The sequence below is a fragment of the Phyllobates terribilis genome, unplaced genomic scaffold (assembly GCF_046119375.1).
Source record: "Phyllobates terribilis strain yellow unplaced genomic scaffold, ASM4611937v1 Scaffold_11__3_contigs__length_659146591, whole genome shotgun sequence".
In the NCBI taxonomy this organism is placed as follows: Eukaryota; Metazoa; Chordata; class Amphibia; order Anura; family Dendrobatidae; genus Phyllobates; species Phyllobates terribilis.
Genome location: NW_027362771.1, coordinates 231761219 through 232337934, shown reverse-complemented (window position 1 = coordinate 232337934; position 576716 = coordinate 231761219). Strand labels below are relative to the sequence as shown.

Sequence of the window (576716 nt, the reverse complement as noted above, 5' to 3'; positions counted from 1 at the left end):
CATTTCCCGTGCCTGCGCACTTCACTTTTTACAGAAGGCACACTTGTACTGTGTACTTTGCAGTCATAGTACTGCAGGGATCTTGTGCTCAGGCGCAGGGAAGTCACAGTAACACCTGCAGAGGATTCTGACAGTGTAACTGTAATGTATTGTGTGTATTTTGTCCATCTTATTTCATATTTGTGAGGCAGGTTTCTGACCCAATAATATCTGATTCTAGATCTTACTCCTAGGCAGAGCCAGACACCTGTCTCTTTTGTATACAGCAGTTCAATAGCACATCCCTGTGTGGCATCATACACTTTCTTGGATATTGTTGCACTGTTTCACTGACCATATAGGTCATTTGCTCTTATCAAGTGTTTCACATTTTAAATGTTAGATGAAAAGTTATATTTTATTATACCCTTGCTGCTCTTTCACAGAGTACTCTCCCAAAAGTCTTGGCAATCATCAAGATGTTTTCTGGAACAACTGAGACGAGCCTTTATGTTCTTTTTGCTCAGCAGTGGTTTTCGTCTTGGAGCTCTGCCATGCATGCCATTTTTGTCCAGTCTCTTTCTTAAGGTGGAGTCATGAACACTAACCTGAACTGAGGCAAGTGAGGGCTGCAGTTCTTTGGATATTGTGGGGTCTTTTGTGACCTCTTGGATGAGTCATCGCTGCGCTCTTGGGGTAATTTTGGTCTGCCTGCCACTTCTGGGAAGGTTCACCACTGTTCCATGTTTTCACCATTTGTAGATAATGGCTCTCACTGTGGTTCGCTGGAGTCCCAAAGATTTAGAAATTGCTTTATAACCTTTTCCAGACTGATAGATCTCAATTACTTTGTTTCTCATTTGTTCCTGAATTTCTTTGGATTGCAGCATGATATCTAGCTTTTGAGGATCTTTTGGTCTACTTCAATTTGTCAGGCTGATCCTATTTAAGTCATTGCTTGATTGAGAACAGGTGTGGCAGTAATCAGACCTGTGTGTGGCTAGGGAAATTGAACTCCGCTTCCCAAAGGTATGATCAATCACAGTTAACTTATGTTTTAAGGAGGTGTGTGTATGTTTGTGTGTGTGTGTGTGGGGGGGGGGGTCAAGTTTTCACACACAGGGCCCTGTAGGTTTGGATTTCTTTTCCCCATAATAATAAACCATCATTTAAAAACTGCATTTTGTGTTCACTTGTGTTATCTTTGTCTAATATTTAAATTTGTTTTGTGATCTGAAACATTTAAGTGTGACAGTTATGCAAAAGAATAAGAAATCAGGAAGGGGGCAAACACTTTTTCACACCACTATATATTACTGCAGTAATAATGTCCCCTAATTGGTCCCTACAGTAATTATGTCTCCTATTTGCCACCATAGAGCAATAATCTATGTTCCTCTCTCTCGCCCTCATACAGTAATTATGTCACCTGTCCTCGCCCCTTCCTGTAGTTGAGTCCTCTGTCCTTGGCCCCTTCCTGTAATAATGTCCCCTATCCTGGGCCCCTTACTGTAAGGATGTCCCCTATCCTGGGCCCCTTCCTGTACTGATGTCCCCTATCCTTTGCCCCTTCCTGTACGAATGTCCTCTATCCTGATTCCCTTCCTGTACTCATGTCCCCTATCCTGTGCCCCTTCCTGTAATTATGTCCCATCCTGGGCCCCATATAATCTCTCATCCTGCGCCCCATATAATCTCTCATCTTGCGCCCCATATAATCTCCCATCCTGAGCCCCATATGTCTCCCATTGATTCTGTAATGAAGTAAAATAAAAAAAGATTATTCTTACCTGTCCGCTGTCCAGCAGCATCCTCTTCCTGCTTCATATGTGGTGCAGACGCGCCGGCACATGGCAGTGACCTCATACACTGGCGACATGCGCGTCGTCATCAGCTGCCAGGCCAGCAGCTATTTTAAATATTGCAGTGCAGGAAGGGCTTACTGCACCGTAATATGTCAACAGACAGGGCGGATCAGGGCACTGTTTCCTGTCAATTCTAGGAACCGGCTGCAATTTTAACAACCGGTTCCCCTGAACCTGTTGGAAGTGGCCGAATCCCACTCCTGCTCCTACCACAGCTCACATATATGCCAGATTTCTATTTTTATTCTATTCTATTGGTGTTTAAAGGCATATAGTCCCTATGTTTCTTCCTAAACAGCGCATTTCTTTGCTATTTTTCTCATAAGCTTTTTGGTGACCGCAAAAGACAAACAATGTGCATTGACCGTGTCAGTGCTTTATGTGCCAAAAGAAATCTGGATATTAGCATATGAATAGAATTCTAGCAGTTCTATGATGGTCTGTGCTGGAATGTATTTACAACAAACAAACAAACAAACATTTCTTTACATAATTCCTTGTAGTTTGACCATTTAAATACAGGGATTATTATCAGTCAGAAAAACATAGCAGTTGGGTAGTGTTCACACCATTTGTTTAGCCATTAAATGTGCACTAAACAGACTTTATCGCACAGTGCCCAATAGAAGAGACATAGTACTTCATGGTAAACTTCAGCAGAAGAGAGGTCTAGACTTGCATGGCAGCTTCCTTTTTTCGTATGTCAAAGATTTGATGGATGTGACGATGCCAAATATTCTTTTTTGTTAGTTTTTTTTTTTTTTTCATTTCTTTCATTGTAACAGGGAAAAGATGTTATTGAATTTATATATTTATTTATTCTTTTTTGAAAAACATTGTTTCATTTTTATTTAGTCCTCCTCATCAACATTTTATACATAGTTTTTGTTGACAAAGCTTTATGGCTATTTTTTTGTTGTATTACAATTTTTACTTTCTCTTGACAGTTTTGTGGTACATAAAATTTATTGCATATCGTCAACTGGGTTAAGTCTATTACAAACATCAAGTACATCACCTCCTATTAGGAGTCATTTTCTAGAGGCATAAGGGTTAAAATGTCAGCTCAGAATGATGCTCTAAATTGTAAGTTCTTTGGATCGTGTCTGATTCAGCCACAATATTTTATTAATTTAAAGGGGTTTTCCATGCTCAACAGAAATGTCTGCAGTCACTATACGTCTATCTGTGTACCCATAAAATCTCATAGAATATCATTGATTCAACACTACACCTACTTTGGTGCCACTCTGTAGATGAGCCACTAACATTCTCAATATACTGTGACAAGCCAAATTGCAAGCAGGAGCATTTCAAAATCAAATAAAAGGTGAAGAGGACACGGAGCAGACAATATGAGTATGTGTCTAAAGGCCCCGTCACACTTAGCGACGCTGCAACGATCCTGACAACGATGCGACCTGTCAGGGATCGTTGCTGCGTCGCTATGTGGTCGCTGGTGAGCTGTCAAACAGGCAGGCTCACCAACGATCAGGGGAGCAGCGACATTGTGGAAAGAATCTTTCCACGATGTCCTGCTCCTGGTTACCAGCCTGCTGAAGCAGGAGCAGGCTGGTAACTATGGTAAACATCGGGTTACTAGGGGCACACGCGCTCCTAGTAACCCGTTGTTTATCATGGTTACCACTCTGCTACAGTGAGCGGGAGGTTACCGCTCACTTTAGCAGGCTCGTAACCATGATAAACAGCGGGTTACTAAGTGCGCGTGTGCCCCTAGTAACCCGATGTTTACCATAGTTACCAGCCTGATCGCTGCTCCCGCTGGTCACACACAGCGATGTGTGCTGACCAGCGGGAGAGCAACGACCAAAAAATGGTCCAGGACACTTTGCAGTGATCAGTGACCTCACAGCAGGGGCCTGATCGCTGCAAAATGTCACACATAGCAACATCGCAGGTAAGGTCGCTGTTGCGTCACCAAAACCGTGACACAGCAGCGATCTCGCTATGTGAGACGGGGGCTTAAGTCTTTATTGGCCACCTTCAACAACAAGAATTAGAGGTTGTAGAGAGGACACAAGACTTGATACATTGCTATGGGTTAGGTTTCACTGATGTGAACACTGATACACAGTATTCTATTGGTTTACAAATACTAAATTTCATTCTGTGTTGTGCACTTGCAACCCAGTGCTGAAATCAAAGTGTCCTATAGGAAGAGAGAGAATTTCTATTGATCTCGAAGAGTATATACAATATACAAACCTTCCAGGAATATTAGAGAAAAACAAGTTCTTAATGAATTGAGTTTAAATAGAGAAATACAAGTTATTATTTTTCTTACGTCCCATATAGATTAGTATAATTATGGGTGGACATACCATTGGTGCTACCCACCTGTGCAGCCTCACAGGGGCCCAAGAGGAAAGGGTGCCACTTTCACCTCCATCAGCTTCTGTCACAGACACATAAATGTGTATATTATGATAACCTACTGGACTGCAAAGGACCCCCCATATACTTTTCTCGCGCAAGGGCCCTCTTTTGTCTACATCCACCAGTGTATAATGAAGTACTAACCATTCTGCACACAATGTAATATAGCTTCCATTTCATTTCCATCTATTTGTATTATTAGCTAAGCGTTTCTGTGTCCCAGGGCATTGTAAAAAAATTCAGTGGGATAGGCACAAATAAGCACCTTTATTAAAGTCTGTCTGTCATATGTGAAATGTGGAATAAGTGCAAAATTAGAAAATTATTGGCGCTATGATTTCACACCTTCCAGAAAGCTATCCAAACACTGGCTGGGCTTGCATTAAGTCAATAGGGCTGTATTACTCAGATTATTTCCTAAATTTGATGGGTAAGGAGGGAAGTCTAGATGAAGAAGGAACAGGAAAAAAGGCCCTGGTATGGGTATAATATAAAGTTTATGACATAAGTGTTTATGCACTTTATGCCTTCTTTTTCTATTTCTTTCTTTCTAAGTCAGTGTAATTTTGCATTTTTTTTACTTTTGTATTGATGACCTACCCTCAGGAGAGGTTATCATATAAGATTGACAGTGGCCCGACACTTCCTAATCTTCTCCAATCAGAAAAATTTGGGGCTAAAGCTACATATTAATGAAAAACATATATATTTTTTTCATTTTCATGGTGCAATGTTACAACATTTTGTGAAGTACCTGTGGGTTTAAGATGCTCACCCCTAAATAAATTCATTGAGGAAGTCTAGTTTCAAAAATTGGGTTACCTGTGGAGGGTTTCTACTGTTTTGGCATGTCAGTAGATCGTGAATACGACTTGGCATTCACAATCTATTCCAGCTAAATTTCCACTCCAAAAGTCAAATAATTTTCCTTTATTTCCAATCCCTGACCTGAGCCCAAACAATAGTTTCTGACCGCATATGGGGTATGGGGCATCGGCATACTTAGGAGAAATTGTACAACAAATTGTGGGGTCCTTGTTCAACTGTTTCTCTTGTGAAAAGGAAAAAATTGGGGATAAAGCAACATTTTTTGAGAAACAAACATATTTTTTTATTTTTACATCCTAATGTAATAAAACTCTGTGAAGCACCCGTGGGTTCAAGACACTCACCACACCCCTAGATTAAGTCATTGAGGAGTGCAGCTTTCAAAGTTTCTGGTGTTTTAGCACCTCAGGGGCTCTAGAATTATGACTTGGTGTCAGCAGTCCAGTCGAATATCCATTTCAAAAGTCAAATAGTGCTCCTTTCATTAAGAGCCCTACCATGTGTCCAAATAGTAGTTTCCGACCACATATGGGGTATCAGCATACTCAGGTGAAATTGCACAACAAAGTATAGAGCCCATATTCTCCTTTTCCCCTTGTCAAAATTAAAAGTTTGGCCTAAAGAAACATTTTAGTAAAAAAAATTTTAATTTTTCAATTTTTTCATTCCACTTTGCGTTAGTTGCTATAAAGCACCTTAAGGGTTAATAAACTTTCTAAATGGGGTTTTAAATACCATGAGGTGGTGCAGTTTTTTTTAAATTAAGTCTTGTTTCGGGTTTCTGAATATAGCTTCAAAGTCACATAGATTTTGTAAATTTCATTGAAAAAAAAAAAAAGAAAAATTGTTGCTAAACCTTTAACCCTTCTAACATACTAACAATAACAAAAGATGATTCAAAAATGATGTGGATGAAAAGTAAAAGTGTAGTAAAAATTATTTATTAATTATTTTGTGTGTCTTGACCCATTTAAGGGTGTAACAAAATTCAAACTTTAAATTTGACTGATACGTAAAAATTTTCAACAAATTTCCAGTATTTTTTTTTATAAACAAACACAAAACATAGCGACCTAAATTGGAATATGGAATATGCAGTATAGTTCTGGGCAACGGTTCATAAAAGGGATGCCCTTAACCCCTTCACGACATATGACAAATTTGTCATATCCATGCCTTTGATGCAGACTCGCGCGCCGAGCCAACATCTTTCCCCACACATGATGGCTGATTTAATCAGTTATCATGTGCCTGTAACAGCCACAGGTGGAGCGGAGCTCTGCCCATGGCTGTTAACCTGTTGAATCTTGTTGTCAATCTCTAACAGCGGCATTTAGCATGCTCCACGTGCCCATAGCCTAACATGTTGATCCAGAGGAAGGCAAAAAAAAACATGTGGCAACCCTAAGCTCCACCTTGGGGAAAAAAATTCCTTCCCGACTCCATACGACAATCAGACTAGTTCCCTGGATCAACGCCCTATCAAGGAATCTAGTATTTATAACCTGTAATATTATACTTTTCAAGAAAGGCATCCATGCCCTTCTTAAATTTTAACAATGAATCACTCATTACAACATCATGCGGCAGAGAGTTCCATAGTCTCACTGCTCTTACAGTAAAGAATTCGCATCTGTGATTATGATTAAAACTTCTTTCCTCCAGACGTAGAAGATGCCTCCTTGTCCCCGTCTCTGGCCTCAGAGTAAAAAGATCAGTAGAAAGGTCTTTGTACTGTCCACTCATATACTTGTACATAGTAATAAGATCACCCCTAAGCCTTCTTTTTTCCACAGTAAATAACCCCAAGTGTAATAACCTGTCTTGGTATTGCAGACCCCCCAGTCCTCTAATAACCTTGGTCGCTCTTCTCTGCACCCTCTCTAGTTCAGCTATGTCTTTCTTATACACCGGAGACCAGAACTGTACACAGTATTCTAAGTGTGGTCGCACTAGTGACTTGTATAGAGGTAAAATTATGTTCTCCTCATGAGCATCTATGCCTCTTTTAATGCATCCCATTATTTTATTTGCCTTTGCAGCAGCTGCCTGACACTGGCCACTAAAAGTGAGCTTGTCGTCCACCAATACACCCAGGTCTTTTTCAGTTACAGTTTTGCCCAGTGTTTTACAATTAAGCATATAATTATACATTTTATTTCCTCTGCCCAAGTGCATTACCTTACATTTATCCCCATTAAAGCTCATTTGCCATTTATCAGCCCAAGCTTCTAGTTTACATAGATCCTCCTGTAATATAAAATTGTCCTCCTCTGTATTAATTACTCTGCAGAATTTAGTGTCATCTGCAAATATTGAAATATTACTCTGTATGCCCCCTACAAGGTCATTAATAAATATGTTAAAAAGAAGGGGGCCCAATACTGACCCCTGTGGTACCCCACTGTTAACTGAGACCCAGTCTGAGTGTTTTCCATTAATAACCACCCTTTGTTTCCTATCACTGAGCCAATTCTTAACCCACATACATATATTTTCCCCTATCCCCATTGTTCTCATTTTATGTATCAACCTTTTGTGTGGAACCGTATCAAAAGCTTTTGAAAAGTCCATATACACAACATCCACTGCTTTTCCTTGATCCCGTCCAGAACTTGCCTCCTCATAAAAACTGATCAGATTAGTTTGACAGGAACGGTCCCTCGTAAACCCATGTTGATATTGGGTCATGAGGTTATTCTTCTTCAGATACTCTAGTATAGCATCTCTTAGGAAACCCTCCAGGATTTTACCCACCGTAGAGGTTAAGCTTACCGGCCTATAATTTCCAAGTTCGGTTTTTGTCCCCTTTTTGAATATTGGCACCACATTTGCTATACGCCAGTCCTGTGGTACAGACCCTGTTATTATGGAATCTTTAAAGATTAAAAATAATGGTCTATCTATGACATTACTTAATTCCTGCAGTACTCGCGGGTGTATCCCATCTGGGCCCGGGGATTTGTCAACTTTAGTGATTTTTAGACGCCGCCGTACTTCCTGCTGGGTTAAGCAAGTGACATTTAATGGAGAATTTTTGTTATCACTAATCATGTTTTCTGTCATGCAATTTTCTTGTGTAAATACAGTTGAAAAAAAATCATTTAGCATATTGGCTTTTTCCTCATCCTCATCCACCATTTCACCCAGACTATTTTTAAGGGGGCCAACACTATCATTTTTTAGTTTTTTACTATTTATGTAGTTAAAGAATATTTTGGGGTTATGTTTACTTTCTCTGGCAATGATTCTCTCTGCCTCAATCTTTGCTGCCTTGATTTGTTGTTTACATAATTTATTTAATTTTCTATATTTATTTAATGCCTCATCACTACCTACTTGCTTTAGTTCTCTAAATGCTTTCTTTTTGTCACTTATTGCGCCCCTTACAGCTCTATTTAGCCGTAGTGGTTTCCTCCTATTTCTAGCATGTTTATTCCCAAAGGGTATATATTGTGCACAAGTACTATTCAGGATGTTAATAAATGTCTCCCATTTGCTTTGTGTAGCTTTATGTTTCATGATATTGTCCCAGTTTATTGCACTAAGATCATCTCTCAACCGTTGGAAATTAGCCTTCCTGAAGTTTAGTGTCGTTGTAACCCCTCTACTACACATCTTATTAAAGGTTACATGAAAACGTATTATTGTATGATCACTATTACCCAAGTGACCCCCAACTCGTATATTTGATATGTGGTCTGGCCTATTGGTTAATATTAGGTCTAGCAGTGCCCCCCTTCTTGTTGGGTCCTGAACCAGTTGTGAAAGGTAATCGTCTCTCATAGTTGTCAAAAACCTATTACCTTTGCTTGAACTACATGTTTCTGTCCCCCAATGTATTTCAGGGTAGTTGAAGTCCCCCATAATACTGACTTCTCCTTGAGTCGCTGCTTCATCTATTTGCTTTACGAGGATATTCTCCGCTACTTCCATTATTTTTTGAGACTTATAACAAACCCCTATCAGTAATTTATTATTTTTTCCCCCTCCCCTTATCTCCACCCACAGGGACTCTACATTTTCATTGGATTCACATATATCCTCCCGCAAGACAGGTTTTAAGGATGATTTTACATATAAACGCACTCCCCCCCCACCCCCTCGCTTGTTTGTACGGTCATTTCTGAACAGACTATAGCCCTGTAAATTAACTGCCCAGTCATGGCTCTCGTCCAGCCACGTCTCAGATATCCCTACCATGTCATAATTATTTTCCAGCTAAATTAATTCTAATTCCTCCACTTTGTTGGTGAGGCTTCTGGCATTAGTGTACATGCATTTTATGTATCTCTCTGTACCTCTATTCCTTTTTACTTTATTGACTGTACTAACCCCACCCCCAATTTCTTTATTTGTGCCAAGGTCACTATCTGCACTATCTTCCCCACCTATAAAATGAATACCCCCCCCCAATCCCTAGTTTAAACACTCCTCCAACCTTCTAGCCATTTTCTCCTTCAACACAGCTGCACCCTCCCCATTAAGGTGCAGCCGGTCCCTAGCGTAGAGTCTGTAGCCAACTGAGAAGTCGGCCCAGTTCTCCAGGAACCCAAATCCCTCCTTCCTACACCAGTTCTTGAGCCACTTATTTATCTCCCTAATCTCCCGTTGCCTCTCTGGCGTGGCACGTGGTACCGGTAGTATTTCAGAGAATACCACCTTGGAGGTCCTTGCTTTCAGCTTGCAGCCTAATTCCCTGAAATCATCTTTAAGGACCTTCCACCTACCTCTAACTTTGTCATTTGTGCCAATGTGCACCATGACCGCTGGGTCCTCACCAGCCCCTCCCAGTAATCTGTCAACCCGATCAGCGATGTGCCGGACTCAAGCGCCAGGTAGGCAGCACACTGTTCGACGATCCCTGTCTTTGTGACAGATTGCCCTATCTGTTCCCCTAATAATTGAGTCCCCCACTACCAGCACCTGCCTAGCCTACCCTACTCTCCTATTTCCCTCTTTACTGGAGCTGACACTCCTCCGGCTTTCAGGGGACATGCCTTGCTGCAGCAGTGCTACCCCTGTACCGTCACTCCCCTCATCTGCCAACTTTGCAAACTTGTTGGGGTGTGCCAGATCAGGACTAGCCTCCCTGGCACTCTTCCCTCTACCCCCCCTTTTGACTGTCACCCAACTAACGGCCTCACTGTCCTGCAATTCCTGAGACTTCCTAATTCAGAGTACTCAGTTGTTCACGTAGATGTAGAATCTCCTAGTTTCGTTATGAATGTAGCCTAGCACTACTTTGCTATCAGTGAAGAATTCTGCGTCTTCAAGCTGTAGATCGAGTTCTGATGTGATAAGTTCTGCCAGTTCTATGGTAAGAGCAGCAGCGCAGAGTTCTAGTCTGGGTATGGTAGATTCGGAACATGGCGCCAGCTTGGCTTTAATCATGATGAACTCTGTGGACATTACCCGTAACATCTATAGTTTTCAAGTGGGTGACTGCGGCTCTGACTTTAACCGAGGTATCACAAAATACACACAACTTCCTAGAGAGAACCTTCTCTGAGGAGATATTCAACCCCTGGCAAAAATTATGGAATCACCGGGCTTGGAGGATGTTCATTCAGTTGTTTAATGTTGTTGAAAAAAAGCAGATCACAGACATGGCACAAAACTAAAGTCATTTCAAAAGGCAACTTTAGGGCTTTAAGAAACACTAAAAGAAATCAAGATAAAAAATGTGGTACTCAGTAAGGGTAATTTTTTTCAGACCAAGCAGAGGGAAAAAAATTATGGAATCACTCAATTCTGAGGAAAAAATTATGGAATCGCCCTGTAAATTTTCATTTCCAAAACTAACACCTGCATCAAATTAGATCTGCTCGTTAGTCTGCATCTAAAAAGCAGTGATCACACCTTGGAGAGCTGTTGCACCAAGTGGACTGACATGAATCATGGCTCCAACACGAGAGATGTCAATTGAAACAAAGGAGAGGATTATCAAACTCTTAAAAGAAGGTAAATCTTCACGCAATGTTGCAAAAGATGTTGGTTGTTCACAGTCAGCTGTGTCTAAAATCTGGACCAAATACAAACAACAAGGGAAGGTTGTTAAAGGCAAACATACTGGTAGACAAAGGAAGGCATTAAAGCGTCAAGACCGGAAACTTAAAGCAATCTGTCTCCAAAACAGAAAATGCACAACAAAAGAAATGAGGAACGAATGAGAGGAAACTGGAGTCAATGTCTGTGACCGAACTGTAAGAAACCGCCTAAAGGAAATGGGATTTACATACAGAAAAGCTAAACAAAAGCCATCATTAACTCCTAAACAGAAAAAAACAAGGTTACAATGGGCTAAGGAAAAGCAATCGTGGACTGTGGATGACTGGATGAAAGTCATATCCAGTGATGAATCACAAATCTGCATTGGGCAAGGTGATGATGCTGGAACTTTTGTTTGGTGCCGTTCCAATGAGATTTATAAAGATGACTACATGAAGAGAACATGCAAATTTCCACAGTCATTGATGATATGGGGCTGCATGTCAGGTAAAGGCACTGGGGAGATGGCTGTCATTACGTCTTCAATAAATGCCCAAGTTTACATTGATATTTTGGACAGTTTTCTTATCCCATCAATTGAAAGGATGTTTGGGGATGATGACATTTTTCAAGATGATATTGCATTCTGCCATAGAGCAAAAACTGTGAAAACATTCCTTGAAAGAAGACACATAAGGTCAATGTCATGGCCTGCAACTAGTCCGGATCTCAATCCAATTGAAAATCTTTGGTGGAAGTTGAAGAAAATGGTCCATGACAAGGATCCAACCTGGAAAGCTGATCTGGCAACAGCAATCAGAGAAAGTTGGAGCCAGATTGATGAAGAGTACTGTTTGTCACTTATTAAGTCCATGCCTCAGAAACTGCAAGCTGTTATTAAAGCCAGAGGTGGTGCAACAAAATACTAGTGATGTATTGGAGTGTTCTTTTGTGTGTGTGTTTTTCATTATTTCATAATTTTTTCCCTCTGCTTGGTCTGAGAATAATTACCCTTACTGAGTACCACATTTTTTATCTTGATTTCTTTTAGTGTTTCTTAAAGCCATAAAGTTGCCATTTGAAATGACTTTAGTTTTGTGCCATGTCTGTGATCTGCTTTTTTTTCAACAACATTAAACAACTGAATGATCATCCTCCGAGCCCGGTGATTCCATAATTTTTGTCAGGGGTTGTACGTGTACAAACTGTGTATGTGCAAGTCAGATAAGAACTTTGAAAAATCCCTCCACGTTACCCACAAAACCTCGTTTCCAGGATAAAGTGGCGTGTCCCAATCACCCGAGTCTACAATTAATTTGCGTAGCAAGGTCTTACCTTGAATGATCACCGTTGCGGAGAATCCAAGGGGATCATATAGACTGTTGATTATGGACAGGACGCCTCGTTGTGTGAAGGTTTTTTGCTCTAGGTTGACCTGAAACGTGAAAGTATCAGACTTTAAGTCCCAGTTGAGCCCTAGACTGCGTTGTACAGGAAGAGAGTCTGACTAAGTTTAGGTCTTTCAATTCGGTAGCGTATTCTTCGGTGGGAAAGGCTTCCATCACCATTTTGCTATTGGAGAATATCTTATGCAGTCTGAGATTAGAACAAGCAAGTGCACTCTGAGTCCTCTCGAGTAGGCTGATTGCAGCCTCTGGTTACGGAAGAGCCTTTAGACTGTCATCTACGTAGAAATCTCTTTCAATGAACTGTCTGACGTCTTCATCAAAGTCTCTTTCGCTTCCTCGTGCAGACCGCTTAAGCCCGTAGATTGCTATCACAGGGGATGGGCTATTGCCAAAAACATGCACCTTCATACGGTATTCTACTATGTCTTTGGTAGGTTCATTATCTCTGAACCAGAAGAACCATAGAAAGTCTCAATGTTCTTCATCAACGAAAAAACAGTGAAACATTTGTTGTATGTCTGCAATGATGGCAACTGTTTCTTTCCAGAATCTGATGAGAACAATAATGAGAGCATTGTTCAGGTCGGGACCCGGTAAAAGAACATCATTCAAGGAGAGTCCTTGGTACGTGAGCTGGAGTCGTCGAACACTACGCGTATCTGTCCAGGCTTTTTGGGGTGTGTGACAAAGTCACTGGAGGGGAGGTATGTTTCACTGAGGCTATTAACTTCAGTGATGTGAAACATGGAAGTCTTCTCCTGCAGGTGCAGAGAGGGTTAATCGGCCATTTAAAAGGGCATGTTTTATAGGTGAATGACCATAGTGCGGGCAGGAGGTCATTCACTATATCACCACCCCAGGGTGTGGTCTGGGCTTTAAATAGCCAGCCTTTAAACTCAGGTGTTGTTCAGTGTGTGGAAGCTAGCTCCTGAGAGAGAGGAGCTTGTGTTTGTGTGCTAAACTGGACTGTGTGCTATTTCTGTATCTATCTCCGAGTGCAGCAGAGCAAGCCACTCTTCCACAGGTGATAGACACCTAATATTGGGAGATACCAGCATTCCTTGTTCTCTTTCAGAGGTGGAGCTACCTCCGCGTGGCCATTTTTGAATATTTTGCCCATGAGAGCAAAGAAGTGTTCTTTCATTTTCGGCTTCCTTAAGAAGTTGTGATTTAGGAAGGCAAGGCGCTTTAGTGCTGGCTCTTTGTTGTTAGGAAGACGGGGTCTCTGTGGCTTGAACGGTAGCGAAGCCACCCAGCTGTTGTTTTCATCCTTGTGAAATCCTTGAGCCATTATCTCCAGGAAGGTCTCATCTGGGCTAATTTATAATCTTCTTTAGTCCTTTGGAAGACCGCACACCCTAGGTGATCTTTGTCTCCTTCACACAAGTAATCTGTGGCTTATCTGTCTTCCCTGTCGTTCAAGTGTGGCAAGTTGGCGAGCTTCTCCTTTTCAAGGAATTTGTTGGGACTGGGTAGGAAAAAAGCCCACTCTCTTAACATGTTCGTGTAGAGAGAGTTCACGTTGTTTAGTTTGTGAGCGTTTCCTTGGCAATTGTCCCCTATGACGACCCATCCCAAGTCTAGCTTCTGAGCGTAGGGCGAGTTATGAGGGCCATTTATCTGTTTCCTTACCTTGTGGACTCTAATGATATTTCTCCCCAGCAAAAGGACCAACTTGGCTTAAGAATTGAGTGAGGGAATGAGATGCGCTATGCTTCTCAAGTGAGGATGATGTAGAACTGCTTCTGGTGTGGGGATTTCTTCTCTATTGTTTGGGATAGAATTACTCTCAATTAATATAGGAATGGGCAAGGATGTCTGCCTGTATAGGGATTCGATTTGATAACCTGTGGCTTTTCTCCCAGATCCTTCACTCACTCCTGTGCACGTTTTAAGTGAGTAGGTTGAGCTAAGTCTCTTGATTTTAAAGATGTCAAAGAAAGCTGAGCTGGCAAGCGATCTATTACTTTGATCGTCGAGGATAGCATAAAGTTTAAGTGACGTTTCTGAAGGAAGCTCTCCATGCTCTGTAACTTTCAGGACGGTCGTTGAACTTTAAGAGACCTTTAGTGAGTAACTAATCTAACTAGAACTTTAGAAAAGCTGGTAGCTCTTGATCTCTGAGAGGGCGATCTGGGTGCACATTGCTGTGGTGAAGTCTCAGTGAGCTATTGTTGCCGTAAAACGTTTCGCTAGAGAGGTACCAACAACGCTTTCTCTTGGTACCTCTCTAGCGAAACGCTCGTCAAGGCATCTCCCTGTCACCGTCAGTCATCTGTGACACCCCACGGTGTCCCCAGCCTCACTTTGGTAAGCATTCCTCATGACACACAAGACTGATAGGAGTTTTGAGCCCCCCCCTATACCTCTTACATATGCATCAGATGGTTCTAATCTATTAATTTTGTGGTGCTGCAGCTCTTGGCACACTGCACTCTTGTCCCATGAATATGATGTTGTTAAATATCTGTCTGATTTATATGTAAAACTTTTATTTTCTACTAATAAAAGCCGTTTTTTTATGCCATTCATACTCATTTTTCTCCAGTATTAGACTATGTGGTAGAATGAATGGTGTCATTCAAAAATACAACTCGTCCTGCAAAAAAAAAGCCCTCAAACAGCTATATTGACGAAAAATAAAAAAATTATGAATCTTGGAAGAAGGGGAGGAAAAAACAAAGATGAAGAAACAGAAAATGGACATGTCATGAAGATGTTAAAGAGTAATCATCATTTAAATTTTATATCATTAATCAATAATACATATGAAAATAAGTAATTTGTAATATATCTTAGCGGAGAAATCTGTTTCTTTCTCCTCCTGGACTGATATTTTCATACTGTTTTCATGGTTAAAATTTGTATTCAGTGAACACAAATGTTCACATTACTCATATAGATGGTGGCAGTTGGTGCTTTTATAATTCTATGGAGATGGGAGGAGCTAGAGGAAGTCACAGACATTCTACTACAAGTTCTCCTGAAATGACAGTTCTCAATTAAACTTTCTGAGTACCAACTGATGTCTCCTATCTCAGAACCTATCTATGTATTGAGAAAGTCTGCATTCACTGAAGACAGATTTTACCTGTGTATAGAAAATTCTGGGAAAGAAACATCAGTCCAAGATGAGTTGGAAGCTGATTTCTCTAATAAGATATTTTCATGTGTACTAAAATGATTTCTGAAAAAAATGATTTATGCCCTGACTCCGGTTTTTCTGACCACATCTTTGCCTTCGACCTCCTGTACCTCGTGACCGTGAATCTGACCCTCCAGTCAGCTGCTGCAGACCCGAGGACTGACCTGGAGTGGTACCTGGTGACTATCTGCCGGCAAGCCTATCCTCACCATCAGAGGCTCTAGGGAATACTAGGGCCTGTGGCGTAGTAGGTCCACATCCACCAGTGTTGCACACTCTATGTGACTGCAGACTTTTGAATCCTCACTGTGCGCACACTGCGTGCTGTGAAGATTCTCCGGCGCTGGGAGCGGACAGTCATGTGACTGCAAGTGTGCGATTTGCATACTTCCTGTCACAAGGAGATTTTCTCAAACATCTCCAACTGTCATGGCAGGGTCAGGGTGTGTGGATTCCACAGAACCAGACACTCCTCCTTGTGACTCCATAGATAGCTATGGTCAGCACAGAACATCAAATTCTAGAGCTGCAGCTCTTAGGCAGGTTAAAAGGAGTTCAGTCTTTGCTGGACTTAGCTTGTTGATTACCTGTGGTAACATGGTGCGGGAGAACCAGTCATGTCTGCTCTTTCCCTATCTATGCTGATTCCATTGTTCAGGTAATGCCAACAATAGTTCTCTATCCTGGTTGGGAGAGTTGGACACATCCTGGTTATTTCTAAAGTTGTTGCGAGCGGTGTTTGGTTAACCCTTTTCTTTTCCCCTATGTGTCTTTATATTACATTGTTGCCTCTCGGGCTGTACACTTTATATTCTTCTGTGTATTTCCCTGAGAGTGTGTTGTGTGATTGTGCTTCCTTTTCTGCCCTTTCTGTCTTGTTTGTATTCCCCCCCATACACTGTACAGATTAGAGCTATTTAGAGCATAGGAAGGAACAAGACTCAGGCATCTCCACTATCACGGGTAATCCTGGGACAGGGACCCTTAGCCTGGGGGTCAGTATAGGTGCACATCTATTATCCAACAGTCACACCATGACTTTATTGCTGGCCATACTTTTCCCTACACTCCAGTATGAATCCGGTGACGGTTCTTGCAAGCCAAATGCAGGCTTTGTCTTTACAGGTATGAGGCAAGAAATAGAACTATTCGCCACACCGGATAAATCTTTTCTGGAACCCAACCTGCCTCTTCCGAAGAGATTTTCGAGGGAGCGCAGTCGGTTTATTACCCTCAGAGAGGAGTGTAAGTTATATTTTCATTTATTACCCCACTCTTCTGGGCAAGAGAAACAGCGGGTGGGATTTATTTTTTCTCTATTGAGTGGGGACCTGCAGGCTTGGGCTTTTTCCTTGCCCTCTGATTCACGTGTTTTATTGACAGTAGACAGTTTTTTTCTCACCTCTTGGGCTCATCTATGATGATTCTGATAAAACATCATTAGCCGAGTTTCATATCCGTTCTCTGCAACAGTGGAACTGGGCAGCAGAGGATTACTGTGCAGAGTTTTGGCACTGGTCCACAGATACACAGTGGAATGACCCGGCACTGAAAAGTCAGTTTTTCCAGGGTTTATCTGACAGGTTGAAGGAGGCTTTAGTAATGTATGAGACCCCTCCTTCTTTGGCGTGCACTATGTCTTTGGTAATACACATTGACAGACATTTTCGGCAGAGGTCTCATGACCCTAAAACTTCCTGGGTGGGAGGTACTTCTATACATGTATTACCATCTAGGACATCACTTGAGCCCATGCAGTTAGGGGGGACGTTCCGTGGGAGGAAAACCCATATTACACTCAAGAGGGACACTTTGTCAGTTCCTGTCCCTCGGTGCCCAAAGAGAGACCGCAGCCGGAAAACTCCTAGACCCAGGTTGTTTGGGGATCTCAACCTGGGTCTACATATATCCTCCACTAACACCAATGTTTGATACCTGCCGGGTTTAAGATTGGGGGTCTGGAAATTTCTATTTCCATATTTCTTAATAGTGGTTCAGGGGCAAATATGATTGATGAGCAGTTTGCCCGTTCTTCAGGGTTGGATTTGAAAAAGTTGTCCAATCCAGTTCAGATATTTGCCATTGATTCATTACCTCTATCTCAGTTGGACTTTTCTGAGTGGGTACAGGGGCTGGAACTCCATATAGTGGTACTTCATTTGGAGAGCATATCGTGTTACATCCTCAAGGGTCTTCCTGCACAAGTAGTGTTGGGGTTTCCTTGGTTGGCCCTGCATAATCCCACTGTTGATTGGCAAACTCAGGAGATAACCAAATGGAGCTCATATCGTAAGGACCAAAGTTTAAGAACCTGTATTTCTGTGGTTACCACAAGCCTTCCTGGTCCTCTCTCTGATTTTTGTCATGTATTTCAGAGAAAGGATGCAGGAGTTACCACCCCATAGGCCCTATGGCTGTACCATAAGGTTGATGCCCAAGTGCAAACTTTACAATTTATCTGGTCGGGAGAGATTAACTCTCAAGGAGTATATTACTGAGAGTCTAGCTAAAGAACACATTAGGCCATCTTCCTTCCATTGTTAAAAAGAAGGATGGTGGGTTACGGCTGCACCTGGATTTCCGGGAATTCATTCGAATAATGGTCCGAGATCCATATCCTCTCCCACTCATTCATGAGCTGTTTAATCAGATTGCTGGAGCTAAATGGTTCTCTAAATTCGACCTGAGGGGGGCCTATAATCTAATCCGGGTCAAACCGGGGGATGACTGGAAAACGGCCTTTAACACACCGGAGGGGCACTTCAAAAACCTTGTGATGCCTTTCAGTCTTACCAACGCACCTGCTGTATTCCAACATTTTGTTGATGTTTTTTCTCATCTTCCCGGGAGATTTGCTATTATTTATCTTAATGATATTCTTATATACTCACGGGATTACGAGTCTCATATGGAACATGTCAGACAGGTACTGAGTATTCTCAGAGAGAATAGATTGTATGCTAAATTTCGAGAAGTATGTATTCGCCGTACAGGAACTTCCTTTTTGGGTTATATGATTTCTGCTGCTGGTTTTCGGATGGATACCACTAAATTACAGGCTATAGTAAAATGGGACCGTCCTGGAAACTTTATCGCACTACAACATTTTTTGGGTTTTGCAAATAATTACAGAAAATGTATTAAAAACTTTTCTGCCATAGCACTACCTCTTACTGACATGATTAAAAAGGGTACGAATTTCTCAATATGGTCTGTGGATGCTTTGTGTGTGTTTAACCATCTTAAATCATGCTTTTTATTGGCTCCTGTATAAATACAGCCTGACGTGCCTCAGCCCTTTATGGTGGCGGAAGATGCATCTGAGGTTTATGTGGGAGCGGTATTATCTTAGGGTCCGTCTCTTGGTAAGCTGCGTCCATGCGCCTTTTTCTCTAAGAAACTCTAGTCAGCTGAACGCAATTATGATATTGGTAATAGGGAATTATTCACGATCAAACTAGAGTTTGAGGAGTGGCTGCACTTTTTGGAGGGAGCTATACACCCTTTTACAGTGATTAAAGACCATAAGAATCTCCTCTACCTTGAGTCTGCAAAACCACTTACACCGAGATAAACTTGTTGGTTGTTGTTTTTCAATAGGTTTAATTTCTTTGTTAACTTTCGCCCTGGTTCTAAAAACATTAAGGCCGATGCTTTGTCTAGGAGTTTTCCTTGGGGGGGGGGGGGGGAACCTGTGCCTATCCTTCAAGAGAGAGTGAAGGTGTTGGCACTTTGTACTGATGTGGAGTCTGAGATCGCAAAAGCGCAATATAGTGCGCTGCCTGGAGTTCTGAGGGATAAATGATTTGTTCCCCTGAATCTTCATTTTAAGGTCCTGGAAGAACATCATACTCGCTGGTCATCCTGGGGTTAAAGGAACGCTTGATCTCATATTGGGTCGCTTTTGGTGGCCTAAAATTCGGGGGGAATGTGGTAGCCTATGTTTCCACATGTGCCGCCTGTGAGTGTTCTAAGGCATGTCATTCTCGTCCTTCAGGGTGTTTGCAGCCTTTGAGTATTCCCACTCAACCATGGGCAGACATTTATATGGACTTTGTAACTGATTTGCCTTCTTCTGCTGGTAATGCGGTAATTTTGGTGATTGCTGATAGGTTTTCAAAAATTACACATTTTATCGCCTTGCCGTCCTTACTAAAAGCCAAGATGTTGGCTCAGGTGTTTGTTCAGGAGATTGTTAAACTCCAAGGTATTCCTCCTAATATCATCTCAGATAGCGATACGCAGTTTATTGCTAAATTCTGGAGAACTTTTTGTTCTCGGTTAAGGATTAAGCTATCCCATTCGTCGACATTTCACCCTCAGTCTTATGGGCAAACAGAACGTGTAAATCAGAATCTGGAGCAGTATTTACGTTGTTTTGTATCTGAAAATCAGGAAGATTGATCCTCTTTTCTTTCTCTTGCTGAATTTGCCATTGATAATCGTCTTCGTGAATTTGCTGGGTTATCACCATTTTTTGTGTTTATGGTCGGCATCTTCAGTTCTGTACATTGCAGGAAGGGAACTCGTTGCAGGTGTCATTATCATCTACATGGGAGTGCGTTTAGCGATATTTGCATGACATGAGTTCCAAATATAAATTTTCGGCTGATTGTAAACATGTGAATGGTTCAGACTTGTGTGTGGGTGATCTGGTGTGGTCGTCTACCAAGAACAGTAAGCTTACAGTAACTTTGTTGACTTTAGGACTTCAGTTTATTGTCTTTATAAAATTACAGCACTCATTAATTGTGTTGCTTTCCGTCTGGAATTACCTGCATCATTCAAAATCCATAAAGATTTTCACAGATCTCTGTCAAAGAAATATTTGGTTTCTGAAACCTCTCCTCCCTAACCACCGCCTCTGGTCCTAGTCGATGGGTCATTATAATTTCAGGTATCCAAAATTATCAATTACCTTCTCATCCGCTGGTTATTGCAATATTTTGGTTCATTGGTAGGGTTATGGTCCTGAGGAGAGGATTTTGGTACCAGCCTCTGATATGCATGCCAAAGTCTGATTAGGTCTTTTCATCGCCTTCATCCGGATAAACCGGGCCCTGGGGGTTGAGGGACCCCTCTTAGAGTGAGGGGTACTGTCACAAGGAGATTTTCTCAAACATCTCCAACTGTCATGGCGGCGTCAGGGAGTGTGGATTCCACAGATCCAGACACTCCTCCTTGTTACTCCATAGATATCTATGGTCAGCGCAAAGCGACTAAGGCATCGACTTATAGAGCTGCAGCTACCAGGCAGATTAGAAGGAGTTAAATCTTTGCTGAACTAAGCTTGCAGATTTCCCGTGGTCACATGCTGTGGGAGAACCAGTCATATCTGCTCTTTCCCTATCTAAGCTGGCTCCACTGTTCATGTAATGCCAGCAATAGTTCTCTATCCTGGTCTGGAGAGTTGGACACATCCTGGTTATTTGTGGTTATTTCTAAAGTTGTTGCGAGTGGTGTTTGGTTAACCCTATCCTTTTCCCCTAGGTGTCTTTATATTACTTTGTTGCCTATCGGACTGAACACTTTATATTCCTCTGTGTATTTCCAGAGAGCATGTTGTGTGATTCTGCTGCTGTTAATACCCTGTCTGTCTTGTTTTGTATTTCCCCATACACTGTACAGATTAGAGCTACTTAGGAGCATAGGAAGGAACGAGGCTCAGGCATCTCCACCTTCAGAGGTAATTCTGTAACAGGGATGGCCAGGGACCCCTAGCCTTAGAGTCAGAATAGGTGCACATCTATTATCCCACAGTCACACTGTGACACTTCCCACCACATTTCGACTAGACATGACTGGCCTCGCTCAATGCACTTGCATTGAGGGAGGATGCACATGTCTAGTTGGCATGTGATCGCATGTATGCAAATCACATACTTGCTGTCACGCGACTGCTGCTCCTGTTGGCAGAGAATCTTCACAGCGCTCAATGTGCACAGTTTGAGGATTCACATGTCTAGAGTGACATAGAGTGACTCAGACTTGTAGCCTAAGGCCGGACAATCAATGAAAGTAGGAATGACCTGCTAGAGAAACCAGTAAGTAAAAAAAAAATCCATTTACACTCAGAAGTAGAAAGCTTCATAATTTAGAAAGTGGATTTGGTTTATTTTTTTGCTTGTTTGGGAGAATATTTGCATCATTTATGTTTTTTTTTCACACAACATACTGTATGTTTTAAGAATTAGTGCTATAATAAAAATAATAAAAACATAGAATAAAACATATTCATAGTACTTAGAGTTGGAGGGTTTAGTTTTTTATTTGTATTTTTTGTAATGAAGGAAGCAGCATAGCCTTTCTTGATTTAATGACTCAGTAAAAGGACTGTGAACTTTTCATTTCCCAAATGTCTGCCAAGATCTGCAGTATCTCACGCACCGTTTTAATGACTTCCTGTAATTCATACAAACATTGTGTATTCGGGAAATATGTTGCAATTCGCTTGTTTTGTCACAATAGAACAGAGAACCAAACATATTAAAACATATTAGCACCTGAAAGCAACCTGGAGAATAGCATATTTTACATATATTAATATCATATCTCTGTGTAGGACAAAGGTCGTGAAAATCTACAGAAAGATCTCAAGTGTGTAGAGAAGAAATCTGCTCTGTGTGATGAGCTTTAGATAACTCCAATTATTATTTATTTATTTCACTCTCTTATTTCGCAAGATAAAAGCAATTGCTGGAGTGATTAATTTATAACTTTTAATAGCCCAAAGATAAAAGATCAAATGTTTTACAAAAACAAGACAAGCAACATATAAAAACACGAGGTGCACCGCTACCGATTAGTCAAATCCAAGTGAAAAAAAAAACAATCAAGAATTCTCGTCCCAGTAGCACCTATCTAATTAGACCAATCCCAAGATGGGGTTCAACCGAATCCTCAACATGTCCATTCACTATAATGCCAATCTGGCACAAAAGTTCAACAATTAGTGACAGTGGTAACCAAGTTCACACCTAAATCCATCTGGCACATTAGCAGCTTTGAACTTCACAACAATTAAAGTCAGTGATAATTGTAAAGGAATATGATTAAATTATACTCATTCTCAAAAGTTAGATACACTTGTAAAATAGCATAACACATCCTAGTCATAAAGAAAGAAGAAACGTTCTCACCCAACTTTCCAAAGTGTGAGAAGAGATCCATGTAGTTCCTCCTCCTGCAGAGGTGGGGAATCTTTCTTTTATGCCAAGTGCCATTTGGATATTTATACTATCCTTCAATTATTACAAATACAAATTGTGCTCTAACTCCGCCCGCAAAGTACGTACTGACGCTGGCACTGGTGTCAGGACGTAATCTTACATTGCGTGCGTGTGCTCACAGAGCAAGAAGAAAATAATGGGCCAGCAGATATCAAAATACAGTGCTGCGGTCCCCAGGAATCTGCCCCGGGGCCGGATAAAAGATCATCGAGGGCCGGAAATAGCCCTCGGTTCCCCACCCTTGTCCGAGTGAAATGGAACAAGAGCCTCTCTGACTGTGCCACATCACTTAGCCAGGTGGGAGGTACTATGCTCAGATTATCTTCCAACGCGTTTCCTCTTAGTGACTCATCAGGGGAGTTGCTTGTGATTGTTTTTTCACTTGGATTTGACTAATCGATAGAGGTGCACCTCGTGTTTTTATATGCTGTTTGTCTCTTTTTTATAATATATTTGATCTTTTATCTTCGGTCTATTAAAAGTTATGGGACAGCGCGCGCTGCCCTATAGCCAGCACCTGCCTGCCTGCACATCAGCTGTGCTCGCTAGCACCTGTCTGCCTGCATATCAGCCATGCTCGCCAGCATTTGCCTGCTTGTACTTCAGCCTTGTCTGCAAGCATCTGCTATGCCAGTCTGTATACCAGTCGTTCCTGCCTGCACTTGCCATGACAGTCTGTATACCAGCTGTTACTGCCTGCACTTGCCGTGCCAGTCTGTATACCAGCCGTACCTACGTGCACTTGCTGTGCCAGTCTGTATACCAGCCGTACCTGCCTGCACTTGCCGTGCCAGTCTGTATACCAGCCGTATCTGCCTGCACTTTCCATGCCGATATGTATACCAGTTGTACCTGCCTGCACTTGCCATGTCCTTTAGTATTCCTGTCGTGCCTGCCTGTACTTACCAAGTCCATCTAGTGTTGGCCATTCCATCTACCGGCCCCTTTGAGGGCCAGCTGCCGTGCATACGAGGGCTGCCTGGAGTAGCACCTGATGTCCATCTGGAGGAAAGTCTAACCCCCCACCAGCAGGGGCCCTAGCGAAAAGTCAGGTGTTTGCCTAGTCATGCCCCTCCAGACTCTCCTCGGATCACGGCACAGTGGTTCCACCACTCCCGTTACACATGTTTACACTGGCAGAATAGCAAGCACAGACTGACCATGTATAGCTTGATCTTTTATTGATACTAATGCCCGCCATATTCTTTAGCTAGCTGTCAGATGAATGATGCAGCTATATCACCAGACTTTTCTATATACATCCCATGTCCCACGACGATCCCCAACTCTGCTACATCCAGATGCAGTGCTGAACGGTGACATCAGTAATGTGACCACTCAGTACAGCATCCGGCACACACTGACAGTATTGTGTGAATCCAGCTGCTGCGACGAGCGGTGACGTCAGTAAGGTTATCGCTGTTCTCAGACTACGAACTGCAGTAACCTTACTGATGTCAGCGCTCTTCGAAGTAGCCGGATTCACACGCTACTGTCAGTGGGTTCAAGATGCCGTGCTGAGCAGTCACATTACTGATGTCACCGTTCAGCACTGCATCTGGATGTAGCAGAGTTGGGGATCGTCGTGGGACATGGGATGGATTTACAGGTAATAAATGGGTAAAAGAGGATCGGCAGTGTTTTGAACAATTAAAGGACTTTTTTCTGTGTGCGTGTTTATTACTTTTGACTACAGGGTTAGTAATGGGGGTGTCTTATAGATGCCTCTCCATTACTAACCTTTGGGCTTGATGCCAGTGGACATTACACAACTGACATCAACCCCAAAACCATTACCCCACTTGCCAACGCACCAGGGCAAGTGAAAAGAGCCGAGGTTAAGAACCAGAATTGACGCATCTAATGGATGCGCAATTTCTAGGGCGGCTGACGGCTGGTGTTAGTAGTCTGGGAGGGGGCCAATATCCATGGCATCTTACCAGGCTATTAAAATCAGCCTACAGATGCCTGCTTAGCCTTTTCTGGTTATTAAAAATAGGGGGACCCCAAGTCATTTTTTTAGGGCCCCCCTTTTTAATAACCAGTAAAGACTACACAGACAATTGGGGGCTGTTATTAATAGCCTGGGATGCTTCATGGATATTGGCCCCTTCCCAGAATAGTAACACTAGACCCCAGCTGTCTGCGTTCCTTCAGCTGGGTATTAAAAAGGGGGACCCCGCGCCATTTTTTTTTTATTTCTGTATTTATTAGCTAACACATGGGGCTTGCTTTTGGGAATAGCAAATGTAATTGAGTAGGGACCATATACAATAGATATAGTAATTTATATCTGGCTTCCTGGAAGCAGGAGCAGATAGAGGATTTGTGTATTAGGCCACGGCCCCGCTATCAGTATTTGGTCAGTATTTTTTCTCAGGAGTGGGAGCCCAAACCAGGAGTGGGTTATAAATGCAGAATTGGTGCACTTGTTTCTATTATACCTTTTCTCTGATTGTTCCTCACCTGGTTTTGGCTCCTACTCCTGAGAAAAAATACCGACCAAATACTGATAGTGGGGGCGTGGCCTTAGAGTCAAAATATGCTACCACTGGTCCTTTGACAGCGTGAGAGCCAGATCATTCACTCATTGGGTCTGAAAACTGATGTTCGTTTGGTCCAGGGGGTCCATCAACAGAGAGTATGAAAAGAACAACATATGCCGTAAGGGCCCGCTTCGAAAGCTGTCTTGTTGTAATTGTAAAACTGCCTAGAAGGAAGAATGTAGAAAACGGGAAAGCAGTCCGACTCTCCAGATCCCTAGTGGGGAGGGAGCAGAAAGGACAAAGAGGTGTTCCCTCGAGGGCCAAGTATGTCCGGCACTAAAGTGGGATACTCTAAAACAACTATTCTTTAGCCAGCAGCGAAAAAATCTCATCCTCCAAGCCCGGTGGAGAAAACGGATTGCCCAAAATAGGATATATTGAAGAGGATTGCGTAAAGATTTGAGAGCGGACTGTGGGATGAGTGCAGCAAGCAAGGGTACCCATAATTGTAGGATGCGTTTTAAGTTCCTTAAGTAAAGTCAGGTCCATCCTGGGGGTAGCAATTAGAGGGATATTTGTAACGCCTTGCTCGATCTCGACCCAAGCTTTCCCAGCACTATTCCTGCACTAATCCAGCATCCTAGAGATATGAGATGCTGTATAATAAGACCTGAAGTCGAGCAAGGCTATACCCCCAGAGGACTTAGAATGGTACAATATAAATAAAATCTGAGGTAGGATGTTCATTTTAAAGATTGCACTTCTATCAAACTACATAAAGGCATTCTTCGACCATCTTGAGCAGTCCTCCTGTACCGATGTGAGAAGTTTTGAGAGAGTATGTCAAGCTTATGTCCCTTGGTAATAATTTTCCTAAGTATTTTATAACTGAATTAGCCCATTTGAAACTAAAGACTGTGTAAGAAGGCTACTCATTCGGGAGCGGGGTGAGATATCACAGGAATTGTGTCTATTTAAAAGTCCAGCTGGTTTATTTCATTCCTCATAAACTGCATCACAAGAAAACTGATATACATACAGCCTTTTTCCGGCACAAAGCAGAAAATAAAAAGTCCATACAATTGTGCGGGTTCGCCCACTTGGGTTAGAGTCTAGCTTCTTAGTTCTTAAGCAAATGCACACAATCGTGGAGGTCTACACACCTCCATACACAGACATGTGTGAGACAAACAGGCCTCATTTTACAATGTGAACGACACTCCAGGGTGGAGATATGGTGAGCAGCCGTCCCGTCCAACTCGTCAGCTCCTCAAATTAAAACCCAGCCCTGTCATGGCCGATTAACCCCTCTTAGTACTATGTGTAATGGAACATTACTCCAGGTTTTACATCACTGAGGATATGCACCTTTGTGATACATATCTCCCATCCACTATGTGTCTGGCAGCCACCTTACAACTGTTTTTAGGGGCTCTAAAATGGAAGGAGATGTATTGATATTTAGGGTCTCTGATTTGGAAAGATTAATTTTAAAGTTTGCCATTGTATGTACTGAATTCTGCCATCAAGTTTGGAAGAGAAGTAGTCGGGTCGGTAATGAAAGAAAGTAGATCATCTGCATAAGCCACAATCTTATAGGGCGAGCCACGAATGCAAGGACCCATAATGTTAGTGTTGGATTGGACTTTTCTTAGGAAGGGTTCCAGGGTGAGTATAAAAATCAGAGGGGATAGTGGGCACCCTTGACATGTGCCATTCCACATAGCAAACTCCTGTGACAAGACCCCATTTACTTTTATACTGGCAGACAGGTTTGTGTATAAAGTGGATATCCATGCTGAAAATCCCATAATAAATCATAAAGGTTATAAGTGATATGTGTGTGCATTTCAGAATACTGACGTGAAGACATTCACTGTGAACTGTACAATGATGAGATTTATAAACACGATAATCTGTACAAGCTTTCCTAATTTAAAAAAATTGAATCTGCTTTATTTATTTTTTTACAGATTGTTCAGAAATGTTTGGATAGTTAGCAACCCTGGCTTGGACATCATCCCTGCAGCAGTAAAAGAGGCCACTTGGTGGCTGGACAGCGTGGGAACGTGATTGATGGGGGCAAAATAAGTGAGGTATATATGTCCTTTCTGATTTTTTTGTACTCCATTCTAAGATGTTTTACAAATAATCCTTCTTTCCCAGGCATCCCCTTTAATAATGGATAGTTTGGGTGAGTTAGCATCACAGTAATGTGGATGCTTTGTCTCACTACTAAGTAGCGCTGGTTTGAAGGAACACCAAATATTCTCTATGGAGTTACAGAGTAATGTGAATTTTGTACTATGGGCTTTACATGTGATAATACTTAGTCTCACCCCACCACTGAAAATAGATTAACAGAAATTGAATTAGCCCCCAGAACAACCAGTACAGATAAGAGTGGGGGAATGTGGGACCAATATAATTCAGGAGACATGTCACATTTTAATAAAAACCTTTGATGTCAGTGACTGTTCTGAAAATAACCTATTTCGACCAGCAGATGGCAGAGGCACACTCCTAAAGCACATGAGAACTGAATTCCTTGAAGTTACAGTGATAGAGATGGCTGGTCATTTTTACCAACAATTTGACACACATTGTATTAACGGGCAATACCTAGTTGATATGTAATGCCTCCTTCACGTCTCAGTGTCTCCAGTACGTGTGGTGACAGTTTTCACACGCACTGGAGACTCACACACACACGTAGACCTATTCAAATGAATGGGTCTGTGCAGATGTCAATGTGTTTCCACAGTGTGTCAGTGTCAGTTTTTTAACAGCAGCATGGGCCGCAAAACGTCCCACACACATGCACACTGATGTGTGTCATCAATGTGACACATACCAGCACCTGGGAAAAGCCATATAGTTCACACTGTTCCTAGGCGCCGGGTGCTAAAGGTAGCTCTCATCATTGTCGCCTGGTCACCTAGAGATCAGCTTGACCAGGCGACGCTGATAAGAGTTGTATTTAGCACCTGCTGTGTACATTGGGTGTAAATAAATAAATAAAAAAAAAACCCGGCATGCGGTCTCCCATAATTTTCATACACAGAAGAACAGAGGGAAAGCCGACCGCTAGAAGCTGATGTTAAAAATCTGTGAAAGGGGCCAATAACCCTAAAAGTTCCCAGGCTATTATTAACACTTCAGAGCAGTTTGGTTAGTCTTTAGTAGTTTACGGGGGACCCACCAAAAAAATGACATAAGGTTCCCCTACAATTACTAATCAGCTGTGGGTTGATATTAATAGCCTGGGAGGGGGCAATGGATATTTCCCCACCAAAACCTAAGAATATCAGCCCTCAGCCGCCCCAGAAGTGGCGCATCCATAATCAAGTCTCTGCTCTTCCCACTTGCCCTGGTGTTGTGGCAAGTGGGGTAATAGTTGTGAAGTTGTTGTCAGCTGTTTTATGGTCGCTAACATCAAGCTCAGGGGTTAGTAATGGAGAGGCGTCTATAAGGGTATGTGCCCACGATGCAGAAATGAAGCAGAAAATTTCTGCAGCATTTCTGCATCTCCCTGGCAGAAAAAACGCATGCAGATTGTACATGCAGATTGTACATGCGTTTTTCCTGCAGAATACATGCGGAATACATGCGGATTCACATGCGTATCCGCATGTGTTTCCGCATGCGGACTGACAAGCACTTTCCAGGCGATAGCATCACTTGGAAAGTGCTTGACAACTAGGTCACACTGTATAAATCCATGCAAACGGCATGGATTTATACAGTGTGACCGTAAAAATAAAAAATAAAGCTACACTTACCGCCGATGCCGCCGCGTGTGCTGTCGCTCTCCTTCCTGGTTCCTTCCTGGCTTGCCGGCATCTCGCGAGACAGCCTGCGGTCACATGACCGCGACGTCATCTCAGGTCGTGGAAGGAGAAGCGCTGCAGGGGCCGCCGGACAGGTGAATATAAACTTTATTTTTTATTCTTTTTTTTACAGGTACAATGGTACCCAGGTCTGGATGAGAGTCTTCTCTCCTCCAGAACTGGGTACCATCCGCACATTGAAACGCATATTATCCGCTTGCACTAATGTACAGACACGGATTCTATGCGTCTCAATGCAAGTCAATGGCGGCAATTCCGCTGCGCTTCCGCAAAATTAACGAACATGCTGCGGATTTATGAGCGCTGCAGAAACGCTGCGGAAAAATCTGCAGCATGTGCATTAACGTTGCGGAATGCCATTGGGGACCATGGGGTGCGGATTACCATGCTTTTTTGATGCGTTTCCACTGCGGAAATTCCGCAGCGGAAACGCATGAAAAAAGCATCATGTGCACGCAGGCTAAGACACCCCAATTACTACCTCCATAGTCAAATGTAATAAAGACACACACAGAGTAAAGTCCTTTATTTGAAATAAACACTCCCCACCCTCTTTTTCCCATTTATTACTGTAAAATTAAAAATAATAAAACACCATATTCCTCACCTGTCTGCCGACAATCCATTTATCCCACAAAGAGCCCAACTCTGCTTCATCTGGATTGCATGGCTGAGCGGTGGCACGATGCAACCACTCAACCTTGAATCCAGGACACCATGAGCTGAGCGTGAGAACGCAGCTTCAGTGACAAGCGGTAACGTCATTGAGGTTACCGCAGGTCACAGCCAGCTGTTCCCAAGGTCAGTTCAGTGTGAGCTGGCTGATAAACTGCAGTAACCTTCATGACATCACTGCTAGCACCGTGAGAAAGTTCTTACTGATACACCTATACATGGACCAGTAAGCACGGCCAGGGAGGTTATATCTCCCTAACTTCCCTCTGGGTAAATGTAGTGGTGGCTGAGACAGAGCCATAAGGCGTTCTAGCTCGTGTCTTACTACCACCGAGGATTGCTGGACTTAAATCTGTCCAAGTTGCCTCCTCCTACGCTTCCTCCACCGCCTCCTCATCCGTTCACAGCAAGACCTGCACTGCCAACTTCAGCACAGCCAGGGGGAAATGACAACAAGCTGTTTTGAAACTCATCTGTTTGGGGGTCAAATCCCACACCGGGCAGGAGCTATGGACTGGTATCAAACAGCAGGCAGATGAGTGCCGTCATCTGGCTGTTTCTACATTCACATTACTATGCCGTCATCTGGCTGTTTCTACATTCACATTACTATGCCGCCATCCAGCTGTTTCTACATTCACATTACTATGTCGTCATCTGGCTGTTTCTACATCTACATTACTATGTCGTCATCCAGCTGTTTCTACATTCACATTACTATGTCGTCATCCGGCTGTTTCTACATCCACATTACTATGCCGTCATCAGGCTGTTTCTACATCCACATTACTATGCCGTCATCCGGCTGTTTCTACATTCACATTACTATGACGTCATCAGGCTGTTTCTACATCTACATTACTATGCCGTCATCAGGCTGTTTCTACATCCACATTACTATGCCGTCATCCGGCTGTTTCTACATCTACATTACTATGACTTCATCCGGCTGTTTCTACATTCACATTACTATGACGTCATCAGGCTGTTTCTACATCCACATTACTATGCCGTCATCAGGCTGTTTCTACATCCACATTACTATGCCGTCATCCGGCTGTTTCTACATCTACATTACTATGCCGTCATCCGGCTGTTTCTACATCCACATTACTATGCCGTCATCCGGCTGTTTCTACATCTACATTACTATGACGTCATCCGGCTGTTTCTACATTCACATTACTATGACGTCATCAGGCTGTTTCTACATCTACATTACTATGACGTCATCCGGCTGTTTCTACATCCACATTACTATGCCGTCATCCGGCTGTTTCTACATTCACATTACCATGCCGTCATCCGGCTGTTTCTACATTCACATTACTATGCCGTCATCCGGCTGTTTCTACATCCACATTACTATGCCGTCATCCTGCTGTTTCTACATCCACATTACTATGCCGTCATCAGGCTGTTTCTACATCTACATTACTATGACGTCATCCGGCTGTTTCTACATTCACATTACTATGCCGTCATCCGGCTGTTTCTACATCCACGTTACTATGCCGTCATCCGGCTGTTTCTACATCCACATTACTATGCCGTCATCCGGCTGTTTCTACATCCACATTACTATGCTGTCATCCGGCTGTTTCTACATCTACATTACTATGCCGTCATCCGGCTGTTTCTACATTCACATTACTATGCCGTCATTCGGCTGTTTCTACATCCACATTACTATGCCGTCATCCGGCTGTTTCTACATTCACATTACTATGCCGTCATCCGGCTGTTTCTACATCCACATTACTATGCCGTCATCCTGCTGTTTCTACATTCACATTACTATGTCGTCATCCGGCTGTTTCTACATCTACATTACTATGTCGTCATCCGGCTGTTTCTACATTCACATTACTATGTCGTCATCCGGCTGTTTCTACATCTACATTATGTGATGTAGCAGACATCCCTTTAATGGTTCAGTGTGTTTTGAATGACCATGTACCTTCCCCTTTAACTGACTGGTTACATGACCGTGACATCACACAGGTCCTTATGCACACAGAGGGTGTGGACACATGACTGTGACATCAGTTAAGGTCCTATCTGTGGATGTGTGCGTGTGCTGCAATATATATAAACCCTGTGTGTTCCTGTGTGGGGTTGTTCCGGTGTGTAGGAGTTCCTGTGTGTTGGGAGCTCCTGTGTGGGCACCATGTGAGAGACACGAGGCTGTTCCCTGTGTGTGGGGGGAACACCGCTCGTGTGAGGCCTGATGAGGCCTGTTGGACTCCGGTGGAGGTGAAGCCTGGATCCCTGTGTAAGAGTGTGGGGGATGCCAGTAAGCCTCGGAGTGCCACACAAGTGTCCTGAAGTGTGCGGGAGGAACGAGGCTGTTCCCTGTGTGTGTGGGGCAACACCGCTCGTGTGAGGCCTGGTGGACTCCGGTGGAGGTGAAGCCTGGATCCCTGTGTGAGAGTATGGGGGATGCCAGTAAGCCTCGGAGTGCCACACAAGCGTCCTGGAAGGTGAAGCCTGGGTATGAGATGTGTAATACGCCAGTAAGCCTTGGACGGGAGTAACGGCTGGAGACCACGTGTGGTAAGCCGTGAAGCCACAGTGGTGGCGTATGAAATGGACTATTACAGCTGAAGCCGGCAAAAGGTAATACTCTTGTGTTATGGACATGTACATGGACATTGTTTAGTACTACCTTGCGGAAGGCTGTAATTAGAGCCAAGTGGGCCGGTCTGCCACTTGGGCTTGTGGACTTTATCAGTGTGTCGGCGGGCCACGGAGTTGGACCCAGAAATAAGCTGTTTATGATGTGTAATAAACTTCTGAGCATTGTTGAAAAACGGAAAACTTATCATATGTGAGTTGATTGACGCAGCGAAGCTAGTATCCCCCAGGATAATAAGTAGCGCTGCCTTACAATTACTATGCCATCATCCGGCTGTTTCTACATTCACATTACTATGTCGTCATCCGGCTGTTTCTACATTCACATTACTATGTCGTCATCTGGCTGTTTCTACATTCACATTACTATGACGTCATCCGGCTGTTTCTACATTCACATTACTATGTCGTCATCCGGCTGTTTCTACATTCACATTACTATGTCGTCATCTGGCTGTTTCTACATTCACATTACTATGCCGTCATCCGGCTGTTTCTACATTCACATTACTATGCCGTCATCCAGCTGTTTCTACATCCACATTACTATGTCGTCATCCGGCTGTTTCTACATTCACATTACTATGTCGTCATCCGGCTGTTTCTACATTCACATTACTATGTCGTCATCCGGCTGTTTCTACATCTACATTACTATGTCGTCATCCGGCTGTTTCTACATTCACATTACTATGTCGTCATCCGGCTGTTTCTACATTCACATTACTATGTCGTCATCCGGCTGTTTCTACATTCACATTACTATGTCGTCATCTGGCTGTTTCTACATTCACATTACTATGACGTCATCCGGCTGTTTCTACATTCACATTACTATGTCGTCATCCGGCTGTTTCTACATTCACATTACTATGTCGTCATCTGGCTGTTTCTACATTCACATTACTATGCCGTCATCCGGCTGTTTCTACATTCACATTACTATGCCGTCATCCGGCTGTTTCTACATCCACATTACTATGTCGTCATCCGGCTGTTTCTACATTCACATTACTATGCCACCATCCGGCTGTTTCTACATCCACATTACTATGTCGTCATCCGGCTGTTTCTACATCTACATTACTATGTCGTCATCCGGCTGTTTCTACATCTACATTACTATGCCGCCATCCGGCTGTTTCTACATCCACATTACTATGTCGTCATCCGGCTGTTTCTACATCTACATTACTATGCCGTCATCCGGCTGTTTCTACATTCACATTACTATGCCATCATCCGGCTGTTTCTACATCCACATTACTATGTCGTCATCCGGCTGTTTCTACATTCACATTACTATGCCGCCATCCGGCTGTTTCTACATCCACATTACTATGTCGTCATCCGGCTGTTTCTACATCTACATTACTATGTCGTCATCCGGCTGTTTCTACATTCACATTACTATGTCGTCATCCGGCTGTTTCTACATTCACATTACTATGTCGTCATCCGGCTGTTTCTACATCTACATTACTATGCTGTCATCCGGCTGTTTCTACATCCACATTACTATGCTGTCTTCTGGCTGATCTACATCCACATTACTATGTCGTCATCTGGCTGTTTCTACATTCACATTACTATGACGTCATCAGGCTGTTTCTACATCCACATTACTATGACCTCATCCGGCTGTTTCTACATTCACATTACTATGCCGTCATCCAGCTGTTTCTACATCCACATTACTATGTCGTCATCTGGCTGTTTCTACATTCACATTACTATGCCGTCATCCGGCTGTTTCTACATCCACATTACTATGCCGTCATCCGGCTGTTTCTACAACCACATTACTATGCCATCATCCGGCTGTTTCTACATTCACATTACTATGCCGTCATCTGACTGTTTCTACATTCACATTACTATGCCGTCATCCGGCTGTTTCTACATTCACATTACTATGCCGTCATCTGATTGTACATCCACTTTACTATGCCGTCATCTGGCTGATCTACAACCACATTACTATGCAGTCATCTTTTTGTTTGAACATCCACATTACTAACCCGTCACCCGGCTGTTTCTACATCCACATTACTATGCCGTCATCCTGCTGTTTCTACATTCACATTACTATGTCGTCATCCGGCTGTTTCTACATCTACATTACTATGCCGTCATCCGGCTGTTTCTACATCTACATTACTACGCTGTCATCCGGCTGTTTCTACATCCACATTACTATGTTGTCTTCTGGCTGATCTACATCCACATTACTATGTCGTCATCTGGCTGTTTCTACATCCACATTACTATGACGTCATCCGGCTGTTTCTACATTCACATTACTATGCCGTCATCCAGCTGTTTCTACATCCACATTACTATGTCGTCATCTGGCTGTTTCTACATTCACATTACTATGCCGTCATCCGGCTGTTTCTACATCCACATTACTATGCCGTCATCCGGCTGTTTCTACATCCACATTACTATGCCTTCATCCGGCTGTTTCTACATTCACATTACTATGCCGTCATCTGACTGTTTCTACATTCACATTACTATGCCGTCATCCGGCTGTTTCTACATTCACATTACTATGCCGTCATCCGGCTGTTTCTACATTCACATTACTATGCCATCATCCAGCTGTTTCTACATTCACATTACTATGCCGTCATCTGATTGTACATCCACTTTACTATGCCGTCATCTGGCTGATCTACAACCACATTACTATGCCGTCATCTTGTTGTTTGAACATCCACATTACTAACCCGTCACCCGGCTGTTTCTACATCCACATTACTATGCCGTCATCCTGCTGTTTCTACATCCACATTACTATGCCGTCATCCGGCTGTTTCTACATCCATTTTACTATGCTGTCTTCTGGCTGATCTACATCCACATTACTATGCCATCATCCGGCTGTTTCTACATCCACATTACTATGCCGTCATCCGGCTGTTTCTACATCCACATTACTATGCCATCATCCTGCTGTTTCTACATCCACATTACTATGCCGTCATCCGGCTGTTTCTACATCCATATTACTATGCTGTCTTCTGGCTGATCTACATCCACATTACTATGCCATCATCCGGCTGTTTCTACATCCACATTACTATGCCGTCATCCGGCTGTTTCTACATTCACATTACTATGCCGTCATCCAGCTGTTTCTACATTCACATTACTATGCCGTCATCTGATTGTACATCCACTTTACTATGCCGTCATCTGGCTGATCTACAACCACATTACTATGCAGTCATCTTTTTGTTTGAACATCCACATTACTAACCCGTCACCCGGCTGTTTCTACATCCACATTACTATGCCGTCATCCTGCTGTTTCTACATTCACATTACTATGTCGTCATCCGGCTGTTTCTACATCTACATTACTATGCCGTCATCCGGCTGTTTCTACATCTACATTACTACGCTGTCATCCGGCTGTTTCTACATCCACATTACTATGCTGTCTTCTGGCTGATCTACATCCACATTACTATGTCGTCATCTGGCTGTTTCTACATCCACATTACTATGACGTCATCCGGCTGTTTCTATATTCACATTACTATGCCGTCATCCAGCTGTTTCTACATCCACATTACTATGTCGTCATCTGGCTGTTTCTACATTCACATTACTATGCCGTCATCCGGCTGTTTCTACATCCACATTACTATGCCGTCATCCGGCTGTTTCTACATCCACATTACTATGCCTTCATCCGGCTGTTTCTACATTCACATTACTATGCCGTCATCTGACTGTTTCTACATTCACATTACTATGCCGTCATCCGGCTGTTTCTACATTCACATTACTATGCCGTCATCCGGCTGTTTCTACATTCACATTACTATGCCGTCATCCGGCTGTTTCTACATTCACATTACTATGCCATCATCCAGCTGTTTCTACATTCACATTACTATGCCGTCATCTGATTGTACATCCACTTTACTATGCCGTCATCTGGCTGATCTACAACCACATTACTATGCCGTCATCTTGTTGTTTGAACATCCACATTACTAACCCGTCACCCGGCTGTTTCTACATCCACATTACTATGCCGTCATCCTGCTGTTTCTATATCCACATTACTATGCCGTCATCCGGCTGTTTCTACATCCATTTTACTATGCTGTCTTCTGGCTGATCTACATCCACATTACTATGCCATCATCCGGCTGTTTCTACATCCACATTACTATGCCGTCATCCGGCTGTTTCTACATTCACATTACTATGCCGTCATCCGGCTGTTTCTACATTCACATTACTATGCCGTCATCCGGCTGTTTCTACATCCATATTACTATGAACAACATTATACTCACATGATATCCTGTAAATATTATTGGGCTTCAACTACAACTGCACCCTAATGCCTGAATGCTATACGTCCAAAAGGACACACTAGTAATGAGCCGCAATACTTACATTGGCAGTCCGATATGGAGTGTGTGTCCCCGTGCCCCTATGCGCGTTTTGCCCTCGCTTCGTCGAGGGAATGGGCAAGATTTCTCTCATTTCGGTATGTCATATACCCGGAGTAGACAATTGGGCAGCAGACTTTTTAAGTTGTCATCAGATAGATCCAGGAGAATGGGCTCTTCACTCGGAGGTGTTCAATCAGATTTGTCAACTGTGGGGCACATCAGATGTTGATCTGATGACATCCAGGCTAAACCACAAGGTTTTTTGTATGATCCCGGGATCCTCAGGCAGTTGCGGTTGATGCTCTTGCAATCCCTTGGTCCTTCTTTTCACTGCAGTACCTTTTTCCACAGCCACCTCTTCTACCCACATGTCTGTATGGATTTCATGATTTTTCCCCTATGACATCTCCAGAGAGGGGACATATCCTCCTCACATTGAAGATATGGGATCAATTATAACTGGGAAAGTGAGAAAAAGCTGACACTTCAACCTCCATTGAAGTAGGATCTTCCCGCAGTGACCAAGTAATTACAACAGGAGATCTGCTCTGAGGACCAGACACTAAGCTTGGAATTAATTTATTCAGAGGCAGAGAAGTACATTTAAGGCTAAAACTTCCTCTGATCAAAGCTCTGATCGCAGACCAACTGGAGCCAGTGGTCAGTGATGAATACTGGGGTTTTCATCGATCCAATATTTATGGGAAATATATTTTTGATGTTGTAGCGAAGGGATGAACATAACACATTAACTCACATCACCATAAGATCATTATAACCCCTCCAACTTAATATCGGGGTGATGAATGAAGCTATCAATGCAATGTTTCATCTCTATAGTTGACAACAATATCTACCGCATGGGACAAAGATATCCTGAAAGTTGGGGATCTCATAAAGAGATAAAAGACCTAGCACATCCAACAACTAGCCCCCATATGAGCTCACCAAGGTGTGGTATGTGGGCATAAACTTGATCTAATAAAAATGAGAGTTTGGGTCTCTGTCATTGTTCATTCTGGAAGACATACAGTAGCTCGCTGTGAGCGTGTTCCACTTTCCCAATCGGAGTGCCTCTTTCAAAATAGATAATCGGCATCACCTGCCTGCAGAGGCGGAAGAGGAACCCCACATCCAAACTCAGGGGCCTCGTGCAGCTGTGTGATGTTGCTGACGATCCCTTAAAACTAGCAAGCATTAGTACCTAAGGGCGATGGGAAAAGGCACGGTGATCATGAAGCAGGTGATCCCTTGCAGCTGACCAGTGTCATGACAGACTGTGACATGGCCGGTGGTAGCTGCCCCATGATTAGCACTGTTCCTGAGGTATTAGGCGAGGATGAGGACAAGCGCAGGGATCTGCTCCTGAGGTAACAGGGGAAGCGGGAAAAGTTTTATCCCCAGCCTGTCAGGATTGTGGGAATGTGTGTCCAACATCCTACCAGGGTGAGGTAAAAGAGTTACACACAGCCTGTCATGGTGATGGGAAAGCGGTATCCATAGCCTATCAGGGTGAGGGAAAAGTGTTGCCCACAGCCTGTCAGGTTGATGCGAAAGTGTTACCCATAGCCTGTCAGGGTGTTGGGAAAGTGACATCTACAGCCTGTCAGGATGGTGAGAAAGTATGTCCCGCAGCCTGTCAGTGTGGTGGGAAAGGGTTATCCCCCGGGGAAATAGCCTACATAGCCGCCGTCACCAGCAGTAAGAGTTTCACTTTCCCAATTGGAATTCTTCCCTCCATAAAGATAAGAGCCATTCCTGCTACATAAGGTTTAGTACTTCTCTTTTGTATATTCCATTTTATTGTATGTAATTCTATATACCATATTGTTTTGTTCCCGTTTTGTAACATCTTTGTATATTTTTTCTAAATACTGCCTACCTTTCTGGATTAAATATATAAAATTTAATAGCCCTGTTCCTATTGCTCTGTAAACCGCACTCCTGAAGCCATATGCTACCCTGTAATGGATGTCCAATTCGCCTGTATAAACGATTGGTGGTGGCAGCTAGTGGTTCCTTTTTTTATTGTGGAATTGGCAGAGACCATACCGAGGTATATACTGTGTGTGTGTGTGTGTGTGTGTGTGTGTGTGTGTGTGTGTGTGTGTGTGTGTGTGTATATATATGAGCTGGAATCGGAGGTGTATATACCACATGCTCATTGTGAGTTCCCCAGTAAATGGCCTAGTAGTGGAAGCCATAAAATAATAAACCACAACATCAGTGCACAATAAGAGGAGGGGGTAGTGCCTCACCCTATTAAGGCCCTATCTCACCCTACCTTGCCGCGGAGGTTGGCACCCTATTTTCATGCGCAATGGCGCCCCCGCTCAACGATGACTCTCCCTGGGATCCCTATAACACCCTATATTGACGGCCAATGGGGTACAGGGATTCTTAGTGGAGAACACACAGTTTCTTATGACAAATAGAAACAATGCAAAAAATACTCAAAAAGTTTTTATATATCTGTAGCCCTGATCAGTACAATTTGACCACAGATACAAAAGGGTGCATGAATATAATCAAAGCGCATAACATGGATCAGTTCTTACATTTTTTTTTGTTTGCTCGAAATCATGCCACATAGAAGGATAAATCTTAAAGTGCACTACTTATTTTCATGACATGGACAGAGGATCCATTTCAAGATAATACTCAATGCCTGATCAGTTTATATATAACTCATAATCTCCGTTAATAAATTGTCCTGGACCAGGGATCCATTTAATACAAATAAATATTGCTTAGTAGATGTAACCACAATTAAATGCCAAAATAGCTCAAGGCAATTAATATGTAGCTCATGAACACTGTTTACATGTCATGAATCAAAATATATTACCAAATCTATACATATATGATTTAACGCCTGCACAACTAAGATTACATGTCATGAATGAAAATATATCGTGCATATATGACTCAATGCCTGTACAACTCAACGCGTTTCCCCTTTTACCAAGGATCATCAGGAGTATCTTATTTAGGCAGATCTTCCAAATACATAATGTATAATGTCAAGGTTTACTTATCTGAGTCCTCCATATGTGAAAACACAGAGTCTCCACCATCTCTCTGTAGAGTATTTTGGGAGTCCAGGGAGAGTGCCCACTATAATAAATGTGCTTGTATTGGAGAGTCCATCTGTTCAAACACCCTCTTTTATATATAAATCCCCTTCTCATTTATCAGTAAAGTGCATGCAGTGCGCCTGGTTGACTGGATATTACATTAATTCAACACCGGTAACATGATCCAGCAGGCTAACATGCGTTACATAGCACGAGGAACATGTGCTCTCCGGCGTGCGTCTCAAATGCCGGAAGTCCACGTGCGCTCCACTGCACAGGAAGTGGTGCGCCTCACCCATCAGAGGTCATGCGTTCCACAGTGTGCGTTCCAAATGCCGACGCTGACAAAATCTCGTCAGGGGCACATGACCGGAAGTCTACGGGCGCGGTCAACTAATAGCGTTCTAGGGATTGCAGACTCTGATGTAGTTTTTTTATAGAATGCATTATGTCTCTGATATAGTTTTTTGATAGAATGCATTGTGATTTAACCAACGATATCATTCTCTTCGGGGATTGCAAAAGAAGGGGAACATTTTGGAGGTATTATGATACAAGAACAGGCATAATCAAAGGATGCAAAGATATATGGTTATTCTATAGATAGAAGAACCCAACAATGTGGGCGCATTAGGGACAGTGTTGCATGACAGGACAGATTTACATGGGGTCCCTTGAAAGTCATATCTAATTCTGGAAGCATTCAAATAAAACAACTGAAATTCAGCTGTTCATTTAGCCCATGGGGTTGATGGGATTTCATTCTATATATCCATTTGAGCTCCTTCTGTAAAATCCTTTTATCCCAATTACCCCTTATGGCTGTGGGTGTTACCACCTCAATAACTGAAAAGTTCAAAGAACTATGATCACCCTGATTTTTCTCCCTAATGTGTCTCGAGATAGGTGTATCCCTAGCATGTTTGATATCACCTATATGATCCCCTATCCTTCTCCTCAACTCTCTTTTAGTTTTTCCTATGTAATTTAGCGGACATGTACACTGAAATAGATAAACTACTCCACTGGTTTTACAGTTGGCAAAATGTTTATTTTTGTAGGTCAAACCTGTTACAACACTAAATGTGCCTATACTTCGATTATCTAGCTAAGTACCTTTTTTGGGGGGGACATAAGTGCTATGTACCAGTTGATCCTTAATGGATCTCCCCCTTCTAAAGGTAATGGCAGTTTTTTTCGGAAGAAAATCAGCAATTTCTGTGTCAGCTGTAAGGATATCCCAATGTTTATCCAATATCTCTCTTATCTCAGTGGAACAGTCATCAAAGTTGCCTATCACTCTCAGGAGGGGATCATGTTTTTTGGGGCGTGGTCTTAATAGATCAGATCTATTAGATCCTGCTGCATTTTTTAAATCATTAGTAAGTACATGTGCAGGATACCCCCTCTCCAAAAATCTGTTTCTCAGATGTTTAGATTGAACATGGAATAAATCCTTTGAGGAGCAGTTTCTTACTCTAAGGTATTGACCCTTAGGTATCCCTCTCCTGAGTGTGGCAGGATGATGACTGTCCCACCGTAACAAATTATTTGTAGCAGTCGGTTTACGAAACATTTTCATCTGGATACTACTGACTCACCCCCTGGGCTGTGTGTGCACGTGTGTGGGTTACCGGAGCCGGGTCTCTGGGGATTGTAGTCTCCGTGGCGGCGACCCGGTCCCGTGGCTCAGGGTGGTCAAACCAGTGGCGGTCTTGTATAAGTTTTAGGTTAATTGTCCGACTACGCCACCCGTGGATTGCGGTCAGGGTGTACCGCTGCTGCGACGCAGACCGCTGAGGCTGGTGTTGTGTGCGCAGCAGAGAATGGGATAACTCCCCACGGGAGGAGTATAGCCTCAGGGCAGTTAGTGTGGATGATGGGAGTGATGGTGCACAGGCGCAGCAGGAACGACTCCGAGTCTTTGCAGTGCTGTTCAGGGTCTTTACTGGTGATGATAAGGCAGACCCTCCTGGGAGTACTGACTAGCATAAGGGGCCTGGTCAGTCTGTGAGCAAGCAGGAGCTCCCCTGGCCAGGTGGAGTTGTAGGCCTCCCCGTCTGTCTGCACTCTTCCTGGCTACCTTGCTATAAGCGGGTGATAGTAGCCCACGTCCCTGAGTGTACCGTGTAGTGCTCACCCGTATGGCTGGTGACTTGGGGCCTTCTGATAGCCCCGCTCCTTGATGGTGGTGCTGGTCCCTTGCTCGTGACTGAGCCTCCGGGCTTCTATGGCCAGAGGAACTGAAATCCCCTGCCGGCGGGTTTCTGCTGCTGGGTATATATAAGTCCCCACAGCCTCTGACTCCTGTGTCCGGTTCTTGGCGTCTTCTGCCAGGGCGAACTCCGCTTAGCTCAAGTCCCTGGTCTTCAGCTCCTGCTCCTACAGAGCTCCTAGCTGTTTCTTTCCCTGTGTCTGGAACAAACTCCAGGCTCTGACTGAACTAACCCTGCCCCAGATCCAGTTTATATAGGGCAGGTTCCTCCCCTATCTGGTCTGGGACAGGAGGTGTTGCATGTTTAAGGGCTCCTGACCAGGGAACCTCCCACTTGCTCCCAGATGTGATATTTCTATCACTTTGGCAACCAGACCCCTGGGGTGCCACATTCCCCCCCTAATGAAATTTTAGTACTCCGGGACTAAACACATTTTTAAGAAAAACATAAATACAAGGGTATAAACAATAACAGGAAAAGTACATTTTGTCTTGATGGTCACGGCATTTTCGTAACCGGGTGTCCATATCACCCAAGGTGAAGTCTTAGAACAGAGTAGGGGACCTGTCCAAGGCAAACCCCAAACGTTGGCCCTGGGCGTGGCTGCAAGGCGAAGCGACTACTTTGGACCACACGGGACCACCCCAGACAGGTTTTTCTTCCGTGGCCGTCTTCGCAAGAGGCACAAGGTGCAACTATTTACAATATAGTTCCAGTTATTCAGCGTCCATAACCTGTCAGTCCAAATAAACCTGAAGGGTAACTAGATAAACATAATCAATGAACAGGCAACAAAAACATAAACATTTTTCAGCATTGGCAATTTTCAAGCAAATTCACATTGCATTTTAGATTCTCCAGCGAGCGGGCATCTGTCCTCTAGTGCTCCTGGTGGACCTACGTAACCCACTATCTGGTTCTGCACTACAGGGTGTAGGAGGTGTTGCAGGTAGGCCTGGCAGCTTTCTGCGTACTCTTTGGCTTACTAGGGGCACGGCAGGCTCACTACTAGCAGAGAGTTGATTCTCCTGGGCTGCTGGTATGGATTCTTCTGCCTCCTGGGCCGGCTGCTCTTCTGACACTCCCTGTTCTTCTGTAGGCCCTTGAGGGGCTGGCTGGAGAAAGGTGAGGACGGGAACCACTACTGCTTTGTTGATTTGAGTCCAGGACCGGGGAAAGTCTCTGAGTACGGTACTGATCATTTCTTCCCTTTCCTCTGCGGGTTGAGGGTTCTCTTGATCTTCGTCAGGGCTTTGCAACTGCTCGGGACACTTTTTCAGGTGGTCTCTGGAGACAATGGCTGTGGTCTCTCCTCCATCCTTACTGATTACACAGACTTTTGGATTATCATGACTTGAAGGCAGTACTGTGTACGGGTCCTTCTCCCACTGGTCGTCCAACTTGTGGAGCCGCCTCTTTCTCTTCAAGACCTGCTCTCCAGGCACCAGGGGAACAGCGGGAGCATGCTGGTTATAAGCCTTCTCTTGCCTTTCTCTTGCTTGAGACAGACTTCGCTCGACGCTCTCCTGTACTTTCCGATACTGCTGCTGCCGTTCTGTATCCCATTCTGCCTCTGGCGAGGTGTCCTCAGGTGTCAGGACTCCCATATCCAGGTCAATAGGCAGCTTACCAGGTCTTGCTCTCATTAGGTAAGCCGGGGTACAGTTGGTGGAACCTACGGGGATGTGATTATACAAGTCCACCAGATCAGGCAGTTTTTCAGGCCACAGACTGCGTTCTTCCCGGGGCAACGTTTTTAGCAAGTCTATCACCACCTGGTTCATTTTCTCACATAGTCCGTTGGTCTGAGGGTGATAGGGCATTGTTCTTATTTTCCTGCAGCCATACAGATTGCAGAACTCTTGGAAGACCTACGCTTCGAAGGCTGGTCCTTGGTCCGTCAGCACTTGCTCCGGATACCCGTGTAGACGGCAGAAGTGCTGCTGGAAGGCCCTGACTGCTGTTTGAGCCGATAAGTCTTTGACAGGGACCACCACCAAGAACCGGGAGTAGTGATCTACGATGGTGAGGGCGTAGGCGTACCCAGATTTGCTTGGAGCCAGTTTCACATGGTCCAGGGCTACCAGTTCCAGTGGCTGCCTGGTGATGATGGGCTGCAGGGGAGTCTTCTGGCTGGCACGGTCTCTTCTTCTTAGGCTGCACGGGCCACAGTCTCTGCACCACCTCTCGATGGCTCCTCTCATGCCTACCCAGTAGAACCGTCCACGCAACAAGAACTCCAGCTTCTTCCATCCGAAGTGTCCTGCTCCGTCGTGGTATGCCTCCAGAACCATAGCCGCGTCTCGTCTTGGGACCACTACCTGCCAGGTCAGCTCATGTGTTCTAGAGTTGACCATTCTCAGGCACAGCTTCTCCTTGTAAAGAAACAGTTTACTTTTCTCCTTCCACAGTTGCTTGGTCTCCTCCGGAGCGTCTGGGTCAAGACGGGCATCAGCCTGTGTCAGCATTTCCTTCACCAGATGGACTGCGGGATCACTGTCTTGTGTCTCCGCCCAGCTGTAGTGGGGTAAGGGATTGAACGTAGCAGAGCGCCTGTCCCTTACACGGTGGGAATACAGGGTAATCCCATGACGGTGGAACGCAGGGAGTTCGACTTCTTCCAGTTCTTCTGGATCTTCCCCTACGTCCGGTAAGTTTGGCATTCTGGACAGGGCATCCGCGTTGGCATTTGAGCATCCTGCCCGGTATTTGATGCTGAATTCATAGTTGGACAGGCGGGCCATCCATCTCTGCTCCAGGGCACCAAGTTTTGCAGTGTCCTGGTGTGTCAACGGGTTGTTATCCGTGTACTCGGTGAACTTGGAAGGGGCAAGGTAATGCTTGAAACGTTTGGTCACTGCCCACACCACTGCCAGGAACTCTAGCTTGAATGAGCTATAATTCTCAGGGTTTCTCTCTGTGGGCCGTAGTTTTCGGCTGGCGTAAACGATTACCCGTTCTTTCCCCTGCTGGATCTGGGACAGTATGGCTCTTAGCCCGATGTTGCTTGCGTCCGTGTGGAGGATAAAGGGCTGGCCGTAGTCAGGGTACGCCAGGATTTCATCCACCGTGAGGGCCATCTTCAGCTGGCGGAAGGACTCCTCTTCCAGCTTCTCCCACCTGAAGGGCGGCTTCTGGTTTTTGGCCTTCCTGGATTGACCTATCAGGAGGTCCTGCATAGGGGCTGCCATTTTGGTGAAACCGGGAATGAATCTTCGGTAGTAGCCTACCAACCCGAGGAACTGCCGCACTTCCTTTATGCTGGAGGGTCTTGGCCAGTCTTTAATCACGGTGATCTTATTGGGGTCGGGAGCCACTCCATCAGCACTCACCACGTGTCCCAGGTACTACACCTTTGGTTTCAGGAGGTGACACTTGGAGGGTTTCACCTTTAGGCCGTAGCTTGCTAGGGCGTCAAACACTTCTGCCAGGTGTTTCAGATGGTCCTCGTAGGTTTTGGAATAAACGGTGACATCGTCCAGGTATAACATGACCGTCTCGAAATTCCGGTGTCCCAGACAGCATTCCATCAACCGCTGGAAGGTTCCTGGTGCGTTGCAGAGCCCGAACAGCATACAGTTGAATTCGCTGAGACCCATCGGGGTGGTGAATGCAGTCTTCTCCTTGTCTGCCTCTGCTACAGGAACCTGCCAGTACCCGCTAGTAAGATCCAAAGTGGAGAAGAAGTTAGCAGATTTTAATGCAGCTAAAGATTCTTCTATTCTAGGTAACGGGTACGCATCTTTGTGTGTGATACGGTTGACTTTTCTGTAGTCTACACACATTCTCATTGTGTTGTCCTTCTTTTTCACTATAACTAGTGGAGCTGCCCAGGGGCTACAGCTGTCCCTGATTACCCCAGCCTCCTTCATGTCCCGCAACATCCCCTTTGCATGCTGATAGTGTGCAGGGGGTACAGGTCGGTATCTTTCCTTTATGGGTGGATGGTCTCCTGTGGGGATGTGATGTTCTACCCCCTTTACTCGCCCGAAGTCTAGCGGGTGTTTACTAAAGACTCTTTCATACTCCTGAACCACCCGGTAGACTCCCTGTTTTTGGTGTGAGGGAGTGGAGTCAGTACCCAAATGCAGTTGCTGACACCAGTCCTCCATTTGTTTCTTAGAGCCGTTACCTTCCTCTGGTTGAGATGGAGGCAAGGGTTCCACGGCCTTTGCAGAATTTTGGTTTATGGTGAACAATTTGGCTAGCGTGGCATACCGGGGCAGGTATACTTCTCTCTCCCCGATATTTATGATGCGGACAGGTACCCTCCCATGGCATACATCGACCACCCCCCGTGCTGTCAAAATGGTGGGCCTACTGTCTGAGTAGACAGGTTCCACCATTGCTTGGTAGTCTCTCCCTCTTAGACCAATAGCTGCCCGGCACCAGATCATCATCTCACTTTTCGGGGGCATGGCAATAGGGAACGGGTCACACATTCTCACGCTACCAATCTCACCAACAGATAGTTCCACTTGTTGCCGTTTCATCAGTGCCCGGATCTCTTTTTGGAGAACACGCTGCTGGCTGGAACTGGCGTCATGGCAACCTGCTGTAAAATGAGAATTATCTCTGCAAGACAATTTTCAATCACGTTAGTACCCAAGGTTATTTTAGGGTGACTCTCACGACGGTCAATGTCCACAATAATCAGTCCTTGTGCCGCCAGTTCAACTTTACCGATCTTAATGGTCACCTCTTTGAACCCCACCTGCGGCACGGGCTGACCATTGCTGGTGATGATACTCAGGTCGTCATCTGGGTAGCGGGTTATGTCCGAGTCATTCCAGTACCGCTTAAAGAGCACGTACGGGATGGTAGTCACCTGTGACCCAGTGTCTAGTAGGACAATCATAGGAATGCCATCCAGTACCACAGGCAAGACCGGACGTCCCCCTACGTATTTAACACGCCAGTTCGATGGGCCTGATGATCTTATGCCTGGGGGTTGGCCCTCTACCCCAGGTTGTGCCCGTTTAAATGACAGTACCTTGCCATATGTCCGGGTTGATTGCAGCGGCGGCAGATGGGCTGTCCATCCTCGTTGTAGCGGTCGCTGGGTCTTCCTCTGGACGGCGGGATCCTCCTCTGTCGGCGCCACGGGACATCCTCCGGTCCGGACGCCAGCTGGATCTTTCCTGGAGAGGATACCTGTAACGACTGCACAGTCTTGGTTAACGTGGCAACGCTTTTGGTCAGTTCTTGGACCTGATGGTGCAAGTCTGCAGCCGGGTCTTTATCCAAAGCCTGCGCACCAGCTCCCAGAGGCTCTGCAGACAAGGGCGCCGCCTCCTGGTGATAGGCAATAGCAGGGCGCCGGTGGGTTACAGCGCTACCCGGTGCCGGTTCTCGGAGCACCCGGATGGCCCTGTCTTTGAACTTTGCAAAGTCTAACCCAGGGTTCTGCAAGGCCATTGCCCGTAACTGGGTTCGGTGGGCGTTGGACAGCAGACCCTCAATGAATTGCTCAGTTAACAGTTCATCTGCATTCCGCACACTGTCAGGGTCTGCCTGTTTAATGGCTCCCAGGGCCTCTTGCAAATTCAAAGCATAGTCTCTTATACTGTCTTGGGCCCGCTGCTTGCACCCATAAAATTTCATTTTGATCTCTGCTGAGGTGCGGGTATCAAAAGTGTCCCTCAGACGGGCTAAGATCTCCTTCACGGTCTCCTTGTCCCTGACTGACCAGGACTTTACTTCACGTTGGGCTGCGCTGGTTATCTGGCCTACCAATATGCTCACTTTTTGTCCCTCCATCAGGGGGTATACTTTAAACAGGCTGTACAGTCTCTCTTTAAAGTTGCTTAGGGTATGCGACTACCCTGAGTATTGGGGCAGCCAGGCCGCTCCGGGGATGTAAGGCATGGTGAACGGCATTACTGCGGCAGCGGCCGCGCTGGTGGTAGAGGGTCCCTCCGTGTCCGTCATCTTCCTCCCCCCTAGTTAAGTGTGGCCTACCTTCTGTTGCTTCTTCTCCATAGGCCGCGGCTCCGCAGGCGATCGTCAGGGTGGAGGACCTTGCGTCGCGCTCTGGTGACGTCAGCGTCGCTCCCTCTCCTTCCAGGACCTTGCGCAGCATCGGTGCTTAGGGTGGAGCTTCAGGTCTCGCGCGCTTTCAGCGTCCACTCCCCTCTTCTTCTTTAGGGTCTCTGGGGATTGTAGTGTCCGTGGCGGCGACCCGGTCCCGTGGCTCAGGGTGTTCAAACCAGTGGCGGTCTTGTATAAGTTTTAGGTTAATTGTCCGACTACGCCACCCGTGGATTGCGGTCAGGGTGTACCGCCGCTGCGAGGCAGACCGCTGAGGCTGGTGTTGTGTGCGCAGCAGAGAATGGGATAACTCCCCACGGGAGGAGTATAGCCTCAGGGCAGTTAGTGTGGATGATGGGAGTGATGGTGCACAGGCGCAGCAGGAACGACTCAGAGTCTTTGCAGTGCAGTTCAGGGTCTTTACTGGTGATAATAAGGCAGACCCTCCCGGGAGTACTGGCTAGCATAAGGGGCCTGGTCAGTCTGTGAGCAAACAGGAGCTCCCCTGGCCTGGTGGAGTTGTAGGCCTCCCCGTCTGTCTGCACTCTTCCTGGCTACCTTGCTATAAGCGGGTGATAGTAGCCCACGTCCCTGAGTGTACCGTGTAGTGCTCACCCGTATGGCTGGTGACTTGGGGCCTTCTGATAGCCACCGCTCCTCGATGGCGGTGCTGGTCCCTTGCTCGTGACTGAGCCTCCGGGCTTCTATGGCCAGAGGACCTGAAATCCCCTGCCGGTGGGTTTCTGCTGCTGGGTATATATAAGTCCCCACAGCCTCTGACTCCTGTGTCCGGTTCTTGGCGTCTTCTGCCAGGACGAGCTCCGCTTAGCTCAAGTCCCTGGTCTTCAGCTCCTGCTCCTACAGAGCTCCTAGCTGTTTCTTTCCCTGTGTCTGGAACAAACTCCAGGCTCTGACTGAACTAACCCCGCCCCAGATCCAGTTTATATAGGGCAGGTTCCTCCCCTATCTGGTCTGGGACAGGAGGTGTTGCATGTTTAAGGGCTCCTGACCAGGGAACCTCCCACTTGCTCCCAGACGTGATATTTCTATCACTGTGGCAACCAGACCCCTGGGGTGCCACACTACCCAAACTATCTTTCTTAATATTTACATCCAAAAAATTTATAGATGTAGGGTGTATCTCAGATGTGAATCTTAAGCTAATCGAGTTATTATTTAATTCACAAATAAATTTGTTGAATGAGGATGAGTCTCCATCCCACAGTATCAGGACATCATCGATAAAACACCCCCAGAACACTATGTGGGGGCTCCACCATGACGTTTCTTCATCGCCAAAGACAGTTTTGTCCTCCCACCAGCCCAGGAACAGATTGGCATATGTGGGGGCGCAAACCCTCCCCATTGCCGTGCCCCTGAGCAGGTGGAAGAATTTACTATCAAAAACAAAATAATTGTGTGTCAATAGAAAGTTCAATAGATCTATAACAAATTGACTATGTCTGGTCAAATGGACCCCCTTGATCTCATAAAGTATTCAGTTGCTAGCAAGCCCTTATCTTGTGGAATACTACTGTACAGGGCCTCCACATCTATGGAGGCCAGCTGTACATTATCCCCAACTGATGTATCTTCCAATTTTAACAAGAGATCAGAGGTATCCCGTATGTATGATGGTAAAGATGCTACAAAGTCTCTAAGGACTTTATCTATATAGATGCCACAATTTTGGGTAACCTAATCATTACCTGATACTATGGGATGACCTTTTAGGGGCGAAAGACCCTTATGTACTTTCGGGAGCGAGTAAAAGACAGGAACCATTCGGGTTTTCTGGAACATGAAGTCCTGTTCACTCTTAGAAATTAAACCTTCCTTATGGGCTCCACATTATAAATGTCAGTGGGATCTTAGAACAAGAGGGTTCTAACATATAGTGTTCAAGCCTCATCAGGAGTACGCATCCGCGTATCTAGATGATATTATCATCTTTAGCACTGACTAGCATACGCATCTATCCCAGGTACAAGCAGTGCTGAATTCTTTCAGAGCCGTGGGGTTAACGGCAAACCCCAAAAAATGTGCGATAGGGCTAGAGGATATTTGGGGTATGTGATTGGCCGAGGAGTTATCAAGCCCCAAATCAATAAACCGTCAAGTAAAAAGCAGGTGAGGGCCTTCCTTGGCATCCTTGGGTATTACCGCCGGTTTATACCTAATTTGCTGGGAGAATGGTGGCCCTGACCGATCTCTTGAAAGGAAAAAAAAATCGGTAATGGTTCGGTGGAACACTCAGGCAGAAGAAGCATTTCAGTCCATGAAGTTGGCCCTGTGTGGCCAGCCGGTCCTCATCAGTCCCAACTTCAAGGAAACCTTCATTGTACAGACTGATGCCTCGGAGGTAGTCCTAGGGGCGGTATTGTCACAAAAAGTGAATGGTGAAGAGCACCCGGTCACCTACTTGAGTAGTAAACTTGTCCCGGGCACCCTGTATGGTGTCAAATGTTCAACCCCACAAGTTTGAACAGAGGCAGTGACCGGGATCATATACGAGGGACGTTATGTATCCCCCAGAATGTGTACAGAGACCTATTAAAACCATTGGAGTGCATTGCAGTCACAAACTCACCTGCGGCTGCAATGCAGGACTGAAGGTGAGCATTGACCTGGTCAGGCTATCTGGCTAAGGCAGATTAAATAAAACCTGGCAGGGCCTTCCTTTCCTCGGGGAGGCTACAGGAAGGCAGTGGGGTGGCCTCCTCCCTCCAACCCGGGTTTTCCAGTGGTTCTTGCCACAGGTCCTTTAAAAACCCTGCACTAAGGATTAGTGTTGTTCTGTATTGGAACCTGCTAGGAGCTTAGCAGGAAAGCTCAGCAGGATTGAGTGTGGCTGAACCCACGCCTGGGAAGGCTCTGAAACTGTCAGGCTCTGAGCGGCCCTGCGTGGCCGTTGCCCACGGAAACCGTTGTTTAAGGACTCATGTTAACCCGGCTGCGAACTGGAGGACTTTTCTGTTTACCCCTGAGTTGCTGAATAAAGCTGTTGGACTTGCTTGGGTCACTGCCTCTGTTACTGCATGGTGTGAACACCGCCGCCTTACACCCCACATAATGCTGCACACTGTATAATTTCCCCACATGATTATCCATACAGTATAATGAGCTTCATATAGTGCTCCATACAGTACACTGGCCCCACATGATGCTCCATACTGTATAATGGCCTCATATAGTACTGCAAACTTAATAATGGCCACTTATAGTGAGCCATACTGTATAATGGCCTCACATAGTGCTCCATACAGTATAATTGCCCCACATGATGCTCCATACTCTAGAATGGCTCCACATGATGCTCCATACTGTATAGTAGCCTCACATAGTGTATAATGGCCCCACATAGTGCTCCATACTGTATAATGGCCTCACATAGCGTTCCATGCAGAATAATGACCCCACATAGTGCTTCATACTGTATAATGGCCCCACATGATGCTCCATACTGTATAATGGCGAAACAATAATAAAAAAAAAAAAAATACTCACCACTGCCAGTTGCAACGCTGATCTGGTCTCTTCATATATCACAGTCTTACCCGTGAGCTCGCGCGCCATCCCCTCAGCACTAGTGCAGCCACTCGCACCCTCCTGGGAGGGTGCGCGGCCTTATGGGAGGGTACTCAAGCAGAGGAGAGTGGCCTAGGTGCTAGTGATGAGGGGGATGGCATGCAGGCTGAGGAGAGTGGTGGCGGAACTAGTGCTAAGGGGATGGTGCACATGCCCACCGGGAGGGCTCTGCATGCCCCCTCTGTCATGTGTGCCATAGGTTCGCCATCACTGGCCTATAGCTTCCCATACACAGTGTGATAGAATATAGCCCCCTGGTAAAAGTTTTGCTAACAGATTGGCCCATTTGGCATTTGCCCCGTGGCCTGTCTGTCCCTGGATACAACACAAATGTTTTGGCGCTTCCACTTACCAACAGTGGTTGAACAAGACTAAAGGCCTCTGTCTTGCAGGAGTTCTTACATATCTGTATTCTCTAAATGGAGGCCCACAATAACATCTTTCTTCATTACTGTGATGATATGTTACATTTTTTTCACACACTTCTGGGTGAATTTTCCTGCTATGTGCACTGCTCAAATTGTATGTGATGTTCAATAAACTGAATAAAAAAATCCGACCTCCTCAACCCCTAAATAGCCGGCCAACACTCACCTTTTTCCCCAAAACTATGATGCATTCTCATGGTCTTGGGGAAATTCAATTACCGGTATTTTTATGTATTATATACAGAGTGTAAATCTATATATAATACCATAAAGATGGAATTATTGTAGACATGTGCTGATGAAAAAAAAGTCCAGCCTCCTCCACCCATTAATAGCTGGCCATCACTAACCTATTTATTTCTCTCTTACCCAACACAGCACTGGGTGTTAGTGCTGTCATGGATGAGATGAAAGGTGATCACCGGTATAAAAATTTTCACACATGTCTATAATTGAGATGTAGAACCCTATTCCCAGTATGAAATCCCATAACTCCCCACACACAATATGGCAGCCTATAGCCCATCTATAGACAGCATTATGGCCTATAGCTCAGCTATACACAGTATTATGGCCCCTAGCCCAGCTATACACAGTATTATGGCCCATAGCCCAGCTACACACAGTATTATGGCTCATGGCCCAGCTATACACAGTATTATGACCCATAATCCCTCTACAGAGTATGATGGCCCATAAGCCCCTATGCACAGTATGATGCCAGTATAGTCCCTTTTATATAGTATGATGCCTTGATAGCCCTTATACACAGTAAAATGTCCCCATACTTGCCTACACACAGTATAATGCCTCTATTGCCCCCATACGCAGTATGATGCTCGATATCCCCTATTTACACAGTTTTATAGCCTATAGCTTCCCATACACAGTATGATAGAACATAGCCCACCCATATACAATATGATAGACAATAGCCCCAGTATAGACAGTTTGATAGTCCATAGCCCAGCCATACACCGTATTATGGCCCTTTTTGCCCACTTCTGGGTAAATTTTCCTGCTATGTGCGCTGCTTACTTTCAAATTGTATGTGATGTTCTATAAACTGAACTAAAAAAAAAAAAAATCCGGCCTCCTCCACCCCTAAATAGCCGGCCAACACTCACCTTTTTCCCCAAAACTATGATGCATTCTCATGGTCTTGGGGAAATTCAATTACCGGTATTTTATGTATTATATACAGAGTGTAAATCTATATATAGTACAATAAAGATGGAATTATTGTAGACATGTGATGATGAAAAAAAAAAAGAAAAAAAAGTCCAGCCTCCTCCACCACTTTATAGCTGGCCATAATTCACCTATTTATTTCTCTCTTACCCAACACAGCACTGGGTGTTAGTGCTGTCATGGATGAGATGAAAGGTGATCACCGGTATAAAAATTTTCACACATGTCTATAATTGAGATGTAGAACCCTATTCCCAGTATGAAAGCCCATAACTCCCCACACACAATATGGTAGCACATAGCCCAGCTATACACAGCATTATGGCCCTTCGCCCCGCTATATGCATTATTATGGCCCATAGCCCAGTTATACACAGTATTATGGCCCCTAGCCCAGCTACACACAGCATTATGGCCCATCGCCCAGCTACACACAGTATTATGGCTCATGGCCCAGCTATACACAGTATTATGGCTCATAGCCCAGCTATACACAGTATTATGGCTCATAGCCCAGCTATACACAGTATTATGGCTCATAGCCCAGCTATACACAGTATTATGGCCCTTCTCTATAGTGTATAATGGCTCGTAAGCCCCTATTTCAATAGGATGGCCATAGCCCTTTATAGAGTATGAAGGCCCATAAGCCTCTATTCACAGTATAATTCCTCTATTGCCCCCATACACAGTATGATGACCCATATCCCCTATTTACACAGATTTATAGCCTATAGCTTCCCATAGACAGTATGATAGAACATAGCCCACTATATACAATATGATAGACAATAGCCCCTGTATAGTCAGTATGATAGTCCATAGCCCAGCTATACACAGTATTATGGCCCTTTATTGCCCACTTCTGGGTGAATTTTCCTGCTATGTGCACTGCTTACACTCAAATTGTATGTGATGTTCTACAAAATGAATTAAAAAAAAAAAATCCGGCCTCCTCCACCCCTAAATAGCCGGCCAACACTCACATTTTTCCCCAAAACTATGATGCGTTCTCATGGTCTTGGGGAAACTCAATTACCGGTATTTTTATGTATTATATACACAGTGTAAATCTATATATAGTACATAAAGATGGAAATATTGTAGACATGTGCTGATGAAAAAATATGTCCAGCCTCCTTCACCCTTTTATAGCTGGCCATCACTCACCTATTTATTTCTCGCTTACCCAACACAGCACTGGGTGTTAGAGCTGTCATGGATGAGATGAAAGGTGATCACCAGTATAAAAATTTTAATGTGTCTCACAAATGTCTATAATTGAGATGTAGATCCCTATTCCCAGTATGATAGCTCATAACTCCCCACACAGAATATGGTAGCCCATAGCCCAGCTATACACAGCATTATGGCCCATAGCCCAGCTATACACAGTATTATGGCTCATAGCCCAACTATACACAGTATTATGGCTCATAGCCCAGCTATACACAGTATTATGGCTCATAGCCCAGCTATACACAAAATTATAACCTATAATCCCTCTATAGAGTATGATGGCCCATAAGCCTCTTTACATAGTATGATGCCTTGATAGCCCTAATACACAGTAAAATGTCCCCATACTTGCCTATGCACACTATAATGCCTCTATTGCCCCCATACGCAGTATGATGTTCCATATTCCGTATTTACACAGATTTATAGCCTATAGCTTCCCATACACAGTATGATAGAACATAACCCCTATATACAATTTAATGAACAATAGCCCCTCTATAACAGTTTGGTAGTCCATAGCCCAGCCATACACCATATTATGTCACTTTTTTACCCACTTCTGGGTGAATTTTCCTGCTATGTGCGCTGCTTATGCTCAAATTGTATGTGATGTTCTATAAACTGACCAAAAAAAAAAAAAAATCCGGCCTCCTCCACCCCTAAATAGCCGGCCAACACTCACCTTTTTCCCCAAAACTATGATGCATTCTCATGGTCTTGGGGAAACTCAATTACCGGTATTTTATGTATTATATACAGAGTGTAAATCTATATATAGTACCATAAAGATGGAATTATTGTAGACATGTGATGATGAAAGAAAAAAAAGTCCAGCCTCCTCCACCACTTTATAGCTGGCCATAATTCACCTATTTATTTCTCTCTTACCCAACACAGCACTGGGTGTTAGTGCTGTCATGGATGAGATGAATGGTGATCACCGGTATAAAAATTTTCACACATGTCTATAATTGAGATGTAGAACCCTATTCCCAGTATGAAAGCCCATAACTCCCCACACACAATATGGTAGCCCATAGCCCAGCTATACACAGCATTATGGCCCTTCGCCCCGCTATATGCATTATTATGGCCCATAGCCCAGTTATAGACAGCATTATGGCCCATCGCCCAGCTACACACAGTATTATGGCTCATGGCCCAGCTATACACAGTATTATGGCTCATAGCCCAGCTATACACAGTATTATGGCTCATAGCCCAGCTATACACAGTATTATGGCCCTCCTCTATAGTGTATAATGGCTCATAAGCCCCTATTTCAATAGGATGGCCATAGCCCTTTATAGAGTATGAAGGCCCATAAGCCTCTATTCACAGTATAATGCCTCTATTGCCCCCATACACAGTATGATGACCCATATCCCCTATTTACATAGATTTATAGCCTATAGCTTCCCATACACCGTATGATAGAACATAGCCCCCTATATACAATATGATAGACAATAGCCCCTGTATAGACAGTATGATAGTCCATAGCCCAGCTATACAAAGTATTATGGCCTCTTTTTGCCCACTTCTGGTGAATTTTCCTGCTATGTGCACTGCTTACACTCAAATTGTATGTGATGTTCTACAAAATGAATTAAAAAAAAAATCCGGCCTCCTCCACTCCTAAATAGCCGGCCAACACTCACCTTTTTCCCCAAAACTATGATGCGTTCTCATGGTCTTGGGGAAACTCAATTACCGGTATTTTTATGTATTATATACAGAGTGTAAATCTATATATAGTACATAAAGATGGAAATATTGTACACATGTGCTGATGAAAAAATATGTCCAGCCTCCTCCACCCTTTTATAGCTGGCCATCACTCACCTATTTATTTCTCTCTTACCCAACACAGCACTGGGTGTTAGTGCTGTCATGGATGAGATGAATGGTGATCACCGGTATAAAAATTTTAATGTGTCTCACACATGTCTATAATTGAGATGTAGATCCCTATTCCCAGTATGATAGCTCATAACTCCCCACACAGAATATGGTAGCCCATAGCCTAGCTATACACAGCATTATGGCCCATAGCCCAGCTATACACAGTATTATGGCCCATAGCCCAACTATACACAGTATTATGGCTCATAGCCCAGCTATACACAGTATTATGGCTCATAGCCCAGCTATACACAAAATTATAACCTATAATCCCTCTATAGAGTATGATGGCCCATAAGCCTCTTTACATAGTATGATGCCTTGATAGCCCTAATACAGAGTAAAATGTCCCCATACTTGCCTATGCACAGTATAATGCCTCTATTGCCCCCATACGCAGTATGATGTTCCATATTCCTTATTTACACAGATTTATAGCCTATAGCTTCCCATACACAGTATGATAGAACATAACCCCTATATACAATTTAATAGACAATAGCCCCTCTAGAACAGTTTGGTAGTCCATAGCCCAGCCATACACCATATTATGTCACTTTTTTACCCACTTCTGGTGAATTTTCCTGCTATGTGCGCTGCTTATGCTCAAATTGTATGTGATGTTCTATAAACTGACCAAAAAAAAAATAAAAATCCGGCCTCCTCCACCCCTAAATAGCCGGCCAACACTCACCTTTTTCCCCAAAACTATGATGCATTCTCATGGTCTTGGGGAAATTCAATTACCGGTATTTTTATGTATTATATACAGAGTGTAAATCTATATATAGTACCATAAAGATGGAATTATTGTAGACATGTGATGATGAAAAAAAGAAAAAAAGTCCAGCCTCCTCCAGCCATTAATAGCTGGCCATAATTCACCTATTTATTTCTCTCTTACCCAACACAGCACTGGGTGTTAGTGCTGTCATGGATGAGATGAAAGGTGATCACCGGTATAAAAATTTTCACACATGTCTATAATTGAGATGTAGAGGCCTATTCCCAGTATGAAAGCCCATAACTCCCCACACACAATATGGTAGCACATAGCCCAGCTATACACAGCATTATGGCCTATAGCCCAGCTATACACAGTATTATGGCCCTTCGCCCCGCTATATGCATTATTATGGCTCATAGCCCAGCTATACACAGCATTATGGCCCTTCGCCCCGCTATATGCATTATTATGGCTGATAGCCCAGCTATACACAGGATTATGGCCCATCGCCCCGCTATATACATTATTATGGCTCATAGCCCAGCTATACACAGTATTATGGCCCTTCTCTATAGTGTATAATGGCTCGTAAGCCCCTATTTCAATAGGATGGCCATAGCCCTTTATAGAGTATGAAGGCCCATAAGCCTCTATTCACAGTATAATGCCTCTATTGCCCCCATACACAGTATGATGACCCATATCCCCTATTTACACAGATTTATAGCCTATAGCTTCCCATACACAGTATGATAGAACATGGCCCCCTATATACAATATGATAGACAATAGCCCCTCTATAGACAGTTTGATAGTCCATAGCCCAAATGTACACAGCATTATGGCCCATAGTCCCTTTATAGAGTATGATGGCCCATAATCCTCTATACGCAGTATAATGCCTCTATAGCCCCCATACACAGTATGATGCTCGATATCCCCTATTTACACAGATTTATAGCCTATAGCTTCCCATACACAGTATGATAGAACATAGCCCCCTATATACAATATGATGCCACATAATCTCCTATACACTGTCTGATGTCTCATAGCCTAATATACTTGGTGAAAATCAACCGCACTCACACGAAGGATTTCAGATTAATGCTGATTTATTAAACATAATAGTTAACCATAGTGATGGGTAAGGGGACAGAAAAGCGACAGGTAGTGCTAGATGCTTGACGTTTCAACCCGTCCCGGTCCTTTTTAAAATTGCCGCTTTGGGGAAAGTGAGAATACAGGAGAATTAAGTGTGTTGTACAATATATACAATGAGTGAATACATATAATACAAGGTACTGTGCTCCAGACAAAAGAAGGTACAATATGAAAAACTAATATATACATCACGTCATGGTTACACAAATCTTCACAGTAGTGGAGAGCTGGAAAAATGCAATCCAAGGAAATGCAATAACATGGGGATTGAGGTACTATGAATAATTGATTTCAATTAGAGGAATAGTGTTCTGGTCATAGGGGACAGGATAGTGGGGTAAAGATGAGAGGTTGCTAAAAACTAGTAGAGAAAGAAAGGAAAGAAAGCAGGAGTAAGGATATTGAGTGTATTAGTTAGAGGATATAAGTATGGGTAGTGGACTAGTTATGGTATAAGGAGTAGTATAAAGGTAGTAAGGAGGGAAGGATGAGGGTAGTATTCAGAGGAATTAGGGTGTACTTATAGGGGTAGTAGTATGTAGGAAAGGAAAGCAAGAGAAAAGATATTGAGTGTAGTAGTTACAGGATTTAAGTAGAGAGGGTAGTGGACTGCTTATGGTATAAGGAGTAGTACAGTAGTAGTGAAGAGGTAAGGATGAGGGTCGTAGTCAGAGGAAATAGGGCATACTGATAGGGGTGGTAGTAGGTGGGATGCAGAGCTGTATGGGGAATGTGGTCAGAGGTCAGTTGCGTCAGAGGAGTGAGTGGTATAAAGTCTTGGTAATTACCTGCGTCCTGGAATGTAGAGGAATAGGTGATCAGCGCTGCACGCGATCCAGTGGTGGTGTGCTGCTGACGGTGAATGGGGAAGATTAAAAAGACCGCTTAAGAGCGGGACTTCTGGTTATCACCAACTGGAAATATGACGAGGAAGATGAGCTCAGAGCGAGGCGTGGGTAAACGGAGCAAGCGCTGTAGTGCGGTGAAGCATGGAGCAATTAGGACGATGATGTGAGATGTTTTGTGATAGGAGGGGTATGGCAGAAGCAGTGATATGGCAGAATGAATAGAATGGAGAAGATGTGGAAAGAGGAAGGAAGAGGAAGAGATGAGGGGGGAAGAGAACAGGATTGGAAGGGGATGTTAGTGCACTTACCAAGGGAGGGCGGATGGATGGATCAGTGTGCCTAGAGAGTTGAAGACATAGTTAGAGAAGTACCTTGGCAATAGTAGCATAAAATAATGAATTCACATTGATATATGCATAAATATATGCCCAGATAAGCCAGAATAAGCATAAGAAGTCATAAACCATATATATAACATGTTTAAGGCTACAATTGCACATTTGGTGCACCAATAATATAATCCGAATATAGCAAACGGCAGAGTACAAGAAAATTGTAGTACAGGATTAATGGACGTGTAGATCTAATTCCCAATTGAGACCCTTGGGCGCTGGTGTTTGTAGGGCATGGATCCAATATGATTCCCTTTCCTTGAGCAATTGGATATGGTTGCCACCTTGTCTGGGTCTGGAGACTTGTTCCACCACCTGGAATCTGAGCTGGGACACTGTATGCTTAGCGGCCGAGAAGTGATGAGTAAGAGGTAACCAGACTCTGTTCCATATAATGGTCGATTTATGACTGACTATTCTGTCCCTGACATGTTGGGTAGTTTCACCCACGTAGAGGAGGCCACAGGGGCACAACATATATTATAAAGGTTGTGTCACAGGTGTAGAAACCTTTTAATGGGATAATGTTTACCTGTGTGTGGATGTATGATGTCACTGGATTTAAGCACATTATTGCAAGCTGCACATAACAAGGGAGGGAAATGTGCCTCTTCTCCTTGTACTAAGAAATCTGTGTTTAGGTTGTTTTGAGAAGCTCCCGATGTGAGCCCTAACGAGATTATCTCTGATATTGCATGATCTCTTAGTGCACATTAGTGTTGGTGTTATGAAGGCCTCAAAACACTGGGTATGCTTTGGTAAGGAGGAGACAGTGTTTCCTGATGGTGTTATACATGTGTATAACACCATCAGGAAACACTGCCTTCTCCTTACCAAAGCATACCCACAGATTGAGGCCTTCAAAGCACTAAGAGATCACGCAATATCAGATATAATCTCGTTACGGCTGACATCGGGAGCTTCTCAAAACAGCCTAAACAGATTTCTTAGTACAAGGAGAACAGGTACATTTCCCTGCCTTGTTATGTGCAGCTTGCAATAATGTGCTTAAATCCAGTAACATCATACATCCACACACAGGTTTCTACACCTGTGACACAACTTTATAGTCTATGTTGTGCCCCTGTGGCAGGGCCGGCTCCAGGTTTTTCTGGGCCCCGGGCGAAAGAGTCTCAGTGGCCCCTTTAACACATACCATGATTCATGATGCAGAGATACGGCGGAGAAATATATATATATATAGTACAAAGCAAAGATTTCACTTCTTACATTACATGAGTGATATCTACTGTAAATTCCACAATAGCTCGGAAACCGGTGAATCGCTCCATACTGTATACTGGCCCCCATAAAATGCTCCATACGGAATACTGGCCCCCATATAACGCTTCATACGGAATACTGGCCCCCATATAAGGCTCCATACGGAATACTGGCCCCCATATAAGGCCCCATAAGGAATACTGGCCCCCATATAAGACCCCATACGGAATACTGGCCCCCATATAAGGCTCCATGCGGAATACTGACCCCCATATAAGGCTCCATACAGATTACTGGCCCCCATATAACGCTCCATACAGGATACTGGTCCCCTTATAAAACTCCATACAGGATACTGGCCCCCATATAACGCTCCATACAGGATACCGGTCCCCTTATAACGCTCCATACAGGATACTGGCCCCCATATAATGCTGCATGCAGGCTGTTACCCCCACATAATGCCCCATACAGGCTGTCCCCCCCTTATAATGCTCCATGCAGGCTGTTACCCCCCACATAATGCCCCATACAGGCCCCCCCCTTTTAATGCTCCATGCAGGCTGTTACCCCCCACATAATGCCCCATACAGGCTGCCCCCCCCCTTTATAATGCCCCATGCAGGCTGTTCCCCACCTTATAATGCCCCATGCAGGCTGTCACCCCTCCTCTTTATAATACCCCATGCAGGATGTCCCCCCCTCTCTTTATAATGCCCCATGCAGGATGCCCCCCCCTTCTCTTTATACTGCCCCATGCCTCCATACATAAAAAAAAAAAAATCAAATACTCACCTCCCTTCTCCTCACCTGCTACCTGCTGCCCGCTGCCCGCTGCTCGGGTCCGAAATCCAGCGTTGTCGGCGTCTTCCCGCTCAGCGCTCACTGTGACGGCTCAGGGGAGGGCGCGGTGTAAAGACGTCACCGCGCCCTCTGACCTGAGACGTCACAGGGAGCGCAGAGCAGGAAGACAGCTGATCTGCGGAGGCACGGGGAGAGGTAAGTATCCAGCTGCCGGGGCCTTGAGCAAGCGGCGGAGAAGGGCGGGGCGCTGACACCGCTCTCCTCCACCCATAGCCCAGCGGGGTGCGCGACCGCCAGTGGGACCCTCTGCCTGCTCAGGGCCCCGGCATTTGCCCAGGTGCGCCGGGTGCTGACGCCGGCCCTGCCCTGTGGCCTCCTCTACGTGGGTGAAACTTCCCAACACGTCACGGACAGAATAGTCAGTCATAAATCGACCATTAGATGGAACAGAGTCTGGTTACCTCTTACTCATCACTCTCGGCCGCTAAGCATACAGTGTCCCAGCTCAGATTCCAGGTGGTGGAACAAGTCTCCAGACCCAGACAAGGTGGCAACCATATCCAACTGCTCAAGGAAAGGGAATCATATTGAATCCATACCCTACAAACACCAGCGCCCAAGGGTCTCAATTGGGAATTAGATCTACTCGTCCATTAATCCTGTACTACAATTTTCTTGTACTCTGCTGTTTGCTATATTCGTATTATATTATTGGTGCACCAAATGTATAATTGTAGCCTTAAACATGTCCTATATATGGTTTATGACTTCTTATGCTTATTCTGGTTTATCTGGGCATATATTTATGCATATATCAATGTGAATTCATTATTTTATGCCACTATTGCCAAGATACTTCTCTAACTATGTCTTCAACTCTCTAGGCACACTGATCCATCCATCCACCCTCCCTTGGTAAGTGCACTAACATCCCCTTCCAATCCTGTTCTCTTCCCCCCTCATCTCTTCCTTTTAGTTTTCACATCTTCCCAACCCTGTTGTCTCCCCCTCCTTATTTCCATCCCTCATCTTTCTTTTTCTCTTATTTTTAATTTTTCCACATCTTTTCCATTCCATTCATTCTGCCATATCACTGCTTCTGCCATACCCCTCCTATCACAAGACATCTCACATCATCGTCCTAATTGCTCCATGCTTCACCACACTACAGCGCTTGCTCCGTTTACCCACGCCTCGCTCTGAGCTCATCTTCCTCGTCATATTTCCAGTTGGTGATAACCAGAAGTCCCGCTCTTAAGCGGTCTTTTTAATCTTCCCCATTCACCGTCAGCAGCACACCACCACTGGATCGCGTGCAGCGCTGATCACCTATTCCTCTACATTCCAGGACGCAGGTAATTACCAAGACTTTATACCACTCACTCCTCTGACGCAACTGACCTCTGTGCTCATTCCCCATACAGCTCTGCATCCCACCTACTACCACCCCTATCAGTATGCCCTATTTCCTCTGACTACGACCCTCATCCTTACCTCCTCACTACTACTGTACTACTCCTTATAACATCAGCAGTCCACTACCCTCTCTACCTATACACTCTAACTACTACACTCAATATCCTTTCTCCTGCCTTCTTTCCTACCTACTACTACCCCTATAAGTACTCCCTATTTTCTCTGACTTCGACCCTCTTCCTTCCCTCCTAACTACTTTTATACTACTCCTTATAACATAACCAGTTCACTACCCTCTCTACCCCTACTTATATCCTCTAACTACTACACTCAATATCCTTACTCCTGCTTTCTTTCCTTCCGTTCTCCACTAGTTTTTAGCAACCTCTCCTCTTTACCCCACTACCCTGTCCCCTATGACCAGAACACTATTCCTCTAATTGCAATCAATTATCCATAGTACCTCAATCCCCATGTTATTGCATTTCATTGGATTGCATTTTTGCAGCACTCCACTACTGTGAAGATTCGTGTAACCATGATGTGATGTATATATTCCTTGATGTATATATTAGTTTTTTATATTGTACCTTCTTTTGTCTGGAGCACAGTACCTTGTATTATATGTATTCACTTATTGTATATATTGTACAACACACTTAATTCTCCTGTATTTTCACTTTTCCCAAAGCGACAATTTTAAAAAGGACCGTGACGGGTTGAAACTTCAAGCATCTAGCACTACCTGTCGCTTTTCTGTCCCCTTACCCAGCACTATGGTTAACTATTATGTTTAATAAACCAGAATTAATCTGAAATCCTTCTTGTGAGTGCGGTTGATTTTCAACAAGTTTATTACTTAGGTCTCCCAGTTCAACCTGCACCCCCTCATCAACGCTGACTGTGCACCATATCTCTTTAAGCATCATAGCCTAATATACACACCATGATGCCTCATAGTCCCTTATATACAATATGATCTCCCATAGCCTCCTATACACATTATGATGACATATAGCCCTTTATTCACTGTTTGATACCTCACAGCCCTTTACACACAATATGATGCCCCATAGCCTCCTTTACACATTATTATGCCTCACAGACTCCTATACACAATATCATGCCGCATAACCCCCTATACACAGTATGATGCCTCATAGTCTCCTACATACAGTAAGATGCCCCATAGTCCTCTTTAAATGGTATGATGCCCCATAATCCAGTATACACTTTAGGATCATCCATAGCCTTCTACACATAGTATTATTCCACATAGCCTGCTATACACAGTATGATGCCTTGTTAACTCCTCTCCACAGTATGATGCCCAATAGCCTCTTATACACAGTCTGATGCCTCACAGCCTAATATACACAGTCTGATGCCTCTTAGTTACCTATATACAGTTGGATGCCCCATAGCCTTCTACACACATTATGATGACACATAGCCCCTTATATACTGTCTGATGACTCACAGCCCTTTACACACAGTATGATGCCTCTCAGCCTCCTTTACATATTATGATGCCTCACAAACTCCTATACACAATATGATGCTGCATAACCCCCTATACACAGTATGATGCCCAATAGTATTCTTTAAATGGTATGATGCCACTTAGTCCAGTATACACTTTATGATCGCCCATAGCCCCCTACACAAAGTATGATTCCACATAGCCTCCTATACACCGTATGATGCCTCGTTAACTCCCATACACAGTATGATGCCCAATAGCCTCCTTTACACAGTATGATGTCCAATAGCCTGCTTTACACAGTATGATGCGCCATAGCCTTCTATATACAGTGTGATGCAGCATAGCACAGCTTATACAGTATGATATCCCATGGCCCGCTATACACAGAATGGTGGCCCATAAACCCTATACACAGTAAGATGGCCCTTAGCACTATATAGACTATACATATTCACTATATACACTATGTACATTATATACAATATGACCTCCCATAGCCTCCTATACACATTATGATGCCACATAGCCCCTTATACACTGTCTGATGCCTTACAGCCCCTTATACATAGTATGATACCCCATAGCCTCTTTTTTACAGTATGATGCCTCATAGACTCCTATACACAGTATGATACTACATTAACCCTATACACAGGCTGATGCCTCGTTGTACCAAGTATACAGTATGATGCCCCATAGTTCTCCGTAAATGGTTTGATGCCCCATAGCCTGCTAGACACTTTATGATTGCCCATAGCCCCGTACACATAGTATGATTCTACATAGCCTACTACACTATGTAAGATGCCTCGTTAACTTCTATACACAGTATGATGCCCAATAGCCTCCTTTACACAGTGTGATGTCCCATGGCCCCCTAGGCTCAGTATGATGACTCATAGCCCCTTACACACAGTATGATGGCCCAGAAAATATTACCGTAAATGTAATAATCACCAGTAAAAAAAATTTGAAGTGGATCACAGATACCTACAATAACGATCCAGCGGAGATGTTTTGGCGCTTCCACTTGCCAACAGCGGTTGATCAAGCCTACCAGCTTCTCTGTTGTGTAGCGGTCATTCCATGTCGGTCTTCTCCACATGGCGCGTCTCTGTTACTTCTTTCTTCATCCCTGCAGGTGTACTTGGTGAATACTGAAGACGTCTTGATAGCACAGTGTGATCCACTCTGTTAATTCTTCAATGCACATGGACTTCATGGTCTTCATGTGATGACTTGTCTAATAGAGCAAATAACCCTGAACGTTAATACATTTTCTACAATCCTACACTTTTATATGTACTCATAAATCCACAAATATAAAATCTCAGACCTTATAGCAATTCAATACTGTCATTAGGCTTTACCTGTGTAATTCTTCTGCCCTCCTCCCAGGGGCTCAGGAGGGCAGTGGGCTCAGCTGGCTATTGAGGGGGGGCGTCACAGAAGGTTTTCGAGATGATAAATGAAAACCCTCTGAATATGGCCTGGTCGTTAGATGACAAACGGCATTTTCTGGCCTCTGCTGCTTCCATTGTTTTCAGATAGAATTTTCTGGGTTTTTGAAGAGGCTTAGATGGCTATAAAGAAAAGATAGAGTAGAGTATTATAATGATGATCATGTCCCATCGTTACCGTCCTAATACAAACTCTCTGGATAATAGGAATATCTCAAGTTTTCACATTAAAAAGGATCAGTGACTGAGAGATAAAAAGTTCTCCATCCTACAAAGTCTATTAATACGTTCTACAAAGATTGCCCAAAACTTACCAAAATATTCCTATTAATATATGTATAATCACGATTCCACCACCAGCCAATATAATGACTGTGGCGTTAACGCTAAGATAAAACATCATATCCATAAGATGAAAATATTAGGACTGTCCACATCTAAATGTCTATGTATTTATCATTAACTCCTTCGTGCACCCCCGCCATACATGTATGGGGTTCATGTGTATGGAGCGGGTACAGGAGCTGTGCCTGCTCCATACAGGGCAGATGACAGCTGTAATTCATATCCAGCAGCAGCCCGTAATATTAGAGATTAGTCATACCGCCAATCACTGCAGTTTAATTATTTAAATGTCGCTGTTAATGACTCACAGCAGCATTTAAATAGTGCGATTGACGTTGCAAACCTGCCACATGAAACACGATCACAGAGGACCAATGGGAGGTACGGCAGCTGCCACCTTGATATTTGGGTCTCAATAAAATGGAGAGGTACATTTTTATTTTTTTTTACAGATTTCCACATTTTTCTCTATACAAGTTTGGTATCTTTGTAATCATAGCAACCTGGATAATTATGATGCCAAGTTATTGAACTCTGTAAAATGAAAACCCAAAACACAATAGCGGAATTGCAGCTTTTGATAATTTCATCCCACTTGGAATTTCTCCTAGTTTTTCAGTACAAGATCCAGTAAAATAGATGGTGTCATTCAATAGTACACCTTGCCCTGCAAAAAACAAGCCATGTACAGCCATATGGACTGAAAAATAAAAATCTTGTGGCTTTTCAAAGACGAGAAAGAAAAATCCAAAAGTGTAAAAATGAAAAATGGACCAGTCCTGCAGGGGTAAAGGTCACAACGTGCTGCTTGTACTAGGGATCGAATAGCATATGTTTACATAAGGATTACTATATTACAATTTCTTTACATATACTTACCACAGGGACGTGTGGTGGGGGCATCCTAAGGGCTTCCACAGAGACCCAATCAATACGCTGGAACAACTTGTGCTTCCTGATGTTCCCGTTGACTCCTAAGCGCTTGGCTGGATCTTTCTGGAGTAGTTGTTCTATGATGTTCTTTGCGCCGGAGCGTGTCTCATTAAAGAGTGTTGGATCGTATTCACACTCACCGGTAATCATTTTATTCAAGATGACCCCAAATGAATACCAGTCCACTCCGGCATTATACTCCTCATCAGCCAGCATCTGCCATAAAACAAATAACAGTTATTAAACTGCTGAAAAAGTTTTACATTCTTAATGTTCCTGCAATATTCTACTCTGTAGATCTGTAATCCTATTTTTCCAATGTCTTCCAAATATCAATAATGTAATCACATCAGCAATTCCTCTCACCTCAGGAGCCATGAAGCCTTCAGTCCCAGCGTATCCGGTGGCTGTTCGGTCTCCAAACATGTTCTCAAGTGAGAGACCGAAATCTGTGATTTTTACATGGCCCGTTTCAGCCACCAGGATGTTCTCGGGCTTAAGGTCTCTGTGGATGATGCCCTTGGAGTGGAGATACTGGATGCCACACACAAGCTCAGCAGCATAGAATCTGAATGAAGAAAATAATGGCTGTAATACCCTGAGGAGAACACAAGACCCCTTATCATATTCTGTCGATATTTTATATTGGCATCAATGGATTGGACAAGTTCATATATGTGCTATGGCAGCTGAGGGGTTTTCTTATTCATTGCACAGGTATATAATTATTAAATCTATTCAAGAGGTGAAACACGTTGTGTGGATCTCCCATTGTGTGTCCTGGGCTGCTGGTTTTCAGTTTCTGACTGGTGTTCAGTTCCTGGTGCAATTATACCATTAAAAAGGAACAAAATATTCATGTTGATCTAGACACACAAAGTAATAGTAACTGCTGAGCGGAATAAAATGTTTGTTTGTTTTTACCTCTGTTGCGGAGATATTAAAAATCTAAATATTTGGTACTCAATGAGTTATTATTTGACGTTTTTTTTTAAGTTCAAGTTGGTGTAATCTGCTAGTTTTCATTGATGGTGTGTACTTCTTTTTTCCTGTATGATGTTGACCAATCATAAGCAGGCAACAACAAAGCAGAAAGAGAACATGTCCCCCCATAGCTTAGAGCAGACTTCTCAGTGTGCTAGTTAGTCATCTGTGCTCAACACCCAGCACTTTCTAGTCCTGCACCAGCTTAGACAAGGAGACCAAGGCTGTAGCATTATATCTCACACACTGAGACACCTGCTTTAAGCTGTTGTGGGGGTGTGTTCTTCTTTCCGCTGAGTGTTATTGCCTGCTTATGATTGGTCAGCATATTAGAGGGAGAAGAAGTACATTCTCCAGTGTAAACTATCTGATAACACTCACTTGGACTTAATGGCAATTAACTTATTAGGTGCCAAAAGCTTTGGTATCTAATATCTCTGCAACGGAGAGGTAAAATTAAAATAAAAGCAAACAAAAAAAGCAAAAATGTTTTATTCAGCTCGGCAGCCACTATTACATCGTGTGCTCAGTTCAGCATGAAAACTTTCTCTTTTATACTTCAATTATATATTGGTTCATTATACTTAACTAGCTTTGGTAATTGGATCTCTGTCTATTGAGCTGTGTATATCTGCCCAACCCCAGGTTTCATGTTGCATATATTCATGCTTTATGTAACTTTTTATAATATGCCCTGTACCATGTGGCTAATGTTTGTGTGACCTCTCTGCATCTCAATCTGGTTTCATTGTTCATCCTGTATTTTTAGATGGTATTTAAAGTAATAAAGTGTTTTGTGGGATGCGTTGTCCTGCATCATTTGTCATCATATAGTTTGCCTCACAATTACATGATGCAAACATACAATTGTTCCTATGAAAACTAATGATGGGCGAGCACTAAAATGCTCGGGTGCTCGATGCTCGGGTCGAGCAAATTGGAATGCTCGGGTGCCCGACCCGAGCAACGAGCCCAATGTAAGTCTATGGGAAACTCGAGCATTTTTCAGGCGGCTCCCCCTGGCGGTCTGCAGAGGGCCTAAAAATTGCCCAAATCGATTGGAACATTGCTCAAATGACATGGGAACAGCACGGGGAAGACCCCTGGAATAATTTCTGACTCCCATGTCACTTCTGTCAACAACGTTATCAGAGTTATTACGCCACTTTTACAGACTCACAATAAAACATACAAAAATGAATGCAAAATGGATTTTCCTGGGAAATATGTTAAGGGACATCCTTTCCAGGGTAATGACTTGTATATAAGGCAAAATAAATAACCAAAAACAAAAATACTCCTCCACACCTTGGGCTATGTTCACACTTAGCATTTTTGATGCGTTTTTGCACTTTTGCATTGCTTTCAACCGTGACAAATGCATTCACCGGGAAATGTCATTTTAACATTTTACAACCTTATCTGGCCATGTGGTGTGTGAGACATGATCAGACACATCCTGTTTCATTTATGAATGAGGGACTCTGAAAGTCACAAAGCCTATTTTTATAGGGCCATCAGGCGACCTTTACTATTCTTAAAGGGCCAGCAGCCGGCCCTCACTATTCTTAGAGAGCCATCAGCCGGCTATGCTTTGTTGTTTCCATTACTAAAGAGTGGGTCTCCTATACTGTTATTGCTTATGCAGTGAATGGCAGGTCTGCCCAAAATTTGGACGCACCCCAATACCCCTTTGAAAATTTGGACGCACCCTAGTACCCCTTTGAAAAGACTTAGAGGAGGGCCTCCTGAAAACCATGTTCCCATTATTAGGAAGTGGGTCTCCCATAGTTTTGGCCTATGCAGTGAATGCAAGGGCTGCCAAAAATTGGCAGGCACTCCAATGCACCTTGGAAAAGACGTGGAGGAGGGCCTCATAAAAAAATATTCCCATTATTAGGAAGTGGGTCTCCCATAGTGTTGACCTATACAGTGAATGCAAGGGCTGCCAAAAATTGGGAGGCACTCCAATGCACCTTGGAAAAGATGTGGAGGAGGGCCTCATAAAAAAATGTTCCCATTAGAAAGGAGCGGGTCTCCTATACTTGTAATGCCCATGCACTAAGTGTATGGGCTGACAAACATTTACCCCTGGGGGTTATACGTGAACATACTGTATAAAAATTTTTTTTACGAGTATCGTAAACACTCTTTAAAAAAATTATGTGGGTGTTGCATCACAGACCACTGTCACCATGGTGATATGCTGGTGGGGGATGAGGATGAAGAGAAGGAGGAGGACAAGAGCAAATAGCCAAAATTAGGAAGCGTATACCCATGTGTGGGTGTGAAAAGGTGCATGGGAATACACCTCCCAAAAAAAGACACTGGATTTGAGTTTATGTTACGCTGCTATCATTCGGTGGTGTTGAGAAGTCTGGCCCATCCAGCCCTTGTTCATTTTTATAAGAGTCAGCCTGTCAGCATTTTCAGTTGACAAGCGGATGCGCTTATCAGTTATAATTCCACCAGCGGCACTAAAAACCCGCTCTGTTAAAACGCTAGCGGCAGGGCAGGCCAAGACCTCCAAGGCGGAGAGAGCCAGTTCATTCCACATGTCCAGCTTGGATACCCAATAATTATAAGGCATTGAGGAATCACGGAGGACAAGGTACTCCCTCAGCATCTTCCCAAACTTTGCACTCCTTGTGAGAGTACCCCGCGCCTCAGGGCCTGTGCGATGGGAGGGGCTGAGAAGACTCTCCCAGAACTTTGACAGTGTTCCCCTGCCTCTGCTGGATTGGAGTTGTGTCTCTCTCGGCTATACTCCTTGGTTGTCCAACGAACTGTGACCTCTGCCGCCAGCGTTTTCAGATGGGAATTTTTTTAATAGTTCTGCTGCAAGGGCCTTCTGGTACTGCCGCATTTTTGTAGACTTGTCTGCCTCAGGAATAAAAGATATAAAGTTCTCCTTGTAGCGTGGGTCTAGAAGTGTCACCAACCGGTAATGACTGTCACCCAAAATTTTGAGAATGCGAGGGTCACGGGAAAGGCAGCGTAACATAAACTCAGCCATGGTGTCAGACTGCTAACAGGCAAGACTTCTGTGTCCTCACCAAGAGGACGACTGACCATGCTCTCCTCCTCCTCTTCACTGTCCTCAGGCCATCCATGCTGAACAGACAGTTTGACAGTTGTGCAGGTAGTACTGTCTATAGCGCATGAAACTAGCTCCTGTTCTTCCTCCTCCTCCTCTTCCTCATTGTCACCCAATCCACGTTGGAATGAGATGAGGCTGGGCTGTGTGTAATTACCCTGTATGGTTCCTTGCTCCATGTCATTGTGCTCCTCCTGCAATGCATCCTCTTTGATTGTGAGCAGAGAGCGTTTCAGAAGACAGAGAAGTGGGATGATGACGCTAATTATGGCATCATCGCCGTTCACCATCTTGGTGGAGTCCTCAAAGTTTTGGAGGATGGTACAGATGTCTGATATCCATGTCCATTCCTGAGGTCTTTTGTGTGGAGTCTGAACTGAATACCGACGGAGTTGTTGATGCTGGTAGTCAACAACTGCCCTCTTCTGCTCACAAATCCTTCCCAACATCTGCAGTGTAGAGTTCCAATGCGTGGGGACATCACACACCAGTCGGTGAGACGGAAGCTGCAAATGCTGCTGAAGCACGGCAAGGACGGCAAAAGCGGGAGCTGACTTTCTAAAATGGGCACACAGGCGGCGTACTTTGACAAGCAGATCTGGCAGCTCCAGGTAGCTCTTGAGAAACCACTGAACCACAAAGTTAACCACATGGAGCAGGCATGGTCCATGTGTGAGCTCGCCTCGCCTTGGAGCCGCCACCAGGTTCCGGCCATTGTCACACACGACCATGCCTGGCTGTAGGTTCAGCGGTGTCAGCTACAGATCTGTCTGCTGTCCACAACTCTTCAGCATTGTGCGGTTTGTCACTTAAGCATATTAGCTTCAGCACAGCCTGTTGCAGCTTGGCCGAGGCAGTGCTGCAGTGCTTCCAGCTTGTGACTGATGTGGTCATTTCGGAGATGAAGGCTGAAGAGGATGGGGAGGCTGAGGAGGATGAGGTGCAGGAACTGTAGACTGTGGAGGCAACCCTGATTAACCTAGGGCCCTCAATCCTCGGTGTCGGGAGGATGTGTTCCGTCCCAAGGTCCGACTGGGTCCCGGCTTCCACTATGTTAATCCAATGCGCTGTCAGCGAGATGTATCGTCCCTGCCCACAAGCACTTGTCCACGTGTCCGTGGTTAGGTGGACTTTCCCTGTAACTGCATTGTTGAGGGCACGGCTAATGTTGTGGGACACGTGCTTGTGTAATGCGGGGAAGGTACACCGGGAGAAATAGTGGCGGCTGGGAACTGAGTACTGAGGGACGGCCGCTACCATCAGGTTGCGGAAAGCTTCCGTCTACACGAGCCTAAAAGGCAACATTTCGAGCGCAAGCAGTCGCGAAATATGGGAATTTAGTAGTGTGGCCTGAGGGGGCGTTGGCTGCGTATTTGCGCTTGCATTCCAAGGACTGGGGTATGGACAACTGAATGCTGCGCTGGGACAAGGATGTGCTTGCTGATGGTGCTAGTTGAGAGTGTGCAACGACAGATGCAGGGCAGGAGGCATCTTTGCATGCACTATGAACAGGGGATTGACTTGCACGCACAACAGCTGAAGAAGCAGTGGTGTCACCCACCGACACTATTCCTGGACTCAGGGGTTCGGCCCACAAAGTCGGGTGCTTTGCTGCCATGTGCCTGATCATGCTAGTGGTGGTCAGGCTGGTAGTTTTGCTACCCCTGCTGATGCTGGCCTGGCAGGTGGTGCAAATGCCCTTTTTGGGGTTATCGGCAGAGTCTTTAAAAAACAACCAGACTCGGGAAAACATAACAGTTATACTGGCAACTTCCGTTGTGTTGGTGTTACGGGGAAGGGTTGCCCGCCTTCTGTCTGCGGCCACCACACTGCTTCTTCCTGCCTGTTGGAGTGCTCTGCCTCCCTCCCCCTGTGTGCTGCTGTCCTGACTCTGCATGTCCTCCTGCCAGGTTGGGTCAATTACTATATCATCCACCACCTCGTCTTCCACTTCCGCACCCCTGGTCTACAAGGGTGTGCTTTTTAAGCAAATAGTCAGGATTAAGATAAAAAAATATATATATTCCTGGCTCCTGATACCTGGACCTATGTCTACAAATATCTGTAAAAGCACCAGCAGACAGAACTGGAATGGACCCTCTTGCTATGTGCATTGCAGTCTGCTATATACATTGCCTGCCTGCCTAGCACTGATATCTCTGCAGCTGGATTAGTCCTCAGAAGGACTGTTAGTTGAGATGGATATGTGTCTCTAATATAGTCTGGTATACCTACACTAACTAGAAACAAGCAAATCTCTTCCTAGCTCAGCAGCAGCTCTCCCTACACTATCTGATTCCTTAGTGACTGTGATGAGCAGGCGCCAGGTCTCATATAGACCTGATGACGCTGGGCTTCCATTCAATCACTGTAATGTCACAACCAACATGGCTGCGGCATTACAGTGTGTGGCAGACTATCCCTGCATATTACATTTGTGTATACAACTGATTCCTCGTGAACAGCCTGCAACAAGTGACTAAATCTATCTTTTATTCTCTTGCCCTTTATAATTCTATTAATAAATACCTTATAAAGAGATCAGTATACTGCCATATTCCCATAGATCCCAATTCACATAGTAGAAAAAATTCATCATATGTATGTAATAAATAGTATTGTTCTAATAAAAAATCCTTTTGAAAAAATCTAGAAATATTAAGAATTTTTTTTCCAGAAAAATGATATAATGTTGAATGTGTTTAATAAAAAGAACATTGAGAAATTTAGATGGCAATATCTTTGATACATTTATGAAGTGGAATCTATGTCTTGGGATTTATATTCTCATATTTGGTTGGAGATTATTTATATATATGAATTTACTTGTCATTGATATATTTGATTCCATGGGAAATATTAAAAAATCCTAAAAACATTAAGGATTTTTTCTGGAAAAACTATGAAATGTTATATATTTTTAGCTAAAAGAATGTGGAGAAATAAAGATATAATGTGGTATATGCATGCAATAAATTTTACAATCTACGATGTATATGGTCTTTGTATAATTGGGGATTATTTAAATATATGAATTCACTTGTTCTTTTTCATTGTGCAACTTGAGTTTATTATTGCTTAATTTTTTGTATGTTGTTGTAAATTCTGTTATATATAATTTTTTTATTGGTCTACTCTTTTTTTATGTTAATGAGAATTATGTCATTTCCGGGGATTTGTTTATAAATATTTTGACTGAATGTATTTAACCACAATTGAAAAAAGCCTTGGACAGGCTGAAACGTCTTGTGTGAGTTGTGGAATAAATCAACTGATTATCAACACGTGAGTGCCGGGATTTTCTTTTCCTGAAAGACATGCTGACTGTCTGTGTCCGTGGGTGATCCGTAGCCTCAGATGCACACACAGTGGATATGGGATTTCTAGAAATCCCATCCACTATGCTGTAACATCTGACCACTGCGGGTTTGACGCTGCATAAACTCGAAGTGTCAAACCCGCAGCATTTCCAGAAGGGGGCTGGAAGCAAGTGTAACTAGAAGGAAGCCCCACATGACCGGGATGGGCCACGAGGGTGTAATTTTAATCCCAATATCGGGATTGGTTATAAGCCTGGAGGGGCGGGCATTGGGAAAGGGGGGGGGGGAGATATAATAAGGAAAAGTGCGGGAAAACGGTCAGTCCAGGAAGCAAGTCAGCGGGGAAAGTTGCTGAACTTAAAAAAAAAAAAAAAAAAAAAAAAAAAACTGCCACTTTCCCATTGTTTGGTACACTTACCAGGACTATGGAGACCGTTGATTCCCTGATCACCAAGCTGAGGGAGGCTGCTAGATCCAGGCGTTGAGGGTGGCTCGAGTCCCAGCTGTCGGGATTGCTGGGGAACGCCGGGGCAGAAAACCCCCGTCGGGATCTGGAAGAAGCGGCAGGAGGATGCGGCCCCCCGAGAGGCTCTCCCCGGAGATGGTTAGCACGGGCAGTAGGCGCAGGCTGCGGAGCCCCTCAGGGGACCCTGCGTCCGGTGAGCGGGCCGGCGGAAACCCCCGCCGGCGCGCCCGCCGCGGCAGGAATCCGCCCAGCCGGCCTGCGGGCTCCTCCAGCATCGGGTCGCGGTCCGCGACCAAGGTGCCCCGCTCGGCTGTAGTGCGGCCTGCTACGGCGGCGTGCCGCAATACTAGAGCCCGGGCTGCGCCGGAAGCAAGGCCCGCGCTGCAGCCGCGTCACCTTCCGGTGGGCGGGGCTTTACCGGAAGTGCGTCAAGCGTCACTTCCGGAATCGGAGTCATGTGACAGGGGTGCTCAGGAAGCGAGCGGAGGGCGCCTGGACACGCCCCCGCTGCAGGAGCCGGCGTTGATGCACGGCACCGCTTGCCCACCAGGAATCGGAGCCCCAGAGCGGATGAGTGGACCAGAGGGACCACCAGCACGGCAGGCACACCTGGCGATGTACCAGTCGGGGTGACTGCCAGGGACATCAGCAGAAGGAGACAGCAGCCCAGGTGCACGGGCAGGCAGCAGCAATTCGGGGACCTGCTGCCTGGCTCGAGTCAGCAAATTCATGCCAGTGGAGCGGCAGGTAGCAGCACAGGGCTACCTGGCAGTCACCCATGGACCACCACGGATCGGGCTAGGGAGTCCGGGTCTGGAATTCGAGGAGTGCCGCGGATGGCGGGGAGGACCGGAGCCGGGACCGGCGGGAGACGATTGACGGGGACATCGGCACGTGCTCAGGTCCCCTCTGGTGACGAGGAGGCCAGGGGCGCGGGCCTTGAGCAGCAGCAGGAGTCTGGCGAATCAGAGTGTGGCAAGGATCAAAGCGAATCCAGGATTCATCAGGACTCGGGACGTTCGGCTGGCAGGGACACAGCACCTGCGCAGCTTGGTGAGTATGCGTCCATGTATTGTTTGTCGCCCGCTGGGTCATTAGTGGATGGGGGAGGTGATAGGCAGTTGGCTGGGCCCAGCGGGGAAAATACTAGGGGAGGTCGTGGGTCAGATGTAGTGGGTCTTAGGGACATTTTGTTTAGCATGTCGCAAATTTTGGCTAGAATAGACGGTGGTGGAGTTAATCAAGGAGGTTTGTTACCTGCAGCGGCGTGGGTACCTAGTCAACCGATGTTGTCGCAGGTGGGGAGCGAGTCGGCCAGGTCGGCGGTGAATGCAGCCGGGACACCTTCTGGGGCATCGGTTTGCGTACAGGCAGAGAAGGACAAAGCGGATACCGTAAAGCTGGATGATAGGGCAAAAGGGGAGGTATATGTGTGCTTTGAGGGGCCGTTGGGGGCACACTTAAAAAAAAAAAAAAATAAATAAAAAAATAAAAAAAAAATAAATAAAAAAAAAAAAAAAAAAAAGAAAGAAGAAAGGAAAAAGTTTGGCGGGATGACTATGTTGAAATTTTTTCCCTTCTTCCGCTGGAAAAGTTTAATCTGGATAAGGGTAAAAAGGACGATAGTAAAAAAGAGGAAGAAGAGAAGCGTAGGTGGAGGTTGATTCCTCAGACGTTTGTTAATTAGTTACAGGCTTTTGCAATATTGGCTAGCGTTATTGGGGAAAAAAGCTCCGGATAATTGCTCAGGTTTATTTTGCTACCTTGATTCTATTGGGGAGGCTCATCGTACTTATGGGGGTCAGGCGTGGTTACGATATGACGAGCAATTTAGGCAGAGGAAAGCTGTCCGCCCAGAGATCAGATGGGATCAAAAGGACATTGGGTTGTGGTTGAAGGTTATGGCCCCACTGAGGTATGGGCAGTCCTTTCACGGGAGCAACAGTAGCAGGACACGGTAGGAATCAGTCAGCAGGACACGGGGGAAGTAGTCAAGGGGCACACAGCACAAAAAAAAGGAAGCGGGAACTTGCTGGCAATTTAATGACGGCCAATGCAAGTTCGGGACCTCCTGTAAATTTAAACATGTGTGCTCCCATTGTAACGGAAGTTCGCACGGAGCATCAAAATGCTTTAAGAAGGGTAAGGGAAAGCCGACAGTGGGTACCGGTTAAAGGGGTGACTCCGGTGAGGGTTCATGCGATGGCCCCCCTTTCTAAGTAGGTATCCGGATCAATTGAAGGCTAAGGTCATTGCAGATGTTTTTTTTTGGAAGGGTTTAGAATCCCTCCTCCTGATCATGAGGCCCCCTTTTTAGTTAAAAATTTGACGTCGGCTTCCCTTCATCCGGAAGTGGTTAGTGTGAAGTTGGCTAAGTAGGTGGAATTGGGCAGGATGGCTGGACTGTTTCAGGAATTGCCTAGTAGCAAGGTGATTATCTCGCCTTTGGGGGTTGTGCCCAAGAAAGAGCTGAATAAGTTTCGTTTAATTCAGCATTTGTCGTACCTGAAGGGGCTTTCGGTTAATGATGGTATTGCGCAGGAGTTGTGTTCGGTTGAATATACATCATTCGATGCGGCAGTGCATTGGGTACGGAGATACGGGCCAGGCTCGTTGCTAGCTAAGACTGATATCGAGTCAGCCTTTAGGTTGTTGCCAGTTCACCCGGATAGCATCCCGTTGTTAGGTTGTTTTTGGGAAGGGGAGTACTATGTGGATAGGTGTTTGCCAATGGGTTGTGCGATTTCGTGTTCTTTGTTTGAAACGTTTAGCTCCTTTTTGGAATGGGTAGTGAAGGACCTGGCTTCTGTTAAGTCGGTCATTCATTATTTGGATGACTTCTTGTTTATAGGCCCCCCGCAATCGTTGTTGGGTAGGAATTTGTTAGGTACTATGGTGTGGGTAGCGGAGCATTTTGGCGTCCCGTTAGCAGAAGAACAAACGGAAGGACCTGGCACCATTTTAAGTTTTTTGGGCATTGTAATTGATACCGAAAGAATGGAGTGTCGGTTACCGGATGATAAATTGAGTTTGCTTAAGCAGGAGGTCGATAGGATCAGGAAGTTGCGCAAGGTGACCCTGAGGGAGCTACTGTCGCTGTTAGGGCATTTGAATTTTTGCCTGCTGGATTATGCCAATGGGCAGAATATTTTGTCGCAGGTTGTCAGGAGCGACAGCAGGAGTGCGCGCGCCGCATCATTTCATTCGCCTTAATAAGGACCACAAGGAGGATCTAAAAGTTTGGAAATTGTTTTTGGAAAGTTATAACTGCAGGTCAGTAATCCCGCAGGAGTTCTTGAGCAGTTTTGATTGTGAGATATTTACGGATGCGGCAGGAGGTGTCGGTTACGGGGCCTACTGGAAAGGGCGGTGGAGCGTTGGCGAGTGGCCGAAGGTGTGGAAAGAGAGGGGTCTTACGAGGAACTTGGCATTTTTGGAATTGTTTCCTATTGTTGTTGCGGTTACCATTTGGGAGAGTGTTTCGCCAACAGGAGAATTCGGTTTCACTGCGATAACATGGGAGTGGTGTCTGTCATCAACAGTTTGTCGGCCTCGTCTCCGCCTGTGATTAGGCTGCTGAGGGAACTAGTACTTTGTGGTCTTAAGCTGAACGCTTGGATTTCAGTGGTACATGTTCCAGGTGTACAAAATTCCATAGCAGATGCCTTGTCTCGTTTTCAGTGGGATCGTTTTCGGACGCTAGCTCCAGAGGCAGAGGACGTGGGACAGGAATGCCCTTCGCGCTTGTGGCAGCTGGTTATGGAAGAGCGGGACGGTTAATACGGGAGTCCATCATGAGACAGACCTGGGCATTATACGAGGCATCGTGGCGAGTATGGCAAAGTTGGATTATGCAGTGGGGTGTGATGGAGAGTGATGGAGATAGAGAGATGGCGGTGTTGTTTCTCGTGGGAAGGGCAGCGGAGAGCAGATGGTCGGTTTCAAAAGTTGGCAAGTTTGTTGCAAGTTTAGCGTTTGGTTTTAAATTGCAGGGGATAAAGGATGTTACGAAGTCCTTTTTAGTGAAGCAAGCTCTCAAGGGCTTTAGGAGAAGAGGTAAAGAGTTGGATAAAAGGAGGCCGGTTACCTTTAGTATTTTGGAACGTTTGGGTTTTGTATTGGATAAGATTTGTTGTTCAGTTTTTGAAGCCACACTGTTTAGGTTGGCTTTTTCATTGGCGTTTTTTGGCGCGCTAAGAGTAGGTGAATTGGTGGCACCAAGCAGGAATAAGGTTGGGCGTTTGTTTGCTGAGGATATGAGTGGTCGAGATGGGGGTATTGAATTTTGGATTAGGTGGGGGAAGACGGATCAATTGGGCAAAGGTAAACGAGTAATATTGGGTGAGGTTATGGGATCTTTTCTTTGTCCTAAGAGATGTTTATTGGCTTATTGGCAGGTCTGGCCAGGGCGGAAGGGCCCATTATTGTGTCATGAAAATGGAGACTTTTTGTCACGTTTTCAATTCATAGCGGTGTTTAAAAAGGGGATTGCTGAGCTGGGCCTTAGCCCTGAGGTATACGGGTCACATTCATTCAGAATTGGTGCGGCATCAGAAGCGGATGGCTTGGGGTTAGGCAAGGATGTGATAAAACGTATTGGGAGGTGGAGTTCTGATCGTTACCTGTCTTATGTAAGGCATTAGGTATGCGGTCTTAGGTAATTTGCCTTTTGAGATTCGAATACCTTTTGGTTGTCTTGTTGCTGGTGGCGTCCCGTTGTTAGTTTGGATGCTAGGACACTCTTTCGTCCATTGGGGGGCGCTGAGGGCGGACGTGAGGCCGGACGGTAGGCAAATGGGTTTTAGCAGGGAGCAAGCGATGGTTCGGTGGTTGGGTTTTTCGAGGGATGGTTTGGAGAAGGGTGCTGCCAGAATTCCATAAAGCAGCTCGTTTGGATCGGGCGCCGGATATTTTGGTGGTGCATATGGGGGGAAATGATTTGGACGGCTCGGCCGGTTAGGGAATTGATGAGGGACATTCGAATCCATCTGTTAAAGGTTATGGACATCTTTTCCTGAGGTGTTGACAGTGTGGTCTGACATTGTGCCCAGAGGAAAATGGAGGGAGGCCAGATCATAGAAGGGAATTAATAGGGCACTTATAAAGTTGAACAGAGCTATAATCAGCTTTTGTTACCAGGAACGGGGGAGTAAGCGTGCGGCATCTTGATCTGGAAGCGGGAGTTGGAGATTTTTGGAAAAAGGACGGCGTACATTTGAATGATATTGGCATTGATTTATGGGCATTGGTCATACAGGGGGGGATCGAAAGGGCTTTTGCGGTGTTGGGGCGCTCACGAGCCTGAGGTGGTCAGGGCTGTTCGTTGGTGGCGGGGGGTGGGGTTCTTGGAGTTGGCACAGAAGTGCCGGTGGAAAGAATATTGGATAATCACAGGCAGTGCCTTGATTAACCGGGGTGATCTGGCATTTGGTTTTGGGCTCTGGACAGGGTTTTACCCTGGGAGCTTTTGGTGCCCTTGAGCTGGTGATGGACGGCTGAGGGTAATATGGTGGTTCGAGTTCGGTTTAATTTATGCCAGATCTAATTTTAACTCCAAGAACCCTCCCTTCTTATTTATTTTATAACACTGTTAATATGTTAATGTTGTTTGTTAATAAAATGGCCGCTGTGGCCAAATTTATCCAAAGAAATACAGGTGCAGTGTTTTTATTTGGTGGGGGAAAGGTGAGTGCTGGAAGATGGGGGCATGTTGAACCATGGAACCCGTGTTGGCAGTACACGGTCAAGAAGGGGGCTGGAAGCAAGTGTAACTAGAAGGAAGCCCCACATGACCGGGATGGGCCACGAGGGTGTAATTTTAATCCCAATATCGGGATTGGTTATAAGCCTGGAGGGGCGGGCATTGGGAAAGGGGGGGGGGGAGATATAATAAGGAAAAGTGCGGGAAAACGGTCAGTCCAGGAAGCAAGTCAGCGGGGAAAGTTCCCACCCACCCACCCCTTCTTTCTGTTGGTATTCTGTGAAGTTAATGGTGAAAGGGTGGTTTTACTGAGGAGGAGATAAAGGAGTTATTGATATTGTGTATTATCAATGGGTTATATTAAAAAAGTACATGTAAAGTTTTATGAGTGTTTGTCGCAGTGGCTTGGCGGGGGGTGGGGTTCTTGGAGTTGGCACAGAAGTGCCGGTGGAAAGAATATTGGATAATCACAGGCAGTGCCTTGATTAACCGGGGTGATCTGGCATTTGGTTTTGGGCTCTGGACAGGGTTTTACCCTGGGAGCTTTTGGTGCCCTTGAGCTGGTGATGGACGGCTGAGGGTAATATGGTGGTTCGAGTTCGGTTTAATTTATGCCAGATCTAATTTTAACTCCAAGAACCCTCCCTTCTTATTTATTTTATAACACTGTTAATATGTTAATGTTGTTTGTTAATAAAATGGCCGCTGTGGCCAAATTTATCCAAAGAAATACAGGTGCAGTGTTTTTATTTGGTGGGGGAAAGGTGAGTGCTGGAAGATGGGGGCATGTTGAACCATGGAACCCGTGTTGGCAGTACACGGTCATGATCATGGGCACATACCCTTAAAATTGCTAAATTCCCACTGCAGGTCAATTTGCATGCAGAAAATTCCACATTATATGTGACTTGTAAATATCACACCCTGCTGCTGACTACCTGCACGTTTCTGAAAATGTTACCAACACGTAACATTCGCAACTCTTCTGTCTCATTTTGACCAAGTCATAATCACCACCAAATCAAATCTAAAAGGTTTAGGCCATGTTCACTTGTAGTGTAAGCGCTGCAATATTTCTGCTTTGTTTTTTTTAGGTGGAAAATTCACTGCATTTGAGCTTCTTTCACACGTCCGTATAAAACACGTACCTGAAAAAACTGTACCGGTGTCATCAGTGTCATCCATGTGTCCTTTTTTATCATCAGTGTCATCCGTGTGTCCTTTTTTGCCATCAGTGTGTCATCCGTGTGTCCTGTTTTGCTGTCAGTGTGTCATCCGTGTGTCCTTTTTTACCATCAATGTGTCATCCATGTGCCCGTTTTTGCCATCCGTGTGTCATCCGTGTGTCTTTTTTTATCATCAGTGTGTCATCCGTGTTTTTCACTGATGGATAAATAAAGAAATAAATGATAAAGCTTCTCCTATACTTTTCAATCTTAAACACGGACAGCCTAGGATGGCATCCGTGTGCTGTACGTGTTTTTCATGCACCCATAGACTTGCCTTGGTCCTTGTCATCCATGCTGCCGGGAAAAAAACGGACATGTCTCCATGTGGTTTGTAAAAACACAGATATGTGCATAGCACCATAGGTTATAATGGGTACGTGTGAAATTCATGAAGAAAACGGATACCACATGAACTGGAAACACGGATGTATGATGGCGGCCTAACAGTTCAAGCAAAGTAGATATGATTTTATGAAAACTCATGGCCACTGACTGTTTTAAGACGTTGTTGAACTGTTATTTTCTTTGGTGTTTTTTTATCTATAGGTTTTTAAGGGAGCCTGAAAAAACACATCTAATTAGGCCACTGCTTTTTTTAAGTGCAAAATCCCAGTGTTTCTGTGCTAAAGAAAAAAACACATTAAAAATGCTGATTCAAAGCTGGACAAAAAAGATATTAATAAAAGGGTAAAACGCCTCGAAAATGCAAGAAATAGTGATTTTCCTATTTCTTATTTTGGTACAAAATATATGTGAAAAAAAAGCAGCAAAAAAATGCAGTTTTTATGCCATGTGTGAATAAGGCCTCAGAAACCCAGGATGTGTTTCTGTTCTCCATACATACTTCAGCCATTCCTGTCAGTCAAAACCTCTGAGACGTCTCATGTGATCTGAATTAGAAACCCTCTGTACAGCTACATGAGCCTCTCACAGATCATGAACACAGGCCTGGGGCAAGATATTGTGGGACTACAGATAGATGAGGCAAATGGTGTCCCCCAAGGCAAAGGGTCCAAAAGTCAAATTTGGTAATAGTTGTCCATCCACATGGATTAGCCATAGATAGATGAGGCAAATGGTGCTCCCCAAGGCAAAGGGTCCAAAAGTCAAATCAGGTAATAGTTGTCCCTCCACATGGATTAGCCATAGATAGTTGAGGCAAATGGTGCTCCCCAAGGCAAAGGGTCTAAAAGTCAAATTAGGTAGTAGTTGTCCTTCCACGTGCATTAGCTATATGAGGCAAATGATGCCCCTCAAGGCAAAGGGTCCAAAAGTCCAATCAGGTAATAGTTGTCCATCCACATGGGTTAGCTATAGATAGATGAGGCTAATGGTTCCCCGGAAGGCATTGGGTCCAAAAGTCAAATCAGGTAATAGTTGTCCATTTACATGGATTAGCCCTTAGCAATGTACTATGCCCATCATAAGTTGTCTCCCTGCCTTTAATGGGGGTTCACGAAATGCTTTACTTGTTTGTTGGGTGATCAGAACCCTTAATATGGGCCAATCCAGGCCGCTAAACATACAAGTCAATCAGTGGTTGTTTACTGGCCCATTTATACAGAGCAAAGAGTGTTCTATGTACACAAAAGGTGCACATAAATTGTCAATGTTATCGACACCATATCTCCTGTTTACACCATGTGCATCCGATTCTGGTGAAAGCCAGCATAGAAATCAGTGTAACCAATCACGCCATGTTTTGTTTATTCATTGGAAGTTTCCCAGCCTGTTTTGATGGGCCAATAGTCAGGAACAAGTATTCCTTTTTTTAATAAGGCAAAGATGCTTGCAAAAAACTCCATCATCGGCAGCACATAACCCTCTGTAAACAGGAGATGTGCTACCAACAACATAGTGTAGCATAGGAACAGAGCCATTGTTTTACCGATCATTCTGCTCCGATCAGTACTCGTTGGACTGTGTAACCAGGCCCACTAAACTAAAACCAATGGGCTTGTATATAATCAAACTTTACTTTTTAACAGGCCGACAGCTGCTCTTCTAAATGCACCTATAGCAGCCTGTTAATAAACACCCCTGTTCAAACCCTGACGACCACTAAAAGTCCACTGTACCCCCTCCACAACCTGTGACGATTTCGGAGCACTATGCCAACTCTACAGCTGACAGGCACTGGAGGGTATAAAGTGCTATTTGGTCTTTCATTGTCATTGAACTAGCAGATTGACCACCACCTTTCCTCCCTGCTGTGACTGCACCGGCACTGCCATCATGGCCGGGCTGCAGGCAGACCAGTGCGCAGTGTCAGCTTATCAGTTGGCCTGCACCCAGCCATCACCAATAATGAACACACTAAGGGCTCTTTCACACGTCAGTATTTTCGGTACTTGTGGTGACAGTTTCCATACGTACCGGAGACATTGACACACGAAGACCCATTCAAATGAATGGGTCTGTGCACATGTCAATGTGTTTCCACGGACCGTGTGTCCGTGTGATCCACAAGTAGACATGTCCGTTTTTGGCCGGCAGCTCGGATCACACGGACCCATTCAAGTCAATGGGCCCATGTAAACACGTATCGCACACGGATGCCATCCGTGTGACATGTACCGGTGCTTGGGAATCACCGGTACAGTTAGCACTGTTCCCAAACGCTGGGTGCTGAATACTGCCTTCATTATAGTCAACATAGTCCCCTGCCGGTGCTGCTATCGGCACCAGCAGGGGACCACGATGAGAGTAGTAGTCTGTTCTAACTGTCTTCACCTGTAAAAATAAGAATCAAATAAAAAATCCATATACCATATTTTTCGGACCATAAGACGCACTTTTTTCACCCCAAATTCGGGAGGAAAATGGGGGGTGCATCTTATAGTCCAAATGTACAGCTTACCTGATAGTTGCGGTGGTGGTGGATTGGGATCGCAGGGCCCTCCATTCCCTCCCTCCTTCAGGAACCCAGTGATGGCGGCAGCAGAAGAGGTGAGATGCTGCCGGCCGGTGTCTGGCTGGGGGCCGGTGAGTGGCGTGGCAGAGCGGCTTGCGTGGCTTTCCAGTGTGTGCGGCCATCTTCCTGAAGCTGTGAACTACAGGAAAATAGCCGCTCAAGCTGGCACATGCAGAGACTGGTAGCTCGGGCGCCCATTTTCCTGTACATCACAGCTTCAGGAAGATGGCCGCGCACACCAGAAATCCCCGCACACCGGCCCCCAGCCAGACCCGTCCCCAGCACGTAGCCAGACACCGGCCCCAGCCTCAGCCCCCAGCCAGACACCGGCCCCAGGCACTGGTCCCCACCCAGACACTGGCCCCGGCCCCGAACCAGGCACGGGGCCTCAGCCAGACACTGGGTCTCAGCCATCTCACCTCTTCTGCATCCGCTAGGTTCCTGAGGGAGTGAGTGGAGGGCCCTGCGATCCTGCTCCACCACCACAGCATCTTCTGAAGGATCCTGCCTCCTGTGACCCTCGCTCCACTGCCCCCCAGGTAAGATACCTATTCAGACTATAAGACGGACCACCATTTTATACAAAATATTTTTTTCCTGTATTCCACCCCAAAATTTGGGGTGCGTCTTATGGTCTGGTGCGTCTTATAGTCCGAAAAATACGGTACTCACCTGTCCTAAGTGTCCCCCTCTGTAATCCATGCGACCGAGACCCTCAAGCTGCAGGAGTCATTCTCCCTGGCTCCTCTGCTGAGTGGTCGCATGGATTACAGTGGGGACACTTAGGACAGGTGAGTATATGGATTTTTTTTATATGATTCTTATTTTTACAGGTGGGGACATTGCAGGAGCAGAACACTACTACTCTCATCATTAACCCCTGCTGGTGCTGATCGCAGCGCCGGCAGGGGACTAAGATAAGGGCAGCGTTCAGCACCCGGCGCTTGGGAACAGCGTTAACTGTACCGCTGATTCCCAAACCCCGGTGCGTGTGCTCCCGATGTGGCACATGGGTAGCACACATGTGCCACACAGATGCGCACGGCCACGGATATCTCCGGTACGGGTTTTTCCGTTACCGGAAATATCCGGACGTGTGAAACCGGCCTAAGGCTGGAATCACAGTAGCGTATGGCATCGGATGCGATATGCTAATGACACTCTGCTCCAGTTCTACTGCGAGCGTGAGCCGAGTGTCAGTGCACTGTGCTCCGATCTTCTCACATGAAAGAATCGCAGCACAGGTGCAGAGGAGACAGAGAAAGTAATTTCTCCATCTCCTCCATTGCTTGTCTTGGCGTTTTTTAGACTGCACTGGGATGACATCTGAGTGCAGTCCGATGTGTCACACTCATCCATAGACTTGACTGGGTGCAAGTGAGCCGAGTCTCGCTACCAATCGCAGCATTCCGCAACTGTTTTCTCATGCCGAATCAGCATGAGAAAATAATCACTGATCTGTACTGCCTCATAGTGTGACATTGGGCTGAGTGCTATCCGATAAACGCTAGTGTGACCCCCGGCCTTAGGAGCAAAGTAATGCTGTTCTCCTCCCGTCTGCCTTCACCTGGTTTTTACTGACAGTGATTAGCAATATTATACTTAGGGTATGTGCACACGTTAAGTATGTGGAGCAGAAGATTCTGCACTATTTCTGCACCTCTTGGCAGGAAAAGCACTGTAACAAAAAGCACATTTTTGCCGCATTTTTTATGCATTTTTTACATGTATTTTTGGTGCAGATTTTTCCCCACTCATTGTTATCAGTGAAATCTGCAGGAAAGACGCTGAAAGAATTGACATGCAGCAGATATAATCTGCACCAAATCTCCAAGTGAAAAATAAGCAATGTATGCATGAGATTTCAGGGTTCTCATTCACTTTGCTGGCACCAGGACGCCCTTTAGGCTTTGTGACAAATCTGTGCAGAAAAAAAAAAGCGACAAATGTGCAAAATGTGCACAGGACCTTAGTGTGCTAACTGTTAGCAAAGGCTGAGTGGAAGCAGACTCACTGACACTCCTCATTGGTTTCCTTGTGCTCGGGCCACCACTGTGCTGTAATTCAGTGGACTAGATTGGGGGATGAATGGTGCCACAATGCCCCAATATTGATAAAGATTTTTGTGCCCCCTCCTCAGGGTGGTATGACATGGGCGCCCTGGGCAGTTGCCTTCCTCTGCCTACTGTGTGGAGACACATGCTAATAATTCTACCTCGGTCTGGAATGCAAACGCTGCGGTGACAATGAAGGGGCTCCCAGATGCCTGCTGTAAGACTCGGTGCTCCACCAACACGTCCGCCTCATCTTCAGCTAGCAGGGCTCTCTTGCTGATGATCTTAACAGCGTATTGCCGGCTGGTAATGGTGTTTTTTGCCAGCACGACCTTCCCAAAATTTCCCTGTCCAAGCACATGATGGAACTCTAGTCTCTCTTTGATGGTATCAGAGATGGTGCTTTTGGAGCCGGTTGGCTGAGCACCACTGGGCCCTCCTAGCAGGGTGACAAAATAGGCAAGATTATATTAATTGCAATATTTGCTACAATATTCACACTGACATGAAAAACAATAATAGAAACCAATCACTGAATTGATTAATTCATTTGTTAGTGAAAGAAAGATGCAACTTTTTCTTTTTCTTTTTTTTATTCTTTTTATTTCCTGCAGTACAGTTATCAGTCTATACTGTGTTCTTAAGCTTTTTTTTAGGGTCACTCGAATTTGAGATGGCCACACATGAAGACTATGTACAAGCAACTGTACTCTTATAAATGTGAGAGAAAACAGAATTTGGAGAATGAGTCAGACATGAGTGCACGCGGAGGCTTTTCCCACCTGGCTCAGCTTAACTGACACATCTGACCGTAGAGACCCCAATTCACAGTTTAACCCCTTAACAACATCTGACGTACTAATACGCGTCTGTGCCCTGGAACTTAAGAGCCAGACCCGTATTAGTACGTCATCGCGATCGCGCGCGCACACAGGCTGTGCGGGCGCGATCGCCGCCGGGTGTCAGCTGATTGTCACAGCTGACACCCGATACTATGTGCAGGGAGCGGTCCTGCACCGCTCTCAGCACATTAACCCCCGCGATGCTGCGATCGAAGTCGATCGCAGCATTGCGGTGGGAAGGGGAGGTGATCGCAGATACTCACCTCCTATTCCGGCTTCCAGCGCTGTCTCACGCGGCTTCCCGGGTGTTGCCATGATGACCCGATGTCGTCATGACAACATCCGGGTCACCAGACAAGCAGGAAGATTGTTTGGACATGCGCAGTGCATCTCCAAACAATCTTCTCCCTGTCCAGCACTGATAGCCTGCATGGCAGAGGGATGGTGCTGCATTCCTGTGCCATTCAGGCGATCAGAGAAAAAAAAGTGAAAGTCCCATAGTGGGACAAAGTAATAAAGCATATAAACTTTCAGAAAGTGAAAAAAAATTTTTAAAAAAATTGCAAAAATATAAAAAAAAAATAAAATAAAAGAATCCACCAAAAATAAAAATATAATGCTCTGGTATGCATTGAGTATCGTGGGTATTTGAGTGACATGCTCGAGTCTCCGCCCCATATGCTTCGCGGCCAAAAAAACTTTACGGGGATTGCCTGCCATGCACGAGCGATCCCTGCATGTTTTTTTTGGGTGTCTAATAACCGTGAAACATGCGGAGCAGGGACTCGAGCATGTCACTCGAGCACACGCTGTACATGGTGCATACCTGAGTACCCGATGCAAACTCAAGTAGCGAGCACTTGCGCTCAAGACTAATGACAACTTATTCAATATGATGACCTAATGTTATCAAATTCTGTGTCGTACCTCTGGGTTCAAAATGTTCACTATACACCTTAATAAAATCCTTGAGGGGTATAGTTTCCAAAATGGGGTCACTTGTGGGGGAGCTCCACTGTTTAGGCACATCACGGGCTCTCCAAACGCGACATGGTGTCCGCTACCAAATTGAATGGAAAATCGGCTCAAATTGTTAGCGGACGCCATGTTGCATTTGGAGAAGCCCTGTGTGCCCTAACATTGAAGCTCCCCAAAAAGTGAACCCATTTTGGAATCTAGACCCCCCATGGCACCTATCTAGATGCATGGTGAGCACTTGGAACCCCCAGGTGCTTCAAAAATTGATTCATAAAAATGAAAAAGTGTTTTTTTTTCACTTTTTCATTTTTATGAATCAATTTGAGCCGACAATTTGTTAGCGGACACCATGTTGCATTTGAAGAGTCCCTGTGTGCCCAAACATTGGAGCTCCCCCACAAGTGACCCCATTTTGGAAACTAGACCCCCCAAGGCACCTATCTAGATGCATAGTGAGCACTTGGAACCCCCAGGTGCTTCACAAATTGATTCATAAAAATGAAAAAGTGTTTTTTTTTCACTTTTTCATTTTTATGAATCAATTTGTGAAGCACCTGGGGGTTCCAAGTGCTCACTATGCATCTAGATAAGTGCCTTGGGGGGTCTAGTTTCCAAAATGGGGTCATTTGTGGGGGAGCTCCAATTTTTGGGCACACAGGGGCTCTCCAAACGCAACATGGTGTCCGCTAGCAATTTGAGCCGACAATTTGTTAGCGGATACCATGTTGCATTTGGAGTCCCTGTGTGCCCAAACATTGGAGCTCCCCCACAAGTGACACCATTTTGGAAACTAAACCCCCCAAGGCAGCTATATAGATGCATAGTGAGCACTTGGAACCCCCAGGTGCTTCACAAATTGATTCATAAAAATAAAAAGGTGAAAAAAAAACACTTTTTCATTTTTATGAATCAGTTTGTGAAGCACCTGGTGGTTCCAAGTGCTCACTATCCATCTAGATAGGTGCCTTGGGGGGGTCTAGTTTCCAAAATGGGGTCACTTGTGGGGGAGCTCCAATGTTTGGGCACACAAGGTCTCTCCAAACGCAACATGGTGTCCGCTAACAATTTGAGCCGATTTTCCATTCAATTTGTTAGCGGATACCATGTTGCATTTGGAGAGTCCCTGTGTGCCCAAACATTGGAGCTCCCCCACAAGTGACACCATTTTGGAAACTAGACCCCCCAAGGCAGCTATATAGATGCATAGTGAGCACTTGGAACCCCCAGGTGCTTCACAAATTGATTCATAAAAATGAAAAGGTGAAAAAAAAACACTTTTTCATTTTTATGAATCAATTTGTGAAGCACCTGGGGGTTCCAAGTGCTCACTATGCATCTAGATAAGTGCCTTGGGGGGTCTAGTTTCCAAAATGGGGTCATTTGTGGGGGAGCTCCAATTTTTGGGCACACAGGGGCTCTCCAAACGCAACATGGTGTCCCCTAGCAATTTGAGCCGACAATTTGTTAGCGGATACCATGTTGCATTTGGAGTCCCTGTGTGCCCAAACATTGGAGCTCCCCCACAAGTGACACCATTTTGGAAACTAGACCCCCCAAGGCAGCTATATAGATGCATAGTGAGCACTTGGAACCCCCAGGTGCTTCACAAATTGATTCATAAAAATGAAAAGGTGAAAAAAAAACACTTTTTCATTTTTATGAATCAATTTGTGAAGCACCTGGTGGTTCCAAGTGCTCACTATCCATCTAGATAGGTGCCTTGGGGGGTCTAGTTTCCAAAATGGGGTCACTTGTGGGGGAGCTCCAATGTTTGGGCACACAAGGTCTCTCCAAACGCAACATGGTGTCCGCTAACAATTTGAGCCGATTTTCCATTCAATTTGTTAGCGGATACCATGTTGCATTTGGAGAGTCCCTGTGTGCCCAAACATTGGAGCTCCCCCACAAGTGACCCCATTTTAGAAACTAGACCCCCCAAGGCAGCTATCTAGATGCATAGTGAGCACTTGGAACCCCCAGGTGCTTCACAAATTGATTCGTAAAAATGAAAAAATGACAAAAAAAACACTTTTTCATTTTTACGAATCAATTTGTGAAGCACCTAGGGGTTCCAAGTGCTCACTATGCATCTAGATAGGTGCCTTGGGGGGTCTAGTTTCCAAAATGGGGTCACTTGTGGGGGAGCTCCAATTTTTGGGCACACAGGGGCTCTCCAAACGCAACATGGCGTCCGCTAATTATTCAAGCAAATTTTACAATCAAAAAGTCAAATGGCGCTCCTTCCCTTCCGAGCCCTGCCGTGCGCCCAAACAGTGTTTTTTCTCCACATATTGGGTATCTGCGTGCCCAGGGGAAATTGCACAACAAATTTTGGGGTCCATTTTTACTTGTTATCCCTGTGAAAATAAAAAAAAATGGGTCTAAAGTAACATTTTTGTGAAAAAAGTTAAATGTTCATTTTTTTCTTCCACATTCCAAAAATTCCTGTGAAGCACCTGAAGGGTTAATAAAGTTCTTGAATGTGGTTTTGAGCACCTTGAGGGGTGCAGTTTTTAGAATGGTGTCACTTTTGGGTATTTTCTGTCATAAAGACCTCTCAAAGTGACTTCAAATGTGATGTGGTCCCTAAAAAAATGGTTTTGTAAAGTTTGTTGGAAAAATGAGAAATCGCTGGTCAACTTTTAACCCTTATAGCTCCCTAACAAAAAAAAATTTTGGTTCCAAAATTGTGCTGACGTAAAGTAGACATGTGGGAAATGTTATTTATTAACTCTTTTGTGTGACATATCTCTCTGATTTAAGGGCATAAAAATAAAAATTTTGAAAATTGCAAAATTTTCAAAATTTTCGCCAAATTTCCATTTTTTTCACAAATAAACGCAAGTGATATCGAAGAAATTTTACCACTATCATGAAGTACAATATGTCACGAAAAAACATTCTCAGAATCAGGGGGATCCGTTGAAGCGTTCTAGAGTAATTACCTCATAAAGTGACAGTGGTCAGAATTGTAAAAATTGGCCTGGTCATTAACGTGCAAACCACCCTCGGGGCTTAAGGGGTTAAAGAGTAACAGTCGTTTACATTTTTATTTCCTAAATCAGTAGTACCCATGTAAATAAGCAACTTTGTAATATATCTTATCAGAGAAATCTGCTTCTTTCTCTTCACAGGCTGTTTATCATTCTCAATTCTTGAGTAAAATCTGTGAGGGACATGGTAGTTAGACCAATTGGTTTTAACACTGAAGCAGCCAAAATAGAAATATCCGATATGAGATCAATAAATAGTACACTCATATAGAGGTAATACAAAAAACTTTATGGGAAACACAAGTCTGTGTGCAGTGACAATGTAGGAGACAGATGCATCTGCAGGGTGGCCAAGACTCCGACAGTCGTTTCACGTTAGTTTCTTCCTGGGGGTGTCGAAACACGCGTCAGGGTCTTGGTCCTTCACCCTCCAGGCCTTATTACATGTTACTATTTATTCCTTACTCGTTATGCATGGTTATTTTGTACACTGACCACCAGAGGGCATCTGCCTCATACCATTTACCTTCTACTCTAATGTCTTTATTATTGAAGTCCATCTTGAGTGGCCGTACTAATATTTGTATCTTATTGGCGTTTTTCAATATCCTATTGTGGGTGAATCCTAGGTCCACATGGACCACTATATATATATTCATGCACTTGCACTTTTTTTTCTATTCCATGGATTTTACCACCATTGAATATTGATTTACGTCTCATTTATGTATTCTCTTATGGGCTTACTGATCTCTTTATGTATATTGATTGACATTATTTCATGCATGTATTTATGATCACACTTATGTTCATGTACCATGGCCCTGGAGCAAAGGGATTTCTGCTGTCCTAGTCTCCATTTTGGATTTTTACACGTCTTACTCATTTTATTCTAATAAAGTTTATACTCTTATTTCTATATGGGCTGTTTGGCTTCTCATTTATTTTGGTAATTATATGTTTTATTATGCATCTTCAGCACTTTATTCATGCGGCTATCATGTTTATAGCAGTTGTCATTTACATGTGACTATATGGCCAATATAACTATCAGCACTACGTGAGTCTACTAATTAAAACATAACTTTTAATAATGTCTTATAAAATAGTATATTGTTTATATTGTGAGTTGGGAGACTTATGAAGCAGTAGGATTAATTCTGGTTCTTTGGTGCTTGATTCCTTATATGGCCAGTATATATTATACCTCTATACATACGTACCTGCCCTCTACACATGTAACTTTCTATATGTCCATTTTATTTTGATTTTATCAATTAACTGTGTCTCCTACATTGCCACTGCACACCAACTTGTTTTTCCAATAAAGTTTTTTGCATTACCTCTATATGAGTGTACTATTTAGTGACCTCCTATCAGATCCTTCTTTTTGGCTGCTACCTATGTACACACACGAGGGAGAGACCAGTCAGTCACCTCTAGCAGCACTGGGAAGAGCCGTCTGGGTGTGCTGTCAGACTAGTCTCATCTCCTGTTATGGTCACCAGCTGAATCCTTAGAGCAATGTTCCTCAACTCCAGTCCTCAAGAGCCACCAACACGTCATGTTTTCAGGATTTCCTTAAATTTGGTCATGTGATGGAATTCTTGCCTGTGCAGGTGATGGAATTATAACCTGCGCAATACTAAGGAAATCCTGAAAACATGATCTGTTGTTGGCTCTTGAGGACTGGACTTGGGGAACACTGCCTTAGAGTATATCTTCTCTGAAACGCCGGAGCCTTTCAGAAGAAAAATACTTGGCTGCATGATTGCTGTGATCTGGGCAGCATGAATCAGATGACAGGTTCCCAATAAATTAAAGGGGACCTTTTAACAAATGTTTCCTCTTGAAATGGACACACGATGTAATAGTGGCTGTATAGCAGAATAAATATTTTATATATACATATATTATATACAATTACAAGTAAATGTTTGGGCACCCCTGGTCAAAATGACTGTTAGTGTGCACAATTAAGCAAGTTGAAGATGAAATGATCTCTAAAAGGCCTAAAGTTAATGATGACACATTTACTTTATATCTTAGGCAATATATATATATATATATATAGTCATTTTTTACATTTTAAAACCTACAAAAAGGAAAATGGGCCATTGCAAAAGTTTGTGCACCCTGCATGGTTAGTACCTAGTAGCACCCTCTTTTGAAAGTATCACAGCTTCTAAACACTTTTTTGTAGCCAGAGAAGAGTCTTTCAATTCTTGTTTGAGGGATTTTCATCCATTCTTCTTTGGGAAATTCTTCCCATTCTGTGAGATTCTTGGTTCATCATTCATGCACTGCTATTTTGAGGTCTAGCCACAGACTTTAAATGATGTTCAGATCAGGGGCCTGTGAGGGCCATTGTAAAACCTTCAGCTTGCTATTTTGAGGTAGTCTGTTGTGGATGTTGACATGTGTTTAGGATCATTATCCATTTGTAGAGTCCATCCTCTTTGCAACTTCAGCTTCTTAGAGATCATTTCATCTTCAACTTACTTAACTGTTCACAATAACAATAATTTTGACCAGGGGTGCCCAAACTTTTACATGCCACTGTACGTGTGTGTACATATATATATATTTATATTTATTTATTTTATTTTGCCTCTCTGTTGCAGAGATGTTAGCTATCAAAGTATTTGCCCAAATTGGCTTTATCAGAGAGATTTCATTGGTCAGCGTCTTCCTCCTTCTGACGCTGACCAATCATAAGCAGGCAGCTGCGCACTGGGGAAAAAGAACTTGATAACCATAATTCAGATGTGCACGGAACGACCTGTGATAGACCAGTGCACATAGGCTGCCATTGTTCCCAGCGGTGCGAGTCCTTTTTATATAGGATTAGGTGCTGCTGAGAACGATGATCTCTGTGATCGGCAGCCTGTTTACACTGCATGATTATAGTGATACAAGCGTTTTTAGCAATGCCCATTCATGGTAAATGTGTAGTGTAAACGGACCTAAACTCAGCTCTGCAAGAGTTGCCCGGACTGGCCGCAGCTCTCCTGGCCCAAATTCCACTGCCATGTAGACATATATGAGACTGTTTGGTTTGGGTCAGGAGAAGCACGGTCAGTCCATACATCACAGTCTGTTTTCTTGGACAGTGATAGTGACTGTGTCTGAATTTGGCTTAAGGATTATTTTCTTATTTTTTTAACCCCTTTAATAAATAGTTGTGCCAATTGCCATTTCTTTAAGAAAATTATGCTACAAAACTGGCCTGGTAGCACTAATATATCTTCTGATATATATTTACAGAATAACATTGTGTACCTTATACACATATATTCCAGTCTCACACATACACCTCATGTACAATAAATAGAATAAGTTATATATTTTTGTACCCAATGATCATAAACAAAACAAACATTACAAAACACCTACATACATTACACCTCATACACAAACTACCGTATTTTTCGGACTATAAGATGCACTTTTTTCCTCCAAAATTTTGGAGGAAAGTGGGGGGTGCGTCTTATAGTCCGAATACAAGCCATAGTATATACTATATGGGCGTGGAGAGCAATGAATATTCATTTTCCTTAATAGGGCGCACACTATAGCCGCAATGCGGCTCCTGCTATCCTTGGCGGTCAGTGTGCCCGCTATTAAAGACCATGAATATTCACTACAACCCACTCCCATGGGTTGTAGTAAATATTCATGGTCTTTAACAGTGGGCACACTGACCGGAGAGTGTCAGCAGGAACCGCGCTGCGGCTACAGTGTACTCACTGTTGAAGAGAGTGAATGGTCACTGCTCCCCACGCACACAGTCCTGGCGCAAGGAGCAGTGACTATAAAGGCACAGCATATCACTGTGTGAGGGCGCATGGAAGGGATGCCAAGCGCGACCTGCCATGCGTGGCTCACACAGTGAGAGTGTCAGCAGCAGAGCGGGACCCAGCACTGGGGGAGAGAGGAGGTGACTATAGCAGTTTATTTTTGTGTGCGCAGTGTGATGGTGATCAGGGGGGTCATGCATTACCAGGATTGGGATCAGGGGGTCATGCTTTACTAGGATTGGGATCAGGGGGGCCATGCATTACCAGGATGGGGATCAGAGGGGCCATGCATTACCAGGATGGGGATCAGGGGGGCCATGCATTACCAGGATGGGGATCAGGGGGGCCATGCATTACCAGGATGGAGATCAGGGAGGCCATGCATTACCAGGATGGGGATCAGGGGGGCCATGCATTACTAGGATTGGGATCAGGGGAGCCATGCATTACTAGGATTGGGATCAGGGGGGCCATGCATTACCAGGATGGGGATCAGGGGGGCCATGCATTACAAGGATGGGGATCAGGGGGGCCATGCATTACCAGGATGGGGATCAGAGGGGCCATGCATTACCAGGATGAGGATCAGGAGGGCCATGCATTACCAGGATGGAGATCAGGGGGGCCATGCATACCAGGATGGAGATCAGGGGGGCCATGCATTACAAGGATGGGGATCAGGGGTGCCATACATTACCAGGATTGGGATCAAGGGGGCCAAGCATCACCAGGATGGGGATCAGGGGGGCAATGCATTACCAGTATGGGGATCATGGGTGCTATGCATACCAGGATGGGGATCAGGGGTGCCTTGCATACCAGGATGGGGATCAAGGGTTGCAATACATACCAGGATGGAGATGAGGGGTGCCATACATATGGGGATGGGGGCCACGTATAACAGGAAGGAGGGGGACATATATACCAGGGTTTGGGATATTAACAGAATTGGGGGATATTACCCCTATAACAGTGTCAGCAGCAGATCCCCTCCCCCTTAACAGTGCATCATGACCACATTTTTTGCTTAATTTGTTTTCCATTTTCCTCTTCTAAAACCGAAGTGTGTCTTATGGTCCGGTGCGTCTTATAGTCCGAAAAATATGGTATATGAAAAGACACAAACTTTATACCCATCATACACTAAACTGTGTGACACTGTGGGACCTGCCTCCCCTGTCCGAAATCTCACGCAGGTTCTGTCATTCCTGGCGGCAGTGATTGAAACCCCTCTGAGAAGATGACTAGTGCACTGGCGGCCACAAATGCTGTTAGCTACTGAAGGACCCCATGTCCATCATGTTGGCACTTCTTTAGATCTTCATAGGAGACTGTTAATTTGACGATAATGTGACTATACTAAAATATTACAGTGTGTCACACAAGTGATCGAGTGAATGCAGTTCCTAGATCTCTGAGGGAAAATAATAATAGTTTAAAAAATAAAATATGAAAAAAAAACAACAAACTGACAGACTAAATCGACCTCCTTCTACCAATCTGAAATGGTTCAATTGTCCCCCAAAATGGAATAACAGCGATCCAAAATCCAAAACTTGTATGTTTCCCAAAATGATACCTCCTACAGTCCCTCCCTGCAAAAGAATCAATCCCTCACACAGCTCCATCACTGGGGAAAAAAAGTTATGGGTATAATTTCACCCCACTTATATTTTTTTCCTGTTCTTCTGAGAAAATTACACCTACTACTTGTCCAGGAGAAAGCAATGTAGGGCTATGATAACGGAAAGTAAAGGTTATGGCTCCTGGAGGTAAGATAGCTGAGATATATGTCATCCATATATAAATTGTGTGAAAAGAAATAACAAAACCGATCATTTCATGATTTCAGCAGCCCAAGCTCTATCTATAAATCACATATGACAAACATTTTTGGTATATTCTTTATTTATTAAATAAAACAATTAAACCCGACATTCTTAGAGAAAATAAGAACCACACGTTTATAATATTTGTTAACAATTTACTGAACATTTATTAAAAATGTATAAGCACTTAAACAGTAATGAGTAATGAAATGAGAAGGGAAGGGAATGAGGAGCTCCTATTTAGCATATTATTATTGCATATGGTCAAAATAAAATGGTGATGTTCTTGATGAGATGTTGCGATCAATTTTGTCTCATGTGTTTTTTGGGCAAATCATGGAAATATCAAAAAATATTTGCATTTTTTTTGTTTTTCACATTATACAGTACAATATAATATTTCTATTATTCTCCTCACCAACAAAAGTAATGAAAGTTAAGCTAGAGAACAGGTTTAGTGTGTGTGACTTTCCATATGTGCCATGGATACAGATATATACCGTATATATACACACACAGTATATCTACCTGAGTATCCCTGGTCTTCATGAGGGTCTTTCTTCTGGATCTTGACCGGTGGCTTCATTTCTTCCACCGCAGAATCCAGGTTTCTTTTCTTGGCTTGCCTCTTCTCCTTCACGTCCTCCTTCACATGATGACTCTGTGCATCGGTGGACTTCACGGAGCTTGAAAATATTCTTCTCCGCTTGCTTCTTTGAGTCTTGATAGAAGTCTTCTCCTCATCGTCCGATGAGTCCAAGATAATAACCTCCTCATTACTTCTTTGAGTCTTGATAGAAGTCTTCTCCTCATCGTCCGATGAGTCGAAGATAATAACCTCCTCATTACTTCGTTGAGTCTTGATTGAAGTGTTGTCCTCATCATCCGATGAGTCCAATATAATAATAACCTCCTCGTCCTCCATATAATCGCTCTGCTCTGGTCTAGCAGACATCATCTCCTTCTCCATCACCAGTCTCCAACTGCCACAATCACCTTCCAACTGCCGTCAGAATATGAATATTGTAATTACCCTGGCCACATGCATGGCACAGGTCATGTGACCAGTAACTGACCAATAGCATGTCACTGTATGTGCTATAGGTATATGCATTAGATTGAACATAATGATAGCTTCACTCTTTTTCTGGACATATAAAACTTTGCTCATTTCTCCTTAGAAATAAACAACTTTTTGCAATGTTATTTATATAATGGAAAGTTTGTTTTTTAATGATGAGAAGAATATTGCAGAAGCTTATTTTATAAGGAAAATCATTTTGTTTAGTGCATTGTAAGAATAAAATCTGAATATACTTGAAAATAATATATGCAGTTTTTGATGATTTGCCATAATGAGCAGACATGTTGTTTAAGGAAATGGTTCTATTAAAGAAGCACTCCTCCCAACAAAGTTTCTATCCTGTTAATATATTGCAATCGTCATATTATACAGCACTGTGTACTTAGAATTGCTCATTTTGCCTTTCTACCCAGCTAATTCTTCTCTTTTCTATAAAGAAACATGAAGTCTCTTGTCCCTGCATGTTTGCAGTAACTCATGACTCATGCAGGGAGAATTGACCTCCTGTTTATACATAGAGCTTAGAAGGAGTCAGCTAGTCAGGTTTTAATCATGTGATGTCATACATCTAATGGAAAAGAGAAGAATTAACTGGATAGAAAGGCAAAATGAGCAATTGTAAGTACACAGTGCTGTATAATATGATGACTGCAATATGTTAAAAGGATAAAAACTTTGATGTGAATGCTTCTTTAAATATTGCCTTGAACTGCTCATATACAGTAGAGAAATTTACTATGAGCAGTTTCTCATGATGCATTTTTATTCCATTTAAAGAGGTCATGAACCAGGTGACAAGGAGTCAGGTTTTGCTCTTATTGCATCCTCGCCGCTCCCCTGAGTAGTCCGTATTTTGTTCTTTGTAAATGCGTCACACGGTTCCAGAGATTTGGGCCTTTTTATGTAGTGCTAATTCTTCTGGTCTCTACCAAGGGGGGTGTATCACAGGGTAATAATGCAGAGCAGCCTAAGGACACGGCCCCGGAGGATCAGGGATAGAAGATGGCTCAGTTATTCTACTTTAGTTGCTATAGCTTGATAAAATGATATTGATATAAAATCATCCATTGGACGGACACATCTGCAGGTTCCTCTCAGCTCCGGTTTCCATCTCACAGGCAGACAGGGTTGTAATATTGTTACAATACAGCAGAACTCAGAGAGAAGCAACAATGTGTCTGTGAGGAGACAGCTCGATTGTCCTGTGTTACTCAAGGGCGAACCTACCCCCCTTGCAGCCCGTTCATTGCCTCCAGCAGGGCCGCCATCAGGGCACGACTGTCCTGACTCCAGTATGGGGCCCGGCCGGTCAGGGCCCCCTCGGAGCCCCGTTGGGGCCCCCCTCTTGTGCGTCTCCTCATGGGGCCCCCGCAGGGCCGGCGTCAGCACCTGGGCAAATACCGGGGCCCTGAGCAGGCGGCAGGCGGGGGGGCCCTCACCATCAGACACCCCGCCGCGCTATAGGACCCGTGATCGGAGGAGAGCGGTGTCAGCACCCGCTCCCCCCCCGCTTGCTCAGGGCCCTGGCACCCGGCACAATACTTACCCCTCCCCGTGCCTCCGCAGCTGGTCCTGCATCCTCCGCGGCTGCTGCACTGTGACTTCTCAGGTCAGAGGGCACGGTAACATCTTTACCCCGCGCCCTCCCCTGAGCCATCACAGCACAGAGCGGGATGAGACCAGGGATGCTGGATTTCAGAGCAGCAGAAGCAGGTGAGACGTGAGGTGAGTATTTGATTTTTTTTTATTGTATGGAGGCCTGTGGCAGTATAAGGGAGGGGGTGAGGTGGGGGTGTGTGACATCCTGCATGGGGCATTATAAGGGGGGGGGTGACCTCCTGCATGGGGCATTATAAGGGGGGGTGACATCCTGCATGGGGCATTATAAGGGAGGGGTGACATTCCTGCATGGGGCATTATAAGGGGGGGTGTGACATCCTGCATGGGGCATTATAAGGGAGGGGGGGTGGGTGACATCCTACATGGGGCATTATAAGGGAGGGTGGGGGTGTGACATCCTACATGGGGCATTATAAGGAAGGGGGGGGGATGTCATCCTGCATGGGGCATTATAAGGGGGGTGACATCCTATATGGGGGGGAACAGCCTGCATGGGGCATTATGTTAGGGGAACAGCCTGCGTGGGGCGTTATGTTAGGGGAACAGCCTGCGTGGGGCATTATATGGGGGGGAACAGCCTGCGTGGGGCATTATATGTGGGGAACAGCCTGCATGGAGCATTATATGGGGGCCAGTATACTGTTTGGAGCGTTATATGGGGGCCAGTATCCTGCATGGAGCGTTATATGGGGGCCAGTATCCTGCATGGAGCGTTATATGGGGCCAGTATTCCGTATGGAGCGTTATATGGGGGCCAGTATCCTGTATGGAGTGTTATATGGGGGCCAGTATTCCGTATGGAGCGTTATATGGGGGCCAGTATTCTGTATGGAGCATTATATGGGGGCCAGTATCCTGTATGTGGCTTTATGTGGGAGCCAGTATTCTGTATGGAGCATTTTATGGGGGTCAGTATTCTGTATGGAGCATTATATGGGGGCCAGAATCCTGTATGGAGCGTTATATGGGGACCAGTATCCTGTATGGAACATTTTATGGGGGCCAGTATTCTGTATAGAGCATTTTATTGGGGCCAGTCTCCTGTATGGAGCATTTTATGGGGGCCAGTATAGTGTGTGGAGCGATTTTGCTGGTTTCTGAGCTATTGTGGAATTTACAATAGATATCACTTATGTAATGTAAGAAGTGAAATCTTTGCATTGTACTACAGTATATATATATTTCTCTTCGGTATCTGTGCATCGTGGTATGTGTTAAAGGGGCCCACTGAGACTCTTTCGCCCGGGGCCCACAAAAACCTGGAGCCGGCCCTGGGCCCCCGGCCCTGTGCTGAGCGCTAAGCGCCGGGACATCTCAGCGCTGCTTTCCTCTGTGTAGCAGAGCAACGCTGCTGCGGCAGCGCCTTCATGATTCCCCTGACTTCTGGTCATGTGACGGCGCCATCACATGGCTGGAAGTCAGGAGAACCTGGTGGCAGCGACGTGGACGAGCGCCAGGATTCTGCAGGGATCGCATGGGGGTAAGTATAACAAGTTTTATTTTTTTTTAAATACAATTAATTAACTAGGAGTGGCGGGAATCAGAGATGCACAGGGGGGATTAGATGCACATGGGGGGGATGAGAGATGCACAGGGGGGATGAGATGCACGGGGGGATGAGATGCACAGGGGGGGTGAGATGCATGGGGGGGATGAGATGCACGGGGGGGGTGAGAGCTGCACATGGGGGGGTGAGAGCTGCTCATGCGGGGGATGAGAGCTGCACATGGGGGGGATGAGAGCTGCACATGGGGGGGTGAGAGCTGCACATGGTGGGGTGAGAGCTGCACATGGGGGGGTGAGAGATGCACATGGGGGGGTTATGTTTGCATAACTTTGTTGCCCTATGAAGGGCGGGGGGGGGCAAAAATTTCTTGCACAGGGGCCCATTACAGTCTCTGTCCCGCCCTGGTGTTACTTACATGTCTCACACAGGTAATGCCCCTTCATGTATAATATTCTCTGGAGGGAGATCCTCATACAGATCAGTGTCCGGCCCATAGTCCTGAACAGCTCATCTACATATCAGAAAAACGTGGATTTCTCTGGAATAAGACACTGGATTACAGATATCAAGGTGCCATGTTATCCAGCTTATGACCGACATACACATATAGACGGCTTAGGGGGGATGATCCTACTGACAGATTCCCTTTATCGCCTTCCTGATATGGCTATTTTCTGTTTTTGTTTTTTCCTCTTCTTCCAAAGGCCATAACTCTTTTATTTTTCCATCGATATAGCCATAAGAGGGCTTGTTTTTTGCTGGACGAGTTGTACTTTTGAACGACTCCATCAATCTTATCATGTAATATAATAGTAAGCAGGAAAAAAATTCAAGGTGCGGCAAAACTTTGAAAAAGTTCAATTCCACAATAATTTTTTTGTTTTTTTATTTACCATGTTCACTATACAGTAAAAATGACCTGACAATATGATTCTCCAGGTCACTACAGTAACAAAGATACCAAACGTAGTTTTTTTTTTAAGTGGTGAAACTAATTTTGTAAAAAAAAAAAAAGTTTGCTTGTGTCGCCATGTTCTGAGAGCAGAAGCATTTTCTATTCTTGCTTTTTGGAGCTGTGTGAGGGCTTATTTTTTACTTCCTGAACTGACATTTTTATTGATACCATTATGGGGGAGATGTTTTGATTGCAGTCTTGTGACATCCAAAAAAAAGTAATTCTGATGTTTCGATTTTTTCTGATTATGTTTACCAATCAGGTTAATTAATGTTATATTTTTATAGATTGGACTTTTATGTTTGTAGGGATACCAAATATGTTTATTTTTTATTTTTATCTCTTTATTTTCAATGGGAGTAAAGGGGGGTGATGTTTTTAATTTTTTTATATTTTTAAAAACTTTTTTCTTTTTCACTTTCTACTGTATTTGATAGTCCTGTTAGGGGACTTGAACATGCAATCGCTTGTGTATATATAGCAATGCTACAGTACTGCTGTGTGTACTGAAAATCGGAGTATTATGAAGAGCACCATATAGTATAATGCAGCCCCCAAGAATATGATGCAGACCCTCAGAGTATTATGCAGACCCCCAGAGTATATTGCAGCCCCCCCAGAGTATTATGCAGACCCCCATATAGTAATATGCAGACCCCCATGTAGTATTATGCAGCCCCCCCAAAGTATGATGCAGCACCCCAGTCCTGCGGTATTATGGCCACCACATAGTCACTGATTTAGAAAATAAATAAATACAATATTCACCTCTCCTGCTCCGGTGTCCACAGCGTGTATCAGCAGCTCCACTGCCCTGTACAGCGTGGCGCAATAAAGTGACGTCATCACGCCAGCTGCATCAAAGGCAGAGGGGGAATGATAGGAGAGGGAGTGTCACTTGATGCTCTCTCCTCCCTGATTGCTTTCAACTGTATCGGCATCAGTAGTGACACTGGTACAAAGGCAGGTGCGTGCGTCCTCTTGCAATAGAAACTGCAGAAAGAAGTACTGAGTTTGCCGTGTAGGCACCACATTCACGTGCTAATTATTGCAAGCGCGTTTGATAAATTGTGGCCGGCATCAACAGCTCCAAATATAAAGTTGTTCGAGAGATTTTCGGCTGCCTGGAATCAACTGGATAAAACCAAGTTTTTGGCTGGAATGGAAGATGACATAGTTTCAACTGAGCTAGCTCCACTTAAGGAGTGTCTAGTTTAATGTTTTCACCAATCAGCTTGCACAATGCCATCCAAGAGATGATTATAAGGAATTGTTAACGCTGGCACTCCTGTTCATTGGTTTGCTGGAAACCAAGACGTACAAATCAACACTCCTATTCTGATTCCATGACTAAGCTGCAAGCATTGGGCGCTGTGAGCACCGTTTCTAGGCTGTCTCTTAACCTTACTCACATGAAAGCGATGTCAACAGATAGTTTACTTCGACTGCAGGAAGCACGTTGTTGAAGATTTAGAAGATTTATTTTTTTGCAGAATACTTGATGAGGTGCAAACATACAGCAGCTGGTAAAAAGACTTTTTTTTAGATACAGGCTGGAAGCACTTGAGCTTCTATCATGGCCGAAGATGGTGAATGAGGAAGGGACATGGGGGAGAACGGAGGGGTTACTTACATCACAGCTACATCGGAGGGAGACGGGGAGAGAGAAAGGACAAGCTTCTAAGGAAAGCAAGCATTACTACATATCAACAAAACCGCAATACATAACAACTGAAAGAAGTGCAATGCAGTCTGTACAATTCCCAATCATGGGACATGACAACTCCAGACCCCTACCATCGGGCCCGATGGATGGCCAAAGTGATATATGCTCTGAAGATCTTCATGTTTCGGCACCAATTTCATTTAACTTTGACAGAGTTATAAAATCTCTTATCAATTTTGCGCTTTTACTGTCCGCTTATACTTGAAGGCTTGGTACCTCTGTCAGATCCCAGCCACATCGCCGTGAAATGACTTAATATTACTGCAAGAACTCGTAGCATACAAAGGAAGCAATGCGCCTGTTGCTGAGGCAGCAATAAAAACTTTCAATAGATGCCTGTGGTAGGTACCTCAGTGAGATTATTGTGGGTTTGGCTTCTTTGACAATGGGGTTCCAACCGCAGAAAAGGTTGAGATGGTACTGGCTCTACAAAAGTAAGGCAACAATGTCTGCTCGACTCCCGTGCAGCTTGCCGAAGACCATGTGTCCCACAAGAAGCTTCATCACTTCATGTCATCCAACACAAAAAAACTGGAAATAAACTAAGATTTTCTTCATCAAAATCCTTGTCTGCGGCACACTAATGCAAGTTATATCGATACATACTCAAAAGTCGCTGGATTGAAAATCGTGGATGGTGCCGCGGAAGGCTCTATTACTCTCATCAGCACATTCAATTCGGCACTGTGCACTCAAAAAGACCAGAAACAGTTCATTCTCAAGTGTGTGGAGAAGCATCGCCATGACTATCCTCAACCAAATAAAGCGTGTTTCGTAAAAAAAAGTCAAACCGTGAAACTACTGTAAAATTGTACATTTACTTTGCTGCAAGACATTTATTACAAATAATTGTTAGTTTTGTGATGATTGAGCTACCAGTAAACAATATTGCAATGCTACAAAATTTTGTGTATGTTACAATCCCAGGGGTGAGACCTAAAGATTTGCACCAAATTTTTTTGACTGCTTATGTTTGACTTTTTTATGCCAGGTACATATTACTTTTGAAAGTATAGTAAACTACAGCATGTACAGTAGTGTTCAAAATAATAGCAGTGTGTTCAAAAACATGAGTTAAGCACAACATCTTTATACTAGTTTTTATTTCCATGCATTGGGAACATAGCACACTGTTTTCTAATTCAAAACTTAAAGAGAAATGTATCTAATTTTTTACTACTTTACAGAAAATGATAAAAAAACATTGGGCTGTTCTAAAAAATAGCACTGTCTGCATTTGTCTTTACAAATTCACAACATGTGCTCTTCTTTTGGAGGATTTAGCATTCTTGTGAATCACTAACCTAATATTTAGTTGTATACCCACAGTTTTTTAGAACTGCTTCACATCTATGTTGCACAGAGTCAATCAACTTCTGGCACCTGTCAACTGTTATTCCAGCCCAGGATGCTTTGACTACACCCCACAACATGTTGGGATTTGCTGGCTTTGCCTCAGAAATGGCATTTTTTATGTCACCCCAAATTTTGCTCTTTTTCTGGTGTGTTTAGGGTCGCTGTCTTGTTGAAACACTCATTTCAAAGGCATATCCTCTTCAGCGTAAGGCAACATGACCACTTCAAGTATCTTAATATATGCAAACTGGTCCATGATCCCTGGTATGTGATAAATAGGTGCAGCACCATAGTAAGAGAAACATGCTCATATCATGATGCTTGCACCACCATGCTTCACTGTCTTCAGAGAGTATTGTGGCCTGAATGCAGAGTTTTGGGGTCATCTGATGAAATGTCTGCGGACCTTGGACCATAAAAGAACAATTTAACTTTCATCAGTCCACAAAATGTTCCGCCATTTCTCTTTAGGCCAGTTGATGTGTTCTTTGGCAAATTGTATCCACTTCAGTACATGTTTTTTTTTTTGACAGTGGGACTTTGCGAGGACTTCTTGCTAAGAGATTAGCTTCACACAGGCGTCTTCTAACTGTCACAGTACTCACAGGTAACTTGAGACTGTGTTTGATCATCCTGGAGCTGATAATTGGCTGAGCCTTTGCCATTCTGGTCATTCTTCGATCCATTCGAATGGTAGTCTTCCATTTTCTTCCACGTCTCTCTGGTTTTGCTTTCCATTTTAAAGCATTGGAGATCATTTTAGCTGAACAGCCTATCATTGTCTACGTTTTTTTTATAAGTTTTACCCTCTCCAATCAACTTTTTAATGAAAGTACACTGTTCTTCAGGACAATGTCTTTACCGACCCATATTTCTTAGGCTTTCAAGGAGAAATGCATGTACAACATGTGCTGGCTTCACCCTTAAATAAGGTTCACACCTGTTTCTTCACAGAATAATTGACCACATTAATTGAACTCCACACTGCTATTATTTTGAACACACCCCCTTTCAATTAATTATTCAAATACACAGACTCAAAAACATGCAGATCATGAATACTGAGTCTGTTGGTTTTCTTAGAATCTACTGCACCAACTGGTAAATTGCTTGACATGTGGTAATATAATTTATACCAAAAACAGTGATTAATCTGGTTACTCATATTGAACTGTTATTATCTTGAACACTACTGTACCACTCTACACCAGATATTTCGTTATGAGATTATTACAATCTATGGCTTTGCACAGCACTAGCTTAGAATACGTTTTTTGTGTATTTTTTACATGCATTCACTTTGATGGTGCTGATATTGTCATGTAGAGAACTCTCATTCTAGATTTGTACCACGTTTTAAATATATCCAGGTTTCCTACAAACAGTAGTATGAACTGTGTATAAATTGATATGCTTTGTTATATGGATTTGTTTGTGTTTTACAGTGATGGTGACTGTATTTTTCTTCTGACTGCACCCTTTAAAGAGTTGTTCGGAACACTTATGGGATTTCACGCTGACTCTAACATTGTGTAATATACTGTTAGTAGTTAGCTTGGCTGTTTTCATACTTCCAGTTCTCATCTCATGACTAGTGTTGAGCGAGCATGCTCGACACTGCTCGGTACTCGCCCGAGCATCTCACTACTCGGGATGTTCGGCGAGCACCGAGCATTTCCGGGTTACTCGGGCGGGAGCTCAGGTCTCCTCCCTGCACGTTTGGCGCTCTTTACAGAGCCAATGAACATGCAGGGATTACCAGCCAGTCACTGTAGTGCCGCAGCCATGTTGTTTGTGGGCATTACAGTGATTGGCTGGCTGCATAGCGTCACCTCGAGTATTTAAAACCGGGCGCCGCCATCTTGGTCACAGTCGCCCGGGATCAGAGAGTGTAGGGTCAGTGCTGCTGAGTTAGGGAAAGATATATAGTGCGAAATAGGTAGTGTAGGGTCTCTAAAGCCTCCCAAATCAAACAAACAGTCCTTCTCAGGACTAATATCCATCCCAGATATCAGGCAGGCAAGCAGGCTGTATAGGAGACGCAGTGGTTATACCAACAAACACTGCATTACAGTCCTGTGTGCTCCTGCTGGTCAAATTGCTAGACTTATCCCCCGGTCTCAGGGGCCAGGAAAAATCCTTTTTTTTTTCATCTAAATCCTGTATTTTTTTTCCCCTCAGTCAGACTGTACAAATACGCATCTTATTAACCTTTTGCTATTCCCCCCCCCCCCCCCAAAAAAAAAAATTGAGTGTGTCTGTGACTGTTCAGACACCAATATATCTGTTTAAAAGAGTCTGGTGTAGGCCACATAACTCTAACTGTGGTTTTGAAGTTCCACGGTTCAAATCTCTGTATTATCCAGCTTTTGGCCTTTTTTCCGTAAAAATAAACAGTAATAGTGTCTCCCTGACTGTTCAGACACAAATATATCTGTTTAAAAGATTCTGGTGTAGGCCACATAACTATAACTGTGGTTTTCCTCTCCTTTTTATTACCCCTTTTTCATTGATAGTGCGAGTGTAAGCTATTTTACTTCATTTACAATGGGCAAGGCGCGTGGCAAGGGACGTGGAACTGGACGTTCTGGTGATGGTGCGTGTAGAGGACGGGGCTGTGGCCAAGGTGAAAATGTGCCACAACCAACAGCCACATCTTCTCGCTCCCACTTCTTGACCGAATTACTAGAGAAGCACACTACAACACCAGTATTGCAAACTGATCAGTGTGAACTGGTTATTAATTGGATAGCAGATAATACTTCCAGTTACCTGGGCACCACCACCTCCGGTCTGTCTTCCACACGGTCAAGTTTTAGTAGCCGTGAGTCTCGACCGCATACTCCTCCTCACCCTGATGCTCCTTCCTCCCACCATGCCGAGTGTCGTCAGACAGCAACTGATCCCACAGTTGGACACTCTGAAGAGCTGTTCACTGGTCCATTTCCATATTTGTGCCCCTCACCTGCTCCGCTTGAAGTGGTGGAAGAGGAGATCCCATGTAGCGATGCCCAAATATTTGAACAGCCACGGCCACAGGAAGTCGACGCTGGCAATTTGTAACAAGAGGTGGACGATGACGAGACACAATTGCCACGAGGTGAGGAGGAGGATCGTGGTGTGCAAGTGGAAGAGGAGGAGGTGGTGGATGATCTAGTAATTGACCCAACGTGGCAGGAGGACACGCAGAGCGAGGCCAGCAGCACACAGGGGGAGGGAGGCAGAGTACTCCAACAGGCAGGAAGAAGCAGAGTGGTGGCTGCACACAGAAGGCGGGCAACAGTTCCCCGTAACACCAAAACGAGGGACGTTGCCAGTACAACCGGTAGGTCTTCCAGAGTCTGGAATTTTTTTAAAGACTCTGCTGATAACCCCAAAAAGGCCATTTGTACCACCTGCCATGCCAGCATCAGCAGGGGTGACAAAACTACCAGCCTGACCACCACCAGCATGATCAGACACATGTCAGCAAAGCACCCGACTTTGTGGGGCGAACCCCAGGGTCCACGACCAGTGTCAGCGGGTGTCACCACTGCTTCTTCCGCTGTTGTGCGTGTAAGAGAACCCCTTGTTGTGCGTGTAAGGCAATACCCTGTCCATACTGCATGCAAAGATGCCCCTTCCTCTCAGTCTTCACTTGTTATGGCAGTTTCTCAAGAAACAGCATCAACGTCCACGTCCCACAGCAGCGTTCAATTGTCCATATCCCAGACCTTTGAACGAAAGCGCAAATTCGCAGCCAACGCCCCACAGGCCACAGTCCTAAATTCGCACATTTCACGACTGCTTGCGTTGGAAATGCTGCCTTTTAGGCTGGTGGAGACGGAATCCTTCCGCAACCTTATGGCGGTGCCCGTCCCTCGGTACTCGGTCCCCAGCCAACACTATTTTGCCCGGTGTGCCATCCCCGCACTACACAAGCACGTGTCCCAAAACATCTGCCGTGCCCTCAACAACGCAGTTACTGGGAGAGTCCACCTGACAACGGACACGTGGACAAGTGCTTGTGGCCAGGGACGGTACATCTCCCTGACGGCACACTGGGTAAACATAGTGGAAGCCGGGACCCAGTCGGACCTTGGAACAGAACACATCCTCCCCACACCGAGGATTGCGGGCCCTAGGTCAGTCAGAGTTGCCCCCACAGTGTACAGCTCCTTCGCATCATCCTCCTCCTCCTCATGTTCAGCCTCCATCTCAGATATCACCACATCAGTTACAAGCTGGAAGCACTGCAGTACTGCCTCAGCCAAGCGGCAACAGGCTGTGCTGAAACTCATAAGCTTAGGTGATAAACCTCACACAGCTTGTGAGTTGTGGACAGCTGTGAAAGAGCAGGCAGATCTGTGGCGGAGAGCGCTGAACCTACATCCAGGCATGGTCGTGTGTGACAATGGCCGTAACCTGGTGGCGGCTCTGAGGCGAGGCGAGATCACACACGTACCATGCCTGGCTCATGTGCTTAACCTCGTGGTTCAGCGGTTTCTTAAATCGTACTCCGAGTTGCCAGATCTGCTTGTCAAAGTATGCCGCCTGTCAGCTCATTTTCGGAAGTCGGCTACAGCTTCCGCCGCCCTTGCTGTGTTGCAGCAGCGTTTGCAGCTTCCGGCACACTGACTAGTGTGTGATGTCCCAACACGTTGGAACTCTACCCTCCACATGTTACAGAGGATTTGTGAGCAGAAGAGAGCAGTTGTGGAGTACCAGCTGCAACAAGGCCTGGATGTCTGACATATGTACCATCCTGACAAACTTTGAGGAGTCCACCAAGATAGTGAGTAGTGATGACGCCATCATTAGCATCAGCATCCCACTTGTCTGTCTTTTGCAACGCTCTCTGCAGATAATTAAAGAGGAGGCATTGCAGCCAGAGTATGATGAGATGGATCAAGAAGCCGTAACGGGCGATTACACACAGCCCAGCCTCATCTCATCCCAACGTGCATTGGGGGACAATGAGGGAGAGGAGGAGGAGGAAGAACAGGAGCTGTTATCATGCGCTGTAGACGGTAGTAGCTGTACAACTGTCATACCGTCGGTTCAGCGTGGGTGGCCTGAGGACGGGGGAGGAGGAGGAGCAGGAGAGCATGGTCAGTCGTCATCTTGGTGAGGACACGGAAGTCTTGCCCATTACCAGTCTGGCACGCATGGCTGACTTTATGTTACGCTACCTTAACTGTGACCCTCGTGTTGTCAAAATGTTGGGTGACAGTCATTACTGGTTGGTGGCACTTTTAGACCCCTGCTACAAGGAGAACTTTCACTCTCTTATTCCTGAGGTGGAGAGGTCTACAAAAATGGGGCAGTACCTGAAGGCCCTTGCTGCAGAACTGTTAAAAAAATTCCCATCTGAACACTCTAGCGGCAGAGGTCACAGTTCTTTGCCCAACCAAGGCGTACTGGTGAGAGAGACGCAACTCCAATCCAGCAGAGGCAGGGGAACACTGTCAACGTTCTGGGACAGTTTTCTGAGACCCGCCCAGCTTACAGGCCCTGAGGCACGGTGTACTCTCACAAGGAGTGGAAAGTTTCAAAAGATGGTGAGGGAGTACCTTGCCGACCGTACCAGCATCCTCCGTGATTCCTCTGTGCCTTTTAATTATTGGGTATCCAAGCTGAACACTTGAGATGAACTCGCTCTGTAAGCCTTGGAGGTCCTGGCCTGCCCTGCTGCTAGCATGTTATCGGAGCGTGTTTTTAGTGCCGCTGGGGGAATTATAACTAATAAGCGCACTCGCCTGTCAACTGACAATGCTGACAAGATGACCTTTATCAAAATGAACAAGGGCTGGATTGGGCCAGACTTTTCATCACCCCCAAATGACAGCAGAGTAACATAAAGTCAAATCCACTGTGTTATTTCGGGAAGTGTATTCCCATGCACCGCTTCACACCCACACATGGGTATACGCTTACTCATTTCAGCTGTATTTTGCTCTTCTCCTTATTCTCAGCCTCCACCACCAATATACCAGCAGGGTGACCGTGTTCCGTGTTGCCAGCATTGCAAGTTCCTCCGTCCTAATTTTTGGCAGCTTTTGCTTGGAAGGCATAGGCAAAGACTATGGGAGACCCACTCCCCAATAATGGGAATGTTTTTAATATGCTGTACTGCATGGCTCTTGTTTGCCAGCATTGCAAGTTCCTCCGTCCTAATTTTTAGCAGCTTTTGCTTGGAAGGCATAGGCAAAGACTATGGGAGACCCACTCCGCAATAATGGGAATAATGTTTTCAATATGCTATACTGCATGGCTCTTGTTTGCCAGCATTGCAAGTTCCTTCGTCCTAATTTTTGGCAGCTTTTACTTGGAAGGCATAGGCAAAGACTATGGGAGACCCACTACCCAATAATGGGAATAATGTTTTTAATATGCTGTACTGCATGGCTCTTGTAAGGGGCATTAAAACCGTCTTGTTAAGCTACTGTGACTTCCACCACTCTTCCAAAGGGCATTGATATTGTCTTTTTATTCCACTGCGACCTCCACCACTCTTCCAAGGGGCATTAAAACTGTCTTGTTAAGCTACTGTGACCTCCACGTCTCTTCCAAGGGGCATTAAAACGGCTTGTTAAACCACTCTGAACTCCACAGCACTTCCAAGGGGCATTAAAACCATCTTGTTAAGCTACTGTGACCTCCACCACTCTTCCAAGGGGCATTGATATTGTCTTTTTATTCCACTGCGACCTCCACCACTCTTACAACGGGCATTAAAACTGTCTTGTTAAGCTACTGTGACCTCCACGTCTCTTCCAAGGGGCATTAAAACCGGCTTGTTAAACCACTCTGAACTCCACAGCTCTTCCAAGGGGCATTGAAATGTTGTTTTTAATTAACTCTAACCTCCACGACTCTTCCAACGGGCATTGCATTTCCTCCTAATTTTAGTCAGCTTTTGCTTTTCAATGCATAGGCGAACACTAAGGGAGACCCACTCCCCAATAATGGGTAGAAGGTTTTTAGTACACTGTAATCCACGTCTGTTTCAAGGGCCATTGCAGTTCCTCATAATTTTTGGAAAGCCTTCCATTCACTGCTTAGGCCAACAGTGTATAGGAGACCCAGTTGCTATAAATGGAAAAAAAACGGTTTAGTTAAGGCCCTCTGACCTCCATGTCACTTCCAAGGGGCATTGGAGTGCCTCGAAATTTTTGGTAGGCATTGCACTCACTGTATGCCCTATAACTGTGTAGCCGAACTGCTCCATTTGGTACAGAAACATATCCTACAAGACATGTGTGGTTGACTGGCCTGATATTGATGTGAATGGTCCCTGTTCCTCCTGCTCTTTCTCCTTTGCCACCACCTCATCCATTATTCATCACCTGAAGCTTTGTTTTAACGGGAGTCATAGAACTGGGATAGTAGCAGGAAAACATCCAGCTATCCTCGGAGGAGGAAGGATATGCGCCAAAACGCTGACCACCTCAGGCCTAGCCGCTACTACATACATGCGCTTGCATTCCAAGGAACAGAAAGCTAAGGAGATGGATGGCCTCATGATCATGAATAATTTACTCGTTGTGTAGGAGGCCGACCACTGCTGCTGTCTACCTTCTGAACTTTGTGTTGAAGCTTGATTGACTCAGGACCCGCAATCCTCTATGTCTGGAGGACGTGTTGCATCCCAGTGTCCAACTGTGTCCCGGGTTCCACAATATTAACCCAGTGTGAAGGCGTCAGTCAGATGGACCATCCCTGGCCACATTAACTTGTCCATGTGTTTGTGGTTAGGCTGTCCTTCAAATAGGGGCGGCTGGGGACCGTTCATGGACACCCGGCCGCCCCCAGGCAGCTGGGGACCGTGTGTGGACACCCGACCGCGGGGCAGCTGGGGACCGAGTATGGACTCCGACACAGCCATGATGTGGTGGCCAGATTCTGCCTCCACATGCCTAAAAGGCCCAATTTCAAGTGCAAGCAAGCAGTATGGTATTGCAACCTGGGGGTGGGTGGGTGGCAGGCTGCATACTTGCGCTTGCATTGCAAGGAATGGGGGAGGTACAATTGAACACTGCCCTGGGACAAGGACTTGCATGGGGATAGTTGCATGTCTGGATCTTCTGATGCGGCAAGGATCACTTCTGATAGGCACACTTTTAGGCAGTGACCTGGGTGTCAGAGATGCTTCCAGGGGTCTTCCCCATGCTGTTCCCATGTCTTTTCAGCACTGTATGCACGTGTCACACAGCACATGGCCAAATAAGATTGTAAAATGTTAAAATGACATTTCCCGGTGAATGCATTTGTCAAGGTTGAAAGCAATACAAAAGTGCAAAAACGCATAAAAAATTCTACTTGTGAACATAGCCCAAGGTGTGGAGGAGTATTTTTGTTTTTGGTTATTTATTTTACCTTATACACAAGTCTTTACCGTGGAAAGGAAGTTCCTTAACATATTTCACAGGAAAAACCTTTCAGTTTCGTTTTTGAACGTTTTATTGTGAGCCTGTAAAAGTGGCTTAATACCTCTGACCATGTTGTTGACAGCAGTGACCTGGGGGTCAGAAATGCTTCCTGGGGCGATCCCCATGCTGTCCCCATGTCATTTGTGCACTGTCACTATCGTTTTGGGCACTTTTTAGGCTTTCTACAGACTGCAAAAATGCTCGGGTCTCCCATAGACTAACATTGGGCTCGTTGCTCGGGTCAAGCACCCGAGTATCACGGTGAGTTCGGCCCGAGCTTCGAGCACCTGAGCATTTTAGGCTCGCTCAACACTACTCAGGACCATTCCACATTCAGTTTGCATATAGGTGATCACGAGCTGAGCAGAGTGCGTGAAAACAGATGAAGTCTTACAACACCCTAACACTACATCAGAATCTATAGTTTGGGAGTAAATAAAGTTTACAAAAGTTTTTATAAAAAGGTGATGTGCGGAAGGGCTTCATTGTCTAAATTTTGTATAGTATTCAGTTTTTGTCAGTGCAATATTTTATTTGATGAATTAGGCAAAAAACTATGAGGATAATATGCAATTTCCAAGCCACATACCTTCCTTTCTGACATCTGTTTCTGTTGTTGAATCTATGTAGTATGCTTGGAAAAGATTTTGCTAGCTTCCAAGATGAGATAAAACATAGATTCTTTTTTTTCTAAAGAATGAAACAAGTTACACGCTATATCAGACAAAAAGGACAGAGAGAAATCATCTGATTACGCGTTTCAAGCATGTAATAATAAAATTAAATGGTATTATAATGTGTGGCTCTTAGCCATGTCTAAAGAATCTATGCTATATCTTATTTTGGACACTGGTGACATTTTTTCTTGACTTATGTTGATTTTTCTCCAGGGTGTGCAGTCCTCATTCTCAGGGTGAGCTATTTTTCTGTTTATATACATAGTATGCTTAGATCTATTTCTGAACATACATGTTAAAGGAGTTTCCAGGCATCTCGTATTGATGAACTATTTGCAGGTTAGGTTATCAATAGCAGGTTGGTGGCGGTTCGACACCTGCACCCCCACTGATTCGCTGTCTTTTGCTTCTGTGGTGGCTGGATGTAAATACTTTGAACAGAGCTGCTGAGCATAGCTCCTGTCAAAATGTAGCAGCCACTGCCTGGTACTGCAGCATGGGTCCTATTCTTTTGCATAGAAGCTGTGCTGCCGTAGCCAGACCCCTTTAAGTTTGCATATGTTACATTTAGGTTAAGTTTTGTTATATAATAAGCTTGGTTGTGTTCCCGTATCTATGTAGTAAGTTTGGTTCTGGTCTTGTATCCATGTCCTATGCTTGGCTCTGTTCCTGTATCTATGTAGTAAGCTTGGTTCTGCTGCCATGTCTGTGTAGTAAGCTTTGTTTTCTTTACATTTCTATGTAATGAGCTTGGTTCTGCTTCCATATCTATGTAGTAGGCTTGGATCTGTTCACTTATCTACATAGTAAACTTGGTTCCTGGGTGATTCTATGGATAGTAGAATAGCTACTAGGGAGGGGGGACAGAGGAGGCTGTCGCCCCAGGCCCTGTCATATGAAGGAGCCCAACCGGAGCCACGGCCACTTCTGTCATGCGGCAGAAATCTGAGGTATGAGGGAGAAGGCAGCAAAATGCCTGCTCCCCTATCTGACAGAGACTCTGAACAGTGGTTAGCACAGTGGACAATTACAGAGTCTCAGTCCGTGCAGTGCATGGTGCGGGCTGGAGCTGACCTGAAGAGCTTCTTACAGGCTGGGCTGGCAGCACTGCAGTTTGATTCCCGCCGTGCGTACTCTGATTAGTTCACACACACTGGGTTCTAATGCCCACCTTGGATTTAAGTCAGACACAGTCTAACCCTGCCTGCAAAACTTCATCTGTAAGGGTGGATGGAATTTATTAGATGAATTAAATGTAGGCATGTCATGGTCACTGTGGGGTGAATGTGAGAAGATGGGCATATTGTGGGAGCTGAAAATAGGTAGGTGAGAGGGGGACAGGGAGCTGATTATTATACTGTGTTATGAGATTATATGCACTCCATCACATGTAATAGTTGCCGTCTAGGGAGGCTGGAGATAGGTATGTAGGGTGCTTTTTATACTTACGAGCTGGGTCTTTTATACCCCCAGTCTGTTAGTTTAACAAGCCCCCATAGATTAAAAATGGTATGAGCAGCATTGTATTATATTGTGTTGTAAGGGCAGCACGGTGGCTCAGTGGTTAGCACTGCAGCCTTGTAGCGCTGGGGTCCTGGGTTAAAATCCCACCAAGGACAACATCTGCAAGGAGTTTGTATGTTCTCTCCATGTTTGCGTGGGTTTCCTCTGGGTTCTCCGGTTTCCTCCCACACTCCAAAGACATACTGATTTTAGATTAAATTAGACATAGGGAATTTAGATTGTGAACAGCGAGGATAATGTATGTAAAGCTCTCTGGAATTAATAGTGCAATTTAAGTAAGTAAAGTAAATAAATATTTAATAATTTCATAATATGCAACTTATTCTTATTATAAAGTTATTAAAGACTTGGGATTAATGTCTGCAGTCATTCAATATCAATGGTGCGATTATGTTACCACGTTTGCTATTTGCATGTGCCAACTAGACAAGTTTGGCTTCTCTCAATAGAAGAGAATTGAGAGAAGCCGAAAGAGTCTAGTCGTCGCATGACCGCCTGCTCACATCAGCAATGTCAGGGCCATTATTACTGTACATGGGGGACTTGGGAGACATTATTAAATGTTAATTGGGCATTTCAGAAGCATTATTTCTTATAGGGGCACTAGTAGCGTAGCTACCGGGTGACAGAGGGTGCTGAGCTGGCTGTCAGTCAGTCCCGCAACGCAGTTACAGCCGCCTCTCTCTATACACTGAGCAGTTACTGAAACCATGCCAGCCCACCCCTAAGACTGAAAGAACGAGCCTTCCGGGAGCAGGGCTCTTAGTGCCGGCGTCACATGGTGCTAGAACGCTCTTAACCTGCAGATTAATCCAGTATCTGCAGGTTACCAGCGTTACTTTACATGACAGAAAGGCAAAATGAGCAATTGTAAGTACACTGTGCCATATAATATGATGACTGCAATATATTCAAAGGATAAAAACTTTGATGGGAGTGCTTCTTTAATTTTTAGAAGGCTACCGGGCTGCCACCGTACTGAAAGCCCAGCTGTCGGAATGAGATGAACTTTACTGCTCCCAGCAGCCTCCGACTTTCAGTCAGAGACGCAGCTTCAGTCGCCACTCAGTCTTAGAGGCCCCAGGGGGATACATTGGGGGGTAATATAAAGTACTGTACAGCTTCTTTAACAAACACAGCTCTAGTGCAAAACCTTTTTTTGGTACAATGTGTTCATTTCTGTTAATGTTGATGATTATGGCTTACAGCCAATGAAAACACAAAAGTCATTATTTCAGTAAATTAAAATAATTAACAAAAACACCTTCAAAGGCTTCCTAAGCGTTTAAAAAGGTCCCTTAGTCTGTTTCAGTAGGCTCCACAATCATGGGGAAGACTGCTGACTTGACAGATGTCCAGAAGGTAGTCATTGACACACTCCACAAGGTCACAGAGATCCAATTTTCATTTGGAAATCAAGGTCCCAGAGTCTGGAGGAAGAGTGGAGAGGCACACAATCCAAGCTGCTTGAGGTCTAGTGTGACGTTTCCACAATCAGTGATGGTTTGGGGAGCCATGTCACCTGCTGGTGTAGGTCCACTGTGTTTTATCAAGACCAAAGTCAGTGCAGCCATCTACCAGGAAATTTTAGAGCACTGCATGCTTCCCTCTGCCGACAAGCTTTTTGGAGATGGAAATTTCATTCTCCAGCAGGACTTGGCACCTGTCCACACTGCCAAAAGTACCAATACCTGGTTTAAAAACAACAGTATCACTGTGCTTGATTGGCCAGCAAACTCGCCTGACCTTAACCTCATAGAGAATCTATGGGGTATTGTCAAGAGGAAGATGAGACACCAGACCCAACAATGCAGATGAGCTGAAGGCTGCTATCAAAGCAACCTGGGCTTCCATAACACCTCAGCAGTGCCACAGGCTGATCACCTCCATGCCACGCCACATTGATGCAGTAATCTATGCAAAAGGAGCCCCGACCAAGTATTGAGTGCATTTACTGGACATACATTTCGGTAGGCCAACATTTCGGATTTTAAAAACATTTTTCAAGCTGTTGTTCTAAAGTATTCTAATTTACTGAGATAATGACTTTTGTGTTTTCATTGGCTGTAAGCCATAACCATCAGCAGAAATAAACACTTGAAATAGATCACTCTGTTTGTAATGACTCTATAATATATGAGTTTCACTTTTTGTATTGAAGAACTGAAATAAATTTACTTTTTGATGATATTCTAATTTAGTGAGATGGACCTGTATCAGGGCGCTTAGAGAGAACCGCAGTGCCTTCTGTTTTGCTTTTGATGACAAGCTTGTCCTACAAATAAGGCCTGGTTCACATGAGCATATGCAAAATCATACGTTTTAAGTCCAGAAAAAAAGACGAATTTTCAACTTACATGAACAATTTAATAAATAAAGATCAAATACAACTTCCTGTCTTCAAAATTGTAATGTAGCAGAATACGGTAATTCATACTGTGATTATTTTTTTTTTTTACACGCAGTCCATCAGGCCATGTATAAAATCAGTTTTGCATACAGACAGCACACGGCCATTCAATGGGTTAGTCTGAACGAGCCCTAACCTTGATAATATGCTGCATGTCATGTTACAGATTCTACATACAGTTATATGAAAAAGTTTGGGCACCCCTATTAATCTTAAGCTTAATGTTTTATAAAAATTGGTGTTTTTGCAACAGCTATTTCAGTTTGATATATGTAATAACTGTTGGACACAGTAATGTTTCTGCCTTGAAATGAGGTTTATTGTACTAACAGAAAATGTGCAATCTGCATTCAAACAAAATTTGACAGGTGCATAAGTATGGGCACCCTTATCATTTTCTTGTTTTAAATACTCCTCTACCTACTTTTTACTGACTTACTAAAGCACTTTTTTTGGTTTTGTAACCTCATTGAGCTTTGAACTTCATAGCGAGGTGTATGTCATCATGAGAAAAACTACTTAAAGTGGCCACTTGAAAGTTGTTCTCCTGTTTGAATCTCCTCTGAAGAGTGGCATCATGGGCTCCTCAAAACGACTGTCAAATGATCTGAAAACAAAGATTATTCAACATAGTTGTTCAGGGGAAGGATACAAAAAGCTGTCTCAGAGATTTAACCTGTCAGTTTCCACTGTGAGGAACATAGTAAGGAAATGGAAGAACACAGGTACAGTTCTTGTTAAGGCCAGAAGTGGCAGGCCAAGAAAAACATCAGAAAGGCAGAGAAGAATGGTGAGATCAGTCAAGGACAATCCTCAGACCACCTCCAGAGAGCTGCAGCATCAACTTGGTGCAGATGGTGTCATTGTGCATCGGTCAACTATACAACGCACTTTGCACAAGGAGAAGCTGTATGTGAGAGTGATGCGAAAGAAGCCGTTTCGGCAAGCACGCCACAAACAGAGTCGGCTGTGGTATGCAAAAGCACATTTGGAGAAGCCAATTTCTTTTTGGAAGAACGTCCTGTGGACTGATGAAACCAAGATTGAGTTGTTTGGTCATACAAAAAGGCGTTATGCATGGTGGCAAAAAAACACAGCATTCCAAGAAAAACACTTGCTACCCACAGTAAAATTTGGTGGAGGTTCCATCATGCTTTGGGGCTGTGTGGCCAATGCCGGCACCGGGAATCTTGTTAAAGTTGAGGGACGCATGGATTCCACTCAGTATCAGCAGATTCTTGACAATAATGTTCAAGAATCAGTGACAAAGTTGAAGTTACGCAGGGGATGGATATTTCAGCAAGACAATGATCCAAAACACCGCTCCAAATCTACTCAGGCATTCATGCAGAGGAACAATTACAATGTTCTGAAATGGCCATCCCAGTCCCCAGTCCTGAATATCATTGAACATCTGTGGGATCATTTGAAGAGGGCTGTCCATGCTCTGAGACCATCAAACTTAACTGAACTGGAATTGTTTTGTAAAGAGGAATGGTCAAAAATACCTTCATCCATGAACTCATTAAAAGCTACAGGAAGCGACTAGAGGCTGTTATTTTTGCAAAAGGAGGATCTACTAAATATTAACCCCTTAAGCCCCGAGGGTGGTGTGCACGTTAATGACCAGGCCAATTTTTACAATTCTGACCACTGTCACTTTATGAGGTAATTACTCTGGAACGCTTCAACGGATCCCCCTGATTCTGAGAATGTTTTTTCGTGACATATTTTACTTCATGATTGTGTTAAAATTTCTTCGATATCACTTGCATTTATTTGTGAAAAAAACGGAAATTTGGCAAAAATTTTGAAAATTTTGCAATTTTCAAAATTTGAATTTTTATGCCCTTAAATCAGAGAGATATGTCACACAAAAGAGTTAATAAATAACATTTCCCACATGTCTACTTTACATCAGCACAATTTTGGAACCAAAATTTTTTTTGTTAGGGAGCTATAAGGGTTAAAAGCTGACCAGCGATTTCTCATTTTTCCAACAAAATTTACAACACCATTTTTTTAGGGACCACATCACATTTGAAGTCATTTTGAGAGGTCTTTATGACAGAAAATACCCAAAAGTGACACCATTCTAAAAACTGCACCCCTCAAGGTGCTCAAGACCACATTCAAGAACTTTATTAACCCTTCAGGTGCTTCACAGGAATTTTTTGAATGTGGAAGAAAAAAATGAACATTTAACTTTTTTCACAAAAATGTAACTTTAGACCCAATTTTGTTTATTTTCACAGGGGTAACAAGAAAAAATGGACCCCAAAATTTGTTGTGCAATTTCCCCTGGGCACGCAGATACCCAATATTTGGGGAAAAAACACTGTTTGGGCGCACGGCAGGGCTCGGAAGGGAAGGAGCGCCATTTGACTTATTGATTGTAAAATTTGCTTGAATAATTAGCGGACGCCATGTTGTGTTTGGAGAGCCCCTGTGTGCCCAAACATTGGAGCTCCCCCACAAGTGACCCCATTTTGGAAACTAGACCACCCAAGGCACCTATCTAGATGCATAGTGAGCACTTGGAACCCCCAGGTGCTTCACAAATTGATTCGTAAAAATGAAAAAGTATTGTTTTTTTTCACTTTTTCGAATCAATTTGTGAAGCACCTAGGGGTTCCAAGTGCTCACTATGCATCTAGATAGGTGCCTTTTGGGGTCTAGTTTCCAAAATGGGGTCACTTGTGGGGGAGCTCCAATGTTTGGGCACACAGGGACTCTCCAAATGCAACATGGTATCCGCTAACAAACTGAATGGAAAATCGGCTCAAATTGTCAGCGGACACCATGTTGCGTTTGGAGAGCCCCTGTGTGCCCAAACATTGGAGCTCACCCACAAATGACCCCATTTTGGAAACTAGACCCCCCAAGGCACCTATCTAGATGCATAGTGAGCACTTGGAACCCCCAGGTGCTTCACAAATTGATTCGTAAAAATGAAAAAGTGAAAAAAAAAACCAAACACTTTCATTTTTATGAATCAATTTGACTCTATATAATATACGAGTTTCACTTTTTGCATTGAAGAACTGAAATAAATTAACTTATTGATGATATTCTAATTTAGTGAGATGCACCTGTATATCTATCTATGACATATATATATATATATATATATATATATATATATATATATATATATATATATATATATAGACACACACACTCCTCAACACTGAAATTCCAACATCAAACAGGAAAATCCCAGGGTTGATAGACATGTTAATGATTTGAAGATACGGTTTCCATTTTTTCAGTATTAAGTATGAGCGCTATACACAGAAATCCCCACCCTTAGCATCTCAATGTGTGTATCAATGAGTATATTAATGATTATCTGATTAATGTTCTGCCATCAAGATCCACTGCTCCAAGATGTGCTCAATGAGAGACAAGTCCAGAAATGCATCAGGCCATGGTAGCACGTTTAGGCCACATAGGCTGCTCTCAGTAGTAGGAGCCATATGCGGCCTGATTTTGTCATGTTGAAAACATACCCCTGAGACACATTGGAGAAGTGGTAGTTCTACTGATTCCACGACTGATCCATTATGTACTGCAAGTGACATTAAAAGTCACATACCAAGCCTAAGACATAAAAACAGTGTACCTAAATGTGGTTCCATCACGTGCAGCATCTCCAGACTCCCACCGAGCACGTCATTGGTTGGCAATTGCAAAAAGAGCCCCCAGCAATGGATATTGATCTTGATGATTTGTGCACCTATGTGCAATCAGTGTGGCAGAACATTCCCCAGACAACCATTAACAACCTCACTGATAGCAGCCAAGGTGTATGTGGGTATTTCTGTGTTGCAATTTCAATGTTGAGGAGTGTATTCATCAATATTTTTTTTCACTACAAGTTTTGCTAAAATGAGCTACCATTTCATGTAGAACCTAAAGGGCAGATTTCTTTATACTGATCTGGACCCACAGAAGCATTTTGGTACACGATAAACGGCCATCCTCTACACGCCTCCTGTGAGCTTCCATGCAGCATGTTTTTTAATGGATACTAAAATAAACCTAAATGAAGGAAAAAGTGTCACTCAAATCCATACAAAATATTTCATTTATCTATATTGCCTGATTTTCAGATAGCGCATACTGTGATAAATTTGGGGAATTTGAACACTGTTAATTTGGCTATGTTCACAAGTTGAGTATTTGGTCAGTATTTTACATCAGTATTTGTAAGCCAAAACCAGGAGTGGGTGATAAATACAGAAGTGGTGACGTGTTTCTATTATACTTTTCCTCTGATAGTTCCAGTCCTGATTTGGGCTTACAAATACTGATGTCTATAGCAGGAAACTTGTGCGAAGGGAAGGCGGAGTGACTCACCGGCGCCTGCGCACAAGTTTCCTAATCCACAAGGCTACACAGACAGCAGGAAGAAGAGCGCCTTCCGTACAGGGTAAACTGCGCAGGCGCGGGATCACAGGGCCCTTTGACGTGCAGGGGAGGGGGGAATATGGAAATGAAGCTAACGGGCGGGGACTTTTTCGCTCCCCCCCCGGACTGGAAGCTTGCCAAAACTTATTTAATAAAAAGCTATTACAAATCAAGTGGACCTCTAATATGGGCCATACAGGTAAGTATAGATTAACATTTCTATCACCTGTATGCCCATATTAGAGGTCTGATAGGTCCCAGGGGGTGACAGATTCCCTTTAAAGACATTTTCACTGAAAGAAGGATCATCATTCAGAACTCATAATGAAACGCTTCCAAATAAATCCCTTCTAGGATTCATGCAGCACTATCACTGCAGGTAGTAATAGTACATAGACAGTCAATGTGAGCATTAGTTTTGGCAGCACGGTGGCTCAGTGGTTAGCACTACAGCCTTGATGTGCTGGATTCTGGGTTCAAATCCCACAAAGGACAACATCTGCCAGGCGTTTGTATGTTCTCCCCGTGTTGGTGTGGGTTTCCTCCGTTTTCTCCCACACTCCAAAGACATACTGATAGGGAATGTAGATTGTGAGACCCAATGAGGACAGTGCCGATAATGTCTGTAAAGAACTGTGGAATTAATGGTGCTATATATGAGTAAAATCAAATAAGTAAACACGTAGTCATTTTAACATAATAAGGATGATTACTGAAGGAGGGACAGATTTGCTGTGAACCTGATCTAAGGTAGTTTTGTGTAAAGTGATGTTCTGTCATATGATTTTCTTAAGACATATCTGTTACAGACGGGCACAACTGCTTTCATACATTTCCAGCAATGTAAGTTATGAAGATGCTACACTACTATTAAAGGGGATGTAAGACTCTTTTATTGGGTACTTCCATGTACAATCAGATGCTGGTTGTGGTCTAACATCACATATAGCAGTTTACATTCCTAATGTAGAGATACAATGAAAAGGTGCTTTTCACATTAGCTACCAGATGAAGGTGTGAAATTCTGGTAACATTTTAATACATGATAAAACATATTAAAACTTTACATAGTAATCATGTCAAAGTGTACGTCATTGACACACAACTAATTACATTTGGTCACAGAAAAAAAAAATCAGTGACATAAATAAAATTTTCTATATTCTTTACAAAATCATGTATCTTCAGTCTTTCATTAACTGGTACATGTAAGGCACGTTAGAATGTATATTTATATAAAATAAATTTCAGAATATTAAAAAAAAAAAAAAAAACAACAACTCAGCCCAGTTTGTGCTTCTTAATGGCAGCATTGAGAACTCCATTAAAAGCGGTGTAGCATACACGGCATTGCATGACACCTCATGGCACTTTGTGGAGAATGGGTCACTTCACTTGTCCAGTTCTTGCAACAGAAAATATGGGGGAAGCATAGGATTAACGTTTTCCTAATGTGTTGAAATGATTGCTTGGCATATGTATTGCTTTACTATAAAATGACATTACAAATTTAGTAGGTTTGCATAATGAATTTAAAAATGGCAATGCTTTCATCAGCATTGTGCTATTACATCGGCTATAAAAAATTGTCCCTTCCCACCTAGAACACAGGTTTCATTTGAGGCATAATTTACAGTAAAAACATTTCTCCTTTTCATCTTTTTATGCTGTGCAAGACAAGTATGTCCAATTAAAAAAAGGCAAAAAGGGCATTTTAAAAAATATAACACTCTGTTCCTTAGGAAGAAAAAAAAGACTTCATTTCCATGCTTCTTTCTCTCCCGCCAACACAATCAAAGGTCAGTGACTTTATTCTCTAATGCGGCTGCTATTTGCTGTAACCGGATTGCTAACTGCATGCGCTGTGCACTGGGATCCTCATCTAGGGCGTTTATTATCTGCAACACAGAAAGCAATGGTTACAGAGAGTCCATTAACCTTCCCAGCCAAGAGTTAGCCATAATTATATGGTATATAGCCTGGGTTGTAAGAGTGTCATATATAGTATGCACATAATTACTATGAATCACATTTACACCACAGCGGAACCACGTCCATATTATTGCAGTATGACAGACGTGGCTTACAGTAAGGTGTGTAAAGCTAGTATGTGCTTTTTTATAACGACAGGTGAAATAATCTACACACCCCTCCTCCCATCCCAAAAAAATGTTGTACCCATCAGGTTAACACAAGTATCTTGAAACAGACAATTGTTGCACAGAACTGGAGGGGCTATTAACTGGGAGATTTGCTTTTGATGTAGGCAATAATGTCATAATATATAATGTGATTTGGTTCATCAGAAATATAATGCATTTATAGATTTTTAAAGTCTTTAGCATCTGCCATTGAAATAATCGGCACCAAATCCCTAAATGTGCAATCAATAAACATTTCTGAGAGATTAAACACCAGAAACCTTTATCTGTGTAGTGAAACAATCTATATAAGTCGATACGAAGCCCTATAGGCACTCGGCACTTACCTCATCATAATATTTCTTTGTATACTGATAGAGCTGGTGTAGAGCTACTAGAGTGTTCAATGATTCTGTATGTTCCTGGGGAAAATAAACCAAAATATTAACCCAAATGACAATAAACAGAGATAAATACATTTACACAAATAGCTAAATACAGCAGCACCAGCTGCAACACCCAAACTCTTCAGTAATACATGGGTTACTAAATGAGATGCCCCCCATCAGTGATATAATACTTGTGGACCATATCCATTAAAACCAGCACAACGGATTCCAGCTTTATTATAAAAATCCCACAACATTAAGGGCATTGAGTTCTGGAATATTCTGTGGGTTCAATGGCGTTTGCTGCAGTTTTACATGCACAGTTTATGTAAGTTTAAGGTCCAATATGCTGTAATGCAGGCGATGGTGTTTAACTCGAGGAATAATCTCATCCCTGTTGTTTGGTGACCCAGTACAGAGACGTATAGTGTCACGATTAATGTGTTGGCACCATTTCAATTTCTGTACTAGTACAGGATACAGGAGTGGCTGCAGGACAGGGTAAATGGGCATTACGGAATACAACATTGGCGCTGAAGAGAAATGTGCCGGTGGCTTCCTCCAGTACTGGCAGTTGACAGGCCGAATTTCAGCTCCTGGATTTTTCCTTTTGATAAAGAAATTTATTTTCCTGGCTGGACAATTTTTTTTTTGAGAAACAATCCACCTAAAATACTTCTGCTACCATGATTCCCATAATTCCATTCAGTACATAATACAATGGATGTAAGTGAACTGCTAAAATGCATTACAAATTACACATACCCTTGAAATTTCCGCTAAGTGTGTATTCATGTCCTGGTCACTAACTTGTATCATCTGACGGATTCCTTTGTAATAGCTGTCAGAGTTTAGAGAAAGAAAAAAAATTAGCTTTAAGCCATTAAAAACATTGAACATGTAAAATCTCACGGACCTTGCAGAGATCAGAGATCTGTGTTTCTGACTGGAGATCTACTTTAACGTCAGTATAATTTCTTGTCTATTAAATCTTACGGTCACGTTTGGCTGTGCGCCCACCCATGCGCGGGGCTGTCAGGATTACTTGTAAAGTTTTGCATGCCCTTAGATGAAACCTTAATTTTTAGGTTTCCATTAAAGGGTTTTCCAGGATATTTTTTATGTCTCCCTAAGCTTTCCCTCAGCAATACAGGCATACCTGTAACATATATGAAAAATGTTGACCCTGTCTGACATTATACGCGCTGCCAATATGGGCGGTGATATCACTCTGGTGACATTACTTATACGGCCCACAGGGATTTCAGCTGAACTGCACTACTCAGTATGTGTAATATCCAAGCTGAAATTAATCTATGGGCAGTGCTGCAGTTGTAGGATCATGCGTTCATGTCGTCACATTCCTTTCTTGCACTTTTAGCAATGCAGATGAAGTTGGATCACGCATGCACGATCCCCGCAGTCAATTCTGCTCGGTCTCATGTTGGGCTGAGAGGGATTGGTTATGAAAGGGTGAGGATATCAATTCTCACACCCTCTTCTTCTGTACAAAGGACTCCTGACTATCTCTATCTATCAAGAGACTCGTGCAGGGCAGGGCAGGAGAGGAGGGATGTTTCTGCAGGATGGAGTTGTTTATTCAGGGCACTGAGAGGAGGCGATGTGCTGTGGGATTGGGCTATGTAAAGAGTGGCATGAGAGGAGGCGATCTGCTGTGGGATAGGACTGTGCGAAGAAGGGCATGAGAGGACGTGACATGCGGTGGGATTGGGCTGTATACAGAAGGGAATGGGAGGAGTGTTATATTGCAGGAGGAGGTTGCCGAAGCCTGGTGATTTTTCAGGACTGATAAAAGCAGCTCGGTCATGTTCTCAGAAAGAGAGGTAGGTGAGCAGCTAATTGCTGTATAGAAATCAATGGGCTAGAGAGAACCAACTGAGATCTTAGGAGTCAACATCTCGGCCTGGAATGTAACTACTGCACATTCTTGCCAGGCGCTGGTGGTTGATCCCCTGGGAACCAAGCTGTACACTATTGTAAGATAAAATACACATTGCAGGAGAACAACAGCAGATAGAAAAAGCAAGGCAGTTGCAAACTTGCTTATTTTTATGCTGTTTAACTAATTATACAAATTTCATAACATGAGAATATCTCTTTAAAAGGTGTACTTTAAATTTCAAGAATACAATACAAGAACTTACTCTTCCACCATTTTCTTGTATGTTGAAATCTCCTTTGCATAGAGCAACTTGTTGCTGGGGGATTCCTGCAGATATGAGAATCAGAGAATATAAACCACTTCTGTAGGTCTAACACACACATACAAACATCCCATCCTCACAATTTAATGCCATGAATTTGCCATAGCTTCATTTAAAATCTTTTGTCTTGCAAAATTAGAATTACAAATATCGGATACATTTTGTGAAGCCATAGTAATGCTCATTGGCAACCTCTTTCCAAGGTTCTTCTGTAAAACACCTAATTTCACCAGGTTAAATGTAATATTACATAGCGACCATTGATATAAATGACTGCCCATGGAATACAAAAGTGAGTTCAGTACAGCAGCCCCTCATGCAAAGCAGCTCTCAATTCTGGCTCAGAGACAGGGGTCCCTAACAAGGTATATACAAAGGGGGTACAGTTAGGTCCATATATATTTGGACAGAGACAAAATTTTTCTAATTTTGGTTCTAGACATTACCACAATGAATTTTAAACAAAACGATTCAGATGCAGTTGAAGTTCAGACTTTCAGCTTTCATTTGAGGGTATCCACATTAAAATTGGATGAAGGGTTTAGGAGTTTCAGCTCCTTAACATGTGCCACCCTGTTTTTAAAGGGACCAAAAGTAATTGGACAGATTAAATAATTGTAAATAAAATGTTCATTTCTAGTTCTTGGTTGAAAACCCTTTGTTGGCATTGACTGCCTGAAGTCTTGAACTCATGGACATCACCAGACTCTGTGTTTCCTCCTTTTTGATGCTCTGCCAGGCCTTCACTGCGGTGGTTTTCAGTTGCTGTTTGTTTGTGGGCCTTTCTGTCTGAAGTTTAGTCTTTAACAAGTGAAATGCATGCTCAATTGGGTTGAGATCAGGTGACTGACTTGGCCATTCAAGAATATTCCACTTCTTTGCTTTAATAAACTCCTGGGTTGCTTTGGCTTTATGTTTTGGGTCATTGTCCATCTGTAGTATGAAACGACGACCAATCAGTTTGGCTGGATCTGAGCACACAGTATGGCTCTGAATACATCAGAATTCATTCGGCTGCTTCTGTCCTGTGTCACATCATCAATAAACACTAGTGACCCAGTGCCACAGGCAGCCATGCATGCCCAAGCCATCACACTGCCTCCGCCGTGTTTTACAGATAATGTGGTATGCTTTGGATTATGAGCTGTACCACGCCTTCGCCATACTTTTCTCTTTCCATCATTCTGGTAGAGGTTGATCTTGGTTTCATCTGTCCAAAGAATGTTCTTCCAGAAATGTGCTGGCTTTTTTTTTAGCAAAGTCCAGTCTAGCCTTTTTATTCTTGATGCTTATGAGTGGCTTGCACCGCGCAGTTAACCCTCTGTATTTACTTTCAGGCTGTGTGCCCACGATTCGTTTTTCAAGCATTTACGCTGTGGAATTTCAACAGCCTTCCCCCATGGTCTCCAATGCAATTCCGCATTTTCAATGCCCATGCTGCGGATTTTTCTGCAGCGTTCATGCTGCGCTCAAAAATCCGCAGCATGTCCATTAATTTTGCGGAAGCGCTGCGTTTTCGCCGCCATTGACTTGCATTAGAACGCGCCAATTCCGCAAGACTGCATCTGTACTTGTGTAATTGGCGCGTTCTAATGTGCGGATGGTACCCGGGTGTGGATGACAGGAGACTCTCCTCCACAGCCAGGTACCATAAAAAAAAGAATAAAATAAAAAATAAAGATTATATTCACCTTCCGACGGCCCCCTTCTCTTCGCTTGCTGACAGATCGCGCAGGACTGAAGGACCTGCGCTGACGTCACAGTCATGTGACGGCAGGTCTTTTCAGTACCGCGATCTGACAGCAGCCAGCACAGGAGGGCAGCAACTCTCGGGGGCCATCGGAAGGTTTATTTTTTTATTTTTAACCACTCTCTTGGGTCCGTTTGCATGGATTTATATAGTGTGACCTAGTTGTCACAAGCACTTTCCAAGTGATGATAATCGCTTGGAAAGAGCTTGTCAACCCGTATGCGGAAATGCCAGTGAATAACGCTTCACATCCGCTTGTCCCTGGCAGGAAAACGCATGTACAATCCGCATGCGTTTTTTTCTGCCAGGGAGATGGAGAAACGCTCAGGAAAAAATCCTGAGCATTTCTGCATCGTGGGCACATAGCCTTATGCAGTCTTCTCTTTATGGTAGATTTGGATATTGATACGCCTATCTCCTGGAGAGTGTTGTTCACTTGGTTGGCTGTTGTGAAGGGGTTTCTCTTCACCATGGAGATTATTCTGCGATCATCCACCACTGTTGTCTTCCGTGGGCGCCCAGGTCTTTTTGCATTGATGAGTTCACCAGTACTTTCTTTCTCAGGATGTACCAAACTGTAGATTTTGGCACTCCTAATATTGTAGCAATTTCTCAGATGTTTTTTTTCTGTTTTTGCAGCTTAAGGATGGCTTGTTTCACCTGCATGGAGAGCTCCTTTGACCGCATGTTTACTTCACAGCAAAACCTTCCAAATGCAAGCACCACACCACCTCAAATCAACTCCAGGCCTTTTATCTGCTTAATTGAGAATGACATAATGAAGGGATTGCCCACACTTGTCCATGAAATAGCCTTGGAGTCAATTGTCCAATTACTTTTGGTCCCTTTAAAAACATGGTGGCACATGTTAAGGAGCTGAAACTCCTAAACCCTTCATACAATTTTAATGTGGATACCCTCAAATGAAAGCTGAAAGTCTGAACTTCAACTGCATCTGAATTGTTTTGTTTAAAATTCATTGTGGTAATGTCTAGAACCAAAATTAGAAAAATGTAGTCTCTGTCAAAATATATATGGACCTAACTGTATATAAGCAAAACACTTTAAGACAACATGTATACATTATATGAGATAAAATGGGATGCTTATGATTAACAAAGGCTATGAAATGTACATTCTTTTATGTTTTCTGCTGCCAGTTCTATGTCTGGTGATACAAGTGCAGCTTTATAGTTGTATGCATCACTCACTTCTACAATGTCTAGGTTTACTATATATACACACTGAATATCTAAAAAGGAATGTTATACCTTTGGCAAAATCAAATTTAGGAATGAGAATATTGTCTAAGCAGATCTTTTTATATCTGCACTGTCATCTCTGCAGAAACAACAATGCCTAGACGAGCTGTCATCTATAGCGTGCACTGCATGGTCCTGTCACTGACGCCGCGGCTTCCTAACAGAACACGGATTCTACTTGCATACACACCAAACTTGACATGTCTTGGCTGATTTTTATAAACTGGAGAGATGAAGGGATTGGATCCAGATGACAGACATCAATGAGTCGGTTCACTTACTCTGCTTAGTTTGTGCTCCGTTCTGCTGCAAGCATCCATAAAAGTCTGTGCAATGACTGACAAAGAAGCATCGACTACTTGGTGTACATGGACATCAAAGATGAAGTGAGGGTTCTTCAGTATGTTAACCCAAAACCGTAGCGATAAACTGCAAGTAACAATTTCATCATTAACACCTGTCTGGAGTCATTTTTTTGTACATTTTAGAATACATTTTTCAGAGAAACATGGATATATCTCACAAATACATGGAGTGCATGTGCTGCTCCCTGCTGGTCATTTGTGGCATGTCTTCAAACTAAGATCACTGGGCTCAGCAGTCTCATGATCTCGGCGTGAACGATGGACTCAGGGATTGAAGGTCACAGGGTGTGGGATTTAGGTCACTTATTCAGCCATGTCAACAAAGACTGATAAGGGCAACCAAAAGGCAGCAATGGAGTGGTAGTTGATAAGTAAGGCTGATTTTAAGAGTTAGGCTATGTGCCCACGATGCAGAAATGCTCAGGATTTTTTCCTGAGCGTTTCTGCATCTCCCTGGCAGAAAAAACGCATGCGGATTGTACATGCTTTTTCCTGCCAGGGACATGCGGAAATGAAGTGTTCTTCACATGCATTTCCGCATGCGGGTTGACAAGCGCTTTCCAAGCGATTTTAGCATCACTTGGAAAGTGCTCAACAACTTGGTCACACTATATAAATCCATGCAACCGGCATGGATTTATATAGTGTGACCTTAAAGAATGGTATAAAATAAAAAAATAAATCTATACTTACCTTCCAATGGCCCCCGCAGTCTTTCTTCGCTCTGTTCTCCCTTGCCGGGAGCTCGCGGTACACTGCACTGAAGGACCTGCCGTCACATGACTATGACGTCAGCGCAGGTCCTACAATCGATCGTGAGCTGCCGGCAAAGGAGGACGAGTGCAGCGGGGGCCATCAGAAGGTAAATATAATATTTATTTTTTATTTTATTCTTTTTTTCACAGGTTCTATGGTACCCAGGTCCAGAGGAGAATCTCCTGTCCTTCACACCCGGGTACCATCCGCACATAGAAACGCGTGGAATGCGCATCTACATATGCAGTGATGTGTAATACATGTGTTTCAATGCAAGTCAGTGGCGGCAAAAACGCACTTCCGCAAAATAATGGTAGTGCTGCGTTTTTTTTTCCGCAATGATAATCCGCAGCGGAAATTTCCGCAGCATGTGCACAGCACATGCGGATTATCATTGGGGAACATGGCAGGCCTTCTCCATTCACTTTTTAAGCGTTTCTGCAGGTTTTTGCCGCTGAGGAAACGCTTAAAAAAAGCATCGTGGGCACACAGCCTTATACAGAGGAGTACTGGAGTGGCGATAGTAGGTCTGCCTATTTGGGCCTGCTGCAATTGGGACAACTACCACGGGTTGTCAAGGAGTGAGTAAAATAATTAATACTATAACTTGCGCTGGACAGGTAGGCGTGATTTTAAGAGTCAAGTAACATAGCAGGACACTTAATTTCATTTTGGTCCCTAAAATGCAAATTTGTAAGTTGCTTTGTATACTAAAGTTCTCTTACTTCACAGCCAACAAAAATTACTCCTGCATGTTACTGAATCATGCTGGAGAGGTTGCAAAGGCCGCTTCCCTTTCTCTGCCATAGCGTAATGAGCTGCAACTATTGGGCAAAGCTGCACAACAAAGAATTTCTGCTCTGCCCGTTTTGGCACGAACTCTACACATAATAGTGGTAAAACAGAGAACCCTCTGCTTCCTTCTACACTTAGAGCAGAAAGCTCTCCTTATTAATACAACTAAAAGTTGGGACAATGTGTAAAATGTAAAGAAAACAAGAATGTAATAGCCATATTTGATTCACAACAGAACATAGATCACATATCAGATGGTGAAAGTTAGACATTTTCCATTTCATTTGAAAAAAGTAACTCATTTAGAAATTGATGGCAGCAACACGTCTCAAAAAAGATGGGACAGGGTTAACAAAAGGCTGGAAAAATAAGTGGTACTAATGAAAAACAGCTGGGGAGTCAATCTTCAAGTCACTTAACTGTGTATAAAAAGAGCATGTTAGAGAGGCAGAGTCTCTCAGAAGCAAAGATGGTCAGAGGTTCACCAATCTGTGAAAAATTGTCTCAAAATTGTGAAAAAAAATTCAGAAAAAGTTTCCTCAGTGTAAAATTGCAAAGACTTTGAATGTTTTGATGATGATATGTACTGTAGATGGTGGGTTATTCAGAGATTTTGGATAAAGCCATGTACACAAAGAACAGGCAAATATTGGATGCTCTTGATCTATGGGCCATCAGTCGGCACAGCACTAAGCACAGTCATGATTAAGTAGTGCACATAACTGCATGGGCTCAGGAATACTTCCAGAAATCATTGTTTGTGAACACAGTTCACCGTGCAATCCACATATGCAAGTTAACCTGAAATTGCACACTGGGAACTCCAGGCAACATACCAGTTTTACAGTGGAAACTGTAAGCAACACTGTGATTTTTATATGCTGCCATCTGGAGAACATGAATGAAAATTACAAATGCACAGCAATATTTATATAACTAAATAGACCTTCTTAATTAACTGACTGTTAACCTACTAAACCCCGCTGTCAAACTCTGGGGGCACGTCATTCTATGTGCCCATCGGCGCCCCCATAACACGATCATGGGGAGCCGATGGGTAGCTATGTCATCACGGAGCTCCTTTGAAACCCAGTCTGGGCTTCACTGGAGACCTTGATTTTTACCATATACAGTAATACTGTGGTATTGCTGTATATGCTGATACACCATAAGCAATTAGACGATTGCAGATCCTAGTCGCCTACCAGAGCTAACAAATACAGTATAAAAAAAAAGGAAAAAGTTTAAAAAAAATATGAAAAAAACAAAAACACATCAAAAAATTCAAATTACCATACTTTTCCCCCCATTAAAAATAATTAAAAAAAATACGTATTGCCACGTCCAGAACAATCTGATCTATTAAGATACAAAAATAAGGAACCCAATCAGTAAACAAAAAAAAAATTCAAAATGCCAATATGGCGTTTTTTTGTCAAAAAATGCTGTAAAAAGCGATCAAAATGTCATATCCATCTCAAAATCGTGCCAGTAAAAACACTGTCTCGCCCCACAAAGAATAAGCCCTCAAAAAGCTCCATCAATCAAAAAAGAAAAACATTACAAGTCCCAGAAAATGGTGACACAGTCAAATTTTTTTTTTTGCAAACGTTTGGGCTTTTTTTTTTCACAACTTAACTAATAAAAGTTTGGTATTGCCATAATTGCACTGATGAGGAGAAAGACGAATATGGATGCCAGGTCATTTTTACCATACAGCATGTTGTATAATGAATGGTGTCATTCAAAAGTATAACTTGTCCCACAAAAAAGTAGCTCTCATATGTCTATGTGGACAGAAAAATAAATAAAAAAAAGTTGTGGCTCTTGGAAAAGGGGGAAAAGGAAGAAAATACAAAAATGGAAATTGGCCATGTTGGGAAGGGGTTAAAATGGACTGAGATAAAATGGAAAATTGTTGTGTGGCCAGATGAATCAAAGCTTGAAATTCTTTAAGGAAACTACAGACATCATTCCTGCAGACTCAAGAGAAGAAGGACCATCCAGCTTGTTCTCAGCGCACATTTTAAAGCCCAGCATCTCTGATGGTATGGGGTTGTATTCTTGCCTATGGCATGGTAGGCTTAGACATCTTGAAAGGCACTAATAATGCTGAGCATTATATAGAGGTTTTAGAACCATATATGTTCTCATCCAGACAAAGTCTAAGGAAAGGCTTTGCATATTTCAGCAAAACAATGTTAAACCACATACTGCATCCATCACAACAGCATGACTTCACAGAAGAAGAGTTCAGGTGATAGATCTTGACTGCAGCAGAACAGTTTTTCACCAATAAAAACATTCAGCGTTTTAGGAAATTAAAAATCCAGCAAGTCCAGCAGCACTATTGAGCAGCTAGAATCCTACATCAGACAAAAATGGGACAACAATCTTCTCCCCAAACTCCAGCAACTGGTCTCCTCATTTCCCAGACGTTTACAGATTGTTGTAAAAAGAAGAGAAGACCCTACACAATGGTAGACATGGTCCTGTCCCAACTTTTTTGAGATGGGTTGCTGCCAATTTCTAAAGGAGTTCGATTTTTCAAATGAAATGGAAAAAGGTCTAACTTTCACCTTCTGATACGTGATGTATGTACTGTTGTGAATAAAATGTGGCTAGGAGACATTTACAACTCATTCCTATTCAATTTGAAGGTGGCCCACTATGCAAATACTACAGTCATAATCAAGAATATGGCTGCAACATCTGTGAGAGTCATTCAATGTCTACATATTAGTGTAATATGCTACCCAAATAACATCACAACTTCAAATAAATATGACGTTTGGGAATAGTCTGCCTGAGGTTACGATAGCATGGTGGAGAACCAGGGCATCTGTCTCTTTCGAATATTAGAATCAGGTTTTATATAACAGAGGTCATCCTTTTTTGGGGAGCAGATGTAAAGTAGCCTATTTCTAACTTTTAAGGTAAAGGTAATATGATTTATTAACTCAAAGCTACTGAAACAAAACTTTTGATTGTAATTACGAATAATAATGTTTTCCTAGCAATGTCATACCTGTTTGTTTTCCATATGTGAACCGTATCTTCATCTTTGATTTCATATTTCTCTGCTTGCTCGTCCAAAAAGTCAAAAAAATATTTAACAGCTGGAGGTACCACTTGATTGGAATTAAGGACACTGTGAAAGAAGTTATCTACAAATTGCTGGAGCGTACCCTGGTTAAGAAAAAAAAATGATTAGCTACTGATTTACACATACTAACCTGATCTGTTAGAAAACAACTGCACATAAAGAAACTTTACCTTGACAGACAGAAGCCTGGTCAAATAGATTTCAGTTATGGCCTTTGTCTGTTCTTTTGCCTTCATACTTCCCCTTTTGGATTTACCGTCATCAACTTCATCTGCTGGACGTACAAGATGCCATACTTTGTTTTCATCTTCTAGAAGGGCATGTCCTAAGTAGGAGGAAAACAAAGTTTAGCTTTCTTTTTTAAATGACACCTTTTAGAAATACTTTCATAAAAACATTCTCATTTCTTTGCTGTTTGGAAGGGAAAATATGCAAAATGGAAAAGTATATCAGTACACAAGGGAATGATGTTAGCCTCTCACTCTATAACTTTCCTAAGAAGTGTTCTTTAGCCTTAGTAAATTGTAAAAATAATTGAAAAGTTTATTCACATCTTGAATAAAAATCAGCCTTTTGGATAAGATTAAGTGTGGTGTCTGTTCCTATCTGTGGTTTGAGTGGGCTACGGAAATGGAGAAAATATGGAAGTTAATATGGAGTTTTAGATCGGGAGTTACACAGGTTGGCCTAGCAGCCACCTGTTTGCTGAAGATGCAAGAATGGCGAGGAGATGGGCACATGAAAATCACTTAAGGAATTATTTCATTAGTAGACTACTTGTTCACACACAGCTTCTCTGCTTCTCACTCTCTATTTTAGCTGAGCCTTCATGCTAACTTAAAAATTAGTAATTTTTATACTTGTTGGCTATTAGTGTGGACCGGCTGAGCACAACACATTCTTAACTTGTCTGTTCACTTGATACAATTGTCAGATTTTTCAGGTTGTGATGACCCTTTGGGTGACACATCCTATAGGTCTAAGGGGGTGGCAATCAGGCTCCGCACCCTCCCGCAATCCAACCCTTCTGAAAAAACAAATGTAGACTCTAAGCTCCGACAGAAAAATGGGCCACAGCCTATTTACATGCTAAAACACATATGGATTGTTTCTAAGCTTCAGGAAAAAGGGGTCAATGGTCCTTAAACATTATAGAATAGGGTTTCACAAGCTGCGGCCTGGGGACCATAAGTAGCTTGCTATGCCATTCTGTGCAGCCCTCAACCAGATGGACAGAACAATGCTTGTCTAATTGGTTAACTATATGTGAGAAGTCACACACAAATGTAGAAGTATAGTGGAAAGCATCTTAAAACTACTAATAATACGCTGTGTAGGCATCTGTGGAGATCTCATACATCAGTAGAATAGGGTTTCGTGACCCGTTTTGCACTCCAGACATGAGTATAGGTGGCATCCTGTGCTTGTGACTCTCTCCACTGTAGTTTATGAGAATTGTGAAATGTTTGAACATAAGAGCAAAACCCATAACCTATTGTAGAGAGCCGTATATTGTAACTTATTCAAGAAGCAGATTTTACTGCAAAATCGGAGTTAAAAAATTGCTTCAAATATTTTTTTTAATAAGCATCCTGTTGGTTTTACTGGTAAATGTTTAAAATAATGTGAAAAAACACAATACTGTGTGCACTATAGGTGCGTTCCCATTAAAATCAGTGGGAAAAGTATTCAAAGAGTATTTGACACACATTTTGATGTGGATTTAGGAGCAGAATCTATTTCTAAATCCTCGTCCAAGAACTCTGTGAATGTACCATGAGAGTGCTGATTGGTGGAGGTAAGAGTCTTTAGTAGAATTTGCACTTATCAGACATTTATGGTATATACTTTTCACATGCCATAAATGTCATAGAAAGTAATACCTCTTTAATTTTTAAGTGTTGTCCCTGGGTTGGTTCAGTATGACTATGTGGCCCTTGGATCAAAAAACTTTGTGTACCTGTTAGAGGGCCTTCTGGCTTGGTTTGGAGGATTGAGAAATAGGACCTGTAATCGCCTGCATCATTTAAGTACTTTATATGTAGCACGCAAGTTTTTTAGTACTTAGGATCTCAATAAAAGTAAATAAAATCTCGCTAAAATGGGAAATTATTTACCAGTTAAAGTATCAACTGACAAATCACTCTAAATACTGCTGTACTGGCAATAAAGCAAAGGTTTTAGAACGTACTTTCTCCTGGGAAGTCTTGGTGATTTTCTTCATGCTGCTGAGAGATTCCAATTCTCGATAAAATAAGTGTTGCATTATCTCTTACCTGCAAATAGAAGCGCAATGTTTTGAAGTGCTATTAGCTGAGAGGCATTTATCATATGCACAGCAGTAAAATGAAAAGCTCTACAATTTTAATCTTGTTTTTTAAATTAACCTTGCTTCAATAGCAACAAGCATTAAAAGTAAAACTTGCTTACATTGTAATGCATTAGTGTATTAATCCGTTTCGATCTGCCTTCTTTCTGCGATGTTAAATCCAAATCAGACAGTATTTGTGCGGTTGAGCCTGGTCTCCATTCTAAAAAGAGAAGCCGCAGCACACAGATTACAAACATTTCCCTTTGAATACAATAACACACGACAGTATCTTTACTTAAAATATTTGGAAGAAATATACAAAAGGTGTGTATAACAACGGTAATCAGCTTAAAACAAGTTTACTGATCAGCGATTTAACAAAATTGTAAGCTTGTCATTGCACCCAAATAAACAAGCTGGTAATGTACTGTACTGTAATGTAATGTAATGTGCTGGATCCCCTGAATGTTTGCATTCTCGCTATGATGCAAGTATCCAGCATAGCCTGGATACCAGGTAAATGCTTTCCAACCTACTGGTAGCGTATTATAGCAGAGCAGGTGGATCTGAACAAGTTGATATATAACCTTGTGTATAAAGATTCAGTATAGCTTGTAATTTATTGACTGAAAGCTCTACTTGTTCAGGGATTAGGATTTCAGCCAGCGGTCTGATCAGTAACTGGAAGTCTTCCTTACAGTACTTTTTCTTTAAAAAATGCAAAATCAATTATGTATTAAAAAAATAAATAAATACAGGAAGGAAAATGCTTGATGGCAGGGCTCCTTCACCTAAATAACTAGACAAGATGCAGGCATAGAGCATAAATTGTGTTTGTGCATGATAACAATGATGTGTGTGTGTTTTGACCAACAGTTCATTGATCTTGCTTCCTCTAATGAGACAACCAAACCCCAATTGTGTTCTAAAGGAAAGTGGGACACTCACAGGGATCAGACCTTCACAAACAGCAAAACATGTCAGTAGAGGACATCAGAGCTCAGCCTAAAAATGCTAATTGTACAAAACTAATCCTAATCCATGCACTCACCTAATACCAAGCTGTCAGCTTTGGGTCTATGTGAATACGGAAGGTTTTTGTAAACCTGTTCAACTATTTTTTCCTTGACTTGTGTGATTGTATCACAGTTTAATACTTTTACTGGCACGGGTTCCAAACCTTCATCTTGAACAATGACGTTAACAGTCTGGGAAAAAAAGATTATAATGTTAATACACGAATATGTTATTATTGCCATCTTCCTGCTATGATCTAAATTCCAGCACTGTATGTAACAGTTTTATTAGCATCAGTTTCTATGATGTAATTGAATCATACTATATATTTCTAGGAAAAAATATCCACATTTTACAACAAGCCAGCTGGATTGGTGTTTAGGCTCTGTTCACATGGGCATTTATCCTCTCCTTATAAATTAAATTAGGATCTTAAGAAGTTCTGAGTCAAAAAGAAGCAGAGAGATCCCATTAATTTATATAGGTATGTTAGATTTTCATTTCTTATTTATTTTTAGAACTAAAAGAAAAAAAAAGTTATGCATGCGGACTTTATTTTTCACTCTAAAAATCAGACACCAAATGGAAACGTACCCATATTCATCAATGGTGCCCCTCTGCTTCTGAACAATGCATCTGTTCTAAACAAAATAGAGAAACGGGCATGTGAACAGAGCCTAAGGGCTACGATTAGCAAATGCCCAACTGTATCTGCATAGCCGATGATGTATTATAGGCACACAACCAAATTTGCAAATGCACTAATACAAAGACTGTAATTCACCCAACTTTCAAGAGCGAAACTGCAAATAAAGACTTGTTACCAAACTTAACATGTAATGTATCAGAAATTGGTTCAGAGACCTATATTCTTCAGATCATATTTATTTAATTTGGTGTTATGAATAGGTATGAGATATGTGATTGTGGATAGGTAAAAAAAAATCCATAAAGGATAAACCCTTTAAGAGGAATGCTATGATGGTTCAAGGGACATTAAACCACAATTATTGATAAAAGTAAACAGAAAAACTGTGTCCATAGAGGTCAGTTCGGACTACAAACACTCAGTCTTGGAGAAATCTTGCAAAGATCACAAATGGAAATTTCCCACTTTTGCCAACTTAAAGAGAACCTGTCATCAGGATTGTATACCCAAAACTAAGGGCATGATTGTAAAGGTGCTTTAATGCTGGGTAAATCCTTACCTTATCTGTAGACATCTGAGTTGCAATTTTATAAAAATCCATAGATGAGAAGATATGCTAATGAGTTGCAAGTGCAGTGCATGGGCCCTGAACTTACAGTACTCCACCTATGTCCCCGCCTGCTGCCTGCCTCTTGTCACTTATAGACAGGGCATGGAAACAGGAGTCACCTGGCAGTCTAGCATGGGCAGGTGGGATATATAGAGAGGCAGGAGAGCTGGATGTACAGGGCCCACAACTGCACTTGTAACTCACTATCATACAATTTCATCTATGGATTTCTCTAAAACAGCAAAACTGATGTCTAGAAAAAAGGGAAGGATTTACTCAGCATTACAGCAGCTTTATATACATGCTATTACTTTGGGGTATAATATCCTGATGACAGGTTCTCTTTAAAAGCGTCTGATAGCATTCCTGGGCTCCAAGTGTAGACCGCGGGGAGGGTGGTAAACTATTTCTGCAGCCATCACTGGTTCGTGAGAAGGATGTCAATTCATAGAAGAATTCGTTATACATTTTGCACACATTTGTTACAAATAAGAAAAAATTGGATCCAGTGGAATGATAAAAACAGTCGATTTTTCTTACTTTAAGTCATTTTCTACACTTACTTCTTCTTAGTGGTGACAATTTGATGAAAACTTCTACTGAGGAGTAAAATAAAATTTTTCGAGCTTCACTTACTGCCATCTCAAGCCATTCTGGAAGATTAGAGATCTAATTCGTTCCGGAGTTGTTATCCACAATGATTGCTGAGGTCACCAGAACAAACCCACTGTGTGGTCTGTGCAATTGTATCTGTTCATTTACAAAAGAGGCCACTTACCAACTGTGAGTATTCCACATCATCCCCCAGTAATCCAGTATCATTCAGGGTGTATTTGGCTTTAATTTGCACAGCATCCACAGGGCCCTTCTCCACTTGGTGTTTGATTGCCTTGAAGAGTTTGTAGAGATGCTCACCAGCTGTGTCCTGCATGTGAAATAAAAGAAAAACATGTCCGCTAAATGGATCAAGGAATAGCTTTTAATGATGTTGTGAACATCTGAAATCCCCATTCCCAGTGGAAACTATTCTTTGTACATGCATGAGCGGCGGCTGCTTTATGACAGCAGAAGAGGAAGCCAAATCTTTAATACGGTCTCTAAATTGGCATGGGTAAAGCAATAACGCAGTAAAGAGCAGCATGTCCAGAGGGCCGAGCTATGCAAATACTCCCCAATCTGACCTTCCCGGCTGGCTGCATTGTATTAGGATGGTAGACCATTACCTACCTTTAGGTACTGATACAGACAAATAGACATCCAGTTTGAAAGCATTCTTTCCACAACAGTTTCTGATCTGCAAATAAGGGAAAGAACGTGATAAATCGATTTGTTCTTCATCAGGTGCCTCTATTCCCACAAGTTGCAGACATATTGACAAACTAAGGTATAGTAGAAGCAAAGACTCCCAAGTATAGTGACATGTAGACATAATCTTATTGGAAATTATTAAATGTTACTTAAAGGAATATTACAATCCTCAATATTCTAATTAATGGGTATCCCTTTGGAGTTTCCCCAGCATAACAGCACCCCCAGCTGCTCAAGTAAAGAGGGCTGTACTGCATCTCCTTGCCCAGCAGGTGGCCAAGAGTATCATTCAGAAAAACATCTTTGCATTTCAAGGCTTTCAGCAGCTTCAGCACTGACAGATGGGTAAGGCTCTATTCTGCATCATCGATGACTTGTACATCATAGGCCTGGCATGAGGAGAGTCCTTCCTCACAATACTTATTTATAACCTATCCACGGGATAAGAGAAACATTATTATATTCCAGTGCTGGGGTCACCAGCAAACATGGGAATGAAGGCTCAAAACACCAACTCTTCCTTATTGTGGTTGGAATTAAGGATTAAATAATACAACAAAATTGAACATGAGCACCGCTGCTCCATTCAGTGTCTTTGGAACCGACAATATAGCCCGGTACAAAGCTACACTATCTCTATTAGTCCCACGGTCACAAATGGATCAGCAATAAAAAGAAAGGTCAGACGAGCAGTGCTCAAGTCCTGAAGAAAGAATGGAAAAAACGTCATCATACACCGTCTGTAAATCAGCCCAGAAAGTAAAGGTCGTGGCAGCACGCCAAATAAATGCTGCCCATATATTGCACTGAAGTTCACAGGATGCACTGTTTTGCCTGTAAATCAGCCATTTTCAAACATGTCGCATTATAATTGTAATCAATACAACATTTGGTTTGCAATTATTTTGAATACTGCTTTCTTTACTCTATGAATGGAGCAGTAGCGTTTATGTGCAACCATGGAGTTACTAATTGTGGAAGAATAGGGAATTGTGACCGATTGATAGAGGTCACAGCGGTGGGATCTCCAGCATTCAGACATTGATCACCAATCCTGTAGATCAGGGGTGGGCATTTCATTTTCCTGAGGGGCCACATGAGAGACCGTGACTGTTCTAGAGCAGGGTTCCCCAACTCCAGTCCTCAAGGCCCACCAACAGGTCATGTTTTCAGGATTGCCTCAGTATTGTACAGGTGATAATTAAATCACCTGCACAGGTAATAAATAATTCAATCACCTGGGCAATACTAAGGAAATCCTGAAAACATGACTTATTGATGGGCCTTGAGGACTGGAGTTGGGGAACCCGGTTGTAGAGGACCGAACCAATAGGCTGAAATTAATTCTGCTCAATATTAATAACAATTTTATATTAACATTAATTGTATCACTTATTATTGAGCAGAATTAAGTATCTTGACATCCCCCTTTATGCCATATGAGCCCCCACACAGCCCTCCTATATGCCATATGAACCCATACACAGCCTCTATATACTGCAAGAGCCCCCACACCGCCCCCTACAAACAGTATGAGCCCCCATATACAGTATAAGCCCCCATATAGTCTCACTATATACAATGTGAGCCCCCACATAGACCCCTGTATTGTGTGAGCCCTCACATAGCCCCCATATAGCCTCTAGATACAATATGAGGCTTCACATAGCCCCTTAATACAGCATGAGCCCCCTCATAGCTTCCTATATGCAGTCTAAGCATTGCCTCTCTATATACAGGGTGAGCCCCCACAGAACCACCTATTTACAGTATGAGCCCCCACATAGCCTCCTATATACAGTATGAGTAGCCTCATAAATATAGTGTGAGCCCCCATATAGCTTCTCTATATACAGTGTGAGCCCCAACATAGCCACCTGTTTACAGTATGAGCCCACACATAGCCTCCTATATACAGTATGAGTAGCCTCATATATATAGTATGAGCCCCCATATAGCTTCTCTATATACAGTGTGAGCCCCAACATAGCCACCTGTTTACAGTATGAGCCCACACATAGCCTCCTATATACAGTATGAGTAGCCTCATATATATAGTATGAGCCCCCACATAGCCTTCTATACACAGTATGAGTAAGCTCCTATATAGTATTAGCCCTCACATCGCCCCCCTAACTACAGTATGAGCTCCCACATAGTCTCCTATATACAGCATGAGCCCCCACAGTCTCCTATATACAGCATGAGCCCCCACATAGCCTTCTGTATGCAGTATGAGCCCCCACACATAGCCTCTAAATACAGTATGAGCCCTCACAGCCTCCTGTATACAGTATGAACCCCCACATAGCCCTCAAAATGGTCTTTCCATACAGTATCAGTCTCCACATAGTCCCTTAAATACAGTGTGAGCCCCCAAAGCCTCCTATATACAGTGTGAGCCCCCTAATAGCTTCTTTATACACAGTATGAGCCACTGATAGCCTCCTTATGTACAGTATGAGCCCCAACATAGCCTCATATATACAGGGTGAGCCCCTGCATAGCCTCCTGTATACAGCACGAGCAACCACATAGCCTCCTATATACAGTATGATCCCCCACATAGCCTCTTATATATAGTATGAGCCACCACATAGCCCCCTATCTGCATCATGAGGATGTGGACAGCAATGACAGCGGGCGACTGCAGACGGATGAGGGCATACTGCGGCCTGTGGACCACTGTTTGGCTGCGTGCACACGATGCGTTTTTCATGCATTTCCGCAGCGGAAACGCATCAAAAACGCATGGTAATCCGCACCCCATGGTCCCCAATGGCATTCCGCAATGTCAATGCACATGCTGCGGATCTTTCCGCAGCGTTTCTGCAGCGCTCATAAATCCGCAGCATGTTCATTAATTTTGCGGAAGCGCCGCCATTGACTTGCATTGAGACGCATAGAATCCGTGTGTGTACATTTGTACAAGCGGATAATATGCGTTTCAATGTGCGGATGGTACCCAGTTCTGGAGGAGAGAAGACTCTCATCCAGACCTGGGTACCATTGTACCTGTAAAAAAAAGAATAAAATAAAAAATAAAGTTTATATTCACCTGTCCGGCGGCCCCTGCAGCGCTTCTCCTTCCAGGACCTGAGATGACGTCGCGGTCATGTGACCGCAGGCTGTCTCGCGAGATGAAGGCAAGCCAGGAAGGAACCAGGAAGGAGCGCGACAGCTCACGAGGCGGCATCGGAGGTAAGTATAGCTTTATTTTTTTATTTTTACGGTCACACTATATAAATGCATGCCGTTTGAATGGATTTATACAGTGTGACCTAGTTGTCAAGCACTTTCCAAGTGATGCTATCGCCTGGAAAGTGCTTGTCAGTCTGCATGCGGAAACACATGCGTTAACGCATGTGGATAACCATGTATTCTGCAGGAAAAACGCATGTACAATCTGCATGCGTTTTTTCTGCCAGGGAGATGCAGAGATGCAGAAATTTTCTGCTTCATTTCTGCATTGTGGGCACATAGCCTTTCAGCCCTACGGCTGTCTCGGTCCACGGGCCGGACTGGAACAGCGAGAGGGTTGGATGTGGCCCTCAGGATGCAGTTTGCCCAGCTCTGCTGTAGATGGATGTCAAATGTTTTGGAGGAAAAACACCTTTAGGGTATGGTGAGTATTTGCAGCACCAAAAACCTTAGTGTTGGCAGGTAAAACACGTTTTTGATCCTTTTTATGTTTATTTTTTATAGAAGATAGTGAGAGGAGAGGGGGTCATCCACTTACCTCTCCGACGGCCCCCTGATGTCTTCCAGGACCTGCTGTTGTTATGGTAGGCGGAGGTCACATGACCGCCTCCGGATCTGCCATATATGGTGTCCAGCTAGGCTCAGCCTGCAGCTGAAGTCTAGCAGGAGACAGACAGTGTGAAACTGTCAGCAAAGTTCTCATGCAATGCAATACATGTTTATTGCATTGCATAAGAACAGTGATTAGAAAAATAAAAATTAATGTCCCATACAGGGACTAAGTAAAAATGTAAAAAAAAAGTCTAAAAAATGTTTTCAAACTGTTAAAAAAAAAAAATCACAAAATAAATAAAAATAAATAAAATATTAAACCAATAAATCCGTATATTTATGCAAAAACAAAAAAAGTACACATATTTGGTATCGCCGCGTCCGAAACAACCCAATCTATAAAACTGTCACACTAATTAACTCCTTCTGTGCACACCGTAATAAAAATAAATAAAAAACGGAGCAAAAAACTATGCTTTTTCATCATATCGCCAAACAAAAAATGGAAAAAAAATGCGATCAAAAAGCAAAATGGAAATAAAAATGGTACCGCTGAAAAAGTCATCTTGTTCTGCAAAAAAAAAGCCGCCATACAGCTCCATCAGCCGAAAAATAAAAAAGTTAGAGAATAAAGCGATGCAAAAAAAATATTTTTTCTATAAAATTGTTTTATTGTGTAAAAGCGCCAAAACATAAAAAATATATACAGTAAGTGTAGTATCGCTGTAAACGTACTGACCCGAAGAATAATGCTGCCTTATCACTTTTACCACACGCAGAACGGCATAAAAAAAACCCTCAAAAAACAATTCCTGAATTGTTGATTTTTATTAATTTTACCTCCCAAAAAACGGAATAGAAAGCGATCAAAAAATGTCACGTACCCAAAAATGTTACCAATAAAAATGTCAACTCGTCCCGCAAAAAACAAGCCGTCACATGACTCTGTTGGCCGAAATATGGAAAAATTATAGCTCTCAAAATATGGCGATGCAAAAACTAGATTTTGCAAAAAAAAGAATCTTTTAGTGTGTGACAGCTGTCAGTCATAAAAACCTGATATAAATCTGGAATCTCTGTAATTGCACCGACCCGAAGAATAAAAGTAATCTCATCACTTATACCACAGGCGTAAAAAATAAATAAAACCAATTCTTCACCTGCTACTGATTTGTTTATTATGTCTCCCAAAGATCGCAGTAAGGCTCTGCTCACATTTATCCTGCGCTCTGCGCTGAGCACTTACACCAGAGTTTCCGTGTAAATCTCTGAAATACGTGATTCAGCCAGAACCCATGATGGAAGATTCCCTGTAATGAGGCAGATATAGGCCACTGTGGATGCCATCTGGCCTGTGATCCCAAGGTGTCAGTTTTTTTAGGCGTGCATAAAAGTGCGGTTGGCCACAGTTTTGTGCACTTCTGGAAAAAAAGGACACCGTTAAACAGAGGCCAGACGGGGTCCAGAGTAACTCTGCTGCCTCATTACAGTGAATGGATCCCACAGGGGTTTCATCTGAATTACATCACTTGGAAATTTAGATGGAAACCCCGATGTAAGTGCTCAGCCTAGAGCGCCGGATAAATGTTACGTAAAATGTTCCCAATAAAAGCTTCAACTCAGTCCTCAAAAAAAGCTAGTCCCCACTCAGGTCCGTCATCTGTAAAAAATATAAGGGACTTCCAAGTTACTGGTAGCAGAAAAGCTCTGGAAAAGCGAAATGGCCCTTGCCCCCCAAAAGAAATTCAGAAAATTTTGTGCTCCCAAATCCAAATGCCTATTCTACAATAATTTGTTCTCCAATTGTCAAATAGCGCTCCGTCCCTCCCAGATCTCGCCGTATGGCTAAGCGGTACGATACAGCCACATATGGGGTATTGCCACTTTTAGAAGAAATTGTGTGACACATTTCGGCACCATTTTTACCCATTGCCCTGTGTGAAAATGTAAAATCTGAGGGTAAAACATTTTTTTGTGGTAAAAATATAATTATGTTTTCTTCACTGCCCAACGGTATAAATTTAAAAATTAAAAAATACTCACTACTTCCCTAGGTGAATTCCTTGAGAGGTGTAGTTTACAAAATGGGGTCACTTGTGGGGGTTTCTGCTGTTTCGGCATGTCAGCGACTCTTCAAATGTGACATGGTGTCTGCCACCTATCCCAGCCAACATAGCGCTCCTTTCTCTTCCGAACCCTGCCGTACACCAAAGCAGTGGTTTTCCCCCACATATGGGGTATCGGCTTACTCAGCAGAAATTGCACAACAAATTTCATGGTGCAATTTCTCCTATTATCCTTATGATAATGCAAAATTAGGGGATGAAAAACATTTTTGTGGGAAAAATGTGAAAATTGTATTTTTACGGCTCAATATTATAAACTTCTGTGAAGCACCTGGGGGTGCAAGGTGCTCACCACACATCTAGATAAGTTCCCTTAGGGGTCTAGTTTCCAAAATGGTGTCACTTGTGGGGGATTTCCACTGTTTAGGCACATCAGGGGCTCTCCAAACGCAACATGGCGTCTGCTAATTATTCAAACAAATTTTATATTCAAAAAGTCTAATGGCGCTCCTTCCCTTCCCAACCCTGCAGTGCCCCCAAACAGAGGTTTTCCCTCACATATGGGGTATCAGCGCGCTCATGAGAAATTGCACTACAAATTGTGTATTCCATTTTTTCCTGTTACCCTTGTGAAAATAAAAAAATTGGGTCTAAAGTAACATCTTTGTGAAAAAAAAGTTAAATGTTCATTGTTTTCTTCCACATTTCAAAAATTCCCGTGAAACACCTGAAGGGTTAATAAACTTCTTGAATGTGGTTTTGAGCACCTTGAGGGGTGCAGTTTTTAGAATGGTGACACTTTTGGGTATTTTCTGTCATAAAGGCCCCTCAAAGTCACTTCAAATAAGATGTGGTCCCTAAAAAAATGTTTTTGTAAACTTTGTTGGAAAAATGAGAAATCGCTGGTCAACTTTTAACCCTTATAGCTCCCTAACAAAAAAAAAAATGTTGGTTCCAAAATTGTGCTGATGTAAAGTAGACATGTGGGAAATGTTATTTATTAACTATTTTGTGTGACATATCTCTCTGATTTAAGGGCATAAAAATTCAAAGTTTGAAAATTGCAAAATTTTCGCCAAATTTTAAATTTTTTCACAAATAAATGCAAGTGATATCGAAGAAATGTTACCACTATCATGAAGTACAATATGTCACGAAAAAACAGTCTCAGAATCAGGGGGATCCGTTGAATTGTTCCAGAGTTATTACCTCATAAAGTGACAGTGATCAGAATTGAAAAAATTGGCCTGGTCACGAAGGCAAAAACAGGCTCTGGCGTGAAGTGGTTAAAAAAACAAACAAAACCCGCACCACAGCTATAAAAATACAAGGAACAAAACATACCGGGTGATGAGATTTTAGGAATCTCATTTATTTTGCTGCTGCATTTTTTCTGCACACAAAAAAAAGAATCACACAGGAAAAAAACACAGTAACTACGCTATGTGTGAACATAGCCTTAATCTGAAATCTTCTTTACCAACTCAACTAACTCTTCAATAAAACTTGCTCATATACACACAGCTGATATACAGGCAACCACCTACAACCCCCCTTTCCCAATAGGTGTATCTTAATATCTCCAGCTTTTGTGCTGGAAAAGATAAAAAAAAAAAAAAAGTATCATCTTCTTATAAAGAGATTTTTAACATTGTATTGCTAGAAATCTCCAGTGTTGGTGCATAACAACCTTTTCTTAAAATTAATCTTCTATGAAAACCTAAATGTACCTTTAGGAAATAGGCACAATGTAAAAGTATGGCGGGCAGTTCATTAGTCAGATGCTACACCAGCCAAGAAGGCCAATTGCTTATTACTTATCAGAGAATATGATCTATGCTGCCATTATAAATCTATAACTTGTTTTACCTCCTCAGCATCAGTTTGGGATTCTTGGCCACATACTGCTCCATCAGCTCCACAAATAAGGTTCTCATGATATCTGTGTAGTACTCCAGCTTTCCATGCAAGGCAATTGTAAGCAGGGAGGCAAAATAAAGCTTCTCCCTGGCAGAGAAGTCCTTCTGGTTTTCCAGAGTGTGGATAAACTAAGAAAGAAAAAAAATCTATATTATAAAACCCTTCATGTATAACAGGATTGCACCAGCTTTTTGCCACCATTCTTAGACCCTGGAGAGTCCCTGCAGCTGCTAGCTTACAGTTATCTGGGTGGCACAGGGATTTGTATACCATATGAATATGGAAAAGCTTAAAATGAACCAACCTATCATGTCCAGAAATATTACTTACCTACCTATATAGAAGTAATTTGCAGGTAAAAAGATAATAAATCATGTGTAGCCAGCTGACTGGTGCAATCATAACAGGGAGAAGGTGAAGTTATATTCTCGCTTCTGCTGCTTGCTTTCAGTCATTGCGGTGGTGCAGGGGGCTGTTAATCACCACTACCTATAAAATGAGTTTGCTGTAATCACCCCTAATGTAGTTTGACTGACAACCTGCTCTGAAGCTTGTGTGCAGGCAATCAATAAGCCAAGGAACAATTACAGCTGATCTCACTGTGTAGTGAGCAGTGACTACATCCAGCCCCTGCACCTCCCCAAGGATTGGAAGCGAGCAGCTGCATAGAGATTATAACGTCATTTTTTTCAGTAGCCGCTGGTCCATTAAACAGGATATACACCATTTACCTGCAGATTACAACCATTATCTGCAGGTAAATAGATTTGATTAAGGCTCCTTTAAACATACACCTTAAAATATAGTATATACTGAACATTTTATTAAGTTCAAGCATTAAAACTCCCCAACAAACTGGTGAAAAATAGATTAGTCAACCAACACGAATCCGATATGAAAGATGAAAGCAGCTTTATATATTAGGACACATATGTTCAGACTTTTGCTGCTACAAAGAAAAACAAGTAACAGGTTGCTACACTACAGGATAGCACTTGGGACTGTTCATGTGATGACAATCCAGGACCCTCTGGATGCTCTGCAGAAATGGATACAATCCTGAAGCCCCTAACTGCTGATCACTAGAAGCTTGGTTGGGACATATTTGGAAACCAAAGAACTGTAGTTTTCACCAACAGATTTATGACCGTATAATTGTGAGGAAGTATTTACAGTAGTAATTCATCAGGGACAAGGTGAAATAAAAATCATAAAATCTGAGGTATAACAGAGGCTGATGAATAAAACACCCAAGTAACAAACTTACAATTGTCAGAAATGATTTGCTGTTGAGGAGGTTTGAAAACTGGTTCAGTGCCTGCTCCACAGTTTGTCTTCTTGCTTGTGGAATATCAAGTTTCCCAGTGATCATAACATCTTTCTCCCCATCTTTGGACGGCCAGAAGAACACTCTGTCCGTGTACATTTTGTAGTCCAAAAACGGTATTCCAGTGTCATTAAGGTCATTGGTTTGGTCTTCCATTTCTATCATAAGATCTATAAAATAAACCGCAGAAATACAAATTAAAGACATTAAAGGTCAAACGTTGGTATAAAAGCATCTTTGGGAAGAAGAGAATAAATGCTATATGGATAGGGAGAACTTGAGAAGGTTAATACTTTCACTATAGGTTACCTTCTTTGTGAAAACAGAATAATTCAGACCTAAACCAATGAGGTTGTAGTATCTTCACATACAGTTATTTTACAACATTCACTATACATTAACACTATAAAGCATCCCTTTCCTAAAAAGATATCAGTTTACCTGTGAATTCCTTCTTGCAGCGATCTCGGACACTTTCCTCTAGTCCCTCGAGTTGCTGTCTCACTTTTTCATACTCGCGCTCCGCCTGCTGACTCTTCCTCCTTTGGATATAACGTCATATCAGATATATAATGAAAACAATACACTTCATTGCGATTATTGTGGACCCCAAATGGCAGATCATTTTGATTTCACATTCAGGTTCAAGCTTTTACTGCCAGACTAGTCATTTTCTTTCGAAGCAAATATAAATAAGCAAATTCTTTACAAAGGACCTCAATGGCAAAAACGAAGCAAAACATTTATATCATTCTTTAGCAAAGATTTAACGGCTCCCCCAAAATCTTTTCTATATGTGTAGTGGAGATATGCTAATTGGTGAGTTGTTTTTCCCCAGACTAGTTATCCAAGTAATCACACTGCGCATGCCCAGAGAGGCAGGGGTGACATAGGACACAGATTTGAAATTTGCAGAGCCGGCAGTACCGGCTGGCTGTGTCTTGCGTCACCAGTGCCTCCCTTTGTTGATGAAGTTTGGGTACATGCACCCATCTGACTGCGCATTATCAGGATGGCAGAGATTTGCTAAGAGCAGGCAGTGACGCTGATCTTAAAAATCATATTATTCTCACCCATATGGGCATGATGACATGATTAAGTAGGAGAAAACAATGTCCCCTCAACTAGTCACCCACAAATTAGCATATTGCCACTATAGTCGTAAAATAGTTGTTTTTTTTTGGTATATACAGTAATCAATAAGACTTTGAAATGACCTTGTTAGGAAGAATATGTTGGTACCAATAAATATCGTACATGTTGGCGGTTTGGTGGTCTGGGGAAGCTGTCAAGTTCCTTTTAAACTAAAAAGCCATACCCCAATAAGCCTAGTTTTGCACCAACATGTTATGGGTGAATTTTTTCACCTACCTCTGGGCATCAATTATTTTTTTTGACCCTTAAATTTAGCTACTTGTTGGAGAGGATCATGGAATCGTAACACACATATAGTATATTTGTATGAGGAGAGTTGAGACACTACATACCGATAAAAGTAGACAGCAGTCACAATTATTAAGATCATTGGTATGAGGACTACTGGAATAATTATGTGTAAAGGAATTGCTGGGGACTGTCCATATTCTACTTTTCCCAATATCCATTCTCGGTTTCCGAATCGAACCTATGCAGGAAAAAAGTTTTTTTTTTTTTTTTTTTTTAAAAAAAGAATATGTTTATAACTCTTTAATTGAGGAAAGTCAGGATAGACACATAGAAAAAAACATGTTTGAAGAAAACGTCCATACCATGAACTCTGGCAAGTTGTCTGTGGTGTCTCTCTTGTGGCGTTTCCGGGGTGCAGGTTGCTCATCGGGTGGGACACAATATAAGTCAGTTGCAGTTAAAGTATTTATCTTGCAAGGTTCATCACCAACAAAGGCTTCGGCCTCTTCTATGGTCATCGCTGCATTAAGTTGATTGCCCTAAAAAATAACATCACATGAATAGACTAATGCACAAACTACAAAACTCACATTACAATACTGACCCATTCAAGAGATTTTACAGGTCTGTAAGGAATTACTAACATAAAGAATAATTAGAAACTCTAAAACATGCATCATATGGTGAAAATAAACATAGGTAAATTAAATGAGCTACTGACAAAGGTGGCTTAAAATTAGCCTTCTCTGCATACTTTCCATATATACAATTAAGACTTCAAGTAGAATGTTGTATCAAGAAAAGAAATTCTATTGGACTGACAACGTGCCTACAATTATAAATGTAATTAATGCAAGCATATCAGATAATGGACACTAGGGGGCGCTACATGCAAAATAAACAGTTATTAAATTGCAGTTCTTTGTCAGGGAAAGTTTAGTATTCATCTTAATTTGATCTAAGAGTTTGTCCGTAATAAGATGCATTACAAAACAAGCGGCAGTGACAGAAAACCTGAAGGTAGAAAGCTAAATCACACAGACCAGGACTTCACATTGGCTGCTAGAAAAGGTGACATTAAATAATGTATGCAACAGAGTAAATATAAGCAGCGAACTTACCTTGGCGTTAATGAAAGTGTTCACTTGTTTTTTGATACCATCTGTGAAGTTATCAAAAGTAGGATCATGGAGATAATTGAAAGAGAGTTCAGTTGTCTGCAGAGGTGTCATAAACCCATCCATTTTAATCATTACAATAACCTCAGAGTTCAGGTTATTTTCTTGTACTCGAGGAGAGGAGAATATTATTACTGTGTCACTGACTTTTTCAAAGACATCTTGCTTTTCTATCTGTAAAGAATAAAGAAAGAAAACCGCTGACCTCTCAAATATCATGGCGTGGATAAATGAAACAGGAACTTTTACACATTTATGCACAGTTAATTGAGCTCAGGAAAAGTAAGACTGTTATACTGAAGTGACAAATGAGAAGCCTAAAAAGTGGCAGAAAAGCTTGGGTAATAGCAAACATGTTTTAGAAGCGTGTACGAATATGTATATTTAAAGGGGTTGTCTGGCCTTACGCTACAAGTCTTCAGTTACTCCATGCGACTGCAGACTTCTGAATCCTCACATCACTGGGAACGTGACCACAAGAATGTGATTTGCATACATGCGGTTACATGCCAACTAGATGTGTGCGGCCTCGCTCAATGCAAGTTTATTGAGCGAGGCCGGACACAGTCCAGCCAGAATGTGGCCGGGAGTATGGATATCACATACATGACCACCCCCTAGTGGCTCCGGAGAATCCTCACAGTGATAAGAGAATTCACAAGTCTGCAGTCAGAGTGACTGCAGACAGGTAGCCTAAGGCCGTTTTTGCTTGGAAGAAATCCTGTATTTTTATGGTAATAGCAGCATAGTCCTCTTCTGGATAGTGTCGCAGGCTAAGCTATACAGTATATGTAGATTAAAATAAAAAAACCTCTGTTAAATTATGTATATTAGTAGCCTTAGTTGTGACACATTATTAAATTACTTACTACATGAAAAGTAGGCTCATCCAGTTGTCTTTTCTCCCTTCTTGATTGAGATGTGGCCATCATGCTGAAATTCTGTACAAGATTGAACCCTATTCCAGAAATGGTAATGTTTCTTCCTCCACTAAAACAATTCAAAAGGTACATTAATACTCCAGCCTGAAATCATAAATACAGTGAACACCTATTCAAAGCTGAATATTCCTGCCGCCAGTGATATGGTGCTCAGAAAAGGTTAAAACTGCAAATGTGTGCAATTTGAATGGTCACTACTTTCAGGTGACTCATTTCATTTGATAGATGATGTGCTAAATAGGCAAGTCACTTTATTTAAAAATGTCTTGCTTTTGAAGATTCACTCCAAAGTGCTGGCCACTTTGTCTCCCTTCCGACTACCTTACTGTCCACTGCCTATTATCAGGTGTAATCCATCTGTAGCGGCAGAGACATCGAAACAGAAAGTGAGACAGATATTGGTCTTTTTGCTCTTGTTCTTCTGTCTGTCAAATTGTATATAGGCATGATGGAGAGGTTTATTAGTTTCTTTTGACAATAGCAAAAGCAATGCACCCTGGGAAATGAGGGAAAGGAAGTTTCTGTGGACATAGTGCTGTCAGAATATTGATGATGAGGAGCGGCGCACACTCAAACGCAATAGATGACCAATTACAGAGCATGACAATCAAGACAATTCTTGAACATATTAGAGTGGCTATGTGCATCAAAAGAAGGTTTAACCAGTTGTGTGTGATGGGGCAGCAAGATCCCTTTACTTCAGTTTTGCATGAAAAGACAGTTCCATGCTAAACCCTGCAATATCAAAGCTTCTCTATTATCCAATTGCACATTGTTGGTGGGCATCTATAGAATGACTCCAGATCTAAGGATTCTAGATACCCTGGGTGGACACTGCTGCAGTTAGGAGGATCTTTTGCCTTAGGAAGAGAGAGATGACTCCATAATGCCACCAAGGAGGCACCTTCAGGTTCAGCCTTTTTATATTTTTCTTTAAGAAGCTGATCGTTTCCTGTCCTGTAGTTATTTTGAACAAAGTTTTCAGCAAACAAGGGTAGAATGCTAACACAAATGTGGCATATATTCTAGTGCAGAACAAACTGGAAGCTGCAATGCTGCTTCTCCTGCTGGTAATCTTAGCGGTTTTACAACTCCAACAGCATAATTCATCTACTCTGGACATCTCCACCTATCTATGCTTATTACTTACACTATCTTATTTTCTAAATGTAATGCTATTGGAAAGCAAAACAATATTTCAGGACTGTGACATTATGTAATCCAAAGAAACAAGAGATTTTTCACTGTGGGTGTGTAATACTTCTCTCTGTATGAGTTCCCAAACAAAAGTAGGCAGAAACATACCAGAAAAAAAACATGCCCCAACAATAACATAGGTTCCTCAGTGTGTGTGACTTAGGGCTTTAATCTCCTGGTCTCACCTCCTGCATGATTAGAAATTGCAAGGAAATTAAAATACACTGCTCAAAAAAATAAAGGGAACACTCAAATTACACATCCTAGATCTGAATGAATGAAATATTCTCATTGAATACTTTGTTCTGTACAAAGTTGAATGTGCTGACAACAAAATCACACAAAAATCATCAATGGAAATCAAATGTATTAACCGATAGAGGCCTGGATTTGGAGTCACCTCCAAAATTAAAGTGGAAACAAACTACAGGCTGATTCAACTTTGATGTAATGTCCTTAAACAAGTCAAAATGAGGCTCAGTATTATGTGTGGCCTCCACGTGCCTGTATGACCTCCCTACAATGCCTGGGCATGCTCCTGATGAGGTTGCGGATGGTCTCCTGTACGATCTCCTCCCAGATGTGGACTAAAGCATCCATCAACTCCTGGACAGTCTATGGTGCAACGTGACTTTGGTGGATGGAGCAAGACATGATGTCCCAGATGTGCTCAATCGAATTCAGGTCTGGGGAACGGGCGGGCCAGTCCATAGCTTCAATGCCTTCATCTTGCAGGAACTGCTGACACACTCCAGCCACATGAGGTCTGGCATTGTCCTGTATTAGGAGGAACCCAGGGCCAACCGCACCAGCATATGGTCTCACAAGGGGTCTGAGGATCTCACCTCAGTACCTAATGGCAGTCAGGCTACCTCTGGCGAGCACATGGAGGGCTGTGCGGCCCTCCAAAGAAATGCCACCCCACACCATTAGTGACCCACTGCCAAACCGGTCATGCTGTAGGATGTTGCAGGCAGCAGATCGCTCTCCATGGCGTCTCCAGACTCTGTCACGTCTGTCACATGTGCTCAGTGTGAACCTTTCATCTGTGAAGAGCACAGAGCGCCAGTGGCGACTTTGCCAATCCTGGTGTTCTGTAGCAAATGCCAAGCGTCCTACACAGTGTTGGGCTGTGAGCACAACCCCCATCTGTGGACGTCGTGCCCTCATACCACCCTCATGGAGTCTGTTTCTAACCGTTTGTGCAGACACATGTACATTTGTGGCCTGCTGAAGGTCATTTTGCAGGGCTCTGGCAGTGCTCCTCCTGTTCCTCCTTGCACAAAGGCGGAGGTAGCGGTCCTGCTGCTGGGTTGTTGCCCTCCTAAGGCCCCCTACACGTCTCCTGGTGTACTGGCCTGTCTCCTGGTAGCGCCTCCAGCCTCTAGACACTACGCTGACAGACACAGAAAACCTTCTTGCCACAGCTCGCATTGATGTGCCATCCTGGATGAGCTGCACTACTTGAGCAACTTCTGTGGGTTGTAGAGTCCGTCTCATGCTACCACGAGTGTGAAAGCACAAACATTCAAAAGTGACCAAAATATCAGCCAGGAAGCATTGGTACTGAGATGTGGTCTGTGGTCCCCACCTGCAGAACCACTCCTTTATTGAGGGTGTCTTGATAATTGCCAATAATTTCCATCTATTGTCTATTCCATTTGCACAACAGCATGTGAAATTGATTGTCAATCAGTGTTGCTTCCTAAGTGGACAGTTTGATTTCACAGAAGTTTGATTTATTTGGAGCTATATTCTGTTTAAATGTCCCCTTTATTTTTTTGAGCAGTGTACATATGAAGAATTCCTTTCAGATAAGGTTCTGTGGTGAAAAGCAGCACAGACGAGTTTAGCGGTGTCACATTACAACCTCTTCTATCAACTATCCTCTTGTCATAGCATTGCCTCTTACCCCATACTGCTTGCCTGGAGATGAGTCACACTTAGGACATATGTCTGTTGTGCTAAGAGCAACTTGTAATCGTTCTGCAGTGAGAGCACATCAAGCCACTCCTGTGTGAGATGTAATGACACCATGCCTGCTCTGCTCTCACTGCAGAGAGATTAAAAAAGTCATGTGAGCACAAAAGACATAAGTGCTGCTCATGTCCAGACAGGTGGTGTGGGAGAGGGGCAGTACAGCAGAGCTGACCATCCATGCCATGAGAGGAAAGTTGATACCAGGGATTGTAATATGACACAGCTAAACTCAGCTGCCCTTTCTAATCATGCAGGAGGTCAGAGCTGTATCATTACATCTCACACACTGAGAAACCTAAGCTATGGTGGGGCACGTTATTCTTTCCTTTGAGTGTTGCTATCTGCTTATGATTGGGCAACTCAAACAGGGAAAAGAAGTACAAGCTCCAAGTAAAAACTATCGAATAACACCCATATGGACTTAACTTTTTTTTTTTTTTTTTTTAGTCATTAGGTGCCGAAAACTTTGATTGATAATATTTCGACAACAAAGAGGCAAAATAAAAAAATCAAAACAATGATTTCTCTGTGAGTGCACTATTACATCATGTCTTCAGTTCAATAGGATTCACATCCAGAACTATTTTATTTATTTTTTAAGAAAAGTGGCAGACATTGCTAAGCAAGCAATAATATTAAATACCTGGCAAAACTTCGATCAGGGATAAACTGGGATATGATGGGATTATTTCGATACGTAAACTTTCCAGCTTCTTTTAAGGTGTGGGTACCATAGAACACTTTCACCCTGACATCTCCTCCTTTCCTTGCTTGACTTGTAATGCAGACAATTTTTTCATCAAATGAAACACTAAAAAAAAGAAGAAAAAAAACATCAGGAAGTTGATGCTAAGTAGGTAAGGCTTTTACAATAAAATGACTGGTGAATAAGCACAAGGCAATAAACATGTACATCATTCATGCTTCATTTCTTGCACAGGAAAAACAAACCATATGGCAGCTAATATGTCCTCAAGGTTAGCTGGGATAATTACTAGCAAAATCTAAAAAACAGGAATAATCTTTCACAAATAGATAAATTTTAGAGCCTCCTAAGTCTGAATTTCAGAACTGTCATTTAGGAATAAATGGGATTGTTTGTAATGGAGAGTATTATCTACACAGATAGTGCAGCAGCTAACAAATTTGCCGGTTTATAAATGGGAGTCATGCTAAACGTTTATGATAAGCAATCGGGATTAAATGCATCATGAGATCAAAGAAGAAATACTATTATTTTTGTCTTGTACCCTTGAAGCCAAAAGAACGGGTATTTCTAACATTTAGCAAAAGGTTTAGGTAAGAGTGCAGCCAAAACTGCTTAACTAAAAAACTGTATGAAGTAGCTTCCAAATCTTTCAAAATTATTGTCTGGACATATAAGCAGATAAACGGCATAATCAAGCAGTATATTAGAGTTGGTGGGAATCGATTCACACTATCTGGTCCATTGAACACAACAGTAATTTGTAGTCGTAGGATGGGAGCCAGAGAACCGCCTGTTACTTGACCGCATCTGCGGCTCTTCTTTTGATTAGCCGGCCTGGCAAAACGTCATGTGTCACGCCGCAATGATGACGTTGTGTCAGGCCGTCTAATCAAAAGAATAGTCGCGAATGTTGGGAGGTAGGAGTTGGTTCTCTCAGCTCCTGTTCAGTAGCCAGAGGTTACAGTTGTGGCTGATGGACCAGGTTGTCCATCTATCAATTCGCACCAACTCTGTAAATGATCCATCAATATTAAGTTAAGGTTTCTCAAAATGTGCTAGCGCTTCTAATAGGCCTTACCTATGAGGCCTATTAGATGCAATGCTGGTTACAGAGAATAGCCATCTTTCATGCAAAACCACTGTCTGACACTTTTGTTTATGTCATCCACTTTAGGCATCTGTGGCTTCTATTTCAGCTCCATAAAGGAGTCATAATGAGGAGTTCTTTGTACAAATCCGAGAAAAACATTTCTGGTCTGGTCTTCCTTAGTCTATATGGAAGAATTCTCCCATAGAAGCACTGATTTATGTCCAAATGTGCAAATTCTGATGGAAAAAGTATGGCAGCACGTGGATGATGTATGGTTTCACACAGACTCCATGCACTGCCGTACAGGGTCTGGTTATAGATGGTGGAATGCCCTACCACAAGAGGTAGTAATGGCAGACACTAACAGGTTTCAAAAAAGGGCTGAACGATTTCCTCGAGACACATAACATTGTGGGTTACAGTTAAATTAGACAAAATGTTACACCTATAGTAGTACATTTAGTACGGTAATAGTAATTACATAACTAGTATCATAACTAAGTTTGATCCAGGGTTCTACGACTGATCAAATTTTCTCGGGGTCAAGAATTTTTTTTTTCCCCGTGACATAAATTGGCTGAAGGTGTCCTGGGGTTTTTGTCTTCTTCTGGATCAACAGATTTAGGCATAGGGATTTTACTAATACCATTATTAGAATCACAAGAGTAATACAAAATATAAAACTAATTTAAAAAATTATAAACGGGTACATTTTCAATTGTAAGGGTGCAGCAATAATAATACATTTGTGAGGCCAAGGCCCAGTAAGTTAGTGTAGGGAGTACAATTGGGGGAGGAAGGTTGGACTTGATGGACCTAGGCCTTTATTCAACCTACGTTACTATGTTACTATGGTTAGAGAATAGAATACTTAGGATACAGAATAAAGAAGACCAAACTACACCTTTATAAATAACATACACTAGCAGAATTGTTTTTGTATCAGTTGAATCTCTAGGTTATACATGCTCAGCATTGTGATTACACATTATAGTGCAGTTTTGTGCTAAAACACAGAATAGGATGACAAGGACTTTTGGATTAAGGAAAGTCACTATACTAAATAATAGTCTTCACATTCAATTTGAAAAAGGGTATTTTTTTTTCAGACAAATGTAATGACTCTGTGTGCCCGTGTATAGCATGGATCAGAACATGTAAAATACCTTGTTTGATTTGCAGACGTGAATATTAGCTGGAGAGGGAATGGATGAAGTTACTTATAATTTAAAAGGGAATTGAAAATCATGGAGCATTTGTTACTAATCACTGTATCTCTCTTTAGCCAAATTGGCAAATCTCTAAGCAAAGCTTCGCAATACAACAGGGACAGCTGGAACAATTTGGCAAGTTCTCCAGCACAGCTTGAAGTCAAAGGTTCTGGTGAGCCGCACAGTAACCCCTTCATTCACACAGCATTGCAATTAGCTATTGACCCTCTCAGAATTAACTAAATCATACATCTACTTCACTCTAAAAATGCAACCACTGCCATGTTGCTAACAGAAGCCACTTAATTGTCATTATAACCGACTTCATTGTTTAAGCCAAAAAGAATTGGTTGCCTTTCAAGATACTTATGTAGTTTCTGTAGACAAACTGTATTAAACACATAATTTACTGTCATCTAGGGAAGACGGAGTTAAAATATCTTTAGGAACACAACCACTAAAGCAGGTCTACACAGTAGCGAAAGTCTGCATAATAGTTAAAGGTTTCAGATGCGCTCATCATTTTCTGCACTGATTAGTCTAACCTTTCAAATAGAATTTGGCAGGCATCTGGTGAGGAGCCAATCCCTTTTGTAAACTACCTATTGGGCTCTACCCAATTCCTCGCCTCTGTTTATCCAGGCAGTCAGTGAATTCCCTTCTCTCCTAATTAATTCTCATGTCCTATTCAAGATTCTGCAACTCTTTGCAAGACTATGACCCATATATGCAGGGCTCTTTGTACGCATGCCCCTGCCTGTTTGCTGTGTTAACCTTCACGTTTTAAGCCTGCTTTACATTCAGTAGAATAAGCTATGAATTGCGGGATTACAAAAAAAACTGCTAAATCATTAAAACAATATCAAATATTTTCTTTTTAAACAGTACATACACTGTACAAGGGAAACTATCAAGAGACACGCGGACATCATCCTTTGATCCAGTTTCTAGATTATTTCCAAATATTGTGATGTAAGTTCCCCCAGCAAGCACACCTTCCACTGGGCTCACTGACGTTGGATCCGGTTCCTGGGGGTAGAAAAAAGTTCTTTAGCCATAGTACATATTCAATTACTTCACTTTATAAACTAAAGGAATACAACATGTCTTCACTTTTATTCCAGTTTCAGATTATACAGTCATTTTTCCTTTATGTTTCAGAGTGAAATCTTCGCTTTGTATATGTGGCAATGAAACTGTTTCAGACAAGAGGTTTAAAGAAGCACTCCCATGAATATTTTTCTTCATTACATGTGTGTATATGTGCATGTAGCAAAGTAGCGACACTACTCTGTCCTCCTCCTAGACCTGTCATCTGCCTTCGACACAGTGGACCATTCCCTCTTACTACAGACTCTCTCATCTCTCGGCATCATGGACTTGGCCCTATCTTGGATCTCTTCATACCTAACAGACAGGACATTCAGTGTCTCTCACTCACACACCACCTCCTCATCTCGCCCCCTATCTGCTGGTGTCCCCCAAGGTTCAGTCCTAGGACCCCTCCTCTTCTCCATCTACACCTTAGGCCTGGGACAGCTCATAGAGTCTCACTGCTTTCAGTATCACCTCTATGCTGATGACACACAGATCTACCTCTCTGGACCCAACATCTCCTCCCTACTAACCAAACTCCCACAATGTCTGTCTGCTATTTCATCCTTCTTCTCAGCTAGATTTCTAAAACTTAACATGGACAAAACAGAATTAATCATCTTTCCCCCACCTTATTCATCCCCACCACCTGACCCATCTATCAACGTCAATGGCTGTTCATTCTCCCCAGTCCCGCAAGCTCGCTGCCTTGGGGTAACCATGGACTCTGATCTCTCCTTCAAATCACATATCCAAGCCCTTTCCACGTCCTGCAGACTCCAACTCAAAAATATCTCCCGGATCTGCACATTCCTTAACCATGAATCTGCAAAATCACTAGTGCACGCCCTCATCATCTCCTGCCTTGACTACTGCAACCTCTTGCTCTGTGGCCTCCCTTCCAACACTCTTGCACCCCTCCAATCTATACTAAACTCTGCTGCCCGACTAATCCACCTGTCCCCCACTATTCCCCGTCCTCTCCTCTCTGTCAATCCCTTCACTGGCTCCCCATTGCCCAGAGACTTCAGTTCAAAACCCTAACCATGACATACAAAGCCATCCACAACCTGTCTCCTAGATACATCTGTGACCTAGTCTCCCGATACATACTTGCACCCGACCTCTGATCCTCACAAGATCTCCTTCTCTTCTCCCCTCTTATCTCCTCTTCCCACAATCGCATACAAGATTTCTCCCGTGCATCCCCCCTACTCTGGAACTCTCTACCCCAACATATCAGACTGTCGCCTACCGTGGAAACCTTCAAAAGGTACCTGAAGACCAACCTCTTCCGACAAGTGTACAACCTGCAGTAAACCCTCGCTCCATGATACCGCTGCACGACCAGCTCTGCCCCCACCTACTGTATCCTCATCCATCCCTTGTAGATTGTGAGCCCTCGCGGGCAGGGTCCTCGCTCCTCCTGTACCAGTCGCCGTCACGTTTTCTTCAACATTATTGTAATTGTTCTTGTATTTATACCCCTTTTTCACATGTATAGCGCCATGGAATAAATGGCGCTATAATAATAATAAATAATAATGTAGTGTAGTGTCAGTGCATTAATATACTCTCCTACCGCTCCTCTCTCCATGATCCAGCACTGTTCTGCTCCCTTTCTCAGTAACATCACCGCTCTGCAGACTTCCCAGGTCACACGGCGCTCCGCATAGCCCAGAACTGACTTTTACAAAGTAAGTCTATGGAGAGTCAGAACGAGACTCCATAGGCTTTCACTTTAAAAGAGACTTCCAGCTCACGCATAGAGTATAGAGTGAGCTGATAGACTGATATACAGTGACGTCACAGAGAAGAAGAGCGGAACAGAGCTGGATCATGCAGAAAGTGTTTAGTGAGCATATTAATACACTCACACTACATTACATACATATATACACAAATTTAATGAAAAAAAATATCCATGGGGTGCTACTTTAAAAGAAAATCTATCACCAGGTTTTTGCTACTCCATCTGAAAGGATAAAGACAGTGCATAGGCAGAAAGCTGCCAATCAGTGCTGGGGTCGGGGTTATAAAGAGCTCATGAACAAGAAGGTCAACCTGGCAGCAGATGTACTAGTCCTCTAATGATAATCTCCTGGTAATAAAACAATGACTTTATCAAAACTGTAGAAAGCAACACAGTAAGTGACATCGCTGGAATCAGGGTCTGTCTCTCTACAGCAGTGGTCGGCAAACTTTTTTGCACCAGGGACCGGCTTTAAGCAAGACCAGTTTTCAATGGCCCGGTGGGGGGTGGGGGCGGGGCTTTGGTCATATGTGGGTGGGGTTATGGAGGGGTGGAGCTTAGTGCATACTTATCATATAATTATGACATTTATAATGAGAATGTGAATCAACTTACCATAGGTTCAGAATGAGTGGGAGCACCAGGCTTGTTTCCCTGGATCAGTGGGAGCACTGGGCTTGTTTTCCTGCAACAAGACGGTCCCATCTAGGTCCCATCTGATGATGATGACCACTACTGCTGCTACTGGACACAGCCACTGCTGCTATGAATTTTCACTGTTATTTGCGTTTTTCACTTTAACCAGAAAATCTGCTGCTGGGCCGCACGACACCAGAACACAGCTACAGGAGTCATAAGGGTGGGACACCTGACGTCATATCTAGCTGCCCATTAGCATCCAGAGCCCCTCCCCCCCCTCCAACTCGCAGCTAGCAGGAGGGGAAGGAGCGCTGGACACACATGACCTGCTTGTCCCTGCTCCTGCCTGAGCACATTCTGCGAGTAGGGCCGCATGGCTAATTATCTATTCACTGCCAGTCCCTCCTCCTCTTTTCTTATAGGCTACTGATCACATGCTGGCTTTCTCCCTGCTGATCCTCTACAACTGTCAGCGGCGCCGCGGACCGGCTGAAAAACCCCAACGGCCCGGTCCTGGTCCGCGGACCGGCGGTTGGGGACCTCTGCTCTACAGTATGCGGTTCTGAGATTTAGTGGAAAAAAACGGATGAAAGATTCCCTTTAGATCAGCCATACATATTAGATAGCTATTGGCTGAACCTTTGTTCCGGTAACCACTATCTATCCTAACACTCCCATACACAGCATGCAGTAAGCAAAAAACGGATCCGTTACAAATGAAAGAAAAACGTATGGCTAGTTATTGGATCTGTTTTCCATAGACTTTAATGTTAAAAAATGGATTCAGCAGAGATCAGTTATTTAAAAATGGGTCTACACAACTTTTTGGCCAACAGATTGTAGCTAGATCTGTTCTAACGGATCACTACTGGACATGTGAACATAGCCTCAGTTGGCAGTGGCTTATCTCCATGCCAAACAAAGGGATCAGGAGTTGCATTTACACCCCCCCCCCCCCCCCCGATCCTTATGTTTGCCAAAATAATCACATTATCGTTTGGGGGAAGAGTCAGTTAAACATTAAATAGTTGGCCAATCCCACTGAAAATGGTGGATTTGGGTGACTTTTCAAATATGTAAGGGGGTCTGTACTGTAGTTTTATTACTTTTATGCTGTTCGAGCTCTTCGTAATGTCCGTGAGCAGAGCCTTACAATATGTATGTTAATCAATTCACTGAGGATCTGATCTTTAAAAGGGGTTGTCCACTACTGGACCTCTTATTAATGGCCATAGGTTACTGAATAAATATACACTTCTGTACTTACCTCCTGGACCGGAGCTACTCTTACCACTTTCAGTCCTATGTCCCCTGTCGATCTCTTGACAAACAATGTCATATGACCGCTGAAGCCTTGAAATTTACATCCGAGCCGGAGAAACGTTGTTCTTCTGCTCCAATGGAATTGGGGACACAGGGCAAAGAAAAAGAGGGACAGCACCGTTCCAGGAGGTCAAGTGTAAATTTTTATTTTATTTATCTAGCACCCTGAAGCCATGAATAAAAGGATGTCCTGTACTGGACAACCCCTGTATGGGTATGTTTCCATGCTCAGGTTTTTAATTGTAACCTTTGAAGGCAAAGCCAAGAATGGATTATAAATGGAAGCAACCTTTTCTTTTATGCCCCTATTTTTTAAGCCTCTCTGACTTCAAATAACAACATAAAACATGAACTGAACATGGAAACGTTCCCATAGATGTAAGGTAATTAGTCTGTTTGGGGGTTAATTATGGCAAGGAGGACTTTACCAGACTGCCAGGGAACAGTCAAGTTTCTACTCTCAAGTTTGGCAAATAATGGTTATATATTTCCAGAAAATAATATTGTTCTGCACATTAAAGTCACCAATATTCCCCTATCATATACATACTTGTTTAGAATAAATGGTGCATTCTGCTAAGAACTTTTAGAAAAAGTTACAAAACAGCAGCATTACCATATCCAATAAATGAAAGAAGATGCACACAGATGCTTTGAGCAATCCCAAAAGGGCAGATGTCAGCTTTGATCTGAAGCTACCGTGCCAGAGAGCATCAGAAATTCCACACTTCCTGTACGTACTAGGACGGGAGCCAAGAGAAGTAGACAGCTTGTTGGTACCCTCATCTGAAGCTGACACAAAGGCGGCACACAGCTCAGATCGGAAGCAGCCACTGCAGTGGTGTCGACATCAGTCTGCAACTCACATATTCATGTACATCGCCTCTAGTTATCCTAAGGATCGGGGACGCGTTACTGCAGCTGAATCCTGATCAACAGAACACATCATGGGGCATTGTCTCACTTTCCCTAGCAATGTTCAAGATATGATACAACTACCATTGAAAAACATGACTTTCACCTGTCCAACATTTATGTTCCTTGATGGAACCGGGATAAAGCATTATACTCATTGCCTTATTTAAAATACAAAACATATAGACAAAAATATAGCATATGTGGTCATACAATTAGGGCTGGCATTACCCAATTTCTCTGTCACCATGGTTGTGTCTCTTACATCTTGATCACAATGCTTTGTACATGCTAATAACCATTTACTAATGCATACATATCATTGTGGTAAACTTTACAAAAAGATTTCCATGAACCTCCAAAGGACTGACCCGTTTGGGCCTTTAGGACAAAGCATTTTTTTGTGTTCTTTCCATTGTCACATTCCAGGAGCCATAATATTTTTATTTATTCATTAATGTAGAATTTTTTTCCTTTGCAAAAGCAGTATTTGTCAATGGCACCATTATGAGGTGTTACCTAACTTTTATTAACTTTTTATGGGTACAAGTAAAAAAAAAAAATCAGCAGTCAGTTGTTTTTTGATGTTTTATTTTACGTTATCTCCATGCTCCACAAATAGAGAATCAACTTTATTCTGTGGGTCCCACATTATACAGACTTATCAATGTTTTAGGACTTTGTACAGTGAATACAATATAAAAAAAATGCTTTGTGTTGCCATATTCTGAGAGCCATATATTTTACAATTTTCTGTGATGTCTTATTTTTGTGGGACAAGATGTGGTTTTCAGTACAAATTATTTTTTTTATCAGTTTCTATTTAGCTTTTTGGAGGTGGCATACACAGTAATTCAGAATTTTTTTTACATTGAAATATTATTCTGCAGGTCACTATAAGAAATGACAATACCCAATTCACAAAGGTTTTCTTTTTACTACTTTTACACAAAAAAAAAAAATATACGGTACAATATACACATACATACACACACCAGCACATTATTTATATATATATATATATATATATATATATATATATATATATATATATATATATATATATATATATATATATATATTATATATATATGTATGTATTTTTTGGGGATTGAGTGGTGGTGGTGGGGGTTACCATATTCCAAAAGCTATAACTTGTCTTATTTTTTGTGGGACAAGCTATTGTCACTGGTTCCATTTTTGGGTGTATACGACTTTTTGATCACATTTTATTTCATTTTTTTCTGAGACTGAATGAGCAAACACCAGCAATTTTGGATTTTTTTTAGATGTTTATCTTAAGGCGTGCACTGTGTGGGATAAAGAATTACGGTATGTAGTATTGGTCAATACAATTAGAGTTGTAATTAATGTCTTTTTTTTTTTTACACTTTGCTATTTTTGCACAAGAAAATTACTTTAGAATCCAAGAAATAGGTCTATATTTTGCATCAAGTTCTGAGACATAACTTTTTCATTTTTTTATGTATACAGAGCTAGATGAGAGCTTGTTTTTAGTGCAACAAGCTGCAGCTGTTAATGTTACCATTTTTGGGTACCTACAACATTTTGATAACTTATTTCATTTTTCTTAAATTTCAGTGCTACAGTGTGGCGATACCAAGTGTATGTGGTTCTTAAAAGGCTATTTTTTTCCAATTTAAATCCTTTTTTTCTATTGGGAAAACTGGGATATTGGGGAGGGTGTCGTTACTTTTTTTTTCTAAACAAACATTTTTTTTTATTTTTTACAATATTTATAAGTCTTCTAAGGGGACATGAACAATTGCAAAGGTAATACACTACACTACTAGTAGTAGTGCAGTGCATTACCTAGCACGTCAGGGTTTCAATGATAGGCTGTGGTGTATGGCCAGCGATGGTTGCCATAGCAACCCATCAGCACCTTGTGGTTGCACTGTGGGGGGCACCGATGGGCTGACAGGGGAAGCCCTCTCCCCTATCAAACTCTTCCTGTGCTGCTGTAATTGTTGACAGAGGCAAATGAGGGGGTTAAACTGCTAGGATTGGAGAGAACATTAATTCTAGAAGTTACACCAGGAGTCTGGCTATGTATATCAGTCACACTCTTGCATCTGGTCACACCAGTACAGAAGCATCATCGTGCAATTGACGTGACGTACATATCAGTCATAAAGCAAGTTTATTTACCTGATATGTAAAATGAAGACCGATGGGTGAAATGCCTTCCTTTTTCTTCACCATTATTTTAATGTCTCCAGACTGAGCGAAAGGTGCTGGTCCGACCTCGCATATAACCCTTCAGAAGTAAATAGAAAATCACAAAACATGTCATACAAGTTCACCATGCTATATCTAGAAATGTGGTCATACTATGCGATATCCACATATACAATGTAGCTTTATAATATTTCAGCAGTTCAAGAGTAACTGTGACTTTATAATTAGCTGTTCTGTGTGTATTTTTTAGTAATAATAAAAAATACCATTATACTTTAGTATCACCAATTTTACACCTTTACAAGCAGTATCTATTTTTAATTGTGGGTTTCTCCTTAGCTCAGTATAGGTCTAAAGACTCGTTCACATATAGTCTACTACATCTTGCTGCACATCTCAAATAGGCGTGTAAGGCTGAAAATTATGTATGACAAAGTGAATCTGTGTACGTCATTATAGTTAATAGCCCCATTAGCGCATTCACCTGAATCTCATCTTGCTGGGGTTCGGAGGTAAGCCATGACGGAGGCACTGAACGTAGGGGCAAATGTGATGTGAACATAGCCTGAGACCTACCCTTACTAGAATCAGTGTCCTCCTTTCCCTTGTCGTAGAGAGCTATTGGCAGCTGTAACCAGTTCTCTCAATGAGCTGATATAATTTGTTCTCTTTTGCTTACTGAAAATTCATTCAGGCCACCGTATTCTCAGTCCGAGTGCTTCCGTGATAAAAAACAGACAGACAGTATTCGGACATGAGGGAGTACAGATGATTTTTTTCACACGCAGATTTGGTCAGCGAAAATAATTATTTTTACTGACCGAATCTGCGTGTGAAAAAATTTCACAGCATGCACTTTTCAGCAGCAGAAGGGAAGGAAGGGAGACACAGATTCTCTACTTCGTGGGTAGGCGGAGCCCCATAGGATAGTCACCTCAGATTGGAAAATGACGACCGGCCCCTCCAGTATATAGGCTCCTCCTACTCCCATGTTCATCAGTCTTTTTATCTGAGGTCTCAGAGGATAGTCGCTGCTTCGGCAGCTCCTCAGAAGAGTTGTTATTTTATATCCAGCGAGTCCTGGACCCCCCGTGGTCTAGAGGTCTCTGGGGGTTTCGGCGCTGCTGAAACCCCTGACCCTCCCCTGGCAGCTCTGTGTACCCCTTGAGGAGGTTCCCACTTATGCCTGCCGGCCCCAGGGGATACAGGGCGCTCCCTGCTGGAGGCGCACACCACACATCAGAGAGGGTCCCTGCGTGCTCCGCCATAGGGGGGAGCAAAGGGCCATGGCGCCACACATCCCTGAGGATCCCTGTGGCGTTCAGCCGGGTAAGTGCTCTTTGGTCTAAAGAGTATCTTTGACGGCTACGGCAAGTGTACTGCCTGTGTGTTTCTGGTCTATTTCAGACGCTGCCTTGACTGGGGAGCAGAGACGGAGGCCAGTAATTTTTATTTTTATTTGCGCATGCTTTTTAGTTTTTGCTTCCTGCCTTCATTGAGGCAGGAAGCTCCCTGTATTGGCGCGCGTTTTCTTGCTTTTATTGACTTGCTTCCTGCCTTCATAGAGGTAGGAAGTTTTCTGCCCTCATTTTTTGTTTGAATAAGGCGGGGGCGTGGCCTAGCGGGGGCATGGCCTAGCGTCTCCTGGCTTCCTGCCGTCATTACTTAGGCAGGAAGCACTAGGTTGAGCGTGCGCTGGCGGTCCCTGCTTCTCCCTCCGGCGTCCAGCGGCGCCTCCTGCTCTCTGCTCCCCGTCCGTCCACACACTTAGGAGGAGCGGTCGCCGCAGTACCGGTGAGTCCCCTCTGCCTCTGGCAGGGGTTCTTTGTCAGTGCTGTCTCTCCAGGCTACCTATTAGAAGTCCTCAGGAGCACTGCCGCTTTCTCTCCTAAAGCGATTTACTTCACTGACCTTTTAGGCTGTTGTAGTATTATAGTTGCTGTGATGTTAACCCCTTCTGAAAAAGTGGAACTTTAGGGGAAACACATGGTGTTTAAGGGAGTTTCCCCCTATTGATTTTTTGCTTGGCATTTCTGGGGTAGCTCTTTTCTAATGGTGAGCTTTAACCCTTAAGAGCCTGTCGCATATATAAAAAAATAAATAAATAAAAATATATAAAAAAAAAAAAAGTGAGTTTTGAAAACAGGCTGTGCAGCTTTCACACTTTTTTGCCATCCTTGTTGTACATCCTGGCATCTGGTGTGGGTGGCATGTCGGATCAGGGGCCTGGGAGTGCGGATCGGTCTCCTGATCCGTTTCAGGTTCAGTCGCACGCCTCTGATACACTCAGGCCTTCTACTACATCAAGTTCAACGCTCAGTGATGTTAAGGTGGAGGCGCTCACTCGCTCCATTGATAGTCTCTCTAGTCTCCTGGGACAGTGGGTGTCAGCTAGATCACACCCAATGCCACGAGGTAAAAAGCGCCGCAAGACTATGGTGGCGTTGTCTCCCTCGCAGAGCGCATCAGAGGCTTCGGATTCACCAACAGATTCGGTTGATGAAATTTCTGAGTCCGAAGAGGAGGATCAACAGGATCGCTCTGTTTCTCTTTCAGGTCGTGTAGATGGGCTTATTAAGGACATGCGGGAAGTATTAGAGCTGTCTGAAGAGCCGACAAGACCGTCTAGGTCGGGCCGTCTGTATCAGAAGACGCGCAGTGTTCGTTCTACATTACCTGCGCATGAGGAACTTAACGAAGCGGTGGAGAAGGAGCGTCAGTGTCCGGATAAACGCTTCCGAGGAACGCGTTTTTTTTTTATGCCCTATATCCCTGAGCCAAGGAGATGGTTACTAATTGAGTTCCCTCTCCTGAGGTGGATATATCTCTGTCTCAGCTGACCAAGTCTTCCCTGCTTCCTGTTAAAGGGAGAGCCAATCTTCAGGATCCTTTGGACAGAAGATCGGAGTCAGCGGCGAAATCCATCTATGAAGCCGCGGGTCATGGTTTCCGAGCGGCCTTGGGGGCCATGTGGGCCGGTGAGGCTTCTCTGCGGTGGTTGGATCAGCTGCGTGCGGCGTGGCAGGATGGGACTTCGCGTTCAGAAGTGGAAAAGCTTTTTCAGCGAATGGAAGAAGCTATGTGTTATGGCAGAGATGCAGTACTGGACACCGCTTCAATTCTGTCCAGGGCTCAGGCTTCGGCAGTCACGATTAGAAGAGCTCTGTGGCTTAAACAGTGGACCGGGGATGCAGTATCCAAACAGGGATTGCTTAGTCTGGCATATAAGGGTGGTCAGCTCTTTGGTTCAGATCTTTCGGAACTAATTGCCAAAGCTAAAGCTAAGGATGTTACTCTGCCTGGGAAAAAGGCAGTGGCATCCACAGCCGGCAGGACAGGGCCCAGCAGAGGTCTTCGGTCCTTTCGGGCCAGGGGACGATTCAGTCAGCCTTCTTGGAGATTGGGTCGTCCCTCATCCTCCGGCAGATCCGCCCAGAAATCTTGTACTCCTTGGAAGCAACGGTCCCGTCAGGACAGACGGGAGGTTGATAAAAAGTCCGCTAAGGCTGACTGACGCCAGGGATCCCCCCGAGGGCTCTCGGGTGGGAGGTCGTCTGCTACAATTCGGGTCGATCTGGGCATCCCACATAGCAGACGCCTGGGTGACACGGGTTATGTCGGCAGGCTATTTCATAGAGTTTCATTCGCTGCCTCCAGACAGGTTTCGTCTGACGGGCATTCCGTCCGTGCCAAGACTGGCTGCCGCACTGTTTCAGGAGGTAGACTCTCTCCTACAGCAGGGTGTGGTGGTTCAGGTTCCTCCGGAAGACCAGGGAAAGGGTTTTTATTCCAACCTTTTTGTGGTCCCCAAAAAGGAGGACAAGTTTCGTCCGGTGCTGGATCTCAGGGATTTGAATATTTACGTCCGGACACGGAAGTTCCGCATGGAGTCTCTCCGATCGGTGATAGCGACCCTGTCGCAGTACGATTTCTTGGTGTCCATAGACATTCGCGACGCCTATTTGCATATCCCTATTGGCAGGGCTCACCAGCGTTTCTTGCGTTTCGCTATAGGTCAAACCCATTACCAGTTTGTGGCCCTGCCTTTCGGGTTGGCCTCAGCTCCCAGGGTTTTTACAAAAATTCTGGCTCCTCTCATGGCGCTTCTTCGAAGACAAGGGGTTACGATCCTCCCCTACCTGGACGACCTGTTCATAGTGTCACCCACAGCGGAGGAGGCAATAGCGGCTCGCGATCTCTCCCTTCAGTACCTGATGGACTTCGGGTGGCTGATCAATTGGAAGAAATCGTCATTGGAGCCAGCACAGTCCATTCTTTTCCTGGGGATGCAGTTCGATACTGTTCGGGCAGTTGTGTCCCTGCCTCTTGTCAAACAGACGAACCTTCGTCTTCTGGTCCAGGCTATGAGGTCGGCGCTGTCAATGTCCCTTCGGGAATGCATGCGCCTTCTGGGTCAAATGGTGGCAACTATGGAAGCAGTACCATTTGCACAATTTCATTCCCGGGATCTCCAGAGCCTTATTCTGACCCATTGGGATCGATCGCTAACTTCTCTGGATCGCTCGGTCATTATCTCCCGCAGGGTGCGAGAATCTCTTGGATGGTGGTTACGTCCGGAGACTCTATCCGTGGGGAAATCCTTCCTTCCTCCGAGATGGTCGGTAGTGACAACCGATGCCAGCCGGACAGGCTGGGGGGGAGTTTGGAACAACCTCTGGATTCAGGGAGTCTGGTCGCCAAAGGAGTCGTCTCTCCCGATCAACATTTTGGAGTTGAGAGCAATATTTCTCTGCCTCCAACATTGGGCGGTCTTATTGAGCGGTCTACCGGTCCGGATCCAGTCGGACAATGCTACGGCTGTTGCGTACATCAACCACCAAGGCGGGACGAGGAGTTCCAGTCTCATGTCGGAGGTCTCTCGGATCCTGGTCTGGGCCGAGTCCAAAGTTCCAGCAATCTCTGCAATTCACATTCCAGGGGTGTTGAATATCTCGGCGGACTTCCTCAGTCGCGAGCAAGTGGACCCTGGGGAATGGAGTCTCCATCCAGAAGTGTTTTCTCTGCTGTGTTCCCGTTGGGGGACTCCTCAGGTGGACTTGATGGCATCCAGGCTGAACGCCAGGGTTCCGACGTTCATGTCCAGGTACAGGGACCCGGAGGCGGTGGATGCTCTAGTGGCCCCGTGGGGTCAGTTGAAGCTGATCTATGCATTTCCGCCGATATCCTTACTACCTCTGGTGATCCGACGGATCAAACTCGAAAGGGTATCAATAATTCTGATAGCACCAGACTCGCCGCGGAGGACATGGTATTCGACGCTGGTGTCTCTTCAGGCGGCACCTCCGTTTCCGCTGCCCCTTCGCCCGGACTTGCTCACTCAGGGGCCCATTCGTCATCCGGACCTGAGGTCCCTTCGTTTGACAGCGTGGCTCTTGAGACCGAGATCTTGACCCGTCGCGGTTTTTCGCCTGAGGTCATTGCTACCTTGCGGGCGGCCCGGAGTCCAGCTACGTCCAGGATTTATCACAGAACTTGGGAGTCTTTCTATTCATGGTGTTCTGGATCCTCAAGAAACCCGAGGGTTTTTTCCATCCCCAACTTCTTGGCCTTTCTGCAATCTAGTCTGGCCAGGGGTTTGGCAGTTAGTACGGTGCGGGGACAGGTATCTGCTCTTTCCGCACTTTTTAGGAAGGCTATTGCCTCTCGTAGGGATGTGCGCTCTTTTTTTCGCGGAGTCGCACGTCAGTTTCCGCCACGGAGGGCAGTTGTGGCTCCATGGCGGCTTAATCTAGTCCTTGAAGCCCTTCAGCATAGGCCTTTTGAGCCTATGGATTCTGCTAAACTTTCACTACTTTCTTGGAAGGTGGCCTTCTTGGTGGCAGTCACCTCTTTGAGAAGGGTATCGGAATTGGCAGAACTTTCTTGCTCACCTCCTTTTCTGGAATTTTTTCCGGATCGCGTGGTGCTTCGTACTCGGGAAGATTTTTTGCCTAAGGTAGTGTCACAATTCCACATTAATCAGGACATTGTGTTGCCTTCTCTTTGTCCAGGACCTAAGAATCCAAGGGAGCGGGCCTTGCACTCGTTGGACTTAGTGCGGGCATTGAAGTTCTATCTTACGATCACCCAAGGTTTTCGGAAGTCGGACTCTCTTTTTATAATTCCGGCAGGTCGTCGGCGTGGTCAACGTGCTTCCAAAGACACGATAGCTCGGTGGATCCGTTCAGCTATCCTGGAAGCGTACCGGCTCAAGGGCGAGCCTTGTCCGGTTAAAGTTAAAGCTCATTCCACGAGAGCCATTGGCTCATCGTGGGCTTTTCGTCAGGGGGCCTTGGCAGCGCAGCTCTGCCGGGCGGCCACCTGGCGCTCCGTTCACACCTTTGCTAAGTTTTATAAGGTGGACGTAAGTGCTTCAGCCGATGCGGCCCTGGGATGCAGGGTCCTGCAGGCGGCGGTAATTTAAGTTATCCCTTTACTTAGTTTTCCGTTATTTTAGCGCGGTTTGCGCTCTTGCCTAAGTTTTGGGGTATGGAAGCTTCTGCCTCTATTTCCCACCCTTAAGTAGGTACTGCTTTAGGACGTCCCACGAAGTAGAGAATCTGTGTCTCCCTTCCTTCCCTTCTGCTGCTGAAAGCCGGATTTTGGTAAGAACTTACCTGTAAAAACCTTTTCAGCGAAGGAAGGAAGGGAGACACAGCACCCTCCCAGGGCAGAAGTGTTTTTTTGTGTTTCTAGATGCAGCGCGTCTCCTTCCTGATGTCGATCTTCTGGACTGGGTTTAGCGCTCTACGGCTCTTCTTCCAGTTTCGCCAGCTCTACACAGTTGTCAAGTCCAATGGGGTATGCCTAAGACTGTGTGTTTCTATTACATAACCTGTTTTCTCTCATTTCTGAAATTTCAGAAGGGGATATGTTGTTCTGCTGGTTGGTCTGCTCTTCCTTAGCTTGTGTACGGACTGATGAACATGGGAGTAGGAGGAGCCTATATACTGGAGGGGCCGGTCGTCTTTTTCCAATCTGAGGTGACTATCCTATGGGGCTCCGCCTACCCACGAAGTAGAGAATCTGTGTCTCCCTTCCTTCCTTCGCTGAAAAGGATTTTACAGGTAAGTTCTTACCAAAATCCGGCTGTTTCTTGCGTAAATCAGATAAGACAAAAAGGAAAATAGAAATCAGTGCTAAATAAAAAGGTCCATATCTCTGGGACAAAATAATGGAATACTCAAGGGAGCAGCTGGCGAAAAATAAGAGCAAAAACTGGCTACTTTGGACCTGGTGACAGCAATGGTGAGCTTAGACCAAGTGGTAGCTGTACCATTTACCTACATTTATACTACATAACTGAGACAAATGCAGGACTCACTAATGAGAATCACTATTAGGCTATGTGCCCACGTTGCAGAAATGAAGCAGAAAATTTCTGCTTCATTTCCGCATGTCCTCTCCCGGAAAAAACGCATGCGGAATTCCACAAGCGTTTATCGCGCGTTTTCGACATGCGGAATTGCCTTGCGTTTTTTCATGCATTAAATAAGGCAATTCCGCTTGCGGAAACGCAAAATTAATGAACATGCTGCGGATTTTTGAACGCAGCATAAACGCTGCGGAAAAATCCGCAGCATGGGCATAGAACTTGCAGATTCTCATTGGGGACCATGGGGTGCGGCTTACCAAGCGTTTTACAAGCGTTTCCGCTGCGGAAATTCCGCATCAAAAACGCTTGTAATCCACAACGTGGGCACGCAGCCTTTCCCTTTCTGCAGTTTTCCTAGTGACTTTCCTCCACTGAAGTTCTAAGTGTTACAATAGTATCTCATTAACCAGAAACAAATATACCAGCGACAGACACAATCCTGGAGGTGCGAGATTCCCAATCAGAGTAGCGTCTCTCACTTTGAAATGCTGTAAAGTTATTCCCAACAGAAATGACACAATTAGCAAGATATCTGCAAATCCTTTTCCTGAAAACGTACCATATTATTCGGCCCCTTCATTGACACCTTTTATATCCTGTGATTCACTGCTACAGAGGAAAAGCCCACAATATACTACTACTATGTTTTTTTTTTTTTCAATCTCAAAGTAGTATCTTCTATATACTAGATATAGCAAAAAGTAAAACAATGAGCAAACATGGCTCTTCTCAGAATATGCAACTTTAAACTGCATTTCCATAATATGTGCATCATGTAGGAAGAACCATCCTAGAGAGCATCCTAGAGAGCATTAAACCTCCTCTCTGCTGGCTAACAGGACTCCCGGGGCTTACTGTCCAACATGTCCACTAATAAAACAAGGAGGGAAAGAGACATGGAGATGGTTTTAATCAATGAAAACTGCTCTATTGCCACATCATGTAGTGCAAACATGTAGGGATCAGCCTTTCTGACAGCACTGTGCAAAGTACAATGCCAGGGGATGATTACATAACAGGGTAGATCCACCACAAGAGCCTTGTCCAGACATGGCATCAAACAAATGTCTTTATGCATGGACCTCCCAGATATGTACAAGGATAATGGGGGAACAAAAGCCATGTAGGAAACATCCACTGATTGAGGGAGAATGGACATTACTTGATGGTGATCTACTACATAAACTTTTAGTCAGAATTTTTTTTATTAAGAAGTGTCTTAAAGGTCACTTATACACAAGTGTAATATGGGTGCATTTTTGCATCCTCATTTCGGTGCCCAGTCCCAGCCCAAACATGGTTCTGATGACCCGAATTTAAGCTTTATAGTCCTCTACACAGCTGTAAAATTCGGTCAGTAGAACGGCAATTAGTCCAGGACTTTCAGACATGATATCAGCACGAAACTGCAGCAGCATTATGCTACAGTAAAACGGTCTTAAAGGGGTTGTCCACTTTTTATTATCCCTCTAATGTATTCCCCCGGGGTCCATAAGGGTTTTTGTAAATACCTTGCGGTGCAGTTACTGCCTGTGAGCGGCGCTATCACTGGCCGTTCACAGACATCACGTGACCCCCGGCTGCAGTGGGCTCTGACATCTTCTCATGTCATGTCAAGTTCCGGCTGCAGCCGGGGGTGACTTACTTCAGCGTTCCGCGGTGGCTCCTGGGCTGTGGGCGGGGTTACCCCGCATGTCACACCCAGTATCCACCGCGCGCTTTCCCTCTTCTCATTCATTGGGAAAGTGCGCTGTGGATGCAGGGTGTGACTCACAGGGTAACCTCGCCCACAGCCCAGCATCCACCGTGGGGACCCCGCCACTGATGTCTCGCCTCACTTGATATCACATCAGCCAGGGGGTCACGTGATGCCTGTGAGCAGCCAGCGATAGCGCCGCTCACAGGCAGTAATAGCAGTGCAAGGTAATTACAAAACCTTTATGGGCCCCGGGGGAATACATTAGGGGGATAATAAAAAGTAATGGACATCTTCTTTAATGATAACTTTTTTTGTGTATAAAATGTGTTTCCAAAAACTGTCTGATCCTAATGCCGATGGGGAAGTGTTGCGGCCATTTCTGAAGCCATGGGCTCATTCTCAGGATCTTAGTGATCCATGTAGTACAATATATGATCTGTCTGACATTTCATAATTGAGACCAGTCTGTCAGTCATTCTATACATTTTTTCAGATCACATTTATAATGACAGTGTTCTACTATTATATCAATGTATGTATCTATTGCATATGCACAATTCAAGATGGGGCCCCACAGAACCTGGATTACAGGTCTCAGCATTCACAACACCCCGCGATCAGTGAGCTATGGATAGGGGATAACTTACTATCTTGGGACAACCCTTTAGTGTTTGTTCAGGCGGCTGCTTGGTTTTGGAATGCAGTCACTTTCTAGAATTCCTACACTCCACCCGACAATGACACAGCGCACACAATCATTAGGCACATTCTTCACATTTTCTACTTTAGTGACAATCACAAAATCATTGCCAGACAAGTCTGTATAGAACTATTTTTCTCTCTGTTGGCTGATGGACTTGATCAATAATGTGCAGGGTCAGCTTTAGTTTCACAGTTGTCTGGATGAAATCAGATATCACTCAGTAGACATTTAGGCTAGACCTGGTACAGTCATGTATTTCATTTCCAAGATATTTATTCAACATGAGCTACATAGGTTCCTTCTAGAGAAAGAATTAGACATCTTGTTGAACCTCCATAATATGTTAGTGAAGGCTACTAGTAACCTCTACCCAGCTAAACATATTCCTACCTTCCAACCAACCTTTTTCAGGATTGTCATGCAAAACAAATCTAAATGAGTAGGGTTTGTATAAATGTATCCCCAGTAGGAAGGTCTGGGAGGTTTTGGTGGATGTTGGCCAAATGAGAAATCAAATATTGGGAGGAATGCACAGATTGAGTTACTTTCATGCATATTGGTGATGGAGTGGCTGAACTCACCTTGTGGAGACTGAATAGCCCTCTGGTTTGAATACACATTCCACACCTGCAACTTTAATATCTTCTATATCTTCAGACGTAATCCCTAAGTTTGATCCCATAATAGTGAGCAAGATTCCTCCGTTCAGGGGTGCAGCTTTCGGTGTAAACTAAAGGCAAACATTTTATATTATAATACACCAACCGTGAAAGGTTGTATTATAGACTGAATCCACAAGGATCAATCAACCTGATCCAACCCATGGTAAATGTATCAGCCTAAGAGAAAAAATGATTTATGTCACTTTCAGTAAAGACCTATTTTATTTGGTCTGAGGCTGGATATATTAAAGGCCCAATACACATTTAAGTCAGCCAAATCTCACATTCATGTTGCGTCAGGAGAGAGCTGTCAGCCAAAATCCCTGGCACCTTAGGAGGGTGACGAGAACATACTGACTAGGCTAAAACTACTAACATTGTATCTGTCCAATTTTAGAAATAGGCCAAAAATGTAACAAAGGCCAAGCATCGTAACAATACCACGCACTGCAGAGTAAGATTATTTATCCACTTTTGTTCAGCTATAACAATCTTTGGTAACAAATTGGTAATGGAGGGCCAAAGTTAATAAAATATCCATGGCTACAAGATTTAAGCTTCAGAAATGTCACCAAAGAGAATTCAAAACGGATAAAAAGCCATCATCTAATGACTGTGCTGATGAGCCTCAAATAGGAGCTAGTTACCATATTCTCTATATAGAGCTTCACAGAACTTAAAAATACCCAAGAAAATTAATGAGCGGAGCATAGTGCAGCTACCCTCAAATTGGGAAAAACAAAAGTGGAAATCACTACAAAAAAGAAAGGTTTTACAGTCTGAGATCGGGAGCACAGTGGCCCTCTGAAGTGGATGATGTGCAGCAATTCTTCACGTCGGTTCCTCTATAAATCAGCAGGAAACTATATTGATTGGCTTTTATTTAAACAGAATTCAGCATCTTTGCCTGTGGAAATCCCACGGCAGGGGAAATGGGGAAAACAACTCAACGCAAAAACATATCTTTGCATGTATTATTGACAATGCGAACCATTTCAGAAAACAAAATTAGCAAGAATTTAGAAAAAGTGAATACACTTTTCAAATACGCCACTCAAAGTCCAGGTAAACCGAACAAATCAAATATAAAGGTGATCTAATAGAATATTGCACACAGTAATAACTAGATTTCTTGGTACCAGATAAGTATTTACTTTCCAGAATGAAAAAAGACATTTCAAGGGAATCTGCTACCAAATTTTTGCTCTCCCATCTGAGAGCAGCATGATATAGGGCAGTGAGCCCAATTCTGGTGATGTATCACTCACTGGGCTGCTTGCTGTTATTTTGATGAAATCACTGGTTTTGCTGGTTGCAGGTCTATCATTTCTGTAAATGCTGAGCTCAGTATAACCCTAGCCGCACCACTGATTGGCAGCTTTCTGGCTCAGAACCACAGAAAGCTGCCAATCAGTGGTGGGGACGGGGTTATGCAGATCTCCTTAATATGGAGTACTACATGGCAGCAGGATTACTAGTCCTCTAGTGATAATCTCCTGCTGATAAAAACAGTGATTTTGTGAAAAACTAGATCAAGCAGCCCAGTAAGTGACACATCGGTGGAATCTGGGTCTCTACATTATGCTCCTTTCAGATTAAGCGGCAATATCTAGGTGACAGATTCACTTTAAAAAGAAAAAAATATATATCTTACATCTGTGATAAGAGGATCAGGGCACTCCATTATAGCAGATCCTTGACACATTTCCTTGTAGACACATTTGTTGCTACACCAGACACACTTGTACTTTGGATCGGCAGCCAGGCACAAACTACAATCACTTCTTCCAAAAAAGCAGTTGTATAGGCTTACTAGAGAGAAAAACATACCATGACACAATTGCATCATTCCATAAATCCACATAACTAGTTTTAAAAGCTTTATATAGAAGCTGTACATATAATAGTTTCCCATTTTTAAGTTTAGTTAGAAAGAAACACAAAAGAAACCATTTGTAAACACTGCAGTAACTGTAGAGAAGCCACTAAGCTTTACCAATAGCCTATATGCACTATTTTCTCCTGATGCTTCATGTAACCCCCTTAGGCTAGTTCAGAGCCCTGGCACAATGCTATCCTAATCAATATATAGCCACATGAAGGTGACTTTCTATTGGTTTGTCTCCTACATAAATTGGATTTTTATACTAAATATTTACAAACTGCATTTAAAAAATAACCCATTACAGGAATCCCCATCCCATTTTTATTTGGTTTAATCCAGCCTACAGGGTCATAACTCATGGCTTACATAGATGTGCCAATAATTGTACCGATTTGATTGATTAAAATGATCATACAGAAAAATATGTATATACCAGAAATGGAATACAGGGGTTGTCTCAATTCTCATGTGGTTAAAATTCCAAAATGCTTGTAAAAACAAGCAACCTTGCAATTTCCTTCTACTTCTTTAATTCTATAGTGTACAGGTCGTTGCCTAGGTTATCGGCCACCCTGCGGTCTCACATTAGCCGGTTACTTAGGTAATGAGCGCAAGCTCGGTTTTAAAATCTGTTCAGATGGCTGGATCCAGCCAGTGTCCTTTCCACTGCGCTGCTATAAAGCACCCTGGGAGAGTGCACCGCTCGGAACAGCAGCATGATCATACTGCTGGTCCGAACTGTCAATCTTTAGGAGTACACCACCCCCCTGCAAAGCAAAGACCACCAAATCACCAAATGTTTTTTCATTTTATGGAAACTGGTACAAGTAGATAGCCTTTGCCCTGCTGATTACCTTAGTTCTGTAAAACTTTACAGGCATAATTGACTGCCAAGATAAACATACCATTCAGTTTGCTGTCAATCTTTCGATCATCCATTTTAACGTAAATATCAAGGGCAACAGATTCTTCATTTTGAGCAGATAACTAAATAAAAATGAAGATAGGTTACATATTGTCATACCAAAGCTGTAATTAAAAGAAAACTTTTAATAATCTTGTAGAGGAGCAGAAATAGACAGAAGAGGGCCCCTGTCCAAGAACTATATATGGGCCTTCTGCAGTCCATTAGCTCATCATAGTGCACAATTCTCCCTACTTTGGAAGTGGGCCATGATACCTCTTGTGCCACTGTTCTGCTGAAAATGTTGCACAAATGGCATGTCTGCCCCCGACCTTGTATCAATACGCACACAGCTCTTACTGCATGCATAGTACACAATCATGTACAAAAATAAACTTCCTTTATGAAAATGCAGAAAACTATATTGTGAAATACCTGATCAAGTAGACTGAATTGTGGAACATGAATGTTTTATAATGAACGAAAAAACTAAGGCTACTTGTAAATCAGCGAGATAAGGCAAATAAGAATTTAAATGGAAACTGACAGTAGGATTTCACCCCCAAAACTATTTATACGTGCATGTAGCTCTATCAAAGACAAGTCCAGCAATATCTTTTACATGATCAGTCAATTCCTCCGTTACGGAGACATCATCATTTAAATTGATAAGCAGAGGAGGATGTAGATCTGAAACCTCTGTCACTCCAGCTCTCTTCCCTTGCCCACAGCTACCTTCTCCTTCTTGACTGTCAGCTCCTTTGACAGGTCACACAGGATAGAGGCTGTCCGTTAAGCAGGAGGAGGCAGTTCTGGGCGGGGAATAGAGCTGGAGTGACAGAGCCATTCGCATATCAAGTCAAACATGGATTACTCAGTAGTGGAGGAACAGACTTGCCATGTAAAGGTACTGCTGGGACTTGTCTTTTAAAGGAATACATGCACACAAATAGCTTGGGGTGAGATCCTGCTGACAGATTACTTTTAAAATGGTATTCCAGTCATGCTTAGCTCTTGCCATAACTTCCATAAAGTGTAATGAAGAAAGCCATGCACATTGCATCCCCAACTAGTGAAGTTTTAGGTCATATGCTACAAATCTGTAAAATCTGAATTTGTTGGAAGAGCCATTTAACAGTGTTCAGAGATTGTATATTATTAAACCTAAAAACATAGCACAAGACATGCCTGGATTTCCCAATACCTTACGGCTGCAAGAATGAAGGCAGGGTGTTTACGGGTTTAGGGAAATAGTCCATTATCATACTAAACAAATAAGCATAGGCATAAAAACGAATACACAGATCCTATCCAAAACAGCCTCATGGGCTTAATAATTACAAAGTGCGTCCACATTCTTTTGGCCATATTGTGCAAGTAAGAAAAATAAAACCTTCCAGCTCTTGTGTAGAGTTCTATTAGCATACAAGAAGAATGAGACATCTATTACTAGTTATTTAGATAAAGACAGATTCCCCCTAAACATGGAGAATTAGGTAACATAAAGGGAAATACCTCTGGAACTGAGAGTGAGAACATGTCCTCATTCGTTACCACAGGAACATCGAACTTCAGTCTATCATTGCCAGCATCATTTCCAGCCCTGAAACGTTTTTCCTGCATTTTTGAAGGAACAGTAATAGTTAGGTTAGAGCTACACGGCGACTTTTTCCGAGACAGACGACGCTCGACTAAAGTTCTCATGATGTCTTTGCAACAATCGCAGCGCTATATAACTGAATCAGATTACAATGCGACACCTACACTGCTGTGACAAGCAAGTTGCAAAATATCAGACTCACTTTTTTGAGACTTGATTGCCGCGATTGTGTAGGTGCTGCAATGTGAACGCATTCACTTCTAGTGCCGTAATGCAGCAGTGGCCCTGGGTGAACTTCATTCAAGCAACAAGTGTTGTGGCCAAAGTTGCCTGGTAGCCCAAGCCTTAAACATGCAAAATAAAAGTACTAGAAAAGTAAGGCAATAAGGTTCCAGACCCTTATGCAACACTTTTAAAGTAAGGTCACTAGGTTGACACCCCAAAAGCTTCCTCTCCGTTTTCTTTGTTTTTTTGTTTTTACTGGCTTGTAAAAAAAATACCATAACATTCAGCATTTTCATGTGTTTTATTTCACCTTTTTGTGTGTGTTATTTCTAGTCCTAAAGAAACAGCCTCTTGAAAAAAAACACCACAGTTACAGAATGCTGCATTCTGAAAAAAAACATGGAAAGGACCCGAAAAATATACAACGTGAAGAAAGAAAATGAAGAAAAATACAGAAGTAATGTACACTGCTTGTAGGTGTGTTGTATATTTCTCCATCAACTTGCATCCAAAACCTGAACCATTGAGTAAGGGAATACTCACAAAACCGTATTTCGGACTGCGACGCACAGACAGGCTGTGTGTCTCCTAGCCTGAAATTAACGGCCTCATAGACATATACAAAGCTATGGAGTTAAGGTCAGCAGAGCTTCGGCCTGCTTGTGCACTGCAGTCCATACTCAGATCCCAAAACATGGATGTGTGAACGTGGCCTTGTGCTAATAGTACAGTCTTGGAAATTTAAGAAAAAATCTGCTATACTAAAGGGTTTATGGAGCGCATTGCGTCCTCCCGACCTAACAATGGGGGTGTAGAGAAGCTGCTGTACCACAGTGTCCTGCTTATTAAAATAAGCCATGTACACCACACCTGCCAGGCACTGGCGCTCAGCAGCTAAACTGAGAGTATCGCAAAAACCCTATAAAGGGGGTCTGTATTTTATTAGTATATACCAAAAGAGCTAATGTAGAACATTATCAATGAGATTCTGATATAAGCATAAATCCCAAACAACTCAAAGTTAAAAACATGTGGTCCAAAAATGGTCGAAAACTGGAGATCTTACGAGTGTTTCCAAGAAAGTGAATTACACTGTTCCAAAGCGCCGCATTTAAAGGTAAAAACATCAAACGTTAGGTCTTTCATGTAACCCTAGAGTAACATACGATAGATACGTTGAGATGCTACTGCTCAGATATATAGCTTTCTGTGATATGTTTCAGTATTCTCATGTAGAAAGCTGTTTAAAGGCTGACAGGGCTTAGTCCCACCGCAGACAATGATTGACAGCTTTACCTGCATACAAGAAATGCTGTCAATCACAGTGTGGGTGCGGAAACAGGACTCTCAGGTTTCTCCTCAAGTTATGGCAGCATTTATCCCCTTCAGGACACCACTAAGTTGGGCCTTGCGCATACAGAATTTTTAATTACTCTGTTCCAAGAGCCGTAGCCATTTGATTTTTCTGTCAATATAGCAGTATGCAAGCTTGTTTCTTGTGGGACAAACTGTATGTATTTTCATGGTACAATTTTAGGGTACATATTATATGCTGAGAAACTTTCATTACTTTTTGTGGCGCAGGAGATAAAACATCAATTCTGCATTTTTTTACATTGTATTTTCTTTTATCAGGGTTCGTCATATTCTGAGAGCCTTAGCTCTTCTATTCTTCCATTTGACTTGGATGATTATTTGATTATTTCATTGTCGTTTTATGATCACTTGCTATTTTTTTGAGAAATGGATCAATGGACTATAGTCCCACTGTGGCCTCACACTTCTATGAGTTTGATGGCTCACAGAATTCCTCTCAGTGCTATTCTGTGTATTATTTTAGACTCTGGCCATTTTTAGACCCCGGCTGCCATGATAATGCATCGACATCTTCATGATCGAGTTATGGGTGAGGTAGGGATGAGGAGGTGGGGTTATCATAGCCTAACATACATGAAAAAAAATAAAAACACTCCGCTCACCAGTTGTGCCACTGAAGCTCCATCTGACCTCTCCATTCAAGGGTCACTCTTTCTTCTGAGTAGGCCTTTTGGTGGCCCGATGTCACTCACTAGACCTCAGTTGGTACATTGTGTGACATCATGACACACAGGCTTACTGTGCATTAGAATCAGCGACACAGAGTAAATATGGAAGAAAAGGACACGGTGCTGTTATTTCTTTCACCCCTTTCCTAGCCCTCTAGTAATCAGATGGCTGCCATTTTTATGGATTTGCACAAGGTGAATCACAAATACAAAAATCTGATTATATAATGGAGAACTAGGGGATAAACAGCTTTTTCTGTGAAAATGCTGAATCAAATCACAGAAAACCAAGAGTTCTTCAAACACCTCAAGTACTTACAACTATTTAAAGACATTTTATTCTTTCACTGAACGTCCAAAAAATGAAGCAACTTTGATGAATCAGGGCCTAGGATTATTGCAAACAGTTTTTCTCAGAATTCTGACATAAAGCAGTTTGAAATGTTGTAAAACGTTGAGGCTTTTGGCGCTTTTATACCAGTTCTGCCAACTATTCGAATATTGAGTGGTGCATAGCTGGAAGGAGGCACAACCAAGTGCTCAACAAAATCCCCATAATTAATGCCACATAATTTATGGCTGATCATACCAGCTGAAGGATGAGCCAAATTCATTAAGATGTGCTCGTCTCTTAATGAATTTGGCACATCTTACACCACCTCCTGCGCTTCTTCCATGCTGCAGAGGTATGGCTGCTTCTGCTAGCAACCTGGGAAAAAGCAGAGTTCGGACCAGTGGAGGGACCACTTTTAATCTTCAAGAGCACACAGCTCCTAGTAGAAGGAGGAAACCGGGAGTGGTGCGCTCCTAAAGATGCATCAAAAAATACATAAAGAAAACAGTCAAATCTGCACCAAAAATGCATAAGAAAGGGGGAAAAAAAAGCAATAATTAGAGCAGACTCCTTTTGTGTATTCTGGTGAAGAAAGAACTGAAGCATTTTCGCACATTGAAAATTGAGCCTTCATTTTGACTGCAGAGGACCATCTTGGAAGGAGGGGAGTGACTAATTCAGGCATCCAGCAGATTATACATGTATCATACCATTTTGCTGGTCTACTAGCTTATTGATGTCAGGAAACAGAAATATTTCCCATGATTACAATATTGCCTCAATGCTTTAGTCCTTTGTGCTTCTGAAACTTCTATTCAGAGTGAAATGAAAATGCACAAAACAAAAGAATAACAGTAAATGATACATTACTTTGAAAGGTTCAAGATTTTTCCCGTAAAATTGGATAGTATTTGTTAGATCCATTGGGATAAATGAAGGATCTGGTTGGAAGAACTGTGGACAATCTTCTTCCTAAAAAAGATAAATGGATTACCAATAATCCTAAAAACAGAAGAAAGTGGTAATGTGAAAATAGGTAGAAATGTAGATGAAGAATATAATAAAATTTAAAAAAAAGCAAACCATTGCAATAATGTGTCAGTAACGCAAAACCTTTACCAAGCATGGCAGAAAATTACGAAAACATGCATAGAACAAGTGTGAAAAACGGATGCCTTATGCAACTATAAATGTAGTGCAACCACAGACATGGAGTCTTGAGGATGATTCATATGACCACTATGGTCTCGTGGCATAACTATCAGAGACAATCATATGGTTGTTATATTGTAACCACAGCAAAACAGAAATGAGAAAGATGCACTTTGTGCCCTATATGCAGTATTTGGCCACCCTAAATCTATAGATGCCTCTTACTAAGCTGTTTCAGCCACACACATTGTAAAAAGGTACATAAAGTCAAGCAGAAAAGCCATGCAGTCTCCATAGACAAACACTAGCTGCAGATGTGAGAAGTGATTGTCGTGTGAATAAGGCCTAAGGCTGTGTGCCCATGATGCGTTTTTTAATCGTTTCCGCAGCAGCAAAAACGCTGCAGAAACGCTTAAACGCATGGTAGAAGGCCTGCCATGTTCCCCAATGATAATCTGCATGTGCTGTGCACATGCTGCGGAAATTTCCACTGTGGATTATCATTGTGGAAAAAAACGCAGCACTGCCAATTATTTTGCGGAAGTGCTGTGTTTTTTCCACCATTGACGTGCATTGAAACACATGGATTACGCATCACTGCATATGTAGATGCGCATTCCACGCGTTTCAATGTGTGGATGGTACCCGGGTGTGGAGGACAGGAGACTCTCCTCCGGACCCGGGTACCATAGAACCTGTGAAAAAAAGAATAAAATAAAAAATAAATGTTATATTTACCTTCTGACGGCCCCCGCTGCGCTCGTCCTCCCATGCCAGCAGATCGCGGTGGACTGGAGGACCTGCGCTGACGTCATAGTCATGTGACGGCAGGTCCTTCAGTGTATCGCTATCTGCTGGCAGCCAGGACGGAGCGAAGCAAGACTCCGGGGGTCATCGGAAGGTAAGTATAAATTTATTTTTTTATTTTTAACCATTCTTTGGGGTCACACTATATAAATCCATGCCGTTTGCATGGATTTATATAGTGTGACCAAGTTGACAAGCACTTTCCAAGTGATGCTAAAATCGCTTGGAAAGCGCTTGTCAACCCTCATGCGGAAATGCAAGTGAAGAACGCTTCACATCCGCATGTCCCTGGCAGGAAAACACATGTACAATCTGCATGTACAATCCACATGCGTTTTTTCTGCCAGGGAGATGCAGAAACGCTCAGGAAAAATCCGGAGCATTTCTGCATCGTGGGCACATAGCCTAACACGGTTTTGGTAGGCATCAGAATCAAACTGACAAGATTCTACAACTTCATTGTGAAACATTATGAATCTTACCTGGCCGATTATTGAGGGCTCATTATTTGGAGTCATGTCCACACATTTATGACTCTTCACGTCCCATTGACATTGCCATTGTGTAGTTACGCAAGAAATGCATCTGGAGGTCAAGACACATTTAGCATTACTTATGTTCTAGAGTGGAGGCAAAGCAAACTCCAAGCTAAGTTATATAGAAACTACTTACGGCAAATTTTCTGAAAGATTCATTGACTCTTCACAGTTGTAGAACTGATAGGTATATTCGGCAAACAACACATTTTTGTTCGTCACAAACAGCTGAATATTAACATTAACATAATCTGTAGTGAACAGAAGTTTTAAAGAGGAATTACATTTTTTTCTATTTTGTTTCCAAATATATACAGTATATATACATATATTAATTTCTAACACTCACACACATTATATATATATATATATATATATATATATATATATATATATATACACACACATACACACACGTACACAGTACATTCCTCTACTGCACCAAGAAGGCAAAGTCGTGGAATTATGGAAATAACAGGACTCATAGACATGATACTAATATGCAAATGATGAAAGAATAGAAATTTTTTTTTCAAAAGATCTCGATTTATTCAGTAGCAAGTATGAGTGCTTGTGCAGAAATACCCTGATCCATTCTGTACTGCAAGTGAAATTGCACAATACATAGAACATCTAAGATGTCAAACAGTGTTCCCACAAGCCATCAGGTGGCGTTTGCATAACACTGGGATACCAGACAGATATCCATCTACAGGTGTTTCATTGACCTTAGGCTACCACTTTACAAAGGCTATCAGGGTTCAGCGCTAGATGGCAATGGCAGGTGGAATGGAGGTCTAGCTTTTCAGCGATGAGTTCTGCTTTTGCCTTGGATGCAATGAGAGCCGGAGAATGTTCTAGAGACCACATGGACAACGTGATACAGAGGCCTTCACGAGGGAATGTCACACCAGTCCTACTCCCAGGATTATGGTGTGGGGTGGTATAATGTACAGTAGCTGGACACCTCCAGGCTTCATTCCAGGTACAGTAACAGCTCGGTGTTCTATTAGTTTTGTAGTAAAACCAGTGGTTCAACCAGGCTATGAAGTGTCCAAGGAACAGTTTTTTTAACAACGTAAGGCGTACTATTTTCCCATCAAGCATATCTAGGATGCCACTGGTCAGCAATTGCAAAGGGAGATGCTTGCAGTCGATTTTGATGATTTGCGTTATCAAGTGCATGGAAAAACATTCCTAAGACAACTATTAATAGCATGCCAAGGTGTAGAAGTGTGTGTATTTCAGGGTGTGGCGCTCATAAGTCCATACTGAATAAATTGAGATATTCTAAAAGTTTTGTTTGCATTTCTTGATCATTTGCATATCAATAACACGTCTATCGATCTTGATTCCTATAGTCCCATGACTTTTCCCTTCGGTTGCAAATGTAACGTTGAGGAGTGTATATACATATGCACATGCTATTTTTCTATTTTCATCTCTTTTTATATACAAATGTGCATATAGAAATATATTCTGTTTAGATACACACATACACACACCATTTAGGCTGCTGTGGAAAATGCTGCAAATTGAGGATGCTTTACAAAACAAAAGTGCTAATAATTAATTTGTTTTTACCAATTAACAAAATGCAAAGTGAATGGACAAAAGATAACTACCAAATTTTGGGGGGAAATTGGGGTTCGTCTTATAGACCGAATGTAGCTTAGATCGTCTGCCGAGATCTCAATCGGCTCAGGTGCCGTCTCTGGTGGCCATTTTCCCATAGTCCACCGCATAGAGAACATGGAAGTGCGGGGGCTCCGGACTTTCACAAAATGTCGGCAAAGCCCCCGCACCGCCAAGGACCATCATACACCCCCTCTTACCACCCTGGGACACAGTGTCGCACCTCCAGACATCACCTCCTCCAAGAGCAGGACCCGCAGCATCGCCCGCAGTACCGCCTGACTCCTGTTGCCGAGCAGCCCCCTTTTCCAGATTGGGAAGGGACTCCCAGCATCACCCCACAGCATCGCACCTCTGAACACCTCCAGTGTCCCTGCTCCACCACCGCCGCCGCCCCTCACTGGTAAGCTAAATTCAGACTGTAAGACGGACCCCCATTTGACGCATTAAATTTTTTTCCCTCATCTTTCTTCTGAAAATTTGGGGTGCGTCTTATAGTCCGAAAAATACAGTATAAATCAAATCAATACAGTATTTGCTGTGACCACCATTTGCCTTTAAAAATGCTTAAAAACATCAATTCTTCTAGTTACAAAATGCTCACAGTTTTTGAAAGAACTTGGCAGAGAGGTTGTTCCCAACAACCTGTAGAACCACAGATTTTCTATGAATGTAGGCTTGTACAAATCCTTCTGTCTCTTTGTGTAATACCACACAGACTTGATGATGTTGAGATCAGATCACTGTGGGAGCCGTATCATCACTCTCAAGACTCCTTTGTTCTTCCTTACTCAGAAGATAGTTTTTAATGACAATGGATGTAAGTTTTGGGTAACTGTCTTGCTCCAGAATAAATTTGGAGCCAAATAGACACCTCCCTGATTGTATGGTATGATGGATAATTATCTGCTTGTATTACGCAGTATTGAAGACCACATTAATATTGACAAAATACCCAACTCTACTTGCTGAAATGCATCCCCAAAACACATAAGGATCTTCCACCATGCTTGACTTTTGCCTGCAGACACTCATTAGAAAAGACATAAAGAAAGGATAAACATATAAAAGGCAAAATACAAAGAAAGGACATCACATACAGAAGCTTGCGAAAGTGTTCACCCCTTGCAATTTTTCCGTGTTTTGCTACCTGGAATTTCACTTTTTTTTTTTTTTTTTTTTTGAGGGTTTGCATCAGTTCATGTAAAGAACATTCTTTTTATTGCAAAACAAACAACAAATAAGAAAAAAAAAAATAAACTTCAGTGTGTATAACTATTCACCCCCCTAAAGTCAGTACTACTAGAGTCTCTACTTGAAAACTCTGCAGCTCCTTCAGGGTTACCTTTGGTCTCTGTGCAGCTACCTCTATGATTAATGCCCTCCTTGCTCGGGCTGAGAGCTTTGGTGGGTGACCCTCTCTTGGCAGGTTTGTTGTGGTACCATGTTCCTTCCATTTGATAATAATAGATTTGATGGTGCTTCGGGAGATCATCAGAGACTGGGATATTTTTTTTCTTTATAACCTAACCCTGACTTGTACTTCTCAACAACTTTGTCCCTGACTTGTTGGAGATCTCCTTGGTCTTCATGGTGTTTGGTTAGTGGTGCCTTTTGTTTAATGGTATTGCAGCCTTTGTGGCCTTTCAGAATAGGTGTGTATATATTGACAGACCATGTGACACTTAGATTGCACACAGTTGGATTTCCTTTCACTAAGCATGTGCCCTATGAAGGTAACCGCTTACACCTGAAATTTTTAGGAACTTCATAGCAAAAGGGGTGAATACATATGTACATGCCAATTTTTATTTGTTTGATCCCATAAATGTAATTTATATATAGATGTTTCTCACTTCACCAACTTAAACTATTTAGTACTGATGCACCACACACAAATTGGATTACAAAAATATTTAAACATAGGTTGTAATGTAACAAAATAGGTAAAAAGTTAATAGGGTGAATACTTTTGCAAGCCACTGTATGTGAGGGGTATTCAATTAACTACCCCAGCATGCTCTGTCAGTGTTGAGAGAGCTTTTCTGTGCATGTTGAGACATGTCCTGACATTCAAGAGACACAGAAGATCAGTCTGATGAAAGCAATGGAAGTGATAGGATGGCAAGGGCAGTACAGTGCAGCTACATAAAGAAAGTGAGGGATTTAAAGCTTTTACCATGATTAAATTCATTACAAAAGAAGTAAAGAAGCCTAAAGAAATCCATGAAAGAATGATTGCTGTATACAGTAATGATGTACCTTCCTACTACCAAGTAAAGTTTTGGGCCAATGAGTTTAAATTGGGCAGGGAATCAATTAAAGATGACCCCTGTTCAGGGCGACCTGTCATAGCATCTTCACAGGAAATGTGCCATAAAGTAGAGGCCATGATTTTGGAAGATCGTTAGGTCAAAGTCAGTGTTACACCTCATTAATTATTTCAGTTGGCACTGTTTCAAGCATCATTCATGATGTTTTGATGATGTATAAAGGTCAGTTACCAGTGGGTGCCACAAATGTTAACGCCTGAGCTAAAAACATGTCGCCAGCAATTTAAGCAAGAGAATTTACACATGCTCAGAGAAAATCCAGGAGACTCCAGGAGGAGTTCCCGAATTATTACAGGTGATGAAACATGGGTCCACCACCATGATCCTTAGACCAAACAAGTGTCCATGCAATGGAAGCACAAGGAACCCAAAGAAATTTCATGCCCAGCAATCAGCTGTAAAGATCATTGCAACAGGTTTTTGGGCTACAGAAGGCATTTTATTACTAGAATTCATGTCACACAAGACATCAATCACTGGAGACAAGAATGCTTGAACAATGAAGGCATTACTCGAGGCAATCAAACAGAAACGTCCTGGGAAGTTGTCGACAAGTGTGTAGCTGCTTCACAACAATGCGCCAACAATGCACTAAGTATCCTTGGTCGACCACTACGTTCTTCAACGTTGCTTATTTCTTGGTGTACTCAACGCTGAGAAATGCAGGCAAATGCTTAGGCAAATGTCTAGGCTTGGGGATTCAAACTGGTGACCTTGCTCCGTGGATGGTTGTCTTGTCTGCTGAGCTATTGCCCTTTTCTTCCCTGTCCATATGCTGATGGTTCCTACTGCCTTTATTTTTCCTTTCTGGGTTTGCTCCTCTTCAGGTGTTTCCCATTGTCTCGTTTTGGTTGCCCTATCACATTTTGGGTTGAGCTATATATATTCTACCTTCACTAAACTTCCTGGTTATAGTTCTAAGTGGACTAGTGCTAAGGAGTTTCCAGCTCTTCAGTAAAGGGATATTCCCTGCTAGGCAAACACCGTTTGTGTTTCTGATGTGTGTTTGCTTTTCTGCTTTCATAGTAACTTTCCTTCCTTCTCACTTAGGTTGGTGGGAGATTATTCTTGTTTCATTTATTATTCTCCTTATTTCCCTCTCGTGCATGTGCCTTAAAGGGGTTTTCCCACAAACAAAAGTTCATTTTAAATCAATAGATCTTGGACTAATAATAAGTTCCACAATTGGATGTGTTTAAATAAAATGCTCCTGTGCTGAGATAATCTTATAAATGTGCCCCTGTACGGAACATGGTCTGATCATACCACAGCTCCTGGGCAGGGGAGGAAGCAAAAGACTATACAGACATTACAGCAGGGGGATCACAGCTGATTCTTTCTTTGAAGTAAAACATTGTTTAAAAACAGGCAGGGAAATGTTTTACCTCACAGAAAGAATCAGCTGTGATCCTGTGCTGTAATGTCTGTATACTCTTCTCCTTCCTCCCCTGCCCAGGAGCTGTGGTATGATCAGACCATGTTCCTTACACGGTCAGACACAGCCATTACACAGGGGCACATTTATAAGATTATATCAGCACAGGGACATTTTATATAAAAACATCCAATTGTGGAAGTTATTATTCCAAGATCAATTGATTAACCGGTTCCCGACCGCCCACTGTAGATAAACGTCGGCGCTTGCTGGGCTCTGTGCAGCGCCGACGTTTAAAAACGGTGGGTGGTCTCGCAGCGCTCAGGACCCCCAGGGTCCTGCAATTGCTGCGATTCCAGTGCAGAGCGTTAGCTCTGACAGGGAACATCATCGGGACCTGATTGGATCAGGTCCCAGTTATGTTAACCCTTTGCTGTCTTCTATATGCTGCGATCTATAGTGATCGCGGCATATAGGAGACAGCAGGAGGAGAGGGGGTCGTCTTACTTACCTCTCCGAAGACCTCCGTTTCTTTCCAGGACCTGGGGTTGCTATGGCAGCTGGAGGTCACATGACCGCCTCCAGCTCTGCCATATATGGTGTCCCGTCTGGCTCAGCCTGCAAGCTGAGCCAGACAGGAGACTCTTAACTGAAACAGGGAAGATCTCATGTAATGTAATGTAATATATGTCTATTACATTACATGAGATCAGTGATCAGAAAAATAAAAATTAATGTCCCATACAGGGACTAAGTAAAAATGTAAAAAAAAAAGTAAAAAAAAGGTTTTAAACTGTTAAAAAAAAAAATCACAAAATAAATAAAAATAAATAAATAAAATATTAAACCAATAAATCCGTATATTTTTACAAAACCAAAAAAAGAACACATATTTGGTATCGCCGCGTCCAAAACAACCCGAGCTATAAAACTGTCACACTAATTAACTCCTTCTGTGCACACCGTAATAAAAATAAATAAAAAACGGAGCAAAAAACTGTGCTTTTTCATCATATCGCCAAACAAAAAGTGGAAAAAAATGCGATCAAAAAGCAAAATAGAAATAAAAATGGTACCGCTGAAAACGTCATCTTGTTCCGCAAAAAACAAGCCGCCATACAGCTCCATCAGCTGAAAAATAAAAAAGTTATAGTGCTCAGAATAAAGCAATGCAAAAAAATATTTTTTTCTATAAATTTGTTTTATTGTGTAAAAGCGCCAAAACATAAAAAAAAAACCAGTAAGTGTAGTATCGCTGTAAACGTACTGACCCGAAGAATAACGCTGCCTGATCACTTTTACCACACGCAGAACGGCATAAAAAAAAACCTCAAAGAACAATTCCTGAATTGTTGGTTTTTGTTAATTTTACCTCCCAAAAAACGGAATAGAAAGCGATCAAAAAATGTCACGTACCCAAAAATGGTACCAATAAAAATGTCAACTCATCCCGCAAAAAACAAGCCATCACATGACTCTGTCGGCCGAAATATGGAAAAATTATAGCTCTCAAAATATGGTGATGCAAAAACTAGATTTTGCAAAAAAAAGCGTCTTTTAGTGTGTGACAGCTGTTAGTCATAAAAACCCAATATAAATCTGGTATCTCTGTAATCACACCGACCCGAACAATAAAGTAATCTCATCACTTATACCGCACGAGGAGTGGCGTAAAAAATAAATAAAACCAATTCTTCACCTGCTACTGATTTGTTTATTATGTCTCTGAAAGATCGCAGTAAGACTCTGCTCACATTTATCCTGCGCTCTGCGCTGAGCACTTTCACCAGAGTTTCCGTGTAAATCTCTGAAATACGTGATTCAGCCAGAACCCATGATGGAAGATTCCCTGTAATGAGGCAGATATAGGCCACTGTGGACGCCGTCTAGCCTGGGATCCCACGGTGTCATTTGTTTTAGGCGTGCATAAAAGTGCGGTTGGCCACAGTTTTGTGCACTTCTGAAAAATAGGACACCGCTAAACAGAGGCCAGACGGAGTCCAGAGTAACTCTGCTGCCTCATTACAGTGAATGGATCTCGCAGCGGTTTCATCTGAATTATATCACTTGGAAATTTAGATGGAAACCCCGATGTAAGTGCTCAGCCTAGAGCGCCGGATAAATGTTACATAAAATGTTCCCAATAAAAGCTTCAACTCAGTCCTCAAAAAAAGCTAGTCCCCACTCAGGTCTGTCATCTGTTAAAAATATAAGGGACTTCCAAGTTACTGGTAGCAGAAAGGCTCTGGAAAAGCGAAATGGCCCTTGCCCCCCAAAAGAAATTCAGAAAATTTTGTGCTCCCAAATCCAAATGCCTATTCTACAATAATTTGTTCTCCAATTGTCAAATAGCACTCCGTCCCCCCCAGATCTCGCCGTATGGCTGAGCGGTACGATATAGCCACATATGGGGTATTGCCACTTTTAGAAGAAATTGTGTGACACATTTCGGCACCATTTTTACCCATTGCCCTGTGTGAAAATGTAAAATCTGAGGGTAAAACATTTTTTTGTGGTAAAAATATAATTATGCTTTATTCACTGCTCAATGGTATAAATTTAAAAATTAAAAAATACTCACTACTTCCCTAGATGAATTCCTTGAAAGGTGTAGTTTACAAAATGGGGTCACTTGTGGGGGTTTCTGCTGTTTCGGCATGTCAGCGACTCTTCAAATGTGACATGGTGTCTGCCACCTATCCCAGCCAACATAGCGCTCCTTTCTCTTCCGAACCCTGCCGTACACCAAAGCAGTGGTTTTCCCCCACATATGGGGTATCGGCTTACTCAGCAGAAATTGCACAACAAATTTCATGGTGCAATTTATCCTGTTACCCTTATGATAATGCAAAATTCGGGAATGAAAAACATTTTTTGTGGGAAAAATGTGAAAATTTTATTTTTACAGCTCATTATTATAAACTTCTGTGAAGCACCTTGGGGTTCAAGGTGCTCACCACACATCTAGATAAGTTCCCTAAGGGGTCTAGTTTCCAAAATGGTGTCACTTGTGGGGGGTTTCCACTGTTTAGGCACTTCAGAAGCTCTTCAACCGCAACATGGCATCCGCTAATTATTCAGACAAATTTTACATTCAAAAAGTCAAATGGCGCTCCTTCCCTTTCAAACCCTGCCGTGTGCCCAAACAGTGGTTTGCCTCCACATATGGGGTATCAGCGTGTTCAGGAGAAATTGCACAACAAATTTCATGGTGCAATTTTTCCTATTACCCTTATGATAATGCAAAATTAAGGGATGAAAAACATTTTTGTGGGAAAAATGTGAAAATTTTATTTTTACAGCTCAATATTATAAACTTCTGTGAAGCACCTTGGGGTTCAAGGTGCTCACCACACATCTAGATAAGTTCCCTAAGGGGTCTAGTTTCCAAAATGGTGTCACTTGTGGGGGGTTTCCACTGTTTAGGCACTTCAGAAGCTCTCCAAACGCAACATGGCGTCCGCTAATTATTCAGACAAATTTTACATTCAAAAAGTCTAATGGCGCTCCTTCCCTTCCGAACCCTGCAGTGCACCCAAACAGTGGTTTTCCCTCACATATGGGGTATCAGCACGCTCAAGAGAAATTGCACAAAAAAATTTGAGGTCCATTTTTTCCTGTTACCCCTGTGAAAATAGAAAAAAATGGGTCTAAATTAACATTTTTGTGAAAAAAGTTAAATGTTAATTTTTTTCTTCCACATTCCAAAAATTCCTGTGAAGCACCTGAAGGGTTAATAAAGTTCTTGAATGTGGTTTTGAGCACCTTGAGGGGTGCAGTTTTTAGAATGGTGTCACTTTTTGGTATTTTCTGTCATAAAGACCCCTGAAAGTGACTTCAAATATGATGTGGTCCCTAAAAAAATGTTTTTGTAAATTTTGTTGGAAAAATGAGAAATCGCTGGTCAACTTTTAACCCTTATAGCTCCCTAACAAAAAAAAATTTTGGTTCCAAAATTGTGCTGATGTAAAGTAGACATGTGGGAAATGTTATTTATTAACTATTTTGTGTGACATATCTCTCTGATTTAAGGGCATGAAAATTCAAAATTAGAAAATTGCAAAATTTTCGCCAAATTTCTGATTTTTTCACAAATAAACGCAAGTTATATTGAAGAAATTTTACCACTATCATGAAGTACAATATGTCACGAAAAAACAATCTCAGAATCAGGGGAATACGTTGAAGCGTTCCAGAGTAATTACTTCATAAAGTGACAGTGGTCAGAATTGAAAAAATTGGCCCGGTCACGAAGGCAAAAACAGGCTCTGGTGCGAAGTGGTTAATTAAGGCGGCATTTTCCGAGACCCGTAGCGTCTCCATTCTTCGGGATCTGGGGCCGGGTGAGGGCTTATTTTTTGCGCGCCGAGCTGAAGTCTTTATTGATACCAATGTTGGTATAAATCCGATGTTTTGATCGCCCGTTATTGCATTTTACTGCAATGTTGCGGCGACCAAAAAACTTAATTTTGGCGTTTGGAATTTTTTTCTCACTGCGCCATTTACCGATTGGATTAATTCTTTTTTTATATTGATAGATCGGGCGATTCTGAACGCGGCGATACCAAATATGTGTTGTTTTTTTTTTATTTTGAATGGGGCAAAAGGGGGGTGATTTAAACTTTTATATTTTTTCTATATTTTTAAAAACATTTTTTTACACTTTCTGCATGCTTCAATAGTCTCCATAGGAGACTAGAATCAGCAGTTTTCAGATTGCTTCTACTGCATACAGGCAACGAGCAGATCGCCTGTATGCAGTAGAAATGCTCATGTGCTATGAGCGCCGACCACTAGGTGGCGCTCATAGCTATCTTTACATGACAACCACAGGGGTCTGCTGCAGACCCCGGGTTGTCATGCCCACTCATCAGTGACCCTCGATCACGTGACGGGGTCACTGATGGGCGGGGTACGTGACGCGAATACGGTTTGTGCAAGTTAAATGCTGTTGTCAGAGATTGACAGCGTCATTTAACTGGTTAACAGCCGCGGGTGGATCGGGATTCCAACCTGCGGCTGTTGCGGCCACATGGCAGCTATAAGAATCAACTGACATGTGCCGGTTCAGTGTGGGCTCACCCCCGCTGAACCGGCCTTTCCGACGTGGTGCATACTATTACTGAGCAGGTCTGAAAGGGGTTAAGTTTCCTCTCCCTGGGTCCTTGTATCTCTCTACACACATCGGCCTCCCATCTAGTTCCTCCTCAGGAGGTACCAGAAACCACTTGATGGACTTTTAGGGAGCCAGGTTCGAGATGGTGTTTTTTATTTTATTTGTGCAACTAGAGATAGTCTAGTGGGGTATGGGTGCGGCTTCTCTGTGTTGGCTTTATTATTCCCGTTACTGGTATTATGAGCGAGTTACATGCATAACAGTAATCATGTAATACCACCAAGGAGACATCTGATTGGCTCCAAATGTATTCTTCAACAGGCAGCAACGCCAAACATATAGCCAATGGCAATAAAAATTATCATCAGCGTGAAGAACAAAAAGCCTCAGAGTCTGTGTGGGTTTTGCGTTAAGAGACAGAAAAATTTGCACACGCCTACAATCCCAAAAGATATGTGGTTCGTTCTCTGCAATGTTTGGAACAACCTCCCTACAGAGTTCCTTCACAAATTGTGAGCAAGAGTACCTAGAAAGTAGTCACAGCATATATTGATTTCATTTACATTTCTTTGTTGTGCATTCATTTCACTTTTCTAATTGATAAAAATCATATATTAAACACTTCTATTTTTTTAAAGTATTCTTACGTACATTTTTCCCAAATCTGCCTAAAATGTTTGCACAGTACTGTATATATTATATTTTCATTTTACTTACCGAGCCCAGGCACAGTAGCAGGAATATTAAGAGGGTGAGGACAAGAAAAAGATCCATCACTTTCCAAAAAGGCTGGGCGTATGTAACCTCCAAAGTTGCAAGTCAATTGGTCATCTTCATGCAATGATATAGATGGTGTCACACTTAACATAACCTGTAACAGCAAAAGTAATTTGGTGAACCAAAGAGACTTCAAAACCCTAATAACACATTTGTATTTAAACTCCTCCAAAACGGGTCAACCACGGTATCTTAATTTTATCGCATGCTGGGGGACATGATTTTATGGCACTTACTAACAGATCAGAATTACATGTTCTCCTTCCTTACAAACAGTACATGGCTCATGGCTTGCTAGTGAAGGGGAACATGGTCAGACAAGTCCATCAGCCTCTTCCAATTTAAAAACAGCTTTCCCACATGCAGATTTTTGTTACTTGGAGGAGGCTGATGGACAGGTCTGATCATATGCTCCTCAATCGTAAGACATTTTATGGACAGGAGAGATGTGCAGTCTGGGAGGAGAGCTGCACTAAAACAGGCAGCACCAACTCTGTAATAATTAAATACTAATACATTTATTAATATGAAAATAAAGTGGCCAACCCCTTTAGATAACCAACATCCACTCTAAATGGAGAAACATAAAATGATAAACATATTGGAAATAACTATGCTATTACTTATAGTAATAAAATATGCATCCATTAACTATTCTCCCAAGGCGAAGGAAAAAACGTATGCTTCACAGGTAGAGGACACAGGGGTAAGCAGTTCTCAGCCTTTTATCGAACGTTATTAATGCATTTTATGTAATGGGACATAATTATCCTACGCATTAGGAGAATAATCTGACCAAGGACATCTCCCTGCAGTTTGCATGTTCGTGTGTGGGTTTTCTGTGTGTACTCTCCCACACACTTAAGACACTACTAACTACTTTCTGTACAAGTGCACAAGGGAATTACACTGAGACAAGACATGTTGGGAAGAAGGACTGACAATTTCCATAAAGCACTGCAGAATTAATTCATAATGTACCATAGCTGTAGAAAAAGACATGGACGCACATCCAAAACTTACATAAATGATGTAATGCGGCGTACATACGACACATGAGTCGGACCAGCACTCCTCCCATTGGCCCAGGCGTTTTTAGTTAGCAGTGAGGCTCCACCTGAGAGCATGTGGAAGATGAGGTTTTAGCTCCTTTCACTTGGTATTGGCATTGTGTGGCTGCCATTGCTGCTGTGCCTGTGGGGTGACGTGGCCTTGAGTCATGGGGACTCAGCCTCACAGGTCGCTTAGTTGCGGTAGTGGTTGGCATACAGCGCCACGCCTTTACAGTCAGGGACCCACAGAGATTCCCCATGACGTGGCAGTGGGCTTCATATAATCTGATCAGTATATTAAACTAAGAACCTCATGTTCAGTTTTGTAAATTTCTGCTCAGCCGCAATAGATCAATGTATACGTTTTTTGGATGTGCAGTCCATGTCTTTCTACAGCTATGATTAATTCACAATATATAAGCAATAGGCAAGAAAATACTAATTTAAATTATAATTTGTCTGTTATATAGTTTAAGAAAGAGCGTTGCCCCCCAGAAGACCTATGTCATACAGGTCTGTATGAGAGGTAATTACTTACATCACTAAGATGTCTAACACTCATATTACTTGGCTGTGCACTTTCAATCTTCAAGCAGACACCATCAGGACTCCATAGCCAGTGATTTGGCTCTTTGGCCCGACCACAATGCTCTTTTAAGGTGCATCTAAAAATGATAGCGAAATAAAACTAATAAGTGGAAATGATTAATTAAGTGAAGAGATGTGAAGGGTAAAACAGGCGGATCATTTCTGATATGGCGAGAAATGTTTTATAATGTATGACATACAACTGGAAGCAGTGTTTGGCTGTGACTGCTGAAATATCTGGCAATGGGAGGACATGGCTAGGCGTAAACGTGAGAAACTCTATATGCTTTGCGTCTGACTGGGGTAATGTACTATTACATGTGCCCACACAAATAAATAGACACTGTAGTCACCAGAGGGAGACCCAATTTATGGAGTTTGCATGTTCAATCATTGCATATAGACAATGGTGGTCAGAGATGGAATGACGTAATTGATGGGCATTCCCATAATTACAATTTATCCACCAATAAACCCCCGTTCTTGTGATTGCTAGTGGTCTACTGGTGTGATCAGAATCCCAACATCTGTAGTCTGTGTGTCCATTATAATGTGAAGGATTGGAGTGTGTACGCTCTGTAGATCTACATATACAGAATAGGAACATGTCTGGTTTCTATTAAATGAATAAAGAGCACTGTCTGGACTGTACATAAGATGCAGTCATTTAGTAAAGCTTTTACCACTGCCAGATTACAGTGGCTGCTGTGGTTTAGGTTATACAGTGACACACAAATCATCTCATACATTGTAAGCTTGCGAGCAGGGCCCTCACTCCTCCTGGTATCTGTTGATTTATGTGATTATTGTTATTCTGTAAAGTCTTTTATTGTCTGTACAAGTCCCCTCTAAAATGTAAAGTGCTGTGGAGTATGTTGGCGCTATAGAAATAAAAGTTATTATTATTATCCTCACTTACTTTCCATCTATCACGCACCACCCACAGTAAGGATCCTTTGCCTGAGTACACTCATTGCAGCTCAGATACCGCTCACAGTCCTGAACGGGAACACGATGCACCTATATACACAGGATGTAAAGTTTACAATGCTTTACAGATGAGACATTACCATCATTATTACATTGGAGAAATACCTCAAAATCTGTACAAGGTCCAAAAAAACCAACATGTTACACCACTTCCTATTACACATGTGGTAGGATAAACTTACATTCAGAGAATATTGGGAACGACACTGCGGGAGATGACCCTACTTTTATAGGGGGTGTCCCCACTCAAGAAAGGAGCTCTGAAATTTCCTGTCACAATGGAGCTTGCAAGCCACTGCTCCAATCATTGTCTATGGGAATGCCGGAGATAGCCGAGTGATGTATTCAGCCATCTCTGACTAGCCTACAGATGGAGCATTTCTGAACCCTGTTCGCAGGATCAGTGGTGGTCTTGGAGCTTGGATCTCCAATAATCTGCAACATCACTTTAAATGAGTAAGTGATAGCTTCAAAGAGCTTGACCCAATTCGACAAGCTAATAATACTAAAATACAGTGAAATTATGATTTCCATATACAGTCGTACAGTTTTGAGACAGACAAATTTTGTTTTCCCATCTGTTGCTTCAGTGTTTTTAGGTCTTGTGGTCAGGTGTTTCTATGGTTACTTAACTACAGTTATAAGCATTTCATAACTTTTTAATCTTTTATTGACAAGTTCTTCAGGTTTATACAAAGACTCAATATTTCTAGTGTTGACTCTTATTTTTTCACAATATACAGTACCTAGCATGCTGAATATCAGCTTCTGAGCCAAATCCTGACTGATGGCAACCCTTTCTTGTCAAATCAGTGCTTGGTGTTTATCACAATTTATTTATTTCTGTTAGTCCACTAGCTTTTTGAAGCTTGATCTGATATTCTCAGTGGGATTGAGACCTGATGAGTTTACTGGCCTTGGACTTAAAACTTCATCGTTTTGTTCACCGAGCCGGTTATCACTTTTACCTTATAACATGGTGTTCTATCATGCTGTAAAAGAACAGTTCACCACAACATTGCTCCTGGATGGTTAGGAGAAGCTGCTCTTGGAGGATGATACTGTTCTTCAGCATTTGGTGATGAATAGTGATGAGCGAGCATGCTCGCCACTGCTCGGTACTCGCCCGAGCATCTCAGTACTCGAGAAGCTCGGAGCTCGCCAAGTACTTTCGAGATGCTCGGGCAGGAGCTCGGGTACCTGTCCTGCATATCTGGCACTATTTACAGCACCAATCATGCAGGGATTGTCTGCCACTCACTCTAATGTCACAGCCATGGTGGTTGTGGCATTACAGTGATTGCCCAAATTGATGGGAACAGTGCCAACAGTGAAACATGAAAAGCCGGCAATTCAGCAGCGGCATACACCAGTACCCGACAATTTAGAACAGAAAGAAAAGAGCATCACACATAGATTAGATACATAGAAACATGTCAGTCACATACAGTACAGACCAAAAGTTTGGACACACCTTCTCATTTAAAGATTTTTCTGTATTTTCATGACTATGAAAATTGTACATTCACACTGAAGGCATCAAAACTATGAATTAACACATGTGGAATTATATACTTAACAAAAAAGTGTGAAACAACTGAAAATATGTCTTATATTCTAGGTTCTTCAAAGTAGCAACCGTTTGCTTTGATGACTGCTTTACACACTCTTGGCATTCTCTTGATGAGCTTCAAGAGGTAGTCACCAGAAATGGTCTTCCAACAATCTTGAAGGAGTTCCCAGAGATGCTTAGCACTTGTTGGCCCTTTTGCCTTCACTATGCGGTCCAGCTCACCCCAAACCATCTCGATTGGGTTCAGGTCTGGTGACTGTGGAGGCCAGGTCATTTGGCGTAGCACCCCATCACTCTCCCTCTTGTTCAGATAGCCCTTACACAGCCTGGAGGTGTGTTTGGGGTCATTGTCCTGTTGAAAAATAAATGATGGTCCAACTAAATGCAAACCGGATGGAATAGCATGCTGCTGCAAGATGCTGTGGTAGCCATGCTGGTTCAGTGTGCCTTTAATTTTGAATAAATCCCCAAATGTGTCACCAGCAAAGCACCCCCACACCATCACACCTCCTCCTCCATGCTTCACGGTGGGAACCTGACATGTAGAGTCCATCCGTTCACCTTTTCTGCGTCGCACAAAGACTCGGTGGTTGGAACCAAAGATCTCAAATTTGGACTCATCAGACCAAAGCACAGATTTCCACTGGTCTAATGTCCATTCCTTGTGTTCTTTAGCCCAAACAAGTCTCTTCTGATTGTTGCCTGTCCTTAGCAGTGGTTTCCTAGCAGCTATTTTACCATGAAGGCCTGCTGCACAAAGTCTCCTCTTAACAGTTGTTGAAGAGATGTGTCTGCTGCTAGAACTCTGTGTGGCATTGACCTGGTCACTAATCTGAGCTGCTGTTAACCTGCGATTTCTGAGGCTGGTGACTCGGATAAACTTATCCTCAGAAGCAGAGGTGACTCTTGGTCTTCCTTTCCTCGGGAAGTCCTCATGTGAGCCAGTTTCTTTGTAGCGCTTGATGGTTTTTGCAACTGCACTTGGGGACACTTTCAAAGTTTGCCCAATTTTTCGAACTGACTGACCTTCATTTCTTAAAGTAATGATGGCCACTCATTTTTCTTTACTTAGCTGCTTTTTTCTTATCATAATACAAATTCTAACAGTCTATTCAGTAGGACTATCAGCTGCGTATCCACCTGACTTTTGCACAACACAACTGATGGGCCCAACCCCATTTATAAGGCAAGAAATCCCACTTATTAAACCTGACAGGGCACACCTGTGAAGGGAAAACTATTTCCGGTGACTACCTCTTGAAGCTCATCAAAAGAATGCCAAGAGTGTGCAAAGCAGTCATCAAAGCAAAAGGTGGCTACTTTGAAGAACCTAGAATATAAGACATATTTTCAGTTGTTTCACACTTTTTTGTTAAGTATATAATTCCACATGTGTTAATTCATAGTTTTGATGCCTTCAGTATGAATGTACAATTTTCAAAGTCATGAAAATACAGAAAAATCTTTAAATGAGAAGGTGTGTCCAAACTTTTGGTCTGTACTGTATATAATAAGTACAGTGATTGTGTTGGTTACTGTACTTGTCATTTAGTGTTAAAATAAAGGATTTATTAAAAAAAAAAAAATTGGCGTGGGGTTCCCCGTAATTTTAGTCTCTAGCGGAGGTTAAGCAGACGGTTGGAGCAGATGTTTGAAGCCTGGGAAGGGGGTAATACCCACGGAGCTTCCCAGACTTCTAATATCAGCCCCCAGCTGAATACCTAGCCTTTACTAGCTATTAAAATGGGGGATCCCCCAAAAAAATGACGTGGGGCCCCCCTATTTTAATAGCTAGCAAAGGCTAGGCAGACAGCTGGGGGCTGATATTAATAGCCCAGGAAGGATGCCATGAATATTGGCCCCCTCCCAGGCTAGAAACACCAGCAGTTAGCCGCCCCAGAAATGGCGCATCCATAGGATGCGCCAATTCTGGCACTTAGCCTCGATCTTCCCACTGCCCTGTAGCGGTGGCAGTGGGGTAATAGGGCTGGGGTTGATGTCAGCTTATAATGCCAGCTGACATCAAGCCCAGGTTAGTAATGGAGAGGCGCTTGAGCAGGAGAATTCTCCCACGTTGGGATGGCATTGAGATGACAGGCTGGATGGCAGCTGAGCGCTGCCATCCAGCTTTTCATCCTTCAGAGACACTGCAGAGTGCAAGCATGCCTTTTCTATGTAGTGTCTCTGAAGGATGACAAGCTGGATGGCAGCGCTTAGCTGCGATCCAGCCTGTCATCAGAATGCCATCCCAGCGTGGGAGAATTCTCCTGCTCAAGCGCTGAGCGCAGGAGAATTCTCCCACGCTGGGATGGCATTGAGATGGCAGGCTGGATCGCAGCTGAACGCTGCCATCCAGCTTGTCATCCTTCAGAGACACTACATAGAAAAGGCATGCTTGCACTCTGCAGTGTCTCTGAAGGATGAAAAGCTGGATGGCAGCGATCAGCTGCGATCCAGCCTGTCATCTCAATTCCATCCCAGCGTGGGAGAATTCTCCTGCTTAAGCGCTGAGCGCAGGAGAATTCTGCCACGCTGTCAATGACGTGCATGAGGTGAGCTGAGTTCATTGGACATGAGCTCACCTCATGCACGTCACTGACAGCGTGGGAGAATTCTCCTGCGCTCGCCGCATGAGCAGGAGAATTCTCTCATGCTCACCGCATGTGCAGGAGTATTCTCCCACGCTGTCAGTGACGTGCATGAGGTGAGCTGAGTTCATTGGACATGAACTCGGCTCATCTGAATGCCGTCACAGCCAGACACTGAGGAGCGCAAGCATGCCTGCGCTTCTCAGAGTCTGCGGCATGGCAAGCTGGATGGCAGCTTTCGGCTGCGATCCAGCCTGTCATGTGAATGTAGCGGAGCTGGAGCCGTCCTGGGAACCATGGAAAGGTAAGGATGAGGTTGCTTTACTATTTTATTTTTATTGCAGAAGACATTGGCTTCAGCTGGAATGGGCATGATGGTAAGTATGGTTTAATTTAGAACATTAAAGAATTGTGTGTTTATTTCAATTAAAAGGACTTTATTCTGGGTGTTTGTGTTTTTTTTAACTTTGACTATGGGGTTAGTAATGGGGGTGTCTTATAGACGCCTCTCCATTACTAACCTGGGCTTGATGTCAGCTGGCATTATAAGCTGACATCAACCCCAGCCCTATTACCCCACTGCCACCGCTACAGGGCAGTGGGAAGAGCAAGGCTAAGTGCTAGAATTGGCGCATCCTATGGGTGCGCCATTTCTGGGGCGGATGACGGCTGGTGTTTCTAGCCTGGGAGGGGGCCAATATTCATGGCACCCTTCCTGGGCTATTAATATCAGCTCCCAGCTGTCTGCCTAGCCTTTTGCTAGCTATTAAAATAGGGGGGCCCCACGTCATTGTTTTTTGGGTCCCCCATTTTAATAGCTAGTAAAGGCTAGGTATTCAGCTGGGGGCTGATATTAGTAGCCTGGGAAGCTCCGTGGGTATTACCCCCTTCCCAGGCTTCAAACATCTGCCCCAGCTGTCTGCTTAACCTCCGCTAGAGACTAAAATTACAGGGAACCCTACGCCAATTTTTTTTTTTAATAAATCCTTTATTTTAACACTAAATGACAAGTACAGTAATCAACACCATCACTGTACTTACTATATATGTGACTGACATGTTTCTATCTATCTAATCTATGTGTGATGCTCTATTCTTTCTGTTCTAAATTGTCGGGAACTGGTGTATGCCGCTGCTGAATTGCCGGCTTTTTTAGAGAGACGGGTGCATGAAAATCGGAGGGCACTAGTGTGTTCCAATTGCCCTGCTATGTTTTTCATGCACCCTCCTATATACCCTGCCTGCCTATATATTCTGCCTGCCTGACGTTTAACTGAGCACCGTTCCCATCGATTTGGGCAATTTTTGACCTTCTGCAGACCGCCAGAAAAATGCTTGAGTTTCCCATAGACTTACATTGGGCTCGTTGCTCGGGTCGAGCACCCGAGTATTCCAATGTGCTTGACCCGAGCAACGAGTACCCGAGCATTTTAGTGCTCGCTCATCACTAGTGATGAACAATGCTTTCTCCAACATGATGGAGCACCATGTTACACGGCGAGAGTGATAACTAAGTGGCTTGGTGAACAAAACATTGACATTTTGAGTCCATGGCCAGAAAATTCCCTAGATCTTAAACCCATTGAGAACCTGTGGTCAATTCTCTAAAAATGGGTGGACAAATAGAAATAAAGATATTGTGATAGACTCTAAGTACCAATTAGGTAACAACGGGTTGCCATCAGTCAGGATTTGGACCAGAAGCTGATATACAGAACGCCAGAGTGTATTACAGAAGTCCTGTAAAATAAGGGTTAATATTGTAAATATTGAGGGATTGGATAAACTAGCTGTACATCAATAAAAGTATAAAAACCTATAAAATGCTTATAATTGTACTTTAGTAACCAGAGAAATATGTGACTAAAGGATAAAAAAAACAAAAAACAATACATTTTGTAAAAATAAAAAAAAATAAAAAAATTGTCTCCGGCTCAAAACTTTTGGCCATAACTGTAGAGCCCCACATGTAAGGAAACACAATAAAATCAAAACAGAACAACAATTTAATTCAATATGAATGCGCAAATTACCCTGGAACATACAGTGTGACTGCTGTCAGGTATGTGCAGGTGAAAGGTGTGCACTGCTGTTTCATTAACCGCTGTGCTTTTTCTCTAAGGGTGTGATTCCAAAGTACGGCTGCCGCATACCTGACAGCCACGCCACACCTGCAGGAATGAATGAGAGCAGGAGTTTGTAGCAACACTTGAGTGTTACCTGTAAACTTGTCCTCCTATTCATTACTGCAGGTGGCCGTGACTGCACTAACACACGCATGAATGCAGTCATAGGGCTCATTCACACATCAGTTTTTTTCGGACGAGTGCTATATCTGTGTTTTCCATGTATAGCACTCGTACCTATAATAGTGTATTGATCCCAATGTCATATCAAATTATGCAATGAAAATACACTAGTCTGTGAAAGAACTGGACAGCACAACCATCCGAGTATTATCCATCATTTTTCACGGATTGATTGATAGAAGGTGGAGAAACTTTTTTTTTTTTTTTTTGATGACACTCGCACTGTTGAAACTTGGACCAATTTTCTCGTACGAGAAAATCACTAGTGTGTGTATGAGCCCTAAAGGATATAGTTTTGCAGTCCATGTAAGTAGCTGTGAACATTTACACTTTACCAACCTTCTTCTTAGTCATGACATAGATGTGTTCTTTGGTAGAATCAAAAACCATCCCATTTTTGACTGTACTTTTGGTATCAAATGGAACAAATCTGTACTCTCTTGAGTGCTCCCCAAGAAAAGCCTATAAACAACATTCAACAATTAAGATTCTTCCAATTGAAAACTTTATTCAAGGTTTTAAACATATCATTACATAACATAAATCAGATGTACATCAATTAAGATTCTTACTAGTGATGAGCGAGTATGTTCTGTTAACCCTTTCGCCGAGTATGCTCGGACGAGCACAGAGTATTTACAGCTGCTCAGTGATATGGTTGAATCGCTCCCGTGTGCATGATTTGCGACAGTTTGACAGCTTTAATACATGTGAGGAATGTGTAAGAAGCAGACATTCCTCACATGTATCAAAGCTGTCAAAAAGTCGCAAATCATGCACTCAGGAGTGATTCAAACATATCACCGAGCAGCTGTAACTACTCGGTGCTCGTCCGAGCATACTCGGCGAAAGGGTTAACAGAACATACTCGCTCATCACTAATTCTTACCCAATTCAGAGACTGAACAGAGAAAAAAGACACGAAAATAAAAATGATCAAATGATAAAGCATAAATAAGAGTCAGTTATTGGCTGTACTAGTCTTTACGTTGCACTACTACAAGCATATTCAGAATTAAAAACTTGTTGCTGAGCCACTCGCTATGCCGGAGGCTTTAGGCATAAAGAAAGGGATGCATGCTTAACCGGTGCCAACAACGCTCTAAGTTTAGTACTTGGCACAGAGAATGATTGTGCAGAATGTGAGATGAAAGGAATATCTGAATAATTTTTGTTTTCACTTTCCCTCTCAGGGATCTCACAGAAAAGTCATTCAAGATAAATAACATCGCACTGCATCTTAACTGGAGCATTTCCTTTACATGCTATGCACTGAAAAAGATCTAGATTTATCCAGATACAAAAGAATATGATTGTTGCAACCATTTGATTTCTTTGAGCGGCAATCTGGCTTCAGAGACTGATGTTAAGAACTTATTGAAGTTGTTATAAAAGTCGGAGGTTGCCTTGCTAAAAGCTTTGTCAGAAACTAAAAGGAAATTGATAAGAAAATGGGATAGAGGGTAAAAGTCGCCCTTCTCCAAGTTTGGCCAATGCACCTTAACTTGCTTCATGCCATCAATGAGACTGCTGAAAGAGCATTTCCAGCACAATTTCATACTAAAATGGGTCTCTGACAGGGGACAAAAAGATTTACCCAGTGATGAGTGGCAACACTTTACCGCCCCCGTTATGAAAGTCATGTGTTATGTTGTGGTGAGTGGACTCTATTGGATCCTTTTAAACACCTAGCAAGGAGATTACAAAAAAAGACAGGAGAAGAATGAAGCCAGTAGGTGATAGTATATTTCCTAAATGCTGGCTCCATAGTATCACATAAGAATATAAAGTTCCTTGTAAATAAAGTTAGACAGCTTTATTTAAACACAGATTAGACTTACTTTTACCAGTTTTCCTTCAGCGGTACCCAGAAATGCAATAGTGTGCCCATTTTCTACAGTTATTGCAACAGAGGTATAGGGGTTCTTTTCACGCAGAAGAACAGCTGTGGCCACTACACCATCCCTGCTCTGCAATGGGTAAGGCAAATGTTCTGATCCACATGGATACTTGATAGATTCATTTGGAATGGGGCTCTGTAAAGAAAATAAGATGAGTCAAACACTCCAAACAACAGGACTTTCACGTGAGTGTTGCTCAGACTGCAAATCACTATAACTTTCTAATAATTGGATGAAATAGTTAAAGTGATTGTCCAGTCCACAGCTCAAGAGAAAGAAAATTATATATATATATATATATATATATATATATATATATATATATATATATATATATATATATATTTATATATATGCATGTCAGTACCCAGAGGAGATGATTACTTGGTTATTGTCCACTTGCTAAATGGCTGCTTTTTAGCTAAGATCCATTAGAGCATAGCTGTGACCTTTGACTACAGTCTATCTACAGTGCCCACAATGGTCACAGAAATAACTTGGATCTGACAAAAGTAATAATTAAAAATCTTTGAAAATGAACAAATGAAAGTCAGACATTGCTTTTCAACCCTGCTTCACAGAATTAAAAAAAAAAATTAAACTCATGAAATAGGCCTGGACAGAAATGATGGTACTCTTAACTTAATATTTTGTTGAACAACCTTTTGAGGCACTCACTGCAATCAAACAATTCCTGTAACTGTCAATGAGACTTCTGCACCTCTCGACAGGTATTTTGGCCCACTCTTCATGAGCAAACTGCTCCAGTTGTCTCGTGTTTGAAGGTCGCCTTTTCCAGACGGCATGTTTCAGCTCTTTCCAAAGATGCTCAATAGGATTTAGTTCAGGGCTCATAGAAGGCCACTTCAGAATAGACCAATGTTTTCCTCTTAACCATTCTTGGGTGTTTTTAGCTGTGTGTTTTGGGTCATTATCCTGTTGCAAGACCCATGACCTGAGACGGAGACCAAGCTTTCTGACACTGGGCAGCACATTTCTCTCTAGAATCCGTTGATAGTCTTGAGATTTCATTGTACCCTGCACAGATTCAAGACACCCTGTGCCAGATGCAGCAAAGCAGCCCCAGAACATAACAGAGCCTCCTCCATGTTTCACAGTAGGGACAGTGTTCTTTTCTTAATATGTTTCATTTTTCCATCTGTGAACATAGAGCTGATGTGCCTTGCCAAAAACTTCCATTTCTGTCTCATCTGTCCATAGGACATTCTCCCAGAAGCTGTGTGGCTTGTCAACATGTAGTTTGGCAAATTCCAGTCTGGCTTTTTTATGATTTTTTTTCAACAATAGTGTTCTCCTTGGTCGTCTCCCATGAAGTCCACTTTGGATCAAACAACGATGGATGGTGCGACCGGACACTGATGTTCCTTGAGCTTGAAGTTCACCTTTAATCTCTTTAGAAGTTATTCTGGGCTCTTTTGTTACCATTCATATTATCCGTCTCTTTGATTTGTCATCAATTTTCCTCCTGTGGCCACGTCCAGGGAGGTTGGCTACAGTCCCATGGATCTTAAATTTCTGAATAATATGTGCACCTGTAGTCACAGAAACATCAAGCTGCTTGGAGATGGTCTTAAAACCTTTCCCTTTAACATGCTCGTCTATAATTTTCTTTCTAATCTCCTGAGACAACTCTTTCCTTTGCTTCCTCTGGTCCATGTTGACTGTGGTACACACCATGTCACCAAACAGCACAGTGAGTATCTGTAGCCCTATATACAGGCCCACTGACTGATTACAAGATTGTAGACACTTGTGATGCTAATTAGTGGAAACAACTTGATTTAACATGTCCCTTTTGTCACATTATTTTCAGGGGTACCATCATTTCTGTCCAGGCCTATTTCATGAGTTTAATTTTTTTTTAAATTCTGTGGAAGCAGGGTTGAAAAGCAATGACTGACTTTCATTTGTTCATTTTCATAGATTTTTAATTTATTACTACTTTTGTCAGATTCAAGTTATTTCTGTGATTATTGTGGGTTTTTCTTTCATTAAATGAGGGGTACCAACAATTTTGACCACGTGTGTAGCTCATCATTGGTTTGGGCTGCTTCACTGTCCCTCCTGCTGCACTGCTTCTTCTGACTGGCAGCAGTGTATAACCACAAGTTTATCACATGCTCACCAAGAAGTTAATGCAGAGAGAGCTGGTTTCTATTACGAGGGCAGAAACAATATAAAGTGCAGTAATAAACTATCAGTGAGAAAAAATATTCCTATTGGTTTACATCTACTGTCCAGTTACTTTTTGAGTCAAACAGAGGAGTGGATACAATAGAGGAGTTTTTCAGAATACTTTTCCTTTTTAATATCCATCCCTGTGTTTGGCTTAATAGAGTTCCATAAAATTTGCATATGTGATCCCAGCCAACTTCCCGACAGACCTTTGCCTCTCCATGGTAAACTCTAAGCAAACCCTGTCTAGCCTGATCCGTCATTGATACTCACATCTATCTCCCTCCTGCTTCTTGCTAACTAAATTTGGTGAATTAGGAAGAATTAGAAGATGGACAGCTGGCAATATGAATGCAGGCTTGGACTATGCAAAACTGTACATACTGTAAGTACAGGTGCTTCTCACAAAATTAGAATATCATCAAAAAGTGAATTTATTTCAGTTCTTTAATACAAAAAGTGAAACTCATTATATAGAGTCATTACAAACAGAGTGATCTATTTCAAGTGTTTATTTCTGTTAATGTTGATGGTTATGGCTTACAGCCAATGAAAACACAAAAGTCATTATCTCAGTAAATTAGAATACTTTATTACAGCTTGAAAAATGATTTTAAAACTCGAAATGTTGGCCTACTGAAATGTATGTTCAGTAAATGTACTCAATACTTGGTCGGGGCTCCCTTTGCATCAATTACTGCCTCAATGCGGCGTGTCATGGAGGCGACCAGCCTGTGGCACTGCTGAGGTGTTATGGAAGCCCAGGTTGCTTTGCTACCAGCCTTCAGCTCGTCTGCATTGTTGGGTCTGGTGTCTCTCATCTTCCTCTTGACAACCCCCCATAGATTTTCTATGCGGTTAAGGTTAGGCGAGTTTGCTGGTTAATCAAGCACAGTGATATTGTTGTTTTTAAACCAGGTATTGGTACTTTTGGCAGTGTGGACAGGTGCCAAGTCCTGCTGGAAAATGAAATTTCCATCTCCAAAAAGCTTGTCGGCAGAGGGAAGCATTAAGTGCTCTAAAATTTCCTGGTAGACAGCTGCACTGACTTTGGTCTTGATAAGGCACAGTGGACCTACACCAGCAGATGACATGGTTCCCCAAACCATCACTGATTGTGGAAACTTCACACTAGACCTCAAGCAGCTTGGATTTTGTGCCTCTCCACTCTTCCTTCAGACTCTGGGACCTTGATTTCCAAATGAAATGCAAAATTTACTTTCATCTGAAAACAACACATTGGACCACTGAGCAACAGTCCAGGTCTTTTTCTCCTTGGCCCAGGTAAGACGCTTCTGGCTTTGTCTATTGGTCATGAGTGGCTTGACACAAGGAATGCGACACTTGTAGCCCATGTCATGGACACGTCTGTGTGTGGTGGCTCTTGAAGCAATGACTCCAGCAGCAGTCCACTCCTTGTGAATCTCCCCCAAATGTTTGAATGACCTTTTCTTAACAACCCTTTCAAGGCTGCGGTTATCCCGGTTGCTTGTGCACCTTTTTCTATCACACTTTTTCCTTCCACTCAACTTTCCATTAATATGCTTGGACACAGCACTCTGTGAACAGCCAGCTTCTTTAGCAATGACCTTTTGTGGCTTACCCTCCTTGTGGTTTGTGTCAATGACTGCCTTCTGGACATCTGTCAAGTCAGCAGTCTACCCCATGATTGTGGAGCCTACTGAAACGGACTAAGGGACATTTTTAAACGCTTAGGAAGCCATTGCACTTGTTTTTTGTTAATTATTCTAATTTAGTGAGATCATGACTTTTGTGTTTTCATTGGTAGTAATCCAGAATCATCAACATTAACAGAAATAAACACTTGAAATAGATCACTATGCTTGTAATGACTCTATATAATATGAGTTTCACTTTTTGTAGTGAAGAACGGTAATAAATTCACTTTTTGATGATATTTTCATTTTGTGAGAAGCACCTGTATATGCATTTCCAAGACTTATTGAAAGAACACAATAAAAAATGTAGACCTTAATTGCGGTAATGTGTCACCTAGTGGGCTGCTTGAAGTAGTTTTGATAAAATCACTGTTTTATCAGCAGATTATCACTATAGCACTAGTAAACCTGCTGCCATGAATTCCGCCATATTCACGATCTCTGTATAACCCTGCCCTCACCACTCATTGGTAGCTTTCTGCCTATGCACAGTTTCCACAGAAAGCTGCCAATAAGTGGTGTGAGTGGGGTTATACAGAGATGGTGTTTATCTTACTGACAGACTCCCTTTAAAGCAGGGGTGTACAACCATTTTTTGGGTCAAGGGCCACGTTGTCATGTTGAATCACTGCCAAGGGCCGTAATAAAACTCATAGGTGTATTACCATCTGAGACATTTCTGGCATATGAAAATTCTATGCCAGAAATGACTGACAGATAGGTGCAGGTTCTACTTTATGACCTTTGGGAATATAAGGGGTCCCCTTTACCTCCAGTTAGCACTTAGGAGAGGGGAGCTTGTGCACCCCGGCTTTAAAATTAACTAATGTTTTATTATGGGCATCTGCAAAATATGTAATATCTGCAGTTATGTTTCACAAAAATAATCTTCACACTAACTGCAATTATTACGAAGACCGAATATGCCAATGGAAACATCAGTCACTAGCAGATTAGCAGAACAGATCCTGGGACAGGGAACCAGGGAGAACAGAAAACCATAATTGAAAGAGGATTTACCCCCAGGCTGCTGTTTCCTATTAAATAAACATCTTCTGCTCATAAAGAGGGACTCTAGTGATATAAATCTATAACATTACTGCGATGAATGCAATTCAGTAAACGTGCAAGTAAAGCTTCACCAAGGAGTCACATCTTCCTTCAAACTAAATTAAGCTATGATATTTAAAGGTTGTGCACACCTTACAACAGAATGATTTTTTACTCCTAAAAGCAAAGTTAAGAGACTTTCTAAATATTTTTCATTAAAAATTTTCTATCATTTTGCTACTATAGATTGTCTGCAAGTCGCTTGTATAGCTGAGTGTTTTGCAAGAATGTTACAAATCCATCAGAGCTCCTGCTTTGCTTCTGACTGCACTTTCTTCTCCCCTTATTGTAGTGTCTAACAGAGTTCACACAAGCAAATTTCACGGTCTACATATTGTCCACAATGCCTGGTCTGGTGGCGGGTATCCCAGCCAAAACTTACAGCCTCATATGTGTCTAAGAGGCTGTAAGTTTGTGTTAGGAGACTCCTGGTCAGCCTGTGCATTGCGGTCCATATATAGCCCGTGATATACACTAGTTTGAACCCAATCTATGCTGTCAAAATAGCAATGATGTATACGTTGAAGAGATTTTTTAATCTCATAAAATATCGCCATGGGGCCATTCAAGTGACTAAGGGGTACTATGCTGGCAATATGTCACTATAGTTCAGAAAACGCCTTTAAAAAAACAAACAAAAAAACCCCCAATACATAATTATGCAAGATTATGCTAGCTACATGACAATTTCTGCATGCTTTCTAATATCACCATGACTCAATGCAGTATACTAACTACATTGCCTTAAGAAGAAGAAAGAAAGACGACCCTTAATTCCAGGAGTAAAAACAGAGCAAAGAAAAAACAACAAAGCAACCCCAAATGGAATGAAAAACTAGACTACCTTTTTTCCACCGCAGCCTATTTTCTCACCAAATGGTTTTGAGAAAATACCTTCTCCCTCCGAAGAACTGGCGTAGCAGGATTCTCTGTTTTCCTCAAACTTCTTGTTAATATTCTTTAATGAGAACATACAAAGAGCAGATTTCTCCTGATTGTTGTCAAAAGTGCTGAAAACTCCAAAGAGAACTTCATCGTCCTGGTCTGAAATCCCCATGGCACTTGCCAACTCGTGTCCTGGGCGTGCAAGGTAGGCAGAGGTACAAATATTATAAGGAATATTCCCATCCATACATACAAGATCCATCTCAATGTAAGAAAAATAGTTGGAATCCGCTTTACAGAGACGGGTAACTAATGTCCGATTTCGGAAGCTGTTTTTGTCCAGCAGGCTATATATAAAGTACACATGCTCAGAATGTTCAAAGACCGTGACAAACTGTTGCGTGCTCACAGATGAATAACTATGTTTAAAAGTTGCAGAATCCATAACGGTTTCAAATGGACCTTTATCATCCACTTCATCAAGTATTCGAGTGCTGGTAATTATTCCATTATCATATTGGCTAGTACCTTTCCCAACAAACAGAACCCGAGAGCCATTTTCTTTCATGTCAGATACCAGACCCACAGTTTCAACGTTCTCATCGTTGCTGGCAACAAAGGACTTCTCTCCCTTGCTATCATCATAAGATATCTGATCAGATATGTTGTTTAGATGTCGCAGAGAGCAAATTCCCTTAAATATGCTACCACAAACGACTATCCTACTATTTGGCACATCAAGCAGAAGGAGCTTATTGTAATTGTCTGTCTGGACTGAAGTGGGGCACTGTGTCGTTTCAATAGGCGGCGTACAAATCTTGCTATCAGGTTTCGGTCCAGTAGTAACATTGACGAGTACTTCGAGCTCTCCGGTGAGTTGGTATAGTCGGTTAACTGCCCCTATGTATACAGTGCCGGTGTCATTGACTGTTAGATGATTTAACTCTGTGTCGCTCAGGAAAGAACGAATCTGTTCTATGCTAGATACTAGAGCCATACAGGCAAAAATATTTACAAGCTGGATCCATGTAGCCATTTCTGGAGAACTTCTGAAAGAGAAAAACAGAAAATGATGAAAGCTGCCGACACAGACATACAACACATGAGGCTCCAGCTGCCACTAAACTGCAAACAATTGCAATTCAAAGAGGAACAGTTCATCTTCATTTACTAGTTACATCAAACTTATTATATTCACCTGACCGGTCAGACAAATATATTAGATACGGCGATGAGCGAGCATGCTCGCCACTGCTCAATCATCAGGTTTCTCGGGTAAGCTCGTTAGTCGATTGAGTATCACGGGTGGTCGAGTGCCATGCTCAAGTCCCCGCCCCGCATGTTTTGCGTCTGTTCGACAGCCAATAATCGTGCGGGGACTGCCTGCCGCAGCCATGTTGTCTACTGGCATTACTGTGAATGGCCGGCCACATCGCGTCATATATAAGACCTGGTGATACAATGCTCGGCACATTCTCCTCTGGAAGAAGTTCAGGGAGAGACACTTAGACACAGATTTTTGACAAATCACAGCGGTCATCAAACCCAACTACCATTACCCCAATTGCCATCGCACCAGGGCAATCGGGAAGAGCCAGGCAAAGCCCCACAATTGGAGCAGCTAATGTCATGCGCCAATTCTGGGGCGGCTGCGGTCTTGTATTTTTAGGCTGTGAAGGGCTCAATAACCAGGGACCATCCCAGCCTGATATCAGTCTGCAGCTGTCTGCTTTACTTTGGCTGATTATAAAAATTAGGGGGGACCCCATGTCATTTTTTTTTAAATTAGGTTAAACAAGGTGAAAAACACCTGTGTAAATGCACTAACAAACGCATGTGCTTTTTTTTTAACCGAGGATTTACCACATCTAATGCAAGTCTATGGGGAAATTCCGCACAGAAGACTGAGCGTTCCCGCAAGAGAAATTGACATGCTGCGGCAGAGAAACCCACACCCTAAGTGATTTTACGCAGCGTAAAAAGAAGCACAGTGGGCATAGAATTTCTATTAATCCCATCCACTGAGTTTGTATTGTAGAACGCAGAGAAAATACGCTGCGCCCAGAATAATTTTTTCCTGTAAAATCTATTTCATCTACAGTCCGTAAAAGTGGAGTAATACTCTGACAACATTGTTCCCAGCAGTGACCTAGGAGTCAGATGTGTCTAAGCGTCTTCCACATTCCATTTAAGCACTGTTTCCATCCATTCCAGCAATTTTCCTGCCTCCCCAGCCTTCCTGTTAGGGCCTTCCGGAAAAAAGCTTGAGTTTCCCATTGGCTTCCATTATTCTCGATACTCAAGTTGAGCCCGTCCGAGCGTCCGACCTGCTCAATTCGAGTACTGAGCACTCGAGCATTTTAGTGCTCGATCATCACTAATTAAATACCAATTACTGCTATAGGACCAAATATTACAATAAATCTATTTACTAACTAGGAAAATATACCCACTTAATGTAATGAGAAAAATTATTTTTTGTGACTTTAGATTGTCGCTTCAAAATCATTGTCCGTAAGAATCGAGACAAATTATTGTTATTTCTATGCCCTCTTTTTATGTAAAGCAGTAATAATCAAACTGAATAATCGCAATCCTATCATGTACTTCAATAGCATTAATGTTACACTTTGAAAAGGGTTAACCCTGCTCCACTCACTTTCACATCAAAAGGTAACCAGGGCAGGTGACATCCCATCTACTGATCCATGCCAGGATGCGTGAACAATCAGTGGTGACCATGGCAGGTAACATTACATCTACCGATCCCTACAAGGATGCCTGCACTATAGGAGGTGACCAGGGCAGGTGACATCCCATCTACTGATCCATGCCAGGATGCGTGAACAATCAGTGGTGACCATGGCAGGTAACATTACATCTACCGATCCCTACATGGATCCCTGCACAATAGGAGGTGACCAGGGCAGGTGACATCCCATCTACTGATCCATGCCAGGATGCGTGAACAATCAGTGGTGACCACGGCAGGTAACATTACATCTACCGATGCCTGCAGAATTGGAAGTGACCAGGGCAGGTGACATCACATCTACCAATCACGTCCAGGAAATGTGCACAATCAGCAGCTTTTATGCATATGTTTATAAGAACTATGCATATGTCCCTGTAGGTGTTTGTAGGCGTGTAGTCATCAGCTCCAATTAGCTGCAGAATTGAGTAGATCAGTACTAACCCTCTAACTTGTAAACAGGCAACCTCCTCTTGCAGACATAGCTCGGTGGTCATGAATGCGCACTACTTACTGCTCAGAGTACTTTAAGACCTCCTTTCTTGGGATTGGTAGGAGTCCCATTGGACGGACCCCCAGAAACTATAAATTTACCACCTACAGTATTTAGTCGGAAAACAATAACACTAAACATGTAATTTTCTGATGACACATTTCAAGCTCCCTGACGGATATATTAGATGTATGATGATCCTTTCTTAAAGGGGTACTACGGGAAGACAAAAAAAATGATTCTAATGGCCATGGCTTCATAAACAATAAAGTTAACATGAATTGTGCGGCTTGTAACCCTTAGTGGGACGCTGCAGCTACCCCTCACTGCTCCCACTTCATTCTGGGAAGATGAGGGGATATGGCCTGCTCCTAGTAGCAGCAGCCATCCTCCGATAATGTCTTGTGTCTGTAGTCCGAGATAAGGGGGAATAATGGGGGGGTGGCCTGCTTTCAGCTTCTAGTAGAAGCCAGCCCCCCTGATAATGTCTCCTTCACTGCAGAGCTACTAGTAGGGAGCAGGCCACACCCCTGTCATGCCCCCTCAGCTTAGACTGCAGTGAAGGAGACATTATCAAGGGGCTGGCAGCTACTAGCACACCCCTGATCTGTGATATAACATCCCAGAAGGGAGGGGGAGAAGTGAGGAGCAGTTCCAGCATCGCACTGAATTATAGGTACTTTGAGGGTTACAAATAGCACTTTGCATGTTAATTTTGTTTATGATGGCATAGTCTTTAGAATCATTGGTATCTCTCCGTTGTACCCCTTTTCCACTAACCTACAAAAGGTCTGATAAATTTCCACTTTTATTTAGTGACAAGAAGCATGAAAGGAAACCAGTTACCTGCAGATATAGGGTTAGTCTGCAGGAAAATAGTGCTTCAGTTCACATCTGCAGCGTTCCATGATTGGAACAGAAAAATAAAAAATAACAGTAGCAATGTCGGATGACACAACAGACACAAATGCTGTTGACTTTAACGATGCAATACTCTTGTTACTGTATCCCGCCTTTACTCAAACTAAATAGCACAACATGCAGAACTCTGGCTGGAGGTTTTGACCAAATCTGCGATAGAGACTCCTAACAAAGCAAATGACAAATCAAGACAATTACAGTGCATTGTGAAAGTATTTGGCCCCCTTGAACTTTTCTACCTTTTGCCGCATTTCTGGCTTCAAACATAAAGATATAAAATTCTAATTTTTTGGGCAAGAATCAACAAGTGGGACACAATCGTGAAGTGGAACGAAATTTATTGGATATTTTAAACTTTTTTAAAAAAATAACAAATGAGGCATGCAATATTATTCGGCCCCTTTACTTTCAGTGCAGCAAACTCACTACAGAAGTTCAGTGAGGATCTCTGAGGGTATGTTCACACGATGCAGAAATGCTCAGGATTTTTTCCTGAGCATTTCTGCATCTCCCTGGCAGGAAAAAACGCATGCAGATTGTACATGCGGTTTCCTGCCAGGGACATGCGGAAATGAAGCGTTCTTCACTTTCATTTCCGCATGCGGGTTGACAAGCGCTTCCCAAGCGATTTTAGCATCACTTGGAAAGTGCTTGACAACTTCACACTATATAAATCCATGCAACTGGCATGGATTTATATAGTGTGTGAATGTCAAAAAATAAAAAATAAATATATACTTTACCCTCTGATGGCCCCCGGTGTCCTGCTTCGCTCGGTCCCAGCTGCCGGCAGTGAAGACTTTAGGACCTGCCGACGTCAGCGCCACGTGACCCGTCACATGACTCTGACATCAGCGAAGGTCCTTCTTCATTCAACCCCGAAGTGCCGGGAACCAAGCAGGAGCGCTGCGCGGGCCGTCAGAAGGTGAGTATATATATTTTTTTTATTTTATTCTTTTTTTTTTAATGGTACCTGGGTCTGGATGAGAGTCCTCTCATCCACACCCGGGTACCATCCGCACATTAGACCGCATGAAAAGCGCATCAACATATACAGTGATGCGGATTCCATGCGGTCTAATGCAAGTCAATGGCGGCAAAAAAGCAGCGTTTCCGCAAAATTAATTGACATGCTGCGGATGGAAAAATCAGCATCATGGGCACAGCACATGCGGATTTCAATTGGGGAACATTGCTGCCCTTCTGCCATGCGTTTTTAATGCGTTTCCGTGGCGTTTCCGCAACTGCAAAAACGCTGCGGAAACGCATTAAATACGCATCGTGTGAACTCAGCCTGAATGATCCAATGTTGACCTAAATGACTGGTAATGATAAATAGAATCCACCTGTGTGTAATCAAGTCTCCGTATAAATGCACCTGCTCTGTGATAGTCTCAGGGTTCTGTTTCAAGAGCAGAGAGCATCACGAAGACCAAGGAACACACTAGGCAGGTCCAAGATACTGTTGTGGCGAAGTTTAAAGCTGGATTTGGATACAAAAAGATTTCCCAAGTTTTAAACATCTCAAGGAGCACTGTGCAAGCGATCATATTGAAATGGAAGGAGTATCAGACCACTGCAAATCTACCAAGACCCGGCCGTCCCTCTAAACTTTCATCTCGATCAAGGAGACGACCGATCAGAGATGCAGCCAAAAGGCCCATGATCACTCTGGATGAACTGCAGAGATCTAAAGCTGAGGTGGGAGAGTCTGTCCATAGGACAACAATCAGTCGTACACTGCGCAAATCTGGCCTTTATGGAAGAGTGGCAAGAAGAAAGCCATTTCTCAAAGATACCCATAACAAGTCTCGTTTGAAGTTTGCGACAAGCCACCTTGGAGACACACCAAACATGTGCACTAAGCTGCTCTGGTCAGATGAAACCAAAATCAAACTTTTTGGCCACAATGCAAAACGATATGTTTGGCGTAAAAGCAACACAGCTCATCACCCTCAAAACACCATCCCAACTGTCAAACTTGGTGGTGGCAGCATCATGGTTTGGGACGGCTTTTCTTCAGCAGGGACAGGGAAGATGGTTAAAATTGATGGGAAGATGGACGGAGCCAAAGACGGATTTTGGTAAGACCTTACCTGTAAAATCCTTTTCAGTGAAGGAAGGAAGGGAGACGCGGATCCATTACTAGTGGGTAGGCGGAGCCCCACAGGATAGTTCACCTCAGATTTATAAAAAGTGACGACCGGCCCCTCCAGCTTAGGCTCCTCCTACTCCCATGTTCCTCAGTCCGTACACAAGCTAAGGAAGAGCAGATAACACCAGTGGAACAACACAACCCCTTCTGAAAAATCAGAAGTGTGAGAGAACAGGTTATGCATATAACAGAAAGAACACACAGTCCCATGCACTACTCACTGGACCTGACAACTGCGATGAGCGCCGCATCTGGAAAACAATAATGCGCTTCTGCCCTGGGAGGGTGCTGTGTCTCCCTTCCTTCCTTCGCTGAAAAGGGTTTTACAGGTAAGGTCTTACCAAAATCCGTCTTTCAGCAGCAGAAGGGAAGGAAGGGAGACACAGATCCATTACTAGTGGGACGTCCCAAAGCAGTCCAGAACTCAAGGGTGGGAAACAGTGGCAGAATCGCCAACACCCCAACAACTTAGGCAAGTGCGCAACAAGCGCCAAAACTAGATAAAGAGATAACCTAAACCACCGCCGCCTGCAGGACCCTGCGTCCCAAGGCTGCATCGGCGGAAGCACTCACGTCCACTTTATAAAATTTAGTAAAAGTGTGAACGGAACGCCAAGTAGCAGCCCGGCAGAGCTGCGCTGCCGAGGCCCCCTGACGAACAGCCCACGACGAACCAACCGCTCTCGTGGAATGAGCTCGAACCTTAACGGGACAAGGCTCGCCCTTGAGCCGGTACGCCTCCAGGATAGCCGAACGTATCCACCGAGCTATAGTGTCCTTGGAAGCCCGCTGACCACGCCGACGACCAGCAGGAATCACAAACAGCGTCAGACTTCCGAAACCCTTACGTGATGGTAAGATAGAACTTCAAAGCCCGCACCAAATCCAACGAGTGCAAGGCCCGTTCCTTTGGATTCCTTGGTTTCGGACAGAGGGAGGGCAACACTATGTCCTGATTAATGTGGAAACGCGACACCACTTTGGGCAGAAAATCGCCACGGGTACGAAGCACCACGCGATCCGAGTGGAACTCCAGAAAAGGGGGCGAGCAAGACAGTGCCGCCAACTCAGAAACCCTTCTCAAAGAGGTGACCGCCACCAGGAAGGCCACCTTTCAAGAAAGCAAATAAAGCAAAGCTGAATCCATAGGTTTAAACGGCCCGTGCTGAAGAGCCTCCAAGACTAGATTGAGTCGCCAAGGAGCCACAAACTCCCTCCGGGGCGGGAACTGACGAGCAATCCCGAGAAAAAACTAACGCACATCCCTGCGCGAGGCAATAGCTTTCCGAAACAGCATGGATAGTGCAGATACTTGACCCCGCAAGGTACCAACCGCCAGACCCTTGGCCAAACCCCATTGCAGAAAAGCCAAGAAGTTGGGAATGGAAAAAACCCTCGGGTTCCTTGATGATCCTGAACACCATGAATAGAAGGCCTTCCAAGTTCTGTGATAAATTCTGGTCGTAGCCGGACCTCTGGGCGCCCGCAAGGTGGCGATGACTTCGGCCGAAAACCCACGACGGGTCAAGACCTCGGTCTCAAGAACCACGCCGTCAAAAGAAGCGACTTCAGGTCCGGATGGCGAATGGGCCCTTGGGTTAGCAGGTCCGGGCGAAGAGGTAGTGGAAACGGAGGCGCCGCCAGAAGAGACACCAGCGTTGAATACCACGCCCTCCGCGGCCAATCCGGCGCCACCAAAATCGTCGGAATACGCTCTAGTTTGATCCGCCGGATCACCAGTGGAAGTAAGGATACCGGCGGAAACGTAGATCAGCTCGAACTGGTCCCACGGGGCCACTAGAGCATCTACCGCCACAGCTTCCGGATCCCTGTATCTGGACATGAACGTCGGAATCCTGGCGTTCAGCCTGGATGCCATCAAGTCCACTTGGGGAGTCCCCCAACGGGAGCACCGCAGTGCAAAAACTTCCGGATGAAGACCCCATTCCCCAGGATCCACCTGCTCGCGACTGAGGAAGTCCGCCGTGATATTCAGTACTCCTGGAATGTGAATCGCGGATATGGCTGGAACCCTGGATTCGGCCCAAACCAAGATCCGAGAGACCTCCATCATCAGTCTGGAACTCCTCGTCCCGCCCTGATGGTTGATATATGCGACCGCTGCCGCATTGTCCGTCTGAATCCGGACCGGCAGACCGCTCAAAGGGACCGTCCAATGTCGGAGGCAGAGAAATATCGCTCTCAATTCCAAGCTGTTGATCGGCAGAGACGACTCCTCTGACGACCAGACCCCCTGAACCCAGAGATCGTTACAAACCCCCCCCCCCCCCCCCCAGCCAGACAGGCTGGCATCGGTGGTAATGACCGACCACCGTGGGAGGAGGAAGGATTTCCCCAGGGATAAAGTCTCCGGACATAACCACCATCCAAGAGACTCTAGCACCTTGCGGGAGATACCGATACAGCGATCCAGCGAATCCGGCGATCGGTCCCAATGGGTCAGAATAAGATCTTGAAGACCCCAGGAATGAAATTGTGCAAAAGGTACCACTTCGAATGCCGCCACCATCAGACCCAGAAGGCGCATACACCTCCGAAGAGACATCGTCATCGCCGACCTCATAGCCTGGACATGGGGACGAAGGATCGCTTGTTTGTCCGGAGGCAGGGACACCACTGCCCGTACCGTGTCGAAATGCATCCCCAAGAACAGGATTGACTGCGACGGCTCCAATGACGACTTCTTCCAACTGACCAGCCACCCGAAGTCCTCCAGGTGCTGAAGGGAGAGATCGCGAGCTGTCACCGCCTCCTCTGCTGTGGGTGACACAATTAACAGGTCGTCCAGGTAGGGGAGAATCGTAACTCCTTGCTTTCGAAGGAGTGCCATGAGCGGCACCAGAATCTTTGTAAAAACCCTGGGCGCCGAGGCCAACCCGAACGGTAGGGCCACAAACTATGGCGAACCGCAGGAAGCGCTGGTGAGCCCTGCCGATAGGGACATGCAAATAGGTGTCGCGGATGTCGATCGACACCAAAAAATCGTGCTGCGACAGGGCCGCCACGACAGAGCGAAGAGACTCCATACGGAATTTCCGGGTCCGGACATGCAAATTCAATTCTTTGAGGTCCAGAATGGAGCGATACTTGCCCTCCTTTTTGGGAACCACAAAAAGGTTGGAGTAAAACCCCCTTCCCTGGTCCTCCGGCGGAATCGGAATCACCACACCCTGCTGCAGAAGAGAGTCGACCTCCCGCAGCAGTGCGGCAGCTAGTCTGGGCTCGGACGGGATGTGCGACTGACGAGACCTGTCCGGGGGTCGAGAATGAAACTATGAAATAACCTTCCGACATAACTCGCGTCACCCAGACGTCCGATACGTGTGACGCCCAAATCGACCCGAATTGTAGCAGACGACCTCCCACCCGAGAGCCCTCGAGAGGGTTCCTGGCGTCAGTCCGCCTTAGCGGGCTTTTTGTCAACCTGCCGCTTGTCCTGACGGAAATGTTGTTTCCAGGGAGTACGGGATTTCTGGGAGGTCTTTTGTCCGGAAGACGAGGGACGATCTGATCTCCAAAAAGGGTGATCGAACCGCCCCCTGGGCAGAAAGGACCGACGACCACTACCGGCACTTGACTTGCCGGACGTAGAAACCGCTGCCTTTCGCTGCGGCAAAGCCGTATCTTTGGCCTTTGCCATAGCAATCAGCTCCGTGAGGTCCGAACCAAACAGCTGACCGCACTTGTACGCCAGACTCAGCAAACCTTGTTTGGATACTGCGTCTCCGGTCCACTGTTTAAGCCATAGTGCTCTCCTGACAGTGACGGCCGAGGATTGAGCCCTGGACATCACCGAAGTAGTATTCAGCACAGAGTCCCTGCCATATCAGGCCGCCTCTTCCAAGAGCTGGAAGAGCCTTTCCACTTCAGCCAGCGGAGTTCCATCTTGCCATGCCGTCCGCAGCTGATCCAACCACCGCAGCGAAGCCTCACCAGCCCACATGGCCCCCAAGGCCGCTCGGAATCCGTGACCCGCGGCCTCGTAGATGGATTTTGCCGCTGACTCCGTCCTTCTGTCCAGCGGGTCCTGAAGACTTGCCTTCCCTTTAACAGGAAGCAAAGAGGATTTGCTCAGCTGAGACAATGGCACATCCACTTCAGGAGAGGGGACCCAATTAGTGATCGTATCCGTGGAACAGGGATACAGGGCATCAAATAGCAGCAACCCTTGGAAACGTTTATCCAGACACAGGCGTTCTTTCTCCACCGCCTTGTTAAGTTCCTCATGCATCGGCAGCGTTGAACGAGCCCGACGCGACTCCTGCTACAGCCGGGCCGATTTGCCCGGGCGTCCCGTCTCCTCTTCAGACAGTTGTAACGCTTCCCGCATAGCTTCAACAAAAGCGTCCACGCGGCCCGAAAGCGAAGCAGAGCGACCCCGCCGATTCTCTTCATCAGAATCGGAGGTCTCACCAGAAGAGTCTGTCAGCGATTCTGAAGCCTCCGACGCACTGCGCGGAGGAGACGGCGCCGCCACAGGCCTGAGACGCTTCTTGCTTCTAGACGTCGGTTGGGACTTAGCAGAGACCCAATGACCCAGGAGGTCAGACAGACTGTCAATGGAGCGAGTGAGCGCCTCCACCTTAACATCACTGCTAGCGTCGAACCTGACGCCGTAGAAGACCCCGGCGTATCAGATACGCGTGACCGATCCTGAAGCGGACCGGGAGAGAGATCCGCGCCCCCTGGACCCTGATCCGACATGCCCCCACACAGTAGCGAGCGTCGCAGATAAGACGGTAATAACCTTACAATGGGTACAGTAACCAAGGATGTGTGAATTCCACTACCACAGCCTATTCTTGCACAAAAAAAATCACCCGGCACTGAAGGGTTATAGCTCCTCCTTAGAAGGAGAAAAGCTACCCCAGCGGCCTGCAGAGCAAAAGTTAACCTAACAGACTAGAGAGAAGCACCCTCTGATCCCAGAAGGGTGCACCTCCAGAGAGGGTTAACAGCCTGATGGGCCAGACCCCGTTCAGAAGGGGTTAATGCTACTGATCCGCACTACCCTTTTGTGAGGTGTGTGTCAGAGCCATCTCAGCAGGGAAGTAGCAGCGCCGTTACAGCACACCCTGTCAGCCTAGGACATAAGGAAAGTGCTCTGCACTGTAATCCCCCAAAAAGCAACTTTCTGCCTAAAAGGCAGGAGAGACTCACCAGCCGGCGTAGAGACTGCTCTTTTCGGTGTGTTGAGAGCGGGGAGCAGGGAGTAGGAGACGCTGCACGAGGCTGGACGCTGGCCGGAAGAAGAAGGGGCTGGGACATCTCCAGCGCGCGCTTTCCCGGCACTTCCTGTCACGATGCTAAGAGCCCAACAGCAGAGAGACGCTAAGCCACGCCCCCCGCCGAGCTATGAACAGAGCGGGCGAATCCTCAGTCCCTGCTCCCCTGCCAGCCGAGGATCAAACGCTGCATGCAGATGAGAAATCCCTGCAAGTCAGAAAGAAACAGCAGTCACCATAAACACATATAGTGACAGCGGCTGCCACAGCAGCCACTGAAAGCAGTCCATAAGAGCACTTAGCCAGCTGAGCGCCACAGGGACCCCCAGGGATGTGTGGCGCCGTGGGGGGGGCAAGGGCCCGCGCAGGGACCCCACACGAGCGGTGTGCGTCTCAGCCAGGGAGCGCCCTGTATCCCCCGGGGCCAGCAGGGTTCTGCGGGGACCTCCTTAGAGGGTACGCAGACCTGCCAGGGGAGGGTCAGGGGTCCCAGCAGCGCTGAGACCCCCTGAGACCTCTAGACCACGGGGGGTCCAGGTCTCCGGAATAAAAATAAGAAAATCTTCTGAGGAGCTGCGAAGGCAGCGACTATCCTCTGCGACCTCAAATTTTAAACTGAGGAACATGGGAGTAGGAGGAGCCTAAGCTGGAGGGGCCGGTCGTCACTTTTTATAAATCTGAGGTGAACTATCCTGTGGGGCTCCGCCTACCCACTAGTAATGGATCTGTGTCTCCCTTCCTTCCCTTCTGCTGCTGAAATACAGGACCATTCTGGAAGAAAACCTGTTGGAGTCTGCAAAAGACCTGAGAGACTGGGACGGAGATTTATCTTCCAACAAGACAATGATCCCAAACATAAAGCAAAACCTGCAATGGAATGGTTAAAAAATAAACGTACCCATGTGTTACAATGGCCAAGTCAAAGTCCTGACCTGAATCCAATCGAGAATCTGTGGAAAAAGCTGAAAACTGCTGTTCACAAATGCCCTCCATCCAACCTCAATGAGCTCGAACTGTTTTGCAAGGAAGAATGGGCTAGAATTTCAGCCTCTCGATGTGTAAAACTGATAGAGACATACCCCAAGCGACTTGCAGCTGTAATCACAGCAAAAGGTGGCGCTACAAAGTATTAACTAAAGGGGGCCAAATAATATTGCACGCCCCACTTTTCAGTTTTTAATTTTTTAAAAAAGTTTAGTTCCACTTCACAATTGTGTCCCACTTGTTGTTGATTCTTCCCCAAAAAATTAGAATTTTATATCTTTATGTTTTAAGCCAGAAATGTGGTAAAAGGTAGAAAAGTTCAAGGGGGCCAAATACTTTCACAATGCACTGTAAGAGTGATAGAATACCAGACAGTACCAGACGCTGCTATTTGCTTAGAGTTTTCCCTTGCTTTTCCTTAATCAGCCCATGAAGTTATGGATCATTGGAAGGTCTCTTAGGGACAACAGCGAAAATTTAGTGGGTCTTTTTTTTTCTTCTTCCTTTTGCTCTACACAGTTACCATGGTGATGCATGTTGTAAAATGTAGATCCCTTGAGAGTGCTACACAAAAATGTAGAGCAATAGACAGAAGGAGAAAAAAGCAGAGACATGTAATCATATTTATCAGAGTACTATGAGTTTTATAAATAGCTACACAAGTCTACTCCGAATACACCAAAGTTACCATCACTAATCTCTATAAAGACGGCCATACTCCCACACACAAAAAGTTGGAGAAGGTTCTGCTTATGCCATGTTGAGGATTCTGTTTAGCTTTATGGAAAAAAGTCTTGAGAGTCCTCAGTGGTTGATACCTTTTAATGGCTAACTGAAAACAAGGCAACAAATTGCAAGCTTTCGAGACTACTCAGGCCCCTTAATCAGGCATAGAAAAACACAAAACCTGAAGAAACACATTTATACACAGCAGGGCACAAGAATAATGCAATAGATGAGACAAGTGACGTGAAGCAGAACTATAGGTATGTTTTAAGTTTTAAGCATGTCAGTAGTTGGAGGCACAGTTCACTGTAGGTATTGGACGGTTTTCTGGAGAAGCCCTCCTCCGTAGATTTGAAGCCATTGCTGTGACATCAGGTCAAGTAAGTTTCTTGGTTAATCCTTTTATTTTATGCAATTGTATATTCTGTATTGTTTTGTCCCCTTTGTAAAATCTTTTGTATACTTTTATAAACACTGCCCATCGTTCTGGATTAAATATAAAATGTAATAGTTCTGTTCCTTGTGTTCTGCAAACTGCACCCCGAAGCCATATGCTACCAGAACCAGGTGTCCAGTCAACCTGTATAAAACCCGGCTGGTGGTGGCAGCTAATAATCTTTCTTGAGTTATCATGAAGTTAGCAGTGATCGTACGGGGGTGTATACAGTACATATATTCCATGTGTTGGAATCCAGAGGTGTATATATCATACACGCACTGTTAGTTTTACAATAACTAGCCTGTTAATGCAAACAGCCTGCAGACTCCTACACTAATCGTCAGCCAATCGTGTAATTGTCTGGACGATAGGGGGCAGCACAGAGCTGTTCGCCAAGAGATCGCAGCGGTTGGTTCGGTGTGACCGTCCCGGGCTGCGACAATCATAACAAGTTGCAATTTATTACCATTAAAAGGTATCAACCACTGAGAACTCTCAAATCTTAATGTTTTTCTATCACTGGCAAACATGGTAGATATATGTTTTTCCTGTGTGGAAAAAGTCTACAATTAAAGGGGTTAGTTAATCTGCCTTCTTCAGAGGAAGGGTCATAGACTTAGGCCATGTGTACACAGGTGAGTTTTTTACCTCCGTATTTGTAAGACAGAACCATGAGTGGAACAATCAGAGAAAAAGTATCATAGAAACACATTACAACTTCTGCATTTATCACCCTCTACTGGTTTTAGCTTATAAATACATATGTAAAAAACTCACCAAATACTGAACGTGTGCACGTGGCCTAACAGCTTGGACTTGCAGTATAACTTTGCCACAGGTTCGAACTGCATGCTCTCAAATGCAGCGGGCAGGGGCAGGTTAGTCTCTGCAGCACGGGAGGAGAGGGAGGGCACTGAAGCTGGCCGGAAGCATCTCTTGCTAGATCTAAAAACTTGCAAATATGCATTCCTTGTCAAGGAAACTAGCTACTTCTCACAGACTGCAGAGGGTCTGGTAACATAGATAATGAGAAAAATTATAAATCTAAAATTAAAAATCCCTGTTCTTGAAAATGGAGAGAATTTTTAAAAAAGGTACATTGCAAAGTAGCTTTTTTCATTTTTTTTTTTTTAACAAGCACTTTGCAATTTTACCCATTTAGGAGGTGACAGGACTCGCAGCAGTTCCACCTTCTAGAAAAAAAAAATAGCCCTAGAAAGCTACGTCTCAAAAAGCCATGTATTAACTAACCTAAACTTCAATGGAGCTAATGGGTGGAGGTGTAAAGGGAATGTCTTCAAAATCCACAGCAGATTTATCTCTGGTCAGATGAGACCAAAGTAGAACTTTTTTCGGCTAAATGCAAAACGCTATGTGTGGTGGAAAACTAGCACTACACATAACCCTGAAAACACCATCCCCACCGTCAAACATTGTGGTGGCAGCAGCATGCTGTGGGGATGCTTTTCTTCAGCAGGGACAAGGTAGATGGATGGAACTAAACACAGGGAACTCCTGTAGGAAAACTTGTTAGAAGCTGCAAATAACTTGAGACTGAGGCGTAGGTTCACCTACTAGCAGGACAATGACCCTAAATATACAGCTAGTGCTACAACGGAATAGTTTATATCAAAACATATTTTTATGTGTGTTAAGGGCCCAGTCACAGTCCAGACCTTAATCCCATTGAGAATCGGTGTCAAAGACTTGAAACTTGCAGTTCACAGATGCTCTCCATCCAATCTCGTTGAGCTAGAGCTAGTTTGCAAAAAAAAGACAGACAAAAATTTCAGCCTCTAGATGAGCAAAGCTGGTAGAGACATACCCCAAAAGACTTGCAGCAATAATTGCAGCATAAGGTGATCCTACAAAGTATTGACTCAGGAGGGTTAAATACAAATGTAGGTCCCAATTTTCATATTTATAAAATAATTAGTAAACCATATATCATTTCCTTTACACTTCACAAATACTTGCTACTTTGTGTTGGTATATAACATAAAAGCCAAATTAAAAAAAACTTTTTAACTTTGTGGGTGTAATGTGAAAACATGTGGAAAAGTTCACGGGGTACGAATACTTTTTCAAGGCACTGAAAAAACTACAGGAAGCCAAACAATTTTGGGATCTATTCTCAGTTAATGAACCGATGACCTTTTCAACTGTAAGATTTTCTATTCGATCAAACACTCAAAGAATAAAGGTAAAAGTCAAAGCCAAAAGAATGGAAGATAAAGTTTTTGTATATTTGTTCCCCTTCATTCCAAATGCTTGAGAAATCAGAAATGGTGACATAAAAAAGCTTGAATGTATATCTATGTATTGACAGGGTGACTCAACCAATACCAATAAATCTCTGAGTCTTTGTGAATGAACAAGCCATTGTACCAAGACATCAATAACAAAAGCTGACTAGAAAATACCTGGGCATGTCAGTATGTTTGACAAATACCAGTTACCAGACTGATGGATAAATGGGCATAAATGTTCTAAATATGGCACAGCTCTAGCCTAAGGGTATGTGCACACGTTCAGGATTTGAAGCAGAAATTTCCTGAGCGTTATTGCCTCTCCCTGGCAGAAAAAACGCATGCGGTTTTCACATGCGGTTTTGACGCGTTTTTACATGCATTTTTTGAAGCGTTTTTGTACAACAATGAATGCTTTTTGGAGCCAAATAAAGTTATTTGGTGGGACATTGCTTAAACCCTTGGATTACCATAGAACTGGGGTGAGTATATTGGTTCATTTAAATGATTAAAAAATGTGTCTGCTGTAATTCAAATAAAGTGTTTACACTGCGTCTGTGTGTTTATCTAAGTCTTTATTTTAATTAAGTTTGGTCATGAAAAGGTTTGATTGACACCTTGACATAACCAAACAAAAGAGTAAGGTGTCAGATAGTCCCTTTCACCCAATCTTCATTAGCATTTCTATTCATGTAAATTCATGCGGCTGCTGTGAGCGGTTATTTTTAGCCTGGGAAGGTGCCATTAGGCAAACATTTTACCTGGCCATAATTAACATTTCACAGCTGGTTCGTTAGCCACCACGTTCCCCCGATCAGCTCTCAGCAGCGCTTTAGACACAACATATTTATGTTGCGTCCAAAACGGGGTGTTCTAATGCCGCACTTTTGTTGTCGGTACGTGGGAATCCACCACATATAATGACACTTCAATTGGTCAAAATCTGCAGCAGAGACTAGCATGTCCGCTACACATGCTGCGGGTGAGTTTGGGTACGTGCCCATGGTCAGGAGCACCTGCAGGTTTGACGCTGCGTGTTTATACAGCATCAAACCCGCAGCGTCCAGATGTTACAGCATAGTGGATGGGATCTCTAGAAATCCCATGTCCACTATGCGTGCATCAGAGGCTGCGAATCACCCGTGGACCGCAGTGAACACATCTGGATTTACTGGCATTCAATAAAATGTAACGCTTTGGACGCAGAAAAAAAATTGCGTCCAAAAGCACTGCTATGTCCGGATCATGGGCACAGAGCCGAAAATTAAAGAAAAAAATGGTGTGGGCTCCCACGTTATTTTTATAACCAGCAGAGGGAAAGCCAACCGCCGAGGGCTGATATTCATAGCCACGGAGGGGCCATTAGCCAAAAATGTTCCCTGGCTATTAATATCAGCCCACAGCTGATTTACTGATTTACTGGCTAGATTACAGGGGGACCCCAGAAGAAAAATTTACATGGGGTCCCCCTATAAAATCTAATCTGCAAAGGCTAAACTAAACAGCTGTAGGTTGATATTAATAGCCAGGGAAGTAGCTATGGATACTAGCCCCCTCTGCAGCTATTCATATCACCCCTCAGCAGGTCCAGAAATGGCGCATCCATAAGATGCGGCAAATCTGGCGCTTAGCCTCCGCTCTTTCCACTGCCCTGTAGCAGTGGCGAGTGGAGTAATTGGGTTGGGGTTCACGTCAGCCTTGTATTGGTGGCTGACGTGAAGCCCAGGTTAGTAATGGAGGATGTCTATAAGACGCCCCCATTACTAACCACGTAGTAAAATAGTCGCCGCCTTTTCAATAAAAGACACAGCCAGAATAAAGTATTTTAATGAAATAAAACCCACACAGTTCTACAATTTTTTTTATTACACGCCTCCGCCAAACCCTATATCTCCTGAAAAAAAAGTAAAAAAAAAAACAAAAACATATTCCTCACCTGTCCGCCATCAACGACGCAGTCCACGATTATGCCGAGTGTCCCACAGCGATCTGGGTCACTTCTACAGCAGTGACATCAGCCATCACTAATGTTACTGCTGCAGAAGACAGCAATGTATACTGAAAGGGGTGTAAAATCACCCCCTGTCAGTATACATGCTGCAGCAGGAGGTCACTGTGGTTGATCAGCTGAAGATCAGCTGATCAGCCCCAGTCAGCTAACCACCATGGGAACATTCTTGCTAATGTTCCCAGGGTGAGCATCAGCTGATAAGTGTCGGCAGCAATCAGCTGATGGTCACGTGACCATCAGCTGATTCGTGACATCACTGCAGGTCCTGGCAGTCCATGCCCTGAATTACCGCTGGCCACCGGGGAGACAGCATCGCCGCCGGGAACCAGGAGGACACCGGGGGCCGCTGGACAGGTGCGTATAAAGGTTTATTTTTACTTTATTATTTTTTTTTACAGACTGCTGCTCAGCCAACCGCTGCTCTGGCTGATAACAGCAAGAGCAGCGTGGACTGGAGGATTAGCAGTCTCCTCTCCCGACCCGGGTACCACCCGCAGCGCGATTTTGCGCCTATTGATTTTCATTGAAACGCAGCAATTCTGCAGGTATAGATATTCTACCTGCGGGTTTGCTGCGATTCAATGCAAGTCAATAGGCGCAAATTCGTTGTGGAATCGCGTTAGAAAAGGTAATGCTGCGGATGGTAATCCGGAGCGGAAATTTCCGCACCATGTGCACAGCACATGCGAATTACCATTGCTATACATGGCAGACCTATTAACATGCGGTTTTAATGCGTTTCCGCGGTGGAAAAACTGCAGTGGAAATGCATAAAAACCGCATCGTGCACATAACCTTAGACTAGACAAATGATCCCCTATGTTAATGTTTTGAAGCCAACACCAGACATACTATGCATAGGGCCGACTACAAGATGTGGATACCACATGCTAATTGGGGTGCGTTCACATGTGTGTGTATGTACTATCTATCTACCTACATATTTATTTATTTATTTTGGGTCTTGATGGGCCTAGCATTGAATACAAAATGGACAAACTATTCAGTGGATACAATTCACAGATGTGTAAAGACATTTATATAAATTTGCAGCTCTGTTAAATACATAATAATATACCAGAAACTTTACCATTTATTTGTAATGTACCAAATGTGAAAGAACAGAGGGTAAGATCAACTATCTAAAAGTATCTTCACCTGTTATTTCTATAAATAATCCACAAATATACTCCATCAACATGTTTCCATCTGCCCTTACAGTTGTTTATTGCAATGCTCACCTACTCCAAGGGGTTGGTCAACTTTGGGGACAAATTTTATTTGTACTTAAATGCATTTTAAATACATTTTGCACAGTTTTGCCTTTATAGGCTTTTGTTTCCTGCACATTTAAATTTAATGTAATCTGTGGTCATAAATCAGCTGAGAGGAGCTCAGAAAAAGACAGACAAAAGAGTTACAAATTATCCTGTCAGTGAGCTCACTGAGATTCTCAGGCAAGGATAATACAGATCTCCTCACACCTTGACCAGCATTTTAGTACATACAATGGCTGTCGGTGGATGAGCACATGACCACCCCCGTCCACCAGCCTTCCCTTTGAGGAGTTTTACAATTGGATGAGGGTGATGGACTGATCTGGTGACCTGTTCCTCCACCAGCAGCCATTATATAGTCATATTATATGATTTTTTTTACATGACAAAAAACTTTTTAAATCCACTGTATGTATGTAAACCCACTTCACATGCACGCCATTCTGGAATTAATTGTACTTTAAAACAAATAATTGTGAAAAACTCAAATCACTGAAAAAGACGGATTTTGGTAAGAACTTACCTGTAAAATCCTTTTCAGCGAAGGAAGGAAGGGAGACACAGATTCTCTACTTCGTGGGTAGGCGGAGCCCCATAGGATAGTCACCTCAGATTGGAAAATGACGACCGGCCCCTCCAGTATATAGGCTCCTCCTACTCCCATGTTCATCAGTCCGTACACAAGCTAAGGAAGAGCAGACCAACCAGCAGAACAACATATCCCCTTCTGAAATTTCAGAAATGAGAGAAAACAGGTTATGTAATAGAAACACACAGTCTTAGGCATACCCCATTGGACCTGACAACTGTGTAGAGCTGGCGAAACTGGAAGGAGAGCCGTAGAGCGCTAAACCCAGTCCAGAAGATCGACATCAGGAAGGAGACGCACTGCATCTAGAAACACAACAACACACTTCTGCCCTGGGAGGGTGCTGTGTCTCCCTTCCTTCCTTCGCTGAAAAGGATTTTACAGGTAAGTTCTTACCAAAATCCGTCTTTCAGCAGCAGAAGGGAAGGAAGGGAGACACAGATTCTCTACTTCGTGGGACGTCCTAAAGCAGTACCTACTTAAGGGTGGGAAATAGAGGCAGAAGCTTCCATACCCCAAAACTTAGGCAAGAGCACAAACCACGCTAAATAATGGAAAACTAAATAAAGGGATAACTTAAATTACCGCCGCCTGCAGGACCCTGCGTCCCAGGGCCGCATCGGCTGAAGCACTTACGTCCACCTTATAAAACTTAGTAAAGGTGTGAACGGAGCGCCAGGTGGCCGCCCGGCAGAGCTGCGCTGCCGAGGCCCCCTGACGAAAAGCCCACGATGAGCCAATGGCTCTCGTGGAATGAGCTTTAACTTTAACCGGACAAGGCTCGCCCTTGAGCCAGTACGCTTCCAGGATAGCTGAACGGATCCACCGAGCTATCGTGTCTTTGGAAGCACGTTGACCACGCCGACGACCTGCCGGAATTACAAAAAGAGAGTCCGACTTCCGAAAACCTTGAGTGATCGTAAGATAGAACTTCAATGCCCGCACTAAGTCCAACGAGTGCAAGGCCTGCTCCCTTGGATTCTTAGGTCCTGGACAAAGCGAAGGCAACACGATGTCCTGATTAATGTGGAATTGTGACACTACCTTAGGCAAAAAATCTTCACGAGTACGAAGCACCATGCGATCCGGAAAAAATTCCAGAAAAGGAGGTAAGCAAGAAAGTGCTGCCAATTCCGATACCCTTCTCAAAGAGGTGACTGCCACCAAGAAGGCCACCTTCCAAGAAAGTAGTAAAAGTTTAGCAGAATCCATAGGCTCAAAAGGCCTATGCTGAAGGGCTTCCAGGACTAGATTAAGCCGCCATGGAGCCACAACTGCCCTCCGTGGCGGAAACTGACGTGCGACTCCGCGAAAAAAAGAACGAACATCCCTGCGAGAGGCAATAGCCTTCCTAAAAAGTGCGGAAAGAGCAGAAGCCTGTCCCCGCACCGTACTAACTGCCAAACCCCTGGCCAGACTAGATTGCAGAAAGGCCAAGAAGTTGGGGATGGAAAAAACCCTCGGGTTTCTTGAGGATCCAGAACACCATGAATAGAAAGACTCCCAAGTTCTGTGATAAATCCTGGACGTAGCTGGACTCCGGGCCGCCCGCAAGGTAGCAATGACCTCGGGCGAAAAACCGCAACGGGTCAAGATCTCGGTCTCAAGAGCCACGCCGTCAAACGAAGGGACCTCAGGTCCGGATGACGAATGGGCCCCTGAGTGAGCAAGTCCGGGCGAAGGGGCAGCGGAAACGGAGGTGCCGCCTGAAGAGACACCAGCGTCGAATACCATGTCCTCCGCGGCCAGTCTGGTGCTATCAGAATTATTGATACCCCTTCGAGTTTGATCCGTCGGATCACCAGAGGCAGTAAGGATATCGGCGGAAACGCATAGATCAGCTTGAACTGACCCCACGGGGCCACTAAAGCATCCACCGCCACCGCCTCCGGGTCCCTGTACCTGGACATGAACGTCGGAACCCTGGCGTTCAGCCTGGATGCCATCAAGTCCACCTGAGGAGTCCCCCAACGGGAACACAGCAGAGAAAACACTTCTGGATGGAGACTCCATTCCCCAGGGTCCACTTGCTCGCGACTGAGGAAGTCCGCCGAGATATTCAACACCCCTGGAATGTGAATTGCAGAAATTGCTGGAACTTTGGACTCGGCCCAGACCAGGATCCGAGAGACCTCCGACATGAGACTGGAACTCCTCGTCCCGCCTTGGTGGATGATGTACGCAACAGCCGTAGCGTTGTCCGACTGGATCCGGACCGGTAGACCGCTTAATAAGACCGTCCAATGTTGGAGGCAGAGAAATATTGCTCTCAACTCCAAAATGTTGATCGGGAGAGACGACTCCTTTGGCGACCAGACCCCCTGAATCCAGAGGTCGTTCCAAACTCCCCCCCCAGCCTGTCCGGCTGGCATCGGTTGTCACCACCGACCATCTCGGGGGAAGGAAGGATTTCCCCACGGATAGAGTCTCCGGACGCAACCACCATCCAAGAGACTCTCGCACCCTGCGGGAGATAATGACCGAGCGATCCAGAGAAGTTAGCGATCGATCCCAATGGGTCAGAATAAGGTTTTGGAGATCCCGGGAATGAAATTGTGCAAACGGTACTGCTTCCATAGTTGCCACCATTTGACCCAGAAGGCGCATGCATTCCCGAAGGGACATTGACAGCGCCGACCTCATAGCCTGGACCAGAAGACGAAGGTTCGTCTGTTTGACAGGAGGCAGGGACACAACTGCCCGAACTGTATCGAAATGCATCCCCAGGAAAAGAATGGACTGTGCTGGCTCCAATGACGATTTCTTCCAATTGATCAGCCACCCGAAGTCCATCAGGTACTGAAGGGAGAGATCGCGAGCCGTTATTGCCTCCTCTGCTGTGGGTGACACTATGAACAGGTCGTCCAGGTAGGGGAGGATCGTAACCCCTTGTCTTCGAAGAAGCGCCATGAGAGGAGCCAGAATTTTTGTAAAAACCCTGGGAGCTGAGGCCAACCCGAAGGGTAGGGCCACAAACTGGTAATGGGCTTGACCTATAGCGAAACGCAAGAAACGCTGGTGAGCCCTGCCGATAGGGATATGCAAATAGGCGTCGCGGATGTCTATCGACACCAAGAAATCGTACTGCGACAGGGTCGCTATCACCGATCGGAGAGACTCCATGCGGAACTTCCGTGTCTGGACGTAAATATTCAAATCCCTGAGATCCAGCACCGGACGAAACTTGTCCTCCTTTTTGGGGACCACAAAAAGGTTGGAATAAAAACCCTTTCCCTGGTCTTCAGGAGGAACCTGAACCACCACACCCTGCTGTAGGAGAGAGAGAGTCGACCTCCTGAAACAGTGCGGCAGCCAGTCTTGGCACGGACGGAATGCCCGTCAGACGAAACCTGTCTGGAGGTAGAGAATGAAACTCTATGAAATAGCCTGCCGACATAACCCATGTCACCCAGGCATCTGCTATGTGGGATGCCCAGATCGACCCGAATTGTAGCAGACGACCTCCCACCCGAGAGCCCTCGGGGGGATCCCTGGCGTCAGTCAGCCTTAGCAGACTTTTTATCAACCTCCCGTCTGTCCTGACGGACCGTTGCTTCCAGGGAGTACGAGATTTCTGGGTGGATCTGCCGGAGGATGAGGGACGACCCAATCTCCAAGAAGGCTGACTGAATCGTCCCCTGGCCCGAAAGGACCGAAGACCTCTGCCGGGCCCTGTCCTGCTGGCTGTGGATGCCACTGCCTTTTTCCCAGGCAGAGTAACATCCTTAGCTTTAGCTTTGGCAATTAGTTCCGAAAGATCTGAACCAAAGAGCTGACCGCCCTTATATGCCAGACTAAGCAATCCCTGTTTAGATACCGCATCTCCGGTCCACTGTTTAAGCCACAGAGCTCTTCTAATCGTGACTGCCGAAGCCTGAGCCCTGGATAGAATTGAAGCAGTGTCCAGTACTGCATCTCTGCCATAACACATAGCTTCTTCCATTCGCTGAAAAAGCTTTTCCACTTCTGAACGCGAAGTCCCATCCTGCCACGCCGCACGCAGCTGATCCAACCACCGCAGAGAAGCCTCACCGGCCCACATGGCCCCCAAGGCCGCTTGGAAACCATGACCTGCGGCTTCATAGATGGATTTCGCCGCTGACTCCGATCTTCTGTCCAAAGGATCCTGAAGATTGGCTCTCCCTTTAACAGGAAGCAGGGAAGACTTGGTCAGCTGAAACAGAGATATATCCACCTCAGGAGAGGGAACCCAATTAATAACCATCTCCTTGGCACAGGGATATAGGGCATCAAAAAAACGCGTTCCTCGGAAGCGTTTATCCGGACACTGACGCTCCTTCTCCACCGCTTCGTTAAGTTCCTCATGCGCAGGTAATGTAGAACGAACACGGCGCGTCTTCTGATACAGACGGGCCGACCTAGACGGTCTTGTCGGCTCTTCAGACAGCTCTAATACTTCCCGCATGTCCTTAATAAGCCCATCTACACGACCTGAAAGAGAAACAGAGCGATCCTGTTGATCCTCCTCTTCGGACTCAGAAATTTCATCAACCAAATATGTTGGTGAATCCGAAGCCTCTGATGCGCTCTGCGAGGGAGACAACGCCACCATAGTCTTGTGGCGCTTTTTACCTCGTGGCATTGGGTGTGATCTAGCTGACACCCACTGTCCCAGGAGACTAGAGAGACTATCAATGGAGCGAGTGAGCGCCTCCACTTTAACATCACTGAGCGTTGAACTTGATGTAGTAGAAGGCCTGAGTGTATCAGAGGTGTGCGACTGAACCTGAAACGGATCAGGAGACCGATCCGCACTCCCAGGCCCCTGATCCGACATGCCACCCACACCAGATGCCAGGATGTACAACCAGGATGGCAAAAAAAGTGTAAAAGCTGCACAGCCTGTTTTCAAAACTCACTCTTTTTTTTTTTTTTTTTATATATGCGTCAGGCTCTGAGGGGTTAAAGCTCACCCTTAGAAAAGAGCTACCCCAGAAAGCCGAGCAAAAATCAATAGGGGGAAACTCCCTTAAACACCATGTGTTTCCCCTAAAGTTCCACTTTTTCAGAAGGGGTTAACATCACAGCAACTATAATACTACGCTGCCTAAAATGTCAGTGAAGTAAATAGCTTTAGGAGAGAAAGCGGCAGTGCTCACGAGGACTCCTAATAGGTAGCCGAAGTGACAGCACTGAGAAAGAACCCCTGCCAGAGGCAGAGGGGGTACTGCGGCGACCGCTCCTCCTGAGTGTGTGGACGGACGGACGGGGAGCAGAGAGCAAGAGATGCTGCTGGACGCCGGAGGGAGAAGCAGGGACTGCCAGCGCGTGCTCAACCAAGCACTTCCTGTCTAAGTAATGACGGCAGGAAGCCAGGAGACGATAAGCCACGCCCCCACTAGGCCACGCCCGCTAGGCCACGCCCCCCGCCAAAGCCCGCGCTTATTCAAAAAACGAGGGCAGAAAACTTCCTACCTCTATGAAGGCAGGAAGCAAGTCAATAAAAGCAAGGAAACGCGCGCAAATACAGGGAGCTTCCTGCCTCAATGAAGGCAGGAAGCAAAAAACGAAAAAGCATGAGCAAATAAAAATTACTGGCCTCCGTCTCTGCTCCCCAGTCAAGGCAGCGTCTGAAATAGACAAGAAACACACAGGCAGTACACTTGCCATAGCCGTCAAAGATACTCTTTAGACCAAAGAGCACTTACCCGGCTGAACGCCACAGGGATCCTCAGGGATGTGTGGCGCCATGGCCCTTTGCTCCCCCTATGGCGGAGCACGCAGGGACCCTCTCAGATGTGTGGTGTGCGCCTCCGCCAGGGAGCGCCCTGTATCCCCCGGGGCCGGCAGGCATAAGTGGGAACCTCCTCAAGGGGTACGCAGAGCTGCCAGGGGAGGGTCAGGGGTCTCAGCAGCGCCGAGACCCCTAGAGACCTCTAGACCACGGGGGGTCCAGGACTCGCTGGATATAAAATAACAAACTCTTCTGAGGAGCTGCCGAAGCAGCGACTATCCTCTGAGACCTCAGATAAAAAGACTGATGAACATGGGAGTAGGAGGAGCCTATATACTGGAGGGGCCGGTCGTCATTTTCCAATCTGAGGTGACTATCCTATGGGGCTCCGCCTACCCACGAAGTAGAGAATCTGTGTCTCCCTTCCTTCCCTTCTGCTGCTGAAAATAGTGACAAAAACCAAAATATTATATTGACAGCTAACCCCAGAGACTGGGACAAGGAAGCAATACAAAGACTCTCTACTGCAAGAACTAGCCCTTAAACTAGGCCTTAAAGTAGTTATTCCGACTCCATAACAAGGCTGCGAGTATAGGGTGCTCTTGAGACACTGTTTCTGTAGATATCTCTATGTACCACTACTCACACAAAGATATTTCATCAGATAGCTTGATTCCACTGCAGGAGGAATGTATGAAGATTGCAAAGGTTTATTTTCAAGCTGAATTCTTGTAGTGTGCACAATTACAGTAGCTGTAACAGCTGCAGTAGGTTAAAAAAAAGACTTCTGAACCAGAGCTACAAAACATGAGGTTCTTAAGATGGCTGACACAGAATGAGTAAGAAGGGAGGGGTTGCTGACATCAGAGCTAGGGTGGCAGACAGGGAGAGAGGGAGGACAAACTTCTAAAAGGCAAACCGTACTGCATTGCAATGCAACAATACAGTACAATAACTGTATGTTTCTCAAGCCATGGGATATGGATATGACAGTGGTTGGTCCCTTTCAGTAAATGAATGTCATTGACTGCAGGTTATTATAAAGAAACAAACCACGCTGTACTCATTTTCCCCTGCTCCCAGTGTCTGTGGCGTTGACAGCGCAGCAGCCAATCAGTGCCCTCAGCACTCTGAAGGGGGCTTTCCATCTACACTGGCAAAGCCAGTGAGCTTATTAACTGGTTGCTGCACTGTCATAGCCAATGCCAGACACTGGGAGAAATCGTCAGAAATTTACTGGTGGACCCAAGAAAGGCGAGTACAGTGCAGCTTGTTTTATTAGAAGTTTCAGTAGATCAAATGGAGCAGATCATGAGTGCAAGGGCAAGTATCCAAGGGGAATTCCAGGCTAGTTACACAGTAACAGAAGACATATACCGTAAACGAGCAGCTAGAAAAATCAAGATGAAAGTGAAAATGTAGTCTGAAGGAGCAAAGCTACAACTAAAAATCACCAAAGCACATTTATCAAGGATGGAACTGGACAAGTCACATATTGCACCAAAATGACTAAAATGGTGCACGCTATATACAATATTTCATAAATATGGTGCGCATCATTTCTTATAGCACATCAAGATGCTCTTGATTGAAAATCGATCTTATATTCTATACTAGAGAGGCGTCATTTGCTTTATTTCTACAGAACCATACCTCATAGTAATTTTCAGAGAACCATCATGGTACTACATATTACAAGAATACAGACTAAACCTAACATTTTGGTGTAAGATAATTTGCAGCATTTTCCTAATGCACAATAAACCCATTTCATGTAAAGACAGATGTAATGTGGATCTTAATACTCAGAGATTACACTATTCTGCAGCTGCGTTGGTTCTGGTTTTGCCACAATATTCACACCTATCATTACAAAGAGCAAAAAAATCTAAGCAAAAATTCATAAAGTTTTGGGAGTTCATTTTTTAATCATTTGTTGAATTCTCCATTATTTCTGCAGTGTGTGTTTATTTTAAGATTTCAAGTTCTATAGCCTTAAAGTAAAAACATGCATACAATCTGCGTAATAATGTGGGATAACGTGAAGAACCCTGGTGTAAAGAGAGAATAGTTCTGTCGAGAATGGTGTCATAGCAAAAACACAGAACTGGAAAAATGTATATGCCCCCTTGATTGCAAAGCCATGTGCCATGACACCGAGATGCAACGTCCATCAAATGTTGCATTATAAGTATATATAGTACATGCAGTCGTACAGTCGCCCCAACACATGGTGTATATAGGGCTGCACCTTCATGAATAGATCACATACAGGCATTCTCTATTACACACAAACCAGTCCAGCAAGAGTTGTGTTTGACAAAGGTGGGAAAAATATGAAAAGAAATACTTCTTATAATAGACTCCAGCAAAACAAGTCCATTGTAATATATAGTGATGTGGACATTATATTCTAATGGATAAAAGTACAAAAATATATAACTACTAGTAACAGCATGCTTATTCATTGAAATGAGCATCTCTGTGAGCATTCAATGACTTTGCCATCTTTTCTAAATCATTATTTTTGTTTATGCCAGGCAAGATCATCTTATTTTTTTGTTTTGATCATAGTTTTCTCTGGCCACAGTGTGAGCATGTATCTTCACATTGCATTTATACCAACATATGTTCTGCCTCATTTCTTTGGTTTTGTTCTAGCCTTTTTGTACAAACAGCGTTTTTTGTATGTTGCTCCCTCAGGGGTGTGGTCATATAAATATCCAGCTGATCCCATCACATGATCAGATTTCAGCCAATCACAGCGTTTGGTGCGCGCGCGCTTGGGTCCATGAATCCAGAAAACCCCACCTGTTCGTCACGTCTTATCATGCATGCCCAGGTTGGCAGGCGCCTTGCTGCATCCCGGGCATGTGCGATCGACAGATTGACAATGAGCGAAGGGGGGCAGAAAAAACTGAGTGCCAAGTGCACACTTTCCATCAGATTACATAATACATGGCACTTATTGCTCTCTATTTATATGCTGTACCTAGTGGAGCAGTGCACGGATAGGCATGATTTTAGCCTATTAATATATATATGTGAAATATTTACCTGCTCCTTTTTGCTTTGGATACAAATATAGGTAATCAATATTACTCACTAATAAATATATACTCTGTAACTTTTCTCTATATGTGACAAAATCACGAACACTAATATTTTTTACACAAACTAGAGAGTAAAAATTATATGGGTTTTGGTTCTTGTTCTTCATGCCATGCATATTTTCAATTATATTGTAACTTCCAATTGTTGTAGCACATTACCAGCTGTTTCTACTGGGATTTTTTCACTGAAAATTATGTGTTTTTAATGATATCTAAAATAAAGCTTATTTTTATTATAGCTTTATGGACTCTTGGTTCTCCTGTCTGATGTAATTTTGAGTCGCTATGCTTATAGGCAAATGATCCTTTTCCGATATGCAAATCCAAAATTATATAATAAATCTCTGGTAACGCCCAGTTGAACTATAACAAATCATAGCCTAAATTTTACAAGCTAATATCTCTGCAACAAAGAAAAAAAATAAAACATAACGTTTTTATCAGCTATACAGCCACTATTCCATGATGTGGCCAGTTTAACATGCTCAAACTGGTGAAAGGTCCCTCTTGAGGCTACATCCACACATTCAGTATTTTGTCAGCATTTTATATCAGTATTTGTAAGCCAAAACCAGGAATGGGGGATAAATCCAGAAGTGGTGACGTGTTTCTATTATACTTTTCCACTTGTTCCACTCCTGGTTTTGACTTACAAATACTGATGTAAAATACTGACCAAATACTGAATGTGTGAACGTGGCCTTAGAGCAGTTTTGGGATCTGACATTTAGTTCTGTGATTTTTGGAAGTGCTAAGCATGCATACAAAACAAACCCTGCACAATTTAAAAAAAAAAAAAAAAAATGCTGATTTTTTATAAAACATATGCAAGATTGCAGCACATACCCTAAAGCATGTGTGACTGTGCCTGTGTATGCACAAGTCTGCATGTCCTGTACACATACATTTTTATATCTATCTATCTCTATATCTATCTATCACGCACACACATATATTGTGACAAAGTCACTGGCAGAGTGTCAGAAGGGAGATATGTTTCACTGAGGTTGTTAACTTCAGTGATGTGAAACTGGAATTCTTCTCCTGCATGGTATGTGCTGAGAGGGTTAATCAGGAATATTAATGTGAATGGCCATAGTACAGGGCGAGAGGCCATTCCCCATATCTCCACCCCAGGGTATGGGCTGAGGGGTTTAAATACTCAACCAGCTGAGGCAAGATGCCCAGGAGTATATTAACCCCTTAATAACATCTGACGTACTAATACGCGTCTGTGCCCTGGGACTTAAGAGCCAGACCCGTATTAGTACGTCATCGCGATCGCGCCCGCACACAGGCTGTGCGGGCGCGATCGCCGCCGGGTGTCAGCTGATTGTCACAGCTGACACCCGGTACTATGTGCAGGGAGCGGTCACGCACCGCTCCCAGCACATTAACCCCCGCGATGCTGCGATCGAAGTCGATCGAAGTCGATCGCGGCATTGCGGGGGCAAGGGGAGGTGATCGGCGATACTCACCTCCTCTTCCGGCTTCCAGCGCAGTCTGCAAAGGCTTCCCGGGTGTTGCCATGACGACCCGATGTCGTCATGACAACATCCGGGTCACCAGAGAGCAGGAAGATTGCTTGGACATGCGCAGTGCATCTCCAAGCAATCTTCACACTGTGCACTTCTGACAGCCTTCATGGCATAGGGATGGTGCTCCATTCCTGTGCCATGCAGGCGATCAGAAAAAAAAAAGTGAAAGTCCCAGAGTGGGACAAAGTAATAAAGTGTATAAACTGTGTGAAAGTGGAAAAAAAAAAAAAAAAAAAAATGTGCAAAAATATTATAAAAAAATAAAAAAAATAATACACCAAAAATAAAAATATAATGTACCCATCAATAAATATTATTATAAAAAAAATAAAAAAAAAACAATAAAAGTACACATATTTGGTATCGCCGCGTCCGGAACAACCTGACCTATAAAACTGTCCCACTAGTTAACCCCTTCAGTGAACACGGTAAAAAAAAAAAAAAAAAAACCAAGCAAAAAACAATGCTTTATCACCATACCGCCAAACAAAAAGTGGAATAACACGCGATCAAAAAGACGCATATAAATAAAAATGATACCGCTGAAAACGTCATCTCGTCCCGCAAAAAACAAGCCGCCATATAGCTCCATCAGCCGAAAAATAAAAAAGTTATAGCTCTCAGAATAAAGCGATACTAAAAAATATTTATTTCTATAAAATAGCTTTTATTGTGTATAAGCGCCAAAACATAGAAAAATGATACAAATGTGGTACCGCTGTAAACGTACTGACCCGAAGAGTAAAGCTGCCTCATCAATTTTACCACACACGGAACAGAATAAAAAAAAAAAAAAAAAAACAATTCCTGAATTGTTGGTTTTTGTTTATTCTGCCTCCCAAAAATCGGAATAGAAAGCGATCAAAAAATGTCACGTGCCTGAAAATGGCACCAATAACAACGTCAAGTCATCCCGCAAAAAACGAGCCGTCACATGACTGTCTGCCAAAATCTGGAAAAATTATAGCTCTCAAAATATGGCGATGCAAAAACTAGATTTTACAAAAAATGCGTCTTTTAGTGTGTGACAGCTGTCAGTCATAAAAACCCCATATGATTCTGGCATTGCTGTAATCACACCGACCCGAAGAATAAAGTCGTCTAATCACTTATACCGCACAAGGAACGGCGTCAAAAATAAACTCTTGAGTTAGGATTGGGCTAGGGTTAGGGCTGGGTTTGGGGCTAGGGTTGTGCTGGGGCTAGGGTTGTGCTAGGGTTAGGGCTGGGGTTGGGATTTTTTTCAAAAGTAAGAAAAAAAGATGACGATATGGCGACTAGTGTTGAGAGCAAGTGCTCGCTACTTGAGTTTGCATCGGGTGCTCTGGTATGCATTTAGTATCGTGGGTATTTGAGTGACATGCTCGAGTCTCTGCCCCATATGCTTCGCGGCCAAAAAACTTTACGGGGATTGTCTGCCATGCACGAGCGATCCCCGCATGTTTTTTTTTGGGTGTCTAATAACCGTGAAACATGCGGAGCAGGGACTCGAGCATGTCACTCGAGCACACGCTGTACATGGTGCATACCTGAGTACCCGATGCAAACTCAAGTAGCGAGCACTTGCGCTCAAGAATAATGAAAACTTATTCAATATGATGACCTAATGTAAACAAATAATGTGCCGTACCTCTGGGTTCAAAATGTTCACTATACACCTTAATAAAATCCTTGAGGGGTATAGTTTCCAAAATGGGGACACTTGTGGGGGAGCTCCACTGTTTAGGCACATCACGGGCTCTCCAAACGCGACATGGTGTCCGCTAACAAATTGAATGGAAAATCGGCTCAAATTGTTAGCGGACGCCATGTTGCGTTTGGAGAGCCCCTGTGTGTCCAAACATTGGAGCTCCCCCACAAGTGACCCCATTTTGGAAACTAGACCCCCCAAGGCACCTATCCAGATGCATAGTGAGCACTTAGAACCCCCAGGTGCTTCACAAATTGATTCGTAAAAATGAAAAAGTGAAAATAAAACACTTTTTCATTTTTATGAATCAATTTGTGAAGCACCTGGGGTTCCAAGTGCTCACTATGAATCTAGATAGGTGCCTTGGGGGGTCTAGTTTCCAAAATGGGGTCACTTGTGGGGGAGCTCCAATGTTTGGGCACACAGGGACTCTCCAAATGCAACATGATATCCGCTAACAAATTGTCGGCTCAAATTGTTAGCGGATATCATGTTGCATTTGGAGAGTCCCTGTGTGCCCAAACATTGGAGCTCCTCCACAAGTGACCCCATTTTGGAAACTAGACCCCCCAAGGCACCTATCTAGATGCATAGTGAGCACTTGGAACCCCTAGGTGCTTCACAAATTAATTCGTAAAAATGAAAAAGTGTTTTTTTTTTCACTTTTTCATTATTACGAATCAATTTGTGAAGCACCTGGGAGTTCCAAGTGCTCACTATGCATCTAGAAAGGTGCCTTGGGGGGTCTAGTTTCCAAAATGGGGTCACTTGTGGGGGAGCTCCAAAGTTTGGGCACACATGGGCTCTCCAAACACAACATGGCGTCCGCTAATTATTCAAGCAAATTTTACAATCAAAAAGTCAAATGGCGCTCCTTCCCTTCCGAGCCCTGCCGTGCGCCCAAACAGTATTTTTTCCCCAAATATTGGCTATCTGCGTGCCCAGGGGAAATTGCACAACAAATTTTGGGGTCCATTTTTTCTTGTTACCCCTGTGAAAATAAAAAAAATTGGGTCTAAATTAACATTTTTGTGAAAAAAGTTAAATGTTCATTTTTTTCTTCCACATTCAAAAAATTCCTGTGAAGCACCTGAAGGGTTAATAAAGTTCTTGAATGTGATTTTGAGCACCTTGAGGGGTGCAGTTTTTAGAATGGTGTCACTTTTGGGTATTTTCTGTCATAAAGACCTCTCAAAGTGACTTCAAATGTGATGTGGTCCCTAAAAAAATGGTTTTGTAAATTTTGTTGGAAAAATGAGAAATCGCTGGTCAACTTTTAACCCTTATAGCTCCCTAACAAAAAAAAATTTTGGTTCCAAAATTGTGCTGATGTAAAGTAGACATGTGGGAAATGTTATTTATTAACTCTTTTGTGTGACATATCGCTCTGATTTCAGGGCTTAAAAATTCAAATTTTGAAAATTGCAAAATTTTCAAAATTTTCGCCAAATTTCCGTTTTTTTCACAAATAAACGCAAGTGATATCGAAGAAATTTTTCCACAATCATGAAGTACAATATGTCACGAAAAAACAATCTCAGAATCAGGGGGATCCGTTGAAGCGTTCGAGAGTAATTACCTCATAAAGTGACAGTGGTCAGAATTGTAAAAATTGGCCCGGTCATTAACGTGCAAACCACCCGCGGGGCTTAAGGGGTTAAACTTAAAACTGAAATACTGGCACGTGCTGGAGTGACTATGTCAGTCAGAGCCCAAAGGGTTCACCACTGGGCATATTATGGTCATAAACCCCCTCGCTCCCAAATGTTTGACCTTCTGCATCTGTGCAGAAGTGGCTGCAGCCAGAGTCCTCCACTCCAGTCCAGATGGTCGAGTGGGTTGTCATGGACAGATTTGTGAACTCCCTACCTAGGCCGCTGCAGACCTGGGTTGCCCAGGGAGACCCCTGGAATGCAGATGATCTGGTCTGCCTCGTAGAAAGATACCAGGTGATCGAGAGGTCCCTAAGGAAGCCGGGTGGTGCTGCATCCCCATACTGGGGTACTCAGGGGGAACCAGAGTCCCAAAAGAGGGGGAGTAGGGCCAAGACTGGGGGGAGTCCAAGGTCCCAAGGGGGAGCTGAGGGGTTGCCAAAGACGGCTGGAAAAGACGTGATCTGCTGGAGGTGTCGCCGTCCTGGACACACAGCTGCCCATTGTCCTATGTCCTCTGAGCAGATGGACTGCAGCATAGGAAGACGCTGCTCATACCATGCCTACCCCACCTGCACTGTGGACTATCAGCACTGTGAGGGGCCCCAGTCATGTCCCATAACCATAAATAGAGTGTTCGTGTTGGGACTCCTGGACTCAGGAAGTTTGGTGACCCTGGTAAAGGCCACACTCCCACACCAGTTGAATCCCCGGGAAGTACTTGGGCGTCCGCTGTATCCACAGGGACGCCAAGGACTACCCCGTCGCCCGAGTGACAATAAAAACTAACTGTGGGGCTGAGACCCATGAGGTTGTGGTGGTTGAGGGCCTGCTACACCCTGTAATAATCAGGCGGGACTTCAGACTGTTTGGGATTTGTGGGGAAAGGCGGGGAAACCCACTAACTCATAACTCAGGTAAGAGCTAGTTTGCCCATGAAGACTCCTCTTTGCAGTCGGAGGCGGAAGAGATTCCCTAGTGTAGTCCTTACTGGTGACGAGGACAAGACAGTGACTCATGAGGATGAGATTCCAGAATTCGGAGCTTCTGGGGGGAATTTTGGGACTGCTCAAATGGAGGACCTTATGTTAAAAGGGGCATGGGACTATGATAAATGGGGTCGCCCGAGAGCCGGGGGCTGACACCAGGTTTCCTTATTTTTCAGTTAATAAGGAGTTGCTATATTGGCTCACTAAACAGAGAGAGGAAGTGTTAGAGCAGCTGTTGGTACCAGGACCCTATAGGCGTAGGGTACTAGACCTAGCCCACTCATGTCTTGGGGAGGCATCTGGGCATAGACAAAACCCAAGAGCGGGTCCTTCAAAGGTTTTACTGGCCTGGGTGTCACCGGGAGGTTATTTACTATTGTCGGTCCTGTCCTACGTGTCAGCTAACTGCTCCCGTGTCCCACCTCAGTAGTCTCCAGGTCCCGTTACCCATAATAGAGGTTCCGTTTGACCGAATTGCTATGGACCTGGTAGGGCCCTTAGTTAAGTCTGCCAGGGGACACCAATACATCATGGTGGTGCTGCACTACGCAACACGGTCCCAGAGGGGGTCCCATTGAGGAACTCCTCTGTCCGGAGCATAGCGCTTGAACTAGTCCATATTTTCTCCCAAACGGGCCTGCCAAAGGAGATCCTGACGGACCAAGGAACTCCATTCATGTCGAGAGTGATGAGGGAGTTTGTAAAGCTCTGCAAATTACCCAACTCTGGACGTCGGTGTACCATCCGCAGACAGATTGCCTGGTTGAGAGATTCAACAAGACTCCAAAGTCTATGCTTAACAAGGTCGTGGAGAAGGATGGCCAAGACTGGGATTGACTGCTCCCCTACCCGCTATTCTCCATTAGGGAAGTTCCCAAGGCCTCTACGGGGTTCTCACCCTTCAAGTTGTTTTATCTGTGGCACCCTTGGGGAATATTGGACAATGCAAAAGAGACCAGGGAAGCCGAGGTAACACCCCACCGGAGCATCATCAAGCATGTGGCCCAGATGCAAGACCGGATCGCGAGGGTAATGCCGATTGTAAGAGAGCGCCTCCTTCAAACACAAGAGGCCCAGGCAAGGGTCTACAATTGGGCCTGAGGTAGTTTACCCTGGAGACCGGGTGTTGGTGTTGATCCCCATGGTGGGAAAATAAATTCCTGGCTAAGTGGCAAGGGCCATATGAGGTGGTCCAAAAGTTATGTGACGTCAACTACAAGATCCACCAACCAGGCAGCCGTATCAGGTGTGCCATGTTAACCTGCTCAAACCTTGGCGAGGCAGGGAGCCGGTGGAAGCTACGTTCCTGGGGGCCCATCCGGAAGCCTGAGTCGCGGATGTCACAGTGGCAGAAACACTACCACTAGCCCAGAAGCAACAGTGCTGAGAGCTGCTTCAGCGGAATCGGGACCTGTTTTCAGAGCTGCCAGGTTGTACGTCGGTGGTCGAACATAAAATCTTGACAGAGCCGCATGTGAGGGTGAATCAAAGGCCATATCGGATTCCTGAAGCCCGCCACGAGGTGATCTCCAAAGAGGTGAGGAGAATGTTGAGCCTGGGCGTCATCGAAGAGTCAAAGAGAGGCTGGTCCAGCCCCATTGTCCTGGTGCCGCAGCCAGATGGAGAATGGCAGTTCTGTAATGACTATAGGAAGCTGAATGAGGTGTTAAAATTTGACGCGTATGGAAGCCCCGCGTCGATGAGGTTATTGAGAGACTAGGGTCAGCCAGATATATCACCACCTTGGATCCAACGAAAGGGTACTGGCAATATAGAATATTGAATTTCATCCCCAAGTGCCAAGGAGAAGACGGCCTTCTCTACTCCTGACGGGTACATTCAGTACACCAGGATGCCGTTCGGTCTGCAGGAGGCCTCAGCTACCTTCCAGAGAGCCATGGACCGGATCCTAGTTTCTCATAAGAAGTACGCCGCAGCTTACCTTGATGACATCATAATATTCAGCCCGGATTAGGGAAGTCATGTACAGAAGGTCTAGGCGATACTGGATGGCTAAGGAAGACAGGGTTTACGATAAACCCAAAGAAGTGCGCCATTGGGAAGGAAGAGGCAAAATACTTGGGCTATATCGTCGGAAGGGGCCATATAAAGCTGCAAGTAAATAAGGTGGAGGCTATCCAAAATTGGCCGCAACAGAGCTCCAAGAAGAAAGTTTGTGCGTTTCTGGGAATTGTGGGGTATTATTGACGATTTATCCCAAATTTCACCATGATAGCTGCCCCCCTGACTGATCTTCTTAAGGGCACGAAGACACCGATGGCCAAATGGTCCTCGGAAGCGGAGATGGCATTCAAGGAGTTGAAGCTTGCCTTATACAGCCGGTCTTAGACGTGCCTGATTTCACTAAGGAGTTTGTGGTGCAGACGGACGCCTCTGAAGTCGGTCTGGGAGCTGTGTTGTCCCAGGAAATAGACGGGGACTAACATCCAGTCCTGTTCCTGAGTAGGAAACTCTCTTCCTGTGAAAAGAACTATGCCACCGTAGAGAAGGAGTGCTTGGCCATCAAATGAGCAATTGAGACACTAAGATACTATCTGTTAGGCCGAAAATTCAGGCTAGTGTCAGACCATGCACCCGAGATGGATGAGGGAAAGGAAGGGGAAGAATGCCCGGGTGACTAGTTTCTAGCGCTCCAGGACTTGAATTTTCATGTGGAGCACAGGCCCGGGAACCTACACACTAATGCAGATGCCATGTCCAGATTTCCCTTTTTAAAGAGTGAAGGTGCCAAAACCCCCGGCTTTGGGCAGGGGTGGGGGAGGATATGTGACAAAGTCACTGGCAGAGTGTCGGAAGGTAGATAGGTTTCACTGAAGCGGTTAGCTTCAGTGATGTGAAACTGGAAGTCTTCTCCAGCATGGTATGTGCTGAGAGGGTTAATCAGGCATATTTAAAGGGGCCAGTTTTATGTGAATGGCCATAGTGCAGGGTGGGAGGCCAATCACCATATCTCCACCCCAGGGTGTGGTCTGGGGGGGTGTAAATACTTGGCCAGCTGAGGCACTCACAGTTCAGTGTCTGGAGAAGCTAGCTCCAGAGGAGAGCTTGTGTTGGTTTGTTCCTGAACTCTCAGCAGGCAGATCCCTGTTACTACAAAAACTGTTTTTGTGTTACCATTTTGCTTTGTTTTCCTGTTTTGCCCAGCGGGTTGTGTGTATTTTCATGGACTAAATGTTGGTTTATGCCACATTATAATAAACCAACAAAAGATTTAGAGAGACAGCGTACCTGTGTCTACCTCCGAGTGCAGCCGAATGAGCGATCGACATATATATATACATATAGTCGATACACACACACAGTACATACACACACACACACATCTCTCTCTCTCTCTATATATATTTATATGGATACACCTAAATAAAATCTTCCTGTTTGTGGCACATTAGTATATGGGAGGGGGAAATCTTTTCCAGATAGGTGTGACCATGGTGGCCATTTTGAAGTCGGCCATTTTGGATCCAACTTTATTTTTTTCCACTTGGAAGAGGGTCATGTGACACATCAAACTTATTGAGAATTTCATAATAAAAACAATGGTGTACTTGGTTTTAACGTAACTTTATTCTTTCATAAGTTATTTACAAGTTTCTCTTTGTTTACAGCCATTGACATGTCGCAGAGGTTAACACATGAGGAGTGGATAGAAATTGTGTTGATGTTTGGTGAACGCAGTAGCCGGGTCATTGCAGCAGATTTCAATGCAAGACACCCTACGAGACCACCCATCTCCCATGCTACAGTTAGCAAACTGCTTGCCAAATTTCGTATCCATATAAATGGCCCACCCTGTATGTATGTATAATAATATATATATATATATATACACATATATATATATATATATACACATACATACACACATATATACATTTGCATATTTAATGCTAGCCTTTGGTACTTGGCTCTATTCATGTTCATCCAACCTGAATGTCAGTCCTGTTATTGGACCCGCATATAAAGTCACCACTGACTGAATCTATGTCAGATCATTGCAACTGTCAGCTGGGAAAAATAGCAGTCGGCATAGAAGAGGAAAATAAGCAGCTGCTCCATCCACAACCCTGTGCTTACTGGCCGTCATACGCTTACTAATCCAGGGAACTAGTGTCCTTATTCCTCATTCATCTATGAAATTAAAGAGAGAAATATCACAGGGACACTTCCATTTTCTGCAGGACAGTATACATAAGTCTTTTTCAATAAGCATTTTCTCAAAACGTCTACTGCTGGTCTCTAAAACCTAAAGCCAATGGTCACTGGCCCATGTTATTTTAATTTGCACAATTTACGCCTGCAAATTCAGACTAGCCGAGTGCCTTGAAAATTCGGTATAGCTCCACAAACATTGCAATTTTATTAGCACAAAGCACTCCTAGGGAGAGTTAAATCCACTGGTGCACATAGTATTCAGAAATGTCTGTGAAGGGCTGAACTGATAACATGAATTTAAATTGAATTTTTGGGCAAAAACTGAAAACTCACTTTTAGCCAGGATTATAGCATATTTTCCACCCCAAAGAAATATTACTTACTTTGAGGATTTGGATATAAAAAATCCCTGGAGTTTCTCTCTGCCTGCTTCATGCAGTTCATAAGTGAGCTGCTAATTTGAGCTGCTAATTTATAGGCAAAGAAATGCTCAGACTACTACATGATACCAACGGGAGGAGTATTTACATGGGAGGTTCAGGACGCTGCTTAGTGAGAACGCAGATGGCCTCATCAACAGCATAACTGGGGCAAGAAGAAAAAAACTCTACAGCTAAAAAGGGACTTGAGAAACTAACAAAAGCTCCTATTTTATAACAAATGCAGTGAATGACAATGATACAAAAATATATATATCTCCTGATGACTATATGGGCTTGTTCAGATGAGTGTATAATACTGAAATGTGCTGTCTGAGTAAAAATCGGACAGCACACTCACCAATGTAAATCAATAGGGTTGTTCAGATGATCGTTTTTCCACACAGAGTGTAAAGAAGAGTGAACCCGAACCTAAAAGTTCAGCGTTCGTACCAGACAGTTAGTGTCCGATGCCAAAAGCTGAAGAGAGCGAAAGAGAGAGCGAAAGAGAGAGCGAAAGAGAGAGCGAAAGAGAGAGCGAAAGAGAGAGCGAAAGAGAGAGCGAAAGAGAGAGCGAAAGAGAGAGACTTTTGAGCCAGAAAATTCTCTTCCACGGGTCCGCTCATCCCTAACAGAGTATCTAAATGCAAATAATAGCAGCATGAACTATTCTCTTCGGAGTATCAAATGAGACTTGTTCATTCAATTCTGTAGGTGCGCAAGAAACATAACAGATCCCATACAGAACATCCGTATTGTATCCGATTTTTACAGATACATTGCAATTAACATAGAATATTGAGTTTCATCATGTGCATTTTATTATGTTGCCGATTAAAAACAGATGTCACATTGATGTAAAATACGGACATACAGATGACAATACAGATGAAAATCTGACGAGTTTTTGGAATGAAGATCGGACCTAAGAGAGAAACATGTAAGGACTAATCCCAATTAGTATAACCTATAGCTCTAATTGCAAAAGTACTTTTGTAGGATCAAAAAAAAAATAATCAAACATGCAATCTGAAATTAGTTTGGGTTTGATTTTTAAAGATCAATTTTTAGACCGGTTCAAGTAATTTTTGGCCTCTGTTTTGCAATTTCGTTTATTTCATAAGCAATCTAGTAAATTCTGTTCTCTCCCATTTACACAAGAAACACATGCCTTAAGGTGGCCGTACCCATGACATCACTGTAGGCCAAACTAAACCAGCAAACCATTTACCGCAGTGCTAGATTACAGGGGAACTGAGCATCGGGCTGTTAGATTTCAGCATGCCAAGAGCATTTTAAAGGCACCACTCCAGTGTTTTTTTTATTTCATCGCTGGAGTGGTGCAACTAATCTAAGTTCCCTGACCCCAGTATTTTACTCACTAGCTGCTGTCTTCAGCTCTTCCCAGCGCCGCTCTGGTTCTGTGCTGCCATCTTATGACCGCAGCTTCTGACTCACCGGAAGTCAGAGGTAACAGCCACAAGCTCTCAGTGTAAGTCCGTGACAGTCTCGTTCTGGCTGTGATAGGCTAGAACTGACTTGTGATTTCTGGATTGCCCAACAAACACTGGAGTGATACGGCGGGTCAGAACCTGCAGAAGATGACCGGAGCGGTGCCAATAATCGATGAAGATGGCGGCTGGTAAGTATAAGACGGGGGCAGGGACATTAGGCTAGTGACACCATTCCAGCGATGCAATAAAAAATATAAAAAAAAACTGGAGTGGTGCTTTAAAAAAAAGGTTTTCTTCTATTTAGTGATATAGAACAAAGGTATAGATACTTACATGTTTTACTTTCTTACTTTAAGTCCTGTTCTCGAAATTCGGGAATAGTCCCTATAAAAAAATATAAAACACAAGTAAATACTTTACTAAACTGTCATATACACAAAAAATATCTTTACCAACTCAATCGACCATATCTTAAAAAAAAAAGTTTACAAAGATGGAATATTTTCTGTGATATAGCCCCAAGGTAATTTTTATGATCTATGATACAAGTTATATTAAAAGTTATTTTTACACACCCTATAATCAGTAACAGTATGAGGAGAAGTGTAGAATACTTGACACAAGCAGATTATTACTAGCCAATCACTTCTGGAATATTGGACCCCAGAGAAAACTTCCCTAAGCTTGGTGACTGCAAGAGCAAAATGACAACAATCTTTAACAAACCAGGGGGCTTTCAGTAAACTCAAAAGTATTTTTTCCAAAAGACAAAGATGCGATTCTCTGGAAAAGGTAATTGTTGTGAGGCTTACAAATTTCCATGGGTACTAAATATAGACCACAGTTAGGCTGCGTGCACACGATGCGTTTTTCACGTGTTTCCGCTGCGGAATTTCCGCAGCGGAAACGCATCAAAAACGCATGGTAATCCGCACCCCATGGTCCCCAATGGCATTCCGCAATGTTAATGCACATGCTGCAGATTTTTCCGGAGCGTTTCTGCAGCGCTCATAAATCCGCAGCATGTTCATTAATTTTGCGGAAGCGCAGCGGAATTGCCGCCATTGACTTGCATTGAGACGCATATAATCCGTCTCTGTACATTTGTACACGCGGATTATATGTGTTTCAATCTGTGGATGGTACCCAGTTCTGGAGGAGAGAAGACTCTAATCCAGACCTGGGTACCATTGTACCTGTAAAAAAAAAAATAAAAATAATAAATAAAGTTTATATTCACCTGTCCGGCGACTTCTCTCAGCTTGCCGGCAGCGCTTATCTTCCAGGACGTGAGATGACGTCGCGGTCATGTGACCGCAGGCTGTCTCGCGAGAGCCCGGCAACCAGGAAGAAGACATGACGAGCGCGACAGCACATGCGGCGGGGCATCGGAGGTAAGTATAGCTTTATTTTTTTATTTTTACGGTCACACTATATAAATCCATGCCGTTTGCATGGATTTATATAGTGTGACCTAGTTGTCAAGCACTTTCCAAGTGATGCTATCGCCTGGAAAGTGCTTGTCAGTCCACATGCGGAAACGCATGCGTTAACGCATGTGAATCCGCATGTATTCTGCAGGAAAAACGCATGCACAATCTGCATGCGTTTTTTTCTGGCAAGGGAGATGCAGAAATGCTGCAGAAATTTTCTGCTTCATTTCGGCATCGTGGACACATAGCCTTAGGGGAACATTAGATGCAAATGATGAAAATGCCTTGTGATTAGTGTTGAGCGAGTATGTTCTATTAACCCTTTCGCAGAGTATGCTCGGGCCGAGCTCCGAGTATTTATAGCTGCTCGGTGATAAGGTTAAATCGCTCCCGTGTGCATGATTTGCAACTGTTCCTCACATGTAATTAAGCTGTCAAACAGTTGCAAATCATGCACACGGGAGCGATTTAACCTTATCACCGAGCAGCTGTAAATACTCGGAGCTCGGCCCGAGCATACTCGGACAGAACATACTCGCTCAACCCTACTTGTGATTACTAGACTTGAGATCCTACTTTCAGTTTCCTGTTTAAAGTCACACTAATTCTATAATGCTAATTATTTTGAATCAGACATACAGGCCACCGAGGATGTATTCACATGAGCCAAAATCTGTGGATTTTTTATCCACAATCATTGCAAGGTAGAACACACAGTACTATGCTTTTACCCAGGTGTGGAAATAATGCTGCAATGTAAAAATGTGAAAAAGAAGTGTCAATAGTTTATCAGCACTGAGGACATCATTAATCCTGACCAAATTCCCAACTCCATTTGTTGAAGATAAATCCCAAACTTGCAGGGTTGCCAGGAGACACTCATTATTGTACCACTCTCCAGCCTTCCGGCAAACAGGCTGCCTTCTATTATAGCCAAATATTTCACATTTTGACTCATCAGTCAAGAGCAGATTTCATGCATAGTTGAGTAGTGTGGCCTTGTTTCCATGTAGAACGTATGGCTTTTTGTCCGCAATTCTTCCATGAAGACCACTTCTGCCTGATGTCTCTACACCAGGGATGTCAAACTCAAACACACAGAGGGCCAAAATGAAAAAAGTGGACAAAGTCATAGGCCAACCAGTATATAGTATAATGGCCTTACATAGTCCTCCATACAGAATAATGGTCCCACATAGCTTTCCATACAGTATAATGAGCCCACATAGACCTCCATACAGTATAATGGGCCCCACACAGTCCTCCATACAGAATAATGGGCCTGACATAGACCTCCATACAGAATAATGGGCCACACAAAGTCCTCCATACAGAATAATGGGCCACACAAAGTCCTCCATACAGAATAATGGGCCTGACATAGTCCTCCATGCAGAATAATGGGCCTGACATAGTCCTCCATACAGAATAATGGGCCACACAAAGTCCTCCATACAGAATAATGGTCCCACATAGCTATCCATACAGTATAATGAGCCCACATAGACCTCCATACAGAATAATGGGCCCCACATAGTCCTCCATACAGTATAATTAGCCCCACATAGTCCTCCATAGAGAATAATGGGCCCGACATAGTCCTCCATACAGAATAATGGGCCCCACATAGTCCTCCATACAGAATAATGGGCCCGACATAGTCCTCCATACAGTATAATGGGCCCCACATAGTCCTCCATACAGAATAATGGTCCCACATAGTCCTCCATACAGAATAATGGTCCCACATAGACCTCCATACAGTATAATGGCCCCAAAAAGTCATCCATACAGAATAATGGTCCCACAAAGCTTTCCATACAGTATAATAGCCCCACATAGCCCTCCATACAGAATAATGGCCCCACATAGCTTTCCATACAGAATAATGGGCCACACAAAGTCCTCCATACTGTATAATGCCCAAATAGCTTTCCATACAGTATAATGAGCCCACATAGACCTCCATACAGAATAATGGGCCCCACATAGTCCTCCATACAGAATAATGGTCCCACATAGCTTTCCATACAGTATAATGAGCCCACATAGACCTCCATACAGAATAATGGGTCCCACATAGTCCTCCATACAGAATAATGGGTCACACAAAGTCCTCCATACAGAATAATGGTCCCACATAGGGGTGGTGTTTCTGGTGTTGCAGGCCAAATATAAATCACCCTGCGGGCCAGATTTGGCCCACGGGTCAGAGTTTGACATGTACGCTCTACACAGTAGATGGGTGTAGCTGGGTCCCACCGGTTGCTGACAGTTCTAAACTCATTCCATTGCTGGACATCTTACAATTTCAAAGGAAAATGAGAAGTGTGTATCTTTCATCTGCTGCACTAAGATTCCTCGGTCGACTGCTGCATCTACGGTCCTAAACATTGCCCATTTCTTGGTGTCCTCAATGCTGAGAAATACAGGCTGATACTTATCCATCACATAATACCATGAGGGAGGCATCTGAGTGGCTCCACATTTATTTCTGCAGTAGGACAATGACTGTAGGTTTGGGGTCAATCTCATTAATAACTATCTGTAGCGTCCAAAAGAACAAGGAGTCATGGAAGTGGTAACATGGCCTCCTTAGAGCTCTGATCTCAACATAATCAAGTCGGTATGGGATTACAATAAGATAGAAGGATCTGTGACACCCTACATCCAGAGAAGATCTGTGGTTATTCTTCAAGATGTTTGGAGCAACCTCCCCGCTGAGTTTCTTTAAAAACTGTGTGCAAGTGACAAGTGTACCTAGAAAAGTTTATGCTTTGATGGCAAAGGGCTGTCACTTCAAATATTGATTTGAGCTACATTTCTTCTTTGTTCATTCACTCTGCATTAGCTAATTGATAAAAAAAAAGTAACACTTATTTTTTAAAGCGTTCTTACTTTTCAGCATTTCCCACACGTCTAAAACTTATTTTCGCAAAAAATGGGGAATATAAGCCATAAGAGAATGTTCATGAGACAAATTGTACAGAAAAGAATCAGTATTATTAATGGAGGATTTTGCAGTGGATGTCACCCTTCTCATTACACCACAGCGGTGTAATCCACAGTGAAAATCTGCAGCATAAACGGATATGCTATAAATTTAAATTCTGCCCCGTAGGTCAATTTCTCGAAGGATTCTTTCTGCGGTATGGGGAAATGATTTAGTATAATCCTATCCCGTTTACAGCTATAGTAATGTGCTTCAGAATTTCCCAGTGGAAAATCCACATTGTATCTACACATGTGAACACTCCCTTGATTGTCCATTTATCTGACTGAAATATGAGCCATCTGACTTAAATATGACCTGACTTGAAAAACACTTTTATCTGCAATGATATTTCGTCATACATGATTATAAGCCAAGTACATTAGTGTAGAGATGACTAGCTAATCTATTGTAAATCTGGTTAGTCGATCGGTATAAAAAACCTGAAGAAATTAACTGGAATGTAAATTGTTGTGCATGTAAAAGCATGTTGACATATGGCCATTAAACAGAAAAAAAAACAAAGACAGAAACACAATACACAAATACCCTGCAATAAATAAATAAACCGCAATAGTGCATGAAAATAATATAGGGTACTTAGTTAACATAATTTTGATCAAAATAATGCAAAAGCCATCCCACCTTGTCACGGTGACCCTATTTGGGACAGTCCTAACTATAATATTTAAAACCTTACTGATTGTCAATTGACTTACATGTGGATAAGCCCTTATCTATGATTCTATGATATCATCAATGCGCTGTTTGAGCTTTTCATGGACCAAAAGACTTGAATGGCCAAGTTTTATCCGGACTGAGATCACACTGATCACCCAATGTTAGCCAATGGGTCTATGCTTGCGTGGTCTGCTTAATGGATCAAACTAGAGCATGTCAATAGCAGGCAGCTTGGGCACACCACTACAGACGTGACTGGTTCATTAAAAGGAATCAGTCATTAGGTTTTTGTTATGTAATCTCACAGCAACATGAGATATGGACAGAGACTCTGATTCCAACGATTTATCACTTAGTTTACTAGGTGCAGCAGTTGTGACAGAATCACAGTTTTCTCTGCTTCAGATCCAGCAGAGCTCAGTTGTTGAGCTGTGTATAACCCGGCCCACACCATAGCTTTCTGTGTACATTGTACAGTGACAGAGCTGCTAATCAGTGGTGCAGGCATGGTTGGACTAGGATACACAAGGCCAGTTGTCCTGTAGTGATAATCTCCTGCTGATAAAACACAGAATTGAAACAGCAACACACCACCTAGTAAGTGACACATCAAGGTCACTTAAGGGTCTCTGCTCCTACATCATGGTGCTCTCATTACATAGCAAAAAACTGCTCACAGATTCCCTTTAAAATAAGCAGACCATGTGAATGTAACCTAAAAAGGCAAACAGATCAATCTTGCAGATAATCAAACTGGAATAGTTGAAAAGAAATTTTGTATAGAAAAAAAAGTGGGAAAACCTTCTTTAATATATTCAATGCATTAGTTTTACTGGATAATTGTTGTTGTGGACATAGGAACAGAGCCAAATAATGCAACACAATCAAGAATCATCAAATATGGTAATATTTTGAGAAGCTTTACATGAAAAATATAGGTATTTTCTTCATTTAAAAAGGCACATTTCATTGAAATCAACTTATATTTCAGCATTACTGGTCTTTTAATTATAGGTTATTTTCACTTAAGAAAATTAAGTATTGCCACTTTACAATCTACGTAATAAAAAAACTAACCTTTTCAGATAACTTTGCAAAGAGTGAAGAAATAAGCATACTTTGTGACTACTAGACACAATATGCACTTCACACATTGCACAAAGACTTTTTACAGAACGCGGGATTTAATTCACACTGGATAATTACAATGGTATTGCTTAATAAATGAGGCAGTATGCAAGTGTAACCTACGGTACAAAGTATAATTCAGCTGCCCCCGCCAATCTGCCAACTAATGTAATTATTCTGAGACACCTCTTCAAGTTCACTTTATTTTTCCGAGAAGGATGTTTGTAAGAGAAATGTTTTCTATTTCATATAATCGTACAATAGGTAACCTAGTAATTAACATGTCGGCATGGGGAGAGATATTTTTAGCTCGTAAAAGTAAAAAAGAAGACTTTTCGGTAGTTCCCTTAACAAATGTGAAATGTATCTATCTTGTTCTACCAGAATACTTTCTTGTGTTACACAGCATGTAGATCGCTAGGCACGAGCCTATGTAATGGTCTCATGGCCAAGTACAAACTCTGAGTTGTATGGATCACTAAAATAGCTTTCATATAGGTTTACAGGGTCCTACTTTACCTCTCTATGGCTCCAATGGCATACAGTCAACTGCTGGATTCATAAAGAATCCAAATACAAAGCATCATTTTTGGAGGTGTTGGATATCACCCTAATAAGGCGCCATATGAAGGCATCACATAGGTGTCCAAGACGTAACAGCAACTAACAGAGCAGGAAGAACTGATCTTTACCAATCAGTTTAGCTACAGCTAGGGGATATCTTAAATGACCAGCTTAAAAGAATCCTAGAGTTGGAAGGGACCTCCAGGGTCATAGTGTCCAACCCCCTGCTCAATGCAGGATTCACTAAACCATCTCAGGCAGATGTCTGTCCAGCCTCTGATTGAAGACTTCCATTGAAGGAGAACTCACCACCTCTCATGACGGCCTGTTCCACTCATTGATCACCCTCACTGTCAAAAAGTTTGTACTTTAGGACAAAATAGTGTTTGATCTTGTAACATCCCTGGCGGCATGCTTGCATAGTGCACCATCTCCCACTATGCAAGATCACAATCTAACCTTTCAGTCCAGCTTGCAAATCTTGCTCCTGTTCATATTGTGTGTGTATGCCTCTGTTCTGACTGCTTAGGGCAGCGGCCCGGTTACTTCCTGATTCTTGTAGCTGCTGTGGGCATACCCCTAATGCGTCCCCAGCCTATTGCTGTGGGTCACTGGATAGTTAAACCTCCTTCTCCCAGAAGAAGGTGCCTTGCCTCCGATGTGCCAGGTCCCGTTCTGTTCTTGCCTGTCCGCCAACCTGGGGGCTGTATTCCCAGGCCTGTCTGAACTCTCTCTTAGCCTGTTTGTCCGCCTCTCTGGGGGCCGTATACCCAGACATGTTCCTGTATCTTGTTGCAGTGTCAGTTCCTGTCTGAACACTCTCCTAGCCTGTTTGTCCGCCTCTCTGGGGGCTGTATACCCAGACTCGCTCCTGTATCTTGTTTCAGTGTCAGTTCCTGTCTGGACACTCTCCTAGCCTGTTTGTTCTCGGTGTCCGTACCTTCCCTTTTCCTGCAGTCTCTGAACCTGCACCTAACTCCTACTGGATGTCTCTGCACTTCTGTTGTGAGTTTAGAGTCCACTCGCTACTTCATTGCAAGTACCGTGTGTATCTGGTTCTGCTTTTCCCTTCCAGTCTGTTCAGTGTGAACAGAGCCCAGCCTGCTCTGCCTTGCTCGCCGCTCCAGCGGTTCCTGCCCGCTCTGCCTTGCTCGCCGCTCCGGCGGTTCCTGCCCGCTCTGCCTTGCTCGCCGCTCTGGTGGTTCCTGCCTGCTCTGCCTTGCTCACCGCTCCGGCGGTTCCTGCCTGCTCTGCCTTGCTAACCGCTCCGGCGGTTCCTGCCTGCTCTGCCTTGCTCACCGCTCCGGCGGTTACTGCCTGCTCTGCCTTGCTCACCGCTCCGGTGGTTACTGCCTGCTCTGCCTTGCTCACCGCTCTGGCGGTTCCGGCCTGCTCTGCCTTGCTCACCGCTCCGGCGGTTTCTCCCTGCTCTGCTTGCTCACCGCTCCGGCGGTTTCTCCCTGCTCTGCTTGCTCATCGCTCCGGCGGTACCTCTCTGCTCCGCCTTGCCCACTGCTCCAGCGGTTCCTCTCTGCTCTGCTTGTCTACTGCATCTGCGGTTCTGTTCCTGAATCCCAGTCTGTACTGGACCCTATCCAGCCTGTGCTCCAACCTGCTAGTACCTCCCCATCTGCACACCAGCCGTACTTGTCAGTACCCTCCTGTCTGCATACCAGCCGTGCCTGCCAGTATCCTCCTGTCTGCACTCCAGCTGTGCCTGCCAGTGCCCACCTGTCTGCATGCCAGCCGTGCCTGCCAATACCCACCTGTCTGTGTGCCAGCCTAACCTGCCTGTTCCTGTATTCCCCAGTGTGGGTCAACAGCAGTGTCCAGGGTCTGGCCTGGAGTAGCACCTGGTCCCTCTGCTCGGTTCCTCCCTGGTGCACGGTGTCGTTAGCCGTCGTGCGACCTTGGTCGGATCGGGTTGATACTTAGTTACGCCCCTCCAGGTACTCTCCGGTTCATGGCACAGTGGAATCACTAAATCACGCACACTCCAGTCAGCCCGGGCGTGTGCATAACAGATCTAAAGCATTGTGCATCTGTTTTTAAAAGATGTGGTCCAGCCTCTTTCATTTTTACCAAAAGCTTAGAATGATAATATCCACCTTACCGATCTCTCCTGTGCATAGGATAAAAATGTTAATGGGCGTGCTGCTTCAAGAGGCTCAGATCACTTAATTAATGTGGCACATTTTATCACAGGCATGCATATTCTTGCCCTTGCCAGAAATGCTACTACAGTCAGGCACTGGCATAAGTATTCTGCCATAAAAAAAACAGCCATTATTGAAGAATTTGACAGGCGAGTGTTGGCTCCTCACCAGTACTGCCCATTTTGGTAGAGCTGCCCAAAACTGGTATTAAAAAAGACCCAAATTTTTTTTGCTCAACTCTGCATTGCGCAACAATGTTGAGACTTTTCAAAGCGTTTTACGTAAATGCTTGATGAATTGGGGCCATAGTTTTCAGTAATCTTGTAATTTTTAGCTCCAATATTCAGCTGACTCATCTGTTCATAAATCTCTGAAGCAGTCAGAACTCCTATTGTTGGGACAATACTCCAAATGAGCCAAGTGCCAAAGCGGCTACAGAATCGCTCACCGCATTGCGAACGGTAGCTATTAGCACGCACCGGCACTTTGACAGCTTGATCTGTACAGATGCACTGCAGAGCGAGCTGTCAGTCAAGGTGCCGGGCGTGCCTAAAGCTGTCGGTCACGGTATACTGACGGTGACTGCGTACGCTCCAGGCACGCCTCTAACTGCAAGATGGCAGCTCCCGGAATGAATAAACTTAATGTTCTCCCAGTAGCTGAGCTTTCAGTAAAGTGGATGTGTGGCACCCCAGGGGTCTGGTTTCCACAGTAACAGCAATGTTATGTCTGAGAGCAGGTGGGAGGTCTCTTGGTCAGGGATCCTATGCATGCCACACCTCCTGCCCAGTCCTGGGAGGGGAAGAACTTCCCCTATATAAACCTAGGGCTGAGGCAGGGTTAGTGAGTAGAGAAGAAGTAGAGACAGAGAAGAGAAGCAGATCTAGGAAAAGAACATCAGGAGCTCTGTGGGAGCAGTGCTATAAGGAGTCAGGGGCTGGCAGCTGCAGAGCTCGCCCTGACTGAGAAGCTATCACCGGACCCGGAGTCCGAGGCTGTGGGGACTAATCTTTACCCAGCAGCAGAAACCGCCCGGCAGGGGATTTCAGGTCCTCTGGCCAAGAAACCCGAAGGCACGGTCACACGCGTGGGACCAGCACCGCCGTCGTGGAGCGGACGCCACTAGAAGGCCCCGAGTCACCGGCCATACGGGTGAGCACCACACGGTACACTCAGGGACGTGGGCTACTTATACCCGCCTCTAGCAAGGTAGCCAGAAGAGTACAGTCAGTTTGGGAGGCCTACAACTCCGCCTGGCCAGGGGAGATCCCATCTGCTCAAGGACTGACCAGGCCCCGATCGCTAGCCAGTACTCCGGGAGGGTCTATCTTTATCACCAGTAAAGACCCTGAATTACACCGCATCGTCTCTGAGTGATTCCTGCTACCCCCATCATCCACGTCGGCTGCCCTGAGGCCATACCCCTCCCGTTGGGGGTGATACTATCACGCTGCACAATCCTACCACCGGCCTCAGCGGTCTGCCCTGCAGCGGCAGCTCCTTCGCTGCATTCAACGGGTGGCGTAGTCGTCCAACATCTACCGCTAATACATCGCCGCTCAGTTTGACTCCCTGGGCACGGACCGGGTCACCGCCACGAGACTACAACCCTCAACAGATCCGGCTCCGGGTAAGCTCCCGTGCGCGCGATGCCGCGCGACGAAGGCCCAGGGGTGCGTCAGATGCACAGCATTACAGTAATATAATTAACCTGCAGATTAACCCCATATTTGGAGGTTAATACTATTAAATGTCCAGGACATGACATGTTCCCTTTAAACTCCAAATAATAATACAACACTCATCCAGAACATCAATATTCCTAGATGACTTGAAGTATGATTTGTAATGTATTCCATATGTGCTTAAACAACAAAGTTATGTCGGCATCCATGAGAAAATGGAAACTTCAGAAACGGGTTTCAGACACTGCCTAAAGCCAGGAAGTTAGGGGGCAGCAGCTCAGGTCCTTATGTGTGGTCACTGGAGTGATTTGCTCTTGTTAATAAGTAGCAAAAGGCAATTGTTACAACTGCTTAATCCAAGCTGTATATGTATGGCGCCAGGATGGAGTGGGCACTGGAGATATGCCCATGCCAACCTTAGCAAGAGCCAGCTGTTACATATAGCAGGGCTCCCACTGCAACAGTTAGAATTGCAGCTATGTGCAATCCCTGCCAATTAACTCTTTACATGCTGCGGTTTCTACTTAAAACACATTTAAAAAGTTAAACAGAGAGAAGGTGCCTCCAGGTCAGCCCTTTGGAACACCTAAAAAACAATTGTGGGGTGCTAATGTGTTGCCATGGCAACCAGAGGTCTAACATTTCTGCCATACACCTAAGCCCATCAGATCCTGACCTGATAGGCTAGTTGCGACAATACAATGCACTAATTATGTGGTGGTGTATCATCTCAGCCAAGGGACTCAAATACACGGCCTGCAGGTCGGCAGAGCTCCCGAGGCTTCCTCGGGACAGAAGAGCATGCTGAAGGAGGAGCGCTGTTTCCATTAATGATAGAGCATGATAGAGCACAGTATGCCTGGGTGGAAGCACATCTTTCCTGGTCTACTGGATCACTGGAGGTGGGTGAATATGGAGAGGATTTTTTTTCAACCCATTCCTGACAACCGTCAAACATGTACGGCACAGCTTTCTCACAAGCCGCCGTACATGTACAGTGCACTGATGGTACTAGCTCATAAACAGAAGTGACACATCCCATCAGCAGATGTCAGCTGTATATTATAACCTAGCCGACACCCTGCTACAACAGCCACATTAGGCACTAAAACCAATCGCGGCTGTTTAGCCCTGTAGAGACTGCTGTCAATAGTGACAGCGATATCTAGGTGGTTATTTGTGAAAGTGGACTCCCTCCTAAAGCCCATCGGCACCTTTTAGCTCTAACAGATCTAATATCCTGAAGTACAGAAGCATTGCAGGATATTACATCAGCGATCAGGCAAGAAAGAGGTAAAGAACAATATAAGGACTAAAGGAACAAAAAATTGTAAAAAAAAAAAAAATCTAAGTATGAAATAAAGAAAGGAAAAATATTTTACCTGTTTTATGTAAAAATTAAAATAAACAAAAAAAGTGTTCAATTGGTATCGCTGCGTCAGGGACGACCCAAGCTATAAAACTGTACCATGACCCATACGATGAACACTATAAAAATAATTAAAAAAAGGATAAATAAAAAGCACAACAAAAATGTAGCTTTTTTAATTTTACGACACAAAAAAGTGAAATAAAAAGTGATCAATGTGTCATATATAAAAATAAAGTTGTGTCATTGAAAACGTAATCTCTTCCTGTTTAGAAAAAATTAACAGTTGATGAGCCACATTCCTATCTGTGAACCATGTACCCAGATAAGTTTAAGATCCCTGATCTAAGCAATCAAAGGGTGGCATATTCAAATCCAGGACCTAATGAATAATGCAAAAAGATTAAAAAAGTGTCTTAAGTTAAAAAACATTTCTGTGGTATCAATTTGGCTTGAGGGGGGTGGAACAAAAAAAAAAGCACTTATAAGCACTGTAAGCAAAAAAAAAAAAAGAAAAGAAAAAGTTTACAGCCTGGAAAAAAACAAGGAAAAATAAAAATGTTACGGCTCTTTGAATGAGACAGTGAAAAATAATGCTTTATCTAGAGGTAAAAGAGAAACTGAACACAGGGAGACAACAACCAACAGTATGGCTGCCTCTACTGTGTTCTCATGACAGATATGTACTTTATCAACCCAATCTAGGTTATAAAAAAAACAAACAAAAAAAAAACAACACCCCCCCCCCCCCCCAAAAAAAAAACAATGGCAGAATTGTGTTTTTCAGGAGTCAAAAAAAAAAAAAACCCAAATACAAGATTGAGCCTGTTCCTTAATGGATTGAATAGAAATAATCCAGCCATCTAGGCAGTGCTGGTGCAGCTGCTTGGATATAGCTGTGTCCAAGCTTCCGGCAATCATGACACCAATCATTGCCAAGGTTCACACTACAATTGGTAGCTTGGCTACTATTGTGGAAATGAAAACAGGAAAAGTGATTTTCATGCAGAGATTTTTGCTAAGATACAAATATGTATTCTTAATGCTGATCAGTCTGATCTTAGGAATGGGTGGATATTATTAGGTGCAATCACACTGCCAGACAAAGACAAGATGTCGCGTTATCTGATCCTGCCCTTACTTTATCTGTTCCCTACTTTTCGATAACACTCAATAGACTTGCAGGGACAGTGGAGAGCATGACGGTATGATCCGATTCCATGGTGTGATATGGAAAAATGCTGTAGGCACAAAGTAGTATGAAGTTTCAACAATTGACACAATTGCCTAATTTTTCCTTTTAGATGCAAAAAATTTTTTTAGAAATGGGAACGCATGAAAGCAATGGTTATCAGAAGAAAACTACTTCAGGTAATTTACACAAAGCTATTATCACTAAATAGGATTAATCGGATCACAAGAAGAATCGCTTCGTCTAATCCCAGCATTACAGCCACAACCAAGTCTCATTCATAGAAGTGACTAAAACCAACTGGATCAGCTGTGGGAGTAAAGTTTTATTTTGGCATGGAAACTTCATGACTGACTGCCGAGGAAAAAACACAGCAGGTGATAAACAATTTCAGAAAAAAAAAAATTGGGAACAATTATGAATCATTCGCAGCTTAAAACTAAGCTCTCGGAAAACCAGTCAATGGCAATTAGTTTTCACAAGAAAAATCCCTATAGACTCTAAAACACAACAAGAATAAGACATTAAACAAGAGCAAACCCATTATAACCATCAGCCCTACAAGTAGCGCTACATTTACACAGTCTGGACTAGGGCTTTTTAGACACTTGTGAAAATTGGCAAGTTCAGGACGATATTTAGAGCTATAAAACGGAAAGAGAATGGCTGGTATTGGGAACTGTAACACAAAAGGCACGTCAGGTGATAACTACCGGTATTCGTTTTACAGGGAACTGGAGAAAATTGGAATTTTCTCACCCTCCAGATTGGTACGGTTGCATAGTAAGGATACAAGACTGGGTGACACTTGCTCGTCCCACACTCAGTCTAAGGTTACGTTCCCACGAGAAGGTTTTGACACTGCGCATTTTCGCTGAGCTGAAAACACAGCATCTTAAATTTCCAGCAAAGTGGATGGGATTTATAGAAATCTCGTGCCCACTGTGCTTACTCACTATAAACTGACCAGCGGTGAGCGTTCTACATCCACAACGTCATTTCTCTTGAGGTATGCTGAGATTTCTGTGCGGATTTTCCCAACAGAACTGCATTTGATTTGGATAACCGGACTAATAAATCAATAACGTTTTGTCAAAGCCAAATACCAGGAAGTGTCAAGAACAAAGCAGCTTTATTTTAAACATATCACACCAACAAGAGGCAAACGCAGCGTCAAAAACTCTTGGTGGGATTGTAGCCTTATACGTATTGTATTACAAAGGTAGTTGGATTCAATGATGTCTGAGCTACTGCACAGCCCGCTAATAGATGACCCTTTTTAACAATTAAATTAACCACACATTTTTCGTTTTTGCGCTTCTATTTTTTTTTCAGGCCGAGTTGCAGTTTTGAATAACATAATTCATTTTACCATATAAATATACTGAAAAAGTGGAGTAAAACACCCAAACAAAAACAAAACAAAGCAAAATAGAATTCTGGCATTGTCGTGGGGGTTTTGTTGTTATAGTGTTCATTAGGTGGTAAAAAGGACATGGCAATATGATTCTCTAGGACAGTATGATTTTTTTATATATATATATTTATATTTAGTTAAAAAATTCAGAACCTTGCAAAGAAAAAAAATTGTGTCTTCATTTTCTGAGATCAGTAACAATTTTATTTTTCTGTCCATTGACCTGTGTGAGGTTTTGTTCTGTGTGCGCTGAGCTATACTTTTGTATACTATTTTGGGGTACATACAACATTTTGAAAGATTTTTATTGTATTTTATTAGGGAAGTATGATGACCAAAAAACGTAAATTCTGGTGTAAGTCGTCATCACCAACAAAGGCTTTTGTACAAAGTATTACATTTTAGTAAGAGTGTCCAATACTTTTTCCCTGTGTCATTTCTCATTATTACACTTAATTTATGGACATCTATGGTTTGATCTCTTTGCCTGTGTGGATTGGGTGGGTTGTTACTGACATCTGGTGAGAATTTCATGTCATCTTTAGAAATACATTTGCTTAGAAAATTGGTGACGTGTTCAATACTAATTTCACCCGCTGTATATGGTTTACAGCAGCGATTGGAGCTAGCTCTGGCTGCTGCCAGGAGTCAGATAGCAGCTAGGTAATACAGTCGGCACCTGCAGTGTGCAAAGCCCACTTCATATAACCCGGAGCGACCTGTGACAAAAATATACTCAAGAGGTAAATGAAATCAATGTATTAACAAATTTTCCCAACTTGATGCTGATTATATTTATTTATACAACCAGAACATTAAAGGGGTTGTCCAGGCTTGGGGTGAAAGTCTGCAATCACCCTATGGGACTGCAGACTTCTGAATCCTGACAGCATGCTGTGCGCACGTTATCAGGATTCTCTGGTATTGTCGGTGAGAGCGTGCGGTCACGTGAATGAATGTGTGCCATTTCAATACTTCCACACACATTCTAACTAGACGTGCACGGCCTCTCAGTGCACTTCTATTGAAAGAAGACGAGCATGTCTAGTTACCACAAGTATACAATACAATACAATTGCATACTTGTGTCAGGTGACAACCCTTTAAGGCCAAGTTCCTTTGATGAGTATTTGGTGCAAACACAGCATCTTACAACTCCAGTAAAATACAAGTCATTTATAAAAATCTTATGTCTATTTTTTTTTTTTTTTTTTTTTTTTTACACAGCGTAAACTGCCCCAAGATGCTTTTTCAAATCCGCAACAGGTCAATTTTTCTTGCGATAATTATCGTTTTATTTGCGGATTTTCCCCATACACTTGAATGAAAGGAGAAAAATCTCCAGATAAAAATCACATATGCGTTTTTAGTGCATTTCCGCAACGAAAAGGCAGTAACAGCGCATCCAATCCGCACATGACTTACTAACAGAAAGTATACAAAACATAACAACTGTATTTAAAACATATCAAAAAGACAAAAACCGCAGCTTAAAAAGTTTGATAATAACTAGTGTTGAGCGAGTATGTTCTGTCGAGTATGCTCGGGCCGAGCTCCGAGTATTTATAGCTGCTCGGTGATATGTTTGAAACGCTCCCGTGTGTATGATTTGCAACTGTTTGACAGTTTTATTACATGTGAGGAATGTGTAAGAAATAGACATTCCTCACATGTAATAAAACTGTCAAACAGTCCCAAATCATGCACACGGGAGCGATTCAACCATATCACCGAGCAGCTGTAAATACTCGGAGCTCGGCCCGAACATACTCGGCGAAAGGGTTAATAGAACATACTCGCTCAACACTAATAATAACGCATGTAAATAAAAGCAAAAATGCAATGAAAAAAACGCAAGGAACCCAATTGAGCTAATAGGTGAAGAAATGCTGCAGAAAATCTACAACGTCAAAAACTCATCATGAGAACTTTGTCTTTCCCCATTAATGGTTTAGGCTACCAGTGAACAAGATCATTGGCATGTCATGGTCATGGGCACCCGAAGGCGTATTGATGCATGTAGGGAGTGAAGCCTAGCAGTCACTTCCTTTTTTTAGTAGGATAAGGCACATGCCACACTGAACAAATTGTTCAAGAATGGTTGGAGAAACAACAAGGTGATGACTTGGCCTTCAAATTCTCAAGATCATAGCCTGATTAAATATTTGTGGGATGTGCTGGAAAACCGAACAACTTCAGAGGTCGTGTAGAGTGCATACTTTGAAGTGTCAGAACTGCTTTGGGTGCAAAATATTAAGAAGATGGTCCAGTTTTAAGACTCAAATATATATTGTACATCAATTAGACTTAAAGACAAATTACAGAACAGTAATTAAACAAGTTATCCAACACTTACGGTAATATCTTTGCATATGGGGCGAAGAACTAACAGGCAGGTAGTTGCTAACTACCTACCTGCTCTGCACAGAAACAATCTGTCAGCTCAGATGATGATTCCTCTGGTTCGTTTCCCCCCTCGTCAACAGAATTTCATTTTCTCTGTCTGCTTTGTCGACAGGGCGTCACAGCACACATCTTGCTGATTTATAGCTGGCTCCCTGCAATTTGACAGCCAGCTCCCCACTACCTATCAGCGGGACATTAGCAGTAACACCCAGTCAACAGAGCAGAGCAAAAGAGAAGGCGCTGCTCTGTCGACGTGATGCCAGCAAAAGTTGCAAAATTGCAAGCAGGAGTGGTCCGTTACCGCTGTAAGGCAGCAGAGATAGGTGCCGAACTGAACAGGTAAGAAGTTAGGAACTACCTGCCTGTTCATTTTAAGCTCCATACGCAAAAATATAAAAAGTCCTGGATAACCCCATTAAGCATTCTAATAAATCCAAACTATACAGGTATGAGCCACTTCTTATATTTAAAAAGACAGCTTATATAAGTCCATAACACAGGCAACAAAGTAAGGCAAAAGAAACCCAAAAGCTAATTGTCGTAATCCTCCTATTCCATCAGCAACAGTACCATACACTCAGGCAGGGAACTTCATACCCACCCAGCATGCACTGAACAATGACCATGGCCCCTGTGGATCTGCACACTGCTTGGTAAGCATTTCCACTATCACATAGTGCCATAAAGTTAAAGTATATCCTCCAAAGGTATCACAGGTCACAACAGCAACTTCCAAAGAGCCCAATAAAAGTGAAACATATTCCAGCACACACATCAGAGGCCATATCGTCTTCCCTGGAGAAAGGTTGGCTGCAGATGTTATTTTATTTCACAACCCATTTTCTTCAGCTGCAGAGCTCGGAGCAGACAATTCAAAAGCTAAATAGCCCTTGTCTAATGGTTATGTCAGTCATACACAGAAGCAGAGCTGCTCATTATCATGGTAAATCGCTGCGTTTAATGCCATTGGTTCAGCCGAGGATTTGATGCATGTTATGGATTTAGACAATGCATTAAGTAATGGTGAAGTGAATCAACAAGCAGAATAGTCAATGTATGCAGCACATCACCCAATGTAAGCACTGGGTATACCACATCTAACAACGTCGGAATAGCCGATATGTCTACAGACAGAGCAATACCAAAGAAGGCAGCTGCACGCACAGTACAATACATCTTACACTGCACATAGGTGTTTCCTGAGACAATATTGTATTTCTGATGTTGTTAGAAATTATTATAGGCACAAGCACATTAGGCTAAAAGTTATTCACTATGGATAATATAAAATATACAAAAGATCTCTGGTTGGGTAGAGTTTAACAACAATCTTTGGAGCAGACTGATGGCACCATCCTAATCTGGAAAGACATCAGCAGTGTTTAAAATTATTAGATAGTTGCAAGTCTTCTTCAAGAAGGTCTCAGGTTCATACTGACTGCCCTTCACCCAGTGTTGTGGAGCATATTGGCCAATGTAGACTATAATGAGTATGGTTTGTGTAACGATCATTCTCCGTGTTGACCAGCCATCACATCAGCACCGCCATACTTTGGGAGTACCGATGCACCTACCAACAAATTCTTAGCGTGGCAAATTCAAAAGAAAGAATGTTACTCCTATTCATGATGCATATGTCAAATCTGCAGTCAATTTCCGCTGGGGATTTTCTTTGCAGCATGAGATTCTGAAAAATGTCATCCACAAAGATGCTACTGCAATACACAGTGCATTGTCTACCCAGAACAACCGGATGGGAAATCTAACCTGAAGGCCAAGTCCACACAAGCATATAAAATTGATCTGCGTTTCATCCGGACAGCTCAGATTTCCAGCCCTTTTGTTATCCATGCGTCCTCCCTACATCAACATTTTAAAATGTACACGATCAAACACAGTTTCGCATGTTAATAACGGCAATATATCCAGAAAAATCAGATGCAACACAGATGATCAGTATTGTATCCGTTTTTATTTTTTTTGTGCACCAATAGACTTGAATAAACTGAGTCTCATCCGAAATATATTAGAAACGTGTATATGCTGCATTTTTTAGCAGCCTCATCTGAACAGCCCAATTGAATAACATTAGTCCTGTCCGTATGATGGTAGATTTTTCACGGACGGCAGATGGATCAAAAATACATTCATGTGAATTTAGCTTAAGGCTGGGGCTTCACGGCGCTTTTGGCCATGACACAAGTTATGCAGCTACAACAGATGCAGGTGAATAGGGTTGCATTGCAACTAACAGTAGGTCGCATAAAGCCAGAACCAGTAGCAGTTTGACGTGGTATCCTAGGGGTCGAAATGAGACCCTATTCACCTGTATTAAGTTGAAATAAATATGCAGCAAAAACATCATGTAGTCCTCTGTATATTCACACACTGATAAACACAATAAAGGAAGGGGGGACAGACAAAGAATTAAAAAAAAAAAAAGTTTATTTTAGAAGAGTAATTATGATAATGGATTCTCATTCAAGATCACTTAATTCAGCAGCAGTCTGCTAGAAATGTCAGGACACAGAACAATAGCTTGTTGGAAATGAAGGCTACACATTCATCCCTAATGCCTACACAATCAGCATGTCACTGGATGGCTGCCACTCAACCTACATCGGGTTTTTTCTGTAGGAGGAATGTTTTCTTTACTTCATAAACAAAAAAAATTCAAGAGAAAAATAAAGTACGTGCTTTAAAAATACGTTTAAGCTATATTTCTCTCTTGCTACAAAATCCAGCAAAGCTGGTCATTTAGTTCTGGAAGTTTGTCTTCTGAGCATTGGAGATCTATTCCAAGCTGCCTGTAAAGGTTTTGTCAAAATAGAGACCGTAAACAAATGCTTGGCTACAAAAGAGGCAAATAACGCCTGACCCCAGGAAAGTCAGCCAGTCCCTTGGGCATCAGAATAGGCAAGTGACATGGATATAAACAATATAGGACACCTACCATGCTGTATTAGCCATGCACAGGGATAGGGTAAGACTTCACAAAGAAAAGGAAGAACTATGGCTATCGATAAAAGGATTGCAATCGGCTTTCTACAGGTAATTTATTCTTTACTAAAACTACCAAACACTCTGTGATGGCTTCATAAATGTACAAAGAAACTGGTCTAATGGCCCTTTCTATACATTGGAGTATACCATTATGGACCCCAATGCGGTGAGCCAGGAGATGCGGACATCCCACTGTATGAGGTGAAACATGAACAGTGTCACTCAAAGTGCCTAGGGATTCTAGAAAGGCTACATGACCCTGGGATCAAGCAGTGGTTTCCATTTCATTTACTGGGAGATAAAGTTAATGAGTGACAAGGTACACAGGAAAAAGTGGTTTCCTTTTTACATATTTAGTAAAGCTTCAATAATTGTGTTCCACTTTATATTCGACCCAAACATTCAATCACCGCTGTTGCCAATCACTGACTTAAGCAGGTTTGCCTATGTAATCTGCATAAGCAGCTGAGCTCGTTGATTGGCTGCAGTGGTGATGCGGCAGTGGTGATGCGGCAGTGTTGATGCGGCAACGGTGATGCAGCAACAGCAGCAGGGAACCTGGCTGGAGCAGATGAGCGCGAGTACTATCTAGCTTTACTATTTTACTTTATAGGAAATATTTGTGGTTCTCTTTTTTTAAAGTGTAAAACCCGTTTAAACGAAGTTAACACCAATCTATTGTTATTGCTAAAGCAAATGTCACTTTTACACAATGCAACGTACTTTTGACCTTCAGGCACTGCTTTGATGACATAACTGGAAGCAACGAGACAGGCAGTCCAGATATACAGTATTCATGTTTGCATTGGTGGTCCGGTTATGATACAGAAAGAGGTTGAGGCCAGTGTCTTAACATGCTCTAATTAAGACTGATTATTTATTTATGTATTTTCTTGGCTTACAAACTGAGGTCTTTCTAAAAGCTTGCTGTTTGCACTGAGCAAAATTTAAAATATAGTTAAGTGCCAAAATGGAGTGAAGGCCACACGTGCCTCTACTCCATTCATGGTCTGTGGAACTGCTGGAGACCGCAAAATGGAAACCTCGAGAGCAATCTCCAGCAGAAACAAGTAAAATATGCAACAGCAAAGGCCAAATTGTGATGGCTAGGAGACAGTGTCAAAGCATTTGCAAGACAGCAGGTCTTGAGGGTGTTTTTGCTGCTGTACTTAGTAACTGTCAAAGTTTTGTCTACAGAAGGCAAGCTGGTGAACCAACAAAGGGTCAAGGGCACGCAGGGCTCATTAATGCACATGAGAAGTAAATTCTATTCAGTCTGGTCTGATTCACATAAATACTCTACTACATACAGCTGAGAAAGTTAATCCTGGCTATAAAGGTGCAATACATCTTGTTGTGTATGGGGCTGTGTAGCTGCAAACTAGTTAGACTACATATGTTGACCTCTGTCCACGGCTGAAGCCTCCTATATGGACACAAGAGGATAAGAAAAAGGTGGCCAGTTCAGATGGATCATGTCTGTTCCACATCACACATGTCCAGAGCCATGTGCATTGCTTACTCGAGTAATGGAGGGCAGAGGAGGCACACTGGAAGAGCAGGCACAAGAGCTATCTGCACACATCAGCCTCAATACCGTATGCAGGCAGACAAAAAGCCTCTGTAGGCCATATTGTACCATTTTACTCTATAGAGTCCATGGAGCAGAAGAAAAGTACTTTATCCTCTTAAAAGAGATTACAGATTTGAGAATTTTCTCCAGACTGGTTATGAAATCTCTGGTGAAGTGCAGCAGATGTCGATCTTCATAACAGATAAACAGAAGCTGTTGTTTCTCCCCTCACCCTGTCAACTTAATGATTCAAGAAAACACAGTAAAGAACAGATCTTTCTGCTATGGTGGAGACATACATTCTTCACCATCTCAGAAGAACATATACAAGTAAAAACAAAGCATACCAGGCACATGACTCACACCAGGCATATCCAATTACACCACTTACAAAACCCCGAGAGGCGCTCATTTTTTTCCCATGGTAGGCGTATGGAAAGAGTTGAGGTTTTTATACTGTAAATCACACACAAGGTAGAGGTAACACTGGGATCAACTTCAAAAACGCAGACCTCACATGATGTCATGTGCTTGTGGGATTCTGACATTCAGCACAATCACACATTTTCTATGGTTTTGATGCCATGTGACATAAGAGAAAACAGAAAAGTATCAGAACTTTAAAATCGCACACAACTTCCTGCAAAGCAAGGAAACCAACTTATTAGGCTGGGTGCCCACGTAGCGTTTTTCAAGCGTTTATGCTGCGGAATTTCCGCAGCGGAAATGCTTGTGAAACGCTAGGTAATCCGCACCCCATGGATTTTTCCGCAGCGTTTATGCTGCGTACAAAAATCCGCAGCATGTCATTTAATTTTGCGGAAGCGCAGCGGAACTCCCGCCATTGACTTGCATTGAGACGCATAGAAACCGCGACTGTACATTTCTACAAGCGGCTTCTATGCGTCTCTATGTGCGGATAGTACTCAGTTCTGGAGGAGAGGAGACTCTCATCCAGACCTGGGTACCATTGTACCTGTGAAAAAAAGAATAAAATAACAAATAAAGTTTATACTCACCTTTCTGAAGGCTTTTCTCTGAATGCCGGCATCGCTTGAGGACCTGCGGTGACGTGACAGTCATGTGACCGCAGGCCCTTCACCGCTCTGTCTCGCGATATGCCGGCAGCCGGGAACCAGACAGGAACGAGCGCTGCAGCCACGCCGGGGCCTCGGGGGTGAGTATAGCTTTATTTGTTTTCATTTTTACGGTCACACTATATAAATCCATGCTGTTTGCATGGATTCATATAGTGTGACCTAGTTGTCAAGCACTTTCCAAGTGATGCTATCGCCTAGAAAGCGCTTGTCAATCTGCATGCGGAAACGCATGTGGAAACGCATGTGAATCCGCATGTATTCCGCAGGAAAAACGCATGCACAATCTGCATGCGTTTTTTCTGCCAGGGAGATGCAGAAATGATGCAGAAATTTTCTGCTTCATTTCTGCATCGTGTGCACATACCCTTATCGTTTCAATACTCCTGAAGATATATGTGTGGACAGCCAGCCCTCTCTTCCTTCTATCCGGAATTTAAGAAATATTAGCATTCATCAGTTTTGTACAATCACTAACGAATATTCCCCTTACGTTTAGCAGAAACACTTAACATTCCTGAGGAATAGATGTAGATATAGACATGCAGCATGGGATACCATAAAACTTAACTTTTAAAAAGGTATAATAAAAAGAACTCAAAAACACAAGTGAATAGTATAAAAGCATTTCGCACTTAGAACACATGGAAAGTGCCCATGAAGATAACAGTGCAGGTATTCTAAAATTGGGAAGACCTCACCCGTGATTTTGGAGATCGCCCATGGAGGACCAGACTGGAGGAAGAGGAAGGGAAAATTTCTGTCCTTATTATCCCCAGTCGTGCCCCATGTGAAGGACTCCCATCCTAACAAGGGCAGTACTCAAGTGACGCCCTACTACTAATGAACCCCAGAAGTTCCCAAGGTGTTAAAAGTGCAAAATGCTTTTATACTATTCACTTGTGCTCTTGAGTATTTTTATTATACCTTATTAAAAGTTACGTTTTATGGTATCCCATGCTGAATAGCTATACTCACCCTAGGGAGTTTGGACAGCATTACCTATAGGTGCCATATCTGCTTTTTTCTGAGGAATAAATGTCCATTCATTTTTACAATATCATTTTCAAGATTTTTTTTGTTTCCCCTAAATGCTAGAATATTTGGTACAATACAAACTTATTATTTGGATTATTACAATTAAAAAGTTCTCAGTCAGACAAAAATTTGACAAACCCTACACAATCAAAGAGGTTTTTTGTGGGTTAAAGGGGTTTTCCCACGAACAAAAGTTCATTTTAAAAATAGTCTGTTTCTGACCGTGTACAGAACATACCACATCTCCTGAGCAGGGGGGGAAGCACAAGACGATACAGATATTACAGCAGGGGATCACAGAGGAGTCATTTTCTGAGGTAAAACATTTCACTGTCTGTTTTTAAACAATATTTTACCTCACAAAATGACTCCTCTGCGATCCCCTGCTGTAATATCTGTATTGTCTTGTGCTTCCTCCCCTGCCCAGGAGATGTGGTATGTTCCGTACACGGTCAGACACAGACAATTATTAAACTGAACTTTTGTTCATGGGAAAACCCCTTTAAAGACAAATATTTATGGCCGCTCAAGGATACACCCCATGTGTAACCATTTATACCATCCATAAAGCAGCCCGATTTGTCTTGTGATACCCAGGGTATCAGGCAGTGGGACTTCTAGTTGCCTTCAATTTACATGCTCTTGAACTGCTTTAGAACAAGATCCAATGAAGGCTGCTTTTACGGACTTCCATGAAATTAGCCGTACAGTGCACACAAAGGGGAAATTAGATGGTGAATCCCAACTCAGACGGGTTTGGATATAAACAATTAGGAGTTCATGAGTGTGGAAAATGTTAGCACTCCACAACTCATGCGACTTATTGTGTGAGATTTTACTTCTTTCACAAAGGATTTAGGGGCGGATTCATCTAGACTGGCATAGCGCACGCTCGTGCTATAATAGTCTTGCTGGAGTACAAGGCACTAAAATCCATTAATAGACACATGCCACTCAATGAATTTGGTGCATCTTTTGAGTGGCGTGCACCTCTGTACGCCACTTCTGAAACGCTACTCCAATCACTGACTGGAGTAGCATTTCTGGGGTACAAAATGACAATGCTTTTGAGGAATTGGATGGGTGTGACCATGTCCCATCTTGGTTCCTCCCTCAACTCCCCCATATTGGCAGAGATGATTCAAACAGGAATGAAAAAAATAAAAAATGCTACATTCTTGTGCAAAATTTTTGCAACTTTTCAAAGCTTAAAAGTGTAATAGCTTTTATATATTGGCCCTGTCTGATTTTATTCAAAGTACATGGCTCTAATTCATCATGTGAATTTTTTTGTCACTTTTATTTGTTCTTTTGTTCCTGGAGGGGGGTATAGGCGGTTTTTATTTTATATTGGGCGCCGTTTCTTTTAAGAAGGGGTTATCCAAGTAGTGGACAAATCTTATAACAAAAAAATAAATGCAAGGCAAACACGTCATTTTTTTCATGGCATTTTTCTTTGCCCAAAGTCCCAGAATCTCCTAGGTCAGGAAGCAGAAGACGGAGCAAAGAGAACTGTTTAAAATACACCTTAGAGGGGAAACAAATAAAAATCTGGTCAATGTCCCATCTAATCTGCAGAATTACATTGGAGAAACATTTAGGGAAAAAACAACTTGTTTTTGTGTTGGAATATATGTGAAGCTCCAATGTGCACTATTCCATTTACACGTGTGGCTGATTTTATGGCAATTTAGACAGCTGCAATTACACGTTTCTCAAGTTAGCATTAATAATAATTCCACATTCTGCTAAAACAAACCAAGCCAGAGCACATCTGCCTGTGAGCGCAGACTCATTAACAATGATGGCAGCTAAAAAGCGCTGCTGAAAAGACTTGGAGCAGACAAATTGCCGTTTTAAGTTCATATTTGTGGAAGCCTTTGTTTAGGCCTTACAAATGTATCATTAGCAGAAATAATGCCTTTTTAACCCCTACATCAAGCTTTAATTACACGCCTGGTGTTGGTTTTCATTCATGCATAATGACTTTATGGTAAACTAAGGAGCAATGCAAATCAAATGTATTCGGCATTAAGATGAAAACAGGCTGTGGAAACACAACAGGACTGCGACCAAAGAGGGATCTCATATATAAATGGCTTTCAGAGATGCAGGATCTGATCGAGGGTTTGAAGGCAACTTGGTAAGAATATTAGGAGTAATATTGCAATAATAGGTAATAAATTAATAACACTAAATATACGCAACAACCAGCCCTCTTTGTAGGCTTAGGCCTAAAAAGTGACACTTCAAAAGATGCTAGTGAGTTTTCTAAAGACCAATGCACATTATTAATCATATAATAGAATATCTCTTTCTACTGGCCCAGTATGTAGCCTCTATTTACTGCTGACAGTACCTCCAGCAAGCAACTTAAAGGGACTGTCTTATAAGAGACACTTTATATGCTATAAATGTCCGATAGGTGCGGGTCCCACCACTATGGCAAGCATCCGGCCACCAGTGGGCTGGAGACGAGGCAGCGCATGCGCAGAGTCTCTCCATGTATTGCTACAGGAGCTCCCAATACAGAAGGATTACGGTATTTCATTTGCTTTATTCAGAACTGTTTTAGCAATTAAAGTCACCACCTGTATACTCACTGAAGGTCAGAACAGAGGATCAGAAGAATCCAGTTTTGGAGGAAGGCACGTGTCCCAAAGGGGGCAACATCTATTAGACATTTATGAAGAGAGGAAAAAAGTGCAATAAACTTAGTTCTGAAACAAAACTTATATACACAGCGCAAGAAATGCTTAAAAATGTTATTTTAAATCAAGGATAACTAATCACAGACCCACATGGGTCCCACCAAATTATGTTTGCCAGCACAAAGAATTTTAAAAAGCTCATGGGTTATCTAATATGAATCAAATCTAACACGGTCGACGTGCTCATGGAATTTGTGTAAAATCATTTACGGTTAAGGCAAGAGTCATCATTAATATTTAATCTCTCTCATTATGAGAAAAATACATTTTTCAAGGTTTCCATCCATTCAGACATGTAGAAGATCACACAAGAAAATGTCTTGTTTGTTTGCATTAATTTCTGCAAGTAAAAAGTAAAAAAAATGGATGCTAATTTTATATTTCCGCTTGCTTGGCGGTCTTCATAACTCCCATTGACTTCAATAGTGAGAGCCATGCAAATGCTCTCCTTGATGGCACCAGATCAGCCCAAATATTGAGGGACCTCTGGGATGAGATCTGTCAACTACCAGCCACTCAATACACATCCTGTAGAGGAAAAACCCTTAGGGCTTGATCACATGACCGTATTATCGGTCCAAGTGCTATCAATGAAAAAAATGGACAGCACTCGGACCAATGTTATTCAATGCGAGGGAAAAAAAAAGATCACCGCATGCATTAGTTTCTTCTGTAAATTGGATGAAACTTGACCATTCAAGTTTATGGGGGCATAAAAAAAATGAATAAATCAGATGCCACACGGAGCCGCAGTATAGCACTTGTTTTTTACAGATATATTGCGATTTTATAACATTAGAAACTGTAAATGGTCTTGTAAATGATTAATAACTGCTGCTGCACACGGATGACAAGTGAGGAAAATAATCGTCCCACTTTTCAGGATAAAACGCTGAACGATTTTTAATACGCTTGTGTGAACCTGCCCCTGGCGTTGGCTTCCTATTGGCTAAAATTGCTTTAATAAAGTCCGTTTCACTTACAATTGCTCATTTTGCCTTTCTACCCAGCTAATTCTCCTCTTTTCTCTGCTCTATGTAGAAACAGGAAGGATCTTGTCCCTGCATTTATCATTTTCCTTTTCAACTCCTGACCCAGCTGCTCCCTCCTCCCCCTGCCAAGGACTTCAGGGGCTTTTGCAGTGACTCATGACTCATAAAGGGGAAAATTGACCTCCTATTTCTACATAGAGCTTAGAAGGATACAGCTAGGTAGTTTTTAATCATGTGATGTCCTAGACCTAATGGAAAAGAGAAGAATTAGCGGGGTAGAAAAGCAAAATGAGTAATTGTAAGTACACAGCATTATATAATATGATGACTGCAATATATTAAGAGGATAAAAACTTTCATGGGAGAAGTGCTTCTTTATATATAGGACTATTATCAGTATTAAGATTAGAACGCAAACAGTGAGCTTATAAATGAAGCACCTACGTACTGATAGAAGGATCATATTTTTGATGATGTAACCTCTGAATGTCAGGCCACGTTGAGGAAGATAAATATGTGGAGACAAACGCATTAATCTGTGCTGGTTGCAGGGCCAGAATGGGGGCTCAATGTGCTTTATAACAGCTATAGGCACAGGAATGTAGGAGAATATTGGCAATGTGACTGCCTGCTCTTTTCTGGTAACTAAACTTTGCAATTGCTTTTCCCCAGGGTGCAGAGATACAAAGTTTATGGAAAATGAAAATGCTCAGCTCACACTACACTAAAAGGTAATCGAAATCCGGAGTGCCTGAAACTTAAAAGGGGTTTTCTACCCAATTAGGTTTTATCCTAAAACTTAAGGGGGTTCACTGTCCCCTTTTTGTACATCTTTTACAAATACCTGACACCGACATAAAATAAGATAGGAGTGATACTTTACTAAACCCTAGGTGGACCCTGGGCCTATCCTTCCCTGGTCACCCCACTGGTCTCGGTTTACCAGGCTCTAGAGATGATGTGTGTCTGCTTCAGCCAATCAATGGCTAGAACATGGATGTGTCGGTGTTATTGAGCGCACTGCGATAGCCAGTGACTGATCAACACAGAACATGACACAAAATCACTGGAGTGGATGAAGCAGATGAGTGGGGGGCCAGGAACACATCTTCACTGGAGCGGCAGGTATTGGGTAAGATGGGTTTACGCCTTTCTTACTTTATATCACTGTCAGACGTTTGCAAAATATTTCATGAGGCTGGAAAACCCGCATTACCATTTATATTGGGAGACTCGTCACAACTTACCCTGCTAGAATCACCATTTGTACGGAAAGAGGAGCCTCGGAGAGGAAAATCCTCCACAGATTACAGACTCATTTACTACAGTTCGCCTAATTACAGTACGACAGGATGCTGGCAATCACAATCTAAGGTTGTACCGTACATCTCACAAGCTATCTAGGACAGGGGAATAACAGTGGTTTCCATAGGACTCTGAAGACGAGGTAGCAGCACAGTTTTCTGCTGTGAAGTCAGAAGTGTGGAAATTGTAGTCTGTGCTGGCATCCAGCTCTGTAGCTGCGGGCTCAGTATGGCACCCAGGAGCAGGTGTTCACGCTGCATCTGTATTCTGTCTGACACCTTTCAGACTGTTACGAGACAACCATACACTGCAAGAAAATGGAATGGTCTCCTATTATCCAATATTACACTGAAATGAAGAACAAAGCGCTCCTTTCCCTAATAGTGATTGGCTGTGATGGATATAGATTTACTAACACAAAACATGGATTTGTGTTTCCTATGTGCATAAACGATCCATAAAATACAGCTAAAGTGTAAAGGATTTTCCAGGGCTAAAAAATAAAAAGCCCCAATTATTCTGTAAACCAGTTTAATACTCCTGCATAAACTATGTACACCCCTTTCATTGCTGCCACAATGTGTACCAATAATACGTGGCATGATGAGACACTACAAGCAAACGAGTAGTCACATTCCATAGCAATCATACGTGACATTCACTTCTATGCTAACTCAACATAGAAAATATTACTATGTTTCAATCTCACCTATAGTGAAGATGGAGCATTTTGCACTCAATGGGAATCCGTGAACAAAAATTACTTAAGTTCATTCCTATTCCTCAGTGTAAACAGAAAGTCCTAATAAAAGTCATGCTTTTATTATTATGCCCAAGGCCATACGTGAAATCCTTATTACCTGCACCCTAAAAATGGTGGCACCTGGCAGTGCATGGAGTGTCTAGGGGTAACCTCATGTGTATGAGACCATAGTTGGGATAATTTAGAGTTGCTTCAGCATTGGTAATATTTAAATTTTCTTCTCCCAGCATATTTTATAACCAATGACTAGAAAGGTGCACGTTTAAATGGTCTAAAATAAAAATTGTCTACAAAAACAGAGAAAGTTTGTATCAGTTTATTTAAGGATTAACCTCAGAAAACGTATACGAGAAGCTGTAGGCATCAAATTGTGCATCAATCTGTATCACAAGTAACTCCTAAAGCTTTCGCTTACACAACAGATGTTTGTTGACCAATGGTTTGGTGGATTATTTGGCTGATAGTCATCACTCCCAACTCCTCCATAGTCAGAAGTGCTCGATCTGCAGCACTTTTGTGTTCTCAAATAGAGCTGCGGCCAGAATCCTCTGGCGATGGCTTACCTCACCGGGAACAAAAGGAGCAGCAGTCCAAAATCGGACAATCCAGATCCTTCTCTCCCCGACATCATCTGTTAGGGGAGAGTCATGAAGTCCTAATATGCGTAAGGCTATCGGCAAAGCCTGTTAACATTGGCGGGCTTGGACAACATTGGTCTAATATGTATGAGGGCCTTAAATTAGTACAAACCAAATGCATGGCAGATCATAGAAACTTACACTAAGTGCATGGAGGCAGATGGCCATAGATTCTCTCATCCGAAAATCGGGCCGATTATGCAATTGACACTCTGATCTAACTCTAATCAGAGTGTCAACACCGGGTGATCAGATTCTCTCGGATGAGATAATCCGAGCACACTGTGAGAAGATGGAGAATAAAATTTCTTCATCTTCTCCATTTCAGCGTGTGGAAATCAGTCTGCAGTCAAATGTCATACGAGTCCGATGATTTCCACAGACTCATTGACTTGCATGGCTTAGTGCGATCTCAATATCGAATCAAAGTCAGACAGGCAGCAATTGTTTTCCACGGACAGAGTCGGTCCACGGAAAAAAAAACTGGACATGTGCAAGGCACCACAGACTAACATTGGTCCAGGTGCGATCCAATGTTTTGTCAGATAGCACTTGGACCAATAACACGGCCGTCTCCACGAGCCCTAAGGCTAAGTGCCTACGATGCAGAAATGCTCTGGATTTTTTCTGCATCTCCCTGGCTGGAAAAACTCATGCAGATTTTAAATGCGTTTTTCCAGCCAGGCAGAAGCGTTTGTGAAGCGTTTTTGCATGCATTTCTGCATGCGGGTTGTAAAGCGCTTTTCCAAGCGATTTTAGCATCACTTGGAAAAGTGCTTGACAACTTGGCCACACTATATAAATCCATGCCGGTTGCATGGATTTATATAGTGTGACCAAGTTACGATGCTGCAAATGCAGCATCACTAGTTAAAAAAAAGAAAAAAAAAAAGAATAAAATGGTGAAAAATAAAAAGAAAAACATTATACTCACCTTCCGATGAACCCCGGTCTCCTTCTCCGGCGTCTTTGATGGCTCGGGGTGGTGTAAAAGGACCTTCCATGATGTCATTTAGTCATGTGACAGGTCATGCAACCGCCGACGTCAGCGGTCACGTGACCTGTCACATGACTAAATGACGTCATGGAAGGTCCTTTTACACCACCGCGAGCCGTCGAAGACACCGGATGCACCGTACAGGAGACCGGGGGCCATCAGAAGGGGAGTATAATGTTTTTTTTTTTTTTATTTTAATTCTTTTTAACTACAGGTTCTATGGTACCCGGGTCTGGATGAGAGTCTCCTCTTCTCCAGACCCGGGTACCATCCGCACACTGAATCGCTTAATATCCGCATGTGTACATGTAGTCATGCGGATATTGTGGATTCAATGCAAGTCAATGGCGGCAATTACGCCGCGTTTCCGCAAAATTAATGGACGTGCTGCTGATTTTTCCGCAATGATAATCGGCAGCGGAAATTTCCGCAGCATGTGCACAGCACATGCGGATTATCATTGGGGAACATTGCAGACCTTCTACCAAGCGTTTTTTAAGCGTTTCCGCGGCGGAATTGCTGCTGCAGAAACGCTTAAAAAACGCATAGTGGGCACACCGCCTAAAGCTGTAGTTACAAGGCAATGGTGTCGTATTGGGATATCATACCTAATGATTTCCAATTGTGTCACATTGTGATGCGGAGTCACACGTGTCCAAATTTGTTTGATGTTATGATGCTGATCGCAAGTTGCATGTGACTTGCTCGCCATAGACTGCGGCTACCATGCCACTTACACACTTTTATTTTTCACAGCAAAATCACAACTCTAAATTAGTGTCATCACTGCAAGTCACAGACAAGTCAGACAAAACTTTTTGGTAGTTGTCTGAGGACTGTTTTGTAGCCTCAGCCTTAACGAAGGCTGAATTGTCTGCAAAATATTAATCAGAAACACTGGTACATTACCAACCCCTGAATCGGAGGGCCTTATCTTCTAGGCAAGCTGCAGGATGAGCTAGTGAAAGCATGGTAATGTGCAGAACTAGACGTTGGCCAACATCTGGATGCCAACGCATGTTTCAACAAAACCCATGGATTATAATCCCCGTTTGTTAACCTAGAGGATTAAGCATAAGAAGGATAATATTAAGGGAAAATTTATATGAAACAAATCTGTGGATTGCAGAGAAATCCTTATCACAATGACTATTTGTACACAGATTGTGTTGCACATTTCCCTTCTTACAAAAGACAATTCTGCAGCTTATGCTAAAAGTGCTGCAGATTTTCTTCACTGAATGTAATGTGGTTGGAAACTCTTCTTCACTTACATTTAGCATACTTCTGGAGTGGAGACCTCCATTAAAATATGTACAGTACCATTTGCACAATGTTTGAGCTCAAGAAAAATTTTAATAGCCCTGACATCTGCTGGTCTGCAGAGGAAAACAAAGATATACGAATTTAGAGATCATGGATCAGTCAACATAATTATTCAACAAAGAAATCTACATTAAATTTAAAAAAAGATGCAAAGTCAAAGGCAAAAATTGCATCAGATAAATATCACTCTAATCTTAAAATGTGATTTTTAATATAAGACGCATGTTTGTCAAGACTATACAACAGGAACCAATGCAGACAGCTTCTAGTAATGACGCGGTGTGTCACATGCAGGCAAAGCTCTCCAAGGTTAACAGCCTGAGAAATATTTGGCATTCCCAATGCTGTATACAGAGATTACTTTTCACCAGGCATTACACGCCAGCTCTAGGACGTACCATGTGCATACATATAGGCATACTGCAGCAGGATTACTCACACCTTTAACCAACGAAAATGAAAGCCATTAAAATACCTTTACCCCTTACTGAGAGGTACATTACTATGGCCTCAGGAACTAGGGCAAGCACCCCCTGGTATTTTACAGCACCAGGTAAGCAATAACCAGAGAGACAAGAAAATTCCTTAGCACAGTGAGCAGTCAAACTTCTATCTCCCATTTAGGTCGTAGCTGGGAAGACTAATGCATCTTTACCTTTCCCCATGTCTTCAGGAGGCCGCACAATAAGCCAGTCATCTGGCCACACAAGATCACAACTTTTCTGCTAAAATACATCCCATGAAGAGGATGCTCTTTCCCACACAATGGCTATTTTTAGATGACTTATATGGAAATGTTTTGCTGGGAAAACACAAACACTACAAAGGAATAAGTGTGCGTTAAGTTGTCAGCTTAGCAAAAAAGAAACAGGCAAACTCCCCAAAATTTCCACTTCTGTGGCAATGACACACCATGATTACTCGGCCACGTGACCCTTATTTACCACATCTCACAACTGTGTAAAAGGAGCAAAAGGCAGAGGGGACAGAATAGTTTCCCTTGACCTCCGCCCTCCCAGAAGCTTGATTTCCCAACATGAAATCAGATCCAGAAGAGCCGACCTCTCTGTTCTGCCTCTGGCAACAGATTGAATGAGAAGAACTGGGACAGCCAGCAACTACAGGGAAATGGGATCACTCACACTCCCAGAGAAGAACTTGTACAGTAGGTCACATACCTTGTGTGATTTAATCCATGGCCACATCCAGGAAAACAAACAATAGGGTAGAACAAAAAGAAAACGAGAACACATCTGAAAGGAACGGAGAGGCAGCGAGAGAAGAAGCTGGCGTTCCCACAAAAAGAGGTTCTGGAGAAAATGAAAGTTGCTGGGAGAGAATGAAAGCGAAAAGACCGGCTGCTCAGAATACCAGATGTGTCACAACAAGTTTAGGGTGGAGAATGCTGAGGAGACATGAGTGATCTGCAGCATGCTGGAGCAGACTGCAGGAAGGACTTCACACTTCCCAGGCTTCATACTACTGGGAGCCAATAAGAGGAAAAACAAGTAGATGAGTAAGTCCGGCCATTAACCCATTCATCGGGTGCATACCAGGCACACAGCACATCACACACAGAGCACATTACACACAACACACGCGCACATTACACACACACACAGCGAGCACATTACACGCACACAGCGAGCACATTACACACAACACAGCGAGCACATTACACACAACACACGCACACAGCGAGCACATTACACACACACACAGCGAGCACATTACACGCACACAGCGAGCACATTACACACACACACAGCGAGCACATTACACGCACACAGCGAGCACATTACACGCACAGAGCGAGCACATTACACACAACACACACACACAGCGAGCACATTACACACACAGCGAGCACATTACACACAACACACACACAGCGAGCACATTACACACAACACACACACACAGCGAGCACATTACACACAACACACACACACAGCGAGCACATTACACGCACACAGCGAGCACATTACACACAACACACACACACAGCGAGCACATTACACGCACACAGCGAGCACATTACACACAACACACAACACACACGCACACAGCGAGCACATTACACGCACACAGCGAGCACATTACACGCACACAGCGAGCACATTACACACAACACACACAGCGAGCACATTACACGCACACAGCGAGCACATTACACACACACAGCGAGCACATTACACACACACAGCGAGCACATTACACACACACAGCGAGCACATTACACACAACACACACACAGCGAGCACATTACACACAACACACACAGCGAGCACATTACACGCACACAGCGAGCACATTACACGCACACAGCGAGCACATTACACACACACAGCGAGCACATTACACACAACACACACACACAGCGAGCACATTACACACGCACACAGCGAGCACATTACACACACACAGCGAGCACATTACACACGCACACAGCGAGCACATTACACGCACACAGCGAGCACATTACACACGCACACAGCGAGCACATTACACACGCACACAGCGAGCACATTACACACGCACACAGCGAGCACATTACACACGCACACAGCGAGCACATTACACACGCACACAGCGAGCACATTACACACACACAGCGAGCACATTACACGCACACAGCGAGCACATTACACGCACACAGCGAGCACATTACACACGCACACAGAGAGCACATTACACACGCACACAGCGAGCACATTACACACGCACACAGCGAGCACATTACACACGCACACAGCGAGCATATTACACACGCACACAGCGAGCACATTACACACGCACACAGCGAGCACATTACACACGCACACAGCGAGCACATTACACACGCACACAGCGAGCACATTACACACGCACACAGCGAGCACATTACACACGCACACAGCGAGCACATTACACGCACACAGCGAGCACATTACACACGCACACAGCGAGCACATTACACACGCACACAGCGAGCACATTACACACGCACACAGCGAGCACATTACACACGCACACAGCGAGCACATTACACACGCACACAGCGAGCACATTACACACAACACACACACAGCGAGCACATTACACACACACAGCGAGCACATTACACACAACACACACACACAGCGAGCACATTACACGCACACAGCGAGCACATTACACACAACACACACACACAGCGAGCACATTACACGCACACAGCGAGCACATTACACGCACACAGCGAGCACATTACACGCAACACACACGCACACAGCGAGCACATTACACGCACACAGCGAGCACATTACACGCACACAGCGAGCACATTACACGCAACACACACGCACACAGCGAGCACATTACACGCACACAGCGAGCACATTACACACAACACACACACACAGCGAGCACATTACACGCACACAGCGAGCACATTACACGCACACAGCGAGCACATTACACGCAACACACACGCACACAGCGAGCACATTACACGCACACAGCGAGCACATTACACGCACACAGCGAGCACATTACACACAACACACACACAGCGAGCACATTACACACACACAGCGAGCACATTACACGCACACAGCGAGCACATTACACACGCACACAGCGAGCACATTACACACGCACACAGCGAGCACATTACACACGCACACAGCGAGCACATTACACACGCACACAGCGAGCACATTACACACGCACACAGCGAGCACATTACACACGCACACAGCGAGCACATTACACACGCACACAGCGAGCACATTACACACGCACACAGCGAGCACATTACACACGCACACAGCGAGCACATTACACACGCACACAGCGAGCACATTACACACGCACACAGCGAGCACATTACACACGCACACAGCGAGCACATTACACACGCACACAGCGAGCACATTACACACGCACACAGCGAGCACATTACACACGCACACAGCGAGCACATTACACACGCACACAGCGAGCACATTACACACGCACACAGCGAGCACATTACACACGCACACAGCGAGCACATTACACACGCACACAGCGAGCACATTACACACGCACACAGCGAGCACATTACACACGCACACAGCGAGCACATTACACACAGCGAGCACATTACACACAGCGAGCACATTACACACGCACACAGCGAGCACATTACACACGCACACAGCGAGCACATTACACACAGCGAGCACATTACACACGCACACAGCGAGCACATTACACGCACACAGCGAGCACATTACACGCACACAGCGAGCACATTACACGCACACAGCGAGCACATTACACACAACACACACACACAGCGAGCACATTACACACACAGCGAGCACATTACACACAACACACACACAGCGAGCACATTACACACAACACACACACACAGCGAGCACATTACACACAACACACACACACAGCGAGCACATTACACGCACACAGCGAGCACATTACACACAACACACACACACAGCGAGCACATTACACGCACACAGCGAGCACATTACACACAACACACAACACACACGCACACAGCGAGCACATTACACGCACACAGCGAGCACATTACACGCACACAGCGAGCACATTACACACAACACACACAGCGAGCACATTACACGCACACAGCGAGCACATTACACACACACAGCGAGCACATTACACACAACACACACACAGCGAGCACATTACACGCACACAGCGAGCACATTACACGCACACAGCGAGCACATTACACGCACACAGCGAGCACATTACACACAACACACACACACAGCGAGCACATTACACACGCACACAGCGAGCACATTACACACACACAGCGAGCACATTACACACGCACACAGCGAGCACATTACACGCACACAGCGAGCACATTACACACGCACACAGCGAGCACATTACACACGCACACAGCGAGCACATTACACACGCACACAGCGAGCACATTACACACGCACACAGCGAGCACATTACACACGCACACAGCGAGCACATTACACACGCACACAGCGAGCACATTACACACGCACACAGCGAGCACATTACACACAACACACACACAGCGAGCACATTACACACACACAGCGAGCACATTACACACAACACACACACAGCGAGCACATTACACACAACACACACACACAGCGAGCACATTACACGCACACAGCGAGCACATTACACACAACACACACACACAGCGAGCACATTACACGCACACAGCGAGCACATTACACACAACACACACGCACACAGCGAGCACATTACACGCACACAGCGAGCACATTACACGCAACACACACGCACACAGCGAGCACATTACACGCACACAGCGAGCACATTACACGCACACAGCGAGCACATTACACACAACACACACACAGCGAGCACATTACACACACACAGCGAGCACATTACACACAACACACACACAGCGAGCACACAACACACAACACACACACAGCGAGCACATTACACACGCACACAGCGAGCACATTACACACGCACACAGCGAGCACATTACACACGCACACAGCGAGCACATTACACACGCACACAGCGAGCACATTACACACGCACACAGCGAGCACATTACACACGCACACAGCGAGCACATTACACACGCACACAGCGAGCACATTACACACGCACACAGCGAGCACATTACACACGCACACAGCGAGCACATTACACACGCACACAGCGAGCACATTACACACGCACACAGCGAGCACATTACACACGCACACAGCGAGCACATTACACACGCACACAGCGAGCACATTACACACGCACACTGCGAGCACATTACACACGCACACTGCGAGCACATTACACACGCACACAGCGAGCACATTACACACGCACACAGCGAGCACATTACACACGCACACAGCGAGCACATTACACACGCACACAGCGAGCACATTACACACGCACACAGCGAGCACATTACACACGCACACAGCGAGCACATTACACACGCACACAGCGAGCACATTACACACGCACACAGCGAGCACATTACACACGCACACAGCGAGCACATTACACACAGCGAGCACATTACACACGCACACAGCGAGCACATTACACACGCACACAGCGAGCACATTACACACAGCGAGCACATTACACACGCACACAGCGAGCACATTACACGCACACAGCGAGCACATTACACGCACACAGCGAGCACATTACACGCACACAGCGAGCACATTACACACACACAGCGAGCACATTACACACAACACACACACAGCGAGCACATTACACACAACACACACAGCGAGCACATTACACGCACACAGCGAGCACATTACACGCACACAGCGAGCACATTACACACAACACACACACACAGCGAGCACATTACACACGCACACAGCGAGCACATTACACACGCACACAGCGAGCACATTACACACGCACACAGCGAGCACATTACACACGCACACAGCGAGCACATTACACACATACACAGAGCACATTACACACATACACAGAGCACATTACACACGCACACAGAGCACATTACACACGCACACAGAGCACATTACACACATACACAGAGCACATTACACACGCACACAGAGCACATTACACACGCACACAGAGCACATTACACACGCACACAGAGCACATTACACACGCACACAGAGCACATTACACACGCACACAGAGCACATTACACACGCACACAGAGCACATTACACACGCACACAGAGCACATTACACACGCACACAGAGCACATTACACACGCACACAGAGCACATTACACACGCACACAGAGCACATTACACACGCACACAGAGCACATTACACACGCACACAGAGCACATTACACACGCACACAGAGCACATTACACACATACACAGAGCACATTACACACGCACACAGCGCGCACATTACACACGCACACAGCGAGCACATTACACACGCACACAGCGAGCACATTACACACGCACACAGCGAGCACATTACACACGCACACAGCGAGCACATACACGCACACAGTGCACATACACACGCACACAGAGCACATTACACACAGCAGATTACACACGCACACAGAGCACATTACACACAGCAGATTACACACGCACACAGAGCACATTACACACATACACAGAGCACATTACACACGCACACAGAGCACATTACACACGCACACAGAGCACATTACACACGCACACAGAGCACATTACACACGCACACAGAGCACATTACACACGCACACAGAGCACATTACACACGCACACAGAGCACATTACACACGCACACAGAGCACATTACACACGCACACAGAGCACATTACACACGCACACAGAGCACATTACACACGCACACAGAGCACATTACACACGCACACAGAGCACATTACACACGCACACAGAGCACATTACACACGCACACAGAGCACATTACACACATACACAGAGCACATTACACGCACACAGAGCACATTACACACATACACAGAGCACATTACACACGCACACAGAGCATATTACATACATACACAGAGCACATTACACACATACACAGAGCACATTACACACGCACACAGCGAGCACATTACACACGCACACAGCGAGCACATTACACACGCACACAGCGAGCACATTACACACGCACACAGCGAGCACATTACACACGCACACAGCGAGCACATTACGCACGCACACAGCGAGCACATTACGCACATACACAGAGCACATTACACACGCACACAGAGCACATTACACACGCACACAGAGCACATTACACACATACACAGAGCACATTACACACGCACACAGAGCACATTACACACGCACACAGAGCACATTACACACGCACACAGAGCACATTACACACGCACACAGAGCACATTACACACATACACAGAGCACATTACACACGCACACAGAGCACATTACACACGCACACAGAGCACATTACACACGCACACAGAGCACATTACACACGCACACAGAGCACATTACACACATACACAGAGCACATTACACACGCACACAGAGCACATTACACACGCACACAGAGCACATTACATACATACACAGAGCACATTACACACATACACAGAGCACATTACACACATACACAGAGCATATTACACACGCACACAGCGAGCACATTACACACGCACACAGCGAGCACATTACACACATACACAGAGCACATTACACACGCACACAGCGAGCACATTACGCACATACACAGAGCACATTACACACGCACACAGAGCACATTACACACGCACACAGAGCACATTACACACGCACACAGAGCACATTACACACGCACACAGAGCACATTACACACGCACACAGAGCACATTACACACGCACACAGAGCACATTACACACGCACACAGAGCACATTACACACGCACACAGAGCACATTACACACGCACACAGAGCACATTACACACGCACACAGAGCACATTACACACGCACACAGAGCACATTACACACGCACACAGAGCACATTACACACGCACACAGAGCACATTACACACGCACACAGAGCACATTACACACGCACACAGAGCACATTACACACGCACACAGAGCACATTACACACGCACACAGAGCACATTACACACGCACACAGAGCACATTACACACGCACACAGAGCACATTACACACGCACACAGAGCACATTACACACGCACACAGAGCACATTACACACGCACACAGAGCACATTACACACGCACACAGAGCACATTACACACATACACAGAGCACATTACACACGCACACAGAGCACATTACACACGCACACAGAGCACATTACACACGCACACAGAGCACATTACACACGCACACAGAGCACATTACACACGCACACAGAGCACATTACACACATACACAGAGCACATTACACACGCACACAGAGCACATTACACACATACACAGAGCACATTACACGCAAACAGGTGCACACTAACAATAAACAATCACAAAGAAAACTGCCTAGCTATGCTGAACACCCCAATTAAAGAAACAGCTCTTTGCCTATGTAATCTTTATTACAAAGAGAAGACTAAGCATGCCGCCTTAAAAATAATTTAAAAAAAGAAGACCTTGTCTTGGCAGTTTAGACAGAAACTGGATCAATAAAAAAAAATGCTGTAGATTTTTCCAGTATAGGACAAGGCATGAAACAGAGAACGACAAAAAAAAACCTGAAAAATGAAAAAGTAGTTCAAGAATTTTCTCTCCATCAGTTACAAATTGCGAGTCTGTACGGTTATTCGTGAGGACCTTGTGGAATAGCTTTTTTAGATCTCTGGGTTCCTCTCCTTGCGGAGACACTGCTTATGTAGAGAGTATCGGACCTGATTTACAAGTGTGGTTATGTGCTTTTTTTTTTTTCTTTAACTTCCACACAGACACAGTCTATGGGTCTTTCCATATGTAACATTTTATTTTTGTGGATTAATCATTAGCAAGTTAAAGGGGTTGTCCAGTAATTTATATTACCCCCCACCCCCTCCAATGTATACCCCCGGGGCCCCTAAGGATTATTGTAATTACCTTACATTGCAGATACTGCCTGTGAGTGGCGCTATCACTGGCCGCTCACAGGCATCATGTGACCCCTGGCTGCAGCCGGCTCTGACATCCCTGACGTCACGGCAAGTGCTGGCAGCAGCCAGGGGTCTCTGTCTTCTGCGTTCCACAGTGGATGCCAGGCTGTGGGCGGAGTTACCCTGCACATCACACCCAGTATCCACCGCGCGCTCTGCCTCTCCCCATTCACTGGGAAAGCGTGCAGTGGATGCTGGGTGTGACGCGGGGGGTAACTTGTTGTGAAGTCAGCGTGGGGTCATGTGATGCCTGTGAGCGGCTACTGATAGCGCAGCTCGCAGGCAGAAACAGCAACGTAAGGTATTTACAAAAATCCTTAGGGGCCCCGGGGGGATACATTGGTGGGGTAATATAAAGTACTGGACAACCTCTTTAAATAAATTAAAAAATAAAAATATTTCTGACTTAGCAGAAAAAGAAGACAAAAAAAACAAAAACTGTTTTTAAGAAGATTGTGAATCGATGAAAAGGTTTCCATTAAAGATGAGCGGATGAGCGAATCAATTCTCAAGACACTGGTCCACTAGCCAGGTTAGTATTCCATGGCTACAGGATGGGAGCAGGGAAGGCGTCAGCACCTTGCGCACCCGGGCAAGTGCCGAGGCCCTGAGCAGGCGGGGGGGCCCACTTGCGGTCGGGCACCCCGCTGGATTATGGGTGGAGGAGAGCGGTGCCAGCGCCCGCCTTTCTCCCCCGCTTGCTCAGGGCCCCAGCAGCCGGATACTTACCTCTCCCCGTGCCTCTCCCCCGCGTCACAGACAGCGCAGAGCGGGGCGACGCTGGAGTCCGGACCTGAGCAGCGGCAGCAGGTGGGGGGGGGGCAGCCTGCATGGGGCATTATAAGGAGGGAACAGCCTGCATAGGGCATTATATGGGGGAGGGACAGCCTGCATGGAGCATTATATGGGGCCAGTATCCTGTACGGAGCGTTTTATGGGGGCCAGTATTCCGTATGGAGTGTTATATGGGGGCCAGTATACTGTGTGGAGCGATTCGCTGGTTTCTGAGCTATTGTAGAATTTACAATAGATATCGGTCATGTAATGTAAGAAGTGAAATCTTTGCATTGTACTATATATATATATATATATATATATATATATATATATATATATATATAGTACAATGCAAAGATTTCACTTCTTACATTACATGACCGATATCTATTGTAAATTCTACAATAGCTCAGAAACCAGCGAATCGCTCCACACAGTATATATATATATTTCTCCGCCGTATCTGTGCATCATGAATCGTGGTATATGTTAAAGGGGCCCACTGAGACTCTTTCGCCCGGGGCCCACAAAAACCTGGAGCCAGCCCTGGATGGGAGCAACGGGCTCATTCATTGGGTGAAATGATTTTTTGTGCAGCACAAAAAAAGCCTCGTTCTCGGCGATGCATTGTCCTGTGTAAAGAAGACTCGCACTGCTGAGACCCAGGGTAGTGCATGGGCACCGATCTAGTAAAGGTCGTTCAGTGCACATCCTTTACTTTGGTCTGCTTGTGTAATGAGGCATTTAAATGACCGCTGATCAGTGAAAGTTTACCAAGCAGTGGTCGAATCGTGCAGCTGGTCAGTCCATATAAAAGGATCTTTACAACAAAAATGTATGCAGATTAGCTGTCCTCCACAAGTCAAGCAACACCACTCTGCTGCTGTTTCTAGCCCTATTATAATGAAGCAGTCAGAGTTGCAATACCAGACAGTCCATAGGCATGAACAGTGCAGCCATTGTTTTAACTTTATAAAATGGTCTCTTGAAAGTATCAAAGAAAAACGGGTCTATTCTGCCCATAACAACCAATCACAGCACAGTTTTGTTTTTTAAAGAGCACTATAAGAAGTGAAAGTCGGGCTGTGATTGGTTGGTATGAACACAGTGTCGCACATCTCCAGGTTAGCACTGAAGCATGCTCAGTTAGCATTGTTAGGCAATGACTTTTCTGTGCGCCCATCCCTAATGTAATGAAACAGTCCAGTTTACTGCACTGAACAGATTCAGTACAAGCATTCTCCATCACTTATCATTATATTGAAAAGTCAGCAATCCCTTGGCTAAATTATAGCCCTCATATGCTAGAAAGTCTTTACTCTTCCGCATTCTATCATTGTGCCACATGTTGAAATTCTGGTCAGCAAAACTAGTAAAACTGTGGGGCTTCAGCAATGGCATGGCAGATCACAATCTACCTTCCTGTGTTCACGTCTCAAGGTTTAACGGGACATTGTTGCACAAGTTCCAAATCCACAAATGTAGGAGCTAAAGAACAGTCTTTGCTGCCAGCTACTTTATTTACAAAACAAGTGATTTTATAAAAAAAAAAAATCCTCCCCCTACATATGGTAAAAAAGGAGATTTAAGTCACTGAACTGAAATGTAGCAAGAAACGTAACATTGTGTAATAACTTTGCTGTGTGTTAAAGGGAATCTGTCAGCAGGTTTTTGCTACTTCATCTGAGAGCAGCCTGATGTTGTCAAAGAGAAGCTGAATCCAATGGTGTATCACTTAGATTACTGGGTGCAGCTGATCTGACACAGATTCTAGATTTAGCAATGCAGCAGAGCTGAGAAACTTAGCCTGACCACACCAGCTCTGTATGTGCATAGTCTATAGACAGTGAGCTGCTTATCACACGAGGGGGAGAAGTCAGACTAGCATGAACACACTAGTGTAGCTGCTGCAGTCCAGCAATGATAATCATCAGGTGATAAAACCTTCAGTGTAAGTAAACACCACAAAGCCTGACATGTGACACATCGATCTGTGTTTTAACCCCTACCTCATGCTGTCCTCAGATTATATAGCAAAAACCAGCTGATAGATTCCCTTTAAGTAGGCTAAGAGAACAAGAATATTCCATGTCCCCTCCTATTTAAATCGGGTCTCCTTAAAGGTAGAGATTAGCCTGGCTTTTCACTGTAGATACAGTATTCCTTTACGTATATTAGATTGCCGCAGGTTTGAGTTTTGGTACCCTCGTCACTCAACTATTTTATGGGTCTGCGGTAATCGTATGAGTGCTACAGTCTTTTCAATGCTCACATCACAGATTTTTATATTTTATAGCATTATTAGAGGTTTTTGGGTTCTTTTTTTTTTTTTTTTTTATTTAGTGTCTGGGAAACCGAAGTATTTCTTTGCTGTTGATGTGTAACAATCTTAACCAACCTTTTTTTTCTGTTCTGTGCATCAAATCACATCTGTGAGGTGTGCTCTACACTGTTGAGGGTTAAAGAAGCACTCTGATCAAAATGATTATCCTCTTAATATAATATGATAATTGCAATATATAATGCTGTGTACATACAATTGCTCAATTTGCCTTTCTACCCAGTTAATTCTTCTCTTTTCCATTAGGTCTATGACATCAAGTGATTAAAAACTGTCTAGCTAAATCTTTGAAAAAGGTACATTTTCCCTGCATGAGTCATCATTGCAAAAGTCCCTGGCAGGGAGAGGAGCGGAGCAGCTGGGTCAGGAATTGAAGAGGGAAATGATTTTTGCAGGGACAAGAGACTTAGCAGAAACAGAGAAAAATATTTTTATGAGAAAAATAAAAGCATTAGTTGGGTAGAAAGGCAAAATGATTAATTGTAAGTACGCAGTGCTATGTATTATGATGATTGCAATATACTGTGCTACTTTGGCCAGGGTCACATTAGCGTATAGCATCAGATGCAACATGCTAATGACACTTGGCTCAAACTCTGCTGTGAGCGTGATCCGAGTGTCAGTGCACTATACGCCGATCCTCACGCATAAAAGAATCGTGGGACAGGTGCGAAGGAGACATGGAAAGTAATTTCTCCATCTCCTCCATTGCCGACATCCATTATAATCGCACTGCACTGATGACATCTGAGTGCAGTCTGAGGTTTCACATGCACCTATAGAGTGTGGGTGAGTGCGATCCGATTCTCGGATGTAATTGCAGCATGCTCGAGTGACTCCTGCCTTTAAGTGACACTCTTAACCTACCAGCCATCTATTCTGCAGAAAGGTCTTGGGTTATGGATGCTGTATGGCCATTCATACAGGAGCGCCTTCAGGCAGTGTACTTTTACCATGACCACCTGATCTGCCTGTCTGATACAGCCTCTCCCAATTAAAAGATAGGGGAAAAAAAATTATGGAATTTTTCCTTAAAAGGTTTAGTTTAATTTCCGCCGCTGGAACTGGCTACACACATCAAAAGTTACAAAATAAAACATTACTGTGTGAACAAGGTTTTAATCTTGCCCAGACATTCTGGCTACTTTTAATAGTTCAATGTGGGAAAAATTAGCAATAAACCACTTGCCTATAGCAGATCTTCTGCCTTTGCTACTTTTCAGAATTGCTTAAAGATGCTCATCACCCTGAAAACTGTACATATGAATAAAAGGGGCGACTGACACCTTACAGGACACAATATCCCACATTTGCAACAAAACCTAGAGTCACTGAAACAGTGCTTCAAATTGCTGCACTATGGAACCCATGTCTACAGTGCTTACAGACAGTAATTAAACACGTTAAAACTGCTACTCCAAAGAGATAAGTATCTATTGACTAAAATGCAGGCTTTTCATTATTTTCTTCATGTACGCTAATCAGTTTCCCTAGTAGTTGTGCATTCACACAAAATGTTTCAGTGTCAAATTTTAGAATAACTTTTTTTTTTTCCCCCCTTAATTTCGACCAACAAATTTACATATCTTTGCAATACATTTCATGTGCCAGATGTCAGCTTTGTCACTGCAAGTTGTATTTACATATTCTGTAACTGGCTCCGCACTCACTGATCCCCTGACAGTGTTATTAGGCAGCACAATGTGTGGTATTGGCGCCATTTACATGAGCAGAGCTCCTCAACTGGATGTCTCCAGGACGAGACGAATGTATCCACAGGTGTCATCAATAGTCAAAGCCCAGCGTCTCTTCAGGTCATCACCAACGTGATTCCACAAAACATGTATGGAAATACCTGTGGATTGAAGATAAGCAATGGCCAAGAAAACTCATGGGTAAAAAGGGTTCTCCCCACCTCGGATACATGCGGAATTGTGTAGATGATTGCTAGCAGCATTTTCTGACTGCTGAAGATTCACCAACACTTTCCAAATGCATCAAATGTAACAGTCATGGAAGGCTTGTCACTTATTAAGTGGTATAGATAACACAATTGACAATAAGTGCCAGTGAATGGGAATCCATCTACAGTAATCACATGAAGGTGTGACAGAATATCCATACATTATATCCCAGAGATGCTGTAGGGAACGCATTTGTTTATTTGAGCAGTTTACTAAAAGGATTGCCTTTCACATTCTCTCCCATTCACACCCAATACAGACATCTCAACATAAACAATGAAAAGACATTGTGATATTAACGAGACAAATACTAAATATTTGTTGTGATATATATTTCTGATACTAAGGAGAAATACTAATTATTAGTTGCGCTATACATTTCTGATACTAAAAACTTGTTAGTATCACAAATGTATAGCAGAACTAATATTTACAACATAAATACTAAATATTAGTTGTGCTATAAGGCTAAGATCCTATGATGAGTATTTGGCCACAGCCCCACTATCAGTATTTGGTCAGTATTTTTCTCAGGAGTGGGAGCCAAAACCAAGAGAGGAACAATCAGAGAAAAGGTATAATAGAAACAAGTCACCAATTCTGCATTTATCACCCACTCCTGGTTTTGGCTCCCACTCCTGAGAAAAAATACTGACCAAATACTGATAGTGGGGCCGTGACCTTCGGCGAGTTTCTGACTCTGCACAAAAAACACAGTATTAGAATCCCAGTAAAGTGGTGGATGAGATTTACAGAAAGCTCATGCCCACTGTGACTTTTTTACACGGCGTAAACAGACCTGTGGTATGCTTTTGAAATCCACAACATGTCAATTCCACGTTTTATTTGTAGTTTTTCCCCATACACTTGATTGAGATGAGAGAAATCTGTAGGTAAGAAACGCGTATGCGTTTTAGTGCATTTCTGCAGAGGAAATGAACTAAAATAAGTGATTCACTCATGACCCGATCAATAATGTTTTATTAATGTTAATAGAAAGTATCCAAAAAATAGCAGTTTAACTTAAATCAAGACATACCAAAAGGCGACAAAAACCTCAGCAGAAAAAATGCGATGAAAAATCTCAAGTAAGCTAACTTATCGAACTGGCGCAGAAATGCTGCCGAAAATCTGCATCAAACACTCACCAAAGACTCATCGTGGGAACTTAGCCTAATAGTAATGCCATTAATATTCAATATTGGTTGTGCTATGTAGTGTAGATAAATGTAATTGTGGTTCCCAGTCCTACATGTCCTACGTATATATCAGGAGCAAACAGAGCAAGTAAGTTCTATGTCAGGTTAGTAAAAATAAACATTACAGATTTGCCAATGAACAACTGTGCTCGGTCAACTTGGCCCAAGTTCGACAAGATCAAATAACACAGGCTGAATTGGGGAAATGTTTCTGTATACCACCCATCTGTAACAAATGACAATCTTACATTTTGTTATTCTCAATTAGTTGAGAATATAAAGAGAATAAAAGAAGCTTATAGAACTGGAAACAAAAGAAAATACATCTGATCTTCTACGTGCTACTACGGAAATAGATAACCCCCAAAATGGTTTTAATGCTCAATAGAAAGAAAAAAAAGCGTGGGTATTCTATGAGCTTTTTTGTTTTATGAAAGGACAGATCAATAACTATAACTAAATCACATTTAATTTCCAGCTTAAACTTTATTATATTAGAGCAAATTACCAATAGTAAGAAGGATTGGCGATTTACCAATTAGAAGCCCAACAATGTTCCGAATAAATACTAAGCTCCGTGCTCTTGTTATTCTCTTACAGTCAGTGCTGACTGCTGCAGGAATACTACGGTTTTCTGCTCTATACGGGAGAGCATTATGGCTTTCTCCTCATTGTGGTATGAGGAATGTATATTTATTATAAAAAATGAAAAAAAAAATCAGATCATGAACAGCAAAAGCAGCTTTTCCAATATATAGCTTTAACATGGGGCCTTAAAGGCATGGTTCAAAAAGGTGTACAAGAGAAAGGCGAGACTAACCTAATCTAGTTGTATAAAGGTTTATAAGGGAATATCGAAGATTTATGGGGATATAGGAGAGCCAAATATTTAAGTGTATGTACAACTTATGTGTTTCAGTGTCCCATCCATCATTAATAATGCAACATTACAAATGGTCTTGTTTACAAATGTCCTATCGTTTTGTGTCTACAACTCCTATGCAGACGTGTACATTTCCATGGTAAAAGCGTTAAACCTTTTATAGTCTGATCTGCAGCCGTATTACCTTATTTCCAACTCCTACTTCTTGTTAACATGCCTAATGTATATTAGCAAGAAGTAAAGGATGGATGCTTGACTACTTAGAATACGCAAGGTAAGACATTATTAATCAAAGTCATTTTTAGATTAATTGGGACGATTAAAAAAAAATGTTGGATTGCAAAGTTATCAGTTTAGAGATGGGTTTAGGGCTTTCTATTGAGGACAATTATCAAGTGAAGTATTGTTAGATTAAGAAAAAGCCTGCAATCATTATGTAGTGGTTTAGTGTGACAACTATCAGTGATTGTACAGAGAGTAACTGCTGTTGATCAAATCGTTTGTGTCGACCCCAAAATTGATTGTCGGCGTTCTCTTCCCTTGTGTAAAAGGAGATCTGCTAAAAATCATCATACAAAACAGAAGAAAAGCAATCAAGGCTATGAAAAAATATAATTATTGTAAGGTATAAATCCATTTCTTCTAATAGTTAAGCACTCGCTATGTCATTGGCACTCGGTTATCGCCTGTAGAAACAGACATTTGTCAGCACTTCCCAATAGTACTGCCATTGAAGAGCACGACACATATGGCGAAGGAAACAATAGAACGAACCCCAGCAAACAGATGAAGATGACACAGCCTTCAAGTTAAAATGTCACTTTAAATGATGCAACGATTACCCAAAACCAGTAGGAGAGCACAAAGCCAGCAATGTCACATTGTTTTACCAGTCACACAAAGCTCCCAAACATTACAGCTTGTCTCCTTCCGAAGCACATGTGCTGCCCAAATTTATAAAGGGAAAGTGAACCCTATAATCTCGTTATCACCCTGTCAAACGCGTTAATGGTCATTATCATGAGCAGATTCCTATGTTATCAAGGAAGTCAGAGAATCATTGCTACTTGTCAGAGGATAATGAAGAGGCTTAACACTGCAATTAAGTCAGTGGAAATGTGCAGTTGTACTGTAGTTTTCAGCTGCAACTTTCTACCACAAAACACCACATTAATATTTGCTTGCGCCCTGTGGTTCCAACAAATCGAAGGAGCATTATAATTTACTCTACATCCATTCTTCAAAAACACATACGGAATTGTGAGACAAAGGAACTGAACAATCCAGGAAGCCATTCGCGAGTATACATCCTGAAGACAAGAGATATTGCAAAGCAGAAGTGGCGTATACAATGCCGGACAGATTTTTTCTGTAACGCTGGAATCCAGCCCGCAGACAGCTCCTGTATACATTATCATCAATATCAGCGGGACGTTCTGCGCTCCGGATCAATCTTCCGTGCCATAAAAAGATGGAACTCCTACATTTCCCTGCACTATGGAGTGATCTTTGTCAGATTTCATCTGTCCAATCTAATAATGGATAGAATCAACAAAAGGGTGGAAATGATCAAGACTGGCATTACATATACAAAAATCTCAATCAAGTGGCACATGTTTACCCGTTTTGTGGATCACATTTGGCCATTAAAGTATATGGGGGTCCATGAGACACGTCTGAAGCTAACTAGACATACTTCGTAGTTCTTCCTAGGTTTTTACATTTCAAATTGTTACATTCTGAGTCAGTGGACTTGGGGTATGTACACACGATCAGTGTTCACTGCGGATTGGACGCAGCGCAGTTATGCAGCGTGCAAACCACAGTGGCCAGATGTTACAACATGGTGGATGGGATTTGTAGAAATCCCATGTCCACTATGTGTCTGCGGATCACCCACGGAAACAGACATGCAGCGCGTCTTTCCAGATCGCAGCATGTCAATTTCTCCGGCGGGTCCACATGCGGGCTTTTCCTATAGACCTAATCTCTATGGGGGGAAAAAAAAAACATCTGACGCTCATTAGCATATTGAGTGGAAGCCGCCAGCGGCTCCTCCGCAGCGTCGGGGCCGCAGCAAGCTCCAAATGGTGGGAACGTAGCCTAAAAAAGTACAGACAGTCTACCTGTGACAAAAGGGATGAGAGGGGGAAAATAATAGATGCTACTAGGAGGACACCGGAGGCCAAAAAATAAAAAAAATCATTCTGTTTCTCTCAGATGGTAACACACAGATGTGTTAGCCTTCGGCCATGTTCATATGTTGCATTTTTGCAAGAAAAACGCAGCTTTCAAAATGCCAGTTTTTCAGCGTTTAAGGAATTTTTGGCTTGGATTACTTGTAGGATTTGTCTACGGTACTTTGACAAAGTTTAATTCACCAAAAGTGCTGCAAAACCGCTGAAAGAATTGACTTGCTGCAGATGTAAAAAAAACGTTGCAGTTTTCCAATTTGGTCAGGAAAAAAAAAAGCATAAGATTTCTGAAATTTTATAGCTTTTGCTGGTACTATAAGAAGCAGCTTTTAATTTGCATAAAAAACTGCAGCAAAAAAAATGTAAATAAAAGCAAAAACGCAAGGTATGAACATAGCCTTACAGTCTTCATCACCAATGTTACAAATGCTAAAAATGGCACCTCTTCTGGTTTAAAAAGAACATTCGTTTTGAATGTATATTCATTGTTTCTTTCTCTCAAGTCTTTGAACTTGTTGTATAATTGCTATTAGAACAAACACAAAAGGCTGACACATCGTGTTTTTATCTCTTTTCATTTGTGACACTAAAATGGGAAGGGTTAGTTTACTGACTGAAAGGTAGATTGTAACGCTGGAGACTAAATAGGCAGGATTACCCCACAGACAATACAGGGAAGGATTCTGTACACAGAGCCCACTTCTCTGTCTTGGATGGGGATGTGAGAACAGGAGCATTATTCATCCTCTGGAGTCTGAGAAGGAGTCTTTCATGTCTATAAGCTGCCATTCAGGGCAGTTACCATAAAGCACACACATCCTGCTGTACTGGATATACAGATAATCCAGGGTGCGTGTAACCATAGTATGTCAAATCTAGCCATGATTATATTAAATTACTGCAGAATACACAGACTGCGATCACCCACCTTCACCCACGGGGGGGGGAAGGGGCACAATCAGTTTTTGCTAAATATACATATTAAAGAGGTGGTCAACTACTTTTATAATTTTTAATAATAATTTTTTTTATTTATATAGCGCCAACATATTCCGCAGCACTTTACAATTAAGCGGGGACATGTACAGACAATAAATTCAATACCAGGTAAGACAGTTTAAACAGTTACATTAGGAGTGAGGTTCCTGCTCGCAAGTTTACATTCTACAAGGAAATGGGGGGACACAACAGGTGAAAAGTGCTTGTTATTTCAGGTCAGGCAATTATAATAAATAGAGATTTTCATATAAAGCTGCATGATCCGGTCATCAGCCTGTATGTTTAAGTGCAATTATCAAGTATCAAGTGCAGTTATCGTGTGCATGGAGGGTGTGGAGACAGATGAATAGTAGGGTGCAGAATCTGAATAATATTTAGGAGGGAACAGGGGAAAGTTAGTTTACTGAGCTGAGGTGGTAGGCTTGTTTAAAGAGATGGGTTTTTAAAGCGCGCTTGAAGACGTGGGGGCTAGGTATCAGTCGGATCGTCAGGGGTAGAGCATTCCAGAGAACTGGTGCAGCACCAGAGAAGTCTTGGAGACGGAGGTGCGAGGTTCGGATTATGGGGGATGTTAGTCTTAGGTCATTTGTGGAACGGAGGGCACGTGTAGGGCGATAGACAGATGAGAGAGGAGATATAAGGCGATGCAAAACTGTGGAGAGCTTTGTGGGTGAGAGCGATGAGTTTATATTGGACCCTATAGCGAATGGGTAACCAGTGAAATGACTGGCACAAGATGGAGGCATCGGTGAAGCGGCTGGACAGAAATACGACCCTGGCTGCCGCATTCAGGACGGATTGGAGAGAAGAAAGTTTGGTAAGAGGGAGATCGATTAGAAGAGAGTTTAAGTAGCCCAGATGAGAGTGAATAAGAGCGACAGTAAGAGTTTTAGCAGTTCCAAAGGTGAGAAAAGGTCAGATTCGGGAGATGTTTTTAAGATGCAGGTGACAAAAGCGAGTGAGTGATCGGATATAGGGAGTAAAGGAAAAGTTAGTGCCGAATATGACCCAAAGGCAGCATTTAACTTTTTTTACTTCTACGTTTATGACTTCTTAGGATAGGTCATCAATGTCTGGTTGGCCGGGGTTCCGACACCCGGCACCCCGCCGATCAGCTGCTATCGGTGTCGGCAGTGGCCGGCCAGAAGTACTCACTTGCTGAGCTGCTCCGTCTACTTGTAGTGGCCGCTGCAGGGTACTACACATCCGCCTCCTATTGATTTGAATAGGAGGAGGATGTGCTGTATCAAACCTCGGCCACTACAAGTAGACGGAGCAGCTCGGCAAGTGAGCACTTCCGGACGGCAGCTGCCGCCGGCACAGATAACAGCTGATCGGCGGAGGTGTCGGACCGTGGCTGACCACATGGATGACCTAGGGATAGGTCATCAATGTAAAAGTAGAGGAAACCTCTTTAAGGCCAATTCTGTAGGATTCCATTTAACTTACAGTGGGTATGGAAAGTATTCAGACCCCTTTAAATTTTCCACTCTTTGTTTCATTGCCGTCATTTGGTAAATTCTAAATAGTTCATTTTTTCTCATTAAAGTACCCTCTGCACCCCATTTTGACTGAAAAAAAAACAACAGAAATAGAAATGTTTGCAAATTTATTAAAAAGAAAAACTGAAATATCACATGATCATAAGTATTTAGACCCTTTGCTCAGACACTCATATTTAAGTCACATGCTGTCCATTTCCTTGTGATCCTCCTTGAGATGGTTCTACTCCTTCATTGGAGTCCAGCTGTGTATAATTAAACTGATAGGACTTGATTTGGAAAGGCTCACACCTGTCTATATAAGACCTCACAGCTCACAGTGCATGTCAGACCAAATGAGAATCATGAGCTCAAAAGGAACTGCCCAAGGAGCTCAGAGACAGAACTGTGGCAAGGCACAAATATGGCCACGGTTACAAAAGAATTTCTGCATTACTCAATATCCTTAAATGGAAGAAGTTTGGGGCTACCAGAAGTCTTCCTAGACCTGGCCGTGCAGCCAAACTGAGCAATTGTGGGAGAAGAGCCTTGGTGAGAGAGGTAAAGAAGAACCCCAAGATCACTGTGGCTGAGCTGGTGATAATTCTAAGCGGTATGTGTGGAGAAAACCAGTAACTGCTCATCACCTGCCCAATACAATCCCAACAGTGAAACATGGTGGTGGCAGCATCATGCTATGGGGGTGTTTTTCAGCTGCAGTGACAGGATGACTGGTTGCAATTGAAGGAAACATGAATGTGGCCAAGTACAGAGATATCCTGGATGAAAACCTCTTTCAGAGTGCTCTGGACCTCAGACTTGGCCGAAGGTTCACCTTCCAACAAGACAATGACCCTAAGCACACAGCTAAAATAACAAAGGTGGCTTCAGAACAACTCTGACTATTCTTGACTGGCCCAGCCAGAGCCCTGACCTACACCTAATTGGGCATCTCTGGAGAGACCTGAAAATGGCTGTCCACCAACGTTCACCATCCAACCTGACGGAACTGGAGAGGATCTGCAAGGAAGAATGGCAGAGGATCCCCAAATCCAGGTGTGAAAAACTTGTATCATTCCCAAGAAGACTCATGGCTATACTAGCTCAAAAGGGTGCTTCTACTCAATACTGAGCAAAAGGTCTGAATACTTATGACCATGCGATATTTCAGTTTTCCTTTTTTAATAAATTTGCAAAAATTTCTACATTTCTGTTTTTTTTTCAGTCAAGATGGGGTGCAGAGTGTACTTTAATGAGAAAAAAATGAACTTTTTAGAATTTACCAAATGGCTGCAATGAAACAAAGAGTGAAAAATGTAAAGGGGTCTGAATACTTTCCGTACCCACTGTATTACTACAATTGCATGTGGATTATCCTGTGGTGTAACTGAGGCTTTTCTAGACACTCTGGGTTCCATTCATCATTTACCATTTTTTAAGTCACATTTCTTTTTGTGTCTAATTGTATCCAATGACAATTTTTGCAGCAAATTCAGTAAAATGGCACACTATTCCTGAATTTTGTGAAAGATGAGAAAATGTTCTTTAATTTTGTCTTTAACATGTTTTATGACCTTTTAGGCGGTGAGACCATTTTTACACTGGCCACAGACCTTTATAGACTCATACTTCCAGTACTTAAAGGAACAGTTTTCACAGCAGGCTCCTGATCAGCAGAGACAGGATTACAATGACAGGTAACACCTCTATACACAGACAATAAAGTATCAACCATTCACAGCTCACCCTGCTCCCCCTCCCTTCAAAAGGACCTTTACACAACCTCATTACATACTTCAAATACAAAAGACAGGGTCAGAGTCTATTGATTGTGGCTTATGTCCATGTGTTGTATACTGAAACAAGAGGTCACAGGCTAAAAATGGCCAATGGGAAAATTGCAAGATTTCTATTTTCTTATTTTTGAATACAAATTGTGCCATGTAAAAAAATTTTTTGCAAGATGTATCACAAAAATCTTATTTGAACACAGAGTGTTTTCTGATGACCGCTTGTCCAGTCTAAAATGAATAGTCTGCAATCACTTTGTGTAACTTCGGACTTGTGAATCTCCCCAGCACACGCACTGCGAGGATTCGTCGTTGTCTGTTCTGGAAATGGTGGTCAAGTGTGCGATATGCATACTCTGGGGCAGAACTCTCCCAGTGGGCGTGGCCTCGCTCCATACACTTGTATTGGTGAGGCCGCACCCACTAGATGGACGCAGCTTTGCTCGATACACGTCCGCCCTGGAGTATGCATATCGCACACTTGACCACCGTTCCTGGGGCAGACAACGGCAGCGAATCCCTGCAGCTCACAGTGCATGCACTGGGAGGATTCACAAGTCTGCAGTCACAACGAGTGACTGTAGACTTTTCATTTTAGACCAGAAAACCCCTTTAAGATAGCTTCCCTTTAGTAAGTGTATCACTTGATTTATTCTGCCCAAACCACATGCAGCCTGAATCAGAGCCTAGTTGCATGATTGCAGCTAGGTATTTTCTTCTCTGAAACACTCAGTTTTACATAAAATAGAGGTTGAAGAGACGGCCGAGAGAGAAAAAAGGAATGCGCTGTGGCTTCTCCCCGCCCGGCTCCAAGTCATTGACAAGTTCCCAATGTGTGCACATAGGGAGAAACTGGTCCATCATCTGCAACAGCCGCATATGACTCATCTCTCCTCTAGGGGCCGCCTCTTCAAACTCTTTCTCTATGAAATGCTCTGGTTTTTCAGAGAAAATAAATATACAGTTAGGTCCATATATATTTGGACAGAGACAACATTTTTCTAATTTTGGTTCTAGACATTACCACAATGAATTTTAAACAAAACAATTCAGATGCAGTTGAAGTTCAGACTTTCAGCTTTCATTTGAGGGTATCCACATTAAAATTGGATGAAGGGTTTAGGAGTTTCAGCTCCTTAACATGTGCCACCCTGTTTTTAAAGGGACCAAAAGTAATTGGACAATTGACTCCAAGGCTATTTCATGGACAGGTGTGGGCAATCCCTTCGTTATGTCATTCTCAATTAAGCAGATAAAAGGCCTGGAGTTGATTTGAGGTATGGTGCATGCATTTGGAAGGTTTTGCTGTGAAGAAAACATGCGGTCAAAGGAGCTCTCCATGCAGGTTAAACAAGCCATCCTTAAGCTGCAAAAACAGAAAAAACCCATCCGAGAAATTGCTACAATATTAGGAGTGGCAAAATCTACAGTTTGGTACATCCTGAGAAAGAAAGAAAGCACTGGTGAACTCATCAATGCAAAAAGACCTGGGCGCCCACGGAAGACAACAGAGGTGGATGATCGCAGAATAATCTCCATGGTGAAGAGAAACCTCTTCACATCAGCCAACCAAGTGAACAACACTCTCCAGGAGGTAGGTAGGCAAATCAATATCCAAATCTACCATAAAGAGAAGACTGCATGAAAGTAAATACAGAGGGTTCACTGCATGGTGCAAGCCACTCATAAGCATCAAGAATAAAAAGGCTAGACTGGACTTTGCTAAAAAACATCTAAAAAAGCCAGCACAGTTCTGGAAGAACATTCTTTGGACAGATGAAACCAAGATCAACCTCTACCAGAATGATGGAAAGAGAAAAGTATGGCGAAGGCGTGGTACAGCTCATGATCCAAAGCATACCACATTATCTGTAAAACACGGCGGAGGCAGTGTGATGGTTTGGGCATGCATGGCTGCCAGTGGCACTGGGTCACTAGTGTTTATTGATGATGTGACACAGGACAGAAGCAGCCGAATGAATTCTGATGTATTCAGAGCCATACTGTGTGCTCAGATCAAGCCAAATGCAGCCAAACTGATTGGTCGTCGTTTCATACTACAGATGGACAATGACCCAAAACAAAGACAAAGAAACCCAGGAGTTTATTAAAGCAAAGAAGTGGAATATTCTTGAATGGCCAAGTCAGTCACCTGATCTCAACCCAATTGAGCATGCATTTCACTTGTTAAAGACTAAACTTCAGACAGAAAGGACCACAAACAAACAGCAACTGAAAACCACCGCAGTGAAGGCCTGGCAGAGCATCAAAAAGGAGGAAACACAGCGTCTGGTGATGTCCATGAGTTCAAGACTTCAGGCAGTCATTGCCAACAAAGGGTTTTTAACCAAGTACTAGAAATGAACATTTTATTTACAATTATTTAATCTGTCCAATTACTTTTGGTCCCTTTAAAAACAGGGTGGCACATGTTAAGGAGCTGAAACTCCTAAACCCTTCATCCAATTTTAATGTGGATACCCTCAAATGAAAGCTGAAAGTCTGAACTTCAACTGCATCTGAATTGTTTTGTTTAAAATTCATTGTGGTAATGTCTAGAACCAAAATTAGAAAAATGTAGTCTCTGTCCAAATATATATGGACCTAACTGTATATCTGGCTGCAATCATAATTTGGGCAGCATGAATCCAGTTAAAGATTTCCTTAACCCCTTAACAACATCAGACGTACTAATACGCGTCTGTGCCCTGGGACTTAAGAGCCAGACCCGTATTAGTAAGTCATATCTTTAATGCGGCACCGCGACTTAAGTCGCGGTGACAGCATTAAAGTTACGGTGCCATCTTACCTCTGGGTAGATGGCGTCATCATCCCGGGGGGTGTCGCCGCCCTCCCACACCAGCGATCGCTGTGATTGGCTGTTCAAATCTGAACAGCCAATCACAGCATTTCTCACTGTTTCCGGCAATGTGAAACCGTGATCTGCAGCCTAGGATCGGTGCTCCTAAGAGCACTGATCCTAGGCTGTTGCTAGGACACCCCAGCCCTGGACCCAGACTGCTATGATCGGTGCGATCGCCGATCACATCGATCGCACCGATCGTAGCGTGACCGCGCGGTGACAGGGCGGTCATGGGGCGGTGACGGCTTGTGACCTGCCTGTCACCACCCCATGACCCCCTGTAATGTGATTCAAGCCCCCAGACTGCTGTGATTGGAGCGATCGATGATGACAACGATCGCTCCAAATCAGAGTACCTGAATACAGGTGACCGGGCGGTCACAGGGAAGTGTCACCTCTCTGTGACCCCCTGTGGTGCGTGCTCTGCTCCAGCCATGTCTGATTGGTGTAATCACTTCCCTGTGACCGTCCGGTCACTTGTATTCAGGTACTCTGATTAGAGCAATCAATGTCATCAATGATTGCTCCAATCAGATTACCTGACCGGGAGGTGACCTCCACTTGTCACCACCCTATCATCACCCTGTGACCGCCCTGCAGATCCTCACACTTGGTGAGGATTTCTACAGAGCGGTCACATCTGATGTGTCTGTGCTGGGCCTTGTAGTGCCACAGAATATTCTGTGACACCACAAGACCATCTTCTCACCCATTCCAGTCGCTGCTGCTCCTGGATCTTCTGCTCCTGACCTGCTGTGGTTCCTGCTACAGAGCCTGCTGCTGATCCTGCAGAGAAGACTTTGGTAAGTCTGTTCTCCCCTCATCCACCCCAATCCCCCCTCCCCCCTCTTTTTACCCCCTCTTACCTTTTTTTCTGCATCCTGCAGCGGTCTCCAAATCTGGTCCGAGTCTCCAGCTCTGCTCCCGGTCACCAGCGCCGGGCTCTCGCTCCGGGCTCCCGGTCTCCTGCTCTGGGTCTTCTGTTCCAGTCCTGTTGACCCTTTGGTAAGTCCATCTCTGATCTCCCCTCATCCACCCCAATCCCCCTCTTCCCACTCACCTGTCTTTTTACCCCTCTTCCCACTCCCCTGTCTTTTTACCCCCCTTCCCACCCCAATCCGCCTCACCCCAGTGTCCCTGTTAATTCTTTTGGTTCTGATCTCCAGCTCCAGTACCGGTCTCCTGCTCCGGGCTCCCGGTCACCAGCGCCGGGCTCCCGGTCACCAGCGCCGGGCTCCCGGTCCTGAAAGAAGAACAGAGAGGACTTTGGTAAGTAATCTCTGATCTCCCCTCATCCAACCCAATTTCCCTCTTACCACTCCCCACACATCTGTGGGCACATCCAGCAGCCGCCGAGTATTGATCGGTGACATAGTTCACACTCACACTCATGCTCGCTGTTTGCACCACATACAGTATTTCCTTTTTCCACACACTCTAAATAAAGTACTGACACACACACACTCTCAATAAAGTATTGACACACACGCACCACATACATAAACAATGTCCTGCTCATCCCAAACTCTGTATTCAGCGGAGGAGGCATACGCTATTCTTGCCTCCGACACTGACAGCGAGGGTGAGTATCCCACATTTCTTTGTTTTTCCGACTCCTCGTCGTCTTCCTCAGGTTCTGCTGGCTCGCCCCGCCGTCATCGCAGGAGAGATGTTCCAGAGCCCCCCCACTACTGAGCCTATATGGACTTCGCCCCCCGAAAATTATGAGCCGCTGATTCCAGATTTCGTGGCGGAATCAGGAATCAAGTTTGACACCACTGGTCTCACAGAAATAGACTTTTTCAAAGTCTTTTTTCTCTGAGGATTTTATAAACCTCATGGTGGGCCAAACTAATTTAGACGCTCATCAATTTTTAGAACAAAACCCCTCTTCATCATTTTCTAACTGGTCTCCTGTAGACGCAGTAGAAATGATGAAGTTTTGGGGCCTGGTCCTTCTTATGGGGATCTTGAAGAAGCCAGAGCTTCGGCAATACTGGAGTGTTGACGTTTTGTATAACACTCCAGTGTTTCGAATGGTCATGCCCCGGACACGCTTTCAGGCCATCTACAAGTTCTTGCATTACCAAGATAATGCAAGGTGTCCTGCACGCGATGACCCGAACTTTGATCGTCTTTTCAAAGTTCGGCCGGTCATCGAACACTTCAACAACAAGTTTGGTGAAGTGTACGTGCCCCAAAGGGACATCTGTGTGGATGAGTCCTTAATTTCTTTTAAGGGGCGGCTTGGATTCCGGCAGTACCTGCCCAGTAAGAGGGCAAGGTACGGGATCAAGCTGTATAAACTTTGTGAGAGTACCTCAGGATACACTCACAAGTTTAGAGTTTATGAAGGGAAGGACTCCCGGATTGAACCCCCTGAATGCCCCCCTGTTCTGGGAGTGAGTGGGAAAATTGTGTGGGACTTGGTGCACCCACTGCTTGATAAAGGTTATCACCTCTACGTGGATAACTTTTATACAAGAATCCCGCTCTTCAAGTCCCTCTCTGCGCGACGTACCGCAGCCTGCGGTACTGTCCGCAAAAATCAGAAAGGCCTCCCAAAGACGCTAATTGGGCAGCTGCTCAGAAGGGGTGAGAGCAGAGCCCAATGTAGCGACCACCTGTTGATGGTCAAGTACAAGGACAAAAGGGATGTCCTTCTCTTGACCACCATACATGGTGATGGCAGCACCCTCAGCACTGTACGAGGTTCCACTACACAGGTCGCCAAACCAGACTGTGTAGTGGGGTACAACAAGAACATGGGGGGAGTTGATCTCTCTGATCAAGTCCTCCAGCCGTACAGAGCTTTGAGAAAGGCCAGAGTGTGGTATAAGAAGCTGGCCGTGCACATTGTACAGATGGCAATGCACAACGCTTTCCTTCTTTCAATGTGCAGGCCAGACTTCTGCGTCGTATCTTCAGTTTCAGGAGACAGTTATCAAGGCCCTGATATTTGGCAGCGGTGACGGAGTGGGCCCCAGTACTTACGGAATTGAAGAACCGAGAATTGTACCAGGCCAGCATTTCCCAGGGCAGTTCCCTCACAGCGGAAAAAAAGGAAAGTCACAAAAGAGGTGCCGAGTGTGTTATAAAAGTGGAATACGCAAGGACGCCATTTATCAATGTGACACCTGCCCTGACAAGCCTGGCCTGTGTATGAAAGACAGCTTCAAAAGGTACCATACTTCGATGGACTATTAAATTAATTTCTGAAGTATGACAACCTGAAGAACACTACACAGCTGACGTAGTGTTCGTCAGGTTGTCATACGTCAGTTGTATAGTGTTAGTCAGGTTGTATTACACAACTGACGTATAACACTACATTACAGGATTCAAAAATCAACTACCACTACCAAAAAGGGGGCACTTGTTGGGCATTTCCACTGTTTAGGCACATCAGGGGCTCTGAGAACATGACATGACACCCGCAGACCATTCCATCAAAGTCTGCGTTCTAAAGCGTCACTCCTTCCCTTCCGAGCCCTTACATGCGCCCAAACAGTAGTTTTCTCCAACACATGGGGTATATGCGTACTCAGGAGAAATTGCACAACTTATGGGGTGCAATTTCTCCTGGTACCCTTGTGAAAATATTTTTTTTTTGCATTTTTGTGGAAAAAATGTTTTTTTTTTATTTTCACAAGTCAACATTATGATTTTCTGTGAAGCACCTGGGGGTTCAATGGGCTCACCACACATCTATACAAGTTCCCTGGGGGGTCTAGTTTCCAAAATGGGGTCACTTGTGGGGGAGCTCCAATGTTTAGACACACAGGGGCTCTCCAAACGCGACATGGTTCCAATTTGTTAGGGGCTCTCCAAATGCAACATGGTGTCCCCTATGTGTCTAAACATTGGAGCTCCCCCACAAGTGACCCCATTTTCGAAACTAGACCCCTCAAGGCACCTATCCAGATGCATAGTGAGCACTTGGAACCCCTAGGTGCTTCACAAATTGATTCGTAAAAATGAAAAAGTGGAAAAAAAAATACTGTTTCATTTTTACGGATTAATTTGTGAAGCACTTGAGGGTTCAAAATGCTCACCACCCATCTAGATAAGTTCCCTGGGTGGTCTAGTTTCCAAAATGGTGTCATTTGTGTGGGAGCTCCAATGTTTAGGCACACAGGGGCTCTCCAAACGCAACATGTGTCTGCTAACAATTTGAGACGATTTTCCATTCAATTTGTTAGCGGACACCATGTCGCGTTTGGAGAGCCCCTGTGTGCCTAAACATTGGAGCTACCCCACAAGTGACCCCATTTTGGAAACTAGACCCCCCAAGGCACCCATCTAGATGCATAGTGAGCACTTGGAACCCCCAGGTGCTTCACAAATTAATCCGTAAAAATGAGGAAGAATTTTTTTTGTGGAAATAAAAATACTTTTTCATTTTTACGAATCAATTTGTGAAGCACCTGGGGGTTCCAAGTGCTCGCTATGCATCTAGATAGGTGCCTTGGGGGGTCTAGTTTCCAAAATGGGGTCACTTGTGGGGGAGCTCCAATGTTTAGGCACACAGGGGCTCTCCAAACGCGACATGGTGTCCGCTAATTATTCAAGCAAATTTTACAATCAATAAGTCAAATGGCGCTCCTTCCCTTCCGAGCCCTGCTGTGCGCCCAAACAGTGGTTTTTTACCCACATATGGGGTATCTGCGTGTCCAGGGGAAATTGCACAACAAATTTTGGGGTCCATTTTTTCTTGTTATCTCTGCGAAAATAAAAAAAATTGGGTCTAAAGTAACATTTTTGTGAAAAAAGTTAAATGTTCATTTTTTTCTTCCACATTCCAAAAATTTCTGTGAAGCACCTGAAGGGTTAATAAAGTTCTTGAATGTGGTTTTGAGCACCTTGAGGGGTGCAGTTTTTAGAATGGTGTCACTTTTGGGTATTTTCTGTCATAAAGACCTCTCAAAGTGACTTCAAATGTGATATGGTCCCTAAAAAAATGGTTTTGTAAATTTTGTTGGAAAAATGAGAAATCGCTGGTCAACTTTTAACCCTTATAGCTCCCTAATAAAAAAAAATTTTGGTTCCAAAATTGTGCTGATGTAAAGTAAACATGTGGGAAATGTTATTTATTAACTATTTTGTGTGACATATCTCTCTGATTTAAGGGCATAAAAATTCAAATTTTGAAAATTGCAAAATTTTCGCCAAATTTCCGTTTTTTTTTTTCACAAATAAACGCAAGTGATATCGAAGAAATTTTACCACAATCATGAAGTACAATATGTCACGAAAAAACAATCTCAGAATCAGAGGGATCCGTTGAAGCGTTCCAGAGTAATTACCTCAAAGTGACAGTGGTCAGAATTGTAAAAATTGGCCTGGTCATTAACGTGCAAACCACGCCTCGGGGTTAAGGGGTTAATAACATTGACAACCCCATTAAACTATACAGGTATATAAACTAGTTTACAGGGATTATACGTACATATTTTATTGTAAATTTCTAATATGGATCCTACATCACGTAACATTTCCTACTGTGTTTGCTGTTACTACTAGTGTTGAGCGAGTATGTTCTGTTCCGAGTATGCTCGGGCCAAGCTCCGAGTATTTATAGCTGCTCGGTAATATGGTTGAATCGCTCCCATGTGCATGATTTGCAACTGTTTGACAGTTTTATTACATGTGAGGAATGTCTATTTCTTACACATTCCTCACATGTAATAAAGCTGTCAAACAGTTGCAAATCATGCACACGGGAGCGATTTAACCTCATCACCGAGCAGCTGTAAATACTCGGAGCTCGGCCCGAGCATACTCGGCGAAAGGGTTAATAGAACATACTCGCTCAATACTAGTTACTACAGCTTCATGGGACAAAAGCCAAAAACCATGTAGAAACTGCCAAGCATCAATCAACATTATCTGTGCCATCATTTGCCAATCTAGAAAACACAGCATACTCCAATATTAAATTCTTGTGATTAGGAAGCATTTAGTATTTGCAAAATCAAATGCAAAACCATAAGAATCATATGGAGGCACAATGGTAAACAGCTGGTTATAATTTAACGATCTGTGCCGAAATGTGATGTTTCGACTCCTCCTGAGCCTTGATCTCACTGTCACGGGAATGGAAGAGTATGAAGCGTTGATCGCGATATTGAGCAAAAATGCTGTGGGCCGCATTACTGGTGGAGCGTCGCGCTCAGAGAATCGGAAGTGCTGCTTGCCATTACCATCATTAGTTGCACACAGACTTATCATTCCTGGCAGTCTCATGATCAGCCTCTGGACACAAGGGAGTGATCTTTGAATCAAAGTCAGGGGTTGTGCTGAGGAGGAGGAGGAATCGGGTCTATATTAAGATTGGCAGGAACAGATGAGTCAATGGAGATCAATTCTTAGTCCAATAACTATTGCTAGGAGCCTTACCACTAAAACCACATCCTTTAAAACAAAGTATTTCTGTGACACTACATAAAACAGATCACTTTTCTGCATTCCCCCTATTCATTACCTGACAATAGCAATAGTCGCTACATATACAGTTATATGAAAAAGTTTGGGCACCCCTATTAATCTTAAGCTTAATGTTTTATAAAAATTGGTGTTTTTGCAACAGCTATTTCAGTTTGATATATGTAATAAATGTTGGACACAGTAATGTTTCTGCCTTGAAATGAGGTTTATTGTACTAACAGAAAATGTGCAATCTGCATTCAAACAAAATTTGACAGGTGCATAAGTATGGGCACCCTTAGCATTTTCTTGTTTTAAATACTCCTACCTACTTTTTACGGACTTACTAAAGCACTTTATTTGGTTTTGTAACCTCATTGAGCTTTGAACTTCATAGCCAGGTGTATGCAATCATGAGAAAAGCTACTTAAAGTGGCCACTTGCAAGTTGTTCTCCTGTTTGAATCTCCTCTGAAGAGTGGCATCATGGGTTCCTAAAAACAACTGTCAAATGAACTGAAAACAAAGATTATTCAACATAGTTGTTCAGGGAAGGATACAAAAAGCTGTCTCAGAGATTTAACCTGTCAGTTTCCACTGTGAGGAACATAGTAAGGAAATGGAAGAACACATGGACAGTTCTTGTTAAGGCCAGAAGTGGCAGGCCAAGAAAAACATCAGAAAGGCAGAGAAGAAGAATGGTGAGATCAGTCAAGGACAATCCTCAGACCACCTCCAGAGAGCTGCAGCATCAACTTGCTGCAGATTGTGTCACTGTGCATCGGTCAACTATACAACGCACTTTGCACAAGGAGAAGCTGTATGGGAGAGTGATGCGAAAGAAGCCGTTTCTGCAAGCACGCCACAAACAGAGTCGGCTGAGGTATGCAAAAGCACATTTGGAGAAGCCAAATTTCTTTTTGGAAGAAGGTCCTGTGGACTGATGAAACCAAGATTGTGTTGTTTGGTCATACAAAAAGGCGTTATGCATGGCGGCAAAAAAACACAGCATTCCAAGAAAAACACTTGCTACCCACAGTAAAATTTGGTGGAGGTTCCATCATGCTTTGGGGCTGTGTGGCCAATGTCGGCACCGGGAATCTTGTTAAAGTTGAGGGACGCATGGATTCCACTCAGTATCAGCAGATTCTTGACAATAATGTTCAAGAATCAGTGACAAAGTTGAAGTTACGCAGGGGATGGATCTTTCAGCAATACAATGATCCAAAACACCGCTCCAAATCTACTCAGGAATTCATGCAGAGGAACAATTACAATGTTCTGGAATGGCCATCCCAGTCCCCAGACCTGAATATCATTGAACATCTGTGGGATCATTTGAAGAGGGCTGTCCATGCTCGGCGACCATCAAACTTAACTGAACTGGAATTGTTTTGAAAAGAGGAATGGTCAAAAATACCTTCATCCAGGATCCAGGAACTCATTAAAAGCTACAGGAAGAGACTAGAGGCTGTTATTTTTGGAAAAGGAGGATCTACTAAATATTAATGTCACTTTTCTGGTGAGGTGCCCATACTTATGCACCTGTCAAATTTTGTTTGAATGCAGATTGCACATTTTCTGTTAGTACAATAAACCTCATTTCAAGGCAGAAACATTACTGTGTCCAACAGTTATTACATAGATCAAACTGAAATAGCTGTTGCAAAAACACCAATTTTTATAAAACATTAAGCTTAAGATTAATAGGGGTGCCCAAACTTTTTCATATAACTGTAGTCTTTAGAGGAGATTGCTTCAGCTTAGGAGGATAATTGAGGCACGTCAGAGTTCTTCTGGTTAAAAGTGCATTTTTTGTGTCAACCTTCGCACCTTAAATGTGTTCGCAGTTAGGAGAAACACCTTGACTAAAGCATTACACTTGCCAGACTCTTGCGCTCAAGATGTCCCAGCTGTTAAAGTCTCCTCATTTCACCACCAAGAGTGAGAGAAAATGAGGTATTTCAATTTCATATCCTCAGCCAAGATCAATTTACATGGTTGAGAGAGGGGAAAAGGAATATTTCATTGCAGCAAATGCTGTTGATCCAAAGGGTTTAAGCAGGAGAATTTGATAGAATTCCAGAATGTTTCAGACTTTAATCTTAAGTGATAATTTTGTCTGAAAAAAAGAACCATCACAGATAAAGAAAAATAAAACCTAAAAGGTGGCCACGTATATGATTTTGTTAGAAAGATCTTTCAAGCGACAATAAGAAGCTCCCATTACCAAGACTTCTCAAACCAACCAAACGTACACTGCAGATCTGGACATCACTGCACTGATTTATTATTTCTATTTGTCTCTAAAGTGAAAAATGAAGCGATCTTTATTAAAGCACCACTCCAGTGGGTTTTCTTTTTATTTCTCTGCACATAATACTATACTCACCACCCGCCATCTTCAGCTCTATTCGACGCACCCCCATCCACTCCCCCCCCCCCCCCCCCCCCGGTTCTGTGGCACCATTTCGTGACCACAACTTCTCAATGTCCAGAAATTAGAAATAAATGGTCACAAGCTCTCAATGCAAGTCTGAGGGCCAGAACAAGCCTCTCAGACTTGCATTGAAAAGTAAACTCCGTCTCGCTCCAGCAAACACTGGAGCAATCCCGCATCCCGCTGGTTACAAACTGATGGAGACCTACAGGAGCAGCGCCGATAAAAGAGGACGGCAGCCAGTTAGTATGAGAGCAGGGGCAGGGAACTTACATTAGTAGCACCACTCCAGCGCTACAATAAAAAAGCGCAGGAGTGGTGCTTTAGATTTCCTATCAACTCCACATGGCTGCTCTGACATATCTGTCCACACACTGCTCCTGAGATTTTTTTTCTTTGCTCTCCCTCTCTTCAGGAGCGGGTTTGTGTATCCATATTACGGCTGCAAGTCTCACCTGACAACTTCATGGGGATCTATGAAGCAGTAAATTGGGGTCCTTAGACCCACAGTTGGGCGACAGATGCATCTGAAACTGACCCACAAGAAAGCAGGAGGCTGTACACAGCAGATTACAGCATGCAGGAGGAGGAAAGCATTCAAAGTTTAGAGAGAGGGCTAATTGTTCTGCATGGAAATGTCTTCAGGGGAAAAGAAGGAGGGTAGTGGCGAAATGGAAAAATGGGTGGTAGAGTAAAATCAAGATGTATATGACTATACTAAGAAAGAAGCACCAAGGGAGTAATGGCAAAGGTACGCACTCCTCAGCACCAGTGTGAGACAGCACAAAGGTGAGCTCCCAAATGTGTTTAGAAAGGCAAACTCCATACAGGAATAAGAGAGCAGAGTCATGGATCCACAGATCTCACGCCCAGCATGTATTGCTGGGAATAAGACGACTACGTGAAAAAAAATACAAACTAGTAGCAGGCTGCAATGGCAAGTCAGCTCAAGACTTATAACTGAGCCCAAGTCAAGAATCTCAACTATATGAATAGTTGATAAATAAACCTATTGTGGAAGTTTTACAGAAACGCTGCAAGGTATTTTCTTATCACTTAAACACAAATGGTTCATTAAAGAAAAGCATAAACACTGATGGTCTAATGATCTTCATGTTGTGTATAGAACCAATTCTAATTAGATACAGTGATTGGAAAGCAGTTTCAGCATGTAATGACATTATAATAGGCATAGTTTATAAAGAGACAGTCATGCACAACTTGATAAATGACTGCAAATTGTTGCCAAACTATTTATATTAGCTGGGCTCGGCAATATGCAACTTCTATTGAATGATATACTGTAGCTTGTGTTCCTACCTTCAGATTGCTTAGTATGTGTCTAGGCAAAATGGACTCCCAACACAAACAAGGCCAAAATTAAGCCAGAACATGGCATTCTCCATACATGATTGATCACGGCATAATGGAATAATATCCATCATGAAGACAGGTACAAAGTGTTTTGTGGGAAAAACAACTTAGTAGATTTAAGAGTAACTAAACTTTAATTTCCTTTTAAGTAATTTTGTCCAGCATGGAAAGTTCTCAAACTTTGCAAATCACTTTTGAAACCTGGCATTGAAAGGGTCAGCACCGATAAGCTCAACATTCAGAAATGGACATCAGAACAACCTCCTGCTGCAGCTCATCCCCGGCGTTAAGGCCAATTCAGACATGTTGGTTTGATTCTAGGATCAAAATAGCCAATGCAAGGCTATGGGTCCATTGTTCATGGACGGTTTGATAGAAGAAAAACTGACCAAAGACTGATTATAAAAAACTGACACATGACCAACCTGTGATGAAACTCTGATAAGAAAAACATAGATTAAACTGGTGTTTTATTTTTGCATACAAGGAAAATCACTGATGTCTGAATGAGTTATAATGAGACACAGGTGCTGAGCTACCCTGTCACTGCCATCATCTGTACTCCAAAGGAGTTCTGATTTCAGAGAGCTGAAGCCAGGCAAATAAACTGAGGGAAAAGCAGGTGTTTGGAAGCCACTTACAAGCATTCTTTGTCAGGAATGAAGACAAATCCTCTAATAAAGTGATTTGCAAACTTCCATAACATCAATGCTGGACAAAATTATAATTAACAAAAAAACCTTTGAAGTGTAACTAAACCTTTTTGTTTTACATGCAATAAGTCTCCTTGTTATGTAATAAAATAAATTAGAAGATCAGAATCAATTTTGACATAGCTTGCATATCATTACAAATATTTGGTGCTTCTATTAAGGAGAGAAAAATATTAATACCTTCAGAGAAATTAATAGAATATCTTGTTATTGCATTTTTGAAGTCATATTTGGAAAACAGCATTGAAGTGAAGAAAAATCAGTGTAATAGAGGTTGATACTTTTTGGTTTATTTATTAATTTTAGTTTTTAGTCCAATTTGGACTACCATGCTCTGATATTAAACTTTACAGGGAACCGGACACGTCCCAAAACGCTATTAACCTGCAGATACAGGGTTAGGCTGTGTGCCCACGATGCATTTTTGGTGCGTATTTGCAGCGCAGAAACGCTCCAGAAACGCATTGCATACCTTATCCCATGACTTCCTATGACATTCTGCAAGTTCTGTGCACATGGTCAGGATTTTTTCTGTGCAAATTTTACTCGCAGAAAAAATACGGACATGACCAATTCTTGTGCGTTTTTGCCTATACAATGCAATGGAAAAACGCATGGCAAATACGCATCAAAAACGCGTCAAATACGCATCAAAAACGCATGTAAAAACAGCATGCGTTTTTCTGACAAGGAGATGCAGAAATGCTCTGGAAAATTTCTGCTTCATTTCTGCATCGTGGGCACTAAGCCTCAATCTGCAGTTAACAGGGTTACAAAGCTGCCTGGTAGCAGCACTGAAAACCCATCTGCCGGCAAGAAATGACCTTCAGTCCTCCTGGCAGCCTCCGGCTTTCAGTCACAGAGGTGCGGCTTGAGTCACCGCTCAGGCGGCAGCTGTAACACTGCGACAACCAGCTCTGTGCTGATGTACTGCAGAACCAGCTGTCCGTCAGTGCTGGGGCCATGGTTATAGCAGCCACTCACTATATACTGAACGGTAACTGAAGCTGTGCTTCTATGACTGAAAGCCGGAGGCTACCAAAAGGGATAAAGTTTATTTCCTCCCAGTAGCCAGGCTTTCAGTGCAGCGGCCGGGCAGCTTCAGAATGCTAACAACATGCAGATTAACTCCATATCTGCAGGTTAATAGCAATTTGGGACATGACAGGTTCCCTTTAAAGGGACTGTCAGCACAGAATGACCGTTCAAATCAAGTAAAGACGCTCAGTGTAGCTCAGAGTAATGTTATAAGCTTTAAGCAGTATAGGATCTGGGTGCCAAGACCCACACTAATTGCTAAAGCAATGGAGCAAAAGCACTCAGCCGACTGCTGTTATCCTCAAAGATTGAAGATGGACTCAATAGAAAGCCCATGAGACAGACATCAGCTAATGAGGAGGAACAGCATGCGATTGTAAGGTTTTCTATATATGCATTTAACATTAACATCCCCATTTTCTCAATTTTTTTTGTCTAAAAAAAAACATACCTGTAATGATTCAGAAGACCAGGCTGGTTTTGACTCCAGGCATGTAAAATCCAGTTTTATTGTCTAACACCAAGCCTAGAGATAAAGTAAAAAAATATCAATCAAAACCTGCAGGATGTATGAAGCAAAGTCCAACAAAGCAAGGCATAAAAACAGCTGCAACAGAAATTCAATTAGGTTCTGTTCATACAAGCATTAAAGGGGTATTCCCATCTCCAAGATTCTATCCCAATATGCAGTAGGTGTAATAATAATATTAGCAAATACCTCCAATTAGAAATGTAGTTATTCTGATTTGCCATGTTTCTTTCCTCATGTGCAGTCATTGCAGGACCTTAGGTATCCATGGTCATGACCATTATCAACTAGTTAACTGTCACTATATCTGGTCATAACCATGGATACCTAAGGTCCTGCAATGCCTGCACATGAGTAAAGAGACATAGCGAATCAGAAAATCTATACTACATTTCTAATTGAAGGTATTTGCTAATATTATTATTAATTACACCTACTACATAATGGGATAGCATCTTGGAGATGGGAAAACCCTTTAAGTCTTCAGTTTATGACCAACATATTATGGAACTGGAAAGGCTAAGTTCACATTTCCAGTATTCCTCTGCTTGAAACAAATCTAGTATACAAAAAACCTAGATCAGTTTCAAAAGGATGAAAACTTGATTCACTTTTCAACTAATCCAGAGTAAAACACTTTGAAAAGTTGTAAAATCTTGCGACTTTTGATGTTTTCCTGCCAGTTTGAAGCAGTTGACGCCGAGGAGCTGGGGAGAATGAGCCACTCCAGCAAGCGGCTCCAGAGCTGCGCTCAGTGATTGACAGGACACCGCTCCTGACCTCAGCTCTGGGGCCCGTTCACTGGAGTGGTTCATTCTCCCTGGCTCCTCTGCTGATCGATCTCATGGATTACAGAGGGGGACACTTAGGACAGGTGAGTATAAGGATTTTTTATTTTCTTCTTATTTTTACACAGGGACACTGCGGGAGCAGGCACTACTACCCTCATCATTGTCCCTGCTGGTGCTGATCACAGCGCCGGCAGGGAACCATGATGAGGGCAGTGTTCAGCACCCGACGCTTAAGAACAGCGCTAACTGTAGTGCTGATTCCCAGGCGCCGGTCCGTGTGATCCTGATGTGGCACACACTGGACATCTCCGGTACCGTTTTTTCCGATACCGGAAATATACGGATGTGTGAAACTAGCTTTAGACACTGTGCTTTTGACGCAGCATAAAAAAAAACTCATCGAGCACACAACCTTAGTTTGTCAGAATGCATACGCCAACTAAAAATAAAATACCAGTGTCGGGTAGGGGACTTTAAGTTATGCAATTATAACTTTGTTGCTGCAGATAAACTTAGCATTGTAAAGAAAATTAAAAGATATTTATTAGTTTATGTTTAGGAGCTTGTACAATGCTGCTCTCCTTCATTTTTTTCCATAGACTGTACAATATCTTCAGAAATAAATAGAACTGTACCAAAGTTATATCCTCAGGATTTTTTAATTAGTGGTCCAAAGTATTACAACAATAAAACATTGTTTTTCACCTTACATGTTGCAATTTCAAAGAAGAAACAGAATAAACAGCATGTGCATCAATAAAGGCACCGCTGATTAATACTTGGTTGCACACCTTTTGTATTGCTGACATCCTCCAAACATTTCTTGTAGCCATCTATAAGCTTCTTGCACTTCTTTGCTGGAATTTTCTCCCACTCTTCCTTAGCAGTTTGTTCAAGCTCTTGAATGTTTGCAGGGTTCTTTTTCCCAATCGCAGATTTCAAATTACCACAAAGATTTAATGGGATTGAGGTCAGGACTCATTGCTGGCGATTTTAAAACCGTCCATTTTTTCTTTTTGAACTATTCCTGTGTACTTTTGGATGTGTGCTTTGGGTCATTGTCTTACTGGAAGACCCATGATCTTAAGCCCCCGTCTCACATAGCGATATCGCTAGCGATATCGCTGCTGAGTCACGGTTTTGGTGACTCACCAGCAACCTCACCAGCGATGTCGCTGTGTGTGACACTTTGCAACGATCAGGCCCCTGCTGTGAGGTCGCTGATCGCTGCAAAGTGTCCTGGACCATTTTTTGGTCGTTGGCCTCCCGCTGGCCAGCACACATCGCTGTGTGTGACCAGCGGGACCAACGATCTGGCTGGTAACTATGGTAAATATCGGGTTACTAGGGGCACGCGCGCACTTAGTAACCCGCTGTTTACCATGGATACCACTCTGCTACGGTAAGCGGAGGCTCCCGCGCACCGTAGCAGAGTGGTATCCATGGTAAACAGCGGGTTACTAGGGGCACACGCGCACTTAGTAACGCGATGTTTACCATAGTTACCAGCCTGCTCCTGCTTGCAGCAGGCTGGTAACGGGAGCAGGACATCGTGGAACGATCCTTTCCACGATATCGCTGCTCCCCTGATCGCTGGTGAGCCTGCCTGTTTGACAGCTCACCGGCGATGTATTAGCGATGCAACGATCCCTGACAGGTCGTATCGTTGTCGGGATCGCTGCTGCATCGCTTAGTGTGACGGGGCCCTTAGACTCAAACAAAGTTTTCTTACACTGAGTAGAACATGATAATTCTCTGATTTCATGATTCCTGTGGTATGGTCAAGGCCTCCAGTACCAGACGTAGCAAAGCAACCCCACAGCATTATGGATCCTCTACCATGCTTAACTGATGGTAAGGTGTACTTTTCCTTATAAGCTTCAATGCGCCATCTGAAAACAAACTGTTGCTTTGCATTGGCACAAAAAAAATCTATTTTTGTTTCGTCTGTCCACAGAAGATTTTCCAAGAAGGATTGAGGGGTGTCAAGGTACTCTTTGAAAAAAATCAGTTGTTCCTTTTTAGGTCTTTTCCTCAGCAATGGTTTCTTCCTTGGCCTTTGCCCATAAAGCTCTGCTTGGTTTAATGTGCGGCGTATGGTACTTGTTGAAAACCCTGACTCCAGACTGTTCCAGGTTGACCTTCATGTCTCTGGATGTATGACGTGGTGTTTTTTCCACCACTCGCACCAACCTTCGTAGATATCTCTTTTCGTCTTTCGCCAACGTCCAGGGAGGTTCTTGACTGTACCGTGCTTGGCAAACTTCTTAATTACAGTGCACACTGTTGAAACTGGGATACCAAGGTCTTTGGAATCTTGTGTTTGCTAATAATAGCAAATCTGATGTCCTCAGACAGCTCCTTTGTCTTCACCATTGTGACAAAGGAACAGGGCATACCATGTGGATTTTTATAACACTGAAGTCATCATACATTGGCTAATTCATGTCACATGGGCACAAACAATCACAGAAGAATCTCTTTTGCGATTTACCACAGGCGAGTCAAAATGTGTTTCCATACTAAATTAATATAAAGGGTGTCAATACCAGTGACACAGCAAGCTTTAGGTTTTTCTATTTTTCCCTCCCATTGTTTTTTGTTTAAAATTATTGTTTATCATTTACTCTTTTGTATTTAACACGACTGCTATATCCAAAAACCTGTTTCACTTGATTCATTTTTTTCAGGACATATTCCACATTATGTACTTAACCCCTTTCTGATGTGTGACCTAATAGTACGTCATGGTGACCTGGGCCGATTGGAGCAATGACGTACTATTAGGTCATATGGCGATCGCGCCCGCAAACAAGCGGTGCAGGGCGATCGCCGCCGAGTGTCAGCTGATAGTCACAGCTGACACCCAATGCTATGTGCTGGGAACAGTCCGCACCGCTCCCGGCACATTAATCCTCTCAATGCTGCGATCGAAGTCGATCGCAGCATTGCGGGGGCAAGGGGAGGTGATAGCAATACTCACTTCCTCTCCCGGCCTCCAGCACTGTCTGCCGCGGCTTCCCGGATATTGCCATGACGACCCAAAGTCGTCATGACAACATCCGGGTCACCAGACAGCAGGAAGATATTTTGGTCATGCGCAGTGCATGACCAAAGTATCTTCTGCAGCTGCAGCACTGACAGCATGTATAGCACAGGGATGGTGACCCATCCCTGTGCTATACAGACGATCAGAATAAAAAAAGTGAAAGTCCCATAGTGGGACAAAGAATAAAAGTCCAAAAAGTGTTAAAAAATGAAAGAAAAAAAAATTGTAAAAATATATATATAAAAAAAAAAAAAAAAACACTAAAAATAAAAATATAATGTACCCATCAATAAATATTATTATGAAAAAAAACACAATAAAAGTACACATATTTGGTATCGCCGCGTCCAGAACGACCTGACCTATAAAACTGTCAGGTTAACCCCTTTAGTGAACACGATAAAAAAATAAAATAAAAAAAGAAGCAAGAAACAATGCTTTATCATCATACTGCCAAACAAAAAATGGAATAACACGCGAACAAAAAGACAAATCTACATAAAAATGGTACCGCTGAAAACGTCATCTTGTCCCGCAAAAAACAAGCTGCCATAGAGCTCCATCAGCCAAAAAATAAAAAAGTTATAGCTCTCAGAATAAAGCGATGCAAAAAAATATTTTTTCTACAAAATTGCTTTTATTGTGTAAAAGCGCCAAAACATAAAAGAAACTATATAAATGTGGTACCGCTGTAAAACGTACTGACCCGAAGAATAAAGCTACCTTATCAATTTTACTACACGAGGAACAGCATAAAAAAAACCTATAAAAACAATTCCGGAATTGTTGGTTTTTGTTTATTCTGCCACCCAAAAATCGAAATAGAAAGCGATCAAAAAATGTCAAGTGCCTGAAAATGGTACCAATAAAAATGTCAACTCATCCCGCAAAAAACGAGCCGTCACATGACTCTGTCTGTCAAAATATGGAAAAATTATAGCTCTCAAAATATGGCGATGCAAAAACTAGATTTTACAAAAAAAATGTGTCTTTTAGTGTGTCACAGCTTCCAATCATAAAAACCCGATATGATTCTGGTATTGCAGTAATCGCACCGACCCGAAGAATAAAGTTGTCTAATCATTTATACCGCACGAGGAACGGCGTAAAAAATAAACCAGGGTTAGGGTTGGGCTAGGTTTTTTTTCAAAAGTAAAAAAAAAAAAAAAATATGACGATATGGCGACTAGTGTTGAGCCCAAGTGCTTGCTACTTGAGTTTGCATCGAGTGATAGGGTATGCACTGAGTATCGCGGGTGCTCGAGTGACATGCTTGAGTCTCCGCCCCATATGCTTCGTGGCCAAAAAAAACCTCGCTGGGATTGCCTGCCATGCACAAGCGATCCCCGCATGTTTTTTTTGGGTGTCTAATAACCGTGAAACATGCGGGGCAGGGACTCGAGCATGTCACTTGAGCACCCGCGATACTTGGTGCATACCTGAGTACCCGATGCAAACTCAAGTAGCGAGCACTTGCGCTCAATACTAATGACAACTTATTCAATATGATGACCTAATGTTATCAAATTCTGTATCGTACCTCTGTGTTCAAAATGTTCACTATACCCCTTGATAAAATCCTTGAGGGGTGTAGTTTCCAAAATGGGGTCACTTGTGGGGTGTTTCCACTATTTAGGCACATCAGGGGCTCTCAAAATGCGACAAGGCATCCGCTCTCAATTCCAGACAATTTTGGGTTCAAAAAGTCACACAGTGCTCCTTCCCTTCTCAACACTGCCGTGCGCCCAAACAGTGTATTTTCCCTATATATTTGGTATTGGCGTACTCAGGAGAAATTGCACAACAGTTTTTGGGGTCCATTTTGTCCTCTTAACCTTGTGAAAATAAAAAATTTGGGGCTAAAACACCATTTTTGTGGAAAAAGTTTGATTTTTTTATTTTCACGGCTCCATGTTATAAAACTTCTGTAAAGCACTTTGGGGTTCAGGGTGCTCGTCACACATCTAGGTATGTTCCCTGAGGGGTCTAGTTTCCAAAATGGGGTCACTTGTGGGGTTTTTCCTCTGTTTAGGCACATCAGGGGCTCTCCAAACGCAACATGGTGTCCACTAATTATTCAAGCAAATTTTACATTCAAAAAGTCAAATGGCGCTCCTTCTCTTCCGAGCCCTGCAGTGCACCCAAACAGTGGTTTTCCAACACATACGGGGTATCAGCATGCTCAGAAGGAATTGCACAAGAAATTGCATGGTGCAATTTCTCCTGTTACCCTCATGAAAATTCAAAATTGGAGGCTGAAAAACATTTTTGTTGCAAAAATGTGAAAATTTTATTTTTACGGCTCAATGTTATAAACTTCTGTAAAGCACTTGGGGATTCAGGGTGCTCACCACACATCTAGGTAAGTTCTCTGAGGGGTCTAGTTTCCAAAATGGTGTCACTTGTGGGTGATTTCCACTGTTTAGGCACATCAGGGGCTCTCCAAACGCAACAAGACGTCCGCTAATTATTCAAGCAAATTTTACAATCAAAAAGTCAAATGGCGCTCCTTCCCTTTTGAGCCCTGCCGTGCACCCAAACAGTGTTTTTTCCCCCATGTATGGGGTATCTGCGTGCTCAGGGGAAATTGCACAACAAATTTTGGGGTTCATTTTTTCCTGTTACCCCTGCGAAAAAAAAAAAAAATTGGGTCTGAAGTAACATTTTTGTGAAAAAAGTTAGATGTTAAATTTTTCCTCCACATTCCAAAAAAATCCTGTGAAGCATCTGAAGGGTTAATAAAGTTCTTGAATGTGTTTTTTTAGCACCTTGAGGGGTGCCGTTTTTAGATTGGTGTCACTTTTGGGTATTTTCTGTCATAAAGGCCCCTCAAAGTGACTTCAAATATGATGTGGTCCCAAAAAAATGGTTTTGTAAATTTGGTTGGAAAAATGAGAAATCGCTGGTCAACTTTTAACCCTTATAGCTTCCTAATAAAAAAAAAATTTTGGTTCCAAAATTGTGCTGATGTAAAGTAGACATGTGGGAAATGTTATTTATTAACTATTTTGTGTGATATATATCTCTGATTTAAGGGCAGAAAAATTAAAATTTTGAAAATTGCTAAATTTTCACCAAAATTCAGTTGTTTTTTTTCACAAATAAACGCAAGTGATATCGAAGAAGTTTTACCACAATCATGAAGTACAATATGTCACGAAAAAACAGTCTCAGAATCAGGGGGATCCGTTGAAGCGTTCCAGAGTAATTACTTCATAAAGCGAAAGCGGTCAGAATTGTAAAAATTGACCCGGTCATTAATGTGCAAACCACCCTCGGGGTTAAACTACATGGGTGCCAATAACAATGAGGAGGACTGTATATGCTGCCGGGGAAGTCTTAGGACCCACAAGTGCTCCAACCGACCTCAATGGTCTCAGACCAAAACCCCCACCCTGGTTTTGACTAAAGGCTCCACAATTCTTGGACACTGAAATCATGTATCTACATCATACTTTCCCATTCCTGCTCTTGTGCGGCACTTATTTTGCTGTGGGTAAAAGCATAACTCACGTATTACACGAGACCTTAGGCACCCTGGGCCGGGGACCACATTCAGGACACTTGCAACCTTTTTTCCACAGGCAAACAACATTAAAATTTCCTACAGTGCCAAGTCTATCTGCGACCATAAAGGTATGTTTGTACATATGGTAATGGCCTCAATGTGGCATTGGCATTATTTAGCAAGCATAAACCTAATAGACTTCCTATCAGTACAAGACTGTTTTAATGTGAAGATAAATGGTAGAAACAATATAAATTAAATTATTACATGAATCCACAAAAATCATTAAATACACCATTACTGATGATGTGATTGCCACAGGACCACCTAGAATTTCTAGGTGGTGGTGTTGAGGCGTGTGACCCTGGAGCAGAGGGGGATTGAGCAGGCAAATACTGGTTGCTTTATTATTTTATAAATATTCCTCTTGCTGGCCAACTTTTCAATAATCTGAAACCCAACGAAAAAAATGACTTGTCTGAGGTTGCTAGCGTAACTGTGTCAGAAATGAGAAATACAGAATTGTTGACAACAATGCAAAATTAAACCATCATTTGCACACAGAAAAAAACACATTTGATGCCCTAGTGATATTATCTACCGTATATATGGCTAGGAATATCAGACTACAAGAACAATGCTCCCTTCCCCCCAAACTTATCAAAAACAATTAGAACGTAGCTATATGAATTATTCAAGCACAAGTGCGCATTTATTAACCTAGGTATCATTTTGTCTCCGCGAATGGCAGGAACTCTGAAGTAGACCGTATTATTGTGCAGAGAATTTATATTTTCTTAAGCAAATCAAAAAGAACAAAGACAGGGATTTTGCAGGCGACACTGGAAAAGTTTGTCTTAGTGCAGTAGATAATGGTATGATTTTATAAACTAGTCCTGTACATCATAGGGAAAGCTAAAGTCTGCAGGTAAACGTCTCAGTAATCCTTACAGAGATAAAACCGGAAAAAGGTTCTAATAAACCCCAAAGAGCGGCACAAGCTGTCAGCAGGAAATCACGGGATCTCTGCGTACATCAGGAAGACATGAGCAGTTAAGAAAGGATTTTATTCGCCTATCCAGCATCTAGACTAGAAAACAAGGCTCTTGACAGTGAAGAGATAACATACGCAGTGTTAGGTAATGTGCATTGTGTAGAAAGTGCCGACCTCTGAGCTGCAGAGCATAACTATCATAGGAGACAAAACATCCCTCCACCAGGTATAAGCCAGAGCAGCGCAATATCACTGCGGCTACACTGCAACACTGCTGACGTGTCACCAAGATCGCAACGCTGTGCTGATAACATCACAACTAACGATAGGCAGTTTGGTCATGTTCTGCCAAGTGTCGGGTGAAGGTCATGTGTTAACCGGTGTGTTGCAAAGCCAACCACATTCAATCCACCGGTAAAAAGCAGAATTATGCCAATTGCTCCTTTATAGATGAATGCTAAAAAGCACAGCGCTTAGAGTACGCATCAGAATTGGTTGCACCAAATGTGCAGTCGGAAGAATAAAAGACCATGCCTTAGGCCCCATTCAGACAAGTACATAACTTTATACGTGTTTTTCACGGATAGACTATAATGGATACGTGTTCTATGGTGCAGTTCACATGTCCATGTTTTTTCAGGTCTGTGTGTCCGCCAAAAAATCGTAAGAGACACGTCTGTTTTTAATCCGAGTGATGGATCAAAATTAGCTGTACAGTAAAGAAACAATGGCTGACCAGCACCTCTTAAGAGAATGAAGCAAATGTGAAGAGGTGCAAGCTGCCACGGCTGCATTATATACATACCAATGAGTGCAGCAGCATGCGCCAAGATACATGCAGAATTGCATATGTGAAATTTATACTGCATTACTGCTATATAGAAACTTATCAAATGAAGTTCCCTAGCACAGGGTTCCCCAACTCCAGTCCTCAAGGCCCACCAACAGATCATGTTTTCAGGATTTCCTTACTATTACACAGGTGATAGAATTATTCCCTGTGCAGGTGATGCAATTATAACCTAAGCAATACTAAGGAAATCCTGAAAACATGACATGCTGGTGGGCCTTGAGGACTGGAGTTGGGGAACCCTGCCCTAGCACACAAATTGGCCAATTCATGTTTGCCCACCAGACAAAGCATACCTTTCTTAATGGGACATTAATAGGGAAGAGAGGACCTGTGGAAGATCGGGTCAGTCAGAATAGACCGAACTTTGAACCAAAGTTCAGTTCGGGTACCAGAACTGTGCCCGAACTTCAACCCCATAGAAATCAATTGGGACCTGAAGTTTAGATCTCGCTCTCTCTTCCCCAGACACCCGAACTGTAAAACGGACTTCAGGGTTTGCTCATCTCTAGACCTTAACCCTTTTAATTTGTAGGTTCGTTGCCCAGTATAAGCAAGTCTGAATAAAAAGGGCTTGTAGGATCTGATCATAATTAGAAATAGCCTAAGGCCTCATTCAGACATCCGGGATTTTCTACATAAGCAAAAAATGGTGCCTTTGGTGTTTTGGATCAGATTTTCATCAGGGTTTCATCAGTGATTTTCAATTATGAAGAAATAAATTGCAATTTTCCTAACCATCACAACAGTAAGCACAGCCAGCACATGGATTGCCACCTAGGCCATCCATGTTCTATACATGATTTTTTGGACCCATAGACTTGTATGGTTAATTTTGATCTGTGACTCAAGAAAGATTGAACTTTACGTCTCCTTTCAACCTATACAATTATGTAACTCTGATCAAAAATGAACAAGTCTCTGTGGGTTTTTCTTTGCTAACAGTCCGCAAAAAATAAAAATTGATATGTGGACAACTCTAAATACTATGTGTAATTGTTCTGTCCGTGAAAATTACAGATTGAACAAGTTTGTGATTCACTGAAGGCCAAATGAGGCTTAGACTGATGGAAGGAATTCTCAGTAAAATATGGCGGCAGCCACCACCTCCAAATGTATAGTATAAAGAAGAAAAAAAACTGACCAGCACCTCCTAAGCTCACATATACAACTCTAAGGCCACGGCCCCACTATCAGTATTTGGTCAGTATTTTTTCTCAGGCGTACCAAAGCCAAAACCAGGTGAGGAACAATCAGAGAAAAGGTATAATAGAAACAAGTCACCAATTCTGCATTTATCACCCACTCTTGGTTTTAGCTCCCACTCCTGAGAAAAAATACTGTCCGAATACTGATAGCGGGGCCGTGGCCTAAGGGCTCCTTCACATGTCCTGATATTTCCGGTACCGGAAAAAACAGTACTGGAGATACTTGTGTGGCAGACATGTGCCTCATCAGGAGCATACGTACCGGCAACTAGGAATCAGCGGTACAGTTAGCGCTGTTTCCAAGCGCCGGGTGCTGAATGCTGTCCTCATCGTATCCTACTTGCGCTGCGATCAGCACCAGCAGGGGACCATGATGAGAGTAGTAGTCTGCTCCCGCAGTGTCCACCTGTAAAAATAAGAACATTTAAAAAATCTATATACTCACCTGTCCTAAGTGTCCCCCGCTGTAATCCATGCAACCGCTCACACCAAGGAGCCGGGGAGAATGACGCGAGCTTTATCGCTGATTCCCAAGCACTGGTACGTGTCACACAGATGGCATCCGTGTGCGGTGCATGTTGACACGGACCCATTGACTTGAATGGGTCTGTGTGATCCGTGCTGCCGGCCAAAAACGGACGTGTCTACATGTGGATCACACGGTCCGTGGAAACACACCGACACGTGCGCAGACCCATTCATTTGAATGGGTCTACATGTGTCAGTGTCTCTGGTACGCGTGGAAACTATCACCACATGTACTGGAGACACTGACGTGTGAAAGAACCATAAGGCTATGTTCACACATCATGTTTTTTTCAGCGTTTTTTTTTATGTAGTTTTTTATGCAAATTTTCAGCTGCCTTTTGCAGTACCAGTAAAGTCTATGAGAAACCAAGAATTCTCTGTTCACACATCATGGTTATTTTTTTGTTCAGGATTTTGTGCCTTGCATGCTTTTTTGGAAAATAGAGCATGTCACTTCTTTCAGTGTTTTTTCACCCATAGGAAGTAATGGGTGGTGAAAAAAGCACTGAAAAAGCGCATAAAATTTGTTTCAGCGTTTTTGATGCCGAAATAGAATGGGGTTCTTTTTTTCACAGAAGTTTATGTATATGCATAAAAAAAAGACAGAAGGACAGTAAAAAATAACCCTGAAAAAAAAACACTAAAAAACAAACAAACACCAAAAAAGCATTAAAACTGCAAGAAAAATCCTGGACAAAATGCCCTTGAAGATCAGGTTTTGCTGCAGAAAATTGATGCCAAAAAAAAAACATGATGTGTGAACATAGCCTAAGGGTGAGTGAAAATCAGGGACAGCACACAGATGCCATCCATGTGCTGTTCATTATTAACATTGTAATTTATAGAGGTATCGCAACGTTTGATTCATTTTTCGCTTACACGAAATTCACTAATGGCAAAAATCTGATCTAGCACTCTCATGAAAATCAATCTTTTTTACATACTAGAATAAAGTGGGTCTGAATGAAGCCTCAAAGCACCTAATGAAGGCAGAACCCACCGATATCAATGAGTTCGGCCGATGGTGTATGGTGACTACCATGGCATTGATCTCCAGGAGATAGCATGGTGGCAAGCGGCTGTCTCATAGAGCAGTGTTCCCCAACTCCAGTCCTCAAGGCCCACCAACATGTCATGTTTTCAGGATTTCCTTAGTATTGCACAGGTGATGGAATTATTACCTGTGCAGGTGATGGAATTATCACCTAAGCAATACGAAGGAAATCCTGAAAACACGACATGTTGGTGGGCCTTGAGGACTGTAGTTGGGGAACCCTGTAATAGAGAACATAGAAGCGCTGAGCCGAGATGGCGGTCGGCTGATGCATTGCTTGGCTGACAGCCATATAACACGTATGTGTTTGGCTGCCAACTTAGAGAGAACATTGAAAAGCTTGCATAGATTTACTTACAACGGTTCTGTATACCTTCATGGGCGAGTTTGCTCCTAAATGCACAGTCTTCACTACTTGTGTTTTGTAGGGGCACGATACATGCATGTGGTTTGAATCAATTGTCTACATTCCTGACGTTTGTGGTCTGACATTATAGGCACCAGAATATCTACTAAAAAGTATACACGCTTTGAGGTCACATTATAACCACACCGACGACCAATCGTGTCCAAGGGTTTGAACACATCCAGATTTTAATCTTGTTCAAACAATTAGGGTCATTTTAGTTTTTTTCTTTTTAAGTCACGGGCAGGCTATGCAGCGTTTATTATTTCAGCTGTTTTAGATGGAAAGTCTGACTTTAATCAGACATGTTTGACTCCACAGTTTAAGCCAAGCTAATTAGATTGCTTGTGTGTGTCACTCATCAGAAATGTAATTAGCAAATGTAACACCGGCGGGAGCCAAAAAAAGAAAAAAAAACACTTGTAGTATGTAAAATGTATGTGTGTGACAGATAAAGAACAAACTAAAAGTAGCCAGGAACCGGCCATTACACAAGGATATCCAACGCACATTCTTACCCAGACTGGCAGCTGTAACTAGTGCTCAACAAACATGAGGAATGATTAATCCATTATTTCCACACTGTGCAATGTTCTTTACAGATCAATGCTGTGACAAACTCATTACCAATTTAATTTTCTCCCATTCAGACTCCAAAGGACTACGCTCATATTTTAATTTAATAATACATGGCACACTTTGTGCTCTGGATACATGTTTACCGAGACAAAAAAAAAAACAACTTATCTGTGAAAATATCACGGCCTAAGGATCCTCCACTTTAATGACTAACTAAAGTGGGGCAATCTTTCCACCCAACTCACTTTCTGCAACCTATAGAACAACCTTACCTTAAAAGAAGAGTTAATTACAAACATTACCTTAAAAGAAAGACATGCAAACAAAACATGTACGTGTAACACAGACATGTGGATGAAGCTTTGAAGTGTAATTCATTTTAAGAGAACTTGCAGCAGAATATCTGTCTCACTCATCACACCTCTTCACAGAACTTTATGAGATGCAACTGTTATCCCTATCTCAGTAATGAGAGAATCTACACTGCTCAAAAAAATAAAGGGAGCACTTAAACAACAGAATATAACTCCAAGTAAATCAAACTTCTGTGAAATCAAACTGTCCACTTAGGAAGCAACACTGATTGACAATCAATTTCACATGCTGTTGTGCAAATGGAATAGACAATAGATGGAAATTATTGGCAATTATCAAGACACCCTCAATAAAGGAGTGGTTCTGCAGGTGGGGACCACAGACCACATCTCAGTACCAGTACCAATGCTTTCTGGCTGATGTTTTGGTCACTTTTGAATGTTGGTTGTGCTTTCACACTCGTGGTAGCATGAGACAGACTCTACAACCCTCAGAAGTTGCTCAGGTAATGCAGCTCATCCAGGATGGCACATCAATGCAAGCTGTGGCAAGAAGGTTTGCGGTGTCTGTCAGCCTAGTGTCCAGAGGCTGGAGGCGCTACCAGGAGACAGGCCAGTACACCAGGAGACGTGGAGGGGGCCATAGGAGGGCAACAACCCAGCAGCAGGACCGCTACCTCCACCTTTGTGCAATGAGGAACAGGAGGAGCACTGCCAGAGCCCTGCAAAATGACCTCCAGCAGGCCACAAATGTGCATGTGTCTGCACAATTGGTTAGAAACCGACTCCATGAGGGTGGCATGAGGGCCCGAAGTCCACAGATGGGGGTTGTGCTCACAGCCCAAAACCGTGCAGGGCGCTTGGCATTTGCCACAGAACACCAGGATTGGCAAAGTCGCCACTGGCACCCTATGCTCTTCACAGATGAAAGCATGTTCACACTGAGCACATGTGACAGACGTGACAGAGTCTGGAGACACCACGGAGAGCGATCTGCTGCCTGCAACATCTGTCAGCACGACGGGTTTGGCAGTGGGTCAGTAATGGTGTGGGGTGGCATTTCTTTGGAGGGCCGCCCAGCCATCCATGTGCTCGCCAGAGGTAGCCTGACTGCCATTAGGTACAGAGATGAGATCCTCAGACCCCTTGTGAGACCATACGCAGGTGCGGTTGGCCCTGGGTTCCTCCTAATGCAGGACAATGCCCTCATGTGACTGGAGTGTGTCAGCAGTTCCTGCAAGATGAAGGCATTGAAGTTATGGACTGGCCCGTCTGTTCCCCAGATTGAGCACATCTGGGACATCATGTCTCGCTCCATCCACCAACGTCACGTTGCACCACACACTGTCCAGGAGTTGGCGGATGCTTTAGTCCAGGTTTGGGAGGTCCCACAGGAGAACATCCGCAACCTCATCAGGAGCATGCCCAGGTGTTGTAGGGAGGTCATACAGGCACGTGGAGGCCACACACAATACTGAGCCTCATTTTGATTTGTTTTAAGTACATTACATCAAAGTTGGATCAGCCTGTAGTGTGTTTTTCCACTTTAGTTTTGGGGGTGACTCCAAATCCAGGCCTCTATTGGTTAATAAATTTGATTTCCATTTTTGTGTGATTTTGTTGTCAGCACATTCAACTTTGTACAGAACAAAGTATTCAATGAGAATATTTCATTCATTCAGATCTAGGATGTGTTATTTGAGAGTCCCCTTTATTTTTTTTGAGCAGTGTATATTCACTAAAGACACATTTTACAGCTTTTACCCGTGAATTGTGAGTGAAAGAAGCAGTTTTGTCAGATAAAAGATATATTACCAAGTTAAATATGTTCATCTGTAATAATGATCCATAAAATAAAAAATTAAACAGCTTTTACTCTTCAAAGGTAATCTGTCTGTAACATACCTGGCGGCGTCCTTGCATGGTGGTCCATCTCCCACTGTGCAAGAGCGCGCACTTGATCTCCAGTCCAGAATGTCTCTCTGGCTTCCCTCCATGCTGTCTGTTTGTGTCTGTTTCTGCTGCTTAAGGGTGGCGCCCGATCACTTCCTGCTTTTTGTACCTGCTGTGGGTCACACCCCTTGTGCGTCCTCAGCCTATTGCTGTCTGTCACCTGGTATATAGCTCAGCTGCTCCCATCTATTCCTGCCTGAGCATAGTGTTTCATTCAGTGTGTGCTTGCACTCTGAAGGTGCCAGGTCCCGTTCTGTGTTCTCTTGTCTGCCTATCCTGGAGGCTGTATTTCCAGGCCTGTCTGAACACGCTCCTAGCCTGTTCCTCCTGCCTTCTAGGGGCCGATTACCTAGACCCGTTCCTGTATCTTGTCTGACCTGTCTGAACACGCTCCTAGCCTGTTCCTCCCGCCTTCTAGGGGCCGATTACCTAGACCCGCTCCTGTATCTTGTCTGTCCTGTCTGAACACGCTCCTTGCCTGTTCGTCCTGCCTCTCTGGGGGCCGTATTCCCAGACCCGCTCCTGTATTCCGCTGCAGTGTCGGTCTCCTCCGTACACTCAGTTCCAGTCTGAACTCTCTCCTATCCTTTACCTGTTTTGCCTCTATGTCCGTTCCCTTCCTTTTTCTGCAGAGTCTGAACTCGTACCTAACTCCTGCTTGTTGTCTCTGTACTCCCGTTTGTGAGTTTGTGGTCCACTCGCTACTTCTCTGCAAGTACCCTGTGGGTGTCTGGCTCTGCCTTTCCCTTCCTGTCTGTTCCGTGTGAACAGAGCCCTGTCCCCCCTACTCAGCCTTGCCTGCTCTTACTCCTTTGCTTACCGCTCCGGCGGTTCTAGTCTGCTCTGACTCCTTTGCTCACCGCTCCGGCGGTTCTAGTCTGCTCTGACTCCTTTGCTTACCGCTCCGGCGGTTCTAGCCTGCTCTGACTCCTTGCTCACTGCTCCGCAGCCTTGCTCCGCTCTGACCCTTTTGCTCACTGCTCCGGCAGCCTTGCTCCGCTCTGACCCTTTTGCTCACTGCTCCGGCAGTCCTGTCCTGCCCTGCTTCTGCCCGCTGCTCCGGCAGTCCTGTCCTGCCCTGCTTCTGCCCGCTGCTCCGGCAGTCCTGTCCTGCCCTGCTTCTGCCCACTGCTCCGGCAGTCCTGTCCTGCCCTGCTTCTGCCCACTGCTCCGGCAGTCCTGTCCTGCCCTGCTTCTGCCCGCTGCTCCGGCAGTCCTGTTCTGCCCGCTGCTCCGGCAGTCCTGTCCTGCCCTGCCCTGCTTCTGCCCGCTGCTCCGGCAGTCCTGTCCTGCCCTGCTTCTGCCCGCTGCTCCGGCAGTCCTGTCCTGCCCTGCTTCTGCCCGCTGCTCCGGCAGTCCTGTCCTGCTTCTGCCTGCTGCTCCGGCAGTCCTGTCCTGCCCTGCTTCTGCCCGCTGCTCCGGCAGTCCTGTCCTGCCCTGCTTGTGCTCGCTGCTCCTGCAGCCCCGTCCTGCTCTGTTCTTGCCCACCGCTTCGGGCATTCCCTCTCTGCTGTGGTTGTCTACCGCATCTGCGGTTCTGTGACCCAGTCTGTACTGGGTCTTAACCTTTCTGTGCTCCAGCCCGTCCTTTCGGCCAGTACCTCCCTGCCTGCATACTCGCCTGTATCCACCCATCTGCATACCTGCCGTGTTTGCTTACATCCACCAGTCTGTGCCAGCCTAACCTGCCTGTTCCAGTAATCCCAGTGTGGGTTAACCCCCGTGTCCGGAGTTTGACCTGGAGTAGCACCTGGTCCCTCTGCCCGGTTTCTCCCTGGTGCACTGGCGTCGTATGCCGTCGTGCCACCTTGGTCGGATCGGCCAGATACTTAGTCACGCCCCTCCAGGCACTCTCCGGTCCATGGTCCAGTGGAACCACAACACCCGCACACGCCAGTCAGTCCGGGCGTGTGCATAACACTGTCACCACATTTGACCCATCTAACCTATTAATATGGACATACAGGTTATATACTGCTGAAAAAGTCCTACCTGTATGCCTCATATCAGATGCATTGTTGTTGAGAAATCCTCTTTTATCACTTTACATAAATTACCTCTTCCAGGCTCTGTGGAGGATATTGCCTGGAAGATAACTCTACCCCCAGATCTTGTTTTACATGACGGGAGTTACCAGTGTGATGTGTGATGGCCGCTCTCCTGACCTCACTGCAGAGCTGTGTATGATTATACCTGACACATCTGCAGGTTCCTCTCAGCTCCAGCTTCAACACAGGCAGACAGGGTTGTAATATTGTTACAATACCTCAGAGCTCAGCAAAAAATATGTTAAAAAAAAAGAAGACAAATTTCATTTCTCCTGTTCTATGTTAGTTACTTGTCTCACACCGGTAACTCTCCTTCATGTAAAATAATCTCTGGAGGCAGAGTTATCTTCCAGGTAATATCCTCCCCAGAGCCTGGAAGAGGTAATTTATATAAAGTGATAAAATGATTCCTCAACAACAATCTGATATGAGGCAGACATGTAGGATTTTTTTCAGCAGTCTATAACCTGTATGCCCATATTAATAGTTTAGATAGGTCAAATGTGGTGAATGATTCCCCTTAAGGCCCTATGTAAATGAAAGATGGCAGAACCTACTGATTTTGACAAAGCCCATCATTAGATCTCCCCCGATAGATGATGTTGGGAGATGTAAAGGCTCCCATACACAGACTAGGGTCGACATAACCAGCTGATATCCAATGGTTTGGGCGACAGTCTTATGTGTATGGGGTCAGCAGAGGTGTTGATTGCATTGTTCTCAGCATATGGCTGACAGCTATCCTATACATGGTCAGTTTAAAGCTTAGTTCCTATAAAGAGTTGGTAGCAATAAAATCTTGTTTGGAAGGAATGTGAAAGCCAGAGACAATGCTGACTGCCGGCAGGGATCATGTGACATTGTTTATGTCAGGAGAATGACATTAGCCAGTGAATAGGAGAGGCACCGGAGGCAAAATTTGTACAGGTTTGTTCCTACCCTGGACCCAAAGACAATAAGCTTTGAAGTAGGGGAAAACCCCTTTAAGAGAGAAGAGGTACAGGAAGAGTGTGGCTTCAGGCTGGATGTACAGAATGCAGAAACCTGTATAGAATTTATTAGAGCCATAGAACAACTGCATACATACTTCGTGATTACCACTCCCTGTTTTAGAGATTTCAAGGTGTTAAGACATTGCTGATCGCTGAAGTTTCTGTTCATGGTTGATGAATAGTTTCTAGTCCTGCCTAACAAATATAGTCATCAGTAAACATGATGATTCATTATCAGCAGCCTTTCTTCACAAGACCTCCAGAGGGATCTGTCCAGCTACAACTTCTATACTAAAAAGCCACCACTGCCACAAAAAATGTGTATTAATTGTTATATGTAAGGCATTACCTCTTAGAGGGAACCTGTCAGGATGTTTTTACTAGTGGTATGGCTGTATAGATCCTAGAAGAATAATGAACAAAAGGTCCTAGAACAATGTTATGTGAGGACCTACACAGCCATACAAGTTTCATTAGTAAAGCCGTCCTGACAAGCTCCCTTAGCCTCTGTGCAAACTGAGTCTTTTGTGTCACTGGAGCAGAAACTCTAAAGCCTCCATTAATCAAGACCGGCGATTTTCTTCCCATTTCAGCAGTGCTGGGAAAAACTGGAGTGAAAATGCCAAAAGTCACAACATTTTGGTGCAATTCCACTTTTTTGGAGTAAGCTTTGATGAATCGGGCCTAAGTTTTTAAGGAGTTTTGTGATTTGGAGGGAAAATATATATTCTTGTACCGTGTTAGCCAGTAGACCTGCGTAGTCTTGAAAGCTTGCAATTTGTTACCATCTTTTCAGTTAGCCATTAAAAGGCATCAACCACTGAGGACTCTCAAATCTAAGTGATTTGGAGGAGAATTTCTAGGGTTTCTGTTCCAAAAACACCTAAAAAAACTCTTTTTAGAGCTGGCCATAGATGAATATGGTTAATAATGTGAACACTTACAAATATGTCAATTTCCCATCTTCTAAGACAAATAAATGTGGGGCAATGCATACTGTCCAAAGTTGGGGAAAACACAAGGGGCAGATTCATTAAGAATTTTACACCAGTTTTTGTCAATAAAAAGTTGCACATTTTTTGTAATATATTTTGTGATTACTTTTATACTAGCTCAGACAAGTTGTTGAAAGGCTGGCCTAGGATGCATAGCCTAGCACAGCCAGACAGATACTGTATAAATTCGGCCACAAAAGAGGAGAAAATTATTGCAGAAATGTACTACAACCCACGGCAGTAGTACAATTTCTTACTCTGGTGCGCGACCAGCTGAATTTATTAAAAGGCGAACACCTGGAAATTACATTGGTGCATCTCACTCCAGCGGACTCTGGACTAAAACTGGTACATAAAACGCCAGTGTTGATGAATTCCACAACCTTAAAAGGATCACAGCTTTTTATGAATAATAAAACAATCTCCTTCAGTAGAGAAACTTGAAAAGAGTAGCTATGCTGAAAGTCCATACTGGTATCACACTGAGCTCAACTAAGCTTTGAAGACGGACAGATAGATGATTGGAAAATAATGGTCTACGTCGATCTGACCTCCTGATTGTGTTATAGCATATTAAAGGGAAGCATATAAATATTGTTAAGAAGTTCCAGAAGTGGATTGGGGCAGTCATCATTTTATACTTAATGGTCAGATTGTTAGGGAGATGTCAGAATTCTGATCACATTACACTGGTACTTCACAGGCAGGCATACAACCACAGGCTGCATCTACAATGGGGAAAATACATATTTGATACAGTGTGATTTTGCAAGTTTTCCCACCTACAAAGAATGGAGAGCTCTGTAATTTATATCTTAGGTACACTTCAACTGTGAGACAGAACCTAAAAAAAAAAAATCCAGAAAATCACATTGTATGATTTTTACATAATTAATTTGCATTTTATTATATGAAATAAGTATCTCTCCTGGTTCTCCTCCTACCTCTCTGACTGCTCCTTCACTGTATCTTTTGCCGGCTCCTCTTCCCCTCCTCATCCCCTTACTATCGGCGTTCCGCAGGGCTCAGTCCTAGGCCCCCTCTTCTCTCTATACACTGCCCCTATTGGACAAACAATCAGCAGATTTGGGTTCCAGTATCATCTCTATGCTGACGACACCCAACTATACACTTCTTCCCCTGACATCACCCCTACCCTAATACAAAATACCAAGGATTGTTTGTCTGCTGTGTCTAGCATCATGTCCTCCCTCTATCTCAAACTGAATCTCTCAAAAACTGAACTTCTTGTATTTCCCCCATCTACTAACCGAACTCTACCTAACATCGAAATTACCTTGGAGGGGTCAACCATAACTCCCAAGCAGCACGCCCGCTGCCTTGGGGTCATATTCGACACTAACCTTTCCTTTACTCCCTATATCCGATCACTCACTCGCTCTTGTCACCTGCATCTTAAAAACATCTCCAGAATCCGATCTTTTCTCACTTTGGAAACTGCTAAAACTCTTACTGTCGCTCTTATTCACTCTCGTCTGGACTACTGCAACTCTCTTCTGATCGGTCTCCCTCTTACCAAAATTTCCCCTCTCCAATCTGTTCTGAATGCGGCAGCCAGGGTCGTATTTCTGTCCAGCCGCTTCACCGATGCCTCCACCTTGTGCCAGTCATTACACTGGTTACCCATTCGCTACAGGGTCCAATATAAACTCATTGCTCTCACCCACAAAGCTCTCCACAGTTCTGCACCACCTTATATCTCCTCTCTCATCTCAGTCTATCGTCCTACACGTGCCCTCCGTTCCACAAATGACCTAAGGCTAACATCCCCCATAATCCGAACCTCGCACCTCCGTCTCCAAGACTACTCTCGTGCTGCGCCAGTTCTCTGGAATGCTCTACCCCAGACGATCCGATTGATGCCTAGCCCCGATGTCTTCAAGCGCGCTTTAAAAACCCATCTCTTTAAACAAGCCTACCATCCCAAATACCCAGTAAACTAACTTTCCCCTGTTCCCTCCTGAATACTACTCAGAATCTGCCCCCTACTGTTCATCTGTTTCTACACCCTCCATGCACACGATAACTGCACTCGGTAATTGAGTATTGCACTTTAACATACAGGCTGATGACCGGATCATACAGCTTTATATGATAATCCCAACTTATTATAATTGCCTGACCTGAAATAACAAGCACTTTCCACCTATTGTGTCCCCCCATTTCCGTGTAGAATGTAAGCTTGCGAGCAGGGACCTCACTCCTGATGTAACTGTTAAACTGTCTCACCTTGTATTGAATTTATTGTTTGTACATGTCCCTGCTTAATTGTAAAGTGCTGCGGAATATGTTGGCGCTATATAAATAAAAATTATTATTATTATTATTTGATACAATAGAAAAACAGAATTTAATATTTGGTACAGAAACCTTTGTTTGCAATTACAGAGGTCAGATGTTTCCTGTAGTTCTTGACCAAGTTTGCACACACTGCAGCAGGAATTTTGGTCCACTCCTCCATACAGATCTTCTCCAGATCTTTCAGGTTGTCGGGGCTATCGCTGGGCAACATTGAGTTTCAGCTCCCTCCAAAGATTTTTTTATTGAGTTCAGGTCTGGCGACTGGCTAGACCACTCCAGGACCTTGAAATGCTTCTTATGGAGCCACTTCTTAATTGCCCTAGCTGTGTGTTTTGGGTCATTGTCATGCAGGAAGACCCAGCCACGACCCATCTTCAATGAGGGAAGGAGGTTGCTGGCTATAATCTTGAGATACATGACCCCATCCATCCTCCCTTCAATACTGTGCAGTCATCCTGTCCCCTTTGCAGAAAATCACTGCACCCCCAAAGTATGATATTTCCCCCATCATGCTTCATGGTTGGGGCGGGTGTTGTTGGGGTTGTACTCATCCTTCTTCCAAACATGGCGTGTGGAGTTGATGCCAAAAAGTACTATTTGTGCCTCATCTGACCACATGACCTTCTCCCATGCCTCCTCTGGATCATCCAGATGCTAACTGACGAACTTCAAACGGGCCTGGACATGTGCTGGCGTGAGCAGAGGGAACTTACGTGACCTGCAGGATTTTAATCCACGGCGGAGTAGTCCGTTACTAACAGTAATGTTTGAGACTGTGGTCCCAGCTCTCTTCACATCATTGACCAGGTCCTCCCGCGTAGTTCTAGACTGATTCCTGACCTCTCTCAGTATCATCCTTACTCCACGAGGAGAGATCGTACATGGAGCCCCAGACCAAGGAAGACTGACATTAATCTCCTGTTTCTCCAATTCTCTAATAATTGTGCCAACAGTTGTTGCCTTCTCACCAGACTGCTTGCCTACTGACCTGTAGCCCATCCCAGCTTGTGCAGGTCTACAATTTTGTCCCTGGTGTCCTTACATAGCTCTTTAGTCTTGGCCATGTTGGAGAAGTTGTAGTGTGATTGAATGAGTGTGTGGACAGGTGTTTTTTATACAGATAAGTTCAAATAGGTGCAATTAATACAGGTAATGAGTACAGAGTAGGAGAGCTTCTTAAAGAAAAACTAACAGGTCTGTGAGAGCCAGAATTTTTGCTGTTTGGTAGGTGATCAAATACTTATTTCATGCAATAAAATGCAATGGAATTATTTAAGAATGATACTACGCGATTTTCTTTTTCTTCTTTTTAGACTGTCACAGGTGAAGTGTACCTACTATAAAAATTACAGACCTCTCCATTCTTTGTAGGTGGGAAAACGTGCAGAATGTGTGTGTGTGTGTGTGTGTGTGTGTGTGTGTGTGTGTGTGTGTGTGTGTGTGTGTGTGTGTGTGTGTGTGTGTGTGTGTGTGTGTGTGTGTGTGTGTGTGTGTGTGTGTAGCTCTGGCAAAAATTAAGAGACCACTGAACAGTTTTCTAAAAATCACCATCTCTACATGTCTGACAGCCATTCCATTCCAGTGTCAGTTGAATTCCAACCAAAGTACACCTCATTCTACTTAATGTGCTTCTGATTAGGTGATCACCTGAACCAAATCTTATGTAATGAGGGAAAGTATAAAAAACACTGCTGTGGTCTTCACAATCCTCTTGCAATAGGACAAGCTGGATGGCAAAACAAGTGCTAGGGCTAGCCAAAAAGTAATTTGAATGAAAAAAAAACTTTTAACAATGCCAAGGGAGTTGAAAAGAAAAGTCTTGAGTAAGGAAAAGAAGGGCTCAATTCTGGCTTTACTAGCAGAGGGATACAGTGAGCGTCATGTTGCCTCCATCCTTAAAATTTCAAAGACGGCAGTACATTACAACAAGGTCAAGCAGCAGACATTGGGGACAACAAAGCTACACACCGGCAGAGGGCGAAAGCGACTCTCCACTGACGGGGATGACCGTCCTCTTATTCGAATGTCACTCAGCAACCGCAGGATGAAATCAAGCGAGCTACAAAAGGAATGGCAAATGGCAGCTAGGGTGAAGTGCATGTCAAGAACAGTTCGTAACAGGCTCCTAGAGGCAGGCCTCAAGTCATGTAAAACTAAACTAGAAAAAAGCCTTTCATCAATGAAAAGCAAAGGAGAGCCAGGCTGAAGTTTGCCAAAGACCATAAGGATTGGACCATAGAGGACTGGAGTAAGGTAATCTTCTCTGATGAGTCTAATTTTCAGCTTTGCCCAACACCTGGTCGTCTAATGGTTAGACGGAGACCTGGAGAGGCATACAAGCCACAGTGTCTTGCACCCACTGTGAAATTTGGTGGAGGATCGGTGATGATCTGGGGATGCTTCAGTAAGGCTGGAATTGGGAAGGTTAATCTTTGCAACGGACGTATGAATCAAGCCGCATACAGGGTTATCCTTAAAAAACACTTGCTTCCTTCTGCTAACGCAATGTTCCCCAACTCTGAGGACTGTTTTTTCCAGCAGGACAATGCCCCATGCCACACAGCTAGGTCAATCAATGTGTGGATGAAGGAGCACCACATCAAGACCCTGTCATGGACAGCCCAATCTCCAGACCTGAACCCCATTGAAAACCTCTGGAATGTAATCAAGAGGAAGATGGATAGTCACAAGCCATCAAACAAAGAAGAACTGCTTACATTTTTGTGCCAGGAGTGACATAAGGTCATCCAAAAGCAATATGAAAAACTGGTGGAAAACATGCCAAGACGCATGAAAGCTGTGATTAAAAATCATGGTTATTCCACCAAATATTGATTTCTGAACTCTTACAGAGTTAAAACATGAGTATTGTTGCTTCTAAATGAAAAAGAACTTGTTTTCTTTGCATTATTTGAGGTCTGAAAGCACTTTCTATTTTTATTATTTTGACGATTTCTCATTTGCTGCAAATAAATACAAAACTTTTAGCTTTGAATTTAGGAGACATGTTGTCAGTAGTTTATAGAATAAAACAATGTACATTTTATTCAAAAATATACCTCTAAAGAGAAAAATCTGAGAAAATGAAAATTTTGCAGTGTGCTCTTAATTTTTGCCAGAGCTGTATATGTGTGTGTAATGTAATAAAATATATACATACATACATACATACATACATACATACATACTACAGACCAAAAGTTTGGACACACCTTCTCATTTAAAGAAATTTCTGTATTTTCATGACTACATTCACACTGAAGGCATCAAAACTATGAATTAACACATGTGGAATTATATACTTAACAAAAAAGTGTGAAACAACTGAAAATATGTCTTATATTCTAGGTTCTTCAAAGTAGCCACCTTTTGCTTTGATGACTGCTTTGCACACTCCTGGCATTCTCTTGATGAGCTTCAAGTGGTAGTCACCGGAAATGGTCTTCCAACAATCTTGAAGGAGTTCCCAGAGATGCTTAGCACTTGTTGGCCCTTTTGCCTTCACTCTGCGGTCCAGCTCACCCCAAACCATCTCGATTGGGTTCAGGTCTGGTGACTGTGGAGGCCAGGTCATTTGGCGTAGCACCCCATCACTCTCCTTCTTGGTCAAATAGCCCTTACACAGCCTGGAGGTGTGTTTGGTTTCATTGTTCTGTTGAAAAATAAATGATGGTCCAACTAAACGCAAACCGGGTGGAATAGCATGCCGCTGCAAGATGCTGTGGTAGCCATGCTGGTTCAGTATGCCTTCAATTTTGAATAAATCCCCAACAGTGTCACCAGCAAAGCACCCCCACACCATCACACCTCCTCCTCCATGCTTCACGGTGGGAACCAGGCATGTAGAGTCCATCCGTTCACCTTTTCTACGTCGCACAAAGACACGGTGGTTGGAACCAAAGATCTCAAATTTGGACTCATCAGACCAAAGCACAGATTTCCACTGGTCTAATGTCCATTCCTTGTGTTCTTTAGCCCAAAAAAGTATCTTCTGCTTGTTGCCTGTCCTTAGCAGTGGTTTCCTAGCAGCTATTTTACCATGAAGGCCTGCTGCACTAAGTCTCCTCTTAACAGTTGTTGAAGAGATGTGTCTGCTGCTAGAACTGTGTGTGGCATTGACCTGGTCTCTAATCTGAGCTGCTGTTAACCTGCGATTTCTGAGGCTGGTGACTCGGATAAACTTATCCTCAGAAGCAGAGGTGACCCTTGGTCTTCCTTTCCTGGGGCGGTCCTCATATGAGCCAGTTTCTTTGTAGCGCTTGATGGTTTTTGCAACTGCACTTGGGGACACTTTCAAAGTTTTCCCAATTTTTCGGACTGACTGACCTTCATTTCTTAAAGTAATGATGGCCACTCGTTTTTCTTTACTTCGCTGCTTTTTTCTTGCCATAATACAAATTCTAACAGTCTATTCAGTAGGACTATCAGCTGTGTATCAACCAGACTTCTGCACAACACAACTGATGGTCCCAACCCCATTTATAAGGCAAAAAATCCCACTTATTAAACCTGACAGGGCACACCTGTGAAGTGAAAACCATTTCCGGTGACTACCTCTTGAAGCTCATCAAGAGAATGCAAAGAGTGTGCAAAGCAGTCATCAAAGCAAAAGGTGGCTACTTTGAAGAACCTAGAATATAAGACAAAGGTTTCAGCTGTTTCACACTTTTTTGTTAAGTATATAATTCCACATGTGTTAATTCATAGTTTTGATGCCTTCAGTGTGAATGTACAATTTTCATAGGTGTGTCCAAACTTTTGGTCTGTAATATATATATATATATATACACACACACACACACACAGTTATATGAAAAAGTTTGGGCACCCCTATTAATCTTAAGCTTAATGTTTTATAAAAATTGGTGTTTTTGCAACAGCTATTTCAATTTGATATATGTAATAAGTGTTGGACACAGTACAATAAACCTCATTTCAAGGCAGAAACAATACTAACAGAAATTGTGCAATCTGCATTCAAACAAAATTTGACAGATGCATAAGTATGGGCACCCTTATCATTTTCTTGTTTTAAATACTCCTACCTACTTTTTACTGACTTACTAAAGCACTTTTTTTGGTTTTGTAACCTCATTGAGCTTTGAACTTCATAGCCAGGTGTATGCAATCATGAGAAAAGCTACTTAAAGTGGCCACTTGCAACTTGTTCTCCTGTTTGAATCTCCTCTGAAGAGTGGCATCATGGGCTCCTCAAAACAACTGTCAAATAATCTGAAAACAAAGATTATTCAACATAGTTGTTCAGGGGAAGGATACAAAAAGCTGTCTCAGAGATTTAACCTGTCAGTTTCCACTGTGAGGAACATAGTAAGGAAATGGAAGAACACAGGGACAGTTCTTGTTAAGGCCAGAAGTGGCAGGCCAAGAAAAACATCAGAAAGGCAGAGAAGAAGAATGGTGAGATCAGTCAAGGACAATCCTCAGACCACCTCCAGAGAGCTGCAGCATCAACTTGCTGCAGATGGTGTCACTGTGCATCGGTCAACTATACAACGCACTTTGCACAAGGAGAAGCTGTATGGGAGAGTGATGCGAAAGAAGCCGTTTCTGCAAGCACGCCACAAACAGAGTCGGCTGTGGTATGCAAAAGCACATTTGGAGAAGACAATTTCTTTTTGGAAGAAGGTCCTGTGGACTGATGAAACCAAGATTGCGTTGTTTGGTCATACAAAAAGGCGTTATGCATGGCGGCAAAAAAACACAGCATTCCAAGAAAAACACTTGCTACCCACAGTAAAATTTGGTGGAGGTTCAATCATGCTTTGGGGCAGTGTGGCCAATGCCGGCACCGGGAATCTTGTTAAAGTTGAGGGATGCATGGATTCCACTCAGTATCAGCAGATTCTTGACAATAATGTTCAAGAATCAGTGATAAAGTTGAAGTTACGCAGGGGATGGATCTTTCAGCAAGACAATGATCCAAAACACCGCTCCAAATCTACTCAGGCATTCATGCAGAGGAACAATTACAATGTTCTGGAATGGCCATCCCAGTCCCCAGAACGGAATATCATTGAACATCTGTGGGATCATTTGAAGAGGGCTGTCCATGCTCGGCGACCATCAAACTTAACTGAACTGGAATTGTTTTGAAAAGAGGAATGGTTAAAAATACCTTCATCCAGGATCCAGGAACTCATTAAAAGCTACAGGAAGCGACTAGAGGCTGTTATTTTTGCAAAAGGAGGATCTACTAAATATTAATCTCACTTTTCTGGTGAGGTGCCCATACAAAAAAAAATAAAATTTTGTTTGAATGCAGATTGCACATTTTCTGTTAGTACAATAAACCTCATTTCAAGGCAGAAACATTACTGTGTCCAACAGTTATTACATATATCAAACTGAAATAGCTGTTGCAAAAACACCAATTTTTATAAAATATTAAGCTTAAGATTAATATGGGTGCCCAAACTTTTTCATATAACTGTATATCATTTACGAGGGGAATTTATTAAGATCAGAATATTTTATGCTGGTCTTAAAAAGTCTGCTGGTGGAAGATGAGCCTCTTACTAAATTTGCCAGAAAAGTGGTATAGAGTTAATGATAAATTTTCCCTCAATGAGTAAAGCCTATCAGTTTTTATAGCCCATGTGGCTGCAGTAGAGCATTTCGGGAACAGCTATGGCATGATGTCTGTTGACATGATCATGTATAGAAAACCAAGTGGAAATTCTGTCATAAAAAAAAAAAAAAGTTTCACAATTCAGCTTTAAAAGCTAACTATTAGAGTCTAGCAAAAAGATTTGCCGGACCCTGGTACAGCAGTCAACTCAGTAGTGCACAGCTCCCAGATAAGGGTAATGCATACTGCTGCAACAGTTCCTTGAAAAAGTATTCATACCCCATGAACTTTTCCACATTTTCTCATGTTATACCCACAAGCTTATTTTTATTTTTTTGGGGCTTTTATGTGATCTATCAACACAAAGTAGCAAACCTATGCCTCAGTCTCAAGTCTTTTGCAGCCTCTACCAGGTTTTCCATCAGAATTGTCCTGTATTTAGCTCCATCCATTTTTCCATCAACTCTGAACAGCTTCCCTGTTCTTGCTGAAGAAAAGCATCCCCACAGCATGATACTGCCACCACCATGTTTGATGGTGGGGATGGTGTTTTCAGGGTGGTATGCAGTGTTAGTTTTACACCACACATAGCATTTAGCCCAAAAAGTTCTACTTTGGTCTCATCTGATCAAAACACTTTCTTCCACATGCTAGCTGTGTCCCCTACATGGCTTTTTGCAAACCGAACTGCTTATGGCTTGCTTTAAAAAATGACTGACTTTCTTCTTGCCACTCTTCCATAAAGGCCAGATTTAGAGAGAATACGACTAATAGTTGTCCTGTGGACAGATTCTTCCACCTAGACTGTGGATCTCTGCAGCTCCTTCAGAGTGAACATGGGCCTCTTGGCTGCTTCTCTTATTAGTGCTCTCCTTGTTTTGGATTTCAGTTTAGGAGGACAGCCACATCTTTGTAGGTTAGCAGTTGTGCCTAATGCCTTCCATTTTTGGATAATGAATTAAATAATGCTCCCTGAGATCTTCAGTGCTTTGGCTAGATCTATCTATATATAAATAAAACTTTACCCTGATTTACTCTTCTCCACAACTTTATCCCTGACCTGTCTGTTGTGTTCATGATGCAGTTCGAATCCGGATGTTCTCAAACAAACCCTCTGACACCTTCACAGAACAGCTGTAGTTATACTGAGAATAAATTACACAGAGGTGGACTTAACTCAATTTACTAATTATGTGACTTCTGAAGGCAATTGGTCATTCAGGATTATATTTAGGGATATCAGACTACAGGGAGCTATATACAAATGTACATCACAATATTCAAATTTATATTTTTTAAATATTTTGAAAACCATGTAGCATTTCCTTCACAAATACTACTTTGCGTTGAAATATGCCGAAAAATCCCCCCCCCCCCCAAAAAAAATATAGGTGTAATGTGGAAAAGTTCACAGGGTATAAATACTTTTTCAAGGTAGGGTAGATGCAACAACCGTGACACATCTGATTAGTAGTCTACCACAATATCATGCGAGTGTCGCACCGTAACATAACAACGAAGTAGAGGCATACTAATCGGGAGAAGCAACAGGGATGTCACAGGAAAAAGATTTGCAGCGCTCTGGTCTGGCGGCTATGGACTACTGATGTGGCGATTGGACCAGGGTCCTACAAATTTTTTTGCTCATCTCTAGTAACATGTAGGTTTTTTTTTAATATACAGTATATTAAATGGGTTGAAAACTGTGGTTGATCGATGCAAGTCTGGGTTCTGAGACCAGGGCTGTGGAGTCGGAGTCGTGGTCTGTATCCATTTTGGTGGAGTCCGAGTCGGAATCTGAGTCAGTATAAAATGGACCAACTCTGAAAATATATAATAAATTGGGTACAGTAGTTCAATGCAGTTTGTGGGGAATATTTTTTTCATAAGAATTTGGGAAAGTTATGAAATGTCCTATAAATGTCTGTCCTATTCCTAATCTAAGGGTGCAGACTTTTAGCTGAGATGAATCTGTGCTACAGTAAATGCATCACGGAGTCGGAGTCTGTGTCATGGAAATTGAGGAGTCGGAGATGAAGGTTTGGCTTAACAAATACACAGCCCTGTTTGAGACGCCTGCTCTGAAGTGCGCAGTTCCTGCAGGAACGCGTGGCTCAATAGTACGTCTATGGGTACGTACACCGCTGCTGTATACGGTAAGCGTACAGCTTCTACTTATCACGTGATCCGCGCTGTGTGCGAACTGCAAGAGCTGTACACTTAAGAGCAATAGTTTGAGCAATTAATGGGGGTTTCAGGACCTAGACTCCATACCAATTAACAGCACTTTATAGCCCCTTCTTAATAAATGAACATTATAAAATGCACCACAGTATTGGAGCACAGTGCTGAATTTCTATGATCCGGATATAGTATGTGCTGCTGCAATATGAATAGTTCACCTCTTCCTATCAAATGCTGCTGTCACAGTTGCTACCACGAGGTATTTCAAGGGTCACAATCTACTATATAATTGTCTTATCCCGTCTGTCTGTCTGTCTTGGAAATCCCGGGTCGCTGATTGGTCCGGCCGCGGCCAATCAGCGACGCGGCATTTCTGAAAAACATGGCGGCCGTTAGCGGCTCATGTGCGGCACGGAGGTCCCCCGACCGCAGGCGCCACTGACGTACATGCGGCTATCGTCGGGAGATCAGCGGCTACGGCCGCTTATCTCCCGAGGACAAGTGTGACACCCCTCCCCTCCTCTTCCCTCCCCTCTCCTCCTGTCCCTCCCCCCGTTCGATCAGGACCCCGGCACCCGGCGTTGTACTTACCCCTCCCCTCCTCTCCTCTCCCCTCCCCCCGCTCGATCAGGACCCCGGCGTCATACTTACCCCTCCCCTCCCGTCCCCCGTCCCCTCGATCAGGACCCCGGCACAGGCGTCATACTTACCCCTCCCCGTGCCTCCGCAGCAGCTCCGCAGCTGATGCTCTGTGACGTCTCAGGTCAGAGGGCGCGGTGACGTCTTTACACCGCGCCCTCCCCTGACCGGTCACAGCGCACAGCGTCAACATGCGGGCTACGCTGGAGTCCAGAGAAGCAGCTGAGAAGGGAGGTGAGTATTGGATTTTTTTTTTTTGTATGAGGCCATAGGGGACCAGCATGGGGCACTATGGGGGGATGAATATACAGGGGATATGACTTCCTGCATGGGGCATTATATGGGGGGGGAGGGGGGGTGACATCCTACATGGGGCATTATATGGGGGGGGAGAGGTGACATCCTAGATGGGGCATTATATGGGGAAGAGGTGACATCCTGCATGTGGCATTATAAGGGGGAGAGGTGACATCCTGCATGGGACATTATATGGGGGGAGAGGTCACATCCTGCATGGGGCATTATATGGGGGGAGAGGTGACATCCTGCATGGGGCATTATATGGGGGGAGAGGTCACATCCTACATGGGGCATTATATGGGGGAGAGGTGACATCCTGCATGGGGCATTATATACGGGGGAAAGGTCACATCCTACATAGGGCATTATACGGGGGAAAGGTCACATCCTACATGGGGCATTATATACGGGGGATGTCACATCCTACATGGGGTATTATATACGGGGGATGTGACTTTCTGCATGGGGTATTATATACGGGGGATGTGACTTCCTGCATGGGGTATTATATACGGGGGATGTGACTTCCTGCATGGGGTATTATATACGGGGGATGTGACTTCCTGCATGGGGTATTATATACGGGGGATGTGACTTCCTGCATGGGGTATTATATACGGGGGATGTGACTTCCTGCATGGGGTATTATATACGGGGGATGTGACTTCCTGCATGGGGTATTATATACGGGGGATGTGACTTCCTGCATGGGGTATTATATACGGGGGATGTGACTTCCTGCATGGGGTATTATATACGGGGGATGTGACTTCCTGCATGGGGTATTATATACGGGGGATGTGACTTCCTGCATGGGGTATTATATACGGGGGATGTGACTTCCTGCATGGGGTATTATATACGGGGGATGTGACTTCCTGCATGGGGTATTATATACGGGGGATGTGACTTCCTGCATGGGGTATTATATACGGGGGATGTGACTTCCTGCATGGGGTATTATATACGGGGGATGTGACTTCCTGCATGGGGTATTATATACGGGGGATGTGACTTCCTGCATGGGGTATTATATACGGGGGATGTGACTTCCTGCATGGGGTATTATATACGGGGGATGTGACTTCCTGCATGGGGTATTATATACGGGGGATGTGACTTCCTGCATGGGGTATTATATACGGGGGATGTGACTTCCTGCATGGGGTATTATATACGGGGGATGTGACTTCCTGCATGGGGTATTATATACGGGGGATGTGACTTCCTGCATGGGGTATTATATACGGGGGATGTGACTTCCTGCATGGGGTATTATATACGGGGGATGTGACTTCCTGCATGGGGTATTATATACGGGGGATGTGACTTCCTGCATGGGGTATTATATACGGGGGATGTGACTTCCTGCATGGGGTATTATATACGGGGGATGTGACTTCCTGCATGGGGTATTATATACGGGGGATGTGACTTCCTGCATTGGGTATTATATACGGGGGATGTGACTTCCTGCATGGGGTATTATATACGGGGGATGTGACTTCCTGCATGGGGTATTATATACGGGGGATGTGACTTCCTGCATGGGGTATTATATACGGGGGATGTGACTTCCTGCATGGGGTATTATATACGGGGGATGTGATTTCCTGCATGGGGTATTATATACGGGGGATGTGACTTCCTGCATGGGGTATTATATACGGGGGATGTGACTTCCTGCATGGGGTATTATATACGGGGGATGTGACTTCCTGCATGGGGTATTATATACGGGGGATGTGACTTCCTGCATGGGGTATTATATACGGGGGATGTGACTTCCTGCATGGGGTATTATATACGGGGAATGTGACTTCCTGCATGGGGTATTATATACGGGGGATGTGACTTCCTGCATGGGGTATTATATAGGGGGGATGTGACTTCCTGCATGGGGTATTATATACGGGGGATGTGACTTCCTGCATGGGGTATTATATACGGGGGATGTGACTTCCTGCATGGGGTATTATATACGGGGGATGTGACTTCCTGCATGGGGCATTATATACGGGGGGGTCGGCAGACATATCCTAGAATACCCGATGCGTTAGAATCGGGCCACCATCTAGTAAGAAATAATTGCTCAGTCTTGGGTCTTTTATGTTTAAGATATCATCATTCGTTTTAAAAGGTTGGTTATTTCTGTAATGCCACATTGTTAATAACATTATGATCAGACCACCTTTTAAACCATAATCCAGGGGAGACTTTTTTTTCTTATAAAAGGAATCTAGAAGATTAATGCAAGTCAAGCTAGGAACGCAATCATTAATACAATTCTCATCTTTCCCGTTTGATTGGAAAAATCTAATTAATACAGCATAATGTAATTTAAATGGAAAAGAGTCTGTTAGAAGAGACCTAAACAACCTTCCAGCACAAAAAATAGAACACATAAAACCAATTAGGCATCTCATGCATTTGCAATAAGGACACTAGGTTTCACAGAGGTCAGCAACATCATTTACTGTGGAAGAGCAATGGTATCAAAAGGAATCACCTGGCTGTTCACAGAACATGACACATCAAATGAAAACAGATCACTCGCAGCACTTCACAAACACATTCATGATAGACGACTGATTTATAGATCGGGAATATTGTTATTCAACACTCCAGCTACTGTACCAGACAGACAAAATGGGAATCAATTTAACAAAGTGAATGCAATTTTCTGCCTTGCCTTTAGCAGATTAACAGAACAGTAACACATAGCCTTGTTACCCCTCCACTACCAGAATGGAGTGTCACATGTAGAAAGGAATGACTTCGGCTGTGTGCCCACGATGCGTTTTTTAAGCGCTTAAGCTTAAAAAACGCATGGTAGAAGGTCTGCCATGTTCCCCAATGATAATCCACATGTGCTGTGCACATGCTGTGGAAATTTCTGCTGTGGATTATCATTAATTTTGCGTAATCGTGGCGTTTTCGCCGCCATTGAATCGCATAATATCCGCATCACTACATGTGCACATGCGGACATTAAGCGATTCAATGTGCGGATGGTACCCGGGTTTGGAGAAGAGGAGACTCTCATCCAGACCCAGGTACCACAGTACCTGTAAAAAAAAAAAAAAAAAAAGAATTTAAAATAAAAAAAAAACATTATACTCACCTTCCGATGGCCCTTGGTCTCCTGTACGGTGCGTTCTGGCTCGCGATGGTCTAAAAGGACCTTCCATGACATCATTTAATCATGTGACAGGTCACGCGACCGCTGACGTCGGCGGTCAAGTGATTTGTCACATGACTAAATTACGTCATGGAAGGTCCTTTTAGCCCATCGCGAGCCGCCGGGGAGCCAGGATGCATCGCTAAGGTGACCGGGGGCCATCAGAAGGTGAGTATAATGTCGATTTTTTATTTTTTTATTTTTAACTATTAACTTGGTTATACTATACAAATCCATGCCGGTTGCATGGATTTATATAGTGTGACCAAGTTGTCAAGCACTTTCCAAGTGATGCTAAAATCGCTTGGAAAAGCGCTTGACAACCCGCATGCGAAATCGCATGCGAAAAACGCGGGACATACGCTGGTCCCTGGCAGAAAAATTCATGTAAAATCCGCATGCGTTTTTTCTGCCACGGAGATGCAGAAACGCTCAGGAAAAAAATCCGGAGCTTTTCTGCATCGTGGACACATAGCCTTATAGTTGGCAATTAAAGTGTTATTAGTATGTGGTGACTAAACGTATTGGCTGGGCCTGAGCAAATATAGAATGTCAGTACCTAAAAGTCACATATAATGACCTATACCTTAATACAGCCGATTTATGACAGCATATAAAAACAGTGGACACAGAGAACAATGCTTAGCCCAAGTTCACACAAGGCAGTTACATACAGTTTTAAGATTTTCAGCTCACCCTGTAACCTGCAGATTTGTTTCTTAGCCACTTTATGATGGGGAGAATTTAGGTTACCCTTAATTTACAGAAATTGGGGTGCAAGGCAACAATTCAGGCAACAGATGTGCATTGGGTGAAGGCTGATGAATGTTTGCTTTACCATCCAGATTCTTCAGTTCACAGCCTAATGCTGTCACACGAATGCTTATCCACCTGACAGATGTCGCTCACACTGCGTGACAGTGCATGTTTATTTCATAGTGATGAGCCGCTGTCATACCACTTATGCAGTAAGTATTGGGCTTTATAAAGTAGCAAACGTACTGTAACAGCGTTTTTAATGCATCAACCGCGATTTCTAACTTTGTGAGTACATGATCCCTGATTTTTTTTTCTCCAGGTCTCTGCAACAAAAAAAACACACTAGCAATCTGCTTTATTAATATAGAATTATGCTATATATAATATTAATTTTGCTTTATGTAATTTCTCCCTTTTTTATGCAAATTTGAAATAGTTTTTTTTTTATAAAGCGTTTTATTAATGTACCAAAAAATTAAAAAAACTGTTTAAAGTGAACCTGACACATGCTGACTAGTGTTGAGCGAGTATGCTCGGGCCGAGCTCCGAGTATTTACAGCTGCTCGGTGATATGGTTAAATCACTCCCGTGTGCATGATTTGCAACTGTTTGACAGCTTTATTACATGTGAGGAATGTGTAAGAAATAGACATTCCTCCCATGTAATAAAGCTGTCAAACAGTTGCAAATCATGCACACGGGAGTGATTCAAACACATCACCGAGCAGCTATAAATACTCGGAGCTCGGCCCGAGCATACTCGGCGAAAGGGTTAATAGAACATACTCGCTCATCACTAATGCTGACCAATCTGTGGGCAGCATACATCAGGCACTGGCTGTATGAAATCAGCCAGGAATGTTTGACTCTGAAATGCTGTGGCATTTCAGAGAATAACCTGCCTTAAAAGCTGCTGGGGACCAAGACTGCGCTATAGACTAGATGGACAGGTAGGTCCCTGATGGCTTATCCTCACCCCCTGCCCTGGATTGACAGGTCTCTGCCTACATGCACATTTAGGGAGACCTGTTGTTAATGAACATGACACACACAAGTGTAACGGAAATAAGGAAGACCTATTACACAGAGAAGCCACACCCTACAGGTCCCTGTACTGACTAGACAATCCATAGCCGCACAACTAAAAACACAACCTCGGACCGGACTCCCTAAAAGGCAGTCAATGGGTTTCTCCTACCTTCTGAGATACCAGAGGTGAGGCCGCTACACAATGCTAATAAGGTAACAGGAAAGCGTACAGGTGGTCACTAAGACCCAGGGTGAGAAAACGTAAAGCACATTGATAAAGGGGAGAGAGAAAACTAAATGGAACCAAAAATAAATCAAAACAAAACTAAGCTTCCAGAATCCTAACTGTGGTCAAAGGAAAAGGTACTGGGAAGGTTGACAGACACTCATCAGGAATACAAACAGTGTTTGCCTAGCAGGGAAAATCCTGTAACTGAAGGGCTGGAACTCTTTAGCACAAATCCACCTAGAAGTATAGCCAGCAATGAAGTACAGTGAAGGGTAAAAATATAAAACCAAACCCAGAATATGATCTGGCAAACCAAAATGGGAAAATAAACACCCTGAGAGGAGTAAACCAAGAAGGGAAAACAAAGACAATAGAAACCATCAGCATTTGGACAGGGAAGAAAGGGCAAAAGCTTAGCAGACAGGGGAACTGACCAAGCTGCTACAAGTCACCGGATCGAATCCCCAAAGAGAGCCATGACACCTGTCACTCTAGATCAGTGGGCGGGAAGAAGTCCATAGCGCAGTCTTGGTCCTCAGCAGCTTCAAAAGTATGTTTTCCTCTGAAACACTGCTGCTGATAAACAGCAGATTTTCTGCACACACGCAAAAAAGCAGCATTTATGCAATGTAGCTACTTGATCCTTGCTTTCAGCCAAAAGAAGTTTACTTCGGCCAGAGAAGTGGTTCGTGTGAGAGTGATACGATATTCAGCAAAAAATACTGTATAAGCAAATGTCTCCATAAGCAGCATTTATATTTAAGGGTATAGACCCATAAGTGTCACAATTAATAACACGATCGATAGGGTAAATGAGTTATACTGCCCATTATCTCCTGCATACACCAACGAGAGCAACCCATGAGGACAACTGACCAATGTAAACAGGCCTGTAGTCAGTGCTTTTACAAGAGATGATTTTGTTTGGCAGCTTGTGCCATTGTAACCACAAGTCTTAAGTAAAAGAGTCTACGCTGATATGTATGACCCCGGCTTCCTGTTTACTGTAGTTAATAGTTTGTTTTACAAATAACAGACTGCTCCACATGACCAACGGACGGCAGAAAAAAACTGTTCCCATTTCCTGGGTTCATGGGAACTAATAAAAGTCATGGACCTTCAATAGGAGGCGCTTACCCAAAATGTCACAGCAAAAAAAAAAACTAAACTTGCTAAATGCAGGCTAATAAAAATTGCAAAGTATGTCTATTACTTTATCACACTGCACTTCTTCAATATTGGATCTATATAATTCTCACAATTTAACTAAACTGTTCCACATATGTCCATACAAAAAAACTCATGAAAGAATGTGAGTGAATCTGGACTTCTCACCTGTGGGCTTATTTGAAGGGTCAAGTTCATGTGATAAACGTCACTTAGATGAAATCAGGAGGGAAGAGCTCAGTACCCTCATGCCGTCTTAACCACATTAGTGATTTCAAGTATTTTCACACAGGCAGCTTTCATGAGATGATTAATAGATTCATGACTGCGTAAATTGAATGATTCATGTTCCCTATGTCAGAGGGATACGTTTCACACAGTAAGTACATGTATATAAAAAAAGAAAACCTGCACCCGTAATGTAGAGGTACTGCGAGTAAGCTCCGTTTTGATGGACAGGAATTTTAAATGTTTTCTAGCGGACAATTGGAGTACTTTTGGCGTACTCACACTCAGTTTTTTTTTTATAAAGTGTTGCAAAGAAGCAGTAGACTGTAGTCGACTTTTTTAATACCGTAGAAGCATAAATGTAAAAAATGTACAGGTGCGTACCAGACTTGCGTATGCCAAAAGGACACGTTCTGGTAAATGCTTTGCAAATGATGCCTATGGGCAGACATACAGAAAGAATATTTCTTGGTGTATACATGTCAACCTTGTGACACACTCCAGATCCAACATTTAGAGGCACCAAACATTTTTGTGGTGTTAAAGGGAATCTGTCAGCAAGATCAACCCTCTCAAGCCTTGATATCTGCGATCCGATGTCTTTGCCAGAGAAATCTATACTTTTCTTAACATGTAAATCAGCTGTTAAGATCTATGGGCTGGACATAGATCTCCCTGGGAACCTGCCTCCAGAGCTTATTTTAAATGAAACACCAGATCACAGCTACCAAGGTATCATGTTATTCAGCTTCCTATGACCTGTATGCCCATATAGACGGCTTATGAGTGTTAGGCTAAGTGCACACGATGCGTATTTGAAGCGGAAATTTCCGCATGTCCTTTTTCCTGGAAAACGCATGCGGAATTTGGCATGCGTAATTCGCGCGTTTCGCACATGAGGAATTGCCTTGCGTTTTCTACTGCATTGTAGATGGCAATTCCGCATGAGTAAACGCACAAAGAATTGACATGCTGCGGAATTTTCCGCACAACAAAACGCTGCGGAAAATTCCGCAGCGTGGGCATTACAATTGCGGAATGCCATAGGGGACCATGGTAGAAGGCTAACATGCGTAATTCATGCGTTTACACTGCGGAATTTCCCGCACGAAATACGCATGAAATACGCATCGTGTGCACATAGCCTTAATCCGGCACAAAGATTCCCTCTAAGAAAAACTGTTTTTGTATGATCTTCCAGGACATATTTCACTTTATTTTCTTTTAACTTGATCAGATATATTTTTATGAACATTATGGATGCAGGGGATCTTATTCGCATTTACAACCATGATACCATGGATGCTCAGTCTGAGAAGCCATGCTACATAATTAATTTATGGAGTGCGTTTTTGAGCTTGATGCTAGATAAGGTAAAGGAGTCCGAGGCAGATATTGACTCATTGGTAGTACTAACACAGACGTTGGCCTGCAGTTCTTGCATTAAAAAGGCAAAGTGAAAGTTTCTGTTATGATGATATGATGCTTTACTTCAGTGAGAATATGAAAACAGCTTCTGGCCATTATAAAAGTAGAATTGATAATTCATGCCCAAACATACCTAACGAAGATAAAGAAAATGCAGTGTTGCTTATGTTTGAACAATGACCATCTTCCAAAAGTTTCTTCTAACAGACCAAACAATAAGAAAACTGTCAGACGTCTAGGCAATAAACCAAAGCTCCATTTTCATCAGTCATGTCAATTTGAAGCTTGTAAAAATGATGATTTCTCACTTCCGAAAGGAAGAGCAATTTCACACCTTTTCTAACTAAGCCTCCCACCATTCCCCTGTGAGAGCAGCACTTGATTTGACATGAGCTGGCAGCCATAATAATCATACACTTTCCACAGTCTTCAGGATGGAAATTATAGGTGCCAAGCTTAACTACATAACGCAGGTGATGTAGGAGTTTTAAACAGATACTAAATCTGGAAAGAAAAGGGCATATTCTACATACAAAAGGAAGGTGTCAAATCAAGCATGTCTACATAATAAAAAGGGAAAACATTATTAAACTGCTAATAAAAAAAAATAACAAATACAGTCACATGTTGGATCAGAGATGTATTCAAAATTCTTCACATCTGTTTTATGATAAGAAGGTAATGGTCCACTGGATGATCTAATAGGATTTTACTATTTCTTCCCTACTACATTTTGGGCTAGTTTAGTCTGCGATAGGTGGTAAATTTTGTCATGCAAACATCCAAAACGTACAGTTGCATGTCCCATCGACCATTCATCTTGGTGCCACTATAAAACCAATCTTGATAACTAGAATTACTTAGGCCAAGTTCACATCACACTTCTGGCTTCTATTTAACACATTGGGCTATGTGCCCACCATCAGGCTATAGCAGTGCTTTGGACGCAGTATATTTTCGCTGTGCCCGATCACACACGTAAATCCGCATGTTCATTAATCACATGCTTAGGTTACCGCACCCTATACATTCTATTGGGGAAAGTATTGACATGCTGCGGCTCGTACACCCACGCCACGGGTGAGTTTAAGAGGCGTCAAATAGAAGCACATTGGGCATGGGATTTCTATAAATCCCATCCAATGTGCTTCTAATGTTGAATGCAGCACAGGTGAGCGCTGAACAAAAATCCCAATCTGTGCATGCACAGCCTCCGGCGGCCCATGGCTTCAGGAAAATGACTGCCGGGAAAGTAATGATGCACTCCGCTTTGCTCACCGCCGACACCGGGCCCGCAGCTTCACCACACTTCTGCCACCGGCTTCCTAAGGAAGTGACCCTGCTCCACGCAATGCACTCGGCTCTGCCTCATCGCCGACACGGGGCCCGCAGCATCGCACCACCGGGACACCCTCTCCTCCCTCCCAGGGCCCGCAGCATTGCCCCACTTCTGCAGCCACTGGCTTCCTAAGGGACCATACCTCCTGTGACCCTGCTACAACGCCACCGCCGCCAGCCCCCAGGTAAGATACCTTAAATTCAGACTTTAAAACAGACCCCTCTTACAAAAATCTTTTTTCCCCCCCATGGTCCACCCGAAAATTTGGAGTTAGTCTTATTGTCTGCTGCGTCTTATAGTCTGCAAAATATGGTATCTTGCAGAGAACAAAAAGATTGGTCGTCCAAATATACTGTATAGGGATGCCAGACATGTATAAGGATTCAGTATATTACAAATTAGTGGGGCCTTCACTCCTTTGGCAGATTCTTAACTTGGGGGAGTCTGGGAAAAAATGAAAATGCCTATGCAGGTCCATACCTAACATCTGGCAACAAATATCCATTGTCTGTGGCGCTTTTAAGATCTCCATACACAAAAGCCCATCGTCGGCTGTACCTGTTGATATTGGCAGGCTGTCTAATGTTTATAAGGGCCTCCAGACTCTACCCTGAGAGATGATGTCTGGAGAGATAAGGATACAGCATGTCTAAGTTTGAACTACTGCTCCTTCTGTATACTTGGCAAGACAAGCCACTGTCAGAGATGTGTGGCAGCTGTTCGCTCGTAGAGAACACAGAGCAGAGCGAGCACTTGTGTATGGAGGAGTCATGAGAGATAGCGTTTGGCCGATTGCTTTCTATCGCGAGTGGGGCACCTTATCTTAAACATATAACATAATAGAAAATGCATTCCAATCACACCAACCATACACCGCCAGCGATCATATTCAATTCTTTTAACGGCTCTTTCAGTTTCAATATTTAACTGAAGGCAAATTATCTGCTTCTCACTAACTCACCTTCCTATCAAAGCAAATAAATGCACGGAAACAGATTACAATGTACCGTACTTCTGGGACCCAAGAATGCAAAATAAATATAACAATGCAATTCTGGTTCCAAACAGACACAAAGATTCAATCTGTTTTGTAATAAATAAAAAGGTTTTAATAAGGTTTAATTTTACTTCATAACAATCTAAATGCAATGGTTCATTTCTGTAAGTGAGCGACATACCTCGGTCATGGATGGTACATAGGTTTCAACTGTACACTGTAATTAAATATTAGTCAGACTATGCAGATAATGGTACATTTTGTAAACCTGAATGACTGGTTAACCTAAAAAATGCTAATCAGGCCTACTTTTTGTTTTAGAAATGAATTTTACAACGAACACCTATTTCAACAGAAATCTCCAAAACTGTTTATTTATGACAAATATAAAAACATATATATTCACAGGATCAAAGTGTGCGTACAGTTTCAATACAATGCCGATGTTTTCTACATGACAGCCAAGATGTCAAATGTGAAAAGGGCATTTTAAGGATGGTGATCTTCAGAAAGGAGAAGCCACAGAGCTATCTAGTGATAAGCATTACTTAAAATGCAATTAAAGGATATGCAATCTTTAAAATTTAATTTTACAAATGTAAAGATTAGGCCCAGATTCTTGAAGAATTGCGTTGTTGCGGTCTTGATGAGTGGGCGTGTTTAAGTGAGACGCATCTGATTTATTCACAGGCGCGCAAATTCCAAGTGTGAAAGTTTTTTATTTAGAGTTCATCATACAGTAAATATGACCTAGCACCATGATTCTCCAGGACAGTATGATTAAGATGATAAAAAAATTAGTGTGTGGTAAGTGGTGAAAAGAAAAAATTCCGAAATTACTACAAAAAAAAAAAAATTAGTTTGTCACCATGTTTCAAGACATATAACTTTTTCAACATTTTTGGTAGATGAGGCTGAAGGCTGTTTTTTTTTCGCTGAGACTTTTTTTTTTTATTGATACCATGTTTTGATTGCTTCTTTGCATTTTTCGGCGCTGTTGTGGTAACTGAAAAATGCAATTATGGCATTTTTATTTTTTAAAATGTTTTATATTTTCATAGATCAAACCTTTATGAATGTAGCGATACTACATTTGAATTTTTGAATATTTCTTAATTATTAGTGGCGGAAAAGGGAGGTAATTCAAACTCTTATTTTTTTTAAAACATTTTATATTAAACTTTACACTGTATTGGTTAGACCCTTTAGAGGACTTGAACCTGCAATTGTCCAATTACTTGTGGTATATATGCAGCAACACCACAATATTACGATATAGCAACATGATGGTCCCCAATGAATGCCATCAATGGGCTGGCTTTCACATGAGTACCATCAAGACAGGCAGGGGGTCTTGAGCACACCTCCAGCTTTATCGACAACCCACTTGCGCACAGCGATTGCATCGATGGCAGGTTAGAATAGCATGCCCCGGTCACAGATTGATAGCAGCATTCAACAGGTTAACAGTCAAGGGAAGAGCTCAGCTCCATAAGCGGCTGTCATAGGAAGATGATGGCTGAATAATATAGCCATCTGCTGGCAAAGATAAAAGCTCAGAAAGCCAAAATATGATGTACCAGTACATCATATGTTGTTAAGGGATCAAAAGGCCATTTTAGGAAGTTTTACAATTGTGCAATGAGAAAGAATGTGTGCCATTTCAGAAATCCCGTCAGTACTGGAAGTGAAGAAATGGTGTCTGTTAGTCAAGTAACCACTGCACAGGCTTTAGTGCTTAAATGACACACATACCAAAGTCACGGTTGAGGTCAAAGACTGGCTGCAGTAGTCATATGACTGGTGGATGCAAAAATAAATATACAGTATATTACAAAAGTGAGTACACCGCTCACATTTTTGTAAATATTTTATTATGACACTTGGATACAATGTAAAGTAGTCAGTGTACAGCTTGTATAACAGTGTAAATTTGGTGTGCCCTCTAAATAACTGAACACACAGCCATTAATGTCTAAACTGCAGGCAACAAACTTGAGTACACACCAAAGTGAAAATGGACAAATTGTGTCTAAAGTGTCAATATTTTGTGTGGCCACCATTATTTTCAAGCACTGCCTTAAAGGGTGTTTTCCCACGAATTAAAGTTCATTTTAATCAATAGATTTTGGAATAATAATTTCCACAATTGGATGTGTTTAAATAAAGTGTTTCTGTGCTGAGATATTACTTTTCATGGGAACATTTATAAGATTATTAGCGGGTTCAATTGATGGCCTATAAAAAGGTGTCTCATTACAAAGGTGCCACACAAGAATCGTCTCATGATCGGTAAAACCAGTGAGCAGTCTCAAGACCTTCACAACCTTATTGTTGCAAAACACACTGATGCCATTGGTTACAGAAGAATTGCAAAACTACTTAAAGTTCCAGTGAGCACTGATGGGGACATATTTCGGAAGTGGAAAGAACATAAGTTCACCATAAACGGCCACAACCAGGTGGTCTCCGCAAGATTTTAGACAGAGGAGTGAAAAGAATGAGAAGAATTGTCCAACAGCCAAGGACCACCTGTGGAGAGCTACAGAAAGACCTGGAATCAGCAGGTACAGTTGTTTCAAAGAAAACCAAGTAATGCACTTAACCTCCATGACTTGTATTCACGCTCACCACCCAAGACTCTCCATTGCCGAACAAAATCATGCTCAAGCACATTTAAAGTTTGCTCAACAACATTTAGACAAGTCTGAAATATTGGGAGAATATAATCTGGTCAGATGAGGCCAAAATTGAATTCTTTGGATGCCATAATAAGCATCAAGTTTTGAAGTTGTCATCACCAACAAAGGCTTTTGTACTAAGTATTAAAAAAAATTCAGTAAGTGTGTTCAATACTTTTTCCTTATGTCATTTCTCATTATTACACACAACTTAAATTTATGGAAATCTATGGTTTGATTTATTTGCCTGAGTGGATTGGATGGGTTGTTACTGACATCTATCTGGTGAGAATTTCATGTCAATAGCACCTTTAGAAATATTTTTACTATTGTGTGGTGTTGAGTCAAGACAGAGTTAACTTTGTAATGTATAACCTAAGTGCATATTAAATGCCAACAGCAATGTATAGATCGAAGTCTAACTGTACATTATGCAATCCTCATTTTACAACTGCTTTCAATATATTGAATGGTATGCACTGGAACTTCAGAAATGGAAACTGTACTTTCATCTAACTTTGCATAAATCAACAGTACAGTTGATAATAAAAAAAATCTGTAATATATCTTCTTAGAGAATTCTGTTTCTTTCTTCGCTTATGAGCCATTTCCTGCATGCGGTGACCACAAGATACATTGACTGCGCACGCGCCGGGAGCCACAGGTCACAGCGCATGTGCACTGAAGCAGGTAATCACACAGCAAGAGTGCACACACGCTGTACCTGTGCCCCGATGTGTGCAAATGCGCATGCGCCCAACAAACATAGCACTTGCCAAGAGCAGTATTCAAATGTCATGGGTGGCGCCAGCACTAACTGAACGCGGCGACCGCCCATGACCAAATCTGAGAATCACACCCCTATGACTGAATACGAGCAGGTAGGACAATGTATAGAAAACGTTAGAAAAGCATTATAATACCACCAATTTTCATGAAAACAGCTTGTTAGTAATGCACATTGCATCACTAACAAACCAATGGAGGCAGTGATGACAGTAACTAGGACGTGACAGGTTCCCTTTAAGATAAGGTGCCTTCCCTTTCTTATAATATATCTTGAAGAGTGAGCAGCAGAGTGAGAAAATAGGCCTTTTAGTAGCGATCAAAAATGTCAAAAGGTACAACAGCATTATAATAGCACAAACCCACCCAAAGTGAACTATGCTGGGTAAGAACACCTTTAACTCTGGATTAAGGGACAATGTCTGGCTGTAAAGCAACATGGAAAAGTCATGCTGTAGAATAATAAAGGGTTGGACTGAGAACAATCACTTGCCAAAGCTGTTAATTATGGCTGAGAGAGAGCATTTCTGTAGTTCATAGTTCCAAACTTCTATTTTAATCCATTGCAAATTACTCTATAAAATCGCTCCACATGAATGAGTTGGCATAACTAAGCCATACATGAGCCCCTGCATAAACCTCAGTATTTCATGACTTTGCTAGATACAAAAGAGAAGCAATATGTATCATAATGCTTCCTTACCAAGGCTTCATGACACATTTTAAAAGATTAAAAGTTACAAAACCATAAATGTCTCAGCAACAAATAAGAAGATTGCATTTGTGGGGATATCACAAATTATAGGCCACATTCATAATTAAAGGATATCTCATAGGAATTCCACAGTTCTCATGATAAAGTGCTATTTCAGTACATTGTCTGTAGATGGGCATCATTCCAACATATTAGCCTGGGAACACTTCTGCCTTCTCCGAAGTGTAACTTGTTCACTTAACACCAACACTGACACTTATTGGTCTATTGGGACAGAATAAACTAATAATAATTGAAAAGCAGTGAGCACATACATGTATTGAGAAATTATTTTTGTTTTCCCCGAGATTCTCTAAAAAAAAATTTAGCCAGAGAGATAAAATGGTACAATATAACAAAAATATCCTCAGCTGTTGGTTTTCGACAGCAATGCTGTCCAGTGTACCCATGTGATCACTGCAACCAATAACTGAGCTCGGTGGTACATGGCAAGAGACTGCTGAGGCCAGTGATTGGCTGCTGCAGTCACATGGGTAGACCGGACATCATTGCTTAACATACAGTACAGACCAACAGTTTGGACACCTTCTCATTTAAAGATTTTTCTGTATTTTATGACTATGACAATTGTACATTCACACTGAAGGCATCAAAACTATGAATTGACACATGTGGAATTATATACTTAACAAAAAAGTGTGAAACAACTGAAAATATGTCTTATATTCTAGGTTCTTCAAAGTAGCCACCTTTTGCTTTGATGACTGCTTTGCACACTCTTGGCATTCTCTTGATGAGCTTCAAGAGGTAGTCACCAAAAATGGTTTTCACTTCACAGGTGTGCCCTGTCAGGTTTAATTCATTCATAGTTTTGATGCCTTCAGTGTGAATGTACAATTTTCATAGTCATGAAAATACAGAAAAATCTTTAAATGAGAAGGTGTGTCCAAACTTTTGGTCTGTACTGTAAGTATACAAAGACCAACCAGACTCATCAAAGCGGGGGACAACTTAACAGGAGAGTTTAGGTTCTTTTGTCATTTTATACCAATGCCGCCCTGTAGTCAAATTCTTTAGGATTTTAGAAAACCCCTTTTATTATATTAAATACAGTATTAAGAACCTAAACAGAACTACATTTTAGCATTTAAAGGGGCATTGTACATGTATTGCCCTGCAGTAAAAGAGCAGGTGCAAGTTCTTGTGCGTCTACGGCCTTATTCCCAAGACCATTTTCTGAGTGGTACCATTTTCATCCTGAAAAATTGTGCTTTTGGACACCAGTTTTTAGAGCATTTTTCATCAGTATGCATATCTATTTTAGGTCTGTATGGTGTTTTCCTTATCCCTATTACAAGGGAATCAGATCAGTTTGGTCATCTGTTCCATTATATTTCTTTTCTTCATTGAATTCTATTGTCTATTCACTCAGAAATTAGAACCAGGCTTTGATTTAATCTTTATTCTGACTCTGTATTTATCCATTTTTCAAACTGTTCATCTGAATGAGGCTATTATACACAGTCAGATTTGTGGATGATGCTTATTTGGACCAAACATGAATTGGAAAATCAGACATGGGGAGAAAAAAAGTGTATTCTAGTGAGGAGGAAAAGTAGTATCCAATGGGAGAAGGATAACAGTTTCCATAGCTCTTTTGCAGGTCTGGATTAAAAGAAAATAAAAAGAAAAAAAAATGTCCACTAGAACAATCCAATGGTCCCTCTACTCTTTGTAGTCACAATATACAGGTATAATCTGTAAGGTTTGCTGACTGCATTAGGATGCGCTGGCAGGAGAATTTCATTTCCCCACATCCATTCCGCCCATGAACTAAACCCTTTTCAGGCTATTTCCCATCAAAAGAGTGGAACCAACAGTAAGGAAGACAATAATTGAAGAGTCACACCTGGTCTTTCCTGGTTTTGGCTTGCACATACTGATGACTAAAAAAAAAAAAAAAAAAAACTGGTGTGAATAAGGCTAACGCATCAGTTTTTTTGGTCTTTTTCAATAAAGGATGGTTGACTAAATGCAGTTTTTCCTCTATAACTGCACCCAAAAATACATATAATGCACTTATATCAATTTAGTTCAACCTTGTGTTTGCTTTCCTTCAGCTTCCATCTTGATTACTAACTTTCATTCTGCAAGTTTTTTTTTTACTTTCCTCTGCTATCAATTCTCTGATGAACCTCATATCTGTCTGCTGTGACTATCCTTCCCTATATTTTCTCCTAAATAAGCTAATCGATTATCAGTATACAGTAGTAAAAGTGTGATAGGAGCTGTGGAGTCATCATCATGATTTTTGATATGCTTCACCACTTCTTGGAGAACTTCAGTGGTACAATCTATGCAATTGCAGCATACAAGCAATTCTGGTGACTGAAATTGTGACCCCTTCAGAGAGCATAAAGGCATGCGAGTCACTGGGGTCAGAATGAGATCACATGACCTAACTGAAGAGAAGTAGATCATGAATTTTCAGATATAAAGGAGCACTAAATAAGGTAATACTAGCCAATTAATAAATATTTGGGGACTAATGAAAGGATAAAAAAAAACAAAACTGGGAGTGCCACTTTAGATTTAGGTTATGCAGTAAAAATACACATTTTTGATCAGTCAACTGCATGTAGTTACGGAAAGCATCAAAACTGCATCACAACTAAATGTGGCCTTAGGGCTTGTTCAAATGAGTGTATTTTCAGACCGTATGTGGTTCATGTGCATAATGAATCACACAAATAAATGCAAGTGAAATAATGCACATGAACATTCTTACACAGGCCCATAGTCTGTTGCATTCTACAAATTTTTTTTGTATCATCACCCTTATTAAGCTCAATAGATGCATAAACGAACGCATACACATGACATATTTTAACAGATCCTTTGCAAATACAGTATTATACAGGAAATGTTTGATAAAACAGATGCTTTTCATATACCGTATTTTTCGGACCATAAGACGCACTTTTTTTCCCCCAAATTTGGGAGGAAAATGGGGGGTGCATCTTATGGTCCGAAAGTTGCGTACCTGCGGTGGTGGTGGAGCGGGATCGCCTCCCACCTTCAAGAACCCGGCGGCTGCAGCAAAGGAGGTGGAGGTGAGATGCTGCGGGTGTCTGGCTGCAGTTCGGGGCCGGTGAGCGGCACAGGTTTACAGTGTGCGTTGCCATCTTCCTGGAGCTATGATCCACAGGAAAATGACTGCCCGAGTTACAAGTCAGCACGGATTCCTGAAGGACCCTGCCTCCTGTGACCCTCGCTCGACCGCCCCCTAGGTAAGATACTGTACCTATTAAGACTATAAAACGGACCCCAATCTTATAAAAAAATATATATATTTTTTTTTGTATATTCCACCCCAAAATTTGAGGTGCGGCTTATGGTCCGGTGCATCTTATAGTTCGAAAAATACGGTACTTGTCTTAACCCGGACTAACACTTCTATTTGTGAGCAAAAACCAAGAGTGGCTCAAAAACTCAAAACAGGATGAATCTTTCATTTATATACTGCTCAAAAAAATGAAGGGAACACTCAACACAGCCTAGATCTGAATGAATGAAATATTCTCATTGAATACTTTGTTCTGTACAAAGTTGAATGTGCTGACAACAAAATCACACAAAAATCATCAATGGAAATCAAATTTATTAACCAATGGAGGCCTGGATTTGGAGTCACCCCCAAAATTAAAGTGGAAAAACACACTACAGGCTGATCCAACTTTGATGTAATGTCCTTAAAACAAGTCAAAATGAGGCTCAGTATTGTGTGTGGCTTCCACGTGTCTGTATGACCTCCCTACAACGCCTGGGCATGCTCCTGATGAGGTTGCAGATGGTCTCCTGTGGAATCTTCTCCCAGACCTGGACTAAAGCATCCGCAAACTCCTGGACAGTCTGTGGTGCAACAAGTCTGGTGTTGGTGGATGGAGCGAGACATGATGTCCCAGATGTGCTCAATCGGATTCAGGTCTGGGAAAAGGGCGGGCCAGTCCATAGCTTCAATGCCTTCATCTTGCAGGAAATGCTGACACACTCCAGCTACATGAGGTCTGGCATTGTACTGTATTAGGAGGTACCCAGGGCCAACTGCACCAGCATATGGTCTCACAAGGGGTCTGAGGGTCTCATCTCGGTACCTAATGGCAGTCAGGCTACCTCTGGCGAGCACATGGAGGGCTGTGCGGCCCTCCAAAGAAATGCCACCCCACACCATTACTGACCCACTGCCAAATCGGTCATGCTGAAGGATGTTGCAGGCAGCAGATCGCTCTCCAAAGCTTCTCCAGACTCTGTCATGTCTGTCACTCGTGCTCAGTGTGAACCTGTTTTCATCTGTGAAGAGCACAGGGCGTCAGTGGCGAGTTTGCCAATCCTGGTGTTCTGTGGCAAATGCAAAGCATCCTGCACGGTGTTGGGCTGTGAGCACAACCCCCATCTGTGGACGTCAGGCCCTCATACCACCCTCATGGGAGTCGGTTTCTAACCATTTGTGCAGACACGTGCACATTTGTGGCCTGCTGGAGGTCATTTTGCAGGGCTCTGGCAGTGTTCCTCCAGTTCCTCCTTGCACAAAGGTGGAGGTAGCGGTCCTGCTGCTGGGTTGTTGCCCTCCTATGGCCCCCTCTATGTCTCCTGGTGTACTGGCCTGTCTCCTGGTAGCGCGTCCAGCCTCTGGACACTACGATGACAGCCACAGCTTGCATTGATGTGCCATCCTGGATGAGCTGCACTACCCGAGCAACTTCTGTGGGGTGTAGAGTCCTTCTCATGCTACCATGAGTGTGAAAGCACAACCAACATTCAAAAGTGACCAAAACATCAGCCAGAAAGCATTGGTACTGAGATGTGGTCTGTGGTCCCCACCTGCAGAACCACTCCTTTATTGAGGGCGTCTTGATAATTGCCAATAATTTCCATCTATTGTCTATTCCATTTGCACAACAGCATGTGAAATTGATTGTCAATCAGTGTTGCTTCCTAAGTGGACAGTTTGATTTCACAGAAGTTTGATTTACTTGGAGTTATATTCTGTTTAAGTGTTCCCTTTATTTTTTTTGAGCAGTGTAGTTTTTGGGGCTTATTCATCATTTGCCGTTTTTAAGTAACTTTTTTTGTCTTGTGGTATCCGTTGCCATTTTTTGTGTGTGCCAAATTCTTGAAAATAGTACACATAGCTTGATGAATTGGAGGAAAATTAAAGATATTTTTTTGTCTTGCATTTTTGTGCCTTTTTACAGCATGTCAGTCTTTTAACTGTGCAAAGAAATTTTTTTTTACTCCACTAGAGTACTTGAGTATAACAGCGCATTAATTTTCAGACATTTTGAAAAATGTAACTTTCAGAATTTGGTCAAAACATCTGAATTACCTAAAATCATATCCATAATGTAGAAAAAGAAGAAAAAAAAACAAAATTAAGCAAGTGAAGAAAACTTAAAAAAAAAAGCGCAAATTTAATAAGGACTTAAAGTCCCTATTAGAACCATTTTTCACGCCAGAAAAAAAGGCATAACGACAATGATGAATCAGGGGCAGCTCTGTAGGGTCCACTCCTAACAGTTTGAAAACTGTACAAAATACTGGCATCAGAGTACGGCATAAGGCTAAACCTAGTCATTATCGCACAAAAAAAAAAAAAAAATGATTGTACTATTTCTCTCCATGGAACAAAATATTGCTTGTTATGTTTTTCATCACTCTTTAGAAAAAAGCCTTACTACAAAAAAGGTATGAATGGAGAAATTCTAATGAAAAGATTATGAAGTAAAATGAACCTTTGTAAATTATCTAGATTCTGACTTTGCACATAACTATTGTGAATCAGCATGATTCCTGTTCTTCCACTAGAGTAAGTTCCAGTAGGTATAAGCACTGTGGAATTTACATTTCTAGGATTTCCATTTTTTCCCGATCTTGCTGGTCCACTGTTGGCATATCAAAGGTTGTAAATTCAGGGCTGTGGAGTCGGTGTCCATTTTGGTGGAGTCGGAATAAAATGGACCGACTCCGACTCCTAAAATATATAATAAATTGGGTACAGTAGTTCAATGCTGTTTCTGGGGAATATTTTTTCATAAGAATTTGGGAAACTTATGAAATGTCCTATAAATGTCTGTCCTATTCCTGATCTAAGGGTCTAGACTTTTAGCTGAGATTAATCCGTGCTATAGTAAGTTTATCACTTAAACATGAGCCATGTATGAGGGAGTCGGAGTCGAGGAGTCAGTGTCATGGAAATTGAGGAGTTGGAGGTTTGGCTTACCGAATCCACAGCCCTGGTTGTAATAGACGGTGAAAATCCACAGGATTAATTGATGTAAATTCTGATGGATTATGGTAATTAATTTAGTAAAATCTCTTCCACAAAACTTGTACTGTAATATGTATTCGACTATGTCCATATTTAAAATCCTCTGTGCATCCAATTCACGTGGACATTTCATTAGGTGTGGTTACCTAAAGATGTAAAAAAAACATGCATCTGCCAGAAAGGTTTAACCAGAATTTGTCACTAGAAGATGCTGTGCAAGAGCTGGTAAAAGAACAAATCCTATTAATTATAGTCAATGGGGTCCTTCTGGTGATGTATGCATCAGTTCCTTCAAGGGGTTGTCCAGACTTGGGACAAAAGTCTGCAGTCACTATAATGTGACTGCAGAGTCATGATTGAGCGGTGTGCACAGTCACGATTCCCTGGTATTCTCAGTGTGAGAGGGCGGTCACATGACTGCATGTTTGTGATTTGCAGAATTGTGGTCATGTGCCAACAAGACAACTTTGGCTTTTCTCAACAAAAGCGAATTGAGAGAAGCCAGATGAGTCTAGTTGATATGTTATCGCAAGTATGCAAAGTGCATATGTGTAGTCACATGACAGCCTGCTCTCATAGGGAGTACCAGGAAATCATGAAAGCGAGCGCACCCCAAGCTGTCGATTTAGCAGTCTACAATCACAGAGTGACTGAAGACTTTTGTCCCAATCCTGGACAACCCCTTTAATGAATCCATCCTCTGCATGAATTAAATTTCTCTGTTCCTATAATGATAGAGTAATAGAATTGCAAAACATAGGTGTGAACAGAACCTATTCCAGAAAACTCCCCCCAGTAATAGGTGAGCGGCTGCTGTGTATGGACTGTGACCTATTAACCAATAATGAGACAGTAGCGGAACAGCTCTTCACATGAATACAGCAGACTCCTTGGAGTATGTTCATATCACATTTTATTCGCTCATCAATGGCTCTGTAGAGGCTAGTTTCTGAAGCTCAGATGGAGTCACTATGTGCTTTGTTGGACACTATTTAAAGCGGTGTACGCCTATTTGACTCGGGCACCAAAATGTGGTTGACTGCATTTGGCCAGTTCAAATAGGCGGATACTGTTGAAAATGAAGTCTGACAAAGCACAGTGACCCCCATCTGCATCTTTAAAGTCAATCAATCATAGAGCAGCACAGTATTTAAGTGACAGATGAGGGTTATAGACACAGGCAACACAAAACACCTGTACTATAGAAAGGAATCACCATAATCTTAACCAAGCATACAGAAAAATGATCAGGTTTACAATTATTCTTGAGTGAATCAAAAACACAAATGTACCCACCGCAGAATGGTGATCCGTGCGGCCACACTGACTGCCCTTGGGTAAAACATTAACTATACTTTTTGCATTGCACATTGTTGACTTTTAAAAAAACATGCTACCTGAGAGCGCGCAGAAATACAGATGTGCAGTGTGGGACAATCACTGTGGTGTGCAGTAGGCTTACTTATCCAACAAGGATATCCACCTGAACCATGCCATCAGTAGCCTGGTACAAGACCACCACCCCTTCCTGCACAATGGTACAGAAAGTGCCATCCTGTACATGTACAAAATAAACAAAAATCAATATTAAAATAAAAAAAAAAAGCACCACTAATATTAATATTAATTAGCAAAAAAATCATATAATGAAACTCTTAATTACTCTAGCTTGTGGGAATGTAAAAGCAGTAAAAATACTACAAAATCTGTGCATTGCAGCAGTAAGACAAAATTAAGGCATGTCCTTACAAGCCTGTCAGCTCAGATGTGCCCAAGTACAAGCCTGGCTATTTTATAGATAGCGTAACTGAGTAAATCCATTCTGGAAATCCCCTGCTTGTCCGGCCTTCTGTAAGGAATCCAGTTCACAGGCACTCCTATAGAATCAAGCACAAAGAATATCTACATGTACCTAAATGTAAGAATTACAAGTCTAAAATATAGAAAATCTTTACCAAATGCACCATATTCAACCATGGCCTTAGGATACACAAAGTTCATGCTAATTGAGCATATAGTGGATAAAAAAAAGTCTATACACCCCTTTTAAAATGCCAGGTTGTCATGTAAACAAAAATCATACCAAGAAGAATAATTTCAGAAGTTTTCCCACCTTTAGGCTGTGTGCCCACGATGCGGTTTTTTAAGCGTTTCCGCAGCGGCAAAAACTCTGCAGAAATAGGATGGTAGAAGGTCTGCCATGTTCCCCAATGATAATCCGCATGTGCTGTGCACATGCTGCGGAAATTTCCGCTGCGGATTATCATTGCGTTTGCATGGATTTATATAGTGTGACCAAGTTGACAAGCACTTTTCAAGTGATGCTAAAATCGCTTGGAAAGCGCTTTTCATCCCGCATGCGGAAATGCATGTGAATAACGCTCCATTTCCGCATGTCCCTGGCAGGAAAAAGCATGTACAATCCGCATGCGTTTTTTCTGCCAGGGAGATGCAGAAACGCTCAGGAAACATCCGGAGCATTTCTGCATCGTGGGCACATAGCCTTAAGGTCACCTGTAATCTGTAGAATACAATTAAAAAACACATTTTTTTGGGGGGTGGAAAAATAAAAAACTAAAATGTGTGGTTGCATAAATATATACTTTTTTGATGTACCCTTTGAATTTCTGACAGCATCCAGTCTTTTTGGGAAGAAGTATATCATCATGGCACATCTAGAATTGGCAATCTTTGCCCACTCTTCCTTGCATAGGGCTACAAATCTGTCAGATTACGAAGGCATATGCTGTGTTTAACCTTCTTCAGGTCAGCCGCAGATTTTCAATTGGATTCAGGTTTAGGCTAAGGCTGGGTCATGAAAACTTTGATCTTCTTATGAAGCCATTCTTTTGATGTTTTGGAAGTATGCTTAGGGTCACTGTTGTGCAGAAAGGTAAAATTCCTCTTCATCTTTTTAGCTGAGGCAAAAAAGTTTTTGATGCAAAACTGACTGAAATTTGGAACTGTTCATAATTGTCTCCACCTTGATTAAAACCCCAAATCCAGCTGCCAAACAGCTCTAAAATCTTAATGCAGACTCCACAATGCTTCACTGTGGGTATGGTGTTCTTTTGGTAATGCGCAGTGAAGGCTTTGAGCCAAATATAGCTTTTGGAACTACAACCAATGAGTTCAACCTTGGTCTCATCAGATCATAACACGTTTCTCCACGTGCTTTTGGCAAATTATGTAAGTTTTGGCAAAACTTAGTAGGGCCTGGATGTTTTTCTTTGTAAGAAAAGGCTACCGTCTTGCCACCCTACCTCACAGGCCATAAATATGAAGAATACGCGAGGGTGAGGTCATGCAGTACAGAACCAGTACTTGCCAGAAATTGCAGTTCCTTAAATGTTGCAGTAGACCTCTAGGCGGACCAATTTTCTTGCTGTCTTCTCAATTTTTGAGAGATGTCCAGTTCTAGGTAATGACACTGTTGTGCCAGTGATCCGTAGTATACCTAATGGCTTGGAAATTTCTGTACCCTTCTCCTGAATGACAACTTTCAACAATGAGATCCCTTTGCTGTGTTGTAAGTGGACCATGGATTTTGCTGCAAAATGCAACTATAAAGATGTCAGGAAAATCCTACTAGAACAGCTAAACGCTATATGAGGTTAATCAAAATCACTTTAAAATTATGGCATTTGTGTACTGTCAACTATTTAACATGAGTTTAAATATGATTGACTAATTCTGAACACAACCACATCCCCAATTATAAAATGATGTTCACACTTATGCAACCACATTGTTTTAGTTTTATTTTTCACCTCAAAATGATTTTCAGCTTGATTTTTTTTTTTTTTTTTTTTTTTCAGATTATTGCTGACATTAAAAGTGGAAAAAGTCCTGAAATGATTCTTCTTGGTAAGATTTTTTTTACATGACAAAAAGCTGGCATTTTAACAGGGGTGTGTTCACTATTTATATCCACTGCACATGAGGGACAGGTGACAATCATTGCACAGTGCTGTGGAATTTCTCAGTACCATATTTAACAATTATTTCTACACCTCATACTTATCATAGCTAAAGCATCTATCCTCCCCTCTGGAAACTATTACTCAATGGGTCACTTGTGTTAAAGGGGTCGCCCACTACCACAAATTACTTTTAAATGCGTTCATAAAAAAATAATAACGTTGCAAATATACTTTTATTTTGTAATGTGCCCTGATCTTTAGTTTTCCGCCTCGGTTCCGGGTTTGCCTGGGCCCTGCGCTCGACAGAGGAAAGTGTTCCAGCAAGTGTTCATTCAGACTGTGTAAGAGTGGTGTGTGAGCGAAGTGAAGGTGGGGCGCGGGTGGCTTAGCAATTTTAATGAGCAGTCAGCTAGCACCTTTCACTTTAGACAGCAAATCTTGCTTGAATTATTTGTGAAGTACAAAAGAGTAAAGAGCAGGGTTGTCTGAGTTTTAGTGTATGGACAAAGCTATGGGTGGCATGAAAAATGTTAATTCAAAATCTATCTAATTATTGGGCCTGCTTGGTATCAGTTTTTTTCCAAGCGCATTTTTACAATTTTTCTTCAATTATAAAGCCCACAACAAACAGATATAAATGACCCTAACATAAATTAGTTCATTGTTTTAACATTTGCTTAAGTTAGCAAATGAATTTGTTTTGACAATGAATTTGATTTCTCTGTGCCTAAAATAAGACTAGTAAATGGAACAGGCAACTGTGGGCCTTCACTTCACTTTTACATGAGAGGGTCACTGTGATTAGCTAATGGGCCCAAATAGGGTTTTACTAAAAAACTAGGTGTCTACAAGAACAACATGAATTATTACCTGCATTTAGACCAATGTTCCTGTACTCTTAAGTTTTTGATGTTCTTGACCTCCTATTTAGAAAACCACTGATGCTTTTAAATTGTCGCTGCTATTTAAATTGAGTGACTGCATAAACTGAGTGACTGAAAGAGCCAACTTCTCAAAGATGTTGATTGACTCATGAACTTTTACCAGGGTAAGGGCAGATTACAAAATGAAAGTGAATTCCTGCTTGTTTGCTTGGTTTGTATAAAGGATTGTCCTTGATCCAATGTTAAGACATAAAGCATGCACCGGAAAGGAATGTGGGAGGAGAAGAAATTCTAGACAGTTCTAGCACAACCTCAAGTTCTAGAAGATTTTTCTAAAGCTGGATACACTAAACTCATGATAACGATGCTAGGCACATCAAACTGAAAAGAGAAAGTGACTTTTTTACTAAACTCAGAACCTCATACATGAAAAGTGTGTTGACCAAAGTGTTGAGCGATCCAAGTGTATAAAGACTGCATCTCTACAGAAACTGTTCCCTATTGCTGGTAGCCGAATCATTATGCAGTTCTGTACGCAGACCGTGGATGATTATGTTGGTACGCAACATCCTATCACTCATACAAAAAAGGTAAATTTGATGTGAAGCCAAAAGGCTTAGGAATATGTTTCACCGTCAAATAAGAGCGCTAACCTGTCCCCAAACTATTCTGCTCTTACATAAGTCTGCACATAACATGGTACAGATCCATTTGAAAGGGTTATTCTGATTGGGATTTTATACGATTGTTTCCAGGAAGCCTTTCGCTTCCAACTCCCTGTCATGGGTTATATCATATCCGACCATCACCTTTAGGGAGCTCTGAGCAGCAAATTTACTATGTATGTCACATCCTCATCTATGTTAGGCTGGGTTACTATTCCCAGATACTGAGATTGCATTACATAATTGTGATGCGACTTAGGTCATTATTGAATATAAAGTTTCCACATAGTGCTAATACTACTAACGTACCCCACTCTTGAATGTTACACAGCAGAAGCCAGGGAGCAGGAATAATCATAAGAAGCAACATTCCCTGACACTATCACCTATTTATCATCTGCACTCAAATAGTACATGTAGGAGCTCAGATAAACTTTATAAAATTATCATAAAAATCTAGATATTAAAATAAGAGGTCTACTCTCTTTAAAGAACAAGAGATCATGTATAGATTAAAATTCAGTAACTTGTGATATTTCTAAATAGTTATTGCCAAAAGTGTGCAGAACACCCCCCAGAACACCCCTAAATGTCCTCCAAAAAGGCCCAAGCTTCTAGTAAAAATCGGGCTAAACTTACAGGTTGTGAGACGCCAGCATACAGAACACGATTCCACAACCCTACGTGACTGCTCTGGCAATAAAAGGACGAGATGTCATGTGTTATTAAGAGATCTCACTCTTTAACTAATGGAGTGCCGCAACATTTTTTGCAAAGAGATAGATCTTACAACAAGCAAAATCTTGCACTTTCAGTGTACGGCTCCCACAACCTGGAAGTTCAAGCTCAACTTCTGCTAAAATGTATGAAACTTTCAGGGCCGGGGGGGGAATGTTTTCTTCGCTTTTTCTCAATAACCTATATTTACAAAAATCAACAGTCTGGGGCTGCCCATTCTTTTATTAAATAAAAAAGGCGGCCCAGCATTGGTGATAGGTATAGGTAGATATCTGGCAGCAGCATACTCCCTTCTCCTTACTGGGAATGCATGCATGCTCCGCTGTGTTAGCCATTTTCTCTTTTTCAAACCACCTTGCTTGGATTACTGTGCACCAATCGACACATACCAGTAAGGTTGGGTGCACATATTTCTAGTGCTGCACTGTCCTTTCCTTCTGGTGTTTTGGTTATATACAGATAAGAGAAAATGATAGCAATGTTAGCAATGGGATCGATCCCACGTGTCTGATGCATCAGACATGTGGAGGAGCTGGTCTGCATACTGGATCACAAGATTTATGAAACGTCGTGATCTTGCCCAAGACCATTGCCTGGGAGAAAATAAAAGAGCATTTTTGTATCCACTATGATCTGGCTGACTTGCATCTAGCTTAAAAAAACACAAACTAAGGGTTTGGTGACACAGACTTACCGACTGCACTAAACAACCGCTGAATGGTAAACCTTTACTGGTCAGTAGTCATTTAGTAGCCTACTTACCCAGGCAGACTAAAGGGAAGAGTACACACTGAGCGACGTGTATTCGATTGCTCAGTGCTCATGGGCGGCCATGATTCTCAGAGTCCTGTTTGCACAGGATGATGCACCGCTGAGTACAATGATCTTTTGTACAGCACAAAAGATTATTTCACCTGATGAACGTTAGTTTAACGGCAGCCTGATTACCCTGAAAGATATCTTAAGAACCCTCCTTCACAAATAGCTTTCAGTGTAAATGCAGCCAAAGCCTGATGTGATAAATACACAGCCTAATAAAAAAAAAAAAACCTTTCTAGACATTGTCAAAATACTAGCGAGTCTTCCCAAAAATAAAAAAAAATCTGTAGCAAGGCATGTTTATTTTTGCCGCAAACAGCCACAATTCTGTCGCATTTTGTTTAGTAAATCTCAACCAATGTATACCTTCCAATTGTATCATGGTGTTTAACCAGCATAAGGAAAAGCAGAATACACTTAAAATAGACCAGGAGTAGGGATTATAGTAACAGATTTCCAACCATATCCCTTCTTATAAAGAGAAACTATGTCAACTCTGAGTAACAGAAATGGAAGGTTGGATTTAGCATGTAAACTGCCATCTGAACAGCTGTGTTTCCATAATTATCCTTCCTTACAACCTGGCAAAGGCAACATCTACTGGTAAACTTATCCTTTTTTTCTAATGGGTTTCAACTGTACGTCTTCCTCTTCTTGGCCCTAGTGGTCAAGACTGCTGCCATTCAGCACTAAGAATATTTATTTTTTTCTGGACCAAAACGATGTGGGCAGGATTCTTATTCTACACCATGTATGGAGTCGTTTTTTAAAAATAACGCAACATTCCCCAGAAAATATCTACTGTAGACCTCCGGCAGGATACCCACCTTGATATTTATTACTACTGATATTTCACAGAAAGGTGCGTGGAATCCGCACTATTCATCCTTTATTTTGCAAAAGGTGATAGCTGCACTTCCATCCGCAGCATAAATTGGCTTTCTGCAGATATTAATCCTGCAGAACTTCTCAATATACTGTACATTGTTAAACAAATTACAGAAAAGAACGAACAGATAGTGTACGCGTATCAAGAAAATAAAGACTCGTATGCATGCGTCCAATATAAAGGCTTAATGGTAACTGATAGACATCGCCTGGATATACAAACCTAATCAGGAATAAACAGAAACAAAACAAAAAAGTCAGAATAAGGTCCAATGAAATAGTATCAAAACGTTATTAAAACACACAAATAGGTATGTAGTGGCTAAGAGGATACAGGCGCATACACCATCTTAAAACCAATGAGACAAACTAAATAAAAAAACACATGGCTGGAGTCTACATGGTATATCCTTCGATATATATCATGATGTGGATCAAAACGTTTGCAGATGAGGACAATGGAATTGGAAAAGTAGTCAATTCATTAGATAAAGTGCAAATTGCAAAACTATACGCATAAATGTTTCTAATTTTATTCACTAATGAGGACAATGAATGGAATAGAGTCACCTAATGAATAATAGTAATACTACTAACGGTGAGGACAATGTGATTGGATAAATAATCAACTCACAACGGTGATAACTGCATGAATTAATGAGGATGATGAGCATTGAATAGTCAACTCATAAATCCTAGTGATATGTTGCTGTCCATGATGAGGACAATGTAATTGGATAGTCAACTTCCAACAGTAGTAATAATAATCTTTTCACTTATATAGCGCCAACATATTCGGCAGCGCTTCACAATTCAGACGGTTTACAGACATTATGGGCACTGTCCCCATCGGGGCTCACAATCTAGATTCCCTATCAGTATGTCTTTGGAATGTGGGAGGAAACCGGAGAACCAGGAGGAAACCCACGCAAACACGGGAAGAACATACAAACTCCTTGCAGATGTTGTCCTTGGTTGGATTTTAACCCAGGACCCCAGCGCTGCAAGGCTGCAGTGCTAACCACTGAGCCACCGTGCTGCCCTAATGGGTACAGTACAGCAGATTGTGTATATATGTACCATAAACTATTCAAAACACTTGAATCTTCACATTTATATATGAACCAAGAGTTTGAAAATCATTGTCAAGATCTAATAAGGTATGAGTATAAATATATAGCACAATTGTATATTATAGACAGAGCGTGCATATAATAAAAATACACAAAGGGAAGTGGCATGAATAGGGAACTAACACAGTGATCACATCATACTGGCATGTGGCGTATCAGATCAGCAGATAGGTAGACTAGATAGCAAACATGTAAATAGCATTATACCTTGGTAAGTCCCGCCGTGGAGCGTGGAGTGCATGGAATGCAAAACCAAAAGAAATGAACTGGAATATAAGTTGGTATACATGCACAGCCAGTGTAAACATGCTCATACACGTTGCATGTATACCAACTTATTTCTTTTGGTTTTGCTTTAGGTTCTTTCATTGAGTGCACACAAGAGTGTGACCTCCCTTTTCTTTGAGGTGAGCATTACGTTTATATAGCTTCCGATTGCTGGGTGTCCACAGTTGGGCACCGGTCCTGCTTGGCGCTTATTCACATTGAGGTAATTTATTTTTTTTTACACTTGGTAAGGTTTTAACACTAGAGGTTAGAACTGTCCCGATTAGGTACACCTTGGCGCTGGTGGGATGACTTTTACGCTTTTTTTTTTAACCAAACAGTGTTTACTAAATACCCTATGTTATTAATATGCACTATTGCTTTTTACTCAGCAGGGTATATGGTCATTTTATTTCTATCTTAGGTTGTGTATTTTTAATGGCCAGTGTGAACATGCTCCTACACATTGCATGTATGCCAACTTATACTCCAGTTCATTCCTTCATATAAGCCTCTCTATAGGGCTAGAAAAAAAAACAGAAAAAGTGTGCACAAATGCAATTAAATAACCACAATAAAGAAAAAAAAAAAGATTCTAAAATAAATCAGTAACCTATGCCCTGTGCTCCCGCACGATCTCTGCTTACTCCCTGCAGTGATGACATGCCAACAGTGGTCACATGCCATCCGTGCTACTATAATAACTAAGGCCAACGATTGGCTTCCACAATCACATGGTGGCATATCATTGCAAAAAGTAATAAGAAACCAGGTATTAAAAGAGTGATTACAAGTTACTTATCTATTCTATACTATGTCCTATTAGTAACCAATATGCTTAAAATACAAGAAAACATTCATTTGATTAGGCATAGGCAAAATGTGCTTTTCATATATAATGTTATAATGCTACGGAATGGTAAAGTACATATTATGGACCTATCAAGAATGACCAGTCACATCGACAACTCCTAACCCATCACCCCCGTTTCTCATGCATCATTCTGAGGACTATAACAGAATAAAAAGTGTAACTGTTTCCACTAGCCTATGATATGTTCATGTATTCATTCCGACAAGAACGATGTTTCTTTTTCTGAATTAGTTTGCACAATGAGGAGTAAAAGCCTTTGGAATGCGCACATCGATTCGGCCAGCCTCATACAATAGTAATGTGAATGCACTTAATTCGCAGGACAATTAAACCTTGGGTTAAAAGGCTCCCACAGAGCTGAACAAGTGCAAGGGTTTACAAATTATACTGTCAGGAAGCCAATAATGGATCAGAATGTGAATGCATCAAAACAAACTTTCCTTGTGGATTAGTCAAATATCAGCAACACTGGCAAAGACCGATTCATATCCCGGATAATTGAGCGTACAGAAATGCTGAAAAGGAAACTTGCCAGCACAAAACAATGTCGTATTCCTTTAGCTTAGGAACAATTCATACTGTTTTGCTGTGCTCTATTAGCGCTCCTTTCTGGTGGCATCTGTCTTTTCTGATGTGCTCAAGAATATAGTAGACTACAAGCAACATCTGACACCTCCTGCATCTTCTCATATCAGCTTTGTCAATATAAACATATGGGATGGTCAGAAACACCCTGCATATTAATGTCCTATGTGTTGCTGGTAAGATGAGCAATTTTATGCCCCTGCCTAAGCCCTGATGATCCATGAGAAGAATGCAGCCCTTCAGAATATTATTAAAAATTATTAAAAATGTTCCTGTCACAATTCCTTATAACATTACTTAAAAAACACCAAACAGTTAATTCTTTGTGTCTCTGACCAACAGCCTCACTTCACAGTTTTATTCTTCTATGAAAATTCTGGATAATCGAAAGACACGCGACTATAATTATAGATCATGACAAAGTTCATACTGTACTCTATCGAATTTGACAAGCGCAAAATTGGCTGCAGCGACTATATTGATGCAACCGACAATCACTGGGCTCAACGTTCTTGTGCCAACTAGATCTGCATCATTGCTGAGCCCAGTGATTGGCTGCAGCGGTCACGAGCAGTAGATGTAACATTACTACTGATCCTGGCAACAAAGGCCTGGCAATAAAGAGGCAGCATTAGAGTAGCGTTTGCTGACAAATTCATTTTGCTATTTTTACACTAGGTAAGCCTGGGAATTAAAAAAAAAAAATAAATGGAAAATTCCTTTAAAAACTGTATATAGAAAATCCATAAGGGTTATTACAAAGTTGCACAACGTTCAATAATACATTAGTGTTATTTACATAATGTTATTACATAATAGCCAGATAATCCTCAAAATTAAAACACAAAACCAAGAAAGTTGCAAATAATGATCAAAAATTAGTCAGCAAAATATTTAGGCTAAAACGTTTAAGTGCAATATATGAATGGTAAATTATGTATCTCGAACATAGAATTATTCATACAGATTGACGAGGAGCCAAGCAAACCATCCAGCTTCTGCGACTATTAAACGGAAGCTGTGGTTATATATAATGCATGCAACACGGAGCATCAATAAACCTCACAAACCACATTACCTGGTAGTTCAGCTGAGGTGCAGACAAAGCCACAAAGTAAACATCCGGTGAGAAATAAATTATAAAGGCAATGCTTTTGGTTAATGGGCACCTTTCTTGCAAGGTGGGTGACTGAAAAGGTCAGGAAAACACTGAGGTTTGGGCTACACCGCGACTTTGGCTGTGACAGCCTTTATGCGACCAACGTTCACTTGGTACCGTTGCTACATCGCAGCACACCTACATGACAAACAAGTCAGACTTGGGTGGATATTTTGCGACTTGCTTGCAGTGATGGCCTCGCAATGCGACCTCATTCACTTCTATAGTGCCGTAACACTCAGGCACGTCGAATGCTGAGATAGCCGTCAGCTTCCGGATTGTAGGGGCCTCAGCATTTGGACCTCCACATATCAGTAAGGGTACATGCACACAGTGTCTTTGAAGCAGAAGGCGCTTCATGAAAACGCCAACAATGTTTTCATTGAAGTATCTTTTCTGACACCTTTTGATGCAGGGGTTTTTAATTTTTTTAATTCCACATATGACATACTGGCAACTTCCAAGAAGAATGGACCGGTCGCTTCTTTTAGCCACTTCATGGCTTTCAAAGCCTGAAGCTGTTGAAAGACATTACAGAAGATAGAACATATGCATAGCAAGTGGTTTTGACATTGCTGTGCATTATTAGGTTCATTCCTTCTTGTGCCTTTTTAGCACTTTTTTAGTTGGATTTCAGGCGGAACCCTCCTGAAAAAATGCCATGTGCAAATACTACTTACGACTTGTTCATACGACTGTACTTACAGTCTCAGTGCTGGCCGTCTTTTTCGATAGGGTAGTGCAGATCAGAAATTTAAAAAAAAAAAAAAAATTTGCAGCATGCACTAATTCCTTCTAAATTATTAATAGTTGCTATTGTAAAAAACTAAATTGCATATGGACTGCACACGGATGACAAGTGAGAAAAAAATCAGAATTTACTGGATGAAACTCTGAAACATTTTTTATACACATGTGAACCTGCCCTTAGGATGGCTTTACATGAATAATTAAGATTCTGAACTGCTTAGCCATTGATCTCGAAGGAAGTGTGTAACACATATTTACACATGGCGAAATCATTGTGTGTGTTATAAGGTGATTTTATATGGAAACAACCTTTTTAATTACAAGCCAATCAAGTATTCTCATTAGTATATGGCTTTATGCTTCTTGCAATCTGAATTTCTAGCACTCCAGAAAAGAAGGCTTTATACGCCGAGATGTCCAGAAACTAAATCAGTTAAAAATTCATAGCATAATGTGAGCATTAGTGACGGAGTATGTTGACAATCGGCCATCTCTTACAATGACAAGAAAACCCCTTCCAAAAATATATAAAGATAAAATTCCTAGACATTTTTCTTTTTGTACAGTTTATGTAGCTGTTTTTAATTAGCTTTGTAGGCAGAATACTGAGAATAAGGACCCACAGGCTCAGTTAGTCTTCAAGCAAGAGCCATTGAAAGTTTATAAATCTGCAAGGAATTGCTCCTTTTAGCTTTGGAAGAAATCTGAAAATGCTTATACTATTCTTATATATTTTATATTATTCTTCAGAAAAACAGTGCTGTCCAGCAGATTGCAGGCTGTATTCTGCCAGCAGACATCAAACCACGGAACATCATATATTGATCAGCCTGTATTAATCATACGACTTGAAGCAACAATTAGGAACTAGATACCTGTACATGTTAAAGGACACCTGTTACCATATGAGATATGCCCACCAGCTTTCATACTAATATGCTGTATATATGCCCCCGATAGTACCTGCAAGACAAGAAAAACACCTTTTATTATACTCACCTGCGGGGCGGTCTGGGCCGAGGGGAGGGTAGTCGCTGGTCCTGGTCTGGCGCCTCCCTCTTCTTTCTATGCCATCATCTTTGTGTTTCGTGTGGATGACGCTTCCCTATGTCATCCACACAGGGTCCCCAGCATCATGCTCCTGCGCAGACATACTTCTCTGCCCTGACCAGAGCAGAGCAAAGTACTGCAGTGCGCATGCGCCTGGAAAGGTCAAAGAGCCCCGGCACATGCACACTGCAGTATTAGAAGTACGCCTGCGCAGGAGAGTGATCCCGGGGACAGAGTGTGGATGACATAGGTACGAGTCACCCACACGAAGGACAGAAGGAGGACGGCATCAAAAGAAGAAGGGAGGTGCTGGACGAGGACCAGCGACACCCATGAGCCCCGACTGCCCATCAGGCAAGTAGAATAAAAGGGGTTTTCTTTTTTTGCATGATTGGGGGTTTATGCACAGCATATTAGTATGCTGTATATATGGGCTGAAAGGTGGTAGCCGTATCTCATATGGGGCAAACCTGGTGACAAGTTCTCTTTAAGACTTATGGCTACAACAATTTTGACAATACAAACATTTGCTCTTAAACCTGGCATTTTCAGGGGTTGGCCAGGAGTGTAGCCAACAAGTAAAAATAATAGGGTTTGTGCTCTGAATAAAAAACAAAACACGAACATTACAGAAGGTTTTCATTACAAATTCTGTTTCTGTAATCCCACAGCCATATTACAATCTGACCACAAGCATGTTTTGGTCAAGATGATATGAAGCCATGCAGTTTCGCATCATCACAAGACCATAGTGTCAACGCACAAAGCAGTGCCCCCAGCAAAGTAACTTGAATTGACCGAGGATAACCCGTCTGATTTGTATGTGTCCGATCATGGGACACCTGACTAGGCCTACAGAAAAGGGACTGCTGCCCATTCTAGGACTGAGAGGGTGTACAGACGTATGCAACACTGCCCCTTGCCTAGTGCAGTAAAACTTTCCTCTAGGGATCAGAGGGGGGGGGGGGGTGTAGTTCTGTGGTTGAATTCCTACTGATTAAACAGTAATAGCATGTGCGTTCCATATGCCACATCTAAGGCTAGGGCTACACAGTGAATTTGGCCACATGACATTGCATTGAATGACTGCCAAAGTGGTTGTGTTCCAGATAAATAGTACAAAATCATCGTTTGCCTGAGACTTGGGGTGAATTCCTACAACACATTTTGTTGCAGCAATTCCGGTGCCTTAAGGCTATGTGCCCACGATGCAGAAATGCTCCGGATTTTTTCCTGAGCGTTTCTGCATCTCCCTGGCAGAAAAAACGCATGCGGATTGTACATGCGTTTTCCTGCGAGGGACATGCGGAAGTGAAGCGTTCTTCACTTGCATTTCCGCATGCGGGTTGTCAAGCGCTTTCCAAGCGATTTTAGCATCACCTGGAAAGTGCTTGTCAACTTGTCACACTATGTAAATCCATGCAAACAGCATGGATTTATATACTGTGACCAAGTTATAGTAAAAGAATGGTAAAAAATAAAAAATAAATCTATACTTACCTTCTGATGGCCCCCCGGAGTCTTGCTTCGCTCCGTCCTGGCATGCTGGCAGCTCGCGGTACACTACACTGAAGGACTTGCCGTCACATGACTGACGTCAGCGCAGGTCCTTCAGTCTACCGAGCTCTGCCGGCAAGCGAAGACAAGGAGACCGGGGGCCATCAGAAGGTAAATATAATATTTATTTTTTTTATTTTATTCTTTTTTTTTTTTACAGGTTCTATGGTACCCAGGTCCGGAGGAGAGTCTCCTGTCCTCCACACCCGGGTACCATCCGCACATTGAAACGCTTAATATCCGCATGTACATATGCAGTGATGCAGAATCCAAATGTTCCAATGAAAGTCAATGGCGGCGAAAACGCAGCACTTCCGCAAAATAATTGGCAGTGCTGCGTTTTTTTCCGCAATGATAATCCGCAGTGGTAATTTCCGCTGCATGTGCACAGCACATGCGGATTATCATTGGAGAACATGGCAGACCTTCTACCAAGCGTATTTTAAGCGTTTCTGCAGTGCTTTTGCCGCTGCGGAAACGCTTAAAAAACGCATCGTGGGCACACTGCCTTAAAATTGGTTTAATTCATCAGAATGGTGTCGTGAAAAATAAATGGGAAAGTTGTAGAAGTTACAGAGACAAAATCTGTACCCTGGGGGTGAATTCCCAGGCTGCAGATATTGTTGTGGGACGTTCTGCAACATTTATTCCCATTTATCTGAAACATCTACAGTCAAATGACTGGAATTGGTCTTTAGCTGCAGAAATTTCTGCAACAAAATCTGCAGCACAGGAACTCATCCCAAGTTTCATCGAGTCATGTTTTACCATCAGTGTTTCATCAAAGGTTTTCACTTAGGAAAAAATAAAGTGAAAAGCTTCTCTTACTCGTTAAGATGTTAGTCAATGGCCACACCGGACTGCACACTGATGCCATCCATGTGCTGTCTGTGACTGTCACAGACCAATAGACTTGGATGGGTAATTTTGATCTGTGACTGATCAAAAACAGACTCATCTTAGATATTTTTGTGGCTACACAGTCCGCAAAAAAAGAAAAGAAAGAAAAACATGGACATGTCAAAAGCACCATAGAACATTTAACCATTAATGTCTAGCAGTGAAAACACAGATAGAACACATTTAAAAAACATATGTCTGAATGAGCCATACGGACGTGCGCACAGGACATCTTTTAAACTCAGATAAAGCAGTGGAGTTTTTAAAGCGGAACACTGTTCAGGAAACATCAGTGCTTTATGCCGTGTTTTTACAAAAGACGCCAGTCATCTTCTGTTTTGGGTTCCCCATAGACTTCTTTAGTTTATGCTTCTTCTAAGTGGAAGATGGCAGAGACACTTCTTTTACCAGCTTAGGGATTTTTGAAACCTGAAGTGGTTAAAAGATGATCAAAAAAGTGAACATAAGTTGTTTTGACACAAATGCATATGTTCAATCTTTTGAGCGTCTTTACGGCGCTTTTCCAGGCGGGTTTTTACAGCAGACCCAGAAAAGACATCATGTCCACATAACCTTAGGTTAGGTTTAGAATTTGGAGATAATTCAACGATTTTCTGTCAGGAATTCCACAAGAAAAATCCATTGAAGAATAAAGTACTAGCACAGTGGAAAAAATCTCATCCATAAGTTGCTTTCATTTTCAGTTCAGAAATTGACCCATTTTGATTATTTTTCAAATCCGCATTACATCAATTTCATCTGCATTATAACTGAGGATTTTCCCCATATGTAAACTTGAATTGGAAGGCCTAAATTCGCAATTCACATACTATGCTGAGAAGTTCCTTAAAAGGAATTTGTCAGCAGGTTTTGGCTACCTCATCTGAGAGCAGCCTGATGTAGGCAAAGAGAAGCTGAATCCAAGGATGTATCACTTAGATTACTGGGAGCAGCTGTTCTGACACAATCAGAGCTTTTAGATTTAGAATGAAGCAGAGCTGAGGAAGCTAGCCCCGCCCACACCAGGCTCTCTGTATACAATGTCCATAGACAGTGAGGTGCCTAGTTGCCAGTCTGGTGTAGTCCAGCAATGTTAATCTCTTAGTGATAAATCCTTCACAGTTTGCAAACAACAGCATGTACTTTGACACGTGACACATTCCTGAATTCTGTGTTTCAGCCTCTAACTCCTGCTGTCTTCAGATTACATAGCAAAAACCTGCTGACAGATTACCTTTAAACGTCCTCTGCAGACCCCAAGCAATATCCCAAAGTGAAGAACTAAAAAAAATAGATACTTCAGCTGGTTATTTTTCTGATGCCAGTGGCTTCAATTCCAGCCCCGAGTCATCCCAACAACCTGTAGTAATAAGTAACCTTCTTTCCCATATGATGGCTACAGCCAGTCAGAGCCTCTAGGAATCACTTGTCATGGATCATTCATTACCAAGAAAGCCTAGAAGCCCTAATGGGCTAGAGAAATCACTAGGAGAGGAGAGGACCATTTTTCCTATTCCCAGTCAGAAGAGAAATCAATTGCAGAATCTGCAAGATTTTGTGGCGGTTTTCCTCTGCAGTAGAGTATCTGTAGCAAATTCACAATGGGTGCACATACCGTTAAAGGGGTTCTCCACTGAACAAACCCTTACTAATGAAAAAAGTCCTGCATAAACTAATAAAGAGGAAAAAATCTATACTCCCCTCCCACTCATGTGCTGCTTTTCCTTACATGAACAATATCACGTAAACGCTGCAGCCTATCTGTGACAGTCTTTACAATTATGTTCAAGTAAAAAAAATATATATCTAAATGTGAAGGCTGCGGTGTCAGATGACCAGCGGGAGACAATGCTGAAACCAGGAGCAGCGGCAGTCCAGCATTTAAAGTATAGATTTTTTTTTATTTTATTTATGATGCACCCTGAGGCCACTAGTAAGGGGTGTTCGGTAGTGGACAACCCCTTTAAGGTTGCAAGACCTAATTTGCAGTGTAGCTCTATTTTTAGGGTGAACTCATAAGTTACATGTTGCAAAGTGTTTATTCACACAAGGAAACAACGTCTCTACCACTTCCACAAATGTAGGAGACCTTTGTGTATTTCACCAGTCTGACAAACTTTCATTGAGATGATTCACATCCAGTATTCACACCGCACTATTAGCCATAATGAGAAGCAAATTAAGATTAAAAGTGATAACAATTAATAGAGCCTCATTAACATGACTGTGGATACTATATTTACTGGAATTTGACAGATTAGATTATACAGTATTTTGTAGATACAAAACACAAGCCAGGCTTAAAAAAATGTAGTCATAGTTCGGTGTAATTAAACAGGAAAAAAAAAATACACAGAAAGGAGTTTTGTTCGTTACACCCTACCTTATAGAGCGGATGAAATCTGGTATTAATCTAAATCTTAAATTCCTCCAGATCCAGAGCCCTGGAGCATTGTACAGACAGCTCTCCTAGGGGCTCAAAACTTGATTACATTCTAAAATTCCAACACAAGAAACAGTAAAACAGATTCTTCGGCATAACAATACTAAACTGTACATTGCTCAAGCCCCATCAGTACAACCAAAGCAATGTATATCTGATCTGCATCCAACCGTTCTCAACAAACTGCAAAGTTTAAAAATTGGGGGTTACTCATGCCAGCAATGGCAAAAAACAAGCAAGACCAAACATGTCTACAGAGATCACAGATGTCCTTTCTTTAACCTACAAAACAAACACAGCAAGGACTACACAACACAGCAAGGACTACACAACACAGCAAGGACTACACAGCATCAGATCCAAAACAATGAGGAGTACACAACATCAGATATTAAACACTACAAAATATTCTTTTCAATTTTTAGACTTCACAGAGAACGCTCACCCATTTTAATGGCAATCCTTTACAATTGTACACTCATCATACAGAAATCGTTTTGTTATTGTTTGCCTTGTCAGTCGTCGCTCCCCCACTACATACCCCCTTATTCGTTGCCCCCCATCACAATTGCATGCCCCTTCATTTGTTGCTCCCTACAACAGCACACCCCTTCATTTATCACTCTCGTTACTGCACGCTCCTACATCTGTCACCTTGCCCCCCTGCGATTGCACTCCCCCACATTTGTGTCCCCCCCAGGCTGCCACCTCTTCATTTGTTGCCCCCAATATGGCACGCCCATTCATTCGTCCCTCACATTTTGGCATGCTCCTTCTATTGTTGTCCCCATTACAGCACGCCTCTTCATTCACTGCCCCCCCCCCCCCCCGTTACAGCACACCCCTTTGTTGCCCCTGTCACTGCACGCCCCTTCATTCATCTCTCACTTTATTGCACTCGGCATCATTTGCCTCCCCAATTATTGCCTGTCTCTTTCTTCACCTTTTATAAAGAGCATGGCCCTCAATCCGAAACACCACTGACACAGAACCCACCCTTATTCTCACACCTTCCCAATCTGATAACCTTACCACCTTTATAATTGTAACTTTTATACACCATGTTAATAACATGCACCCCCGATGTCGCACCCCATGTAATATATATATATCCTGCTCTATAGCAGGATATACTACTGTCAGTATAGTAAAGAACAGACAAAATTCCTACCTAACAATGGCCATAAAGAAATAACTGTTCTTCCAGACACCAACATGGTCAGATATGACTGAACAAAAACCTTCGTAGTTATATAGACAATGTGACAAGTCACAGATGACAATGAACATGGCAGCAAACAAATGTTTATCATAATGGTTAAGAATAGCAGATCACAGCCTGAGTGCCAGACAGGACAAGTCCCATGGCAGGGGGGCAGAGTATGTATGTATACATACATACACACATACATATGTATGGTATCACTGTGAAGACACCTCCCATGGCAGTGGAGCAGTACATACTGATATATATATATATATATGGCATCACTGTGAGGACACCTCCCATGGCAGTGGAGCAGTACATGCTGATATATATATATATATATGGCATCACTGTGAGGACACCTCCCATGGCAGTGGAGCAGTACATACTGATATATATATATATATATATATGGCATCACTGTGAGGACACCTCCCATGGCAGTGGAGCAGTACATGCTGATATATATATATATATGGCATCACTGTGAGGACACCTCCCATGGCAGTGGAGCAGTACATGCTGATATATATATATATATATATATATATATGGCATCACTGTGAGGACACCTCCCATGGCAGTGGAGCAGTACATGCTGATATATATATATATGGCATCACTGTGAGGACACCTCCCATGGCAGTGGAGCAGTACATGCTGATATATATATATATGGCATCACTGTGAGGACACCTCCCATGGCAGTGGAGCAGTACATGCTGATATATATATATATGGCATCACTGTGAGGACACCTCCCATGGCAGTGGAGCAGTACATGCTGATATATATATATATATATATATATATATATATATATGGTATCACAGTGAGGACACCTACCATGGCAGTGGAGCAGTACGTACTGATATATATATATATATGGCATCACTGTGAGGACACCTCCCATGGCAGTGGAGCAGTACATACTGATTATATATATATATGGCATCACTGTGAGGACACCTCCCATGGCAGTGGAGCAGTACATGCTGATATATATATATGGTATCACAGTGAGGACACCTACCATGGCAGTGGAGCAGTACGTACTGATATATATATATATATATGGCATCACTGTGAGGACACCTCCCATGGCAGTGGAGCAGTACATGCTGATATATATATATGGTATCACAGTGAGGACACCTACCATGGCAGTGGAGCAGTACGTACTGATATATATATATATATGGCATCACTGTGAGGACACCTCCCATGGCAGTGGAGCAGTACATGCTGATATATATATATATATATGGCATCACTGTGAGGACACCTCCCATGGCAGTGGAGCAGTACATGCTGATATATATATATATATATATATATATAGCATCACAGTGAGGACACCTCCCATGGCAGTGGAGCAGTACATGCTGATATATATATATATATATATGGCATCACTGTGAGGACACCTCCCATGGCAGTGGAGCAGTACATGCTGATATATATATATATATATATATGGCATCACTGTGAGGACACCTCCCATGGCAGTGGAGCAGTACATGCTGATATATATATATATGGCATCACTGTGAGGACACCTCCCATGGCAGTGGAGCAGTACATGCTGATATATATATATATATATATATATAGCATCACAGTGAGGACACCTCCCATGGCAGTGGAGCAGTACATGCTGATATATATATATATATATATATATATATATATATATGGCATCACTGTGAGGACACCTCCCATGGCAGTGGAGCAGTACATACTGATATATATATATATAGCATCACAGTGAGGACACCTCCCATGGCAGTGGAGCAGTACATGCTGATATATATATATATATATATGGCATCACTGTGAGGACACCTCCCATGGCAGTGGAGCAGTACATGCTGATATATATATATATATATATATATGGCATCACTGTGAGGACACCTCCCATGGCAGTGGAGCAGTACGTACTGATATATATATATATATATATGGCATCACTGTGAGGACACCTCCCATGGCAGTGGAGCAGTACGTACTGATATATATATATATATATATATATATATGGCATCACTGTGAGGACACCTCCCATGGCAGTGGAGCAGTACATGCTGATATATATATATATATATGGCATCACTGTGAGGACACCTCCCATGGCAGTGGAGCAGTACATGCTGATATATATATATATAGCATCACAGTGAGGACACCTCCCATGGCAGTGGAGCAGTACATGCTGATATATATATATATATATATATATATGGCATCACTGTGAGGACACCTCCCATGGCAGTGGAGCAGTACATGCTGATATATATATATATATATATATATGGCATCACTGTGAGGACACCTCCCATGGCAGTGGAGCAGTACGTACTGATATATATATATATATATATGGCATCACTGTGAGGACACCTCCCATGGCAGTGGAGCAGTACGTACTGATATATATATATATATATATATATATATATATATATATATATGGCATCACTGTGAGGACACCTCCCATGGCAGTGGAGCAGTACATGCTGATATATATATATATATATATGGCATCACAGTGAGGACACCTCCCATGGCAGTGGAGCAGTACATGCTGATATATATATATATAGCATCACAGTGAGGACACCTCCCATGGCAGTGGAGCAGTACATGCTGATATATATATATATATATATGGCATCACTGTGAGGACACCTCCCATGGCAGTGGAGCAGTACATACTGATTATATATATGGTATCACAGTGAGGACACCTCCCATGGCAGTGGCGCAGTACATATACACGTTATCACTCAGAGCACACGTCCCTGCCATTCCCACCCCCCAGCCGAGCTCCCATGGAACCACAGGCTGCAGGTAAGCCGCCACAGGACTAAGTTCCCGGCACAAGTTGGCGCCCACAGCCCGTGTTCCCGGAGCCTCAGGCGGCTTATACACTGCACTAAGTTCATGTCAAAGTCCAGGAAGAAGCGGGAGCCGCTCCGTCCACATCACCGCACGCACTGAGCGCCCACCGCTCCAACAGGTGATGGCAGCCATCTCACCTGAGCCGTGCAGGCGCCACTCACCCGGGTCTGTGCGGTCCAGCAGCAGTCAGCCGGCGGCGCCCATGTCTGGGAGGCGATTCCCTTACCCTGAACGTGGAGCGCCAGGCACAGACACACCTGTGGGCGATGCACACATCCGCTCCCCAGCACAATACCAGACAGGAAACAGAAAAAAAAATCCAGAGGAGAAAAGAGAGAGGGAGCGAAAGACAGTCCTCCTCCCTCCGCTCAGGATCGGGTTACAGCCTGGCCGTGCTGAGGAATGGCGGCGGGAGGGAGAGCGATATGTGCGCCTCTCCCAGTCACTGCTGCCTCATCAGTGGTAACAAAGGTGCTGTGCATCCACACTGGCACTGCCATTATGTACCAGCCATATGAATGGCAGCTGTCTCTGTCATGGGCAGCATGTGCACTGGTTACCTCACACTACTGTCAATGGACTGCGCTCACCTCAGCGATGTCTGCTCAATATTAGTCAGAAAGTCACAGGAATGGTGCCCAACTCTCCTCACATGGCACAGGGAGCGGGCTGCTGCCCAACAACGTCTACTATATATGTATACTACCCTGTATATATGTATACTACCCTGTGTATATATATGTGTATACCAGGGCCGGCTCCAGGTTTTTCTGGGCCCCGGGCGAAAGAGTCTCAGTGGGCCCCTTTAACACATACCACGATTCATGATGCAGAGATACGGCGGAGAAATATATATATATATATAGTACAATGCAAAGATTTCACTTCATGAGTGATATCTATTGTAAATTCCACAATAGCTCAGAAACCGGTGAATCGCTCCACACAGAATAGTGGCCCCCATATAAGGCTCCATGCGGAATACTGACCCCCATATAAGGCTCCATGCGGAATACTGAGCCCCATATAAGGCTCCATGCGGAATACTGGCCCCCATATAAGGCTCCATGCGGAATACTGGCCCCCATATAAGGCTCCATGCGGAATACTGGCCCCCATATAAGGCTCCATACGGAATACTGGCCCCCATATAAGGCTCCATACGGAATACTGGCCCCCATATAAGGCCCCATATGGAATACTGGCCCCTATATAAGGCTCCATATGGAATACTGGCCCCCATATAAGGCTCCATACGGAATACTGGCCCCCATATAAGGCTCCATACGGAATACTGGCCCCCATATAAGGCTCCATACGGAATACTGGCCCCCATATGGAATACTGGCCCCCATATAAGGCTCCATACGGAATACTGGCCCCCATATAAGGCTCCATACGGAATACTGGCCCCCATATAAGGCTCCATACGGAATACTGGCCCCCATATAAGGCTCCATACGGAATACTGGCCCCCATATAAGGCTCCATACAGAATACTGGCCCCCATATAACGCTCCATACAGGATACTGGCCCCCATATAACGCTCCATACAGGATACCGGTCCCCATATAATGCTGCATGCAGGCTGTTACCCCCCACATAATGCCCCATACAGGCTGTCCCCCCCTTATAATGCTCCATGCAGGCTGTTACCCCCCACATAATGCCCCATACAGGCTGTCCCCCCCTTATAATGCTCCATGCAGGCTGTTACCCCCCACATAATGCCCCATACAGGCCCCTCCCTTTTAATGCTCCATGCAGGCTGTTACCCCCCACATAATGCCCCATACAGGCTGCCCCCCCCTTATAATGCTCCACGCAGGCTGTTCCCCCCCACATAATGCCCCATACAGGCCCCCCCTTTTAATGCTCCATGCAGGCTGTTACCCCCCACATAATGCCCCATACAGGCTGCCCCCCCCCTTATAATGCTCCATGCAGGCTGTTCCCCCCCACATAATGCCCCATACAGCCCCCCCCCCTTTTAATGCTCCATGCAGGCTGTTACCCCCCCACATAATGCCCCATACAGGCTGCCCCCCCTCTTTATAATGCCCCATGCAGGCTGTCACCCCTCCTCTTTATAATGCTCCATGCAGGCTGTCACCCCTCCTCTTTATACTGCCCCATGCAGGCTGTCACCCCTCCTCTTTATAATGCCCCATGCAGGATGTCCCCCCCTCTCTTTATAATGCCCCGTGCAGGCTGTTCCCCACCTTATAATGCCCCATGCAGGCTGGTCCCCACCTTATAATGCCCCATGCAGGCTGGTCCCCACCTTATAATGCCCCATGCAGGCTGTCACCCCTCCTCATTATAATGCCCCAAGCAGGAATCCCCCCCTCTTTATAATGCCCCATGCAGGCTGTTCCCCACCTTATAATGCCCCATGCAGGCTGTCACCCCTCCTCTTTATAATGCTCCATGGAGGATGCCCCCCCTCCCCTCTTTATAATGCCCCATGCCTCCATACATTAAAAAAAAAAAAAAAAAATCAAATACTCACCTCCCTTCTCCTCACCTGCTACCTACTGCCCGCTGCCTGCTGCCCGCCGCTCGCTGCTCGCTGCTCGGCTCCGAACTCCAGCGTTGTCGGCGTCTTCCCGCTCAGCGCTCCCTGTAACGGCTCAGGGGAGGGCGCGGTGTAAAGACGTCACCGCGCCCTCTGACCTGAGACGTCACAGGGAGCGCAGAGCAGGAAGACAGCTGATCTGCGGAGGCACGGGGAGAGGTAAGTATCGGGCTGCTGGGGCCCTGAGCAAGCGGCGGAGAAGGGCGGGCGCTGACACCGCTCTCCTCCGCCCATAGCCCAGCGGGGTGCGCGACCGCCAGTGGGCCCCTCTGCCTGCTCAGGGCCCCGGCATTTGCCCGGGTGCGCCGGGTGCTGACGCCGGCCCTGGTGTATACTATCCTGTATATGTGTATACTACCCTGTATATATGTATACTATCCTGGATACATGCCCTATATGTGTATACTATCCTGGATATGTGTATACTATCCTGGATATATGCACTATATGTGTATACTATCCTGTATATGTGTATACTACCCTGTATATATGTATACTATCCTGGATACATGCCCTATATGTGTATACTATCCTGTATATGTGTATACTATCCTGGATATATGCACTATATGTGTATACTATCCTGTATATGTGTATACTACCCTGTATATATGTATACTATCCTGGATACATGCCCTATATGTGTATACTATCCTGGATATGTGTATACTATCCTGGATACATGCCCTATATGTGTATACTATCCTGTATATGTGTATACTATCCTGTATATGTGTATACTACCCTGTATATATGTATACTATCCTGGATATATGCCCTCTATGTGTATACTATCCTGGATATGTGTATACTATCCTGGATATATGCACTATATGTGTATACTATCCTGTATATGTGTATACTATCCTGTATATGTGTATACTACCCTGTATATATGTATACTATCCTGGATACATGCCCTATATGTGTATACTATCCTGGATATGTGTATACTATCCTGGATATATGCACTATATGTGTATAATATCCTGGATATGTGTATACTATCCTGGATATATGCACTATATGTGTATACTACCCTGTATATGTGTATACTACCCTGTATATATGTATACTAGCCTGTATATGTGTATACTACCCTGTATATATGTATACTATCCTGGATACATGCCCTATATGTGTATACTATCCTGGATATGTGTATACTATCCTGGATATATGCACTATATGTGTATAATATCCTGGATATGTGTATACTATCCTGGATATATGCACTATATGTGTATACTACCCTGTATATGTGTATACTACCCTGTATATATGTATACTATCCTGTATATGTGTATACTACCCTGTATATATGTATACTATCCTGGATACATGCCCTATATGTGTATACTATCCTGGATATGTGTATACTATCCTGGATATATGCACTATATGTGTATACTATCCTGTATATGTGTATACTACCCTGTATATATGTATACTATCCTGTATATATGTATACTATCCTGGATACATGCCCTATATGTGTATACTATCCTGTATATGTGTATACTATCCTGGATATATGCACTATATGTGTATACTATCCTGTATATGTGTATACTACCCTGTATATATGTACAGTCATGGCCAAAAGTTTTGAGAATGACACCAAAATTATATTTTCACATGATCTGCTGGCCTCTGGTTTTTATTAGTGTTTGTCTGATGTTTATATCACATACAGAAATATAATTGCAATCATATTATGAGTACCAATAGGTTATATTGACAGTTAGAATGAGTTAATGCAGCAAGTCAATATTTGCAGTGTTGCCCCTTCTTCTTCAAGACCTCTGTAATTCTCCCTGGCATGCTCTCAATCAACTTTTGGACCAAATCCTGACTGATATCAGTCCATTCTTGCATAATCAATGCTTGCATTTTGCCAGAATTTGTTGGTTTTTGTTTGTCCACCCGTCTCTTGATGATTGACCACAAATTCTCAATGGGATTAAGATCTGGGGAGTTTCCAGGCCATGGACCAAAAATCTCTATGTTTTGTTCCATGAGCCATTTAGTTATCACCTTTGCTTTATGGCAAGGTGCTCCATCATGCTGGAAAAGGCATTTTTGGGCGCCAAACTGCTCTTGGACGGTTTGGAGAAGTTGCTCTTGGAGGACATTCTGGTACCATTCTTTATTCATGGCTGTGTTTTTAGGCAAGACTGTGAGTGAGCCGATTCCCTTGGTTGAGAAGCAACCCCACACATGAATGCTTTCAGGATGCTTTACAGTTGGCATGAGACAAGACTGGTGGTAGCGCTCACCTCTTCTTCTCCGAATAAGCTGTTTTCCAGATGTCCCAAACAATCGAAAAGGGGATTCATCAGAGAAAATGACTTTGCCCCAGTCCTCAGCAGTCCACTCCCTGTACCTTTTGCAGAATATCAGTCGGTCCCTGATGTTTTTTCTGGAGAGAAGTGGCTTCTTTGCTGCCCTCCTTGAAACCAGCCCTTGCTCAAAGAGTCTCCGCCTCACAGTGCGTGCAGAAGCACTCACACCAGCCTGCTGCCATTCCTGAGCAAGCTCGGCACTGCTGGTAGTCCCATCCCGCAGCTGAAACAGTTTTAAGATACGGTCCTGGCGCTTGCTGGTCTTTCTTGGGCGCCCTGGAGCCTTTTTGACAACAATGGAAGCTCTCTCCTTGAAGTTCTTGATGATGCGATAGATTGTTGACTGAGGTGCAATCTTTGTAGCTGCGATACTCTTCCCTGTTAGGCCATTTTTGTGCAGTGCAATGATGGCTGCACGTGTTTCTTTAGAGATAACCATGGTTAACTGAAGAGAAACAATGATACCAAGAACCAGCCTCTTTTTAAAGTGTCCAGTGATGTCATTCTTACTTAATCATGACTGATTGATCGCCAGCCCTGTCCTCATCAACACCCACACCTGTGTTAATGGATCAATCACTAAAACGATGTTAGCTGCTCCTTTTAAGGCAGGAGTGCAATGATGTTGAAATGTGTTTTGGGGGTTAAAGTTCATTTTCTGGGCAAATAGACTTTGCAAGTACAGTAATTGCTGTTAAGCTGATCACTCTTTGACATTCAGGAGTATATGCAAATTGACATTACAAAAAATGAAGCAGTAAACTTTGGAAAAATTACTATTTGTCTCATTCTCAATACTTTTGGCCATGACTGTATACTATCCTGGATACATGCCCTATATGTGTATACTATCCTGGATATGTGTATACTATCCTGGATATGTGTATACTATCCTGGATATATGCACTATATGTGTATACTATCCTGTATATGTGTATACTATCCTGTATATGTGTATACTACCCTGTATATATGTATACTATCCTGGATATATGCCCTCTATGTGTATACTATCCTGGATATATGCCCTATATGTGTATACTATCCTGGATATATGCCCAATATGTGTATACTATCCTGGATATATGCCCTATATGTGTATACTATCCTGGATATATGCCCTATATGTCTATACTATCCTGGATATATGCCCTATATGTGTATACTATCCTGGATATGTGTATACTATCCTGGATATATGCACTATATGTGTATACTATCCTGTATATGTGTATACTATCCTGTATATGTGTATACTACCCTGTATATATGTATACTATCCTGGATACATGCCCTATATGTGTATACTATCCTGGATATGTGTATACTATCCTGGATATATGCACTATATGTGTATAATATCCTGGATATGTGTATACTATCCTGGATATATGCACTATATGTGTATACTACCCTGTATATGTGTATACTACCCTGTATATATGTATACTATCCTGTATATGTGTATACTACCCTGTATATATGTATACTATCCTGGATACATGCCCTATATGTGTATACTATCCTGGATATGTGTATACTATCCTGGATATATGCACTATATGTGTATACTATCCTGGATATGTGTATACTATCCTGGATATATGCACTATATGTGTATAATATCCTGGATATGTGTATACTATCCTGGATATATGCACTATATGTGTATACTACCCTGTATATGTGTATACTACCCTGTATATATGTATACTATCCTGTATATGTGTATACTACCCTGTATATATGTATACTATCCTGGATACATGCCCTATATGTGTATACTATCCTGGATATGTGTATACTATCCTGGATATATGCACTATATGTGTATACTATCCTGTATATGTGTATACTACCCTGTATATATGTATACTATCCTGTATATATGTATACTATCCTGGATACATGCCCTATATGTGTATACTATCCTGTATATGTGTATACTATCCTGGATATATGCACTATATGTGTATACTATCCTGTATATGTGTATACTACCCTGTATATATGTATACTATCCTGGATACATGCCCTATATGTGTATACTATCCTGGATATGTGTATACTATCCTGGATATGTGTATACTATCCTGGATATATGCACTATATGTGTATACTATCCTGTATATGTGTATACTACCCTGTATATATGTATACTATCCTGGATATATGCCCTCTATGTGTATACTCTCCTGGATATATGCCCTATATGTGTATACTATCCTGGATATATGCCCAATATGTGTATACTATCCTGGATATATGCCCTATATGTGTATACTATCCTGGATATATGCCCTATATGTCTATACTATCCTGGATATATGCCCTATATGTGTATACTATCCTGGATATGTGTATACTATCCTGGATGTATGCCCTATATGTGTATAATATCCTGGATATGTGTATACTATCCTGGATGTATGCCCTATATGTGTATAATATCCTGGATATGTGTATACTATCCTGGATGTATGCCCTATATGTGTATAATATCCTGGATATGTGTATACTATCCTGGATATATGCCCTATATGTGTATAATATCCTGGATATGTGTATACTATCCTGGATATATGCCCTATATGTGTATACTACCCTGTATACATGTATACTATCCTGGATATATGCCCTATATATGTATACTATCCTGTATATGTGTATACTATCCTGTATATATGCTATGTATGTGCACTATCCTGTATATATGCTATGTATGTGCTATATCCTGTATATATACTATGTATGTGCACTATCCTGTGTATATGCTATGTATGTGCACTATCCTGTGTATATACTATGTACAGTACAGACCAAAAGTTTGGACACACCATCTCATTTAAAGATTTTTCTGTATTTTCATGACTATGAAAATTGTACATTCACACTGAAGGCATCAAAAGTATGAATTAACACATGTGGAATTATATACTTAACAAAAAAGTGTGAAGCAACTGAAAATATGTCTTATATTCTAGGTTGATGACTGCTTTGCACACTCTTGGCATTCTCTTGATGAGCTTCAAGAGGTAGTCACCGGAGCTTCAAGAGGTAGTCACCGGAAATGGTCTTCCAACAATCTTGAAGGAGTTCCCAGAGATGCTTAGCACTTGTTGGCCCTTTTGCCTTCACTCTGCGGTCCAGCTCACCCCAAACCATCTCGATTGGGTTCAGGTCTGGTGACTGTGGAGGCCAGGTCATCTGGCGTAGCACCCCATCACTCTCCTTCTTGGTCAAATAGCCCTTACACAGCCTGGAGGTGTGTTTGGGGTCATTGTCCTGTTGAAAAATAAATGATGGTCTAACTAAACGCAAACCAGATGGAATAGCATGCCGCTGCAAGATGCTGTGGTAGCCATGCTGGTTCAGTATGCCTTCAATTTTGAATAAATCCCCAACAGTGTCACCAGCAAAGCACCATCACACCTCCTCCTCCATGCTTCACGGTGGGAACTAGGCATGTAGAGTGCATCCGTTCACCTTTTCTGCGTCGCACAAGGACACGGTGGTTGGAACCAAAGATCTCAAATTTGGACTCATCAGACCAAAGCACAGATTTCCACTGGTCTAATGTCCATTCCTTGTGTTCTTTAGCCCAAACAAGTCTCTTCTGCTTGTTGCCTGTCCTTAGCAGTGGTTTCCTAGCAGCTATTTTACCATGAAGGCCTGCTGCACAAAGTCTCCTCTTAACAGTTGTTGAGGAGTTTTGTCTGCTGCTAGAACTCTGTGTGGCATTGACCTGGTCTCTAATCTGAGCTGCTGTTAACCTGCGATTTCTGAGGCTGGTGACTCGGATAAACTTATCCTCAGAAGCGGAGGTGACTCTTGGTCTTCCTTTCCTGGGGCGGTTTTCATGTGAGCCAGTTTCTTTGTAGCGCTTGATGGTTTTTGCAACTGCACTTGGGGACACTTTCAAAGTTTTCCCAATTTTTCGCACTGACTGACCTTCATTTCTTAAAGTAATGATGGCCACTCGTTTTTCTTTACTTAGCTGCTTTTTTCTTGCCATAATACAAATTCTAACAGTCTATTCAGTAGTACTATCAGCTGTGTATCCACCTGACTTCTGCACAACACAACTGATGGTCCCAACCCCATGTATAAGGCAAGAAATCCCACTTATTAAACCTGACAGGGCTCACCTGTGAAGTGAAAACCATTTCCGGTGACTACCTCTTGAAGCTCATCAAGAGAATGCCAATGCAAAGCAGTCATCAAAGCAAAAGGTGGCTACTTTGAAGAACCTAGAATGTAAGACATATTTTCAGTTGTTTCACACTTTTTTGTTAAGTATATAATTCCACATGTGTTAATTCATAGTTTTGATGCCTTCAGTGTGAATGTACAATTTTCATTGTCATGAAAATACAGAAAAATCTTTAAATGAGAAGGTGTGTCCAAACTTTTGGTCTGTACTGTATGTGCACTATCCTGTGTATATGCTATGTATGTGCACTATACAGAATATATATGTACACTATCCTGTGTATACGCTATGTATGTGCACTATCCTGTATATATACTATGTATGTGCACTATCCTGTATATATACTATGTATGTGCACTATCCTGTATATATACAACCCCTGGCAAATATTATGGAATCACCGGGCTCGGAGGATGTTCATTCAGTTGTTTAATGTTGTTGAAAAAAAAGCAGATCACAGACATGGCACAAAACTGAAGTCATTTCAAATGGCAACTTTAGGGCTTTAAGAAACACTAAAAGAAATCAAGATTAAAAATGTGGTACTCAGTAAGGGTAATTTTTTTCAGACCAAGCAGAGGGAAAAAAAATGTGGAATCACTCAATTCTGAGAAAAAAATTATGGAATCATGAAAAAAAACACAGAAAAGAACACTCCAATACATCACTAGTATTTTGTTGCACCACCTCTGGCTTTAATAACAGCTAGTCGTCTCTGAGGCATGGATTTAATGAGTGACAAACAGTCCTCTTCATCAATCTGGCTCCAACTTTCTCTGATTGCTGTTGCCAGATCAGCTTTGCAGGTTGGATCCTTGTCATGGACGATTTTCTTCAACTTCCACCAAAGATTTTCAATTGGATTGAGATCCGGACTATTTTCAGGCCATGACATTGACCTTATGTGTCTTATTTCAAGGAATGTTTTCACAGTTTTTGCTCTATGGCAGGATGCATTATCATCTTGAAAAATGATGTCATAATCCCCAAACATCCTTTTAATTGATGGGATAAGAAAACTGTCCAAAATATCAATGTAAACTTGGGCATTTATTGAAGATGTAACGACAGCCATCTCCCCAGTGCCTTTACCTGACATGCAGTCCCATATCATCAGTGACTGTGGAAATTTGCATGTTCTCTTCAGTCATCTTTATAAATCTCATTGGAACGGCACCAAACAAAATTTTCAGCATCATCACCTTGCCCAATGCAGATTCGCGATTCATCACTGAATATGACTTTCATCCAGTCATCCACAGTCCACGATTGCTTTTCCTTAGCCCATTGTAACCTTGTTTTTTTCGGTTTAGGTGTTAATGATGGCTTATGTTTAGCTTTTCTGTATGTAAATCCCATTTCCTTTAGGCGGTTTCTTAGAGTACGGTCACAGACATTGACTCCAATTTCCTCCCATTCGTTCCTCATTTGTTTTGTTGTGCATTTCCTGTTTTGGAGACATATTGCTTTAAGTTTCCAGTCTTGACGTTTTGATGTCTTCCTTGGTCTACCAGTGTTTGCCTTTAACAACCTTCCCATGTTGTTTGTATTTGGTCCAGATTTTAGACACAGCTGACTGTGAACAACCAACATCTTTTGCAACATTGCGTGATGATTTACCTTCTTTTAAGAGTTTGATAATCCTCTCCTTTGTTTCAATTGACATCTCTTGTGTTGGAGCCATGATTCATGTCACTCCACTTGGTGCAACAGCTCTCCAAGATGTGATCACTCCTTTTTAGATGCCGACTAATGAGCAGATCTAATTTGATGCAGGTGTTAGTTTTGGAAATGAAAATTTACAGGGTGATTCCATAATTTTTTCCTCAGAATTGAGTGATTCTATAATTTTTTCCCTCTACTTGGTCTGAAAAAAATTACCCTTACTGAGTACCACATTTTTAATCTTGATTTCTTTTAGTGTTTCTTAAAGCCCTAAAGTTGCCATTTGAAATGACTTTAGTTTTGTGCCATGTCTGTGATCTGCTTTTTTTCAACAACATTAAACAACTGAATGAACATCCTCCGAGCCCGGTGATTCCATAATTTTTGCCAGAGGTTGTACTATGTATGTGCACTATCCCGTGTATATGCTATGTATGTGCACTATCCCGTGTATATGCTATGTATGTGCACTATCCCGTGTATATGCTATGTATGTGCACTATCCCGTGTATATGCTATGTATGTGCACTATCCTGTAAATATGCTATGTATGTGCACTATACAGAATACAGTGGTGGCCAAAGTATTGGCACCCCTGCAATTCTGTCAGATAATACTCAGTTTCTTCCTGAAAATGATTGCAATCACAAAATCTTTGGTATTATTATCTTCATTTAATTTGTCTTCAATGAAAAAACACAAAAAGAATTGTCCTAAAGCCAAATTGGATATAATTCCACACCAAACCTAAAAAAGGGGGTGGACAAAAGTATTGGCACTGTTTGAAAAATCATGTGATGCTTCTCTAATTCGTGTAATTAACAGCACCTGTAACTTACCTGTGGCACCTAACAGGTGTTGGCAATAACTAAATCACACTTGCAGCCAGTTAACATGGATTAAAGTTGACTCAACCTCTGTCCTCTGTCCTTGTGTGTACCACATTGAGCATGGAGAAAAGAAAGAAGACCAAAGAACTGTCTGAGGACTTGAGAAACCAAATTGTGAGGAAGCATGAGCAATCTCAAGGCTACAAGTCCATCTCCAAAGACCTGAATGTTCCTGTGTCTTCCGTGCGCAGTGTCATCAAGAAGTTTAAAGCCCATGGCACTGTGGCTAACCTCCCTAGATGTGGACGGAAAAGAAAAATTGACGAGAGATTTCAACGCAAGATTGTGCGGATGGTGGATAAAGAACCTCGACTAACATCCAAACAAGTTCAAGCTGCCCTGCAGTCCGAGGGTACAACAGTGTCAACCCGTACTATCCGTCGGCGTCTGAATGAAAAGGGACTGTATGGTAGGATACCCAGGAAGACCCCACTTCTTACCCCGAGACATAAAAAAGCCAGGCTGGAGTTTGCCAAAACTTACCTGAGAAAGCCTAAAACGTTTTGGAAGAATGTTCTCTGGTCAGATGAGACAAAAGTAGAGCTTTTTGGGAAAAAGCATCAACATAGAGTGTACAGGAAAAAAAAGGCATTCAAAGAAAAGAACACGGTCCCTACAGTCAAACATGGCGGAGCTTCCCTGATGTTTTGGGGTTGCTTTGCTGCATCTGGCACTGGACTGCTTGACCGTGTGCATGGCATTATGAAGTCTGAAGACTACCAACAAATTTTGCAGCATAATGTAGGGCCCAGTGTGAGAAAGCTGGGTCTCCCTCAGAGGTCATGGGTCTTCCAGCAGGACAATGACCCAAAACACACTTCCAAAAGCACTATAAAATGGTTTGAGAGAAAGCACTGGAGACTTCTAAGGTGGCCAGCAATGAGTCCAGACCTGAATCCCATAGAAGACCTATGGAGAGATCTCAAAATGGCAGTTTTGAGAAGACACCCTTCAAATATCAGGGACCTGGAGCAGTTTGCCAAAGAAGAATGGTCTACAATTCCAGCAGAGCATTGTAAGAAACTCATTGATGGTTACAGGAAGCGGTTGTTCGCAGTTATTTTGGCTAAAGGTTGTGCAACCAAGTATTAGGCTGAGGGTGCCAATACTTTTGTCTGGCCCATTTTTGGAGTTTTGTGTGAAATGATCAATGATTTGATTTTTGCTTCATTCTCTTTTGTGTTTTTTCCTTGCAAGCAAATTAAATGAAGATAATAATACCAAAGAATTTGTGATTGCAATCATTTTCAGGAAGAAACTGAGTATTATCTGACATAATTGCAGGGGTGCCAATACTTTTGGCCACCACTGTATATATGTGCACTATACCGTGTATATACTATGAATGTGCACTATCCCGTGTATATACTATGTATGTGCACCATCCCGTGTATATACTATGTATGTGCACCATCCCGTGTATATACTATGTATGTGCACTATCCTGTATATATGTATACTATCCTGGATATATGCCCCATATGTGCACTATCCTATATATATGTGCACTGTCCTGTATACTATCCTGTGTGCACATATATATATATATACAGTTATATGAAAAAGTTTGGGCACCCCTATTAATCTTAAGCTTAATGTTTTATAAAAATTGGTGTTTTTGCAACAGCTATTTCAGTTTGATCTATGTAATAACTGTTGGACACAGTAATGTTTCTGCCTTGAAATGAGGTTTATTGTACTAACAGAAAATGTGCAATCTGCATTCAAACAAAATTTGACAGGTGCATAAGTATGGGCACCTCACCAGAAAAGTAACATTAATATTTAGTAGATCCTCCTTTTGCAAAAATATCAGCCTCTAGTCGCTTCCTGTAGCTTTTAATGATTTCCTGGATCCTGGATGAAGGTATTTTTGACCATTCCTCTTTACAAAACAATTCCAGTTCAGTTAAGTTTTATGGTCGCCGAGCATGGACAGCCCTCTTCAAATGATCCCACAGCTGTTCAATGATATTCAGGTCTGGGGACTGGGATGGCCATTCCAGAACATTGTAACTGTTCCTCTGCATGAATGCCTGAGTAGATTTGGAGCGGTGTTTTGGATCATTGTTTCCTGAAAGATCCATCCCCTGCGTAACTTCAACTTTGTCACTGATTCTTGAACATTATTGTCAAGAATCTGCTGATACTGAATGGAATCCATGCGTCCCTCAACTTTAACAAGATTCCCGGTGCCGGCATTGGCCACACAGCCCAAAAGCATGATGGAACCTCCACCAAATTTTACTGTGGGTAGCAAGTGTTTTTCTTGGAATGCTGTGTTTTTTTGCCGCCATGCATAACGCCTTTTTGTATGACCAAACAACTCAATCTTGGTTTCATTAGTCCACAGGACCTTCTTCCAAGAAGAAATTCGCTTCTCCAAATGTGCTTTTGCATACCTCAGCCGACTCTATTTGTGGCGTGCTTGCAGAAACGGCTTCTTTCGCATCACTCTCCCATACAGCTTCTCCTTGTGCAAAGTGCGTTGTATAGTTGACCGATGCACAGTGACACCATCTGCAGCAAGTTGATGCTGAAGCTCTCTGGAGGTGGTCTGAGGATTGTCCTTGACTGATCTCACCATTCTTCTTCTCTGCCTTTCTGATGTTTTTCTTGGCCTGCCACTTCTGGCCTTAACAAGAACTGTCCCTGTGTTCTTCCATTTCCTTACTATGTTCCTCACAGTGGAAACTGACAGGTTAAATCTCTGAGACAGCTTTTTGTATCCTTCCCTTGAACAACTATGTTGAATAATCTTTGTTTTCAGATCATTTGACAGTTGTTTTGAGGAGCCCATGATGCCACTCTTCAGAGGAGATTCAAACAGGAGAACAACTTGCAAGTGGCCACTTTAAGTAGCTTTTCTCATGATTGCATACACCTGGCTATGAAGTTCAAAGCTCAATGAGGTTACAAAACCAAAAAAAGTGCTTTAGTAAGTCAGTAAAAAGTAGGTAGGAGTATTTAAAACAAGAAAATGATAAGGGTGCCTATACTTATGCACCTGTCAAATTTTGTTTGAATGCAGATTGCACATTTTCTGTTAGTACAATAAACCTCATTTCAAGGCAGAAACATTACTGTGTCCAACAGTTATTACATATATCAACCTGAAATAGCTGTTGCAAAAACACCAATTTTTATAAAACATTAAGCTTAAGATTAATAGGGGTGCCCAAACTTTTTCATATAACTGTATATATATACTATCCTGTATATATGCTATGTATGTGCACTATCCCGTATATATGCTATGTATGTGCACTATCCCATATATATACTATGTACAGTGCCTACAAGTAGTATTCAACCCCCTGCAGATTTAGCTGGTTGACACATGCGGAATTAACTTGGCATTGTGACATTTGTACTGTAGATCAGCCTGGAAGTGAGAAATGCACTGCAGCAAATTTTTTTTTTTTTTTTTTTTAAAAACGTTAAAAGTTAATTCAGAGTGTCATTTATTATTCAACCCCTCAAACCACAAGAATTCTGTTTGGTCCCCCTAAAGTATTAAGAAGTAGTTCAGGCACCAAGAATAATGAGCTTCACATGTGTGGATTAAAGATCTCTTTTGCCAGCCTTTTCTGACTATTTAAGACCCTCCCCAAACTTGTGAACAGCACTCAGACATGGTCAACATGGGAAAGACAAAGGAGCATTCCAAGGCCATCAGAGACAAGATCGTGGAGGGTCACAAGGCTGGCAAGGGGTACAAAACCCTTTCCAAGGAGTTGGGCCTACCTGTCTCCACTGTTGGGAGCATCATCCGTAAGTGGAAGGCTTATGGAACTACTGTTAGCCTTCCACGGCCTGGACAGCCTTTGAAAGTGTCCTCCCGTGCCGAGGCCAGGCTTGTCCGAAGAGTCAAGGCTAACCCAAGGACAACAAGGAAGGAGCTCCGGGAAGATCTCATGGCAGTGGGGACATTGGTTTCAGTCAATACCATCAGTAACGTACTCCACCGCAATGGTCTCCGTTCCAGACGAGCATGTATGGTACCTTTACTTTCAAAGCGTCATGTCAAGGCTCGTCTACAGTTTGCTCATGATCACTTGGAGGACTCTGAGACAGACTGGTTCAAGGTTCTATGGTCTGATAAGACCAAGATCGAGATCTTTGGTGCCAACCACACACGTGACGTTTGGAGACTGGATGGCACTGCATACGACCCCAAGAATACCATCCCTACAGTCAAGCATGGTGGTGGCAGCATCATGCTGTGGGGCTGTTTTTCAGCCAAGGGGCCTGGCCATCTGGTCCGCATCCATGGGAAGATGGATAGCACGGCCTACCTGGAGATTTTGGCCAAGAACCTCCGCTCCTCCATCAAGGATCTTAAGATGGGTCGTAATTTCATCTTCCAACAAGACAACGACCCAAAGCACACAGCCAAGAAAACCAAGGCCTGGTTCAAGAGGGAAAAAGTCAAGGTGTTGGAGTGGCCTAGTCAGTCTCCTGACCTTAACCCAATTGAAAACTTGTGGAAGGAGCTCAAGAATAAAGTCCACATGAGACACCCAAAGAACCTAGATAACTTGGAGAAGATCTGCATGGAGGAGTGGGCCAAGATAACTCCACAGACCTGTGCCGGCCTGATCAGGTCTTATAAAAGACGATTATTAGCTGTAATTGCAAACAAGGGTTATTCCACAAAATATTAAACATAGGGGTTGTATAATAATTGACCCACACTTTTATGTTTAAAATTTAATAAAATTCAACTGAGCAACATAACTTTTTGGTTTGTAAGATTTATGCTTCTGTTCATAAAACCTACTCTCGTTTGCAGTTTGAAGGCTCTAACTTATTTGCATCTTATCAAACCAGCTAAATCTGCAGGGGGTTGAATACTACTTGTAGGCACTGTATGTGCACTATCCCGTATATATGCTATGTATGTGCACTATCCCATATATATACTATGTATGTGCACTATCCCGTATATATGCTATGTATGTGCACTATCCCATATATTTACTATGTTTTTGCACTATCCCGTATATATACTATGTATGTGCAGAAAAAGGTGCACAAGCAACCGGGATAACCACAGCCTTCAAAGGATTGTTAAGAAAGGGCCTTTCAAAAATTTTGGGGAGATTCACAAGGAGTGGACTGCTGCTGGAGTCATTGCTTCAAGAGCCACCACACACAGACGTATTCAGGACAAGGGCTACAAGTGTTGCATTCCTTGAGTCCAGCCACTCATGACCAATAGACAACGCCAGAAGCGTCTTATCTGGGCCAAGGAGAAAAAGACCTGGACTGATGCTCAGTGGTCCAAGGTGTTGTTTTCAGATGAAAGTAAATTTTGCATTTCATTTGGAAATCAAGGTCCCAGAGTCTGGAGGAAGAGTGGAGAGGCACACAATCCAAGCTGCTTGAGGTCTAGTGTGAAGTTTCCACAATCAGTCATAGTTTGGGGAGCTATGTCATCTTCTGGTGTAGGTCCACTGTGTTTTATCAAGACCAAAGGCAGCGCAGCCATCAACCAGGAAATTTTAGAGCACTTCATTCTTCCCTCTGCCGACAAGCTCTTTGGAGATGGAAATTTCATTCTCCAGCCGGACTTGTCACCTGTCCACACTGCCAAAAGTACCAATACCTGATTTAAGAACAACAGTACCACTGTGCTTGATTGGCCAGCAAACTCGCCTGACTTTAACCCCATAGAGAATCCATGGGGGGTTGTCAAGAGGAAGTTGAGAGACAGCAGACCCAACAATGCAGACGAGCTGAAGGCTGCTATCAAAGCAACCTGGGCTTCCATAACACCTCAGCAGTGCCACAGGCTGATCTCCTCCATGCCACGCCGAATTGATGCAGTAATTTATGCAAAAGGAGCCCCGACCAAGTATTGAGTGAATTTATTGAACATACATTTCGGTAGAAATGCAAGAGAAACATTCTGGCACCACGCTGTTTTTTCAAAGGATCAATCACCAGGGCATAATTCAGACTGTGTGCTTCAAGACTTACACGGTGGTGCACATCCAAGAAATATTTCAATCACAAGCAAGAATAGAAGGAAAGGCAGCACTCACCCAGTCTTCTTTAAAACATTCCTTTATTTTTGTGTGCGAAGCATTTCAGCGTGCAGCATTGGACTGAGACCCTGAAGGGTATGCGGGAGAGAGGAAAAAAGGGACAACGGCCGTTTCGCTGCCTTCCGGCGCTTCAACGGGTCCAAAGTTGGTCCATTTCGGTAGGCCAACATTTCGGATTTTAAAAACATTTTTCAAGCTGTTATTATAAAGTATTCTAATTTACTGAGATAATGACTTTTGTGTTTTCCTTGGCCTTAAGCCATAATCATCAATATTAACAGAAATAAACACTTGAAATAGATCACTCTGTTTTTAATGACTCTATATAATGAGTTTCACTTTTTGTATTGAAGAACTGAAATAAATTAACTTTTTGTTGATATTCTAATTTAATGAGAAGCACCTGTATATGCTATGTATGTGCACTATCCCGTATATATGCTATGTATGTGCACTTTCCCGTATATATGCTATGTATGTAAACTATCCCGTATACATACTATGTATGAGCACTATCCCATATATATACTATGTATGTGCACTATACAGAATATATATACTACACACGTGGTCAAAATTGTTGGTACCCCTCGTTCAATGAAAGAAAAACCCACAATGGTCACAGAAATAACTTGAATCTGACAAAAGTAATAATTAATTAAAAATCTATGAAAATGAACACATGAAAGCCAGATTTTGCTTTTCAACCTTGCTTCCACGTTTCCTGCTGACGTGTGTGTATACTATGTATGTGCAGTATCCTGTGTGTATATATACTATGTATGTGCACTATCCTGTGTGTGTATATATACTATGTATGTGCACTGTCCCGTATATATGCTATGTATGTGCACTGTCCCGTATATATGCTATGTATGTACTATCCTGTGTGTACTGTCCATCTGTAGACATTGGGCCCTCATACCACCCTCATGGAGTCTGTTTCTTACCGTTTGTGCAGACACATGCATATTTGTGGCCTGCTGGAGGTCATTTTGCAGGGCTCTGGCAGTGCTCCTCCTGTTCCTCCTTGCACAAAGGTGGAGGTAGCGGTCCTGCTGCTGGGTTGTTGCCCTCCTACGGCCCCCTCCATGTCTCCTGGTGTACTGACCTGTCTCCTGGTAGCACCTCCAGCCTCTGGACACTACGCTGACAGACACAGCAAACCTTCTTGCTACAGCTCGCATTGATGTGCCATCCTGGATGAGCTGCACTACCTGAGCAACTTCTGTGGGTTGTAGAGTCCGTCTCATGCTACCACGAGTGTGAAAGCACAACCACCATTCAAAAGTGACCAAAACATCAGCCAGAAAGCATTGGTACTGAGATGCAGAACCACTCCTTTATTGAGGGTGTCTTGATAATTGCCAATAATTTCCATCTATTGTCTATTCCATTTGCACAACAGCATGTGAAATTGATTGTCAATCAGTGTTGCTTCCTAAGTGGACAGTTTGATTTCACAGAAGTTTGATTTACTTGTAGTTATATTCTGTTGTGTAAGTGTTCCCCCTATTTTTTGAGCAGTGTGTGAGTGTGTGTGTGTATATATGTGTGTGTACAGTACAGACCAAAAGTTTGGACACACCTTCTCATTTAAAGATTTTTCTGCATTTTCATGACTTTAAAAATTGTACATTCACACTGAAGGCATCAAAACTATGAATTAACACATGTGGAATTATATACTTAACAAAAAAGTGTGAAACAACTGAAAATACATCTTATATTCTAGGTTCTTCAAAGTAGCCACCTTTTGCTTTGATGACTGCTTTGCACACTCTTGGCATTCTCTTGATGAGCTTCAAGAGGTAGTCACCAGAAATGGTCTTCCAACAATCTTGAAGGAGTTCCCAGAGATGCTTAGCACTTGTTGGCCCTTTTGCCTTCACTCTGCAGTCCAGCTCACCCCAAACCATCTCGATTGGGTTCAGGTCTGGCGTAGCACCCCATCATTCTTGGTCAAATAGCCCTTACACAGCCTAGAGGTGTGTTTGCGCTCATTGTCCTGTTGAAAAATAAATGATGGTCCAACTAAACGCAAACCGGATGGAATAGCATGCCGCTGCAAGATGCTGTGGTAGCCATGCTGGTTCAGTATGCCTTCAATTTTGAATAAATCCCCAACACTGTCACCAGCAAAGCACCCCCACACCATCACACCTCCTCCTCCATGCTTCACGGTGGGAACCAGGCATGTAGAGTCCATCTGTTCACCTTTTCTGCGTTGCACAAAGACACGGTGGTTGGAACCAAAGATCTCAAATTTGTACTCATCAGACCAAAGCACAGATTTCCACTGGTCTAATGTCCATTCCTTGTGTTCTTTAGCCCAAACAAGTCTCTTCTGCTTGTTGCCTGTCCTTAGCAGTGATTTCCTAGTAGCTATTTTACCATGAACGCCTGCTGCACAAAATCTCCTCTTAACAGTTGTTGTAGAGATGTGTCTGCTGCTAGAACCCTGTGTGGCATTGACCTGGTCTCTAATCTGAGCTGCTGTTAACCTGCGATTTCTGAGGCTAGTGACTCGGATAAACTTATCCTCAGAAGCACATGTGACTCTTGGTCTTCCTTTCCTGAGGCGGTCCTCATGTGAGCCAGTTTCTTTGTAGCGCTTGATGGTTTTTGCAACTTAATTTGGTGACACTTTCAAAGTTTGCCCAATTTTTCGGACTGACTGACCTTCATTTCTTAAAGTAATGATGGCCACTCGTTTTTCTTTACTTAGCTGCTTTTTTCTTGCCATAATACAAATTCTAACAGTCTATTCAGTAGGACTATCAGCTGTGTATCCACCAGACTTCTGCACAACACAACTGATGGCCCCAACCCCATTTATAAGGCAAGAAATCCCACTTACTAAACCTGACAGGGCACACCTGTGAAGTGAAAACCATTTCCGGTGACTACCTCTTGAAGCTCATCAAGAGAATGCCAAGAGTGTGCAAAGTAGTCAGATGGCTACTTTGAAGAACCTAGAATATAAGACATATTTTCAGTTGTTTCACACTTTTTTGTTAAGTATATAATTCCACATGTGTTAATTCATAGTTTTGATGCCTTCAGTGTGAATGTACAATTTTCAAAGTCATGAAAATACAGAAAAATCTTTATATGAGAAGATGTGTCCAAACTTTCGGTCTGTACTGTATATATATGTATGCGTATATATATATAAATATATATATATATATATGTGTGTGTATGTGTGTATGTATATGTATATATATATATATATATATATATATATATATATATATATATATATATATATAGCTATGTATGTGCACAATCCTGCATGTTTTTTTCAATATCTCACCTGAAATCAGAATAAACCTTTTCCGTTGTAGGTCAATTAGGATTACCATAATTTTTAATATTAGCCAAATGCCAGAATGAGAGAGAGAGTTCTAAGGCATTTTTATCACTGCAAAGTCAAAAGTTTACATACATTTCCTTAGTATTTGGTACCATTGCCCTTAAACTGAGTGACTTGGGTCAAACGTTTGGGATATCCTTCCACAAGCTTCTCACAATAGTTGGTCAGAATTTATGCCCATTCCTCCTGACAAAACTGGTGTAACTGATCCAGGTTTGTAGGTCGTCTTGCTCGCACCTGCCTTTTCAGCTTTGCCCATAAATTTTCAATAGGATTGAGATCAGGGCTTTGTGATGACCACTCCAAAACATTGACTTTGTTATCCTTAAGCTACTTTGGTTACCATTTTGACAGTATGATTCGGGTCATTGTCCATTTGGAAGACCCATTTCCCCCCAAGCTTTAACTTCTTGGCTGATGTCTTGAGATGTTGCTTCAGTATTGCCACATAATCTTCTTTTCTCATGATGCCATCTATTTTGTGAAATGCACCAGTCCCTCCTGCAGCAAAACAACCCTACAACATGATGCTGCCACCCCCGTGTTTCACAGTTGTGATGGTGTTCTTAGGCTTCCAAGCTTCTCACTTTTTCCTCCATATGAAACGATGGTCATTATGCCCAAAACAATAAATTTTAGTTTCATCAGACCCCAGGACAGGTCTCCAAAAATTAAGGTCTTTGTTCCTGTGTGCATTTGCAAACATTAATCTGGCTTTTTTATGTTTCTTTTGGAGTAATGGCTTCTTCCTTGGAGAGTGGCCTTTCAGCCCATGTTGATACCGTACTCGTTTCACTGTGGATATTGACACAATCTTACCAGCTTCTGCCATAATCTTCACAAAATCTTTTGCTTTTGTCCTTGGGTTGATATGCACATGTCGGACCAAAGCACATTCATCTCTGGGATACAGAACCCGTGTCCTTCCTTCCTATTTGCGTATAATTGTTTGTACAGATGAACGAGGCACCTTCAGGTATCTTGAAATTGTACTAAAGGATGAGCAAGACTTGTGCAAGTCCACAGTTCTCTTCCTGATATCTTGGCTGATTTCTTTAGACTTTCCCACGATGCTACACAAAGAAGCAGTGTGCTTCAGGTGTGCATTAAAATACATCTACAGGTGTGTCTCTAACTCAGATTCTGGCATTTGGTAAATATTAAAAATTATGGTAGTCTTAATTGACCTAAAACGGGAAAGGTTTATTCTGATTTTATGTCAGATATTGAGAAAAACATGCATATGTGTCTTTTTATATAGTGTATGTAAACTTCTGGTTTCAACTGTATATAATATATACATATACACAGTGAAACAATGGGCGCTGTGTCCTGCAAACTCAAAAAGAAAGGGACCATCCAGCTTGTTATCAGTACGGGGTTGTATTAATGCCTAAGGCATTGGCAGCTTACACATCTTGAAAGGCGCTAATAATGCTGAACTTTATGTAGAGGTTTTAGAGCAACATATGCTCCCATCCCAACAATGTATATTTTAGGGAATTCCTTGCATATTTCAGCAAAACAATGCTAAACCACATACTGCATCCGTCTCGACAGATTGGCTTCTCAGAAGAAGAAGTTGGGTGATGAACTTGTTTACTTGCAATCTAGAATTTTCACATTTGGCACATTATGAAACAAATAATCTGGCATAGAAGACCGAGGACTGTTGAATTGTTGAGTGGCTAGAATCTTACATCAAACAAGAATAGGATAACATTCCTGTACCAAAATTCCAGCAATTGGTCTTCTCACTTCTCAGATGTTTACAGACTGTTGCAAAAAGAAGAGGGGTGCTACACAATGGTAGACATGGCCTTGTTCCAACTTTTTTGAGATGTTGCCATCAATTTTTAAAGGAGATGGAGAAATGATGTGATTGACCTTCTGACCTGTGTCCTATGTTCTGTTGTGAATACAATGTGGCTAGACTATATGCATATAGTATCCTGTATATATAGTGTGTGTGTGTGTGTGTATTATATATACATATATTATATATATACTGGGCCTCCTGGGAACATTTTTGGACTCTTAAGAATTATAAAAATGTCTGGAAAAGGGGAAAAAAGAAGCTACATCCAACTACAAACAACAGTCTCCTTCAAAACTGCTGGCTCATACCAAGACTGCTGCCTCTCCCAAAGCCCTGATGAAAGCACAAGCTAACTCATCCAGGCTAGCTTCTACAGACCCAGGACCAGATGACAGCACCCTTCCCAAAGCTGAAGTCCAAAGAAAAAAGAAGAGGGCATCAGATGTGATGCTGAAGACCTCATGAATCCCAGCAAGCTTCCCCCGTCACATAGAAAGATAGGGGCTGCCAGCACCTACAGAGAGCCAGAAGACCACAGAGACCCGGACTTCTTCAGAAGCATCAGAGGTAAGGAGGATACCTGTTCACAAAAGGCACCCCTGCACAGTGAAAACCCCAGCACAGTTCGAGCAGGAGAGCCCCATGCAATCCCCTTATCCCATCCGCTCTCCAGCGGAGACACTGCCTCATGCTCTGATGCCAAGCAAGGCAGGAGCTGCATAAGGCAAAACAGAGGGAGCCCCTGCATGTAGTCTCAATTGAAGAGGCTCAGTTTATCAAGGAGCCTAGGTTTACTCATGGACCGCCAACACAGTCTAATCCAGGACATTCCACTAGTCAAGCAAACTACTTCCCACAGGAATGTATTAAATATGTAAAAGAGAACAGGTCTGAGTCATCTGATTGGAATACTGATACCAACATTTCTAAAGATCAGTCCAGTTATAAAGAAATAAAGATATCTTCTCAACACAGAGAGTCCACAGCAACACCTTCATCTCATAATATTCAAGAAAATAATTCATATATCCAGGAAATGGACACATCTACCAAGCCTAACAATGAGGATTTCAAGGGGAACTGTAGCAGCAATCTAACCACTTTTGAAACATCCCCTGCAAAAGAAGATGCTATTCAAGACATACTGAACACCGTGATGTCAATCTCTAGAAATAAAAACAGAAATTGAAAAAGGCCCAAGCAACATTATAGGAGCAGCCGCCTTTATCTATGAAAACTCGGAGGATGAGTCTGACGGCTATTCTCCAAATAGAAGCCCACAGAAACAACGACCAAGGCTTGACATAACCAATCCATTAGACTTTTCATATCAATCATAAGTCGACTCCCTCTCTGACACCACTTCTCTGGACTTCTCTCTAGAAAACCTTACCCCCTCAGAAAGATTCCTCTGTAACTCAATTAGTTCCTCCAAAAATGATCTAGAAAACAACATTAATAAAAAGTTCGATTCTCTACAGCTTTTCCTCCAGTAAGTGAAAAGAAAAGTTCAAGAAAAAGAATCAAAGATCGAAATGTCACAATTAGACAAGACGTCATGGAGGACAACCAAAATATGCTTAAAAAGGAAATTGAAATACTCAAAGCCAAATTAGTAGGCCAGGAGGATAGAAACAGGCAAAATAATTAAAAAATATGAGGGATCCTGTAAAATATCCAGCAACACAACCTACCCCAATATTTAAAGCTAATACTCAAAGCAACCCTTCCATCAGCAAACGACATTGACACGATCATCGATAGAGCACACAGACTCCAAAAGCCCAGCTCCATTGCCAAACAACTACCCAGGGACGTAATTTTCAGACTCCCCTACTTTCATGTTAAAGAACAATTTATGGAATACCTTAGAAGAAACAGGAAACTTCCATCACCATATGTAAACCTCGAAGTCTTTGCAGACTTTTTGAAAGAAACCATTTCAGCAAGGAAAAGCTTCTCATCTATTACTTCAGCTCTTCACTCAAACAATATTTCCTACAAATGGGGATTTCCAACAAAACTGATATTGCACAATGGGAAAACGAAAGTCATCAAAAACCCCGAAGATGGCTATATTTTCCTATCAACATTGAAACCTCATGGCCCAGGGCAAGACTTTCCTCTGTAAAAGGAGATAACCCTTGAACACACGAACTCCAGCTGGTTCTGAATTTTCTTTATATGAATCCTTCTGGTATTACATTGTCTAATTTTTATTTTCAGGACATCTGTGCAGAACCTCAGCCGAACTTTTTTTTCCCCTTTTTAAGGACGACTTCTGTTTCTTTTTTTTGTGATGTTTGGAAAGAAAATAAGAACAAAAAACTTTGAAAAACGTCCTAGATCATAGGCATGGCCCCCTGACGAAGGCAGCCGTGCAAAAACGCGCGTCGGGTCGAGCACTAGTGAGCAGCACGTCTCTAACCATTGTGGTTGTAAGTATGTTTCTATGATTTGTGTCATACTTATTAAGCAGCCGTTTGGAACTCTTCTCATTTATGTAAATGTTCCGGTGTATAGTTAAGGTGTCATGGTAATACCTACTTGCTGTCCTGGGCACATGTCATTATATTGGAATTTTCACCAGGCAGGAACTTCAATTGATTACATCTTCAATTGACTACTCATGACTTACCTTTTGAGCATTTTTTACTCTAGCCAAACGCTCCACTATTTCTTCACAGAACATATCTTTCCTCGGCAGCTTATCATTTTTCTAATTGACGGATGTGTTTCTTGCTCCTCATTGGTGCTCTTCTATTGTTTTAACATTTTTTGTGTCTGAGTTTGTGATTCACATTACCGATTTATTTTCACTAATAAAATTTTTTAACTTTATGATCTAGAACGTTTTTTGAATTTTTTTGTTATACTTTTCTTTCCATATATTTTACTTTGCTTCGTTAGTCCTCATCACATTAGTCTACATGTCCTTTATTGGGGTATTACCAATTAGGTATAGATATATCTTTTACCCTACTTTTCCAGTGTTTGTGTTGTTCATTTTTTTGTGATGTTGCAAAACTCACCCTCGGTCTCTGAGAAGTATCAGATGATCAATCTTCTTTATTCTATTTTGTTATTATTGCATTGTTACAGGTTGCTTTTATTGTACCATGTCTTGAAGAATAGTTACTGTTATTTTCACATTCAAAGTTTGTATACAATTAAGACACCTAAAAAGTCCATATGCTGGTCTGACAGTATGCTTACACTACTGTTTATAAATGGCTGTCAGTTGTTTTTCACTCCATGTCAAGGGGCTTAATAGCCCTCTAGAAAGGTACTTGGCCTGAAAAGAAGCTAAACATTCAAAGGCAGACATTATAGAATTCCAGGAATCTAATTTTTTTTTTATAGATAATCCATCCAAATCCCAACACAAAAATTTCCCACACATCTTTTGTGCCCCAGCCGAAAAAAGGAAAGCCGGGGTTATAACAATAATTAAAGATTCTGTAATATTTAATTTCAGAAATAAAAGATATAAACAGCAGATATCACATTCTGAAATGCAAAATTAATTACAGGGAATTTACCCTTGTTAACATTTACGCACCAAATAGAGGACAGATATCCTTTTTAAATATGCTATTAAAAAGAGCAGAATATGGACACCATATCAACATCCAGACAGAAAATCTTTTCCTTGATGAACTGGGGAAAAAAAGTATTTAGTCAGCCACCAATTGTGCAAGTTCTCCCACTTAAAAAGATGAGAGAGGCCTGTAATTGACATCATAGGTAGACCTCAACTGTGAGAGACAAAATGAGTAAACAAATCCTGAAAATCACATTGTCTGATTTGGAAAGAAGTTTCCGATGCATATGCAATGATTAAGAATTACTATCCGAAACGTGTTTTCTGCTGAAATTAACCCCTTACACTTGTCAAGGTTGCGACTTTTCTATGTATTTGGCCTCTTGGATTTTATATGGATTAATAAAGGGTTTTTTTATCGGAAACTCCTACGCTGGATATATCTCCTAATTGAAATTGAACAAATTTTATAGTCCATTTTCTCCTGTTACCCTTTTAAAAATGAAAAATATGGGGCAAAACCAACTTTTTTTTAAGGAAAATTTTTAATTTTTTTATTTTCATGGCTCAACATTATAAAATTTTGTGAAGCGCCTGTTGCTTCAAAGTGCTCACTAAACCTCTAGATAAGTTCCATGAGGGGTGTAGTTTCCAAAATAGTTTGACTTGTGGGGGGTTTCTACTGTTTAGGCACATCAGGGTCTCTGCAAACACGACATGGCGTCTGCTTTCGATTCCAACAAATTTTGCATTCCAAAAGTCAAATGGTGCCTTCTCTTACAAGCCCTGTCATGCCGCCAAACAGTAGTTTTCCACCACCTATGAGATGTTGAGAAATTACACAACAAATTATACAGTCTTCTGTTTAAACAGTTTTCTTCTGTTACCCTTATGAAAATGGCTAAATGAACATTTTTGTGGGAAAAATTAAAATGTTCATTTTTTATTTCCACATTGCTTTAATTCCTGTGAAGCAACTAAAGGGTTAGTTATCATCTTTCTGAGTAGCTTGAGGGGTGCAGTTTTTAAAATTATGTCACTTTTGGACATTTTTGGTCATATACAGTGGGGAAAAATGGTATTTAGTCAGCCACCAATTGTGCAAGTTCTCCCACTTAAAAAGATGAGAGAGGCCTGTAATTGACATCACAGGTAGACCTCAACTATGAGATACAAAATGAGAAAACAAATCCTGAAAATCACATTGTCTGACTTGGAAAGATTTTTTTTTCAAATTTTGGTGGAAAATAAGTATTTGGTCAATTACAAAAGTTCATCTCAATACTTTGTTATATAGCCTTTGTTGGCAATGAGAGAGGTCAAACGTTTTCTGTAAGTCTTCACAAGGTTGGCACTGTATGATGTATTTAGGTACATCAACTCTTCCTCCAGGGCAGTGCTGGCGAACCTATGGCACGCGTGCCAGAGTGGGCACGATGAGCCCTCCCTAAGGGCACGCGCGCCATCGCCGCAGCACTAGCGCTACTGGACCAGTACCTGGCCCGGCGGGTGAGTACTCGGAGCCCGCCGACGCCAGTCTCCACTTCAGCTAGATGTGCGTTCTCTCACACACATCTAGCTGAAGTGTATTGCAGCACACGAGTTGCCAGGCCCGAGCGCCGCAATACACGCTGCTGGCCAATCAGAGGCCAGCAGCTGATGTCAAGCATACAGGCGACCGGGCGCATGGCAGTGACATCATGCGCTCCGTCGCTAGGACGCTGGAGTCAGCTGCTGGCTACAGGAGAGGATGCTGCGCGGGAGAGGAAGGAAGGTGAGTAGGAGTGTTTATTATGTTTTTTTTTTTTTATATGAACAGCGGTGCCAGCAGGATGGAATGGGGGGCAGCGGGGGGTGGACGACAGCAATATATACTGTACATGGAATGGGGGGCGGGAGGGGGGAACAGCAATATATACATGGAATGGGGGGTGAGGGAAACAGCATATATACATGGAATGGGAGGGGGGAGGGAAAGAGCATATATACATGGAATGGGAGGGGGTAGGGAAAGAGCATACAGTGCTGGCCAAAAGTATTGGCCCCCCTGCAATTCTGTCAGATAATACTCCGTTTCTTCCTGAAAATGATTGTAATCACAAATTCTTTGGTATTATTATCTTCATTTAATTTGCTTGCAAGGAAAAAACACAAAAGAGAATGAAGCAAAAATCAAATCATTGATCATTTCACACAAAACTCCAAAAAAGGGCCAGACAAAAGTATTGGCACCCTCAGCCTAATACTTGGTTGCACAACCTTTAGCCAAAATAATTGCGAACAACCGCTTCAGGTAACCATCAATGAGTTTCTTACAATGCTCTGCTGGAATTGGAGACCATTCTTCTTTGGCAAACTGCTCCAGGTCCCTGATATTTGAAGGGTGCCTTCTCCAAACTGCCATTTTGAGATCTCTCCACAGGTGTTCTATGGGATTCAGGTCTGGACTCATTGCTGGCCACCTTAGAAGTCTCCAGTGCTTTCTCTCAAACCATTTTATAGTGCTTTTGGAAGTGTGTTTTGGGTCATTGTCCTGCTGGAAGACCCATGACCTCTGAGGGAGACCCAGCTTTCTCACACTGGGCCCTACATTATGCTGCAAAATTTGTTGGTAGTCTTCAGACTTCATAATGCCATGCACACGGTCAAGCAGTCCAGTGCCAGAGGCAGCAAAGCAACCCCAAAACATCAGGGAACCTCCGCCATGTTTAACTGTAGGGACCGTGTTCTTTTCTTTGAATGCCTCTTTTTTTTTCCTGTACACTCTATGTTGATGCTTTTTCCCCAAAAAGATCTACTTTTGTCTCATCTGACCAGAGAACATTCTTCCAAAACGTTTTAGGCTTTCTCAGGTAAGTTTTGGCAAACTCCAGCCTGGCTTTTTTATGTCTCGGGGTAAGAAGTAGGGTCTTCCTGGGTATCCTACCATACAGTCCCTGTTCATTCAGACGCCGACGGATAGTACGGGTTGACACTGTTGTACCCTCGGACTGCAGGGCAGCTTGAACTTGTTTGGATGTTAGTCGAGGTTCTTTATCCACCATCCGCACAATCTTGCGTTGAAATCTCTCGTCAATTTTTCTTTTCCGTCCACATTAGGGAGGTTAGCCACAGTGCCATGGGCTTTAAACTTCTTGATGGCACTGCGCATGGAAGACACAGGAACATTCAGGTCTTTGGAGATGGACTTGTAGCCTTGAGATTGCTCATGCTTCCTCACAATTTGGTTTCTCAAGTCCTCAGACAGTTCTTTGGTCTTCTTTCTTTTCTCCATGCTCAATGTGGTAAACACAAGGACACAGGACAGAGGTTGAGTCAACTTTAATCCATGTTAACTGGCTGCAAGTGTGATTTAGTTATTGCCAACACCTGTTAGGTGCCACAGGTAAGTTACAGGTGCTGTTAATTACACAAATTAGAGAAGCATCACATGAGTTTTCAAAGGGTGCCAATACTTTTGTCCACCCCCTTTTTTAGGTTTGGTGTGGAATTATATCCAATTTGGCTTAAGGACAATTCTTTTTGTGTTTTTTTCATTGAAGACAAATTAAATGAAGAGAATAATACCAAAGAATTTGTGATTGCAATCATTTTCAGGAAGAAACTGAGCATTACCTGACAGAATTGCAGGGGTGCCAATACTTTTGGCCAGCACTGTATATGCATGGAATGGGAGGGGGGAGGGAAAGAGCATATATACAAGGAATGGGAGGGAAATAGCATATATATATGGAGTGGGAGGAGGGAGGGAAAGAGCATATATATATATATATGGAGTGGGAGGGGGGAGGGAAAGAGCATATATATATAGAATGGGAGGGGGGAGGGAAAGAGCATATATATATGGAATGGGAGGGGGGAGGGAAAGAGCATATATATGGAATGGGAGGGGGATGGAAAGAGCATATATACATGGAATGGGAGGGGGGAGGGAAACAGCATATATACATGGAATGGGAGGGAAAGAGCATGTATACATGGAATGGGAGGGGGGAGGGAAACAATATATATATGTGGAGTGGGAGGGGGGAGGGAAAGAGCATATATACATGGAATGGGGGGGACAGCATATATACATGGAGTGGGAGGGGGGGAGGGAAACAGCATATATACATGGAGTGGGAGGGGGGGAGGGAAACAGCATATATACATGGAATGAAGAGGCAGCATATATACATGGAATGGGAAGGAAAGAGCATATATACACGGAATGGGAGGGGGGAGGGAAACAGCATATATACATGGCATGGGGGGAAACAGCACATATACATGGAATGGGGGGGAAACAGCATATATACATGGGATGGGGGAAACAGCATATATACATGGAATGGGGGGGGAACAGCATATATACATGGAATGGGGGGGAAACAGCATATATACATGGAATGGGGGGGAAACAGCATATATACATGGAATGGGGGGGAAACAGCATATATACATGGAATGGGGGGTAAACAGCATATATACATGGAATGGGGGGGACGGAATATATACATGGAATGGGGGGGAAACGGAATATATACATGGAATGGGGGGGGGAAACGGCATATAGACATGGAATGGAGGGGAAACGGCATATATACATGGAATGGGGGGGAACAGCATATATACATGGATTGGGGAGGGCAGCCATATATACATGGATTGGGGGAGGGCAGCCATATATACATGGATGGGGGCATATAACAAGATGGGGGTGAGCACATTCTTTATTTCTGCAGTCTCATACCACTGCTCCTTCCTGTGACTGCTCTATGCTACCCTCGCCTGCTCTCTGTATGAGTTGTTTTTTTTTAAACTAAAACCTCAGTATTCAGGTTAATTTGCCGTGTTGGCACTTGCGATAAATAAATGGGTTTTGGATTGCAGTTTGGGCACTCGGTCCGTAAAAGGTTCGCCATCACTGCTCTAGGGAGTATACATTTTATTGTAAAATGCATCAAACTTCCTCCAGAATTGATATTAACTTAACAACCATACATTCTCTACAGAAATTTAGCAGCGTTAGGCTATGTTCACAAGCATTTTTTAAGCGTTTTTTTTGCAGCGTTTGTTATGTAAATTTTTAGCTGCGTTTTACAGTACCAGCAAAGTCTGACATTTCATAAATCTCATGCACACACCTTGTTTTTTTTGCTGACTGTTTTGTCAAAGAGCTGCGTTTTTGCAAAATGCAGCATGTCACTTTCAGCGTTTTTGCAACATTTTTCACCCATAGAAAGCAATAGGTAGTGTAAAAACGCTGCAAAAACGAAGCAAAAAAAAAACACAATTATCAGGTTTTTCTGCGTTTTTGGTGGCAAAACCTGCTGAAGTTGAATTAGGTTATTTTTTTCTGCACTAAACGTTATCAGCATGCACAAGAGACAAATGAACACTGACAAGACAGCAGCAAAAACGGACCAAAAACTCAGCAAAACCTGCTTTTTTGACTTTGCAACTTTAATGCCAAGAGAGCAAGTTTTACCTGCGGGAAAAATGCTGCAAAAAGGAACTTGTGAACATAGCCTTACAATAGGCAACAAAACATGGTCTGACCATGCATCAGTTCACTTTTCGATAAAATCTTTTGATTGCATAAATAACTCAGTATTATTGGAGTTGCAACACTTTTCTTTTAAAAATTCCACATTATAAGCAAAAAATTGAAGCAATTAAATTTTATTTTAAAGAAAATTCATCACAAGAACTAACTTAATCTACCATTTGGTGCGCACACAAAGCGGTTATCAGAGATATGTTAATACAGTGAAACTCCCAACATAAGAAAAGTACTAAAATAGAGATTCAAATGGTTATACAAAAAATTAATATTGAAGAACTGAAACCGCAAAAGCAACCCACGGATATGACACACGTAAAGATCTTAAAATTAAGAATAGAATTCAAAGCCCTTTTAATAGATGAATATAACAAATTGATCCAATCTCTCAAAGCTAATCATTATTTTTCATATAAAAAAATGACAAAACTTATGGCAAACAAAGTAAAAACTCAGAGGACCAAAACTAAAATCCCCACAATTAAATTCGAAAATCAGTCTTGCTCTCATCCACTAGATATTTCGAACGTGATTGCTTCATACTATTCTGCACTATATAATTTATATATAGACACGAACACTCCTCAACCAAATAATCATACTATTAACCAATTCCTTAGTAAGATACAACTCGCTAGTTTAAATAAGAAACAGTTATCAGGACTAAAAATTCCTTTTTCCCCAGATGAAGTCAAATCAGCGATATCCAAGCTATAAGAGAACCACCAGGACCATACGGAATATCAAATGAATATTACAGGAATTTTAACGACCTATTAACTACACCATTAATCAACATGTTCAACTACGCGGCCAAGGAAGCTATTTTTCCCAGAGAATTATTACAAGCCACAATAACAGTACTTCCAAAACAAAACAGCGACCTATCAAATATATCCAACTATAGACCAATGTCATTCTTCAACACTGACATCAAACTTTGCGCAAAAATTATAGCCCAAAGATTAACTATGATTATTCCTAAACTAGTCCACACTGATCAAGTAGGATTTGTACATGGTAGGCAAGCATCTGACAGCATCAGAAACATTTTAGACTTAATATCTTTGACAGAGAAAGACAGAACGCTGAAAAGGCGTTTGATCGCATACATTGGAGATTTACATTTGCGTCTTTAAAAAAAAATTGGGTATCAAGGCAACATACTTAACACCATCCAAGCATTAAATACTTGTCCCTCTGCCAGCATTCTATTCAATAATTGCCTATCTAACAATTTTCAAATTGCTAATGGAACTAGTCAAGGTTGCCCTTTGTCACCACTTCTGTTTACATTAACAATGGAACCCTTAGCAGAATCAATAACAACAACCCCCTAATCAAGGGAATTCATACTAACAATAGACAATATAAAATAAACCTATTCACAGACGATACAATTTTTACTTTATCGGACCCTATGAATTCTCTCAGAGAACTGACCAAGATTAATAATACCTTCGCCGATATGTTACTACAAAATCAACCCCAAAAAATCTAAAATTCTGAATTTTAATCTAGACATAGACTTATTATAACATATTAAAAAAGAATTCCCCTATTCTTGGGGAAACAACTCCATTACTTATCTAGGCTTAAAACTAACAAAGCCAAGTTCCAACATAATACATACCAATTTAAAGGATGTTAATACAGATATCCAAGATATTATTACAAACATAGAAAAAAATTAATCCTCATAGCTAAGTAAAATAATAATTTTTAAAATGTATGTCCTTCCAAAGATACATTTTTAGAACCATTCCAATATACTTTCCGGATACTAGGCTCAACCGTTCTCAAAAACAATTAATGCAACACGTTTGGAATTAGAAAACTGCCAGAATTGCAAAACAGATTTTAACGAAACATAAACAAAAAGGAGGACTAGGATTACCTAATTTAGAAGTATATCACTTAGAAAACCTAATTCTGCAAAGCAGAAGTTGGTTTCTTGAAGCCAAAAGACATAAGCATGAAATAGAATCTGCATATATGAATCAGCAACCCCTATCTTCCTTAATCGTAGCCAATTTAATGGTTACCAACCGTTCACTCCCATCTCACCTGATGATTAGTTCAACTATTGCTGCATGGAAAAAAATTGTCAAAAATTTCAACGTTCCTCTTACTGAGGTTCCCTTAAAGAATTTGTCCACTACTTTATATGAACGCTATCACTGGCCGCTCAGAGTCATCACGTGACCCATCACTGATGTCACGTCTAGTGAGGCGTGACATCAGTGATGCGCTCCCCGCGGTGGATGCTGGGCTGTGGGCGAGGTTACCTCGTGCGTCACACCCAGCATCCAAAATAGCAAAATATCATCAGTACAGCCTGTGTGACTCCTGGAACCTGCTCTTATCTGAATTTGGCACTCCCGCGTTTCGCCATAAATCCCAGAACAAGATAAAGTCCTGCCCTATTATAACTGGGTGTAGCAGGTCTTCTAACTACTCCAACCTCATGGAACTCAGTACCACAGTTCGTTTCTATCGTCATTCTGGCAACAGGGTAGTCCTTGGCATCCCTGTGAATACAGTTGTGGCTCTATTACCCTTCTTCTGAGAGTCAGGCTCCTTTCGGGTACCCCAGTACAGGGATGCAACCATGCTCGGTTTCCTTTCCACTAGGCCAACCAGGTCGTCGGCATTCCGGGGGTCTCTCTAAGCTACTCAGGTCTTCATTGGCCTAGGAAGAGAGTGAATTAATTTGTCCATAACAACATGCTCGACCATCTGGCCTGGGGTCGAGGACTCCAGCTGCAACCACTTCTTTACCAGATGTAGCAGGCCGAACATTTGGGAGCAAAGGTGTTTGTCACCGCAATATGCCCAGTGGTGGACCCGTTGTGCTCTGACAGACATAGTCACTCCTGAGTGTGCTAATATTTCAGTTTTAAGCTTGGCTTATTCTTGTTCATCTTGTAAGGCCTTTGCCATTTGGGACCCGCCTCTTAGATAAGGGGCCAGCACCTCTGCCCACTGCTCCGGCAGCAGCTTCTCCCCCTCTGTTACCCTTTCAAACACAGTCAAAAATACCTTGACATCATCACCCGGTGTCATCTTTTGCATGGCTTTTCTTATGTCTTCCAGATGTATGAATCATCACCTGGATTTGGGGGAGGGGCTGCCAGCTTCCCATGAATGGCCTCTGGGAGGAGTTCCATCTGACAATGTAAGCTTCTCTTGTTGCTGTCGCTGCTGCTGTTGTTGGAGCTGCTGCACCAACAGTTTATTAATTTCCTGCTGTGCTAGCTGCTGCTGTTGTTGGGCTTGTTGCTGCAGTTGATGCTGCTGCACTGTGCCAGGTGTTTTATCAGCTCCTCTATGCTGTCTGTCCACAGCCGTCACACTTGCTCCCTGGGGAAGTTGCCCGCATTCTTCGCCATCTGTGGTAGATCCGCTCACTTGCTGCTCACAGAGTTAGACACAGGAACGCTTTCCGTTTAAGTCTTTCACTGGTTTATTAAAAAACGTGCTTCATAAACCAGTTCGACATTAAATAAACAAACATGTCCCTTCTGGCATAACAGAAAAACAAAATATCATACAGTACATTCTGTGTGGATGCCGGGATCCGCCCGCTCAGGGAAAAGCACAAGGTTCAGCTCTCTTAACATGAGCACAGCTCTGAAACGTTGATCTCCAGAGACACCAAACGATGAGTTTAAGGCTATGTGCCCACGTAGCGTTTTTGTGGCGTTTTTACGGCCACGAAAACGCTTGTAAAACCGTCTGCCATGCAAAGCAATGTGAATTCGGATGTGCTGTGCACATGATGCGCTAATTAGCGTGCCGAATTCGCATTGCGTTGCAAAACGCAGCATGACCATTTCTACCACGATTACGCTGCAAATTCGCGGCCATTGAGGAACATTGTAATGCAGCAAACCCGCAGGTATTGGATTTGCTGCGTTTCAATTAAATTCAATGGCTGCGAATTTGCAGCGTAATCGCGGTGCGTGTGGTACCCATGATGAAGAGGAGACTACAACTCTTCATCCCGGCTACCACGCGGTGAAAAAAAGAAATAAAAAAGTAAAAAATAAAAAAAAAACTGTATACTCACCTCTCCGGTCTGCTCTCGGCGGCGTCCTCTCTCCTCGGCGTCCCGCGGTGTACTTGCAGGACCTGCGGTGACGTCATTTAGTCAGGTGATGGTCACGCGACCGCTGACGTCAGCGGTCAGGTGATGGTCGCATGACCATCAGCTGACTAAATGACGTCACCGCAGGTCCTGCCAGTACACCACGGGACACCGAGGAGAGAGGATCGCCGCCACCAGGAGGAGACCAGAGAGGTGAGTATACAGGTTTTTTTTTATTTTTAACTTATTAATTCTTTTACTATAGATGCAGCATTTAAAGCATCTAAGTTGGTCACACAATATAAATCCATGCCCGTTGCATGGATTTATATTGTGTGACCAACTTGTCAAGAACTTTTCCAAGTGATGCCCAAAATCGCTTGGAAAAGTGCTTGAAAAAACGCATGTAAAAATGCTGAAAAAACGCTTCTCTCTGGCAGAAAAAACGCATGTAAATCTGTATGCGTTTTTTTCTGCCAGAGAGAGGCAAAAACGCTCTGCATCAAATCTGCTACGTGGGCACATAGCCTAAAGGCTACATATTTACTTTCTGGACTACACCCTGGGGTGTAGATATGGTGGACAGCCTCCCACCCACAATTCAGATGTCCACCAAAATCCAGCCCTTAACATGGCTGAGTAACCCCTCTCAGCACTTAGTATGCTGGAGCATTTTTCCAGGTTCATATCACTGAGGCTAACATATCTCCTCTCCAGTATTTTACCAGTGACCTTCTCACAATGATGTAATGTATTAAACCAAAAGTATATACAAATTTATGTTATCTTTATTCATGAATAATATATATTTAAATATTACATAAAATTGGGAGAATTACACAAGTGAAACCACCAAAGGGATGTATGAAGAAATGATGAAGAAATCTAGTGGAGTAAAACTTAGAAATATAAGTAACCAACCTAATGGTCTATAACATAAGTATTGAACCCCCCACTGATATAATTCTGAACATTAAATATAAGTTACCTAGCACTGCAGATAGCCAGGGTAATGTTTCACCTCACATTTTCCTCATGAGCAAGTGAGGCAAAACATGTGTTAGGCTTGTTCCACCTCCACAGTGTCTATAAGGATTTTCTGACTACGTGTTTGAGCCATGCCACTCCTATTTTTCCATCTAGTGGTAGGTACCACCGCTATTGACAATGGTCCTGTACCAATCCTGCAGCAGAGAAAAGGTAGGGGAGGTGACGTACTGACTTTCCATACTGCTGCAGAGGGCATTTTGGAAAAGAGGAGCATAGGCCGCCAATCTACTAGAGAAAAGCAGCTGCAGCAGCAACAGGTATGGGAAATGCATAGTTATATTTAGGATCAGGATGGAAGATCATGTTAAGGCACCCTAAGCCCCTATTAAGATGGCAGCATTTTAATCTGTGTTTAACATCTGTATATGAAAGACAAAAAACTGGAATGGTACCTACAAAGAAAAAAAAAGCAGAAGAAGAATTTGCACAATGTTCACATTGCCTTCAGGCCATAAATTAATGGCTCTGAGGCAGATACAGTCGCTCTGTGTGACCTCCGTTTCAGCAGTGTCCACCTTTTGAGGCAGAGACAGCAGCTTTTTTGTGTCTGCCTCAAAAAGGTGGACACTGCTTAGACCTATTTTTCAGTGAGTCTCTCAAACAGAAATTCCGACAGAGCCACTAAAATATGGCCCAAATTCAATGTGAACCTGGCCTTATACACAGACATACATGCACCAGTTCATAAGTATATGGCAAACAAGCTCCTACCCATAATGTGATGCAATCTGCAAAGTTACCACAGAAACATAATCCATGCAATTGTAAGGGGGTGAGTGACTCATACATCAGGAATGCACAGTGGGACTTGTATGGACGAATGTTACCATCTACTGGCCAGACATAAAAGAGATGAGAACTAACGGAACAATGTAGGATCTAAAATAAGGAGTTTGGCTGCCCAGGGGGAGGAGAGAGACCAGATGGGACATGTGATCTACTGTGATGCAGTTAGAAAATATGAAAACCCCTGAGGCCCGAAAACTTGTATCAGTTTGGATGTGCAGTGTCAGCTGAATTGGCTTATAGCTGAATCTTAAAAGAGGGAGAGCAGCAGGACGATGTCCTTAGCCCAGGTCAGGAGGTCTAATTAATGGAATGAAGAATTGCTCAGGAGAGCACCAGGACAAGGTCCTTAGTCCAAGCTAGGTAGACTAATTATCAAAACGTAGAATTGTTCAAGAGAGCAGCAGGACAAGGTCCTTAGCCCAAGCTAGAAGGTCTAATTATCAAAATGGAGAATTGCTCAGGAGAGCAGCAGGAAGAGTTCCTTAGCCCATGCCAGGAGGCCTACGTAAAGGGACAGTCGATAGAGTAAGCTGAAAGCCAGGGAGCGTACTTAAAGGGATGGTCGATCAAAATGAGCTGAAGGCCATGAGGTTTACTTAAAGAGATGCTTGATCCAGTGAGCTGAAAGCCAGAAGGCCTATCTAAAGGTATGGTCGATTGAGTGACCTGAAAGCCAGAAGGCCTACTTAAAGTGACGGTCAATCTAATGAGCTGAAGGCCAGGATGTCTACTTAAGGCCTTTTTAATGGTATGGAAGTGACTTGAGCTGCGCTTTAGGAGATTGAGGCCACCAGCATAGCTTGTTGGTGCAAGGAGTTGCCAGCAGACTACAGTGCAAGACTTGCGACTTAATGGAGAAACAGAGTTGACTCTCATTGGCGCTTGTCACAGTGACTGCTAATGACAGTCTGGAAAGTTAGGTACTGACCGTTATAGAGATGACACAGACTTTGACGAATTACAGACCAATGCATCTTTTATAAATATAGTTTGTTGTATTATTTAGCTAACATTGTGATTTAGATCGTATTCTACAAGTCCGTACTTAGGTATATCAAAAGAATAAATTGAAGTATTATATAACAGTTCAATGTTTTGTGAATTGTCATTTGTCAGGTCTTGCATCTTTGGCTACATGAATTGTAAAAAGTTAATAAATAACAAATTTGTTTACCACTGAGTCTACATATTCTGTGCTGCTCCATCCACGTACCTGTTTTACATCATAACATCATACACAACCATCACTGTCCCTATTTCAGACACACATAGGTAATTTCTTTAAAGTACCACTCCAGTGTTTTGTTTTTTTACAGCACCTCTGGAGTGGTGATTTAAATGTAAGTCCACTGCCCCCTGTCATATACTCACCTTCCGCCTCCTTCATCCATTTCCAGCGTCGCTCCAGTCAGTCTCCTGTGAAAAGTGACCTCGCAGCTCTAGTGTTTCATGGAGCTGTGGCGGAGGTCACTTTTCAATACAAGACTATGAGAGTCTCATTCTTACTCTCATAAACTTGTATTGAGAGCTTGTGAGTAGTGTTGAGCATTCCGATACTGTAATATCGGGTATCGGCCGATATTCGCGGTATCGGAATTCCGATACTTAATTCCGATACTTTTACAATATCGAATACCGGAATCGGAAGTTCCCATAATGCCTGCGCTCTGCAGTGTCTGTGAAGGATGACAAGTTGGATGGCAGCGCGATCCAGCCTGTCATCAGAATGCCATCCCAGCGGGGGAGAATTCTCCTGATTGTTTAAAAGCCGGCGCGCGGTAAAAAGCCGCCGGCTTTTAAACAATCACACAGCCCCATACTGCTTCCCCGCAGCCTCCCACCCCGATCCTGCGCTCCCCTTGCCACCTCCAATCCCAATCGTAAATTAGGACCGGGCGGGGAGCGCAGCACCAAGGAGCGAAGGACCCGGGCGGGGAAGCCGGCAGTGAAAAGACTTCACCGCCGGCTTTCCCGTTCTGTGCTGCGCTTTCCCGCCGGTTATTTCAAATGAACAGCTGAGGTATCAGGTGATGCTGATCAGCTGTTCATTTGAAGTAGCCGCGGTGCCCTCAGAGGGTTCATGTGAGTTCATGCTTGACTGCATGAACTCACATGAACTTTCCCACGGCCGCACAGGTCAGCCTCACCTCCCAGACCCGTCATGATTAGTGTGTGTGCGGGTGTGTGTGCGGGGTGTGTGTGCGGGGTGTGTGTGCGGGGTGTGTGTGTGCGGGGTGTGTGTGTGCGGGGTGTGTGTGTGCGGGGTGTGTGTGTGCGGGGTGTGTGTGTGCGGGGTGTGTGTGCGATGTTTGTGTGCGGGGTGTGTGTGTGCGGGGTGTGTGTGTGCGGGGTGTGTGTGTGCGGGGTGTGTGTGTGCGGGGTGTGTGTGTGCGGGGTGTGTGTGTGCGGGGTGTGTCTGCACTCAGCGCTTCAGCGTGAGAATTTTCCCACGCTGTCAGTGACGTGCATGAGGTGAGCTGAGTTCATTGGACATGACCTCGGCTCATCTGGATGCCGTCACAGCCAGACACTGAGGAGTGGAAGCATGCCTGCGCTTCTCAGTGTCTGCGGGATGACAGGCTGGATGGCAGCGTTCTGCTGCGGTCCAGCCTGTCATCTTGATGTAGCAGAGCTGGAGCCGTCGTGGGAGCCATGGAAAGGTAAGGATGATGTTGCTTTATTATTTTACTTTTATTGCAGGAGATCGTTGGCTTCAGCTGGAATGGGCGTGACTGTAAGTATGGTTTAATTTAGAACAATAAAGAATTGTGTGTTTATTTCAATTAAAGGACTTTATTCTGGGTGTTTGTGTTTTTTTTAAATACTTTACTAGAAATTCATGGTGGTCATGTCTAATATTGGCGTGACCCCATGAATTTCGGGCTTAGGGCCAGCTGATAATGCCAAGCTGGCCTTAACCCCTTTATTACCCAGTGAGCCACCGCACCAGGGCCCTGGATGAGTTGGGTACAGCGCCAGAAGATGGCGCTTCTATGAACGCGCCATTTTCCGGGGCGGCTGCGGACTGCAATTTGCAGCGGGTGGGGCCCAGAAAGCTTGGGCCTCCCTGCGCTGCAGATTCCAGCCCCCAGCTGCCTAGTTGTACCTGGTTGGACACAAAAATAGGGCGAAGCTCCACGTATTTTTTTTTTAAATTCATGAAATTCATGGAATAATTAAGAAAAAAAGGGCTTCCCTATATTGTTGTGTCCGGCTAGGTACAAATAGGCAGCTGGTGGTTGGGGGCAGCCCGTTCCTGCCTGCTGTACCTGACTGGACACAAATATAGGGCGAAGCCCCACATCAATTTTTTTTAATTATTTCATGAATTTCCTGAAATGATTTAAAAAAAATTGACGTGGGGCTTCGCACTATATTTGTGTCCAGCCAGGTACAGCAGGCAGGAACGGGCTGCCCCCAACCACCAGCTGCCTATTTGTACCTGGTTGGACACAACAATATAGGGAAGCCCTTTTTTTCTTAATTATTTCATGAATTTCATGAAATAATAAAAAAAAAAAAATACGTGAAGCTTCTCCCTATTTTTGTGTCCAGCCAGGTACAACTAGGCAGCTGGGGGATGGAATCTGCAGCGCAGGGAGGCCCAAGCTTTCTGCCCCCCCCCCCGCTGAAAATTGCAGTCCACAGCCACCCCGGAAAATGACGCGTTCATAGAAGCTGGATGCTGTACCTGGCTGGCATACAAAAATATGGCGAAGCCCACATCAAAAGTTTTGGGAAAAATTAATTAAAAAATAAATAATAATTTAGGGACTGCATCTTTATTAACTCCTCAAATGTCATTTAGTGTTAAAATAAAGGATTTATTTTAAAAAAAATTGATGTGGGGCTTCGCCCTATATTTGTGTCCAGCCAGGTACAGCAGGCAGGAACAGGCTGCCCCCAACCACCAGCTGCCTATTTGTACCTGGCCGGACACAACAATATAGGGAAGCCCTTTTTTAAAAAAATTATTTCATGAAATAATTAAAAAAAAATTGACGTGGGGCTTCGCACTATATTTGTGTCCAGCCAGGTACAGCAGGCAGGAATGGGCTGCCCCCAACCACCAGCTGCCTATTTGTACCTGGTTGGACACAACAATATAGGGAAGCCCTTTTTTTCTTAATTATTCCATGAATTTCATGAAATAATTAAAAAAAAAAATGCGTGGGGCTTCGCCCTATTTTTGTGCCCAGCCAGGTACAACTAGGCAGCTGGGGGCTGGAATCCGCAGCGCAGGGAGACCCAAGCTTTCTGGGCCACCCCCGCTGCAAATTGCAGTCCGCAGCCGCCCCAGAAAATGGCGCGTTCATAGAAGCGCCATCTTCTGGCGCTGTACCCAACTCATCCAGGGCCCTGGTGCGGTGGCTCACTGGGTAATAAAGGGGTTAAGGCCAGCTTGGCATTATCAGCTGGCCCTAAGCCCGAAATTCATGGGGTCACGCCAATATTAGACATGACCACCATGAATTTCTAGTAAAGTATTTAAAAAAACACAACACACAGAATAAAGTCCTTTAATTGAAATAAAGACACAATTCTTTATTGTTCTAAATTAAACCATACTTACCGTCACGCCCATTCCAGCTGAAGCCAACGATCTCCTGCAATAAAAGTAAAATAATAAAGCAACATCATCCTTACCTTTCCATGGCTCCCACGACAGCTTCAGCTCTGCTACATCGAGATGACAGGCTGGACCGCAGCAGAACGCTGCCATTCAGCCTGTCATCCCGCAGACACTGAGAAGCGCAGGCATACTTCCACTCCTCAGTGTCTGGCTGTGACGGCATAAAGATGAGCCGAGGTCATGTCCAATGAACTCAGCTCACCTCATGCACGTCACTGACAGCGTGGGAAAATTCTCTTGCACTCAGCACTTCAGCGTGAGAATTTTCCCACGCTGTCAGTGACGTGCATGAGGTGAGCTGAGTTCATTGGACATGAACTCGGCTCATCTGGATGACGTCACAGAGAGACACTGAGGAGCGCAAGCAAGCCTGCGCTTCTCAGTGTCTGCGGGATGACAGGCTGGATGGCAGCGTTCTGCTGCGGTCCAGCCTGTCATCTCGATGTAGCAGAGCTGGAGCTGTCCTGGGAACCATCGAAAGGTAAGGATGATGTTGCTTTATTATTTTTCTTTTATTGCAGGAGATCATTGGCTTCAGCTGGAATGGGCGTGATGGTAAGTATGGTTTAATTTAGAACAATAAAGAATTGTGTGTTTATTTCAATTAAAGGACTTTATTCTGGGTGTTTGTGTTTTTCTTTAACTTTGACTATGGGGTTAGTAATGGGGGTGTCTTATAGACGCCTCTCCATTACTAACCTGGGCTTGATGTCATCTGGCATTATAAGCTGACATCAACCCCAGCCCTATTACCCCACTGCCACCGCTACAGGGCAGTGGGAAGAGCGAGGCTAAGTGCCAGAATTGGCTCATCCTATGGATGCGCCATTTCTGGGGCGGCTGACGGCTGGTGTTTCTAGCCTGGGAGGGGGCCAATATTCATGGCACCCTTCCTGGGCTATTAAAATCAGCCCCCAGCTGTCTGCCTAGCCTTTGCTAGCTATTAAATTAGGGGGGACCCCACGTTATTTTTTTTGGGGGGTTCCCCCATTTTAATAGCTAGTAAAGGCTAGGCATTCCGCTGGGGGCTGATATTAGTAGCCTGGGAAGCTCCGTGGGTATTACCCCCTTCCCAGGCTTCAAACATCTGCCCCAGCTGTCTGCTTAACCTCCGCTAGAGCCTAAAATTAAGGGGAACCCCACGCCAATTTTTTTTTAAATAAATCCTTTATTTTAACACTAAATGACAAGTACAGTAATCAACACTGTCACTGTACTTCATATATATGTGACTGACATGTTTCTATCTATCTAATCTATGTGTGATTCTCTATTCTTTCTATTCTAAATTGTCGGGTACAGATGCTGAATTGCCGGCCGGCTTTCTTAAAGAGACGGTGCACGAAAACACTAATATTTTTTAAAATAAATCCTTTACACTAAATGACAAGTACAGTAAGCAACACTGGCACTGTACTTCATATATATGTGACTGACATGGTTCTATCTACCTAATCTATGTGTGAAGCTCTATTCTTTCTGTTGTAAATTGTCGGGTACCGGTGAATGCCGCTGATGAATTGCCGGCTTTTCATGTCATTCTACATTATTCTTAGTTGTTTTACTTCATGCAGAATTAACCTACAAGGAAAGAAAGGGTTTATTTTCATTCCGATATTTGTGTCCCATTGACTTGCATTGGTTTCCGGTATCGGCCCGATCCAATCCGATACGATATTTCCTGATATCGGAAGGTATCGCTCAACACTACTTGTGAGTGAAGCTTCTGACTTCCGTTCTGTCAGAAGCTGCACTCACAAGATGGTGCCGCAGGACTGGAGGGTTGCTGAAAACCGGGGAAGACGCTGGAGGGTGAGTATATGACCGGGGACAGAGGGCTTACACTTAAAGCACCAGTTCAGCGCTGAAAAAAAACAAACCCGCTGGAGTGGTGCTTTTAAAAAGCCAAATATATAACATAGTACTATGTTTTTTGGTGTGTGTTAGGAAACCAGAATACCTAGAGTTTAGTGAACACATTTATCTTGGCTTTTTAATTGGATAGATGTAGATTTGAAAAGTGATCCAAAGCATGTTAATACTGTAGCTTATAACACTTTCCTTCTACCACTTTTCTGACACCTATAGGGACATCCAAGATGTGATATTACTTGGCAAGTAAAAGAAAGGTGACTACTGGAATTGTTCCTGAAAATTCAAACATATATTCTGATTACTGTGGTTGTTAATCTGCTGAAATAAAAGTATCCTAGTAGGACTTTGTTTTAGAAACATCTTTTACCTATTTGAAAATAAATACAGCAAAATACATTGTATTCAGGATTGTTTCATCAAAAAATAACCTTTTTGTTTAAATACAATTTTTACATTAAACATTTTTTTTATTTTTGGAAGTTAAAAAGTGATGAAAACAGCACTCCTTGTAGAAAAAAGGTGATTTATTAGCTCTAGCGAGCTCTAAGAGCTCTAGCGACATTTCGGCTCCAATGTGAGCCTTTCTCAAGCAGTGCATATGTGATCATACAGGGTAGTCAAAGGTACATCCATTTGCAAAAACAATTAATAGACAAGTATATGAATAAAGTGCATAAATGCTGTGCCAAAACAATACAATTTATACAAATCTTATATATACATACAATTTAAAAATAGCTTCATAGTCATGTGCAAGTTGTGTCTCTGACAAATTCAGTGCATACATAGTACATTAAAATGATTCAATTGGTAATAAAAATATCAGGTGTACATGATTATGTGGCAAGACTCACCCCATTGCGATATCAATATAAGCGCCAAGCTGCCGCGTCTAGTATTACAAAACTGCGCATGTAAAGATAATTAGCCCGGAAGTACTCTGGCCAGACAGGCACTCTAAGTGCATGCACTCCAGCGGCGCCATCTTTACTATGGTCAGCCCTTAGCTTTCTACTGCGCATGACCATACTGTGTCACCCAGTGTAAGTAGAACAGCGCTATAGCCAGAACCACAACAGTGATTTTTTCTAGGTATAGTTGATTTTTTATTTTAGGAGATTTCACTACAATCTTGCAATTTAAAAAAAATCATCATAAATGATGATTTATTTTTTTTGTCCGCTAAGCATAACAATAAATTGATTCTCTATGTTTTTGAGGGCTAGTTCAGATGAGTGTACTGTATATCCTTGTGCTATCTGTGTGCAAGACATATAGCTTTTTTTATATCCAGTCAGGATTTAAATATATCTCTTGGTTGCAAAAAGTATCTCTTGGTTGCATAAACATAAACAATTCAGAAAATTATTATTGTGCAAAATGAATCTAACTTACATTGTACAACCATATTTTAGTTTTGTACCATAATAATCAGTTGTATAATTGTATATGTTTTTGTAATGAAGACATATTTTCTGTTTACAGTACTTGTGTTAATTTAGGGTAAGCGTTTTTTGATTGCGGGTTGAGTTTTAGCTGTTATGATATGTACACTTCTAATTACTGTTCAGACTTTAAACTTTTTGGAAAAACCAATTTGCACTATGAACATATTTTCATGTTGCTTTTTAATTTTTTAATTCATTTAAATTTGATGTACTAATTTATTAACTCATTTTGACAATTCCGAGCCAATTTATTTGCGCTAATTTATTATTTTATTTTTTGGAGTTTTCGGCAAGCATATTATTTTTTTCTTTTATATCTTCATTCATTTTAATCGTTGCCCATAGCGACTGTACAGAAGTGTTGAAGTTGGCTATGCCAAGTTTGGCTTTATTTAGATAAGACTCTTTTGTAGGTTTTGGTGGTTAGTGATCAGCATCACGGCATTGGATTTTGAAATACACTGGTGTTGAAACGCTACTACTTATATTTGTTAAAACAAGTTTAAAAACCTATCAAATGTTTATAATTGTTCTTTATAATACCATAAAAACATCTCATTAAAAGATTTGAAAACACTGAAATGGTGTTTTTGAAAAACAAAATTTGTGTCAGTCTCAAAAGTTTTGACCTGGGCTGTATATACTGATGTTTTCATTCATATTGTGTTTCATATGTCCTTTTCTGACATCTCTATCACATCAGTATTATATATCCACAATTAAAAAAAATAAAAAGCATAGGAAATTATTTTATTAATCATTGCAATTAACCCGACAAGTTGTACTCCACATCATATGAAGATGCAGGATATTGACGATCTTTTTATCCGGAGGTCAGACCATACAGAAGTGTCAAAGTTGACTGGATTTATATAAAACTTTCTTCTCAGGTTTTGAAACAGTGGTGAGTGATCAGCATCACCGCATTGGATGAAAACCCTGGTTGAACTGCTACTATACATTTATGCTATATTGTAGGATTTTGGGGCTTTCCTGGATTGTTCGCAGCAGCTCTGTGACGCTAGTCACTACTCACGGACAGACCGTGAGGCAGTGAAGTCAGACGTTCTGGGGTCAGTACCAAGGGAAAAGACGAAGGCGTAAGTTAGGTCACAGTCCGGGATCACAATACCAGACAAATAGTGGATTTAAGCAAAGGGGCAAGAACAAATGCTTAGTCAAAACACGGTTCAAAGGTAAGCCAGCAGTAGATCAGAACTCACAGCACAGGAATCAGGCAAACACACACCAGAGAGCAGAAGCTTTGACTGGCAGTGATCTGGGCCAGACAGCTCACCTAAATAGCAGAGCAATAACTAAAAACAGGGAGCATCTGGAGAAATCTCTGTACCTCCCAGTCTCAGATAGGTCAACTGAGCTGTCAATCAAAGCACCAACAGCTCAGCATGCCCCAGCAAAGGATAGGATGACAGAGCTGTACATCAATGAGTCCCAGACACACTGAGCGGAAGAATCCTGACAGTACCCCCTCTTTTGGGGGGGGGCAAAGGAACTCCAGGTTTCCCAGAAACCTACGATGAAAAGCTCCATCCAAGCGATCAGCCTTCACTGAACTATCCGGAACCCAGGATCTCTACTCGGGTCCATATCCCCTCCAATTAACAAGATATTGGAGGGAATTTCGGACCCTCAGAGAATCCACAATCTTCTGCACCTTGTACTCCAAACCTCCATCGACAGACACTGGAGGAGGCGGGGATTAGACAGACAACACCGAAGCAACAAACTTCTTTAACAGGGATCTGTGGAAAACATTAGGAAGACGAAGGGACTGTGGAAGCTTTAATCTAATGGCAACCGGATTGACTACCTCCAGAATCTCGTACGGGCCAATTAACTTAGGAGCCAACTTTGCTGAAGGTATTTTTAGTCTAATATTCTTGGACGATAACCAAACTTATTACCAACTTTGAAAGTGGAACCCGCCGAATGTTTCCTATCTATTTATGTTTTTGACAAAGCTGAGACACCCCAATATTCCTCTGATCCTCCCTTCAGACATCCCCAAGTTCCTGAATGGCCACTTCTACTCCAGGATGCCCAGAACTCATCCTAGAAAATTCTCAAAGATGAGGATGAAAGCCAAACTTACAAAAGAAAGGCGAGGTTCCAGTGGACTGATTGACCCAACTGTTAAAGGTGAACTCAGCACGAGGCAAAAATGAGGACCAGTCCTTCTTCTAACCATTGATTCGTCTTCCCTGTCTGACTGTTGGTTTCAGGTTGGTAAGCAGAGGAAAATGACAAATCAATCCTGAATTTCCTACAAAACGACCTCCAGAATTTAGACAAATTGCACCCCCCCTATCAGATACAATGTTCGAAGGAGTGCCATGCAGTCTCACCACGTGATTGATAAATAACCTGGAAAGCGTTTCAGCATTAGGTAACCCAGATAACGGAACAAAGTGACCTTGTTTACTGAATCGGTCCACTACCACCCAAATAACAGTTTTTCCACTAGACAAAGTCAAATCAGTAATGAAATCCATGGACAAATGAGTCCACGGTCTTTCTGGAATAGGCAATGGAGTCAATTCCCAGGCCGGCAGATGACAGATTGTAGCGAGTGTGCAAATTTCACAAGCAGGATACACAATCCTTAATATTGTTATGCATGGATGACCACCAAAAGAGTCTAGCAAAAGCTTTCTGTGTAGCAGTGACCCCCGGGTGACCACTTAAGACGAAATCATGAAACTTCTGCAATAAACGTAAGCTTAGATAGACAGGCACAAATAATTTGGATTCAAGAGTGCAACTCACGAATTTCAGCTTCCAATTCCGAGGATACCATAAAAATCACAATTCCTAGCGGAAGAATGGAGGTTCTGGAGGAGAAACGGAATCAAGGCTGCGTGACAATGCATCAGTCCTAACATTCTTAGACCCATGTATGAACATGATGAAAAAATTGAATCTAGAAAAAAGTAAGGACCATCTGGCCTGTCTAGGGGATGAATGTTTAGCAGATTCAATTTAAGCAAAATTTTTATAATCTGTCACCACAGTAACCAGATGAATAGCTCCATCCAAAAAATGTCTCCATTCTTCAACAGCTAACTTGACAGATGCACATGGTCGCAAGTTGGTCAGAGTTTTGGAACCTTGAGACAAAACAGCTCCTACTCCAACCTCTGAGGCATCCACCTCTACAATGAATGATTTCTGGAGATCGGGTTGGATCAAAGCTGGAGCGGACATTAAGCATGGTCTAAGAGGCTTCTGTCAGTGCAGCACTGACAGGTATAATTCCTTGCAATGCATTATACCAGCAATCAGAGTATTAAAAGTTAAAGTCCCACAGATGGACTAAGTAAAAAAGTAAATAAAATTGTGAAAATATAAAAAAAAATCATAAAATAAATAAACCAAAAAAATGTAAAAAGTATTAAACCAATAAAATAGTATATTTTTGTAAAAAAAAAAGAAAAAATACACATATTTGGTATCGTCTGAAACGACCCAATCTATAAAACTGTCACACTATTTAACCCCTTCAGTGAACTCCATTAAAAAAAATAATAAAAAACTTGGCAAAAAAACTATGCTTTTTCATCATACCGCAGACAAAAAGTGGAATACAACGCAATCAAAAAGACAAATGAAAATAAAAATGGTACTGCTGAAAACTTCATCTTGTCCCGCAAAAAACAAGCTGCCATACAGCTCTGTCAGCAGAGAAATAAAAAAGTTACAGCTGTCAGAATAAAGCGATACAAAAACAGTTCTTTTTTATATAAAATAGTTTTTGTGTAAAATCATCAAAGCATAAAAAAAATTTATTAATGTGATATCGCTGGAATCGTACTGACCTAAAGAATAAAGCAGCCTTACCACTTTTATCATAAGGTGAACTGCACAAAAAAAAAATCCTGAATTGCTGTTTTTTGTTTTACCTGCCTCCCAAAAATCTTATTTGAAAGTGATCAAAAAATGTTATGTGCCCAAAAATAGTACCAATAAAAAACGTCAACTCATCCCGCAAAAAACAATCAATGACATGAGTTTGTCAGCAGAAATATAGAAAAATTATAGCTCTCAAAATATGGTGATGCAAAAACTTTATTTTGCAAAAAGGAGCGTCTTTTAGTGTGTGATGGCAGTCAGACATAAAAAAACAATATAAATCTGGTATCACTCTAATTGCACCGACTCGAAGAATAAAGTCATCTAATCATTTGACCTGCTATTGATTTGTTCATTCTGTCTCTCAAAGACTGCAGTAAGGCTCGTCTCACATTTATCCTGTGCTCTACACTGAGCGCTTACACCGGGGTTTCAATGTAAAGCTCTGAAATACATGATTCAGACGGAACCCCCGGTAGAAGATTCCCTATAATGAGGCAGATGGAGACACTGTGGACTCTGTCTGATTTATGATCCAAAGGTGTTCGTCTTCATAAAAGCGCGGTTGGCCACAGTTTTGTGCACCTCTGAAAAGATGGACACCGCTGAACATAGGCCAGATGGAGTTAATAGTAACTCTGCTGCCTCATTGAATGGATCCTTAAGGGGTTTTATCTGAATCATGTCATTAGAAGGTTTAGAAGGAAACCCTGATGTAAGTGCTCACCGTAGAGCGCAGGATAAATATGATCCAAAATGTTATGTAAATTGTTCCCAACAAAAGCTTCAACTCAGTCCACAAAAAAAGCCCCCACTCATGTCTATGATCTGGAAAAGCGCTACGGCTCCTTGCTCCCCAAAAGAAATCCAGAGAATTTTGCACTCCCAAATTCAAATGCTCCCCTCCCTTCTGAGCCCCACAGTGTACCTGCACCACATCTAGCATCCATATATTTGGCATTTCTGTAGCGATGAGAGCCAGCTTAATTTACGTGTGCATGTCTCCAGAAGCACGAGCTGGGCATAATGTACAGGTACTACAATGTACTGGGCACTACAATGTACAGCCAATACAATGGCAGATTTGCAATTTTCACTCGGCAACATCCACTGCTGCTTGTTTGTGGAAAACACCCATGAAGTCAAAATCATTACTACACCTGTGCATATATTCCAAGAGGGATGTAATCTCCAAAATGAGGTCACTAGAGAGGGGACGCATAGTGGGCACGCAGCCTAAATCATAATGGGGATTTTCTCAATCCTAAGATTCCTCTGGATCATCTTTTTCTCAACATATGTTTTCAATGTAGTGAGGTCCCACCAAGTTTTAATTTCACATATTAAAATATTTTCATTTGTTGTTTCAAAGTGCCATAGTTGGGTGTATCTAAACCATCTATCAAAAATTCACAATAATATACTCATGTGGTCTGAATTGTCTTTAATGATTTTGAAGATATGTACATCTTGATGAATATTGGTATCCATATTAACTGTATCAGTGACCCGACAAGGGGCACAATATTATATTTTTTGTGCCGTTGTGTCTACCATCGCTGCTTTCAAATTTTCGATTGAATAAACATTTTTTTTATGAAGATGTGTCGGCTTTTTGTTTGGATTATCATTCTGTTAGTGTACCCTTGCCAAGCACCGGACAGGTGAGCTGATTTTTCTCTGCATACCTATGGAGCATGCTCCTTTATAATTTCATTTGGCACACAGTTTACTGCAACCCCCATAGGAAGCCCACTCGAAACGTGGGTCAGGGTCGCAGATACGTGGTTAGACACAGGGAGCAATGGGTAAACTATAGGGATTTGGTTACTGACAGCCTGTTGTATAGTTATGGTGTTTCTCATGATACAATTCAGTGACAATACTATTGTCAGTCCATGTGCTATATATTAAGCCCAATCCATGATGCCTGTCCTTGTGAGACGTGTTTTGACCATTTATGCTCTTTTTCTGAGTCTTCACCTCTAATTTTATAACTTTATCGTTATTACTTTTACATGTGATTCTGTTTTTGTTATTTCTTAATAAAACTTTATTGCTCACTATAATTGGTGGATTTATTACTTAATTTTTTCTGTAGCAATTATATTTGGTATTGGAGTGTTCCCGTAGATAGTCAAAATATTGTGGCTTATGGCCTTAATTTCTCTGGTTAATGTTACTTTGTCTGTTTGGATGATATTGATAATGTATAAAGTTCAATGCTTATTGATTTGAAGCATATTATGTGATGTGTATTTGTGTGATGAGGGAGGGTACGGTCAAGGGATATCAACATCCTTTATCAAGGTGTGCAGAATTATTAAGCAACTTGTTTTCTTCAGGCAAAATAGGCCTAATAAGAGACTTAGCTAATTCTGAAAAGTCAAAAATTGTTAAAAGTCTTACAGAGGGATGCGCCTCTTGAAATTGCTAAGATATTGGGGCGTGATCACAGAACTATCAAAAGATTTATAGCACATAGTCAACACAGTCGCAAAAAAATGTGTTGAGAAAAAAAGATGAACTTTAGCCTATCAAAGATTTGAGAAAAATCAAAATTGAAGCATTATCCTCCAGTGCTGTCATATTCTAGAACTGCAACGTCCCCGCAGTGTCCAGAAGTACAAGGCGTTTAATGCTTAGAGACAAAACTCTTCAGGAGTAGGGAAAGTATAGAATATAGGCTAGCACTTAGTGATACAGTGGCATGTAAAAGTTTGGTCACCCCTGGTCAAAATTACTGTTATTGTGAACAGTTAAACTGCACTAAATTTTTTATTATTTAAATTAAATACAGATGTAATAACATTTATCATTTGACCAAAACATTATAAACAAGGCATATACCAAGTGGGAGAAAAACTCCCTTTCTTGGCACAAGCCTCCACATTCCCCCTTCTCTGCTGTACTGACCTCACTCTCCCATGATGCAGTGCATCAAGGACAGTGTACAGTCTGCCGGTCTGAGTGCAGGCAGCACTTTGACTGAGCTGGGTGTGCTCAGTCCAGCGTGCAGCTGTGGGTATGTGCTGTGCTCCATAACTCACCAGGCAGTGAGCTGGAGACTGCTCTTCTGTTTCCTCCTTCACCTCCCAGTTCTCTTGCTCACACTGTCCAGCAATGAAGCCTGCTGGAGTAGTGATTGTTTCTGCCCCTCCCCCACTGTCACCACAAGCGCCTTGAAAGGAGAAAGATGTTGCCAGCAACAGAAAGTAAACGCTGAGGAAGATATGTGCCAGAAAAGAGGGATGCTGTTTACTTCATACGGTCAGTGTATGTATAATTGTGTGTATATGTGTGATATGTCTGCATATATGTGAAAAGTGCATGCATGAGTGTATGGTGCATTTGAGAACTGTATGTAAACATATATGCAGTGTGTGTGTGTTTATATATATATATATATATATATATATATATATATATATACAGTACAGACCAAAAGTTTGGACACACCTTCTCATTTAAAGATTTTTCTGTATTTTCATGACTATGAAAATTGTACATTCACACTTAAGGCATCAAAACTATGCATTAAGACATGTGGAATTATATGCTTAACAAAAAAGTGTGAAACAACTGAAAATATGTCTTATATTCTAGCTTCTTCAAAGTAGCCACCTTTTGCTTTGATGACTGCTTTGCACACTCTTGCCATTCTTTTGATGAGCTTCAAGTGGTAGTCACCGGAAATGGTTTTCACTTAACAGGTGTGCCCTGTTAGGTTTAATAAGTGGAATTTTTTGCCTTATAAATGGGGTTGGGACCATCAGTTGTGTTGTGCAGAAGTCAGTTGGATACACAACTACTGAATAGACTGTTAGCTTCTTTTTTCTTGCCATAATACAAATTCTAAGTAAAGAAAAACGAGTGGCCATCATTACTTTAAGAAATGAAGGTCAGTCAGTGCGAAAAATTGGGAAAACTTTGAAAGTGTCCCCAAGTGCAGTTGCAAAAACCATCAAGCGCTACAATGAAACTGGCTCACATGAGGACCACCCCAGGAAAGGAAGACCAAGAGTCACCTCTGCTTCTGAGGATAAGTTTATTCGAGTCACCAGCCTCAGAAATCGCAGGTTAACAGCAGCTCAGATTAGAGACCAGGTCAATGCCACACAGAGTTCTAGCAGCAGACACATCTCTTCAACAACTGTTAAGAGGAGACTTTGTGCAGCAGGCCTTCATGGTAAAATAGCTGCTAGGAAACCACTGCTAAGGACAGGCAATAAGCAGAAGAGACTTGTTTGGGCTAAAGAACACAAGGAATGGACATTAGACCAGTGGAAATCTGTGCTTTGGTCTGATGAGTCCAAATTTGAGATCTTTGTTTCCAACCACCGTGTCTTTGTGCGACGCAAAAAAGGTGAACGGATGGACTCTACGTGCCTGGTTCCCACCGTGAAGCATGGAGGAGGAGGTGTGATGGTGTAGGGGTGCTTTTCTGGTGACAATTTTGGGGATTTATTCAAAATTGAAGGCATACTGAACCAGCATGGCTACCACAGCATCTTGCAGCGGCATGCTATTCTATCCGGTTTGCGTTTAGTTGGACCATCGTTTATTTTTCAACAGGACAATAACCCCAAACACACCTCCAGGCTGTGTAAGGGATATTTGACCAAGAAGGAGAGTGATGGGGTGCTACGCCAGATGACCTGGCCTCCACAGCCACCAGACCTGAACACAATCGAGATGGTTTGGGGTGAGCTGGACTGCAGAGTGAAGGCAAAAGGGCCAACAAGTGCTAAGCATCTCTGGGAACTCCTTCAAGATTGTTGGAAGACCATTTCCGGTGACTACCACTTGAAGCTCATCAAGAGAATGCCAAGAGTGTGCAAAGCAGTCATCAAAGCAAAAGGTGGCTACTTTGAAGAACCTAGAATATAAGACATATTTTCAGTTGTTTCACACTTTTTTAAGTATATAATTCCACATGTGTTAAATCATAGTTTTGATGCCTTCAGTGTGAATGTACAATCTTCATAGTCATGAAAATACAGAAAAATCTTTAAATGAGAAGGCGTATCCAAACTTTTGGTCTGTACTGTATAAGCATACGTGTTTTATATAGATGGAGGGGCTCAACCATAATGTGCAGTTACATAAAGTTGCGCTATATATAAATCTATAGATATAGAGAGAGTAAAAATTGGAACAGCACCATATCTTAAAAATATCGGGTGCAAGGCCCCCAAACAGATATCCATAAGTATAGACAGTATAGCAAAAAAATGTCAGGCAGCACTCCAAAAGGTCTTTGAAAAAATATGGACTTTATTAGCCCAGCATGGCGACGTTTCGGTTGTGGACAACCTTCATCAAACAGTGATGAAGGTTATCCGCAACTGAAACGTCACCACACCGGGTTAATAAAATCCATATTTTTTCAAAGACCTTTTGGAGTGCTGCCTGACATTTTTTTGCTATAGATATAGAGAGATATATGGAAAAATATCAGCAACCAGCCAAAAACCTTCAAATTAGGAAAAAATAGAATGGAAGCAGCTCTTCAATGAAAATAAGTGATACAGACTTTATTCCCCCATCTGATCTGGATGGATAAAGTCGGCTTTTTCACTTATTTCCACTGGAGCGCTGCTTCAACTCTATTATTCAACTTGCTCCATTTTTAGCCACAAGATGTAAATGTGGATTTTTATTAGCAGATATGGGTCATACGTGCTATGGTTACTCTGTAGCCTTCTCTCTGGCTCTACACACAGTATATATAGACAGGAGACCCCTTTATATAGATTGTCCCCCTTTCTATTACAACCATTTGATTAAATGAGCTCTTAGGGCCACTACACTGCTGCTGACCAGAGGCGCTGCCTAGCAACCTGCCTCTGGGGGCGTGTCTCAGAACACAGCACTCTGAGCTGCCAATCTCAAGATGGCCGCTCCCATAACTGATTCTCTTATTTCATAATGCAAGTAATTCTAACAAAGGTAATTTATTTCATGTCTTTTTATATCTACAGTCTCCTTACTGTAATATACCATAATATGTGTGGAGGTGATAGGTCCTCTTTAAGCAAGTTGAAGATGAAATGATCTCTAAAAGGCCTAAAGTTAAAGATGACACATTTCCTTTGCATTTTAGGGAAAAATATATATATATTTTGATCTAATACATTTTAAAAATTACAAAAAGGAAAATGGGCTAATGCAAAAGTTTGGGCACCTTGCATGGTTAGTACCTAGTAGCACCCCCTTTTGAAAGTATCACAGCTTGTAAATGCTTTTTGTAGCCAGAGACAAGTCTTTCAATTCTTGTTTGAGGGATTTTCATCCATTCTTCCTTGGAAAATTCTTCCAGTTCTGTGAGATTCCTGGGTCTTCTTGCATGCACTGCTATTTTGAGGTCTAGCTACAGATTTTCAATGATGTTCAGATCAGGGAACTGTGAGGGCCTTTTGAGGTAGTCTATTGTAGATTTCGACATGTGTTTAGGATCATTAACCATTTGTAGAAGCCATCCTCTTTTCAACTTCAGCTTTTTTACAGATGGTGTTATGTTTGCATCAAGAATTAAAATTTCATTGAGTCCATTCTTCCCTCTACCCATGAAATGTTCCCAGTGCCATTGGCTGCAACTCAACCCCAAAGCATGATTGATCTAATCCCCTGCTTAATGGTTGGTGAGATGTTCTTTTCCTGAAATTCTGTACCATTTTTTCTCCACACATACCTTTGATCATTGTTGACAAAGAGTTCTACTGTAACGTCGTCAGTCCACAGGATATTTTTCCAAAATGCATCAGGCTTGTTTAGATGTTCTTTTGCATACTTCTGATGCTGAATTTTATGGTGAGGGTGCAGGAGAGGTTTTCTTCTGATGATTCTTCCATGAAGGCCGAATTTGTGCAGGTGTCACTAAACAGTAGAACAACGTACCACAACTCTAGAGTCTGCTAAATCTTTCTGAAGGTCTTTTGCAGTCAAGTGGGGGTTCTGATTTACCTCTCTAGCAATGCAACGATCAGCTCTCATTGAAATTTAGCTTGGTCTTCCAGACCTTATCTTGACCTCCACTGTTCCTGGTAACTGCCATTTCTTAATTACATTTTGAACTGAGGAAAGGGCAACTTGAAAACACTTTGCTATTTTCTTATAGCCTTCTCCTGTTTTGTGGGTCTCCACCATTTTCATTTCGAAAGTGCTAGGCAGCTGCTTAAAAGAACACTTGGCTGCTGTTTTTTGGCACAAGGTTAGAGGAGGCTGGGTTTTTATAAAGCTGGAAACTTTGCCTCATCTGGCCTTTCCTAACGAAAATAGTGAGCAAGCCATAACCCTAACAGGCTGATTAAGGTCTGAAACCTTGGTCAAAGTTATCTGAGCACACAAAACTCCAAGGGTGGCCAAACTATTGCATCTGCCCATTTTCATTTTTGTAATTTTTAAAATGTAAAAGATGAAAATATATATATTTTTTGCCTAAAATACAAAAGAAATGTGTCATCTTTAACTTTAGGCCTTTTAGAGATCATTTCATCTTCAACTTGCTTAACTATTCTTAATTGTAGAGTGCTGCCGAATATGTTGGCGCTATATAAATAAAAATTATTATTATTATTATTATTATTAATAACACTTACACTTAAATGTAAAGTGCACGCGGAATATGTTGGCGCTTTATAAATAAAGATGATTATCATTATTAACTATTCACAATAACAGTAATATTGAACAGTGGTGCCCAAACTTTTACATGCCACTGTAGATAGGAATATTAGGGCACGTAGGAAGTGGTAGGTCTATTAGTGTATAAGATTTAGGGAAAGTATATGATACAGTTTAATGCTTAGATTAGCGATAGCTAGTGACTTTAGGTACATGAGAACATAAGATAGAGTGTGATAGGCATTGTAAGTGTAATATGCTTAGTGCATACTGTTAGAAGATAGTGACTAGTTAAGTAGTGATGTTAGAATGTTGTTGAAAGTTTAAGTTGCCCAGCCACAGACTGCTGGGGCAGACTGAGTAAAGAGACAGTTAATGTTTGGTCTAACTAAAATTGGGAGTAGTTTAGGGTAAGTAAAAAAGGGAACTACTTCCTGGTTGAGTCGGTTAGAGAAAGTGTGAGGTTCCTGTGAAGTTCTGGTTCAAGCTGCAGTGGGCTGGAGGCACGTGGAGTACATATCATTCTGCAGCATGAGGTCGTACCAGATTTTCTGCTGAAATCCCTGTAACGTCTGGGGTCTTCATCCTGAACTAGGCACAGAGGAGTGTGCCTTAATCCCTTCCATACAGCGGAGGCTAGATGGGGAAACTCGTGAGGGAAATGTAACGGATCTTGGGAGTGCTGTGCTGCCGGATGGGAAATCCCTGGGGCAGACAAGAGGATCAAGCATAGGGATAGTCTGAGCTGAACGTAAACAGAGGCTTGAAATGTACTGTGTTGATGAAACTGGAATCGGAGGGTGCTGTGCCCGATACTGTATGTTAAAGACTGATGTACTTCAACTGTCCAGTAAAGTTGAACTTGTTAAAGCGAATCGAGTGTCCCCTGATGTGTGTGTGGCTGATCCAGGTGCCAAGCAGCGGAGGCCTCTGGCCTACAAGTGAGTGCAAATCAAACTTCACAGCACACTACATATGGACTGGGACACTGTTTGTGGGGTGCCAGGGTGTGGAGAAGCAGCAGCTTGCCCATAGCTACAGCCAGGGCCGGCTCCAGGTTTTTGTGGGCCCCGGGCGAAAGAGTCTCTGTGGGCCCTTTTAACACATACACGATTCATGATGCACAGATACGGCGGAGAAATATATATATATAGTACACAGGGCCCAGCCTGCCACCTCATCCTTCACATATGCAGACATGCGCACACACACGGTACGCAGACATGCGCACGCACACACGGTACCCAGACACATGCACGCACACACATGCACGCACACACGGTACGCAGACACATGCACGCACACACGGTACGCAGACACATGCACGCACGGTACGCAGACACATGCACGCAGACACATGCACGCACACACGGTACGCAGACATATGCACGCACACACAGTACGCAGACATATGCACGCACACACGGTACCCAGACATATGCACGCACACACGGTACGCAGACACATGCACGCACACACGGTACGCAGACACATGCACGCAGACGCATGCACGCACACACGGTACCCAGACACATGCACGCACACACACACGGTACGCAGACATATGCACGCACACACGGTACGCAGACACATGCACGCACACACGGTACCCAGACATATGTATGTGTAGCACCCTGAGGACTCGGCTGCTACAGGGGTATTGCACCTCGACCCAGAGGTGTGGTATTCCACTCCCGGGTAAGGATGGAGTGTGGGACTGAGCTCAGTAGGCTGCATGCACTACATACATCCCATTTCCGGGGGACAGAACTACGGTACTCCCACCAAGTAAATGTGCAGGTACGACAGCGTCTGTCCCTGGCTGGAGTGGGAGGGGGGTGGAACATCCCAGTAGTGTAGGGGCAGATAGGGGGAGTACTCTGGGTAAAGCTAGGAGCTCATTGGGTGCTGGTCACCTGGGCTCACACATAGAGGGAGTATATATGGTGGGCACCATCTTAGGACAGGGAGAGCTGAGGGAGTCTTTAGGAAGAGTTCAGCCAGGAGGGCTGACAGGGAGCTGTGGCTCCGGCTGGGCCCAGCTCCAGAGCCAAGCCTGCAGAGGAGAGAGGAGAAAGAAAGGCCCAGAGTGGAAGACCAGAGGGAACCCTAAGAACCCAGAATCAGACCAAAAAGGGTGAAGGGTTGGCGGACACGGGTACCGGAACCCGAACTGGTGGAGGCCACTTATCCTCAGCCAGGAACCGGAGGTCGTGGTCAAGATTTGCCACGACCCTCACCAAATCCACCAGAAAGGCACACCAAGTATAGGGTCAGGGAACCCAGAGGAGGTTTGACCACCAAGAGACCCGAGGGAGCCGGCCAAAGGTGGATCCCTGGTGGGAACGGCCAGAGACAGAGAGAGAGAAGGGAGCTCAGGACCACGCTCCGGTACTGCCTGGGGGTTAGCCGAGTCCAGGACCTGGTGGACGCAGCACGGCTCGGGTGGTCACTCAAGGCCAGAGTGACTGAGAGAACACCCGTGAGTAAAAACCCTGAAACTGCATCTCCTGACTCTGACTCTTCTTACTGCACCGTCACAACCCCCATCATCTTCACCTGCTGCCTTGAGGCCATACCCCTCCCGTTGGGGGTTATAACATCATCGCTGCACCCATACCACCGGCCTCAGCGGACTGTTCTGCAGCGGCGGCTGCAAAGCCGTACTCAACGGGTGGCGTAGTCGACATCCAAGTTAACATCTACTGCCATAGCCTGCCACTTAGTTTGACACCCTGGGCACGGACCGGGTCACCGTCACGAGACTACAACCCTCAACAGATCCGGCTCCGGGTAAGCTCCCGCGTGCGCAACGCAGAGCGACAAAGGCCCAGGGGCGCGTCAACATTGGCGTAGTCGGCAGGATTACGTGCCCGCAACCACCGGGTACTGCGTGCCTGAAGAAAAGTTCATATTTACCGTAAAAAGAAGTCTCCCGCCAATTCCGGAGGGTCCCCGCCATCGGACGCCATCTCGGATCGTTTCCCGCCGTTTGCCCGCCATCTGCAGTCTTTTCCCGCCATCCACAGAGTTTCCCGCCATTGGGAAGCGGTTCCCGCCATCTGAGAAGATTTCCCGCCCTGGCAGAGCGGACGCCATTATGGGCGTGCCAGAGGGTGGCAAGAGGCCACCTCCCATCGTGGGCCAGGACCAAGAATGGCGCCAAAAACGAAGACCGCCCCCACCAGCAGAGACTGCAATGATTGAGATGTCCATCAGCGTGGGGGGTCTGCCCCTGGAACTGACAATCACCAAGTTGCCCCAGGACCGCCCTCAATGGGGGCGGATACAGAACAAAACAGAGAAGATGGGTGCAGCCAGGAGGAGACTGGAGAAGCCATACCCGGAGATGGAGGGAGAGTCAGGCAGCACCGACCCTGTGGTCAGGAGCCTGTTGCAAGCTACCACTCCACAAGACCTGGTGGAGATCCTGGCACAGCTCCCCCGAGACCGGGAGCGTGCACAGACCGCGCTGGAGGGCCTCGCACGGAGGATGGCCCAGGTGCAGCGAGAAACGCTGACGGAGTGGAGCAGGGAGATGGCCCAGCAGGCTGGAACCCGCCAGCGAAGCACACCACCCGCAACGAGGAGCACGCCTGCCCCTGAAGAGGATGCAGAAGGGACGGAGGCCGGAGACGACGCCGCAGAGGGAGCTGAAGAGACGGAGGCAAGTAAAGGGGACATCACTACCCCAAGCCCAGCCACCGTAAGCCTACCCCCGCTCCCCGTCGCAGAGCCCGAAATCCCACCGATCGTGCCCGTTGCCGCACCGCTACCGTTCCAGACTAGGCCTCAAGCAGGAGCCGCGGCCACGCCTCTTGTGATGTCACGCGCCTCAACCCTGAGCGCGGCCAAGCAGGAGACGCCACCGGCCTGGTCGCAGGGCCGAGTACCCCCGGGCGCCGCAGTACCAACAGCGCCCTCTACTGAGCCACCGGCCTGGTCGCAAAGTCAAGTACACCCGGGCGCCGCCGTCTTCACGGTGCCCTTCACCTTCAGGGTGCCCCAGGCCTGGTCGCAAGGCCTGGTGAACCCGGGCGCCGCTACCACCACCGCGCCCTCAACCTCCACAGTGCCGCACCTGGGTGAAGACTTGTTAGCCCAGCATATTTGCCCGGATGGGCAGCCCTTTGAGTGGTCACCGGAGTACTACCATCCCCGACTCCGGAAAGAAAGACCCCTGGATGAGCCCCTGATCCCGGCTCCGGCGCCCGCCAAGATCACCCCACTCTCGCTGGAGGAAGCGCAGTTTGCGTGGGACCCCACTGGAGGAGACCTCATCGGGTTCACTCAAGAGACCCGGGCGGCCGCAGCCCAGCGAGCAGAGTGCTGCCGGCAGCAATTAGAGGTTTTCGACCGGGAACGACGAGAGAGGTGGGTCCGCGAGGAGCGGCTGCAAGTGAGGAGTGCAGAACAGAAGAGCCGGACCCGACGGAACCCCCGTGCAGCCCACGGTCCCCGTGCCACCGGGACTGTAATTAAATTCCAACTGCAGCACGGTTGGGGCTTCATCCGGGATTACCGCACCCCTGGCGACGTCTTCGTGACCCGCAGGGATGTTGAGTCCCACCTGCCGGAGGGACACAGAGGTCGTGACCTATACCTGGGTGATGAGGTCACCTTTACCCGGCACCAATGTGCCAAAGGACCCTATGCCCTTCATGTACACCAGTTGACGGAGGAAGAGCTAAGGTGTCAGGAGGAGCAAGAGGACCCGGACGGGTCTGAAGAATACAGGGAGGAAGCATCAGGAGGACGCCGTTATTAGAGTACGGTAAAAAAAAGAACTGTACATAGTTATCCGTAAGGGTATAAGAACTGCTGCTAATTTAAATATGTTCCCCGTTGGGACAAGTGTGAACTTAAACCCGTGAGTCCCCTATCCCTTAACAGGCTGAGGACTGTGAACAGCCATTCCTTTTCCCCACTGGCCGAGGACTGAGAGCGGCCACCTCCCCTTGTATATAGTTGCGCTTTCTAAGGCGCCCCCTACTGGTTTTATAGGAAACTGTTGTTCTTGAACTGACTGTTGCACTTCTACCTGGTCACAAGCGCACAGTGGCCAGTAACTCAAAGAACATTATTATGAAAGAGTTTTATATGAAAGAAAAAGTTTATCTTGTTTAAATCTGATAATGTTTAATGTTTGATATGTTCTTGTATGTTTTGAATAAAATTGTATGTTTTTGGATATTTTATTCTTTTACAGCCCGAGGACGTGCTGTGATTTACCAGGGGGGAATGTAGCACCCTGAGGACTCGGCTGCTACAGGGGTATTGCACCTCGACCCAGAGGTGTGGTATTCCACTCCCGGGTAAGGATGGAGTGTGGGACTGAGCTCAGTAGGCTGCATGCACTACATACATCCCATTTCCGGGGGACAGAACTACGGTACTCCCACCAAGTAAATGTGCAGGTACGACAGCGTCTGTCCCTGGCTGGAGTAGGAGGGGGGTGGAACATCCCAGTAGTGTAGGGGCAGATAGGGGGAGTACTTTGGGTAAAGCTAGGAGCTCATTGGGTGCTGGTCACCTGGGCTCACACATAGAGGGAGTATATATGGTGGGCACCATCTTAGGACAGGGAGAGCTGAGGGAGTCTTTAGGAAGAGTTCAGCCAGGAGGGCTGACAGGGAGCTGTGGCTCCAGCTGGGCCCAGCTCCAGAGCCAAGCCTGCAGAGGAGAGAGGAGAAAGAAAGGCCCAGAGTGGAAGACCAGAGGGAACCCTAAGAACCCAGAATCAGACCAAAAAGGGTGAAGGGTTGGCGGACACGGGTACCGGAACCCGAACTGGTGGAGGCCACTTATCCTCAGCCAGGAACAAGATTTGCCACGACCCTCACCAAATCCACCAGAAAGGCACACCAAGTATAGGGTCAGGGAACCCAGAGGAGGTTTGACCACCAAGAGACCCGAGGGAGCCGGCCAAAGGTGGATCCCTGGTGGGAACGGCCAGAGACAGAGAGAGAGAAGGGAGCTCAGGACCACGCTCCGGTACTGCCTGGGGGTTAGCCGAGTCCAGGACCTGGTGGACGCAGCACGGCTCGGGTGGTCACTCAAGGCCAGAGTGACTGAGAGAACACCCGTGAGTAAAAACCCTGAAACTGCATCTCCTGACTCTGACTCTTCTTACTGCACCGTCACAACCCCCATCATCTTCACCTGCTGCCTTGAGGCCATACCCCTCCCGTTGGGGGTTATAACATCATCGCTGCACCCATACCACCGGCCTCAGCGGACTGTTCTGCAGCGGCGGCTGCAAAGCCGTACTCAACGGGTGGCGTAGTCGACATCCAAGTTAACATCTACTGCCATAGCCTGCCACTTAGTTTGACACCCTGGGCATGGACCGGGTCACCGCCACGAGACTACAACCCTCAACAGATCCGGCTCCGGGTAAGCTCCCGCATGCGCAACGCAGCGCGACAAAGGCCCAGGGGCGCGTCATATGCACACACGGTACCCAGACATATGCATGCACACACAGTACACAGATATGTACACATACAGACATACACACATTTTTACACAAATTCTTAAAGACATATATAAAACAGACAAATATATATACACAGTTATACACACTGACATTCACATACATGCACTCACACAGACCCATTACAAATATTTTTAATATGGGGATTGGGGAAGCCTCACTCACCTGTCCCCGGTCCAGTGTCCTGTCCCCGGTCCAGTGTCCTGTCCCCGGTCCAGTGTCCTGTCCAGCAGCTCCTCAGGTATGGGGCAGTGCAGGGCCCCTGGCGTGTCACAGACTTCATGGCCCTGGAACATCAGAGGGGCCCACTTGCGGTCGGGTCCGGGCCGCTTCCCCCCATCTGTGCAGGACCTCCGACGGTGTTTGATTGCTGGCACTCCCCCAGACATGGCCGCGCGCTGTGCGGCTGTGTCTGCTACTAATGACGCGGCAGGGGCGACACACAAGCACAATTAAAGGTGCAATGCCGTCGACCCTGCCGCGTCATTACTAGCAATAAAAAATAGATGTCCTGTGAGTATAATATTAAAGTGTGGGACAGTAAGTTTAAATCTGGATCTACATAATCCTTTCTGTCTTCCATATATCCAGTATTGTATCTTTATAATCCAAATAAGGTTGCAATAATGCTTTGGGGAAAGATTGGGGCTGTGGGAGCTGACTTCATTTGAACTATATCAGCCTCTTTAGAAGTGGATTGTTGAAATTTGATGTATGAGAGGTCACATGCTCACCCGGAGTTTGAAACAGAGTTTTAACAATGAGCACAGTACACATCATGATTGCCCTGAGTGTGAAATAGAGTCCTAACATTGAGTACATTGCACACTGTTGGAATTCAGCATGATACACTCCCTCCTTAGTTTTGTACATGGCCAAAACAACCCCAATAAAGTGTAAATGTCCTTTGAGGTGACATTTCAGAATAAGTTTCACTAAGAGCCTCATCTTTTTGTCTTCGTCTGCCTCAAGCTTCTTCCTTCTCCCTTTCTATAGATTGGCGGATGATGTAAACTGATCCTTCACTTACTAGAGAACTGAAGAAAGATTTGAGCAGTTTTTGAAAGTGAATAATCAGTACAGGTAAAGAAGTAACTGATACGAACTGATAAGTAATGAAAGAAGCATGTTTCTTTAATAAGATGCATGCATGAACAAAATTATTGGACTTACCATATTTTAGACCTATAGGAGCTTTTTATGACATCCAATTCTATATCTATAGGCAATATATTGAGTTGGTAACCAATTTTCAGCTAGAACAACTTCCACTCTGGAAGGCTTTCTGCAAGATTTTGGATTGTATCTGTAGGAATTTTTACCAATTCAGCCAGAAAACCATTTGTGAGGTTAGACACTAATGTAGGGTGAGAAGGCCTGGCTCACATTCTCTGTTTTAGTTTATCCAAAAGTTGTTCAGTGGGGTTAAGGTCAGAGCTCTGTGCGGGCCAGTCAAGTTGTTTCACGCCAAACTGAATATCTTCATGGACCTTGCTTTGTGCACTGGGGCACAGTCATCCTGGTATAGAAAAAGACCTTCCCCAAACTTTACAGTTGGCACAATGCAGTAAGGCAGATGATGTTGTCCTGGAATTTGCCAAACCCAGTCCTGTCCATCACACTACTTGATTTAAAAGAGTCATTCGTCACTTAACATAATATGTTTCCACTGCTCCATAGTCCAGTGGTGGCAAGCTTCACATCACTCCACCTGCTTTTTGGCATTGTGCTTGGTGATATATACAGATTTTTTGCTGCCAGACGCTTGTACCTTTTACGCACTATGTGCCTTAGCACTTGACGACCCCACTCTGTAACGTAATGTGAGTTGCTGTGGTTCCTTACCTCCTCCACTTTTCAATAATTCCACTCAGAGTTGGTGGTGAAGTATTTAAGAGGGAAGAAAGCTCATTAGTTAAAATGACATCCTCCTTTTTCAGGACCCCCCGGAAATAGTGAGCTTTTTAGAAGTATTCATTCTTTCATAAATGTTGGTGAATAAGGGTTGGATATTATAAATAGTGCTTAGCATAAATGAGTACATCCCCACTGAAAAGTAAGATTTTAATCAATATCTCACTAAATAGAAAAACTATTTTCAAATTTTTGACAAGACTGAATTTCATAGAACTTTTTTAACCCATAATATGAAAGTAAGGTGAATGATATAACTTTCATTACAAAAGCTCCAGTTTTACTCAAAATAGTTGATGCGAAAATGACTACAACCAACATCCAAAACGAATACATCTAGTATTTTGTATTGCCTCCTAGTCATCTAGGCATGGAATTGCGACACATTGCAACATCTATCTTTTTCCATTCTTCAAGAACGACCTCTTTTAGAGCCTGGATACTGGATGGAGAGTGATGCTCAAATTATCTCTTCAGAATTTCCTATAGATTTTTCAGTTGGGTTCAGATCAGGAGACATACTTGGCCACTGAATCACTTTCACCCTGTTCTTCAGAAATGCAACAGATGCGTGTTTTGGATCATTGTACTGTTAGAAAAGTGCATGTCTACCAAGGGCAACGAGTGATGGTGACATCTTCTCTTTCAATATAGAGCAGTTCATCTGTGAATTCATGATACCATCAATGAATGTAGCTCCCTGACACCAGGAGCACTTATGCAGTCCCACACAATGATACTGTCGTCACCATATGTCACTGTAGGCACCGTGCATTTAGTAAAAGGAATTTAGAAAAATTCATAGTGCCTACAGTGAAACATAATTGTGGATGTGCCCTTACGTAGGACTATATGAATGCTGCTCGTGTCGGTAAGATACATTTCATTGATGGTATCATGAATTCACAGATGTACTGCTCTATATTGAAAGATAAGATGCCACCATCATTTACCATGCACGTTCCCAACATGACAATGATCCAAAGCACATATCTATGACCACTGTTGCATTTCTGAAGAAGAACAGGGTGGAAGTGATTTAGTGGAGAAGTATGTCTCCTGATCTGAATTACATTAATTAAACTCTTACTTTTAAAAAGGGGTGTACTTATTTATGCTGAGTACTGTACATTTGGCAATGGACTGATTGAAAAACCTGAATTAATTTATTAACAAGTGTGTCTAGTAATTTGGCCATATAGTATATATTACTAAGGTTCTAATCTTCACTTATCAACAATCTGCACAATGTATTTACAGAAAAGTAAAACACTGAGAAGAATAAGTTTCACATGAGGCTCGTTGTGACAGCTGTTTAGAGCTGTACTCAGTCAGATATCATTTGCCTCATGAGGAATATTTAATTTTAGGATATTGGCTATGTTAAAAATCATGCTAAAATGTCTGTCTCTATCAGTTTGACCTGTCAGATTACCATTATCTTTGTTGTCTTTGCTAAGATTAAAAACTTTTGACACGTTTTTCCTAATTGGTTTCCTTATTTTGTTTTATTTCTACCATGTGCCCAAGAACCTGAGAAATCTAATGAAAAAAAATATCTATTTCCAGATTAGAATCTAACAATCTATTATACTGTATGTGAAAAAGATTAAGATATTACTTTTATTCTATCTTTTATAGTGACTTTGGTAATCTAAAATAAACACTAGCAGGTCTGAATTTTGAAGTATTTAATCCTATTTGCTCACTGTATTTCATTTTCATGTTTAATGTTATCTGCAATAAAAAGCTTTTTCCAGCTATTTGTCAGAGGATTTTTTGAGAATGGAAAGGTTTGCGCTGATAGCAAATGAATAAGCTCAATGACATTTCATATCTATGGCTAGACAGAGGCTTATAAGAGGAACATCTCAAGATATGTGAAGAAAACTTTAGTTGCCGACATACTCATGCTGAAAAGCTTTTTTATAGACTAGAGACACAAATGCAGCTTTGCATACAGATTGAAATCGCTTTTTTAATTTTTTTTTAAATTATTTATATTACATTTTTTTCAATTATTATTTTGTTAACGTAACCTTGTATAATTCTATTCCTTTCAGTACTCCAGCCAGGTCAAGCTTTATTGATTTCCAATATGGCATTGTTTCAGAATCTATCTCATTACCCTTGGGCCTTGAAGTTCAGCAAGAATTCTCAGCTCAAATCTTACAGTTTTTCCTGCTGGCCCATTGTCTGCACCAAGATTAACATCTTGGCAAATGTAATTACGTAAAAGAAAAAAAAAACACAGACAGTAAGCAGCAAAGTTTTAAATGCCAATGTACCATAAGGCTACATTCACACATCCATGTTTTTTCTCGGACAGCACAAAGGCTCATAGAGTTTCATTGAGAAATACACATATCAGTTTTAAAAATGGATCCGTGTCTCTAGTCCGTGAGACTCTGAGCATGTCTTATTCTCATCTGTTTTGCAGCTCACACTCGGCCATTAAAGTCTATGGGTATCTGTGTAAAACGAATGACATACAGAATACATACTTTGTTTTTCAGAGTTCCATCTGAGTCTCAACCATTTTTTAACTAATACATTGTTAGACATCTATGGATAAAAAAATTCAGACAGTCTACCTGGTTCAGTGAAAAAATAGATGAGAAAAAAACTCGAGCAACTAGGATAACTATCCATCCCTTGGATGGAAATACACGGATGTGTAAATGTAACCTTAGGCCGGGTTTACATTGCATTTGTTCCCCACATCAATGTTTCCATTAGGGCTTAAGTCTCAAGCAGAAAATGGGATTCGGGCATATACACTGACAGAGCCAAGTGCTCTTTCTGACATAATTTTCAGCCACATCGGCCACCAAAGAGCAGTCACATCTTGGTGCACATCTCAAATACGGTTGAAAATTATGTCCAACAGATCACAGAGTAAGATCCAATTGGAGTAGTATAAAATATAGCTTTTAATATTTATTTATATTAAAACCAACCACAAAAAATGTATCTATTGTCTCACAGGGCCAGATAAATATATCATACAGCAACCCTTATTTTCTAATAATCCATACAGCAATTACTGTGATGTTTGAGCAATATTTAGTAATGATTTACTGTATAAAGCCACTATGACTGTTGCTAGAAAACCGTAGCCACACTCAATTTATTGCTGCTCCAAAAATATCTAGTCCACGAATTATTAAGCGACACCACCAATTAAAGATGATCTATACTAAATATTGATGGTGACCACTAAATATCATGGACACCTATGGTGTCACCAAATACTTCAAAAAATCTTAGCACTTTATAAAATCCTAAATATGACTACCAATTATTGTGGTCACACTGATCTCTAAGTAAATGACCACTAATTGTAGTGGACACTAGTAGTGCCAAGATTAGCAGTGTTTTAACCCTCCGCACCCATAGAGAGCCAGCCCAAATCCTGAGCAGAGCCACCAGTTTCTGTGGTCACATTGCTTTCTACCTAAGTGACCACTAGTTATAGTGGGCATTAGTAGTGCCAAGACTTATTATTTACATTTAGATGTCAGCACCTAAGAAAACAAGCCCTATGTGTTTCATCAACAATCTATCACTGCTTTAAATCATCAGGGGCTAGCAGTACATAAAGTGAAATAAGTGCGTTCAATGTCATAATATACACCATTAATAATGTGTCGGCATGGTTGCGGGTGAGCAAACGCCGTAGTTGAGGGGATATCAAAATATGTGGGAGACATAAAATGGGTGTCTGTTTATATGAATGGCAAATATATTATATCAAAAATATAAATATAAAGATGTGTGATATGATGTGTATTATCACAAAGGGTTTTGATAGTAGATTATATCAATAACTATTTATACAGTGTATATGAAGGGGGGAGTCACAGGGCCAGTATCAACACACCGTGGGCCGGAGTTGTTCTATTTGATGATCCACTGTCTGGGATACTAGGCCCACGTCTAGCCTAGCAGCCAATGCATAGAGCCTGTCAGTTTTCTCTGAAGTACTGCCAACAAGTGAGCTACTCACTTCCTGTACTCAACATTAGCACTGGGTTCCCCCTCCCCCTACTAGGCTGGCTGTCACAGTTAACCCCTTACCTTGACCGAACTGAAGCTGTTAACCCCTATTCTGTGGTAGGGGGAAGCTACCTCCTTCACCACTACTACATTCCCCCACACTTTAATTATGGTCATCTTTGACCATACTGCACAACCAATCAAATATTAACATTTATAATATTATAACATATTATCAAAACATTTTGGTAAAAGTCTGGTTCTGACGTACTCTTCTTGGTTAAGGGCCCTGGAACAGCAATCAGGACAGTTAATTGTTATAACATTGGAAACTCTTCAGTAGCACCGGTCCTTCTCGGTAAGGACCCCGGAAGCACAGTGTCCATGTCCATTTTATCAGCATAGGTCAGCTCAACAATAGACCTTCATTTTCTTAAGGGTAGGGTCGAGGCTCACAATCGTGTGCATCACCACATGAGTGCTCTCGAAATGGCCCTAGCGGGGGTCACCGGTTTTTCCTATTAGGCTGCAAGTCTCTTAGTGGTAGAGGATATCAATCCTCAAGGCTTTCCTCAGTGCTGAAAATTCCAGCAGAAAAAGGCGCAAAAAGTGCAACCAAAATAAAAATAAAAGAAAGCAGGCAACTTTTGCTGCTTTAGGCCTCTCCAGCCCGGAAGGTAAAAGAACAGTCCACCGATTCTTTTCTTGGAACAAAACTCTGATAAACATGAGGTGATCCGCCCCATCGGGGATTAGTAACAGTTCCGGAAAGTAACCACAATCACACGGGTACTATTAAAGGAAACTCGCAGGTCAACGGACCTCCATTCAGCCACTTCACTTCTTCCTTCAGACCTCCCTCTTCTCCTTCATGAAGGCGGCCCATGCGGCAGATGAAGGGGGAATCTTCCACCTCCAAGGCTGGTCAGGGTACCTGCTAGGCCCAAGGTCCTCGTCCAAGGACATGGCGCTGCCACAGCCAACCTGGGTTGGGCCATAGCTGGTAACATAGTAACATAGTTTTTAAGGTTGAAGGAAGACTAAGTCCATCTAGTTCAACCCATAGCCTAACTTGTTGATCCAGAGGAAGGCAAAAAAACTCCATATGGCAAACACTAAGCTCCACATTGGGAAAAAAAATCCTTCCTGACTTCACATATGGCAATCAGGCTAATTCCCTGGATCAACACCCTATCAAAGAATCTAGTATATTTAACCTGTAATATACTTTTCAAGAAAGGCATCCAGGCCCTTCTTAAATTTTAGTAGTGAATCACTCATTACAACATCATGCGGCAGAGAGTTCCTGTTACGCTCGCGCCCGGACTGACTTGCGTGAGCGTGATTAGTGATCCCACTGTACCATGAACCGAGGAGTGCCTGGAGGGGCGTAACTAAGTATCAACCCGATCCGACCAAGGTCGCATGGCGGCTTAGTCGACTCCGTGGACCAAGGAGGAATCGAGCAGAGGGACCAGGTGCGACTCCAGGTCAGACCCCGGTCACAGTTGTTGACCCACACCGGGGAATGCAGGAACAGGCAGGTTAGACTGGCATACAGGCAGGTAGGTATTGGCAAGTACGGCTGGTATGCAGACAGGTGGGTAATGGCAAGTATGGCTGGTATGCAGACAGGTGGGCACTGGCAAGCACGGCTGGTATGCAGACAGGTGGGCACTGGCAAGCACGGCTGGTACGCAGACAGGTGGGCACTGGAAAGCATGGCTGGTATGCAGACAGGGAGATACTGGCAAGCACGACTGGAGTGCAAACCGGGAGGTATTAGCAGGTTGGAGCGCAGGCTGCATAGGGTCCAGTACAGACTGGGAGACAGGTACAGAGCCGCAGATGCGGTAGACAAGCAGAGTAAAGCGAAACTGCCGGAGCGGAGGACAAGGCAGAGCAGAGAGGAACTGCTGGTGCGGTGAGCAAGCAGAGCGGAGCGAAAACCGCAGGTGCGGTGGGCAAGGCAGAGCAGAGCGGAACCGCCGGAGCGGTGGACAAGGCAGAGCAGAGAGAAACCGCAGGTGCGGTGGACAAGGCAGAGCAGAGCAGAACCACCGGAGCGGTGGGCAAGGCAGGCAGAGAGAAGCCGCCGGAGCGGTGGGCAAGGCAGAGCAGAGAGAAACCGCTGGTGTGGTGAGCAAGGCAGAGCAGAGAGAAGCCGCCGGAGCGGTGGGCAAGTCAGCGCTGAGAGAAACCGCTGGTGTGGTGAGCAAGGCAGAGCAGAGAGAAGCCGCCGGAGTGGTGGGCAAGTCAGAGCAGAGAGAAACTACTGGTGCGGTGAGCAAGGCAGAGCAGAGAGAAGCCGCCGGAGCGGTGGGCAAGTCAGAGCAGAGAGAAGCCGCCGGAGCGGTGAGTAAGGCAGAGCAGAGGGAAGCCGCCGGAGCGGTGGGCAAGTCAGAGAGGACAGGGCTCTGTTCACATGGAACAGACTGGAAAATACAAGAAGATACGGAGGAAGGGAAAAGGGATAAGCAGAACCAGATACACACAAGGTACTTCCTATGAAGTAGCGAGTGGACACAAAACTCACAAACAGAAGTACAGAGACAACGAGTTGGAGTTAGGTGCAGGTTCAGATACTGCAGGAAAAGGGAAGGTACGGACATAGAGACAAACAGGTAACAGGCTAGGATACAGTTCAGACAGGAACTGCTACTGCAAAGAGATACAAGAACGAGCCTGGGTATACAGCCCCCAGAGATGGCGGAAAAGGAGTCACAGATAACAGGTCTGGGTATGCAGCCCCCAGAGAAGGCGGAACAGACAAGAAGCAGAACTGGACCTGGCAACTTCAGAGACAAGGAGCACACTGAATGTCAGTGTTGCTCATGCACCTCCTACTGGGTGGAGGGGGTTTAAATATCCAGTGACTCACAGCAATAGGCTGGAGACGCATTAGGGGTGCGCTGACAGCAGCTATAAGAATCAGGAAGTAGCCGGGCCGCCGCCCTAAGCAGTCAGTCAAGAGATATGCACACAGCATGAACTGGAGCAAGATTTGCAGGCTGGACTGACAGATAAGATTGCGGTCTTGCATAGTGGGAGGTGGTGCACTATGCAAGCACACCGCCAGGGATGTTACAGTACCCTCCCTTTACGCCCCCTCTTCTTCAAGCCTGCAAGGGTCTTCTGCAGAGAATTTGGAGGCCAATCATTCTCTTCAAGAGCATTACCTCTTCTGTCCGTTAGAGGAAACGAAACTGATCTCATCATCTTGGTGACTAGGATGCTTCCTCCTATCAAGCCATCCTCAGCAACAGAGGAAGTGGGTGAAGTACCAGGAACAGCACACAGGAAAGTCTCTCTCCGTTTGTTATCAGGTAGCACCCTGGTGGATTCAGGAGACAACTGGAGGTCCTCCGCCTGGTTGGAGGGGTGCAGAGACGCGGGGGTAATCACCGCCCTTGCCGTTCACTTTGCCAAGCTTACTGGATGAAGTGGGCGTCATACCAGGTACCGGGTGTAGGAAAGTCTCTCTCCGTTTATCAGGTAGCACCCCGGGAAATTCAGGAGATAACTGGAGGTCCTCCGCCTGGTTGGAGGGATGCAGAGACTCGGGGGTAATCACTGCTTCGAAGTACATTTTGCCAAGCTTACTGGATGAAGTGGGCGGCGTACCAGGTACAGGGTGTAGGAAAGTCTCTCTCCCTTTGTTATCAGGTAGCACCCCGGAGGATTCAGGAGACAACTGGAGGTCCTCCTCCTGGTTGGGGGGGTGCAGAGACTCGGGGGTAAACACCGCCTTGATGGACGTAGGACCAGATTTATTAGAGACGGAGGGTCCTTGCTTTAGGACCATCTTCAGACTGGTTTCAGAGATGACTTTTCTATAAGGCGGGACGGTACCTGAAGCCAGATCATTGGTACAATCGTCGAGACTGTGTGGGGACAACGCCTTCGCTTCTCTTCTTTCGGAGACTTCAGCGCACAGCGAGTCAGCGACTAGCAGATCTGGTGAAGAAGAAGAAGAAACTACTGACTGTCCTGAAGATGTGGGGACTGGACACCCCTTGTACCTTAGCAGTCCCCCAGGATACACCATGCAGGATCTCCAGACCTGAGCGGGCACTAGATCTCTCGGCTCTGGACGACCTGTGGGTAAGCCAGTCAGCACCTGGAATGTGAACTTCTTCATATGTAATGCTCCAATCTGGAGCTTAATTTGTACAGACATATTTTGACTGTTTCTGAGTAGGGCTCGTCCTTCTGCTGACAACGCCCAAACCGGCTTCTGGAGTTGTCAGACGGGAATCAGACACCGACTCTTCAAGGCTTTAAGCCCGAAACTTCTGGTTAATCCGAGGCCTTCACTTGCCACGGAGACAGTCATGGTCATCTGTGGAGAGGAAACATTAACGCCAAGGGCAGCCTCTCCTACAGGCCTAATGTCTTGGGATTCTCCAACCTTCGCTGGACAAAGACCGTCAGGGGGTCCCAAACCACCGCAGCGGGACCGCAATCCGATTTTGTGACTGAGTTCTGGCTTTTGCTTTGCCTGACGAACATAGTCATCCTTCATGGATTCTGTGCGGAAAGCTGCCTGAACCTGGCGTGACGGTTTACCTCTATGCCTTGCACGTCTGGACTGCCTCCTGAGGTTGGGAAGAGAAGTATTTTGGAGAGCATAGTCATCCTGTGTGGATTCTGGGTGGGCAGCAGTCTCTTCGGGCTGGAGGACTGGTAGACTACCTACACACATTACCCATCAGGGCTGCTCGGGGATATTGGGAAGGGAAGCTTTAGCAGAGGCTTCAGGATTAGGGTCATCGAAGACCATTAGAAAGGCCACCAGGAAGGCATGCAGGTCAAAGATGATAGGATCCCATGCTTCCCATAGGGGGGTGATCCATTTCAAGGCATCACCCGCTAGGTAGGACATCATGAATGCTACTTTAACCTGATCAGTAGGAAAATAGTGAGCATAGAACTTGAAATGCAGCATGCATTGCTCCACAAATGCACGGCTTTGTTTTGGATCCCCATAGTACCGTGGTGGATCCGCAGGAACGAGTGCTGATAGATCCATTTGGGCTGGTGCATAAATCGCCTGGGCCATAGCTTGAGAAAAAAAATTTTCTTGGTGCACATATTCGCCAGACAAGGATTCAAAATGACTCTGAGAGCGAAAGGCCGTGGGGCTCAACGGGAACCATCGCCTGAGCAAACTGTTACGCTCGCGCCCGGACTGACTGGCGTGAGCGTGATTAGTGATCCCACTGTACCATGAACTGAGGAGTGCCTGGAGGGGCGTAACTAAGTATCAACCCGATCCGACCAAGGTCGCACGGCGGCTTAGTCGACTCGGTGGACCAAGGAGGAATCGAGCAGAGAGACCAGGTGCGACTCCAGGTCAGACCCCGGTCACAGTTGTTGACCCATACCGGGAAATGCAGGAACAGGCAGGTTAGACTGGCATACAGGCAGGTGGGTATTGGCAAGTACGGCTGGTATGCAGACAGGTGGGCACTGGCAAGTACGGCTGGTATGCAGACAGGTGGGCACTGGCGAGCACGGCTGGTATGCAGACAGGTGGGCACTGGCAAGCACGGCTGGTATGCAGACAGGGAGATACTGGCAAGCACGGCTGGAGTGCAGACTGGGAGGTACTAGCAGGTTGGAGTGCAGGCTGGATAGGGTCCAGTACAGACTGGGAGACAGGTACAGAGCTGCAGATGCGGTAGACAAGCAGAGTAAAGCGAAACTGCCGGAGCGGAGGACAAGGCAGAGCAGAGAGGAACTGCTTGTGCGGTGAGCAAGCAGAGCGGAGCGAGAACCGCAGGTGCGGTGGGCAAGGCAGAGCAGAGAGAAACCGCAGGTGCGGTGGACAAGGCAGAGCAGAGCAGAACCGCCGGAGCGGTGGCAAGGCAGAGCAGAGAGAAGCCGCCGGGGCGGTGGGCAAAACAGAGCAGAGAGAAGCCGCCGGAGCGGTGGGCAAGTCAGAGCAGAGAGAAACCGCTGGTGTGGTGAGCAAGGCAGAGCAGAGAGAAGCCGCCGGAGCGGTGGGCAAGTCAGCGCAGAGAGAAACCGCTGGTGCGGTGAGCAAGGCAGAGCAGAGAGAAGCCGCCGGAGCGGTGAGCAAGTCAGCGCAGAGAGAAACCGCTGGTGCGGTGAGCAAGGCAGAGCAGAGAGAAGCCGCCGGAGCGGTGGGCAAGTCAGAGCAGAGATAAGCCGCCGGAGCGGTGGGTAAGGCAGAGCAGAGGGAAGCCGCCGAAGCGGTGGGCAAGTCAGAGAGGACAGGGCTCTGTTCACATGGAACAGACTGGAAAATACAAGAAGATACGGAGGAAGGGAAAAGGGATAAGCAGAACCAGATACACACAAGGTACTTCCTATGAAGTAGCGAGTGGACACAAAACTCACAAACAGAAGTACAGAGACGAGTTGGAGTTAGGTGCAGGTTCAGATACTGCAGGAAAAGGGAAGGTCTGGACATAGAGACAAACAGGTAACAGGCTAGGATACAGTTCAGACAGGAACTGCTTCTGTAAAGAGATACAAGAACGAGCCTGGGTATACAGCCCCCAGAGATGGCGGAAACGGAAAAGGAGTCACAGATAACAGGTCTGGATATGCAGCCCCCAGAGAAGGCGGAACAAACAAGAAGCAGGACTGGACCTGGCAACTTCAGAGTCAAGGAGCACACTGAATGTCAGTGTTGCTCAGGCACCTCCTACTGGGTGGAGGGGGTTTAAATATCCAGTGACTCACAGCAATAGGCTGGAGACGCATTAGGGGTGCGCCCACAGCAGCTATAAGAATCAGGAAGTAGCCGGGCCTCCGCCCTAAGCAGTCAGTCAAGAGATATGCACACAGCATGAACTGGAGCAAGATTTGCAGGCTGGACTGACAGGTAAGATTGCGGTCTTGCATAGTGGGAGGTGGTGCACTATGCAAGCACGCCGCCAGGGATGTTACAGTACCATAGTCTCACTGCTCTTACAGTAAAGAATCCGCGTCTGTGATTAAGATTAAACCTTCTTTCCTCCAGACGTAGAAGTTGCTCCCTTGTCCCACGTCTCAGGCCTCAGAGTAAAAAGATCAGTAGAACGGTCTTTGTATTGTCACCTCATATATTTGTACATAGTAATAAGATCACCCCTAAGCCTTTGTTTTTCCAAATTAAATTACCCCAAGTGTAATAACCTGTCTTGGTATTGCTGACCCCAAAATCCTCTAATAAACTTGGTCGCTCTTCTCTGCACCCGCTCTAGTTCAGCTATGTCTTTCTTATACACTGGAGACCAGAACTGTACACCGTATTCTAAGTGTGGTCGCACCAGTGACTTGTATAGAGGTAAAAGTATGTTCTCCTCATGAGCATCAATGCCTCTTTTAATACATCCCATTATTTTATTTGACTTTGCAGCAGCTGCCTAACACTGGCCACCAAACGTGAGCTTGTCGTCCATCAATACACCCAGGTCTTTTTCAGTGACAGTTTTGCCCAGTGTTTTACAATTAAGCCTATAATTATACATTTTATTTCCTCTGCCCAAGTGCATTACCTTACATTTATCCACATTAACCACTTCGCACCGGAGCCTGTTTTTGCCTTCGTGACCGGGCCAATTTTTTCAATTCTGACCACTGTCACTTTATGAGGTAATTACTCTGGAAAGCTTCAACGGATTCCCCTGATTCTGAGAATGTTTTTTCGTGACATATTGTACTTTATGATAGTGGTAAAATTTGTTCGATATCACTTGCGTTTACTTGTGAAAAAATCGGAAATTTGGCGAAAATTTTGAAAATTTTGCAATTTTCAAACTTTGAATTTTCATGCCCTTAAATCAGAGCGATATATCACACAAAATAGTTAATAAATAACATTTCCCACATGTCTACTTCACATCAGCACAATTTTGGAACCAAAATTTTTTTTTGTTAGGAAGCTATAAGGGTTAAAAGTTGACCAGCGATTTCTCATTTTACAACAAAATTTGCAAAAACATTTTTTTAGGGACCACATCTTATTTGAAGTGACTTTGAGGGGCCTTTATAACAGAAAATACCCAAAAGTAATACCATTCTAAAAACTGCACCCCTCAAGGTGCTCAAAACCACATTCAAGAAGTTTATTAACCCTTCAGGTGCTTCACAGGAATTTTTGGAATGTGGAAGAAAACAATGAACATTTAACTTTTTTTCACAAAACTGCTACTTTAACCTCAAATTTTTAATTTTCACAAGGGCAGCCAGAAAAAATGGACCCCAAAATGTGTTGTACAATTTCTCCTGAGCATGCTGATACCCCACATGTGGTGCAAAGCCACTGTTTGGGCGCACGGCATGGCTCGGAAGGTAAGTAGCGCCATTTGATTTTTGGAATGGAAATTTGACTGGAATCGATAGCGGACGCCATGTTGCATTTGGAGAGCCCCTGAGATGCCTAAACAGAGGAAACTCCCAACAATTGACCCCACTTTGGAAACTAGACCCCTAAAGGAACTTATCTAGATGTGTGGTGAGCACATTGAACCCCCAGTGGCTTCACAGAATTTTATAATGTTGAAGTGTGAAAATAAAAAAACACATTTTTAACACAAAACTGCTACTTTAGCCTCAAATTTTTAATTTTCACAAGGGCAGCCAGAAAAAATGGACCCCAAAATGTGTTGTGCAATTTCTCCTGAGCATGCTGATACCCCATATGTGGTGAAAAGCCACTGTTTGGGCGCACGGCATGGCTCGGAAGGTAAGGAGCGCCATTTGACTTTTGGAATGGAAATTTGGCTGGGATCGATAGCGGACGTCATGTTGCATTTGGAGAGCCCCTGGGGTGCCTAAACAGAGGAAACCCCCAACAAGTGACCGAATTTTACAATCTACTCCTCTGTATAAATTAATCTAGTGGTGGGAAAATAAGTAGATCGGTAAATGGTCACTAAACCCATAGATGAATTCCCAGAGAGGTGTCATTTCCAAAATGGGGTCACTTCAGGGGGGATTCTGCTGTTCTGGCACTTTTCAGAGGCGCTAAGTACCAGAATTAAAGAATCCCCCCTGAAGTGACCCCATTTTGGAAATGACACCCCTCTGGGAATTCATCTATGGGTTTAGTGACCATTTTAGCTCAATGGATGATTTCCAGAAACAAGCACGCAATGGAAGGTTTCGATTCTGGAGAACCCCCCCCCAACCCCTGGAAATTAAGTGAGCTCTACTCGAATGTGTCATTCACTAAATGAACCAAATGTTTGAATGACAAATTGGGATACATTTTTACAGTTTAAAAACATGGTTCTGTGTGGAAGATTTTAAAGCAGTCAGTGACGCATAAGGCTGGCAATGATGGGCATTGTGGGCAATAGTAGCGGGTATCACACCTCATTCCTCTCTTAGTACATACACGACATCTTTTCTGGGGGTTCCTTCTTGTTTCCGTTGCTGGAATGAGTGCAATAAAATGTCGCTCAGTGAGTCTTTTCACATCCTCAGATTCTAATGGATGAGCGGGGCTAACATTTTGAAAAACAAGATTTTCAATTACCTTTTCTTGATAGTCAAGAAAAGGATCTGAATTTCCTGCTTTTTTGTACAACACAAAAGAATTGTATGTGGCCACCTGAAACAAATAAATAACCAACTTTTTATACCAGGTATAGGACTTTCTTGATACCTGGTATGGCTGTAGAACCTGGTCTGCAAGGTCCACACCCCCCATGTGTTTGTTGTAGTCAATGACTGACACAGGTTTTTGCTTCAGAGTGGTGGATCCGAGTTCTACAGTGGCCCTTGTGGCATCTGTGTGGATCGAGCTGAGGACAAAAATATCCCTCTTATCCCTATATTTCAGGGCAAGCAGCTCTCCGTTGCGTACAGCCCCTGACTGCCCCTTTTGAAACTTTTGGTTGACCAATGGTTGTGGAAACCCCTGGCGGTTTTTACGGATTGTCCCACAAGCCCCGATGTTGTGTTCAACCAGACTTTTAAATAGGGGTATACTGGTGTAATAATTGTCCACGTACAGATTGTAGCCTTTTTGAAAAAATGGACTTATCAGCTCCCAAAATTTTTTTCCAGATGTCCCCAGATAAGTAGGGCATCCTGGTGGGTTTAGTTGGCTATCTTTCCCCTCATATATGCGGAAAGCGGATGTGTATCCGGTTGAACTTTCGCACATTTTATAGATCTTTATTCCAAACCTTGCCCTTTTAGATGGGATAAATTGCTTGAGGTGCAGTCTTCCTTTGAATTTTACAAGGGACTCATCTATAGAAATATTTTGTGTTGGGGTGTAGAGCCTTAAGAATTTTTCTGACAAATTTTCAATGATTGGTCTAATTTTATATAACCTGTCATGTTCTGGGGCATTTCTGAGCAGGCATTGACTATTGTCGTTAAAATGCCAAAACCGCATGAGCATTTCATAACGGGTCCTAGTAAGAACAACTGAAAACATAGGGGTGGCTTGAACAGGGTGGTTGGACCAGTAGGATCGAATGCTCGGTTTTTTAACAAGCCCCATGGCAAATGTAAGTCCTAAAAATTTTTTTATTTCCGGGACATTAGTTGGTGTCCATAAATTTGCCCTAGCATAGTAAGATCGGGGATTCTGGCTTATGAATTGGGACACATACAAATTTGTTTGCACAACAATATGCTCTAGCAAGCTGTCTGTAAAAAACAAATTAAAAAAATGAATTGGTCCAAAATCTTCCACCTCCACATTTATACCAGGAGTGGCGTTGAAATCAGGGCTGAATGGAGCAGCCGAATCCGAAGCCTCCCATCTGGGAAATGCTAGATCATGTGGCAAAGCCCCTTGTACACTGGCGTACGCCATTTCACTGGTAGCAGGGACAGCTCTTGTACTGGGCAGTGTTCCCTGATTTGGAGACGTTTCTCCAGTAGCGCTATTTGCCCCTATTGCTGTACTGGTCCTTGGGCTTGAGGATGGACCAGAATCACTGCTCATTTCTGAGGTCTCAGTGTCGCTGACGCGCCCCCTGGGCCAGTGCTGTAGGGGATACCCGGAGCCGGATCTCGATGGGGGTAGTAGTCCTTGTGGCGGTGACCCGGTCCGTGCCCAGGGTGTCAAACTACGTGGCAGTCTATGGCAGTAGATGTTAACTTGATTGTCGACTACGCCACCCGTTGAGTGCGGCTTTGAAGCCGCCGCTGCAGAGCAGTCCACTGAGGCCGGTGGTATATGTGCAGCAGTGATGGTATAACCCCCAACGGGAGGGGTATGGCCTCAGGGCAGCAGGTGTAGATGATGGGGGTTGTGATGATGCAGAAAGGAGACTCTGAGACGGGAGGTGCAGTTCAGGGTTTTTACTTACTGATGTTCTTTTGGTCACTCTGGCCTTGAGTGACCACCCGAGCCGTGCTGCGTCCACCAGGTCCTGGACTCGGCCAACCCCCAGGCAATTCTGGAGTGTGGTCCTGAGCTCCTTTCTGACTTTCCCTTTCTACTGGCCGTTCCCACCAGGGATCCACTTATGTCCGGCTCCCTCGGGTCTCTTGGTGGTCAAGCCTCCTCTGGGCTCCCTGACCCTATACTCGGTGTGCCTTTCTAGTGGATTTGGTGAGGGTCGTGGCAGATCCTGACCACGACCTCCGGTTCCTGGCTAAGGTGTGCTTTGGCCTCTGCCAGCTTGGGTTCCGGTACCCTGGTCCGCCAACCCTTCACCCTTCTGTCTGTATTCTGGGGTTTTGGGGTTCCTTCTTGTTTCCTCTCTGGGTCCTTCTGACTCCTCTCTCTCTCTCTCTGCAGGCTCTGCTCTGGAGCTGGGCCCAGCCGGAGCCACAGCTCCCTGTCAGCCCTCCTGGCTGAGCTCCTCTGCTCTGCTCCTCAGGCTAAACTCTGACCCTGTTCTAAGATGGTGCCCACCTTATATACTCCCTCTATGTGTGAGCTCAGGTGACCAGCACCCAATGAGCTCCTATCTTTACCCAGACTACTCCCCCTATCTGCCCCTACACTACTGGGATGTTCCACCCCCCTCCCACTCCAGCCAGGGACAGACGCTGTCGTACCTGCACATAAACTGGTGGGAGTACCGTCGTTCTGTCCCCCGGAAATGGGATGTATGTAGTGCATGCAGCCTACTAGCTCAGTTCCACACTCCATCCTTACCCGGGAGTGGAATACCACACCTCTGGCTTGAGGTGTAATACCCCTGTAGCAGCCGAATCCTCAGGGTGCTACATTCCCCCCTGGTAAATCACAGCACGTCCTCGGGCTGTAAAAGAATAAACATCCAAAAACATACAAAATTTTTGCAAAAACATCATAAACATATAAAACATTATAAACATTATCCTTCAATCATCCCTTTATGGGAGGTACTTCTTACTTATAATGTTACCAGCATCAAATGTTACGGACACATCATATAATAATATTAACTCTTTCAGCATAATAAAACTTTTCCTATAAAACATTTTTGACCTCTGGCCACTTGTGCAAATTGTGACCAGGGAAGTGCCACAGTCTCTTCAAGAAAAACACAGCTTTCCTATAAAACCATTAGGGGGCGCCTTAGAAAGCGCAGCTATATACAAGGGGAGGTGGCCGCTCTCAGTCCTCGGCCAGTGGGGAAAAGGGATGGCTGCTCACAGTCCTCAGCCTGTGGGGAGATGGGACACACTAGAACAATTCACACTTGTCCCAACGGGGAACATATTTAAATTAGCAGCATGGCAGATACCCTTACGGGTAACTATTTTACAGTTTCAGTTCACCTCTTAATGGTGACGATGCCCTCCTGCTCCTTCCTGAGGGTAGGCTTCAGACCCGTCCGGGTCCTCTTGACCTTCCTCACACCGCAACTCCTCTTCCGTCAGGCGATGTACATGAAGTGCATAGGGTCCTTTGGCACACTGGTGCCGGGTGAAGGTGACCTCATCACCCAGGTAAAGGTCACGACCTCTGTGTCCCTCCGGTAGGTGGGACTCGACATCTCTTCTGGTCACGAAGACGTCGCCGGGGGTGTGATGATCTCGAATGAAGCCCCAACCGTGCTGCAACTGGAATTTAATTACAGTCCCGGTGGCACGGGGACCGTGGGCTGCACGGGGGTTCCTCCTGGTCCGGCTCTTCTGTTCTGCACTTTTTATTTGCAGCCGCTGCTCACGGACCCGCCTCTCTCTCCTTTCTCGGTCAAAGGCTTCCAACTGCTGGCGGCAGCACTCTGCACGCTCCGCTGCAGCCGCCCGGGTTTCTTGAGTGAACCCGATGAGGTCTCCTCCTGCGGGGTCCCACTCAAACTGCGCCTCCTCTAACGAGAGCGGGGTCATCTTGACGGGCGCCGGAACCGGGATTAGGGGCTCATCCAGAGGTCTTTCTTTCCGGAGTCGGGGATGGTGGAACTCCGGTGGCCACACAAAGGGCTGCCCATCCGGGCATGTGTGCTGGGCAAATAGGTCTTCACCCAGGTGTGGCGCTGTGGACGTTGAGGGCGCTGTTGTGGTGGCGGCGCCCGGGTTCACCAGGCCTTGCGACCAGGCCTGGGGCACCCTGAATGTAAAGGGCACCGTGAAGACGGCGGCGCCCGGGGTTACTTGGCCCAGCGACCAGGCCGGTGGCTCAGTGGAGGTAGAGGGCGCTGTTGGTACTGCGGCGCCCGGGGGTACTCGGCCTTGCGACCAGGCCGGTGGCGTCTCCTGCTTGGCCGCGCTCTGGATCGAGGCGTGTGACGTCACAGGGGGCGTGGCCGCGGCTCCTGCCGCTTGAGGCCTAGCTTGGAGCGGTGACGATGCAGCAACGTGAGTGGTGAGTGGGGTCTCGGGCTCTGCGACGGGGAGTTGGGGCAGGCTTGCGACCATCGGGCACGGGATGTTGTCGTCCCCATTACCTGCTCCCTTTTCTTCAACTCCCTCCGCGGCGTCGTCTCCGGCCGTCGTCCCTCCTGCACCGTCCTCAGAGGCGGACATGCTCCTTGTTGTGGGTGGCGTGCTTCGCTGGCGGGTTCCAGCCTGCTGGGCCATCTCTCTGCTCCATGCGGCCAGTACGTCCCGCTGCACTCGGGCCATCCTCTGAGCCAAGCCCTCCAGTGCGGTCCGTGCATGCTCCCGATCTCTGGGGAGCTGCGCCAGGATCTCCACCAGGCCTTCTGGGGTTGTCGCTTGCAACAGGCTCCTGACCACTGGGTCGGTGCTGCCTGCCTCTCCCTCCATCTCCGGGTACGGCTCCTCCAGACTCCTCCAGGCTGCTCCCATCTTCTCTCTTTTGTTTTGTATACGCCCATACTGAGGGCGGTCCTGGGGTAACTTGGTGATTGTCAGTTCCAGGGGCAGTCCCCTCACGCTGATGGACATCTCTAACATCACAGTCTCTGCTGGTGGGGGCGGTTTCCGCTTTTGGCGCCATTCCTTGACCTGGCCCACGATGGGAGGTGGCCTCTTGCCACCCTCCGGCACGCCCATAATGGTGTCCGCTCTGCCAGGGCGGGAAATCTTCTGAAATGGCGGGAATCGTCTCCCAGTGGCGGGAAACTCCGTGGATGGCGGGAATCTTCACCGATGGCGGGAAGAAGGCTGAAGATGGCGCCGGATGGCGGGAAAACTTCACGGATGGTAAGTTTTAAAAGTCTCTTTTTCAGGCACGCAGTACCCGGTGGTTGCGGGCACGTTATCCTGCCGACTACGCCAAAAGTTGACGCGCCCCCTGGGCCAGTGCTGTAGGGGATACCCGGAGCCGGATCTCGATGGGGGTAGTAGTCCTTGTGGCGGTGACCCGGTCCGTGCCCAGGGTGTCAAACTACGTGGCAGTCTATGGCAGTAGATGTTAACTTGATTGTCGACTACGCCACCCGTTGAGTGCGGCTTTGAAGCCGCCGCTGCAGAGCAGTCCACTGAGGCCGGTGGTATATGTGCAGCAGTGATGGTATAACCCCCAACGGGAGGGGTATGGCCTCAGGGCAGCAGGTGTAGATGATGGGGGTTGTGATGATGCAGAAAGGAGACTCTGAGACGGGAGGTGCAGTTCAGGGTTTTTACTTACTGATGTTCTTTTGGTCACTCTGGCCTTGAGTGACCACCCGAGCCGTGCTGCGTCCACCAGGTCCTGGACTCGGCCAACCCCCAGGCAATTCTGGAGCGTGGTCCTGAGCTCCTTTCTGACTTTCCCTTTCTACTGGCCGTTCCCACCAGGGATCCACTTATGTCCGGCTCCCTCGGGTCTCTTGGTGGTCAAGCCTCCTCTGGGCTCCCTGACCCTATACTCGGTGTGCCTTTCTAGTGGATTTGGTGAGGGTCGTGGCAGATCCTGACCACGACCTCCGGTTCCTGGCTAAGGTGTGCTTTGGCCTCTGCCAGCTTGGGTTCCGGTACCCTGGTCCGCCAACCCTTCACCCTTCTGTCTGTATTCTGGGGTCTTGGGGTTCCTTCTTGTTTCCTCTCTGGGTCCTTCTGACTCCTCTCTCTCTCTCTCTGCAGGCTCTGCTCTGGAGCTGGGCCCAGCCGGAGCCACAGCTCCCTGTCAGCCCTCCTGGCTGAGCTCCTCTGCTCTGCTCCTCAGGCTAAACTCTGACCCTGTTCTAAGATGGTGCCCACCTTATATACTCCCTCTATGTGTGAGCTCAGGTGACCAGCACCCAATGAGCTCCTATCTTTACCCAGACTACTCCCCCTATCTGCCCCTACACTACTGGGATGTTCCACCCCCCTCCCACTCCAGCCAGGGACAGACGCTGTCGTACCTGCACATAAACTGGTGGGAGTACCGTCGTTCTGTCCCCCGGAAATGGGATGTATGTAGTGCATGCAGCCTACTAGCTCAGTTCCACACTCCATCCTTACCCGGGAGTGGAATACCACACCTCTGGCTTGAGGTGTAATACCCCTGTAGCAGCCGAATCCTCAGGGTGCTACATAACGGGTCCTAGTAAGAACAACTGAAAACATAGGGGTGGCTTGAACAGGGTGGTTGGACCAGTAGGATCGAATGCTCGGTTTTTTAACAAGCCCCATGGCAAATGTAAGTCCTAAAAAATTTTTTATTTCCGGGACATTAGTTGGTGTCCATAAATTTGCCCTAGCATAGTAAGATCGGGGATTCTGGCTTATGAATTGGGACACATACAAATTTGTTTGCACAACAATATGCTCTAGCAAGCTGTCTGTAAAAAACAAATTAAAAAAATGAATTGGTCCAAAATCTTCCACCTCCACATTTATACCAGGAGTGGCGTTGAAATCAGGGCTGAATGGAGCAGCCGAATCCGAAGCCTCCCATCTGGGAAATGCTAGATCATGTGGCAAAGCCCCTTGTACACTGGCGTACGCCATTTCACTGGTAGCAGGGACAGCTCTTGTACTGGGCAGTGTTCCCTGATTTGGAGACGTTTCTCCAGTAGCGCTATTTGCCCCTATTGCTGTACTGGTCCTTGGGCTTGAGGATGGACCAGAATCACTGCTCATTTCTGAGGTCTCAGTGTCGCCGCTACTAAAGCCCTCAAAATCCACATCTCCATCTGAGATTGCACTGTCATCAGTGTCAGAACATAGCAGGGCATACACTTCCTCTGCGGTATAAGTCTGACGGGCCATTTTATTTTTATATTTTTTGACTGGACTCAACGGACCGGACTGAACGGACGGGACTGGACTGGACTGACCGGACTGGACTGACCGGACTGGACTGATCTGACCGGACTGACTGACTGACAGGACTGACTGGACTGAACTGACAGGACTGACTGACAGGACTGACTGACTGATCTGACAGGACTGACTGACTGATCTGACAGGACTGACTGACAGACAGGACTGACTGGCCTGATCTGACAGGACTGACTGACTGACAGGACTGACTGACTGGACTGACTGACAGGACTGACTGATCTGACAGGACTGACTGACTGACAGGACTGACTGACTGGACTGACTGATCTGACGGGACTGACTGACTGATAGGACTGACTGATCTGACAGGACTGACTAACCCTAACTCTTACTTTTTTTTTTCACTTTTACTGTGGCAAGGCTGACAGCTCTTGTCACACTGTTTCTCCTCTGCTCTCTCACTGAGATCGGAGGAGAAACAGTGTATTTATCAGCCAGATCGCCCGGGAAAGTTTGTTGCTAAAACAAACTTCCCTAGTGATCTCTCTGATTGGCTGGTGTGACGCTGACATCATCGAGACCTGAGCCAATCAGGTCTCGATGATGTCAGAGGTCACAGCACCGGGATCCCGCCGCTACTAAGGTATGAGGGGGGTCCCGATCGCCGACCACCGGCTGTCACTATCTTTTAAATGCCGCGATCGCTATGGATCGCGGCATCTAGAAGATAGGAGCAGGTTAACATCATGGGGACCTGATCCAATCAGGTCCCCATGATGCCACATGTCAGAGCTATCGCTCTGAACCGGTCCCGCAGCGCTTGCAGGATCCTGGGGGTCCTGAGCGCTGCGGGACCACCCACCGTTTTTAAACGTCGGCGCTGCACAGAGCCCAGGCAGCGCCGACGTTTATATACAGTGGGGCGTCGCGAAGCGGTTAAAGCTCATTTGCCATTTATCAGCCCAAGCTTCTTACATAGCTTCTTACATAGTTTACATAGATCCTCCTGTAATATAAAATTGTCCTCCTCTGTCTTGATTGCCCTGCAGAATTTAGTGTCATCTGCAAATATTGAAATACTACTCTGTATGCCCCCTACAAGGTCATTAATAAATATGTTAAAAAGAACAGGCCCAATACTGACCCCTGTGGTACCCCACTGTTAACTGTGACCCAGTCTGAGTATGTTCCATTAATAACCACCCTTTGTTTCCTATCACTGAGCCAGTTCTTAACCCACTTACATATATTTTCCACTATACCCATTGTTCTCATTTTATGTATTAACTTTTTGTGTGGAACCGTATCAAAAGCTTTTGAAAAGTCCATATAGACAACATCCACTGCATTTCCTTGGTCCAGTCCGGAACTTACCTCTTCATAAAAGCTAATCAGATTAGTTTGACAGGAACGGTCCCTCGTAAATAGTGTTGAGCCACCCCCGTAGTGTTCGAGTTCGGTTCGGTTCGTCGAACACCCGTGTGTTCGCCGAACTGTTCGTCGAACTGTTCGTCGAACACCTTCGAACACCGTTAAAACCAATGGTAGGCAAACAAAAACACATAGAAACACATAGAAAACACCTTCAAAGGTGTCCAAAAGCTGACAAACTGCTCAGAAGACATAACTAACACATGGAAAAGTGACAAGTACATATAGTCATGCGAAAAGAAAAGAGGTGGAGGAGTAAAAGGAGGGGGAGACACAGATATAGGCATGTCATGCCCTTCTAAAATCCAAAAAGTGAGAAGCCGACACGGCCAGTCCGCTCCTGCCCGTGCCACCTCCGTGTCGCCGGGTTTGTGCCAGAGCCGCGGTGAACCCTGACGGCCAGCCCCCCTCTCCCAATACTGGTGCCTGTCCGCTGGTGGGTCGAGCGAGCCCCCCTGTGGTGGAGGCAGCTCTAAGCTTTTTAATTTAAATTGTCTCTCTAATTTGAATGAATACACTTTAAATCCATTTACAAGGATCTATTGGAGGGCAAGTCTCATGCCAGCAGCCGCGGTAATTCCAGCTCCAGTAGCGTCCACTAAAGCTGCTGCAGTTAAAAAGCTTTTATAAGGATCGAGCTCGGCTGTCCACCGCAAGGCATCCTACTGCCAGTCCCAGCCCCTATGCCTTGGGGTGCCTCCTGATGCTCTTCACTAAGTATCCCATGGTCCCGAAGCATTTCCTTTGAAAAAATTAAGTGTCTAAACTACAGGTGGTGTAGCTTGCTTAACAGCCGGGATAATCCGCTGACTAGCAGACACTGCTACTAGGCACAAAGTATTTCCTGGGCTAGATGCAGTTAAAAATTTGTAATTAGATACTCTCGTTGGATGCTGAGAAAGCATTCCATAGAGTCTCCTGGCACGCCATATATGATTCTCTTAAAAAGCTTGGGGTAGGGGTCTAGGGGACCCTTTTATAGCCAAAATCACGGCCCTGTATCGCAATACGTCACCTAGGCTGAAGATAAATGGAACTGTAGCACCCTGAGGGCTCGGTTGCTACAGACGTATTGCACCTCACCCAGAGGTGTGATATCTCACTCTCAGGTAAGGATGGAGTGTGGATCAGGACCCGACACCTGCATGCATTACACCACATTGCCGTGGGGCAGGGCGACCAATATGCCCCTGAGATGGGCACGACAGTCCCTGTCCCTGGCTGGAGTGGGGGGAGGGAACACTGAGGAAGGGGAACCCTGTAGTGCAGGAGCAGGGAGGAAGCAGTTCCTGGGTGCATTGAGAAGGGAGTATAAAAGGTGGGCACCATCTTAGTTCAGTGCAGAGAAGACTGAGCAGAAGTGGCAGGGAGCAGGGGCTCTGCATGAGCTCTGCTCCGGAGGCGGGCCTAGTAACAGAGGCCCAGGCCTGGAAGAGGGAGAAGGAAGGAAGAGGAGCGGAGAAGGCTCCAGGAACGAGGAATGAAGGGATCCCAGGGGTGCGGACGGGCGAGTCGCCACCGCACGCCCGAATCCACCTGCGTGGAGGGGTCAGGCCAAAGGGGGAGACCGGTCCCCGAACTAGTGGAGGCAGGTAACGACCCTCAGCTAGAAACCGGAGGCTCTGACATTTTATGTGGCGCAGCCCCTCGCTACACCCGCTAGGAAGGCACCACATAGGGTCAGGGAAACTGACGCCAAGTTTACCAAGAGGAGGCCCGAGGCAGCCGGACAGAAGTGTTGGTAAGAAAGGCCAGACAAAGGACACACAAAGGGGGTCCTGTGAAGTGCTCCAAAGTTATCTGGGAGTTGTCTGAGCCCCTCACCTGGTGAGCACAGTACGACGTGGGCAGCCGTTACCTGCAGACGTGGTCTGGATAATAAGAACTGTGAGTAAAGGCCCTGGACTGCATCACTGACTCCGTGTCGTTACTGCTGCTGCCCTGCACCATCACCCCCATCCTCCGCATACACTGCCCTGAGGCTATACTCCTCCCGTGGGGAGTTATGCTACGCTCTGCTGCACCCACAACACCAGCCTCAGCGGTCTGCCCTGTAGCGGCGGTTCACTCTGACCGCAATCCACGGGTGGCGTAGTCGGACATTTAAACATCAAAACCACATAAATAGTTCCGCCAATGGTTTGACCGCCCTGAGCCACGGAACCGGGTCGCCGCCACGAAGACTACAACCACCAGCATCCACCAAAAAGGGTCCGGCTCCGGGTGTCCCAAGGCCCAGGGGGTGCGTCAGAACATTTTCATCACCTTTCACAATCACCAATGGGACAAGGCAGGGATGTCCTCTGTCCCCTCTCTTATACATCCTAGTGACGGAGCACCTGCTCTCATCAATTCGCCATAACCCCAATATTAGGTGCATTGAGGTGGGAGGCACCGAGTACAAGTGCTCTCTATTTGCTGATAATGTCCTAGTATATATCACTCAATCACATATATCCATCCCTGCTGTTATGGCTGAAATAGATCACTTTGTTACATGGTAAAATTTTAAAATCAATGCAGCGAAGTCTGAGGCCCTCGATGTCTCCCTCCCCAAATCCATATAGGATTCCATCCAGTCCAACTTTCCCTTTGCCTGGCCCTCACAGGGTATCAAATACTTAGGAATTCCTATTCATAGAGACCTCTCCCATCTATGTTATCTTAATTTTGGGCCCTTTATTGAACAATTCCATACAGACCACGGTTGGCAAGTTAGAACTGTAAGATTCACTACGTGAACCACTGGTGTTTTGTGGAAAAGCACATGTACACTGCGTTCCAAATTATTATGCAAAAAGTGTTTAGGAGTGATAAGGGAAGAATTTGTTTTTTTGTCAGTTAAACTCATTGATGGTGATGTGTGTCAGGGCTCTTTATATCACTGTAAGCAATTGCAGACACCTGTGCTAATTAGTTTGGCAGGTGTGTCCAATGAAAGGCAAGACTACTTAAGAAGGCGCTCTCACATTATTAAGCAGCCTACATTTTATGCCAAAATGGGAAAGAAAAAGGATGTGTCGGCTGCTGAGAAGCAACAAATTGTGGAGTGTTTAGGTCAAGGCATGACTACAATCAACATTGTGCGATGATCAGGATGAAGTGTCTTGGCAATCAAGAAGTATGTAGCTGATTCACAGTACACACGTGTGCGTGCTGATAAGGGCAAATTGAGGACTCTTTCCTACAGGCAATTATGTCAGGTTGAAAGAGCAGCGGCAAAAAAGCCTTGTCATAGCAGCAGACAAGTTTTTGAAGCTGCTTGTGCCTCCAACGTCCCCCGAACAACAAGATGCAGGGTCCTTCAGAGGTTTGCAGCTGTGCATACGCCATCCTGTCAACCTCCTCTATCCACTTCACACAAGCAGAAACGGCTCCAGTGGGCCAAACATTACATGAAGACTGATTTCAAAACTGTTTTGTTCACGGATGAGTGCCGTGCAGCGCTCGATGGTCCAGATGGATGGAGTGGAGGATGGCTGGTTGATGGACACCCCACACAAACACGGCTACAGCGCCAACAAGGAGGAGGTGGAGTAATGTTTTGGGCTGGAATCATGGGGAGAGAGATTGTCGGCCCCTTTAGGATCCCTGAAGGTGCTAAAGATGAACTCCATAATGTATGTGGATTTTCTCAAACAGCACTTCCTGCCATGGTTCAAGAAGAAGAACCGTGTATTTCACAGCAAGATCATTTTTCTGCATGATAATGCACCATCTCATGCTGCACATAAAACATCTGCATCTCTGGCTGATATGGGCATAAAAGGGGACAAACTTATGGTGTGACCCCCATGCTTCCCTGACCTCTACCCCATTCAGAACCTTTGGAGCATCATTAAAAGGAGTGTCTATGATGGCGGGAGGCAGTTCACATCTAAGCAACAGCTCTGGGAGGGTATTCTGTCCTCATGCAAAACAATTGAAGCAGAAACCATCCAAAACCTGACAAATTCAATGGACGAGAGAGTTCAGAAGCTCCTTTCGAACAAGGGGTCCTATGTGAAAATGTAACATCACCTAGAATAAAGTTTTGAGTTGAAAACTGTTTGATTTCAGTTTCTAACAACCTACTAATGCTTATAATTTCAAAAATGACCATTTTTTTGGTCTTTATTAAAATGAAAAGGTTGATCGAAAAGTTTGGGGGATCTAAGAGTGTGGCAACCCAGTAGTCATGATTACTTCGAATTCTGACAATATGAGGGTCATGCTGCAGGTAGTGCAGCAAGAAGGCACTTATGTGTCTTGCGCATCTCGGAGCCCCAAAATTATTTTCCGGGCTAGATGCAGCTAAAAATTATTTTTAATTTTAAATCTGGTGGAGCTTATTATAGATGGCCTAATAGGATCAGTGCTGCACACTGCTACAAAGCCCAAATTATTTTCCAGTCAAGATACAGATAAACATGATTAGTAATTTGAAAGCTTAAAACGGTTAGTAGGGTGATTTTAACCAATCATCAAGCTTTTACTCTCCCCAGGATGACACAGGGGTAGAAAAGTCGTTTCGGATCCATGATTTGTTCATCTTTATGAACGTGAGTCTGTCTACATTATCAGTGGAGAGCCGCGTGCACTTATCTGTCAGCACACCACCAGCAGCGCTGAACACACGTTCAGACAGAACGCTGGCTGCGGGGCATGACAAGATCTCCAAGGCGTAAGTGGCTAGCTCTGGCCATTTATCCAGATTGGAAGCCCAAAAAGAGCAAGGGTCCAGTGACACAGTCGTGGCTTCAATGTTTACTTGGAGATACTCCTGTACCATCGTCTCTAGGCGTTGACTATGTGTCAGACTTCTTGTCTCCTGTGGCCTTGCAAAGGATGGGCTAAAAAAGTGGTGAAATGATTCCGCAAAATTGATGTTACCAGCAGATACTGTGGTTCTGTTACGGTTTGAGTGCTGAACACTTGACGGTCCCACGGTTGGCAAGTTGGAACTGTGAGATTCACTACGTGCACCACTGGTATTTTGTGGAAAAGCACATGTAAGATTCTGCAACAGTCTCTGCTGATACTCCTGCATGCGTGCATCCCTTTCTATGGCAGGAATAATTTCTGCAAATTTACTTTTGTACCGGGGATCTAACAGTGTGGCAACCCAGTAGTCAGGATTATTTCTAATTCTCACAATTCGAGGGTCATGTTGCAGGTAGTGCAGCAAGAAGGCACTCATGTGTGTTGCGCATCCAGGAGCACCAAGTCCCTGTTGTGTTGGTGGCGAGGTAACAATCATGCTTCCTTCCTCTGTCCTCTCCCCCCAACCTCGCACAACAGAAATGTGATCAAGGTCTCCCTCATCTGATGAGTCTTCCATCAGTTCGTCCTCCACTTCTTCCTGGGCTCCTGCACCTTCCTCACTAGTTTGGCTGCTACCATGCGCCCTGGTAAAACCATCTCCCCCACCCTCACATGCCTGCCGCCTTGGTGCTGCCGACCGTCTGGACCTTGCAGATGTTAGCCCTTCCGCATACAACTCCTCCTCCTCTACTTCCTCCACCTCCTCTTGTGCCACCACCTGACTCCGAATTATGTTTAACATGTGCTCCAGCATGTAAATCACCGGAATAGTCATGCTGATAATGGCATCGTCAGCACTAAACATCTTCGTCGCCATTTCAAAACTGTGCAGAAGGGTGCATAGGTCCCTGATCTGAGACCACTCCTCCAGCGTGGTTTGCCCCACCTCTGAATCTCGTTGGCCCAGGCTATACGTCAGAACGTATTGCACCAGGGCTTGTCGGTGCTGCCACAGTCGCTGCAACACGTGCAGAGTTGAATTCCACCGGGTAGGCACATCGCATTTTAGCCGGTGAAGTGGCAGGCCCAACGACTTCTGTAGAGATGTAAGTCGCTGAGCTGCGGGATGCGAACGGCGGAAGTGAGCACACAGCGACCGTGCCCTCTGCAGAAGGCCATCTAGTCGGGGATAGTGGGCTAAAAATTGCTGGACAACACGTGAGCCATACAAGGCACGTGTGTGACATTGCCCCGGCGAAGGGCCGCACCCAGGTTTGCAGCATTGTCGCACACGGCCTTCCCTGGTTTCAGGTCCAGTGGAGACAACCATTCATGAAATTGGTTCTCCAGAGCTGACCACAACTCCTCAGCTGTGTGACTCACATTTCCCAGACATTTCAATGTAAAAACCGCCTGATGACGTTGAGCCCTACTGCCAGCATAGTAAGGAGGTGTGCAGGATCCCTTCTGCGCAGTTAGAAAGCTTGTGGCATGACCAGACAGGCTTTGGGTGCAGGTGGAAGACCGAGAGGAGGTTGAGGAGGCAGAAGCAGTGGAGGAACTTTGACATAAAGAGGATTGACGCACAACTCGTGGGGACGGCAAGACTTGGACAGCAGCCCCTTGTCCTGCTGTCACCATAGTTACCCAGTGCCCAGTCAGCGACATGTAACGCCCCTGTCCATGCCTACTCGTCCAAGTGTCTGTGGTGAAATGCACCCTGTCACACACAGAGTTTCTCAAAGAAGCGGTGATGTTGTGTGCGACATGCTGGTGGAGCGCAGGCACACCTTTCTTTGAGAAGTAGTGCCGACTGGGCATCTGGTACTGGGGCACTGCGACGGACATAAGGTCTCGAAAATCCTCTGTGTCCACCAGGCGGAAAGGCAGCATTTCTGTAGCCAAGAGCTTGCAGATGGTGAAATTCAACCTCTTAGCTTTCTCATGGCTAGGAGGAAATGGTCTTTTACTTGTCCAAATCTGAGGGACCGAGGGCTGGCTATTGTGCTTAGACGGGGTTGATAAGGGTGTCCCCGGCAAATTGCCGGTCTGTGAGGAAGATGCAGGCGGACATGTTAGGTTGCCTTGATCCAAAGGTGGTGCTATCGATGTCGGACAGCGCTCAACACCAGCTGGTGTTACCACCTCCAAAGAAAATGATGACCTGCCAATCACGCTGGCTGTTGCGGGTAAAGAGGTGGCAGGTCTGCGCCCCAAAACAGGTGTGACTGCTGTCCCCCCAGTCACAGAGGATGAAGAGGCCGCGGATGCACAAGATATGGCAGACGGTGGTTGGCCCGGCCGGCTAGGCCGCATTGTAGCACACTGAGCTTCCCACTGCAACTTATGCTTCATGTCCATGTGCCGGTTCATGCATGAAGTACTCAAACTATGTATTTTTTGGCCTCTACTTAGCTTTTGCTGACAAATGTTACAGATAACACGAGTTGGGTCATCTTTATCGATCTGAAAAAATGCCCAGGCTATGCAAGGCTTAGCACCCATGCGACCTGAAGAGCCACCACGACTTGTGGTGAGAGGCAGAGTTGTGTTTGAGGATGCAGTTGTTGACGTGCTTCCAGTACTACGTCTCTGTCCAGGAAGGCGCAACCTGACCTCGTCGTCACTAGCATCTTCCTCCACCTCCTCTGCTGACCTCATCTCTTGGCTGACTGTGGGTTGACAGTAAGTGGGATCTCCAACCTCATCATCATCACCCTGTGTGTTATCACACCCGTCGTCCTCAGAGCCAACCTGTTCCTGCCCTGACAAAAAACTAAAGTTGTCGCTCCAATCAGGTATTTGAGTCTTATCATCGTCTTCCTCATTGTCTCCACCAACAGGAGTTACAGTTTGGGAATGAGGGTCTACATTATGGTCAGAACCTTCTGCGTCTGGTCCTGGATCCGACTCATAAAGATTCTGGGCATCAGTGCAGATCATTTCCTCGTCTGGATTCACAGAAGCGCTGGAGTCGACCTCTGATTCCCAGGCTATAGTATGAGTAAACAGCTCTGCAGACTCAACCATCTGTTCTACCTCATACTCAGACGGGCAGCTGGAGATTTGGGAGCTGTGAGGAAGCAAGTGCGATTTGGGTGACACCTTTGAGGACTGGAGTATTTGTGATGTTGAAGTTGATGTGGAGGAGAGCCCACTTAAAGGAGCACTTGATATCCGTTGAAGCACCTGCTGTTTTTGTGCCTCATCTGGAATTTGTAGCGATTGGCGTGGCCGTAAGAAAGGGATCTTATCACATTGTCCGCTAAAAGAAGTAGACATTTTAGTTTGGCTGGAAGATGGTCTTTCTTCTGCAGATGTTACTGTTGCTTTAACACCTACCCCACGGACACAACCTTTTTTCCCCTTCCCAACACGCTTATTCCCCTTTCCACCAGCAGCAGGCCTTTTTCCACTCATTTTGGTGGTTAACTAATTCACAACTCTGGAGTTGTTTGCACAAAAAAACAATGGATGGTAACCGAGCAGAGCTGAGTGGCCAAACTGTGGTATTAGGCCAAAACTATTGGCTGGGTTAGATGCAGAAAAAAATTATATTCAATTTGCAACCTGATGGAGGTCAGTATAGATGGACTAATACAACAAGTCCCACACACAGCTAGAAGCCCAATATTTTTTCAGAGGTAGATGCAGAAAAAAATATATTCAGTTTGCAACCTGATGGAGGTCAGTATAGATGGACTAATACAACAAGTCCCACACACAGCTAGAAGCCCAATATTTTTTCAGAGGTAGATGCAGAAAAAAATATATTCAGTTTGCAACCTGATGGAGGTCTGTATAGATGGATTAATAGAACAAGTCCCACACACAGCTAGAAGCCCAATATTTTTTCAGAGGTAGATGCAGAAAAAAATATATTCAGTTTGCAACCTGATGGAGGTCAGTATAGATGGACTAATACAACAAGTCCCACACACAGCTAGAAGCCCAATATTTTTTCAGAGGTAGATGCAGAAAAAAATTATATTCAGTTTGCAACCTGATGGAGGTCTGTATAGATGGATTAATAGAACAAGACCCACACACAGCTAGAAGCCCAATATTTTTTCAGAGGTAGATGCAGAAAAAAATATATTCAGTTTGCAACCTGATGGAGGTCAGTATAGATGGACTAATACAACAAGTCCCACACACAGCTAGAAGCCCAAATATTTTTTCAGAGGTACTGTAGATGCAGATAAAAATTATTTTTAATTTGCAACCTGATGGAGGTCAGTATAGATGGACTAATAGAGAAAGTCCGACACACTGCTAGAAGGCCAAATATTTTTTCAGAGCTAGATGCAGAAAAAAATTAGATTCAGTTTGCAACCTGATGGAGGTCAGTATAGATGGACTAACAGAGAAAGTCCCACACACTACTAGAAGGCCAAATATTTTTTCAGAGCTAGATGCAGAAAAAAATTAGATTCAGTTTGCAACCTGATGGAGGTCAGTATAGATGGACTAACAGAGAAAGTCCCACACACTGCTAGAAGGCCAAATATTTTTTCAGAGCTAGATGCATACAAAAAATTATTTTGAATTTGCAACCTGATGAAGGTCAGTATAGGTGGACTAATAGAACAAGTCCCACACAATGCTAGAAGGCCAAATATTTTTTCAGAGCTAGATGCAGAAAAAAATTATATTCAGTTTGCAACCTGATGGAGGTCTGTATAGATGGATTAATAGAACAAGACCCACACACAGCTAGAAGCCCAATATTTTTTCAGAGGTAGATGCAGAAAAAAATATATTCAGTTTGCAACCTGATGGAGGTCAGTATAGATGGACTAATACAACAAGTCCCACACACAGCTAGAAGCCCAAATATTTTTTCAGAGGTACTGTAGATGCAGATAAAAATTATTTTTAATTTGCAACCTGATGGAGGCCAGTATAGATGGACTAATAGAGAAAGTCCGACACACTACTAGAAGGCCAAATATTTTTTCAGAGCTAGATGCAGAAAAAAATTATATTCAGTTTGCAACCTGATGGAGGTCAGTATAGATGGATTAATAGAACAAGACCCACACACAGCTAGAAGCCCAATATTTTTTCAGAGGTAGATGCAGAAAAAAATATATTCAGTTTGCAACCTGATGGAGGTCAGTATAGATGGACTAACAGAGAAAGTCCCACACACTACTAGAAGGCCAAATATTTTTTCAGAGCTAGATGCAGAAAAAAATTATATTCAGTTTGCAACCTGATGGAGGTCTGTATAGATGGATTAATAGAACAAGACCCACACACAGCTAGAAGCCCAATATTTTTTCAGAGGTAGATGCAGAAAAAAATATATTCAGTTTGCAACCTGATGGAGATCAGTATAGATGGACTAATACAACAAGTCCCACACACAGCTAGAAGCCCAATATTTTTTCAGAGGTAGATGCAGAAAAAAATATATTCAGTTTGCAACCTGATGGAGGTCAGTATAGGTGGACTAATAGAACAAGTCCCACACACTGCTAGAAGGCCAAATATTTTTTCAGAGCTACATGCAGAAAAAAATTAGATTCAGTTTGCAACCTGATGGAGGTCAGTATAGATGGACTAATAGAATGATGCTATGCCCAAAAGATTTTACTTCACTAGGTGCAGTAAAAAAATTGGTATTCTATACACAGGTGGTATATCTTGCAACACAGATAGGCTACTCCACTGACTAACACACTCTGCAATAGGCCAAAAAGGATTAGCTTTGCTAGATTCAGCCAAATGCTGTGAAAAAAACTTGCACAGCACTGGCACAGACCTGCCTGGCAAAAACTGATAGGAACTGATGTAACCTAGTCCTGAAAAGGACTCCAATTACAATTAGTCTTTACTCCCACAACCTATCTATTTAAGAGCACAGACCTGCCTGATAAAAGTCGTAGGAAATGCTGTAACCTAGTCCTTAAAAGGACTGCAATCACAACTATTCCCTACTCCCAAGCTATCTGTATATTTGTGCGAAAATTGGCTTGAAATTAACAAGGTATAGCGCACACAGCAACAGCGGTGCCGTCTAACACGCAGCTGCAGCAGTGAGAAAATGGTGGCGACGGGGAAAATGGCTTGGTCTTATAGGGCAAGGACATGTGACATACACTGCCAATGACACATGCCCTTGCTTGTGTGAAAAAAAGCACTTCGCTCCGTGTGTGCGCTGCTGATAGGCTGACAGATTGCACCTCCCCACTGTAAATGCGGGAAAGAGAAAAAAAAATGGAGATCTTCATTGTTCCTGCAGAGATCCATCCCCTGCCCCTCCCCCCACCCCGCTGTACACTCAAACTGCGTATTAACATTAATTTTCATCATTACTGAGAAAAAATCCAGTTATGATTTTGGTGCACGAACAGTTATCGAACATAACCTCGAACAGCCGAATTTTTCTCAAATTGTTCGTGTTCGCCGAACGGCTTGAACACCGCCCAAAACAGCTCGAATTTGAGATTGGCGAACAGTTCGAGTAGAACAACGCTCATCTCTACTCGTAAACCCATGTTGATTTTGGGTCATGAGGTTATTCTTCTTCAGATACTCTAGTATAGCATCTCTTAGAAAACCCTGCAAGATTTTACCCACAGTAGAGGTTAAAGGGGTATTCCCATCTACAAGATCCTATTCCAATATGTAGTAGTTGTAATAATAATAATATTAGCAAATACTTCCAATTAGAATTGTAGTATAGTTTTTCTGATTCGCTATGTGTTATTTCTCATGTGCAGGCATTGTAGGACCTTAGGTATCCATGGTTACGACCTTGATATAGTGACAGTTAGCTAGTTGCCAGTGATCGTAACCATGGATACCTAAGGTCCTGGATTGCCTGCAAATGAGGAAAGAGACATAGCGAATTAGAAAAACTAAACTACATTTCTAATTGGAGATATTTGCAAATATTATTATTATTATTACACCTACTACATATTGGAATATGCTTACTTACTTAGGCTTACTGGCCTATAATTTACAAGTTCAGTTTTTGTCCCGTTTTTGAATATTGGCACCACATTTGCTATACGCCAGTCCTGTGGTACAGACCCTGTTATTATGGAATCTTTAAAAGATTAAAAATAATGGTCTATCTATGACTTTACTTAATTCCTGCAGTACTCGTGGGTGTATCCCATCCGGGCCCGGGGATTTGTCAACTTTAGTGATTTTTAGACGCCGCCATACTTCCTGCTGGGGTAAGCAAGTGACATTTAATGGAGAATTTTTGTTATCACTGATCATGTTTTCTGTCATGTGATTTTCTTGTGTAAATACGGTTGAAAAAAAATCATTTAGCATATTGGCTTTTTCTTCATCCTCATCCACCATTTCACCCAGACTATTTTTAAGGGGGCCAACACTATCACTTTTTAGTTTCTTACTATTTATGTAAAGAATATTTTAGGATTATTTTTACTTTCTCTGGCAATGAGTCTCTCTGTCTCAATCTTTGCTGCCTTGATTTGATTTTTACAGAATTTATTTAATTTTCTGTATTTATTTAATGCCTCATCACTACCTACTTGATTTAGTTCTCTAAATGCTTTCTTTTTGTCACTTATTGCACCCCTTACAGCTCTATTTAGCCATAGTGGTTTCCTCCTATTTCTAGCATGTTTATTCCCATAGGGTATATATTGTGCACAGGTCCTATTCAGGATGCTAATAAATATCTCCTATTTGCTTTATGTAGTTTTATGTCTCAGGCTATCGTCCCAGTTTATTGCACTAAGATCATCTTTCAACCGTTGGAAATTTGCCTTCCTGAAGTTTGGTGTCCTTGTAGCCCCTCTACTTATTAAAGGATACATGAAAACTTATTATTTTGTGATCACTATTACCCAAGTGACCCCCAACTATTTGATATGTGGTCTGGCCTGTTGGTTAATATTAGGTCTAGCAGTGCCCACCTTCTTGTTGGGTCCTGAACCAGTTGTGAAAGGTAATTGTCTCTCATAGTTGTCAAAAACCTATTACCTTTGCTGGAACTACAGGTTTCAGTTCCCCAATGTATTTCAGGGTAGTTAACCCCTTTACAACCCAAGGTGGTTTGCACGTTAATGACCAGGCCAATTTTTACAATTCTGACCACTGTCACTTTATGAGGTAATTACTCTGGAACGCTTCAACGGATCCCCTGATTCTGAGACTGTTTTTTCGTGACATATTGTACTTCATGATTGTAGTAAAATTTCTTCAATATCTCTTTCGTTTATTTGTGAAAAAAATGGAAATTTGGCGAAAATGTAGCAATTTTCAAAATTTGAATTTTTATGCCTTTAAATCAGAGCGATACAGTACAGACCAAAAGTTTGGACACACCTTCTCATTTAAAGATTTTTCTGCATTTTCTTGACTATGAAAATTGTACATTCACACTGAAGGCATCAAAACTATGAATTAACACATGGAATTATATACTTAACAAAAAGGTGTGAAACAACTGAAAATATGTCTTATATTCTAGGTTCTTCAAAGTAGCCACCTTTTGCTTTGATGACTGCTTTGCACACTCTTGGCATTCTCTTGATGAGCTTCAAGAGGTAGTCACCGGAATTGGTCTTCCAACAATCTTGAAGGAGTTCCCAGAGATGCTTAGCACTTGTTGGCCCTTTTGCCTTCACTCTGCGGTCCAGCTCACCCCAAACCATCTCGATTGGGTTCAGATCTGGTGACTGTGGAGGCCAGGTCATCTGGCGTAGCACCCCATCACTCTCCCTCTTGGTCAAATAGCCCTTACACAGCCTGGAGGTGTGTTTGGGGTCATTGTCCTGTTGAAAAATAAATGATGGTTCAACTAGACGCAAACCGGATGGAATAGCATGCCGCTGCAAGATGCTGTGGTAGCTATGCTGGTTCAGTATGCCTTCAATTTTTAATAAATCCCCAACAGTGTCACCAGCAAAGCACCCCCACACCATCACACCTCCTCCTCCATGCTTCACGGTGGGAACCAGGCATGTAGAGTCCATCCGTTCACCTTTTCTGCATCGCACAAAGATATGGTGGTTGGAACCAAAGATCTCAAATTTTAACTCATCAGACCAAAGCACAATTTTCCAATGGTCTAATGTCCATTCCTTGTGTTCTTTAGCCCAAACTTGTCTCTTCTGCTTGTTGCCTGTCCTTCGCAGTGGTTTCCTAGCAGCTATTTTACCATGAAGGCCTGCTGCACAAAGTCTCCTCTTAACAGTTGTTGTAGAGATGTGTCTGCTGCTAGAACTCTGTGTGGCATTGACCTGGTCTCTAATCTGAGCTGCTGTTAACCTGCGATTTCTGAGGCTGGTGACTCGGATAAACTTATCCTCAGAAGCAGAGGTGACTCTTGGTCTTCCTTTTCTGGGGCGGTCCTCATGTGAGCCAGTTTCTTTGTAGCGCTTGATGGTTTTTGGAACTACACTTGGGGACACTTTGCCCAATTTTTCGGACTGACTGACCTTCATTTGTTAAATTAATGCTGGCCACTAGTTTTTCTTTACTTAGCTGCTTTTTTCTTGCCGTAATACAAATTCTAACACTCTATTCAGTAGGACTATCAGCTGTGTATCCACCTGACTTCTGCACAACACAACTGATGGTCCCAACCCTATTTATAAGGCAAGAAATCCCACTTATTAAACCTGACAGGGCACACCTGTGAAGTGAAAACCATTTCCGGTGACTACCTCTTGAAGCTCATCAAGAGAATGCCAAGAGTGTGCAAAGCAATCATCAAAGCAAAAGGTGGCTACTTTGAAGAACCTAGAATATAAGACATATTTTCAGTTGTTTCACACTTTTTGTTAAGTATATAATTCCACATGTGGTAATTCATAGTTTTGATGCCTTCAGTGTGAATGTACAATTTTCATAGTCATGAAAATACAGAAAAATCTTTAAATGAGAAGGTGTGTCCAAACTTTTGGTCTGTACTGTATGTCACACAAAATAGTTAATAAATAACAGTTCCCACATGTCTACTTTACATCAGCACAATTTTGGAACCAATTTTTTTTTTATTAGGGAACTATAAGGGTTAAAAGTTGACCAGCAATTTCTCATTTTTCCAACAAAATTTTCAAAACCATTTTTTTTGGACCACATCACATTTGAAGTCACTTTGAGGGGTCTTTATGACAGAAAATACCCAAAAGTGACACCATTCTAAAAACTGAACCCCTCAAGGTGCTCAAAACCACATTCAAGAAGTTTATTAACCAGGTGTTTCACAGGAATTTTTGGAATGTGGAAAAAAAAAATGAACATTTAACTTTTTTCACAAAAATGTTACTTTAGACCCAATGTTTTTTATTTTCGCAGGGGTAACAGGAAAAAATGGACCCCAAAATTTGTTGTGCAATTTCCCCTGGGCACGCAGATACCCCATATGTGGGGAAAAACCACTGTTTGGGCGCACGGCAGGGTTCAGAAGGGAAGGAGCGCCATTTGACTTTTTGAATGTTAAATTTGCTTGAATAATTAGCGGACGCCATGTTGCATTTGGGGAGCCCCTGATGTGCCTAAACAGTGGAAACCCCCCACAAATGACACCATTTTGGAAACTAGACCCCTCAGGGAACTTATCTAAATGTGTGGTGAGCACCTTGAACCCCCAGGTGCTTCACAGAAGTTTATAACATTGAGCCGTAAAAATAAAATTTTCACATTTTTCCCACAAAAATGTTTTTCAGCCCCCACTTTTGCATTTTCATAAGGGGACAGGAGAAATTGCACCATGCAGATTGTTGTGCAATTTCTCCTGAGTAATCATATACCCCATATGTGGGGGAAATCCACTGCTTGGGCGCACGGCAGGGTTTTGAAGGGAAGGAGCACCTTTTGACTTTTTGAATCTAAAATTTGCTTGAATAATTAGTGGACGCCATGTTGCGTTTGGAGAGCCCCTGATGTGCCTAAACAGTGGAAACCACCCACAAGTGACACCATTTTGGAAACTAGATCCCTCAGGGAACTTATCTAGATGTGTGGTGAGCACCTTGAACCTCCAGGTGCTTCACAGAAGTTTATAACATTTAGTCGTAAAAATAAAATTTTCACATTTTTCCCACAGAAATGTTTTTCAAGCCCCAATTTTGCATTTTCATAAGGGTAACAGGAGAAATTGCACCATGTAATTTGTTGTGCAATTTCTCCTGAGTAAGCAGATTCCCCATATGTTGGAGAAAACCACTGCTTGGGCATACGGCAGGGTTCGGAAGGGAAGGAGCACCATTTGACTTTTTGAATCTAAAATTTGCTTGAACAATTAGCGGATTTGCCCCTGATGTGCCTAAACAGTGGAAACCCCCCAGAAGTGACACCATTTTGGAAACTAGATCCCTCAGGGAACTTATCTAGATGTGTGGTGAGCACCCTGAACCCCCAAGTCCTTTACAGAAGTTTATAACATGGAGCCGTGAAAATAAAAAAAATCAACTTTTTCCATAAAAATGATGTTTTAGCCCCAATTTTTTTATTTTCACAAGGGTAAGAGGAGAAAATGGACCCCAAGAACTTTTTTGCAATTTCTCCTGAGTACGCCAATACCCCATATGTGGGGAAAATAGTGTTTGGGCACACGGCAGAGTTCAGAAGGGAAGGAGCACTATGTGACTTTTTAAACGCAAAATTGGCTGGAATCGAGAGTGGATGTCATGTCGTGTTTGGAGAGCCCCTGATGTGCCTGAATAGTGGAAACCCCCCACAAGTGACCTCATTTTAGAAACTACACCCCTCAAGGATTTTATCAAGGGGTATAGTTAACACTTTGAACCCAGAGGTACGACACAGAATTTGATAACAGTAGGTCATTATATTGAATAAGTTGTCATTAGTCTTGAGCGCAAGTGCTTGCTACTTGAGTTTGCATCGCGTACTCAGGTATGCATCATGTATCACGGGTGCTCGAGTCCCTGCCTGCATGTTTCACTGTTATTAGACACAAAAAAAAACATGCGGGGATCGCTCGTGCATGGCAGACAATCCCCGCGAGGCTCTTTTGGCCGCGAAGCATATGGGGCGGAGACTCAAGCACCCGCGATACTCAATGCATACCCGAGCACCCGATGCAAACTCAAGTAGCGAGCACTTGCGCTCAACACTAGTTGCCATATCGTCATCTTGTTTTTTTTTCACTTTTGAAAAAAATCCCAACCCTAACCCTAGCTCAACCCTAACCCTAGCCCAACCCTAGCCCAACCCTAGCCAAACCCTAACCCTAGCACAACCCTAACCCCAACCCCAACCCTAACCCTAGCACAACCCTAACACTAGCCCGAGAGTTTATTTTCTACGCCGTTCCTCGTGCGGTATAAGTGATTAGACAACTTTATTCTTCGGGTCGGTGCGACTACAGAGATACCAGAATCATATCGGGTTTTTAGGATTGACAGCTGTCACACACTAAAAGACACATATTTTGTAAAATCTAGTTTTTGCATCGCCATATTTTGAGAGCTATAATTTTTCCAGATTTTGGCCGACAGAGTCATGTTATGGCTTCTTTTTTGCGGGATGAGTTGATGTTTTTATTGGTGCCATTTTCAGGCAAGTGACATTTTTTGATCGCTTTCTATTCCGATTTTTGGGAGGCAGAATAAACAAAAACCAACAATTCAGGAATTTTTTATTTTTTATTTTTTTATTCTGTTCCGCATGTGGTAAAATTGATAAGGTAGCTATATTCTTCGGGTCAGTACGTTTACAGCGGTACCACATTTATATTGTTTTTCTATGTTTTGGTGCTTTTCCATAATAAAAGCAATTTTATAGAAAAAATTATTTTTTTGCATCGCTTTATTCTGAGAGCTATAACTTTTTATTTTTCGGCTGATGTAGCTGTATGGTGGCTTTTTTTTGCGGGACGAGATGACGTTTTCAGCGGTACCATTTTTATTTATATTCGTCTTTTTGATCGTGTGTTATTCCATTTTTTGTTTAGCGGTATGATGATAAAGCATTGTTTTTTGCTTCATTTTTTTTTTTCTTTACCGTGTTCACTGAAGGGGTTAACTAGTGGGACAGTTTTATAGATCAGGTCGTTCCGGACGCGGTGATACCAAATATGTGTACTTTTATTGTTTTTTTTTCATAATAATATTTATTGATGGGTACATTATATTTTTATTTTTGGTGGATTATTTTTTTTATTTTTTATTTTATATTTTTACAATTTTTTTTTTTTTCACTTTCTGACATTTTTTTAACCTTTTTACTTTGTCCCACTATAGGACTTTCACTTTTTTTATTCTGATCGCCTGCATAGCGCAGGAATGGAGCACCATCCCTGTGCTATGCAGGCTGTCAGCGCTGCACAGGGAGAAGATCGTTTGGTCATGCACTGCACATGACCAAACTATCTTCCTGCTGTCTGGTGATCCCGGATGTTGTCATGACGACATCGGGTTGTCATGGCAACATCCGGGAAGCCACAGCAGACAGCGCTGGAGGCCGGAAGAGGAGGTGAGTATTGCGATCACCTCCCCTTGTCACCGCAATGCTGCGATCCCACTCGTATGGATAAGTTAACGCAGCCACATACCATCCCCGGGTACATGCACACTTGACAAAGTATACAATGTCTCCAACATGTACATTATGGAGGCGGGAGGGCTGATACTTCCTCTTTTTTATCTTCCAACTGATGTACACCTTGTCGCCAGTCCATTCCTTTTCCAGGAATTTGCATCCCTTCAAGGGGGCATCACTGTCCGGCATCCGGCTCCAAAACAGCACCCGGAGCTCGTGAACTAGTAGTCGTGTATCCGGCTGGGGCACGGTGGACCATCGCACGGTAACCCCTTACCTGGACCGAACTTTCAGCACAGAGAGTTCTAACTTTTGGGAACATGCTGTTAACCCCTTTTCTGTGCCAGGAATAAAGCTACGTCCTTCACCACTACTACATGTACTCACTGTTACATCGTCCATGGGACTGGAACTGGCTTCAAACAAAACATGAGATCTGAGATCCGGATTAACAGGCTCACTTTTACTGTGCAATTCTTCTACACAGGGCTGCAGCATACAGAATAAGACATAGTCTTTTGTTAGTGAAGTACCCTTTGTTACGTGCCTTTCCAGTGTTCGTCCTCATCCTGTCCTGAGACCCACCGTCTTCCAATTCTTCTGCGAGCCAGCTGAGATTCTCCCCATGAGAGATATAGAGGCCTGCTTCTCAGTAACTGTTGTAGGCTTTATGCCCAGGACTGTGCCGGCGTCCAGATCTAGTATCAAACGTGACCTCATTCTGCTCAGAAAACTTGCGCTGATAAAACACTTTCTCCACCACTGTATCTGCTGCTGGAATCTGTCTCCCTGTCCGTTCAGCTTTCCTTCTACACTCCACTCTCTCTCGTATGGGACCTGCACTGGTCCCGTTCTATAAGGGCCATGGACTACACCCTGGCAGACTCTCTGTCTGACTGCCTCATTGTCCTCAACCAGGAAAATGTTTTCTATAAAACTGTTCTAAAGCCTCCCAACTAATGAAGTAATCCTTGAGTTTAACTATCTAATGTCTATGTAATGTAATGTAAACTATATCCCTACCTATTGTATGGTTCCCCTAGTGCACAGACCTCCCGCATCCCAGGGACGGCCTTAGGCAGAGCCTATAGTAGAACCGGCATACATTAATGGCCATAGGGATAAAACACAGCAAACAACTTTATCACATAACTTATAATACACATGTTTAACATAAACTTTAACTCAGTTAACCCTTGTTGACACAGCGTCTTCTCAGCTCGCCACCCTCCTACATATGTACAAAAGATGCATACCGATCGCAGACTATAACTAATTCCTGACATCAGTGTATGAACGTATGAATGTAGAAAAACCAACTGCTGATGCAAAGAAAATTTGTCACAGTGAATAAAGTGACAATGGCATAGAAAAGTGTCACCTCAATAAAGTGAAAGTGACAAGTGCAAAAAGGTGTGGGATTACCTAAAAGGTGACTAGTGCATACGGTACGTGTCGTTTAAAAGCGGACAGAAGATATAAAAGTACATAAATTCGGGTTAATTATATTGGTTTAGGCTATGTGCACACGTTGTTGAAATGAAGCAGAAAATTTCTGCTTCATTTCTGCAAGTCCTCTCCCGGAAAAACGCATGCGGAATTCCGCACGCGATTATTGCGCGTTTTTCGTGCGTTTATCGCGCGTTTTCCACATGCGGAATTGCCTTGCGTTTTTTAATGCATTGCACAAGGCAATTCCGCTTGCGGAAATGCAAAATTAATGGACATGCTGCGGATTTTTGAGCGCAGCATAAACGCTGCGGAAAAATCCGCAGCATGGGCATAGAACTTGCGGAATCCCCTTGGGGACTATGGGGGGCGGATTACCAAGCGTTTCACATACGTTTACGCTGCGGAAATTCCGCAGCATATACGCATGAAAAACGCTACGTGGGCACTCAGCCTTAATGATCAAATACAGGTTTCTCTGTTAATAATTGCAATCTATCCATAAAAATCGGCTGCAATTCAGATGATTCAAAGGAGACAGAAAAAAATGTGCGCATCCATATTCTCGTGCATTTTGTCACAAGAACACTCAGGCCATGTTACAAAACTGTCATCTGAAAAGCCCTGTTGAATTACATTGGTTAGTGTGCTGCCTGATCTTTACCCTGACAGCACACGCCTGTATAATACGCTTGTTTGAACAGACCCTTAACATCATCCTATATACCAATATGTGTTTTGACATACATATACTGTTAGTCTTAGTGGTGGTAGGGTGGACCTTCACTGATGGAGGTCACAAAAAAAACATTTGATGCTATAGTTTATTATTTTGCAACCAGGAATAAATACTGATGTTAAGAAATGGTAGGGAGTATAATAAGTAATAACTGCTTATTTATAATAAAGCAGTAGAATTGAATTTATGTCCAACCATATACGGTAAGTGGATGTAAATTAAATTATCATAGCACATAATCGATAGGTGATCAAAAACTCATTGCATAAAAAAAGCCTAAGGCCACGTGCACACATTGACTATTTGGTCAGTATTTTATATTAGTATGCGTAAGCCAAAATCAGGAGTGGAACAATCAGAGGAAAAGTGTAATAGAAACACGTCACCACTTCAGTATTTATCACCCACTCCTGGTTTTGGCTTACAAATACTGATGTAAAAAACTGACCAAATACTGAACGTGTGAACGTGGCCTAAGACAGTTAAATCTACATAAGAATGAAAAATATTACGGCTGCAAAATGCCAATGAATAAAAAGAAAAAAATATTCCTGTGATCTTTGATAGGGTTATTCACTTTGAAGTATATCTTTCCATCCTTATAATAAACCTGCATATAAATTCCCCATGATAAACTGATCAAAAATTGTTCTGCTCCTAGGGGATTAATTGTTAACAGCAAAAGTTCAATTATCTGCAGTGCCCCATAAGGGAACATGATGAAGAGATGCTGGTAAAGGTGAAAAATCTAAATACAAAGAATACAAGTAGTAAATAAGATTCAGTAGTGAAGATAAGTCACTTATTTCTATTGTGCACAATTTTCTAGCTCTCAGAATATAGTCAGCAATGTAAACAACATTATTTTATGGTTGTTATGGCTAATTCTAGGAATATTACTATAAGTACTCTTTAAATGACAATTTCTTCTCCGTACAATACTAGATATACTTAGATAAAAATACAATTGTAAAGTTTAGTCAGCAAGTCGGTTTTGTTTTTATAAATATAGAAGCCAAATATACTTGTTCTGCATGTAGCTTTGTCAACCAGAAAGAAAGCATGCATTTTCTGCAATACGTGGCTGTATTCAGAGAACTAGAAAACCATGCTCTCATACTGGCTAAGGTATAATACGGATATTTGTTTTGTTTTGTGTAGTATATGGTGAAAGGAGACTTAACCGCTTGTCTCATCAGTGGGACAGAACAGAGACCAGTGGAAACCAGTGACTAAATAGAGGGTGTTCCATTTGGATGACCCCTTTAAAGTGGGTGAAAATAGAAAGCTACAAGAGAATGTCTAATAATTTTCTAGATTTCAAGAACATTAAATAGGTTTCTTGGAGTATGATACACTAGAAGAGGTCATTGGTGTCAGATCAGTTGGTGTCTATTTCACAGCACCCCTAACCCTTAAGGTTTTTACAAGTGCTGCCTCCCATTTATCATTTACCATTTGCAGTATTGTATGTTTTGTAGCAGTTGTGCCTGATATTGCAGTTCATTCAATAGAATGGTGGAGCGCTGCAGTACAGCCCTTTCAGACCGCTGATCGTCTCAAAAATTGCACTCACCACCAATCTGGTATTGATAGCTTTTCATAAGATTAGGCCATGCTTATCAAACTCTCAGAAAATCCCTTTTAATACACTTTAGTATGCATATTTGTGTTATATGTTTTTAAGGCCACTTTCATAGAGCAGCATTTTGACTAGTATTTTCCATCAGTTTTTATAAGCGAGAACTAAAAGTGAGTCAAAAATGCAGACGTTCAAATATTTCCTTTATGCTTTCTCTTTCTTTTGTTTGACTCCTGATTTTGATTTACAACTACTGATTGTAAATACTGATCAACTGCATTTTAATGCTCACGTTAATAGCTGACCATACAGGCGGTAGGCTAAAATTCATTTAGTAGACAGGAAACTGTTGTTTTCACCAATCATGTCAGATTGAAGACAAATGAACCCGAGACAGGCCAACCATGTGATGTCTACAGGGTCTCACCATTATCCCCCGATAGGTGATAGGGAAAGAGAATGGGGAAGATTCTTGGTGGTCACAAGCGTCAGGTAAGGTACCAAGCAACCTTTGGTGTCTCTCATTATCCAGGGTGGCTCAGGTGCCATGTGCCAGTTACTTACTCTTAAAATATGTTTTGTTTCATAGTTTTAAGGATGAAAGAAGACACAAGTCCATCAACATGTTGACTCTGAAGAAAGTAATAGCCCCACATGTTAATTGTGTTATAGTAGAGTAAAAATTCCCTCTCAATTCCAGATATGGGAATCAGACTAGTTCCCTGGTTCAACGTCCCATTGCAGAGTCTAGTACTCATAATGTAATATTGTATTTATCAAGAAAGATATCCAAACCCTCCTGTAATTTGTTTAGTGGATCAACCATTATAACATGTTGTGGCAGAGAATTGGTAAAGAGGAGAGATCATAGGTAGGCTCAGCCAAATAAAGTGTGTGGGCTGCTACATAGACCCTGCAATAAATTGTAGATATCAAAGAGAAGAGAAAAGACGTAGGGCAAGGAAGAACATGTGCACACCCAGGAATAAGAAAAAAATATCACATTTTATTAAACATGATTCAGCATTACAACTCAGACAAACAAATTAAAAACATTTAAAAATACACACATTAGTCATAGGGGAGTGGGAAAATAATCCCAATATTATAAACCCCCTCTGCAGGTAAGTAGCAAAAATAGTTAACACTCAAGACTAGTGTTGAGCGATACCTTCCGATATCAGGAAATATCATATCGGATTGGATCGGACCGATGCTCAAAAAGTATCGGATATCGCCGATTCCGATACCGGAAACCAATGCAAGTCAATGGGACAATAATATCGGAATGAAAATAAACCCTTTCTTTCCTTGTAGGTTAATTCTACATGAAGTAAAACAACTAAGAATAATGTAGAATGTATTATGCGAAAAGCCGGCAATTCATCAGCGCATACACCGGTACCCGACAATTTACAACAGAAAGAATAGAGCACCACACATAGATTAGATAGATAGAAACATGTCAGTCACATATATATGAAGTACAGTGACAGTGTTGCTTACTGTACTTGTCATTTAGTGTAAAGGATTTATTTAAAAAAATAATAGTGTTTTCATGCACCGTCTCTTTAAGAAAGCCGGCCGGCAATTCAGCATCTGTACCCGACAATTTAGAATAGAAGGAATAGAGAATCATACATAGATTAGATAGATAGAAACATGTCAGTCACATAAGTATGAAGTACAGTGACAGTGTTGATTACTGTACTTGTCATTTAATGTTAAAATAAAGGATTTATTTAAAAAAAAATTGGCGTGGGGTTCCCCTTAATTTTAGTCTCTAGCGGAGGTTAAGCAGACAGCTGGGGCAGATGTTTGAAGCCTGGGAAGGGGGTAATACCCACGGAGCTTCTCAGGCTACTAATATCAGCCCCCAGCTGAATACATAGCCTTTACTAGCTATTAAAATGGGGGACCCCCCCAAAAAAATGATGTGGGGTCCCCCCTAATTTAATAGCTAGCAAAGGCTAGGCAGACAGCTGGGGGCTGATATTAATAGCCCAGGAAGGGAGCCATGAATATTGGCCCCCTCCCAGGCTAGAAACACCAGCCGTCAGCCGCCCCAGAAATGGCGCATCCATAGGATGCGCCAATTCTGGCACTTAGCCTCGCTCTTCCCACTGCCCTGTAGCGGTGGCAGTGGGGTAATAGGGCTGGGGTTGATGTCAGCTTATAATGCCAGCTGACATCAAGCCCAGGTTAGTAATGGAGAGGCGTCTATAAGACACCCCCATTACTAACCCCATAGTCAAAGTTAAAAAAAAACACAAACACCCAGAATAAAGTCCTTTAATTGAAATAAACACACAATTCTTTATTGTTCTAAATTAAACCATACTTACCATCACGCCCATTCCAGCTGAAGCCAACGATCTCCTGCAATAAAAGAAAAATAATAAAGCAACTTCATCCTTACCTTTCCATGGTTCCCACGATGGCTCCAGCTCTGCTACATCGAGATGACAGGCTGGACCGCAGCAGAAAGCTGCCATCCAGCCTGTCATCCCGCGGACACTGAGAAGCGCAGGCATGCTTGCGCTCCTCAGTGTCTCTCTGTGACGGCATCCAGATGAGCCGACAATGAACTCGGCTCACCTCATGCACGTCACTGACAGCGTGGGAAAATTCTCCTGCACTCAGCGCTTCAGCATGAGAATTTTCCCACGCTGTCAGTGATGTGCATGAGGTGAGGTCATGTCCAATGAACTCATCTCACCTCATGCACGTCACTGACAGCGTGGGAGAATTCTCACGCTGAAGCGCTGAGTGCAGGAGAATTCTCCCACGCTGTCAGTGACGTGCATGAGGTGAGCCGAGTTCATTGGACATGACCTCACCTCATGCACGTCACTGACAGCGTGGGAAAATTCTCCTGCACTCAGCGCTTCAGCGTGAGAATTTTCCCACGCTGTCAGTGACGTGCATGAGGTGAGCCGAGTTCATTGGACATGACCTCGGCTCATCTGGATGCCGTCACAGAGAGACACTGAGGAGCGCAAGCATGCCTGCGCTTCTCAGTGTCTGCGGGATGACAGGCTGGATGGCAGCGTTCTGCTGCGGTCCAGCCTGTCATCTCGATGTAGCAGAGCTGAAGCTGTCGTGGGAACCATGGAAAGGTAAGGATGATGTTGGTTTATTATTTTTCTTTTATTGCAGGAGATCGTTGGCTTCAGCTGGAATGGGCGTGATGGTAAGTATGGTTTAATTTAGAACAATAAAGAATTATGTCTTTATTTCAATTAAAGGACTTTATTCTGGGTGTTGTGTTTTTTTTAAATACTTTACTAGAAATTCATGGTGGTCATGTCTAATATTGGCGTGACCCCATGAATTTCGGGCTTAGGGCCAGCTGATAATGCCAAGCTGGCCTTAACCCCTTTATTACCCAGTGAGCCACCGCACCAGGGCCCTGGATGAGTTGGGTACAGCGCCAGAAGATGGCGCTTCTATGAACGCGCCATTTTCCGGGGCGGCTGCGGACTGCAATTTGCAGTGGGTGGGGCCCAGAAAGCTTGGGCCTCCCTGCGCTGCAGATTCCAGCCCCCAGCTGCCTAGTTGTACCTGGCTGGACACAAAAATAGGGCGAAGCTCCACGTATTTTTTTTTTTAATTATTTCATGAAATTCATGAAATAATTAAGAAAAAAAGGGCTTCCCTATATTGTTGTGTCCGGCCAGGTACAAATAGGCAGCTGGTGGTTGGGGGCAGCCCGTTCCTGCCTGCTGTACCTGGCTGGACCCAAATATAGTGCGAAGCTCCACGTCAATTTTTTTTTAATTATTTCATGAAATAATTTTTTAAAAAAAGGGCTTCCCTATATTGTTGTGTCCGGCCAGGTACAAATAGGCAGCTGGTGGTTGGGGGCAGCCCGTTCCTGCCTGCTGTACCTGGCTGGACACAAATATAGGGCGAAGCCCCACATCAATTTTTTTTTTAATTATTTCATGAATTTCATGAAATAATTAAAAAAAAAAATATGTGGGACTTCTCCCTATTTTTGTGTCCAGCCAGGTACAACTAGGCAGCTGGGGGATGGAATCTGCAGCGCAGGGAGGCCCAAGCTTTCTGGGCCCCCCCCGCTGCAAATTGCAGTCCGCAGCCACCCCGGAAAATGGCGCGTTCATAGAAGCTGGATGCTGTACCTGGCTGGCATACAAAAATATAGCAAAGCCCACGTCAAAATTTTTGGGAAAAATTAATTAAAAAATAAATAATAATTTAGGGACTGCATCTTTATTAACTCCTCAAATGTCATTTAGTGTTAAAATAAAGGATTTATTTTAAAAAAAAATTGCCGTGGGATCCCCCATAATTTTAGTCTCTAGCGGAGGTTAAGCAGACAGCTGGGGCAGATGTTTGAACCCTGGGAAGGGGGTAATACCCACGGAGCTCCCCAGGCTACTAATATCAGCCCCCAGCTGAATACCTAGCCTTTACTAGCTATTAAAATGGGGGACCCCCCAAAAAAAATGACGTGGGGTCCCCCCTATTTTAATAGCTAGCAAAGGCTAGGCAGACAGCTGGGGGCTGATATTAATAGCCCAGGAAGGGAGCCATGAATATTGGCCCCCTCCCAGGCTAGAAACACCAGCCGTCAGCCGCCCCAGAAATGGCGCATCCATAGGATGCGCCAACTCTGGCACTTAGCCTCGCTCTTCCACGCTGCCCTGGTGCGGTGGCAGGGAGTAATAGGGCTGGGGTTCATGTCAGCGCCAGCTGCCATGAAGCCCAGGTTAGTAATGATGGGCGTCTATAAGACACCCCCATTACTAACCTACAAAGTGTTAAAAAGAAAAAACACACTACACCCAGAAAAAAATAATTTATTTGAAATAAAACACACCATTTTATTTAATTCTTAGTTTATTAAAAAAAAAAATAGTTACCTGTCCACGTTCCTGCGCTGATCTCCCATGCACAGCTGTCACATCTGGAGATGGTGACAGCTGTGCATGGCTGCTGTAAGCTCACACTGCCGGGAACATGTCCGCTCCCGGCAGCGGGAGCCACTGACTGAGGTCACCGGAGTGCATTCAGTCAGCACTGCTCCGGAGACCTCCTTTACGGCACTGCTGTACCGTGGGAATTTCTCACGATACAGCAGGGCCGTAAAGGAGCTGACCGGAGCAGCGCTGCCTGAACTCCGGCGAACCCGCTTATGCAATGACGGGGCTGCTTTACGGCCCCATCATTCTAGCGGCGGCAGCGGTTCAGAGCGGTCACATTCTATGTGGCTGCTCTGAACTGGAGATCTTCGTGGGACACTCGTGGACTACTACGGAGGGGTAAGGATAAGGTTGTGGTTTATTATTTTACATTTTATTACAGGAGATCGATGGCTTCGGGGAATTAGGTGTCTAGGTGAGTATAGGTGTAGTTTTTTATTTTTTACTTTATTTTAGGTGGCAATCGGCGGGGACAGGTAATGTATGAACTAATTTATTGTAGGCAACCACTGGCCACCAATGACATGTATTTAAAATTTATTGGGGACACAGTAGGGCAATTTAAATAGCAGGATCAGGCTGATGGGAACTACTGCTCCCATCGAGCTGATCCTGCTGGCACGAGTGGACGGGGGACAGACATAGGCCGATGGGAGTAGTAGTGTCACATCGGCCTATGTCTGCCTGCACGCACACACCCGCACACATCGCACAGACACCGCACACACCCGCACACATCGCACAGACACAGCGCACACCCGCACACACTCGCAGACATCGCACAGACACCGTGCACACCCGCACACATCGCACAGACATCGCCCACACCCGCAGACATCGCACAGACACCCACACACACCAATCATGACGGGCTGATGGTCTGGGAGGTGAGGCTGACCTGTGTGGCCGTGGGAAAGTTCATGTGAGTTCATGCAATGCAGTCAAGCATGAACTCACATGAACCCTCTGAGGGCACTGCGGCTACTTCAAACGAACAGCTGATCGGCATCACCTGATACCTCAGCTGTTCATTTGAAATAACCGGCGGGAAAGCGCAGCACAGAACGGGAAAGCCGGCGGTGAAGTCTTTTCACTGCCGGCTTCCCCGCCCGGGTCCTTCGCTCCCCGCTCCTTGGTGCTGTGCTCCCCGCCCGGTCCTAACTTACGATTGGGATTGGAGGTGGCGAGAGGAGCGGAGGATCGAGGTGGGAGGCTGCGGGGAAGCAGTATGGGGCTATGTGATTGTTTAAAAGCCGGCGGCTTTTTACCGCCCGCCGGCTTTTAAACAATCAGGAGAATTCTCCCAAGCTGGGATGGCATTCTGATGACAGGCTGGATCTCAGCTGAGCGCTGCCATCCAGCTTGTCATCCTTCAGAGACACTGCAGAGCGCAGGCATTATGGGAACTTCCGATTCCGGTATTCGATATTGTAAAAGTATCGGAATTAAGTATCGGAATTCCGATACCGCGAATATCGGCCGATACCCGATATTTCAGTATCGGAATGCTCAACACTACTCAAGACATTTAATAATAGTTAATTACTGTGTCAGTATGTAAATGACCTAAAAATGTCAGCTCAAAAAGGAACAGACATCAGATATATAAAGTAAGGTCATCCAATGTAGGGGTGATAGTATAGGCTATACAGTTGAGAATCATCAGATAAACATCATCACATAAATGATAATACAAACTCTATGGATGAAAATCATCAAATATATAAGCAGCAGTACAAGAGTGGCAGAGAATTGCTCATACAGTAAAGAACCTCCATCTATGATAATGATTAAACCTTCTTTCTTCAAGATGTAGAGGATGAATTTGAATCAGCTCCTCTGCCCCATTTTATTGATATAGAAAATGTAAAATAAAAATATTGTGAAAGGTCATCTGTAACTGAGGTTTGTGGGCCCTCATTTATGCACAGCTCTCATAACCCCTTCCTGTATATGTATGGCACAAATTATGAGTGGGTGTGTTGAGTGGGATGAGAGGCAGAGCACGCCCCATACCTGACAAATAATGGGTGGGTGTCATATCCAGAATCTGCCTCTAAGGCCAGGGTCACACGACCATATGTTTTTTCGTCCGAGAGAATAGGGTCGATTATGCTAATGACACTCCGTCAAACTCTGATCCATATTAGCTCAGAGTATCAGCATAGTATGATCTGATTCTCTCGGATGAGATAATAGGAGCACACTGCGAGGAGTAGAGGGTAACAAAATTTCTCCTTCTTCTATCTTCTCCATTGGTTGAGTGCGCGAAAAGCCAATTATCTGAGTGCAATCCGATGTTTTCCACAAACTCATAGAATTGAAGGGATGAGTGTCTACCAATTTCAGAGTGAAATTGCAACATGCTATGGTTTTTCGTTAACAGACAGATTCTGTCAGTGAAAAAAATCAGTCATCAATACTGCCCCATTGAATAACATTGGTCCGTGTGGTACCTGATAAAAAATCGGATAGCAGTCGTCTGATTTATATGCTCATGTGACCCTGGCCTAAGAGTCATGGGTGGAGCCAAGCTCCATCCACAACTATTAACCTGTCTCTGATAGCGGCATTAACAGCGTGCTGGCATGGGGGCTTGTCATTCTATGCAGCCATTGTTTCCCGGGGGTCTGTTGAAGAACCCTGTGCTTCCATAATGCAGTTCAGTTGAAACCCAGGGCTACTCATTTAACAGGGCTCTACATCATTAGTATGTAAGTTTGCATCCTATACTCTTCAATTTGATGTATATGTTAGCCACTAGGGAATGTACTACAATAGATATATGGGAATACTTAATATATACTGTTTATAAAAATTTAAATAAATTTGGCACTGCAGGTCTATGCAGATGAGCGCCATCCTGAAGAACGGTAGTGCAATACCCCTGCGCTCATACACTGCGGTCTGCACACAGCACATCTATTCTCCCTGGTCACTATTGTCCATTCCCATATATACATGTTACTGAACTCCAAACTGTACTGAAGAAGGCCATTTATAGGCCGGAACATCTGAAGCACGCAGAGGAATTTGTATAAATAAACATATCACTTTCTGCATAGACCTGGAGTGCCGAATTTATTTTAATTTTTATCTGGAGAAGAATCCTATTTGAGCACCCAGCTAGGGAGTGCCGCATAGCCTATATTGATGTTATATATTGTTTATAGCCTTGAGAGGTTTCTTGATAGTCCTCCATTGAGCTACTCTGTTTTTTAACAAAACCCGTTATAATATTTAATATTTAATAAAGCTGATATATTTATAAAATATTCTGTAGCACGTTTCTTTTTCTTTTGGTTTATCTCAGTTGCAACCCAGCTTGTGCCTTGGTGTCCAAGGAGACTGTGATTTTTACAGTAAAAGTAAAAGAAAAACATTTTTGTTTTAATTCTAAAAAAATAAAAATATAAAAAAATTTGAATCACCGCCATTTTTTTCCTACTAAAGATAAGTCTTAAAAAAATTAAAAATAACATACTTATATGTACATGAAAGTCTGATCTATCAAATAGAATTAACCCGATTGTTAAACTCTGTAAAGCGAAACAAATTAAAAATGCCAAAATTGCTTTATTTTAGTCACCGCAAGAAAATGCAGTAAGAAGCAATCAAAATGTCGAATCTATCCTAAAATAGTATCAATAAATATGTCGATCCGCCCCACAAAAAATAACCCCTTTGTCACGTACACACTACTTAGCACATGACGTGGGCTGCAATTGCAAGGGTTAATGTATGTCCTCTCAATCAAACTTTCACTAGACCTCTGTCAAGCTGCAAAGTGAGCATACATCATACCTACCGCAACACAGTTTTCAGGATGGCCTAGATTGCAATATTGAAAACGCAGATTTGTAACTGGACCCTGGCCTTAGGGACACATTGCATATTAAATACCATGTTTCTCCCAACCACCCCATCCCTATGGTAAAAAGGACTGTCCTGCCTGGCCAAAAAGGACCATCTGCCCAAGCTCTGAAGCTCCAGCTCACCAGGCCGAGGTGTCAGGAATGACAGTAGACTCTGTAGTCTTCCAGGATAGCCCCCTTGGTTCTGAGTTCTTATAATAAGAATACATAGATGTATAGAGGTTATACCCTTTGTCTAGTGTCAGTCATATGGATGGCGGACTTAAATCTATATTTTTCGCTGATTTCATAATTTCACTTACACCCTCACACAGCTTTATTGACTTAAGAATGAAAACATTAAGGGTCTCAGAAAATGCCAAGACAACATTTTTTTTTTTTTTTTTTTTACAAATTTGTGATTTTTTTTTTCACTACTAAAGTAATAAAAAACTGGACAAGTTTGGTATCGCCGTAATCGTTTCTACTTGGACAATCACGATGCCAGATAATTTATACCACATAATGTACTCCGTAATAATACTTCCACCTCCCAAAAATGTCAGAATTGCCATTTTTTTCACAATTTCACCACACTTATTTTTAGTACCTATGTGGTAAAATGAATGGTATAATACAAAAGTACAAATTGTCCCTCAAAAAAAACAAGCCCTCATCCATCTATGTGGTTGAATTTTTTTTTAAAGTTATGGCTCTTAGAGAAAGTGGAAGAAAAAAAAATGCAAAAATGGGAATTGACCATTTTGGGAATCGGTTAGGGTCCCGACAAGCATTTCAATTGGGTTGAAATCTGAACCTTGACTGAGCCACTGTACCACTTTGAATCTTTTGTTTTTCTGCCATTCTAATGTAGATTTTCTGGTGTGTTTGGAACTATTGTTCTTTTGCATGACCCAGTTTTGGCCAAGCTTTATCTTATGTAAAGATGGCCTCATGTTTGACTCTACAATACTTTGGCATAAAGAGGAATTCATGGTTAACACAATGACTGCAAGGTGCATAAGTGCAGTAGCTGCAAATCAAGCCCAAATCGTTAATCGGTACACCTTTACCACCGTGCTTGACAGTTGGTATGAATTGTTTGCATTGATATGCTTTGTTTGGTATTCACCAAAAGTGGCGCAGTACATTATGCCAAAATCTCCAGTTTGATTTTGTGTGTTCAAAGGACATTTTTCCAGAATTCTTGTGGTTTAATCAGATGAAACTTTGCATACTTCAGCCATTCTGCCATGTTCTTTTCTAGAAAAAAATAGGCTGTCTTTTTCTTATGCAACTGTCATGATGAACTTGAACATTTAACAAGCTAACTGAGGCTCTTAGAGTCTGAGTGTAGCCATTGTGTTTTTGTAATTTCTCTGAGCATTGCATGGTCTGACCTTGGTATGAATTTGCTGGTACATTCATTCATGGGAAAATTGTCAACTTTCTTGGATGCTTTCCATTTGTGAATAATCTTTCTCACTATTGAATTATGGACCCAAAATTGTTCAGAAATGGTCTTATAACCCTTCACAGATTGATCGGCAGCAAAAAATTGCTTCTCTAAGTTAATTGCTTCCTCCTTGACATTGTGTTAAAGCACGCCTCAATGCTCCAGACCAACAAACTGCAAAAACGTCTGTTTTTATAACGGTGGCCACACTTGCTGATGAAATATTAATCAAAAGCATTTGATTAGCAGCACCTGGCTGTTACCTATCCTCTTAACTCTTGTTAAGCAGTCAGAGTATACTTAATTTTTTGCTTGCCGCTTTTCTGTTTCTGCCTACTTTGTTACATAAATAATGACATGGTAAGAAATGTAATAAAATAAATAAATAAAATTAATAATACACATTTAAATATTAAACATTTCTCTAAATACCTTTATTTAACAGGAAGGTATGCTTTATCTAGTGCCCTCTGTGAGGATTGGTTACTGGCGTCACAACCTGTCCTATATTTCAGAAGACACACAGTAGGACGGGCTGCGTGAAGAGCATCTGCTCAAGAAAGAGGTAACGTCAGAGCAGCATCGTGTCAGGCATCGTGAATGCACATTCCATTGTTCAGTCAACATGACAGGACACTGAGTGGAGCCAGACCAAAGGAGAATAGAAACACTTTTCTTTAGCTGAGTGAGAATGAACATCTATCTCAGTCAGCCTGACTGTTTTAGTGCATCCGTCTTGTGCTTCATACAGCACGTCCTAATGCATGCCTTCTGAAATCTAGGTTGGGCTACACAATGATAGATGGCAGTTGACATCTTTGAAATCCTGACAGAGTGCACTAGATAAAGCATACCTTTTTGATAAATAACAGTATTTAGAAAAATCTATAATATAACCAGAGATGCGAACCTCTGTCTGAAGCCTCTATAGACTGTGCAAGCGTGAGACGCCTGCACAGTCTGGCTACAGACAGAAGAATGCATGGAGCTGTTACAGGTAAGTGGAGTGTGGATGGCGCCTGAGATCGCGCTATGCGTAGACACTGAATGCATACTGCGATCTCTGGGGCCATACTTACATACTTACCTGACCGGGAGGAGCATTGCCGCAGCGCCTCTCTTCTCACCAGAGACCGGGGCAGGAGTGAGGCGTCGGAATCGGCGCATGCGTATAGCGCTGTCCGGCACCATTTTACTGAAGACACATTTGCAGTGTGTCTTTAGCAAAATGGCGTCGGACAGCGCGGTATGGACACACGCGTACTCCGGCGCTGCACTCCTCCCCCGGCCTTCGGCAGAACGGGACACGGCAGCGCTAGAGAACAGGGAAGAAAGGTGAGTATAAGTGTTTATTTTTTTGTATGTGCGCAGCGTGATAGGGATGAGGGGGCCACACACACCAGGATTGGGGCATGAGGGGGCCATGCATACCAGGATTGGGGTGTGAGGGGTGCCTTGCATACCAGGATTGAGGGGTGAGGGGGGCCATGCATATCAGGATTGGGGGATGATGGGGCCATGCATACCAGGATATAGGGGTGAGGGGACCATGCATACCAGGATTGGGGGGTGAGGGGTGCCACGCATACCAGGATTGGGGTGAGGGGTGCCATGCATACCAGGATTGGGGGATGATGGGGCCATGCATACCAGGATTGGGGAGTGAGGGGCCCATGCATACCAGGATTGAGGGGTGAGGGGGGCCATGCATATCAGGATTGGAGGATGATGGGGCCATGCATACCAGGATATAGGGGTGAGGGGACCATGCATACCAGGATTGGGGGGTGAGGGGTGCCACTCATACCAGGATTGGGGTGAGGGGTGCCATGCATACCAGGATTGGGGGATGATGGGGCCATGCATGCCAGGATAGGTGGATGAGGGGGCCATACATACCAGGATTGGGGGGTGAGGGGTGCCATGCATACCAGGATTGGGTGGTAAGGGGTGCCATGCATACCAGGATTGGGGGAAGAGGAGGCCATGCATACCAGGATTGGGGGGTGAGGGGACCATGCTTACCAGGATAGGAATGAGGGAATGAGGGGGTACCATGCATACCAGGATTGAGGTGTGAGGGGACCATGTATACCAGGATTGGGGGGGTGAGGGGACCATGCACACCAGGATTGGGGGGTGAGGGGATCATGCATACCAGGATTGGGGGGGGTGAGGGGACCATGCATACCAGGATTGGGGGGTGAGGAGGACCATGCATACCAGGATTGGGGGATGAGGGGTGCCATGCATACCAGCATTGGGGGTGAGGGGTACCATACATACCAGGATAGGGATGAGGGGGTACCATGTATACCAGGATTGGGGGGTGAGGGGACCATGCATACCATGATTGGGGATGAGGGGTGCCATGCATACCAGGGTTGGGGGTGAGGGGTGCCATGCATACCAGGATTGGGGATGAGGGGTGCCATGCATACCAGAATTGGGGGTGAGGGGTGCCATGCATACCAGAATTGGGGTTGAGGGGTGCCATGCATACCAGGATTGGGGATGAGGGGTGCCATGCATACCAGGATTGGGGGTGAAGGGTGCCATGCATACCAGGAATGGGGATGAGGGGTGCCATGCATACCAGGATTGAGGGTGAGGGGTGCCATGCATACCAGGATTGGGGGTGAGGGGTGCTATGCATACCAGGATTGGGGATGAGGGGTGCCATGCATACCAGGATAGGATGGGGGCAGCACATAACAGGATGGGAGAACAGGATTGGGGAGCACAAATACCAGGATGGGGGCAGCACAAATACCCGGATGGGGGCAGCACATACCATCATGGGAGACCATATACCAATAAAAATGCTAGCCACCCGGGCATAGAAAGGGTTCAATAGCTAGTGTTTAATATTTAAAAGTGTATTAATTTAGTTATTTTAGTACATTTCTTGGAGAGCCCATTTAAGATCTGGGAAGGACCAGATTTTTTTATGTCAATGTACATAAAGAGAGTATACTTTTTCTTTCTCATGACTGTTATAGGAGGTAAGAAGGACACAGGAAATAGGTCCAATTCTAAACCCTGCATCGCTTTTATTTAAAGTGGTTGTCCAAACTTGTGATAAAAGTCTTCTGTCACTATGTGACTTCAGACTTCGGAATCCTGACAGTGCGTAATGCAGTTTTTACCACTGAACTAAGAAGATGGGAGTCTGGAGAGGAAGGGATGAGAAGAAGCGTTTCACAAGTGGGGAATATACTTTTTCTGTAATATGATATTACAAAGTTTACTGTAGTTTACAATTGGAATATGGATTCATATTAAACAAACAAACAAAAAAAACAACAACTTTGTAATTCTTCCTTGACGACAAAAACTGGATCTGAAACTACTGTACTGACTTAAATTCCTTTATAAATATAAGCATATTTATTTACTTACATAGCACCATTAATTCCACAATGCTTTACAGAGATCACCATCTTTGTCTGCTTTGGGGCTCAGAATCTAAATGATGAGATCAGGGTGTGGGATGAAGCTGGAGTACCTGGAAGAAGCCCACACAAACATTGGGAGAACATACAAACTACTTGCAGATGATGTCCTTGGTTGGATTTGAACTCAGGACCCCAGAGCTGCAATGCCAACCACTTAGCCACTGTGCTACCGCAAGGAACATATCCTCAAGCTGCAATAAATGTAGTAAAAAAAAGGGAACATGCAAGCGTTTCATTTCTATATGGAATAAAGAATGGGAAGTGCAGTGAAGTAGAAACAGTTTTTACATTGCTTAAGTCTGTATTTAGCCCATGGCCTATGCAGACTTGGGTATTTCTCATTTCTTTTACCAGAAGATCTTTACTCTTTATTGAAGTGGTGTGATTGTTAGGGGCCAGGTTAAATTCAAGTATAAATAATATATTGTCTTATACAGAGCAGTGACATGTTGAGTAGTGGTAAACAATTATTGTATCTTATTTTGTTTGTAGTCTGCGAAGATTTAATGAAATTGTTTGCAAAATATTTGCATTTGTTTCATCATATCTTTGTAATACATGGGTTGCACATACAGGTGCTTCTCACAAAATTAGAATATCATCAAAAAGTTAATTTATTTCAGTTCTTCAATACAAAAAGTGAAACTCATATATTATATGGAGTCATTACAAACAGAGTGATCTATTTCAAGTGTTTATTTCTGTTAATGTTGATGATTATGGCTTACAGACAATGAAAACGCAAAAGTCATTATCTCATTAAATTAGAATACTTCATAATCATAACACCACTTGAAAAAAGATTTTAAAATCCGAAGTGTTTGCCTACTGAAATGTATGTTCAGTAAATGCACTCAATACTTGGTCGGGACTCCTTTTGCATCAATTACTGCATCAATACGGCGTGCCATGCAAGCGAACAGCCTGTGTCACTGCTGAGGTGTTATGGAAGCCCAGGTTGCTTTGATAGCAGCCTTCAGCTCGATTGCATTGTTGGGTCTGGTGTCTCTCATCTTCCTCTTGACAATACCCCATAGATTCTCTATGGGTTTAAGGTCAGGTGAGTTTGCTGGTCAATCAAGCACAGTGATACTGTTGTTTTTAAACCAGGTAATGGTACTTTTGGCAGTGTGGACAGGTGCCAAGTCCTGCTGGAGAATGAAATTTCCATCTCCACAAAGCCTATCGGCAGAGGGAAGCATGAAGTGCTCTAAAATTTCCTGGTAGACGGCTGCGCTGACTTTGGTCTTGATAAAACACAGTGGACCTTCACCAGCAGATGACATGGCTCCCCAAACCATCACTGATTGTGGGAACTTCACACTAGACCTCAAGCAGCTTGGATTGTGTGCCTCTCCACTCTTCCTCCAGACTCTGGGACTTTGATTTTCAAATGAAATGCAAAATTTACTTTAATCTGAAAACAACACCTTGGACCACTGAGCAACAGTCCAGGTCTTTTTCTCCTTGGCCCAGGTAAGACGCTTCTGGTGTTGTCTATTGGTCATGAGTGGCTTGACACAAGGAATGCGACACTTGTAGCCCATGTCATGGACACGTCTGTGTGTGGTGGCTCTTGAAGCAATGACTCCAGCTGCAGTCCACTCCTTGTGAATCTCTCCCAAATTTTTGAATGGCCTTTTCTTAACAATACTTTCAAGACTGCAGTTATCCCAGTTGCTTGTGCACCTTTTTCTACCACACTTTTTCCTTCCACTCAACTTTCCGTTAATATGCTGGGATACAGCACTCTGTGAACAGCCAGCTTCTTTAGAAATGACCTTTTGTGGCTTACCCTCCTTGTGAAGTGTGTCAATGACTGCCTTCTGGACATCTGTCAAGTCAACAGTAGTGTTGAGCGAGTATGTTCTGTTAACCCTTTCGCCGAGTATGCTCGGGCGAGCACCGAGTAGTTACAGCTGCTCGGTGTTATGTTTAAATCACTCCCATGTGCATGCTTTGCGACAGTTTGACAGCTTTATTACATGTGAGGAATGATTGTTTCTTTTGCATTCCTCACATGTAATAAAGCTGTCAAACAGTCGCAAATCATGCACACGGGAGTGATTTAAACATAACACCGAGCAGCTGTAACTACTCGGTGCTTGCCCGAGCATACTCGGCGAAAGGGTTAACAGAACATACTCGCTCAACACTAGTTAGCAGTCTTCCCCACGATTGTGGAGCCTACTGAAACAGACTAAGGGGCCTTTTAAAATGCATAGGAGGCCCTTGCAAATGTTTTTTGTTAATTATTATAATTTACTGAGATAATGACTTTTGTGTTTTCATTGGCTGTAAGCCATAATCATCAACATTAACAGAAATAAACACTTGAAAGAGACCACTCTGTAATGACTCTATATAATACATGAGTTTCACTTTTTGTATTGAAGAACTGAAATAAATTAACTTTTCGATGATATTCCAATTTTGTGAAAAGCATCTGTATCATATTTCAAAAGCTCTGAGGCACCAGATTTTTATTTCTTTATGAAAAATTTAATTTTTATTTAATCTATTCAAAATCTATTTAAAAATAAATGCCAGCATCGACTTGGTGGGAAGCCAAACTGAGTAAGCACAGAGATCCACTAGCGGTGCATGGGATTTCCTTGTAAACATGAGTTGTGCATATATTATCTCAGAGCTTAATTGATGTCCACCACTTCATGACCCTTGTATTTTAACCTCTAATCAGATATTACATATTAATATTTGATGTGTGCTCTGGTGTAAACGAAAGTCGCAAAGGTGTATTTACACAGGCAGATTTCGGCAAATAAGGAGTATCGAATGACAATACAGTATAACAAATTGATTGGAGCACATTTGTAGGCTCTTGTATTGAGGCCAACGCAAAATGTAATGGGATGAATGATATGTATGCAATGGAATGTAACTGTAATAGGATGAACATCCCCTGTTTACATGATGAGAAATGTGCTAAAAATTATTATTTTTTTGGATTGCATTAAGGATCTGATCAGTCAATGAACAAGCATATTCCTGTTTGTCAGCTAAATGTTGCCATGTATAAATGAGTTAAATATGATGAATGAGGGTTGGTATTTATATTTAATGCAATCAGTTCTTCTCATATAGTGACTTTTTCTTAAAGGGAATGTTGGCCCTAACTGCAGTTTTGTTAAAAAAAATACTCTTCCCTGGGTCCATCGGCGAGTCTCCGCCGCTGCTCCCTGTTTCTGACATTGGCTTGTAGTGTTGAGTTCATGTCGACAGCCAATCAGTTGTAACCTGTTTCAGAGGCCCATAGGCTCAAAAAGGCTACCTTGGACATAGTTTGCACTATCCACTCTGTCTGGCAGATTCAGGAGGAAGCCCAGGCTCTCACCCTTTAAACCCTGTACAAAAATCAAATCTTACAGTGGGATCCACTGGATCCCACTTCCACCGAAGGTCTGCTGGCCAGAGGAGTGAACAAGAGGTGAGAGCAGTCAAGGAAGCCGGTCAGAAATAGGAAGACAGTCAAGGCACAAAATCAGAAGACAAAGAAAAGTCAAGAATCAAGAATTCAACAAGCAAAATAGGAGCAGATAGCATTAGACAGAGCGAGAGAAAAATTTTAACTGACAGTGAGAGTCAGAGATTCTGTGCTTTAAATAGATGACAGTCCTGCCCATAGCTCACTGAAAAGGGTCAGGGATCAACCCCAAAACCCCCTGACTGAGCATCCCCAAGAGACCCAAGAATTGAACAGGACAGCCTCCCTGCATTGCCCACAACAAAGAGGCTATGCCTCTCAGCAACCAAAGTGGAAACAACCTCAATTATCTCACAAGGTCCAATAAACTTGGCTCGTTGTTTAGTAGAGGGGACTTTGGGTTTGATATTTCTGGTAGATAACCACATCTTTCCCCAACAGCAAAACTTGACCCATCCATCCACCTCTTATTAGCGAAAGAAGCCTGTCTACTCTTCTCAGCTTTTCTCTGATTTCAAATCAGGTAATGGTAAGCTTCAACTTATCTACAGATTTGCCAGCCTCTGGAGTATTAACTTTGGACATTGAAAAAAGACAGAAACGATGATAATACCCAGGGTTACAAAAGAACGGAGATGTCTTAACACCACTACCCTAATTACAGTCTTCCCTTTAGAAGGTGGGAGACACCGTTGGACTTGGGCACCGGGACACCGGAGAATTCTTCGGTGGGCCTGGGTCCCCGGCGGGCCCCCGAACAGGACGCATGGGGGCCTACTGGCTAACATGGCCGCTGGTGCACCTGCATCGGGGCCCGAAGGTGGAGGGGAGTGCGCCTGATGAGGGCAATCTGGCCTGCTCTCGGACCCCCAAGTTCCGGGGGGCCCATTACCAGATTATTATTATTATCATTTATTATTATAGCGCCATTTATTCCATGGCGCTTTACATGTGAAAAAGGGGTATAATGCAAGAACAATTACAATAATCTTGAACACAATGTGACAGCGACTGGTACAGGAGGAGCAAGGACCCTGCTCGCGAGGGCTCACAATCTACGAGGGATGGGTGAGGATATAGTAGGTGAGGGTAGAGCTGGTCGTGCAGCGGTATGGTGGAGCGGTGGGTACTGCAGGTTGTAGGCTTGTCGGAAGAGGTGGGTCTTCAGGTTCCTTTTGAAGGTTTCCACGGTAGTCGAGAGTGATACGTTGGGGTAGAGCGTTCCAGAGTAGGGCGGAAGCATGGGAGAAATCTTGTATACGGTTGTGGGAGGAGGAGATAAGAGGGGAGTAAAGCAGGAGATCTTGTGAGGATCGGAGGTTGCGTGCAGGTATGTAACGGGAGACTAGGTCGGAGATATATGGAGGAGACAGGTTGCGAATGGCTTTGTATGTCATGGTTAGGGTTTTGAACTGGAGTCTCTGAGCAATGGGGAGCCAGTGAAGAGATTGACAGAGAGGAGAGGACGGGGAATAGCGGGGGGACAGGTTGATTAGTCGAGCAGCAGAGTTTAGGATAGATTGGAGGGGTGCGAGAGTGTTAGAGGGGAGGCCACAGAGCAGGAGGTTGCAGTAGTCAAGGCAGGAGATGATGAGGTCGTGCACTAGTGTTTTTGCAGATTCATGGTTTAGGAATGTGCGGATCCGGGAGATATTTTTGAGTTGGAGTCAGCAGGAAGTGGAAAGGGCTTGGATATGTGGTTTGAAGGAGAGTTCCCAGTCCAGGGTTACCCCAAGGCAGCGAGCTTGAGGGACTGGGGAGAGTGGGCAGCCATTGACGTTGATAGATAGGTCAGTTGGGAGGGTTGAATGAGATGGCGGAAAGATGATGAATTCTGTTTTGTCCATGTTAAGTTTTAGAAATCTGGCAGAGAAGAAGGATGAAATAGCAGACAGACATTGTGGGATTTTGGTTAATAAGGAGGCGATATTGGGTCCAGAGAGGTAGATCTGTGTGTCATCAGCATAGAGGTGATAATGAAAGCCATGAGACTCTATGAGCTGTCCCAGGCCTAAGGTGTAGATGGAGAAGAGCAGGGGTCCTAGAACTGAACCTTGGGGGACACCGACAGATAGGGGGCGAGATGAAGAGGTGGTGTGTGAGTGGGAGACACTGAATGTCTGGTCTGTTAGGTATGAGGAGATCCAGGATAGGGCCAAGTCTGTGATGCCGATAGATGAGAGAGTCTGAAGTAAGAGGGAATGGTCCACTGTGTCAAAGGCAGATGACAGGTCTAGGAGGAGGAGGACAGAGTAGTGTCGCTTAGATTTGGCGGTTAGTAGGTCATTTGTGACTTTAGTCAGTGCAGTTTCAATAGAATGGTGCGGTCGGAAACCAGATTGTAGGCGGTCAAAGAGGGAGCAGGAGGAGAGGTGGGAGGACAGTTCAGAATGGACATGTTGTTCCAGTAGTTTTGAGGCATAGGGGAGAAGTGATATGGGGCGATAGCTAGACACGGAGGATGGATCAAGGGAGGGCTTTTTGAGGATGGGTGTGATTGAGGCATGTTTGAAGCATGAGGGGAAGACACCAGTTGTTAGTGACAGGTTGAAGAGGTGGGCTAGGGCTGGGATGAAGATAGTGGTAAGGTTTGGGATGAGGTGGGACGGGATTGGGTCAAGTTTACAGGTGGTGAGGTGTGATTTGGAGAGTAAGGAGGAAAGTTGATCTTCAGAAATGGTGGAGAATGTAGTTTTGGAGGAGGAGGGTTGAGTAGGTGTGGGGAGGGGCTGTGGGGGCTTTAGGCAAAAGCTTTGTCTGATGGTGTCAATCTTCTGCTTGAAGAATGAGGCAAAGTCTTCGGCTGAAATAAGAGGAGAGGCAGGAGGCACTGGGGGACGGAGGAGAGAATTGAAGGTGTTGAATAGTTGTTTAGGGTTTCGAGACAGGGAGGATATGAGAGATGCAAAGTATGTTTGTTTTGCTGCAGTGAGTGTGGACTTGAAGGTAGTGAGGGACTGTTTGAATGCGATGAAGTGCTCATGGGAGTGGGACCTTTTCCATCTACGTTCAGCAACCCTGGAGGCCCGTCGCAGTTCTTTAGTTAGGCTGGTGTGCCAGGGTTGTCTGTTGATTGTGCGAGCCTTGGTATGCTTGAGGGGGGTGACTGAATCGAGAGCTGCAGCTGTTGTGGTGTTGTATAAAGTGGCAGCAGCATCTGCATCATGTAAGGAACTAATGTCTGTAAGAGGGAGGAGGGATTCAGAGAGAGAGTGTAGGTCAAGGTGTTTGAGATTTCTTCAAGGGTATGCTAGTTTGTGGAGTGGGGATTGTTGCCCCGGGGAGGAGAGAGAAGAGAATGTGAGTAGGTTGTGGTCAGAAAGAGGGAGAGGTGAGTTAGAGAGGTTAGATAGGGAACAGAGGCGGGTGAAGATGAGGTCCAGCGTGTGGCCGTCTTTGTGGGAGGGTGTGGAAGACCACTGAGTAAGACCAAAGGATGAAGTGTGGGATAGAAGCTTAGAGGCAGCTGAGAGGGAAGTGTCAATGGGGATGTTAAAGTCGCCCATGATGATAGTGGGGATGTCAACGGAGAGGAAATGAAGGAGCCAGGTGGTGAAGTGGTCAAAGAAAGTGGTGGTTGATCCTGGGGGGCGGTAGATGGTAGCCAGTTGGAGGTTGGATGGGGAGTAGATGCGCACGCAGTGCACTTCAAAAGAGGGGAGAGTAATTGCGGGCGGCAGTGGTATATGGGTGAAGGAGCAGTTATCTGAGAGGAGGAAACCTATTCCTCCACCGTGCTTGCCGGTGGGGCGGGGGGTATGGGAGAGGTGGAATCCGCCATATGAAAGTGCAGCAGGAGAGGCTGTATCGGAGGGGGTGAGCCAGGTTTCAGTGATGCCGAGAAAGGAAAGCTTGTTAGTGATGAAGAGATCGTGAATGTAGGAAAGTTTATTGCAGACAGAGCGAGCGTTCCATAGAGCTCCTGTTAGTGGAACTGGGGAAGCAGGGGCTGGGCGGATGGGTATAAGGTTAGAAGGGTTACGAGAGTTTGGGATAGATCGTGGGTAGGAGGTGGAAGTGAATGTAGGGATGTGGTGAGGAGGGCCAGGATTTGGAGAGATGTCGCCGGCAGTAAAGAGGAGCAGAGAAAGCGTTATTAGGTGGGAGCAGGAGAGGGCATGAGGTGGCTGTCTGTGTTTGGAGACAAAGGATTGTATGTTGTGGAATAGCTATGAGGAGGAGGTGAGATGGGTGGGGAGAATGGAGGGAGAGATGAAGAGTTCCTTACTAGGTGTAGGGATTAGGGGTGGTTTAAAGAAGTGAAGGATTAAGGGGGTGAGAGTGAAAACAAAAACAAACATTGTTTACTGTGACTTAGTATCCAGTTACCTACAGTTCAGTTCAGATTCAATTCAGAATTAATTCAAATTTCAGACACTTCAGCTAATGGACACTTAAGCTGAGGGACACAGACTGAAGTCTGACACAGACTCCTAGTTCTCAATATATGGGCTACAGAATGCATTCAGCTGTGAAGCAGATGGGAGTGGTCTGTGCTCATCTTGATCAGCTGATTAGATTGAACCAGATGCTGGATGCTCAAGACAGAGTAAACAAGGCCATAAATGAAACTGGGGGGATGGCTGGGTCACATACCAGTAGAACATAGGGGTAGAGAAATAGAGAAATCTGCATGGGAGTCAAGACGGAAAAGTTGGGTGACGTACCATTAGAGAATTGGAACAGAATGGTATAGGGAAGACAGCATGGAATTCAGCATGGGAAAAGCTGGGTGACGTACCATTAGAGAATTGGAACAGAATGGTATAGGGAAGACAGCATGGAATTCAGCATGGGAAAAGCTGGGTGACGTACCATTAGAGAATTGGAACAGAATGGTATAGGGAAGACAGCATGGAATTCAGCATGGGAAAAGCTGGGTGACATACCATTAGAGAATTGGAGCAGAATGGTATAGGGAAGACAGCATGAAATTCAGCATGGGAAAAGCTGGGTGACGTACCATTAGAGAATTGTCCTCATACTGTGCAGCGGGCAGGGAGCGATCCCTCCAGCTCCGCTGCTGACAGGAGGAAAATGGAAGTGGAGCTGAGGGATCCATCCTCTGCTTCCTTCCTGGCGCTTCCTCCCTGACACAGGCTCGTGCTACTTGATGACGTCATCATGCAGCGCGTGCCTGTTTCAGGGAGAAAGATGCCGGGCAGGAAGCAAAGGACGATGCCACGGTGGAACAAGCAGAGAGGGTAAGTGTTGTTTTTTTGTTTTTTAGCTAATACAATGCTGATGGAGGAGGTGGGGGGAGATGAGGGAGAGCAATGGTGATGCAGGAGGTGGGGGGAGATGAGGGAGAGCAATGGTGATGCAGGAGGTGGGGGGAGATGAGGGAGATGAATGGTGATGGAGGAGGTGGGGGGAGATGAGGGAGAGCAATGGTGATGGAGGAGGTGGGGGAGATGAGGGAGAGCAATGGTGATGGAGGAGGTGTGGGGAGATGAGGGAAAACAATGGTGATGGAAGAGGTGGGGGAGATATGGCATGGTGATGGAGGAGGTGGGGGAGATATGTATGCCATGGTGATGGAGGATGTGGGGGGAGATATGGCATTGCAATGATGATGGAGGAGGTGGGGGGAGATATGGCATGGCAATGGTGATAGAGGAGGTGGGGGAGATATGGCATCGCAATGATGATGGAGGAGGTGGAGGGAGATATGGCAATGATGATGGAGGAGGTGGGGGGAGATATGGCAATGCTGATAGAGGAAGTAGGGGGAGATAATGGAGAGCAATGGTGATGGAGGAAGTGGGGGGAGATGAGCGAGAGCAATGGTGATGCTGGAGGTGTGGGGAGATGAGGGAAAACAATGGTGATGGAAGAGGTGGGGGAGATATGGCATGCTGATGGAGGAGGTGGGGGAGATATGCATGCCATGGTGATGGAGGATGTGGGGGGAGATATGGCATTGCAATGGTGATGGAGGAGGTGGGGGGAGATATGGTATGGCAATGGTGATGGAGGAGGTGGGGGAGATATGGCATGGCAATGGTGATGGAGGAGGTGGGGGAGATATTGCATGGCAATGATGATGGAGGAGGTGGGGGGGAGATATGGCAATGATGATGGAGGAGGTGGGGGGAGATATGGCAATGCTGATGGAGGAAGTGGGGGGGAGATAATGGAGAGCAATGGTAGTGGAGGAGGTGGGGGGAGATGAGGGAGAGCAATGGTGATGCAGGAGGTGGGGCGAAATGAGGGAGAGCAATGGTGATGGAGGAGGTGGGGGGTGATAAGGGAGAGCAATGGTGATGGAGGAGATAGGGGGATATGAGGGGGAGCAATGGTGATGGAGGAGGTGTGGACAGATGAGGGAGAACAATGATGATGGAGGAGATAGGGGAGATATGGCATGGCAATGGTGATGGAGGATGTTCCAATGTTCGGATCCATAGGCGGATTATAATGAGGGCAATCTGGGCTGCCGCCCGGGGCCCTGGGGCCAGATTGCCCTCATTATAATATGTGCGGCACCGCGGCACATACCGGCAGACAGTGGCGGGGGGGCCCCCGGACCGCTCCCCCTGCAGCGGCGCACGGCTGCTGCTTCTTCGGCCAGGCCAGCACTGCACCTGTTTACTTCCCTGTTTGCTGGCCCAGCCACGTCACAGCTAGGAGACACGGCCCTGTGCGTGGCCTTGTCTGCTAGTGTGACGTCACGCAGTGCACGGCCCGGCCTGCACTGCTGCACCAGAGAGAAGCTGGACGACTGGAGCCGAGTTGGGGGATGGTGAGTGTGTATGTGAGTGTGTGTGTGAGTGTGTGTGTGAGTGTGTGTGATTTAGTGAGTGTGTGTGTGTGTGTGCAGGCAGATATCATTGTGTGATGTCTATGTGGCGCCCCTGAGGGTTCAGTCGCCACAGAGGTACTGCATCTCACCCAGAGGTGTGGTATCCCACTCTCAGGTAAGGAAAGAGTGCTGCCCGGGACCCTAACACCTGCATCCAACACATCCACTTCAGTAGGGAAGGGCAAGATTGCTCCTAAGGGAGAGCACAGTTCCTGGTCCCTGGCTGGAGTGGAGGGGAACCAAGTGAGGGGGAACCATGTAGTGGGTGTGGGTGGAGGAAGAAGATCAGGGGAACACTTGTAAAGGAACTGTATAAAAAAGGGAGCCATCTTGGGAAGTGAGGTCAGTCAGTCAGACAAGCCAGTCTGAGAGGAGGAGAGGAGGGAGCAGGGGCTCTGCACGAGCTCTGCTCCAGAGTGGGCCTAGTGAGAGGCCCAAGACGGAGAAGGAGAGAGGAGCAGGACGGAAGGCTCCAGGAGGAACAAGGGGATCCTAGGGGTACGGGCAGTGCTGGAGGCCACCCGTACGCCCGAATCTACCAGGTGTGGAAGGATCAAGCCGCAGATGGGACTGGCCCTTAAACTAGTGGAGAACTACAAGGCTCAGCTAGAAACCAGAGGTTGCTGTACTTGCAAGGTTCAGTGGCCACAACCACAATTACATTGCCGAAAAGGTGGCCACAGAGGGTCCAGGGGACTGCAGGTCGCCCGACAAGACCCGAGGGTACCGGATTGGGACACTGATTGTGAGGCGCAGGGCAGGAGGGCGAGAGCCAGTGCAGGAAGACGACTGAGGAAGGCACATAGAAAGGGGTCCTGTCAGGCACTCTTGAACTACCTGAAGGATTGCTGAACCCCTGCCTGGTGAATGCAGCGTGACGTGGGAAGTTACACCGGTACCTGTAACTTGGATTGCAACAACTGTGAGTAAACTCTGAAAACTGCACCCCACTGTCTCCGTGAATTACTGCTGCGCCATCACCCCCTGCACTACACCGCAACATCCATAATACCTCAGCATGGCCCTGGAGCTAAGCTCTACCTGTGGAGAGCTAAACCAACTCTGCTGCATTTTCACCAGCTCCAGAGGACCTGCTCCGCAGCAGCGGCTCAATATAGCCGCATACAACAGGTGGCGTCACGAACTATATATAAAACTATAAAATCCCCCTGTAAATATTCCCATTTTGATTGACCACCCTGGGTCACGGACCGGGTCACCACCACTGTGACATCTCCCCTAGCAACGACCGGCCTGGCACCAAGTACCCCACGGACCAGGGGACGCGTCATCTTTTTATATGTATTTTTGTGTTTCAAATGTGTTTATGCGTGTATGTATATGTCTGTATATGTTTGTGTGTGTGCGTGACTGCATGCGGCCTCCCGCTGTCTCTAGGGGGGCGCCGTGTGGCCTCCCGCTGTGTATAGATGTCACCGTGCGGCCTCCCGCTGTGTATAGATGGCTACGTGCGGCCTCCCGCTGTGTATAGATGGCGCCGTGCGGCCTCCCGCTGTATCTGGGGGGCACTGTGCGGCCTCCCGCTGTGTATAGATGGCACCGTGCTGCCTCCCGCTGTGTATAGAAGACTATGTGCGGCCTCCCGCTTTGTATAGATGGCTATGTGCAGCCTCCCGCTGTGTATAGAAGACTAAGTGCGGCCTCCCGCTGTGTATAGATGGCGCCGTGCGGCCTCCTGCTGTGTATAGATGGCACCGTGCGGCCTCCTGCTGTGTATAGATGGCTACGTGTGGCCTCCTGCTGTGTATAGATGGCTACGTGCGGCCTCTTGCTGTGTATAGATGGCTACGTGCGGCCTCCTGCTGTGTATAGATGGCTACGTGCGGCCTCCTGCTGTGCTCAATATTAAGTCATACGATTAATGTAAGGCTATGTGCCCACGATGCAGAAATGCTCCGGATTTTTTTTGAGCATTTCTGCATCTCCCTGGCAGAAAAAACGCATGCGGATTTTACATGCGTTTTTCCTGCCAGGGACAAGCGGAAGTGAAGCGTTCTTCACATGCATTTCCGCATGCGGGTTGTCAAGCGCTTTCCAAGCGATTTTAGCATCACTTGGAAAGTGCTTGACAACTTGGTCACACTATATAAATCCATGCAACCGGCATGGATTTATATAGTGTGACCGTAAAAGAATGGTAAAAAATAAAAAATAAATATATTCTTACCTTCTGATGGCCTGCCGACGTCAGCAGTCGCGTGACCCGTCACATGACTAAATGACGTCACCACAGGTCCTTTAGTCTACCGCGAGCTGCCAGCAAGCCAGGACGCATAGGATAAAGACACCGGGGGCCATCAGAAGGTAAGTATAATATTTATTTTTTATTTCATTCTTTTTTTTACAGGTACTATGGTACCCCGGTCTGGATGAGAGTCTCCTCTTCTCCAGACCCGGGTACCATCCGCACATTGAACCGCATGATATCCACATGTGCACATGTAGTGATGCGGATATTATGCGCACCAATGCAAGTCAATGGCGGCGAAAACGCCGTGCTTCCGCAAAATAATTGGTAGTGCTGCGGATTTTTCCGCAATGATAATCCGCAGCGGAAATTTCCGCAGCTTGTGCACAGCACATGCGGATTATCATTGGGGAACATGGCAGACCTTCTACCAAGCGTTTTTTAAGCGTTTCTGCAGCGGAATTGCCGCTGCGGAAACGCTTAAAAAACGTATAGTGGGCACACAGCCTAAAAAAAATTATTATAATTAATATATTAATATTGTGCCAAATTAATTTCACGTGAACTATCACATGATCTATCACAGGGGATCATGTGACATGTGATACATCAGGTGTGTGTGTGTGTGGGGGGTCCCGCGCCTTCTAAACTGCCCTTGCTACTCTGAATCCACCCCTGTTCGGATCAATAAGTTCACCTATTTTGTGGAGCCCATGGATCGGTGATAACTTGTTTTAACCAAAGAACCCCTTTAATGCAAACTACCGTAATTGTACATCCCAATTATAGTGGCGTACAGTAGATGTGCAGGAGCCACCTGTGATTTACAGTCGACGCTCCACTATAACAGGGATAACGGCTATCAGGTATTTGCATATAGCTATAGGATGGGCCCCAAGGATCAATTCCTCCTGTGTGCCCCAGACATCCCAGTCCGACACTGGTGGGAGATCAGTAATGAAGTCCATGGAGAGGTGGGTCCAAGGACTTTTAAGAGTGGATAAGGGAGTCTGACAGGACAGGTATGGGGTGTTTTCACTGAGGCAGAAGTTTTGCAAGCAGAACATATTCTCTACAATCTCCAAAAATTGTTGGCTACCAAAAATTCCTGGTTATTAATTATATAGTATTGTTAATTCCATGGCCTGCAAAGAGACAGTTAGACTCTTGGAGTACTCGTAGTTGAAACTGGGACAGAACAAAGTTTTTTTGGAAGAAGTCTTGTCAAGGGCTAACTTTTTAGATTTGAATATCTCATCAACAAGATCTAGAGAAACTGAGGACACAACTATACACTCAGCTAAAATGGGAACTTGTTTTAAGTCCTTAGTTTGAGACGGGCAGATAATTTTGGAGAGAGCATCGACTTTCATGTTTTTAGTACCAATTATACACTGACAAGCAAAAGCGTAACAATGTTTTGAACTTTTGGCTTTCAGGCTTCATATCCCACCATCCTCTACTGCTTCAAAAGTGAGACAACCATCAATTTATAGACAATCATGTTGGCTATCTATCTTATACATAAATTTGACTTGCAACTATTTTGCAGATGATTAGTTATGCAAATTCTTGTCATGTCACTGCATTGTTACTGTTTTCCTCCTGGTGGTGTTTTTTTTCCTGTATACCTCAAGTTATAACCTGTTTTCACATTCCGTATTAGCTTAGTGTGTTAGTTGGTTGATTCCCAAGTCACAAGTTCGAATTAAGGAGCATCCATGAATAAGATTTTACATGAAAAGAGAAACAGTATCATCCAGCTCATCGATAGCGGTCTCTCGGTCAAGAAAATTGACAAACTGCATCATGTGAGTGTCATGACAGTTGGAAGTATACGAAATGTAGTCACCACAAAATCAAATTTAGAGAACAACAAAACCCATATAGCTTGTCTAGGATTTACTCTTTCGGCTGATTTAAGATACAAAAGGTTTTTGTGGTCTGTCATAACAGTAATTTTATATTTGGTACCTTCAGGGAGTTAGCAACATTACTCGAAGACACACTTGTTTGCCAACAATTTACGATTACCGATATCATTATTCTTTTCGGTAGATGAAAACTTTAATGAAAGAAGGCACACGGACGGAGTTGATTGAGAGATGGTATATCTTGTGACAATACCCCTCAGACTTCAATCTCAGAGGCATCTATGTTCACCATGAAAGGAAATTTTAGGTCAGGCTGGACCAATACAGGGTCAAACAGACAAGAAACGTTCAGTGCAGACCCTGATTGCCTCAGCTTTCCAGTTAACTACATCAGCCCTCTTTTTAGTGAAGTTAATAAGTGGTTTGACAATCTTATAAAAAATCATTATGATAGTGTGAAGGCATTGTAGAATTCTCTATTGCTTTCAGTGATTAGGATCGCATTCGCTCCTTATTAGCTTGTACCTTTGAGTGGTCTTTTCGGAAAGCTTTAACTGACAAGATATACTCCAGAAAATGTACATGTTCAGCCAAGCAAATATATTTTTCAATTTTAGCAAATAAAAAATGTTTTTTGGAGTACCATACGTACCTGTTGGATGTGTGACTCAATATTAGGCCTCCTTCACACGTCTGTGTTTCCAGTACGTGTAGTATCCATTTTTTTCACGGATACCACACTTATCCATTATAACTTATGTTGATATGCATATGTCCGTGTTTTTACACGGACGTTGTGTCCATGCAAAGCACAAGAAGACATGTACATTTTTTGTCCGCCAGCACATATGACATGGGCCAATATAAGTCAATGGGTCCATGAAAAACACGTACAACACACGGATGGCATTCATGTGCCATCTGTGTGCTGTATGTGTTTAACATTGCAAAGTATAGGAGAAGCTTTGTAATTTAATTCTTTCTTAAACCATACTGGAAAAGCACTGATGACACATTGATGGTAAACATGGAGACATGGATGATGCACTGATGGAAAACACTGATGGTACCAGTACCTGGTTTTTGCGTATGTGTTTAAACACAAACATGTGAAGGAGGCCTTAGGCTGTGTGCCCACGATGCGTTTTTGGTGCGGATTTGGAGCGCGGAAACACTCCAGAAACGCATCGCATGCCTTATCCCATGACTTCCTATGACATTCTGCAAGTTCTGTGCACATGGTCAGGATTTTTTCTGCGCGGATTTTACTCGCAGAAAAAATCCGGACATGACCAATTCTTGTGTGTTTCTGCATGCAGATTTTCCTATACAATGCATTGGAAAAATGCATGGCAAATACACATGCAAAAACGCGTCAAAATCGCATGTAAAAACCACATGCGTTTTTCTGCCAAGGAGATGCAGAAATGCTCAGTAAAATTTCTGCTTCATTTCTTCATCGTTGGGAACTAAGCCAGAGATAATTAAACCAAGATGTGATACAGATAGACAACCACATATTGACCACTTATATCTATGAATATGTCATTGCTTAGCCCAAAAAGCATCACAAGATACTCAAAGTAATATTCAGTGATTCTTCCACTGATTTCCTTCTTTACGGATCAGGTTACATGCACCCCTGAGATCAAGTTTGGTGAACCAATGGACTCCCAACAGCTGGTTATAAAGATCAGGGATAAGGGGCAGTGGATACTGATTCTTTACAGTAATTTTGTTAATTTCCCGATAGTCAATAGTCTTAGATAGTCTTAGATCATCATTTTTTTTACCAGCAAAAAAGAAGCCGGCTCCTATTGTTGATGTGGAAGTTCTGATAAATCTTTGTGTGGGGGTAATTTTTCAGATTCAGACACAGAAAATACATCAGCAAAATTTCTAAATATTGCAGGTATACCACTATGTTTAGCTTTATACAGAATCTACAGATAAAGACGTACATTTGTTCTGACACTCAGGACTCCAGCATACAATATTCCCCTGATGCATGTCAAAAACAGGGTTATATTTACGTAACCAAGGCTTGCCCAAGACCACAGCTGCGGATAGGTTTCAAGGACAAAAAAACATAGATTCTAAGTGTAAAGCACCAACAAGCAGGGACACCTCCTTAGTGATGTACTTCACCACACCCTGGGTAAGAGGTGTATTATCAATAGTAGCCTTTTTTTCCATAGAAAAGCATAATTTTAACATAGTTAAACCAAGATCTTTATCTATTTTGGCTTCTATAAAATTTGATGCGAAACCACAATCAATAAAGGCCTTAAGTCACATAGCTTTTCCTAGATAAGATAAACAAGCAGATGTTTTGCAGAAACATAAGGAAAAGGTGTGGCGCATCCCTGCAACCGAAGTGGAAACAGAAGGGACAGGCACTGGCCAGGACATTACATCAGTGAGCTCAACTGTGTTCTGAAGATGGAATGGCCATTCAGAGTCGCAGAGCCACTGAGCTCACTGATTGTCTCCCACTGTCACGCTAGGTATGGGGAGATCCAGCGCATAATGACGGGAAAAGGGGAGGGAGCCCTACCACTAGGGAAAGGGAGAGTGGAGACCCCTAAACAGATCTAAACAACAAACCCTATAGACCCTAAATAGGTTCTGCACCTATCGCCGAGCAGGAAACTTGGCCTTAGCTGACCCTAGGCCCTAGGTAGGGAGTAGAAGGGGGGAGCACTGAGTCAGACCCACTACCAACTAAAGTGCACACAGGGGAAACAAACAGAGGAATACACTTAGCTCCAAGATGACACTGGAGAAAGCACTGCAACATTCCACTAAAGGAACTCCAAGGTAATTCTAGTGGACTATTAGAATCCCAGGCATGAATAGGTATACACGCTATTACCAGCAACTCTCTGAGGATCTGAGTGTATTTAAGGACACAGCAAGGAAGTGCTGATTAATAGCAGAAAGGTGAGGATACCTCAGGGTCCTAAAGGGAAAGGTATAATCCCCAAGTAAGGTGAGGATCAGCGCTGGGTCCTAAAGAGAGGAATCATAAAAAGAATCAGGGCGATATTTGTAAGGCCAAACGCAGCGATCTTAAACAGGCGGAAACCATATAACTGTCTGTCAACCCTGACACACCCGTGAACCCACTCAGCCAATGCCAGACACCGGGAGCAGCAGTGAAGACTCACTGGTGGACTCGGGTAAGTGAGTATAGAGTGGTTTATTATTTTTTAACAATCTGTAGCCATGGCAGACTATTTTCTGAAAGGGAACAATCCCTTTAATTCCAACTTGTATTGAAATAAAAATTGTGAGAAATATATAAATAATTCTGTCTTTTTAGATTTTAGATTAGCATTACCCTATGTGTCTCCTTATAAGTAGCCTGACAACTTTGCCTGCAATAGGAGACCAGGAACATCAATCTTCCTCCTGTCTTAATATTTATATTGATGCCTGTAAGAATACTCATTCCCAATTATTCGGCTTATCTATGCAAACATGGCAGCAATCAGCCAACAAATAAGCAGGGCATCTATCTGTGTTAACAGGAAGCTAATGCAAATTGTATGCAAATTGTATGGGGGCAAGCAATACCATACAGTTTGCATGCCATGATAATTGATGCATGCAAATGTTTAACAAAAGGAGCGCTGTAGGTATGTGAATACAACGTTTTTGTTCCATCGGCGGAGCTGCCGAGTTTTCCTAGGTGAAGTTTCTACAGGAAAACACTGGCGGTCTTTTTCCTGAAGCTGCTTCACTTGCAGCTTTGTTTTCGTTTTTGGGGGGCCTATGGTGCCAATGTCTTTTCTTTGTATTTTACACATTAATGGAGAATGAGTATGTTACTTATTTTAACCACTTCATGGTTTACAAACCCTGAAGCAGTTAATGAAGCAATTAAAGACTGAACATCTTCACATGTTGTTTTTACATTGTTGTGAATTATGTTCATTAATAGCGGCGGTTTTGCTATGCTTTTTCATTTGAGTTCCAGGTGGAATATGGCTGTAAAAGACGTTGTGTGCAAATAGCCATACAATAGACATCTACTAGTGATACTATTACATCAATACCTGCTTGCATTTCTTGCCCATGTTTGGGTGGGCCACACCTAGATATTTTAGTACTCGTAACAGAAAAATGCAGCTTAAAAATATCTTCAAAACATCTGTAGTAGAGATGAGCGTTGTTCTACTCGAACTGTTCGCCAATCTCAAATTCGAGCTGTTTTGGGCGGTGTTCGAGCCGGTCGGCGAACACGAACAATTTGAGAAAAATTCGGCTGTTCGAGGTTATGTTCGATAACTGTTCGTGCACCAAAATCATAACTGGATTTTTTCTCAGTAATGATGAAAATTAATGTTAATACGCAGTTTGAGTGTACAGCGGGGTGGGGGGAGGGGCAGGGGATGGATCTCTGCAGGAATAATGAAGATCTCCATTTTTTTTTCTCTTTCCCGCATTTACAGTGGGGAGGTGCAATCTGTCAGCCTATCAGCAGCGCACACACGGAGCGAACTGCTGTTTTTCACACAAGCAAGGGCATGTGTCATTGGCAGTGTATGTCACATGTCCTTGCCCTATAAGACCAAGCCATTTTCCCCGTCGCCACCATTTTCTCACTGCTGCAGCTGCGTGTTAGACGGCACCGCTGTTGCTGTGTGCGCTATACCTTGTTAATTTCAAGCCAATTTTCGCACAAATCTACAGATAGCTTGGGAGTAGGGAATAGTTGTGATTGCAGTCCTTTTAAGGACTAGGTTACAGCATTTCCTACGACTTTTATCAGGCAGGTCTGTGCTCTTAAATAGATAGATTGTGGGAGTAAAGACTAATTGTAATTGCAGTCCTTTTCAGGACTAGGTTACATCAGTTCCTATCAGTTTTTGCCAGGCAGGTCTGTGCCAGTGCTGTGCAAGTTTTTTTCACAGCATTTGGCTGAATCTAGCAAAGCTAATCCTTTTTGGCCTATTGCAGAGTGTGTTAGTCAGTGGAGTAGCCTATCTGTGTTGCAAGATATACCACCTGTGTATAGAATACCAATTTTTTTACTGCACCTAGTGAAGTAAAATCTTTTGGGCATAGCATCATTCTATTAGTCCATCTATACTGACCTCCATCAGGTTGCAAATTGAATATAATTTTTTTCTGCATCTAGCTCTGAAAAAATATTTGGGCTTCTAGCAGTGTGTGGGACTTGTTCTATTAGTCCATCTATACTGACCTCCATCAGGTTGCAAACTGAATATAATTTTTTTCTGCATCTAGCTCTGAAAAAATATTTGGCCTTCCAGCAGTGTGTGGGACTTTCTCTATTAGTCCATCTATACTGACCTCCATCAGGTTGCAAATTAAAAATAATTTTTATCTGCATCTAGATCTGAAAAAATATTTGGCCTTCTAGCAGTGTGTGGGACTTTCTCTATTAGTCCATCTATACTGACCTCCATCAGGTTGCAAATTAAAAATAATTTTTATCTGCATCTACCTCTGAAAAAATATTTGGGCTTCTAGCTGTGTGTGGGACTTGTTCTATTAATCCATCTATACAGACCTCCATCAGGTTGCAAACTGAATATATTTTTTTTCTGCATCTACCTCTGAAAAAATATTGGGCTTCTAGCTGTGTGTGGGACTTGTTCTATTAATCCATCTATACAGACCTCCATCAGGTTGCAAACTGAATATAATTTTTTTCTGCATCTAGCTCTGAAAAAATAGTTGGCCTTCTAGCAGTGTGTGGGACTTTCTCTATTAGTCCATCTATACTGACCTCCATCAGGTTGCAAATTAAAAATAATTTTTATCTGCATCTAGCTCTGAAAAAATATTTGGCCTTCTAGCAGTGTGTGGGACTTTCTCTATTAGTCCATCTATACTGACCTCCATCAGGTTGCAAATTAAAAATAATTTTTATCTGCATCTACCTCTGAAAAAATATTTGGGCTTCTAGCTGTGTGTGGGACTTGTTCTATTAGTCCATCTATACTGACCTCCATCAGGTTGCAAACTGAATATAATTTTTTTCTGCATCTAGCTCTGAAAAAATATTTGGGCTTCTAGCTGTGTGTGGGACTTGTTCTATTAGTCCATCTATACTGACCTCCATCAGGTTGCAAACTGAATATAATTTTTTTCTGCATCTAGCTCTGAAAAAATATTTGGCCTTCTAGCAGTGTGTGGGACTTGTTCTATTAGTCCACCTATACTGACCTCCATCAGGTTGCAAATTCAAAATAATTTTTTGTCTGCATCTAGCTCTGAAAAAATATTTGGCCTTCTAGCAGTGTGTGGGACTTTCTCTATTAGTCCATCTATACTGACCTCCATCAGGTTGCAAACTGAATATATTTTTTTTCTGCATCTACCTCTGAAAAAATATTTGGGCTTCTAGCTGTGTGTGGGACTTGTTCTATTAGTCCATCTATACTGACCTCCATCAGGTTGCAAATCGAATATAATTTTTTTCTCCATCTAACCCAGCCAATAGTTTTGGCATAATACCACAGTTTGGCCACTCAGCTCTGCTCGGTTCCCATCCATTGTTTTTTTGTGCAAACAACTCCAGAGTTGTGAATTAGTTAACCACCAAAATGAGTGGAAAAAGGCCTGCTGCTGGTGGAAAGGGGAATAGGCGTGTTGGGAAGTGGAAAAAAGGTTGTGTCCGTGGGGTAGGTGTTAAAGCAACAGTAACATCTGCAGAAGAAAGACCATCTTCCAGCCAAACTAAAATGTCTACTTCTTTTAGCGGACAATGTGATAAGATCCCTTTCTTACGGCCACGCCAATCGCTACAAATTCCAGATGAGGCACAAAAACAGCAGGTGCTTCAACGGATATCAAGTGCTCCTTTAAGTGGGCTCTCCTCCACATCAACTTCAACATCACAAATACTCCAGGCCTCAAAGGTGTCACCCCAATCGCACTTGCTTCCTCACAGCTCCCAAATCTCCAGCTGCCCGTCTGAGTATGAGGTAGAACAGATGGTTGAGTCTGCAGAGCTGTTTACTCATACTATAGCCTGGGAATCAGAGGTCGACTCCAGCGCTTCTGTGAATCCAGACGAGGAAATGATCTGCACTGATGCCCAGAATCTTTATGAGTCGGATCCAGGACCAGACGCAGAAGGTTCTGACCATAATGTAGACCCTCATTCCCAAACTGTAACTCCTGTTGGTGGAGACAATGAGGAAGACGATGATGAGACTCAAATACCTGATTGGAGCGACAACTTTAGTTTTTTGTCAGGGCAGGAACAGGTTGGCTCTGAGGACGACGGGTGTGATAACGCACAGGGTGATGATGATGAGGTTGGAGATCCCACTTACTGTCAACCCACAGTCAGCCAAGAGATGAGGTCAGCAGAGGAGGTGGAGGAAGATGCTAGTGACGACGAGGTCAGGTTGCGCCTTCCTGGACAGAGACGTAGTACTGGAAGCACGTCAACAACTGCATCCTCAAACACAACTCTGCCTCTCACCACAAGTCGTGGTGACTCTTCAGGTCGCATGGGTGCTAAGCCTTGCATAGCCTGGGCATTTTTTCAGATCGATAAAGATGACCCAACTCGTGTTATCTGTAACATTTGTCAGCAAAAGCTAAGTAGAGGCCAAAAAATACATAGTTTGAGTACTTCATGCATGAACCGGCACATGGACATGAAGCATAAGTTGCAGTGGGAAGCTCAGTGTGCTACAATGCGGCCTAGCCGGCCGGGCCAACCACCGTCTGCCATATCTTGTGCATCCGCGGCCTCTTCATCCTCTGTGACTGGGGGGACAGCAGTCACACCTGTTTTGGGGCGCAGACCTGCCACCTCTTTACCCGCAACAGCCAGCGTGATTGGCAGGTCATCATTTTCTTTGGAGGTGGTAACACCAGCTGGTGTTGAGCGCTGTCCGACATCGATAGCACCACCTTTGGATCAAGGCAACCTAATATGTCCGCCTGCATCTTCCTCACAGACCGGCAGTTTGCCGGGGACACCCTTATCAACCCCGTCTAAGCACAATAGCCAGCCCTGGGTCCCTCAGATGTGGACAAGTAAAAGACCATTTCCTCCTAGCCATGAGAAAGCTAAGAGGTTGAATTTCACCATCTGCAAGCTCTTGGCTACAGAAAAGCTGCCTTTCCGCCTGGTGCACACAGAGGATTTTCGAGACCTTATGTCCGTCGCAGTGCCCCAGTACCAGATGCCCAGTCGGCACTACTTCTCAAAGAAAGGTGTGCCTGCGCTCCACCAGCATGTCGCACACAACATCACCGCTTCTTTGAGAAACTCTGTGTGTGACAGGGTGCATTTCACCACAGACACTTGGACGAGTAGGCATGGACAGGGGCGTTACATGTCGCTGACTGGGCACTGGGTAACTATGGTGACAGCAGGACAAGGGGCTGCTGTCCAAGTCTTGCCGTCCCCACGAGTTGTGCGTCAATCCTCTTTATGTCAAAGTTCCTCCACTGCTTCTGCCTCCTCAACCTCCTCTCGGTCTTCCACCTGCACCCAAAGCCTGTCTGGTCATGCCACAAGCTTTCTAACTGCGCAGGAGGGATCCTGCACACCTCCTTACTATGCTGGCAGTAGGGCTCAACGTCATCAGGCGGTTTTTACTTTGAAATGTCTGGGAAATGTGAGTCACACAGCTGAGGAGTTGTGGTCAGCTCTGGAGAACCAATTTCATGAATGGTTGTCTCCACTGGACCTGAAACCAGGGAAGGCCGTGTGCGACAATGCTGCAAACCTGGGTGCGGCCCTTCGCCGGGGCAATGTCACACACGTGCCTTGTATGGCTCACGTGTTGAACCTGGTTGTCCAGCAATTTTTAGCCCAGACTAGATGGCCTTCTGCAGAGGGCACGGTCGCTGTGTGCTCACTTCCGCCGTTCGCATCCCGCAGCTCAGCGACTTACATCTCTACAGAAGTCGTTGGGCCTGCCACTTCACCGGCTAAAATGCGATGTGCCTACCCGGTGGAATTCAACTCTGCACATGTTGCAGCGACTGTGGCAGCACCGACAAGCCCTGGTGCAATACGTTCTGACGTATAGCCTGGGCCAACGAGATCCAGAGGTGGGGCAAATCACGCTGGAGGAGTGGTCTCAGATCAGGGACCTATGCACCCTTCTGCACAGTTTTGAAATGGCGACGAAGATGTTTAGTGCTGACGATGCCATTATCAGCATGACTATTCCGGTGATTTACATGCTGGAGCACATGTTAAACATAATTCGGAGTCAGGTGGTGGCACAAGAGGAGGTGGAGGAAGTAGAGGAGGAGGAGTTGTATGCGGAAGGGCTAACATCTGCAAGGTCCAGACGGTCGGCAGCACCAAGGCGGCAGGCATGTGAGGGTGGGGGAGATGGTTTTACCAGGGCGCATGGTAGCAGCCAAACTAGTGAGGAAGGTGCAGGAGCCCAGGAAGAAGTGGAGGACGAACTGATGGAAGACTCATCAGATGAGGGAGACCTTGATCACATTTCTGTTGTGCGAGGTTGGGGGGAGAGGACAGAGGAAGGAAGCATGATTGTTACCTCGCCGCCAACACAACAGGGACTTGGTGCTCCTGGATGCGCAACACACATGAGTGCCTTCTTGCTGCACTACCTGCAACATGACCCTCGAATTGTGAGAATTAGAAATAATCCTGACTACTGGGTTGCCACACTGTTAGATCCCCGGTACAAAAGTAAATTTGCCGAAATTATTCCTGCCATAGAAAGGGATGCACGCATGCAGGAGTATCAGCAGAGACTGTTGCAGAATCTTACATGTGCTTTTCCACAAAACACCAGTGGTGCACGTAGTGAATCTCACAGTTCCAACTTGCCAACCGTGGGACCGTCAAGTGTTCAGCACTCAAACCGTAACAGAACCACAGTATCTGCTGGTAACATCAATTTTGCGGAATCATTTCACCACTTTTTTAGCCCATCCTTTGCAAGGCCACAGGAGACAAGAAGTCTGACACATAGTCAACGCCTAGAGACGATGGTACAGGAGTATCTCCAAGTAAACATTGAAGCCATGACTGTGTCACTGGACCCTTGCTCTTTTTGGGCTTCCAATCTGGATAAATGGCCGGAGCTAGCCACTTACGCCTTGGAGATCTTGTCATGCCCCGCAGCCAGCGTTCTGTCTGAACGTGTGTTCAGCGCTGCTGGTGGTGTGCTGACAGATAAGCGCACGCGGCTCTCCACTGATAATGTAGACAGACTCACGTTCATCAAGATGAACAAATCATGGATCCGAAACGACTTTTCTACCCCTGTGTCATCCTGGGGAGAGTAAAAGCTTGATGATTGGTTAAAATCACACTACCAACCGTTTTAAGCTTTCAAATTACTAATCATGTTTATCTGTATCTTGGCTGGAAAATAATTTGGGCTTTGTAGCAGTGTGCAGCACTGATTCTATTAGGCCATCTATAATAAGCTCCACCAGATTTAAAATTACTAATCATGTTTATCTGTATCTTGGCTGGAAAACAATTTGGGCTTTGTAGCAGTGTGCAGCACTGATCCTATTAGGCCATCTATACTAAGCTCCACCAGATTTAAAATTAATAATAATTTTTAGCTGCATCTAGCCCGGAAAATAATTTTGGGGCTCCGAGATGCGCAAGACACATAAGTGCCTTCTTGCTGCACTACCTGCAACATGACCCTCATATTGTCAGAATTCGAAGTAATCATGACTACTGGGTTGCCACACTCTTAGATCCCCCAAACTTTTCGATCAACCTTTTCATTTTAATAAAGACCAAAAAAATGGTCATTTTTGAAATTATAAGCATTAGCAGGTTATTAGAAACTGAAATCAAACAGTTTTCAACTCAAAACTTTATTCTAGGTGATGTTACATTTTCACATAGGACCCCTTGTTCGAAAGGAGCTTCTGAACTCTCTCGTCCATTGAATTTGTCAGGTTTTGGATGGTTTCTGCTTCAATTGTTTTGCATGAGGACAGAATACCCTCCCAGAGGTGTTGCTTAGATGTGAACTGCCTCCCGCCATCATAGACACTCCTTTTGATGATGCTCCAGAGGTTCTGAATGGGGTAGAGGTCAGAGGAGCATGGGGGTCACACCATAAGTTTGTCCCCTTTTATGCCCATATCAGCCAGAGATGCAGATGTTTTATGTGCAGCATGAGATGGTGCATTATCATGCAAAAAAATGATCTTGCTGTGAAATACACGGTTCTTCTTCTTGAACCATGGCAGAAAGTGCTGTTTGAGAAAATCCACATACATTATGGAGTTCATCTTTAGCGCCTTTAGGGGCCGACAATCTCTCTCCCCATGATTCCAGCCCAAAACATTACTCCACCTCCTCCTTGTTGGCGCTGTAGCCGTGTTTGCGTGGGGTGTCCATCAACCAGCCATCCTCCACTCCATCCATCTGGACCATCGAGCGCTGCACGGCACTCATCCGTGAACAAAACAGTTTTGAAATCAGTCTTCATGTAATGTTTAGCCCACTGGAGCCCGTTTCTGCTTGTGTGAAGTGGATAGAGGAGGTCGACAGGATGGCGTATGCACAGCTGCAAACCTCTGAAGGACCCTGCATCTTGTTGTTCGGGGGACGTTGGAGGCACCAGCAGCTTCAAAAACTTGTCTGCTGCTATGACAAGGCTTTTTTGCCGTTGCTCTTTTAACCTGACGTAATTGCCTGTAGGAAAGAGTCCTCAATTTGCCCTTATCAGCACGCACACGTGTGTACTGTGAATCAGCTACATACTTCTTGATTGCCAAGACACTTCATCATGATTATCGCACAATGTTGATTGTAGTCATGCCTTGACCTAAACCCTCCACAATTTGTTGCTTCTCAGCAGCCGACACATCCTTTTTCTTTCCCATTTTGGCAGAAAATGTAGGCTGCTTAATAATGTGAGACAGCCTTCTTAAGTAGTCTTGCCTTTCATTGGACACACCTGCCAAACTAATTAGCACAGGTGTCTGCAATTGCTTACAGTGATATAAAGAGCCCTGACACACATCACCATCAATGAGTTTAACTGACAAACAAACAAATTCTTCCCTTATCACTCCTAAACACTTTTTGCATAATAATTTGGAACACAGTGTACATGTGCTTTTCCACAAAACACCAGTGGTTCACGTAGTGAATCTTACAGTTCTAACTTGCCAACCGTGGTCTGTATGGAGTTGTTCAATAAAGGGCCCAAAATTAAGATAACATAGATGGGAGAGGTCTCTATGAATAGGAATTCCTAAGTATTTGATACCCTGTGAGGGCCAGGCAAAGGGAAAGTTGGACTAGATGGAATCCTATATGGATTTGGGGAGGGAGACATCGAGGGCCTCAGACTTCGCTGCATTGATTTTAAAATTTGACCATGTAACAAAGTGATCTATTTCAGCCATAACAGCATGGATGGATATATGTGATTGAGTGATATATACTAGGACATCATCAGCAAATAGAGAGCACTTGTACTCGGTGCCTCCCACCTCAATCCACCTAATATTGGGGTTATGGTGAATTGATGAGAGCAGGTGCTCCGTCACTAGGATGTATAAGAGAGGGGACAGAGGACATCCCTGCCTTGTCCCATTGGTGATTGTGAAAGGTGATGAAAATGTTCTGATGCACCCCCTGGGCCTTGGGACACCCGGAGCCGGACCCTTTTTGGTGGATGCTGGTGGTTGTAGTCTTCGTGGCGGCGACCCGGTTCCGTGGCTCAGGGTGGTCAAACCAGTGGCGGAACTATTTATGTGGTTTTGATGTTTAAATGTCCGACTACGCCACCCGTGGATTGCGGTCAGAGTGAACCGCCGCTGCAGGGCAGACCGCTGAGGCTGGTGTTGTGGGTGCAGCAGAGCGTAGCATAAGTCCCCACGGGAGGAGTATAGCCTCAGGGCAGTGTATGCGGAGGATGGGGGTGATGGTGCAGGGCAGCAGCAGTAACGACACGGAGTCAGTGATGCAGTCCAGGGCCTTTACTCACAGTTCTTATTATCCAGACCACGTCTGCAGGTAACGGCTGCCCACGTCGTACTGTGCTCACCAGGTGAGGGGCTCAGACAACTCCCAGATAACTTTGGAGCGCTTCACAGGACCCCCTTTGTGTGTCCTTTGTCTGGCCTTTCTTACCAACCCTTCTGTCCGGCTGCCTCGGGCCTCCTCTTGGTAAACTTGGCGCCAGTTTCCCTGACCCTATGTGGTGCCTTTCTAGCGGGTGTAGCGAGGGGCTGCGCCACATAAAATGTCAGAGCCTCCAGTTTCTAGCTGAGGGTCGTTTCCTGCCTCCACTAGTTTCGGGGACCGGTCTCCCCCTTTGGCCTGACCCCTCCACGCAGGTGGATTCGGGCGTGCGGTGGCGACTCGCCCGTCCGCACCCCTGGGATCCCTTCATTCCTCATTCCTGGAGTCTTCTCTGCTCCTCTTCCTTCCTTCTCCCTCTTCCAGGCCTGGGCCTCTGTTACTAGGCCCGCCTCCGGAGCAGAGCTCATGCAGAGCCCCTGCTCCCTGCCACTTCTGCTCAGACTTCTCTGCACTGAACTAAGATGGTGCCCACCTTTTATACTCCCTTCTCAATGCACCCAGGAACTGCTTCCTCCCTGCTCCTGCACTACAGGGTTCCCCTTCCTCAGTGTTCCCTTCCCCCACTCCAGCCAGGGACAGGGACTGTCGTGCCCATCTCAGAGGCATATTGGTCGCCCTGCCCCACGGCAATGTCGTGTAATGCATGCAGGTGTCGGGTCCTGATCCACACTCCATCCTTACCTGAGAGTGAGATATCACACCTCTGGGTGAGGTGCAATACCTCTGTAGCAACCGAGCCCTCAGGGTGCTACAGTTCCATTTATCTTCAGCCTAGGTGACGTATTGTGATACAGGGCCGTGATTTTGGCTATAAAAGGGTCCCCTAGACCCCTACCCCAAGCTTTTTAAGAGAATCATATATGGCGTGCCAGGAGACTCTATGGAATGCTTTCTCAGCATCCAACGAGAGTATCTAATTACAAATTTTTAACTGCATCTAGCCCAGGAAATACTTTGTGCCTAGTAGCAGTGTCTGCTAGTCAGCGGATTATCCCGGCTGTTAAGCAAGCTACACCACCTGTAGTTTGGACACTTAATTTTTTCAAAGGAAATGCTTCGGGACCACGGGATACTCAGTGAAGAGCATCAGGAGGCACCCCAAGGCATAGGGGCTGGGACTGGCAGTAGGATGCCTTGCGGTGGACAGCCGAGCTCGATCCTTATAAAAGCTTTTTAACTGCAGCAGCTTTAGTGGACGCTACTGGAGCTGGAATTACGCGGCTGCTGGCATGAGACTTGCCCTCCAATAGATCCTTGTAAATGGATTTAAAGTGTATTCATTCAAATTAGAGAGACAATTTAAATTAAAAAGCTTAGAGCTGCCTCCACCACAGGGGGGCTCGCTCGACCCACCAGCGGACAGGCACCAGTATTGGGAGAGGGGGGCTGGCCGTCAGGGTTCACCGCGGCTCTGGCACAAACCCGGCGACACGGAGGTGGCACGGGCAGGAGCGGACTGAACGTGTCGGCTTCTCACTTTTTGGATTTTAGAAGGGCATGACATGCCTATATCTGTGTCTCCCCCTCCTTTTACTCCTCCACCTCTTTTCTTTTCGCATGACTATATGTACTTGTCACTTTTCCATGTGTTAGTTGTGTCTTCTGAGCAGTTTGTCAGCTTTTGGACACCTTTGAAGGTGTTTTCTATGTGTTTCTATGTGTTTTTGTTTGCCTGCCATTGGTTTTAACGGTGTTCGAAGGTGTTCGACGAACAGTTCGACGAACAGTTCGGCGAACACACGGGTGTTCGACGAACCGAACCGAACTCGAACACTACGGGGGTGGCTCAACACTAATCTGTAGTCAATCGATTAAGTACTGATTTAATCTTTTAATGTCCTTATACTGGTATATATCACCAAGTAGTTACTTTTTTTCTTCCATAAAGTAAAAAATATGAAAATCACTTGAAAACCAGTCATTAAAAGGAAACAAATTTTTGGTTATCCACTGGATAGGTTTTAGATGTTAGATTGGTGTTCGTCCCACCGCTAGGACCCTCAACGATTATTAGAATAAGAAACTTGTAGATCCCATGTTCTGATTTTTCTCTTATGGCCACGGCCACACTCTCAGTATTTGGTCAGTATTTTTTCTCAGATGAGGAACAATCAGAGAGAAGGTATAATAGAAACAAGTCACCATTTCTGCATTTATCACCCATTCCTGGTTTTGGCTCCCACTCCTGTGAAAAAATACTGACAGAATACTGACCAAATACTGATAGTGGGGCTGTGGCCTTATATTGAGATTGGGTTATATCTGCAAGTCTACGGGCAGATTGTAGGGTTATGCCACGCATGTGCCCTACTGCTTTATTCATATCAATGACACTGACAAAGAATGCTGCGTGCAGCACAAGGCTGGGGTTACTTCAGTGCCATTGATTTGAATAGAGTGGCAGAGCGTATTTTATATTTATGTGCTCCTGGACATGGTCTTACTTATTGGGAAGAACCATGGGAATTCTTCCCTTTGTTCCCAGTTCTGACAGTCGATGTGATGGGTGATGGGATGGCAGTCAATGAGACCCACATTATCTTACAGTTATCTAGTGGATAGGTGATGACTTATTTAGTCTTTTAAGTTTTGCTTACTTTAGAGGAACAAAAGGTCATACTATATAAAAAAGTTGTAGCCCTTGGCTGTTCCATTTGATACACTGAAGGAGTGATACTGACCAGGGCTGGGTATCTATTCTGTAACAATTGTTTTTATATTTATAAACTATTCTAGGTTTATATGTATTTTAGGTGTTTTAATAGTGAATTTTAGTTGAAGGATTGTGCTTTTACCACTCTTTACTTTTCTCACCTAATGTTTACCACTGGAATTCCTTCTAAGTGTCTCATGTGGACCTTTGACCGATACTTGTAGAAATTAGCAATAATAATGAGAAAGAACAACACTGTCAACCTGTTGTGACATGAAACATTATTAAGGTGGCTTCAAAGTCAGCTTTTTAACAGTGTAGCATTTAGCTTCCCACCTTGCAGCTTTTGTGTCAGTTTTTCATTGAGTTTTTTGAGCCAAAGCCAGAAATGGAGTAAACTTTTTCCATTTCTGGGTTTGGTTCAAAACGTGAATAAAAAACTAGACTAATATCTGGCCAAAAAAGCCCTTAAAGGAATTTATAAAAAAAAATGCTATTTTTTTATTTTATGACCTCTATTTTGTATTATGCAGTACTGTGCAAAAGTTTTTGGCATATGTGGAAAAAGTGCTGCAAAGTTAGAATGCTTTAAAAAATAAAAATATTAATAGATTATTTTTATCAATTAAAGTTGTTAAGGTTAAAGTTGTCCCCTTTCAGAATATATCTCCAGCTGCAGTTTATTATAAAAAAATAAACAAAAGGAATCATACTTTACTCAAGGTCTCCAGGTCCAGTTACAGTTATTGTCGCTGCTCCCATTGTCTGGTATTGGCTGCGGCACTGACAACATGTCAGCCAATCCGTGAGCTTAGTGGCTCTGCCAGAGTAGTTGGAGCGCCCCCTCACAAAGCCACTGAGCACACTTATTGGCTGACATGTTGTCGACGTGATGTCAGAAACTCAACGCTAGGCTCGGAGTTTTTAGGGTTTTTTTTAATATAAAAACTGCAGCATGGGATAAAGTTTTCTAAAAGGGGACAGCCCTTTTAACAAAATGAAAAGTGAATGAACAACAGAGAAATCTAAATAAAATCAATATTTGGTGTGACCATGCTTTGCCTTCAAAACGGCATCAAGGCATTACGGTAATTCTTCTTGGTACAATTGCACACAGTTTTTGAAGTAAGGCTATGTGCCCACGATGCAGAAATGAAGCAGAAAATTTCTGCAGCATTTCTGCATCTCCCTGGCAGAAAAAACGCATGCAGATTGTACATGCAGATTGTACATGCATTTTTCCTGCGTAATACATGCGGAATACATGCGGATCCACATGCGGATTCACATGCGTTTCCGCATGCGGATTGACAAGCGCTTTCCAGGCGATTAGCATCACTTGGAAAGTGCTTGACAACTAGGTCACACTATATAAATCCATGCAAACAGCATGGATTTATATAGTGTGACCGTAAAACAATGCTTAAAATATAGCTATACTCACCCCCGATTCCCCGGCGTGTGCTGCAGCGCTCGTTCCTGTCTGGTTCCTGGCTGCCGGCATATCGCGAGACAGAGCGGTGAAGGGCCTGCGGTCACATGACTGTGACGTCACCGAAGGTCCTTCAGCGCTGCCGGCATGCAGAGAGAAGACGCCGGACAGGTGAATATAACTTTATTTATTTTATTCTTTTTTTCACAGGTACAATGGTACCCAGGTCTGGATGAGAGTCTTCTCTCCTCCAGAACTGGGTACCATCCGCACATAGAGACGCATAGAAGCCGCTTGTAGAAATGTACAGACGCGCATTCTATGCGTCTCAATGCAAGTCAATGGCGGCGCTTCCGCTGCGCTTCCGCAAAATTAATGAACATGCTGCGGATTTATGAGCGCTGCAGAAACGCTGCGGAAAAATCCGCAGCATGTGCATTGACATTGCGGAATGCCATTGGGGACCATGGGGTGCGGATTACCATGCGTTTTTGATGCGTTTCCGCTGCAGAAATTCCGCAGCATAAACGCATGAAAAACGCATCGTGTGCACGCAGCCTAACTCAGCAGGGAGGTTATACCAGTTTGGAGAACTTACCACAGATCTGTGGATGTAGGCTTGTACAAATACTTCTGTCTCTTTATGTAATCCCACACAGCCCCAATAATGTTGAGACCAGGGCTCTGTTGGAGGCCATATCATGTTTTCCAGGACTCCTGTTTTTCTTTAGGCTGTGTGCCCACGATGCGTTTTTAAGCATTTCCGCAGCCGCAAAAACACTGCAGAAACTCTTAAAGGTAGAAGGCCTGCCATGTTCCCCAATGATAATCCGCATGTGCTGTGCACATGCTGCGGAAATTTCCGCTGTGGATTATCATTGCGGAAAAAACGCAGCACTACCAATTATTTTGCAGAAGTGCTGCGTCTTCGCTGCCATTGACTTGCATTAGATCGCATGGATTACGCATCACTGTATATGTAGATGCGCAATCCATGCGTTCTAATGTGCGGATGGTACCCAGGTCTAGAGAAGAGGAGACTCTCCTCCGGACCTGGGTACCATAGAAAACTGTAAAAAAAAAAGAATAAAATAAAAAATAAATATATACTTACCTTCTGGCGGCCCCCGATGCGCTCCTCCTTGCTTGCCGGCAGTTCGCGATGGACTGAAGGACCTGCGCTGACGTCATAGTCATGTGACGGGTCACGCGACGCTGACGTCAGCAGGTCCTTCAGTGTACCGCTGCCAGCAGCCGGGACGGTGAAGCAAAACTGCGGGGGCCATCAGAGGGTAAGTATATATTTATTTTTTTACATTCTCTCGGGCAGGCTTTGACTGGCCTGGCGGGGTGCCGGGAAGTTTCCCGGTGGGCCCCGGGCCCCCTGTAGAGAAGACAGAGGAGAATTTAAAAAAAAAAAAGTGGTCGCGGGCCCTTTAAGGGCGCGTGCACGCACTCTCACCGCCGTGATGCCCAGGACAGTAGTGGGAGGGGCCTGGGAGCACACTCAGCAGACAGGGCCGCACATCTTCTAAAAGTGACATCACAGCGCGCCCTGCACTGCAGTCTCCCGCATAAGGAGCACGTCTGTACTGTACAGGTAGTGTAATATTTGTGTGTGTTTGTATGAATTTTTATGTATATGCTGCCTGCATGTATGTGTATATGACTGCGTGTGTGTGTGTATATGACTGCGTGTGTGTAAATGCCTGTGTGTGTACAATGTCTGTGTATATATGCCTGCTTGTGTGTAAATGCCTGTGTGTGTACAATGTGTGTGTATATGCCTGCGTGTGTGTGTATATATACCTGCATATGTGTGTGTGTAGTGTGTGATGCCTGCATGCATGTGTGTATATGCCTGCATGTCTACGTGTGTATATGTGTCTTCACACGTGTGTGCGTGCTTCCCTGCGTGTCTGCATTTTTGTGTGTGATTGTCTAAATGTGTCTGTGCATGACTGCATGTGCATTTCTGTGTGTGCTTGCCTGTGTGTGCACTTGTCCCCATTTCTGTGAGTATGTGTATCTGCGTGTGTATATTAGGGCTCTTTCACATGACCTGATATTTACGGGACTGGAGATATGCGTGTCCACCTGTGTGTCATCCATGTGACACATACTGGCGCTTGGGAATCAGTGTACAGTTATCGCTGTTCCCAAGAGCCGGGTGCTGAGCGCTGCCCTCATCATAGATCCCTGCCGGCGCTGCGATCAGCAGCAGCAGGGTCAATGATGAGAGTAGTAGTCTACTCCCGCCAACTGTAAAAATAGGAATAAAATAAAAATTCCTTTTACTCACCTCTCCTAAGTGTCACCCGCTGTAATCCGTGCGAGTGCTCACGGTGAGGGGAATGACTCCTGCAGCGAGCGGGCCCCGTACCTGCGCTCAGTGATTGACAGGGCACCGCTTGTTGAGCGCAGCTCCGGGGTCCACTCGCTGCAGGAGTCATTCTCCCTGCTGCTGCTGATTGAAGCGCCGGCAGGGTTCTATGATGAAGGCAGCCATCAGCACCCGGTGCTTGGGAACAGCGCTAACTATCATCAGTGTGCGGAACGTTTTGCGGGAGGTGCAGCAGGTAAAAAACAGACATGTCAGCGTGTTTTGCCCATGGACACCACATGGTCTGTGGAAAGTGGAAACACACTGACATGTGCACATTAATTTGAATGGGTCTACGTGTACCAATGTCTCTTGTACGTGTGGAAACTGTCACCGCACGTACTGATGTGTGAAAGAGCCCTTACTATGTGTCTGTGTGCGCTTGTTTTCGTGTGTGTAAACGCGCTTCTGCATGTCTGTGTGGTCTTCTGAAGATTTATTATATTTGGGGAGAGATGGGAGAGAAATTTTAGGAGACAGAATGGGGAGATGTGTGAAGAAACAGTATGGTGAACTAGGGGAGGGGTGGGGATGAGTGCAGGAACAGAATGGGAAAGGGGGATGTATGAGGAAACAATATGGAGAGTGGGGGAATAGTGTGAGGAGACAGTATGGAAGGAGAAAAGTGTGAGGTGACACAGCACAGAGACTAGGTAGTGTGGGGTAAGGTATAGAGATGCGGCAGTATGGGGGAAGCAGTGTGAGGGCACAGCAAGGAGGAAACAGTATGCTGAGGGGGGGGTGATGAAGGGGCACAGTATAGAGACTGGGCAGTACAGGGGGGACACAGTGTGAGAGGACAGTGTGAAGAGGGGGTCCAGTATGGAAAGGAGAGGACAGTGTGGAGAGCAGGTACCATAAGAGGGGTAGAGTGTATGTCATATTTTGTGCAGGGAGCATTGTAAGAGTTAGGTTTATTCAGGGGCTCAGTGTAGATATTTTTATTCAGGAGCATTATAATGACACTGCTTTCTTTAAGGGCATCGTGTGGGGATATGCTGCAGAAGACCGGAGAAGATGGAAGTCTGCAGAGATGGGCTGTGGATGAGAAAAGTCATCATGGAGTCTGGACAAGATGAAGGAGAAAAGAAAGAACGACTCTAGTCAGAGAAGACGTCTCAGGTAAGATACCTGGATGTAAATGTTCATTTGTGATCCTGCCTGTGTCTCGCCAGTACTGTGGTTCCTGTATGGTCCGCAGTCTGATGATTACTGATAACAACTCCCAGTATCTCTATTGTTAATTACATACTGGGAGTTGTAGGTTTATGCGATACGAAGATATATGGGGCTGACCTGACTTTACAAATGATGGTGGTTCCGATGATGTATTCATGTACTGATGTGTTTGTGCGCGTCTGCGTGTGTTTGTGCGCGTGTGTGATTGTGCGCGTGTGTGTTTGTGTGAGTCTGTGTGTTTGCGCGCGTCTGCGTGTTTGTGCGCGTCTGCGTGTGTTTGTGCGCGTGTGTGTTTGTGTGCTTGTGTGTTTGTGCGCGTCTGTGTGTTTATTCGCGTCTGCGTATCTGGAATAATATGTATTTTTGTAAGATGTGTATGTAACTGTGCATTGTGGTGTGTAATAACATTCATATGCTTGAGGCACCTTTACTAAATCTATTAGGTCTCTTTCACATGTGTTAGGGAATTCCATTTGTCTTTCCACATTTAGGAACAGACAAGTGAAATTTGCTAACCTTGTCATAACTGTCACCATTGGTATGTGCTTGTAGCGGGTTCAGGAGCTGAGCCTGCTCCATACCGGGCAGATGTCGGCTGTGTTACATAGCCGGCATGTGCCTGTAACAGCAGTGTTCAGAGCTCGCCTTGATTGCTGCTGTTTTGAGTATTTAAGTGCCCTTGTCAATCACTGACAGCGGCATTTAGATAGCACAATGGCCGGTGCATGCAGTCACCTATTCCCTTTAGCCCTCCTGTGACGCAGTTGCCGGTTGCTGATGGGTTGCCAGTAGTGCTGAGTGAGCGTGGTCGGATAAGAGACATTACAGTCATCGGGAACTACAAAGTGAGCGTGCTGCAATAACGTTCGGCACCTTGATTGTGACATCTTCCATGGAGCCCAACCTCAGGCTGAGCTTCATTGAATGACTAACATGGCAGCAGCACCTGGCAACTAGTGATGAGTAAACTTGGTCGGATAAGGTGTGATCCCAGCATGCTCGGGTGTTATTTGAGTATCTTGTAGTGCTCTGCTAATATGCTCGAGTCATTGCGGTAACATGTTTTGCGGCGGTAGACAGAAGCAACACATGCAGGGATTACCTAACAAACAGGCAATTCCTGCATGTGTTGCGTCTGTCTACCGCCGCAAAACATGCTACCCCGGGGAGCTACATGCTAACTGACTCGAGCATACTAGCAGAACACTACAAGATACTCAGATAACACCCGAGCATGCTGGGATCACACCTTATCCGACCACGCTCGCTCAGCACTAGTTGCCAGGTGCTGCTCTGCTGCCATGTTAGTCATTCAATGAAGCTCAGACTGAGGTTGGGCTCCATGGAAGTATCACAATTAAGGTGCTGGACGTTATTGCAGCACGCTCACTTTGTAGTTCGCAGTGACTGTAATGTCTCCCTCCTTGCACCGACCCAATAACAGGAAGCGAGTGGCGGCAGGGAGAATAAAATTTAATTTTCTCCGTGTAGCCAACGCTTTTCCAATAAGCCGTCTAACCAGACTTTAAACCCTATTTACCTGCAGATTACCCCTATATCTGCAGATAAATAGCATTTTTCAAGGTGACAAGTTACCATTATAGGGACTCTGGCAGTACGGAATGACTGTACGAACAAAGTCCTGCCGCTTGGTGCTCCACAGTGCGGCCAATCATGTAACTATAGTACATTATAGAAAAGCATAATAAGTAATAAAACTGTTTATGGTGGGCTGTAGTGTGGGCCCCTAGAGTCAGTTCCACTGGTGGACCCTAGGCACCCCAGTCCGACCCTGCTCTCGGGTCACACTATATAAATCCATGCCGTTTGCATGGATTTATATAGTGTGACCAAATTGACAAGCACTTTCCAAGTGATGCTAAAATCGCTTGGAAAGCGCTTGTCAACCCGCATGCGGAAATGCATGTGAAAAACGCTTCACATCCGCATGTCCCTGGCAGGAAAACCCATGTACAATCCGCATGTACAATCCGCATGTGTTTTTTCTGCCAGGGAGATGCAGAAACGCTCAGGAAAAAATCCTGAGCATTTCTGCATCGTGGGCACATAGCCATACTCTGAAAATCATTCTCAATGATATTGACTATATGTCTGGGGTCGTTATCTTGCTGCAGAATAAATTTGGAGCCAATCATACTTTCATAGTTTTTAAGGTTGAAGGTACACATAAGTCCATTAAGTTCAACCTATACCTAAGATGTTGAGCCAAAGGAAGGCAAAATCCCCATGAGGTTGATGCTAATTGCCCCATATTAAAGAAAAAGTACTGTCTCCACATACGGCAATCAGACTAGTTCCCTGGGTTAACGTCCCATCACAGAATTTAGTACTCAGAACCTGTAATATTATTATATATTTTAAAAAAAAGCATCCAGGACCTTCTTGAACTTTTGTGGTTAATCAACCATTACAACATCATGTGGCAGAGTGTTGCGAAGCCTCACTGCTCTTACAGTAAAGAACCGCCTTCTCTGATTATGATTAAACCTTCTTTCCTCTAGAAGTAGAGGATGGCCCCTTGTCAACAGACGCCTTTTTCATGGTATTGCATGATTGATAAGTATCTGCTTGTACACTGCTCAAAAAAATAAAGGGAACACTTAAACAACAGATATAACTCCAAGTAAATCAAACTTCTGTGAAATCAAACTGTCCACTTAGGAAGCAACACTGATTGACAATCAATTTCACATGCTGTTGTGCAAATGGAATAGACAATAGATGGAAATTATTGGCAATTATCAAGACACACTCAATAAAGGAGTGGTTCTGCAGGTGGGGACCACAGATCACACCTCAGTACCAATGCTTTCTGGCTGATGTTTTGGCCACTTTTGAATGTTGGTTGTGCTTTCACACTCGTGGTAGCATGAGACGGACTCTACAACCCACATAAGTTGCTCAGGTAGTGCAGCTCATCCAGGATGGCACATCAATGTGAGCTGTGGCAAGAAAATTTGCTGTGTCTGTCAGCGTAGTGTCTAGAGGCTGGAGGTGCTACCAGGAGAAAGGCCAGTACACCAGGAGACGTGGAGGGGGCTGTAGGATGGCAACAACCCAGCAGCAGGACCGCTACCTCCGCCTTTGTGCTAGGAGGAACAGGGGGACCACTGCCAGAGCCCTGCAAAATGACCTCCAGCAGGCCACAAATGTGCATGTATGACCAACAAAAATGGCGTATTGGAGAGAAAAATTATACGCAGAGGGAAGGAAACCACTCAGTAAAAGTAAATGACTCAATATAGCTATAAGTAATCTCCAAAATAGCACAAGAAGGGATTTTAATTCTAAAAATATATATTTTATTGAAAAAATTCATATAATACACAAAATTGGTTAAATATGAATATAAGTGATGGGGAAAGGGTGTGGAGGGAGGGGGGCAGCTAGAGGGAAAAGCAGGGTGAGGTGGAAAAACCCTGCAAAGAGACTAACATCCCATATACAACATTCAATGAATAACAGATGTAAGTATATGCTGCCACCCAGATAATAAATAAATGGATATCCTAGCATAGACCTGACCATGTAATATTAAATCGAAAACCACACAGAGGAGGCCTGTCGATGAGATGTAGTAGTCTAACATAAGACAGCTCTCCCTGTGCGGGATGTGTAATCCAGTATTGGAGATTTAAGTACGTAATACTGGACTATAGGTTTAGTCACTGCGCTCTGTAAGTGAAAAAGTTCAGCAAAGATTATACTGCGCAGTGAAAACGCCTACATAATCAGTTCATCAGTACATCGGTTCAAGGTTAATATCACCAAATATCCATTACCTTGAGTCATGGTGAGGTCTAAGGCAGCGTGAAAAGTGGGTGCTTGGGATGTGTGTAGCAGCCCCGATGAGCATTTCGCCGGGAAGTGGCTTCGTCAGGAGGCGTGGCTGTCTTAGGAAAGGAGGACACCTTATGTACGGAAATAAACCAATCAACGTCCTCGACGTCATAGTGCTCCGCCCCGGCGATGACGCAGACGTGCGCATGCCGCATGTGACAGGAAGGAGGATGTGATATCTCCTCCGTCACCATGACAGCGCGGCGCGCCCAGGACGCCGCCGGAGCGGAAGGCACATACGTGGAAGCGAGTGGTGGTAAGTCGCATATTACATTAGGGAGCCTGGATAGGACAGACAGGGAGCTGTACAAAACACAGTACTGTGCGGACACACGGAATGGCCACTTCACTGTGCCGCAGCATACTGTACATCTACTAACACTATAGAGATGGTATAGGAATCTAGTAAATGACCATTTGGTCAAGCTATTCTCTACGCAATGAAAAAATATATATCCCAACCTTATAAATACCAAATGTATTGATCAAAATGAATATCATAATTGTTAATCAATAAAAAGACATGTAGGGATCAGCAGACCAAATGGATCACAGAAAAAGCTTTTTGTAAAAGGACCAATCACTATTGAGATGACATATAAAAAACGGCAGCATTTATAGATCAGAATAAAGACTATTTTGGAGAGATTAGTGATCACTAGGAAGACGTACGGAATTAATAGGATTAATATATCACAATAAAGGCTGTTTAGAGAAAAATCTACAGCAGAACAGAAAGTAAAAAATATATATGTCCCCATAATTCTCTTCTTATATTATGGCTGTCTGTTGGCCCATAATAAATTAAATTATCATTTGTATTTATTAATCCTCTCAGGGATTATTAAGTGTTATCATCCAAAGAATATTTTCTTCTATCAAGAAGATCTTTAAAGGTCATCGAAGACGTCTTCCCAAAGGAGTGTTAGCAATATCCGAGGTTCACTTGCGTCATCAGTAGATGGTGTCTCCTGTCAAATTGATATGTGGGTAGAAGGCTTTTTCAAACAATCCAGGCCTCCACGCAGCCATGATATAGCGGATCTAAATCAGATTGGTTATTAAAAAACAGTATAAGATAAAATAATTCAACACACAAAAAACAAAAACATCTTTGAAAAGTGTTAGATATTAAAAAACAAAGCAAAGAAAGGTGTCGGTCATAAAACAGCGCAGCACTTTTTTACAAAAATGTGCATGTGTCTGCACAAACGGTTAGAAACCCACTCCATGAGGGTGGTATGAGGGCCCGCCGTCCACAGATGGGGGTTGTGTTCACAGCCCAACACCATGCAGGACGCTTGCCATTTGCCACAGAACACCAGGATTGGCAAAGTCGCCACTGGCACCCTGTGCTCTTCACAGATGAAAGCAGGTTCACACTGAGCACATGTGACAGACGTGACAGAGTCTGGAGACGCCGTAGAGAGCGATCTGCTGCCTGCAACATCCTTCAGCATGACCGGTTTGGCAGTGGGTCAGTAATGGTTTGGGATGGCATTTCTTTGGAGGGCCGCATAGCCCTCCATGTGCTCGCCAGAGGTAGCCTTACTGCCATTAGGTACTGAGATGAGATCCTCAGGCCCCTTGTGAGACCATATGCTGGTGCGGTTGGCTCTGGGTTCCTCCTAATGCAGGACAATGCCAGACCTCATGTGGCTGGAGTGTGTCAGCAGTTCCTGCAAGATGAAGGCATTAAAGCTATGGACTGGCCCGCCCGTTCCCCAGACCTGAATCCGATTGAGCACATCTGGGACATTACATCAAAGTTGGATCAGCCTGTAGTGTGCTTTTCCACTTTAATTTTGGGGGTGACTCCAGATCCAGGCCTCCATTTGTTAATAAATTTGATTTCCATGGATGATTTTTGTGTGATTTTGTTGTCAGCACATTGAACTTTGTACAGAACAAAGTATTCAATGAGAATATTTCATTTATTCAGATCTAGGATGTGTTATTTGAGTGTTCCCTTTATTTTTTTGAGCAGTGTATTTTTCACTATTGAGGTCAGAACGGACAATGTTAAGGATTGTAGATGCAGAGCTTATCTCAGACAGTCATTAATAACCTCACTGATAGCTTGAAAAGGCATGAAAGTGCGTGTATGGCCACGGTCCCACTATCAGTATTTGGTCAGTGTTCGGTCAGTATTTTTTCTTATGTCTGGGAAACAAAACCAGGAGTGGGTGATAAATGCAGAATTGGTGACTTGTTTCTATTATACATTTTCTCTGATTGTTCCTCACCTGGTTTTGGCTCCCACTCCTGAGAAAAAATACTGACCGAATACTAATGAAATGCTGATAGTGGGGCCGTGGTCTTAATCTATGTGTAGTACTTACATTCGATACTGTGTTTAGAATTTTTTTTTCCATATTTTCATCATTTGCATTTCATTACCATGTCTATTGACTGTTTATTCTCTTTTGTATTGTGACAAAGTCACTGGCAAAGTACTGAAGGGGAAATATGTTTCACTGAGGCTATTAGCTACAGTGACATGAAACTTGAATGTTTTTCTCCAGTACACTATGTGCCAAGAGGGGTTAATCAGCCATTTTAAATGGGGTAGGTTTTATGTGAACAGCTATAGAGCAGGTGGGAGGCTGTTCATCATATTTCCACCCTGGGGTATGGTCTGGGATATTAATAGCCAGCCTTTTGAATCATTAGGTGTTCAGTATCTGGAGTGGATAGCTCCAGAGAGAGAGGAGCTTGTGTGTGTGCTAATCTGGACTTTGTGTTCTGTTAACTCTGAGTGGCGGGACCTCAGCAGACTTAACGACTTTGCTGTATATTTTTATTTTGCTTTGCCGTTATGCCAGAAGGGCCGTGTTTATTTTTTTGAACTCTGTATTTGTTTATGCTGTCTTTTTAATAAACCAATTAGAAATTTAAAGAGACAGCATTCAGTGTCTACCTCCGTGTGCAACTGAGTGAGCCGATCTAACACAGGTGATGGAGAATGCGGGCAGCATTCCCAGCGAACAAGTGTGACTGATACAAGAGGTGCTGCATGTCCTGGTTAAAGGCTGCCAGCTAGCGAGAGATGTCCGGCGGCATGGAGGAGCTGATCAAGCACCTGGTCCCAAGCCAACAACAACAGAACCAGCAGCACTTGCAGCAGCATCGAGAGCACAAGCTGCAGCTTCAACAGAAGCAGCAAGCCCAGCAGGAAACAACTAAGCTGTTGTTATAAAATTTCCAACTGCATCAATGACAGATGGAACTCCTGGCAGGGGATGTCTGCAGCAGGGAAACCGCCCCTCCCCCAAGTCCAGGTGACAACACATACATCTGTAAGGCAGCAAGGCGAGCGATGCAAAAACTGACCACCGGTGATGATGTGGAAACTTTTTTGACTATGTTTGAAAGAGTAGCAGAGTGGAAGAAGGTGCCTCCGGAGCAGTGGGTGGAGGTACTGGCCTCCTTTCTAACTGGCAAGCCCCAAAAGGCTTATTATGACTTGGCCCTAGAGGATGCCCAGGAGTATGTCAAACTCAAAACTGAGGTATTGGTATGCTCAGGGTTGACTATGTCTGTCAAAGCTCAAAGCGTCCACCACTGGGCGTATTGTGGTGATAAACCCCCTCGCTCCCAAATGTTTGACCTGCTGCATCTCATACAGATTTGGTTGCAGCCTGAGTCCTCCACCCCAGCCCAGATGGTAAAGCGGGTTGTAATGGACAAATTCATCCACTCCCTTCCCCGGCTGGAACAGACTTGGGTTGCCCAGGACAACCCTCAAAATGTGGATGACCTGGTGGGCCTAGTAGAAAGGTACCAGGTGGTCGAGGGGTCCCCAAGAAAGGTGGGTGGTGTTGCATCCTCATACTAAGGTACCCAGAAGGAGCCTGAATCCCAAAAGTGGGGTAGTAAAGCCACCACTGGGGGGGAGTCCGAAGTCCCAAGGGGTTGCTGAGGGGCTGACAAAGGCTTTTGGTAAAGACTTGATCTGTTTGAGATGTCACGTCCCTGGGATTGCCTGCTGCCGTATCTGCTGTTTTCCATTAGGGAAGTCCCCCAGGCCTCTACGGGATTCTTACTGTTCAAGCTTTGTACGGAAGGCACCCACGGGGACTTCTGGATATTGCGAAGGAGACCTGGGAAGCAGAGGTTACACCCCACCGGAGCATCATTGAGCATGTGGCCAAGATGCAGGACCGGATTGTGAAGGTGATTCCAATTGTGAAGGAAAGCATCCTTCAAGCACAAGAGGCCCAGGTAATGGTCTACAATAGGGCCATGAGGCTGAGACAGTTCAGCCCTGGATACCGGGTATTGGTGTTTGTACCCACGATCAAAAGTACATTTTTGGCCAAGTGGCAAAGGCTGTATGAGGTGGTTGAGAAGTTGAGTGACGTCAACTACAAAGTCCATCAGCCAGGAATAAGAAAACTATACTAGGTATACCACATCAACCTGCTTAAACCGTGGCAAGACCAGGAACCAGTGGAAGCTAAGTGTCTGAGGGCCAATCCTGAAGCCAGGGTCGAGGATGTCACAGTGGCAGAAACACTGTCACCGGCCCCGAAGCAACAGTGCTGAGAACTGCTTCAGCAAAACTGAGACCTGTTTCTGGAGTTTCCCAGACGTATGCATGTTGTTGAGCATGAAATCTTGACGGAACCGCATGTACGGGTGAACCAGAAGCCATATCGAATCCCCAAAGCCCACCGTGAGGTGATTTCAAAAGGAGGTGCAGAGAATGTTGAGCCTGGTCGTCATTGAGGAGTCAAAGTGCGGCTGGTCCAGCCCCATTGTCCTTGTGCCAAAGCCAGACGGAGAGTGGTATTTCTGTAGCGACTACAGGACGCTAAATGAGGTGTCCAAATTCGACAGATATTCGATGCCCCAGGTGGATGAACTTATTGAGACGCTAGGACTAGCCAGATACATCACAACCCTGGACCTAACAAAAGAGTACTGGCAAATTATCCTGTCTCCAAGTGCCAAGGAGAAGACGGCCTTCTCTACACCTAACAGACACTTTCAGTACACCATGATGCCATTTGGCCTGCAGAGAGCCCCAGCTACCTTCCAGAAGGCAATGGACTGGATTCTAGCCTCATACAAGAAGTATGCCGCAGCTTACCTGCACAACATTGCGATCTTCAGCCCGGATTGAGTAAGTCATCTGCAGAAGGTCCAGGTGGTACTGGATGCACTGAGAAAGGCCAGATTTACCATAAACCCAAAGAAGTGCGCCATGGGGAAAGAACAGGCGAAAAAAGGGTACTGGCAAATTATCCTGTCTCCAAGTGCCAAGGAGAAGACGGCCTTCTCTACACCTGACAGATGCTTTCAGTACACCAGGATGCCATTTGGCCTGCAGGGAGCCCCAGCTGCTTTCCAGAAGGCAATGGACTGGATTCTAGCCTCACACAAGAAGGATGCCGCAGCTTACCTGGACAACATTGCGATCTTCAGCCCGGATTGAGTAAGTCATCTGCAGAAGGTCCAGGTGGTACTGGATGCACTGAGAAAGGCCAGATTTACCATAAACCCAAAGAAGTGCGCCATGGGGAAAGAACAGGCAAAATACTTGGGTTAAATCGTCGAAAGGAGTCGAAATAAAGCTGCAAGTGAATAAGGTGGAAGAAGTCCAAAACTGGCCGCAACTGGCCTCCATGAAACAGGTTGGGCGTTTTTGGGAATTGTGGGATACTATCGGCAATTTATCCTGAATTTCTCCATGATAGCTGCACCCCAAACCGACCTGCTTGAAAGTATGAAGACGGCGATGGCCAAATGGTCTTCTGAAGCAGAGATGGCGTTACAGGAACTGAAGCTCGCCCTGTGTAAACAGCCGGTCTTGATTGCACCTGACTTCATAAGGCGTTTGAGGTCCAGACGGATACCTCAGAGGTCAGGTTAGGAGCCATGTTAGGCCGGAAGTTCAGGTTAGTGTCAGATCATGCGCTTCTGAGATGTATGAGGGAAAGGAAGGGGAAAAATGCCCGGGTGACTCGTTGGTTTCTAGCGCCCCAGGACTTTAGTTTTCATGTGAAGCACAGGCCCGGGAAACTACATGGTAATGTAGATGCCCTGTCCAGACTTCCCTGTTTAGCGAGTGAAGGTGCCAAAAGCCCTGGCTTTGGGTAGAGGAGGGGGATATGTGACAAAGTAATTGGCAAAGTACTGGAGGGGAGATATGTTTCACTGAGGCTATTAGCTTCAGTGATGTGAAACCTGGAAGTTTTTGTCCACCATACTATGTGCTGAGAGGGGTTAATCAGCCATTTTTTTATGGGCTAGGTTTTATGTGAACATCTGTAGAGCAGGTAGAAGGCTGTTTACCATATCTCCACACCGGGGTATGGTCTGGGATATAAATAGCCAGCCTTTGGAATTGTTAGGTGTTCAGTATCTGAAGAGGCTAGCTCCTGAGTGAGAGGAGCTTGTGTTTTGTTAACCCTGAGTGGCTGGACCGCGGCAGACTTAAGGAATGTGCTATATATTTTTATTTTGCTATGCTGTTATGCCAGAAGGGCTGTGTTTATTTTTATGAATTCTATATTGGTTTATGCCATCTTTTTAATAAACCTGGCATACAAGACTTTGAAAAGTTGCAAAGACGGCACTAAAATTTTGTGACTTTTGGCATTCCCACGCCATTTTCACCCAGCTCCAACAATGTGGGTGGAGCTGTGTTGGAGCAGGAGCATAGCAACTCCCACATATGCCTGTTAATGAATCAGGAGCATCTGACTCCAGCATGACATCTAACCAAGATCAGCACGAAAACTGGCAATCTTTTTGAATCGGGACCATAATGTAATATAAAAAGGTAATATTTCAAATTGATAGGTAAACAAAACAAAATGCAACAATTAAATGTAGGTAAACAATCAGGTAAAACATATAACTGAGGGACAGGCTAACAAGCATTTTTGCAACTTGACTTTATTATCTTTCTAACGCTATAATGTGAGATTTCTCATCCTCTGTCTACTCATTCAGTAGTTTTTTGCTTAATCAGACTTTGCTTTATAAACCAATTGCAAACTGTTAGGTAATGGAAACATTAATAAATATTTCAATAATATCTCATAGATTTTATACTTTCTTCTAAGTCATTTATTGTGAAATAGTGTTGATAATGTTTAAAGGAAATGCATACAGTTTATCAATAATTTACGTAAGATTAGTGCATACTAAAAAACATTATATTGGTGTAAATAGTCTTAATTAAGCGTCTTTAGTGCGTAACCTGCATCGCTGTAGACAATGTTATTCACATGCATTAGCTGCTCAGAAAAAAATAAGTATTGAATGAAAAAGAATGGAGTATCTTGCAATAACTGTAACAAATCCCTCATGACCTACTTATTACAAGGAGATTACTCATGTTTTTTATGCAAATCCTAGTGTTTATCACAAGGTCAGGATAAACCAAAAGGCACCTAAGAATTATAACACTTTTCACAATTTTGGATGTTTTAGGAAATATTTTTCTTTTTGCTTACTGTGCTGTTGTCGTACGTCATAACGTGGCAAAATGTATAGTCATAGTGAAATTACAGAAATTGCTCTGAAACCGAAGATGTAGGAGTTTAAACCAAAAGAGACCTGTTAGATGCATTTCTATAAAATAATACACTATTATTCATGCCATAAACTGATATATCATTTTATGGCATGTACAATTTTAAAAAGAAAAATGTTAGTAAACTAAAATTTGCAGTCAAGCTTGTGATTTATAGCTAACCTCTATATGACTTTGTCTCTTGATTGTTCACATCTCTCCAGATGTCAGATATATTGCTTGCAGACTACTGACATGCAGTGAAGTGAAAAATCCCAACAGTTTTGCAGACATTGACCCATATGCTGCTGTATGTGAAGAGTCTTATAATTAGAAAAATAAACTCTGCACTAAGAACAACATAACTGGTTCTCCTAATTAATGTTTCTCAATATAAAGCAATTTATACAAACTCTTGTTTAGAAATGTTGGGAAACAAATATGTAACTCCTTATTAAAATGAATGTCTTATGAAGGAACTGATTTTGATAAATAGCCGGTCGCTTCCTGCAGCTGAAATCATGTGATTTAATCAAACTCTAAGTATGACTCGTGTAGATATATAAAGTCCTCCCTGAATGCAACTTCCTAATTTTGGTCTTGGAATATGAAGATTTCATAAGCATATTTGGCTGTGCAGGCTAGTGACTGTTGTTTTATGATCTCATATTTATATGCATTCAAAGAAAGTAATGATGACCGTACCTCACTTCTATGTAGATTATTCACATTTTATTGAAATAAAAATATCATACATTGGTTTTGGCTCACTCTGAGCCTTTTTCAAACGCATTGTGATGGTGACTTCTAAATGTATGAATATAGCGGATTTGTTTTTCTGTTCTCTATGTTATTGTAAGGGGATGGAGGAGTGAAAAGACACACTCCATGATGTTAAAGCCACGTGTCTGCGAGAAAAACATCACCATCTGCTGACGAAAGATGAGGGAAAGAGAAAGAGTAGAGGTGACAATGGTAGGAACTGAAGAGTGGAACACATGTCCCCAGATCCGGCACTTGCAACCTAGCGGGAAATACCAGTGACCCATGTTGGGGCCTGTGTGACGTTAAGCCACTTAGAGAAAAGATAACAGTGGCGGGCTCAGCAGTGAGAGTGACGCCCGTTACGCAGGGGCATTAGGACTAGACATTACTGATAAACAGTCCTTTTATTGCCAGATATAGAGGACAGTGCATATATATATATATATATATATATATATATATATACAGTATATACATATATATATTGTGGTAGATTGGCTCACTCAGCTGTGCATTGAGGTATAAACCGAACACTGTCTCTTTAAATTTTCAGTTGGTTTATTTGAGCAGCATAAACCAATGTACAGTTCATGAAAAGAAACACAGCCCATCCAGCCTAACGGCAAACAAAATAAAAAAAGAGTCCAGCAAAGTCCTTGCACCAACGGGGGTCCGGCCACTCCGGGTTAGCAAAAAAACCCCACACGGTTCAGGGTTAGCAGGAACAAACACACGCTCCTCTCTCTGGAGCTGGCCTCCATATACTGACCACCTCCTGAGTCAAAAGGCTGGCTTTTTATAGCCCCTAAACCACACCCTGGAGTGCAGATAGGGTGGATAGCTTCCCTCCCAGCACTTAGCTATCCACCTGTAAAGCATGCCCTTGTAACTCTAGCTATTAACCCTCTCTGCACCTAATGTGCAGGAGAAATCTCCATGCTTTACATCACTGAAGCAAAAAGTCTCAGTGACACATATCTTCCCTCCAGTATTCTGCCAGTGACTTTGTCACATATTCTCCCCTCTGCCCAAAGCCGGGGGTTTGGGAACCTTCAGACACCAGACAGGGAATTCTAGAGAGAGCATCAGCATTTCCGTGTAGTTTCCAGGGTCTGTGCTCTACATGAAAATTAAAGTCTTGTAGTGCTAGGAACCACCTAGTAACCCGGGCATTTTTACCTCTCTTTTCTCTCAACCATCTCAACTGGGCCTGGTCTGATACCAGTCTAAACTTCTGGCCTAGTAGGTAGTATCTCAGTGTATCTACGGCCCATTTTATGGCTAGACACTCTTTTTCTACTATCACGTAGTTTTTCGCGCAGGACGAGAGCTTCCAGCTCAGATAGAGAATGGGATGTTCTTCCCCATTTATCTCTTGAGAGAGTATGGCTCCTAGACCAACTTCTGAATTGTCTGTCTGGACCACAAACTCTTTCTCAAAGTCTGGTGTGACCAGGACCGGCTGCTTACATAGCTTCAACCGTTGGAACACCGTCTCTGTTTCCTCCATCCATTTCACCATTGTTGATTTGTTGCCTTTGAGGAGTTCCATGAGCGGCGCGGCCATCATGGCAACATTTGGGATAAACCGCCGGTAATATCCCACCATTCCCAGGAACGCTCTCATTTGCTTTTTGGAGAGCGGTTGCTGCCAGTCCTGGATTGCCTTCACTTTATTGACTTGTGGATTTATCTCACCTCTCCCGATGACATAGCCCAAGTACTTGGCTTCTTCCTTTCCAACGGCGCATTTTTTTTGATTTACTGTAAATCCCACCTTTTTTAGAGCATCCAGAATCACCTGTACCTTAGGTAGATGACTAGTCCAGTCTGGGCTAAAGATCACAATGTCGTCAAGGTAGGCTGCGGCATACTTCTTATGTGGAGCTAGGATCCGATCCATAGTCCTCTGGAAGGTGGCTGGGGCCCCCTGCAGTCCGAACGGCATCCGAGTGTATTGGAAACACCCATCAGGTGTAGAGAAAGCCGTCTTCTCCTTGTCCGTCTGAGACATGGGGATCTGCCAGTAGCCCTTCGTCAGGTCGAGGGTGGTGGTATACCTCGCCGGTCCAACCCTCTTGATGAGTTTGTCAACGCAGGGCATCCGGTATGCATCACACTTGAACACCTCATTCAGCCGCTGGTAGTTGTTACAAAACCTCCACTCCCCGTTGGGTTTTGGCACGAGGACGATGGGACTTGACCATCCACTCTTCGACTCCTCTATCACCCTGAGGTCTAGCATCCTTTTCACCTTGGTTGAGATCACCTCTCGGAGTGCTTCAGGAATACTGTAGGGCTTCAGGTTCACTCGTGTATGCGGCTCTGTTAGCACGTCATGCTCTACCACCTGAGTACGCCCCGGCAACTCTGAGAACAGGTCACGATTCCGCTGTAGCAGTTCTCGACATTGTTGTTTCTGGGCCGGTGATAGAGTCTCTGCTATCTTGACCTCTTCCACCTTGCCTCCGGGAGTGGCTCCCAGACAAGGAGCTTCCACAGGTTCCCGGTCTCACCATGGCTTGAACAGGTTCACATGGTACACTTGATGGGTCTTTCTTCGGCCAGGTTGGTGGACTTTATAATTAACTTCACTGATTTTCTCGACCACCTCGTACGGCCTTGCCATTTGACCAGGAACTTGCTCTCAACAGTAGGGATTAGGATCAAAACACAGTCCCCAGGCTGGAACTTCCTCGGCCTCGCCGATCGGTTATAGACCCTTGCCTGGGCCTCCTGCGCCTGGGGGAGATGCGCCTTCACGATAGG

The 576716-nt window shown here is 43.6% G+C and overlaps 1 protein-coding gene across 10 annotated transcripts; it reads right to left on the bottom strand.

Annotated features, from left to right (window-relative positions):
• Window positions 1-124152: 124152 nt before the first annotated feature.
• Window positions 124153-403602, bottom strand: PLXNB2 (plexin B2). Of its 10 annotated transcripts, none has more exons than XM_073652092.1 (39): window positions 403411-403582; window positions 328256-328330; window positions 257587-257637; window positions 236462-236665; window positions 216645-217734; window positions 210756-210950; window positions 209254-209376; window positions 202374-202474; window positions 201405-201531; window positions 199755-199908; window positions 188715-188829; window positions 188525-188627; window positions 186954-187055; window positions 183395-183496; window positions 181881-181962; window positions 180745-180902; window positions 179010-179158; window positions 168622-168730; window positions 161617-161753; window positions 158358-158525; window positions 154466-154586; window positions 153540-153770; window positions 152781-152957; window positions 152520-152656; window positions 151474-151574; window positions 150973-151202; window positions 149655-149833; window positions 141886-141952; window positions 141437-141583; window positions 139434-139590; window positions 138502-138602; window positions 138263-138347; window positions 136242-136396; window positions 135994-136154; window positions 131331-131478; window positions 127978-128042; window positions 126578-126653; window positions 125771-125845; window positions 124153-125180 (listed from the first exon to the last, which is right to left on the bottom strand). In XM_073652092.1, exons 5-39 carry the CDS (start codon window positions 217719-217721, stop codon window positions 125076-125078), a joined length of 5520 nt encoding a protein of 1839 aa, XP_073508193.1. In that variant the 5' UTR covers window positions 217722-217734; window positions 236462-236665; window positions 257587-257637; window positions 328256-328330; window positions 403411-403582; the 3' UTR covers window positions 124153-125075. The 10 variants fall into 10 exon arrangements, with proteins under 10 accessions (XP_073508193.1, XP_073508192.1, XP_073508195.1 ...); XM_073652091.1 differs by lacking the exon at window positions 236462-236665 and adding an exon at window positions 228188-228460; XM_073652094.1 differs by lacking the exon at window positions 236462-236665 and having other exon boundaries at window positions 403476-403602.
• Between the last annotated feature and the right edge of the window lie 173114 nt (window positions 403603-576716).

Excerpts from the sequence above, each read along its gene's own strand:
- PLXNB2 (XM_073652094.1), bottom strand. The coding sequence starts at position 217,721 with ATGGCTACATGGATCCAGCTTGTAAATATTTTTGCCTGTATGGCTCTA. Across the intron at positions 141,584-141,885 it reads GTCTGTATCAGTACCTAAAG|GACACAGCTGGTGAGCATCT; the intron begins GTAGGTAATGGT and ends TTTCACATGCAG. Across the intron at positions 125,181-125,770 it reads CAAAGAAATATTATGATGAG|ATAATAAACGCCCTAGATGA; the intron begins GTAAGTGCCGAG and ends TCTGTGTTGCAG.